Source organism: Bombus pascuorum, chromosome 6, assembly GCF_905332965.1.
Source record: "Bombus pascuorum chromosome 6, iyBomPasc1.1, whole genome shotgun sequence".
NCBI lineage: Eukaryota > Metazoa > Arthropoda > Insecta > Hymenoptera > Apidae > Bombus > Bombus pascuorum.
The window spans coordinates 14,683,896-15,260,611 of NC_083493.1; the positions used below are offsets into that span (position 1 = coordinate 14,683,896).

The window sequence follows — 576,716 nt, forward strand, 5'->3', positions numbered from 1 at the left end:
TTCGTTCGTAATGCCTGTGCCCTTATTTCCCAAGAAACACGTGTCTTGTGACCTTAAAGGAAAATGTTGATTGGCCGATGCAGTCTAAAGCCACCCTGCCATTGGTCGATGGATTAGATGACCACGTGGTGTCCTAGTATATAACCAAGGGTGAACTAAGAAGGTATCGGCAGTTGTGCTTGGAACATGGACAGAAGTGCAAAGATCGTTGTTTATTAACTTGCGCCTAGCTTCGATCGCGTAGTGATACCGAAACAATTTAAAAAGAACGTTGATCAAGTGCGATTACTCGGAGGTTCTGTTTGGCATTTACTTGTCATACACCGTACAACCCTTAGTGGATAGAGCACGCTTCGTCCCGCATGAATTTTATTATTTTTATACGTGAACGAAGTGAGTGGAGGAATATAACTGGACCAATTGAAAGGTGTACCTCGATGCTATGATGTGAACATCTCGATATCAGATATTGTTCTCACAACTTTTTGGAACAAGGTTGTTAATTTTGGAGTAACTATGATTCTGAAAGGGGCATCCTTGAAAAATGTTCTAGCCAGCTTTTAACAAAAATTGTCGAGTCACAGAATCTTCACTTGTGGATATCCACAAATCTGTAATAAAAGTATAAGAAGATATTTTATTCTTTATAGAACAAAATTATGGTTGAATTTTGTAGCGACATCGATTGTAACGATTGCTCAAAATTGATCTCGATCACTATCAGTCGTGTTCGGCGTTTCTAACTTCCGGTGAATACGGGAAAAAAGTTAGCCTAGATGTGTACAAACTATGGAAAGTTCATCGTAGAAATGTACGGGTAGGAAAATCGAAGGCGATGAATTTTGTATTCGAGTCGAACTATCCTATCAACCTATAGAACAACCAGATGTCCGATCCCCACAACTTATCTTGGTATGGATATACTTTTCATGTATTTACATGGACACGAGGTATCTATTACATATATGTTGTTTCTTCGTGACCATTAGAAATGTGTTAGTATAAATTCGAATAAATTAGTTAAAAATGTAATTGGACGATGCATGATGAATATAGAAGTGCATTTTTCGTTTGAATTGAACATTGTGTTATAAAGAGAGAGTACACGAAGTTGAAGAATTTCTGTGAAGAAAACAGCTCTAAACAAATAAGAGGACATCTAGGAAATTACTACTAAAGCGTTGCATTGATTTCTTAAAATATTTAGCATAGAATCACTATCCGTACACAGTATATATAAGAGGAAATATGTAGACCACATCACTGACATATGGTAAAAGAAGGTGCTAGCCAAGTTATACTTTACTCGTTCATTCATTATATCTATACATATTTTATTACTTGGTATCCCACTTTTTCAACTATCAACCACGAGAAAAGTGAGATTAAATAAATCGTAATAAGGATAATAACGCTATCTATAACGATTAAATTCTATGGAACAAAAGGAATTAGGAAAATCGTCCTCAAACGCGAATCGAAATCTATCGAATAATTTATGCTATACATACTAGATAAAACTCGTTTCCTATGCTTTCTTTTATTTTAATACATTGTTTCTGTCGCAGATGTTCTATGCATTTTACAACCATTTAAGCTGTGTAACTTCGGGAAAAAATTATTCAAGTGGAAACCATTCGCATAAGAAGAAGATAAAAACAATAATGGACCCTAATGCAGCTGCTGGCCACTGCACAAGATTAGACATAAGACTCTTGTGCGTGTGACAGCGGCTATGATGGGGCTTCCACGAAGCATCGATGGTATGACAAAATCAGATGTTTCACAAGTAAGATTTCTAAACGGAAATTATACAAATCTTCTGGATCAAAACATGAACGAATTTTATAATTTCTCTGTAGTACAAAATATGGAATTTAGTATATGACATAATCATTGGACAAAAATCTAATTACGTACTATATTAAATATTTAAAAACTAATATTCACCAACCAATCTATCTTTACAAGGTACAATAAAATTCTAAAATTATTGATAATAGGTATATTAACTTTAAATCTTGCAATAAACATTATAGAAAATCTTATAATATAACATATTGAATAGCTTGAGAGTAATATTCATTTACAAATATGTTTTTACAATGCATGATAAAATTCTAAAATTTCTCTCTTATTATAAATTTTACAAGTTATTATAGAAGACCTTATAAAACTTTTAAAGCTTCTATTAATAATAACTGTTAAACATTTATAGAATATCTTAATTACTGTCTTAACTGAAAATATAAAATACTTATAAATTATAAAAATGTTCTTTAAACCCTGATTTCTGTGACCATTTCTCAAGTCATAGTTACCTCCAAAAAATGATGAGAAAACGTAAAACATTACATTGTAACATAATTGTAATATAGTAATTTCTTTAATATGACAATAAAATGTTAATTATATCTATATATTATGATCATTATGTGTAAATTCCCACTCTCCTGGAATACATTTCCTCCTATCCTTTAAATAAAATAAAACTGTCTAGAAATTAATATCAGATAAAAATTTGTTTACAAAGGAACAACTATTATTCATCAAATGCAATTAGATCTATTTATGGCCTGTCAATTAGATAATATTGTTTGACAAAGTACATTTGTACATTACATATACATAGTCCTTTTGCTGTAAATCCATTAAAAAATCATATGATTGATAAAATTGATACCATAATGTTAATATCAAATGCATTATTTATATTGAAGACAATTAGATTAATTATAACCTGGATATATGTAAACGACGTCGCACATAACCTATTAGTTGAATCTTTTCATTTTCAATAATAAGCTAATATGTCATTGAAGTAGATTATTATATAAATAATAAAATAAGAAAGATGTATAATTATGTACTCTATTCATATAAACCCAGAATAGTATTATGAAATAACATTAAAATTATAATATTAATGTCACATTAACATAAACGAAATTTTCAAAGTAGAAAATTCAAAATAATATTTAACATAAATTTAACTATGAACAAAATTTGTAAAAAAGAAAATTTAAAAAATCTACCTTCAATATTTAAATTGAAATTATATCATGAAGTTCATCACAATAGTTATACACTTGCATATCATGCATGTGCGTTCCGAAACCTAACCAAATTAAATCATTGACACTCAGACTTTCTTCCTATTGGTCTATCCTATTGATATAGTGGGAACTCTCCGAACGCACGTAATTCAAACAACATTTAAATCCAAAAAGGCAAAGCTAAAAATATTCATCAATTTAAGAATGCAAATACTAATAAATTTAGAAGTCCATCGTACGTACCCCTTTATTGTAAATTATAAGTAATAATTAAACATATGGAATAATAATTCAATCAATTCAAAATATAAAAAGAAATAAATAACAATCTGTAACAAACATGTTTATCACAACGCTGCGAAACGCTAAATCATTATATAACATTAAATTTTTTAATTTGTTATGTTTGTATTCAAGGTCAATTTTGAAAACGAAATCAATAAAATGTGTGCTGCGCGCTTGCGTGTGTCACAACTGCGCATCATTTGCTTGCAGTCGGTACATCGTGAAGGTCTGCGAAATTAGTGTTATTATATGGTGCCTTTATATTTGCGCTCTACTTTAACGAAATTAACTACAATGAAATCGAACATCATGGATCTAGTTAGACAAAATTTTCACAAAGACTGTGAACAAGCGATTAATAACCAAATTAACTTGGAATTGTTCTCAAGTTACGTCTATCTGTCTATGGTTAGTCAACATATCGATTAAGTGGCTATTCTTGACGTTAAATTTTCTTTAGCAATAAAATTTAAATAAAAAGAAACATTTTATTTCCTATACCATTATTTTCGTCACAAATACTTTCGGTGTTTTTATTTCATGTTCTATTATCGTGATTATTTTTGTAGGCATATTACTTCGATAGATGCGACGTAGCTTTACCAGGTCATTATATGTATTTCAAAAAAGCTTCAGACGAAGAAAGAGAACACGCCATGAAATTTATGACTTATCAAAACAAGAGAGGTGGCAGCATCACTCTGACACCTATTGAAAACCCGCCAAAAGATGACTGGATCAGCGCTCATGACGCTATGACGGAAGCATTGAAGCTAGAGAGACAAGTTAATGAGGTGTGTATGTTTATTAAAATTTTATTTCAGATGTAACAATTATTGTTATTAGAATAGAAAAGTAATTGTATACAAAATTATATGAAAATAATATTCCTATATACATTTTGATTATGTCTTATTTCTTTAGAATGTACTAAATACTTTCAATTATAATTTAATTCCATTGATATTTTTAATATATTAACTTATTCCCTTTTATAGATTTTTAATATCTACTCTTTCAAGTGGGGGTGTAACTCAGTGGTAGAGTGTCCGCTTCGCATGCGGAAAGTCCTGGGTTCAAATCCCAGCTCCTCCAATCTGACTTTTTTCTTTTTTTTTTCTTTATAAATTTGCAACATAAACATTTTGGAGTAGTAAAATGTAATGTTTTTTAGTGAAATATAAAGTATATAAATATTTTTATAAATATTTTATCATTTTCAGAGTCTTCTCCAAATACATGCCTTAGCGACTCGACACAACGATCCAAACTTGTTAGATTTCCTTGAAACCGAGTATCTGAAAGAACAAGTGGACTCTATCAATGAACTTGCCAACCACATAACGAAATTAGAAAGAGTTGGCGATGGTGTAGGAGTACATATCTTCGACCAAGAACTAAGGGAATAAAACGTCCGTTTAAAAATTTAACACTATTATTGTAGTAAAAACGTCAATATACTATGCATAGACAGAGAATGAGTAAAAACTTGTACATTACATGATACTAATATGAGAAATAAATACAATATTTTAATTTTTATTGCTAAAATAAATATATATGTACTTGTATAATTTTGAAGAGTGTTGCAAATTTCTGCATCAAATTACAAATACTTCCAAAAATTATTAATAAGAAATTCATTTCAGATTAAATTTACATCTTTTACCATGTTAAGAAGTGTGACAAACGTTATATATATTGTACAACATAGTGCTAACTTTGAGCGTAATAAAGCTTGATAATCCTGAATATATATAGTTTCTATTTTTGTTTCAAAAACATTTATGCGTGATGTCGAAAATAAATTGCGAATCGATAATATGACATATGACACGTAACATACGAATAAAAATGAAAATTTCTTAAAGAATAATTTTTATAATTAACGAAGTTCTTTATATCAAGAAATGCGTATGTAAATTGTTTGTAACTAGAGATAAATCATGTTAAAATTGCGTAGTGATAGAAAAATTCTTAGTGATATTTTCAACTCGTTTGTTCGACAATTATATACTAAAGAGTAAGTTTGTAACTTTTATTTATGAAAGAATCTAATATTGAGTATAATTAAAAAATGTAAGTAATCTTTTTGAAGAACTAAACTCTATAAAGGAATATGTAAACCAAAACTATTTCTTGCCAAATTTTTGGCAACCTCCTGCAAGGATGAATTTTGCATTGATAAACCTACGAAATGGCCAAGTGGAAAGCCAGCCAATTTTAAGTTTCATCAAGAAACTGAAACTATATTAAACGAACAAATAAATGCGGAACTGAAAGCTTTTTATCATTATTTGTCCATGGTGAGATAAGAAATAGAACTATTTGTTTCTTAAAAAGATAAATGAATATATAGTTCTTTTAATAGTAACATAATATTATCTTCTATAATATTATCTAATATTATCTTTAATGTAAATCGGTTATTTTCTATAGGCTGCATACTTCGGGCGCGCAGATGTAGCATTGCCTGGCTGTGAATCATTTTTCATGCAAATGCATCACGAGGAACATGAGCACGCTATCAGATTTCTAAATTACGTCAAAATGCGCGGGGGTCTTGTAAATTTATGTCCAATACAACCTCCTTCCGACCAAGATTGGAAATGTCCATTGCACGCTTTTAAAGTAAATAATTAAAAGAAAGAATTAAGTATTCTTTTAATAATATGCAACTTTTAGAACATGGTTATTAAATTTATTTAGACAGCACTGAATTTGGAATTAGAGGTAGCTGAAAAACTAGTAGCAGTAAATGCTGTTGCGGAAAAACATGGCGATATAAATGCTAGTGATTTTATTGTTACCGGTTTTATGGAAGATCAAATGAAGAGTGTGAATGAAATGGGAAGATTTGTAGCTGTTCTGTCTGGTATCGGTGATCAATCATTGGCACGGTTTATATTTGATAAAGATTTACTTGAACATTACGTTCAACCAAAATTTAATATTCTTCGTTCAAAACTGCGACCAAATAGTACTAACAAGTAATATTTCCGCTTTCTTATATCATATAGTATATGATATATCATGTTTATATGCAATTTTAAGTAACAATATATGTACATGTCAATTACATTATAGTAAAAGTGAAAAGTCTGGCGATAAAAATACTTGAAAAATATTAATAAAAAGATCATTTTTCAAACAGTGTATAACAATTTAATAAAATTTCACTTACAAAAAAAAGTAAAATTTTTCGTATGATAATAAATTAATAAAAAATGTGAATATGAGTTCGTTCAAAGATTAATCGCTTCGTTTTCATGCAATGTAATAGTTTGTGAACACACCGAATCAGTGAATAATGAAAACCAACTGTTTCGTATCATGCGTTGAGAACGACTTAGCATGGCAGAACTATTACATGCATTTAGTTGTGAAGATAAAGTTGCAATAAAAACAGACGTTTTAGTGACTAAGTAATTTCTCTTTGTCGAAATTAAATACGGTATTCGGACTTATTTAAATTTTTTATTCGTTATATTAAAGGATTTTAATCGCGGGGTTATTTATAATAAAGTGTAGTGCGAGTGTTAGATTTAGATCGGTAAAAAGATCACAATTATTGTTAATACGTAATTAACCCTAATTTTCATGAAACAGTTTTGTATTATTACGAATGGACGCGATTAATTGTTTATGGTTCGAGGGTAAGTTCAAGAATGGCTAGCGATTTGTCGAGTGAGTGTACGGAAACAGTTGGTGTGTTAGATGAGAAAGAAGAAGGTGAGATATCCTTGGAAGATGTAAGTTCTTCCGAGGAAGGACATTTAAATTACGGATATGGCACTAAAATTTCTCATTGTTCAAATTTTCTGTCGACTCAACAAAATGCAACGTGCTGTACTGCTCCTGCCAAGTTTTATCCTTCCAAGGGTTCTAATAGAAGAGGTAAATTAAATAATATAGTGTTTTTTTAAATATTTTTAACTTTATATTGTTTATATTGTTTATATTGTTATGAAAAATAAACCTTAAAGTAATATATTTTTTTATACCTTTTTGATTCATATATATTTGTAATATTTTGGGATATATTTAAGACATATTGTTATGAAAAATAAGCCTTGAAATAAAATTCAATTTTTTTTATTAAATATGAATATTAAAGAAATATATTTTTAATATTTTGGGACATAATTCATGTAAAACGTATTTCTATTTGATAACATATTGAATCTTTCTATACACAATGTATTATTATTCTCGACATATCATGTTCTAATCAAGTAGAAGTTGACCTTATTCTACAAGATGCAGTCCAGGGCAAAGAAAATCTTCATCAAATGAAAGAATCAGGATGTATTGGAACAAAACATACAGCTTCTACACTTCAAGAAAAAAATGACGACCTTGTGCCTATTTCAAGCGACAGTGATATGGAAATTGTTGGTCTTGCAGATAATTCTAAACAAATTATTATACGTTCTCCTTCCAAAAATAGAAAGAAAAAAAAGAAGAAAAAGAAAAGAAATCGTGTACTTTCAATGGATAATCTAGTTTCTTCTGCTACTGCAGATGTATCTAAGAAAGAATGCGCTAGTATATTAAAAGATGATGCGACAAAAAATACTTCTAGGCCACATCACAGAGAAATGAGTCCTATTCATAGAAGAAGTAGATCAAGAATAATTCCAAGATCACCACCCAAAAGACATAGATCTCTTATAAAAACAAGATCTCCTTTTAGAAGATCAAAATCGCCAATTACTCGTACTAGATCACCAGTGGCAAGGAGGTCTCCAAGAAGACTTAAATCTCCTAAAAGATCACCATACAGATCTTCAACAAAGACAATGCCTCGGAAAATGTCACATGTTGACTTAAAGTCATCCCATAATTATACTGATACTACACATAAATTACTAAAAAAAGTCAGAAAATTAGATTCAATGGGAACTCATTCATTAGAAGAAACTTTAAATAAAAATAAAGAGCATGCATCTTCATTAAAAGAGAAGTTAACAAATATGATGAAAAGTGCTTCTAACAATAATACTGATTTGACAAATTCTTCAAAAGGAAAATCTATAAAGGATATAAATAAAAAGGAATCTAATGATGCAGATGATGAAGAAGATTTAGCATTATTAAGACAGAAAGCTCTTGAAACGAAACAAAACAAATCAAATAAACAAAATGAACAGCTAAAGACTGAAACTATAAAACATGTGAGTGCAAATATGAATGATGATCAAGACGAAGAAGATTTGGAATTAAGAATGATTGCACTTCGTTCTGCTGTGTTAAAAAAACATCAAAATAGAATTCAAAAGGGAATTCAATTGGGAAAGTCCAAGAAATCTAATAGTTTTCGTAGTGAAAGTCCATTTAATCAAAGCTTTTTAGATAGCATTCCTATACCTGGAGAGGAAAATTCTGCATCACCACCTCATACTCCATTCCCTGTAAATGAAAGTGATCATACAGAGGATATGGAATTAGATACATATGTTGAAAGAGAAAAAGAAAAATTACCATATTCTCCAACAGACAAAATTACTGCCAACATATCTATGGATACAGAACTATTAGGTATTCAACCATCTGATGTATCATTCATCTCTCTTAATGGAGCAAATAATAGTCCAAATTTTAATACATCTATTACAAGTAATCAGGATGATCAAAAATCTTATCAGGAGAAAATTATTGAAAATCGAAGTTTTTTGCCAAATATTGCATATTATGCACAATCAGAAAATCCATTATGTGCTACAAATACAAATATACAATATTCATCGACTGACTTAACAGAAACTTTTAAATCAGATTTTATGAAAGTACATGATTCTCATTTAAATGTACCTTCTTACGAAAATACATGTGCTACTGTTAAAAGTGATCATATTTCCGAAGTTTTAGATATTAATTCAATCCAAGAAATGCCTTATTCTCCAACTGACACTCCTGTATATGATCCTGATTTATCACATGCTCTTCCACAAGCTCTTGGTCCACTAACTATCTCAAATTCTTCCTTAGTTTCTTTAGAATCATGTACTTCTAATACATGTGGGAATAATGAACAATATAATAATGTATCAACAAATCAACATACACAAAGTACAAAACAAGTAGACGATGTAAATGAAGATGAACAATTAAATAAAGCAGAAACATTTTCACTGGATCCAATTATTAGGTCTAATACAAGCTATCTTATGGAATCAATATCTCCTAGTAGTTCAATGATAACAATTGATGATCTTCCTGAAACCGAAGCAGATGTAAATCTATTAACTGATACTTTTAAAAATATAAAAACTTCAGAGTACATTCCAAATGTATTAAATAATGTTGAAGACAGAATATCAGAACCACTTTATATGAAAGGATTACCAGATGTTACCAAAGATACAAATAAAATACCAACATTAATTAATAGAACACTAGTTCCAGCACCAATTTTAAAAACAAACAAACAATTGCAACTGCCATTACCAACTAGAAAAAATACATTGCAACAAGAACCTACATTCAAAAGTGCAGAAATGCAGCCAGTTGTTATTAATAAAGAAAGTAGTACAAAGATAAATGCTTCCTTTAAACCTATAAAATTAATATCCTTTCCACAAAAGTCACATTCTATTTTAACTATACCAACTGCATTTCATGAAGATCTAACTAATGAAATATCTACAGATAAATCATCTCATATTTCACTAGTAGAAAGTAATCCCAGTGCAACTGTAGCACAAAATGATATAATTACAAATCCAAATAATACAGGTGATATTAAAATTCTAACACAAAAGAAAAAGAAACTGCTTAAAAAGGGATTAAAAAGAAAAAATGCTGCATCATTAATTGCAAAAAAACACAATACATTATGTACAAATGATGATAATGTAAATACTGTAGATAAGCAAATATGTAAATCAGATCAAGTTCTTTATGTAGATGATAAACAAAATCAAAAAGAAACTCAGACACAAATGGACCAGACAGATTGTATCCATATATGTATGTCAGAAATGTCCAAAACTATTGATGATAAACTAAATAAAATTTCTTTAGAAACTAATGAAGATAAAATACAGAGAAGTAATAATTCATCTAATGATACATCAGAACAAGGAAAGAGTACAGAAGACAGAAGACAAAGTCTTGATGAAGATGAAGATGCATTAAGGGCAATTTTATTAGCTTCTTTGCCAAAACGAACAAAAATCACTAACAGTTGTTCCAATTCAGTACCACTTACAACAACAAGTACTACATCTGCTGTACCAAATCAAGCATTTGTAAATCAAACTGTATCAAATACGGTATTATCTACAGTTAATAATTTACCAATTCCACATATAAATTTATGTGGTTCTGAAAACGATAAAAATCAATCAAATGCTGGAGAGAAAATATATAATGCTACACAGAAAAGTTTATCTCTTGAAAGTATTAAGGCTTCAAACACAGTAATTGGAAGGAGAAGATCAATTCCTGTAGCAAAAAGTCCACAGAAGAAATTTATAAAAAGAATTTCAATTCCTGCAAGTACAAAAGTTGTAAATAATGCAAAAAAATACCAAAATACAATGATTCAAAAGAGATTAAATTTACAAAGAGCTACAATTTATAACAAGCAAAAAATTGCAGAAAATGAAGTTCTATCTAAAATGAAATCTAATGACAGTAAATGGTCTGCTAATACAAAGGCATTGTCCGATACACAAAGGATTGTTATAAATTTGGAGTCTGATACAGAAAGTGATTCTGAATCTGAATGGCAAAGGAGTATACCTGCTTCTTCAGCACCTACTGTCACAATGGGTAAACATCAACCAGCAATAAATCCTACAGCAGAATTTGAAAAAAACTTAGATCAATTTTTACGTGCAGTACGGAAAAAGCAAGAATCTATGGCAGCTGCAAGACCAACTTTAGTATCACAAACATCTAAGAAAGATGCAATATTAATAACAAAACCAGAAAAATCATATTCATCCAATCTACAAACACCACTGGTAAGAATACTATAACAAAATATTCTATCATACATGAAATATTTAATTATCTGATTATTTTTACAGGCTGTTCGTCATTTACCTGCATCTCAACAAGAGGAATATCGACGGTTAAAACAACAAATTTTAGAACGCGAAAAGCTGAAGCTACATAAAACAATAGAAAACAACAGTTTAATAAAAAATAAAAATATGGAAGTAACTTCAAAACCCATATCATCCAATAGCTCAAGTAAAGAGTTATATGCGAAACTACATCATACAATACCCTCAAAAAGTCAAAGTATAAGTACACAACAATTAAATAAGGAAAATTGCTCTAAAAATTTAGCAGATTCAGTAAAAAATACCACTATATCAACGAGCAACATTCAGTCATGTATCAGCAAAATGTATGATGTTGATAAACAAGAACATGCAAATCCAACTCAAACAAAAGCACTAACAAAGTCAATAATAAATAATATTTGTGTATCTGCTGAAAGTAGTCCAAATAATATCAAAAACAAAGCAGTTGGAAACATGCAACCGACGAATATATCGCGAAAGAGTCCAACGAAAACAAAAACTTCACCTAGCTTAAAAATTTTATCTACAGATGAAGTAAATCGAAAATATGTACAAGTAAAAAATGATACGAACGATCGAGTGGTAACAGTAAATGATAAAGTGACCTTAAATAACGAAACAATAATCGATCGAAGTAAAAATATTTCTGGAAATAAAGATAGCAGTAATAAAAATATATATGATACTGATATAAACCAACTTTTATGTCCTACAAAGGAAGACGTTGTTTCCAATAATACTCCATTTGGTAATAACAATACACTGGACTCAGATACATCGACTATTATTTTATCAAGAACACCTCAAAGTTGGAACGAAAGTCTTAATACATCCGAATCTACAATATATCTTTCACGATGTCAGGAAGATACATTATTGACTTCAAGTACAAAAGATAAACATGACATTCATTTTCTATCGCCCAAAAACAATATATCACCAAAAGATATAAGAAGTATAGAAGAAAATTGGGAAGAAATTAAAAAAGATGTCAAGACAGAGCTAAATAGTCTTATTAATCTTTCACACGCGGAACAAGAACAACGTTTAACAGATACAGAACAAGAATTAGTTATGAAACGGTAACTAACTTTCCAATGAAAATTCATTAATATCCATTAAATTTTAATGTATTTCTATATAATAATTTTTTCATTTCTTGATAAAATAGCTATACAATCTTAGATGATTTGGCGAGGATGTCTCAAAATCTTCGTCAGTGGCATATGGAAAGAGATCTACAGACGAATTTAGCGGCTGAAGTCAAAAAGCTCAGGGAACAGCTCAAAGTTGCTGAAGAAAGATTACAAGTACAACGTAATCGTATTAATAATATAGGTCCAAAAGTAGTAGAAGCTCGCGGAAAGATCAACGCAGGTCGCCAAAAATGCTATAAACTCGCAATTATTTGTACAACCTTGGGAAATAGAATTGTAGGAAAAGATTATAAGTAATATATTAATAGAATCATTACTATTAATCTTCAAATCACTGTGAGCACAAAATATAAATATTTTTAATTCTTTCATCGTATCTCCTAGGATACCTGAAGCTGGAGCACAACTTTTAGATAATAGATTGAAAGAAGTAGCTAATCACACGCGGCAACTTTCCCGGAAAAAAGTACCATCTATTGACATTTCTGACATATACGAATTATCAAAACTGGAAGAAGCAACTGTGTCTAGTGCATGTACAGAAATTTATCAAAGTGATACTCTGGAAGAATCCAATACAACAATTTTAAACGAAAATGAATCTCTAATAAAATCTAATGAAATTAGAAAAACTGTACACTCGGAAGTTACTACAGTAAATGTAAGTGATACAGACAAGAAAAAAGATGTAGTATTAAATAATTGTGCTCCAAGCGTTAATGAAGAAAGTACCCCTACACAAAACAACCATGAACAAGAAGTATCTACAGAACAAACAAACTTAAGTGATAATCCTGTTCCTACTACTGATGTGCTTAACTTACAAGATGCTCAAAAGCGGGATAATAAGGTAGTGGTACCAGAAAATAATGTAATAAGGTCTACAACTTTAAAAACGGGCAGTAAAAGGAGGAATGCTACGAGACTTGAAGGGGAACTTTCAACGAAAAAAACACTTTTATCTTATGAATCAATATTAACACACTTTAAGGTACCAAGGTGGGTTTTTGGTTTCTAAATATTTGAGTAATATAGGATATTTATTTCTAAATAAAAAGTATACAGTGTTTTTCTAATTTTACTTTTACAAAAATTTCGAGTATTTTTTTTGTTGTTTTTATCATTCTTAACCAGGAACACGAATCCCAATGGCGTCCTTTGTCCATACGAACTGATGGGAACATGCAGTGATGGAGATTGTCAATTTATTCATCAAACAGGGAGCCATACCAAGTAGCATTTAGCTACCAAAATGGCATTGTTAAAATATACGTAAGGTGGTTTTAATCTTTAATCATAAGATTCAGAGGACATTAAAAAATAAAAATCCAGATTTTTATTGAAAGTGATCACACTTTTTTTATAATCTATTAACTTCTAAATTCAAACATTTTTTATTATAAGTAAATGTTATCACTTAACAATTACAGATGCTACTATTTCTAAGGATGCAAAATCCCACATAGATGGAAGCTGTTCACAAGCAGAAGTAACACCCGAAGATGGTAAGTTATCTTCATCACGGCAAGAGTTTGTGCACAAATTAAAGTAGCAATTTTATTATATAAAGATCATAAATTTAAAAAAAAGCAGAATTTTTAATACTGTGCTATTTCAAGCTTCTATTCTAACGAAAATTTAAAGAAAATTTGCTGCAAGTGTTTATTTTTTACATATGTAAAAAGTGTCATATATGAACTGCAAGTAACTAGTGTGATTAATGTAAAAGAGAAAGAAGATATTGTTGACCGATTGTTGAAGGCAGCCGAATGACTGGCCAACGTCGGGCATTGCAACAAATATTCATTTCATACTTCTATATAAGTTACCTCATAAAAGTCTTGTACCTGTATAATAAAAGATTAATATTTTTTTCTAATTGCGAGTTTATTTATTTTTAAACTTAAGTTTATATCCCTTAGCCATAGAAAACAATATACAATCTTCCTAAACTCTATATTTGTTACTAGGAAATTTCCCTTGATTTTTATATTTGTGTTAGATTAATTTGTCCTTAACTCTAAGTTCATCCCATCGACTAATCCATTCCCTTGGACATATAGATGTAAAAACTTGTTTAAACCAAGTGCATACGTCTGATCCCTCGCCTAAAGTACGTTCGCAACGATAGAAATCATGATACATTACCCAACAGCGTAATGTTTGATTTTGTTGTTGAAATCTAAATAACGATATTAAAAATTACTTTAATTCAGAATATGAAAAAGATCAATTTTAATCATATTATAGATGCCAATTAACAGAAAAGTAACATAGTAAAACAAACCTTGGATCTTCACCAGGAAATACAGATCGTACATGTCTCTGTTTGTCTTCCTGTTTAAGACATGGATCATCTTCGTCTACAGTTATAGTTATCTTTTTCTTCGGTTTTCTTTCATCTGTCGCGATATTATCAATCATTAGATATGTATCATTCGTATCATACGTATTATCTTCATCTCTTTTTTGAGAAGTAGTTTTCGTTTCATCCGAAATATTAATTTTATTGTTTTTATCAGAATCCATTATATTTTATATCCATAACTTAATTCATGTACATAAATAAAATATACTATTTATAATAAATTAATTTATAATAAGCGTAGAATGAATTACGCGAAACAAATAATACATGAGACAGAAAATTAATGGAGACGTGAATGTCGATTAGAGTATACTTTATTTTATTGTGACAATTCAGATTTTTTGAACATAATAAATAAAAATACAAATTTGAAAATGTAGAACTCCCTCTATGTGGGCAAAGGTTTATCATCAATTACTTATCAGTTGCTTATGAAGAATTATATTGTATAACAAATTTGAAATTATTTGATTTTTAATATCTCTAATAAATACTAAACTTTCTCTGTGACTATTTTTCATTTTAAATATAGAAATTTTTCGCCAAAAAAATAATAGATAAAATTTGTATTTAGTGCAGCCAACTGCGAAATGTATACAAATTAATCACAACTTCAGAGGCATGTGCAGTAGCACAAGATAAGGAAGGATGGAACAATACGTGTTTTGAAAAGTATTTTTTTGCTAATATTTAAAAACATAATAATATTAATATGATACCGTTAGGGAATTTACTTCTTTATGCTATTTTATTTGCAGTAATATGTATAATTGTGGTACGTTTCTAGGTTATAATTACTATTTGTATGTTATTTAAATTTGTATAAACGTGGCAATTCTATAGGTACATTAATATCTTATAATTATAATTTGTTTTATTAAAATATTGTATATATAGCTGCAATTATTTCTTCTGTATTATAATGAAATTAATTACATACTTTCAGTTTTCTATAATATTATTTGTAATGACAAAACCATATCCAGAAATATGGCAAGATGAGAAGGAAAAATACTTTTTCAATCCAAAAACGAAAAAAACAGAAGCTTTCCCGTCTTTATATGAAAAATGGAGCGTACATTTAAGTGTTATAGTACCAGCTTATAATGAAGAGCAAAGATGTAAATACTGATGCATTAACAGTAATGTTATGAAAACATAATGTGTTTATATATTTAATTTATAGTGCCAGTAATGTTAGATGAGTGTTTGGAATATTTGGAAAACCGTTCAAAAAATGGGTGTACTTATGAAGTGATTATAGTTAGCGATGGAAGTTCAGATAAAACTGTGGATATTGCTCATCAGTATGCATTAAAGTATGAAAACATTAGAGTATTAAATCTTGTTAAAAACAGAGGGAAAGGTGGGGCAGTAAGATTGGTTAGTAACAGAATGTTATGAAATTTAATTTATTATTATTGTCATTATCTTTTATCATAATTATTTTCATTTAAGGGTATATTAAGTGCAAGAGGAAGCGTAATATTATTTGCAGATGCTGATGGTGCTACTAAGTTTACAGATTTAAAAAAGTTAGATGATAATTTGAAAAATATATTAGGATGTAAGTTATTAGGTATAATATAAAGTAAAATTAAATATTTATAGTAACAAAACCATCTTTTCTAGTTGATTATATAGATAAGCCAAATGAAGTCAGTAATTCTCATGCAATAGTATGTGGATCTAGAGCTCATTTAGAGAGAGAAGAAACTGCTAAAAGAACCTTTTTTCGATTGCTACTAATGCATGGATTCCATTTCCTAGTGTGGTTTTGGGGAGTCAGAGGTATTAGGGATACACAGTGTGGTTTTAAACTTATAACACGTGAATCTGCAAGAGTTGTATTTCAAGCTCTACATGTTGAACGTTGGGCATTTGATGTAGAAATGCTATATATTGCAAGAATTCTAAACATTCCTATTATTGAGATTCCTGTGAATTGGACAGAAATTGAAGGATCCAAAATAGTCCCTTTCTGGAGTTGGTTACAAATGGGTAAAGATTTATTTTTCATTTGGTATAAGTATAGAATTGGGGCATGGAAAATAAAAAGATCTAAACAAACGTAATATAAATGTGCACAGAACTCAAAATATTTATAAATAAACCTTTTATTCAATATTTCCACTATAGATAACATCAGATATCATGTTTAACATAATTAGATAATATAATTTACATAGTAATCATGAAATATTTTTCCTTTGTAAGGAAAATTTATAAATATGAAAAACCATAACAAGCTTTATTTAATAACCTTATATCCTGTTAGGATGATAATAATCTTTATTTTAGTGAACAATCATATAAAAAAGTATGATAGACTATCATAAATGTTTTTAAAGAGAAAGAGAGCTGTTTGGTGTTTTAGATTAACTTAATCAAATTGAGCAAGATATATTACTTCGTTTATATATTTTTTCTTTTATCTATCATATGCATTGTAATATGTAATTATCATTATTAATAAATAACACTTTATGAAGAAGTAATTTTTAATTCAATTAGTATAGTTTATTTTATTCCGAGATTTTAAATAATTTTCTAGTAATTTCTTTATACGTACAGTAATATAGTACATCATATAAACAGATCATGACATTTATATACTGAATTCTAGAGAAAATCGTCCAAAGATCGAGTCGTGATTAATTGTAAAAAATTAACCTGGAAGACAAGAAGGTCCTCATTCTGCCCATACGTGGATATGCTATGAATGTCTCAAACAGAGGCAGAAACATTTTACTCGTCTTTGTCTGTCCCACAAGAACGCAAACTTTGTTGACTTTCCATGTTGATTTTTTAGGAGTAGACATGATTCAATTTTCGGATAATTTCCCCTAGCAAACATCAAGACCTGTTTGTATGATCTACAAAATATACTATATAGTTGAAAATAACCAGCCAAATAGTTAATATGATATAGTATATATAAACGTAGTATAGTAACTAGTAACCATACGTTAGAACTATCAGTGGTGTGACGTGTTTATGACGTCGATTTCTGCGAAACTTCTTGCAAATTAATTCGTATTATCTTTTACACTGTTACCATAATCAGTTGCAAAGCAACGTTAAACAGATAGAAGTGTTAAATATAATTATTTCTAATTCTATATTTTGTGAAAATAAACATTAGTTGAAAGATGTCTTTTATATCGCCTATGCCTAGTCGAGAATTTCTCTGGGATGTTTTTCAAAGGTATGTCAAACTTTATTTGAATTTTATTCGTTTATTTAATTCTTTCATATCGAGCATATAACCGAAATTTCGAAATTCAGCGTCATTGATATTTCTTTAAATGGAATCTTATATCTTTTTATACGCGTCCCGATATGATTTTTTATCCTCTATACTTTCGTAAGTATTAAGGTATTTTTATCTGAAAGTTCGTTATTTAAAAGATATTTTAATTTTAATTTGATTGCCTTCCACACACAGTTTTACAAAATTAACATATTTATTTATTTATTCATTTTATAAATAATTGTAAACTAAATACAATTTTTATAATAAATAACATATGACACAAACAAATTTAATGTTTTTTGGTTTGGATATTGCAGAGTTGATAAGGATAGATCTGGTGCAATTAGTGCAGAGGAATTACAGCAGGCTCTTTCTAATGGGACTTGGACACCATTTAATCCAGAAACAGTTCGTTTAATGATTGGTAATTATTTGACTTTATTGTTTTAAATGACCACGTAAATCAATAAAAATGTTTAAAATGCTATACTATAACAATGCGTTCCATAGTTTCTGAGTAGATCTGCATGGTCTTTTATCATATTTAATATGTTTTTAGTTTATCTCATTGCATTCATACAGGTATGTTTAACATTGACAAAACTGATCCTGATTCTTCAGGTATGTTTGATAAAAATCAAAAGGGAACAGTTAGTTTTGAAGAATTTGGAGCTCTGTGGAAATATGTAACAGACTGGGAAAATTGCTTTAAATCATTTGACCGGGACAACAGTGGAAATATCGATAGAAATGAATTAAAAACAGCTCTCCAAAATTTTGGATACAGATTATCAGATCGAATTATAGACACTCTTATACGCAAATATGACAGAGCTGGTCGTGGCACTATATATTTTGATGATTTTATTCAGTGCTGTGTAGTTTTATATGTAAGTATTCATTTGTATAATATTTTGTTAGATTATGTACATTTATGTTTAAAAAAATATATAAATTTTATTTTTTAGACATTAACTTGTGCCTTCAGACAGTTGGATACAGATTTGGATGGTATCATTGTGATTCACTATGAGCAGTTTTTAGGCATGGTATTCAACCTTAAAATATAAGACATTTTTATGCTTGACCAATGTTATTTTTGCCTATGTTGGCACTATTTTTTTTATTGTACAAATACTATACAAACTATTTGATGCCAAATCTGAAAATCTGGAAATTCGAATTTATCTTATAAAGCTTTTTCCATGCCAAATTTAAAATCTTATGTATTTAATGTGCTTGTATGTTCAATTCTTAATTAAGAATTATAAATAATCAGTTATATGTATATATAAACATTACTGGAAAAATGTATACATATAACTAAATTTGATCATAAGCATAAAAATGTTATTTTTATTCTTTGTCTGTCATATATAATATAATAAATAAAAAACAGATATAATAAATGTTACATATAAAAAATATTTAACAAATAATTATTAGATGTTACGAAAAAGTTGAACGTATTTCAGATAAGAAATGTGTAGTTGAGATAAAAAAAAACTGATTAAAATTTCCTCTACAGTATACATTTCATAAATGCTAGACTTGTAATTACTATAACACAGTATACAAAACACATGCCAATTATAGATATATTAAAAATCTGATACTTTCTATACCTTAATACCTTTAAGTATTCTTTAGTGCTTTAATATGAATACAGTTTTTATTTTATTCATAAGGCACCTGCACTTCAAAATCTATTAAATCATATATAAGTTTGATAAAATATGTACAAAGTTAAAGTTATTTTAACTGTATCTTCTCAAAATGTTATATACTATTTGCATTATGTATGAAATCCGTATTTCTGTACTTTTCTATTATTATTAAATTGATTATAAACATATATTTTAATTGAACCTATGTGTACATATGTATATTTTTCACCATCCTATTTATTCATTGTTTGATTAAAAAAAAGTATGAAAATAAGTTATACAATAAATTGAGGAACTAAATAAAGAACATATATGTAAGTACATATGTAGTCACGTATCGAATGCAATTGGTTACTGCATTAATTCTTCAGACTTAAGGAACAGTAGTTTGAAATAAACGACACATTAAAATAAGACGGATATTTTTTATATGTTTAATAAAACTTGATCTATTTTTTATAATGAATTTAGGAAATTTCTGCCGAGCTCTGCCAAAATTGGTATGTAATCTGAAACTTATACAACATAAAACATATAGGTTAATGCTTAAAAGATATCTTTTCTTCTGTGCTTAACAGGAACTTCATGCTCATTTAAATGGATCCCTAAGCATGGATACCTTGAAGAAATTGTATAAAATGCAAAATCCTAATTCAGAAGATTCTGACAAAATATTTACGAGTATAAAAGATTTTTCATCATTAGGCGAGTACGAATGAGTTTTCAATTTCAAATTATATATTGTGTTATTATATTGAAAACGTGCAATAATTGATTCGTAGATGTTTCAAAGTATTTGACATAGCACATTCATTAGCAATAACACCAGAAGCAGTTTTTCATTCTACCTATGAAACAATTAAAGAATTCAAAGATGATAACGTAATATATTTGGAGCTTAGAAGCACACCACGTGTTATTGAAGGGAAAATGACAAAAGAAGAATGTGTAGAAGCAATTATAAAAGCATTTGAGTAAGATTTAACTAAAATGTTTTTTTTTTAAACAATCAATTAAACATCAAAGTACTTTTATCTGAAATTTTACAATTATAGGGTGTGCAAGACTGATTTTCCAAGCATATTATTGAAGTTATTAATATCTATTAATCGTAAACAAGGATACAAAGCAGCACAAGAAAACATAGAATTAGCAATAGATTTTATTAAGAAATATCCCCAATATATCGTTGGACTTGATCTCAGTGGAGATCCAATGACAGGAGGTACATTTTTAGAGTTATTGGAAAAGGCTAGAGTGGCTGGACTTAAAATTGCAATCCATTGTGCAGAGGTAGAGATCAGTTATTTAAACTGAACTTAATCTTGTTGAATCTTTGAACACATTAAGTGTTTTCTCATTTGTCTTATATAGATTTCAAATGAAACTGAAACAATAGATATCCTTGAATTTAAACCAGATAGATTGGGGCATTGCACTTGCATTCATCCCACGCTACAAGGATCAAACAAAATATTTAATTTGCTTCTTAAGTCGAAAATTCCTGTAGGTAAGAATGGTCAACATATGAAAATTTGTTAATTATTTTATACAGAAATATACTGAATATTGTTTTAAATTTGCTTTTTATCTTTTGTTTAGAATTGTGTTTAACTTCGAATGTTCAATGTAAAACAGTACCTACTTATGAATCTCACCAATTTAAATATTTGTTTGAAGCTGGACATCCTATTTGTCTTGGTGTGAGTAGAGTTATTAACATTTATCCGAGTAATTATTTGGAAAGAATATTTTATTTCCTTTTAGACCGATGACAAAGGTGTTTTCCATACATCTTTATCTCACGAATACGAAATAGCTAGTTCAACGTTTGGTTTAGAACGAGAACAACTCATAAAACTTTGCCTATCATCTGTACAATATGCTTTTGCGACATTAGAAGAGAAACAAGCAATATTGTGTAAGATCGAACAATTTGCTAAAGAATATAACGTTACATATTGAAATTGTAATGAGTTATCGTCAATGAGATCGACAATTGATGTCGCTAGATATATGTATAAAAATTTGGTAAAATTTATAAACATTCATTATATACATGTTGTATAAAGGCGTAACGAAGTCATAGATTATTGAAATAAAAGTAATATCGATTTTATTCGTTATAATAATTGTGGACTCGTTTACATGGATTTACAGATAATTAAATTGCTACTTGCGGAGACTAAAATAGTTACTGTGATCAATCTTCTGTTTTTTTTCTTTTTTTTTTTTTAATTGTATATGGTATATACAACGTATATAATAATTATTACAATATTATACCTGCAAATGTGCTGTATTTTTGTTTTGACATTGAAGAAAAAAATTAGTAATACTTACAAACCGGCGTCAGTCTAGTCGGTTAAATAAACATTAACAATTGTCTTATAAACTATGAAAATTATCGAGCGCGGCGAAACTGGTAATATTACATTTACTTTTTTGTTGCTCATTTTTGTATTTGACGTTTTTTAGCAATTTAACGTTTCATGTAATCAATTAAAAAGTAAAACTATGAATTTAGCATCACATAAAAAAGATGGTCAAGAATCAAAATGTCGTCATTAATTTCAAGATCGCCGCAGGAATATTTTTCTTATTTGAGATCAAATGTCTCGAATAAAAATGAAAAAAAGAAAGAAAGAGAAAAGGGGTCAGCCTTTTACCTTCATGCAATAGCAACAAGGATTCCGTTTTTTAATTTTGATTCAAATATTCCTCTTTTGATCATTTTTTTTTTTTTTTTTGTCCTTTTATTAGAACCGTTATTTGCTATCACGTCGTAACAAGATGATAGTAGTAAATATCTGAATAATACTAATAGTAATAATAGGAATAATAGTTATATAGTCATAATATTAATATTGACGATTACGATAATATCGCTCTTAATGATCGCAATAAGAAATTATTTCTATCCTATATAATATTTTTTCTATTAACAGTCTTTTTGGCTAATATTCAAACTATAAACAATAAAACAATTTAATTCTCTCACCTGCATTATTATTAATACGCAGATTCTTAGATCGTCGAGCTAGCCATTGTTATATCGCTTTCGGCTATCGCTTTAGACATCATCATTAGTGAATCATTCGCAAAATCTCTCTCCTGATCTATCCTATGCTTTTTGTATTATTGTTGCGCGGATTATTCTCTAATATCTTACCTCCGCTACGTCTTTATCTTAACAACTATGACTACGGATGGTTTTATTTTCGTTCTGATTGCGTTGCGAATACACTTGTCTTCTATAAAGGATATACGTTTCAATCCTGTATGATTTTTATTCAGCGCGTTACGTACTAAGCATTATGTAAAGTAAACATTGCTATATTTATATATTTATAGATCGATTCGTGGGTGTTCAGTGTTTTATAGTTACTTGACTGCGGTATTGTTATCTAACTGGCCCTAGTATACATCGAGAAACATCCTTATCCATAGTTAAAAAAAAGGGAGATTTAGAAAATTTAACGACGCGTGAGACAATGGCAAACGTGCGAAATGGCGCGGACGGATTAAATATTCGGATGATACGCCGCTAAATGCTATTATATTAAACGTCCGTACCTTTTGCGCACTTAGTATAAAATAAAGAAAATGACGCGAAAGAGTAGAAATATAGAGTAAAAATAAAGAAAATGACGCGAAAGAGTAGAAATATAGAGTAAAAATAAAGAAAATGACGCGAAAGAGTAGAAATATAGAGTAAAAATAAAGAAAATGACGCGAAAGAGTAGAAATATAGAGTAAAAATAAAGAAAGGGGCAGCGATGGTCTGCTTTACCCTTCGTACTATTTCGTGAAGAGCATTCACGAAAGAATCATGTAAAAGAATCGGAGTGAAAAGCGAACGAACGCGTATTTTCATTGTCCGATTCCTTTTTGTCAAAGAACCTGGCTGAAATAAAGAAAGGGAAAAAAAAAGAAAAAAAAAAAAGAAAGAAAGAAAGAGTGAAAGAAAATAAAAATTCTATATCTAATAGTAACGATGATGATATTATGATGATGATGACGATGATGATGATGATGATGATGATAATAATAATAATAATAATAATAATAATAATAATAATAATAATAATAATAATAATAATTACGGTTATAATAATTATAATAATAAAATAATAATAATATTTATGTTTCTTGTAAACTGTCGCATTGAACTCTGTTCCTTTTTCTTGCTCCGGTTCTCCCATACGAATGCAAAATATACGAGTGATTATGTACACTTAACAAACGAGCGACAAGATGGACAATTGTCTACCCACGCATTTACGTAGATGTATATATTTATATGTATGTAATCGCATGTATATATATATATATATGTATATATATATATTTGTATATACACATACACACACACCTATATCCTACATTTGCAATGATATCGTATCGATAATCATGATAAAAACAAATGTACACGTGCTGGTTTAAAATGCTTATAAAATATCTGTAGGAGATTCGATGAAAAAATAATATATATTTGTAGAGTTTGTGAAATAGAAAGTATTCCGTAAATATTCTTAACTGGGAGCATTAAGCTTTAAGGAACAAATTTTGCAAGGAGAACTTCTTTGCTTAACAAGAAAGAAGAGAAAGTTCTATCAGAAATTAACACGCGTCCTTCTTCGAGGATATTTTCCGTTCTAGTTCACCCTTACAAATATGTACTATTTTGTCTATTTTTTTATTTCGTTTTTTAATTATATTATTAAGGTTGAACGAAAGGAAAGACAATGCGAGATCTGCGACCGACATTGCGCCGAGAAGGTTTCCATCGAATGAAAGAAACCGCAAAATACAGAAATACATAATTAAAAAGATATTATCTTTTCATTGCACGCAAATCATACATACATTACCACACTATAATCACTTGCAACATCATCACCCAAACAGCCTATCGTCATTACGATTAAACTCACATATCATATATATTTATACAATTTCTAGGAACCTAGCAGCTATTCGCGCATGATACAAGTAAAGGACAATTTGAGTTGGCGGATGTAAATTATAGTCGTCAAAGGAAAATCAAGTTCCATCATGGCAGACTGCTTCGTTCGTTAACGAGATAGTTACTATTTTTGTTATATGTAGATAATCATCAAGTACGAGGACAACGTGATAGGCTGATGGTTCCTCGATCGCTGCGCATTCACAAAACCACACTTCGAGACGGTTTCGAATTGTTGCTGCCGCATGTTGATGTATCGTTCGTGGTCGTACTGTCATTTTGAGCGAACAAAACACCTTGATACATCACTCCATTTAGCTCCATACTGACTACTAAGGAATTATCACCGTTTCTTCCATCACCTACAACGAAACAATTCATAGAACGAAACATGTGATATTATGGACTGAAATATTATTTAAAAATATTCAAATAGCAAAAAATATCAAAGATAGAAGATAAACGATTCAAATGGAGGTATATATCGATATTATGCAAAGGTGAAATTTGTTTCTTTCCTTTTAAGCAGAATCATACTCGTCCATTTTCCCTTGTTTTTTTTACCTCGATTGGAAATTTTAATGTGCGTGCCGGTAGCGACCGTTGCACTTTTCTCCATCGGACTATCGTCTTGGGAGAGTAATCTTTTTGCTGGCGGGGGCCCAGGTGTATTGGTTAAATCTTGATCTTTCTTTATTTGCATGCTACCACCCGAAGAGGGTGAGCTTTGTCTTACTGGTGATAAGCATATGGGTGATGACCTAAGAAAAATTCTATTATCAATCTTTGTCATTTCTTTGAAATTAAGAGTTGAATTCTTACCTGAGTCCAAGGTCAAGAGCTTCCCTTTGAGGTTCAGGGCTGGGAGGTGCAGGTACCGGTGAGTGTGGGGTCTGTGGCGACATGGGCGATTGATGAGCCATTCCTGGATATAGAGTATTGTTGTTGTACATATTCCACAAGGTCAGCCGGGACATTTCCAGAGCACTGAACGCGCCATCCCTCGGTGGTGTCGAAGGTGGAGGTGAAGCGCTACCTTGTCGATGAATTACGGGCGGCGGTGTACCACCCCCAGCACTTCTAAGTTCTTTGTTTAACAGCTTCACGTATTCGACCATGCGTGCTTCGAACTCGGATGGTGCCATCCCAGGAATAGGTCCTGGAAAGAGTATCGAGGGGAAGAGAAACTGCAGTTCTGTCGAAAGGAGATTGTCGTCAATCATTTAAAAGCTAACTAACGCGTTTGAATAGTTGTTTGGCGGGATATTACGGGATATTAAATTAGAGTGACTATAGTGATTGGCGTGGCTCCATTGGACGCGACGAAGGAAAAGCAGGAAAGCGGTTGGAGGAAATCGAGAAGATCTGCTCCGTCAGAATGTGTCAGGACCAAACTCTCATTTCGACATTCCGACAAATGACTTATCCAAGGTACGGCTTTGCTACTGTCTGTTTCAACCGCATATCCGCTCTTTTTCGTTTAACGCGGTTAAAGCGGATCCGATTTTCATTACTAGTTTGCGAGTGCAATAGTATGATAAGTCATATGTCCCGTTCTTTGTAATACAAGCAATTTTTACATTTAACATGTCGTCAACCAATCTTGAGACTTTTCTCATTTTCATTGGTATTGAGTATACGATTTATATTGTTTTCTTGGACGTTAAAGAAGAATTGAAAGAGAGTCACGCAGAATAATGTTAATTAAGTTGGAGTAGCTGAACTACTAAACCAATATTATTCGTTTCTTACGAAATATTTCTCTTTTTAACCACCTAGCGACACGAAAGTCGCTTTCGTTTGATATAAATTATTCCGAGATATTTCTTCCGTAGGTTTGTGCTTTTTAGTTCGCATCCTGCATTCGAGTCTGTACCACGTGCAGAATTTAAAACGCCATGATACGTGTTGTTCGAACGATTACTATTAACAAATTTGTTGTTCTAAGAAAGAATTTAATACGTTGTATAGTAGAGAGAAAAAAAAGAGAGCACACAGATTGGACGTAAAGGCAAATTCGAGAGGCGGGGCAAACAACGAGCAAATGGGGTGCGAGTCGTAGGAACGAAATTGGTCCGAACCGAGGTCAGAGGGTGGCGAAACAGGGCGAAAAGGGGCGAAGTACGGTTGTGGTAGGGGCGAGAAGGAGGAAGAAAGGGGTAGGGAAGTAGGAATGCTCGTTAGCGAGAGTCATCCGTTAACGCCTGTCTCCCGGAGGATCGTACAATCAATTACGCCTCCTTCGCTCTCGCATCATCATCTCTGGGGAGGCCCGGAACCTTAACTACCGATTTAAAATAAACCCGCTCCTCTTCTGCTCCCTTCCCGACCTATCTCTTTCCTTCGTTCGCATCTGTCTCCTCGCGTACCGCTAACTTTTCATCTAGATCCTCTCAGACTCCGTTTCGACTCCCTCGTTTCCGGTACTTCTTTTCCATTCATCTTAGTTCGAATCGTGCCGAGAATTTCCTGATCTCTTTACGAGCAACGGAATTTTAGAGAGACGAGTCTAAACTTCGATATTAGAACGCTTTTGTACGGACGGCTTGTAGACGTTACTATTTCACTCTTATTATTTTTATGAATACAAATATGAAAAAATGGAACCTCGACCTGTTTCTTTATCCAGCCGTACATTTTATTTTATATTATTTTCTTATTATCGTTGTATCAAATGTTCGTAATCGATCGTAGTATGAAATATCGAAGGTATCGTACCATTAAGTGACACGGAATTTTATATACTCGGTTGTATCTAAACCCTACGATAAGATCGATAAAATGCTTTCCCTAATCAGTGTATGTCACAATTTCGTCACACTGTCACCATGTTAACGATACACATGTTGGTATAAATTGCGGATATTTATGTAAATACATAACTTTACGAACACGTATAATAAAAAAAAAATTGTTTAAAAATTATTTACATAAAAAATGGTTTCATTTACTAAATATCATAAAGAGTGCATCTTATAGCTATATATATAATTGCACCTTATAGCTATATATTTCTACGTATTACGCGTACGTAAGAATTCGCAATTTATTCCTATGCGTATAGTTACTGACCTGCATTGGATTGGCCTGCTATTCCCTGAGTGTGTTGCGGATGATGTGGATGGTGGGGTAAGGGTGTATGCGCGGCGCTCCCATTCACCAGCGATTGCGGTCCATGGTGTTGACCACCAGCCGCTACCGCTGTCACCAACGATAACGGTGACATTTGCGCGTGCAACGCGAGCGAGTTGGGTGTGTGGGGGTTCCTCTGCACGAGACTTTCGCTCGTCGTGCTGCTGCTCGTCGCGTATGTCCCGTAACTGCTTCGGCGTCCCTCCCGACGATTCCCATCGATAGCCGCTTGCAATTCCGCCGGTGTTGATAGGCGTCTCTTCTCGCACTCGTACGGATACAGGTATTTCATGTACCTGGGAGAAAAGTAACCGTGTAGAGGTGCATAGAAAGCCGATAGGCCGCGTGTTGATTTTTCGCTCGTGAGACCGTTATCGCTCGCTTTCTAAGACAATATTGCTTTAAGCCACATAAAGTGCTCTTCGTGTTGCCCCGTCAAATTCGAAACTAACCCCTTAACCTACAATATCGTGCAAGAGACGTGGTACATTGATCGGACCAAACATCAACAACGCGTATGAGAGACGTGGTACGTCGATCTTATTGATTTATTATTTATTTCAAGACGATAAATCTTTCCTGTTCAATGAACAATTGGTAATAATCATTTGTCAAACATCTTGCAAAATAAAATTAGTTATACCTTGCACATGCATTTACATGTCAAAAGACATGCGCGATTTGCACAACTTCCAACGCTCGACCAAACCGTGAAATGGCTCGACGTGTGATCGGCCTTGTTGTTGTTTGTGGTACGCGCTATTGGAGCTTGAAGTAACGTAAGGCAAAGATCTTGCGACTTTTATTACTTCGTGAAAAACTTTTAACGTATCGTCAGAGGAATTCGTTGCTCCGAACCTCGTTGTTAGTGAAAACATCGTTTTCGTATCGGAGAAAAGCAAGTTTTAAATATAAGGGTAGAAATCGGTAAATAGAGAAGAAGACACGCGCGTCGACATTTAAGTTTCAATGGAATTCACGAAAGAATGTAGTGTACGCAGTCGAGAAAAGTTACTTCTTCGTTTAATGACAATAAACATATAAATAATACCGAGGAAGAACACGATATATAGTTATATCTGTCGTTCTTTACGGAAAAGCAGTTTTTAAATTGAATATTTTTATTGTCATTTAATCCCAGCTTTCTATGCGGTTCTTACATCTTCTCCTATACGAATCAAATCAAGTTTTTCTCTTATGACCTTTATATATCTTCCTATAACATTGTAGAAAAAATTAGGATCAGCTTTGTCGAGAGCAAATACATTTACCATTTAGTTAGTTGACAATTGGCTGGAATATATCGTGGAAAGATTAATTACAGTATAACACATAAAATATAAAACAAAACTGATTTTATATCACGAAGGACGTGCGAGTACATGCTTTCACGGAATACGAGATTTTTATAAGAAGACCACAGTTTCTAATAAAAGATATCAATTTATTAATGGAATTTATGTTAGACCAAGACGTGGTAACGGATAATTAGGAATAAGAAATAATTCCTACGTAACGACGGGGGATAGAAATTAAGGGAAAGATAGCAAGAACTGAGAAACCATCATATTTTTTACATTTTTTCTTCTAAACTATATATAATAATAATTTAATGCATAGAATAATAATGGAATTTGTATAAGAACAATATATTACATTATTACCAAAAACGTAAAAATTGTAATATTAATAGCATACGCTTGTTTACGCTCAATCACCTTGAATATTCGATTCTTCGTACTACATATCGAGTCTGGTATCGATTTTGCTAGATTCAACTTTCGCTGCATTTTCGAATTATCTACTATTGTTACGTTACTCGTCGTTCCCCATCGGTTTTCCATAAGTTTGCCATCCGTGGACGAGGACCACCTCGCATTTTCCAAACAGTAAACTGCCGCGTTATCTCATCGACAGATAACAGATCTTCTTTTCTGCATTTTTTGATTTTCTTCAGCAAATGTAATCGTATTTTCCAAAAAGTCCGTATATTGTTCCCAATGCAGTCACGTAAAAATGTTATACGTTGGTGTTTTTAAAAAATGGCTCAGCGCATCTCACACATCCTACCATCGTAACATTTAATAACATTAAAAAAAATAGTAATAAAAAAGTGATATTTAAATTAAAGTAATAATTAAATCAGTTTGGATCACCTGGTTTAAACCTCGTATCATCGGAAAACACAACGTCCTTCCACTTCTCAGAGCGTGTGATTTCCTTCAGATTCCAATCTTATTCTTTATTTACACTTTAATCTTCTATCTTGTCGCAATATTCGTTGGACATGTCACTTGTCACTTCACTGGCATTCATACATCCAGTAGCAATTTTTTTAAATATTCTTGAATGATCCGGGATTCTACGATTCCATCTTGCTAATTTAGTATTACCACCTGCATAATGGTTTTTAGCGTAGTTTTCCGATATTTTTACGCATGGGATGTATTCATTTTTGTAAAAATTTCTCCGATAGATAAACACGCAATTTTTACTCGTCTTTCTGACATTTTAACTATTATAAATTAATAGTTAATAATGCCGACAATATCAATTCTCTTAAGCGTTGCAGAAATGATGAGACACAACCAAATAACTGACCTCGATCCACGAGTGATTTTCCTATAAATAATAACGGAAAACACGAAATTTGTTTTCGCAAACTGTTGCACAAACGTAAGATTGCAGAGATCTATAAAATACGTTCCTTTTTTTCGGTAAATTTTAATGTCCTCGTAAAAATTTCACCACCTTTTTAACCGATCGCTCGACGTTTCAAAAACTGTATCACGTTCCTTCGTAGCAAAGTAGTGAAACTCGAGGCACAGTGATAGGTATTAATCGAAATCGCGTCACGGACGAAGGCAACGTTGTCCATCGAGGCGGAGGAAGACGTCGCGGTTCGCCGGACGCGAAATTGGCAAGGCAGATCCGGACGACGCGCGTGGTACGATGCGTCGCTTAATTTAATCTCGCGTCTCGTATCATTCGTGTCTGTGTCGCTCGACTTTAATGTTCGACCAGACCGTTCTAATTGCACCTGAACGATGCCGTGTGTACGCTTGCGACAAACGAATAGCTTTGAGATGGCCTGTGATTCACAGACAGCTCGCTAATGTCTGTTTCCATTAATTTTGATACGTCTCGATATATCGCGCAAGCAGAAAAAGGATAGCAGAACGATCCGTCTAAAACGAAAGCGTAAAGAGACACCGCGCAAATTGTCTACTGCAATTGTCTACTATTTTTTATAATTTTGTTATCGTGCAAGGAAGGGAAAATAAGGGATAATAAATTCAAAATACACTGGTTTCGTTACGCTTCGTTTTTCACAGACAATGCGCGAACTGTTGTTTATTACAAGCTGAATCTTCTAGATGCCAATTTATAACAGCAAAGAAGAGAGACATCAGAGACAAACGATCCGAAATAAGAGATAAACTATAGCATAGAAATAGACTGTACTCGTATACAGTAGCCTAATCTCGTACAACAACGCGCTATTGTTTACTGGAAGCCAATATTCCTTCGACTTTTCCAATATTTATCGTCGAGTAAGGTACGAGAAATAGTGGAACAACGATTCATAGACGCTAACTGTTTCTCATTGGAACTCGATTTTTTCAACTTTTATATTCGATAAGAAGGGGAAAGAAATAGCGAGGAATTAATGCAAAATAAAACGAAATCTCGACGATACATAACGCGTTGTCCATTGCCTGCTGATAACCGATCTCCTATTTTTCGGATCACCGATTTTTAACGTTAAACGAGAAAGAAGGGATAGAAGAAAATCGATTCGAAATGGAAGCAATAAAACAGGTAACAAGGTACAGAGCCAGCCATAACTCGAAAACCGCAACACGAAATCAACTTCTTCGACGGTAGGAAGACGAGCTTCGAAAAAGCCGAGTAATTCGTAAATATTGTTTATTTTGACGCGCTATCGAAGCCAGACCAAAAAGGAAACCCTCGGCGAAGAGGTGGCGGGAGATCGACCGACGTTCGCACACACGTTCGCGGATAGACATATTCTCGCAAGAGAACCGTGGCCTATAATTCGCGCAGGGATCGTTCGGCTTTTACGATTGTCTGCCAGACTGCGGCCGAAACTAGCCCTTCGGCCCGGTCGTTTTCTCCTCCTCCGCCTTCTCGGTTTCTTTCTCTTTTTCTTCCTTCTCTTTGTCTCCTTTCTTTAACAGCGAAGAATCTTCTCTCCCTCGACGAACCAAAAACTCCGTGCATCTCGTGCGTGAGCAACAACCAACGAAAACAATCTTCAGCCCCATAGTTTCGTCTCAGCTTCCACTGTGTGCGCACGCGAGACTTTGTCCAGGTGTGCGTCGTTGGTTCGGGGCATAAATCTCCCCCCCTCTCTCTCTCTCTCTCTCTCTCTCTCTCTTGCTCAGAGTGATAATCAAATTCGCGCTGCATCGCTCGAACGAAGAAATTCGTGCCGCATAACGAAACCTGGTTTCCGGGGAATTTTCGCGTCCCGTGGCGTCCCTGACGATTAACGAACAACCAGCGAAGATATACTGCCTGATTTTCACGAGAAAAACGAGCTTGTCCGCGAACTTCGTTGGCACGAGCTACGGTGTTTCAGCTTGTTGGCTCTCAAGATTCTGGTATACATCTTGCGCGTATTAAGCTGCCTTCTCACCGAACGAGTGACGAGGAACTTCTCGCCTCTCGTTATTGCATATTTTAAATAGTTCCGACAAATATCGATCTGTAGAAACGTTTCGTTTACGTTGAAGCAACGTAATCGGAGGAAGATTTCTATTTGCGTTAGGTTTCCAAGCGGCGTTTCGTTCTAGCAACAACTTGTCCATACACAGATGCGTTGTGGAATAATCGTCACATTGTACACACCGATATTTCTATCGTTTCTGTTGCGACGTGTTTCTTAAGATCGGTTCCCGATCGAATATTTGAGATCGTGATCTGTTCCCCAACAGATTCTTCGGTGGAAATGCCCCTGTTCGCTTCTAATATGCGAACAGTCGTCGCAGCGACGCGAAGTTACAGACGTTCTCACTGGTGGATATTTCCATTGTAAAGCTTTGTTTGTGAGGAGCTGTCCCAAATAAAAGTCACGAATGTCCACAAAGAATGTTCGTGAATTGTTCGCATAATTTACTGCTTCAATAACGAAAACTAAAAGACAAAAGCATATTTAGGAGGCACAAGAGATATTATTACGGTATTATCCCTTATACAGAGGTATATTATTCATTTCACGCCTCCTAATCATTCTCTAACCGCATCATAAAGTAGAAACCCGAAAAGATCATGTTTTAATGATAATTCAACCGACAACGAATTACCTGAATAAGAAATATATAATTTCTTTGTATTTTCTGCTATGTCATAGTGAGATGCCATTAGTTGGATTGTTGAGATCCCTGCGGTAAAGATAATACTAAACACAAACATACTTGTATAAGCTTTCGTATTCATTTTACAGGCTAAAGGTGACCTGACCACTTTCTGTTCTACCTAACCCGCATTGTCTATTTCTCTATCTTATCCTTAACATTCAACGCTCGGGAACCTTCTTACCAGTTCGAAAGCAGTGTTTATAAAAGTTTACTTAAATGCTCGCAAACAACGTTACTGAAAATATTCAGCCAACGTGGACCGACTTTTATAACAGCAACTTTTCTTATCGATGACAGAAAATCGAAGAAGCATGGAGGAACTGTTTCAAGAAATATGCAATGTCAATAAAGAGTTCCTTCTTGCTTCAGCGAGGACATAACTTTCGTCTTTGGTTACGATATTGACGAGTGAAATATTCAAAGATCGCATATTCGAAACGCGTACATTCGTAAGGATCTCTATACAGTGGCTACAGCAAGTACAGCACAGCATGGTATTTGTTACAGCATTTGTATACCAGCTAATTAGGTTTCGTATCATCGACTCGTACACTTCGTGTAACTACAAAGATTTGATACTACAAAATTGACAAAATGCTTTTCGTCGGAACGTAAGAGTATGTGTCTATACTTTTTGTTGCCAGGTACATATCTAACAAAACGTCTGTTGATCGGTACACACGTCCAACGTATCCGTAGTCGTTAGCTTCTCGAAGAAGACTCGTTTAAACGAACGTATCGTCCTGTCCAGGAGGCTCGAATCGTTGTGTCGTGGTTCGTTGCACCGCGTCGCGCGTATCTCTCGTTTCGTTTCGGAGGATGAAATTTGTTGGAAAGGAAACGAGCTACCATCGAGTCGGACACAATGGAAGAGCGGCGTTGCGCGCGCTGCCTCCCTCGCGGTATAAATAATTACACGTTGAAGACGCGTGGCTCGATATAGTCGTAGCACGGCGATACACTCTCTTTGGCCCCGCGGTAAGCCGCCGCCGTCTCCCTTTACAATTTCGTTTCCTCCGTCTGTCCCTGTTTCTCCGCTGGAGATAACCGGTTGCCGGAATGATGGATGCGCCCGGCGTCCCGACGTTGTGTCGCGCGTTACGCATCGAGCGTCGCGGGGTTATTTTCACGAGTGACGCGGAGAAGCATCACGCCCGTATAATTCACATTAGCCTGTCGTGCATTAATGCGTCGCGCTCTGTTTCACAGACATCTTCCCGATCTGTCCGTTCGTTATTTGATACGAAGATTTACGAGGTTGAATAGCAAGTTCATCCGGCTTTCCTCAAAACACAACGTTAAGTGTCACTGCTTTTGTTTAAAATACATCTAACGAACGAGTAACTTATCTGTTCTCTGTCCTTCTATCTATCTATTTCTTTCTATCGAACGATCTGGAATATAAAACAACCGATCTCTCTCTCTTTTATTACTTTTGGAACGAACCACGTCCACGTATCTGTACGTTCTTTAAATAACTGGTATAAGATTTTTTAAAAATACGTAAGTACAGAGACCAATGAAAGGCGAACAAACCAATTATTCAACCCGGTAAACGATTTGTAGAGGCGACGATCCGAGCCAATAACGAAAATACACGTGCACCCTATTTTTAAGATCGCGTCAAAGAAGATATTACCATTACGCTGCTGTCGTTAGACAACTTTCTAGTTACGAATACAGTAGCGATCCGTGATATTTTTCTAAAAGACAAAAGATTTTTACGGTCGTACGTATCGAACACTAGCGCGAGCAGATTTTACCGATTTTATTTAGAAACGACACCGTGTACAAGTGAAACGCCAATAAATCTTCGTTGCTACGGAAGACAGGCTCGGTATTATATAAATGGATGCATATCGTGCCGATGCCTCCAGCTCGTCGAAACCGCGCGAAGACGATTAAGCGGCCACGCGAATGGAAGCAGCTGTTCCGCGTTCGCGCCTCCTCGCCGAACTTCTGCGCGTGCTTTTCTTCTCGACTGCTGAGAAATCTCGGTGCGCCACTCGGTGCGTTGTACGCCTTAGAACGCCTCCTTTGTCGCGACGAGTTCGCGAACGTTTAATTAATTTCATCCTGCCTCGCCGGCAAAAGCGTCGCGAATCGCGCTACCAGAATAGCCGCTCCCTGATAAATCGACCGTCAAATTTATATTAACTATCCCGCCAGGAACTTGGCGCGCTCGCAAACACGCACAAGGATTTTGGGTTTCATCGAACTGACGTCGAATGGTTTTGCGATTTCAAACTCGACGACGAGGAACAAATTTGAGGCCGGCGACAGTTGCGATGAAATAGTTCAACGTTTGCGCAACTCGCAGCTGATGCCGCAATATCGCTTTGATCAGCAATGTATAGAACTTGCGGCGACTGCGAAGAAATAATTGCAAGTTCGAGGAATTCGAAGGCAACGTTTAAAATATCCAGCGATTTTATCTTGTCGGCGATCGCGATTGACAATATCTACAGAATTTCTGAAACTTATCATTATAATAATTTATTTACAAATAACGTTGAAAACGATGATTTCATTGCGTACATAAAGATGTAAATATTGGTTTGAATTTTTCACCAAATAATCTATATATCGCGAGGACACGGAATGAACAAAAATTGAGCTAATAGCAACGATGTAAGTTGGATACAATTTCATCGATATCTCCTACTCTCTCTACCTGTTCATTCATTTTCCTCCGCCATCGTAACTCGAAATTTGCGCAATTTTGAAATAATATTGAAATAATCATATCGAAGTCATCGATTCGATCTTCGATCGACTATATGGCGGTGATAGTAAAAAATGTCAGAAGTTTGCGCAAAATAATATTTCTTTTCTTTATTCGTTCAAAGAACCTGGTCGTTGCTGCAGTACCAACGAAATGATATAAAGATTCGATTTCGAACAATTTGAAAATAAACGAAAAACAATACTCCGATTTGCGATCAAAAAAAAATTGAATTCGGAGAAACTTTGGTATAAAATCAGTAATTTCCTGCATAGCTGTCGGTGAAATACCTAATTCAAATCGTAACTAGTAAGCAGACAAATCGGAGGATCAGTCTGCTTTTACACAAGAACGGTATTGAAACGATCAGTCAAGAACAATAAATAACATCTTACGTTGCAACCAATCATCAGATGTTTACAACATATATCTATACATAGTGTAATATAAAGTTCCCAGTAAGCGTCTATATATTCCGATCATTGCACGGCTTTTCATGCGGTTTTCACCGTTTTAAACAGTACCTCTCGAGTAAAGTTTTGGCGTGCGTGAAACATTAACTTGTGACAAGGATAAAACAGAAATCGACAATGTGATTTTCTTCCTTTGCTATTCTTTCTCGTCTCCAACCGCTGCCACGATATAGCGGAGCAACACGACCACGCCATTCAGCAATATCCTTCTGTTTTCCGTTTCACGCGTGCGGCATGTCGCAGGTTGTTGACGATCTCGCTGTATGAAAATCGGTGATTCACGGATCGCAGAACGAGTCCAATACAAATTCGCAAAACCGACGTATTGTCAAAAAAGATCGTGTGAGATCTCGGACAAAGATCGAGTACATCGGCTACTTTTAATAATAATAATAATAATAATAATAATAATAAACTTGTATAATATATTGGGTTGGCAACTAAGTAGTTGCGAATTTTGTCATTGCCACCTAATTGTAGAATTACCTATAGAATAGAATAATCTAGAATTGTAATTTACATTAAAAAAAAAAAAAAAATAAAATATGTCAGTCGTGCAACAGACGCAGGACGTAAACGAGTTCGTCGAATCGCAGCACCAAATGGAGATTTTATTTTGACATGCGTTTCGATTCTGAAGCTCGGGGACGTCCTAGGGGACGAGGCGAGGATAGCCGCGTCGACTTCCTCTGGCAGGTGACGAATGGGGTTAACCGGCACGAGCCGGCCGCCACGCTCGCCGGCTTCTTTCCATGGTTTTGAGTGTTCCCAGCACGGTCAGGAGCGTTAATATTGTGCGTTCCCCTGACCGAGCTTCTTTTGTGCCGCCGCCGTGGTTCGTATATTTTTGTTTCGCGGAGAACACGCTGTTCCTGATACAAGCCGCCATCTTAAGCACACAAACATTCTTTCTTGGTGCTCGCGTTTACCAATGGTAATGATGATAGTATTTCCCAAACAACGGCTGTCCAAAAGACGTGGAGCACCCTTTGATGTCCCCTCGACTATTCTTTTCTCGCTTCTTTATTTCGCATTTACATCTATTACACTCGAATCGATCCACGGTGTACGCGTTCGTAATCACTCTGCGCTCTTTGAATCATTTCTCACGTCGTTTTTCACTCGTGATTTTCGCCGATCGTTAGAACGTTTCTCAAATTTCAGGAACATGCGAGGAAATTGTTATTAGTATGCGTAATTCTTTTGCGTCCAGGATGAACGTCAGGGACCACCTTAAATACCAAAGATCGTTCTTCGATCGTTTTCTCTTGCGTATCAACGTGGATGGCCAAGCGTAGCCTCGTTGCGTATCAAAATGCGATGCAAAGATCGCTCGTTTCTCGGCTTTTCCTCGTTGTATCCTCGTGGACACACGGAAAAGCGATCTGGTAAAGCGATTACGACAGATAGACGAAACGAGTAAATAGCTCTTCTGCGTGTAATAATCGAAGGATGACACGATACCGTTCGACCAAATTTGCGCTCAAAAAAAGCCAAATTCAAGGTTGAATTTTCTTTCGCGAACAAATTGCAATCAAGAACAAATTACAACGTTGCTTGCCACTCGAGATTTTCTTCACGGGTTTTGTAAACAATCAAGGAACTTGTATTTTAATGAGAAAGATTTATAGTCGACTATAACGCAATGTATGTATTTGTATTGTTTGCACTACCTGCCTACACGCCCGTGTTCATCGAACGTTCGAATATGTTCATATGGTTGGAACGTTAGAATATGTCTGTTTGCGCTAGAATTGCCCGAGCTCTCGAGTTTCTGCAGGACACACGCTGATTGATCGTTAGCAAAGTTAGTCTTTTAGTAGACGATATCCTAAGTGTGTCACGATCATCTTCTATCGGTAAGAAAACGCAGGTAAGAAATCTCAGCAACTTATACCATCGTATAGTAATTCCAAAGTGTCCTCCGGAGATATCCAATTTATAGCACGTGTTTGTCTATTGAATGCGAAAAAAAGTAAACATCCCAAACGCAATTTGCACGTCTCTCTTAATGAGCTGTAAGGATCCAATTCAAAATTAGCCCTCTTTACGGCCATGCTATAAATTTTACCGGCGAAAACCTGACGCGGTTCCTTGGGTATACCACACGGAACAATGTTTCGGTGTTTGAACGCAGCGAATTTTGTACGATCGTAAACTTTCCTCTCGAATTATACGATTAATCTTCGTTCAACGAACTATTCTATGTGGGTCTAATAGCAGTTATTAATTCGTTCTTCCTTACGCCAATTTACACCTGTCCGATCTGCGTTCAGACATCACGAAGTTAATTCTTGATCATCGTCAGATTGTTAACACAACCGATGAAAATCGTGTTTTCGCTGTATTCTGATATATTTCCTCATCCTTTGATTTCCTCTTGCTTCGTAGATAGCACGCTACTTCCTCATTGAATGTGACATAAAGCAAATGCATTGTGAATGGAGCCAGTTTAAGAATTTTTTCCGGTAGAAGGGGTCATTTGCGATCCATAGTTTCTTCGAGATTGTTGTCCCTCGTGATTATTAATTTATTGAAACGAAAGAAATTTCGACAATGAAAATTACAGGGTTTTGGAATCGGTGGTTTTTACATTTGCTTCTTATACATCCTGTACAACTCTACTTTAATAAAATACGTTTATATACGAATGCGAAGAATACAACATTTATGGCTAATACATGTGTTGAAAATGCAAAGATCATTAACCACTTGCGCTGGCAACGAATTTACAGGTACGCGTGCCAGAACGTTACGATATAACTCGCCGTGAGGTGTCATTTGAAGCGAGAAGAATCTTACACAAAGAACTTTACACAAATATCGATACCAATTTTGATTATTAAGAATTTTGTAGAGTATGATATATGTCAAAAGAATTGGAAATTTCTAGTGGTAGGATATGAACGCTATAAGACGTTAGTTTCACTATGTTTCTTCCCTTTCGCACATACTCTGTATCTTTTTTTAGCTTTCACAGGTAGAATATTGCTTGGAAAATAAGTATTCCGTGCTTTCGATAATCTGAAAGATATCCATTTTGTAAAATTTGTCATCATTATCGGTCATTGTTGCTACTTGGTCGAGAAAGCAAATAGGATAAAATGAGAATTAAAATTCCGGAATCCAGGAAATCCTGCGTGTCCCGAGGAGAGGGATTAACCGTTACCATTACTAAACTACAAAAGAAGGAAATAATGTTTTGTGAAAATAGAGGATTCTACAGCAAACACTACGCATTATGGCAGGTAGATGGGATCAGTGGTAATAAATATTAAATATTTGGACACGGCATAACGGTTCTTTGAGTATTATTGCTGATCAGAGTGAGTATGTTGAAGGAATCGTAAACAAGGGGAGCAACAGAGAAATAAGTAAAAAAAAAAGAAAATATATGGCATGCTTAGAAAATTAGAAACGGCTATTATCGAAATGTTGTTATAGAAATATAAAAGAATTGTGAAGTACCGTGGATGAAGAAACGGACGAGGTATAATGGCTGGGTCATTATACTCATTAACATATACTCATTATATTATTAACATGGGTTGAAATTACTAAAATAAAATAAATGTATTATTTGATTTGTATGAGATACCATGCCGATAACTCGTGCACAACAGGTCGTTGGTAATTTTGAAACAAAAACGTCTGTGGCTCGTCCTTTCAGCGCAAGTGGTTAAAATTCAGTAACACGGACAGAAACAAGCGCATAATTATTAAGCGACAATTATTGAAAAAAATCTTTGACTATTTAATTATAAAGTGACAATTTCTCTTTGCTTAATGTTGGTTATAGGAACATACAAAGACAATGCTAACGGTTATGATCAACGATAAATTAACGACGAAGGGAACTTGAGGCAAATAAAAATCTTTCTTCTAATAAATTATATTCGTGAATTTGTTAACGTCGTAATGAGCTATCCGAAGCTTAAAAAATGTCTCGTTTCGAGCGTTAGTTGTTTGGCAACGAGCGCCGATTTATTTGCAACTCGCGGCACCAATTCTTTGCTCTTGTCGCGTCGGTCTCGCGATCGGCTCATACCATGCGAACGTACCACGACTTTACTAACTTTTAACTGGCTCACATTTGGTTCAATATGATCGGATCTTCTTTGCTATTATATCAACTATTTTTCTGTATATTCTAATTTTGATTCTCTCGATGTAGAAAATTAATGCTGTAGTGATTTTTCCTAAGCGACGAAAATGATCTCGCTTGTTAATTAGTACAAAACGAAACTTCACATCGTTCTGATACGCAGTGGGTCAATGTTTGTTCGTCCACGATGATACGCCAACATGACGCGATACTCGGATACGCGGCATGTGGAAACGCTCCTTAAAGAGACTGTGTCGACCATAGGAACATCGGTAGGTTTTTTGTTTCTTCTTTCACCCTTTTCTCTTATCAAAGAGCTCAAGAGTATTCTTAAATATTAAATAAAGAAATTTCTAAATAACTCGTCAACGGACTCAGAGCCAATGGTCGGATCTTAAGCGAATTATTTTTGTGTACACAAAGCGACGAATATATACAACGAGTAAAGATCAGGATGATACTTACCTTTATTGTTTGTATTAAAAAAAAAAAAGAGAAAAAAGGAGGACCGATTAGATTAAACGAATGGAAATGGAAAAGACGCAGGCTGAGTATCGAATAGCTGCTTCGGGAGATGAAACGGCACGAAACGCCTGGTTCTTAGTCATCGGCGCAGATTTCATGCTCAGATGAGCTTTTGTCGAACACGGGGACTTATTGTATGCGAATTACCAACGAATAAGCACGAGGCGGAACAGGGTCCCGGATGAGAAACTTCATGATCTACTTACTGGGTGCGTAGAGTAAACGCGGCGGAAGTGATACTTGATGGCAGGTGGAGACCTTTGATGATTTCCTGCCAGAGCTTCTTGTTGATTACGTCTACGAGTCCGCCACGAGCAATCACTAAATTATACAGCTCATACAGATCGAGCACCGATTTGGCCATTATTGGTAGTCGGTTGATAGGTGTTCCTGAAATCAAATCGAAATATTGAGAAACTGAAAACGAGAAGAAAGGAAGAATAGATGAACGAGGATAGAAGATGATAGAGTTTTGCTGGATATACGGTCGGTCGCAAAAAGATTCGGACGTTGTACAATTTTAATTTCTAAGCTCTATATTTTCAGTACATAAATGTATTTTGTTGTATCGAAATAAAGATCACAGCGTTCGACACATTAGGTTTCATGCTTGTATAAAAATGCATCGATGTAAAAGACGGGTCTGTAAAAGAAAGACACTTTTCGGACAACCTAATATGTACAAGGACCAACACAAATGTATCGCATTATGTCACGTTACTTTTTGTAGATAACAGATTGAAAAAGAACTGTTGTATTATCGTTTGTTCTTGTCTAAGTATCGAAAGAAATACGGAAAAGCAGCGAGTTTTTGTGTTAGAGAAAATTCCGAACGCAAGATTCAACGATTTGTTAGTTTAGTTTTCCATTAAGTGGTTTTTATACAATCTTTATAAACAATACATTGCTGAAGTGTGATCGTAAGCGCGCATTAGTTTCGTTAGCAGTTTGTTCACGAGTCGCAAAAGCCGATGTACAGGTTTAAAAATACGATAATTAGTAGTATTTCGCTACGAAAAGCAAAGTGAATTGGTGAAATAGCGGATATGCTAAAGAAACGTTTAGAGGCAGAATGTGGGAAAAGAAATCAGTGTTCATTATCGTAAGAAATTTATTTCCACTATGTCAAAATGTTTAAATATTGTCTTTAAACACGCGGGAAATCCAATTAAATATTAAAATTAGACTAATGATAATTATTCGGGAAAATTTATCTGTATAATTAGTATTAGTGTCCGAAATTTCTTGTGATATAAAAGTTTACTCTTTTTCAATGTTTCATTCAACATTTAGACAATGATGAATAATATCTTTTAATAGCTTTTTTCTACTGTTATTAGCATACTGCAGTGTGATATAGTATAAAATATTTTTGTCTGTCCTTGTACATCCACTGAAAATGTACGACTTTAGTAATTAAAATTGTACAGTCTCTCGATCTTTTTATGACCAATTGTAAGTAGTTTCTTTGACATTCCTAATATGAATTATACATATGAATTTTATAAATGTTTACAATTTGCAAAAGTCATTGAATTTTACATTTAAAAGATATCTCTCTTCTCGAAGATATTTTTAAATGATCGATTCACAGCAAAGTTACAGGTATTATCGAAAATAATACGATAACAAAGACTCGATATCTTAACTCAAATAATCCCGTGTCTTAATTTTTTTATATTTCATATTTTCAAATTTTAAAACAACCAGAGTTTATCGATTTTTAAATTAAAGCCCGACCAGAAACACTGAACTTCTTCTCCTGATTACCCTTTCGACTTTGTTATAAAATGTAAATCTAACGACGAAAACTACTATCCTTTGATCGTATCAAACGATACCTTGGAACATACGAAGAGAACATTTTTCTAACGAATTTGATTTTTAATTATCGAGTTAACAGGAAAAGACGTTAAAATGTTACACAAGTGTAAAGTGCAAATAACGTATTTACACGCATACACTTAATACAGGGAGGTAATATACATGGTTTAATAGACACTACAGTCGTCGGTGTCCCAGAGCAAGAAAAAGTAACTCTGCGTCGCAATTTCAAAGTTGCGTTGCGTATGTAACTTCGTCATGTACTATTAGGTTGTCCGAAAAGTGTCTTTCTTCGTCTCTTACAACGATGCATCTTTATACAAACATGAAACCTAATTTGTCAAACATTGTGATCTCCATTTTGATAGAACAAAATACACACGTAATTCGGGAAAATAATATAAAACGGAAACTGTTGTGCATCCATTATTTCCTTATAAAACGAAAGAAGCTTTACAGACGACCTAATACAACGCGTTAATTACCTAACGACGATCATACATAGACGACGATAAAAATGTATCAGAGCAATGTAAAAACATTATGCTACCAAGCTCTAATTAGGCCAATTATAACATACGGTTGCCCAATCTGGTACAACCTACCAGCATCGCTAATGGAGAGAATTCGCGTTTTCGAAAGAAAATGCATTAGAGCTTGCCAAAATGCGTACAGATCCGAACAGAGCGGATACAAAAAATATATAAAAAACAAAAAAATTTACGACCTAGCCAACATTCACCGCATTGACTGTCACATACTAAAACTAGCAAGAAATCATTTCGCACAAGCGTCAAAAATAAAAGAAAACAGCCTAATCTTCAGCGGCTTATACCCAAACGTACTATATTACAAAAATACAATGACAACAGGCTACATCCCCCCAGAAGCGTTCCTATACCTAGACGAAAAAAATTACCTCCAAGACCAAAACAATATCCCGATAATTTTCCACATAAAAAGAAAAATAGGGATAAAGACAATACTCTACGAGAAAAACTTAAACGGACTGACTGCAGACACCAGGTGGAGGTACAACATGGCCCTCCCCCAAAAAGACACTAAAGACAAACACAGAAAAAACACAAAAAAATATTGGTGGATTCCAAACCCATAAGAAAATAAGTGAAAACTACCAATTCGACAAAAAACCATTCCTACCACCGTGTAACCTAGATGTAAGTACTGTAAATATGTAAATACTGTAATCATTGTAAATAATATAATTTAACATCCCCCTCCCCTTTCCCCTCATCCCCCCCCCCTAAAATCCCACAACGCATAAAAGTAATACACCGAGGAGTCCTGTTTTGCGGCCAAGTTTCAGGACAAAATACAACACACACAAGAATACACAAAAATCACGCTCCAATGCGACTTAAACCCAAAAAACAAAAAAATAAACGCAAAAACCGAAAATCCACGACACATATTAGACCATGGCTACGTCGTACCGACGCGTATCGGTACTTTTGCCTAAACACACTATACTCAAATTCATTGTTTATTGTGAATCTCAAAAATGTACAAAAAATCAAATATTGGCTAAATAAACTATTTAAAAAAAAAAAAAAGTCGTATGTAAATAATAATAATACCTATTCGTAATTTAGAACGTAACTAGAACAAAAGAAAACTTGTCATCAATCAGCCTTTGGGTCGTTTGAAAGTGTAAGATTAACAGCTAAGGGTTAAGGATAATAAACTTGTTTTTCACCCTCGCAGGTATTTGATCTTTCGGTGAATCAGAAGAGATTTGTATTTTCTTAAACGTGAATAAGATAACTGAAAATTTAATTCTACGAAATTATTTAAAATAATTCTACCGCTCTAAATATTTGACAATTTCAATAAAAAATATATATAAAAAATATCAACAAAAAATATTCTTTTGTACATGTTACATATAGAAAGAATACTCCCGAAGATGGAGTTCAAAAATAATAATACTAAAAATAATAAAAATAATAAAAATAATAAAATAATACTAAAAAAAATAAAATCTGCGATTAATGATTACGGATCGCGTTGCAAGCTGATATTGAAATTGTCAAATATTTAGAGCGGTAGAATTATTTTAAATAATTTCGTAGAATTAAATTTTCAGTTATCTTATTCACGTTTAAGAAAATACAAATCTCTTCTGATTCACCGAAAGATCAAATACCTGCGAGGGTAAAAAACAAGTTTATTATACTTAACCCTTAGCTGTTAATCTTACACTTTCAAACGACCCAAAGGCTGATTGATGACAAGTTTTGTTTTGTTCCAGTTACGTTCTTCCCCTCAACATAATGTTATCTGCTTATTTATTAGTAGCAAATATTTATGGATAATGAATAATCATAGTTAACTACAGGTTCTTTACCTCAAAAACTATACAAAACGAAATTTTTTTTTTTTTTTTTTAAATCAGATATTTGTTTTTTTTTTTTTATTTTATTTTGGTTATTTTACAATTTGTCCTTGCGGACATTTGGTAAAGTGTTATATCTTGTTGGTGAAGAAAAAAAAATATAAATAAAAAATAATATAGCATGTGGGCGGCTACCCCCAGCGGGGTGCCAGCTTCGTTTTTTCTAAGTTATATCTTTTATGAGGTCTATTGGGTGTTTCCTTTTTAGTCTTCTTGCGATGTTTGTTGTGTTGCACGCAAAACGAAATTTGTAAACGAAATTTAGCTCGTGACAAATATAAATTCTCCTAATCTGTGCATTGTTTTGAAATGTATATAAAACTCTGTTTGCTTAAGGTTACAAATAATAAACAGTAAGGTAATGAGCTGAAGGGATTAACTTGAGAGCGGCAGGGTACTGAGACTTTACAAGGGTTAGTCATCCTTACCCCCGAATTTTAATTTTCCCTTTTTAATTTTCTCCTAGTATGTACTTCCACCTCTCTTTGTTTGGTCAACCAATCAGGAAACCTTACCCCCGAATTTTAATTTTCCCTTTTTAATTTTTTCCTAGTATGTACTTCCACCTCTCTTTGTTTGGTCAACCAATCAGGAAATAGAATATTCGGCATTTCCAGGGTATAAAAAGGAAGCGCGTTTGATTTTTCACACCATTTGAAGCTTCTGAGCTGTAGTGAAGAAGTGTACCTCATCCGTCTAACATCCACCTCACCTGTTTAAAATTTACCTCGTCCGTCTAACATCCACCTCACTCACCTGTTTAACATTTACCTCATCTGTATAAAATCTACCTGATATTCCTAACATCTACCTCAGATTCAACAAAAATTTGAGACGATAATAGTGGAAATAGTGACATAGTGAGCAAGTGTTATACAGTGACAATCATGGGAATAAGAAATAGAAACAGACGTGAACGAAGAGGCAAATATCAGAGCCGTCGGATCCAAAATGTAAGTACTAGTGTTTGAAAGAAGTAGGAAAGAAAAAAGCCAAATGTATTAGTATCTGTCCGTGCAATATTATTTTCTTGAAGAATTAAGTAGAAGTAATTTCATTGATTAAGATATTTGTTACGTAATGATAAATTCCTTTGATGCTTGAAAAAATACCCATTTTTAACAAGATTATCTCGCGCAAAGTTCGAGCCAAATTCATCAATTGTATTTCATCACATGACTGACTTTTAATATCTATGCACAGTTTAATGATCAACATTTTATAGTTTTGCGCTTACACACGTCAATATTTGGATACACAACAAATACATATTGCACGCATTATCATAAAACACGTATTTGAAACATTATAGAATTTGCTCAACATAATTAACAAGTAGTTCTAATAAATCATATGAATTTTATTATTTTTACAGAAAAATGTACAACTCGATCAACCAACACAATCTGTGGCCAAAGACAGTGACCACATTGTACAAGAAATATTAAAAGATCCAAAAATAACGGCAAAGACAATGTTCGTGACATTAATGGATCATTTACGTTCATTAGAAGACACTATAATAACAGATGATACTAAACACAATTTGCATCTTCTGCAATTCTGTACATTTGATAGGATGTCTTCGATGTTTATTGAATGTGATGAAAGTGAGAAGACAGAATGCAACGAAAAGGACGAAGAGAAAGAAATAAGTCAAGAACAGGCAAAAGAAACCAATAGTTCGAAAGATTCTGATTCCAAAAATCAATCAAAACCTATTGATATATCGACTGAGAGTTCCAACAAAAAGCAATTCTCGATAAATAGATTATTTGAACAACAAAAAGAACGCAGCTATTTCTCCGTGAATAGAGGAATTACACGAAACTTTGGACAAAGATTCACTTCTTTCGATAAAATGCATTCGTCTTCTTCGTTTCCTAAGTCTTTCGCATCCTACAGATATAAAAAATCCAAACGAACCGATTTATTTTATTATGGAGAAAACAGCGGATATTCTAATAATTTCCCAATTAGACCTTGGTTAAAAAGGAACGTAACAAAAGAAAAGAAGGAATTATCCATCGGATTTGCTGCTACTAATGAAAGCAAAAGTTTTACATTTGATAAAGAGAAGAGCGAAAAGCGCATGAATTGGAGAAACGAAAAGCACATGGATTGGAGAAGCGAAAAGAAGACGCAAGAACATTACTGGAGAACAGTAGCATATAAAGGATCAAAACAACATAATCTGAAATATAAAGATGAGAGTACGCAAACAGACAGCATCTGTCCGACGAACAATGTTGAAATGGTTTCAGTCGGAACAATGTGGCCTGAACAAGAACTTTACGGATGTCCAATTGAGGTAAAATTACAATTACTATTTGATTCTCTATTTGATTACTATTTGATCCTTATAATTATTCTATCATATAAACTAAATGTCCTAACATGATATTAATTTTTTCTGTCCAGGATAAGGATATAATCTGGGAACTTAATTATAATCATGAAGCAGACATTAAAGAATTATTCAAAATGGCATATCAACAACTTTTATCGTACAGTACATCGCTCTCATCAACGGATCGTAGTTTCGATGCACAGGCATTTACAACTCCAGACACCGATGACGCAGCGGCACTATGGCCCACAAACTTATTCAGTGATACAAATAACTTCAAAAAAGCCATTCGTCCTCCTCCTGGTTTTCCTGAAGTACCACAATATTCATCGCTAACGTCGAATATTTCTAATCCTGAAGATGCAATGCTGCCTTCCTTAACAGATAATTATGAGCTGAATTCTCTAATCAATTCAGTGACGGTTATACCCCCAGCGCCTCCACCTATGCGACATCTTTATTACGATTATCCCGAATTTATGGAATCACCTACTTATATTAAATAATCTATAAAATAATTATCTGTGATACTATTTTTTTTTTCTAGTTTGTTTTTGCTTTTTTCTCATATTGCATTCATTATTATAAAACACGTATTTGGAACATTATAGAATTTGCTTTACATTTGCTTTACAACATTATAGATTTTTGCTTTTTTTTTCTAGTTTATTTGTTTGTTTTTTTTTTTTTAAATTTGTACAGAAGGACATTTTGTAAAGTATTATATATCAGTTATTAAGAAAAAAAAAAAAAAAAAAAAAAATACCCCCAGCGGGGTAATATCTTCGTGTTTATTAGATTATATATTTATGTAATACTATGGTAACAAGAAAATTTTTATGTATATATACAAATTATACAATACATGTAAGTTGTAACTTGTAGCAAGAAAATTTGTATGTATATATAAAAATTTTACAATAAATGTAAGTTGTAACTTGTAAATATGTCACTTGTAACAAGAAAATTTGTAAATATTGTACAATAAATGTGTTTATTATGCAAGAAGTCGAGTGTGTTTTAATCATACAATATTTATTAAAAATATATACAACATGTAAATTGAAAGTTTAAGTAAACTAGTTTACTTTCTAAATATTGGCTAAATAAACTATTTAAAAAAAAAAAAAAAAAAAAAAAATAAAAATGTATCGTTCGGTTCGAAGCAAACTCGATGTCCCGAGACTTTGGGGGCCTTTTTATTCATCACGCGATCGGTTCGGACGCATTTTCGACGATGATGGCTCGGTGCGCTATTCGATGGCGGGGCGCGCCGTTGAAACTTTACGAGGTTTGTCCAAGGCTTCCAGCGAGGGGCGTTAACAAGAGCAATAACGAATTCGTAACGATCACGCGAGCTCCGCGGCTTTTACGATCTCCTTACCTGTATCGTACGTTCGCGTACGAAATAAATAGAATAAAGAAAAATGGTAACGTTCGAGCAATGGCGAGGGGGTTTGAGAGAGAAAGAGGGAAAGGGGAGGGATGTTCGGGAGAAAACGAATCGATGGTGCAGATAATCTGGCAAATATTTCTTCACGCGAGTCCACCGCGTGCAGAATCGTAATTATATCGGAATTATCGCGAACTCGCTCGCGCAAACAACAAACGAGCCTTTTACGAGCTTTTACGAAGCTTTAAATGGCATTTAAGATAACATGCAGGAATCGTGTCGAACGCCACAAAACTAACGGCGACCCACACCGTATTTATAATCCGATGTAAGCTCTACGTCCATCCAAATCTTGTAGCTTTACGGTTGTAAGAAGGAAACGTTAATAGTGGAATTTTACCGGAGGAAAGTGGTTTCATAATATTATACGTATCGATCGAAAACATATTGAGTGAAAAATAACGAAGTCCAATAGTCACGTTCAAACCAAAAAATCCGCTATGTATTTCGACTATGTAAAAATAGAGGAATGGTAAAAAATGGTAAAGCGAATGTGACTGCATCGTTGAATAGCTTTGAATATTCTGCTTGCTAATTTTTATAAAAAATCCTAGTGAAGTATAACGTATATCTTATTTTAAAAAAGTCAGTAAAATACACTTACTGGAAACTGCAACGAGAGATAAAAATGTAACAAACGGAAAGAAGAAAAACAGTAACCGCATTGCGGAACGTTATCGTTTAAAATTTTAACAGATAGAACCGTAGAAGTTTACACGAATTTGCCACGAATTAATTACTTCTCTAACAGATACCGGAGCAAAAGAAAGACAGTCTATGTATATAAGCTATGACACAATTACGATACAACGGTCGTTTGATGGCAAGCATAGGCGTCACGATTAGGACGCGTTCATATTTGCAGATTCCTAAAGTTACAACGTATAATCGATACCGCCTGCTCGATAGAATTTCGTCGACACGATTGTCGTAACGCAGGAATTCTGTCGCCGAGCGTTACGAGCTTGTTCGGGATTCGTGTTAACGGGGTGTTAACGTGAGTTAGCGACCCGTTCGCGACTATCTCGCGACTCAACAACGTGTACGTAAACGTCATCTTTACGAGCCGGATTAGTGCCGTAATCTGATCGTTGCTCTCGTAAATACGCGTGCATGGAGGAAAAATAATTGAAAACCTCGCATGATCCCCTTCACGCGTATCCTCCATTCGAATTCTCAAAGTACCATTATGGTCGCGTTAAAAGGCCACATTCGACGATCATCTTGTTCCTTTCCTTGGCTGCGTAACGTCGATTTAAACGGCGAATAATCACGGTAAAGGGAAGACGAGAGCAAAAAGAAGAAAAAAGAAAAAGAAAAAAAGAAGCAAAGAGGGAGAGAACGAGGCGAGCCAGGATAGGTGCTCTCTCGCATCGCGATACCTTGGCCGACGTTTGCACTAAACACATAATTCCGGCTCGATTTAAAGTCACGCGAAAATTCACCGGCAGCCGTGTACACCGCGTGGTAGTCTTACCGGCTCGAAGCCGGTAAATTTTACGAGTTTGTCCAGAGGTTCGAGTTAACGGGGCGTTAACAAGGGCAATACTCGTGACTATCGCGCGTGCGAGCTCTCCTTTGCGGCTCTTTACGAGCTCGCGAACGATTCTTCGTACGAAACACCTTGCTACAATAGCAGCAGCAGCAGCAGCAGCAGCAGCAACAACAACAACGACGACGACGACGAACGCGATGCCACGGACAGGAACAGCAAAAGGAATAATAACGAGAACAAGCAGCAGCGTTGGTATCTGTAATAATAATAGCGAGCCTGAGGTAACTAGATCCGGGTGGCTCGCGGAACCAAATGCAGAGGAATCCAACGACGACAATTCGCCGGCTTGTCGATTGTTTCGTGTATTATTCCGAATTTCCAACTTTTCAAAATATTCAAATGTCTATGGACGTAACGTGAATTTTCAAAAATAATGTCTTTCTGTTGTTGACAATTTGTACTGACAGTGGTTAAAATTCAATGGAATTTAGTAGCTACTCGAATTAACAGAGTGCTCGAGATGATTAATTTGTAATTGTTCATTGAAATATTATGCATTCGCTACAATGCACGTTTGAGGATCTAAACGAATTTTCGTGAGAAGATAGGTACATTTGTACCCTTCGTGAGGTGTCTGCGAGCTTGCATACTCTAAAATTAACCATTTATTCGTATTTAAAGAGAAGGAGAATGGTACCGTACCAAGTTACGGAACGATGTCGTCTTGGTAGAATGTGTGTAACAGAGAATTACATGACTTTGCTTTGAATATTTGATCATCGTATTCTCCGGATATTGTCTCACCAGATTACCACCTGCTTCGCGTAGATACTACAACATTTTTTTGTCACAAAACGATTTATGATATTTTAACAGTTCTGCGAAGAAACGTTGGCGAGGAGATACCAAGAGGTCGTTGAACGATGGAGCAATCACAATTTTTCACAACATCCAAGGATATATTTCAACTATTGATCCAACTAGAATACTAACGAGACAAATGACACAAATCTATTGAACGACCTAATACCTGTAGCTCAGGATACGAACCATCCAAGATGGTCACACTGATCAATTCCATAAATCGGAAAATACGGAAAAGCGATGACGCGACAAACGCTGATTTTTTAAATTTGCTTCCGAATTTACCATTATTTACGTAATCGTCCCGATGGAACCAACATAGACGTAATTACTTGCTTAAGAATAGAATATTAATCAGGTACGTACGTACCTACGTATTTAATGAAATTAACGAGCGGATAAAAAGTTAATCGAAAGATATCGGCTTCTTTAAACGCTCGATACAACGAAAAATATTTTATCGTATCTTCGCTTCGATTTCTTTCATGCAAGATTTACGGCGTAGCCGTTGATAGATTCTAGTATCGAGTGTAGCGGTTCGCGCGAATGATTCGCTTGAAAACTTCACTCTGTCACGAATATCGAGAGACGATCGCTAGCGGAGTCATCGTATCGCAGGATCGTTTATCCGCCATCGAGAAGGACGAAGGGGGCTGCCGCCATTCCTGCTCTCCAGAGTGGAGGCAATAAAACGTTGCAGGCTGAGGTAGGGGAACCAGCAATTTCGGGCTATCGAGCGTGGTCCCTCCAGCTTTATTATTGGCCCTGCAATTATTGTTGATATACGCGCAACCCGGCAACCCAGGCATAATGTTCCTATATAGGGCGCGGCGATAAAAGCTGCGCTCGCAAAATGGCGGCCGATTCTTCTCTGCCTCCCATCCTTGCGTTGCCACGACGAGTCTTCGCGGACTTTAAATCCCCTTTGCTGTCCAATCCATCCACGTGTTTCGTGCTTTTTCTTTGCTCCCCGTGGCAGCACAAATCATCGCTGTGCGCATTCTTCTCGAAAGAAAATGGCTGGTTCGCGATTTCGAATATAAAAAGAGCGAGCTTGTGGAGAACGGGTCTGTGTAGAACCGAAGGGCAACGTTGTAAACGACAGACTTTCTGAAAATGAGATAGACGACGGAAAGACGAGTTACGTTTCTGTCGTTTGTAAGCACGAAAATACGAAAGATAATAGACCTTTTGGAAAATCGATCCTTTCGCGAAAGTCCACCGGAAAGGATCGCATCGTTCGAGACCGGGTAAGTCTACCAAGAAAAAAGAGAAACATCGTAAGCGACGAACCCTTAGGAAATTGTAAAGAAACTTGAAAAAGTAAAATTCCTGATAGTCTGATACAAGGTTTATCTTGTCGCTGTTTAAACTTTGTATCTTAAGACGTGGAAAATACGATTTAACGTGGATATCTCAAGAAATTGATACTTTGAAGAATACAGTGCTATAGAATGGAAGGTGTGCAAGTCAAGGGGAACGAATCTCGTTGTTCGACACCGGGCAAAAATCTACCGGGCGAAGAAGAAAGACAGAGATACAACGATAAAGAGAAAGAAATGACAAGGGGAAGAGGAAACGGGGGACAGGAGAAAGAGGGAGCGGAAGGGAAGAGGGAAGAGGCATTTCAGGATGCGATTACGATTTTTCTTGGTAGGGCGTCCAATCAGCAGTTATTTTTATAATGGCCGCCGCCGCCACCGCCGCCGCGCCGCTGCGGCCGCGTCCCGCCGGCGTATTCCAGCCGTAGCGAGCCGCAATGGTGGCCATTGCATGCTCGCTTCCACCAGACAAAGTAGCCATTCGACGTGGCGTACAGGCGTTATGTACCTATCGTTGTACATAATTTTCGCGCGCTTCGTTGGGAACCGAGGGTTGAACGTACTTACCGCTGCGCACGAGACGACCCATCAGACTGCCTCATCGATGCGAACCTTGCTCGTATTTATAGCTACCATTGTTAGATAATTTCTACGAAAGTCGCGCGTTTACCTCTTCCAAGGACGTAGGAATGTAGCTACAAAAGCTGTCAAAAATTTGGAACCGCTGTGTCAGTGGTTCGATATATGAATAATATAATAATGTAAAATGTAAATAAATCTGCTGCCACTTGCCCCATTAATTATTATTAATGTTCTAAATATCAGTGGTAATTTTATTTCCTCTAAGAGATTCTGTTTCGTTAAAAGTTCGTTTGAACAAAGAGCATCCCAAACTGAGCTTTTCTTTAGATCCTTGAACTTTACGGAATGCATAGGAATTTCAATTTTTCACCAACCTAGGTACTCTGATTTTACTGCAATACGTCGATATATCATAAGAGTTGAAGCGTGAGTCTTCAAAGATAGAAACATTTTTCACGTCATACGGATTAAACGGGAGTGACGTACCGGAGAGGAAATTTAGTCAATGACCACGGAAAGTATATCGTCTCACCTACATTACGGTCAAAGTGATTTTGTATTCGCTTGCTGAAGCGTCTTTTACGAGAATCGTGTGAATCGTGCAGGTATTTAGAACATCACGCGTTGCATATTTACTAGCATATTTGTATCCCCTGATGCGAGACACGATTGCTTAATTTATAAATAAACAATTAAAAATCCGACAGATTTTCTTTTACAATAAGACGGCATCGTTTTAAGTGGAAATCACACCGTCTCGATATCCTATCTCAACTTTACCGCGATGCAATCGGAGCTCACGAAGCGTAACCCGTGACGGTAGAGTGTAATGACGAACCAGGGCTTTTCGCTGCTACCATGAAAAGCTAATTTTCTTTTATCTGTCCGCGGTCGTTTTCTTCCTACTCCATATTCAGTAGATACGTATAAGTACATACGATACTGACCGGATACATTAGGTCGTTTACTTTTCGCATCATTTTTTTTTCCTAATAGCATCGACCGATGACACAACACCTATCATCAGACTAATATATGTATAGCGAGCGACATATATATTTATCTATGTATTAATGCATTTATTCAAGTATTTGTTATTCCTACTTTTACACTTTTCGTATTCGAATATGAAATTTTCCTGTGAAAACGTGACAAGAACAACAATAATATTCAAAGTTTCAATAATCCATATCGTTTCTGACAATGTAGAAACTCAATATGTATAAAGAAGAAGAGACACGAACAAGTCGTTACGATGAAATACATAGATGCAGTAGCTTGAAAAATATTCCATAATATCGTCCCTTATATCGCGCTTTAAATTTCTCAGGCAAAATCGGATGATTACTGGCGGAACTCACGATAAGCGATTGAAAGTATTAAAAAAAGAATATTTTTAGAGTTAGAGATTTTAGAGATGCGAATGGCAAGTACAGCGAGGTTAAACGTTGCAGCCGCCTCTTTATTACTACAAATCCATCGAACGTTGAATGTAATAATAACACGAACATGTGGTAGACTACGTTTCGTCCATAATTCGGCGTCTTTCCTCGTTCGTAGCAATCAGCGATCGAGCAGGACGATCGTAACAGAAACAAACCGGCCCTTCGATACCACGTCAGAGTAGAGGGGATAATTGGTATACGAAACAAAATGTTGCATTTTATGAGTTATTGCGAAGTATATTGGGCGGGTAAGATTGGCGGGCCGAAGGAGTGCCCGATCTAATAACGATCGACTATGTCGGAGGCCTTTATTAACCGACGCAGGAACTGCGACCCGCTGTGGGCCGACTAACGCGCCTGCTTTAAAAGCCTTTCGGACGCGCGCGAAACGACTTTTCGCAGAATCTCGCGTGACGACCCTGGAATCTATCGAATAAGCTGCCAAAGGAATATACCCCTGCGAAATATACTCTTGCGTCCTTTTCCCTTTCTACTCGCTGCCACTACACACCATTTACAATTTCCATTTCCAAGTCGACAATTCCGACAACATTGTCGACGAGACAGTCATTCGCCTTGAGAACCAACTGAAATTATTGTTTACAAGCGTTGAACGTTTTAGCGGATTCGTGATAACGGTATATAAATTACACGGGAATTAATGGCAAAATCATTTCTTGCGCTCCTACGCAAAGGTAGGTTGGATATTTTTTCCAGTTTCGACATACGTACAGTGGCTACGAAATATATTCGTACGCTATTGTATTTATTAGGTTGTCCGAAAAGTGTCTTTCTTTCACAGATACGTCTTTTACAACATGCATCTTTATACAAACACGAAATCTAATCTGTCGAACGTTGCGATCTTTATTTTGATGGAACAAAATGCATCATACGTAATTCGATAAAATAATATAAAACGAAAAATGTTGTGCGTTCATTATTTCCTTATAATGCGAAAGAAACTTTTATCTATATTCATATAGATATTAATCAATTAGGTTCGAGTATGATAAGTTTCAATAATATAGTAAGTTTAATAATGTTTTCACGTAGGTAGTTACTTTATGATAAGAAAATGATTCATTGGAAGATAAGGGTATGTAAAACGTATTCTCCCTGTTTTGCGTGACAAATAAATTTAATGAGCACGTGACGAGGTAGATATGTTATTGCATACGGAAATACGACGTAACGTCTGTTACGTTGGAAGAATCTACCGCGTTAACGAATTCAATAAGAGCTAATAAGCAATGCAACGTGGATTACACGCTGCTTTTGTCGCATCGGGATTTATTTTTTTAATTAACCGGACGAAAGACGCGAATTCGCGTCTGAATGTATTTCGGCTGCCTCGAAAACTGACCGAGCAACTTTCCGAACGAAGCTGCTACGCTACTTTCGACGCGCATTTTACGAGCCAACTCGCGATACGCGCTGCCGTCTGACGAATATCCTGGTTATCCTGATGTTCGAATCCCTCGATAGATACGTTTAAGAAAATTTACAAAATATCGTAAACCCAAAAACTTGTCCATCGTTCGATCACAGCTTTGCGAAGATTAACGCGGTAGATGCAACGCGTCGATCTCATCCGATCGAATTTTGTTAATATCGACGATCTTCGTTCGCCTAACTTAATCGCGCTCGAACAACAGAAACGCGGTACGAGAATACGACGGAGAAAAAGAGAAAAAGGAAGGGCAAAGGTGTGAGCAGAGACGAAAGATTCTCTCTGTTCATACGGGTTAACTTTGTTAGCGTCGGTATTATCAGACGAACGAAAGACCAGGATTGGCATTGCGAAGAATAGCCGGGAGGGGGTGGAGTTTCATATGAAATACACGCGACATTTACTGCCTCCACCGGCTGGGGCCCCTGCAAAGACGCAAACGCATTATAAATAGAACTTTCTCTCTTTCTTGCTCGTCTACCCCCTTCCCCTCGTTGTACGCCCTCCTTTACACCGATCCTTTCTTTCCCTTTCCAACGAGCGTCGAAGCTGCAGCCCTTCGCTCGTGGCCACGAAGAGATCGAGAAGGGTCCGGAGGAAAAAGGGGAGAGGCCACAGCCGCCACGAACAGTGCTACAATCTGCTTTATAATCTTGTTAGGATTTCGCGGAAATATTGGCGTAATTTACGATCCGTCTTAGCGAAGTTAACTGTCAAGGGAGTCGCGATGGAACGTCGAGGCCAAGCAAGGGGTTGCGCCGTGTCTCGCCTCTGCCACGTCAAACGCGAGTCCGTGCGAATACGCGTTCCCTCACCCTCCTCTTTAACTACGTTACACTATCCCACCTCTTTCTTTCTTTTCGTCCAACGTTAACTCGTTGATCGAGCTTACTCGGTTTTGGTTATTTTTGAAGATTGGATCGAATCTTGGCAATTAACTTTTCGTCTGTAATTGTCTCTATATGCTTCTTGAAATCTTATTTTCCATCTTGATAAGATAAGAGAAACTCCACGAACGAAAGTAGGTATAAATTATAGACTTTTGTCGTTTTTTACGATTTTGTATCGAACAGGATAATCGATCGATTTTTAATTCGTAAAATTCCTTCGTATATTCCTCTTCGTTTGATCAAACCTAACGTTATCAAACCTATAATATTAGATACATGAAAATGAAGGTACTACGGATTTGCGCCATTCTTGAAACCATCGAAACAATTACAAATTACAAACAATTACATCGATCGGTAACGAGAATTTCAACCTGAGATTAAGAATGTACGACTGAATAGAATTCGAATGCTTCAAGAATAAAGAAATGAAATTCGTTCTGTTTGTTTCTGTTTCATAAAAACTGATAGAAAGGGGTCTACTCTGTTATGTATTGATCTCGATATAACAGCAGCTCGAGTAGGATTATCGACTTGTGGGGCGATCCCACCGGTGGTAAGAGCCTCTCTATCGAGGCATCGAAATCTCCCCGACTAAAATAGAAGATTCCCGCAAACCTCCCCGTAGCCACTTGTTGCACGGCGATCAAATAATTGTATCTCCGTCGGTGGCATGGCAACCCCCTGTGTTGGCGTAGGGTGTGGCTTATAATTCATGGGTGGCATCGTCGTTCTCGTTTCGGTTCCCTACTCTAATCCAGGGAAACAAAACGATTCTCGTATCGCGCGCCACGAACAACAAGCAGGGGATTTTCCTCTTAGTCTGTCCTTTTGTCACATTCCTCGCTATTTCTTTCGTTTAAATTTTAATCATGATAAATCTACACGCACAAGGGTTAAGCTTCAAGATGATATGCATAAAAGTTGTTGGTTGTTTCTTTTCTATAGAATGTATTTGAATCACGAAATTACGAATGAATGGAACCGTGCTGATTTTATTATTTATAAATGTCATGGTTACATATAGCGGTCTATTGGGACGCGATTAATCTCATAATTAATGCAGTAAAGTATAAAATTATTCTTCCTTTTCGAAGCGTTATTCGAGAAGCGTCGGAGTTTCGAATTCTTTAGAAATCGAATAAGCGAATCAATGAATTTTTCTAATTACTCCGATGTCTAGAGCCGCTTGTTTTCAACATCCTCTACAACGATAAGAATCACGCGACGACGACACGATATCCGTATAACGAGCTAAAGTAAAGCGAATATAATTGTAACGTATCGTCAGAATAATTCATTGATCGATGGCAATATGAATTTACAGGTGAAACAGAGAATTGTTTTTCAGAGAATGTGTATATACCTACTTGAAAGTTATCAAGCTTCACGAGCAGAAAACTCGAAAAGCTCTAATATTATATAATCTTATATAATTGTTGCTGGCGTTCTTGATATTTTCATCGGCACAACACTTGTCACTGAAATTAGTATGTGTACTATAATAAATCCTACCCGTTCTACGCCTACACTGAGCGTCATCGCGGTTGTGTCTGGTGACGATGTTTCCGGGCAAAGTAGATCAAAACTCCGTGAAGCAGAAGATAGACAAAACACGATAGTAGTAAGGGCGTGGCACGCGAAGGAATAATTCCACGTCGTCCATCTTCGTCTAGTCGTTTCTTTGCTCGGCGTTCTTCTAGTTCTTCTTTCACGTTCCTTGGCCACGGAGAACTCGTAAGAGTAGCGACGACCTGGGTGGGCTCGCAGCTCTATGGCCAACTCGCGACCTATATTACGGCCGTTTCTTAGCCACACGATAATAAAATCCCCAAATAATATCGCAATAAAGCTATCGACCCAACGCTCGCTGTTACGAGTCGCCTGATAGACTTTACGAGTTCGTTTGATATGCCAACTTGCTGTTGGCGGTAGCCTTTGCGCTACTAAACTCAGGTAAATCGGATTTTACTTGGTTTTTACCAAGATATCGAAGTGGATCCTGCTACGATTTCGATTCCAACGATATATTGTATCGTCGTTGTTTCGTCAACTAAAGTTCCATTGGTTCGGTGAACCTCGAGGTACTAGAAGGACGATGCCAAACGCGTATCAAAGTTAACGAGCTCTCTGGAGACGTTTCTTCAAACGTGGAGCTCGTTCCGCACGAATTCAGCCGCGGCCTTCGTTTCGTCTCTCGGAGACGCAGTCGAGAAAAAGAAGAAAGAGGACAGAGACGACGACCACAACGACGGCGACGACGACGACGACGACGACGACGACGACGGCGAGTTTGTCGAGTAAGCGTTTGGAGTCGTGATGGTTTGTTTGGAAGCGACTGGTACCCGTGGCCTCGGTCGCGATCGCGACCGCGGTGGATTCACAGCTGGGAGGACTGCCAGGCAGTTACCAACAATGTGGCGAAGCTTTGATGTGACGTAAAATGGCACGTTAACCGGTACTCTGTTCCTGCGTGGCCAGTTGCTCGTACAGCTATATCCTAATGCAAAGATAAAAAGCAAACTTTGTCACCTTTTATGTTCAACGAGTGAAAACATCGAGTTCTTCCGTTCGACATGGATCAACGACAACCTTCGTCGGAGTTGAACGATCGATAGAAGAAACGAAGACTTCGAACGTTAACTTACGAACTGGTAGGCGATTCGAACGGGGGGTCGAGTTCTCGGGAATCGAAGCTTCCGAGAAGCAGCATCGTCTTCGCGGCTATTTACAGGGTTATAAAATACCAACGCGAGCCGTGATATTGCAGGCCGGTCGCGTTATTGTCCGATGCCAGGCGTAAATCAACCTATATATTGGCCACGCAGAAATAACTTTCGATTCGTGCTTGTCATTCTGCCAGAATAAGGGTTTAAGTCCGTCGTTGCGACGGTCACCGTCACGACCCAAATATCCCCGGACTCGCATGGTCATGCGCGCACGCCGCGCCGCCTCCTCTCGCGGCTCACCGCCTCCTCTCTATTGCGACGTGGATTCGTCAGGGATCGTAAACGCGCCGATACGGCTGTGAGCCTTAACGACGTTAATCGCGGCGAGCCAGCTCGTCGCGCGGCAATTATCTTCGTCGAGAACCTTTTGCCTACACGTAACCCGGTCGTTCGTGTGTCTTTGCACGGAAAGCTCATTAAACGACGATTCCACGAGCTTTGAACGATCAGTCGCGACGCTTGCGATTTCAACGTAGCGCGGCTTTGACCCATTCAATCGATCGTAAAGCGAGATCGCAGATCACTTTTTCGTTCGATTTTGAAATAAAGAACGTGACAACTGGACATTTATTTTTTCTTAGAGAAAAAAAGAAAAGAAAAGAATAGAAACGTTTAGTAGAAATCTGAGTGAAATGAATCGTGCTGAGTATAAGGGTTGTGCTAGTGGAGTAGGTCGCGCTAAAAGCCAACGAGTCGGTTAAATTTATAAACACGATGAAGCTTCCTGCGATGTCAAACTCGATCGTTTTGTACGAATGTGATTCTATCGAAATCGAAGATTTTTATTTGAAACGATCTTGGTGGTATTTTATACGCTTTCCCCAGCACATTATGATTGTACGTAATCTGCGAATGAAAAAAATTATCGAGAAAAATTGTCGAGTAATTGCAAAGAAATTATCGTAGAAAATTACATAAAATCATATGGGAGATAAAGAAAAACTTCAACAACTATATAATTGACGTAAGTCTTAGGCGATCGTGTTCCAAATACTTGTGTTTCCATTTTTATATCTCGTTTTTCAACTACGCTAAACGTTTTTTGAAGGCGCAAGTTACGATAAGCATAATAGATACTACGTAAAATATAAAATGTCCAATAAAGTTTCTAGAACGCTTGAAATATATTATAAAGAATCAGATACATCGAAAACTGTGAAAACTTTAAGACGACTTAATATATGCTCTGCTAGCCACAATTTGTCAGGAACAAATTAAAAGGTAAATACGTAGGTTTCATTGGTCCAACCGACAAAGCTCGCGTTCCAAGTTACGACTCCAATTGGGAACAAATGGAAGGCGAGCGAAGAAACGTGGATGCAGGTTCGAGCGCAAGAGGAAAGACACGAAAAGACCGGGACAGAGGGTGAGGGTCCGGTAGTCGGAGTGGGGGAGACGATATATCAAGAACCCCCAGAGCGATCGGCGCTGTTGTGAAATATTAATAAGCAAATTAGTTCAGACTTAGTGGCCCGCCAATACTAAACCGGCAGGATGGAAATGGCCGTTGGCCGTCTACAACGCTCGTATTTCACTTCCCACGCCTGGCCAGCGTCGAGGCTGCAGAACGCGGAACCCGTTCTCCGATTTCTTCCACCTTCCTCCCTTCTTCTTTTGCTTCTTTCGCCTCTTCCCTCTTTCCTTCGCATCGATATTTTCCCTCCTCGGTATTTTCTTTTTACAACTTCGACAGAGGAGGCGACATTATCGAAAGACGAAAGTGGAGACCCGATCGCGAAAAACTCGACGGTTCGTCGTTAATCAATCGTCTCGCTGCAAACGATCATTCTTGTCACCCATCTCCAGGCGTCTAAGCGTGCTGGATACGCGAGAGAAGCAAAGAGAGGGAAAGGGAGAGACGAAGGTGAAACGAAGCAAAGGGAGAGATAGCGAGAAGGCGAGAAACGGAGGCAGACTGTCGGAGCAAGAATTCGACAATTACGTCACGGGAACGTAACGGATGATCGGCGAGAACGGCCGGCGCGGCGTCGAGACGTCTAGAATGTGCGAACGTCATCCTGCTAAATGCTTTTCGCTCGGCTCGCGTGCGCGAGCTATCTATAGCACTGGAACGTGCCGGAGAACCGTGCCGACTCTCTTTCTCTTTCTTTCTCTCAATCTCTCTCTCTCTCTCTCTCTCCCTCTCTCCTCTTTCCTATCTCGCTTCCTTTCTCGTTCACCGATACTGGAAGCTACCCGGTCGCTTGTCCGCCGCTGGAAAATGTAGGTCGAATTCGAGCACGAGCGCAGAACTAATTGGACAGGTGTGCCGCGACGTCGTCCGCTTCTTCTTTTCCGATCGCGTCGAAATTTCATGCCACACGCGCGATTTGACTCGGTTGCCTCGAGAGGACGATCGTGCTCTTTCTCGAGTTCGCCCTTGGTTTGGTTTTCATCCGCGATCGTACTGCCATTTACTCGCAGACGAGGGTAAACGAATCATCGTAAGCCGTGCTTCGAGTCTACTATAGTCGACTTTTATAGAAGAGTTTTAAGGAGAGTTTTAGAGAATAATTCTCTCTTACGAAACGAATGGAACGATTTAGGTTGGTAGGCAGGGAAGCTATTCAAATTCCTGGGTAATTCTCTGAAAAAATGACACGATTTACGAGATTCCCCGTTTGCGTGAAAACGATAGCCGGGCTACCGGTCTCGGAATGTCGGCGGTACGGTCAGATCTCATCCGATTCGCATTATAATAATTAATGTCGAAGGAATTTCGGGGCTTCTGCACGAAAACGCGATCCTCCTTCAGTGGCCAGATCGCCTGGAGGGCATCAATCAGCGGGTGCACGTCGTTATATGCTGGGATTCCGAATAATTGCTGATGATTGCTCACCCCTTTTCCTCGTAGCCAGGCCGAGACCAGCCGCCACGCTTCTCCGGAACCGCTAATCGTCGACTTATCACGAAACTTCTCGGAAACGCGAGGACGATCGACCAACGTTTCTCTGATTTGCAAACGACCGGCGGAAGAAAAAAGGAAGAACGAGACAGAAAGAAAGGAAGAACGGGAGAATGATCGATGCTAGAAACGAGTCGACCGTGCGAAGCAATTAAACGAAACGGGAGCTCGAACAACGTGGAGAGAGACTAGGGTTTTTTCAATTTGCGAATTCTTCGCGAAACGATCCTGGCACCGACCGAAACGGTCGACATGCGTCTTCGTTGTCTTCCGTCTCGTGACGGAGGAGATAACCCCGAAAATGCACGATACTCGTCGTGACTCGACTCTTGCAACCCCCTCGAACCCACCAACTTTGTTACTGGAACCTGACTTGGCAAATAAAATAAGCTCGTCTCGTCTGTAAACTACCGTATCGAGAAGAACTATAATACTATCGTTAAACGTGCCACCGCTACGGTAACATGGATGGGTACCGTCAGAACGATCAAATATAAAGATAAAGAACGTAATAATTTTATTTTCGTTGATCTTTCGGTTTCCATGTTATTTGGCAATTGTTATATATTTAACGAATAAACTTGGCATAAAGGTATAAAAATCTAGTTAACGAAACGACGCTAAGATAAAAGGAATCTTACGATAAAACTTGTAAAGGTAGCGACCAAGACCAAGGAGAATGATAGACAAGCAGGAGAATTGTAGGAGGATCGTTTTCGCTGTAAGCTCCATGCGATCCTTTGGTCGCTACCAGAAGAGACGATAGCGTACGCAGGATCCTGTAATCCCGACATAATCCCGATTTAAGACCCACTAAAAACAGCGGGTGGCCCTAAGCACTCTGATCTTTGATCCAACAAGGAGGAGAGTAGCCAATGAAAAGAGAAAAAACAGAGAGAAAAGTATCCGCGTGCTCGCTTGGAAATCCGTATTGGCTCTTTCTCTCTCTCTCTCTCTCTTTCTCTGACCGTTTCCGAGAAAACATTTAGAGGAGGTTTACGAGCGATCCGTCAAAGAGGAAATCCATCACTCGCGGGAACGGGGAGAAGTCCGCCCATCGTCGGGACTCTCGTCGATGCGCGCGCTAGGACTTTATTTCGTTTTATGGAGGTAAACGTGGATGGGTGTTTATGGACAAGCTGAATTGACTCTGTCTGTCGTCGTCGAACGTCCACGCTCGACTCGTACATTTGCTCGACAAGGTCGTAAACGCGATAAAACGACATTGGAGCGGCTCGCACAGATACAAATAAAGGTAGAAACCGAGATGTTCCGGGGGCGGCGGGAACGAGACCGATCGATCGATAGACTCTTCGTTCTCTACGATCGGTTCCCGACCATAGGTGCAACCGAGGCGATCTGTCTCCTCGCAGGACTTCTCCTTTGCTTCGTATTGTCTAATTCCGTCTCGACTACTGAAACACGGTGCCGTAACGGTACCACGTCTCGACCGCTATGTTTGCGAATTCAATTCTCGGATCGATGAATCTGAAAGCGAGGGTGTTGTTTCGCGACCGTTGAAGGAATTCAGTTTGCTCGGGATTTGAATAATAATCTTAGATCCTGTGGAAATCTCGGCATTTTTCCTGTTTGATCGGCTGAGCGAAAGTTGATTCTTTGATGGATTAGGGTGGTAAGGCGGATGATAAAGAGATTTATAAGACGTCTCATGCTATCTATCAGGCGGTTGCAGAAGCGATATGAAACTCGTGGATGCTGGTTATCTTAGGAAGAATGTCATAGTATAAAATAATTGCGACGTTATTTCTACTCTGCCAAATAATACTTTGAAGCGATTGTCTTCAGACTGTTGTTCTAAAGAGCGATATAAAAACGCGACTGAGATTACCGATGACTATTCATCGCGACGATCCATATACGTCGATATGTATCCGTGAGAAATAATCGTAAATTGCCCATCGATTCGTCGTTTCCAAAAATCTTTTAATTACTCGAACGGATTTCAACGAGGCCTGAATTCCTTGAAGTTTTTCTTTCTGGCAAGGTTGTCTCGCGTCTCACAAAGCCGCGCGAGAGACCGCACGATGGCAGGACGGATCGTAAACCGTCCGAGAATGGATCTGCTCGAATAAAAGTAAAATAGCGTCGTACGAGAGAGGAGCTGCCTTTCGGCACAGAGTAGCGCGTCTCTCTCCTCCGGACTTTTATAGCCGTCCCTTTGGACCGGTCGAAGATCGATTCTCGGTAGAGGTGCAACCCGTATGAATTTTAATATTTATTACGTAATAAAGCCTCCGAGAGACTGTTGCCCGTTTCGTCGGCCGTTTCGTTCAGCCTTTAATTCCCGCTCCAAGGCATTAACGCGACCACGAAACCTTGATCGTCGTTTCTTTCATCGTACGCTGTCGCCTTGACTCTCGTCTCTGTAGAATTCGATCAAAACTGTAAAGCTCTGTTGTTCGTTAGCAAGCTTGCAATATAGGCTATCGGAGATCGGATTAGGGAGCTTCCGTCAAGCTCGTAAAGAGGATTGTTACCATTGGTCGAAACTCGAAACTGTGCGATACTAAAAAAGAATTGTAATGGAAACCGCTATTCGTATTCATCGCGTACTCGATTTTAATACGCTGTTTGTCGATCTTTGAACGAACGATTAGAAGAAAAGTACAAAGTTTGCCGTTAATTTATATCGACGTGCACGTTCCGTTGCTACGGATCATCGCTGAAACGTGCGAATACTTACGAACGATATCTAACGTACATATAGCCGAAGTTGAGCATTCTTGCTCGTACAAGAAGGAACGAATAAACCAGCTTCTACCGTACTTGATTGGTACAATGTCCGAGGGAAGAATAGAAGGAAACTATTTTCGCGAGAACGTAGCTTACGTTGTTGCGAGGTGAAGTCAACGTTGGAGCTAGCCGCAGTGTGCCGTGACGACGCGCAGTTATCGAGTAACGGCTAACGAACGTGCTCCCGGCACCAAATACCGAATAATAAGAAAAAGGCGAAAAAAGCCTGGGGGAGAAGAGAAAAGAATCACGTCGCCTGGTGCGCGCCGCGGAATGGAAATGCAACGGCGAGTCGTTCGTTAACGTATGAACGTGCGCTGTCGCGGACACGAGTCGATACGAGCCGTACTAGTTCCTAAATAACGCGAAACCTAACTACCCTGCATCACGGGAACTTTAAACAGACTTTCAATGACGTTTCCCAGAGAAAGGCAATCCTCACGTGATTGAAATGTAATATGGTTACCCAGATTGGCGTCAGTGACATGCACCTTATCCTTAGGCTTCGTTTCTTCGTGTGTAATTCGATATTTGAGATACATGGAAGCTAAACTAATTACAAATAATCTTATAACAGGGGAACGTGTACCATATTCTATCGAGGGTCTATCGTTCGAAAGCTACATATTAATTTAATAAACTAAATACATTAAAGCGGATACAAATTCCGCTCTGTTTTTCTTGTAACGTTTCCATTTAAAATAATCAGACAAATAAAGCGATATATAACGATGATAGTGAAATTTGGATAGAAATACACAGAAATGTTCAATTTTATTCATCGTCATCTTCGCTAACGTAAAACAATGCCCTCGTATTCTTTGATAGCAACGAAGTCTTCCTCGTTCCTCGGTACTTTTTCTCGATAAATCTTTGTTCTTTATTCGTTTCCTCCAACGTTTTACGCTAAGCGAGACTCTTCCTAATTCTCGCGGTAAATTCTATCGATACTATCGTCCTAATGAACACGAGTTGACTGGTAGCTAGGCATTGGAAAATACGTATAAATCGATGGAACACGAGAAGACCATCTATTACTTGTCGAACAAGGTCGCCAAATTTCCACGCGCACTCTTAAGAAAAATATTTTATTACAGCCGTGCGCTGAATTCACCTTAGAAGTTATATCCGCTAATAACGAATAAAACGTAGAAACGAGTACTAACCGAATTCCAACTCCAATCTTGGTGTAAGAACAGGCGCCATTCAGGCACGCAGCTTCTATGTATAGAACGTGTGCCAAAGAAAAGGGAAACGGTCGACTCTTTTTCCTATTTCTTTGTTGAAACGCTGAGCGCGGTAATCCGCGAACGAGTACAAAGTATCGGCCGATGAAAAGAGCGAACATGCGGCCTATGTGAGACCTATGCGAGACTGCGTTGTGTACGCAGACGGCACGCACGCCGTGCTCCGTTCACAAGTGTGTAGCGAAAAGTGTTCGTGCCGAACACGTGTTCCTTAGCGCTAATGCGTTACCCGCGCCGCGTAAAAAGGCATTTTTCTCGAGGCGGTCGTAACGCGACGCGCGACCCCGCCCGGTGCAATGCACTTCTGCAACCGAGAGTCACTCTCGCCTCTTTGCCCTCTTGGAGCATTGCCGCTCGGACTCTCGTTTCTGTTTCGCGTCTCGATGATAGATGGACGATCCTTGCGAGTCCAGGAGAAAGTTCGCGACGATGTCTTGTGTCGTTCGAATGAATAGAAACGAAAGGAAAAGGTCGTCGCATATGGGATATCGAAATCGCCGTGAACGAAGAAGACGTTCTTCTCAGGCGACGTCCACGACGTCCGAACACGTTTCGAGCGAATGGAGTAATTAGCGGTGCACGGGGAACGAATTAAACGATCAACATCAGCGATTGCTGATCTTTTTCGTCTTAAGGCACGCGTAAACTAGTTACCAAAATTTTGCGATATATCTATTCTATTTGATTCGAGACAGAGGTGATCGGACGATTGTTGTTGTTTTTATCGTGACAAATAACCCGACTAAACGGTCAGCAGTCACGTGTTTTAAAAATCCTTCGCGAATGCAGACGAACGAGTTTATCAAGTCTTACCGCAAGCAATCGAATCGGTACGATTAATCAACAGGCGTATGCGTAAGTTGAAACGTTTCGCATTTAGAACTTTCGTAGAAATTTTGACAGAGAAATATCTGCAGAATGCAACACAATGTACCTCTACTTTCATTATACCGATTTCTGTTTTTTCATATTGCGACCATCTAAATGAATTCGAAGGATTCGCTCGATATCTCTTTCGTCGCTGTTTCTTCAACTTAGATCCGAATTCTATTTTCAAAGTTTGGGCTGATTGACTTATAACAACTACTGCTTGATTCGTAATCGATTAAAGCACGATGTAGCAGATCAAGTGCGAGAGGATTAAAATTTGAATAATTTCCTGCCGTCTGCGCTAGATCCTCGTAAATGCATAAAATACAGCCACTGTACGTCACAGCTGGAAGAAAAGAATCGAAGAAGAAGAAAGGATGGTCGCGGAACCCGAGAGATATTGTATCGAGCAAGGCTTATCGATGTTCGATGAAATTGAGCGGATATCATTAAGCGGGGCAGCTCTCGTGGGAGTGTTGGCGCGTAACCGGCCGGCCCGTGAAACATCGTGGACGAGGAAGACGCGGGGTGCGGAGGATACCGAGGCCCAGAGGAGTAAGATAATAACGTATTCGACAGAGAATGGCATTGCTCTCGCGCGGTCGTCCGCCGCAGTATGAATTACATCGGCGATTGAAACTCGTTCGCGATGAAAAAAAAACCAACCGAGAGGAGTCCTCGGGCTGTCGGAGGTGCCGGGATTTGCATATTAAATGGCTTGAGATTTATAACGGTCGGCCCCGGAGAGGTGCTAGCAATACGCGCGATAAATAAGGAACCTTCCCTCGCGATAGACGCCACAACCACCGTCACCGATCTTCCTATCCTCCTTGTCTCGTTCTGTCCATTCGATTTCGTCCATGTTGGGAAACAATGTGATCGATTAACACGTCGAATGCCAAGGACTTGTTATCGACGATGTAAGGGCCGTTGGTAACAAATGGCAATGGTAAAATTAATCCAAGTGTTTGAATCGAAGAAACAGTCGTACTCGTCGCATTCGAAATAATACTTTTCGTATAGTAAATTTATGAAAATATCAGTTTGCTCCAGATTTTATACGCCCGTCGATTGCATAGAAAAGCGCATTATCCGCCCGAAGTATGATTGACGTAAAATTGATCATCGATTCATGTTCTTTCGTTTCGCGTACCATTTATTTAGGAACAGCGTTGAAAAATTCCCGATATTCTTCTCTGTGACAAGCAAAGACGAAATTCCAGACGTGTCTTCGTGTATTACTAGATTCGCGAGAGGGAACAAATCGGCGTCGATATATTCGCATTATTGCACGAGTGTCAGATCTTACGCAACTTTATCGAAAGGGCAAAGTGGCCGCTTAAAACAAAGGAAACGAAAGTCTGTCAATGAGAATGGCGTTGAAATAAATCTACGATGTTTCAATAGATCTCTAAGGTGTCGTCGGTAGACACGAACCGGTTCCACGGATATCGTCCCGCGGGCCGAACTTATCGTCGTCAATTATGTTCCGCTTATGCGAATTTGTGTGTTCCGCTTCGGCTCGTCGGCGCGTTTGATATACGAACGAAACGGACACTTTGTTGCGAAACGAGCTCGTAATATCTATTAAGTACCTCGCTGAATTTAGAGGTCATTCGGAGATAAGTAGCTCGCGGAATGGTCACTCGGTGTCCTTTCGTGGTCGCGGCGATAAAGATGCTGGACTAAAACTCTCTATCGATGATTAACTTTACGATCGTTAATTAAGATAATCCCATCGTTATTGCCAGTAGTGGAAGACCGTGTCCCGGTTCTTCGTACTTTTGCTGCCCGGAGTTGTTTCAGCGGACAAATCAACGCACTGCTCGTGGTTGGAAAGCTGGTTGGTGGAAGGAATATACAGGTGTGATTGATTTATAGTGTAATAAAATGGTCTATGGTCCAGTGTTATAAATAGGGCACGTATATTTTCGGTACCAGTTAAAACGATAATATCTACAAATTGGTCATTTACAGCTAGTGCAGAAATCTTTGTGCAAAGGGCGCAGCCAATTAAATCGAATCGAATTTATCTGGCGATGGATCGTTCGATACAATGCATATCGGAAGAGAATATCTCATACACACACCATGCGTAACACAAGTAACATCTCGTACCAAGTTCTATCGTGATCCAGAGAGTACAGGAAAAATTCGAATTATTCATTTGCAATCTCTTTTCCTTGTTTGGTATCGTGAAAAAATACTTAAAAAATTCCAGCAAGTGATAAACACGATGATTTATGTTACAGAATACTTGTAGACTTTCTGGAAGCCTAAAATTTTGCAAAGCGTAGAAGATGAAAGAAGTGGAGATTTAATATCGAAGATTTAACAACAATCATTTTTATACGTCTAGAGTAGTGAAGCAATAACATAGCCAATTTAATTGAATAAAAGCAATCCTTTCTAGAACATACTGAGAATTTCATAAATAACCATCCATACATGTACGTACATACATAAATCGGAATTTTACTATCCAACTTTCCACCCACGTAAAGCGCGATATGATCTTGAGATTGTCAGCTTTCGGTCAATCGTACTTACGTCGCACCAGGGACTTTCGCGGTTTAATAAATTTTAAAGTTCGGCAAATTAACAGGTTTCGTTCGATTCGAGACGATTCACGGTAATCAATTTGATTGGCGTCGCGCGCGAACTACGAGATGGGTTTGCGTGGCTGAAAGGGTAAGTCGATAACAAACACGAATCGTCGATGGCTCGACTAATGTAGCGGGATGTGATGAATGGTCTTTTATATCTACAGACGTGGCCGAGGTGTTATGAATCGCGTTAACGTCGAATCATTGTTCGCGTCGGCACAATAACGGGCCCCGCAGGGGGTGGTTCCCCCTGGTCTTTTCGCTCGGGCTTCTTCCCCCTGATACGCTCCTTTATATTCCCTGGTCGCTGTTCGTCGTACCCCTTTTTTCGAACCACGATTTTAATCGACCTCGTAAAGATCGCATCATCGGACTATCAATCGGCGGTGATTGGAAATTTATACTAGCAACGATGCACACTTCTGTCCGTGTGATATATAATTTCTGAAATACGATCGACCCTGCCCTCTCCCTCGTATTTCTTCCCATCCCTCTACGCGCTCTTTGTTGTACGTTTAATCGCTCCACCACTCTCGTGAACATCGGTGCACGAGAACCTGTTTAATTGATTTTACCAGAAGGAACGACGATGCAGATCCGATCTATTCCGAATATCTCACGGGGACAGACGCGATAATATTATCGTTCGAAAGGGAGGAAACAGAAGACGCTTGGTGCTTTGCGCGAATGGTTGTTGACGGTCGGGTCACTAAGTTTAAAATTAGAAGCTCGTGTTTCCGGTCTTTCGACTGGTACTTAATTCTTCCATTCGTCTTGTCAACGGGTTTCTTATTATCAGAAAATCAGAGACACCTACGGTCTTTTGTTCTTTAATTCTATCGTGTAACGGTTATTCATAGAAGAATTAACGCACGGAAAGATTGTATTCATATAGAAAGGTAGTAAATGGACTATTTAAATCTAAAATGACAACGTTTTCGAATAATTCGATATTTCCATTCGTAAAAGAAGATGCCAGACAAACTATCATCCGTGTATGAATATTTATGTCTCTGCTTTAGAATACGGATTCTTTTTTAAAACCCATCGTTAATTTGCAATTTGCAGGAACGTTAGATCCAGAAAGTAATCATATTATTCGAACGTAAATAGGATTTTAATTGAATTTTACATAGCCTCCCTGTAGAAATTCTTCCGTATCGGTTGTCGACTAGACAATTCAAACGATCGAAGAATTTAACTTAACAGAACACAAATTGATAGTACGAAGAATCCAGTTGTTCGTCGAATATGTCCAAAGGTAAACCACAGGGAAAAATGTATGATATCACGTGTACTATACGTAGTGCTTAATGGATTAAATTACCGTCAAAACAAAATTGAAATTTTGTCTACGACGGAATCAACTGGATTTATTTCTCTAGAGCGGACAAAGGACAAAGACTTTGCGGTTCCGTTGTTTCGACGAGCTTAGAAGCTAATTTCGTCCGGCCTAACGGAGGCAGATGCAACGTATTATCGAACCTTTTAACCACGTGGACGTTTACGAGGCGTTCGGATGCGGCTAGGCGCGAAGTCTGCCGAGAATCCACGTGTGCAGGAAACGAGATGCGGGTCGCACGTGTGCTTCGTTTCTTTAACCGACGTTCGCGTATATACCGTGAATAACGCCTCGTAATTTCCGCGGTGACAAAATTCATCCTTTTCCCAGACACAATTTCGTAGAAATTTCTCGGCAAGTCTTATCGCGTGTACTTTCTAATTTATCTAATAGTTCGTGGCTGCTCTTATCGCTGTTTAACTCCGTGTTTAACACATTTGCTGCTACTGACGCATATGTTGCATCCATTCAATTATCTTAGTTATTATTAGATCCTAATTGCAGGCTATATTACTGACGTAGCTGTCGCGTCTTTAAGTTTGCACGATGACAAGATTTGAAAATAACAATAATAATACGACGACAAATGTGTTAAAATAAATACGAATTGCGATTTAAAATAAACGTTTCTCTGATGAAAGCTATATAAATAATACACAACGGTAGCTATATTTTAATCGTGGTAAACGTGTTAATTCTTGGACATCGGACTTTCTAGCAACGTCGAAGCTGGGCCAGAATGACTCAGAATATAAATAATACGTCGCCGTTCATAAATATTAGGATATTTACGAGAAACTATGTAAACTGAGGACCTTATTGAAGATTATAAAGAATCATTTTAATTCGTTTAAATATTGTTCGATAAGCTTTAACTTAGATAACTTTAACATTCTTGCTCGTTTATCACACATATTGATAATGTGTAGTAGTTGCAACGAATTTTCGCTGTGTGCATTGGGTCGCAATTGTATAAAGATAAAATTCTAGTCGATTCGTTATTCTTTCGATAATCTAAGTTAATTATCACGTTTCATATAAAAGCAGTCGTTGTTCTAATGTTCGTAAACGACAGTGTACACGATATATACAGAGACGAGCGTATTAATAAAAGTACAAACTCAAATCGATGCATTCAAACACTCTTGATAATTTTATTGATATCTTTATTTCTAAATACATTTCCAATATTTATATTCTAATTGCATATAATAATTTTCTATATATTCCAATAATATAATGACGTTCCAATTTTTACTCAAAACGCGATATACATTTTCCATATATTACAAATCTTGAAAATATTCTATTTTCTATTTTCTATTTTCTATTTTCTAGCATAAATTACCTTAACAATAAACTACACATACGTTTCAAACGAGGTATGAAAATAAAATGTTGCTATTTATACGCTCATCGCTATATGTCTCGTTTTACTGATATTCTCGATGTTGCCTGTTTTCAAACAATTGTCTATATAGCAATACGATTGTTTATACGACGCCTAATAAAAACCGAATCCAAGATACACACTCAACCGTTGAAATAGCATCGAGTAACGTTAACTCTTAGCCAACCGAAAGGGGAGATCTCCCTTTTTTGACTTTGGCAACGCGTTTTCTTTTTTTTCTTTTTATTACCAGTTATCGTTTACCTGGAATTGTACCCAATTAATTGTGCCACTTTTTCTGCTTTTATAAAGTACGGTATATAATAAAACACACCAATGAAGTAGTGTTAAAATTAATTAAAAAGTTACGTTATCAGATATGACTAAATAAAGTTATAATCGACAGATATCGGAATGTAAAAGAATATTAAAATGCATTATGCATTTTTAATTTCACCTTCGAGCCGTGTTATCTATCTCTAGGCATCTTTAATGTTTTTAATTTTGCCTACATTTTTCTATATCTTTAATATACACTTTTAAATCGATATTTTGTATAAGCAATATGTGAAATCGTTAAACAAATTCATCACCGCAAAATATAATTGACCACTTAAGGAACTTTTAGACTTCTTTGTCTTTTAAGTCATGAACATTAGTCTTCGATACTTGGAAAAATACACGGTGAACTAAGTGTTAATATAGGAAGCATCTTCTCTGGATTCTATCAATGTAGAGACGTAGAAGAAAACTTTAGAAATGTAGTACATTTGCAACGAACAAGGTTTGATGTCCAAGGATTAATTTACTGCCGATTACTAGACATCTCGTACTTTACGCTACGAGTTTAAACTGATTGCAATTGGTCAGGGAATAACTTTGAGTTAGGAATTATTAAGAAGGATGAATAAAACTCGTATATAATAATATTCGTATAATAAAATATAGATATTGTAAAATTCCATGATTTCTCCAAAATGAAATCTTGGCGCCCATAGCGAGACGCTTTAAATTTGTCTGCCAGCGAATGGGTTAATTAAACAGAATGAGATGTCGTTGAAAAATGATCTTCGACATATCTATCGAGCATCGAGACGCATACGTAGGTTAAGGAGCGCGACGATAGAGGACAATAACGTGGAAAGTTCGTTGCGCTCAGATGAGATCGTATGGCACGATCGTGACGCAAGCTCGAAGCTCGAGCGCGAGCGCGCGGAATGTTCACCGAATTCTAAATACCTTGGCACGGTTTCTGAAGTTCGCGCGACGATGCAAATAATGTCGCGCGACAATGCAGCGGCTGTCGACAGGTGCGCGGGTTAAATATAGCCAGGTAGATATCGTTTTCACTCGGACGAAACATTTTCAACTAATTTTTCATCAACATACCACTTTGTTTCGATTCATGTTTTCCATTCAGTTCTCGCAGGAATCCATCAACGCGTTCATTACAAATACCGATGACTTTCACACGGATCGTGTATTATTTCGAAATAAAATGATCGATAGAAAAGATAATTAATCTTACACGCGCGATATGTATCGATATACAGGATGTTTCAAAAAGTCGAGGTTAAATTTTAGGAATACGTAGTATTTATTAAGACACGCGAGAAAATTCTTAATAAACGTGACTTCAAATATCATCAATTTCGGAGCTGTAAGATATTTTCAACTATAGTCTGTAATAGCACGATCCAACAGATTCGCAACGGTAATGTGTTTGTTCAGTGCCATACATCACTGGCTAAGAGAGACTAAAATATTGAAAGGTAATTCCCAAGATCGTGAAAGATCCAGGATCGATACGTATTTTTAACTTACGATAAAGTAAAAAAGAAAAACAAAAGTTTGAGAGAATCTTGTCATAAGCTATCCAAAGAAACAACAAATCAAGAAACATTCGAGAAAATGTTCTTTCTATATAAATAGACATTTTCTGCTTCGCCGATGAACGCGTAACTTGGACGTTACGGGCGTTCGTGCCCATTTCTATCGAGTCTCTCTTATGCGTGTTTTGATAAGCGCTATATACTGCCGAAGTTTCGTGCCAATCTTTTTTGTAACAGCTGCATATATTTTTATACGGCGACCAGAGGCGATCGCGTTCAACGTGTCAAAATGGAAAAATTGTGAAAAATGAAGCGAAAACGGAGTAACACCGAGACGTTGGTTTAAAAGGAACAGGCGATTCAACGCGTAGGTGGTCTAAGGTTAAATCCGGAGATTCGTTTCGGGATTCGGAGGCGTCCCCTTGTTGGACGTGCACGCGGGATTATGAGAGGATCGTAGGCTCGCACGGAACGCGACCGCTTGCCAAGAGATCGCAATACGTCTTCGCCTCTGCGATGGAGACAAATGCGAGGACTGATGGTTTCGTCCGTGCGGACGAAAAGTCGAGCTGCGCGCGAACATTCTTGTCGATCCGGCGACGAATCGGCCTTGAACGTCGATCGCAACGATCAATATTTGCAAAATTAATTACCGCGGGACCGATTCGCGGATCAGACGATAATGAAGAGAACCACGCGATCTGACGGAGGGACGCGTTTAACGAACACCGCGCCGTTTCTCGTGTTTGCCTCGAACCGCGATACATTTTATCATTTGCTTTTTGTCTATTTGTTTGTCTCGTCTGTGCACGATGTATACGTACGTACGCAAGTACGAGTTTGTATAGTAACGATATCTACAACAACAAGTTGCAAGAAAGAACTTACCCCGTTTCTGCATATAGCTGAAGAGGTCATCCAGAAACTCTTTTCTTTTCGGATCGTCGTTAATCTCATAGAGCTGAAACGATGAAAGTAGAGAACGGTGAACATATTGTCATGGCAATATTTCGTCGAGTATTTCTCGAACTGGGTGCAAAACGATAAAGAAAGCGTGTTCGACACGATGAAAAATTGTCTGGATCAAAATCTTAGTGACGTAAGTCTCGGTTCGCAGCTGTTTTCCATAAAACTATATAGTAGCGTATTATTATAAAAAAAGATTGTATCGTTTGAAAAATTTATCATGACATTTTATCAAGAGAAAGAATGAGAGAGCAAAGTATTTTAATAACGTGATTAAATGCGAAACACCGAATGCACGATACCTGCAAGAATTGAAATACTTTTTCAATTTCAATTTTCGCGATCATGCCTTACGTCAATATAATTTTTCATCCGTTAGTCGATCGTCGTACGTTGTCGCGATACGCGGGTTTCTCGATGCACGTACCCTCCCTATTCCACGACGAATAAAATGTTATTCGAGCCGGGCTAATAAAAACAGGAGTGAAACAAGTGTGCTCATAGCGACAGGCAGATTAGTTAGCTCCGATTATTAATGATTCCGTTTAACCTGCCTCATAACCCGAAACCCCCTCGACCGAGGCAAAGCCAAATTCCCTTCGGGCTAGCGGGCCCGTATTATCATATTTGTTATGTACGATGTGCTATATCTAATCCGGGACCCTCTAATTGCTTTTATAATACGAGCTATCCCCCACCCAACCTCCTCTCTCGTGTCCTTTTTTGCCTACGTTTTCCTTTGTCCCCTTAAGCACCGTTTCCATTACCGTTTCTTTTCCTCCACTGGCTATCAACTCCGGTGAACAACTATTGGAAGTAATTGCCGTTCCAGTGGATCTAATTTCCCTTGATTCTCCGTGTTCTCGATCGGTCAAACCGTTTCAAACAATCTCCGTACTCCTTTATCTCTTTCAAGCGACAGCTGCACAAGTGTCACTGGTCGAGGATAAACCGCGCGAAACGCGACGGTCCAACGATTTCCGCTTTTAGAAATTACGTAGCACGCGTTTCGTTCTATCGTCCCAGAAAGAGAGAAAGAGAAAGAGAGAGAGAGACTAAGACAAACGATCGCTTAATAGAAGCAACGGCTAGGAACACGAGTCGAATGTTACCTTGGATCATCGTCCGGATAACACGTGCTTCCGACACGCGAATTTATGAACTGACCCAATATTTAAGTCGTTGTTGCTGTTGGCACGGCCGGTAATAGTTCTTTAAACGAATTTCCTATCCCTGTTCGCTCGTAGATTTGCTCGGACGATAAATTGCATTGAACAAAACGTGAGCCGCGTCTCACCATCTTACGAATAATAATTTTAAAACGTGCGACAATCAATATACGCGGTATCGTCGTTTGTTACGTCTACTTCTCTCGTTTGGTACGTGGTATTACATGGTTTCCGAGAGACGAAAACCTACCAATCAGATTTATAACTCGCAAATTATACGAGATGAAAAAATCGTGATTTTCAAATTTCTATGTCACTTGGTGGCTGAGCCTCGAAGATACAAATCTTCTTAAGGATAGATGGTAGGTTTGCAAAACTTTTTGCACCTGGAATTTTTGAAATGTTCTACAGGGCGAAAAAATGCACGTTTAATCTCGCTGGGAAATAAGACCACGGTTCTAAGCACGTGGAATCGATCGTTGAATTTTTATCACGTTCTTTCTCCGCAATCGTCATTTGCAATTGAGAAATTTGGGAATTATTTAACGATTGTTTAACCATTTCGACCACGCATCGTTTTTAATTCATCATAATCCTTTAAAAACGTGAAATCGTAGATATAGATGTAGAAGAGATAATCTGTCGATGGTTCAAAGGTGACAAAATTATTTATAACTTTGCACATTCTGAAACGACGTTTTTCTATGATTGTTACATCACGCTAGGCTATTTGCGCACAACCAGTTGCAATTAATAAGTATTTCCTTGAAACCATTAAAATACAGAAAATATTAACTGAGATCTCGCCAGATCTTTTTGCCGTGGCAGAGTCCAATCGATGTGCAGATACGACACGGATACAAGGATCTATAGATTATTATTCGATACAAAAGATTATTGATTATAGTGCTGACTTTCAATATCGCATTAGTTAAACGTTTTCTTCTTTTTCTTATACAAAAAGATGATTCGCAACAGTAGAAACGTATACGTTTAACGCGTGAATACAGCTGTTTCCGGTGCAGCGTCTATTATCCACCGTGTATGTATTATACGTTTGGCAAGGACAGGTGTCTTACAAATGGAAACTCCTACGATATTAAATCTATCTATTATCGCAAGATTTGTTCATAGAAAGGGCGATATAGACGCGAAACGATTTACAAATACACCTACGTTCCTAACTATTAGTACAGTTATACAGAACTTTGGAAACGAGTGGGAAATTATTAGAATCTTCAAGAATTATTATCTCGTTTGAAAGCTTATGTAAAGATAGGCAGAGATTAGACAAGATAAGTAGAGTCTTAAATAAATATTGAATTTTGTAATAAAAATCACGAAAATCAATAAAAATCAATTACGTAATAGATTAAATTCCTTCGTGTTCATATCTGGTACGATCAATGTTTCGACCAATTCTGATACGCGTATCTTTTCTATTATATTCGTTCCGTTTTTAATCCGAAATTTCGATTCTAATTCCAGATAAAATTATCTGAATTTGCGTCTAATTTATGTAAAACTTTTTCCACGAGGATAGTCAACGAGGTAATTCGTCATGTCAGTCTTGAAACACTTGTCAATAGCTGTTGCAAATCTTTGGACTCTTAATTTGCATGAACGAAAAAAAAAACAATAATTAATTCCTTGATCGTGTAAGCTATTTATCGCAGCCTACGCGAAATCAAAAGACGCCCTGACGTTTATCGATGTGTATCGCGATTAAAAGTTTGCCTCGCTCTTCGGAGTAAGAGTAGCTTTCGTTTCTATATGCGATTAATTAGTTCCAATACAAAATGAAACGCTATTCTTACGAATAAGACGTGTGTTCGCGGATGAAACTTCAAGTTCTGACATACTGGAAACTCGCCAACAGCGCTGTACGTTATCGTGGATTCATAGAGGAAGATCGAAGAACGAAAATTAGACACGCGTTCGTTCTCCGAAATGGCCGGCGTCGTATCGCGGCCCACTTATTCATACATTCCATCGTGTGTTCATGGCAACGCCCTAGCTCGATCTCCACCTCGTCCACCCTTGCAACAGCGTTGAAACGAACGGCTGGACAAACGAACGGATGGACGGACGGCATTTCTCAAGGGCCATTTTGTACCACTTTCTCGTGTTTTTTCTTTGGCTACACGAGCGATGAGCTCGTTAGGGGCAGCCGGAGGGAGAGGACGGGGTAAAAGGTCGGAGAAAGAGGAACGAACCGACCGAGGCCAGGGAGCAACGAAGAGAAAACAGAGTCCGAGGGTTCAACCAGCGTATATTGATTGATCTACAGTTAAGCGGACTGACGGCAGCCACGTGAAGATCGGGTAGAACGGCTCTCGTCTTTCTCTCGCTCTTGCTTTTACACTTTCGCGTCTCTTCCTTCTTCCACGTATCTTTTCCCCTATCCTTCACTACCGTAAAATAAAGAGAGGCGAACGGAATTTGCTCTCGATGATGCATGCTTCGCGGCCCCGCCCTCTCCTTCTCATCGACTGACGGCCGGTGAATAATAATTCCTGATACAGCCGACGTTGATCGGGTTACTTTCGTCCCTGCGAGCAGAGGAGGGACGCAACCCGCTCAGATGATCGATGTACACGCCGCTGCTAGCGCCACGTCCTACGGGATGATCCTCCGCATCGACCACGCGATACGGTTGCGCTTTTATCGTTCCAACGATTAACTATCGTTAGCATCCCATCGTCGCGTCGTTCAGTCGTTGTGCCATGGGGACAGTCGATCGATTTATCACCTGCATCGATCTATCGATCGCGATGCAAACACATTCGCACGATTGATACGTCTCGTAACTCGCCTTCCGGGTTCTCATAAACTTTCTTTCTGTGTAACCGTTCTCTGGTTATTAGGAACACGTTTGAAAGAACAACGACGCTTTCCAATAATTTCAGCAAATCGGAAGTAAATATATATCAAGTAAATTATATTATTCGCTGTATGGTTTCGCAGGGACGATAAAATTATTTAAACTGTCGATTATCCACTGTATCGATAAATCTCAATATTTAATACTCAGATGACGATTCCACGTTATATCCTCGATGTGACTATTCGTACCGTACATTGATCTTTTATTAAACATATATTTGCGATAAATAAACGTTTTGAAATTGGTCTGAAATTTGACCGATATAACAGCGACAGCCGTGTCTCGTTACAGTGGCAATGAAATTTCAAAATAGCTCACACAACGCATACAAATAAAAGTTTCGTGCGACAAGTGTTTAAATACTTTCGTAGTCGGTGTATTTGCTGTTTTGATATTCGTTATAACACCCGTCCGTGGTAACTATGTATAGCCTAAGGAAACGAACTCGCGATCTTCATCGAGCGACCGGGTTTACGAGCGCGAACACGATCCGGAAGAGAGGTCACCGTAAAATTCGCCGAACAAGTGAAAAGCGATTCGCGAGAGACGAGAGCACCGTTTCAACGCCACACGTCGTTACTTTTACGACGAGTAATTATCGATGCGCGGCTCTTTCTACCATCTTCAAGATTCAGATATCCTGCTCTTCCGGCTGATAAGGAACAACGATAACGGTAGAACGTACCGTTGCCAACGTTTCTCTAGGAAACGTGTTTGCACGGTGTCTTTGACAGATTGCAATCGTCTTTCACGGAGTCGTTGGAAACGTATAAAAGAAGACTAGCGAGGAAAGATTACATCGACGAAAGGATGAGATTCGAAAGTGCTTAGGCGGTTGACAAGAGGAAATTCTAGCAGCCAACTACATTCGCTTGACTATGTAATTAGATGCTTAGTCTCCTGGTTTTCGCACCGACACCCGTATACCTATTCGCTGCGCCCCCGCGAACACGGGGTCAACTTCCGGTCGTAAAAGCTTTTATAAGGGTGCGTCTCGAGCGAAACGGAAACGGGTGCAGCCTTAAATAATGCGTTCGTGGTCGGTTGTCGAGGTCAAGACGGAGTCGATGCGCTTCTCAGAATGCTTTATCTACGCCTCGACTTCGTTTTCTTCTATTTTGTTCCGCGTCCAGTCCTACTTTGTAACAAGCGCTAGCCCAACACTTGGCCCATGTTCCTTGAGCTGTGTCTCCGTCGAAGCAACAACGACCAATTTTTGCTTCGTATTCCACGTTTCTTCAAAACGTCGATAGCTGTTATTCCGTATTCCTCCGTGTTTCTATCATTGATAGTAAAAAAGGAATAAAAGTTGCTCCTTGTTGCCTGTTACGGACCGAAGCGGGAAACATCAAAGACGTATGAGCGACACTCGGTAACGCGTCGCGACAGAAACAAATGTTTCTTCGGTGTGTGCAGTTTGTCGATGCTGACACGATTGTATTAGTAGTATGTACACTTGTTTGTCCGTTACGATATGTCAATACGTCTTTAAGATACGTCGCATCTATACCTCGTGTCAATTTTTCTTACAACAGGATCAATGTCCTCAAGTAAATATCGTATAATTGAAATCGGTACAAAGTCCCCCGAACATGACCGTCCGTCGTATGTGCTCGTTTTTCAGCGTATTCAAAAGTCGCGAGCTGCTGAATTTCCGACGTTCTTTAAGACTTCGCCAAACTCGCATTTTTCATTTCTTCTTTTATTCGTATTAATAACAAACAAGCCTTCTTCCACCATCCATCATCCGCAACTTTGTACAAACCATCTGCTACGTATACGTCTGAATAATCCGTTACGAAAGAACAAACGTTGCTTTAAAATTGAAACAATACCCAAACGCAACGTTGTTTCGACATAGACAAAATGTTTCTACAAGTTAATATCTGTCGAGTACTTTATGTAACGTGCAACAACAAGAAATTCCTCGTCGATATTCCAACGAGAGCACAGCTTCTGCAGCATCGCTCGACGATGTTCCTCCAGGTATCTACATATTCGTTGAAAAACGAAGTCGAACGGGACGTGATCAACCAGAAAACGTTTACAGTCGCGACCAATCCCACGTGTATCTCGTCTCGTCGTCCGTAATTAAACAGATTTCGCGCGTTTCGAAGAACTTTCGTGGGATAGTCGAGAGAATCGAGACAGTTTACACGTTACAACTTACGCGTTACACGACATTCCGACATGAGTGAGTCGCGAGAAACACGGAGTGGAAGAGGGTCGGAGGATCAGGGTTAACGAAGCGTGGTGGCGAACCAGTCGCGTCGCTTTTTGCCACCGTGGCCAGGAAAAGTCGATCGGTCAAGAATCGATAAATAATAACCCTCGCGAAGGCAAACAACGCCTCTTCCGTTTCGTTGATTTACGAGTTGCTGCACTTGGCCCCGCGCGCGTTTTATGCTCAGCCGTTGCTTCTGACACGGAAGCGAGTCGATTCATACTTGCCAAGGAGCTCCGTGGGCGCGATGAAAATTCGCTTCCATTCTATTTGGTTGTTGGCAGTCGTAATTACACGGAACGGGTATTCTTATGTACCTTTGTGAGAATCTCAAAGATGTACAGATGTACAGCGTGCACGTCGTATGCAAAAATAAATAAAACATTCGAAGCGTAATCACAGAATGACAGTCGTCATTCTTATCTAGAAACAAATCTTTCTTTGCGAGTCACGTTTTGCCAATTATATCTTGGCTACGTGAAAGAATGAATTTTTCACGTTGAAAGAGTAAATACGATTAATAGGAAAAATAGTAAAAACGATTCAATTATCTGATTAGGAAATATACCTGGCACGTGTTAGGTTGTCCCAAGAGTTTCTTTCGTTTTATAAGGAAACGATAGATGTACAACGTTTTCTGTTTTATGTCGTTCTATGGAATCACGTACGATCGTAATAACAGAAGAAATCTTTTTTAAAGAAAGTTCCTCAAATTTCGAATACTCCGAAACGCGTTTAGAAGCAACTGGATCAATTGGAAAATTCCGTTTGCGGCTGTGCTTGGATTATTTAAGAGAATCTCCGATTAATTCGCTTTTCTCGTTAAAACTTTTTCGGCAAGGATGATGCTTGTAAACGTTACCTATCTTCTTCGCAGCGAAGGAAAAGAAAGAAACGCGGAGATATCAAGATCGCGGTTTATACGAGCGGTCGTAATAGCCGCCGCTATCATTATCCTCTTTCAGGGCATTAAAGATAGCGCTGGTAATTATTATGATTACGATGAGAATAGCGTATATAAAGCGCGTTACGCTTCTATAAACCTTCGTAATGTTGGGAATTGCTGGAGAGCGTAGACCTTTGCTATTCATATAGGTCATCTACGACATCCACGATATCTATCCTGTGATATTTCTTAGACGATAGTCGAAATATATCAGGTTCCATCGATTAATCGACTCACGTACATTTGACGCTAATTAAATACAAATTTTCTATATATATATCATTATTTCTATGTGAAAACTACAAAAGAAGAATGCAAGGATACGATTCTCAATTGTTTAAAGGAGAACAACCTCGAATTTCAACGCTAACAACCAAAGACAAATGGAAATCTGAAATTCTACGTTATAGCGTTCCCATCGACACGTAGGAAATTATGCGATTAAAGAACATTTTATAATTTTTACACTTACAGCGTTTTCTAAGAGAAATTTTCAAACATCGATCACACCCACGCTCACAAAACTTATTGGTTGTACAGCAAGTACAAAAAAATGCATTTTTTCCATTTTCAATATGCAAATTTTCATAATTGTATTACGAATGACGACAGCTATAGATATAAAATTTACATCATCGCATTTTATTATTAGCCTGAATCTCTCTCGCGGTACATTGTAAATGGATAACCACGAAAAATGGGATATTTACGTTTAAACCTGTCGGTTTAGGCTTTCGATTCCTTTGATCGCAAAATGGCTCGTAAAGTCATTAGAATACCCAGAATCGGTGGAGGATTCGATACGCCGAAAAATGAAAGACAGGGGTAGCTGAATTCGCGGAAACTTACGCGCAATGCCGGTTGAAATATCGAGGAAACGCAGATTGTTTGTACTAACGGCAAAGAAGCAATAAGCGTGACGCGGACCAGCCCTCTTGTATATCCGAAGGAATAGCCGGATTCGTTTATATCGAGCTGGTTTTGTCTCCGCTGGCAGTTTCTCGCGCGAGCGATCACACGCTGTGCCAATAGTAGCGGCGACCCTTGTCCGTGATTTCACAGAGACGCGGATAATTGCAGTTTATGCTGAACATGGTGTGACTTTCCAGGAAGATCTCACGATCTTTCCAGCGATTTAATAGACATTCATATATTCTGGAAAGTTGTAAGAGGTACGTAATACGATCAGACTGCATGTTAATGCATTTATGAGAAATTTACAGGCTTTATAGATTTTATAGATGTCAAAAATATTGAAAATATCCAGATTATGGTACTCGTACTATATTATCGTAATACGTTACTCGAAATAATTAATGCCTTGCTACTATGTGTATAATTTTGTTATATCGATCCAGCAAATGGGAGCAACGAAGATAGACCTATAGACTCGATAGATCGACAAATTACTCGCGTAATACCCACGATAAAGATTGAGTTTCGCACAGTGATTAGCTGATTTCCAATGTTTACAATGTACATTTTCTTCCTTTAAGTATATGAAACGTACAAACTCGTAAATGTGTCCGATCATTTTATTCCGCACCGTGTATCCTAACTTTTACCGAATATTATCAAGAACTGTGGAAGGTGTTTCGTCGTGTATTGAGGCAGAAAGACACAAAGTGGCGTCCTAATAGCAAAGGAGAAGGACACAATCGGTGAGTTTCCATTATCGGGGCCAAATCAATCGGCTTTATTCGAACGATATCGGTTCGTGGAAAGAGAAGAGGTTTCCCACCCCCCTCTCCCTGCCGCTGGTCAGCCTCTAATCCGAATGAGGTTTTCCTCGCGTTCATTCGCCTTCCTTTGACCAGCTACAGCTTCCAGGAGGAATCGTTGACGTTTTTCAAGCGATTCGCCCTCGCCCATCTCCAAAGCTTCTTCCAACGTTCTTTCTTTATCCCCTCGCGGTGATTGCCCGATGATTGCGAGCTATACCGAAACGAAATCTTCTCGTCACCTTCGAAGAACAATTTCAACGCGTTCGATGAACCTTCTTTCGTCGATCCTTCTTCCACAAGAAATCTCCGATATCTACGTACAACGATTCGTTCGAATTTGGTCAAATTTTACATTCCACGTTTATGAAATTTTATAACAAATGGAAAGAGAAGAAGAAAACGTTCGGGGGACGACTCGAATGCGTTCGACGAACCTTCTTTCACAGATTATCCCCTACGTTCCGCAGAAAATCTCTACCAATGGTAAATTTTATTCGAGTTCGATGGAATTTTACGAACCAGCTCCGTGAATCGAAAGGTATCTATAGATACGCGAATATTTGTTAAAATTCACTTTAGAATCTACGCTTACTTATGCTATCTCCGTATGTGACGAATGAATTAATACGATCGAATTAATTAGTTTCTGGAGAAATTGGACGTCGATCGTAGCCGAAGAAGCTTACAAAAGGCGATATCGAACGATTTGTCTTGCAAGATGCTCGCCTACGAAATTTCATATCGTACGAGGATAAAAGCGCACCGGCTCGATGTTTACAATGAAATTGAGATATTAAACGGATGAAAATGATCTGGAACGCGTCACCGATGAATTCGGGGCCCGCGATCCCGAAACCGGGCTGAAAACACAAATAAAGAGGCCGCGTCTATAGCGCGACCAAGGAGGTCGAGAGCTTTTTTTACGACACGAAGGGGTATAAAATACAAGGAACGAGAAGAAGGTTGACGTTCGATGACGCCAGATGTCGGCGTCACAAAGAAGGAACGGCATAAAGAGCGAAGTTCGTGGTCCCTACGCGTCCTTCCACTCTCATGGAGAGAGTCCCCGATACGCCGGGGATTTTATGCCCGTAGCTGGAAATATTAAATCGCACCTAAGCACGTTTTATGTCGACCGCCTAATAATCTCCACCGGAGCTGTTTCTTCCTTTCTCCGCGGCGGAACCAGTCAGTTTTCGTCACCCCGTCCCGCAAGGACTTTCGTACGATCTCGAACGTTCAACACGGTCACGTTCCCGAACGTTTCACGCTCACGAGAACATGATCGTTGGTGGTCGTGGTCCAGCTGTACGATTTATAAACCCCCTTTCGACGAAATGTTCGTAAATTATATCGTTTCCTATTCTTGTAACCCTTTCTACAAATTTGTCACACGTGTCGTGCTTTAATTTTGATTTAACACGTAGGCAAACCATAATTTTCATGGTTGATGGGCAACTGGTTGTTCGCATACTTCGTGCATTTTATTTCCATACACTGAACAAAAGTCTTTGACTGCAAAGATTTCTCGCTTTTTATCCCGGATCTGATATCTCCAAGATTTTCAACTTTAATACAAAAACGTGGCAAGCATATCGAAGAAAACGGTATTACAAATAATCGCTTTTATACGTTCTCATCGTCCATCCGAGAACAAGATTCCGTCCGACCTTCGGAATTAAGATTTGCCAAAGAAGAAACCAAGTCGTCCTAAACAGGATTCATATTGGCCACGCGAGAATCGCTCGCGAATTCCTTCTAAAGGGAATACTTCCAGCTCACTGCGATACGTGCCAATGCCTTCTAATCCATTCTGACATATATAAAATTTTCGTGAAAAGAAACCGAAAGCTCGCGAAATCAGGCGAAACTTCCCAAATGGCTATTCTTCGATAATACGAAGAAATGTCGAGAAACTTCTCAAACTTATCCAAAGCGATAAACACCTGTACGATTCCATTAAACTATCGCTAACCTGCAGTACACGTCGCTGATGAGTCACATCTCGATGAGACGTTGATTCTTTTAAATAAGAGAAAGAAAACGATTTACTTTCTGTTCGATGATCGAATCACTTTGTACAATTACGCGTTCCATTGTATTATGCGAATCTATAAAATAGCGGGAGATTAACCGCATTGTATCTTTGCGCCGATACGCGCGATCGGAAGATCGTTATCGCGAAAGGAGCGGATATAGCGCGATAGGGCACCGATTTCTTAATTCGACGAGGAAACGCGCGTAATTAATCGCGATTCGGAGAATATTTCGATCGATCAAATATTTGTACTTCGATAGAGGCGTTTGCGGTCGGCTCGAAGTTACGCAACGACGCACGCGAGCAGCGTGGACGATAAGAAATCGCGGGAAAAAGGCGGTTCGAGGGACGATTTAATAAGCGGAACAGGCCGCTTCCTTTTCAAACGTTTTACCCGGGCCTATTTTCTGCCCCGCAGTGACGTGTCGATCGCCCGGATGGAAGAATGCGAGGAAGCGCGAACACGCGAGAAAGACACGGCTGTCGCTTGTCACATAACTCTCTCCCGACTTCAACGCTGGCACGAGCGAGTCGTCGCTTTTTTGCAGCCATCTCAAACGTAACCGGCGATCACGACCGCGTCTCATGCTACTTTTTCTTGTTAACCGGTCGCGGGCTTTTCCGACAAGTATAATTTTGCCATCGCAAAAGTCGATTCTCATCCGCTTGTTCCTCCAACATCGTTCAAGATATACTCCGCTTCGTGAACATTAACGTGTTTATCAAAATTATCGTTAACGCGTGGATCACCGAAACACCGATCAGTGGAACGATCGATTAACGAGAAATTTGGTTTTCTACCAGAGAAATTTCAATATGGAAACAAAAGTTGCGAGGAATTGCTACCTACGCTTGCGTCCAGAAGTTTGTATTGCTGTTTAATATTGGCACGCTAACTGCCACTCGGGTCATCGTTCGCGTTACCAAATTTTTTAGGACTATTAAGATAAGACAAATTTCACGGACTGGGAAATTTCAACAACGCGAATGATTCAGATCGCGTTATCGATCGTTAGAAAGGAATAACAAAGTGGGTCGTTAGAAACAATTTTTTTAAATACGCGTAACATTATGCTTCGCTTTCGAATGTCCCACAAATGCATAAACGTGCGCGGTCTTATCATCGATTACAACGTAATACGTTCGTAACGCGTCGTCTCGTATACAAGCTCGATTTTTCTATGCAAAGTTCAAGATCGGATATCGAGATACTGCGACTCTCGGCTGACTCGGATAGACCAGTACCTCGCTGTAAAATCTAAAAAATCCAATGCAAGTGGTTCGATGGTCAAACGCACTGGCGTTTTAATTCAATTTGGACGACATAGGAAACGCTTCGTGGCGCGAAGAAGGGGTCAGAGACCCGGTGCAAATACGCGTTAACCAGCGCGTTAATCTTTCGTCGCTGCAGCTCCTTTATCAACCGTGCCGGTAAGACGGCGTGTATCGTCGGCCAATAACTTCCCTCTGCTCGGCGAGAGGACGATCGGTCGCCCGAATTCTTTTTCTTCGTCAAATCCGACCGAGAGATAACGAGATGCCCACCGCGCGAGATTTACGATCGCGAAATTTAATTCGGTAGCTCGTCCAATTTGATCGCGATATCGCGATAAAGCCGCGATGTCCGCACGGTCACCGTCGTATCCTCGTCGACCGATTACTCGTGTGGTGTGAGAACGAGCAACGAGCCACACAGGCGTAATTTGAATTTATTTTTATCGTTTCGATGTACAGAGACGAAGGAAGAAGAGAAGAGATACAGAAGTAATAGAAACGCAGTTCGAGTTTCAATCGATCCGTATGGAATTCCAGCGAGTCGTATCGTAACGGAATTTCAATTATTGTAACATCGATTAACAACACTGTTCCGTTCTCTTGTTTGCCGTTGGAAAATATTTCAAAGTCAAAAAATTGTCGCTACGCGGATTTCTCGTTTCAATCGTACGGTAATTAATTGTATCTTCTCGGAACATTACGAATGCCTAAAACGAGTTCAAAGTCGGAATATAAAAGTCGATGGTCCCTCGTAAGTAAGATTGGAAACAGGAACAGAAGTCGAGGGAAATTGTGGCACTTTTGATTAGAATCTGCCGTCCCTGTTTAATCTTAATATTTGTCAAGTAATCCCAAATAGATGAACTCTCAAACGAGAGCAAAGTTACTCGATTATCCTTCTTGATCGATGATATTCCTTGTTTCCTTCTTATTTGTCACGATCTCTTTCAGTTTCTGCTTTTATCTTTAGTTTCTCTTTCGAAAGAAGTATCCCGAATTTCCCCGTGACACGACGACGTACGAATAATCGACCGCTCTAGCGTATAATTCAGCCATACGTCAACGTTGTTACGGTCTAATTGCGAGAAAAGAATCACAACGCCACTGAAGATACGCGAGATTGAGAGGAACCAGGTGAGAGACGAAACGACAAAGTACGCGAAGATCGATTAACGTTGGTGACGTTGGACGTAAAATACGACTGGTAAAAGTGGTGTTACTCGTGGTCCAGCCTCTGACCACGTCCCACTCTTCTCAGTTTCGCGTTTCTACCGTGCACGTCGGAAGAAACGCACGAAAACGAGAGGCGAGAAAAAGAAAAAGAACAGAGGGTAGAAGAGGAAGGCCCACCTCGGTGCGGATCAAACGCAGCTGAGCTTCGATTATAATAAATCAAGACGTAAATAATGAAGGAACGGATGGGCCCGAGAGCAAACGGAGGGGAGGGAGAGATAAAGGAGGACGGAGAAACACGGCTGCAATCGAATCTTGGTCCGCTTCAGCAACGATGCTCGATGGCCGGCGCGGTGCAACGCGAGACCTTGCAACGGCGATTAATGTTTCTACCCCGAGGGACCGAGATCTCTCACCGTCACCCGTGGAACGAGTTTGATTTTATATCGTAATTTATTTCAATGGACCGTGTAATAGGATTAATATCTACGACAGGGCGGTTAAGTTTTATGTATCGTTTGCCTTCTCCGCTACGGTTTGCCCTCGCGAGCTTATTATTTCGCGAGTCGATTCGAATCTTCCTGCCACGTGAATGCTGACCGTTCGAGCTTTCGCGTATTGCTGGCTGGTCGTGATATTAAAAAATCGAACAACGGAATTTCCTTGATTTTACTACATAGAGTTTTTCTTCGACTCTCGATATTGTCGCTGTTCGATGAATCGTACGATAATCGAATACACGATGTTTTTCACGATATTTCGACAATAGCGTAATATCTTCTTTAAAATCCCACCTTTGAATCTCTTGTTTTTCAATCCTATAAATAACGACACGTGCTAATAGTCGCGAGTTAGAATTAATAGAAAAAATCTGTGTCTTGTCTTCGCGAGTTTATGATTCGATCAGACGCGAAAGGATTGTTATTACGCTACTGAATACGATTAAACAATTTATTTTCTACTGTGCTCCAATTATACCATTAATTAATTTCGTCCATGTTCGATCGAATTAAATTTCGCTATAGACGTTGTAACATCACTGGTTTCAGGTACCTTGAAATAAAAGGCCTTGAATCCTATTCCTGCGGATATCGCGATAGCGCGAAGAATATTCGATAGGGCATCGCGTTCTTTCCCTCGGAAGACTCGCTCTCGTAAAGAAGTCGGTCTACGACCGAGGAAGTCGGTGGTCCCACGCGAAACACAGCAACGGCATTGTCTACCACGGCCACGCAATTACCTGGACTTAGCCATGGGAAGATTATGCGTCTGGCTTGAATTACGTGTATCAGTAAGGGAAAAAAGAAGAAGAAGACGAGGAGGAGGAGGACAGAGATGGAACGAACAAGAGAGGAGGGATCGACGGTTCGGGAAGAAGAGAAATACAGGAGGGGAGGCTCTCTTATTAACGAGGAAGCGAAACAACTCGCACCGCCATGCTAATCGAACGAACATACAAAACGCACAGTCGTTCCTGACCGCGGTATCAACGGCCATCTTTGTTCCTCGTGCCTCCGCGATTCTTCACCGATGGGAATTTATCGAACCGTGAAAGGATCCCCTCCATTACTCGATGTAATATTCGAAAATACCGAGTTCCTTACGACGGTTATAAAGCGTGCCTATCGGGATCTAACGAGCGTACGTTTAGCCATCGAATTAGACAGTGGCCAGCGATAAAAGTTTCACGCAGCCTCGCGATTTCCAATTGCCAGCGTTTCTCCGACTTCTATCCGTTCTATCGTAGAATTTCGATTATCTGAATTCCAGTTATTGCAACGAAATTTTAATTAACGTCCAATTAACCTTCTAAGCGTCTAGTTCGTACGTAATACGAACATTCGTGTATACGATATTTGAAATTAAACGTATTCCGCGTTTAATGGAAATACTGATAATGTTTTATTTCGTAACTATTAAACGTTGTTAAACGGAAAGAAACGAGTATAGATGACGATTCGTTTGTTGATGACTAAATATGTAGTTGGAAATCAAATTGCAAAAAAGAAAAAAAAAGTAGATATAATTGTTTCAGACGAATATCTTTTTCAGTTGCGTTTGATTATCGCGAAGAACGTTCAAGGGTTTCGAGTAATAACGAGTAATAGCAGAGCTATTAATGAGTTCCTATCGTAGGAAGGAAAAATAGTAGGGAGAAAAATTGTTCGTCTATTACCTATACGAATTTCAGTCGTGTTCGTTGATGACTTTAGATACAGACATTCGGCATTCATATTAAATTCCATGTTGTTAATTAAAATTCTAATAACAGCGGCCGAGGAACGTTTTACGCTGAAAGAATATCCGCAAGAACAATTTCCAATCGAATCCTACGAACGACGTTGCAACAGCGCTCGAGGAGTATCATATCAGAAAGAGGAATCTCCGGCCAAAATTTGAAATCGATTTTGCACAAATAAATACAACGAAGGAACGTTGGAGAAGCGAAGAGACGATAGCGGTGATCGAGGTCCGCGGAGGCGACAGAAGGAGCAGGGTCGAAGCAAGAAAAGGAGGAGGCGGGTGGAGACGACGACCGGCGTCGGCAAGAGGAGGCAGTTAGCGCGTGTTTACACGACAGCGCTATGTAGCCGGCGACCTCACAGAACAGTCTCTCGAGCCGAGCAAAGTGAACGTTTCTATTTGTCCGAACACCTCTTTCCGTCCCTTTCTCATCAACTATCCGTCCCGGTCTAACCTTCTTTTCGTTCTATCGTTTCGTCTCGCTTTCTCCCCTCGACCACTGCCTTCGCTACTCTATACTCGACCCTTGAACGCATAATGACGCTCGGACCCGGCGAAACGGGTTAACACCGTGGGGGCCAGCCCGAAAATTGATATTTAAATGCGACCAATTATCCAGGAGCTGTTCCCTCGTTTCGATATCTCGAGATTCGTGTTCGTTAACGAGGGAGAGAACGAAGAAGAACGGGTTACAAGATCGACGCGATCGATTCGAAGCAAGGTTGGCTCTCTTCGACGTGGACGACACTACTGGCCGAGTGTCGATGATAGCGTTTGAGATTCATAGACGCGTAAAGACCGCGAGATCGCTGAGAGGTAATTGCCTTTTCGCTCGACATATCTTCCCTTCGATTTATAAAGAGTTCAAAGTTCAAAGCGACGAAGAAATAATCAGGTATCTCGTACCTGAGATTAATACGAACTTGAATCTGATTTCCTCGCGCTTTTACACTTTCTCTATTGTGAATCTATGAATCTGATTTTCTTTGCATACGGTACTGTATGCTAATGGACGATTTTCATACAATATCAGTCTTTATACTGGGTATAAAACTTTATAGAGGTCTGTCGGTGCAAATTATCGTAAATTATCCTTCTGCAATTTCGTCGCTTCTGGTACGTACCAGACTCGCAAAGTAAAAGGTAAATGTGCACACGGTCGATAAAGATCCTGGTATTTCTTCAACAATATCGATCTTCCATCCATTCGTTCGGCGAACTTTCGCAAACGTTTCAAAGTGTAACAAACGGACGAAGAGAAAAAGAAGAGATCGACCGCGCGTAATAAATCTAGACGGGTGTTGCTCGCGAAACTCAACACTATAGGGACATTGTCCTCTGGTGGGACAGGGGAACAGGCTCGTAAAGACGCAAAGTCGATTCGATCTGGTCGAACGGAGTAGATCCGAAAAACGTAGCGAGGCCCAGCGCCCTTTTACGATTTTGGATACGACATCTAAAATGCGATGTTTACAGGGGCGACGCCGATGAGAACGTTTTTATTAATAATTTTTAGTGAGGTCCGCCGCTCGATCGTCGTAAAAGCCACCGGTTGGCACTTTTGTAAAGTCGGTCTCTGTTCGCTCGGTTCTCGCGGGTCGCTCCTGTAAAAGATATCCGCCGGACGTTTGTTGACCATATCCATCGAAATTAGGAGGCCTACCGAGCGCGTTTATGGGATTCTAGACGAGTTTTACAGCGGCGAACGGTCGAGTCGCGCTCACCCGGATACCGCGTATCGCGAGATGATTAAACGATTATCGTAACGAGGAACGTTTAGGGCATCGTTTAAACTTTATCGGTAGCCCTGCGGCGACCAACTTGTTTCTACAATTTCTCTCATACCCGAGAAAATTAATTCACTTATTTATATATTAACGTGCAGTTGCTCGAAGAGTTGGTCCAACTTTTATTACGAATCTCTGTCAAACAATGGAACGTTGGAACAAATGCCGAAGAGAATTAAGGAGTATTGAAAATTTGTTAACAAAATAGCTTTCGAGACAAGGTTGTGCGTCGTATATGGAAAAAGTTTGGAATCGTAATTGGAACGTTGGTTTCCAATAGCAGGTACAGTCTCGTTATTATTTATCGTGTTGTACAAGAAAGAAATACACGATAGAGTGGATGCTGCGAAAGCCTGTAGAAGCTATATATTTGAAGGAATTCGTTATCGAAACAGACGACAAATGTTCGAAGAAGAAACCTTTAAAACCTTTATAGTCTAGTCGTATCCTTTATACGATACTTGCATATCGTTAATAAAAATTAGCTAGAACTTGGGCAAACTTGTGTACGTATCCGAGAAGATTCACGTGGACGAATTCATCGATCGACAGAAGAGAGACGCGGCGTGACCAATTTCGAAGAGCTTCTCTTTCACCGGCAGAAGACTTCCGACTCTTTTGAAGTTGGTTCGTTGAGCGAGAATGGCGGCCGACGACCGAATTTATTATCGATGGGTCGAGATTTGTCGAGAATCGTCGAAGAGCCGGCGCGGGTTTGGTAGCTATTTAAGCCACTGATTCACCGTAACCTTTTGATTTCAATACCCGAGCTCGAACACCTCACCCACTTTCTTTCATCCGCGCCTCGACGTCTCTCATTTATACGTCTGTATACCTATTAGTTTATATTTTTGAGGGATAAGTGGCGCGTAATGTATTCCGCCGCCTCCATTTGTCACGCGGTCTGCTGGAAGGAGCCGAGAGGCGACACTGTCTCGTCGTCAAAGGGATTTCGAGACGTTATATTGTTGAGCTCGGTGAAAAGACCGCGCGACCAAGAGGACGTGGAATACGTTTTCGAGCGTGACCCTTTCACGGGGTCTTCCTGGGGTGACGACGACGACGCGACACCGTGAAGCGAGTATAAATTGATACCATTACCAAAAGATGTACCGCTTTATCAACAAATTACAATGGAGAGATCGGTTAAATTTCAAATATGCGAGGCAGCGAGAAGAAGAACCGACTTGTAAGTTGTTGACAACGAGCGAGCCGGAATATTAATCGGACGTTTCCTGGGCTTGGCGCGTAAGCGGCTTGGCGGAACGAAATCCGCTCGGGACAAAAAACAGCCAAATATTTCAATAACCCTTTCGGGGTAGGAGGAAGAAGAACCCGGCGAGAACAAGGATTCACCGAAAATCATATCTGTCAGTTAAAAGTTTTCTATGTATCCTTTCCCGTGTCGTTACGCGCGGCGATATTTTACCAGCCATAAAAAGACGATTAATCAGGTGTCGCTTCTTCCTCCCATTCTCCTCTTCTATCTTTCTCCCTCTCTTTCTTTGCTTTTCTCCGCCGATCTTTTTATATTATATCGTCATACCTGCCGCTCATTTGTTAGAAATAAAAGTCTCTGCTTCGTCTCCGACACCGCGCCGCCTTTCGATCCCTTACCTGCGATCCAGACGCGCACACCTGCACGAAAACCAAACCCACACGCGTCGAAAAACTTGCGCGCACACACCGTACAACGCTCGATCTCCCTTCCCTTCTCACCGAGTTATGACGTGTTTAACATATAAATGAAAATCAGGCCTATAAAAGTTTAACGCCCGCGATTATCTGGCTGCTCGACTTCCCCCCACTCCCCCCTCCCTTGACCTCTCCTTCCACTGCCTCGTCTTTCTTCTCTCTCGCACTTCACCCCTTGCCAAGCCGCTCATTTACGGGCACCGCTCCCCCGGACCGTGAATTCTATTTCGGCTTCTTTTCGTGCGCGAGTTTATGCGGCAAAACGAGAGCACGCTCGTCCGATGCACGCATGCCATCCGAAAGCCGTGTTCTCTTTTAATCGATCGTTACGAGGATCGAGGCGATACCGAGCGCTCGCAAGCCTCGCAAGGCCGATAATGAAGAAACCAGCGTCGTATAACGCCAACCGTCTTCTAATTAGACTCTCGTGCATGATTTATCCGACTATCTTACATACAAGATCTTTCAGAAGGCTAAAAACGCACCTTGTGCACCATGTTCGCCGGAGTATCCCTGGGATTCTTATTGGACAAACCGTTGACAGGCATCCCATTCTCCATTTCCATCGATAAAACGTACGACGATGACTCAATATCCTATGGAACGATTCGGCGAACGTGAGTTACCACTAGCGCGAACACAATTTTTCACGACTGAATCACCAACGTACGAAACGTACTCGATAAACATGGTTTCTGGAATGTGATAAAGGCTACTCGTTAAAGGCACGTGCGGTGGAAAACGAGACTGCGTCGAGGCAACGCTTATTGGAAACTGGCCTGCCGAAAACCTAGCTGGGATGCTTTTCCTGCACTTCGCTGCAGGCCTCTTTTTCTCACCGTCACGGTCCTACCGACGCCACTCTTTCTCTGTCTGTCCTTCCTATCTGAGCTTTGCGGTGTATGGAGCAGATCCTTCGGCTCCGGTTCCCCACCAAGCTGTTCACCAACCCTCTGTTTTATCTCGACACGCCCCAAGGTCGTGCACGAATCTATTCACCGAAACTAATGCCATTTTTCTCAGGTCAGCGTGTCTTTGCAAGTAATTATATACTATTGTATAATTTACGCAACAGTTTCCTCGGGGTATACGGAAATTTCCTATCTTCCAATTTTTCTGTTAACCGCGTTTGAAACTTCGGTTCGGTGAAATTGACGAGTACACTGGTCGTGCGAAATGAAATATTACCATTTGCTATAAAAGTTCAAAATTTTAGTAAAAAGTGATATAAACGACATTCAATGGTACTTTTAGTACACGTATTATATATTTTATAAAAAGAAATCCGATCGTTTGTTTGTTCTCTTTGGTCCACATATTGGCTACCCTTGGAATTTTGCTAAAAAGGCAAGAGAGGTCGAAAACAGTATCGTGACTGGTAGGAAAAGAGAAACTCGGTCGTGTATCTCGTCTACCTGACGGTTTCTAATCCTTGGCTAAGAGGCTATCTGGTCTCTGCCGGAGAATTATCTTACCTGGGCACAGGGAGCCGTTTCTACATAATATATTGCTTCTGAATCTGAACATTGTTCTTAAAATCACCGATACCGACAAGGGAGGCCTAGGGTCTACGGAGGACCGGATTAAGGTGCACCTTCGGTCTGGCCTCACCGAAGGGACGACGGCTCTCGTCGAAAACGTAATTAATCAAGCTCAAATGCGGTCTAATGAGCTCGTACCGTACAGACGGATGGACGTTCTACGAATCGACGATCTAATAGCGCCACGTCGTCGACTGTTCGCTTCGTGCAGGCTCATCAATCGAGCCTCGAGCCACGCAATCTCCGTGATATCCCAAACCTTCGTTGACATATTTCAACTTACGGACAAGTACGGTCAATCTCCGTAGAAATTTCCATTCCCGGCTAATACCGTGTTACACGAGACTAAGCGTCATTGAGAAGAAGAAACAAAGGCAAGTCGTTGAAACTGTTATACGCATTTGGATACTATACCCGTTACTCGTTTCTATTTTGGTTAGAGATCTTTATAGAAATTGTCTCAGGTACAAGAAATACGACAATGATATTTAAATCTGAAGGACGGTATATACACAATGCTTGCCTCAAATAAGATTTATGATAAATCCATCGATCTACGATAAATTAATGAACCGACATAGGATGACAGGAATTGGAAAGGTCGAAAGCGGATGTTTTTCCGAGACAAGGTAACAAAGGTGTATCCGTCTTTGGTGACTTTCGAGGATCCTACGCTGTACCTTTCATCTGGAAACGGGACAGAATCGTGGAGAGTACCGTGAGGATGGTTTGTTTGCTTGTGTGCATCGTTGCGTGCGCGATTTTCCTTCTTTTTTTTTACCGGTAAACGATGAAAAGCGGACGATCTTCATAGCCAGTCACTCGAGGATCTCTCGTAATAAAGGGAGGTGCTGGTTACCGGAGACACTAAAGTGATTCTCGGTAGATGCGTGTCAGACGCATTCGTCTGGTGCTTAATTTTAGAATACCGGTACGCCGTTCCCCCGCTCTTTCTTTCCCACCTCCTCTTGGCCATTCTTTCACTCGTCGTCTCCTCGCGAGACGACTGAATCTCGAGTACACTTCTCGAGCACGTAAGCAAGCGCCGCGTGAGTAGCTAAGTACGAAAAATTGCCGATCGACTCTGCACGTGCAGGCCTCGATGCAAGCAGGTAACGCGTACAGGTGCGTTCCAAGCGTTGATACATGTGCACCATATTTTTTGTCTCATCTATGCATGCTATACTATATTTAGTGCATTTAAGCACTTGCAGTACCGTGGTTGGTTATATCAAGTCGTGAAAACCGTCGTTGTCGCTTAAAAATAGTTTCATTTGCTAAAAATGATTCGTTCGTTATGGTTAAATATTACGTCGTTCTAAATATCGTAGGGGCGAGTGAGTAACATTCGCTTAAATAGCTCCCAAAGAAATCGTAAGACAGAAGATGCAGCAGCAACGAATACTCGCTAAAGTCTCGTCTCCGCTGTTTCTATAGGTTGCTTTTCGTTGGCAATGTTCTGAGTAACACGAGTAACATGGAACAACGTAAGAATCCAAGTCACAAGTACTTGTGTCACGCATATACTCGTGATATTAGAAGCTACACGTTAGAAAGAGCGTCAACAGCAGCAAGAAGCAGAATTCTACACCAAAGAGAAGCTTCCGAAAGGTTCGTCCTTTCGAGTAGTTGCAGGAGTAACGCAACGAAGAATCGCGTGTAGAGATATCTGAACCGAGTGACTACCGCGGAATGCTATTTCGCCGACAATCGGGGCTGAAGCGAAACGGCGAGACTAGATTTTTTCACGGGCGCGGCGAAGATTTATTGGTCGGCGAAGTTTCCACGAGAGGCGCGATACGATCGGCGTGGTCTGGGCCGTGATTCATCATTCGCTGCGCTCGAAATCGACGTTGACGATTATTACGAGCGGACAGAATGCGGCGCGAGTCGGTTCGCCTTTTCCAACGCGCACACGACGATAAGTACTGATCCACGGTGGTTGCATGGTGGACCAGCTGGCCAACTTCCATCATTTGCGCCCACGCTACATCGTTCGCGGCTTATTGGATTATCCGAGGTGAATCGTAAATCTCGTCTCGAATTGCCGATTCGCGGCTCATAAACACCTTCCTACTCGCGGGATGCGCAACGCCTCTGGATCAAACCGATAACCCTGATTCTTTCTATTTCACGCTGTACTAACTTTATCTCTCTTCCAATACCATGCCATGACATCGTTACAGTCGAAACTACCGCAGGATCTCGTATATGGGGACCGCGTACGAAACCGCATGCTCGAGATTTTGGCTCTCGATCGTAATCGTTTATTTCGTTAACGTAATCGTTATGAAAGAAATTGTATTTTGCTGTATGAGTTGGGCAAAACCGTATACGCGATATAATATGGAAGATCGTTAAATTTGTAGGGTCCACGGTCAGTGTAGTTGTCATACGCTCTTCTGGCTACGTTATATCTTTCGTAGGGCAATTTTGGTTTTCTAATTGTTATTACCAAAAGATTAAACGGTAATTTACGAACGATGGGGCTAGGAACGTACAAGTACCCAGTGCCACCCACTATCCAAGTATCAAGGAGCGATATTATTTATATCGGTTACGTTGAATTCATATTGTTTACATAGATTTGTATTACAATTTATCTTCGCTTGATTCTAATTTTTAACGCACTGGACGTGTAACACGAAATTCGTGCAGCGCGAATCGTATCTAGCGTGGTCCTGCTGTAATTCCAAGAAGCGACTGTACCGCGTATCCATGCGGCGTTACACCATGAAAAATGGAGGAAATGGCGAAGCTTGAATATCTTTTTCTCTTTCGTTGCTCAGCGTTTAGGTTCGACCGAGTGAATCGAGGTAAAAAGAGGCGAGCGGAGTGGTCGAAGGGGTGAAGAATAATAATTACTCGTTGTCGGTTTGCGGGGGTGAAACGTAGCCTGGAAGGCGCTAAAGCCAGCAGGAATGGAAAGGGAGAGAGAAACTGTGTGAAGAAGGTTTCGAACAACGCGTTCGAAGCTACTCGAATGGTCGACCGACGAATGCCGGGCCAGAGGGAAGAAGGAGGAACCGAAGGAGGAGGCAAAAGAGCAAGAGACTTTGGAGAAGGGGGATGAGGGATGGAAAGGGAGGGTGGAGAAGCGATGGCGTGATAAATGATCGAGTATTTAACACTCTTTACGGATTAGCATATAAACTACGGGCAGTCCATAGATCTTCGTGGCAACGCATTAACGGACGAGGAGCAGACCACGGGGATGATCTCTCTCTTCTCCCTACCCTTCCACGTTCCCTGTTACTCTGCTGGCGAAGCGTAAGCGATCTCTCTGCGGATCGACTCGACGCGCGAGTTATTGTTTTGCGGTTCTTCCTTCGTCCACCCTTTCCCTTCGTCCGACATCTCCGTTCGTTTCATCTCTCTTTCTATTTCTCTCGCTATCGTCTTGTCACTTTTTTACCTTGCCATCTTCTCTCTGTCCTACCTCGTCGATTCTCGATTCGAGTCGCGCGGGACAATGGTAACATCGAGAAAAGCTCGTTAATTCGACGATAACGAACGAGCTTCGTTACGCGGCGCGATACCTGTCGAGATAGCGATAGCCGAGGATTAGAGAAGTCACGGTCCGCTCGACGAGTAATTATTTTATCCTAATTGATATTTGTACCGATTAAGATCTCGCGACAGTTATTTCCTGGCCGACCTCGTACACGTACGAGAGATCCCCTCGCACGTCACACCGTGAAACCACCATGATTACTGTAATTGACGACAAACTGCGCGTTTATATCGTTTCACCGAGGCGCGAACCTCTTCAGCTCGCGCGCTTTGTATAACAGATCGCAAGCAAGATACGTGCATGTACGTAGAAAAGAAAGAAAGAAAGAAAAAAAAAAAAGAAATAAGAGGTTAGTCCTCGTACGATCGATAAAGCGATAACACCATGACCCTTGTGTACTATGAACGAGCTACTTCCGTCGAAGACGCGTCCCGGTTGCGGGAACTTCGTATTGTCCGCAATTAAGTCCCATGTCGGAGTTTATTCCCCCGGGGTGGGAATGGCCGAAGCCGGGACTCTCCCCTTCTCGAGTCTCCCTTCGAGGCCGAATGCTCCTTAATCGGCTCCTAATAAACCGAGAAGGAGAAAATTACGTGGTTACACGGCGCAGATAAAAGCGAGATTCGCTGATTAATTGATTAGGGAGGCGCCAAAGTCCGCCCCGCGCATTATACCCGAGCGTACCCCGTCATTAAGGGGCGCTCACGCATACGACCACGTTCCTCTGCCCCGGTACACGCACGTACGACTATGCGTATACGCGCGTCGTACGCGACGACTGGGTATCGTCAGGCACACAGACCCTGAAAGCTTTGGTGAAAACGAGAACAGAACCCGGGGTCGATCTATCTACCTTAATGACTTCATGAACGAGGTTCCCTCGCTATACGAGTTTGCGGCTTGTCAACCCTCGTGCGCCAAACCTTCTCGAAAACCGAACACTTCCGGGCAATCTATAACCCCCCTTCTATCTTGTATTTGTTCGTGTTCTACTTGGCGAAGGAAGCTCGTGTCACGGTAATAAGCGAGAGATGACAAAGTTGCACAGCCTAGCCGACGAGAATGTTGCAAGACGAGCAATCCTTAGCGAGGCTGCAGAGCTCGTCTCGTTCCTTTTTCCCAATTAGCGAAAGACAGTGGTAGGCCGCCAGAGAGAAGGCAACAGAAGGCTCGCGACGGTCTGCAGTTAACGGGAAAATTGAATCGCGCTATTTGGACGGCTTTCAGATGGCCGCGCGCCACGAGAATAGCACGCGTGCGCGCGACTCGCGACGGCGTATCAACGGATACGGCGATCAAATGGCTGGAGATTTGTTCCTATGGAGAAAGGCAACGCGTGCGGTGCGATCGAAACAGGCGATCCGTCGAAAACGTTCGCGGCGGAGGGCGCGAGGGCCTCGAAGCCGGCTTGAGGACCCTACTAAATCGTTGAATGGTACCAAAGTCCGAATGTTTACCCACTGATGGAGGGGCTGCGAATTCTTGGTAGGCATAAAACCCGACTGATGTACGCCAACCGGGCTCAGATCAAAGACTCGGCTTTCAAACAATGTTAACGCGTTGCGCCCGCACTCCGTCCAGCTCACGCTCACCACCGACTACGTCTCCGTTCGCTCGTTTGCTCGCGATGACCTCAAGCCTTTTAATACGATCCGCGGCGGCCAACAAAAGGTACTCTGCGCCGCACCAATGGGACCCAGGTGCGCGAATACTCCGAGAAAAAGAGCGAGAGAGAGAGAGAGAGAAAGAGAGAGACTCTTTGCGAACACTCGTATTCCACTCGTTAGTGGAAATAAAAATTCTCTTAGGTCTTAGACCATTGTATTCGATTTTTGAAAGGAGAGAACTTCTTCGTTTTTCTGAAGAAAAGGAGGAAACATACAGCGATCGCAGAACGTACTTATTTATACCATTATTTTCCAATAAAGCGTTTCATTCGCGTTCACAATCTGTCGTTTCATTTTCGCAGTATCAAATTTTTGTAACAAAGTGAAAGAATTATGAAAAATAATGCGATGTTTCATTTACTTGGACTTGATTATAATTTTAACGATACAACAAATACAACGGTATGAAAATATCTTTTGCAGCCGCTGTACCAACGTCACAGAACGAAAACTAATTTTAATTTTCATGGTTCTCAAATCTTTGCAATCGTAAAAAATTCTTTGCTATCGAACAAGTGATACGAAATTTGACATACTTGCACCCGATTAATTACTATATCAAACAGGTTATAACAAACAGGTATAACCTACGTGCGCAAATATTCTTAGCAGCCAGTGTACGTGAAACGGTGCGGCAAACGGCGTAAAGAGACGCGATATTTTCGATCGACTTTATAGCCAAGGAAATCGTTACGCTGGCGACTGGCCGAATAATTTGCGAGGGAAGAACGACAAAGCTTTCTCGGCTACAGAGAATTTTCGCGGCGACGCAGTGTTTAGAGAGGCGCGAAATGGGCCGCGAAGATTCGTGCTCGAAACAATGACTGCCGTGTGGCATTAACGAGTCGGGCCTTGAGCGTCGCTGTGTGCCGGTGACAATATTGTTTTGTCCGAAGTTCGCCGGTGGTCACGAACCGCCACGGTTTCACCACCCGGATATTTATCGTTCCCACTCCGTTTTCCTCTGTGCGGTTCTGTTTCACGCCTATACATAGTAGTTGAAAGTTTTACAACAGCTGGACATATCAAACGTCTAATTGTACCGGGGAATGTTAAATTCTGTCGTAAACCTAACTCGTTTAAATAACTTGCAAAATAATCTTGCCAAGCTACGCGATATGCAATCTTGTCAACGTGACTTCGTTGTTACCATGCGTTTTCACGGGTGAAAATTTGTGACACGAAATCCATAGTTTAACCGCGGTTGACGAGTATACGCGTCAAACGAAATTTATTCGAGCACTCCAAGAGAGCTGCTCCATCAGAGATTTCTAAAACCGAATTCCGCAATTAACCGGTCAAGTGTCATATTTATAATTTTAAAACATTCAAACAGTCTCAAGTTTTTATCATCTTCCTGTGCCTTTCTTTTCCTACGTTCGATTGTACATATTTAGCCATTGTTTGGCAACAGAGCGTGAAAACACATCGTTGTTCGAAAGTTAGAAAGCAAGGGTTATTTCACAAATGTCGACGATATAGAGATTCTGTTTCACGTCTATACATATCTAGGCAGCGGCTGAAAGTTCGATACAACCTGCGAAGACATCGACCGTCCAACCGCATCACCAAATATTCAATTCTTCCTGAATCTTCGACAAATTTCAAAATAGTTCCGTTACTGTACGCAACTGGTCGATGCGACTGCACAAGTTCGATACGTTTGCACGGGAGAAAATGTTTTTCCAATATAAAGGCGAGATGGTGCAGAGGCTGACGATAAACGCGAATAACACGCGAGCGCAGGTGTGGCACGCGACCGATGCGAATTCACGCAACAGCCCGATGCACGCGCGTTTACGAAGCGGCTCCGAGCGGAGAGCTCGCTGCCGGGCAACATAGTGATCGCGGCGTGGTTGCTCGTGTCGCCGTGTAACGCGATATCGCGTTAAACCGTGCCCTTTCGCCTCTCGCGCTATTTCCTGTCGACTTTTTTCCCTTCCACCCGCCACGCATCGAGCTACCCGGGTATTTCGCGTGCCGCTCCTTCTCCTTCTTCCCTCTTTCGTTTCTCCCTTTTGCCCCGGAGGACGCTAAATGGACCGTGCACCGTCACGAAAAGAGCACCGAAAGGGTCGACCATCCACGACACCAACACCCTCTGCCCCATTTTTTCACCTTCCAATCGTGGCTTTCGCGGAATTACATGGACGTTTATACGAATTAATCTTTGCATACGCGTCAAATCGATAAGTACGCGACCAACGTCCAATTCTTGGAAAATAAATTAGTTAATGTCATGATTGTAAGATTGATAAATTTAGTAGCAAATTTCAAGGAAGATTTCAAAAATGCCATGGTTCGTAATATCATCGTTTTGCTCTCATTTTCGATTTATGCGGTCGATCAACGTGACTTCTAAACGACTATTGCGTCCACGTCATTGAAACGACGACGAGAAGCTTCTCGCCGACATTCCGCGTACCTTACCGCTGTTGCGGTCTTTGAATTTGTCAAAGTTTCGACAAAAATTCGTAGCACGCGATTTAAAGGAAAACCCAGGGATATTAATAACGAGAAATGCTTCTCTTCTAAAATCTGTTGTCAGTTCCTCGAAAGTCATAGCTGGAGGATGAACTTTTCAAACGAGGAGTGCGACAAGTGTGGTGTAATTTCAACGAGATTCGTAACCAGTTCGAGGTCGGATATTCGTGAAAGAACGCGTGGCCAAAGTGTGCCGCGGTTGAGTACCTGGAACGCGCTAACGATTTTAATAACATTATTAAGAGAGAGGTTGAAACGACGAAAGACAGGGGAACGGTTGCCGGTGTGCGAATGATTTGTGGCGTGCACGCCGGTTTCCAACTTGGCAAATTGGACAATTACAGAGAGGAAGCGTAATGCTCGAGATGTTCGGCTAATTCGAAGCTAACGAAGCCTCGCGAGCCAGCCTCGAGGAGAGGGATCGCATCGGTCATCGGGCTGCATGTGGGACGTTTGATCGAAAGCGAATCGTCGCCATGGGAAAGCGCAGCGCGTTGCTTTCACGGAAATGTCCCTTAATTACCTTCGAAATTGAGCTCGATTCGAGGCGGCTCGAAGAAGAAAGAGAGAGCGTGCCAGGCGGCCGGACAATTTTGTCAAAAGTCTGCAATTTATCTTCGATCGATCACGCGATTCACCACTTCCCCCGAAAACTTACCCTCGAGAAGTTGTTCTTCGCGATAAGAATCGCGACACGTTGCCAGAAAATCGTGTAACGTCGATTGCGGGTTGGCAAACGAATGGCGCTAAATGGCGTTCACCGAATAATTGGTTCACGGTTGACCTTGACGATCTCGCGTGAACGTTCGATCGAAGATAATGGCGTGGACGATACCCGTTCCGATCCACGCGCTGATACGACGCGATATTAAAAGAAACTAAAGAAATATCGGATCGATCCAGGTTCCAGAGAACGTACATCGGTTTGGAGAACGAACAGCTGTAGAGCGTTTATTTAAACGAGGGTTTAATTCATACCCGATAAAAAAGACTACTCTTGCGATTTCAATCCACTTATACGAACGTGAACGCTTATTATACGAACGCCAACTCCTATTATTTGAATGAAAAATCGCGGAACGTATATAGGATCGGTGGACCACTCTTATTACATGTACTTTAATTATATAAACTGTTTGTCGTCGAACAAGCTCGTATAAACGGAAGTGTAGCGTGGTATTGGTTGACGATCGGTCTGCACGATGTTGCGTAAACGTCCGATCGAAAATAACGACGCGAGCGATATCCAATTTGATCCAGGCGATGATAGAAGGCGATAGGAAGAAAAAGGAAGGAGAAATATCGAATCGATCTATGTTCCAAAGAACATCCACAGGTTGGGAGAACAAACGACGGGCATTTGTCAAAGCGGAAGCGAAGAATCGAAAAAGTCGAGAGACAGGTGAGAGCATGGATTTCGTTCCACGTCCGCGGCGGAGATTCATTGGACGTCACGTAGGTATAGAGGGTTCGTTGAAAGCAAAGCCCGACAGTGGCATTCTTCCGCGCCGATGACGGACGCACGGAACGAATTCATGCAGATGCAGAGAGAGAGAAAGAGAGAGAGAGAGAGAGACGACGACTGGTTTTTCTTGGTTGCTCGAGCGAAGAAAAGGGGTCCACGGCCGCCGCGGAACCGTATTACGGATTCACCGAACGATCTCGGACTCGGTGCCATTATCGGCTCGCTAATAATATGCGCCAGAGACACTAAATCACGTCACAAAAGGCCGAGGTAGCGAGAAGATCGTTGAATGGCCGTTGACCGGCCGGCCGGAGGATTTCAATTTGTCTCGATTGCCGCGACGCGAATATTAACAGCCGCCCAAAGATCGCGTTCTACGTTGTCACAAGACGAATCGATGGACAAATGGTCCGCGTTGGCGATTCAAGAGCAAACACGGTAAAAATGAAACGTCACCGTAGTTTTGCGATATCGTGATTATAAAATGAATGGTGTTTTAGAATTTTAATTACGAAAGAATACACGCTCTTTTCAAACTACGTAGATAAACCAGTTTCGACTGTTTCAAAAGATCGAAGCTCCTTAAGTTTTCCCGATATGATTTATCGAAGTATGGAATATGTGAAAGTTGACAGAGAGACATTTCGTTGCGTAATGCCGCGTAGAAAATCAGCAACGAAGAAAGATCGCAAACACCGAAGCTCTATTACAGGGAACGAGTATCACGGACGCGAATTACCATTTACGTTTAATCGTCGAAAAAGTGGCCAAAGTTTCTACATCTTTATACGCGTCCGGGTAACGTAGCCCCTTAATCCGTAACTAGACTTCGTCTTGTATCGTTCATTTACGTTCGCATCGATCACCGCGATCATGACTGAAAAATAGAGTCGGAGTAGATGAGATGTCGCTCAGGCCGTTCGATAAAATCACAAAGAGCGGAAGAGAAAGAACGAAACGCAGTGTGGATGCATCGAGTTGAACGCGCGCGCCGCTCGCTCGGCCCGATCATTTTTCATCGTCGATCGCATTAATTACCATCGAGATAGTTCGATCGCTCGGCACGGTCATTAAAACGATCGATTAAAGGGGGGGAGAGGTCACACTCGGCGACCGTTAATAGCATACGGTGCGCGTACGTTTAGTACGATCGATTAAAGATACCCTAATGATTCTCTCGTAATTCCTCGTTCCCGATATCGCGTCGATCCGCAGTCCAGCTACTCCGGCCAGGCTCCGATCTCATTTATCATTTTGCATTGCAAATGCGCGCCGTGCTCCTAGCGCCGTACAGTGCCGCTGAAATTCGCGGACGACCGTCCAATGGATCGAACGCTCGCGAGAATTTGCATTTCAATCGAACGAGGTTCGGTCTCGAGAAACTTTCAAAGCCAGAGTTCACAGTGCTTCTCTAACCATATTCCCCTGCCGTAAGATCTACAGTCGGTTCGATATCGGATCGATGTATCTTAACGGTGCGCCTTAATCATCGAGCGCACGCACCCTGTACGCTATCTCGACCGACTTTCTGCAAAGGAGACACGCAGGTGCGATTTTACGCAACAGTTCCACATGTCCTTTTCACAGTTCGTGCGGGCCACGTGTAATTCACGGTTAATTCGTACCGAAAAGATCGCAAGGCGAACACCATCGCGATTCTTTCTTCGATCTTCGTCATCGCGATTATCCTAGCATCTCGCACGCGCTACGAATTATGACAACGCGACGATACGCCATGCTGATTTTCTTCGCGATACAAATGTCGGCCAGGTTGATTTACAATGCTTCTCGTTTTTATCGATCATCCATGGTGTACGACGGCGAGCGAAGTGGAACGTAAAACAAAGTGCTATAGGCAGAGACCACAGAATCTATCATGGTCCAAGCAGGGTAGCGAGCCAAGTAGGTAGGTCCGTGAGGAAGTTATGGCCGCTACATCCGCTTCCGTCCCACGCTCCTATATTTTCCTTTTCAGTCAGCCTCGCTCCTACTCGCTGCCCGATACTTAACGGTTTACGACGCACGATCTTATCAACCCCTCGATGGTTTCTCCGACTCCTCGCTTCTGGCCCTTCCCTTAAACCAGAACGCCGTTGTGTCTCACCAGACTTCGAGGGAGGGGAGGGAAAATTCTTGAAACGTCGAAATATTTTCACCCGGTTACCGATTATCCGAAGGATCGAGTGTGTTACTAACAGCCAAAGAACATTCCTGCGGTAGGGCACTTAAGGAACTCGAGGCTGCTTGTTCTCCTGGGTGCGATAAAAACCGCGTAAAAAGTAAAGCGATTCCCGCCGATACTCCACCGATAACTCTTTATCTTACGCTTCTACAGCTTGTTCTGCGAGAAGAAGCTACATTACCGTTTCTTTTAACACGGTTTCGGTGTATTTTCCTCTTTAGAGAAGAGGAGTGCTTCCGGTAAAATGCATCGGTGGACGATCGATTTACGATTCTATTTATAGAGGACTAGCTATGTGCGTGAAACACGTGTTTACGTTTATGCGAAAATGAATGCTGCGTTTCGCGTTCTGGTATGCTTCAGCATCTTGGCGAAGCGCGATTAGAACCGCCTATGTTTACACAAATTTGTACTCTTATGAATACGAGTAAAGTATCAGGAACTAAACGGAGGTCTGTTTCATTTACTATATAAACATTGTAACCAATGTTTTCCTCCGACTATTTTATTTTATTTGATTCGTGAATATATGGTCTTGCAAGTTTTTCCCACTTGAATTCAGGGTAAAAAATGGCAAAGTTTCGAGCGGCGTGTCACGATGATTTCGAGGGAAATTTCATCGGGAGGTGATTAGGTACGGGGTAGGAGGATGGTGGAAGCGGTAGTACACGGTGAACGAGACCACGCGGTGAAAGAAGATGTTCATCGGGGATAAGGGATCTCCTACACATTGCGCGGTGCATCGGTGCACGCGACGTTGCACGCAATCGCACGTACGAGCGGAGTGCAAAGGGCGAAGCAACGGTAGCTCGCGATCGACTCTTACCGCGCTCTTATTTAGCGGTCTCCGTTTATTCGAGATACCCTGAGATCAAAAACGATGAAAGCTATGGCGGAACAGGATAATTAATATCGCCAACTGCTACCGCACAGACGGAAGCAACAGACGACGACTCGAGGGTGGTCTAAGGATCCGAAGAGAGAAGACAAAAGTCACCTTCCAAACTATAATTAAGTTTTTGTTCCCGTTTACAAGTTGGAAGATCTAAATTTCTTTTAAATTATTCTCTACAAAAATTATTTTGTTTACCATTGCCCGTACCAAGTTTTTACATTTACAAAAACATTTATTCGAAAGCTGAACAAACGACCAGTTTGTTAGAAAGATTCGGTAGACACTATTAACTGATCTATTAACCAAGGAAGACGAATTAACTCGTTCAAATTGCAAACCTCCTCGATACGAACTTATTTATTCAAGAATCACCTATTTCCGCCTGTATCGTTTTGTTTGCTCTGGAATTTACACGAGGCACGTGTTAAAAGACTAGAACTAAACCATGCAACACGATTTATCCAATTCGAGATGCGTTGTGTCTTACGAGCCCCTCCTTTAGAAAGCCTCTCAATTACTTTCAAAGACGTAACTCTCGTCTGGTTGCATTTGCGAAAAAGCCGAAGCACGATGCGTGTTGGACGAAATTGCTCGTGCACGGGTTGTCGAGCTTATCGAGTAAATGGCGTACAAAGCGTGGCACGTGCTCCTCGAAGAACAGGGATGCCGCCCCCGTTTGCACGCTCGATTGAACTCGATTTCTCGAACGATCCGGTCTCATCGTGTGCCAATACGCGTTAAAAAGGGTTAGTAGTTCATAGGTCTTTCGTTTAGTGCTCGGAGCGTTTCGTTTGTACACGAAGGGGTTTATGTAGAAGGAATTATGCACGCAATAGATCGCTTCCCAATTATCTCGGCCTTGCGATCGAATACATAATTAAACGGGTCGGTTGCGTGCGTGCAGCAGCCTGCAGAATCGATTCCGTGGCGTTCGTTCGTTCGTTTCTCGAAACCGCGCAATTTTCGCGAAACGGGAGCAGCATCTTCGGCGTTAGACAGTCGTTGACCAGACGATAACCGTAAAACGTATTGCTCGGCGAGGATTCGAGCGCCGTGGTCAAAGATAATCTCGGGCATCTTGGCAGGGACACAAAAAGACGTTCTCCTTTCTCCGTGGTCGGCTACGGAAGGTACAGGCTTGTCTCGCGAGCATGATAATGGCGACCGTGCGAGATAGAACGAAACGACCGAGCGTATCCAGGAAAAGCTACGTGATACACACCCTTTTGGATCCCGCAATCCTACGCTTCTCCCGGTTGATTTATTTTTCTCGAGATAAGGTTTCGAATAGAAAAGCTGCACCGTATTTCTCTAAAACTGGCCAGACGAAATGGGTGGCGTCGAGTCGAATGACGATCCCTTCGTTTCGGGGAGAAACAGCCTCTCTATATATACTCCGAAACTGGTAGCTTTGCCTCGGTCAATATCGAAATACGGAAAACGTTTCCCTCGTTTTCCTCGTCTAAAATTATCGACGAGTCGCAGTAACGCAACAATGCGGCACAGAGGCAGCGGTTCACGTGGATGATTTGCAGGAACGACGTCGGTAGCCGATGACTTCTCCTAAAATTACCCGCCGTACGATCGTCACCCTGTTTCGCTAAACGGTCCTGTATAGCCGGAACGAGTCGCGTGCCATCGCCAGGCACTTTAGATGGTCCCTTTTACCGTACTTCGTACGATCCAACCCCTTCTAGGTTCGTCCACTCGTCTTTGACTTCCTAATACCGTCTGGGACGAGGAGCCTGGCCCTTCGCAGCTGCCAGCTGCCGTAGCTCGTAATTCTTCTGCTCTCCTCGAGACCATGGTAATTTAAAACGCACTTTTGCACCGAGCGTACAGATCCAAACGTATATACAGCACGAGAAAAAGCCGCTAACTGCGCTCGTAATAATCTTAGAGGAGAAGCGTCGAGTCTCCTCTTTACCAGTTGAATCCGTCCCTTCTGCGCGATCTTTTAAATCGTATCACGCGGCTCGATTCGACCAGTTTACGCGAGAAAAAGAGCAGAAACACGAGTTCCCTGAGCTGTCGAGCTCTTTTTGCGCCGCACCCCCTTAACGGCGACGGTTTCATTTAGAGTCTAGACGTCCCCGTGGCCGGGTTCCCGGTATCTCTGATATTTATAATCGCGAAACTCGCCTCGCATTAAAAGGCCCGATTCTCGGATTAGCGGAAGCCAGACCAGTCTTAGATCTCGCGCGAGAGACGACCGACACATGTCGTGTCAAAAGGCAACGCCCCACCCCTTCGCTCCGTCTCGCTCGTTTCGTAGACTGATCACCCTCTGTCTCTCTCTTTCTTCTTCTTCCCGTCGTCCTTCCATCGCTGCTGGCCCACGACACATCCCGTTTCTTGCGCCACTCGATCTCTGCTTCCCATTTTCCGTTCTCCGCTTTCAAACGTTCCGTAAATATCCCGAACGACATCGTGCTCGGCATGTTTCGACTCATCGAGATCGTCCAGTCCCCGAATTCCATCAGTGAGGTGACTAAAGGTAGCATTTCCTACGACCGTAGCACGTTCCTAAATACTACACCCCCGTTCAGAGATATCACAGCATTTACGGAAAGTTACAAAATCAAATGGAACAACGACGTTATCGATAAGACAATGGCGCGGTATCTTCGTAATGGTCGCGAGGAACTGGCGATAACACGAGCCAGAGCTAGCTCTATTCTAGTCTATTATATAAAGACCAGGAAAAAGCAAACACGATAAACGACTTAAAAATTCAATGATTCGTTCAATTCTATCAAAACTGTTCTTTAGTTTCGTTACGAAACGAAATACGCGCTTTCGCAACGTATCGACCATTTCGAAAACGACGATTCGAAAAATTTCATAGATTTATCATCGACTTTCGAGAAACTTGTATCTGACAAGTTATCCTTCGAATATCTTACTCAGCAGGCGACATCAAAATCAAAAAGTCAACAAAAACACCCTTGTCGCGTTTTTCCACCGTACTCTTCGTATGCAAATAGCGCGATAAAGATCCTACCAATACGAACGTAGCTTGGATTTTTTCCAGCATAGCTTCGATACAGATTGCGACAAAGATCTTTTACCGTGTGTATAGCGTTCGATCCTCCTGGCAAAAGAACGGTCGAAGCAAAGACAGGCTTTCTCTCGCTCTATTTGTCGGCTCGAATTCTTCTTGACTCACGTGCGTCGTCGCGGCTACACGCGTGGTCGAATAATGCGAACGAGCGTGTCTCGTGGATAGCGCAATTAAGCAAATGACGCGTCCCACGCGTGCCTTTCTTCCTCCCTTTCCTTTCGGTGCGAATCTCTCCGCGAGAGCGAAAGCACCCACCGACCATGCGCGCTCGTTCCTCCTCGTTGCATCCTCGAGCGACGAAATTAATTTCGTTGGAGAGCGAGTTCGTCGCGGAGACAGGCCGGAATAATTTAATAAACGGCACGACGACCTTAAGTCTTAGCTCGTTTGCGGTCTTCCACCTTTCCACCGCACCGATGAAAGAAGACCCATGACCAGGGGCACGTTGCACGTTTCGCGTATCTCGATCGATCGAAGGTGAAGGTTCTTAAGAGTCAGAGAAGCAACTGCACCGAAACTTAATTAACAACAACTACATATATATCTGTTTAAAGAGAGACACAGATATTGCTTTGGCCGGAACGCACAGATCCCAAAATTCTCACCAAATCGACAAGGCAAGCATTGGTCAAACGTTTGAAATATACGGAAATCTGTATCCTTCAGATGGATAACAAATTACCAAAGCTGATTACTAAGCATAAGTGTATCGACCGCATTGTCTCTTCCCAAGATGTTATCTCTTCGTCCATCAAATTTCATCACGACCAACTACCATCGACAATTTCACGGTGCCATTGAAAAAAATGTTCTACGAAACGAACGGTTCTCGAACAATGAGCGTTGTTTCGCTGATTATCTCGTCGTGTGCGATCGCAATGAGGGCAAACGCGTGTTTACCCCGAAAGAGACGATATTCGACAAGCGATATAACCGTCGTTTTTCGGCAGCTGCGATCACTCGCTGCCCGCTATTATGTGTAATTTTCGGGATAAGGTGGCAATGTCCGGTCACCTTTGGGGAATTCCGCGCGGAAAAAAGCAGCGATCGGACCACGACAAGCGCCGTATGTACTTACACCGGCCGATGTCGTATTACTCACACAGCGACGGATCCTTTAAGTACACCAAACGTCTTCCTCGGTCTGTTTTCCACGAACAAAAGCCACGTAACACGTATGCAACACCTGCAATCACGGAAGTAGCGGCGCGCCGAGTTCTCGCGTCTTCCTCGTTTCGTTCATCGGGAAGATTTTTAGCGGATAACGACGGCGACCTAGAGGAGAATCGCTGGCCGCGCAAACTTTCGTCAGCGCCATGAAACATCAAGGGGGACGCTGCGCGATGTCACGCACCATTTCACCATGAGCAATACCGTTCGCGTTATCGGCGCGATGGAACGACCGCGTAATAACTCGAGCAGTTTCGAAAGTTACGAGGATATTAAGAAGAAGAAGCAAAATTCCTGGACAGTTTGGCCGCGACGATTCTAAACCGAATTCTTTCGGAACCCGAGGCGTGGATAATTGCGCGCGAGAGACGCTAATGAGGCGAGACGAACGCGACGGACCGCGCCGCCGTAGAACCCATATAAATTACCTAGCATGAACGACTGCATCGTGGAATCCCTTCGAACGAGCATTTGCATAAGAGACTCGAACTCGCGTCGGTGAGAAAAAAGAAAGAAAAAAAGGAAAAATCCCGGGCATTGTGCCGCCTCTCCTCGCGGAGGAAATTAAAACGAACGATTGTGTAGCGCGTCTCTGGTTTTATGAAAATCTCCGAGGCGAAAAATCACCGAGGTTTTCAATGATCCTCGCCTAGCCTCCTTTCACGCTCCTTTTCCAACAGGTTGTCTTGTCCACGTGACGAAAGTACGAAGAAGAAGAACCGACCGCTAAGAGGTATACCGACCATGAGCAACGTCCCATTCACCGATGCCTGCAAGAAAAATTACGAGGTTTGATACGGCTACCACGGAGAAGGGGCACGAAACTATCCGTAATAGTCGCGCGCACCAACGACACGGGGAAAATCGGTCGACAAAGGACGATCGGAGATAATCTCCTTTTGTGACCTGTGGCTTGAATCGCAACAGACACCTTTGTGCCGGCTTCGAACGCGAGACCGTGAATGCGCCGTGGAAAAAGAACCACGAGAATTCCGACATTTGTCTCCTCTTTCCACGCGGACCAACGAGTAGAGGAGGACGCGAGAGGAGAGGGGACGATATTTTACATACATACGAACATGCTCGAGTATACAGTCCCCCGAGACGTTCGAAGAAACGTGTGTGTATTCTCGTATACGACTTGTACGTATGGATGTAAACCGTGAATGAATACGGGCGACACTTGCACCCACATGATTCATTGAAATTCAAATGATATCTCCGCGGCTCGACGACGACTGCGACGGCGACGAAGGAGAAGAAGAAGAAGAAGAAGAAGAAGAAGAGAAGGAAGATGATGATCCTCCTGGATCAGCCTGTGTGCGAAGAAATAGAACAATTTATGCGAGTACGATGTGGGTACGATACATTGTGGTGTGGTTAGTCGCCGATGAGATCAACCGCGACACCCCACGGAAACGCACGTGCTTTACATATATGCTTATAGCTCGGTAAAGATATTCATTATAATAGCGAGGGCACAGGCTCGTATAATATAATGCAGCTTTGGTATGCTAACCGGGGTCAAAATATAACTCTTCTGACGGCGTCGAGATTCGTGTCGGTCGTTTGTCGTTCGTGATGGAGACATCTCTGAATTCCTATGTGTAGGTACGCTTCCTACGCGGTCGTCCTTTTCCCTCTGATCGTGACTCTTCCGAGCAACGGCTACCAGGCGCCTTCGATGATTTATCGTTAGTTTTAATTTCTATTTAACCGCTGACTTTAATGCCGTTTAATACCTAGACGCTCTCGATAAAAGCAGGAAAGGAATTATTTCCATGAGCTAAGAGAATATTTCTAAATCTTTTTAACATTTTTGTAGCGAAGATTAAAATATTTATATTCGTCTGAAACGTCGTATCGGATCTTCCGTTATTTTACAAATATGTACAAGTATCCGACGAATCGATACGTAAATTACCTGTCAATGTTACTCGTTGTTGCCGACATTCTCCTAGTTTCAGATATGATTTATGCAACATGAAGTTGCGCCATTATTGCCATCTTCGCCACGGATTTCCAAGAAAGGCGTTACATATTCTCATCTTCCACTTTTCTGGAATTTTCCTCCCTTATATCTGATCGAAGAAGGAAATGGAAAATTGCATCTCCCTCGAAAGGGAGAGCGTAGCTGCAGCTCGTCACATCCTGTAAAAGGAAATCTGATTTTCAAGCGGTGCATCGTGGCGTAACGAACCAATTTGCCCGTCGCCTAAACTGTAACACCGCGATTCTATCGATGCGCACTACATACAAGATTTCTATCTCCTTGGAATTACGAGGAATGACGGTCACCGCACACGTAAACTTCCAACATCGTTTTGGCCAGCGCGCGAGAGATTCGATGCCAAGATAATACCGACTGACGTCTTTTTCTGAAGACGCTCGATATCGGCAGATCATCGCTAATCGTGTGTCTCGTATTTCTTCGACAACGTCATATTATGGAAAACTTTATGTTAAGATCGGCTCGACGTTTCGACATTTCATACTTTTTATCGTCTTTCTACTCGACGATGTCTAACGATGAAAATTAACTCAGCCTATATTTCCAAAGAAAAATGCATTTAAAGTCTCGCTGTCTTTTTACGGGATCGCAAATAGACTGCGAATAATTGAGCCACTCAGAGGCTGCATTAATCGGTCGCAAGATTGGAAAGTAAAGAGTAGTGATAACGTTGTAAGCGTTGGTTCTTCAAATCATTCTTGCAATTTGCTGTTTGCTTGTGCCATTTTTTACGATAGACGAAGTCGTGGAAACAAATCGTTTGTGTTCTGACAGTCGAACATTCATCGTCTACTCGGGTAATGAAATTAGACAATTTTTGACCGTTCTACGTTGTTTGCATTCCGTACGTTTCTTGCTTTGAATCCTCCATAAATGTTTAGATGTTCCGATCTATCGTGAAGATAAGGAACAAAGATCTTCCTGGTTATAGAAATGCCATATCTACAAATCGTGAGTGCCATATATTCAGATCAAGTCCTAACTAGTCGTCTATCAGGTAGGCTCGTGCAGACTATAGACGGTGGAAAAGACGGTCGGAAGACGATTAAGTTAGGAAGCGCCAAAAGGTCGCAATTACCTCACCGGTTGCTTTCGGCCATTTTTCCGGAGACCCACCTTATTGGCGCCCAAGAAAGGTACGATAAAGGCCAAGAAAGTCAGGTTATTCCAGGCTTACTCGAACGGAGAACACTCTTCGAAGGTTCCGCTAACGGCTGAAAGAAAGACGCAAAGAAGCAAGAAGACTACCAAACGAGAGAGATCGCCGTGCAATTGGTTGGTTCTAACGAGCGCGCGAGAAAAGCGTAGGTAGCTTAATGGCCATATTTACAGCCTCATCCAATTATTAGGTAAACACGAAGAATCCGCGGGTCAATATCGTTTCTTCTTTTTCCCTTTCCGACTTTCTTTCTCCTCCGTTTTAAGTAAAAAGAACTGACGCTGTTGGAACGTTTACCAGGTAAGCGATGCAGGTGTTGTGCGCAATGTAAGTGGATTAGTCCAGCACGGTTCTCCGGTAACACGGTCGTCCGTAATTTCGCGGCTCGTTCGTGGCTTTGCTACATTGTTACGATTCTCTTCTCCAGTCGAGTCCCGTTTAGGAACGAACCTGAAGCTGCGTCCTCGCTAAACAGCGAGAAGCTTCGTAAACTCGTGACCGCTCCCCGTTGATTCTGTCGTCAACGAGCGTCATACAAAGATTTTCCGCATCGTTCGAGATCCGTCCCGATTGCGATGAAACGAGATACACGCGAGACACGTTGCGAGCGTAATAAAACGTCTCTTTAGCTGATCACGCGCCTTTTCTTTTACACCAAATACGTAGATTCCTAGAGGAACGTTCTTCGACAAAATTGCCAAAGCTCCGTCCCCGCTGATACATCATGGAGATTTTTCTGTTGTCTATTGTCGCATGTTCTCTTTCCCCCTCTTGTTGCCAATTTCCAAGTTTAAAATAGACGGCAATTTATAGAAACCTTTGGTCCAGGTCGAAGCAACCAGCGGCCACTTTTTCAAGAAACGGGGAACGTCAACGGAAAGTTCCTCGTTGTTGTTTCGATGAGGACGTGGCTCGAGCTCTCTACTCGTTCCTTTTGAAGAAACTGGCTTCCCGAATGCAGGAGAATTAACAAACCGTTGCACCGCCGCCTCGAGAAACGAAGGGTGCCACAATGGAACCGCAAGCTGTAAGCTCGGACAATTGCCTTCTTCTGTGAGCGAGGCTTCGTTCAATAATCATCTCGTTGCACCCTGCCTGTAATTGCGCTTCTGCATGCATGGGCCTACTAATTGATCGATAACCGGCAATACAAAGATAATGACCAGTGGGAATGGCAGGTCGGTTGAAAAAAGAAAACCGAGAATCCGTAGAAAGGGACATTAATTGACGAGCTGGACGTACTGCCGACTAATTAATATATCGTGACTCGTTCAGGGGGATTTCGAGAGATGAAACGGGGCTGCAACGACCAGCCTCTTCGAGATAACTTCGTTGCGGAAGATTCATGAAGGAACAAATTATGTTTACCGGTTAGACTCCGCCGACCTGTTCGCCATTCACTTCGGTAGAACGTATTCATTATCGATAAACTTTATGAAATAACGTTTCGTATGACCTGACGGTTATTTCTCTACGTTTGATAATTACAAAACGTTCGATACGTAGGAGCACACGTGTCGTGCGAGCGTCGTATAACATTCGTAAGCGACTTTTGTGCTCGTCCAACTTTCCATATCGCAAGGCCATCGAAACTCGCGAGGCCAGGCTTTGTTTCGCAAACGCGCTAAGAAAAACTGAACTGCTATTTGCGTTATTCTGTGTTCGCGCGCTACGATTTCCCGCGGTAATGGAGCTGACGTGATAATTAACGATAATCGGTTCTCTATCCGATCTCCTTTTTACATCGTCGGAAAACTCATCTGCAATTTTTTGAGCTTCAGATAACTGATCGATATAATTACACCGCGAATGTTTATGCATTTGGGAGAAATTTAAGATTCTAAAAATCTACAGAGCGCGTATAATTTAGAGCGCTATATTTAAAGTAGAGCATTTACAAGGACGATTCGGTAGCGGAAACGACTTTCCGTTTAGATTCCATATTTTGAATTATGTTCATAAGAATATAAAATTTCACAAAAATCTGCAATCTACTTGTAATCATTTGAATAAATAAATGTTTTTATGTTACATTCCTGCGATATAAGACCTATTATCCACTTAGCTTGGAATTTAATTGACTGAACGAGCCGTGTACGTCTACTTAACTTTGCATATGTTTATTCTGTGGCAAAAACATCTTCAGGGCCTTCTTGCACAATAATTTACTAATTAATATCGGTGAATCCACGAGTTACAGGTTGTAGTTTACAGATCCCTTTACAATTTTACACAATTCTACATCGAACGAAATAACGAAATAATTTACAAACCTTCGTCGTAAAATCTCATTTGATCGAACGTTACCGTTAACGCGATAAAATCGATCGGTACCGTTGATCTTAGGACTCGTAATTCGTAAAATTCCACGAAATACGAACCCGAACAAGGTGCGAAAGAACCTTCGTAATAATACGATTGCCTCGTAATTCTCCTTAAGTATACATAACGAATAAACGACACGTACAATGAGAATAGCAGGGATCTCAACGACGCCAACAGCTCCTCCCCGTTTTCTGCCAAAAAGTTTCGCGACAAGGTGTGATTCGCACCCGCGATCTCCAGTCATCAGCTGGGACAGCAGCGACGACAAACGACCACGCACGAATCGTGGGCCGCGTTTAAACGTGCCGGCGCATTTGCATAATGATAACGCATTTGCATAATCACAATGATAACGCGAGAAGGATCCACCGGCCGATACACGTATCCTACGTGGTTATACGTGTATAAGATATACACATGCATGCACGCGCGTATGCATAGGTTACAAGAACTCGAAGTTGTTCGAACCGACACACCTAACCGAAGCATCGTGTAAGTACGAGCGAGAACACGCTCGTGGGTGTGCATTACGCTGGCTCTGGACGCATGCACTAACACGGTCGCGAAACCGTGTAAAGAGCCGCGGTACACACGTCGGTATATGGCAGCGAAATACCCGGCAATTTGCAGCTTTACGAGTTATTTCACAATGGCTGCAAAGTATAGTGCTACAGTATTATACTGGCCGTGATAGCTCGAGTGCACGGTCAGTGAACGGTGGTGCGAGCAGGGATGATGCGCGGCAAGATACGTGTAGGTGCAGTTAAAGTTGCAACTCGGAGACCAGGAGGATCGTGTTCCTAGCCATCGGTGGCTCGCTCTCTGTGTACCATGGACGCGCGTACCAGCCGGCCTGGTTTATTGAAACGGACTTTCGTCTTCGACAGAAAAGCCTCCTATTCAGTTTCGAGAAAACAACTGAGAACTATAAACTCGTCGAAGCTTGGATACTTTTATCCTGGCGCCTCGTTAGCGCCTCGTCGGAGGTTGAAAGGTTGCCCAGAACGCTAGAGTTACGTCGACGATGATTCTTTCTAGTAAGCCGAATGTCAATAGAACGATTATCAACGGTGATTGACGATATCGGTAGGAAGTTCAAAGGGCAATTAATTACAACGAAATCACGTCTAACGTTTAGTCTAACGTTCGCAAATTGCGAGCTTGGAAGATTGGGTCGAATCTTGGAAAGTCGCGAATAACGCGACAGATACGAAGGGAATGATCGTCGATGGCAATTTTCGTGGAACGTTCGCGAAGAGAGAGCAGAAAGGTATGGAAATACGTCGCAACGGATACATTTTTTCGTGTAATGTCCATAGTTGCTCGACTTATTGATTGCGCGATCGATACAAGCGTTAGATGGACGATTTCGTCATAAAGTTATCGCTGAGAGAAACAAACCGATCACAAGAAGCATATTTACCAAGTGTTATAAATCCTCATGCTGCGTTAACGATTGCGATACTCCGTTTTATTGGTTGCACGATCGTTACACGAATTGTTGCGCAATCATGAACATATTGTGAAAAGAACTACAAAAATCTCCTGATCGTAAATCTACAGGATCGTATAATTCACGAGTTGAACTTTAATATTCGACATTATCATCAGAGGTTCGCGTAATCGAAAGATCATAGCGCGATTACGTGGCAAGATTAAAATAAAACGAACGAATTGCGACGAAACGATGGCTAGAATGGCATCAAAAGAGACATGACTCGCGTACATTCGTGAAATCATTTTTATCGCTCCGTATTTCGATCGCGACGAATGAAAGCGTCAGACGGAAAACGACGACCATCGCTTCGCCCCAGTCGACGCTTTCAATTGCATTCAGATCGATGGGAAAGCGACAAGAGGGGCGACAACGTTCGCCGCTTGCTAGGTTAAATTTGGTGCAGGAGATCGAGAGTTGCGAGAACGCGGAGCGTCGTGTCAGCGTCGAAAAAGGGGCAAGATTCTCTCACCTAAGGGAGAGAAGGCAAGGAACCACCATCTTCGCTAAGAAGAAAGATTAAAGACCCGGCAAGTACGCCCCCACCGGAATGATGGATGCGATCCGTGAGACGCGGGCGCCGCTCTTCGAGTAGGTGGAGACTTCCATTTTCATTCCTACGCTTGTTCCTCGTCTCTCTACCGTTCGTCTTTCGCGTTCTCTCGTCGTCCCTACGCTTTAATCAGCGATACGCCTCGCGCAGGCTCGGCCCGTCTCCTTGACATCGAACCTCGGGCTCGATCTCTCTATGAGAACAGCCCCTGACACCACGTTTTCAGACTTCAAAGATCAAAATGGAGAGAGTAATAAGTGGAGAACGAGAGAGAAGGATGAGCGTATCGGCAAATACAGAAAATTCTCGGTCATACTTCTTTCTTGTATGTCTTCGTGGACGAAACGATCGACAAGGGACAAACAGCGAGGGAACTACCGCCGAAGAGAAAGAAAAAGAGAAAACATGGTAGCAAGGGTGCAAGAAAGTTGAACGTAGGGAGACGTATACGCGCACCACACGCGTTTTCGTTCTTCCCCCGAAGGTTCATGAAGCAAGCAGGTTTGTCACAGGCTGTGAAAGAAGATCGGCGTATGGCGCGCGCGAACAATCTAAATGGTAATCCAACACCACACCCTCTTTGCAAAAACTGAAAACCACCGCTGGTAACACCGAACCAGGCTGACTGGCCGACAGACCGCAAGCAAAAATATCCGCGCGAGTAAAGGCCACGAGACAAAAAGCATTAACAAGGCTGCGATGCGCGTCCGAGCTTATTCTATAACTCCAAACCCTTCCAACCTTCCACTTCTCTGCTTTTATCTCACGTGACGCTGTTTTCAAATTCTATTCCACTCTACCCTTCTTTTTTCTTTTTTACCTTTCTTTTCCTATCCTCGTCCATTTCTCTCTCATTCTCTTCTTCCCATTCAACCTCGATCGTGTTGTAGATCGTTTTGTCCTTCTCGCGCATTCGGAAGGAAGATACTGTCAACCGAGACGATAGGATTCGAGGACGGTCGGCAAGTAATTATCTGCCGCGCGTGTAAAAATAATAATTAGCTCCCATCGTTGCATTAATTGAACCCCTCACCTATGGACCACTTCTTTCCATCTCTTTTGCTTGCACGAACGCTCGCCGCTCGTAATTACATGTCCCTTATGCCGCTAACCACTGTCCCACAAAGCTACCGCTTTATAATACGTTTAGGATTCTTTCTCGTCCGCGATTCTCATACGTGCGCGTGCGTCTGACAGGATTGACATCGAATTTGGCGCCACGGTATTACCATTTGCTGACTACCGCCGCATATATACGTTCTGCGTAAATCATCAATTTGGCCGAGGAACTCGCATCCGCGTTCGGCGTAAGCAACTGATAGAACCAAAAGCACTCATACGCGTGTCATTTTATTTATCTTACGGAGAATCTGTGTATGTAAATACGTCTAGAGTTTGACATGTTGGAGTGCTATGGAAAATATGGTTGACCTCGAACCGTTCTACCCGCGAAGGGTTAATTTATGTACCGACTGCTTGTATCGAACCTACTTTAAAAACCGAACCTTTTGGAGACCATGAAAATCTTTTCGTTTCGTAAATTGTTAATGAGAGGAGCTTTTGCTTTTATAAGTTAAGACTAGTTCTGACAAGAGCGAATACATTTGTCGTTCCATAAGTAATAACTGGCTGAAAGTAGTACAAGATCAAGATAAAAAATTATCCCGTTTCGATGTTCAGCTACGGATCTTGGACAAACAGAGGTCCTTCGCGCGTTGTAAAAGAGATAACGTACACGGGAGAGGAAGAGCATTAACGAGCGCGATAACCTGAGTGCTGTGCTAAAAATCCCGCGATAACGAACCCCAGATCCCTAGATCCCGTTGGCTCAGATATCGGTCGTGTTTAAACTTTCAGAGCAATTAAACACGCCATAGGGCCCGTACGTCAATTGTTTTCAATTACGCGTTCTTTTTTAACAATCGCTGCAGGTGTAGACGCGAGATCGACGCGGATAGCGACAAATTCATCGATGAACGCGATAAGAAGGACCAAGAGCAATCTATACGTAAATAAAACTATCCACAATACTTGCCTGACGCACCTGTTTGAACTGCTCTTCGAAGCTCCAGCTGGTCTGTTGCTGGTGATTCGTGCCGGTCGAGTTATTCTGCGAATGATTGTTGGTTTCACGTGGCTCTCCACCGTTTCTACCGCTACCCTGTGATGATTCGCTGGAATGCGAACTGGCCGATGATGTAATTTGATTTCCAATGCTGTTCACCATAGCACTACCCGCTTGTGGATGACTGTTTTGTACATGGTGCTGTGGCGTTAGGAACGCTGCAGGTGGTGGGAATGAAAATGGTAGATTGAATCCCGCTCCACTCATAGCAACTTGCAAGGCTTCTAGTCCACTTTTGTTGGTTAATGCATCCACATCGGCTGCCTGTGAAAAATTGTTCAACTTAAATTTGCAATTTCCCGTCTTAAATTTTACCGTATACGCGATACTTTAATAATACCGATCCACTTTTACCTAATTGTACGGAATAAAATAAGAAACGCGGAAAGCTACGAGTGTCGCCCTAATTCCATACACCAGGACTTGCGTACAACGGATGAATTTCGCATTGGAAAATAGTCTGAACGATCTCGAGTTGAAAGGAAAGATCGTAAAAACGGTCTCGTTGTTTTATTATACTCGAAAAGAAACGCGCGTTACTATAGCGCCACGATGGCGCCAAGTTCGTAACGGATAATAGTCACAGAGTTGCAGCAATCTCTCGAGATTCTTCAAAGCCCGTGTGTCGTTCGTATCTGTCCTTTCGAATCAACGAACGTTCTTTCTCGATCAAGTTCTACCGCGAATTACGTAAACGATCACTCGACGTTCCAACGACCTCGTAATTACCCCATCTTCATCGAAACGCAACGTTCTTACTTAACGAGAGATTCACGACATTCGTCGAGGGTCTTGGAGAACGGACCCAAGCGTTAAAACGTCTTTTTTCCACTGACCTCCATTTTCAGCTTCGCCAGAAAGTGCGGATGGTGTGCACCCATCAGGCTGCTCAAGTGTGTTAATGGAGTAGGTGTACTAGCCTGTGCGGATGCATTATCCGACGATGAGTGCGTGTTACCCTGAAGTGGTTGTTGAGGTAATTCTTCGCCGCTCTCTTCGTCTTGAAGGTCTGGATCCGACAAATCCTCCTCCTGATGCGACTGAAAACAGATTAACGATTCTGGTTAGAACGCCTGTCAACATTGTTCTCCTTGAGGCAACTACGCAGTACCATAATTATATAGATTATAGTTATCTGTAAGCTTATTTAATTTTGTTTTATATTTATAAACTGTGTAAAACCACGTCTAATTTCTAGGCCATCCAGCTGAAATAGATAAATACGTATATACATGCGTAATTAGGTAGCAACACTGTTACAATGAGAGATTATTTTGAAATATTTCACAAAAATTTTATAAATTCAAGGTGATATCTTTCATATTACTGGTATCACGTATGAAAAATAGCTATATTTGCGACTTTTTGTAGGAAATAGATAATTACCATATGTGTGATATGTAATATTTAACATATATAATTTATAACAGTTATTACATATCGCGACAGCATTTGAAATACGAAATCGATGGTAGATATTATATTTAATAGCTTAGCAGAGTTTCTCTCGTGTCACACCGCGGCAAGGTTAATAATAAAATTATCAAGACGATCGAAACGAATTTCACTAAATCTATAACGGTACGGTTCCTAGGAGTTTGGATAATTTTCGCGAACCGAATATACGGATAAAGGAACGTTTCTCTTCTCTGTATTTTTCATATACAGCTTTCACGTGTCAACACGTTGGTATAGGTTGCACATTTTTACTCGATAGTTTAGCTAATGATAGCAAAATAAGTTTCGATATTTCGTTCGATGATGCGCATTCGAACCATTACGGCGTGACTCATAGGAAAACCGAAAAGCCATTAAGATTAAAATACAACCGGTAATATCTTTAATTTCTGTTTATCTGTCGAATAACAGTTACGCAAATTTTAACCTGATTCCATGATTGTACGGGTTAAAGAAAAGCCTGGGAGCGTTGATACGCGATATCAACGGTTCAGGTATAATCGTGAGTAAAGAGGGCAAGATATCGGGAACATTAAACATTAATTAGGAAAATGGCGAGTGGGCCTTCTATATGGCAAGATAGCTGCTATCGGGCGGCATTATTATGCTACGGGTGTCATAAGTGTTTTACGAGCGTGCGCGTTGCACCGGTCACCAGATAAAACTATGCGAAGTGACATTACCGAGAACGGAAATGAGCATCGTAAAATGCGTGGAAAAAACGGATGTTCCGTTGTCTTGGTCGCGGAATCGGTTCCTCCTTACGGTCGGCCCAACGTTTCTCAAACGTAAGTACACACGACACAACGAATAATTGCACTTTGAATTATTCTCGATTCGTTTGTTCTTTGTTCCTTTTTCCTTTTTTTTTTTTTTTTTTTTTTTTTTACGAATATGCCTAATTCGTTTCCAACTATCGCCTCCTCGAATCTTTTATGGGAGACATTACATTCGTGGAGGAATCGGTGCTATCGCAGAACCCGACAATTGCTTTCTCACGATCGTATCGCGACGCGTTATTAGTTGTTACCACTTTCTGCGGGCAGGGTAAATGCAGTCCAAAGATTACAGTGTATAGTCATCGTGTTGTATAGTCACGACTAGCCGCGATAATTCGGTCGTTATACATTTCACTGCTACCCTTTAAAAATATCACTTCGATATGAAAATTTCGTTCGCGATACGGCTTTACCGGATAGAAATGGTTTAACGCAAGAAGCGAAAGAGTTCAATAGCTACGATTACACTCGTCGGTCGCAACTTTGAATGTTGTGACATCAACTTACTACGGTAATTATCTAATGTCAAGCATAAACTATGATATGCTAATACAAAGACTTCGTGGAAAAAAAAGCACGGCGAATTTCCACTTTTTACAGGGTGACAGTTTTAAAGTTCAGTACGTTACCAAAATTGTCATTTTACTTGGTTTTTCAGTTAAACAGTCCATTCCTTCTTTTTGTTTTTCTATTCAAGGTTTTAAAGGAACCGAAAGTATTATAGAACATTTATTCGAATTTCCACCGCGTCTTGTACGATCAATTTCCAAGCGAAGAAAACGTTTAAAAGATTTTGCAGGATTAAATACAAATTCGTTTCGTAAGAATAAGCAAAATTGCGCCAGGGGCGCCAAGGACACAGCTTGTCCACAAAAGGTTAAAATTTCCCTTTAAACGACCTTGTACTTTTCCAGGGAACCAGGGAAACAAAATTCTGGGGGCGTTCACCGTCCCACGAAGGTGTGCCTTTATCTACGAGGCGTGCATGCAAATAGATTCATCGAATCTCCGAGTGTATTCAAATGGCGACCGTCTACCTGAAAAGGGCGGACTTGGATAAATATATACCTATCGGATGCAGGTGCCGCGCAAGATGTACCAACCGATGGTTCCGATCTAAAACCGAATTGTGATCGAAGCGAGAGACGAACAGATATAAGAACGGTCCCTCTGTCGGCGTTTTGAGCACGTGTGATAATATTGACCGTTCGAGGTGGGCACCGATGAACGATGGTCCTCGCTTGATGGAATCCTAATCAAATACGAAGCAACCTCGTCCGTCGAATTCCTATCCAATGGGACAATCTTGGAGATTCCAATCTACTCTCCTCGTGTTGTTCAAACGACCACGATTTTTACCATTTCACGTGTTGCGATTCGATTCAGGCGACCGTTTCTTTTTTATTTTTTTTTGATCCTCGTGCAGTTAACATTACAGAAGACGAGCATACGGATAGAACAAAGATTATCGCAGATGCTTGACACTCTCGTAAATACGCTAAAATTACACGCGAGACATCTAGAAGCAAAGCGATGCGAGTTACGCGTCTCCGATACCGAGCAGATCGATTACACTTAAAATTAAAAAAATTACACGTAACACGTATATGAAAAGATTAACTTGTATCTAGTGTTTGACGTATAGCAGAGATCGTATATACTATAAATTATGGTCCTGGTATTAGAAAATATACATAATGGAACGAACTGTCGAAACACTCGTGAAACTCACTGGCGTGAAAAAAAAACTCACTCTGCGCCGAACCAGACGCATCGCATTTCGATATCATTAGCAAGTGCAACGAACGAGCCGCAACTGGAATTCTCTTTCTGATAAGACGTTGTGAAAGTTTCACGGTATCGCAGAATGTCGGTAGTTTCATGAAAAATTGAAAGTACGTGATAGAAAGTCAAGTGGAGAAAGAGTGGCAGTCGTGAAAACGAATGACGCCATTTGACGCTGGACGCATCGGTATTCGCGTCGCGGGGCGGCCCACAAATTACTATATCATTGAAGAGGTTGCTGGATGCTCGAGGAGAGCTGGCGTCATTACGATAATCACGGTAGAGGCGTTCGGAATATATACCATTGTTCTATAACACGAACCGCTGTTCGTACGTAGGTGTTCGAATTTCTTACTACGGGACCCTCGACCGAAACGCAGGCATATTTGATTATATAACACTACATGTAAAATATGTTGGTTTCGAACGTAACTTTCATTAGCGACCGGCTATGCCTCTTTCCCAAGTTAACACAATATGTCTTCCTTTAGGCTAGTCAAATTTGATAGCTTCGAATATCTTAATCGTATGTGGCAGGTTGCAGAAACATTTCTGTTTAATCTATAAAAGGTTTTTATAAAATTTGGTAATACAACGAAATTCTGATTATCTTAACTATACGATCGTGACACACGTTGTTCACATACAATGGAACTGTTTGGATAATCGAATGGTTTTGCTTCCACGAGAGAACATTTATTTTACACTATTTGTTATAGTTATTAATATTTAATAAAAGTAAAAACTTTTGAACCTCCTTTCCCTTTCTCCCGAAAACCTTTGAAACTCCTTTCACTTTCTAATTCCTATTATCCAATTTCAATGTCACTATCAAATTTTTCGTTGATCGATCCATTCCGTTAATCGGTGTTTCGATAATGAAGATTTCAACACGATAATCGTCGCCAATCGCCAGTTTTAAAATTCTTTCCGAATACCAGATACGATGATGTACGTTCGTGTGTTTCATAACACTTTCCAATGTTGAAATGAACGTTGGAGTCGTCACACGAAATAATAGAAATCCATAGAACAATGAATTAGAAATTCTCTTTGCGTTTAAACGGGAAGTGAATTCGCAAGGTTCCGTCTGAAAACCATCTTTTAGAGGAACAAATATTGAATGGGGCTGGATTCTTTCCTTGGTCCGTGATACTAGCTGAAGATGAACGGTATAAATCAATAGAGAGCGCCGCGAGTGGTCCTGTGGCTTAAGCCAGACCGGGCAAAGCTTCAGGTAAAACTGTTACCCTTAGTAAACAAGTGGGCGCGGCCTGTTGCTCATCCATAGAAGAAAAATCACTCCAACGTTTCTGTCACCGGGAATACCTGTGGATGATTGTGTTGCTGCATAATTCGTAGGTTCGCCTACCGAAAACACGTGGGTCCTGGGGCCCCGGAACAGGCTCGTGGGCAGCTAATCGAATCACAAGAGGTCTATTCACGCGGAGCTGGCTCTCTCTATTAGTCCACAAAAGCTACACCTGTACTACTCCGGGCGACGCGATATATCACCGGGATCGTCGCCTTCTTTTATTCGAGCAGAAGCGCGAAACCAAATGACGTCCGCGAGCCGAACGCGTCCAATTATCGTTTTCACGTCTATTTTCGATCCGAGACTGATCAAAAAAAGAAGACGCGCAAATGAGATTTTTAAACGTCGAGAGCGGTCACGAGGATTTCTCGACGCGTCTCGATCTTCATCACATTGTGTTCCGTTTTTTCGCGTCTTGGTGTCTTGGTGATCGACGAAAGAGGAATGCGATACAGCGACCGGAACGTTCATCGCTTGGCTGACGTTACGAGAATTTTTCTTTCTTTCTTTTTTTATTTTGTAGACTATTTACAGTCGATTCTCGCACAGAATTTTAAGTAAATTATTTTGGCGTGCTACTGTAACTTGGATTATGAGAGTTTATAGTACGATCGATTCTAGTCGAATCTAATGCTTCGATCTAGAGGAGACGTTACGAGAATGACGTATAAATACCTTCCGGAAAGGAACGAAGAATAAGGCTGAAATTTTCCCGCGCATACGCGAAACTTGCGCTTTCTTTCATAACGTATTAATAGCTTCCGACGAGTGGAATTAAGAGATACTGGTTTCCAGGTGTTGAAATCATTGTTTTAAAAGCTATGCGTTACACGAGGTTCGTGCATATCCCGCGGTATTTACTTGCGCATACATATTTTACGACTTACGTGTATCGTCAGGAGCTTGATTGACGGAATGGATTGTTACTGGCTTGGATACGCGTGCGTCAGGTTTAATTAACGTTATTAAGGAATATGTTGCCGTTGAATGGATACGAGTAAATGTATATCTTGCAACCAGCGTATCGTTGGAGCCTACTTGCCAAAAACTTTCGTATATCGTGAAAGAAGTTGGAAGGAAACGCAGCGTGTTCGAAAACGAAGTTGAACCAAGAGAAAGCGACTGCATTCTTTTCAGAGGACAGAAACGCAAACGTCAAAGTGACAAAATGGGCGGGTATCATCGAGAGACCGTGACCGAGCACAGCAGACCATGATGCAGTTGGTTATAAGCAGCAAAGTTCCGTTCCCTGAAAGTCAACCCTCGGCTTCATGAAGACGTTTTAACGAGATTTAATATATCCTAGGCACGACAATAGCTAAATTTACCGGAGGCCAGGCCGTGACGCGTTATCCCTTACGCTTACGAGCCATGGCAGATAACCGAGTCTCTCGTGATTTATTGCCGCGCCGCCGCTCTCTGTACGATTGTTTTATTGTTTATACCTTATAGTTTGCACGCTTCGCGGGTGTACCCGTAGCTCGGTAACAAAGCCCGCGCGACCGTGCGTTCATGCATGCGCGTGGATCCCTAGACACGCGCGTACGCGAACACCGCGGCCAGTAAATCATCGCCTAAACGCTCGAGGCGCTACGGGTGGCGCGTCTCTAAATATTCTAATTATTGTCTTGTAATCGCGCCGCTCATCCAGAACCCTTTGCTTTTTCAGCGAAATACGAGTTTATCGTCTCCTCTGTTTCGCACCCATTTTATATTGCTCTTTGAAAAACTGTCTGTTATTTTTTCTTTCGAATGATCTTCGTTAGATGTATCATTTAGTTTTCACGATACGTTTCAAGTATCCTTTTAAATCAACAGAACGAATCAATGTGTTTTTTTTCCTTATTATATAACACAATTTGTTTCCTCCTTACAACTCGCTATAGGTACGTTTCAAGCTATTCTCATATTGATAAATAGTCCTCATCTGCGTTTCGAATTTATGCAATTTTATATATGCTCTCTGATATCGTCAGCATCATTGTCGCAAGCGTTGAAAACTTGACCTTCCTCCTCGACGCGATAAATTAATTCACCGGATATCGGTCGTGTGGATGCACCGAACTTCGATTTCGCAAGCTGATAGGAAATATCGCGCGAAGCAGAGGTGAGCGTATCGTTCGTGATACGCGAAATATCAAATAAAGGAAAGGGGAATTGATATGCGATTTGTTAGGCGACGAGGATGAAAGAATCGGCGCAGAACGATGAAAGATCGAACGAAGAGAAGAAATAATTTATATTTTTTTGTTAGATTCTATATCCATTCACTTGCGTTAAAAATTACTAATACAAAAGGTCAAGGACTGCTTTGGATTAACATTTAATGCGCTCGAGAATAAAAATATGACGCTGTAAAAAGAAAGACACGAAGATTAATTACCGAGCGTTCCGCAATACCAGATCTCGAAATTTAATTTCCAGGAATTATTTATTGAAATATCTTTAGAACGAAAATATGGACAAAACATTTTTGTGTTTTTCTTGACTTTATCGTGAAAAACATCGGACGCTTCCCACACGTATTTTGAGATCGTAGTCGATAGCGAAGGAACTAAACGAAGGTGAAGAGCGAAGAAGAGAAAAAGTCCCGTTTAGACGTTCGTTGGTGTCCTCGTGACGAAGTGCCGGGTGTAAGCCAGTGCACAAAGAGAGGTCGAGAAACGAAGAAATAGTGCAATTCCAGGCGTATTACACGGACGATTAATTTGGCCCTATACTCGCGCGAACCGCGGCGAGATGTATCGCGCGGCTAGAACATCGCGTCGCGCGATTCGCCGATTATTCAAAGAGTCGTGAGCTCGCGATGATTTTGGTACCGCGTCGTACATCAAACGACCAGACGTTTGTATCTCCGACTAAAACTCTGTTGCACCGTTAAGCAAGTTTCCCTTTTTCGTTTTTTCCTTCCCTTTTTTTTTCGTTCTCTGTCAAACCGCGCGATCTTTCCCACTGTAAATCGTAGGTATACGGGTTTGCTTTACGACTTTGGCAATTGTGCTTTAACGCGTCCAAGGCTTTAAACATAAGGCTTTAAATCTCTCGAACGGAAAGAAACAGATTTGATAAAATAAATAACCTCTTATCGTAAATAGCAGCCGCAAATTGGAAACGGCGTAATCGCAAGAGCCCTCATCGCGAGACACGTCCCTCTCACGCTGCGAAATCTTTATTACCACGGAAAATGGAAACGCGTCTTCGTCGCTCGTGGCAAATTGAAACGCGTAAAATGCCAAGTACGACCGGCTTGGAACACGCGCGAAATGGAACGCGTTATCGGGAATGTTATCAAACTAATTTCCTAAACCGGTAACGCCGGGAACGTCCAAACGAGAAAACGGGTTTCCGATGATTATTTTATATTTCGCCGAACGAACGCGTTCACGAATGCTATCTACAATCTCTGGTAGATGAATTAAGACCACTCCGATATTTTTAATTTTTTTTTTTTTTTAGCGAGATTGCGAGATGTATGCGAATTTTAGTAACAGATGGAATAAATTTTAACGTTAATTACTAGGCTTTTATATACATACGTATAAATAATTTGCCTCTTTTCACCTTCGTTACAGCTCATATTCTTTATAGCACGTCCCGTATATACTAGATTTTATGTCCACGCCATTTCGATAAATGTAATGGTCAAACGATTTGAAATACGGACATATTCCTCCGTATTGCTTCAGTGATAAATTAAATAAATGAAATATTTGTTATACCATGGTTCACGTAGGTGATTATTAACAATTTAAACGATCAAAAGTAATTTATGCTACATATATATTAAGCGTAGAAGATATCGTAGCTAGAAAAGTAAAATTTCGTGCTGTTCTGCGATTCGAAAGTGCCAGGAAACTGCAGCACTGATTATTCTCGGGAAAAGAATATCTTCTTCAAACAGTTCGTCAATATTATCGACATAAAATAGTCAATCTTCCTGTTAGCGATACGAGCGTGATAGCAAGAAGGGAAATTAAACGAATGGTGGCTATCACGGAAATCTTGAACGTATAAAAGCGTACAAACTTTGACTCACGTTTATTGATATTACTTTTGTATCGTTTCTCAGCATGCAAAGACGAGCGTGGAAATGCAAGAGGAGGAAGAAACGTAGAAACACGAGCTATATAAAACGAGGATGGATTCGAGCAAACGTTTGATGCAATAACTCAAAGAGCTTTTACGCAAAGCGCCGTTTACCCACACACGATGGCGCGCGTAGGTGAGCAAAGCGTTGGAAGAGTGCAACGATTTAATGAATGGCCCCGGCGTTCATCGAACGCGCAATAAAAACGAAAGTTTAAGTATCTACACGAGTTCCGTTCGGACCCCCTGCGGTGCTCCCACGTAGAGATCACGGCTTCATCACCAGATCTTCTCGTTGTGTACGTACGCAACGAGTTACCCGTGTACTCGTGCGTTCGTGAAGCAAATTCATAAGTGGTCGATGATAAACAGCTCCGAATCGGAGTCGTTTTGGCAGATCGATCGATTTAGATTGAGAGATTACCCCTGGCGGTCACCATCGTGTCGGGGAGGAGAGAACGACTTAAGGGGAAGAGGGGACTGATTTATCGGCTCAGCCAGGGCTTTTGTCAGGTATATAAATTCATTGACCATCGGAATCGTCATCGCTGTAATCGCCTTTATTTATCAATATCGCCGGGAAGGCGCATCGATCAAACCTGTCTATTTAGGTGAAGCTTCCTACGGGACACCTTGTCGAGTAACATGCTCGCGATCCTCGTACCTGAAACGTTCGCATTTTTCTCCACCTTTCCACAGGGACCAACGTTACGTTAATTCGAGCGCGATACTCGTTCACGAACGATCGAAAGGAAGGAGCGAAATGACCAGATTCGTTAAGTAGCCGTGAGTACAGTCTATGTGGTCTCTACGAGTATCTTGGTTCCACGTGTTTGCCAGATTCGAGATCTCACGAACCTCTCACGACAGGCAGGAATTATTTTTATCAATCTACGCTTATGCAACCTCGCTGGCCCTTGGCAGGGGGTGCTTCCAAAAGGGGCGATCCTTTCAAAACAAGAAATTCAACGTAATCGTATCGAAACGCGGTAAATAAAATGGTGAAATAAACGAATACAGATAAAAGGAAATTTTAACCAGTGTGACAATGATAGGTGGACATTTTGAATCGTTGAATTTTTATATGAATCGACTACCAGAAGGTGTTTTCAAAAGAAAACAATCCTTTCGAACGAATGCAAAGCAAGAGATCCAACGTTATCGTTAAAACACGCCAAACAAGGAAGGATAAGAAGATGAGAACGAAAGAAGTTGAACGACATGGCAAAAATAGATGCGTACTTCGATCACCAAATCTTCGCACAAATCCATCTACAAATGAAATTACCAGCGCGTAAGCTCTAAGTAAGGGTCGGTTTCCAAAAGAAGTGGTACTTTCGAGTCTTTCAATACGAACGCAGGATACCCAACAAAATTATATCGAAAGAAAAAAAGAACAGCATAGGTTTTTTCGAAATAAAAATAATACGACTCGCGTTCTAAGAATGTACGCCTACCCCGAGCGCCAAATTTTCGCGCAAATCTCCCCACAGATACGAGATCACGTTGTCAGCATGTAAGTCGAGAAGCAAAGAAACTAAGACAGAGGAGAAGAAGCGAGCTGACAGGACAACGCGATATAGAGGGGCGTCCGTCCAATTGTTCGGGCAAAGACGGTGTCGCGTTTGGAGCTTTGTGAGTCGCGAGAAAAGCTGTCCCGATCGGCGGGCACGTCAGGGAGAGCTTATACCGTATCCCTGACTCCGAGGGCGGTCCGCAAGATCAAGTTCGGGGAAAAGGGTCCCCATCGCGAGAGCCATATTTATAACCGTGGCGTATTTCGTGTAAAGTAAATCGGAGACGCGGCGGAAAGACGGACGGACGATGGCTGCTCCGCCAGATTTAATTAATGACCCGCCGAGTTTGATCTGCCGCTACAAAGACCGAAGGCAAGCACCGATCTCTTTCTCTTTCTCCCTCTTGTTTCTGCCCTCCTCCTGTTCGCCACGCACGGCCACCAAAAGTCCGTCGATGGAGCGAGCAGGAGAGGTCGAGAGCAAACGTTTATTTCGGTCTTGGAGCGAGCAAACGCGAGAAAGGGCGTCCTCGACACTCGTCCCATCTCCCTCTTATTGTTCGAAAGCGCTACGACCACGCTCTCTCCTGCTTTTCGACCCTTTCGCCATTTTTTGCGCCTGGACGCCGGATGGGGAACCACCGTTCGACAAATTGTACGTCCAAGCTTTGCTGAAATTCGAACCCCCAACCCCTTTGTTTCGCCATCGTTCCCTATATACATTGTGAACGATCGTTTGGTTCCAAAGAATTCCTCGCGTATATTTTTGCTTCAGATGACAAAAAAGTAACATTTTTTCCGAAGAGATTTCTCCTTGTATGGATTTATATGGAAATACTTTCCACGACAAATATGTATAAGTGGAAATGGAAATGATTATAGGTAATGCATAAGATTTGTTGCTTCGCTCATACGTCTTCCAAAGTATTAAACGAAGGAAAATTTGCTGGAATTTTTCAGCAAATATAGCGAACGATCTTAATACACGTGGCCAACAACGTAATGCGAAACTCCATTTGTTGGAGGAAAATTTTAGTTAATTTGATCGAATTCGACGAAGCAGCATGTTGGTCGCGGAAAAATTCATACGCGTTTGGGTCCATGAAACGTGAAAATTGGCGTGAAATACCGGCGTATGTACTTGGTCAAAGTAAACACGGATAGCACGACAAACGGGGCGCATAGAGAAGAGGCCTCTGGTGCCGTATAGTTATTTCGAACTTGACCCACATATCCTCGGCTTCCGGCGAACCACGCTTTGACGGATAGCGAGTCGCACAGTCGAGCCGGCGGACGTTGGTCTTTTATTTTTTTTCGTCAGCCAAGGTGCTGAAAGAAGTAGATTGATCGATCAGGGTCGTCGAATAAGAAGCGTCTTTATTTCGCGCGAAATTTCTACCGGACTGACCCACGATACCGCGTAAGATTTATTTTCGTATCACGGTCGTATGTAAATGCGCCGATGATTTACAGAGAGAACGAAGAAACGACATCTAAAATATAATCGTGGAAACGTTTACAACAAAATCGCGATTGCCTTTTAACGAATCAAATATTTCGAGCGAGTGGCCACCGGCAGGTAAACGATCTTCAAATAATTGCAACTCTCTCATAGCTGGAGTAAATCGTTGCAACAGCGAGAAACATCGGAGCATTAAGGATGACATAGGCGAAGAAGGTTAAGGTAGAGACTGTTAGGGAGTAATAATTGTCATCTAAATCCAAGAGCTGAGAGTTGATGCGAATTCCGCGGTAGAGGAGAGAGGGTTAAAGCTGAGTCGGGGCAGAGTTCGAGGGGGCGGGTGTGCCGCGTTGGCCGCCAAAGGGGGAGGGTATAGAGCAATATTAATAGCGTGGGTGGTGGCGGAGCGTCGTGGAAGATATTGTTAGAACTTGGGGGCTGCGTTACGTGGTCCAGAGGGGAGCTCCTTGCTAATGGGGTTTTAATGACGGCCAGCTGTCCGTCCGTCACACACTTTTAGACAACTATTCGGTATTTCTGTATCACCATCTCTCGATCCGATTTCTCGTGCGTGCACAACAACAAGAGATCGAGCGACGCGAGAGCCTCCCACGCGTCTTCGATCTTTTCGGAGAGAGCCGCCGCGCCGACCAGGCTCGATAAATAGCGTTCGCGAAACGCTGGTCGCTCGGATATTTAGCATCGTTCCACGTCGAACGTTATTCGATCGCGTTATTTGAACGCGCGTCCCAACTCGACAGTGACGAATTCGAATTTCCAATTAATTTATTAGACATTATCGTCCTCTCGAGTCCGTTACTTGTTATCCGAGCTTTATTTATAACGTCTCTTAAGAAGAACCCGAACATCGTTCGTGACTGAACTTTCAGAAATTATTGGCGATGATTTGAAATGCACGAACAGGAACAGACTTGACTAGACGACGTGCGCCTAAGGGATGGCGCTGAACAAACGCAAAGAAAAGCGACAGACCACGATGAGATTTTACGGTCCATTAACTCATCCAGCTAGACGACCAACGACATAGAAAACTTACAAGTCCGACCACCTTGAATTCCAGTACGGATTTAAACACGAGTACGGAGCTATCCTTTACATGTATATTCTACCGACGAAACGGTATCGAAAGAAAAAACTGCGTAAACCTTGGCGTCGGTTTTATTTTTCAATGACCATACCCCCGAAACGTTTTCATTCTCGCAGACCTTGAGATCCTTTTGGAGAATTTTGGAGACCCTTGGCTACCTGACTAATTGCGCTCTGACCAACAGTTTCTTTAGCAAGTATGCCCAACCGCTGACTCACAGACAATTGACTCTCCGTTCCCGCAATACCGATATTTTCCATTGATCTTTCCTCGGTTTATCAAGAAATCGCGATTGCCGGGTTTGTTTGTTTTAGCGACGAACGTGCCATCGCTTAGGTTTGGTAGAAGTGGTAGAAGGGATAGAAAATAAGATTTCCAAGGGCACGCACGGAATGTCCATTAGAACGAAACGAACGTTTTATCCAGTTCTGACCACCCTTGTCTTATCTGACCCAACGTCGTTCGCATATATCACGAATTGCCGATTACGCTGGCGACAGGAAAACCATACTCGAGATATTTCACAGAGACATCGTGAATTTTACGTTTTATCTCGGAATGCACGAAGAAAAAAGATATTTCCGACAAGAGATTATGGGATCGAAAGCAAACAGATTTATACATTTTGAAATATTATTTATTATTTATGGACGAGTAAAGCAGCCCATTTTCAACGTTAAATCAGGGACCCGAAAAAAGAAAGGAATACGAAAAAGAAATTAATATTAGCGGTAATTTTTTTTGTCTACTAACGGAATTTTTATTTGATATTACCGAGCAACATCGAGTATTTACGATCACTATATGACTCGCTGAACAACGTGATTTGTAAATATAAAAAATAAAGGATCAAAGGATTTCTTTGGAAAAACGTTAAGGCGTAATTAAAAAGGAATTCGTTAACGCGGCGAAACAGGCACTCGGAGAAACTGTCCTTCGGTTCGAATGTACGGAAAATTCCGAAAATCTATTGTCAACGAACCGGGAGGTCACCATCTGTCGACCACATGATCGGCTTTCTCGCTCATCGTTCCTTTCCCCATGTCTTCTCCGTCCTAATCCCCGATTTTCCTTCCGCGAAACCGTCTGTCTTAGACCATAACCTAGAATAACCGAGATGCCTGTGGACTCCTCGGTCGCCGCCAGCGAGAATAGAACGAATTTATGGAAAACTATTCGAGGAACTCAACGAGCTTACACTCCACCTACAGCGTGTGTCGGACTTGTCCATTGTTTTCGACGCTTGGTCGAATACGGTCCAACCGATTTTCACCGCGCGCAATCCTCTCTATCGTAATAGTGGCAAATATTTAATATAGGTGTACGTTCTTGCAACGTATCGCCACGTATTGTTTTACGAAGCTCGTTCCTAGCCGAAAACAGCGTGTAAATACGCGTGTAACATCTCGCCCGTAACAACCGTATAGCGGCTAAGAAAATAAAACACAAGGCGAAGAGCTATTTAACAGTGATACACCATCGTGGCCAGGGCGAGCGCGTAATCTGCGCATTTATCATCGGCACGAAAATAAAATAAAAATGCTGTCGGGCGGAAAGTAAGATCGATTGCCGTGGCGACCCCAAGACGACCAGGACGACGAGCGTTCTGAAATAATGCCAACGACATCGGATATCGGAGGAATTTTTAACGAACACCCACGAGGCCTATATCCATGCTCTTGCTGCTCTCGGATTCAACGTCGAAATCAGGGCCTGGCGCTTGACAAGGGAACGTTTTATTAAACAATTTATTAAATCTCTGCAACAACTTCAACGCGTGTTCTTTGATACGAGACCTTGAACGAAGAAAAAGAGGACGCACGTTGAATTCTCTCGATTTTATTACGCTTTCGAGAGTAGAAACCGAAAGTCCACGAGGAAAGAAAGAGATACGTAAGACCGGCTGTCCGGTTCGTAAGTGTTCCCGCTGTAATTTTTTCCGGTTATCTGAGACACATTCTCCGATAAGAAGAACATCGTCGACAGGCAACATTTTCCACTCGACTCACCGGAAAACATTTTCGGAGGCAGTCGCGAGATTACTGCCCGGCCGCTTAACTAGATTTTCAATTCGTAACTGGACACGATAATGTAGAGTTATTTGAGTCGGTGTAATATTTGGATTCGGTTAATCATTAAACTCGGTTACGAAGAATTTTTACGAGACCTACGTTTGAAAATAGGCTATTCGATTCGTTGTTGGTTAGACGTAATAAACGATGAAATATATCATGTACATTGTGCATTGTACATTGACAGCCATAATTCTCTAACAAAGATAGGTATAACTTGTATCCAAAGGGTAAAAAGTTTATTCAACCGATGCTAGTATTCGTGATTGTAATTATCATAAATCAGTAGCACGTGTATGTGATTTTCTACAAGTTATTTTATTCTTTATTTTATTACTACCTCTTATGTAGTGCCTGTTTGCTGACTCAAATAATCTCAATACAAGATCCAAATCATTTCTATGTTTTTTCGAATTTGTTCCTGCCGAAATAAATCCTCCTATACTTTTCTCGTTACAATAGAAGCCAATAGCGTCTTTTTAATATACAACAAGCTTGATTATTCTATACAAAATTTAGGATTGAATTTTACGTTGTAGAAGCTTAGACGACTGAAATAACACTAATTTATCATGTTTCTCCAAGTTTTTCTCCACCTTCGATTCGAGTCGATGACTACGAACGCATCGAGAGTTTATTTATCGCCGGGACTGTATCTCCAAACATACCCAACGCAGTCATCCTATGAGTTTTTCGAGAAGAACCGCAGCACGAGATTATACCAGATGCTCTTGGAAAGAAACAGCCTTGACCTTGGAGCGTGGTAGCGTTAGAACAGAAGCGCGTGCCTACTCATTTGCTTATCTACTACCAAGTGCTCCGAAATCGTTCTACGTTCGCTTCAATTTGACATAGCTGCCTCTCGTATAGCGTGTTGTAATCGAGGAAAGAACACGACGAGGCTCGTAATTTTGAGGAAAAGATTGCAAATTAGCCGGTGCGGTCAACTTTCAATTTCGATAGGATTCCGCAAGGACGAGTGGTTTCCGTGTCGTTAACGTTTGTCGATCGATTCAGCGACACACGTATTTTAATAGATGTTCGCCACCTTCAATTTCCTTGCTGCGATCGACGATTTGGAACGAATACACATTTTCAGGCAGAATGCACGCGTTATTTACGACCGATTGAAACGCGTATCTGACGATCGATCACGGAAGTTGCACAAGTCTTCTGCTGGTAATAAATTTAACGAGTGTGCAGCTTCCGCGATAGAACGGGTCCATCGTTATGATATCTTCATAATCTTCTAATTTGTACTTTTCTATAATTTCTATCATTTTTACGTAGAACCATCGACGAATCTACCAACAGGTTATTAATCGTTTTACAGAAGTTATTTAAGCCTTTCGCCTTGTATCGGGTTAATTATCTGCTAAAAACACACATTGTTACGTGGAATTATTTTCATTTGTAATGTGCTTGGTTCAAAACTATTATTTCTCTAACCGCATTGCCAAAAATTCGAACGAATCTTATATAAAAGATTTTTGATTTCACGAGGAAAATTAATAAAATATTTGGACTTTTCTCTTAAATTCTTATTTACATACTCGGTAGGCATATGATATTTTTTATGAGACATAGTTATAGATTGAATCCATAAAGATGTGAAGCTACAATATTTAAAAAAATGTCACAAGTTATGTATGTGTCAAGCAATTAATATCCATTAATTGGATAGGTTAGCGTGAAAATGATCAATGGAAATGCTATATCTCCGATAACAGGGTGACTAGACACTTGTACTGGATCGAAAGACAGCAGAAAGATCAAGGTACGAGGTGGTTAGCGTGATGCAAGGTCACTGGGAAGCAAAAGGAGGATCGACGCGACGATGACGATAGGCGATCGCGTGTCCGTTGGAAGGAACGGGAGCCGACAGTGGCTCTTTTGGCTGCTTGAATGAATAATCGGTCCAGGCTTACCGGTTGCTCGGATATACACGGAACTTCAGCCCGGTCGAAATTACGCCTCCGCGTAACCGTTCATTTAACGTTAATTTAATGATACACGAGCTTCGACAAAACAACTATTTCGCACGGGTCTGGCCTTGCTTCGCGGAAGGCGGGCTCTGATACCAAAGAATTTTCAGTGAAAACGCCTCGAGCTTCACCTAGGCTAACTACGTTTATTATATCGATGTAAAGGATGTCTTCAAATTACAGCATACGAGGCTGTGCGTAAGGGTTGTTTGAAACTATTTCCCTTCTTCATTCGAAACTTTGACAAGCGGATTGAAAATCATAGCGTAAATCGATCCGCTACTAATTACCATCCAACAACGTTTTCCATTTGTTATCGTAGAAAATTGATCCTCTCCTTCGAGTCGTGAAAACCTATCGTAGGAAAGAGTAAGCTTTTAATTTAATTAATCATCGAACCAAAGGAACGATACTTTGAAAAGTTAAAGTACCTGACTAAATTCAAACTCACAGACCATTGGCTTGCATCGATGTGATCTTCGGTCTGCCAAGTATCCAGCGTTCAAAAAGGGAAAGACCGTTGAAGGTAGAAAGCGCGAACGCAGTGAAAGGAAAAGGTTCGGACCATAGGATCGGTTGTGTCAGGCTAATGTCTTTGACGATGGCGTGCGAAATACAAGGGTGTATAACTGGAAGCTATCGTTTCTCGCTGGTTAGAGAGTAATCGTGATTTTTGCGAGACCGATGTGCCATTTATGACGAGGCTAAAGATAAAAGGTGGTACGCGTTTCGAAAGATCGCGTCGAACTTGACACGACCGCAGGCATCGCTAACGCGAGACACACAGTTGAACGAAAGGGGAGAAAAAGAAGGTTGGGAGGAGCTGTTCTCGGACGGCAAAGTTGGCGTTCGAAGCTTTTCGACTAACGCAATAAAGGCGCGCGCGATAATATTGCGAATAATAAATATCAGGATGTAAATCCGTTGGCAAAGGTAACGTCGAGCATAAATCAAGAATGGCGGAGCTGCGAGAGGGCGACGGGACGGTCGGTCGCGAACCGTCCGTCCATCCGTTTTGTACCCTCGTAGAATCGCGTCGTAAACTCGTCAAACTCACCTCGCGAAATAGCATTAACTACTGGGATAATACAATCGTCGCTCGCATATATGGGATTGCGTACGAAGTTGGAAGAAAATCATTCCCCGGCGTGCTTCTGGGGGAGGCGAAAAACGTCTACTCGAGCGGACGAAATTTCGTCTTGCATTCTCGTACCGATTATCCACACTGTTCGGAATATCGAACAAAGATGTTCATCCATTTGAGAGACTATCGCGATTATCGGTCTGGAAAATATTTTCCATCTATTCGATCTATTCTATTTTTCGACCTATTTCTACAATTGAACGCTGAACTCGAGAGTGGGTGTACGAGTACCTTGTACAACTAGCACTCGCGTTATAGTTTCTTCTCAAGGTGCTTACTACGGCTGCTTCCGGAATATGAACCAATTTCGAATCCTGAGAGTGCTCTCGTGAGAATAGTCGAAAGATAGCTATCGGGGAATGCAAAATAGATGCAGTTTTGTTATACAACTGCGGGGAATTCTCTGTTCTTCAGACGTTTATTAAATATATCCAGATAGAGATTCCATTAGCATACTAATTTTTCCAGTCTAATCGTTCCTGCGTACCTATGCGTTTCATCTTCTCTCAACTAGGATTACTATTTTCTACGCGTACATTTAATTTTACACGTATAAAATAAGTATTTTGAAATGATAATATTCTCTGTCGTACGTTTTATATAATATATATTATAATAGTCTTTTAGAGTCGGTTTTAATATGAAAAACTTTGAAACCTTCAGACACGTGCAAAGTTTAATAAATGATCTGTTAATAAGAAACAGCTATAATGTGCAGTCATTTATGCCGATCGGTCGATAAATAATTAAACGATATTATAATTTTCGCGAGCAAATTCTTAGTTCTCGTACGTTTCGATGTAAAAGAGCAACTTCCCACGTGAATCGATACTCGATACCAGTTTGATCCCTTCGAAGGCGAATCGTTTCGAGAAGAACCTCTTCGATAGATTACAGGGATTGCCTCGACAAAAAGCGCTAATTAATCCAATTATCGAGGACGCTATAACCTAAACACGAGATCAAAGATGATCCTCGTGTACGGCTTATTATATACTGCCTACTATACCAACCTTTTCAGGAACATCTGCAGTCACGCAATGTCCCGATCAAATTCGTGGAATAACTTTATATGCTTCTTTAACCTTCCGTTTATTCCGTGAGAGAATATTCATCGCGGCTTGAATATCAAATATGCCTGCGAGAAATTATTGCCAATACATTATTGCACGCGGTAACATCGATTTTGCGGGAACGTTGTATCGATTCAACTGCGTTCTCCGTACAAAACATGCGATGCATGAATTTCTATAGAACTTCGATATTCCATTGAACTGGATCGACGAGTTATTGAATTTGCAGCGAGAAGATCTTCGATCTATTAAGTTTTTGTGATCGTACGTCGAACCGGACCTGACACTCCATAACTCGTTTCATTCTTCGCGATTATAATTTTAGATTACGATTATCGATTATAATTTAAGATTACGATTGTCAATTATAATTTAAGATTATACGATTGTCGATTATAATTTAAGATTAGAATTCTCGATTACATCCAAAGAATTAATGCAAATTCGATTCTCTTCTCGATGTCTCAAGTATCGAATTTTATTCTCTATCGAACGCAAAGGATTAAATTTGTATGTTTGACGCGTCTACACGCAGAAAGTATACGATCCCGCTAAGAAGTAGTTTCGCGGGCGGTTTAGTACGAATAAATCGAATGAAACGCAACACCGTGCATAAATCGCGACGTAACGCGTTGAATCGATGTTGTGGAACTGCTACCGAGGTGGTCCCACCAGTCTACGAAGCTTAAAGGCGGCTTAGAGAAGTGGCGGCCGCGTAAAGGTGTGTTTATAATAAAGTGCGCGGTCGCTGCGAGTCCGTAAACTCTGTTTCGTTCAGCGCGACGAGATACGTGAGAAAGCGAGAGGGAGGTGACATATTGGCCTGTAAAAGCTTCCAGGGTGTTGTTGACGTTGCTATGTCAAACAGCATCGCGTAACCATATTTACGTAGACAGATGCGCTCTGGCTGTTCCTACTTTAACGATGGAAGTATTCCAAGAGTATAATCGAGTCCAGCGACCTCGGATTTAAGCGATATTTTCTTGAAATATGAAACAGGTTATCGTTCGACGGTACTTCAATTTGTTACTAGTACGATCATATGAAATAAAATAAGGTTTATACATCCTATCCAACATTCTTGTCAAATAGAACATCGATATATTTTTCTTTTTCCTTTTTCTCACTATCAGTGGCAATTCGATCGTGGTAATGGTATAAATACTGCGTTATAACCGACCTACTAAGAACGAAGCTGTAAAATGATTTCTTCAATAGCTTTCTCCGTTGCCTTTTCACGCATTAAAAAGCACATTTTAATATGCTTATCGATACAAGATCGATCTTCATCCAACGAAAGAATTAGTTTTGGAATTGTTCGATTTCTCTTTAGACAGACCACAAGAAACGTGGTAATTTAATGGACGATTTATTGGACGTACACGATATTAACTAACAAATGTCCTTTGCATTGGTAGGACACGTGACATACATTTTTGCTCATGACGATTTTGAAATATGTTAGCCTGAACTTGCCTCTGCCTCTGCGATAACACACATTTGACGATCACGACACGGTTGTGTCGGTCATCGGAGCCGTTCCTCTCGCAAACGAAATTTGAGAAAACCCGTTTCCTCTGCCTTTCGTTCGTATCGAATGGCGCGAATGTACACAGCTACCGTCTTCTGGTTATGGATTTCATGGAAATAAAAAGTTCGCTATTTGCGTATTCGTGCTAATTGTGTATCGTAGAATATCTGTGGAGCCAAAGTTCCCCTCGAACCAAGAAGAAACCAAACGAAACCAGACAAATCCTGACTCGCCACGTACTAACGAAGCTAAAGTCCCTTTTCATTATCGAATTCAATTAATATTCTATCATATTAGAAGGTATTCGTGGAACAACCGAAGCTTATTCTCTGGAGACTCGTGCCAGGAGCGTGCATACACGTGCGTGCGGTTCTCTTTGAAAATTGGTCGCCGAGCCAGCGAAACAAATTTGTAGGTAAACAAGTTGGAACCTCGAGCGAACCGCTCAGTTTCCACGCTCTTTTCGATTGTGTGCTGCTCTGCCATAAAATCACGAGGTAGCGTATAAAGAGCAATTAGCCATCGTTCGTAAACCCAGTTCCCTTTCTTCGAGACTGATCAAACACGACGAATACGCTCGAACCTTGCAAACATCGGTTACGACGAACGCGAGATAAATCACGAAAGTAACGAGAGGAAATTAACGAAGTCGATCCGTTGGAAGGTCGAGCGAATTGGTTGTGATCGCGATTGCCTGGTCGATAAGGATGAAGAGGAAGGCGAAGATGAAGATGCACGAGTAGAAGCAAACGAAGGGTTGGTTGATGGGTGGTGACGCGGCGCACACAACAAATTCGCGTATAGGGCGCGAAGACGGTAAACGAGAAAGAAACGGGATACCGTAAACACGGGGCTTCTCGCCACAGACTTAAGGTCTGCGCGTTAGGGAAGTTGTCGGTGTCAGCACGCGACCACGCTGTATATACCGTGGCTCGTGAAAGTATTCCAACACTTGTAGCCATCTTTTATGAACGTATTAGCTACATGCGTTATACGAGACGTTTTGAAATTTCATTGACGCCTTAATTACACCCGTCTATCGTGATCATACCGATCAAATTTCAAATAAATATGAAAATATATATAGAAATTACAAAATGTGTAACATGAATTTGCAGTCTAGCGATCGTCAGTGTTCAAATAATCTCATGAACCACTGTACACATTTCCAGCTGACTGCGTGCAGATCGTTTGCGTGCGCCCTCTTGAGCGCAGCATCCTTCTCGCTCGATCCGGACCACGACGATAGTTAACATAAAGGAACACCTTCTTCCCCGATATAACCACGTACGTGCGAGATACACGCACCCTCGAATTCAACGAAAGGAACGATCATCGAACTCCTGAAATTCATCGATGACTACGAAAGTTTAAGAAATCGAAGAAGGAGAAGGCGTAGGGACGCGTCCCTCTTCCCACATCCGCCGGAAATAAACCATTTCGAAGTTGATCCTGTCCCCGGGTGCAGCCACACGTGGTGTTTCGTCTTCTTCGATGATCTCGAGGAAAGATTCTATTTTTAAGAAGAAATCTCTCTCTCTCTCTCTCTTTCTCTCTCTGTCCGTTTCTCGATAGATATCTCGTCCACCGTTGTAACGTTTAATTCTCTTAAGCTAGGAATATTTTAAGAGCACGGCCGAACAAATAAAAATCGCCGACCGACCGAGTAGGTGGGACGGTCTTAATGGTAGAAATTTGTCAGGCATCGAAGCGGCGAATAAAAGCCACGACGAGAACAGTTTACAAGGATGATATTTTTTCCGAGACGTCTCGATGGTGGCAATACGTTTCTCCGGGCGTAAACGTTCGATTTACGAGGTATACGTATAGACGCGTACGTGTACGAGACTCGTGGATGTAGGTACACTACCATTCATAAGTATACAGAAACTTACTTTGGTCGATTTGTAGGGACGGTATTTAAATTTGACTCAAGTGTACAAATTGAACAATGAATTAATCGTTCGAAGCAGTGATTACTACATTTTTATGGGTACAAAAGAATCGAAAAGAACTTTCTTATTAGGAGACACGGTAAAGAGACACCTCATCTCGTAGCTATAAAGCCATCCTGAAGTTTTTGATTCACGCAAGATACAAAATACAAACAACGACGAAGATATAAGCTTGTAAAAGATATATCGATTACAATTTCATTTTATTGTCTATAATTTTGCCATCAAACCGCGAATATAAATGGCAAATGTATATACACAGTAGTACGTACGATAAATAGTAAAAGATTATCGTTATATTTTTGTACGGATAATTTAAACTTCCAACTTAATGATCCTATAAGAAGGTGGTACGTGTTGCTTCTGACAACTAATTCGTGACACAATTGTACGCTTTGGGAAAGTTGGCAGTACCGTTGTTACGAATCGATCGATGTTTCCGGATACTTTTGTGCACTAGTGTATAAGAGTAAGTACTTATAGGAGACGGTAGGGCGGTCGATCGTGAGCTCGGTAAGAAAACGCAACACACCCGTCTTGCTCGCGGTAAGGTAGGTAATATCAAACGAGGCAGCGTTGTACGGATTCTGTTACTAATATGCCCCGGTAGCGCAGGAACCCCTGCGCTGCATATTATCCGATACCAATAATGCGACTAATCGAGTTAGTTTTACCCCTTAAGCTGATATGCAGCTTTATACGAGCTCAGCCCGACTAACGATTGCAACGCGATGCGCGCCGCTGAACGCGATAGGCCACAAATTTTCATATCCGCCGCCCAGACAATCTACTATCGTAAATTTAGCAATACGTTACGCTGAACGATCGAGCCACGATGGCAGGTACTACTTGCCAACACTAAGACGCGAGACGTCCTGTCAGAAAATAATACCGAGGCAAACAGGAACGACACGACTATTCCTTGCGAGACGAAGACCATCCCTTCGCTCGCGTCTTTCGACAAGCCGGTGGATTCTTTTCTCTTGGTTTACGGTCTAACCGGGATCGCAAAAAATCACGATCGTGAAGAGGCTAAGAAAAAACGCGCAGCTGGACTACGCGACCACCCTTCTAGGCGTATGGTAATTCTTATTGAACGCGTAATTATATTAATTGTCGGCTTTCCTTTAGACAAATTGCGCCTTTAAAGCTGTTCGGTCTGTTTCACGATGGTCGAAAAACTTTCACGTTCCGATGGAAGATCAACGATTTTCTCCGTTCCTCTCTCTTTTCCTTGATTCCACGCGGAGCTGTTCGGATAGTTAGACAGAAGCATCTGCTCCGAAACAACCGTGCCATTGGCTGACAGACTTATGAATATTTGTATTCGGTTTTATTGCTTCCACGATGCGATAGAGTCAAGCGTGTTATTCTGTTTCATATAGTTTTTATCGATGTCAACGCGTCAAATTATTACGCGCGTTTACAAAACATCACGAAGGTAAAAGAAACGATAATACGATTGATATCGTCAAGATTATGAAGAAAACTACGAAGAGAACTGCGATAAAATTTAGAAAGAAAATCACGAGTAAGGCTGTGAAGAGTGCTGTGAAGAGAACTACGAAGAAAGTTAAGAAATAAGGCAGAAAGAAATCTACGAAAAAGGTTAAAAAGTAAGGCAGAAAGAAAACTACGAAGAAACAATAGGGGGCTAAAAATCGTGGGACGATGCCATAGGAGCGCTTACAATTTCCGCTGCAGAAACGGCGTGGCTGAGGAGCGGCCGCGTGTGCACGTGGAATTCGGCTATTAAGCCGAAACCCTGAACAGCCTATAAAATTCGTGTAGTCCCGCGTTGTCTGCAAGCGTGCATTAAACGCTTGTGGTTATAGACCTTATATACTTTCTGCACAGGTGTCCCGGGGTGCGGACTGGGTCTGCGGACGAAAAGTTGTATCGTTAGACGACGAGGTAGCCAAGATACCTTCGCTCGTTTCGTCCACTCTAAAATCTCGACGATCGGCTTTGAATTTACTTTGAGAGTAGACACTCTCGCTCGGTATCGTATCGAAATTATAGTTATCCAAGTTTGAACAAAGTTTCTTCGGAGTGGCGCGTTGCAACCTTCTCCGTCTTTCTCCTTTGCTCTTTTACTTACCGCTTTATTTTCTCTCTCGCTCTTTCTCTTTCTCTTCCTCCCTACTGCTTTCTCATCGAAGCGCGAGCGGCCCTCTTCGACGCTTTACGATCTCTAATTATAACGATTACGCGGATCTTTTACGGGGCGAACTTTTGTTCCTGTTGGCTGGATGTCCTGCTTCTGGGAAAGACGGCAGGAGAAGGAAAGAGGACACGAAGCTTGAGAAGCGAGCGTGGAGAATCAGACCGGAGGAGTGGATTCCTCCAATCCGCGCTCGAATCTTGAATCCTGCCGGCGTGCAACGGATTCGGCCTGGAGTCGACAGGGCGGCGCGATTCGACAGCCCCCGAGCGATATATTCAAAACGATCTCGCTCACTCCTGTCCCTTCCTGCTCCGAGATTCCCTTCCAATCTTGCCTCTTTTCATTCCACCACTGGAGTCAGAGTTCCATCTTGGATATCTCTCGCGCTAGCTTCCAGTGAAACCAGCCTCGTGAGTCACGGAACTCCCGTATCGGGCCGCGTGAACGGTGCCTGTTCGCGTATAGCGAGACCAGAGCGAAATACAGCGTTGGGATGAACGCCCTCCGGGTTAAAATATATTACAACATGTTTCCAAGATTCTACTTTACTTCCGAGAATGATGATACGGCGGAGGAGAGAGCGGTCACGAAGATTTAATATTATTTACGTCGGTATCGAATCTAGCTTGGGCCGTGTTCAACGATTCCAACGCAATTGTTTAATAACACACCGGCGTTCTTCGCCAGCTATTTAACGTCCAGGCACGTTACTATCGTTGAACCTGATTTTTCACGCTTCCGAGAGCAAACAAAAACGGAAGGAAAGGAATGGCTTTAAGATAGGAAGAGCAATTACGAATGCATTCGATCGCTTTGAAATCCTTAACGTTGTCTGTAGAACGAATACTCAACTGCCGCGTATCCTCGGGGCAGCACGATGCGAAACGCTCCAGCGATATATTCGCAGTCATTTGCCGGCTCTTCCTACCCAGCCCTCTCATCCGTCTCTACCGTTCTCCTTGATCGTCTAGATCCTTTATTTCCCTCGCGGTATTTCGACTAGTTTCGATCCTACGCTGCAAACCTTCTTCCAACAACCTTCGTAACGATCCAGGAAAAATTACACTCGGCAATATCAAAGTGTTATTCCCATAAGAAAAACCTACCAAACGAATCTACGAGCAAAACGGATGGATTAAAAAAACGAGGAACTAGCGTTCGCAGAAAAATAAGCCCTCTGGTGTTTCTGCAACAGCAGCATCAAAGCTGCACGCGAACGAAACATCGTTTAAGGTGAAATGCATCGCTGCTACCTAGTTGCCCTTCTTGCGAACCTGACTGTCTATCCATGCAACATCGATATTCGTAACGACGATAAAACGGCTTGGTAAAAACGGTAGAGATCCATGAAATCCTGCGGCCGATAATATTCGTAATTCAGCGAGCGGCAGGTTCGCGTGGTTTCGAAGACATCTCAACAACTCGCGGCGTTTAACCCTCTCGCAACTAAATCCCTGGCAATTACGCGGCGCGCCATTACTGCCCCGAGTAGTTTCCAAGCTCGCGATAGCCGTAACGTTTTTCGCCCTACCAAGTACATATATACGTTATACAGCTGCATTCCGTAATACGACGTTTCGACCGCGTAAGAAGCGGCCGACGTGTCCAGGCTATCCGTTGATAATGTCGATACGGTATACGTGAGTGGCACGCCACTACAAAGAAGTGTCTTTCGAGTTATGAGCCCGTTATGTGCATTCTGCGGATAGCGCGTTCGCGTATTCAACGCGAGGACGTGCCCCGGTCTGTGTATCGGTGGTATGTACCATACGAAGATGGTATATAAGCGCCGTGCACCGGTCGAGAAAGCAAAAGAGAGAGAGAGAGAACGGTCGGTAAGTACATAGGATGAGACGTTTATATACCCCCGACGATGTCTATAACGCCTCGAGTTACGAGACGCCTTTACGAGCGAATGCAACTCGCGCCAGACGTCAAGAGGCGAACCTCCGTTTCGAAGTTTGATGGCGCGACACGGGCTCCAAGCATAACCTCCGAAATATCACCCTCTCTCTTCTCTTTCGTTCGGAAACATTCACCACCCCTCTCCTCCATCTTTGCGTGTTTATCTTCCCTTTTTCTAACGCAGAGACCAGCGTGGATCCTTTCCACGACCCCCAACATTCTTATTAAAACACCATTACCCTTCCACGAACGGTGGTTTCAGTCCCATTTGGTGTCTGGTAACTTTCCCCGGCTTAACCCTGATTATCTTCGTGGAGAAAATTAAAGTTTCTATTCCGTTGGAATATTTCACGCAAACAGACGTTATCTATCTACGAGAGAGTAGCGCACAACAGGTGTGTCTTTAACGAGAAACGTCATCTCTCTCTCACTCGAGTTTATGCAAATGTCCGGAAACGCGTGCGATTTCAAAGAAGAACCGGTCGAACGAAGATTGCAGCGCAATTGTTACAATGTTAAAGTTGTCACGCGGACGGCTATTTTCTTTTTACTTGCATTGTTTCGCCGCGTGGCACACGAGAGAATTTCCATCGGATGACGGCGTGTTTCCCGAGTCGTAATTCCCTCACTCCGCGTTCGAGTAGCACAAGCCGGCTCTCAGCCATTAAATTAATAATTTGTGGTCGACAACGGCATTGTGAGATCCGATGCAATCGTTATAATATGCAGGATTTTATTATCGGCCCCGATGGCGTATGCTAATTTACTGCTAATTGTATTCCGCGGGCGACAATGATGTCTCGGCTGGCAGAATGCAATCGCTGCCGCAAACGAACAAACGGCGACTACCCGTACAATGCGACCGCGTGTATACCGTTCTACGATTGTTGGAATTGTTGCTCGGCCCAACCGACCATGCGGCGAACGAAAAAGAAAAAAAGAAAAAGAAAAAAGAGAAGAAGAAGGAGAAAAAGAAAAATAGTCGGCTACGTGATTTTCACTGACGCGCGTGAAAAATTACCAAGTAAAATCCAGCCATGTTATCGCCACGACAGCCTTCAAGGATCTTCTATAAATACGGCAGAGAATTAACGCGAAAACGTTATTGCTCCGTTAGTTGCGTTAAAAAAATTTCCTCGCCAACTGTTACGTCCGATGAAAGTCGAATCAAAACGGAAAGAGTGTAACAACGTAATGATCACGTTCGAAGAAAGATATTTATGGCGGAGGAATTGCATAACAATAAGCGTTACGGTGCAAGGGCAGCAGCCGCATAAATTCACATTCCTGCGACGTAAGACGATCCAGTCAACGGTAGCATCTGAATTTCATGCATTAACGGCAGACTAAGATCTACGAGAACGGAAATTGAAAGGTTCTTTTCTAAAACCTTCTCGTCTCGAAACATACGGTCGGCACGTGCGGCCTACCCTCCGATGTCCCTTTTGCTAGATACAACTCAAGCTCCAGTGATTCTCATCTTTCCCTCGCATATCTTATGTAAATACGCAAACGAATTCTTATCCATCGTGTTTTCGTGTCTCTTTCGATTACCATAGACCAGGTAGACCATAGATTACCTGCCAAATATTGTTATACCATATATCATCATTTTCATTGTCCACGGTTATGCCTACGGTACTTGGCGCATAAATCAATAAAATCGATCGTTTATTTTCTAAATAGCGCGGTAGTAAAAACGAAATTCCGCAACGTGACAAAGATTGTGCCGAGGAAGGAAACGACGAGGTCGAAGTTTCAAGACACAACAGGGCCCAGGATGTCTTAAGACCCCCCAGAGAGAGGGTCTCTCTCGATCGATAATTCCAAAGAGATACCAAGGCTCTCAATACACAATGACTGTCGATATCGTCGTCGTCCATCTAGGAACCGTCCCTGCCAGAGATCCTTAGGTTCATCCGAAGGGAAACTGCCGTTCGTCCTTGGATTCCCGAGGCTGCTAGCCCGCGCGTTTGCTACGCCGTGTTGGCTCCAGCAACCAACCAACTCTTCCTTTCCTTCCCGAATCCTAAATCTCTACGGATATCCCTAACGGAAACTTACAGTCCTTCGATGCTATTTCCCTCGTAGCTTAGGTGTTTTCTCGTCGTTCTGTTACGATTTCTAGCGATATTGCAACGTTTTTAACAGAACTTTTTCCAAACGTACTTCCTTCGACGTTTTAATTGCCGACAATCAAATAGTAAATTATCGCAAGTTTTTCGAGAAAATTGCTGCAGGGATCGTAGGATCGTAAAACGTGGTTGTTTTCGACGATCGGACGAGGCAACAAAATATCGCCGATAGAAACGGCGTAATTAACGACGAGGAAGGCGCGAAACTAAAGTCGTCGCGAAGGCGAAACGGTATGTCCTCATTCGGATGAAAAAGAAACGGCCAGAGATACACTTGTACGTAATCCTTCGAGGGACTATATCCCATTACGGAAGACATCAAAGCCAACGTTACCAGCGGCACGATCCACGGATTTATTAAAACGAAAGTAGGGCGTGCGTAAAGTGCATAGTTTGAAACGATGCAAAATCCTGCGAGCGTGATTCGTTCGTACGCAGTAACCGCAATACCCGATTATTATATCTCTGCTTAGTAAAATCAATTGACGGTAATAAATATCGATAATAACACGCTCTCGGTCGTCCCAACTACGAGATACTTTGGCCGCAGCTGCACGCTCTGCATGGATAATTATTACAAAAGCGTCAACGGTAAATACCGGTGGATGCGGCACGATATTTTAGCGCTGCTACAGCTGGAGCTTACGTACGCTCGATAACTTTCGCTTCGTGAAAAATATAAAACGCCATTGTGAACGCACCTTTCGACCAAAAATTAACAGATATATAGTAGAACGATTTGGGAATTTTTCCTACCATACGAAGATCTGGGATGACGAATTTGAAAAGAACGAGTAGTCTTTTTATTCGTAAATCTTAAAACTTCTATTTTTGGGCAGTACGCTTACATATATGGTTTTCCGGTAGCAGCGAACGTGTTAATAGTTACTCTAACGAGGAAAGGTTTCGTTCTGTATTTGCTCTCGATAGACAACGATGTGACGAGTTGGATTCAGAGTAATTCAGAGTAAGCGGACAATCGATCCTCCGATAGAAATTGAAAAAACAAAGAAATCACAGATGTTTTAGCGAAACAATGACTGGTACCATATGTAGTTCAAAGCCGTGTCGTTTAATGATCGATGAAAGTTAGAAACTTCAATGTATAAATAAATCGCTGATTCGATGGAATATTTATGTTCATAGGAACGACAAGGAAATAAATATTTATCGAATTTGAAGGATCTTCAGATCAAAATTAGAAGAGAAAATGACAGGAAACGACAAAATTTATAGAGTTACCTGGCGAAGATGAAAATATCCGGAGATTGCGGATGGGATAAAAGAAAAAGTGTCTATCTTCGTGTCCTTGGAGCAGTTATAAAGTCATCAAACTGACCTGCCTAGTGACGGTTACTTTCTACAAAATTATTTCTATTGTTTGAACAGGGCAAAAGAAAAGAATGTAGCCTTAGAAAACGCAATGACTCGCGCATAATTTCCGGGAAAGCGGATCTTCTAAGATCATGTTAAAAGCTATTTTTCTTAAAATCTTAATCCTTTTCCTGTGGGATATTCCACGGACATTAAAAAAGCCATAAAAGGCCATACCACGATTTACAACTTTTAATGCAAACATAAATCGCTACTCAAATGTACTTAAGCAAATAAATTAAATGTACTTAAGCCAAAGAAAATTACTATTCGATTGCTTCCATAGATTAATCTTTTACAATTTATAACATAAAAGGCGAATTTAGAAAGTGGCAGGAAGAGCTGAAACTTAATTGTCGCCTTCAAGCTATAAAAGTATTCAAATCATTCTATCTAAGGTTCTAGTTATTATTATTAAATATATATATATATATTTTTTAGAACGATTTACGAACCTTATTATAAAGCAAATAAAATAAAGCTTATGTGCAAATGTAAGATATAAGACAAAGTATATGCGTATTTAAGCCATTACTTTGATACAAAGTTCCACGTTTTTTATTTGTTCACATAAAACCCGTGTCAATATTTTACGAAGCCCTTAGTTAAAACCAGATAGAAAAGCGTCGATAATTGAAAAATTCTAGAAAGATTAGAAAATCTTAATCCGCCTGTCTGTCAAGTCCTTTTAAAAACGCTCCTATCTAACCAACGGGAAAGAAACTTTGGGAATGGAAATTTCCGCGTACGCACTGAACATCGTCTAGCTACCGTTAGTAAAATTATTTTGCGGGCGCTCCTATGCCTCTTATTTCGCCGCCATTCTCAGGCGAGGCGATCGACCCCGATCAAAACGGTACACAACCGAGAGAAACAATTGCCTTCTCAGATCCGGAGTATTTAGGTTAGAAACCGGCGCGATCCCCGATCGTAGAACATCGAGGTGGCCGTACGAACATTAATAGTCACGGAATAGAAGCCTTGGCTAAGATCGTAAAAATATAATTGCACCGATTGCAACAGCGTTATCCAGGCACCGGTGCGGATAATGATACGTGAATGGGCGAGTTACGGCACTAGAGTTGGTCAGGCATCTCTTTCGTGGCCACATACACACACACACACATACGTATATATATATGCGAGTCCCGTTCCGGTATCGGCGCGCGGGCGCGAGTGCACGACAGAGTTGCCGTGTGCGTGTGCATTAAGGCACAAAGTGCATTGGTTGCGCAAACCACCATTACGCTGGGTGCACACAGTTGCATACTGACGAGAAGCAACAGCCTCCTGCCAAACCGCTTCCACTATAGCCAACGTTCAACCTCGTGGAACAGATTATTCTAGCCTATTAAATATATTAACCAAAGTTATTCCTCGATAAATCATTGTGTTCTAACAACTTGTACGGAAAGCACCACCTTTGCCGCGGAACTCGTTTCCCCTTCGATACCGATTCCTCGCACGCGAGACACGAGTTCTCCCGATAATTTCATTCGTTCGAGCAGCCACTGAATTAAGAAACGAATACCAAGGGGCGTTGCACAGAGAGGTTGGTTCTCGAAGGTTCCCGAGATTTCTCTGGCATCGTTATCCAACCAACTACTTTCGACCGATCGAAACGCGACACCACGAGTTCGTCCGCCACGAAATCGCGTCCCGACGTTGCTTCATCAGACAACGAGCACATACAAAATTAAATTAAACTCGTCTCTCGCGTGGTTCCACGAAGCGACCAGGTAAGAAGTCGACGACCCGACCGACCTGGAGGAGACCGGTGTACCGTGCAGCAGAGGACTCGGACCAAGAGAACGAAGAAGCGTCAGCGCCATCGGAGAAAGAGAGAGCAAAAGGCGCGAGTAAAGTTGAAGAGTCAACAAGAGGGTTCGTGGTCGGTCGTGGCACGTCTCTGGCTCTCGATGTTTGCACGAGTTCGACGAAGAAACCCGTTTCGCCTTTTTCCTCCGCGCCTTCCTCGTCGCCGGGCATGCACGAGCATCCACGAGAGTCCATCGAGTTAGCGTTTACTTAGGACCCCGCGCGATACACAAGGTGGCTCAAATTAAATATCCCAACCGAGAGTAGGGGTATACTCAAAAATACGAACGATTTCCCTTTTTCAAGTTTGCCGGCGACACGCTATACGAGCGATTCACGATCGTAAAATAATGTATAAGTCCGATCGATATTCCATTCCACGCCGGATATGACGCAAACTTGCCTCGAAGAATGGAAAACGGAACACCGATTGTAAATTAAGAGAAACTATTCACGATTCTTGGAAACGGTAGAAAAGAAAAGGAAGAGGCAAAGAATTCGCCTATCTACTATTCTTAGTTAACAGTCTCTCGATTATCCGAGAGCACGCACAGCTAAAATAATTCGCTTGTTCCGATATGACAAAAGGATAATATAGCGGAGGAGGGGAAGGGAAGGAAACTTCGTCGCTGCAAGAAACGGCAGTTTTGTGAAAGCTCGTCTGCGTGAAATCGACTTGGCCTTGGCGGTGCTTTTACAGGCGGTGTATGCGAGGTCTGACAGGGGAGAGTCGGTAGGCTCGTGCCAGGCCCATTACCTGCATGGGGTCTTTTCCAACTAAGAGGACCCTACGACCACCTTGGTGGCAGTAGCCACCTTATAAGTCTTGCTAATGGCTGCCCGTACCTTTCCCTCCGAGGCACGATGGGGTGTGATAGCCAATTGGGTGCTAACCTTAGAAAGTTCCACTTGACTCGTAGAACACAACAAACAAACCTGAGAGACGGCAGCCTATTCTTTTCCAAAATCAGATCCGATGTCGTTCTCCACCTTTTTACACAGTCTTTCGCTTTCCCTTCGCATACACGTTCTCCATCGCCCTTCTTACAAGTACATTTTACCATACCGCTTCGTTCGAAAATAGAACCAATACGATACGTACAGAACAAAATGCAATTTTCAAAGAAAAATAATCGCCAAATTACAGACTCTTTTTTACGTGCCCTTGGTTAAGTCAGTTTCAAGGGGTGACAAAAAAGTTAATAGAATATTCAGTGTTCGCCAGCGAACCAACGACTGGTACCATAAACACCAGGATAATTTATGAAGCGCAGTTCATCGAACAGAAACGAAAGCGAGGCTATCAGAATTTTATTCCTCCTCGTTCGCTCGTAATTTGTAGCAGAAGGAACGTTCCAGGTTGCACTGTTAAGGATATATTGAACGCACGAGGCTCGTCCCACAAATACGAGGCAATGTAGTTAAAGAACTCTACGAGACATCGTGTAATTGACAGTTACATTCACAGAACTAGGGATATCCGTGGTTGCTGATCCACGAGCAATCAACGAGGCGGATGAGAGTAAATAAGTATTTGAATCGTTAAGTGTAACGCGACGTTCGACGGTTATCCGGAAATTCTTACGATCGGCACATGGGACACAATTTGATACTTTGTGTGACGTCACTTAAGATGTATAATTACTATAATAATAGGTACCACTTACAACTATAAAGAATATTAGCAAAGAATATTTGACGCACGCTGAAGGTTATACGCATACCATTTACAACGTATAATCATCCCCCTAATCATACAAGTTATGACGATGGAAATTATGGCAATAGATACGACGTCCCTCGATCGATTATGTGTAATTCCGGTCATCGTTAACATGATCAATGGCAACTCATTTTTAACCAGAGATAAGACCTCTATAACGTTACTTCGCATCGAACATTTATACGAAACCAAGCAAAATACCCATCAGCTTTATATTCGAACGTATCGATAACCTGTATCACTAATACATTTACCGTGTGTTATCGCAAAAATAAATATCTCCAAACAGCGCGATGACGCAAAATTCATGTTATTAATGCAAATTTTAAGAATAATGTTTTTATGATTTTTTAAATACGATACGTATTCTCAGTTAACAAAAAAAAAGGAGGAAAAAAAAGAATATCGTCAATACTACCAAGAAATAATTATTTCATCCTCGTACGCAATCGGTGCATGTAAAGCACATGCGATTTCGAGGGAACGGCGACACGTGTGAAACGGCGGCGTCACGACGAATTGTCGGCTGCCATTAAACGACGCACGCGAACCTAAGAAATCGAAATCGAAAGCAGAGTGGAGATATCGGCGCGTCGGCGTTCCATCGAACGGAGTTCTCGGCACGGCGCATACATAAAGGCAGGCGTGACCGCGGCACGAGCTTGGACCAATCGCGATTCAGCTTGGTCCACCGCTTTTTTTTTTTTCTTTATTTCATTCACTCTTTCTCCCCCCTTTCGTCTACGCGGCCACACTGATTCCCCACCATCGGCATAAACTCTGTGCTCACGGGCTCACGGCCCGTTGGATCGCGATCACGCGCATTGCAGCTGCAACGAGGAATGCATGCGCGCTCCGCGAATCGCGTCCTCAACGATGCGCCCCGATGAACGCGAAAACCGCTTTGACGCCATCGCGGCGATCTTCGCGATAAAATCGTGCTTACCGATCCATTAGCCCGCGCCCGACACCGTCTTTGAAAATTCACGAACCAGGCTATGCGATTTCGCGCGATTAATCCTTTACTCCGCCCCTGCAACACCGTTTCATAGAATCGTTGTGTTCGTGGCGTTATATAGCGATAACTATGTGTTACAATGACGATTCGATATTAATTCGTCTTTCCTCGAACATCTACAATTCGGGAAATATCAACCCTTGAAGACATTTTCTTCAAGATGTTTCCGATTGTACAGATACTTTCTAATAAAAAAATTAGAATTGAAGAGCTCGTAGCAAAAGTTACCCTTGTTCGTACATTTTACGCAGAAAGGAATATTCCAGCAATCTTAAGTTTCGTTCAGGAAATTATTTTCTTTTTTATTTGCAAAATATTCACATTATGCAAATGTTATATCCGTGATTATACGTTTATCTAATCTTGGTTGATTAGAATTGTGCACGATCTGGACATAGATCACTTTAATGTTGTGAAATTAGTTTCAACTAGAATTATCTAAAATTAAAAGTCGAGAAATTTCAAAAAGTTCGCGTTTGCTCCGAAACCTCCAGTTATTCAGCATTGTTCGATAATTCAAAAAATGGGAGATACACGGATTCCTTGGATTATCGATACCTATTTAAGGGTGAAAATGTGACTTGTATTCGCGGAAGGATATACATAGAACATGAAACGCGAGCACGCATAAAATGCGCGCGAAATTTGATCCAGACGTCGACCGACCTTCCGTTGCATTACACCTTATCGGCTAGCCAGTGGTAATGAGTTTTGGAGTATTTTCAGTACACGTGTACTGCAAACATGCCAACATTGTGCATTTACGTTATTACGAGTCACTGAATCCGTAAAATGTCTGTTTTTTTTTTTTTTTTTGTATGCAAGATAGAGAGACAGGAAAAACTGATAAAGGGGCAGGTTAATACGGAAAAAAGTTATTTTGGTATAACGTATGCAGTAACTCGATCAAAATGAAATGTACACACTGTATGATAGTAAATGTCCGACACTGGACACCCGACATGCGACATTCGAAGTGATGGAGTATCGTAAACGCAGTGTCGAGGTAATTTCTCTCTGTATCGACTTGTCTCGGTCACTCCCATATGTAGATAGATAGGACTATGAAAATTAAGCATCTGTCAGTCAAATAATATGAATAGAACGAGTCCAGAAAGTCCTTTTGTTCTTTTCTCGGTCGAGCATATTGCAAATGTATCTGCGAAGTAAAAAGAAAGAAGGGGAGAAGAGATTGGTGTTTGCAATTTTCAGCCCGGCCTTGCTACGGGCCGGGGCGCGGCTAAGGGTCGAGCTCCGGTAGGATATTATCTTCAAAATCTAATTATGAGATTTTTATAGGGCTATCGTAAAACGGCCGAATAATAGTTGGCATCTCCTCGAGGGAGGAGGCTAGGGCCGTGTTCCGCCATAATCTTCCGCCAAGATAATGGGGAATAGCACGACCAACCCCTCCAAAAAGAAACACTGATACACTGTCAAGGACGTTCTTCACCTAAAGTCTGTCCCTAATCAAAACCTCTATCCAACGTAATTGGTCGTTCCTCCGCGGGAATGTTAATTAGAGAACAGAAGATAGCACCTTGCCAACTGTCAAAGTTGTATCAAAGAATGTCGAACCACGAAACAGTCGTGAATGATCGTTCTCTCTGTATACCTGTATGATTATACTCCTACCACTTGCTATTCGCAGGAATGAAGATCAAATTGTTCGATGGATACCTATCTGAAATTTGACTCGAGGAGGCCATTAACGTGTTCAACGGGATGTCGGTCATCGGTGAGCAACAAAAGATTTTCAAGGCTGTCGTAAGGTAATGAATATGTAAAAGTATGTACAACACGCAATATCATGGATATCACGTTTCGCGGAGTATAAGTAATAGAATTAATTATATATTTCATTGTTCATTGTAATTTAAAATTGTAATACGACCTTGCTGAATAGAACGCGTCACCCGAAATCGACTCTGCGATGATCGTGCCAGACCGTAATCACGTTCCGTGCGAGTACTAAAATCTTGTCGCTCTGGCAACTACGTGGAAACAATCGAATATAAAGATTCATACGGGTATACGCGTTTCCACCTTCAAACGTTTCATTCGTCCGAACATCGATCGACCTTAACTGTCCGAATTTGAAAGAATCTCAGGTACCCTTGTCCCAGGGTGGCGCTAGCAGCACTGCCACGACAATGGTACCGCACATGTTTTACCTGGTCCCGTCCTAACGAAACATGACGTCACGACATGGCGTCTGCAGGTGAAACAGCCAGGCTAACCGTGTATATAAGCGAGCGCACTCGCTAACCGATCCGATTGGCCGAAAGAGGAATCCCCGCCTTTGTACCACGTTCTGCACACCGTTTGCCTCGACGTTGGACCCAGCTAAAGCTGCCCCTCGTGCCCCCCTCTTCGCGCGTTCTTTCGCTCCCTCTCCTTTACTACCTGGATCTCTATCTTCACCCGATTATCGCCCTCTCCTTTCTTTCCCCCGTTTCCAACTCTTTTCCCTCTCTTTGCGCGCGCGCGCGAATTACATCGCCCCTCTTTCTCCCCGTTCCGTCACACAGCTCACCCCTTAACGCGACCGTACGTGCAAATACTCGACGTATAGAGTGGCCTGTGACACGAACTCACGCACACGCTGACAACGAGCTCAGACTGAATCAACCGGGTTCGTGTTTACACCTCTCTCGTGGCGCAACGACAACGCGACGCGTCGCGTCGTTCATCCCCGGGCAATTCGCTCGCTGTTAAGGATCTTCTTCCCAGGCGAAACCCTCGTTAACCCGTTCTTATTCTCCTTGTTTACAGTGCTATTTAGCGATGGGCTCAAGCACGTCGCAGATACACGGCCGGTATTAAGTATTCGGACACTTACTTGTTACACTTAATGAAAAACTTGAACGTATATTGGTCAATTTGGTACATACTTGGTATATAGCGGAGCGCAGATTTTTTATACGTTTACGTGATACTTAAAGCTATTATCGTGGTACTAGCGCGGTATCATCCATAAATATACAAATGCTAAAAGTATAATATCTGTTCGTAATACTTAACGAACGAAATAAATCACCATCTATGTTCCGTAATTTTGTAGTGTTCATGAGAATATAAATTTGCATAAAAATCTGCAATTTAATTAGAAGCTATATACATATGTATGATAGGAGTAAATAGATTTGTGATACAATAACAAGAATATGAAGGCAGCGGAAAGTATCAGGTATCCTAATGCTTATTTCGTTTTATAAGGAGATAATAGATGCAAAACATTATTTGTCTTATATTATTTCGTTGAATTATAAAATTACTATTGTTCTATTATTCTATTATTTCGTTACAAAACGAAAGGAATTTTTGGAACAACCTAATAGGTTTGTACATTGCCTTTGCTAAACTCTTAAATTTTTCATAAAAATCGAATGTAATGGTAATGCCTTTCTAACTCTACGATTCAACTATTAGTTTTTATTACTTATAAGGAATCTAATTCGTCCAAATACCGTGATTATCAATTATAAATTACCAGAAATTTGCTAGTACTCGTTCCGAGATTGAAAACGAGCTTGCGAATAATACTTTGCAAATACGATACGATGAATTCGATTGGCATTTATAAGTTACGATATACGCAGATACATACTGAACTTGATCCCATCACTCGCGCTATCATCGTTCGATCAGCAACTTTCCCCTCGCGTGATCTCGCGACCGACATGCTGCACCGCCGCGAATGAGATTACGTAAAATTTGTTAAATATACGCGGCATAGCAGGGGTCGCGCGTATCGATGAACGTATTTTTAGAACGGACATATTGCAAAGATCGAAAATACGGTGCTTCCTGGATCTCGTTGGCTGATCCACGATGGCGGGGAGTGGAAACGTTCGGATACTTCGCTACGGGTTATTATTATTCCAAAGTATTGTAATGGGGCCGGCATTGCAAGTAGGGAAGCGTGTAAAAGACGTGGAAAAGAATAGACGATAAAAGAAAGGATAAAAATATCAACGCACACGAGAATATTTTACTGCGGGAAATAACCGAGAGATTGAAATTGTCAATAATCATTGAGATTCGTGACTGGAGAGACGGCCATCATTTATATTGTATTTCTATGAGTGTAAATTGCAATCTACGGAACGTTTTTACAAAAGGTTGGTTATTGCTTCGTAATTTATTGATACTATTCGTCCGTTTGTGTCTGCGATCAAAAATTTTCCTTTAAAGCAGAGCGAATTTTACTATATATATATATAGTAAATAATTTTTATATATAGATAAATATATAGATATATAGATATATATCGGTGAAATCTTTAGGAGAAAAATAAATACCTATTTATCCGAGATATATGATGGATGACGTCATCAGTGAGATAGAATAAGAGCCTAGTCATTAAAAATTAGTTTGTTTGCTATGAAATCATAATGTCACAATAGATTACGAATTTTAATGACGTCACTATTTAAGCATTAATGGGACATAAAGTTGTCCGATGTAAAGGACTTAAATACATTAATGAGACATAAAATCAGGAACACTGCAAATATCCGGGTACGAAAGTAATAAATCTCTTTTGATTTTATAAACACCCTTTACAACTTATATCTTATCTTTGAAATTACAGTTTATGAAGAGAAATTATCCCGTAAGAACAAAGTTCAACATTCGTTCGCATGAGCAATGAATTCTGTAGAACGTAGTATGAAAATTCATTATACGTATCTATAATAAATGATATACACGATTTAAGATACAATGCCAATGGAAATTGAAGGTGGAAGGAGAAGCTAAAGCCAAAGCTTGAAGATTTACTATAGTGAAAGGGTTGCCGTTGAAAATTAAGTCGACTATGGACAAACGCGCCAACAATAACAGTGCTAATTCTGCTGCGAAAACGACCGAGGTGCTTTTTTATTTGATATAGCTTTATCTTTCCTCCACCAAGGATATCGTTATTCTTAGAACGCTTGTGAACTCGGTCGTATAAGAATTTCGCGATATCCACGATCCATAACAATATCGTCGAAATTATTCAACCTTCGGTAGTATGTTGGTACTACCTTTACGATATTCTAAAGAAGATTTCAAAATACGCAAGAATTATCACGCGTAGCATTTACGAAGCATTAAATTCATCGAAGTTTCTAGGACGATCACGTTATAAACAAGTCGAATGTGACTTTTATATCAGGATAGGCACGTGCATAAAACTCGTAGCTGAGATACATAAAAAACGCTTACGAAGCCGCAAAGGCGGTCGGTCTGGCATTGTTTGTAAACCATGCTGCCCTTCTGGCACATTGTAGCATTTCGCTGTATTTTCAGTGATGTGTATCGTAAATACGTAAATACACGGCCGTTCTCTATTGTCAGCCAATTTTATCCATCGACCAATCGAAAATTCGTGACAACAGGATACGACGCAATTCTGTCCGAGTTAAATTACATTTTTTACCTTCGATGATAGAATTAACGAATTTTCGACGCTATCGTTACTTACAATTTATAATCACTGTTCCCTTTCTTACGTCTGTACGAATACGAAACGTACGATTATCGAGACACGAGTCTGTCGATCGAGTATCGACTTTTTGTGAAACTACCATTTAGAAACATGGAGAGGCAAGCCACGTGGTTATCGATAGTCGAGACACTCAGAGCAAAGATAGTGGACTAAACCACATTTGTACGCGTTATTTATTATATATAATAATAATATGCTTATTCCAATGAACTATATTAATTATAGAAAATCAATCGTTACACCGAATGTTCGTATCTACCTTAGATAGCGAATTCGTTCGTTTTATCGAATGTGAGGGTTAGATCATTTTAGAATTTTTTAGAATATAAATAAAAAATGAAAAAACTTACCAATGGACTATCAGACGAATGTTGATGATGGGTAATAGGTATGTTGACCATCGCCACCCCTCCACCAGGGTTTCCCATGTCCTGATACTCGTCGCTCATTTCCATCGCGTAGGATGGCAACGGTTCTCTGTTCTTCACCCGAATTTTGACTGTTTTACCGCAACGCGGTCGCCCACGACACGAGTGACACGGCCGCAGCAGAACACGCTGCCAAAATGCGAATAAAAAAGGAGGAACCGATGGTTCGCTCACGTATATCACCGTTTACGAAAGAAACGAAATCACGGCGTGAAACGATCAGCGCGCACGATCGCGAGTATAATTTTTATCCTCGATACACACCAATCGCACGTGACGCGAAACAAACAAATTAATATCGGCTCCGTCGGTAAGTGTCACGTTACCGGTGAAAAGTAACAGAGTTCGAAGTACGTCTCACCGACACCGCGAAGAAACACTGTAATCAAAACAACGCGAATACGTGTTCATGCCTTTAGTTGATACTATTGTATAATGCAACGAAATGTTCGTTGCTCTTACACAAAAATTCACAATACCAACCAATTCCAATTTCCGATGGGAGATAAATTCGATCGATGTCGTCTCAGCAGATAGTGGATGTTCCTCGGTTGACGTCGTAAATTTGTTCTGTCACTAAAGTAAAAGAAACACACGCGGCACGCTTATGGCTGACATGCGCGCGAGCTTTCTATCGCAAACGTCCAAGTCGTCTCGCAGCCGATACACAACACACTACACAGTGCAGAAAAAAAAGGTGGAAAGTTTACGAGAGAAGAGAGCGCACGCGTACACTTCCTCTACGTGTTACCCAGTATTGTGTGTAGTGCAGCAGTAATGCGCGCACTCTGCGTTACCAAAAAGGACTATGCTCTAAGGAAGGAAGGAAGGAAAGAAGGAAGGAAGGAAGGAAGGAAGGAATGAAGGAAGGAAGGAAGGAAGGACAGATGAGTGGAGGGGAGAGATGGGAAAGAGAAGATTCGTAGCCGGGATTGAGGGGCAGAAGCCAGGGAAAAGGAACAGGACGCAAGGTAAGCGGGTGCGTTCGCAAAACTCCACGAACGTGACAAAGACAGATTGTGACTAGTACCGATTTCGCGACTACACAGGGAACTTGCCATCGACGTTGTTCCGCATCGTAGCAACTAAACGTAGTCGAGAACGACTACGATTAGGAACGAGTAGTTTAAATATAACGAAGAAAATATCGCAACAAGCTCACCGATCGGATGAAACGGTACGCGAGTAAATGAGACGAGAACGGACTGGCAAACGATGCCACGGATAAACGGTGGAACTACCGAACACGGAGCAGACGCGCGCACACTCGCGGCCCCTTGGGATCTGACGCCGGGATATTCCGTCGTGTTCGCGATCCCCTCTACTATTCCACGCCTCGATACAGGCTTCGAACGTTCGCTGGCGGAAAGAACGAACGGGCAGGCGAAATAGTATCCAGTGGGCGGAGGCCTGAGACACCAACGCCGTCTTCTGGCAGCGCATATCAGGCTGTGGTAGGCGGTAGACCGACGGGTTACGCCCGGTATCGACACCTCCCTCTTTTCCCTCGTCTCTCTGCTCTCTTCTTCTCTCGTATATCTTTCCATCGTCCTTTCTTCCTTCCCTTCCCTCTCTTTATGCTCCTCTTCGCGCACCCTGCCGGATAACGACCCCTATGCGGCGAACTCGAGCGTGGATCACGGAGATTTTCGGTGCGGTCGCGCCAGTTTCCCCGAGTGTTTTCGCTTCCGTTTCATCTCGGTCGCTTGACCCTGAAATATCCAGTGCATACTCTTTGCGCGAAAATTTAGACCAGTTTGCAATAAATCTACCGATACGATGACTTTCTGCAACAATTTCTGACGAGGAATTCAATTATCAAGCAGAGTGCTGTTACCATGGTTGATAACCATCGTCGGCCATGTCCACGTTCCGGTTGACGTCTATATTTTTCTCCATTTTCCTGCACGCTCGTTAACTCGTGTGCCGTCCCGAGCGGCCGAGGGTTCGATGGAAACGGCCGAGTCCATTCCCGATCCCCCTTGCATTTTCATACTCGTATCGTGTTCCATCGAGAATATGGCTGCGTAAGGTCCCTGCTAATTGTCCATGATTGCAACGATCTTATTCGCGATACTCCGCGAAAAATGTCAGTCACGAGACCTACCTCCTCCCTTTATTAGGCAACAGATCGTGTTCCGTGATAGAAACGATGTTTCCGCAGAAAATTGTAGACTACTATGTATCTGACTCTGAGAAAGAGTCGTGATTTGGTTGGAGTTTTCGAGGATTCGTATCGCGAAATATAAATGAATACGTAATTTCGAAAACATGGCCGTTGGCCTGTGAATGTATTTTGTAGGTGAAATTTGCCGCGACCGACCGCAGCAACATTGTACCGACCTGACTGTTCATTCGTAAACGATCCCCTTTGTCTGTACACGCGCGACTTTCGTTTACACCCAAAAACCTGAGCGAAAATAACCGAATAATGAACGAAATACAATGAACGTTAAAGTACTATTCGTCTTTATCTTCCAAGAAAATACAGTCGTCTGATTTCACATAGACATTTTATTATTATTATTATTATTAAATTTTATTTTTTAAGTATCTACCTTGATATATATTTCTTTTTCGGAATCCTACATTTATACAAAATTAGATATTCAGTTCTTCGAGCAAGCTCTTCGATTACAGGTTTTGTTACAAACGTTGGTTGATATTCGCCAACATGAACGGAATATTAGAAAAACACGAACCCTGGCATCTGGACGTCGTATAAAATTGTTCCCACGAGCACCAAGCGACTCGTATATACGTATATAATTGGCAAGACATAGCGTTGTAAACAGACAAGAGTATCGCGAGTGTCTTTCTTCGTAGTACACGAAGTAAGTAAGTGCCGTAGTAAACCATGCGGGACATCGGTGATCGCGCGGGACGAGATCGAAAAGTACACGAGCAACGAAAAGAAAGAAAAGAAGAAACGAGAAAATGCGATCCATGCACTTGCCGTTAAGTGGTATTAAACTCTAGATCCATTCGTCGATAAATTAACATCCTGATTGTTCGATCTGGTCAATTATACGACGTAGTTGTCACGGTTCATTTTGGTAGATACCTACCATTTCTATTCGTCAATTCTTCTTCTGTCTTCCTAAATACACAAAAGTAACGTTTTATTTATTTAAACTTTGTTCGTTGCAACGATGTTTTATCTAATGATCATGGTGAAACTTGCTTCCGATCGATTTTTCGTAACGCGTCGAAACGATATTTCGTTCGTATAATAGAGATGCGCAATCGGATATGTGATTAAATTCAATCGATGAAATTTCGATAAACCGACTGTGGATACTAGTTACGTTTGTTTAAGTGATTTATTTTTCTTACTCGTCCATCTTTGTTCCTTTCTTTCGTAGTGCAAACATTAAGGATACATGTGTTAATACGTATTCGAATTTAAGAAATTACGATATTTTCTTACAAAGGTAAAGAAGGTCGAGGAGAAAATAAAATACGAATTGGCGTAAATGGAATGAAACGGAAATACTGGAAAAGCGACGCGGTCGCTGGGATTTTCTTCGGTGTGCAACGTCTGCGCGGAACATGCACCCTCTTTAACTCTCCTCGTCCCGTTTCGCTCTCGTTTCCTCTTCGTTTCTCTAGGCGGTTCGTCCTCCTTTCTCCACCGTGTACGGTTTCAAGTCCTGCAGCTTCTCCTCTTTCATTTTCGCCTCGTTCCCCAGGCTTCTGCCGGTTTCTCCCGCGCGTTTGTACGCCATCTGCATGCGCTGCGCGTCACATATACAGACAAGATGGCGTATACGCTGTTCGTAGTACAAATTGCAGGTAATTGCAGCCCGCGGAGAGGGCTCTCCTCCTCCGCCAACGAGACGAGGAACGAAAGGGAGAAGGGCTGGCCGAAGTGGAGAGCGTGTGAAACTGCGAATTTTATGATTTACAAACGTGATCCTTTATAAGGGTATATGGATCTACGCGAGGAACGAAGCGAACCGCAGTTAAGAACCGCCCCTGTGACCTCGCGGACCAACCGCGAGATAATTGCACGCCACGGACGATGTACGATTTACTCGTGCGATTTGCGATTCCGCTCGGTTGGTCGAGTCGAGAAAATATCGGCTGACCGAAGAAAAATTTGGTTCTTCCTTACCGGTGCTTTAAACACTGCGATATATCAGTTTATTTGGATCGTAAATGTCTCTTTGGGAAGTTAGTCGCATCTACGCGACGTTGAACGTGAAAACGGAAAAGATGTAATTTGGGTTAGAAATCATTAGAGCGGTATTAAAAATCATCGCAAACTTTTATACGTTTATACGTAACTGAAAGGTCAATTTACCGTAGAAGGATACGTACAATGTGTAAAAATATATAAAATATCGTGGCTATTTAGTAGCTAAAATAAGTCTCTGCGCATAAATCAGCATATACGTATCGTGACTCATCGCAGTAACTGCTACAACCAAGCAAACAAAAGCGAAGGAATCCAAAAAGTTTGGAGCGTTGACGCATTATTTTATTCACAGCGTTCATTCTGCTTATATCATTCGCTTGCATAATACAAAGCTGTAAACAAAATAAAATAAAATAAAATTTCTATCAAACGTATCGAGTAAATCGCATCCATGATCAAGCATGTAGGTCACCTTTTTCTTTGATTACGGATTTAATTACGAATAGAAATAATTTAAAGGAAATAATTGGACAGTTAAGTCATCGAAGAAATCACAGCTCGTCTCGATTCCGTTGGTCCTTCGCACAGCAAGTGAAAACTCATCGGTCATCTAATTTCCGAGTCGGTAGGCAGTCATTGTCCGTTACGGTATTTCTTGGAAGGTCATCCGACCTGCCGAGAAGAACCCCCTTGGTTAGTCTTAACCTCACTCATTTCAATACAACCGTTACAATTTTCAAAATTTAATATAAAAGCTTCTTTAACTACTATACACTTGTATTTAGTAATGGAATTCTTTATGTTCGTTTAGAATAATACTAATTGTTTAGAGATAAATTAAAAAATATAATAATATAATATTGGTAGCTATTAGTTGCTTTCATTGTATTTTTTCTACCATTGTTTACGCCATTTTTCAGCTGTTAAAGATATTTCGAATTTGTTCAGAATAAGACAGAATTATTATCGATAACCGCGTACGATTGGCAGTTTGAATTTTACGCTAAAGAAGAACGTTAATAGTTCTTAAAACATAACAGCTATTATCGAAGAAAATCGTATTAGAAAATAATAATAAGTAGATATTATGGGTGAAACTTCATCTTGGTATATTTTTTGTTTGTTTTAGAAATCGATAAAATTAATTGCCAGTCTGTATTAGCGAATAAAAGTAACCAGAAAGGAAAGCGTAACGGTAGAAATGACGTTAATAGATAGATTAGAAAACAGGATTAGAAAAGAAACGAATAAAACGAGAGTGTGGGAAATTTGTACGACTTGGATAGTTCTATAAAAATGAAGAAACTGTAAACCAAGTCTCTTCCTTAACAGCGAGACTAAAATATAGATTGTTATCGTTAATATCGAACGAGAGGTAGAAATGTTCCTATTATTGCAAGAAGACGATGATTCGCATTTGTATGGAACGAGATTTCACCTATAGTATCTTTTAAGGGTTCTTATTTTTTTATGGTATCTTCTCTGCTTGCTGAAACAAGAGTTGGACTATAAAAATTCGTGAATTACATCGGGGTTACATACTCGTTTCATTCGAACCACGAGCGTCATTAAGTCGCAGGAGACGAGTATAATTTATTCGTCGTACGTAATACGCACACGTGTTTCTCTACGCATCCGCCCGTATGCCCGACTGTAATCGAAAAATTGTAGAAAATTCCAAACGGCTGTTAGCGTACCTATTTTTATCGTACTAGAGAATCTCTAAGTACATTAACAAAAGGTATAAAGGGTTAGGTCAGATCTCCGGAATAAGCCGTAACAACGGTCTTGCGATTGTCCTTTCTAAATACTTGTAAGTGGTCGATTTTATGTTACCTCGTATTTATCTTATCTCAAGAATTAATTGGGTTGTAAGTTATCAAGTCCCCTATAAGCAGTTTATCGGACTTAAATGCGTTTTATATTTGGTTGGCAACGAGAACACCACGCCACCGTTGAACCGTTCGTGTCAATTTTCAATTACTTTCGTATCAAACTTTTGAAAAATTGATCAACTTCTAAAATTTTTCCAAACGATTATCGAATCCGTTACAGAGTTTTTCGAATCTAGATCGCTGCGAAATAAGAAGAAGCAAGAAGAACAGAAAGTAAGAAGCGTGTAGATTTTTATCGATCTTTCGATCGTAATGTCACGTCGTGACTATATAGAAAGGAACACCTTTGAAACGAGGAGACACGGTGGAGGAAGTTTCGTAGAAGCAAATATACAACTGCGAAAGGAAAGGATATTTGAAAAATCTAAATTTTAAAGCTACTCTATGAGAAAGGCGAAACACGTGGCTTATCGAGTTCTTCTCACCTTTATAACCTTCTCGGTCTTTATATTTGAGTTTTCCATAGATAGACCACAGCGCAAATACGCTACGCGAGTAATCACGATGCGTTCGGAATAACGCGCAAGTCCGGGAATATTCGCGGCCCCTGACACAGGAAGGATGTTTGAGAAGCCGCGCCTCGGGCGCCTCGGGACATTCTCTCGTTTCTTGGCACCTTCGATTGACAATTCTCAGGCCTGCGCCTAGCCACGAGGTCCGACTATTTGCTCTTTCGTTCTTCGTTCTACCTTCGGAAATCTTACGCGTTTCTCTTCTTTCTCTGTACGCCTCGTCAACTTTTCTCTCCCCTTTCGCTCTTCTATTTCTGTCTCTGTTCAGCGTACAATACGTAGACGCGTTGTCGTCGATACATGGACGTATGCACACTAACGCCACCGCGCAAGGATGTACCGAGAACGTAAGTTAACTATTACGGGGCCTGGTTGGGCTTTTATAGCCCATCTGGGTGGCGTGCATACCAACGCCATCTTGTTAGCCACGATTAAATATTGATGCAAGAACGGATACGCAGGCTGAAATGGTACTCTGTTCGTGGAATCGGATCGCGGGAATCTAGGCCGGTAATATTCAATTACAGCAGACCATTGGCCTTTTTTTCGTCAACGATGAATCATTGCAACGATGAATCGTTGTCGCGCAGTTTCGTTCACAGTTTGCAACGGTCGTAGGTACATTTTCACGTTCGAGAGACGTGGATCGGAGAGACGAGGTTGCGCCGACTTACCAAAGAAATCGCAAAACCGTACGTGGAACGCACAACCGATCGTTAGAACAATGCAAATGATCCCGGCTCTATTACACGTTTCGTGGCGGCTGATTTCGTTTCTCGGCTTCCTGGAACGCGGATCGATTCATCGGTCGTTGGTTCGCTCGCCTGTACACAATCCTTTCGTCCTTGTCTTCTTTTAGCAAAGTTGCACGGTCGATCACGTTGGTTTGGCGCCGACTCGACGATCCAGAAGAAAGTCGCGTCTAGCATCGAAACGCAGGCTGACGAACGCGAGCGTGCGATGCCGGACGCGAAACCGATTCAACGGTTTCTCTCCGCTAATTTGCTGTTCGCCGGTGCGTGTCCATTATTGTGCAAATCGACGAGCAGATTGCGGCAAAAGGTTGACAATGGAGGGATCGCCGCGTAAGTGTTCGTGGTCCCTACGGGGTGTTGAACCACCCCATCGTTAGCGTGCCGAATCAACCGGAAATTCCAGCTTTCGTCGCTTCCGTATTCACTGGCCGGGAAGAAAGACAAGATGCGCGCACGAGAGAGCAACGAAGAGGCGAGGCGAGAACGTTCGTCGATGGATCGGGAGGTTGAGCGAGAAAACCTGCGAAGGAATTAACCAAGGTGAGATAATGCCCGGTCGAACGTCTCTTGGCTCATCCTTTTCTCGCGTGTGAACGATTGTCATGAAAATATTCGTTTATTATCGAGCAAAGAAGACAGGCAAGCTTGCTACTGTGCTACCTGTGTTTCCAGATAATTAGAGATCGACGGCTGTCGAAGACTGGCCGAAGACGTCACCTGGTCTTTCTCTATGCTAATACTTTACGTTCCCCTTTTCCATTTTTACCCAACTCCTTCGGTCGTTGCTAATCCCCTACCTTTTACCGAGATTTATCTTAGATGAGAGACTCGAACAATACCCTTACGCGCAAAAAGAATTTGGAAACACTGCGGCAACAAATCCTTACAAAATGCTGCATAATCCGTCCATCGAACACAATAAGAACGGTAAATTTCCGAAAAATAATGATGTTATTAATAGCGCATCAATGTTGTGTCTGCTCCAACGGGATTTCATCTTGTCCGTGATTTTAGCGATCGAACGATCCGACGCGTTTCACGCAGCATCGTTTTACGCGTTATGCACGACTGTTACAACGGGGCAAATGATGACCCACGCAACGAAGTTTCGGGCGCGTAACGTGAGAGGAATGGTCGAACGAGGGGGTGGGGGGCGGAGGCGGTGGCTCGGAAGACGGAGAAAGATTGCCCTAAAACGAGACAACCGTGAGTAGATCGCTTTTAGGATCATTAATTATCCTAGGAAGCGCGAGAACGTGCAGGATACTGTGCGCCGCGCGACCAACCGGCCAGCAGGGGCAGGGACGAAAGGGATGCCGAGGATGACGACGAGGGAGCGGAATGGAGAGCAAAGGAGACGGCGAATGTCGCCACTGCAAACCGAAATTACCGTCGAAGATTAATGATCGCGAGCTTTATTACAGGTATTTATAGCCATGTAAACCGTGTATAACCATGTATAACCATTCTAAAATCCAAAGCGTAGTTAACGTTATGCCAATGGTAACAATACCGAATAGCCAGAATAACATTAGGAAAATTTGTTGACTTTCTTCTAACATCCTATAAAAGGTTTCTTAAGTAATAAAACATTTCGCAACTTTGAGCACATGCCTGGATGGATGGTAATACTGGCGAAGAATCGTAGTCGCGTACAGAAAGTATTTGAACATATAACACAGGAAACTTTTACGTATACATTGTGTACGTCGTACGAAATATTTTTAGGTTTCATTAGCTATATTGGAATACAATTATCGTGATTGTATTGGCAACGTTTTAAACTAGTCTGAATAAAAAAAAAACAACAAAAAATGTATATATATAAAAGTTCCGTGTAAGTACGTATTATAAAAAGTTTGTTGTATTCTTTCAGGTCGAGGATCATAACAAAGAGCAGACTTATATGTACCTTAATTGGCGTTACTACCAATCCAACCGTAATATCTGATATGAGACTTTTGGATTTTGCAATTATCGAAACCGTGCGAAGTGTATACACGCTTTCGTCCATTTAAATATAATATAATATTATTGCCGTTATTAACAATATACTGCTTACTGGGAAATATTATGTTCGAATATTATACGGTATTTGTATCATGGCTGTTCGGACGGGATAGGGAGGAGATTCTATCGTCAATAACGACAATACTTTTTATCTTCGATGTATCTCTCTCTTTGATCGATCGAGTGAATCGCGATTATAGGAATTTGATACGAGACGAAGCAAAATACGAGATAATTAAAAAGTTCGAACGTGGGACGAAATTGGCAAAAGCGCTCGAAAAGCACGCACTGCGAGAAAGACGGCGATAAGGACGACTTTAAACAAATAGAAACTGAACGAAAGTGGTAATGGAAACATGTCCTTTCTCGCCGAAGGGGGCACACATTAGTGGCATTCGAAAAAGAGCTTCGATGATTCGAAATACGAAACGGAACGTAACTCTATGCGATTACTAACATTGAAGGTATTACGTTACTTAACGGACGAAGAGTCACTGCGTTCACGAATATCTCAAGAATCTGTCGATGAATCTTAAGCCGTGTTTGAAGAAATGAAACTTCATATAGAGGAATTTCTTAATACGGGAAGGATCGTCCCGACGTCCGGTCTCTGCGACGATATTTCAACAGCCCCCCGTCGACGATATACCGATGCATCGATTAAGTTTAACCAGAGCGCTTGCTTTTACGCGAGGCGAAAAGAAGCCTAATAAAGACGGGAAAGAACGAAGAGAAGAGAGACAACGTTATACGCGTTGATGCGTACGCGCATACGTTCGTTCCTTAAATAAATCGCTTCGAGTGACGGATTGGGGAAGAAGATTAACGAGCGTCGGTGTGTCGTTCGATTCGATACGTCGAATTAACGCAGGACAGCAACGAGGTTCTCTCGGTATCGGTTATTAATGACTCGGGCCTCTGCCAATGTAAACCTTGCCGAGCGTTTCGCATTCGTGACTGTGGAAAGTTTAGATTAATCGCGACTGATAAATGCTCGCGATACCGAGACGATGGATCGTATTATAGTCGAATGAATTGCCGTTAATTATCACCGATCGCTTAACAAGCGTAAAGGTTATGGAATTAAAATAAAAGCACCGCTCTTTGAACCAACGTCCGTCCGCTTTCTTACACGATTTTCTGCTGTTAATGTTCGTCGGTGGAAATTTCCCTCTCCATTCCAGTCGTCCCAAAGGATCGTTACTGCCGTTACCGGAAATTCTAACAGAAATATAAATCGTCGCTTGCGCACGCTTGCTCGAGATCTTTCTCGCGATTTCTGTCAAACACACTGCAATCTCATTGGTCCGATCTCTGTTCGTTCGAGCGTGATTTTAACTACCGCGTCGATTGCTGCGCCAATTCGATATACTTTGTCCTGGAAGTCGTAATGCATTCATATATATACTGTGTCATTTAACGTTGAATTTTTGCTGCATTTTGTATCGTGTTCGCGTGAGATTCTTTCGTTTTCGATCACGTTTGACGATTGAGAAAAATCACTAGTTTTCAAATACTAACGGCTGGGATGGGAAACGAAAAAAGGAGATGGTCGGTGAATTTCCCTAGGTAGTGGCAAGGAAACGGCAAAATCGTTCATTTCACAGTTGGTACAACAGTAGGTGGTGTAGGTGGAACGTGTACACGAAACACGTACGTGCCACACTCCTGCGTGCGTTGGTGGTTGCAACCCTTCTTCATGGCCTGTGCAAGTATTTACCATGATTATTCGCATAAATCGGCAGTGCGCAAATGCTTAACACGGAATTGTCGAGGAGAAACGGTAAGCAGCGTTGTATAACATTTGTATTACGTTCGATAACGTTTCCTTTTTCTATTTATTCAGACATAATTACGGTCTAGATAAAGTTTTATCGACAAGATGCTCGTACGATTCTTTTTGCATAAAATATGTAAAGGACGGATGACAAACGATGTCCGAACCGCGCTAACGTATCTACAAAATATTATATAAAAGTATATTTGATGTGAGATAACGATATAGAATAATTTGTGATCGATTATCGACAGACTATATACGTGCTGTTTTTTTTCATTGTATCAACGCTGCTACGACTGCCATCTAGCGATCCATGGACGTTTATTTCCAGTTTTAGTTATCCTACAGTTCGAAAAAAGTACATACGTAGGTACATATCCTTACGATGAATCGTATAATGAACAGACCATCATTTATGTTATATATTTACGTGAGCGTTATCTGATAATGGTAATGACGTAATTTCGTTTTACTTCCGTTATCTCATAATTCGTATTTATCGAGAACGTAAAGTGAAAACACAGGTACAGATTATAATCTGTTCCGTCCGAGGCTAGAAAAGGATGTGACCATTGACAAAATATGTATACGCAGGATAGACCTGACATTCTAAATTTCTAAATTTAAAAATTTTTATAAATCTATTTCAAGAGTGGAAAGGAACGTAGAAAGAAAATCGAGGCTCTAATTCGGAGAATCCGATTTTAGAAGTTCTCTATATTTTCCTCTTAATTAGCTTTCTTTTTTTGCAAATGAAAATTTGATCGAAACGCGGACGATGAAACTCTATATCCATCTAGCGGTGAAAAGGAGGAACTAGTTTCTTCGGAAAATGAAAAAAATCATATTTCCCGGGCTATAAATTGAACTCTTGAGCTGTTCATAAATTAAGTTAAAGTTAACGCGGATCTGCTGGATTAACCTGACCGATGAATCCTCAAACAGACCCAGGACGAAACATCGTTTTCTCCTTCTTCCTCCTACGAACTTCTATCTCCTCCATGTCTCTTTTACTTGAAGCTACTGTGTGTATACAATTTTGATAATGGAGCCATCTACCGGTGAACTAGCGGTACTAATCCTAAAAAGCCGCCAGAAAAGTACCAGTCGCTCGCCGACAGATGATACCACTGCGTTCAAAATCACGCACCTCGCATTAATTTACGCGTAATTAAGCATGTAATTACGTAAGCATTGAATTTTTCGTAAACCGTGTTCGAAACTCGAATCGAAATTGTTCGTCAACGTAGTTGAGAGTACACGCTTCGAAGTGCAAACGCGCAGAATATAAATCAGTAACGTAATAAAATTCAGATACGACTATACCGACGTAACACGATAAAACACGCGCATGCCCATTGAAGCTTCGTACAGTATATAACGAAACCCATGCGAAGGAATAGGAAAGACAAAGAACGACGATGCTCGGAAGAGGGTGTAAACTGAAAAACATTGTCGATATATGCTTGCAAACAACTGTTATTAAAGTGATTTGACCTTTCGAGCTACTGGGTAACTTGCTTCTTCGTGGTAACCTGTACGTACTAAGGATGTCTGCTACTCGTAACGATATCAGAAGAACCGTACGACTCGTAAGCTGCTCTTGAGGTAGGTTTAATCTAAGGTCGTACGTACGATCGTAATCGTTACCTACTCTAACTTTGTAGTAAGCGTAGCAACTTCGAATTTTAACCGTTCCCCAACGATGCTAGGTCTAATTTGGCCCGCAGACTAACAAAGAACTCTTACATTGACTCGAACGAGACCCGGCTCCGTCTTCCGTTCGACTATCGAATCCAGGATCGTCCGACGGTTAAACGAATTGTAATTTATTGCGATTCAGTTATTCAAAAATATGTACACAAGTCTTGACGATATGCCGCGTAAAAGTTAGATCTTATACAACCTTATAAAGTTTTTTTCTCTTTATCTGTTTTTGTAGATATCGGTAACGTTGAACGTAAGCCATCCTGTAACTATAGACAGATCGACGAGAGTAGAACGGGGAAAATGTCGTGTTCGAGCGAGCTGTCCCGATCGCAGGAGTATCTCAGCTTTCGTAGTTCCGTCCCGCTCAGAAAAATTGTCGTCGACACCGACGGCACCAAGGTAATCATTAATCTGGTATATTAATTATACGCGGAAATCTTTGATTTGAAGGTTCTGCCTGGTGAGATTACGCTTGAGATCGAGACCTGTAACGATGACCTCGTCTCCGTGATTATTGTAAACAAATGTCACGTATACGGATACAAACGAAGAATGTTCGTAACAGAGCTAATAAAGGCGGGATTTCCTGTATGCGTCCAACGCACGCGTGCACGTCGAAAGCAGCCTTAAACGTGAATCATACGATGTCGTTGCGAAAACAGAAGCATGTTCTCCATTGTAAATTTTAATAGTACAAAGGCGTCCGTTGTTTACGTGTTATTCGAGTCTTAAATTGTTTTTGACAGGAACGAGCGTGCACGTAAGAAATCCCGCCTTAACTACACTGCGAATATTCATGTAAATTCATATATTTAGAAAAACAGATAAACAAATAGAACTTGAGCACAAATTTTTCTGCCTGCTAAATGTTACAAAAGATGCTAAACTTTGTTTATTTTATATTACCGTTGCGCATTTTAATTAGTCTTCGATTTTTTCCAGTAGTATAAAATTACTTATTCCCTATTACGTTGTTATCTGGTTTCTTTTTCGAGATCGAAACGTTTATCAATATTATCGCTGATCGCGCAAATTAAACACAACGACGTTTTCTTCGGTCTCTGTTTGATGTGTTTCAGTAGGTAAACATTTAATGAGAATAGTCATACAAATGTTTTTACGTATGGTAAGAACGATGTGCTTTGTTTCAGGGATGGAAAGTTTACGATTCTAGTCCAAAAACCGTCAAGTGTCCACTCATATGTCTTCCACCGGTTAGTGGGACGGCCGATGTCTTTTTTAAGCAAGTATTAGGCTTAGCAGCTAAAGGATACAGAATCATATCGGTAAGTTTTATAAATATCGAGATACGATCTTGGCTTGTAAAGAAAATCAATCGAGTTAAATTAACTTACGTTTCAGGCCGAATCGCCCGTGTATTGGAACGTTAAGGAATGGTGCGATGGATTTAGGAAACTTTTAGACTACATGGAGTTAGATAAGGTGCATCTTTTTGGCACCTCATTAGGTCAGAACGTACGAACGAAAGTCGATATCAAACGCCATAAGAAGGTATACGTTCGGAGATTTAATCGAAATATCCATTTTTAGGTGGATTTCTGGCGCAAAAGTTCACCGAGGCGAATGCTCATTGTCCTAGGGTAGTGTCCTTGATTCTGTGCAATTCGTTCACAGATACGTCGGTATTTAATTACAACGACTCAGCAGGGGTGTAAGTATCGCTATGTAATTTTTTGCTGTTTTTCAACAACTATAAAGTCAAACGAATTCATCGTATTTCATCGTTTGTTTCTCGCTTGCTTCAAGATAAGTGGACGTGTGACAGGCCGCGATACGTTATCTCGTATATTTTACTGTTACTGTTACTAATCAACTCGAATTGTAGTTTTTGGATTTTACCGTCGTTGGTATTGAAAAAGATGCTAATGGGAAACTTCGTGACAGACAAGGTCGACGGAGAGATCGTGGAAGCGATTGATTTTATGGTGGAAAGAGTATGTATCATTCGTTCAATATAGATCTCTATATGAATGTGTATATCGTTTTTATTCACAGTTGGAAAGTTTAACGCAACCGGAACTGGCTTCTCGATTGACGATGAATTGCGTGAATTGTTACGTACAGCCACAAAAGATATGTCATTTGCCTATCACGATTATAGACGTTTTCGATGAGTATGCGTTATCGAATTCGGTGAGAGAGGAAGTGTACAAGTGTTATCCAAATGCAAAGTTGGCACATTTGAAAAGCGGCGGAAATTTTCCATATTTAAGTCGAGCGGCAGAGGTAAACTTACATTTACAGGTACGCGCGGCTTATTGTTATTTATGCGATCGATTATATTCATGTTATTAAGTGAAAATGTATTTACAGATTCATTTGAGGCAGTTCGACGGTACCGAATACGCTGCTTCTGAAAGGAAGAAGTTATAGTGCCGCTAACACGGGACATACGAAACGATTTACAGTCGTCATATCGATATGCATTTCACATATACGTGATTTTCCATTTATTTTCCAAACATCGACCAGTCTGATTTACACGTTATCAATAACGCATACGTACTGAAACGTACGATCACAGTAATAATAATCTTGGAACATTTGTCAAATATATTCACCATATCAAGTATGCCTAAGAATTCTATACATATAGATATTAATATCGTACAACGTTTATTCTATTTTTATCGTAACGTTTGGGAATGTTCCTCGTAATATTTTCTTAGGCAAATATTTATTGACCGTAAAGCCTCTTTGTTTCGAAGATGACTTCGAGATACTCGAATACATTCTATATCGTTGTCTATCAAACGATAGCACACAGGATATAGACGTTTTTACGAAGACAAGTAAACAAAAGTGTTTGTTATACCTAGATAATACGAATATACTCAGTTGGATATACATGTATAAGCTAGTGTAAAGTAGTTAAGAAAAGAGGAAGAGACAGACTTTGAAAATATAAATTAAGATTTATATCACGATTAAGTAAACATCGATATAGTCAGTTATCGCATCTTGTATAAGCTTATTCGAAATAAATATAATTTTGTAAAAAAAAAATGAGAAGCAACCGAGAAAGATACAAACTTGGTATATTTCATTCGATAAAATACCAGCTCGATCAAGGTAGTTCTCGTTGTCTGTGCCGCTTGCCGGTGAACGAACTCTCAGACTGTGTAAAGCTTGCTAGACCACCTAACTGAGAAACCTTACAAGAACTCGTCCAGAATCGATTTCTCTGCACGCGTTCTCATTCGCGTTTCTCTCGCGAGATCGGATTACACAGCCTTTCCTGTCTACTTACGGGACATTTTTACACTCCCCTATGTATACTACGCACACATTAATCGCGACTATGCACCGAATCGCGGATCTACGTCGTCCGACTCGCAACACCTCAGCTGGCCTGGTTGTACTTTTTAATGAAACTTAACGCACCGACGTCCACCCTTCCTTTTGTGTGTATATATATATAGCTGCCCGATAAAGGGTTTCAAATTATAATTAGGTATTTTATCTATGTTGGAACAAACCACATAGAATAGCTCTTTATTTAGAACTGTGTCAATGATCTTTTATAACTTTTCAATTACCCGTGCTAGTTTAATATTTTATGTATAATATTTCTAGTCTATCTTGAAGTCCCTCTAATTCAAATTATTGGCCACCGAACCATAATTCTTTTAATTACGCGTGTATTCTCCGATACATGCAGTAACATTCATAAGTTATGGAAACTTAGTACAATTAAAATGTTAATGAATAGTATACTTATAATAGATGTAAAATTGTTAGATTTATAACAAAAACGACTCTCGTCAAATTTCCATCTCATAGAACTTATGTAATATGATGAGTAATTTTGTTCAAAAAATCGGAACGTATCGAATAGGGATGTAGGACGTTAAGATTTGTCTGTCGGAAGGCAAACGCGAACAAGTATCGTTAACGTTATGGGTCTTTTAATTATACAATTGTATCGATACTCGTCGATGTGTTACGAGGAAAATTAAATTGCGCTATATTTTGGAGATTTTATTAATAACACCTATGTTTAAAATTACTCAAAAGTATCCCGCGCGGATAAAAATTATTCATCTATTATTTAAGTATCATAATATATTTATAATGCTTCGTGCCTCGCCAATGGATTTTCATTTATAATCTCGAGAGATTTTTTTCGCTCGATAAGATAATAGCTATCGGAAGACGGTAACGCGTTATTATAATCGTGTCGTCGATTAAACGATAATCTTCAGGCCGTGAAGCGGGAAACGGCGCACGTTTGAAAGTTCAGTCGCTCAGGTAGTCACGTCGTGGATAGTCGCGTGTTTCGCTCACGGCCGCGGATGGAATGCGTGTTTAAATGAACCGGCTCGTCAGCGCACGTACCGAAGATTAGCCCGTTCCGCTTCGTAGTTGCAACGACGAAGCACGTACGTTTCTTCCTCCAAACATAATTCTCCGTGTAAATCTGTCGATCCGTGATCCTTTTAAGAATTCTTTCGAATTCCACACTCGCGAGTTAAAGTGCGTAGTGTTCGCTGACAGTTTGATCGCACGTTCAACGCGTTCTAAACGATCGATACGCGACAGGAAAAACGGAAGAGGCAAAATAATCGCGAAAAACAAATACGATCTCATCCGGTAGCAACGTAGCTGCCGAGGAATTCGATACGGTGACATGTAATCGTGAAACGTTTTGTGGACATTTTCGCTACGATTCGTCAACGATTTCATGCTCCTCGACGGAGATATCCGTGTTTCTTGCGGCCGATCGACCGACTAACAAGCTTTGCACGCGTGTTTCTTCGAAGTGTATAGCCTTAAGCGGAAATTGTGACCACGAATTGACTCGCGGGTGAAAGGAAGGCCGATCGAAACCACTTCCTTAAAAATATTGGATCTCCGTGAAAATAAGTTCTTTCGCGGCTTTTGCTTTTGTCGTTAACGACAGACTCTGCTTACACAGCGTTCGGATATTGCTGAGTTTCGATATTCACGCGCGTCTTGTGGCTTCCGGCATCGTCGCATTAAATAGATCAACGCTTGAATGGAAGTAGCAACAAGCAGATGTAAGTTTCAATTCGAAGATGGAAGTTTCTGTTGAAGGACGTTAACGTCGTAATAGTTATGTTCTTATAGTTTGAACGTTAGATAACGAAACAAGACTTTTGAATTACAAACACAGACGCGTGTGGATAAGAATAATTGCAATTGTAAATACGAAGTTGTATCGTGATATGTATTTATAACTAATTGGAAGTCATTAAATACGTCCCTTTTTAATTCGATGCTCGCAAGATGATTGTACGACACAATTATTACGTTCTCATGGCATAAGTATAATCAAATTATCTCATTTCATCACCGCAGAAAGATGTAGGTAATCGTAGACAGCGTGTAACTTACACCGTTGAGTCATATATTGTATTAATATTTGATCCTATCGCCTTCCATTCTTTTTTACAGTTGTAATCAATTACCATCATATACATTTGGGGCATCGAGAATGAAAATCAACTAAGCTACATCGTTTCTGAATGTGAATTCATAGGATTAATTCAGTCCGTTAAGTTGTATTAGTTATACAAAAGTGGTGGAATTTATCCTTTTTTTCGAATCAGACCCAGACAACATAAGGAAAGAAGTAATTGTATTGAATATTCTGCGCTCATATCTATTTTATATAACGAACTGCTCAGTTTCTTGAGCGTATGTATATACGATCCTCGTGAAAAAGATAGCTCAGGTGTGCTATCTTTAATTTCTCAATAACGCGTGTAAAGTTTTTCGTCTGTAACGTATAATATCAAAACATTACGAGTTCGGAATATGCGGTTCGTTGAAAATAATTAAAAATATTATGAGGTTTAGCGTGTAACAAAAAAAATTGTTTTATTTTAAAAACGAAATAATAGCACACTCTGTTAATGTGTTTAGAAATTGCTAGGTAGTTCATGATCTATCAACGAGTAAAGATTACAGTACAATATTATATAAATTTGTAAGTATGGGACGCGGAAAAAAATTAAACGACTCTGAAAAAAAGGAAATTCTTGGACTAAAACAGCGACAGTTATCAGTAGCAAAAATATCGAAAGTAATAAGAAGGAATCGTAAAGTAATACACAATTTCTTAAAAACTGTTGAAGATTATGGCAAAAAGAAAAGTACTGGTCGACCGTCATTGTTATCCGATCGTGATAAGACTAATTATGCGTGTAGTTTCCAACTCGTAGTTAATGCAAACAACTAACGAAGCAAATAATAGAGAAATGTAATGTTAGTGCCAGTGTTTCGAGTTCTACTATCCTGCAAAAATATTAAGAGGACAAAATTGAGAAAGAGATCTTCGTTAACGAGGAAACACAAAGTAGAACGTTTGCGCTTTGCAAAAGAAAGAGTGCATTGGAAAAAGAAATGAAGAAGAGTACTATTTTCAGACGAAAAATGATTCAAATTGGATGGTCCTGATGGGTTCCAATATTATTTTCATCGCCTAAGAAAAGAGACAATTTCGGCAATTCGACGACAAATGGGACGAGGCAGCGCGATGGTTTGGGCCGGCATCTTTTATTTTGGCAAGTATCAAGTTCATCAATGGGAGAATGAATAGTGTCCGATACATAAATTTAATCAAAGAACAAATAAATAATCATGCAGAACGCATTTGTGGACCTGATTACATCTTTCAACGAGAAAATGCATCTGTACATACATCAACATTGGCCCAACTGTATTTTGATGAAAATAATATCTATTTTGCCGTGGCCTACACGCTCCCCGGATCTTAATATCATTGAAAATTGCTGGGCAGAACTTGTACACGGCGTATACGCGAATGGAAAACAGTATCAACACGTACAAAAATTAAAAATGCGATTGTACGTGAATGGGATACGTCAAGTCAAAATTATCAAGTAATAGAAAATGAAGGGGGATGTACCCGTTATTAAATAAGTATTTGATAAGTAATTATTGTTAGTTACAATTTATATTGATTGTTATTTTCTTATTGTACATGTGCTATCATTTCGTTCTTAAAATAAAACAATTTTTTTGTTACTAAACCTCTCGTAATATTTTTAATTATTTTCAACGAACCGCATATTCCGAGCTCATAATGTTTTGTTACACGTGTCATTGAGAAATTAAAGATAGCGCACCTGAGCTATCTTTTTGGCGAGGAGTGCACATAAAGATTCAATTCGGGTATTTCATATTTCGAATGAAACGTTCAAACGAACATGATCTAATTTGCAGAGGGACACGTACGAAAAATGGAGAGTCCTTTGTGTGATTTCAACGAATTCACTTGAAGCGCGAACACACTGAAATTTTCTTTGTCTTTGGAATCGTGTCAAGCTCGTCGATCGAATTTTTACGAAAATGGAAAACATGGAGGAGCGGTTCCCGTTGTTGGAGAGGAAACTAAGTACCTCGACGAAAATCGCTTATGCTTTGGGACACATTTTCAACGACCTTACTGCCGCCATGTGGTTCTCCTACACCCTTATCTATTTTCAAAGGGTGGCCCTGCTGGAACCGATAGTTGCTGGTGCTCTCTTACTTCTAGGTAAACGATTGTTAAATTTTTAATTCAGAAAAACCATACGAACATGATGTTAAAAAAGTTAAAGAGTTCATGACAGAAACACCTCTCTAGTAAGTATCTCTAACGCTTGTTTCACAAGTTTCAAGTTTTGTCGGCAAAATCCGAAAAGATTTTGAAGAAGAGTCAGCGAGAAAAGTTATATCGACGAATTTGAGAAGCCAAAACCGAAAATTGAAATCTAAAAGGTTTTATGGGAATGATCTTTCCTCGAACGTTACAGCAGATTTTCTTTATTTTTAAGGCCAAATCGTGGATGCCTTCATGACTCCGATCTTCGGAATACTCGTCGATCAGTACCTAAAGAAGAAGATTTGGCACATAGTCGGCTCGGTGATGGTCACGCTGACGTTTCCAGTGATCTTTGGTGGCTTTAGTAAACCGTCAAACACAAATATCATGCTCGTCTACGTGTTGAGCATCGCTATATTTCAAACTGGCTGGGCGGCCGTACAGATATCGCACTTGTCCATGATCCCAACGTTAACGAATTCATTGCTGGCACGAGCAGATTTAACCGCAATAAGGTAACTTTAACGTCGTCCTATGCAATCTTTTCTCGTTATTTATAGAGACTGTGAACGTTATGGGGTACAGGTATTCCGCTCAAGTTGGAGCAGCCGTTGCGGTGTTCGTCGTTACGTGGATTGTTCTACCCACGAACGAAGAAGCGATGGTGCGATTGGCTGAACAGGATAGTTATAAATTTAGAGTGAGTAGTTCGAATTAAACTTATCGAAAACTGTCTAAATTACGCGTATCTCGTTGACAGGAATATATTGGACGAAAATATACGTTCCTTGTTATCGTCGTACGCTCTTAATCGTGCTTCGAGCAAAAAATTTCTAACGGAGAGGGCAGGGCTTAAATCTTTCTCCGTCATTTGTGTAACTTTCGAACGAATAGTTTCTATCGTTAGGCAATTTCTTAAGTTCGAGAAAAGTAGGAAAGAATCCTTACTCGCGCGTGTGATATCTGACCTTAATTTTACCGAATGTTTATATGTACAACGTGGTATGATAATTATAAATATAAATGGAATCTGCCGGTACAGGAAATAATTTGATCGAGATACGAAAGTATTAACGAATATTTTCCTTTCCAGAATATCGTGTTGATTTTAACATTTATCGGTCTAGTGGCTACTACGCTCTTCCACGTATTTCTAAAAGGGAACCTCTTAGAGAATTCCTATTTGCATAAAGGAAATGTAGAAGAAGCTAGAAGATTATTCGATAATTCGCAAAACGATCGAAACTCCTGGGTCGGTACGTCGATTTTGTTAAGAGTGGCTATGTTGTACGTAGCCAGTAGACTCTTCATTACGTTGGCCACTGTGTATTTACCATTATACATAGAGGAAACCGATGTTAATGGAAAACAGGCACTAGCTACCGTTCCCTTGGTCTCCTACGTATCTTCCTTTATCGCTGCTTTGTCATTAAAATATATTAATAAATCATGCGGGACAAAGGTGTGTATATTACGCTAAAATGCACTTACTATTGCTACTATAGAATAATTAAGCAGGAAGTACCATTGTAAAGAGAATATTTTACTGTTATTCAGGTATGTTATTTATTGGGCACTTTAATTGGAATACTTTCTGCAGTAATTACGGAATATGGAGGAAGTTCAGCGGCAGTTATATACACCGTCGCAATTCTAATTGGGAGTGGAAGCTCGATTACAATGGTTACGGCCTTAAGTGTGACTGCGGAGATAATTGGCCCACGAACGGAACGAAGCGCTATCGTCTATTCGATCGTGACTTTCCTTGATAAAGTGGTTACAGGATTGGTTGTCATTTTTATTGAGAGATGGTGAGAGAATTGATATTTTTCCGACTGATTTTTTCCAAGTATCGGAATTAAGCATCGCAATCGTGTATCAAAAACATAAAACTATTTTATCGCACTGCTTTCAGGAGGTGCACGGAACCGGGGCTTTGTCCAAATTACAACAGAGACACCTTGGCACTTGTTTGCGTCCTCTCCATGTCCTTGGGGCTCGTCACGCTATTTTCTGTTTCACGATGTTTAACTTAAAGATATTGATAAGAATTTCATGAGACAGCAAAGATCGTTTCTACTCCTGTGATCCTCATAAGTCTCATCTTATAACCAAAAGTCATTTCATTTTCATGTTTGCCTACTTTCACGCAAAGAAACGTACTGCCAATGAAATTTTTGCGATAAAGCTGTATAACACCTTATTAAAAAAAAAAAAAAAAAAAAAAAAAAAAAAATAAAAATAAAAAGAAGAAAGAAGACCTTATACGCAATGCGAATCTGAAATCGACTTGAATTTTCCCGCTTATTATTTTACTCGTGCGATAACGTACACATATGGAGTCGTCTTTATCGATGCAGCTGCTATTTCTATAGATTCTCGTACAGATGTCGTCGCAGGGGTGCGGCATGCCCTTGGAAATTTCCAACAAAACGGACCGGCGTGGTGGCAACGCGAGGGTACGATGACCTGCTTGATTTACGCGTTACGTGGCGAATCGTGGTTGCGTTATAGAACGTAAGGCGAGATCCGTTGAATTCTGTTTGGCCGTTATGCCTCGTCGGAGCATATAGCACGGTTATGGTATGGACCCAACGATAGAGTTCGAGCAAGGTTCGGGAAAAGGGAGGGGGACAGAGACGAACGAGCGAGCTAATCTCAGGAAGAGAGACGGAGAGGTCGAGGAAAACGAGAACGAACGAAAGTTGGAGCGAGAGGGAGATAGCGTGCGCGCGAGTTGTCTCTCTGTAGAAAGAACGAGAGAGATAGAAAACGAAAGAGTGACCGAGAGAGGAAGGTAGAGCGAGAGAGGGAGGTTCGCAGTGGAACAGCGGCGCCTTGGTGGACCACGAGGCAACGACAAACGGCGCATACATCGCCTCGTGCGAACATGGCCCGGAAGGTGCGCGCGAGGCTACTGCGCAGAGTCTTGTTTTGCTCGGCGGGACGAGGGGAATACGGAGGCGGACGCGCGTTCACGGGGCATGGCGTGGTGCGCGTTCTAGTAAACAACTTGTGTGCGACTCATGCGGGGAATCTGCGTCCCGAGTAATCGTGATTTTTCTGGTGAACAAACGCGATACACCGGCTCAGAATGAATAGCACCGCACGCGGATAGATCGTTCGCCGTGTGTCTCGCGAAACACGGTCGCGTACGTGGTATTTTAGTGCGGTTTAACCAAGTTCGTCGGTCTCTCTGAGAACTCGACCACGGACAACCTCGTGTGTTCCTCTCTCTCTGTGCGTATGTGTTTACGTGTGTAGTGACTGATACGCGTGTTTACATAGAACAAGTGTTCCCGGTGTTGACCGATATCCAGTGTCATCGATCGACTTTCGATCAGTCTACCAAGTCGAAGACGTTTCTCGCCGGCGAGCATCCAGGATTTACCTTTGTTCCACGTTGACACGGTAAGTGAATTTCATGGCATTTCCTTTGATAAAACGCATGGCCACACGAGTCGTTGGATTTCGGTCGCGGCGTCGTCGTATTTATCCAACAACGCGGCCTACGTTGTATTTTGCGAGCAGCACGGAATCGGGCTAAACAGCGAATTCGGAAGTCGCGTGTTCCTTATCGTCTACCGCCAATGCCTTTTGTGTTCAATGGAAGCTCGGTATTCGAGTCCTCGTTTCACCAGGACTCTTTCCTCCTGCACGAATGCGCGCCATATACACAGGACAGTCGAATCGAGCATTCACTTTGAACGCTGCTTTCGATTCTCATTGATCGTCTGTTTAGTAGTCGCTGTCAGTGGTCTGGTCACTCTAGTCGGTTGGACTCGCGGCGCGCGTTCCACCGTTTCTCCTGTCTAACGCGGTAAATAAACGAACGCGTAAACGAAAGCATCGGAGGCGTAGCGAACGGACGCTGGTAAACGCTTACGAATAAAGATGTAAAGGAAGTGCGCGATCGTTTACCTCGGATGTTGCATGACATACCATCGATTATAGATATATCGTTCGTCTGTCGAGTTTCCTCTAAGGCTGGATAAAGATCGATTCGGCCAAGCGCGGTGAACGAATCGGATGGTTTCGCGTTCGAGTGTGTCCAAACGATATCAATGGTCTGTGTGATACTGGCGTCGACAAATGTGAAAATCGTGCGCATATGTACTTGCAGCGTGTTGTCTTCGTGGGGTGAGTAGGGGAATCAGGGTGTAAAAATGGCTCGGCGAGAGGAACAGGGGGAGAATAAGATAGACAGAGAGAAACAGAAGAAATGGAGTCTAGCCAAGGGAGCGAGAAGGAAGGAAATAAAACAGTGGCGCACGAGAGTTGGTCGGAGAGATCGGCAGCGGTGTGAAACACGCGATCGGAGCCGATGTTGATCGCCCTCCTGGCTAGTTCCTCTGTAAAAGGTCCTCGGAACGTCAATAGGCAGAGTAGCGCGGCTATATCGCGTTCTACGTTATTTCTCTCTTTAGTCACTGACCTCGCGACTGCTCGGCCAACCTCGTTTCGTCGCCACTCTCGCCTCCTTGTTTACCGCTCTCGACCGATTCCAACTCGACCTCCACTCGGAAGCTTCCTCTCAGCTTCTGCCCGTTTCTCCTTCTGCCTACTGTCTCGCTAAAAAAAATTCAACTGTTTGCACCAATAAGAAGCCAAGTCTAATATTTCAGCCGTTCAGAAGGAATCATCGATCAACATCATAATTCGAAAAATATTTATGTTTGCGAATAACCGAAGAAACGGAACCTAAACGAACATTTCTTTCATCTATCGAATATCGTAACGGATATTTTACTTTCGCTGTTTTATACATCTCTTATGTCGTATTACGTGGATTCCTTGTATTTTTGTATCTTTGATTTTGCCGTAAGCGAGTCAATATCCACGCTAGAGGAATTATTATTGAAATCAAGCTTGCACGGGAAAAGATGACGACAAATTCATATTTGATAATTTTTTGATTTTAATGTCGGCTAGATATTGAAAGGAAAGATACAGCTTCTATGTTTAGACGCGCAAACGTTTCTTACTACGAATACTCGTTAACTATAAATTATAGCACGTTAGAGGAAGTTATTCGATTTGAGCGTGCTTTCGTTGCTTCTCCTTTATCGGAACAGCTTCTGCGCTTGATCTTTTTCAAGGATTCTTCTTAAACTTTGTTTTCTCCTCACCATTTCACGTATCTGTACGTATCTATGACAAGTTTAACAGGGACAACATGTTTATTTGAAAATTGAGATTAGACGAGCGAGTCAGTTTAGTAGTTTGTCGAATAAATAAATAAGTCCAATATCAAATAGGTATGAAAATGATGCGAATTTCCGAACCTATTCCCTGTTTTCGTTACTTGTTTACACGCTCGTTGAACTGATTTAAATTCACTGCGACAAAATGCAGCTTCTACGAGCTCGAATGGTAAACGAAACGACGAGCGTGTCTGACGGTCGAGGACATCCACAGAGACGATGATGTTGTTGTCGCCGTAGATTTGGATGAACGTTTGAAACGTTCTAAATCCTAATACAAGATCAGTCGCCGAGAGAAGATTATATTTGAAATGGTGGATTATTTGTATAAAGCTAAGTAGAATAACCGTGTCCTATCATAAATCGTTCTTCGCTTCTTCCAGGGAAACAATTTATGTAGTTACAAAGACTCGATTCTCGGAGTGTTTCGAGATTGGCTCGGCGACAAAGAGCAACGAGTTCTTTTACGCACGACCGACAACACCCTGAAAAAGCAACGAAGATCGAGACAACTTCGTTCGAAGACGACAAAGATGACGATGTTTACATCTGGGCGGCCTTGGTTGTACCGGGTTATTGTAATCGAATATACAGGCTTCTCGATGCTCTGATACATACTTACTTACTTACACACCATGGCGCGAGAAAATATTCCTTCTGTGAAACGATTTATGCGTTACTTAGTTCCCAGAATCATTCGTTCTCTGACATTTCAAAAAAGGATATGGATTTCTCGAAAATCTTTCTTTTTCTTCTCTCTCTCTCTCTCTCTCTCTCTCGATTTCAATGACTGCTATCGAATTAATATTAGCCGATAATATATTACCAAATTAATATTATATAATGGAAGGAATTTCCTACGTTTCTAAGCAGAAGTTACCTACATTTTTGCAAAAATTATGATTGTCAAGTTGCCAATGTAGAATACGTTTCACTGTTTACTAAAACCGGACGTATCAATCGCAGAAATATATACTGCTAGTATAACGAATCAAATAGTTTAAGTGCTCGATATTACAATGACTTTCAAAATTGTTGCAGCACCCTTTTAAATTGAATAATTTGTTTAAAATTGGACTTCTTTGACAAGCTAGTAGGATTCTACTACTACTGTATGATATATATATATATATAAAAAGAAAAATGTTTTGAAATTGGTCGGAATCGCGAAGAAAGAATTAAAGGTCAGATTTTTTAACTTTTTTAATCTACGCTTGTAACGAAAATATAAACAGCACATTTTCAACGTTTATATCAGTTATATGTATATATGCTGGAAATTTCACTGAGATCGGCGGATGCGGAAACAAGCGATAGCCATCGAAAGATGTAGATTTTAGACCGAAGGTTGTGAAAAGTGTGTTTTATGCCATTTTTTTACCGTTCGTAGCTCGTACTAAGGTTAATGGATTTCGATGAAATTTTTACCACGTACATACATAACCGATATAAATCTTCGAACTGTATTGTTTAAATTTTCCCTACAAATTTTCCTTATAAAAAGCTGAGAAAAGCGATCGTTATTTTTCCCGCCAATCCGATCAATCGCAATGTCTTTTAAAATTTGCTTTACACGTCATCTAGTGAATTAATCATCGACCGTCTCAATAAAAGTTTCTCGAAAGATCCAAAGTCGTTTGGTTCAATTTTAAAATGTCAGTTCCAAAAGTCACTGTAATAAAATTAATTCCTTCAATTCCTTCGCTTGTCTGTATCTGTAGCGTCGATCGATCACTTCGATCAATTTTAATATTTCTTACTTCGTTTCGTGCATGGTATGAACCATTTTGCAAAACACATTCAGATACTCTGCAGACTTCTTGGTGTTCCCTATACGAATAATTCGTATTCATAAAATATATTCGTTTGTACATCGCGATCAAATTTATACACTGTCGCTATCAGATCGATCAAAGTATATGTAAGAAGTTGTTCGTAATCGAATTTGGTAAATTACAAGCGAATTAGTTAGCTCGAAGCAAATATGCTATCGAATCGAGCGAATTTCATCTTTCTTACCCTCGGAAGAAGGAAATTTTCGCTCTTTTCACAGTAACAAAATAAACCGTGCTCGGCAAGCAGAATTTTTATTGTCGTTAGTGGCGTGTACGTACGTGGCTCAATCGGTTGCGTAACAACGTATTCGCGTACGCGTCGCAAACAAAATTTTTATTGCGTTCGTCGCTACCACCTCGCTTTTAACATTCTGCGTCGCAGTGCCGACTGTGACTCTATTTTCTCGGGCTTGCGTAAGAAAACGTAAACTCAAGCGCGGCAACGCTCGATCCGCTGTCGTAAATAACGATCCTCCAATGTTTCTGGCCGCTTCGACACCGCAAAAGCCGTTGACGTCACGATGTGACCGTCAACGACGCTTTATTCGCGTCGCGACGTCCCTCTATTCGGTAAAAATCGGATTTCCAACCTATAGGTCCAGTGAGACCCGTGAAGTCTTACCCGTGTACGAACGTATTATGTCAGTGTATGTGTAAAATGTCGTTTGTTCGAAGTTTCAATTTATTAATTATCAATTATCACGATCGCGTTAAAAGCAAGAAAAAAAATTGCTATAAATCATGTCATGTCGAGCGTTAAGGAGATTGCGTTTACGCAAGTGTCATAAAGTAAGGATTTGTGATTTGTCTTAAATTATTAACGTAATGTACAACGTGCATTGATTGTTTCTACTTTACTAGATTATATCTGCTTTAATAGTTTGTTTTATTCATCGATCTTTGTAAATTCAAACTACTTTTTTCTTTATCTGTCGAGAATGTCTAAATAAACATATACGTAAATTAACTGTCTCTCTGTTGACATGCTCGCATTAACTGATTTATATTAATAACGAATGCGAGGAAAGAAGGTAAGATTAAAAATTATACAGTGGATACACAACGTGTAGTATAAATCATCGCATAATGGTGTATATTACCGTGATCCTGGTACAACATAGAACGTCGTCTTAACGCGTAGACACAAAATCATAAATATTAGAATCGTCCATAATTACTTTTTGTAGGAGAACGAAAAAAAGCCTCTAGCATTTTTCATTTCTGTTCAATAAATTAACTTTTTTTTTTCTTTTTGTACAAAATATCCATCACTCTAACTGTAATTACAGAATTAATTAATTAAAATACGAAGTTCGTTTGATTACAAGCCATGACATAGATCGTTTAATATCAATTAATATGAAATTGATATGAATATTCCACCATGCTGTAATACATACTAGTTTCTGATTACATAAATGCGTTTTAATTAAAAAGTCGACCAATTTCACAAAGATCATTTTCGTTGCCAACTCTTTAATTATATTTCGAAATACGTACCTATCTTTACTTCGTTAAAATTTGGTTTTTATTATATCAACAGATACGGGTCACAGGTTATTTAAACATCGTGTAAAAGGAGATCACGTTAGAAAAAAAAAGAAAAGGAAAGAAAAATTGGGGAACACTGCGCTAGAATCTGTCGGACGTGCCCAGTCTATCTTTTTCGTAACAATCTCAACTGACGTTTCCGCTCTCGAGGATCACTGTCAACGCGCAATTATCCGTATTCTTATCGCGAACACGCGCCTTCCCTACAGTCTAGCTTTGTCACTATTTTACACGTGCTGCTCGCGTACCAACGCCACAGTTGCGTGCCAGTGAATCTTTATGAATAGTAGTTGGTCATTCAATTGCAGACCCAGAAAAACTGGCGAATACTATAAAGTTTACTCTACTAAAGAATTTTAAACAGTCGGCCTATGAGTCCACGTGTCTTTAGTCGGTGTGAGTGTTCTATGCACGAAGGTCGTGTTATAGCAATCGCAAACATTATCGCACAAGTATTCGATTTCGAGGATAGTTGCTTGGTGCGCGTTTTAATCCCACGGGAGCAGCTGATGACAGCAATTCCTGGCTTTCATACAACTTTGTATATATCGTAGTATTTAAATCGTTTTGTTATTTCCAAGTTCGCGCTATTTTTTGAAAGACGATCGGTCAGATGTTGCCTCGTTCGCTAAAAAGAGATCGGTAGACTGCGGATGTTTGTGCAAGTTCATGTTTTTATCAACACGGTTAAAAAGATAAAAACCTAGAGATGTGTTCTATCATTTGAATCCTATATATTTTCGGTCGTATACATTTCTCGTAAAATTAATAAACAAACATTTGCAGTTTACACATCGTCGGCGATACATCGTAAAAATAATTATCTATAATAAGATTTGTTTAAACCGAAATTGATATCACTCGAAAGCATCGTATGGTAGACATTTTAAATATTACGTTTGAACTAAAGACGAACGACGTGTACGATGTCGATTCGAATAATATAACTATGTAATAAACGAAGATCGCATAAAATCCTCGTAACCTAGTGTCGAGCATACTTTGACCAAGTTCTTCAACGATTTCCTTCTTCGGCTTGCATTTTAAAAGATTATCATTGAAAAATCCAGACACAGTCTCTGACTTCCGCCGTTACGTCCGGCATCACCTTCGACGGTGTGAATTGATCGGCACTAATTAACTCAATGGCGTGTTGGCTGAGAACAACCAGCTGCCCCCCACCCTGTTGTCCCCATTACCGTGTGTACAAGGGGCGTTAATTAGCGCCACGTTGAATACGTGAACCGAGTATCAGTTCGTACGATTGTTTCTCCCCTTGCGGAGGGTCGTCCCAGGAGTTTTCACTCGATACGCCATAAGGCGTCCTTCGATCCCCTTCGTTTACTAGATCGCAGTTCGGGGCATGGCAATCGAGAAAGTCGAACCAAACCACGTACGTTCGTACGTTTATTCTATCGTCGTATATACTTTTTGCAAAATGAAACGTTGATTTTAATTCCTATTTAAAAGTACTAAAATACTGAACAGAAAGTGGGGTAATCTTTAGAAGCGATTAGGAAGTTATCGGAACTTTCAAGAATTACAGGTTTCGATGGAAATCTTTCGTACGTGAAGATAGACCGAGATTATAGAAAAATAATTATTGGTACACGATATACATATCTATTTATCTATTTGTGCATTATTTTAATTATCCATCACTGCTATCTTGATATTCCCTCTCTACGTACATAGATATTCTGGTTAATCCTGGATATGAAAGTAACGTTTGAAGCTAATAGTCGGTCGCTATAGCACGAAAATAGATAAATATCGATATCGATACGCATGATTTCTCGTTTCGAAATTCTACGTTAAACGATCTCTGAAAACATTCGAATTTTATCGTTTCGCGAAACTACAACAATCGAGATATAAGAATCCGAGAATCATAGCGGGTTTGATTCATCGTGTTTCTTATATAACTCTTGCAAAAGGTTTCTTCAAATTTCTGTATCGTTAATCTAGGAGAATACAAAATCGCAATCAGTCGATCGTTTCCTGGATAATTTAATCCAATTAGCACTGTACGAAACCAGGAAGTGTCTCGACATTTATGAAAGAGGGTATATTAGAAGACTCTCAGCTGGTGGTCACGTATCGATGAAAACTGTAGGGATTCTGAATTCGAGACGCGTGATACGTACGGTCGTCGAAGAAGGGAGGGTCGCGACTAACAAAGGGTGGGTGGGAGGATAATGAGGAGAGAGGAGACGGAGGGTAAGAGCTAACAAACTGGTAAGGAAGAAAAAGAAGACAAAGAGAAGATGATGAAGAAGACGGAGAAGAAAGGCGAAGAAAGGAGGAGGGAATGGGTGCCCTTCCATGAATGCCGTTGCTCGACCACGTTAAGTATGCAAACTGTGACTATGTAAAGACGGTGCGCGGGAGCGTGAACCCGACGACGGTGGTGCTGGTTCCACCTTCCACGAACCACATTTCATTCGACCGTGCGTATAGTCTGCGCGCGATGGGAACACATCGCATTCCACGCGTGTATTCGCGTTGTCCCAAAAGCGTTCACACGGCCAGACACACAAGGGCACCCACGTTCTTCTCTCGCTCGTATACAACGTACAGCGCCGTACATACTTGACACCGCCTTTTCCTCGTTCGACACCTTTTCTTTTTTCACTTGTCGCGACTTCACGGCGTTAACGCGCCTATACTCTTTGCGATTCTTCGCATATGCACAATGAGACGCTACAACGGAAGTATCGTCGTTGTTACATATCGAGGAAGCTTTTTCCCTGAATTTCAGCGGTAAAAACGTTGGAATAGCTTGGGTTAATCGGCCCATATCTCGTTGCCCTAAAAACCCGTCTCGACCTATTTCCCCCGTTCCATCGAGCGTATACGTTATAGCGTTCAACGTTCGTTCCCCGTTCGACGGGTGTTCGCTAGCTATTCCGCGACCAAACGTTCTGCCGGCGTGAATGGATAATTATTCGATCGAGCGAAGATCACTGTGAAACTAATCGAGCGCGAAACCGAGGCTATCGGGTTGCAGTATCATCAGAGAGGAAAAGAGAGACGAATATAAAGGTGGGTAAAGATAGAGACGGAGACTACCTAAAACTACGTCGTCCCGACGACGTAGCAGCCATACTTACCTTTCTCCCGTGACGTTTCATCGACGTCGTCTGTTCTCTGTTTACGCGCGAACAGGGCCTCCACGGGTTACGCTACTTGCACACAGGCTCGTCTCTTCAGCCTTGGCACATATAACCGACCGCCGACCGTGTTGGCGCGCGCGTGTACACGACCTATTGCCGTGTTCGTATTTGCACGTGTGTGTACCGATACGTAGGTGTACGCGTGTGCGTACGTATATGTGAAAAAACATAGGAGGGGAAGCCGAAGGGCGACGAATCGAGACAAATTCGGGCGAAGGGCATCGTCCGCGTGCGGAGTCCCGCGGCGTGGCGCGTCTTTTTTTCTTACCCCTTCCAGGTCCGGTCCGCCACCTTCCGTCCGTATACCCCGTAAATTACGCAACGCGCAGAAGCTGCAGTTTGATTATTCGTCGCGGAATCGGCGCGCGGAATGTAGGCCGGCCGTTCTCTCCCAGCGCGCGTATACCGTACACTGGCCATGGATTTTCGAGGAAATTATCGCCTGGGCCAGTGCACACGGTTAGAACTCTCGACCGAAACTCTCGAGTCTGGAAATTGCAAAACAGCAAGCGGATCTCCAGGGTCGGAGAAATCCGAATTCCACGAACGATCGTGAGCTAAGAGGAAAAAGCCTTGGACGCGACACGGATACACCGAAGCGAGAGATAAGTTTCTTTTTCCTCGTTGGAAGTGGATCGAAGTCGATCGAACGTTCGCTTGGTTCGGACTCGATGAAACGGACCGAAAGCGAGAGTGTCGTCGTCGAAGGCACGCTTTAGCCGTATATATACGTAGTAGCATGCATCTGTCGTCTATTATTGCGCAGCAAAGTGCGCTCGAGTTAACGCGAGTCCACTCGATTTGGCCGAGGCGATGATCGTACGCCTTCTAGGCGGGGTGAGATAGAAAAAGAAAGATATAGCACGAGCGACGCGTGCTAGTCGCGCTTACATATGTACGCGGTGACGATGCGTACGACGTACAAACCCGTTCATAAATTAGGACGCTCACAGAAAATGAGGTTATTCTCATCGCTGTCGAACGATTAGAAAACTATCCAAGCATTATTATACGGTCGCTTTTACATAATTCAACGAGTATTAATTATTGAAATTTTACGATTCACAAGCTGCAAATTATTAGCGTCGGTAATAATTAACTTTACGTAACATTAACGAGTTTAGTAACAAGGCAAATGGAATTTTAAAAGTATACATATTTTACAAGTTACAAATCGGATATTTATCTTATTTCATTTAAAATACACACACACACACGCGCGCGCACAAAAGGGAAGTCCATAATCTACATACATTTGTAGCTTGTTAATTCACCGATGATATTAACTGGTAAGTTACGACCGTAACTAAGGAAATACTATAATCTCTACATCGCTGTAATTCTTTTAAATAATATTAACAAATTTCGCTTATTACGCAATGGGTATATAAGATCGCATCCTTGATGAATATGAAATTGTAATCGATTAACCAACAGGAGAATGTATATGGCATACAGCGTTACAGGACGTACCGAGCATCCGGCGTTTCTTCGCACGCTCGCTGCGTCGTGTTCTCGCGTTCGCAAACGGTAGACTCGTGTTGGTTCCACCCACGCCGCGCTTAGAGCCGTACGATAGAAATCTAGATCAGCCGTGGAAAACACCAGACGTTCCACATTTTCTCGAGGCACGCGTGTTTATCGTTCGTGCGATCGTCCAACGCCGGAACAAAACGCCACTTTTCTTCACCTTTTCTTCACTTTCCTTTTTTATACTTTACCCTTTCGTCCGATAACCACGAATCGCTGTCCATTCTTCGCGAAACAATTAACCTGTTCGCTCTGCTCGTAGTTATCGATTATCGATGCCTCGACGGCGTATGACGTTTCCTCCGTTATTAATATCGTCCGACGGAAAAGAGGATCGCTAGAGACAGAGAGGAACAGAGAAACGGGATGCTGCGACGAGCAAGGAAATCGGTAAGCACGAGAATGATGCTGCTCGATATATAATTTTACCGAGCAAACTCCGTATCGGCGTTTCCGAGACGAAACGGCACCGTTATTTCGCCTGTGATTATTTCTGTCGCGAATATGAACCAGAAGGGACCGCGGCATCTTCGGGGAATCGTCGATGCATCGAGACGCGCGAAATAGTTTGCGAAGTTTTAATATCCGTTGAAATACGTCGATACATCGCGAGAGTCGAGATGCAGTCCATCGAGGACAGGATCATTTTTGTGAATCCAATGGGGCGGGTGAGACAAGAAAGGAATCGCTCAATCACCAAGAGAGAATCATGGGAAATGTCAAAGTTATTCTTGTATTCATTGTTAGAAAAGTAGAGAAAAGTAATACAAGTGATGTTTTTCAAATTCGTCTTAGAATTCACCATTATTTGTATCGTCATCTTGTCTGATGAACGCATTTATGGAGTAAGTCATTGCTTGTTAAGAATTGGATGTTAATTTCATTTAATTTAATTCAATTCAATTTAATTGAATTTATTAATTAAACGGGAGGAAAACACTTTTAAAAGAAGATGATATACGATAGGAGAAAGACAGAGATATATGAATAAATACGCTGTATTAAAACCACGCTAAGTGCTCCGTCCTGGTTAGCCGAGACTTTTCGTAGCCTTTCTTTCCGAGGTTGCTGGTCGAGGTGGAAAAATGTTGATATTACTGCACAAAGCGTTGCCGAGTTGACACATAAAGGCAATAGTATTTATATGGCGAAATATAAATTAATCGTGTAGTTACCCAATTAAATGAAGTTCAATCACTTTAAAATTCCGTATGATTCACCCTGTATATTTGATATATATTTCTTATATAGTTATATATCCCCTTTTTATTTCTTTCTTTTTGTTTTTCCGTTTCGTATGTCAATCGATTATATCGAGAAGTTTATCTCGCAAATGAATAAATAAATATTTGACACATGTTGCATCGGTGAATAGCCAAGTTTAACTGAAATATCTCTTACAAGAATCATTTAAATTTCAAAAAACTGAATCGGATATAACAGTATCGAATTAAATGCAATTGCGAAACGTCGTTGGTCGCCAGTAGCAACTCTCTCCTCGTCACCCGGAGTAACGAGAACTGGAACGTTTCGGTATCGATCGCGGAGACGATCGCGAACGAACATAGCGATAATCGTTAGCCCGGCATCCGTTCCAGATCCCTGTTTGCAAAGATGTATGTAAAGGAAGGCTAAATGGCCGAGCAACGACACGTAAGTCGCATTCTTCTCTTCTAGCAAACGAGTTAGCCAGAAGCGCGAAGTTGATACTTGCTCTTGCTAGCTGGGACTTTGTAGCGTCACAGTAATCTGGGACGCCCGGAGCCTCGATTTGTCTCGTGTAACACCGACCCGCGATATGAAACATCACGACCCGTCAAGCTGCTCTCGAGAAGAATGTCGCGCGCTCCCGAGATAATTAACGCCCGCTCAAATGAAATCGATAAACAGCCAACTTACGCACAGTGGCTTTTATTAACACGTTGATTGTCACGATGATTATGGAGCACCGTCGTTACCGTTCAAATGAAATAAATGTCATCGACTAAACGATTTCGAAGAACGTAAAGCAACTAGTACTAGCAATATAAGATAAAAAATTCGCTCGTTCAACGGTGGACGAATTAGATATCATAGTGTGTTACATCGCAACATTCCAATGTAGGTATCGCGATCTCTAGTGCAAAAGAAAATTCGCTTGGCGGTCGACTCGTTAAGGACCAACGACGAATGAACCCGACGTTTCGCTTGTTGTTATTTCTATTAGTTAATTTGTATTTATTTCACTTTCTGATCGTCGAAGGAACTTTTTATGAACATACCTAGTAGAAAGCGAGGATAGTAGATAACAGGAGTGGAGCAATAATAAATAAAAGTCATTTAAATATCAGTTAGTTTCAAATGTCAACTCACAAATGAACGTTTGCCACCTAACGTTACTCAAGATGTTTCTACATTAAAGTCCCTAATTCTCAGACCGATAAGGTAATATCCAGGATGTATACGAGTATCCTAGCACTTTTTTTGTATCCAAAGTAAGTCTCTGTATAGATGGTGTATTCGAAATATTCGCAATTATCTAGGTTATTCATCGGCTCGCGATTATACAAGGGGAAACTCCCGGTCATCCGTCAGTTGCGAAATAAATCGAATCGATCCGTAGAATCGGAATACGGGATATCGGAAATACGTATCTCGTGGCATGGACGGAAATCGTAACACGGGGGATACGCAGGTTCTCTTACGCGGCTTCGAGGGGAACCCGAACGGAGGACACGAGGAGAAACAACGCGACGTAATAAGCGTTCGTGGTTTGCTCTGCTATGGTCATGGGGAACGGACTCCCAGAGAGGATCGCGAGTATTCCGAGGGAAAAGGAAAAGAGCGAAAGAGAGAGGTAGAGAGGTTGAGAGAGAAGCGCAACAAAGCGAAGGAAGAGGTAGGGAAAAAAGCACCGACAATAGTCCAACGGCCATGGGTAAAACGATCAAAACAAATGTCTCACTAGTATATAACAACCACATTCCTCTGCTGCCTCACGCCATATTTGAATCCTCCTCGCTACCCCCTCCACCCCCTACGGTCTGTTTGTCTGCCCCCTTCTCTGGTACCGTCTCGTTTCCTCTTCGTTCCCGAACGATCCTACACGCGTTCGTCTTCTTTGCTCATCTCCCTCTTCGGGACCGGGCTGTTCTCGGCTCCGTCTTTTTCCTTTTCCTCTCTCTTCTCTCTCTCCCTTTCTCTCTCTCTCTCTCGTTTTCTCTCTTCCATTCTCTCCACAGCATCTCTCTTTCTCCTCCTTTTTGCAGTTCTACATTACCTCTGCGTCTCGTTTTCCTTCTGTTTCCTCCTTGGTAGCCAACGTAGAGAAGGGGAAGGAGAGACCACCGCGACCGCGTTCCACGCTCTCTCACTCTCCTCGCTGTCCTTTGGGCGTGGGTAAATACTTAAACGAGCGCCCCAAGTGTCTACCTATCATCGCTAATAAACCTACGCGTTATTGCCCTCGTGGTTCGTTTTCCTCTCGTTCTCTCCGCTCTTCGTTCTTATTCCTTCGTACGAAGCCCCTTTCGCGGGTTGTTACTCTTCTCCTTCCTTGACTTTGACTTTCAGTTGCCTCCAATTTCTCGAAATAAACGACGCGAAACTCGCGCCGGTATAAATCACCGGCAAACGAGTGGGAAGGATGTTTCTTTCGAAATCGTATCTCGTTTGTAGGTTTATGATCGCTGCAGAGGCCAATTAAAGTGACGTCTTCATTCAGCCTTAATTACCAACTTCTCCGACCAAGCTGAAACGGCAAGCTTGTCGTAAGATTATCGCTTTTCGTTCATATAGTTTACCTACCATTATCAAAGAAGCAGTTGCTACAATTTTACGTATGTTTTTAAAAGTAGAATTGTCTACGAGTGTCAGTCGCGTATTATATAGAGGTAAGAAAATGTTGCTTGGAAGCAATGTCGAGTCTGATCGTTTCTTTCCGATAAATTCATTTCGATCAAATTTCTATACAAATTACGTTTAATTATATATAAATTTCAATATATGTATATATTATTGTATGTAATTATAGGTATATTATAATTAACCCTCTAACGCGTTAGGTCAATTATTATTTATCGCTGTTCATTATTTTCTAAGGATATATTTATGCGTTATTATCCTACACTGTATGAACTCTATTCAGTGGGCTTTTCTATTACAAAATAAAATGACTGATGCTTCTATGATTCAGCTCTCGCTGGATGAATGTTAAATTATACGTAAATTATTACAAATCACTCGGCACATTGACCGAAAATTTCACTACGTGTATATATATGATATTATTATCATGGAGCGATCCTGGCGACTGTATCGTCATACAATGAAAGCTAACGAGCACTTCTTTCTAGCTCTACACAGCACGTCCCGCGTTAACTGCGGCAATTGAAGATCGTCCAGAAGTCCTTCTTTAATGTATCGTAATATAATCTCATACTGATAGAAAAATCTCTATGTGTAAAATGTAAACACTATACCCAGCCGTTCAGACATAATATGTACGGATGACTCTTACAGGAAATCTCTCTTTAAGATAGCGACCGTACGGACGATAAGACCGACTCATTGACGACTCGAGTACTTCTCCCTCTCGTAACGAGATACAGTGTCGCGTGAAAAAGGGTGTTCTCGAATCTTATGGTAAAAGGATCTCGCGTAGGTTGTCGCGGAAAAGCGAAAAATCGGCGGAGCGCGGAAGTGTCGCCGCGAGGGTTGGCAAGGATGTAAGGGGCGCGTTCCCACGACCGAAATCGTCGTTTATCACGCTAGAACAGACGATGCGCTCAGTTTTCGTGCTCGCCGTTGGATGGCGTCCCTTCTATCGTCTTGCAACCATCGATAGAAGGTGGCATTACGACATCCATGCCATTCGTGCCATTTTTCTTTCGAAACCAAAACTAGATCAATACCAAAGCAATTTAATAGCTCTTCTTAACTTATTATCCCAATAAAACGAAGTAATTTTCTCTCGAACCGTGAATCCCACTTCGATTGCCTAAGTTTTGTTATCGATCACTGGAAACCAGTAGTTCTTTTTAGTAGTTGTCGTTAAATTATCGGCCAGATATTTATGCGCGGTACAAATAAGGAATAGAAATCAACCTGGCTTTGATTAATGCACGTTGAGCCGCATTATCGCCCCATCTCGTCCCCGAAAGAAATTTCGCGTCGCGGAGGGTCTCCGTTTTCCCACGGTTCACCGGACTCTGGCGAACGCGCTGCCACGGAATTCCAGGTCGAGACCAACCAGGAACTGCGCCGCATACTGGAGAACGTGGCGCGGCTGAATAAAGTAAGGAGATGCGCTCCGCTCGCTGGCTTACTTCGACATTTTAATTTTTTACGCGCCGCGGTTAGATCGATGTATGCTCCGACTCACATGCACAGTCGAAAGCGAGTATACATCTTACAAAAATCTGCATCTCTTTACCGAATATTACCTACAGATTTTTCGGATCGCGGATGGGTCTTTTTACTTAATTTGTATTTTTACTTATTTTATATCCTGCGTTTTAAATTGCCTTTAAGGTATACAGGTATCCACTTTTGAGAGATGGCGCATTTTATTTGTTACCGACTTATTAAACTGTCGCACAAAAAGTAAACGTCGATCTTTGAAAGTTCATCTATAAAGATAAAGTTAAGAGGGCGACAGGACCTGTTGAAACGGAGCGTGCATTATCGAAGCTAAACCGGTTTCCGATTCCATTAATATGCTCATTACGAGCAATACTCACAGCGAAGGAATTCGTCGGACGGCATTCCATCTCGATTTTATGAATTTCTGATCTCATGATGCGATTCCAATGCTGGCTTCGATCGCATGGGTGGAAGATACTACTTCGTGGTATTAGCCCAGATTCTTCAACGGGACATAGTGCCAGCAGAATCACAGTATGATTTGTGGTCGAGCGTATCGAAACGATCGAATCGTAGATCGGTCGGTTACGAATTTAACGGAGCATCGTTTCTAGACTGCGAATTTATTTATGAAAATTCAGAATTAAAAAAAAAAAAAAAACAAAAAGAACTAGGAGAAAAATTTGTTTTTCGTATCAAGCGTTATAAATATATTTTGAATATTTTGTTTGAGCACGTCATTTGTATTCTATGGATTTCTATATCTTTAAATCTCTTATATCTTAAATTTTCTAAATGGCGTACAGATCCACGATCTGATCCCTTCGAGTCTGCTCAACGAGCGAATAACGTTGATGAAAACGAATATTCAGACGGGATATTTGTAAAGGGCACGGAAATGATCCAAGTAAAAAACCCCAGTACGAAATTCTATGCATCGTCGTACACTTCAATCTCTTATTCAGCGGAACCGACCTTCTCAATTTCCCTCGTTTAACGTAGCCAGGCTATAGAAGTTCGTCATTTCGAGGGAGGGAAACTCGAAGTAGTCGATACGATCAATCCATTTGTAACGACTGTGGCCGAGTATAGCCTGGACTCAAATACAAGATACGTAGTAAGATAACGTAACGAGTTCAAATCGTTTCAGATCGTATTCTCTTATTGCTAATCAATTTTCTGCGTTTAAGGAAAGTATCCAAACAATCGTTGACGTAGAATGACGGACAAAAGAAAGTTTTCAAGATAAGAAGAATAAGAAGACGACGTAATTTTACGAAATGGACGACTGTCACCGATATGCTAAAAAAGCTTTAATACAAAAGTTTGAGAAAAGACCGACATTCGGATCTTATCGATCAGAGAAATTTCTTTTATCAGCCACTGTGCAGGGCTTTCCCGTATTTATAAAAACACCCAACAAGACTCGATCGTATCGGCACATCGGATTTAAAATTCAGATCGTGACGGTATGATACGTGGTCCATTATAAATTTTTCGCAAATGATCAAAAGCTCAGAAACTGGTGTGTATTTGAAAAACAGGAAGCGCGCCGTAGGCGAGGCAGATCGAGCTTGGACGATCGGTCGAAAGAGAGAAAGAAAACAAGTAGAGTCGGCTTCTACGTTCCTGGCCGTAATATTACGTTGCCGGTAGAAGTGACGGAAGCCGCGGGGGTTGCTCGAGCGGCGGGGGGTTCCAGATGGTAGCGTAAGTCTGTGCGGAGGAGCGGCAATAGGTGAGCGTAGACGAGTAGCCAGAGTGGGGATGGGTGCGAGGGTGGAGGGCGGAGCCCATCCTTTCCTTACTGCGCACTTTCTTACCCCTCCGCTGGTTGGCATTCAACCCTCGGCACAGTCGGCATCCGTGGGTACACAGTTCGCTCGTACAAAAAGGTGGTGGCGCGTACTGCTTTCCTTCAGTATCTCTCGTTCGTTGCTACACGGTGTAACATCGCCCCGTCCCTCGCCGTAAGGGGAGGTCGTTGTCATCGTTGTCATCGTTGTCATCGTTGTCATCGTCCTCTCATGGGATACACGACTACGTGTGTTAGACAGTGCGTTCTAATCGTGTGTACAACTGTGTCTCTGGCGCCACGAGAGCAGCGTGACTTGACGTGCGTGCACGCGATCCAGCGATCATCGCCGTCACGAACGTGCGTCGACCCTTTGGTTTACGTCCACCACGAGGTCGTCCGACGCGTCGCCACCAACGGGATATCGGCACAGCGACCCGCGCCGTGTCTCCGTCCTTGCTCTACGAGTACGTAGTAAGAAAGAATTCTTCTTTCTATCTGCTCTTCTTATTTCGCCTTTCTATCGCGTCTCTTCGACCAGGCTAGAATTATTTAGTACGTATGTAGGTAACATCCGTTTTATCTTGTACGATACGAAGAAGAGGATAGCGTTGTGATTTCTTGGTAATGTTTCGATAAATGTCAGGAATCTTTTGGAGCCGTGCATCTCGAAGGAGAGAACGGAAGCATGTTTGGGTGGAAGGCGGCGTGGCAGTGTTGTGATTCGCGTGGAGCGCCAACCAGCGGTGCTGCTCGCATCCACAACCTTGCTGCCCCGCCTAAACTCCGGCGAAACTAATTTCGCAAGCGAGCTCCTTATTTATGATTTTTCATTCTCGAAATTATAATCTCTCGTATTTAACATAGGAGAAATTGTTTCTCTATGAGCTATCCATGAATCATCGACGGTCGTCCCGCATTCTGCGCTATATTTTACGTTCCTTGAATATAGTAGGTTCGCGTTCGAGCGGCAGGCTTAAGTATCGAAACGTGCGGTCGGTATCGACCGCGCCGGATCATTATTCGATAACCCTCCTCTGCGATTCGCGGAATCGTTCAAACGGCAATGCGTTCGCCGCGCCGAGCCACGGAACCGCGCCGCGATCCCTGGGTGTATTTATTAATGCGTATTGTTTGGAGGGCGTACTGTATGTACGTGATCGCGTACGCGGTCCACGATGGAGCGACAAAGACGGAGATACGATGGTAGAGGGAAAATGGAGAGAGAGAAAGAAGCTTCGCTGTTTTGCGGACGCGTCGAAAGGCACGAGCTTCGAGGTTCGAGGGATGAGGATGGAGCGGGGATCTGGGATCCGAGTCAGGGGGATCGGGACGAGAATGTCGCCGACGGGTGAGGACGAGGGTGAAGGGGGTCAATGTACGCGCGTCGAGGAATCACTCGTACTCGAAACTCGAACCAGAACGAGAACGGGACCGAAAGGACAGCGGTAAACCGCTACGCTTCATCTAACGATTCTCGCGGTGTCTCGGTGACACGCGATGCATCGACTCAGCTTCCAGATAATTTGATATTAGCTGTTCTCTCTATCCTTCTTTTCTCTCTCTTTCTCTGGACCTACGTTTTTTCCACCACCACTACCACCATCACCACGATATCCGTCGATACCAAGCACGAATCAGCGTCACAATGTTCTTTACCCCTCTTTCTAGCGTCGAGCTTTTCCGAGAAAATAACTGGCATACGTAATTAACTGTATGCATCGTATTCTTCTCCTATCTATGCGCGCAATCAGGAATTGGTTCGATAATTGCGACTTCGATTAATCGCGATGCTCCTTGTCATCGAGTTTATTTTCGTCGAATGGGTGGCTAGCCGATGGCACGACGACGACGATACCGTCTGTCATCGTCTTCATCGAGATATTTGCATGGATAGACATCTCTGACCTTCCAACGAAGATGTGTACGTATTTGCGCGTATAAACTGCTTTGATCGGCGCTACAGTCGATCTCTAAATGTTCCTGGCTCCTTTCGTCCTTCGCGCGCTATCGATTTTCGATCGCTCTAATTAGTGTTTGACCTTTCGATGGTATTCGTGCCATTTTCCTCGAGCGTCCTCTCTCCGTTACGAATATCGATCGAGCCGCCATGGGAAACAAGAAGGATTAAGTCGTGAATCGGTCGGTTGGCAGTGGCACAAAAGAAATCCACGGAAACACTGAAATCGTTTCGAATCTGCGTCTGAATAGCCGATTTCCTAGAAAGATTAAACCATTGTTCCATTAAACGATACCCGATTACACGATGTCCATCGATCGAAAGAAGAGAAGGCTGAATTCCTCTAGACGATACGCGTTCGTTCCGACCAATTCGTTCTTTATCGTCGGTTACTTTCACGTCGAACCGCGTTTATTAGATAAACATGACAAGATATACAAAGTATGGAAGCTAGTAGTCGAAACAGTCTTGTACACGATACCGCAGGGAAATATATGTACACGGAGAGTGTGTAACGAGCGTACGAAGCATATCGGTCGAGCGCACTAAATCACGGCTGATTTCTCGAACGAGCGTAGATTATGCGCGGCGGTGCTCCATTTAGACGCGCATATATCGCGCCTGTTTCTTCGAACGCGCGGCAAGTTTGCGTACGTGCACCAAGTACCGAACAAGCTTGCATGCTTTGCTTCCTTGTATCGGAACAAAACACGACCGACGAAGAGAGGGATGTCTATTAATACGCCGTGGAAAGGAACAGAATCGTCTTCGGCGGAGTTCTCGCGATAGCAACTCGTTACGTCTACGTGCCGCCGCCTTTCGCAGGACACGCGTCTACATTTCGCCAAAATTATGTGTTTTCCTTTTATATATTTCGATTCGCGAGTCGATCCTTGAGATCTTTGGTCGACAAATAACAATCGTTTCTTAACTTTTAAACGTCACAGTATCTACGCGTCAAAATACTGATAAAACTATCGGGTAATGTATCGATAATAAACTAAATCGGACATAAGTACCTATTAGGACAGCTATCTGTTGCATTTATTGGAAAATTGGTACATTTTATATTACGAGGTATATGTGAATCGAATTACGGATTTACAATACAGTAACTGGATAATAAAAACAATGGAAGGTATTCGATTCGTACTAAATATCATCGAGTGTCTTAATACAGGCAATGTAAGATAGGAAACTATAGTTGTAAAACTATCATTGTAAACAACGTATTTATCTCACTGTTTACCAAAATCGTTCGTATCGATCGTAGAATCGCTACCAACAACGAGACAAATTGTTCACTTTCAAATATGTATATCGTTCGAATGTTACTTGTACTCGAATCTGGGACACATTTCTGTCAAATTACTTAAATATCCTATTGATTCGAGTATGTAATTCTAATTTAATCAAAAATATATATCAAATCGTTCCATAAAGAATATCGCGCTTATACTATATGTAACTTTAAATACCTTACGGAAGTTTATCGTATTGATTAATTAATAATATATCACTTATTGCATCGAGGACAACTTTATCTTTACGCAAGTTCTCTAATTCTTTCCTTATTTAATTTAAAACTTAACGTGCACATAAGCGTAACGAATGGCATTGATCCGATATCTTTTTTCCCACGCGTTTTTCATTTTTTCTCGCCAGAATGTTGCGTCTCTCATTAGTCCGCAACTTTACCATACAAGACCAATTATCGTTAGTCAAGTTCTTTACCGATTAATTTTTCGTTTATTGCTTCTTCATCGGTGATCTGACCCATATTGATCGTAGGGTAAATTATATGCTACAACGATCTCGCGTAAAGGAAAAGGTTGTCGTCTATTTTCGGTGGATTTTCAGACAGACAAGTTAGACGGATAATTCCGATAGTCAGCGGTATACGTGACAGTAAACGAACGTTCGGCAAGATTCGAGGGCCGTGGGATAGGCAGAAACGCGGCGACGCTTCGGTTCGCGTACGCGGAACGACAATTCCAATTATCTGTGCGCGTGCCTGTGTCGTGCCGGTATGTATACTCGGTAATAGCCTTCGCGATCTCGCGTGCTTGCCTGCCGAGACTCTGTATTCGTCTCGTTCAATGGAACATTTCGTATGCCCGATAATTCTGTATTGATCTCATAAACAATCTCTCTCGGTTTCGGGATGCATCCGGGTTTCGCTTCCACGAACAATCAATCTCGTCAGTGGCATATCCGCCGATCCGCGCCTTCCTAATCAGATCTCCCTTGACGTTCAATACGGCAGAATTCTTATCTTGCGCGAGCAAAAAAGTTTACAAAATTATACATTTCTTTAGATTTTGTTTTTATAAAAAATAAGTTACGTCGTATTTACATTTGCAAGGATTATAAAAGCGATCTAGCCGAAACTTTGATTTCGCTTTGTTAACTTTCTATCGCAGAATAGAATCGATTGTGGAAGTTTGTAGTTTAAGAATGATCCGGTTAACGAAGTAAGAGTCATTACGATTATCAATTCAAATGTAGTATGTTAAAAAAATAGATAAAAGTTCCGGTATCGTCCACTCTTCTCGTTATTTTGTTTTATTTTCTGTCGCTAAAAAGTAATTTCGTAATACACGTTGCGCAAAGTCATAATTTAGTTCTCTAATTTGCTATTATTCATCCTTTTCAATAAAAGTTGTTCAATTATCGCTTTTCACGTGCTACTGTTTTTCGCCCCCCGAGAGGCGTGTCTCGATAAGATTGACAATTCTTGTAAACTAATAGACTGAATTATTAGACATCGAAATTGCGCGTTATCGTTTTTCATGGGAAATCTACCGCGATTATTACGAAAATATCTACACTGCGTAAATGACACTTATTCGATATCGCAGCTCGATAACCTTGTACTTTGCTATTATATTTCGAAAGCGAAGTGCGTTAATAGGAACAAGAATTTGACAAGATCCAGGTTTTCGTAGATAAAGATCGTAGTTGGAGATGTTTTCGTAAACGACCGAGACAAATTTCATTCGATTTCAACAATAGCTGTTTAATGCGTTGCTCGGTGCATTTCCGCTGTTGTCAATACGTATGTGCATTTTCTGTGGTCGCTAGATTTTAAAAACATTTCATTATCCGGATATTGTTTCGCAGCGTCACCTTGACACGCGTCGATACAACAACGCGATCCAGTCGATACCGCGTTACGTAAGCTCGACGTTACAATTCCTTAATCCTTCCCTATTGACGCGAGCACGTGGCACATTTCGACACGCGTAGAAATCTTTTGCACTTCGTCATCGTAATATTCCGTACATACGAGCCTGAAGTGTTATCGGATTCACGTACGAGCTGTTCCCTTTAACAAACATGGAGGAAAATGAGGCGTAACGAGAGAAAGGGGATGTTGATATCAGGTGCTCAACGGAGCGTGCGCTCGAAATATATTTTTTTCCGCGGTGCAACGTTTTTAAATAATTGGAACGAATTGTCGGATAATGAGGGGAAATGATGCTCGTTAAAATACTCGAACAAACCACAGAAAAGAATTATGAGGAAAAAGTTCCGCGGCGAGCATTCTCTTCTGATATCCTGTTATTCGAGAATTAAAAAGTAGCTAGTAAAACTTGTTAATCCGTTCGGTCACGAAACTGTCCGCTTAATTGTCTGGCATTCTTGAAACGTTTCTTCGTCCGACGCCACGATACGAGGACGTTTAAACGAGGATAAATAAGGAATTTCAGGGAACGAAATCTCTTCGGCGTAAACCGCTTTTTTCCTTTGCAAACATCGTTTAACAGGGTCTGCAGGTGCAAACGAGCCCACCGCTAACACGGTGTACGTAATCGCGTTTAGAAAACGTATTCTAGGCGAACAATTGGGTTACAGAACGCGTTGGAGAGCGTTCGCGTTGGCTAGGCATGTGGCAATGTTTTGGTCGGCATCGATCGACCAGCCCTTACACTGCGGCGTAGTATCATACTTCCTTGCTTCTCCCGCCCGGTGCTCTCCCACCACCCGCATAATCCACCCACGCCCTGGTTCACTCAGCCACCCTTACACGCCAGTGATTCTCAATCGAATCGTCTCTACTACCTGATCGAATCTATGCTCTATTTACCGACACAATGACGCACTTTTCCATTATCGAATAATTTCTCCGTTGATAATCGACACAATATTCAACGATACGCAAGTGATCTTGTGAAATTTGAATTAGCAATATAAATTGACATGTTTTCTGAACGTCCGAAGAAACGCTTCCGGTATCGCTTCTTTCTAGAAACTGTAGATTTCAAACGCGATAGAGTATTTGATACCGCGAAACGTGGTCGTTGGTCGACCTATTTCGGGTTTCTAGATGTAACCTGTTTTCGCTAACGAATGGCGGCTGTAACCGCGTTAAAGGCAATCGGCGAGACGCAACAGAGAGCCTCGGCTAGCCTGGAATTTGCATCGCGGTCGCCGGTACCGGGACCGTATAAATTGCAATTAATTTATTCGTCTGTCTCGTCCGGCGAGGATCGTGCGCGCGCCACGCACTTGAGGAACGCGACGACGCGACGTTCGAATTCTTCCCGCAACGGAGCACTGCTGTCAGCAGACCGAAATTCGCCGAAACGCAACGGGCGTCGACGAACGCGGCCGACCGCCTCCGAGCCACCTCGAGCCTGCGACTTTGTACGTTTCAGTGGTTCTCACATGGATTTGTGTGGTGCGCTGTGGCGGTGGAACGTTCGGATGCGTCGCACCACTCCACACTGCTACCACGGCCGGGGGAGTTCATTGAACGAGCGAGCCGGCGCGCGGAGTGGACGCGGCAAGGAATGGCGCGTTCCACGGTTCACGGTCCGCGCGGATGCTCGAATTGACAATGCACCAGGATATCGTGTATCGCCTACGAACCGTCTGCAAACTTTGAAATAACGACGCCGCGAGCATCCGCCACGACCTCCTCCGTTCCGACGAGTATCGAAAATTACTCGACCTCGTTACGTTTTCCCGTACAAGGACGACGTGCCGCTGGTATCGATCCTTTGACCGGCCCGTTGGCTACATTCGAAGGATTTCTTCTCTCGTTTACCTCGTCGATCGTTTTATCTCGATTTTACGTCGAAATTTTACCTCGACTTTTCCCTCCATTTTTACCACCACTTTTACCTCCACTTTTACCTCGTTGTATCGCGAGGATGATTTTTCAGAATCTTACGTGTGTACGATATGGAGTGTTTAATAGAGAAGGAAGGTAGTGGTTACGATATTATAGTTGTAGGTGGCGAAGTATACTTCACGAGTTTTCTAGTCCAAGTTGGTCGATACGAGTTCGCGTCGGAGGGCATTGAAAGCCGAAGATTCGACGAGATAATGGACGCTGGGCGGGTGAGGAATTCAACGAAGGGAGCTGTTCGGGACGGGAGAACGCGCGTGCGTTCCTCTTTGCACGCGCACCTTCGTACAGCGCGTAATTTTATTTGCACAATGATAGAGGTACTGGTTGTGTTTGTCGCCACTCCAACCTGGCATTACCTATATCTCATTACGTTCGGCTTTATCGCCCGTGGCACTCTAGCTTTCAAAACAACCGGCACTGCGACCGAATCGTAATAAAAGAATCTCTGCCGCGTTCCACAAGGGAAAAAGCGTAGTCGTCGTAGTCCGATTACGTGACTATTTGCGTTTTCTAAATCTAACGAGAATCCTGCTTTTCATCGGTTTCGTACGACGAATTTTAGTATGACCTACAAAAGGGACGAGAAGAAGCAGCTTAGTACAACGTAAACCGTAAACGCAAGCACGGCCCATCGTTACTATGTAAATTTATTCAGGGGAAGGAGAAAAAGTAGCAGGAAAACAGGTCGCGTACACCGCTTGCTACAAAACGTCGCGAATTTTGCTCTCGAAATTCTCGATTCTTTGCGCTTCTTCTTGGTATCGTGTGTTTAAACATACATACGCGAAAGACCGTGACGCATCCATATTTGTCGATTTTCTTATTTTCGTGGCCCTTGGTGGCTGAGCTTCGAAAATATACTTAGTTTTCTAAAGATAGATCACCAACCTCTCTGTCAAATCTTGTATCTACGTGTTTAATAATATCAGGACAATCGACAATTTTGGAATGTTCAATAAGATGTAAAACAGCGTACTTAATCTGACAAACGCAGGCACAACTTTAATAACATAGTTATTTAGTTATTAAGTTTTAAAATTGGTTATCGTGTTCTTCGTCTCTACGCTCTTCATACGCGGTCGTTTTATGAAAGTGGAGGAGGAATGTGACGCGGCGAGAAAAACGCGCGGTATGGAAGAAAGCGAGGGACCGCGTGCGACTCGGTGGAAATCGAGAAATGAAGCAAATAGAGGACGAGGAACGCTGTCTGCGCAACGACTGCGTTCCAAGATAGAACGGAGTGTCGCGTACGAATGTAAAGTCTGCGAGAGAAGCGGAGCCAGACAAAACGAGACAAGTTGGAAAAAAAGATTCGCAAGACCTATCGACACGCGGCTAGAGCGTGCCGCGATGGATCGAGGAACGAGGTGACGTGAGATTGTCTTTGTTGTTCGCTCATGAACCTCCGTAGCTATTGACGCGACACCAGCCAGAAACCCATGAATGTAGTGCGTATGTAGCTTCTCAAGTACCATTACTCGCGGTGCGGCGTCGTCGTTTGCTACGATCCTCGCCAGCGATTGGTCAAAGGTTCGACTCGTTAAATCGAGGAAGAAGGGGCTGCGGAGTCGATATACGAGATTCTTCTCGTGGAATGGCAGGACCGGAGAGAGGAGTCGAACGAGCATTAAGCCTGGTTCAGACACGACCGGTAATTCAGCCAAGTAGCAGGTAAAGCCGAATTTACACTGTTCGTATTGGAGGATCATTGCGGATGAAACGAGAGAAGCAAGGTATTACGACGAATCATCCGCGGTGATCATCCAGAATGAAACAGTGTAAATTCGGCTTTACCTGCTACTTGACCGAACTACCGGCCGTGTTTGAACGAACCTTTAGCGACGAAGAACGAGTATCGACCATCTTTTCTCTTCCATTCACTCGGTCCGCAACATTGTAGGTACGCGAATAACCAACCACGCATCGAGCGTGTTCGAAAAAGACAATAGAGAAGCTCGATGCGACGTAGTGTACCGCTTCGAAGGAAAGAAAGACACCGTGGCCTGCGTCTAATTCCACGGTGACCCTTTCTTTCTCTCGCACGCATCGCTCCCTCTTCTTCCTCTTCTTTTTCTTTTTCTTCCTGTCCTCCATCTCCTTCTCTTCCTGCCGTTTCCTTTCGCGGCTACGATTCGGTATAAGAGCTACCGTGTTTTCAGTGCGTTGAACCGATACCCTAGGCGACTTCTATTTTTACGGAACACCGACCGTTGGAATTCACAGCTTTAAATTCTCGCGGCGCTGTGGCACGCGGATGACATACTAAATCATAGAATTCTATCGAAATATTCTACGATTCTATCAAATTTCCACGGTGCCAGGTAACACGGTTCTACGCAAAATACCCGCGACATTTTAAATCTAGGAAATATTACGTATGAAAAAAGGCATGCAAAATATCTGCAAGTTAGCGAAATCTGCGGCGCGAACTTCACGAAAACGCGTCACCATTATACGATGTCTAGTCTCGGTAGACTTCCGTTTGAAGCGCGTGACAGGTGATACGCGAAAGTGAGCGACGAGGAGAGAGAATTAGAACAAGCGCCGAGCGTGAGAGAGGGAAAGATAAACGTGGTCGGATGGTCGGTGTCGACGGACCGGCAAACGCGAACACAAACACTTCATAGTAGAACGTAGCGGCGTGGTGAATGAAGCCTGCGGCCTACTGCCCCCTCCCTTTCTCTCCGTACTTCTCCTGTGTTTCGCGTCGACCGTACTTCACCCTCTTTCCGCACTCCGTCCCTCGCCTCCTCGTTCACGAGTCGATTGCTTCCCCCCTCCCCTTCAACCCAACTTTTCCCCACTATCTGACCGCCGTGTGTGTGCGCTACTATCCTCCCCACTCCAGTGCATCGCTGCGACCAACAATGTACCCATCTTCCTCGTTCTTCGTTTCACTCGATGCACCGACTACACGCGGCACGCACGCACCGTGGCACAGGGGCGCGGGAAGACCGCGTCGCGACGCATAAAACGAACGGACGACGGATCAAAAGCGCGGCAGATCGTCCGTTTCCGGTACGGCTAATCTGACTGAAATGTTTTTCCAACCGATGACGCGTAATCGCTATCCGAGCGAAGAGCACTCGGTAATCGGTCTTTAAAGCGAATCATCCGTGAGCTCATGGATTTTTTCATGTCGACATTCGTTTGTTCGTTCGACATACACGGAAAAATTCAGACCGCCTATCTCTTTGTATGTTTAGTTTTTCGTTCGTTTTTATTATCCCTGTATTTTTCCCGCGGATTTTTAGTTGTTCCGAAACGAACAATCTCGTTTCGCAACGGTAAAAACGCGCAGCGAAACGAACCGATATAACTAACGCGTAATGTTGCTTTACGAAAAGCTTATAGTTTTAATACTTGTAACTGTACTCTCTGTCAACAGTACTCGTTAAGCGTACTCGGTGTTTATAGTTGCTTCTAAAAATATTCGAAAAATAAACATTTGCATTGATTTATTTATGTTTCTTGTTAGTTTGGTATATCTTTATCAAGTAACATTAACTGTAGAGTAAATAGAACGAATTCGCGTTTCACGGTGTACCCCTAGTGACTGACTCGTCTGTTTGTGTCGCACCATCCCCGTCGTATGTGGTCAAGAAAGATCTCCGTCGTTAATGGACCACGCTACGATCGTTCCAATAATCCCTGCGAAAAAAGAGATATAACAACAGTCGCGTGGAAACTTTTCTGGGCATGTTGAATTAATCCACTTACCGGTTAACGTTCGAGTTTGATGTTTAACTATTACAGCGATCTCGAATCCCGAGAACGTTTCATCGTTGCCAGCGAAATATATTCTTCGATTAGCGCGATACGTATCACGGATACGGATAAATAGCGGTACGCGCACGTGTCGAAGCGACGAATCGACATGTGACGGACTACGTCGGCTTTATTTGCATCTCGCGTGGATATTTTAGCTCCCGTCGCGTTATCTCGTCTGTCAGCCTACAAGAGGAAGGTTACAAGCATTTCGGATGGAATACGCTGCGAAGAGTGGTACCATCCGTTATTGTGTTTTTCTCGACCGAAAGGCGGCATTTCCTATGAAAAATTATATTTGCGAGCAAGCTCCGGTTTTCCCTAAAAATTTCATAAACTTCGACGAAATTGAAATACTTATTTATAACACTGTCATCTTGATAATTTTTTTCGGTGGATCTCTATCGAGTATTTATTATTCCAATACATTTTTCCCCCGTGAAACGACATGTAAGTCAATTTATTTCTGTTTCTCAATAATATTGCATTACAACGTTAAACAGGGCGTTTCACCACCTAGGTATTTTCCTTTGACAACCGAATAAAAGCGTGATTAAAAAGCATCCCCGCAGGCTGCTCCGTGGGACAAGCGTTTCTACATTATGACGAGTTTCGTGATTATGCATACGTCTTGGTCGGCGACCCCTTTTACAGATATACGAGTCGTGCGAGTTTGTTTCAGCTCTTCGTTGCGTCGGTTCGTTTCCCGAAGGACCGAAGCCCTCTGCTTTTTCCCACGCGCTCGGGTGTTGTAGAACGATCGATAATAGAGAACAACGTAGAACGTGTTTAAAGTATGTACAATCCAGTTGTTTTCTAGGTCTCTACGCCGCACGGAAGTACTTGTAAAAGACAGGTATCTCGCTAGTTTTTCTTCTCACTCCCCTTTTTTTTACGTTGTAGTGCGTTTCGACGCAGGAACAAACTTCATTCCGACTTTTTTCAATGCCCTGAAAAGTCTCTTACCTATTCTCCGTGGTACACAGAGAAGAAGCATAATCGCTTCTTTTTCCCCACAGTTTACCCGAACTGTTCCTCCGCGTTTAAAAATTTACTTTGTCCTGAGAATAGTCACGCGATCTAGTTTCCCTGGCTTTTTAAACTCTTGTTAGTGCCACTTCTCTAACTTGTTTTGGTGTTCACGCACACAAAAAGCGAGACAGAGAACCGGATAGGTAGATGCTTTAAACGCCAATCGATTTTTCCGGTAGTCTATAACCAAGTGATTAATTGGCAACTTCTCCATCCGATGCGGTTTTCTCAGGAACCATCGAAATCCGCATTCCCTCGCCTCTTTCTTCGCTGTCTTCCACGCAACCTTTCGGAATAAATGATCGTTCGAACAGATAGCACACGCTCGTCTTCAAGATTATAGACACTCTGTATAATTTTGTTGCCGCTGGAAGAAATACGCATCCCATAAAAATCCCGTAAAGACGAAGTGTACGGGAAGTCGAGACGATACAGGGAGAATAAACTTGCGACGAAATGTTAACGCTCTGACAGAAAACGACGGTGACGGCGTTACATTCTCAGCCTTACGATATCATCGATTGTCCGATCGCGAAACGAAAATTTCGACACCAGGGTCGACCGACGTTCAATCGATCGAATCGATTTTAAGTGGAAGCTTTCCAGACGAACGAGATGTTAACGATCGACAATCCGATGGGTGGCAACGATCGTTATCGGTCATCGTCGTCATCGTCATCTTCGTCGTCGTCGTCTGGTTGAACGAAGTGGTAAGAAGCGTATTGGGAGCGGAGAGGACGGGGCAGCGGAGATTTAATGGAGCGGATCGCTCGGTACCAGGGCGCGTGCTACCGCGTATACGGCCCGGCTGACCCCTTCATACGCAATAAATCAATTATCGCTCGTTAGCAAGAAAAATATACCTTCAATCGAATCACGTTACTTAACCCGAGTGTCATGGTAACCAGAACGGTGTTTTGCAAGCACGCGTCCATAATGCAGTCGTCTTATTTGTTCAAGCTACTTACCGTGTGAATTTCTTACCCCTTTGTCATAAATTACGATTAGGTATCTGTCGAGAGTATTTGCTCGCCAATGATTTGTTCGTCGGTCATTTATACGGTTGGCGCCACGCGATGACGTCTTCATCGAAGAAGTCAGACAAGAAACACGCGAGATTACGTACCATCGTTGATTTCACGCGATTTCTACTCTCGTAAACGATGATATTGTTCGCTGGATGGATGCATGCTGCGGTCGTTTTTTACTTCGCGTCAGTCTAATTTACGGATAGAGAACATTGCCATCGTCCGTTCCGTATGATCGACCGTAAACAATTATTCGAGATCGTGAGAATCGCGACTGTTGAATGGACATTCCAAGCCACGGTCCGTGTCCGCGGGAAAGTAGAAAATACCGTGTTAGTCGGCGGTGCTCGCGGATGAGCGGTGCTGTTTCTACAAATAGGCTAGTTCTACACGCAGATGTACCTACATACGTTACCGCCCACAAGCATTCGTACACCTGCTGCAATTTTATCTTGAAATAGCTTGATATTTTTTTTTTTTTTTTTTTTTTTTTTTGTTGTATATTACATGATATAATTAGACTGACAGATTTTTACGAGTTTGTGGGAAATACAAAGATGTAAAAATATACAGGATGCACATAACATTGAAACATACGTGAAACATCGAAAGAATACTACTTGCTACAATATTTAATAGGTTAAACAATTTTCTACTTTGCTTTCCTTTTTTTCTAATTAGACACGTAAAAATATGAATTTCCACACATGCATACATATAGATATAATTACAATAACGTTCCTTTACCGTTAATTCTTTATCTCTTTTCCCATAATTCGAATCAAACGTTGTGCTGAATTTAAATTGAAACGAGAGATATACTCGCATCGTTCTAATTCCATGTTTATCTCTAATTGACGACTGACACTTCATAGAATCCATACGAACTTTTAGAACGTGACCAGAAACACTGAATGCTTATCGTGGTACACATATTCCTGTGTGAAACTAGCCATAGTACTCTCGCGCGGACCGTTCCACCGTACAGAAGAGCAAAACAAAGGTTTATCGTTCTTGTCATCGACAAACCGTGTTTTCCTTTCGTTTGATCGAGCAAAACGAGTCTGGAATCGGGAGGTAGACGAACCCGGTTCGATTATTAATTTACGGCTCTGTTTCTCGAGTCGAACGAATGCAAGTGAAAGAGTCGTTCTTCGTTATAGTTGCAAGAGGGTCGACATCGTGAAAACAGAGTGACGATTTCACGGGTCGCTGGAACTAATATTAGATCGTCCCTCTCCAGTTATAAAGCGTAGAACGAGAGGGTATCTGCGCGCGTGGACATCGAGATATCATACGCGTCGGACGAAGAAACGTCTCGCCGGTTGCTGCTTTTAGTTGCTTTCGCGACGACTCAAGATGCACGGAGCACCAGAGGGAGAAGCCTCGCGTAGCGGCCGATTCGAACGGGGAATGAGTTTTATCAAAACTCGATGGCCTGAATTCGTAGCGATGAATGACGATGGATGACGTATTCATTGAAGTATGTTCCTCTATTCTTAGAACAGAGTACGTGGCTAGCTCAGTAGCCAACTCGTTAAGTATTCTACTTTGAGCGAGCGTGCGTCCCGCTTCTAAACTAACGATCCTCGTGCCGACCAATCAGACGGTTGAATTTCAAGCTAGAAACAGTCGTAAAAGTAAAAGTACCGTGCCGAGCTGGCGAGAATATGTGTCCGATTGTCAGTAATGAATTAGATTTACTTCAATCTCATATGGTCACGTCTACTAATCGAAGGGACCGCTGTAACAAGGAGACAGCTCCAATTTTTCCATTAATCTGAGCAAACCGACAAATATCAACCCTGATTCGATTCGAATCAAATCACTCTTACCAATGTGCTTTCACGATCCACTGATATTCTTGCAATTAGTATGGCAAATCCGTACAGAATTCTATACAAAGGTTCTAGATCTATAGATTCTTAATTTACGAAACAAACTGTGCGCTCGAAATTGTATTTATTAAACTTCTTCGTGATAGACATAAAACAACAGGAATAGAAGGTAAAAGTTTTGATCAATGACGGAAGAAATATAAGATCTGGTAAATAAAGATCTACCATTTATCTTTAAAACAACACAAGTAAATCTCTGTAAATAAAATAACATAGTAATAAAAAAAACTGATACTAGTTGCGTAGAGAGAGAGTGTGGAAAGAGGCGTGACGAAGTGAAAGGGCAGCTAGGGCAACGTAAACCCTGGACAGCGTTGTGAACGACGCTGTGGGCGGCGGTCCAACGAAAAGGGTCCTGTGTATAGGGCTTCGCGTAATGAAAAGCACCGTTTGGCCGCTCCACAGCGGCGAATTTCGCAAACAAACATTCCTGGACGATGATGCTCTATCCTACGCGTCCTCGCGAATATTGCTCGCCGCCACACGTCGAGCGGACGAGCTTTGTGCGCCCTCAAATCGGCCGCGAGCTGCCGCAGTTACAACAGCCGCACAACTTTCCAATTTTAATTGGATTTATAGCCTCCGGGATCCGTCGATCTTCTCGCCTGACGCATCCGCGTTTTTCGTGTCTCATAGCGGAAGCCTTTTGTAACAAGAGCAACGAGATGGATTTTTCAATTTTACCCTATCCATCCCCCTTAAAGTTCTACCAGTGGAAATTGTTTACGAAATGGATTAAAAAGATAAACGTTGACTGGAGAAAATCTACCACGACGTTGAACGGGCCCAAGAATAACGTTTCTCCGTCGTTTCCTAAAGTGATCGTAATTATGTCGTGGAAATAGCTTCGCTTCGCGTCGTGCACCCTTCGCGCTTCATTTATGCCTTTCCACGATAAAATCTGAAACGTTCAATTTCCTACGTCAAACATTTCCACAAATAATTGAGATATGAAAGTACTCTTTTATTCGTCTAAATCGTACAGTACGTTATGCCGAATGGGAGAATACATATTACGTCGAATGTGACGTGGGATATTTAGTTGCCAACCCAATAGTTTCGGGGATTTCGTTACAACCATGCCAAAAGACATGGTTTCGAGAAAGACGTAAGAGACGTTTTAAGACGACATTTTTCTCGGATCGAAAAAGATCTTGTAACTTTCCTATCGATGCCCATTGTTCGTACAATAAAAGCGCATATTACGTATGACACGAGAAACTCGAATTATCTACATTTGAAGAAATTACATTTTCTTATCCGAAGCAAACAATTTCTCGATTGTCTCTTTGTGAATTGCCTTGACACAATACTCTATGCAAAAATTCGAAGAAAATTAAGAAGGAACTATTAGCGAGGTGCGCCCTCTTAACCTCCGTCGAAATAAAACATAAAAATAGCTCGTTAGAGTCAAGCGACTTTTAATTGGACCATGTTATGTAAAAACCTCAATCACGCGAAATTGAATAAATTTAGTTTGAAGATTTTTATTCTTAAGGAAGAGCAGCTTTATTTCTAGTAGGTATATTTCATTTCTTTTCGTTTCCTTGCAGTGTTTTTCAACGGCTTGTCAAATAACGAGCAGTATAATTAATATTATTTTAAATTTCTGTAGTTCCTGAGAGTAAGTAAAGTCACAACGTTTTACCTTGAAGCCCTCTTTGTCTTCGACAAGTCTATTGTCATTGTTTAATTTATGATAAAAGTTTAAACGATCTAGAGGAACGAGGTGCTTCGTTTCTTGTGAAGTTTTAAGCTTTGCGTTTGATATAAGTTTACATTTGACATTGGTAGATCCGTAAGAATATCCACGATGTTGATTTATTATTTCATATTTTCAATTTATTATTTATTATTTCAAGAGAATTGGAGAATTCATTTTGCTTAAGTATAACCAAGTGGTTTGAAAGTTTTCTGCGAGATAATTATACACCTAAAATGGAACTATACCTTGGTAGTTTCAATAATTTTATTACGTAGGAGTTGTTTTATGGGTTGACAATTTTTTGCAAAATAAAGAGCACGATATTGACACATTAGACGCATAAGAAAAAGGCTTCTATCCGTTACCTTTAAAGCTAGCTAACTAACATTGCGAGTGACGTCTCATGGATAGAATTATCCGAAGCTATCCAACCTTTATGTCGATATTCTGGACTTTTGTTTCGATTCTCCAATTTCTTTTAAGCGTAAGCTTCAAACTTACGTTACGCAAGTAAATAACGCCTGCTAATCCTCCATCTCTCGTTTCATTTTTTGAATTCTATTCGTATAAGAAATATCCGTGTCTAGCAATGAACGTAATGTAAAATGTATTATCGGGCTGTACTCGTGAATAATAACGATAATAATACGGGATAATGACATGGAATCCATACTAGATTTAATTAGTTTTTTAGAATTTCGAGGATCGATAACTTTCAGCATAATATAGCCGAATAAATCGCCTGGTAAACAATAACCTTTTCATTCGAAGCTACTCTGGTTTAAAAAACATCGAATTTAATCCGCGTTGATTTTCCAGTCGATCGATGAACACGTTACAAAAAACCGTAATTATACCAGATTACATTTACATATACGTTGAATGTAGCGAGGTCGGAGAAAAATTGGCTCGTAAATAGTTCTTCATCGTGGTGGACGAGCGCAGTGAAGGGCATGCGTTAGCCAGACGGTGGCCGATTAAATCGCGTCCGCCCTCCGGGTTAAATATTGACGTTTTCCTACATAAAATTCATGCGAACATTTATTTCCTGATATGTATTTACCTTGTCCGCCAAGTACATCGGGTTCCGGTTAAATATCATCGCCCAGCGGCTGTTTATTCAATCGAGCCTTCTATGAGGAAATCGAGCGAATTCAAACGTATATGATAAAATGCGTGGACAAAAGACGATATTAAATTGATACGTGTAGCCAGTCGTATAATTCATACGTTATAATTCTCTGATTGCAGGATATTAATCGATGGGAATATCGGCGAAGAAACAGGACACGAAGACGATTCGCATATGTCGGCGAAAGTGTTAAGCAGCGGAGGTTGAAAGTGTTCTCATAAAGGAGAGAGAAAATCGACTGTGTACTGTGAGACGAGTGGCAAGGTCCTGTGATTTGATTCATTAAGCTGAACTTGGATCAAAGTCGAAATCGATGGCGCCATTCAACCTACCTAGTCATCGATGTTATTTCTTCATCGGAAGGGACTGATATTCGGCTCATCCTCGATACAGGATTGAGCCCGGACGACTGTACAACAGCGCGAGAAGAGATGTCTCTTCTACCATCGACCGAAGGAATCTCCAATTGGTCCTGAGTCTCGTCGATCTTCCTCGAATCTTCATCCACCGCATCTTCGATTCTTCTTCGAGTAAGAAAAAAAAAAAAAAAGGAAAGAAACAAGTTCATCGAGAGATCTTCAAGAAGAACCAGAAGACTGGATCGAGTTCGAGGAAGATGAACGACAAGATAGCGAGAGAGACAGAGTCGTTTGAGTCAGTGTAGGCGAAAGACAGCAGAGAAGAATATCGAATCCTGTTCTTCGAAGGTCCCTCTTCGAAGTGACGATTATCCAGAAAATTTTTTGTCCATCATCTGCGAGAAATCCAAACATGGAGCCGTTAACGTGGTGCACGCGCAGGCTCGGTGGTAGCGTAGCGGCGTCCGAGGAGTCGACGATCGCCGTGACTCTCGCGAAGGTTGCCGCCACGACCTCCTCCCGTCTCTCGACCAACGCTAACCCTGTCGACGATTGTTCTTCCACCACGACCTGGATCTGCGAAACCACCTGCCGTCTGACTGACACTAGCGAAGATGCGAACAGTGTCCTCTGTCACTGTCACTGTTGGTCAGGCAGTGCCACATCAGGACACGACGGATCGCCACCTTCTCTCTTCTTGCCGAATCGCCAAAATCAAAGCAACGTTTGCGATCTCTGCGAGCGTCTTCGTGGACGAAGCTGCGATTATTCCACGCTAGACGAGAAAAGCACGGAAGGACGTTTCGATCGAATAACAAGACGCGGGCAACGACAAGTGGTGAATCGTGACGTAAATCGCACCATGATTTCCTCCAAGATATCACAGCGCGACAGGTTGGTGTCCGACGCTTCCTCGACCAGCTACGTCTCCAGCGTCGTACGGTGGAGTTCGAGGCCGCAGAAATCGTTTCGCTGGACCAGGCAGAAGCGTGCGTTAGCCTGGACGATTTTGTTCCTATCGGTACTCGTGCCCTCCACTTCCGCGAACCTGCAAAAGGGAATGTCAAGAGGTTCCTCCAAAGAAGAGGGAGGTGAGTTCGATCAGTTACGTCTGTATCTACCGTTGGTCGCTCGGGAGATGACATTTGAGACGGCACATGGCAAGAGGAGTACGCTCGGTTAACGCGTTGCCTGTAACATCCGAGACTCATTTTTTCGACTCTTCGTGTGCAAACATATCGGACGATGATTATAAAATATTCAATTTCATTGTTCGATCCGATCAAAAGGAATCGTTTTACGTTAATTAAGGAAAAACGAACGAACAGGATGACGAAAGTTTTCGAATTCTCGTAGGTGACTTTTATGAACATATCATGTGTTATACAGAACATTCTGAAATTCATACCGTACGCTAATTTTTTTTACTCGGTATATGTGCGCGATAAATATCTTGTAACTTGTGTGTGTTTGCAATTACACGTGATTCGTACATTTGTATATTTTTACATTCCGTACGGTACATTTTTCGATTGGTTTTAAATTCGATCAGTACAATCGTGACAGTCTGATTACAGTGCTAATAAAATTTCAAAATGTTTCGTATAACATGCCATATCGACGTAAAAGTGTCCTGTGCTAACTGTTCAAATACTTTCCTGAACCGGTGTATCCTCTCGAGAATAGCTACTATCGTATAAAATTCTCAAATGAGTTTCAAGGAAGTGAAAACGTGTACGTTAACGAACGAACGATTTCTCTCTCTCTTTCGACCGGTGTTTTTTTCCGGATTGCTCCCTCTGGAATGCTTCGCAACCGGAAAACTGATAATGAACTGGGACAACAAACACAGTCGGTAATCGAATTTCGAATCCATGCTGCGCATTAATTACATTTGGCACAGTTTTAACGTTGGCTTAATGATATTACAGTTGGTCGATGCGACGCGCGAAATATCGCTGGCAATTCCGCTTAATTCGTTTCGATGAACAGAACATCGGAGTATGAAACAGGATTTAAAAGAACACCGATAAAACTTGCATGCATACTTAGTGCTTTTCCCATTCTCGCTTTTTTAACAACCCTATTTTAGTCCGGTAACGTAGCAAAGATCGATCACTCCGTAAACAATCAAAATATATAATACGTAGAGTGACGCAGTGTTCCCTGGATCATCGTAACGTCTTCTGCCATGTATTTTTATATCAATCGTATTTCCACCGTTTTTCCACCATATTTTGTTACGTTCGATGTTCACAGTTGTTGGGTTTGGTGATTGGTTACCGAAAAAGAGAACGAAACATTTTTGTTTTACGTTGTACGTTTATGAGAACATTACGAATAGATAGAAATTGTCCTAATTACATAAACTGAATACAAATACTCTTTTATATTATTTAGAATATATAGAGTATATATTAACCCTTTTAAAATTACCTTTAATTAAACCCTTATTTCTTTCTATCGTTTGAGAAAGGCTACAGAAACAAATAATTTCTTTTTATTAGTTATCGGCAATGGAAATTCTTTCATTCTTTACTGGCGATTTTGCAAAGAAAATATAACGCATTGAAATATGAGATCAGTTTTATCGAACGCAAATATATTTATCGTCCAGTTCATTAGCATAACAACTTCTTAAAGCACAATGTATATGGAACATCGGGTGTAAAAGGATTGTGGAAAATTGTAACTTGAAACGGACCAAATCGGATTGCGTTGAAACCCGTTCTCATTGAAAAAATGCCATCTATATACGTCAATGGAATATTCACAAATATATTATACAACGGAAAACAGAAAATTCATTATCCCTGCTAAACGAGGGAACCGTGAGCTATAAAGGTGAATATTCGTATTCATAAATACGGTAATATACTTGAGGACATGCAGTCGACTTTCCTTATCCCGGATTATTGTAATTTCTCAGCTCGAAAGCCAGTTATAATGATCCGAGGAATACTGTATAGCAAAGCAAACGACGCTCGGAATAATCACACATTTGTCTCAGCGTCTCCGAGTTGTAGATCGCTATTTTCTAAACCAGAAATTCTTTAACTCTTCCAACTCTCGTAACAATTTGCATCCTTTTCGTAGACCATTGGGCAACTTTCGTTTGTAACTGCTTTCGATGTACCCATTCATCAAAGCAATTGAAAGCAGTAGCAACGATACTTTGCTTCGCTTTTCTAAGTTCGAAGAAACATCGGTGAAACCTGAGGGTACGGTCGTACAAGTGCATCGCCAGCACGACCGTATTTTACGAAGGCAGAAACCCTCGCCTCCCAGCTGTTTGTAAATCCGCTCGAAAATATTGACCGCGTCTATCCGGCGTGCGCGCATCAACCGAACGTCCGCGCGAATGCAAATATTAATTAATTGCCGACCAAATTGCAGCTCGGATATCAGGTTCGTTGATTTTTCCGCGTCGTCGATGATCAAGCCATCATACATGTAGCTACATAACCGTTCATAAGTATTATGACATTTAAAGATCACACGGGAATAATACAACAAGTGTATTTTTCATGATTTTTAAACTTTCAAAAGAGACAAAAGAAATTTGAACCGTTTGAAAATTTAACAATGTAACAAAAAGTAACAAATTTCAGCCTAGCTGTTATGTTACCTTCGAATTCAATTCGGATAAAGCATCCGTATATTCGATGTTATAATACTGCTGTCAACGTGATATAACAAAAATTAATTCTTCTTTCGTCTATGTACACCTGTCGCGTCTTTATCATATTTCTTATTATCCGACTGCACGAATGCTACAGATGATTTTACAATGCAGATTTAGATTCTCGATAGACTTCTTGGAGTCTGGGAATTCGCATTCAATTTCTTTAATAAGACAGTTTAGAAAACTGTGATACTGTCGACGGATTGTTAGTAAGATTTACTATATTTGCTACATGCATGTTGGATCGCAACCTTGCGCGAATATAAAATTCTCCTCGATTAATTAATCATTTCTTTGTTATTTTCGATTCGTTATCGCGTTTCCTATAAAATCAGCAAGCGTCTTAATACGCATGAACGGGAATGTATATCAGGTTATCACATTCCGCGTTTTTCACCTCGTCGATCGATACTCCTCTTCCTGTTGCTCGAACAAAGTATTTCAACGCCTCGAGAACTGGTCTTTCCCAATCGTTACTTGGAATCGGGTTAATAAGTCATCAGACGGAGTGAATTGTCAAGCGGAAGATAGGGATTAATAGTAGACACCACCGAAGTCGCTAAATGCTTCGTAATGGACAGATTTTCGACCTACTTTGCATTTTTGCGACAAGAAGTTGGTGTAATTAAGTTGCTGCCCATAAATATTTGGACCTCTTTGTATTATCAGGGATGAAATGTATTATAAAATATACGCGTATTGCCCGATATTATTAGGGAGATCTTGCATGTTCCAGGTCACGAGTTGCTATAGTTTTAACTAGTTCTTTTGCATAATAGTGACAAATTCTACGCATCAATTTTAGCAATTGCGATCACACATTATAATTACGACAATAAAGGGCGAGAAAAATGTATGTTTAGTCTCAGAAGCAAACGAAGAGATAGTTTTGACGCGGACAACATATTGAATTTAAAATTTGCCCTTCTACGAGATGATAGAGGTATGAGATGGCTTGCAAGTAAATTTTCTGACGCACGATTGACCGAATATCTTCATTGGCGATGGTGGAAAAAATGTGAAAGAAGAGACGAAAAGCGTGGGTTAACCGTACGTCATGGTGCTTTGGTATTTCATCGCACAAAAGTAAAACCTTTTTCATTTTCGACGAGATTAATTTCCCTTTTCTCTATAGACTCACGGTAGACTTTAAATCAGAATAAATTACTTTTGCGTTGGAAAGTTGCTTCGACTCTTTGTAAAGCGAGAATCGTGTTCCTCGGCCAGATTCAACAAAAGGGCTCGTCCTAGCGAAACAATTCGCACTGTTTCTCAAGAGTTACATCATCCCAACATTAATATCTTTGATATCATTAATTTATATCTTTAATTTATCAGAGGGACGATACTGGTCCGTATTATCGACCGTTTCATAATATTACAGAAATAATATGCGTTTGCGCAACTTAATCATTATACAAAATCGATTCGTTCGTATTTTCGTAAAATCTCTACTTCAAAGCGGTTCGTTTCAACGCGTGATGTTGTAATGGAGGGAATATTCGTTCCAGGTTTATTACGCTCGCATATGTATAAGCGAATAACGCTCGCATTTATTCGACCTGAAACGTCAAAAATGATAAATCTTTTCCTCAGCGAAATTGTTTCTTGGATAAAAGTAGATATTTATTTTTGCAATTTGTAACACTTTTATATAATACAATAATGTCGTTATATTGTACGATCGTTAATGTAATGCACGGATGGAAGGCGATTCTTTTCACTAACGCGATAAACACAATTCATAATTAATCTAAAAATATTAAAATGTATAAAATATCTGATACGTTTTATAACATGCTATCATACATAATTGGTACGATATATATTATAAAATTATATATTAACGCAATATTTTGTTCCTTTTTTCCATTTAAATGTTTGACGTTTACCATTTTCCGTGTATTAATATACGTACTATATATGATGTTCCAGGTTTTTCCATTCAGATATTTCATTTTATTATAACTTTTTAATAAAGTTTCAAGCGGTGTGTGTGTGTGTGTGTGTGTATAACATTTCTCTTTTCTCTTATTTATTTCCATAGAATATTCTGCCAAACTTTAATCGAGAAAACCTGCAACACCATACATATATACCTAAAATGCAAAGTGAGCAGACTTTATCTCACAGTATCGTTAGTATATGGTCGTGGCTCAAAAAATTTAGGTTACCATATTTAATGAGGGAACTTGAATTTTTTTAACGAGAGAAACTCGAACAAGCATGTTTGAGCTTTTATATAATTTTAAATTAATATATACTGTAGGAAAAGGTTCGGTTATGATTATTTTATAGGTATTTTCAATGCTTTGACATCTCGAGGGAAATTCCAATTATTCAACGAGGACAAACAAAGTATTATAATATATTAAATAATTGCATGGATTAAATAGATTAATAATTTCAATCGGAAAGTTTTATAATCCGTAAAATCGTTTCGCGGTCCATAAATCAAATATGAAACGTCGCTGTTTGCAAAAACAAAAGATACGATATTATAACGAGGACAATTTCTAATAAACCTACTAAAAAGCAAACAAATAGTATAAAATTATTTCTTATCTTATTTTGCCTTTCTCGTTTCTTTCTTTTCGTGAATATTTTAAAACCTTAAAATAAATATCTCAAACTCTTGCGTGTTAATAAATACCGATTGCTTCAACGAATAGAATAAATAAGTCACTGATAAGAACGTGCCAACTAGTGACCGTATGCAATACAAGTTTGAACATTAATCTTTGCCGTGCCGATCTTTGTTTTAGACTTTGACTGCAAGATTTGAAATCGATTTTTTCAAGAATAAATATGTTTATCAACTAAGTAGATATATGTGATACTTTGTAAAGTAGTAGGTCAGCAACTCGATTATATTTGGGTATCTGAAACTCATTAATCAAGTGTTTCTTATGCTAAGGTGTACATTTGTGCGTGCACATACGTTAGGCCTTGATGGTCGGTATTCAATCGTTTTCGTTTCCATAGCGATAAATATTCGTGTTGTCTTTTCCATTTGCCTGGAACTACGTTATGCAGAACTGTATATTATAAATTACATTGGTACATAACAGGGTACATTGATACGCCTGCTTCGAGGCATTTCTATACCGCGACTACATATTTTTCATTTCTTTTTTAAATTCGATTCTTTGAAAATGGTCTGAAACTGCATTAACAGAACAAAACAAGATGAAATATCGCAAGGTATTTTTGACAAAGCTCGTGTCGCGGCAAGGGAAGGCTCATTGCCACTGAGTCGATGTGCAAATATTTGTAAGATAGACCTTATTGATTCGTATGTACATAGCACTGCATGCTATATTTTAGCATGATTTTTTCGGACTATCGATTGAAACAAAAATTGCAGAAATCAAAAGCTGACAAATATATCAACTTGCCGCGGTCTTTCCTACATGCAACGTCAGCCGTGAAATTAACGGGTTACAGCTTTCCTAACCAGACAGATGGAAAGATGCGTTCGTACGATCGAGATTTGTTCGGATTACGTGGAAACATTCGGAAATTTCGTTGACCGATACGATCGGAATACGCCTCCTGATAGCCGATCTAAATTTTAAATATGCGAAGAAAAAAATCATTTGGTTCGCGTGGATTCCTCTGGCGAATGCGAGAGGACCGTGTCACAGACGTAATTCGGGCGAATCACGCGGAACATCGGCTACAGACAGCACAGTGAATTGAATGTCAGGGGAGTAAATGGGCTGGAAATATTTAACCCGACGCCTTCCTTCCTCTCTCCGTCTGGTCGAATTAGCGAGCAAGGAAAGCAGGTGAGAAGGAAGCTGCATCGGTTACCGACGTCGTTCGGCTCCGATGCGTCGACACGCATCTACATATTTACACGTGGCTCGTAAAGAAACGTTTTTATCTATTTCGCAAGCGAAACACGAATAAACGAATGGAAGCTGGCAAATTGAATCACACGATGACGAATACCAATATCGTAAATTTAATATAAAATTGTTGAAGTTTATGTTACGTAAAAATTTACCTGTTTGATTTTATCCGTCTACTTATATTATAAATTACTTGACGATGATTTTATAGTTACGAGAAACGTGATAATTTCGAATATTGAGAAAGAGAAAAGATATGCCGATTTGAATGCAATAAGTTGTCACCAGAAACGACAAGCGATAATTACCGATCGTGCTTCTCCCTCGCGGCTCGTTCGAATCAGCGCGAACTGGTTAAAGCCGGCGTGAAGTTGTTTCCGAGGTATTTAACTTTTCAAAAAAGTCATGCAAATCTGCATTAATTTGTCTACGTGCTATGGCTTGGTTCTTAGAAGTCCGCTATTATGCATACACAATTTCCGTGCACGCGAACTCGCTTCCGGGTGCCCCCAAATGGTTACATTCTTGCCGAGTCGCGGTTGAACTTTGACCGCAACTCCGACTCGAAACACCTTGCAAACTTAACTGCGAACCTTGGTCTTTATTCTTTCTCCTTCTCGGCCTTCTTTTTTGCTTCGTTCGAACGAAAAACACAGTTTAAACGCGGTCAGCCTCGGTCTCGCTTCCCTTCTCGTTTTTCCATTAATCGCCCAGCCATTTCTATCGCGTTTATCCGCTACGCTCGACATCGTCTCGCAGAGAGGGAACCGAAAGAAACAGAAAAGAAAACGAGATTTCGTCGCTATACTGTGTTGCTCGCAAAGTTCATTTCGTGTTGTCTTGCGAACGCTACTGTTTCCCGTACACTTTTTCCCATGTACTTCTTCGTATCTAACGGACATCGGCCAACTGAATTTGTTCAACGAAGAAACAGCAACGTATCGGTTGGTTAAACAGAATGTTATCTCCGAAGTACTCATCGTAGGGCTGGCATGTAAATTGCTCAGGCAATTTGCATTTCGTGGTTGTTCGCCTCTCGACCGTGTATTATACACGGCTTATACGTTCGGCGCGATTTCCACTCCCAAGGCTTACGAATCTTATCTGTCTATGTACCTCGGTCTCTACCCATCGTTTAAAATGTATCAACGTCAACGAACACAATAAGCTTCATAACGTGTCTTTTCTCTATTTAAACTTAGCATTATAGAAATAATATGTACACGTTTATTCATATTAGGACACGTGCGAATCTCGCATGAAACGCGACCATTAATTTGAATCAGCGAGGGAACGATCAACAGATGAGAATTTGCATTTTCACGAGAAGTAAACAGATGCAGTTTTTCATGGTTTTGCCGGAAGATCAAAAATATTCGCAGGATCGTAGAGTGAATTTTCTAATCGATATCAGCGTTTCTATGTATTTGTACGAAATTTGAGGAAATGGGAAAGTAACTTTTCTTTTATCCAGTATAGAATGTAGATTCGATCGGAACAAGATCGCGCTGTGTTACACGTTTTCGTAGTCGATTAACGTAACGGTACTGCAAGGTCCTATACAGCATTAGGAAATAATAAGCATTTGCTTTAATAAGGAATTTCCCAATTAAAATTTCTATTTCTATTTACTTGTATCGATCAAACAACCGAGGAAGATGAGCGAGTAATTACCGTACTACGTATAGCTCGGTAGCTGTATAAAGTCAGAATCCGAGCAGAATAAGATTGCTCGGCGCGTTTTTTAAATGGATCGAAGTTGCACTTCTCGTTCACCGTCTACGAACGTGCTTAACTTCTCGCCAGCAACTGACCTTTCCTTACAGAGCCGCATAACTTTACCGGATAATATCTTGGTAACGTAGCCTGCAATTGGTGAGCCCATCGGCGGTGTCGACCCCATTCCCGTGCGTTGATAATGCACTTTCAAAATTCGTCACGCGAGAGCCAGATAAGAGGAAGAGAAGGCTCGTGTATACGAAGGAGCGTAAAACGGTGAGAGAGGCAGGGGCAGAAAATCGCGGCGAAACGCGGAAAGTCGTAAAGACGAATCGTCGTGACGCGGCAGCCCATATTTCACCGACAACTTTGTTTCAAGTAGGGCTAAAATGAAACGGAACGGCCAGCCAAGAGACGCTCGCTCGTCTCGAACGGTGGAATTATGCAAATATCGTCGCGACGTATCGAACATCATCCCGACGACTCGCACGATCGTCTCCGTGATTATTTCTACGTTCTAAAGATGCACCTGATGACGCCACGAATTTTTACATTTTCCAGTGTCCTTGTTTCGAATATAATAGCGAATAGTAGCGCGGAAAATGCGTCGGAAGAAAATGAGTTAAACCTTTAGATTTGTTGAAAGTTGCTCGAACGACTCGTTACATTCTAAATATAAATATGTTTTACGATCGATATAAAATACGAACGATCGACATAAAATAACACCGATACATACGTCAACTGCAATTAACAACGAAAATAAGAAATTCGAGTAATTTACGTTATTTTTCTTTTAATTTGTTAACGGCAGTTGCCATTTCACGGAAATACGAACATTACTTATAAATATAGATTTCTTCAAAGACGTAGCGGTACAGATTAATCTAAAAGATTCTGCAGAGATAAGAAAATAGGCATCAATCGCTACCATTTATGATACGATAATTTATATTAGTTTTACGACCTAACGGTACCTTATATTACCGCTTAATTAAAATATGAAGCAAATATGCTTGGCGCATCCATTTAGGATTTATAAATACGATTTACGTATGCATACGATAGAGAGCCTCCTTGTTTCCAACAGATCATTTTATTGGGGAAATTGTTTCGGAGGGAAAAGGATCCAATCCGCAAAGACGTTGCGTAGTATATAGAGATACGGAGCAGATAGAGAGATACAAGATACTGCCGTTAACACATCGACGACCGTACGTTTCAGCGTGGATCTTGTTGCCAACCGCTGGCACTTTTCACTCGATCTATTATTGGATAATTATGATACACTTTTTGAGAAAATCGTATCGACACCCTCGTCGTTATCGAATAATTATCGTATTATCTTCATTTATTTCGTACTCTTGTACGTCGTATGAATTTATCTATTTATTTATCGCTGTTAGACTTAAAAATTGCCGATCTGTAAATCGTTCGATGCATTTGTAAATCGTTTCATTTTGATAGAACGCTGTCGAATATAGAAATAATTTGTTTCACGCGTAAGCGTTGATTAAATGAGAACAAAAAGTAAACGCGATGATGGCCGATAACAGATAGCAGAGCGAAATCACGTTTACGCGACAGTGGCCGTCAAAGTGTTAAAAGTATGACGTTGTATGTATCGTGTAACTATAGACGATTGCTTCGAAATCTGCCACAAAATGTGTGTATTTCGTACGGACACGATTGATGTGTGCAAAACAACAAGGTTCGTGTGAGATACGGAGGCGGTCATCGAGATTTAAATGGTTGTTCCAAGACTTGAAACATTTGTACTTTCCACCATTAATTTTACGGCTTGGCTATATCGTTGGACCATGTACTTGGACCACCTGCGTGTCCGACGTAGTATGCAACAGCTTCTTCGGATATGCTACAAATTCTTCAGACGCAGACTTCTTCGATATATTACAACGAAGCATCTAAACTAGAATATCTGCAGGAAATCGTTTCGAATGAGCGTTAAAACGCAGACATTTCGTAATTACTAGGTTGATTCAAAAAGTAGATTGATATCGTTTGTCTCGAGATTTCGTGTTCAAAAAAATCGAATTTGAAAGTTCCATAATTTCACGTATCACGTGTATCGTATTAACGCTTCACCGAGCACATTCAAAGCCAATTTTCTCCAAACGTTTATTACGTTCGTTATGGTTTACGAGCATTGTTGTAATTTTCTCGTTAGCTTATCGTTATAAAGATCAATAGTCGTTACAGAGGTACGCGTGCTCGATATTCGGGAAAGAAAATGTGGAAGACGCTGGCGTGATTACTGTCGTTTACTACAGGTCATCCTGACCGAAATTGGTTACGCGCGAATGGAGCCACGATCGGCGGTTATCTAATTGACACCTTTCGTGAGCAGCCGCGTCGCGACGCGACGTCGGCTCGCACTTTCCCTCTCGATACGAGAGTTTATTCCCTTCGATCGACTCGTGACACGTCGCTACAGTTTTACCTCCGTTCTTTCTCGATGGCTTGTTTAATCGACCACAGGTCGGTGACCCGATCATTTCTTCGCTTTCCTCGCTTCTTTCCAACCCTTTGCCCGTTAAATTGTATTTGTTCTTGCCACGCGTGCCTCATAATTCAACGTATACATATAGTCTTGTATTCACATCGTAGGTGAAAAGTTGGCTGATGGAAGCATCGCTAGTGACTGCTAGCGACTGCTAGTGACTGGTTTATAACGTAACGGACACATCTTGTGCGGCAAAATATTAAAATAGAGCACACCGTGCGAAACGGTAGTCACATATCTAATATTGTCTCCGTATCTCGTAAATCGGTCTTTTACATTGCTAACCATAAATAAGTATTAGGACATCCGCTCTCTATCTACTTTTATCTAAGAGTACAAATTTTCCTTCAATATTTAATTTTTTACTTTTTTTTATAGGTAGACTATGGATGTTTATGCATTTGTCGAAAATTAAAAGATACAAAAATTGAGTACAATTTATAGAATTTGTAGATTTGTAGACACATTTTATGATATTATTTGTTAATTTTTTCTTTTGCTAATTAGAACATGCAATTTCTATTTTTATTTCGGAGTTGAATCGAGATAACAAACTGGCAAACTTTCAATAAAATCAGAATGCAGAATCGCTGTCTGCCGTAAGAGGATTTCGTTGACACGCATTGACAAGCATATTATTATTTTAGTTCATCGGTCAATTAACCTATATTTCAGTTATTTCCACCGTTTCCCGTCGATGCCGTTATCGAGATTTCGTACTTTCATTTTTCTCTCAATTCTAACAAACGAGCAGAATTTGTAATGTAAATGGAATCGAGAAATCACGTACACCAACAAGACTCGCTTCGTATTTTGCGTTTAACGTTAGATAAATATAATTAGTCGGAAAATGACCGAAAGTCCGTAGGATTAACTTGATGGTCTTACTTCAGCTTCCCGTGTCCCTTATCTTCCTGCCATCCCATTAACCAACTTTCCAGCCATGCTTAAATATATCATTGGCAACATTGTGCGAAACGTTCGCAAGATCGAAGACACTCGAACAGTGTAACAACTTGAGATACTAATTGGCAAGCGTGCGCAGGAAGCACGCGGCGCGCTTCAAGACAATCAAATTAAAACGCGATTATACAAAACTCGGCACGCCGCGTTAATTCCCCCGACGCTTCCGCCGGAAATTGAGTATTCTAGCACGGCGATACGGACACGGAACAGGATACCATTTACCGCGAATTCACCGGCTGCCATGCGACGAAACTATACGCCTTTTATCCTTGTCCGTTACGATCTCACCTTTTCTCCCTCTTTTTTTCTTTGCTCTTGTCCCATATTTGATATACACGTAATTGTTTTTAAGGAAGATACCGATCTTCCAAAGATCCATACGGTTTGGTTTCGATCGACCGAAGCTTTTAGCGGCTTGTCTCGAGGCAGATTGGTGCGTCTTGTTAAAGAGCACGCTATTTTTGTATACTTTGCGGAGTAGATATTAACATGGTTGAAAATCAAAGTATTAATCTCGATCGAGCAAGTTCCATTTGATTTATATTAACCTTCGGTACTTGGTACTTAACGCTTCGTGGCACGATTTAGCGCATGATTTTTTCAAACGGAATAAAATATTTTGAAATCGTTAACTCGTGTATCGTGTAAAGATAATTTTTACATCGTACATTTTTATTTGGCGCAGATGTTTCATCGTTATATGGTCGTGGATACTCAATACTCAATTATACATTATATTTAGTGAAACTATCTTTAACGCTTATTACATGTTTAAGCTGTTTGCATTAAATATCTTTTTCATATCGGTGCCAAATTTTACCAATACAATCACGGCAGCCGTATCCTATTACAACGACAATGAAATTTCGAAATTATCGGATATCCTAATTCTATAAACGAACAACTAATTGTAAATTCAAATTACAGCCTGAATGAAATCTCAAGCTCTTTGTCTCTCCCTATATGTCTCGAATGTGCTCTTTCAATTCTCGAAACTACTCGAAATTGCCGTTTCAATTCTCGTAACCTTAACTAACGCTGTTACGTACCTTGCTCTACCCCTTCCACCAACAACATTTGTATTTCTCGTATATTCCCCTCGAGCAAGGTATTACCGATGGCCAATTGCATCAGCGATTCGATACCTGAAAAGCAGAGGAGCATCGGTCAGTCTGAAACGCTCGCTCCTTTTGAGGACGCGTTCGAAAGGTCCGTTATTCGATCCTCGGAATTTCTTTCCCTGGTTGGCCCGATTTGACCAGAGTTTCCAAACACGTTCGACTAATTAATTACCTTCGATTGACGTTTCATTTTTATATACGTATATTTCCAGAATCGATTAACATCGTATCGATTAAAAGCGATCGACCGATATATCCGTCGTTTGCTTATTTACTCACCTTTTAATTATCAACGCGAAACCTCTAACAAGTGTATTTAATTTCGTAATTGGGAATCTGATCAGAACCGCAGAATCTAATAATAACGCGTTATTACACATTGTAACTAAGTACGTTGCATTTACTCGTTTAGTGACAAATGATTTTATTTCGCAATAGTAAATGCGAGCCAGTAAAAACGTGATGCGTAATTCTACAAGATGAATTGCAAAATACTTGAGGATAAAATAACTTTCCACGAAATTGGAAACGGTATAAGAAATAACTGAAATAGATGACGTAGCCTAAGTAGGTACGTAATGTAGGATGCGCGTACATCGTTTGACGCGCTGCGATTGCCGTTATACTTTTCTCTCTATCCTTGTGACACACCCTCATTGGGTTCATTGGTCAGAAAATGTCAATTTCTTTCATGGATTGCATTCTGTAATTATCGTTTGTAATATTAGTAATACTATTTATAAGCGTTTCGTTCACTAGGCTCGTCGATTTCTTTGCTCTCTAGTAGTGTCAGACTTCTTGGAATTACAGTTTGTCATAAATGTATCCGGCCACTCGAGTATTTTCAATCTACCGTATCTTTATCATCGTAGAATACAGTAATAAATTTATTTGTAATTTTCTACAATCTTATAATTATGGTTTCATAATTTTCCATAAAATATACCAACGAAGAAACTCGATATTAAATTACCTTCGAAAGACGATTGTTACGAAGTTATGTCGGTTTATCCTCCGATAATTAAAGCAAGTATCATTCGCTCGGAAAAGTCGACGTCGATTAGAAAAACGAGCTTAAAGCTATCTACGATTATAAATCACATCGTACTATTTTTTAAACACGTTCGAAAAAAATAACTGGAACAGAAGAAACATGTGGATTTCGAATGTCATAGCGGCAGTCAAAATTGTTTAATTATTCTAAGATCTTAGGATACATAGTATAACTCGTTCTAGGTTCTAAATAACCAACTCAAATACTTTTGTAGGGAACAACATACGTTCTTCTTTCTTTTCGCTTTACAGATGTGTCGTCAACACCCTCGAATGCTTCAAAATGCTCTGCTAAAGCTACACGAGTTTGAAGCTGCTAATGTTTCCTAAACTCGCGGTATTCCCTTTGTTTCTGTCGTATATGTATCTCGTTCTGCGTAAGTAGTCGGTCGATTATTCTTGGCGTTGTGATCTCACACAAAAGTCAAGATGTAGCGAACGAGAAACGAAGTGTGTCAAGTTGGGCGGATCTCGTGTCGTGAGTACACTTTATGGAACAATCTTGCAAATTCTGGATGCCAGACAAATCTCAGTCGCGAAGGGAGACGTTTATTTTCACAGATTCGCCGAAATTACAGCGCTCGGACGCTGTTAAGTATGTACTTCCGACGATGCAAGCAAAAAGAGCAAGCAGTCGGACAAAGAGCCACCACAGTAAGGATACAGAGAGACAAAAGAGCGGGCGAAAGTGGACAGAGTAAGAGAGAAAGATAGATGATTCTGTCGTACGAAATCCTGTTAACCCTCGGTTGTTACGCGAATATAAACGTAGCTGTCCTGCAGACGTTTATTATACAGGCTGCTTCGTTTTTACCCCGCCACACGGTACGAGCATATTTTACAATTAATAATAAGAAAAACGAAGAAGTGTTGTATTAACACAGGAGTCGTAAATGCCTTACTATTAAAAGTTACAGCAGAAATACCAAAGTTATAAAAGACTGGATTCTCGATCGATCGGCTATATTTACTAAAGTTCTTGTTCAAAGAGTCGTCCGTTCTTCTAAGTACAAAATTGATATCGTCGTCACATGGAATCAAATAAGAAACCCGGTCGTTTATAATTTTTCTACTTTTCTACTACCAATTACGCAATGAAGCGTTTACGAATCTATGCTTACAAAACACCCTTTCCTTACTTTCAATCGTAGAATGTGCTGACACTTGGCTCCATCGATTACTATAGAATCTGTTAACAATGAGAAAGCCTGTATATTCTTGCTGTAATGTACGGTGATTTCAGTCTGCCAAAGCTAATTCCTAGCCTAATACCTTGTTTCTAAAGTAAACACGGAAACCGACGGACCCCTCCGCCTCCAACCTGAAGACCATTTAATACCGCGATGCGGGCAGATGAGCGAAAATTAATGTCTCTTCGGACACGCGAGTTGGATACAAAAAGAGTCGGTGGATAACTTAACGAACAAGAAGACGGGGAACCTGTAGAGATAGACGCGAATCTGTGACGAGGGGGTGTCAGAGAGTCAACGGAGGGTGGATTATCTTGACACATACGCGGAGCAAACGGAACACGCTGGTCTGTGGGATCGTATAGCTTTATCCGTACGCAGTTACACGGGCCAGATGCATCAGCGTGAAAATAGCTTTAAAGGGGATCGGTTCAACGAACAATCGTGCTCATCCCCCCTTCTCGTATCGAACTCTGATATTTTCGGGACCTCACAGCCGCCGATCGAATTAAAAACAAATTATTCCAACAGTTCGAACGACTTCGATCCGTTTCCACGAGCAGACTCGCCGATATTTCCAAGCGAAAAATCCAGCCTTCGGTGAAGCGAATTAATTAGTCGATAGAGTATCGAGGAAGAATCGGAGAGGGTTAGTTCGTTTGCGCAACGAATAACCTCGTCGGTGGATTTCGTTAAATTTGTTGCCACGGCTGGATCGATGGGTCAGAAAGTTCGTTCACTTTTCGCTGAATGTGAACGTTGCTGCGAATATCAGAAATCGAAGTGTTGCGAATTCTCGACTAATTGGCCATCAGTCAGGTTGCAACCGATCGGTTCATATCGCGTACCATGAAAGAGATTAACGCCCAAGGTGGAGGTAAATCAAAGATGCGGAGTAGCAGTATGTTTAGTTTATTTATTTCCATTCTTTAGTACGCGCCAAGAGAATCACTAGCAAGTTAAGATGCAGAACAATGTTGTGTTTAGTTCATTTAGTTGCACTGTTTAGTAACACGAACAGTATGACGCTCTGACGAAGACCGTTGTAAGACTTCTCAAGAACCTTGGCTTGGTCCTTACGTACTAACTCTCCGTCCCCGGCCTTTCCTTCTTACCATGTTTTTTATGGGATGGGACTCTATTCCTTTTAGTCTTGTCATTGTGTACCCTCGTGGGCGAATATCCTCTGATGTTGCTGATTGAAAGCAGATGTTTATTTTAGAGCGGACCCATCGAGTCCTTGGGGTGTTAATTAGCCTCTCGTTGAGGTCCGCACCGTAAAGTTTACCTTGGGAAGTAGGAAATTCGGATTTTCCCAAAAAAGACAGATGCGCTGTCCCAGTCATAAACGGACGGCCACTCCAAATCCCGAACACGAAGTACATACTCGTTTTAGGTATAACTTATTTCTGGCTAAAAAAGTAGAATTCTGATAGAATGTAATAACGATAAAAATTATTAAATCGAAAAATATAATTAAAATAGAACGTGACAATTGGTGGTACGTGGAACGGCAATCGCTTGTTAAGATTTAAAATATTGTCTTACATTTTTACTGTGGCACGAGACGAATCTGGCCTCTCGTATAGCCGGAACTCTATTTCAGCGTGAAATAGCTGTGACGGTTGCGTTTGTTATATGTATTACGCGTGACTCGTTAGAATTCCTCTTGACGAAAATAGTTTCGAGAAATGACGAGGGCAAAGAAAACGCTTCGTTTGAAAGTAAGGCTATGTGCAAATATTTTTGGTAGCCATAGACGGAGTGACATATTCCCGTGAATGCAACAGAGGGCGAGGATGTGGTCGTTACAACGCGGAGAAAAATTGAGGAAAAAAAAGTTGCCTGGCTTTGTCGCTGAAAGTTGCGCTACGTTTTATGCGCCAAAGCAACGTGCTGAGTGAAAGGGTTAGAAGAAATAGCGAATCACGCGTCATCTGAATTCCTCGGCGATGTTTCTCCGCGTTAAACCGGCCGCGGAGGCTCCCGAGGCCAACCAAGAGACGAGCGTGAACCCGACCCGATTGGTGCCAGTCAACGATCAGCATCCCGGTTCGCTCGAGACGAGTTTAATACGTCGGTCGACCGCGAGGTCGAGCCCGATTGATTACAATTCTCGAAATTATCGCGGGAAATCGCGAGAAATGCAATCGCCTCATCCTGACAAAGAGATCGCGCTGATTGTCGAGCACTGATGGAACTTTATGAACAGATGCTGCGATGAAAAGTATTCAATCTGTATATAGTGGTCTTCATAAACGCTAGATAACGTGTATTTTAACACGTCCTTCTATCGTCATGGTAGTTATCGCGTCGTCTTTAAATTCTATAGGACGATTAAACCGAGATAAATTTTACGGACTAAAGAACTTTCAGCAACGACTCGGATCACATCGTCGGGAGAAAGTGGACGAGCGTAATATTTTGCAGAAATAAAACGGCTAGAAATTAAAATATTACTGTACGGTATATTTAAGTCTATTGCAACTGCCAGGGCAAAGTACATAAAATTCACGTGGCAGAGTTGACCTATTAATCAAATCGGAGTTAACGTACCAGACAGATTCGTAATCCTAGCGATGAGTTTGCTCGGTTGACAGATTAATGAAATGTAAGATAAATGTGACGCAAGGAGCATCGATTCTAGAGATTATTAACCCATAAAACACTGTCGAGTAAACGGTGTGGCGCCAGTTCTCTCGACAATTATCAAATATCAACGGAAAATAATATCGCATTTAAATCGATATACTTAACATTTAATCTATTTCCAACAAGTATCTCGTAAGCTGTACGAGAGATTGAGAAATTACCGAAATCACCGCTGTATGTTGCTTTATTTGTTACATCGTTATTGCGGAAGCTTATCAATCTGCCCTGGAACACATTTTCAGATCCGTTTCAAATTTTACCAATATGGTCACGATAATCGTGTCTCGGTTGCGGTGCTAATGCGATTTCAAGATCTTTTGCACGATATACACGCAAAGAGTTTCGAAGGATGTTCGAATACTTTTTTTTGAATTACGGTATAACAGATTTTTACGGGCTTATGCATTGCAGTCTTCGGATGTTTCATTCGCCAGACCGGTTAGCTCGCACGAATACGCATCCATCGTATACACGGCCTTTTCGTTCATAATCTGGCGAAACAAATCACGCGCCAACCAACTCGTCGCCTCTCGACGCAGTAGACGATCGGCAAGCGACTCACGCAGTGGAACGTCGTCGTGATCGAGTTCAGGACGTCTTTGTCGCTACTAGCCACATCCAACAGTTCACATTCCGTTGTTCCCGTGCTTTGCCACGTGTCCCGACGATCACCAACGATCACCAACGATCGTCAATTGCCACGGACCCTTCGCGTTCGTCTACAAACTACGTTTTCAAGCTTTCATCATATGAAACAGACAGATTTTTACCCCACTCTCGAGAAAACGTATCGTGCGTAGCAATCGAGCGTTTCAGAAGTCGCGTTGATCAATCGCATAAATTGAAAAGTAAGTACGTAAAAGCAATGGACGTTACAAACAGGCGGCCAGGCCGCGATCGGACAAGTTGTCTTTCGTTCGACACGGCGGCGTTTAATAAAATCGTGACATTCTTAAACGAGCCGCGGTCTTTAGGGTTAAAACCAGTTTTCAAGACGTCGTGTTTACTCCGCAGCTTCTCGCTTTCGTCTCGCTCGAAATTACACACATCTATGAAGCTACGTGTTCTTGAAATTCACCTTACAGTATACCATTATTTGTGTCAACTAAATAATTCCTTGGTAAGTAAGCAATTTGTTTCTCGAAACTTGAATATCGATCGTGTGTTCGTGTAATGAGATTAAGAAATGAATATACAGAGGAGTTGACCAGTTTCCGCTTCTGGAAGGTTCGCATATTACTCGATCAGAAAACTCGCTTTTTCGTTTTATACAGATTCCACGGTTCGGACAAAGATTCACAGATTCGTTGTACGTACCAATAGCTTGAAATCCTGAAAAATGGTGATTATGTGATTTCGACGAGTTCAGTGTACAAATTTAGGAACATAGTTTCAAAGTACGAAACATAGCTTTGAAGCATGCGATAAGAAAAAACGATTTCTCATCCCTCCAAATAGAAATGTTTCCTTAAGTCGGCTGGAAGGGACGAACAGAGAGAAGAAGAAAAGAATAAAGCGAACTGGATGGGGTCATAATTAGCGACTTTAGTTTGTCAGTGCAGAAAATAGGAGATCAAGCGGGCAATTATCCTCACGGGTAAGTTACGCGTAGAATCGCGTGTTATTTCGCGTTGTATTCCACTTTGGAACAATGACGAATACGATGACACCGACGAAGATTGTTTTAATGGGATGCAGCTACACTTAGAAAGTCAATGTCCCAGCACTGCTTCTCTCTCTCTCTCTCTCTCTCTTTCTCTCTCGATAGAAGTATTCGCTCGAATTTAAGATGCGGCGCGCAGTTTCGAACGAAATAAACTCTAGAAACCAAGGAGGGAACGCAGTCTCTCGAGCAACGAACGTAATCCTCGAGCTTTCTGCTCATCAAGAACGCTATGCCTTTAATTAAACGTTGGACGATCGTCAAACGAAATATAATTCGTTCGTCTCGACCGCGACGTCGCATCGAGAAGTTCGAATTCCTTCGGAAAGCTCATCGACCACGACCAACTGAAATTTCGTATAATTTCGCTCGTGTTATTATACGAAGAGCGACTCGTCTCTGTGCTGAATTCGCCGCTGCTCGTCGTCGAAAATAGTTCGGCGCCGGCGACGACGTGTCTCGTGAACTGCAACGCACTACGGGCATAAATTCGTTCACCCGACACTCGCGGACCTACTTACTTTAAAGCTGCGCGGTCCGAAAGTGTAGGAAATAGAACGCGCGTTGCGGCGAACCAGCGATCCTGCCGCAATCGACAACTTCATCGACACGATCCTCCTTTAATCGAGAAATACGCTTGTCGGAAATAGAACCTAACGCGAGTGGCGTCGATTTGAAACGTTCGTTATTCGATGGAAGAATCGTGGAATGTTTCGTGCTACGTTGGGTCATTTCATTTTAATAAGTTCGCAACCAGATACGTTTATACCCTTCGACCTTTGATTTTCAATAGATCTTTCTTATTTCTTTCTTATCGTACGACGATCGAAGAAGGGTGAACAAAAGATCTTCGACGCGTTTTTTAAACTCCGAGACTTTGTCTAAATTCTGGTTCGCGTCTTAGACACACTTGTATCGGTCAGGATGTCCGTTTATTTCTTCGTTTCAAATAAGCCGAGTAGTGGGAAGCGCGTCTACCTCTGATTTTGATTTTTCACGCTTGACCAAGACGATGGATATTCTTGAAACGTTAACGAACTTGCGTGCCAAGGTCAACGTAAAAGAGTCTTGTAATTTCTTTGAGAGAAAAATAGTCTCTCCTCCCCAAAGAAGAGAAACGAAATTCTAAACTGGAACAAATCCCTTAAATGGGTTACCTCCGGTTCTCCATATTCGTTCAGCCTCGATTTAGTGGACGAAAGCAGCGATTTCGGTTGGTGCAAAGTAGGGGAGAGGACGACCGTGCGATGTAGCACTCGAAGAGTTAACGATGACGCTGCTCGTGCCACGAGATCGATAAGTTTCAACGTCGGAGCGTTCGTCGCAGGCTCAGGTCAGCGAACGTCGCGACCGAATTTCACCACGGCCCGTTTAACCCGGTTTTATTCCCTCGTGCTCCACCTTCGTTCGCCGCAAATTCCAAACGGATTAGGAAAAACGGTGATAATCAAATTTTCAACGTCCAGTCGAATACAATGTAGTAACCGTGGAAAGGCTCGAATTTGTCGGCCAACATAAATCAACGTCGTTACGACAAAGCAACAAGGCATATCCGACAGTCAGCGTTCATTAGTTGCAGTCAGCGACTGGCATGTTGCAAGCAGTTAAACAACATTAACGGCTCGTTCATCGACTTTCGTCGCTGGATCGTTTCGCGGCGCGTTCCGCGTCTAATTGTTCAGCTGTTCGCACGTACAACTTTCGTCGCAACTTCCACAAACTCGACCGCCGATGACTCGTTTCGAGCCTCCCCCGAATCGAAATACGATAAGCGGTTGTGCATCGATTTGTGGAATTTATCGTGGAATTTACGATGCTTTACGATGCGAACAAAGTTTCTACGAAAGTACGTATTAACGTACTTTATGGACATTAGTATAGTACGGTTTTATACCAATCGTTTTAAAAAGAATAGTGTTGATAAAACATAGTCTAATAAATTGCGTGTAATAGGAACGTAGCAGGGAATAATCCTGTTAAACTATTTACTGTCGAAGAAATATGAAATGGCCAAGAAAATTAGGATATTTTTGTATGGCAATGAAAATGAAAATTAGTAAGTTTAGAAATTGTGCATTTTTCTGAATGTTTAGTATTATTCTTACATGTCATCTTGTTTCTATCATTATTTTCCATTGGAACGACGTGGGGAAAGGGTAAAACAGAGTTAGTATACTTTTAAGGTCGAGAATTCTTTAAATTCGGAGCAACTAATTATCGAAAAAAATAAGGATAGATTGCAAGAATTTCTGAAAAAATTTCAACGTTCGACAAATTCTTCTCTACGTTTCGGTTTACGAGGTTAATCGATCTGACACCTGAGCAACTAATTTATCACAAAGCTAAACTATCACGACTTCGATAATTATACGTAGATAACGTAAGCTTGAAGCAGGTTTTGTCATAATCGTAGTAACAGCTTTTGTGGAATTTTATCGATCTTCTCTATAGATTACCGCGCTATAAAAAAAAAAAAGCTAAAGTACACAAACGTTCCTAAGGATCGTTTCCCACGGAAATGTACATATTTTGTAACCCCTATACAGTTGCACGCGTCATCGTCGTAAGGATGCTAAATTTACGACCCCTTACGCGTTCCAGATTTATTTATGGTTCCCGTTACCATGACTTTAAAATCGTAAGCGACGTTATAAAACGTCGCCGTGTCTCGAACTTAACGGAACCGTACAATTTTGTTCGCCGATTCAGATTGCTATCGTTGCTGGTAATAGATCGATAGAGAAATATACGCGTCTGGCGTTACAGTTTTCGGTAGTTTACCGAGTATCAATTATCGTGGAGTATCCGAGAAGGTGCGAGGAGCCGTGATTCAACGATTATCGAGCCTGATACGAGATAATTTAAGATAACGTACTCGAGCTTTATTACGTGAAAGCGGAAGTATTTAGTTGATTGCAAATCCAGATGCGATGTACCTATAGCTTTTTAATCGATTCTGTCTGGATTATTAATCCTCTCGCGATGGAATTTTCCTTGCCTGCGAGAAAAATTGCTTTTCTTTTTAATTAGTTATCGTTGATAGAAACGCAATCTTTCGAATGGTTCTGCAAGGAAGATGCAGTACACGAAAATATAATTGGTTGTGTAATACGTACGGGAGATCGAAGGAGGAATGTATAGTTATTCCAAGTTACAGGCAGGAAGTTGTTAGGTAGAGTCGTTAGGAAATTGTTATTAAATAGAGGAATGTCAAGCGAAAGAGTTTTCTTTCAAAAATAACATCGTACAATTTCGATGCGTTAATCGACGCAGCTTGTTACTTCGCATAGAAGAATTTATAGAAATTTCTTTAATTTCAGTATTATCGGATGATTTTGTCAAGCTTATCTGCGTCCATGTTTTCTTGGTTGTGTCGATAAAAAAATAAATTTACATACACATCGCAGTCTACTACGACAACAAAGTAGATATTCCGTACGCATAATATCATAACTTTTCTCTACTTTTCAATTTACGAGCCTCGCAAATAAGACATCCGGGCGACTGATATAAACACCGGGCCATAGATGCACGACGAAATGGTAATGGAAAACTAGTAGCGAGCTAAAGTTGTAAAGAAATAGCCGAGACGTGGGCGTACGGGCGAGTAGAGAGGCGAGTAGCGATGTAATTAAGGCGTGTCGGCTGCATATTAAGCGGCGTGGTCGCTTACGGTAAGTGGCAACGGAAGTCGTCCGGTGACATTATTTAATGATTTCCGGCTGGTCGAAAGACGCGACGAAAAACACCATCGGACGAATCCGCGCTGAACTCGTACGGCTCTAGCTTGCACATGGTAAAGATGTGTAAAGGTGCGTTTAGACAAGCGCGCGAATGCTCGTTCTTGCCTCGCTTTAGTGAAATTAAAGCGTCAGCGAGCGTTCTTTCGCTTAATGTAAACGCTCTCCGAGCAATTTCAATTACGCCGAAAGAGCTTCTTCAGGACGACGTACGCGAGCAAACGTCCGTGGAGATTAGACAGAGCAGAATCTACAATGTTCAACGGTTATTCGCGGTTCGGTCTCCAGTCGGATTCGTAAGAACGGTATCTAGCGAAGAGATTATAATTACGAATGTATTGTCGGAGAGAATTCGGATGTTCGATTTCCGATTCGGCGAGTAATCGCCAAATGGCGAACGAATGCTCGTTTACAGTCTCGTTTTACTGAATTTTATTAAAGCTCGGCAAAGTTGCATCGGTTCGCTTGGTCTAAACGCACCTTTAGATGCTACACACGGGTCGATCGTCGATCAAAGGGATATCGTAGTAGCTGGCAAGGAAATATCGCTCGTCCGGATCCGTCGTGTAAACATACACCCATCGGACCGGTCGTTATTAAGGAGACCGGCCGCACCATTTCCTGTGGGATAGTTCACGATGATGTGTCACCCTCATCGTGGTTGCTCCACTCCTTCTGCCGAAATTAATGGCGCCAGTCACCTCCAAAGGTTCCACTCTCCCCTTCTGCAAAATCTACGCGTCTTCTATATGCTGGGACAAGAAAACAATACAGTTGTTGGTCGTTGAATTACGGCCGAATTACTCCAAGCTTTTAATATTTCACATTTTGTATCGATTCGAAAGTCTGACGAATCGTTTCATCGATGATCAGCTATCAGGTTTCGTGCGAGATTAATAAGTGCGGTTAAAAGCAATTCGTCTTTCGTGACATGACGAGGACAGCTATTGGCTACGTAAATTGAAATTTAGAGAAGATGTTAGAAATTTTGAAATTTACCTTTGAATCTATAGTTACTTGTGTCATCTTGTTGCAATAAATGAACTCGTGGACGTAAGTCATTTGTCTCCTGAGAATCGAACATTAATCGTGAACCTGCGTAAGGAAACTGAAAGAGTGACTTCATTCATCATACAAACTGCTCGAAAGCCGCATTGATCAACTCCGTATATCGAGAAGTAGAGAAAGACGATGATACTGCAGATGCTATTTTTTAAATCTATCTTGCAACTCGATATTATTTATGTCATCATTATGTTACGATAAAGAATCTTACGGAGTCATTTGTTTCGCGAGTATCGAATATTAATCGTGTGTTTATGTATTAAATCATTTAACTTGATGTTTATGTAATGTGTATGTATTAAAAAAAAAAATGTTATTTCTTTCAAAGTTGATCATTCTGGCTTCTCAGAGAATCGCGTATCGAACGACCTAGAATTCTCATAAGAATATTTCTATTGTCTGCCAGTGTGGGAAGTAGAGTGAACCAAATCGATGAGTTAGTGCCATTTAATACGACGATAGAAACACGCAGATGCTTCGATGACTATAATTCGATAGCGAACCTCATCCTACGGTACATAGATTCTCTTGTTCGCCGGCCTGAAAGAGTAGAATTTCCGCAACGTGTAGCTTCGCAGATCAGAAATGGAGCAACCCTTAAACCCTTGACCCTAGTGTCGGCTATCGTGGAATCCTTGGTCGCGTGACAAAGAGCGTACTTTATTATCGTCGAAGATATATATTACAGTGAATTTTAATCAGATTTAGGAGACCCGTCTGCCCCTCGATGTAAGTAACAAAATCGTCGTTTCGTTTCGAAATTTATCATTAATTTCTGTGTTGGCGAGTAAAATACTCACGTTTGTCTAATTTCGTTCGACCGAGTATCTTTCTTGACGGATCGTGAGTCAGACGTGGAGCGATAGTTTCATTAGATGACGATGGAACGCTAATGAAATTTTATAACGAGCAACGATAATTAGACTGCGAATGCTTGTAAAAAAAATGTATATAATTCAGACAGTATGAGAACGTATATAAAATATGAAAAGTTATGTTCATCCAATTGGTGAATAACAAGAGCCATGTATTTTAACGCAACAATTGCTAAAGATATGTCGCGACAATTGCCAAAGGTTACGAAAGTATTTGGACACGTAGAGACATTTCTGAAACGTTGTCGAGTGTTGTACAAGGTATTTTGAAATTTCATCAGCGCTTTAATGAAGCGTGAAAACACGAATCGATGGGAAAATGTTCAGAGAATAGTAAGCAATTGTGCAAATAATATACTATCGAAAAAATAAATAAAGAACTAGTTACGAAAAAGGATCGCTTTTAAACGCGCAGTATCGTCGTTCGACGATCTGTCAATTATTGTATCAAGCTGCGCCAAAAGTTTCTTTCGTTTTAGAAGGAAACAGTAGATTCGCATCATTGTTTGCCTTATATTATTTTATTCAATTACGTACGATCCGTCTTGTTCTATTAAGATAAAGATCGCAACATTTGACAGACTAGGTTTCGTGTTCGTACAAACATTGCCAGATAAAGCAGCTGCGTGCAGATAGCGAAACACACATTTACTTACACATTACTTTTATATATTTTCGCTTCTACGTTATTTCCACTACGCTTAACACAATCTATATACGTATTTTATAATTTTTCCCCCCGAGTAAGATATAAAACTATAAAACACGAAACATAAATTATAAAAAGAAACGAAATAAATTTTCTAAAATACGTCTCCGTGAATTTTTTTCTCATGCACAAGTTGGCGATCTAAAAGTGTATCGCTGTACTTGATAAAATCGTGACTCGTGGCTTACTTAAAAGAGAACTAGAAACGACCCAAGTAGCCAGTTACCGGTACAAGGGTTAAACCCCTCTTAAAAGCCAGGCGTATTTAAAAGGGTAGATCGAGTAAACTCGATGGAATACAGGTCAAACGCGAAGAGGGTTGAAAGACAGTGACAAAAGGATGGGATGTGTTTAGAGAGACTGGAACGAAGCCAATCGCGATTGTGCGAGGCTCGCGAAAATTTCAGTCACGGAAGACGGTAGACTCGAGAGCGAGGGGAACCGGCAGCCGGAACCAGCAGAGGAAAGGAAAAAAGCATCGTCTAGACAGCAGCTTCCGGTATCGCTCGAATACACAACAGAAAGATACCCGTGAAGACCCCCGCCGGCTCGTTTCACCTGGCCCTACGGTCATCGGCTGGCCAAGGTGGATGACCCCATTTGCGGTGTCGCTCGCGTTGGCGCCCACACCCGCACCCAACCCTCGAGCCCGCTTACTCTGGCGCGCACAGAAATCCAATTAATATGTGTTCCGTACACGCCAATCGATTTAATTCCTCGCGAACAGTCCGGTATATTCCGCGTGTTTTGTCTTTTTCCCTCGATCAATTCAGGTAACGAGATAAGAGACGACGACCCTTGTTTCCTGAGGGGGTTTCGATGGATTCCGATATCGCGACTCGTATTTTGTTTCATTCGACAGGCAAGAAACGGTTTCTCGGTACGCCAGTCTATTACCGGTTCCAGATAAAAAAAAAAAAAAGAAACAAAAAAAGAAAAAAAACATTTATACAACGTCCGATATTCAATTAAAATTATTAATGAAATTTGCTAAGTCACGCAAGTTACATGTTCTCACTGGCATAACACAGAGCAGTTGACAATAAAATAAATGAAATTCGATGGACAAGCTAGCGAGTTCCTATCGTAATTACAAGCTGAAAAATGATAAAATCATAGAAGAGGAATCTATAATCTACAGGTCATTCGTTAATATTATTAGTTGGAGAATTATCGGGCAACAGCATTCTAGATGTCAAATTAGAGTCATCGAAGGCTCTTAAAATTGTTCGATCTGTTGCCTTAATAATGCCCTACATCCTTCCATGTTCTATATTTTGTTCACCTTCTTCGTCACGCGATGCTATAACCCTGTTTGTTAATCTGACGCTTCGGGTCAGTCACGAAAATTCGCGTGCTCTATTCCTCGTAATTGTGTAGCAGAAGTTGGATCTGTCGATGCTCTTTCATTCGAAAAGAAGGCGCGATTCAATTTCCACTAAACACCGCTGTGTAAACTTTAGTAAAAAGTAAATTCACGTATCAATTCTGGCTGTCTCGACGTCGCTATTCCAAACTATGTAATAATCGCAAAGACCTTGATTCGAACGATTCTTCAGATTCGCCTAATTCTCGTAAGTATGCTAATACCTGTGAACAGCGAAGTACGTTCCAGCTCGTCTAATTTAACATCCTCGCTCGTATCATCCATTCCAGAATACGACGAATCTCCGGAAACACGACTTTCCAACCACGTTCGTACTTTGAGTGGAAAAACAAACGATACTCCGAGACAGGTTCGAAATTCCTATGACGAGCCGACGACTCTTCTTTCGTAAGTTCGCCAGATAATTTCTCGCTGGATGTTACTGTTCGTTTCTAAACTCTAACGAGTCTACCAAGTGGTTTCGGGGTAGCTGGTTCCCTCGCTACCGTGAATTACAATCGCGAACGCGATTTAGAGTCGAACGAGCGATCCCTCTGTTTGTCCGAAGGGCCCTTGGGTGCCTCTTCTACGTTCCGACCTCCCATTATTCCACGGGCCAAGGCTTCCTTCTTCTCCTCCGCCTTTTCCTGGTCGACACGCCGCGCTGCGCCGCCGCCATTCCCCGTCGAAACGATCGCCCTCGATTTCCTCGTCGTTTGTTTTCGGTGCCTGGCCCCTCGAGTCTGCTTCCTGCTTCTTCTCCTCGCCTCGATCTTGTCCTTTCCTTTTGTACCTACTACTGTACTTACCTACGCCCTTCTACGATGCACCGTCGTCCCCACCGAACCCACAAGACCTCTTTCACACGACGGATACGTGTATCGCATTCGAGAATGAGGTAGCCACGTGGCGCAGTTCCTAGCTAATCGCAAGTGTCATTTATTTACTTCTCAGTTGCTATCTTCTTGTCTATGGAATATACGTTTCTCGATCTCTCAGTCGCGGACGACGTGGAAATCGCGTTCTATTAGGTTGTCCGAAAAGTTTCTTTAGTTTTATAAGGAAACATTAGACGCACAATGTTTTTTGTTTTATATCAATTTATTGAATTATGCACGAACATAATAATAGAAATATAACGAAATGAAACATACGTGATTCAATAAAATAATATAAAACAGAAATTGTTGCTCATCTATAAGGTGATACCTTATGGAACGAAAGAAACTTTTCGGACAACCTAATTTTTATTCCGTTAAGCGTTGAAAATACGTAAGAAAAATATGTAAAATTCGCGTGGAATTGGTCGTGTTAATTTGGACGGGTCACGCTATAATTAGCTGCTTATGATAAATCTGTTTAAGGTATACGATTATATAATATTTTAATAGAGATATTAGCGAGATATTAAATCTTACGACGAAATTGTTTACATTTCTCTGGTTGATTTTTATTTTCATTGTTATTTTTTGTAGCATTAATAGGAGCTCCATTAAAATTAAGAAATCTACCTGCATGCTTCTTAGAGGATTCGATTTGAATACCATTTTGTGTTAGAAAATAAATGTATGTACATTTGTATTGTATCAGGTTGTCCGAAAAGTGTCTTTCTTTTACAGACACGTCTTTATACAAACATAAAACCTAATCTGTCTTATTTTGATAGAACAAAATACAAAATAATATAAAACGGAATATGTTGCGCGTCCTTTCCTTCCAAAACGAAAGAAACTTTTCGGACGACCTAATGCGAGCGAGGAATGAAAGAGAGGAAGACAAAAGTTGTACATGATTTATATCAATAGGATTTGGTTTTGAACGATTAGAACGTTGAATAATTTTTTCAATGTTTCTAAAAATATGAAAATCTCCCAGCTGGAAGACGAACGAGGACTTTTCCGTGAAAATGGCCAACGTTGAAGCTTATCTCCATTTCGCTTGCACGCACATAAAAGAGATGCAACAAAGGAAAAGTATCTAAGTAGAACGTATACATTAAGTCGTTCCCTATAAAGGAAGAAAATGGATCTTGTCATACGCTATTTTAAGTATAATGTAGCCTACGCTACGAAATTATGGAGGGTTTAAGTCGTAATTTTGCTGCTTTTGCATTTTTTTTTAAGCGATACGAACCTTTGAATTTCGCAATTTTTATTCTCTTCTATAAAATCTGTACCCAGAGTTTCAAAAATCAAAGGAAACGGCTCTTTACTTTTGATGGCGGTGATTCTCGTAGCTGACGAAGCATAGAAAGGAATTTTACATACGTACGAGTACCAACACTGCGACTGCAATACAGAGCTGGGCGCGTGTAATATACGCGAATCGCGAATCATATATCGCGCGAATGAGCTCTAAGTTCTTTTTCGGGTGACGGTAATTCGAATCGAGCCCCGAAAGTAAGACCATTCCGACGCTCGTTCCGTGGACGATGCGCATCCGGGAACGGCGTCGCGATGAATCAGCGGATATTGCCGGATGAGCATTTGGCTCCAGCTCCAAGCCACTTCCGGTATTCGAAACGGTATTAAGCCCGAAGATGCTTTACCAAGTTTCTCCATTGTTGTTCTTGATCTTTATGATTTGCTACGAACTGTTATGCGACGAACCAGGAAATTACTTCGGTTTTAGATTACTTTGTTCCTCGTCTGAGTACGCTGGTGTGCACGAATCGTACATACCTCTTACGATTTTTATTTATTTATTTATCATAAATTTACGTAGACCAAGTTCTGCTCGAACAAAGGTTCGTATACTGTACGATTGTTATGACGCTTCGCTGGAACTCCGTTTACTTGCCAGGCAAAGAATACTTTGTACAATTGGAATTTATGTCTCCTCCTACGTACGATTTTTCGTTCGTGTAATAGGAATTCACGTTAGATAAGAAGTAGTTTCAACCCGCTGTAGTTGATTTGATCGGGCTCTGACTAAAACTTTGTTGAAACAAATGGAGTTCATATAAATGGAGTTCTACCGCGCAAGATCAGCTAGCTAAAACCAGACTCGCATTCCTTCCTTTAGCCGGCAACTTTGTGAACTAAATAGAACTTACAGAGCAATTTAATAAGAACGTAACAGCAAGGAGGGAACGCGTCTAAGTCCGAACGACTATTGTCGTCATGGAACTCGGTGAAGGGAGCAAAGAGCAAATCGTGGATTACACGCGGAAACACGATCGGCAATACACGGTGGACGTAATCACGTTTCGTGCTGCCTTGGTGAGCAGGCGAGGCAAGATTCGTGCGAAGCCGCACGATAGACACCGCGTCGCGTCGCGGCGTTCTGGCTTTCGTGCGGCGCCCCGACGCTGCTTTCCGGTCTCCGTCATGCTTTAACGAGCCGAAAGCACGAGAATGACAAACGTTACGCGGCTAATTTATACGCTCGCGCCGCCCGTTTTTCCAAACCGTTCCGTGTCCGGCTGGTAGAGCCGGTCGAATCGACGAGATCGCGATCATTCGTCGAACTCCACTGACACGCAATCCTTTCCATACAGTTTCTACCAGTATCCTTTGTCTCTCGAACGGTCTCGAGCGTTCTTACGAGATGTTTGACTCGAGGAATTTCGAACGATGCATGAGAAATTGTTTTCGATCGAGGAGTTGAAACAGCGAACGATATAAGCGTCAGAAGCGAGGATTCTCAGTAGCAACGGTAAACGACATACCGAGTGCCTGAAGCGATGATTTCTAATAGAAGCAAGAAATGTATGTGATATTTAAACCGATAGTTTAACAACGTTGAAGCGATGGTTTATGCTAATAGCCAAGCAGTGGAAATTTTCCGAACATTTAACGTACGTAATATAATAAAACATCTTTCCTGTGGTTTGATCGATCGATTCTTCCGTAGTTGGCCACGATTCAATAGATAATCTTAGTTGGTTAATTTCGAACTTTGGCGTCAAACTAATAGATAATTTATCACGCGTAATTTAATAAAATGTGTTTTCTTCGAGTTATTAATTGGTCGATCGTTCCGTAAGTGAATAAAATGGAACAGGTAAATCGTACTTGGATAAATTCAAGCTTTATCCTTCCAACGTTCCTGGAATTTGCTGTCTAGATCGGCGATTTCATCGAGACCTCGATTCGACGAGGAGTGCCTCTCTCTCTCTTTGTCGAACGATCGTAATGCAACCGTGAATCCCGATGCGGATTTGAGCCGCGAATTCGTCCTCTCGATCGCGTCGAATCCTGAACGAATATAATGGACTGTTGGGACGGTGAATCGCCTCGTTCGTCGTGTCCCAGGGGTCTGGCTCGTTTATTATTCGCGTGAATTCGCGATTCGTCCCGATATTTTCCGCGAACGACAGATAACACACCGCGTTCCCCACAGCGCGAATCATCCGGGTATATCATCCGATGCTGTTTGGAATTGGATAAAACGAGGAGATCGTACCACTGATTTTTCTCTGAATATTTTTACGACATTATTTGCAGAAGGATATATGAAATGAGATATATCCGTGTATATACACACGCTGTTTTCTGTTTACGTGTATTCGAGTTAGTATTTTTGTGATCGTTTATAGCGCGCAAGAAAAGTTCCATACGTAACCCGAACCTAGAGCGAATTATTTTGGAGCAAAAGTGAAATTTACAACAAGATTATTATTTTCGTAACGACCCCAAACACACGGCCTATGTTAGAAAACCATTTTTAATACGTCGAATGTATTATCGACTTTGCCATAATCCTCAGACCTAAATTCCATTGAGCCTGTTTAGTCTGAATTGGGAAGTAGGATCGAAGCGCATCATATCGCGTCTAAGGAAGATTCGAAGAATGTAACAAACTAGGTCTGCTACGTTCTTGAAAAAAGGATCGCATACTAAGTATTAAATGAAACGTTCCGCGAAATCGTCAACGTGCCAACACTTTCGCTCCGCTGAAAACAGACCTTTATACGTATTTTATCCTTTTTCTTCGCTACAGCTATTTTTAAAATTTATGATTCATGGTGCGTTTAAACTTCAGAGTCGGAAGTTAGGTTAAAAAAAGAAAAATTAAATAGATAATCAGCTTCTTCACAGATTTACGAAGAAACTTATACGAAGATCCGGCCTGTGCCAATACTTTTGTTTGGCACTGTATTTCGTTTCGTTATAGGTACGTATATTTTGGGATGGATTCGTACTCTTAAATCAAGAATACTGTCGGACCTATATTTGCTTCTAGAACAGATTTTACTCTTCTTGCAATCAGTATAAAATGCGTTTCGTTCCCGGTGAAATTTCATTGGAACAAAAGCGAACATTTTAATAAAATGTACGAAGAAATTGACGAGCGATCGTATCAGGAAAGATCCACAACTCAAGGTATAAAGTGTCAGAGTCTCTTTTACACTGACACAATGTACCACAATGTATCCAAGGTTAGGGAACAGGTAAAACAAATGGTCGCGATCACGATCTTGCCCAGCGGTTGGCCGCAGGAACATTCTATCGTCCGTAAAGGTTCGATGCTGAGTCATTTGACAATATGTCAAATAAGTCAATTGTCACAACGACAGTAGTCATTTGCAGTAAGGCTACGAGGAACAATACGATATTATCATAAATTGCAGCGAAACGTCGGTAAAATAGCGCACAGGGTATCGGTGGCCAAATTTGTGGTTCCCTGAACACGAGTCTACCTGATGTACGATCGGTATACCGGTTTTGCGGGCAAATCACGAATCTTTTGGTAGAATTTGTCGGCGCCCTTTCGTCGCTACGAACGCTGTAATTCCCGATAGGACCAGTAAAACCTCTTTCGTATCGCCTGTTTATATAGACGTTTCTCGCAAAATTCTCCGTCGAGACAACGTCGAAACAAAGATTCAGAAAATTCGAGAGACTCCGTATTCGTTACTTTTGCAATCGAAAGAAGCCGACGACGTCGTTAATCATTTATTATTGATCGTATCGAAATGAAAGGATACGAATCGAAAGAAACATTGACGCGATAAGCGAAAATCTTGGTTAAGATTAAATGCATGGCGATGGTTGATACGGGAGCGTACGGTCGTCTGGCAATAAAAGAAAAACATTGAAAATGTTTGGTGATTTTAATCCAATAGCCAGTAACTGTAAAGTAAAAGCACGAACGGGTCGAATTTCGGCGGGAAACAGAGAGCACGAGCGGTTAAATATGTAAATGCAAGAGAGAAACACAATGTATTCTTGAATTCCTTTATTTATTGTGATGATCGGTGGAGAAAACAGGCCTCTTTCTCGTTGGCGAGCATTCGCGGCCGTTTCGATCGATCGGAGCGACGAAGCGGAACCATTATCCGAACCGAATGCGTCGCTCGAATCATCGATCGTAACCGGTTCCGTTGGTATGCACAAAGTGGCAATTAGTCGCAACGATGTTGCCGGTGAGAATATATGATGTGATTATGCACAATCTTTCGGTTGTTGTTATAATATTGCTTGCGCCGTTGGCCATCGTTTTCAGTGACTCGTCGAGCGTGCACGATAGATACCACCGCAACAATGCGTTCCCAGAAAATCCACGCGTTTCAATATCTTCGAATCAGGGAACAAAACTAGCAACTATGTATGTACTTTTAATTTATTCTTAGGAAAAAGTCGGCTAAACGGTTACTTAACCACTCGAAGAGAAGTTCGTTTTTGTTTAAACGATAGACGACGATCGTTAAATCGTAGAGACATTTGTTGAAAGATTAAATTATCGACAGATATTAGTTTCTAAGCGTTCCGATTGCGAATAGTCATTATAAATGATAAAATTCGTTTGCTTATCGATGATCAGAAAAATATTCCGTCCTGGATAATGGTCATTCGTAATAAAAAATACCTTCTGTAAATTTGTAATAAAAATTGGCTAATTATTGGAATACAACGATATTACACGCATAGACACAAATACTCTTACACAGACACTTACATAGGTCATATTCATTACTGTATAGAGAGTGGGGTTCAAAATATTTAAGGAATCATGAATCACTACCTACGTCTAGTCTGAGAGTAACTGGCCAACTGTCAACAATCCACAAATTCTTTATCTGCATACTTTGTTAATTATACCATATCATTCGCTTATATACATTTGGTTCTGTAGCTTTGTTTAATAAATATCACTGATATTATTATTTTATTATTTTAACATAAACATCGTTTCTTCCATAGATTATTAATCTTATCTTTAAGATTAAATTCTAACACTAATTATTTATTACAATCATTTCTGACCAAAGTCATTTAAACTAAGATACCGATTCTTATACTATAACCTTTTCCCATCTCGGTTACAACCGTTATTTACGATCCCTGTTTCGAACCATTCGCCATCGTCACCCGCCATTTTCGTCCTAGGAATTTTCCATCGCGGACCCCGCTGCGTCTGATGGTGGCTCGCTGTCTCGTGGTACCGGTTTGACAATAATTTAACCTCTCCAAGGCCTGGATCGTGAGAAGATTCCAAACGTCGCCGCGTTTAGGAATCTTAAATGTTGCAACGTTCGATATTTCCGAAGGTTGTTGCCTATATCGAGTGGTATAACGCGGGAATCGTACGAAAGTTGTTTCGACGTGTTCGCAACTGTTCGATAAGATCGCACCAGAACAACAACGGTGAGTTGTCTATTGCGCATTCATGCTACTTGCCATTAAACATCAAAATTAACCCTTCGTTCGTACGCTTCTAACGTTACGGTAGAATTTCCATCCAAACTGCATTTACGATTGTCGTTTTCAGTCGTAAGATTTTCAATGTAACATAGAAGTTTCGTTTGTACGTCGCTTTTTTTATTTACGCTTACAGCGATTTATTTATATTAATCGTAGAACCGTGGGAAATCGAAATCGCCTTCTGTTTATCTCATATTCTTTACCAAGAGAAACACGTAATCCGAATGGAGAGAAATCGTGTTTCGAAAAGAGAACGAAGTTCTACGGATATATATTATATATATATTTATAAAAATCCTTTCCTGTGCTCGTAACTCGCGACAGTTCAACTTGGACGGTCCGAACCAGTCAGTTCTTGTCTTAGTTGTTTCCGAAGAAACGAATTGTCGAATGACGACCGATGTCGTTGGAAACAGTAGGGAAACACGCGCAGATGAAGGGAGTTGCATCGGTGCAGGGCATCCGAGTACTTCGGCCTTTAGGTGAATGGCTAATAACCTTGAAGAGAACGTCTGGAATGCGGTGTCCGTTGAAATTTTTTCAAGTAACCACGCGATCCCCTCCAACCTGTCAGCCGGTTGCACAGCCGACGTTAATCCCGATGGATCGTTGCAATTTTGTTGTACCCGCGTGACAGGTGGGTTCGTCGATCGCCGGCCAACCATGGTGTTGCCGCTACGTGTCTCGACTCGGCTCACACCTGCTAACAACTCCGTTAATAGAACCGGCCGACTCGATTCGCTTCTTATGTTAACCCTTTTGCCACGCCGGACCTCGCCAAAAAATCTTATACACCGCTGTGCGTTAGCTTCAGCTTCAACGCTAAACGCATACTTTCGTTCGGGTAACGTCGTTAACAGGTTGAATGGCGAGATATTCCATTCAATATTCCATGGTAACGACGATACCGGAATCAACCCTTAAGCGGTTTGTTTCTTTCAAATGAATTTTGCGGCAGATAATTTATACGTAGGTAATCGCAAAACTCTGTAGGAACGTAATTCGCTTGTTGTGGTTATTTCAGAGAGTACAGTTATCACGCGTGTAGGCGTTTTGTTTATCAGGTGTACGCAAAGTTTTAGTCTTTTCTTTTTTCAATTTTCTATTATTTGTGCATAACACGTGGAAATAATTTCCCCCATTGTGCACGACTTTCTGTCAGGTTTCGTATCCCATCGCGAGAGAATGACATTGGAGCGTTTTCGTATTTTTGCAGCATTTCGAAAGTGTTGTCCGACTAAAGAGTATTGCATCGACCTGAATATAAATGGTAATCTGTCGGTGCCAAATCTGGAGTGTACGCCGCGTGTGGAAGAGGTTGCCAGCGCTAGTTAAGGATAGTGATTCGAGGCATATGAGTCCTAGCGTTGTCGTCATCGGTCATTGTGCTCGCTACCGTTTTTGCGAGGTTATTGTCACCGATCGATCACGAAGTCGCCGTTTCAGATAGATCGATAGCGATCGATCAGTTGCAACGAAAAGGCGAGAAACTATATTTTTCAAGGTGTAAAAGGGTTTCTACCGCGATAAGCCGATTTTGTGGACTTTTTCTCCCAACAGAAAAATACAATAAAATACGATAAATTCGTATAATCGTAGTGTTTAAAATTGATATTACGCGATAACGATATAGAATATAGAGCATTAAGTGCATCACGCTGCGCTTCTTTTATTAAAATATATACAGGATGTCAAAAAAGTGTTAGTCATGGTGTTGGGAGGTGATCGTACACTTTCGGAAAGGTGGAGATCCGTTAAAAAAGTGGACCGCAAAATTGACTCTTTTTCCATTGAATGGCACGGTACTCAAAACAAAAGTTCGAAATGAACCGTGTCCCGCGAATCTCCTCGTTCTCTCGAGCAAAATTGCTGAAAGTTTCATTTATCCTCAAACTGATTTTATTCGTATTTTAATGTCAAATATAATAACGCGAAATAACGAAAGTGTCATTATCTTACGAATGAACTTACATACTTTGTGAAAGTAGACATATAATATTTACAACTTTAATCTTCGAACTGACTTTATTACGCGTTAAAGTCAGATATGGAATAAATCAGACGTGTTCGAACGCCGTTGACTCAATCTCTGTGCTATACTGTGAGAATTTCTATACGCTCAAACTCTTGCGTTCTAATGATCGAGAATGTTGCTGTTGAAAGAAACGCTCTCATCCAGAAACAAGATATCTTCGAGATATCGTGCATTGCGCTCTAATGTTCCCAGCATCCAGGGACAACATTTTCGTCATCCTACGAAATTCTTGCGCGCGATGAACCTCGTAAGGATCTCCTTTAGAGGCATACCGGCACAAATTTACTCTTCTTTACGCCAATGGACACGAGGACCATCGAGCGAGGAATTTGGTGTAGCAATTGTGGATCGTCGAACCCTCTGAAAATCACGACGACCTGGAGCTTACTTTTCCTCCACGCTGCGATCTTCCATTAGTCGAAAATTAGCCGATTGTCGATATGTATATACTACGAAACAAAATTTACTGCTTATTGTTACATAATTATATTACATTACCGTTTATACTTTCTTGTTACTTATATTATTTTCTATTTTTTATATATCGTATTATCGCGATATAACAAATGGAATCGGTTTAAGGACCGACGAAGCTGTAAACAATTTTTTCCAGTAGGACAGGTCATTTGCATCTCACGATTCCTCCGAGACTTTTGTTCCTCGTGATAAATACCACACGATGCAACGAAGCAAAAGGGTTTAACCTTGAAAGTCATGCTCGAGATCAATTTTGCCGTCCACTTTTTTAACAGATCTCCACCGATCCGAAAGCGTAGAATCACCAACCAAAGCCACGACAAATACGTTTTTTAACGGCGTGTTTCAATTTTTTCCGATCAAATTTGCTCAGAGTGTAGATAATAAAAAAAATGTATATATTATATATAGACATAGATCGTTTAAAGTTTTATTAAAAAGGTGTATCTAATAAAAATAGAAAATACGCAGAGGGCGATACGTAGTCTCTCCAACAACGCTCGATTCCGCTAGACTTGTACGTACGAAGAACTTGAAAGAAAAGACACATATATTGAGCATATATTGACTCGGATGGTAACTGTTTCGTAGAAATAAAACAAAATCAAAAGGAACGTTGTATGTACATTCTGAAATGAAACATTAATAGCCAATAATTACGTTGACTGTAAACCTGTTCTTGTCTCGCAGTATATTAACAATAAATCCTTACGATCCTCTTCGTATTTCATAATTCCTTTACAACTTTGCAATAAACGTAAATCATTCGAAACTCCATAATAAATCTTCGAACAACCTATATATATATACATATATATATGTATATCTAACCAATCATTTTCTGTTATAAAACTATGTAATAACATTTTAACGATGTCGACGAAAATATTTGAAAAGGTTCGATCAGAAGAAGCTAGAACACACTGTATTACAACCTATAACCATGTGCAGCGGATATAACTTGTTTAAAGAAGCGTCTGCGAAAACGTGTTAAACGCTGTTAAACGATTAAAACATTTTCTTAAGATAAACTGCTGGTAACTGCACGTTTCTTGCTAAACTCTATTTACAAGAAACATAACAGAGCGAAGAAACGTTCTACCGAAGTACGTGGCTTCGATAGTGGCTGTTCATAGCGAAAGGGTTAACGAGAACATAAATACCGGCACTTCTTAGGTAAGAGAGCACCACCACGAAGAATTCCTCCTTTCTCCCGTCTTCTCTCCATTCATCGGACCGCACACCATGCGGTCGAAGCAACTTCACGCGTCACTGACCCATCCTTGCCAGTTTGTTGTGCCGCACCAAGGCCACTTGGACCACGATCAGGTGAATAACTTACGAAGGATTCGACCAACAAAAAACACGTACACTATAGTTCGAACGTTACTTTGTTGACTCCGTTGAGCAGCAGGTTGGCGATGTACCGCGTCCTGCGTATAGGCTTTTTATTCGCTTCTCGTTAACGAGGAATATTACCAAGTTATCTCGTACAATTAGTGGAACTTTATATATCGGTTGAAAGTCGGTAATTAATAGCGGATACTTTTGTACAATAACAACAAGTTTGACGATTAAACCGCGGATATTAAGCGGATACCAAGACAAACGCGGATAACACGGATAGTCTGGAAAAATATATAATACAATTAGAAGCATATTTCTACGATAATCGGTATTAATTGCAGCGAATATTAAAATAGAAGATGCAAAGAGGAAGATGAATTTTAAATTTAAGAAACAAAGGAGAAAACCGGGGAACTTCTCTTTTGTTAAAAATCTGTGGTACGATCGAACGTTATTTACAGACAGAAATTGTTTACGTATTTTCAAGCTGCGATAAATGGTTCGTGTTTTCGCGGAGCAGGCAACACGATATTTAAATCACCTCCTTCTTACGCAATCCAATGATTTCTGTTCCTTCGTCTCTTAAACGAAACGGCAAATACAGAGATAACGCTGTGGCCAGATACTCAATGCGAGCAACTGTACGTAACAGCTTTGGACAACGACTCGTACGGACATATACCTGTGTGCCCCAGGTGTATCTATGACTGTGTCGTACGAATCGTAGGTGGCAACCATTTTCCACGCCATAGAGTCGGAAAGGAGGGATCTCGTGGTGCGAGAGTCGAACCATTCGGCTCGAACCGTCATCGTTGCTATATTTGGCGTAACGAGCGTGTACAGGTGGTTTATTTATAAACGTGTACGCCAAGCAAAAAGCAGTCGTCCATCGATGTGTACGGGATTAACGCTTGTTGGTTGATCGAAAACGGAAGAGACGCTTTTAATAGATTCCAGGAGCTGGCGCGATCAACGCCCGATACGGGGAACGTACTAGCTACTTTTATTTCAGTGGATCGCGTCAACGATTCGAACGACCCCGTTGGGGGCTTCTTTCTCCCGGGACCGTGGCGTTTATTTTTAACTTCGCGCCACTCTGAATAATATCGTATCATAGGTCAACGCGATCCAGCTTTTCTTCGCAGCCCTTCTGCTCGCGAAACGAATGCGCGTTTGTTACGGTGCACTTGCTAATTTTAAACGTAAGCTTTCGAAAGATAGATGATTTTTTTTTTTTTATTTTATTTTGGTTATTTTACAATTTGTCCTTGTGGACATTTGGTAAAGTGTTATATCTTGTTGGTGAAGAAAAAAAAAATATAAATAAAAAAAAAAATAAATATAGCATGTGGGCGGCTACCCCCAGCGGGGTGCCAGCTTCGTTTTTTCTAAGTTATATCTTTTATGAGGTCTATTGGGTGGAAAGATAGATGTGACATCAAATTTTCGGAACGCAGTAGAATTTAGTTTACCTTGACCGATCGGAAAGGATTCTACCCTTCTGTGATATTATTCTGAACTTACTTGAAAAATCACGTTGCTCGTGTACAATGCACGTGCGAAAGTATTTAAACGCGTTATAATAGGAACAGAAAGAAACAGTTGTCACTGAAAGTGCTAACGTTCGAAGGAAACGAAGCGATGGTCGCTAATATAATTAATATCATTGTAATATTATGATATTATAATATCGCGCAAATAATCCGGAGGAAAAGAGAAACTATTATCACGGAAAAGTATGAAATTAATACGGTAGAGTAAAATTCTCTACCTATGAAGCGGAAACGAGGAAAATAATTTATAAGACAACAATGGATAAAATATAGTATCGCAATTTATTAACAGGAATGAAATGTAAATTCCTTCGGTTTGTTTGTCAACTGTGTGGTATCGATGTCACCTGCTGATGCACGCGATGCCGCGGTGATTTCTTCAAATATAACTTGCGACGGTCATTGAAAGAGCAGCGAATGTACCGATTAATCGGGATGATCTGAATGCTTCTATATATATGTAAATTCTATAGAATCCAAACTACCCGCCAAAACAACATTTTTACCTTTGCTTTGTTTTACCGGCAGTCATTTTGCCGAATAGATTAGATCACGAGAGAAGAACGGTAATTTAGGACTTGGAAAATTCTCAATTTTCTAGGCAAAATTTGTAGTAGATTTGTTATTAACTGTTATTATATTTAATTGAATTATTCCCAAAATAAACTCGATTTTCCAGAGTCGATCGTTCGATTTACCCTGATATAAACGTTTAAAAGAAACGAGCAACTTTCACCGAAAATTTCCACCAAAAATGGTATACTATATCTACTCGAATTCAGAAAGCGAAACGAAGCAACAATTAGCAGCAGAAATTAAAAAATCATAATTCTATTCCGATTCACCGACGAATCCAAAGGTTTCGCTTGCGAGAGTCAACAGCCGCGCTACGCGGAGGGTGTGAATGCAAATTCCCGGATTGAAAACGCGTCGGAGAGTGGAAAGGTGCGCGTTTGCATCGGTTGCTTTTAATCCCGCGGTGATCCACGTAGCGTCGTTCGCACAGTATTAACCTCTCTAGAGCCGTTGGTCAGGACGCCAGCCACGGCAGAAAGAAACTCGTTAGGTTTCGCAGAATCGATGACCTCCTCGAGGCTATCGAGGGAGGATCGTGACTCGCTGAACGGCGGTACGGCCGAGCCACGACTGCCTTCGATCGCCGTTCACGGTTTTTTAATTGCCAAACGACTTTTCCGCGTGTCCACTCCTACCTCTGCTTTTCCACACCCCCCTCGCAATTGGTTGGCGTTGGATCGCAACCGACGCGCGATACTCGATCATTTTTATTCCTCTTAATAACAGACGGCGCCTCGCGGCGGCGGCGGCGGCAGCGGCCGTTGTCAATACCAGCCTCGATCGACGCCTCGATACGCATAGTGTTTGAGAATTCTTGAGCGTGCCGGATGGAAGTATTGTCGCGAGTGTGTTGGTTAATTTCATACCTCGAACTTGAATTATGGCAGGTACGTGTGGCAGATTTTAAAAGAACCACGGAGAACACGGCGTTTTCAGCGCCTTCGTCTCCGGCGATCATATTGAAATACATCGAACAGAAATAATTAGGACCTCCGGTACTTGTAATTAACGAAAGAATCTCGTATTTCGGAAAAAAGTATTTTTATTATTCGTAAATGTATTTCTATCATTAACGATTAACGAGTAACGAAAGAACAATGTTTCTCACGGGCTGAAAAATATCCAAGTCGGGAAGAGTCGTAGTACTACGTCTGCTACACATTGTTCGAAAATTTCCTTCAAATTCTTCGTTCGGTATCGTATTGTTTATGACAGCAATCATTTCCTGCATGATGTAATCTTTGCTGTTGCTGACATAGAATACACTTCACCGAGTTTGGTGAAATTTTACTTTAACATAAACAATTTTATTATTGGGTGTTTGAAAACTTTCGTGACCCAACGTATATTCTATCTTTATAGCTTTGTTCGTAAAAGCATGTATTTGCAGAAATATCCGGCTTCTAGCTATTATTTGCTGACACGTGCGTGCGAAAGTTCGCTCTAACGTATAAAACGGAATTTTCCAACGGTTCCAAATTCCTCCCCGAATTTCTGGGAAAATGAACGACTGCAAGCACCTCGAGCAGAGCTTATACCTTCTTACTGGGTCATTTTACAGTTATACCGCAAGTCGGCGCGTTTCCTCGGGTTTCGGAGATGACGCGGCGATTTTGCATGAATTTTCGTTCCCGTTGATTACGGCTCTAGCGAGCCGCCGCATACCTTTTCCCGCGTTATAGCACATTACAGGACCGCGATTAAATTAGCATGATTTCGGGCCACGAGTTCGCGTTACACGATTCTACGAGTTAACCTATTAAACACGAGGAATCGTTCCATCGCCTGGTCGATAATGTTTCTTTAGCAGTCGCCAAGCCGAGAACTTATCGCGCTCTTGCATCTCCTGCCTATGATAGATCTCGTTTCATAGGGCACGGGTACAACGAGCTTTCTCGGACTGCGGTAATGTAGGGCTATTTAAAGCATCTAAGCTTTGACATCTTAAACTTCGATCTGTGAATTTTGCACAGTGCAACGAAACATGTCGTGCGTTACGAGGCGTCGTTATTTTTTAACATAACCGAGAAAATATCGTGTAGCTGATATTTGGCAAGAACACGTGGACATTAAAATCAAATAAGAATATCCTTTATATCTTACAACGATCGTGTCAGCTGTACAAAGTTGCTCTTCCATGACAAAGAAATTAGAAACGAAGATACGTAGTCTTCGTTGTTCGTTCAAACGAAGTTCCACTACATTTTGGAGGCGATGACTGGGAAAACAAGCAAGTTTCACCGTGTTTAGAAACGAAGATCGAGAAAATAGACGATGTTTCTTTGCTCCGAATCTGATAGCGTTGCAAACATCGAAACATTCCTGACAATTTCACTTGGCTTATCACTATTATTGCCTTGGGCGAACCCGCCGTGATAGTCGTGATAACCGGTTGTTCGTGTCTCGTTATGCTGATAACGCACCCAATACGCGCGCAAAAAAACGCCGATACGATTTACATACGCGATTTGCTTCGAAAGTAACCTTTTACTCGACTAGGGCCCAAATTATTCACGTGTAAGACGGGTTACGAGAAAAATCGTCTATCGAAAAAGATCAACGACATTCTTATGCGACAAATTCTCCTTATACAGAGAAACAACTTTGTTAAAGTGAGCGTTGTTACAGTTGCGTTATACGAGTGAAAACTTCTACAGCGTAGAATTTTTACGCAAATACTCGATCGTACTTTGATAATCGAATCATTTACCGTCGATAGAAACGATATAACGCAATCATAAAATCAGTGGCGAATAAAATCTACGCTGTACGATACACACCGGTTGGTGTGGCAGTCGGACAGCATTCAAATTCCTTCGAATAAAAATCTAATTAATCCGAAAGATAAGTAACAGTATAAATTCTTATACGAATACGTTATTCGATAAATTTTTATTCAGATAGAGATTATTACGCGAATAATCTCTTATTCTTACGTAACTTACGTACCGTCAGAGAGCGGACTTGTCCTGTTTTCCAACTGGTAACTTCAATAACGTCTTTAAAACGCGAACGATTCCAGCTGCATCAATGGAATCCATTCTTGTAGCTTTAACTTATGACCGTGTCGTATCGTTTCCACCAAATGTATACATAGTGCTATCGATCACGTGACCACGAAACGACGGAAATCGGTATCACACTGTTCAATCAAACCTAAGGCCGTCGAAATTTGTGGATAGTTTGGTCGAAGTCGAATTCGAATCCATGCAAACGTCTTCACCGACGCGATTTCACGATGTACAATCGATATCGACTGGACGTAGACGCGGCGATAAGATATGCATTTCGAGTGGTTCTGAACGGCAATCGTTTGGAAGGAAAAGCCGATGTTCCAGATCGGAAAGCAACGCCGATGAGAAAAGCAGCTTTCCATCCTCTGGGATTCGCATCGGTCTTACGTTACAGTTATATTTATCTTGCTTGTTTCGTCTTCGTGTATACCATATAGGTACGCTGTAGCTATTTATTCTGTTTATAATGTACAAAATTTACATTGTTCTACGCGATCGATAAGCTTAGAGTTAAAATCGTAGAAATCATTTTCCGCTAAATTTGCGGAGTCACGCGCGAAATCTTTCCATGCAGCTTATCTCCGATCAGACGGAACGTCGATGTTTCAAACGCGTTTTAACGATTTACTATTTCGAGACTTGCCGCGGCTTTTAAGCCGTGTCCGCAAGGATCGCATTATACCGGCGTTTCGCGTGGTTTCAGCATAGCAGCTAGCTTCTTTAAAGATCAGGTGACACACTGGTATACTATATCCGGAAGTCTCGAACAGTAGTTACAACTCAAGCCATGTAAGCGTAAAATTCTTGTGTTTTGACATGTTTGGCGAGGTCAAAGTCTTCCGAGTTGGTTCGATTCACTCGACAGGAATATTTATCGTAGAAAGTTATCGATTTTACCTTTTTATATAGCGTTGACATATCGACATTCATAAATATTCATAATTTTGATAATTGATTCATACCATCGATCGTACAGCATGTAGTCAACGTAAACTATGATACGAAATGTCGACACGACCAACATAGATCGTTTAGAATACGTGTAATCGATCATATTAGCGTCATCGTATATTTAACGTAAACTCGAGTGTTCTATGGCCGGAGGGAGAAGTTGAAACCACTTGCTAGAGTTACAGTAGTAAATTCCAGTAATCTAGTTGTTTAATTAATCGAGTTGGCCTCGATTTTCGAAACCCAGTCCATGCGAATCTCGTCGAAACGATTTCAGGTAAACTAAATGAATAATTCCAAAATGTCTGCTCAGAATGCGAGTGTGATTTGTAAAATCAGACAGATATTCGTTTATAGCATTATTGCATATAAAAATATTACGTCAACATCATAAAAAACACAATAATTTATATAGTATATAAAATAATGCTTGTGATCGATAACAAGCTGTGGCAGTTCAATTCTCGAGGCGTCTAAACTACGATTTTCAATTGCAACTTTTTGCAAACGTTAAAGTTTCTAACTATCGTCGTACGTCTGTGAAATGTTTCCCAACCCTCGCCTTTTCTCCTTCGAGAGCGATCGAAGTAGCGTGCAAACGCGTTTACCCGGTCGATTCGCGATAACTCGATGACTTTTCGTTGGACGAGGCCAGAATTCGATTCCTCGCGAAACGCGACACCGTGAACGCGAGAAAACGACGAAAGGAAAAATCGCGCGAAGGAAGCGCGTTGGCTCGAGTTCGCCGGTAATAGCTTAGGTTACTCGCGATTAGAGATTTCAGCTGTTCGCCAACCAAGGAATCGCGTTACGCATAGTTCGCGCGAGTCGCTAATTCCTCAGCCATACGAGCACCGATCGGCTCGATCGGCGTCGTTCAAACGCCTCCACGTTGTTCCTCTGTTCATCAGAAATTGTATGTACGTGCATGTCAAAAATCGTACGAGCACGCTCTTGCAACACGTAGGTTTGTGAAAATCGCAAAGGTATAATCGCTTAGAACGTACTAGCGATATTTTGTATATTTTTGTACATTGCGCGGGTTCTTTTTATTTTTTCATTGGCTTAAACGCTTTTACGGCCGATGAGATCAACGTGGTGTCAAGTGCGAATGAAATGTTAATGTCCGGTGACGCCACGTTAGTGTCTTGAACTTGAAACATGTTGGCAAAAAGCTCTCCGGTTACTGGTTAAAGTTACTGAGAAATTTACACTGTCGGCAAAGCGTTAAACGCGGTCTAGTTGTTAACCTCTGGCTGCGTTCCTTCGGTCGTTTTCGACCCGAATGTAGAGCTATTCCTTGCGCCTTAAAAAATATCTCAAGTTTGAGAATACGTATGATAAAAGTATCGGTGTGCGTGATTTCAATTCTATGTCAAATATTATTCTTGGAGATTAAAAATATTGTTGAAACGAGAGCAAGAGTGAAATGTAAAGATCAAAGTCCGGGCGCATGACCGAACTATTATAGAACCGTATAGAGGACATTTGATAGAAGGGAAGCGTGTTGATAGTTGGGAGCCAGAAAACTGGCGCTTGTTCCGTTATCAATCGGTTGACTCGTCGTTGGACGATACGCTGGTTGGCGCGTGCCACGCGGATTCAGAGCTGATTCATTACGGACATTCGATCAACCACGGTAGCCGAATATGTTTACTCGCTGGCGGCTATCTGGAAAAAGCGAAGGTCGACGTTTGGTTTATTTGGTATCTCTTAAACGTTGAAGCCCGCGTCGATAGCCATCGATATCCTTTCAAGAGCTATCGAATAAACATTACAAATTGTAAATCGTTCGACTATCCTATTTCTCCGTTTTAATTTCTAGAATTGTGAAATTATAGCACAGCAATTTATAACCGGCAATTAACGCGAATTAAAATAGACAAATTGTCGAAGTGGTGGGAAGATGTGTATTTACCGCCGGTTGTATTATTCAAAAATTAAAAATACTTGTGGTGTACATGTAACACGTATAATCACGTAAATCTCCAATCGGTGACATGTTACGAATAATCGCCTGGTGACGAATAGACCCGGTGGGCGTGTGCGTGGGATCGGTGACATCGAGGCACGTCCGATTCGATTTTCGTCGACGATTCGTTCGAGAAGAACTGCCGCTTCGAACCGATGCTCCCAGTGCGCTTGTCTCTCGTGTCTCAAGAGTCTCGAATGTTTCGAACGTAACGATGATTCCCGGGCGCGGTGTAACTCGAAAATCGGACAACGCGACGCGATACGGAAGAAACGACTGAGATTCCAAAGGTAGGAAGGCATCGTTGTTTGACCCGACAGAGATCAGCCAATCTCACGAGACTCGAACGATCCGCTATTCTCTTTGGGCAAACAGATCAAAGCGTTTCGAATGCTATCGAACGAGCGAGCGCTGGATTGTTCGGGCTATCGTTCAGCTCGAACTAAGTTGTGTAAATAGAATGCTATCGCTCAAACATAAATAAAGTAAGTCGTCGTTTTACAAAGCACGGAAGACGCGGAAAATTAGAATAAAAATTACGGGAAGTACACTACGAATCGAAGACGCGAAATAAAATTTTGTAATTTGTAAAAAGAAAGAGTTTATCATAGTGCTATAAAATTCTTCAATTCCAAATTGTACGAAATTGTAGGTGGAAATAAATATATATATAGAGAGAAAGATATAATAAATGACGAAGAAAATGTTGCACGAGTACGTGGATTTTCTTCTCATAATCAGAATGTGAACGATAGAATGCAATAATGCGAGTTGACTGAAAAGAAATTACAGATGGAATGTTGCAATTAACCCAACGTTGGCGTTCAACATGTTAAGAAAGTACAGTGGTGTTTGTTTAAATGAGGCATACTTGCTTAACCTTCACGTTGCAAGATCCCTGTATACTGTATAGTAACCAGCTATAAAGCAAGACAGTGTCTGCAAAAACATATAAACCGAGTTTTTTTTCATCTTTGGATAATCGAACATTTTAGCTTTTTAGCTGCAATAGTTGTCTCTCGATATAATATATACCGCAATAAGGAAGAACCAAGCTTTTTACGACCTTGATTCTACTTTTTGAACCTACAGTTATCGTAACTCCGCTCTAGCAATGGAACGCTTTGCCAGAAAGATTCAGTGACCCCGTAGACGACTAAGAATATCTAAGAACCTAAGAAGGGACGAGTCATAGATCAACGCATTGTTGATATATCACGAATAAGCTGGCGAATTTGCGCGCAAACGTTATCGCCGGTGGCACACGTTAATTTTTGCATAAAATAGCCGGTGGTGCGACTCGAAATAAAGAAACCTTTGTATAAACTAGTCGGTGGTACGCCGCAAAATAAAATGAAAATTTTGCATAAACTAACCGGTGGTACGCCACGAAATAAAATAAAATTTTGGCATAATTTACAGCCGCTGGTACGCTGCAAAATAAAATAGAATTTTTGCATAAAATAGCCGCTGATACACCTGAAAACGAAATAAAATTTTGCATAAAGTAATCGGTAGCGCGTCTCAAAATAAAATACAAATTTTGCGTGAGCTAGCTGGTGGTACGTCGCAAAATAAAATATACATTTTTTGAATAATAGTAGCTGATAGACGATGCGTTAAAAATCGAACACTTGGATATAGGTTGCACCGTTCATGGCGATGTTGTGGCGATGAAATCATGCGAGGCGAAGCGACACAGCGGCCGCGTGCCTAGATCAACTCGCGCGCGCTCTCATGTTTATCCCAATGTCAGCCGTCGCGGGTATTTTTAGCGCAACCCGTTACAGTTGACCGCGACGAGTCGACGCTTCGTCACGGTTCTTCCAGCGACGATACGTCGCGTCGCGTAGCGTCATGTCGCGTCGTGGCCACACGTCTGCATACACGTGAACCGCCACACAACCCGGTATTGACTCCTTGTTATTCCATTACCTCGATTCAGAACATTCTTATGGCGCGCATCTAGATCGAGCTCACTCTTTCAGCTCAGCTTTGATATAATTTGGTAAAATGAAAGTACGAACGAGCGTTCGTTCTCCGCTTAGCGACCGCTTGCCGAATCGGAAATCAAACATCCGAATGCTCGAGCAAAAATGCTCCAAAAACGCTTGTTCGACTCCTTTTTACGGACTCGGTGCAGCTTCTACGAAAGTTCACAAGGGCATAGAGAATAGACAGACGGTTAATAAATTCTATTTGTCTTATAATAGAATATTTAAAGGTACATTGTCTGCTCTTTAAAGCGCTACAAATACGTGCAGAGTGGCCTTTAAACCGTCGAGTACTAATTACAAAATAAAGTTAAATTTGGTATAAATTCCCTATTTATAGCATATGCTCGATATTTGTATCGTAATTATTTATTGTAGCGTGAAACTGGATTGAGATTGAACCTGGTTTTACATAGTTTGCGAACATCAAACGAAACTATTGTAAAACTAAACTTGCACGTAACTACGATAGCATAGAGACGTATTCTTTGGTTATCCCTCCTCTTTATCTCTTGATAAAAACCTTTATAAAAACATTCTTCCCGCTACACTTCAAGCATGCGTTCATTTATTCCGCCATTTATTACCTATTCATTCTCTCTCGTTCGTACTTATTATTTCCCAATAATTGCGCTCTTCTTCATTCTTGTTTTCCCTTTCCCTCTCTGTTTGCGTTCTTTCCCTTTTTCCATGCTCGCCATCGTACGAGAATCCGTATCCTCTAAACGCACGAATCGTTGAAACTAAGATTTCATAGTCCATCTTCTCTCCTTATCACCAAGTCTCGTTTCGATCGATCACCGATAACATTCGTAAGCTAAGCTTCGATCGATATTGCATTTTCGATCACTGTGATCGGTATCACGAAGAAAGAGCAGATTAGCGAGCAAGCTGGAGCAAACTGAAAAGAAAGATTTCAGTTTGTTATCGCCAGCTATACTTGGAATGATTCACTGAATAATTTGAATAACTTTGGTGTTCAAGTTGGTCCGGTTTGTCGGATCGTAGAGAAAGAGACTGAGAGAAGGGGAGGCAACGGATATCAACGATCTAGTCAGGTTGCTCGACCTTGCCTCCGGAGGCGAGTTTCGTTTCCCTCTCTGGTCGAGATTTAATGAATCGTAATCGGTGCAGTTGCCACGGCTCAGGGTCGCCGGTGTTCTTCGTCACCCTTTCCTCGATCGTCGGTCGGCTTAGCGTTTTCTGTCTTGATCCAAGGGAACAAAGAAGAATCGGTGGACGCTTCGAAAACGAAATGGAATATTTCTTTACGCCGTCGGGGAATTCGCGTCGAATTTCATCAGAATGTAGAGGAAACTCTACGGTGGTTAGGAAAAGCGTTCGCGAATTTTTATCAGACGCTACGTTTAATATTTATAGTTATTAATATCCTTGGATCTGATTAATTTGTACGAACGCAACCACGTGCAAATACTTCGTCGTAGCCGTTGTATCGTCGATTTGGATATGCCGAAGATACGCTCGTTGAGTCTGTAAACGAGCCGAGTGGTTAAAAGATGCAAAATGTTGTCTAAAGATATCCGCTCTATAATTGATATCTTATTTTGTTATTAATGTCGTATATTGAAATATACTGTGCAAGTTAGTAACCGAAATTCGACAGAAATGTCTAAAACCACTTTGCTCTTTCGTTCTTAAAGTCGGTAGATTAGATACGTGCGATTGGAGCTGCGCTCCACGAACGCAATTCCAAGAAACGACGAAGATAACAGCGATCAGAGTACAAGCTAAAATTCCCTATTACGATGCAAAGAAGCTGTAACGTCCATTTCGATCGATCTTTCCACGATAATTCTCTCTTCGTCGTATCTGATCGAATCACGTACATCTTTTTCTGTTGCAGTGTGCCAAAGCATAGACATAAGAAACAGCGTGCGTTATTTCTCAAGACTGAAGGGATGCCGACTAGTCGAAGGCTTCGTACAAATTTTGCTGATCGACAACGCCGAGCCGTCGGAGTATGCCAATATCTCTTTCCCGGAACTGAAAGAGATCACCGGATATCTGCTTCTCTATAGGTAATCGTTGGTAGTTCACTTTCGAATAAACGTTAGGCGGAAAAAATATAATGACTGTCTGCTGGAGTATCACGCATCCTCGATTTGTCGGACAATTTAAATTCTCTGTCGTTGTTTAGTCGAGTAGTTTAGATTTGTTTGCTCATTCACGTTTTTTTAGGGGAGCGCGTCATACAGAGTGAGAATACGACGTTTCTACAAGATCTTCCATCTGCAAAAATATTACGAAACGATAAGAGTGGTTTCTGAAATTCAAGTAATAACATAAATCGTAGATTAGAAGGAAACGATACGACAGGTTCAGTTTTATCGATTTCCTGATTTTTCTGCCCGTTTATCGACTAAAAAGAAGTATCGTAATATGAAATACTCGAAGAAGATGGAACAATCTAATATGTAGATAGAATTAGCGAGATTAATGTTTTCTAAATGTTGGAAACGGCGAGGAAAAGACGTATTTAATCGCAAAACCAAGCAAAAAAGATAGTTTGACATGGAATCGGTCGATAACGTATTATCAAGAACAGAGGTAAAGATATGAAATGTTCATTTTTATCGGTTTGTTAATTTTAATGTCGCTCGGAGGCTAACATAGCTGGAAAGGAAATAATTTGTTAGATCCGATTCGAAGATATGTCTCGTAGAATTAATTGCAATCGTTTCTGAAATGTTCGATAAGGTGCAAAATTATGTACATATTTAATCTCGCGATGGAATAAAAAGACGATTTATGCAAATTTCAATTAACATAGAACGGATTACTATGGAAATGACTAAAAATTGCTTATCACGTTCCTTCTTGCACGTGATCCTCGCATTGAATTTTAAAACTTTGCTTCTACGAGAGAGAGGAAAATACGACTTACCGTGCTTCTTTTCAACGTCTTTCGAGTCGAATCGAACGCACAGAAATTTTTCCTTCCACAAAAGTAACGCTCTTTGACTCTGTTCGTTACATTCGTAAGGGACAAAAAAACTTTCCATGAATCGTACGAGATGGTCGAACGACGAGTCATTGGCAAATATACAAAGGAATTAAGTGGCAGAGCCAACGGGAGCGTCGCGTCGCTGCAAAGTAGAAAACCGGCGCGGTTTATCTGTCTCTACGACTTCCTCTATCGTCGAGGGCCACTAAACTTCGTTGTACGTTGTTATTATCTCGCCGGTTCCTTCTTCAGCTTCCTCCTTCCTCGTTGCTTTCCTCTTTCTGGCCACTTTTTGCACAAGCATCGAAAAGTACCGTAAACTGGGGGAACATCGGCAGGTATAAGTTTGTACGCTATTATCCAGGCTTTTATACTTTCTACGAAACATTCGAGAGTGGGACAAAGGTCGTGCAACGAGGTAGACACGAGGCAGCAAAATAACCGTGGAAAATATTTCACGTTTCGAAGAAATTTATAATTTTAAAGAAGGAAACGGCTGTGAATAATAGTATTAATATCGCAAGGGATAATATTTCTTCGAATATCTGCGAAATATATTTTTGCGAGTAGAGAAGAGAGAAAGGAACAGTCGATGAATTTCAGTGTACGATAACTAGATCGCGGATGTTCATGCGTTTACGAGAAATTTAAATGTGCGAAGATATACAGGAGGCGCGTAATACGAATATAATAAATGTAAAATACACTCGTATCTGTCCTTTTCTTCTCTCTTCTATTCTGTTTCTGTTTTGTGTACGCGCTATAGGGTAAAAGGGCTGCGAAGCATCGGTCGCCTGTTCCCTAACCTGACCGTGATTCGAGGCCATTCTCTGTTTATAAATTACGCCCTTGTCGCGTTCGAGATGATGAACCTGCAAGAGATCGGGCTGCATAGTCTAACTACCATCGTAAGGGGTTCCATTCGTTTCGAGAAGAATCCCGCGCTTTGTTACGTGGACACTATCGACTGGGACCTGATTGCTAAGGCTGGCAAAGGAGAACACGTGATCGCGGTAAGTTATCAAATCAAATAATTGTCAAATCTCATGGAAAGTTCTTGTAAAGACCAGAGATTGTTGCGCGATTATTGAAATTTGTTATACGCGACGTTTCACGATTTCGCAATATCCTACAACCGTTTAGAAGATAATTTTCTTTAAAGTAGAAGCTATTAACAGGAGTCGATCGAGTTTTTCGTCATACTTTGAATTTTTCATTCGCTTCGGCCAAGCGGATTTCATCGACGGCAGAGGAATTCATTTAATCGGGCATTGACTAAAATTTCGTCGAGGTAAATGGAACATTGGAACTGCATCGTACTTGAAAGACGCGATCGCAAAAGTGACGATTAATGCGCACTGTGTGAGAGGAATTCGCTGCATGGATGGAAAGCGTACAATTCAGGCACTGGCACCGAAATTCCATCTTCTATGGCAAGAAATCGCAATAGCGAGTAACGGCGGCGCCTTCTGGCACGTGGGCCAAGTCTTGGCGGAAATTTCACGATCCTGTGGAGAGTAGCAGGAGCATTATCCGGACGCGATGCAACGAACCGTTTCCTTGGCATCCCTCGACATCGGTATAACAATTCTATTGCCCGCTAATAAATGGCTATCAAAATGAAACGCTATTTAACATCTTCGCATGTCGTTGACTTTGAAAATCACGCTCGTTCGTTTCGCATCGTCTAACGCGACGCTTCTTAAACTTTTTCCACTCGCGATCCAGGACAAACTTTTTTCGCGAATAATTTTACCTAAGCCCAACTATATACGTGAAAAGGTACATAAGAGAAATATTTATATGTTTATGTTTGATACAACAGATCGACATATGGGGCAGAAAAGCAAAAGATAAAGAAGAGACGAAAAGAAATAGATGCACAAACAAAGAGAAAGAATAAAAATAGATACGAAGGAGCAACGAGAAAAGTTATAATATAACACTGGCATAGAAAACGCTCTTAAGGATACTGTACATTGACCGAGAAGATGCGATGTGGCAAGAGTTCATGCGATTGACCATACGCGATTTGTGCAATTATATTGTAACAATCGTAGAATGTGCGATGCTACTGCGTATGAAACAACAGGTGACTTCTGAAGCTTCTTCACGGTACATTAAGAAGTAGCAGCTGCATGATATTCGAGCAGTCGACAGATACTACGATAAAGATCGTATCAGATATTATCTTTCTCTTGTTCGGTAACGGAAGATATAAATTATAAACGATACTGTCGTAATTGTGAGACTTAAACGTCATCGAACGTCCGCTATATTTGGTAGCCAGCTTCATAAATTTCTGTTGAACACTCTCGATATTATGGCTGCAAGACGCACAATACAATACAAAAGAGATTATGTTATACCATCGTAATCTAAAAGTGGTCTGACAAGGTGGCAGTACGATGTTCTATGAGTGTTTTTAAGGAACTTGCAGGACCTGTAAATAAATCCTAAAGAATCAAGACTAGGCTATAAATTAAGTTTGGCTGAGAAAATAATACTTGGATCTCTCACTATAATTATCAAGCGTGGATAATGGCATACGATTTATGAAACAATTAAACGCTAGGTTATTTCTCCAATGATTAAAACGCACAATACGACACTTGGATAAGTTGAGAGATAATTTATTAGCTAAACGCCAGTTACATAGGCGATCAAGATCGACCTGAATCAACTGGATAGTCTGACAAACGTCTATTCTGTTAGAGATCGTTAGATATTTTCATCGTTAGATATATCATTAACCCTTTGCACTCCGAATTTTATTTCAATTTCGTTACCAGCAGCTCCCAACGCTTTCGAGTGCTTTATATGAAATTTACTTTAACTAAAATATAAGACAATTTAAATAAATAATCGTTGTATTTTGTAATTTTTAAGTGTATGATATAGCTTGAAACAATTTCCAGGATACAATCCTGGGTTTATTTCGCTCGTTTTCACAAAAAGCCTGGTTTTCTTTCACAAAAAACCTGGTTTTCTTTCACAAAAAAAGGTGGGATTGAAAGAATGTCGAGTGGGACTCGACAAAGGAGCTCCTCAGATAAAAACTGACGTCGAGTCACGATCGACATAGCAGCGCAAAGGGTTAATAAATAAAATAAAAGACGATAGATCCAAGCGAGCACCCTGAGGAACTCTTGATGTACTTTGAATTTCTCTAAAGTAGATATTCGCCAAGTTGATAATTTGGATTTTGTCAGATAAAGAACAAGTGGAGTACGGAATAATTTATGAAGTCGAAAGCTTTGTTAAAGTCAGTGTAATACGTCATCAACTTGGAAGCCCTTCTCAATGCGATCCACTAGGTAACGATGGTACTTAATCAGATTAGTTTGAAGTGGATCGGCCAGTAACAAACCCGTGTTGCTCGTTAATTATTACATCTTTGTAAATAAACGATAGCTCTTTGGTTATTAAGTCTTCAAGAATCTTAGTCGTTCTGTATACAGCTGGAGCTATAATCAGAGAAGTTTAATTTTAAACGATTCTCTGTTATATTTACAATTTTATCACCAAAGCTAAATTTACATTTTGCCGAGATAAATGTACTGTCTTGTCGTTACATAAGCAATTTAATCTCGGTTGAATATTTGATATAAGTGACAGAACATCTCGATCGTTTTTCGTAGAAGCGTAGTCCAAAATCTGACAAGTACGTTTAAGGGATTTTTAGGAATTGTCGGTAATAGTATCCTAGTTCCAAGCAAAAGTTTATTTTTTAGAAGCTCGATGTTTTGTATCTATGTCGACTGATAACTGGACGAATTCTTTTTTATCGTTTGTTGACGGATAACTGACATTTTTCATCTCACTGGTGTGTAAACAGCTGCAAACATTTTCACGGCCCCATAATTCTGTTACGCAAACCTGTGCGATCGCGGCTCCTTTAAAAAAAAAAAAAAAATCCTGGCCTACGATATTATTTTCAATTCTATTCTACGAAAAATATATAACAAAATCAGAGTGCAATGTCCCTCAAAAATACCAACAAAATTGTTCAAGATTACAAGAGATTAAATTTAAATGGACGTTTTCAAAAAAGTTTGGTTCGGTCCGTGTTGGATTAACTCTATCGGGAGAAAATGTTTTTTGGCTTGGGGGAAAGATGCATTTCGGTAATAATTGATAATTTTCCTAGGTGTTTGCAAGAAAGATCATAATGGGTTAAAACAAGTAGCAATTTTACAGGATATAAACACATCTTTAATAATCAAGCTGGTAACCGAGGAAAACAAATTAAATTGTCACTCGAGTTGCTAATCTCTCGAACATAACCGTTTCCTTATCTACAGATCTCCTATTTTTTAACAGATCTTATCGTTCCTGTTAGAAAGAAATTCATATTTGTATTGTAATGGTATTTGCAAGGACGAGAGTCGATCTAACTGGAATTAATTTATTAGCTCTTTATTCCACAGTTACGAAAATTTTCTGTTACCTTTCTGAACGAACGACTCGCTTAAAACTGCGATCATTTGTCAGAGTACAATGCCGCGTATACGCACCATGAAATCTGAAAGAGTTGAATTAGACCACGTAAAAACAGAATTGCAGTTTCTCTAACCACGTTAGATCAAAGTCGTATAAAAACGGAATCGAGCGTGTACGGTTGTCCTATTTTTAAGATTGTGTCACGGAACACAGATCCATTGCTCTGTAAACCAATCTTTGCATCGTTTCCGCTAGCCAACTTTCCGGCCACGAACGGTATACATTCCACGGAGCAAGTTTCGCGATTCGAACGCGTCAACGACAATCTTTCGCGCGGCGCACCACCGATTGCTTTCGGGTGAACGGTTCCCACGACGATTTTGCCCGATGCAGGGCAATAATATCCCACGGTTCCAGCGTAAATCAGAGAATCGCACTGCTGGCACAGTTCGCGATGAACTATTTCTGTCGTAGATCGACCGACTGTCCTCGCTGCCGGCGGGATAATAATATCGTCACGCCGTCCACGAAGAGGTGAACCGAGTCGTTTTGGTGCGCGACGGCCGATCCAGCCCTCCGCGGGAACCGGTTCCCGAACCGGTTACAATTTCAAAACGATCAGACGTTCTTGAAATAAACGTTAACCCTCCGAGGCTATACCTTTCAGCAGCGGAATCGAGTCGAAATGACCCAGAATATACGTACATCTATAGATTAAGACGTACGCTATCGCTTAGAAATACCAGGATATTTGTTTATGTCCGACAAGCTGTATTCTAAGTGTAAAGTCGCGGCTAACTTGTACCGCGATGATTTGATTCGTTGCAATGAAATTCCGGATTTTGATATTACAATTGTGGAAAATTGAAGGGCTTAAAGATGCAGAAATAAACGTGACATGTGTAAAGTATGTGGCAATTTTCGTAATATTAGATCGTCGGAAAAGTGTTTTTCCTTTAAGCGTCTTCTTCAACGACGCATCTTTATACAAACATGAAATCTAATCTGTCGAACGTCGTGATGTTCATCTTGATAGAAGAAAATGGATCATACGTAATTCGATAAAATAATATAAAACGTAAAAAATGTTGTAGATCCATTATTTCCTTATAAAACGAAAGAAGCAGGAAATAGGTTCAATAGCCATTTTATGCCGTTATCGATCGACTACAACGAAAGAGATTAGATTCCAGTAGCAAATTTATTAAACACGTACGTAATAGCACTCGACTAGAGCCGAGTATAGCACTGTAAAACTGAGTAGAACGAGATGAAATCGAAGATACGCAGTAGCTATATTACACCAGTGAGCGTCGGATCAAAACGATCCAGATCCAGTGTCCGATAGTTAAAGACTGATTCGCGAAAGCACGTGTGCCATAGCGTTCGACTATGCTCAAATATAGCATTGTAAAGATGAGGATAACAAGAATGAAACGCAAGATACGCGGCAGCTATATTACAGCAGCGAGGATCGGATCAAAACGATCCAGATCCAGTATCCGAGAGTTAAAGGCTCGACTCGTGAAAGCACACCGTCGGCTCGATGGATCGGCGTATTTGAAAGGCTCGATGCTGCGAAACCCGATCGATTCGACGCGCAATCGTCGACAGTGTTGCAAATATCCTATACAATGTTCCTTAAATGTAAATCTCATTTAACGCGATGGAATGCGGTTCGTCACGCTTGCCGCCCTCTGTAGATACAATGAAAGCTGGCGTTTTAATCCAGTCCCCATCAACCAGCTGACAATGCGTTAATTCGCGTTTAATGCGGAACATGCACACCGATCCGTGCAAGTGGCAAGCGGATAAGCGCTGCGTCATGTCGATCCAACCCTGCCAACCGATCCTTTCTTTCCGCCGTGTCACGCGCGGCAGCTTTACGCGCCACAGCCGAGAGTAACCGATCGCAGTTGCAAACTTTCGCCGGTGAGAAATACCATTCGACGTTATCAGCGACCATGTAACACGCGGAAAACGTCGCACCATCGAGAGATCGTAGTACGGCAATCTGTCTTTCACTCTCTCTCTCGAGAGAGAGAGTGAGAGAGAGAGAGGAGGAGGAGAGAGCTGGAACACTCGTTAATTCGGAAAATATAACACGCGTCTCTCGAGCTCGTCGTCCTGCCTCGTTATCGGTTGGAATACACATTGCCAACTCACGTACATCATGCACCATGTGTTTTAGTTTCCAACTTTGGAGAACGTATGGTTTGCGCTACACGCGAATCGTTCGATCGGAGCATTTGAAACCTCGTTTTTCGTTTCGGCTATCCCGAATCTCCGAGAAGCGTATACTTATGTTTTTATCAGATTCGCGAGATCGCGCGAGCAAGCGTCTGCTACAAAGGGCGACTCCGACAAATCCGGTCTGAAGTGTGATCGGCTTCGTTCGAGCGAACGGTTTTCGGACAAAGAGATTCGAATCTCTAGGAACGTGTTCCTTCGTGATTCCCGACAGTTTCGTTCGGATTATCGACAATTACGAAACGCCTCGAAGAGCTTTCATTTCTCGACGCATCCCGCGGTAAAAACTTCCACTCGGTTAACGCTCTTACTGGCAATTTGCACCAGTTACGAAGAAGTTTCGATGAAAGAGGATCCATGGGAGCAACGGCGCGTGCCGTTATTCGCTGGTTTGTCGATGAATTCGACGAGAGAAGAACGATAATGACATTATCGTCGCGAGATCACGGCGAATGAATTTCGCGCACGTTAGTCTGCCGACTGTGAGAAAATATAACGCGCGATTCATACTCGGCTACGTAGCAGCCTAGCGATTTCACGAAACAATTCTGTACAATTTTTTAGTATCTTATATCTCTGTCAATTTTTGGAAAACTTTACCTCGGTGTTTATGATTCTCTGGTGTTACAACAAACCTGTGCTCTTGTATTCATATTATGCATAAAATAATTAGAAACCGTGTTTTTGTTTTTAGACGGAGAAACGTTTCTGTTATTCGAACACTTGGTACTCGAGCGTTCTATTATTCAAATATCGTATTCCTCTTCCGTTAATATCGTGCGATTCAAATTCTAAATAATTTTTCAATTCTGACATCCTTCTTGTAAAATAAAATAATATTTCTAGGAAATAGTTGTTTTCCAGAGCAATCCTTCCCGTCATAAAATTAATTATTTCTTGCGTTTTACCATTTCAACCGTAGCATTGCTTGTTCTTGTAATAAATTCACACTGTATGATAAATACGCAACGTTTAGTATTTTCCTTTGCACGAAGATGTCTACTTTCCGATACTTAATTCAATACGATTAGTATGATCGATAAATGTTTATGCAAAGTCAGTTTTTAATAACGTATGCAAAGAGATAGAATGTAAATGGACATTTACTCGTTAAATATTATTACGAGTGCTATGTTTGAATATTTTATACAGAGCTTCCGGTTACGTAGGAAACAAAACACGCAAATTATTGGAAAACTATAAACTGTATGAAAAAGTGATTCAGATAAAAAGTGAATAGGGCATTTAGAAGGCCATAATTTCGCACAATTAGCTTTTTAATTAGCTTTTTTGTAGATGGCTAGCTACAGGTTACATAAAACTGGTATCAACGTTTACGAGACATTTACGTTTTTTAAAATGGGATCGTAAAATTTGTAATCGATCCGTCTCGGCCTTCTTTCCAAAAAGAAATATTAACCTATTTACGTCGAAGAAGTATTGGCTTAGCAAATATTTTATCTTTAATTTGTCAAAGTTAACGTATGGAAGGCAAAGAATCTAACGACTCGAATCTAAGAATTCCACCTCGCGCCGTTTCTTATCTTTTATACGTTAATTTAACAAATGGAAGTATATACCAATTTTCCAGGGAACGTTTACTGCATTCGAAACTACGTAATTCCATTTAAAAAACCTGTATTACCTGGCCACGTAGAAACGAATCGATTGCAACCAGTTTATTTGCCCTTTGAAATCATTCAATTCGTGTCTGAATTATTTTTTTCGCTCAGCGTATATTTTTCCAATAATTTGTTCCTATCGTTTGTAACTGGGCACTCTGTATATCTTTGCTCATACAAATTTTGAATCTACAACCCGTAACTTTAAGGAAACACGCCGAAAATTACCATTAACCGACGAAAACGTTTAACGAACAACACTTCTCCTACGAACGTTGGATCGCGTTATATTACACGACACGATCGCTAGATCAATCGAGTGCGTGACGTTTTACTTCCGCTTTGCCCTGTAAAATTTCGACTCGTCGATGTCAGTGGTGAGTTTGGAAATCGTAAGCGACACAGGGCTACTCGATAAAGTAGAGCCGTAGAAAAAAAAGGTATTGGAAAGGGAATAGATCAGAGACATGGAAATCCTGGCGCTAATTGCCGCGCGATACGTCCTGAATTATTTCTCTGGCGACCAACGACCAGAACGACGAGGGTGGACGTTTGGATCGAAAGGGGTGGCGAATCGTTGTAATAAAAAGACCGTACCAGTCGAGCTCAGTTGACGGCGATTCTTTTCAATCGGCAACTTTTATTTAAACTTTCATTGTCCGTTAATGGAAACGCAACGCCGAGCGTTCTTTCGGCGTTCTTTATTGATTCCTGCGACGCTAACGCGTCATATATGACGCGTCGCGTGCCCGCCGCTTCCGCGAGATAAATCTGTCCAACGGTCACGCGTCAATCTCTTTTCCTCTATCTCTATTTTTTCCCTACTTCCCTGATAACGTGACCGCGATTTCGCCGGTAATTATCCGTATCATTGAATCTTGCAACTGTGGAGAAGATTCGATATGCGTCAGCTGGTCAGCATCTTTTCGGAGAATCTATCAATCTATCGAGAACCGAGGAATATCGCAACGTCATAAATACATTACGTTTCTTTAAATTTCGTAAAATCGTAGAACCTGGCTGGAAGACGTAACGTACGTAGCGACGAAAGAGAAAATGAAGCGAATCCTTGGAAATCAAGCAGATGGCAAGCTTGTTGGAAATTGTGCGAAATTACGTGGATGGAACTCTTTAATACTTTGAGCGCTATGATAACCATAACGTATAATATAACGCATAGCCATTCAATTTAGGCTAAAAGTGGCGTTAAAGTGGCGTGATAAAAAAGACGTATGGATGTTATCCACCTGACATTTTGATGATTTCGTCGAAACAAAAAAAGAAATTAATTATCAAACTGGCAAACCAAAGCGAAAACCAAAGTGTGTAGCAGACTACAATGCAATTGATGGGCGCAGTTGATAAAATCGATATGATTTCGAGTTCACTTCACTGCGTTCGAAAAAGCACAAAATGCTATAAAAAATATTTTTTCCACCTCTTAGTCCTCGCTATATATAACGCATATATTCTTTATAAAAGTGCTAATAATAAAACTGGAACATTTGAAAATTTTCATCCGCCTCTCACAAAAGATATTTTACAAAAATACCCACCACGCAGAGTAGAGGCTAAAGGAGGAAGAGCTCATTCGGACGACCTTCCATTTCTGTTAACGAAGAGGCATTTCCCTACATTCTGCATAACTAAAGAAAATAATAAACATTGTTCACGACGAAGATGCGCTGTTTGCACTAAACATAATCGCAGGGCTGATTCGCCTTACGAATGCAAACAATGTAACGTTGGCTTATGCATTGAACCCTGTTTTATCACACAATACAAAATTATTAAATTTTCAATTAAAAAAATAAATTTCCAAACTTTTATATCGTTCGTGTTGTTATTTCTTAATGCGATAAATGGCTGTTAAGGCTTTTCAGACCACTACGTCGTTTATTTTAGTTACAATCGATATATTTACAATGAAAATTCAGTCTGCTCAACTTGCGCTCTTTCGTAAAATATATGCAACCCACGGTGTATTTCTTCGTACAGAGTGGGCAGACCACGGCGCGCGCTTAACGTCGGACAACGCAGCGCTCGAAGGATTAAAGATATCTAAATATTTGCAAATTTAAAGTAAGAAATTTACACGTCTAATACGTAACACGCAATTTTTCTACGAACAGAAAATAACGCAAGTAATTGTTAACCAAATTACCAACGAAGATGGCGGATTTTATTATCGTACGAAAATTGTCCTTGCGATTCGATTAAACGGTAGCCGAAAATCACTATGTCCATTCACTATTTCAAAATGTAGTAGGATACCGGTTTGTTTCGTTGATCTTCGTAATCCCCGTGCCACGACGATCCCGATAAATATCTCATTTCTCGAGTCCGGCCGATAGGATGGTAGCTCGTCGCAGGAACGGGTCGCAAGGGTGATCGATAGAACGTGACCGGGTCAGAGGGTTAATTAGTTTCCGGCTGGCGCGCTAAAAAATTCGAGCGTGTCGCGAGGGTCGAGGGTCGAGGGTTCGTCGCAAAGTTTCGAGCTTTCAACCAGGCGCGATCGTCGAGAGTACCGTGCACCCAATTGCATCGTTTGGTCGCTAGGAAAAATTTGTTATTCAATCTTGAAATTGTAATTTCGAGTTTAATAATATTTAAATCTTCATTCGAACGCAAATTTCTTTTCACATTGCGGATTTTTGTTCACATTGCCGAATCGGCCAGATTAACCACACGTTCCTTTAACATTTAACGTCGATTAACCAACAAACGTTGTCTGCTTTGGGGTTCTGGCATTCTCCGATTTTCGTCGTACTTTTGGAATCGTTCGATTCGGATGTGGAATATAGCGTGAAATATCGTTTTCAGCCAACAGTCGAATTTTTCGACAGGATACTAATTTTTTACGAACTTTTACCCGAATTCCATGTTTATTCGTATTGCTTGATTCCGTGGATGGTAGGAGAACAGGAAATGAGCATCGTGTTTACAGGATGTCGACGTTTGAACAATCGACGGGCGGAAAGTCGCAGTAGCGCGTGTCAAAATTTGTAGAATTTATTTCAGTCACCTGTTTCAACTTTTAAAGCTATCATCCCTTTAACTTCGTAATCGATCAGGTTATATCTTTATTCCCTTATGCGTTATATTATAGCAAACTTTTTATAACGATGAGCGAAGAACGTGTTTTATGAAAAATGTTGCATCCACCTACGCAGCTATGATTGCTAGCCTATCAATTTCAACGTTTTTGTGTCTAAGTTGTGAAGAATTAGAAAGGAAGAGAAGATTGGTAATTCAGATGGTAAAGTTTTAGAACTTTTAGAACGCGAGGAAACGTAAAACGAAAGTTTCGCCGCGAGATTTTCGGTTTGGACACTGAAGAAAAATCGCAACTCTTTAAGAGCGGCGCTAAAACAAAGGCCACGTAAGGAAGAGATGTATCGCGAAGTGTATGAAACTAAAAGTTTCGGTATAGCCGGAAAAATAGCATAACGGCGATAAAAATAAATAATGGAAGGCGCCAGACGTATCGATCCAACCTTTAGCACTTCACAGCCTCCACGGAAGTTAAGGAATTCTCTTGGCCGGCGCGGCGTGTAGCTAACAAGGTGGTAAACTCTCCCCTTCGTGCGCGATTTTCGTCCTTGGAGTCCCACGTGTTTCCAAACGTTTGCCGTATTGAAATCTTAACGATTTCGACGATTTTAGAAATTTTAACAATTGGGCCACGACACCGCGTATCATACGAGCAATCGTCATAGTGAAATAATAATTAAATAACAAATTTTTTATGAAATCGTCGTTCACGGTAAAAGCAATCCATCGATAAGGTATTAATAGACAAGTAATACGTCGTCGATGTTACCGAGAAAAACTAGGTTCAAAAATGGCCAGGAAATATTTTGATGGATCGCTTGAATATTTCAATATTGATTTTTCCTGTATTTCTGTTCACAGGGGAACAATCCGAGAAATGGATGCCCAGTGTGCGAGAAGCACTGTCCGCAAAGACAGACCAAGTCGGATGAATACTTGTGTTGGAACCAGCAACACTGCCAACAAAGTAATTGTTTTTCTCTCTAGAATTATGAATTTCGAATGAAATATAATAATAGACTCTCTCTCTAAATCGGTCTTTTTGCGATAGAGCAAAGTTTAGAGAACAGCGTAAGATTTGGAACGAAATATTCAGAAGAGAATTCCATTTAGGAAACATATGGTAAAAGGCACATTTAGTCGCGCGAAAGTTTATGCGTCGTGTAATATCAAGACCAACTTTTTTTTTTTTTAATGAAACTTTGTTTTATGCTAAATTCGACGCACGATGAATACGTTACAGATAATAACGTGGCTGATGAAAAGGAGACCGGGTGAAAGGGAAGGTCTAGTATGTCGTCAATTCTACCACCGAATTCTCGTTTATGCAAATAAGAAATTTCGATAGAACTACAGCCGTCTGAACGTATCAAGAGAAGCCACAGTTCATATATAATAGGAGCTTATCGATTCTTCAATCATTTTCTCGTTTTCGCTGTTTCGTCTTGCCGAATTTAACCTACCGTGTCCATATCTTCTGCTTATTATATCGAAACTAACGTTATACACCATAGGTTTAGTTATTTCGTGGAAAGTTCAAGATCGAACTTTGACGTGTCGAAGCTTAGGTGTTCCAGACAACGCCACTTTCTCAGTTTCACTAGAAATCGATTCCAGTTTCGAAGCATGACAACCGCCGTTTCATCTGAAAATATCGTTTCTCGACAAAGTAGAGAAATCGCGCGCCAGGTAGAAGGAAAGTTGGAAATTTCCTGTCAGCCGATGTTAATTCGTAACGCGGCGATGTCGCAGGGGAAATTCCCGATGTTGGTCGGCCGCGTTGTCCGAGTGGAAGATGAAAGGACACGCACGTTTCCAGCTATCTTCGACGGCCGCCGCTCCCACGCGTGACGACGACCCATTCTCGATCACGCTCCCGCCCCGTTCGTTCCTTCCTTCCGAAATTATCCGATTATTCGCTGGCCTTGTGGAAAATGGAGGCTGTCTGGCCGCGAGGAAAGGGGCGACGAGAAATTGGCGGCGGCGCGACACGTTGGCCACCGTAGGCGGCTCACCCGTGGGCGCTACGACTCTAAATTACACTCAACGGACCTTTGCGCGGGTAAAAACTGACAGGAATGCTCTAAACATCGCTGTACTAGCAATCGCGTGCCGCTTGAACTTTCCATAGAACGTCGATGGTCGTTTCATTCCACGGTAGCTCGAGTGTTTCACGTCGATTTATGAAAAGCTTATTTTTGGATCATTTCTCAAGGGCCTAACGAAATGTTTCTTTTCTTCTGTTTTTCCTTTTTTATATTTTATTTTCTTTTTCTACTTTTTTTTTTTTTTTTTTTTTTGGCGAACTTTCGATGTATTTCGTGTTTATCGATCGTATCGTAGGCTGTTCGTTAACGAGGAGCGGCCTCTTTCGCAAAAATTACAGGGAAAGTTGGAGACATCGCCACGTGTCCCCACGGAGAACGTGACAAGACTTCATCCGGTAAGACGCACGTTCGACGCTACATCCGTGTGGTTGTTTACCCGGAACAGTGGCTTGAATTTTTTCACGTGTAATCATCAAAAAGCCATTTTATCCGTTAAAAAGATTCAACCATGTACTTCTATATTAAACATCGGTCAGTGTCTACTTGATGCTTCTCTTAACAGCTGTCTCATCGAGCGGAGGCAAAGTCTCTGGAAGGAGATAGGATTTAAAAGGCACAGAAGACAGAGGGATTTATAAGATAGCCGTCTTCAACCGTTGAACCGCGAATTTTGCTCGTACAAGTCTCGGGAATAGCGCGTTGGTCAATTAGGTGGACGAGGGAAAATAAGGAAAACTCTTAGGTCGAAGATGCTATGTGGAATCGTAGGACAATAGAGATGAGAACACCTTCGTACAACGTCGTAGATAGTACGTGTTGTTAGTATCATTCGTGCTCCAACTTGTTCGTTTCAGTCTGCGATCGAAAGTGCGAGAACAACGCATGCGACGAGTCCGGAACATGTTGCCATCCGTCGTGTCTAGGCACGTGCACAGGCCCGACGAATCGCGACTGCGTCGTCTGCAAAGACGTGGTAACCGACAACAACGAGTGCAGGGAACAGTGCCCTAACGGTACCTTGGAATTCATGAACCATCGATGCATCAACGAGGAGAGGTGCCTTGGAATGCAGAAACCACGGGAAGTGTTCAACGTGAAGAACTACCCGTACAAATCGTTCAATGGAAGCTGCGTAATGGAGTGTCCACCGGGCTACATGGACGAAGAATCAAATGGCAAAGTGTCGTGTAAAAAATGCGAGGGACCCTGTCAGAAAGAGTGTGCCGGAGCGAACGTGGACAGCATCGCCTCGGCGCAGAAACTTCGCGGATGCACCCACATCACCGGTAGTTTAGAGATCCAGATTCGAGGTGGGAAGAATATCGTGAAGGAGTTAGAAGACAGTCTGAGCACCATAGAAGAGATCGACGGCTACTTGAAGATCGTGCGTAGCTTCCCACTGATATCTCTCAACTTCCTGAAGAACCTGCGAGTGATACGCGGAAACGACATCGACAACTCGAAATACTCGTTATTGGTAATGGACAACCAGAATCTACAGGAACTTTGGGACTGGAGTTTGCACAAAGATATCAAAATCCTGTCGAAAGGTGGCATAGGGAAGATCTTCTTTCATCTAAATCCGAAACTGTGTTTGTACAAAATCGAGATGCTTCGAGAGAAGGCGGGTCTACGACCTTTCACGGATTACGAGGTGGCGCCTAATAGCAACGGCGACAAAGTTGCGTGTAACGTAACCGAACTGAGGACCAGGGTTGGTAAGAAGTCACCGTGGGGTGCGGTGATCGAATGGGAACCGTTTATTCACCACGACGCCAGGTCTCTTCTTGGATACGTGGTGTATTTCATCGAGGCGCCCAACATGAACGTGACGATGTACGATGGCAGAGACGCGTGTGGTGGAGATGGTTGGAAGGTCGACGATGTGTCCGCAAGTACAAATACCACTCTGATGGAGGGATCCAAGTTCGGGGCTGGTCGACAGGAGAAGAACGTACACACGCATTACTTGTCTCAGCTGAAGCCGTACACGCAGTACGCTTATTACGTGAAGACTTACACTATTGCCACGGAAAGATCGGGAGCCCAGAGCAACCTAACATACTTCAGAACGATGCCGGAAGCTCCTAGCTCGCCCAGATCCCTTATGACCTGGAGTAATTCGAGCAGCGAGCTGATCATGTCCTGGCTGCCACCTCTTCACAAGAACGGAAACCTAACGCACTATCGGATCTTTGGACGATGGGAGCCGGACGACCCTAATTTCATCGATCAGAGAAATTATTGCGAGGAACGTGAGTACATCGATTGTGCGATCAATTTTATCAATTTTATCAATCCCTTGACATTTATAAACGTGATACGCACGGCTACGGGAAGGTGTTCGCATTCGCGCAAGCTCGTAATATTCAGGGGCAGAGCTTGTTGCGATCGTAGAAGCGATTCGATGAGAAAAGAATTAATATTTGGTCGATAATATTTAACATTAATACTTGAACGAAGTAAAAAAGAAATCAGGTAGATCTAACGATGATTAAAATATGTTGCATGCTTAGCTCTGATGCTGACAGATAAGAAGGCGCTCGCGGAGGAGGAGAGGAAACGAATAGAGGAAGAGAAAGAGCAGATGATACCTGAAACTACTGGCACCTGCGAGTGTCCTGATCGAGAAACCGATCAGTCTCTTCGAGAGAAAGAAGCGTCCAGCGCGATCGAATTCGAAGACGCCTTACACAACCAGGTCTATATAAAACGGAAACCGAAGAAGAAGCGCGACGTTTCGGAGATGTCGTTCGTTCTATCCAGGAAAACGAAGTCGTTGGATCGAGATCAGGTAAAGTATCGCGCAATTCCATCGAAATGCGTTTATAGCGTTTCCATACGCTTAACCAACGTGGTATCGAGTTTTCTACGTTCCTGTTGCAAAATCGCATTTATAATCGCTCGATTCTCGCTTTCCTAAGCGATACATCGCTAATATCGGTCAGTTCGAAGGAGTTAAGTCCCTTCCATGTCCTTTTAAAATTCATCTTCCTAACCTTTCCACTTTTATATTCACAGCCTGTAATGGAAAAGATCGAGAACGGAACGTACATAGTGTTCGAGCAACTGGTGCCCAGCATGAATCTCTCCTTCGTAATGAAAAACCTACGCCACTTTGCCGCGTACAACATCGAGGTGCAGGCTTGCAGAGCGCAGGAAATGAACGACACTTACAAGAAATGCTCCACCAAAAGTATGAGAACGTATCGCACGTTACCGCTGGAAAGCGCCGATAACATTCCTCCCAATACCTTCAAGATGAGCATATCCGGTGAAAATAACAGTCTCACCATGGTTACTCTGCAGTGGGACGAGCCACCTCAGCCCAACGGTCTGATCATCACCTATCAGATCGAGTACAAGAGGGTTGACATACAAAACGTGAGTGGAATTCACGTCTGTTTAACTTCTATTGGTTCATCGTCTCAAACTTTGTTCACAGTATCGGGTTTCGAATTTTGCAACAATTCCGTGAACAAAGGATTATCCTGTTTCAGTACAAACCGACCGTGGTGTGCATCACAAGGCGGGACTTCACGAAGGCAGGCAACTCGTACGTCCTTAAAGAGCTTCCCGCCGGAAACTACTCCGTGAAAGTTCGAGCGACGAGTCTTGCCGGCTATGGCGCCTATACGCACGTAAAATACTTCTACATCGAGGAGAGAAACACCGCAAATATTCCCCGGGTGTTATTCTTGACTTTACTTTCCCTGGCCTCCGCGGCCCTTTCCGTCTACGCGCTCTACTTCTGTAAACAGAAGTTCTGGCCCAATAATAGGACGTTGATCGCAACCGTGAATCCGGAGTACGTGAGCACTCCGTACGTGTTGGACGAGTGGGAAGTACCAAGAGAAAAGATAAAGATGCTGAAATCGTTGGGAACTGGCACATTCGGTATGGTTTACGAAGGAATAGCTAAGGACATCGTGAAGGGTAAACCGGAAGTACGGTGCGCTGTGAAAACGGTGAACAAGGGCGCCACTGATCGGGAGAGAATCGAGTTTCTCAACGAAGCATCCGTGATGAAGTAAGTTGATGAATAATCCGAACAAGTTGCAAGGCAAAAATAACCGGTGCTCGTGCTTATCTATCTGCAGGAAAATAAAAATATACTCTGGCGTCTTTGATTTCCATGTAATTAAAAGTCGAGAAACATCCGCTGTTTAATTATATGACTATGCGAATCTTTTCTTTGCAGGGGTTTCGACGCTCATCACGTGGTCAAGCTTCTTGGCGTGGTAACTCGTGGGCAACCAACCTTGGTCATTATGGAGTTGATGGTGAACGGCGACTTGAAGAAGTACTTGAGGAGTCACAGGCCAGGCACATGCGAGAACATGATTAACGCGCCACCAAAATTAGATAGGATACTTCAGATGGCAATTGAAATCGCCGATGGAATGGCCTACCTCTCAACGAAGAAATTCGTGCACAGAGATCTGGCCGCTCGGAATTGCATGGTTGCGGAAGATTTAACGGTAAAGGTGGGAGACTTTGGAATGACGAGGGACATCTACGAGAGGGACTATTATCGAAAAGGAAGCAAAGGCTTATTGCCAGTCAGATGGATGGCACCAGAAAGTTTGAAAGACGGTGTTTTTAGCAGTTATTCGGATGTGTGGAGCTATGGAGTTGTGTTATGGGAAATGGTGACGTTCGCGTCGCAGCCATACCAAGGTCTATCGAACGAGCAGGTACGTGTGTTTTAATTTTTAACTAAAATTATGTTCACAACGATATGAAATTTGTATAAAAATCCACAGTCTCTTTATATCGTCACAACGAGCTGTATCGTCACAAACTCTCTTAACGTACATTAGGTTCTGCGGTACGTGATCGAAGGAGGAGTTATGGAACGGCCAGAGAACTGTCCAGAGTTGCTATACGAACTGATGAAGCACACCTGGAGACACAAGGCGACCAGAAGACCCACGTTTATGGACATCGCGAGTATGTTGCTAAAGCACATCGATTCGGACCGTTTCCAGAATGTCAGTTTCTATCACAGTACAGAGGGAGTGGAAGCAAGGAATCAAAACAAGTCCAACTCACCACAGATAGATCAGTGAGCATCGAACTTTTCTTATTAGAATATGGTAATGCTCGCTGAAATTCCAATAACTTTTTCAGGGCTGAATATTTTTGGAGAAAAACTTTCTTTTTATCGTTTATTAGGTACAAAAAAAAAAAAGGGATATATTTTCTTATACGATAATTCTTTACAAATATATCTATCGTTTAAATTAACAACTTACGAAAGATTAGAATACGGATGCCCGATTTATTGGAATTTATCCAAGCGCTACCGTAATATCAGGTTCTTTGCTAGTCCTTCTGACACAATGTTTCTAATTCATGTACAGGCACTTGGAACTGGCTACGTTGCAAAATCTACAAGAAGAGGAAGCGGAAGGGGAGGAAGATTCTCCATTGAGGCAGGATTTCGACGATTTCGCGAGCTTCGAGCCAAACAGTATTAAGAACAGTTTCAGTCCCCGTTTCAGAATGGATTCATACGGCGAGAACTCGAAAACAAACTCGAACTGCCACGACATGAACTCATCGAACGTGCCGTTGAAGGCCGGCTTCGACGATTTCGACGATGTCTCCGCAGATTCGATTGCCTCGGGCAAAGACGTACTAAACCTGCCATTCGTCGAGGACAGTTTAAAATCTGTGAAGAGTTCTCCGTTCATAAACGCGAAGAGCACCTCGCGAAGCAACCTGAGCCAACTATCGATCAGCAACAGATCAGGGAGTCCGAAAAATCCTAGCAAAAGAAGTTTCCTGAGCAGCCCGAACTCTTCGAAGCTGGTCAATCCAGATTACGAGAATGGTAGCCCAGAAATTTTGTCGGCCGCGGAGAAGAGGGAAGCGGTGCCGCTGCGGGTCGATTTCCCATCGATGGACACTATCAATATCGACAACGGTATGGAGAAAAAGGAAATGAAATCACCGGTTGAGTACGTGAACAAACCGGAGACCTTAAACAATGGCTACATAAGTGGTACGACCACGTAGTGTTAACATTTTCGCACCCTAAGTTTGTCGTTGTCCATGCAACACGACGCGAAGGGTGCGACTGAATCTATCGAAAGCGATTTAAGATCGCGTACGTGGACTGCTGGTGTCAGTCTCTGAACGTTGTGGTGAAATTTATTCGGGAAGGTCTGACACGAGACATTGAAGAGTATTGAGGAATCGAACGAATCTTCGAAAGGGGCAGTGTCTGTAAGACAACTGGCGAGTCAGACTTTCCAACAAACGTTCCAATAACTCTGCGACGCGTTTTCTACGTACATATGCATGCTCGCATCGCGCCTTCGACCGAGTGGGTTTTTTAAAAACGGCAAGTTCCAAGTTGTAAGTCGTATTTTAAGTCTTTAGATGCGTTTAAATATGTCCTTGTTTATCCACGACGTTGACAAATTATTTTCGTAGAAAACGTGAACGTCTCTTGATTTCGTCTCTCTAAATATCCTATTATTACGTTCGTAAGATATATTACATTATATGTAAATCCGTGTTTTTCATTTGCGCGCATCCGCTTGTTACAGCAGACACTGCCTTTTCACGCCGAAAGAAAGAAGCGGCTCGAAAGTGTGAGACGAATTCGACAATGTTTTCCGAATAGTCCGGAGAAAAGCGACGAGAACGAAACTAGCGTCCCATTACAGGCCTGATGAATAACGGCCGAGGTATGATAAAACATCGCGATCGCATCGAACATTTGCGATTTGCGATTCTTCGATCTTCTGTGCATATATAAATATGTATACACACACACATACATACATATATATATATATATAAAATATACATACATAAATATGTATATACATATATGTATATTTATATATGCACGCACGCGCCTGTATATATATATATATATTCCGTTAATGCGCTTTTCTTCGTTCGAACTAATCGTAAGGTGAAGGGAACATCGGCTTCCTTTCGTTGACCGCGTTTACAAATCAAAGTGGCAATTAGGCGAGCCAGCCGATCGGTTACGGCGGTTTTATATTTTACAAGAAATAGACGCGAATCACTGTTTTAATTGCCACTTTGCACGACTGTAGGCTTTTACGAATGCCATTATTACCGTAGATTAGGTCGTTCGACGATCGTTAGAGAAGAAATATATGTGGAAACGAATCGAATAGGTATGAATCTTCTCGAGTTATCCCATATTTTTAAAGAGATCTATCAACGATAAAGTGTCATTGTTATTGTCATGGACAGATATACGAAACCGGTTGATACAGCTTCGTTCGTATTCCTCTCGTTTTTATTTCGTATATCGGAAGGTAATCTTACAGGGGACGTGGTATCCAGGGAAATTCAACGTGTCTCCATATATATTTATTCCTTGCGATTTCCCCGTGGTGGCTGCGAGAAACCAGTTACCGTGGCTCGATTCATTCGTTCGAGGGAAATCGGGATTCTGAAGCAGAAATCCTCGAAATAGTGCAATAGAAGCATCGCTCGCGGCCTTGCGTTCGAGCGCTGTTCGCTACCCGTTGTTCTCTCGTTTGGTGCTAACACGAGCGTGTCGAAAAAGAAAAAAAAAAAAAAAAAAAAGGAAAAAAGGAGAAAGAAAAGGAAAATGGGCGGTTAACGAACAAAGAGTTTCTCGCACTGCCGAAGGTTAAGGGAAAGAGATCGAACATCGGTTCAGAAGCGCGTTCCACCGTGCTTTTGAGTTAGGCGAGAGAACGTAGACTGTTTAGCTCGAGATGATAGAGTCCAGATCGATCGAAGCGATCGATCGTGATGCGTGTGAAATCGTCAAAGTACGTCGATAGCTAAAACGTCGAGCAAACCAGAAAAAAGAGTCCACCGTCAGCGACGCGATACCGCAGTTTGAATTTAGACGTTAACGAGCCTCTAACATAAGACTGATTAGCTAATCCCATTTATTACATCCGTATTCGCTGAGTAAGTTTACGACATGGTAGAAGTTCCATATACCTACGTACGTACATATTTTTTCATCTCCGTAAACGTTGCCCTCTCTTTTTTTTTTTTTTTTCTGTTTCATGGAGCATTCACCACGAGACGGATATCGTCTCCTTTATCTCCTCGAGACTACTTACTATCGCTCGTACTTTGTTCCTTTCTCGCGTCCTTTGCGCGCTGCTGGAATCGAACCGAGTGTTTCGCAAACAGACGAAAGCGGAAGCAGAACGAAAGTCCGTTGGAGAGATCATCCGCGATATCGACGAGGCGCGATCGAAGGAAGCGGAAAATCGAATTCCGTGGGAACGTGAGTTCGGTAATCTCGACTGGTTACGCGCCCGAGACAATTAACCAGCGTAAGGGAAAAAAACTTGAAACACGCGTTTGTCCGTTAGTCGTCCGGTGTTGGCCCCGCGTTAGAACGCGTTTCGAGAAAAAGGAAACTGGAATTCGATTCGTCGACGTTTACGGCGCGCGCCGTTTTCACTCGGCCATCCTCACGGAACGCTCTCTTTGCCTTCGCGACCGAAACACCGCTACGCACTCGATGGCCAGAAGCTAACCGCTAGAACGAGATTCGAGCACCAGTGACCTAATGTCAAAGTACCTACTCTATCCGCAACGCTTTGCGCATTATTCGTGCGTCATAGGTCGAAGCAACGAGAATCGTACAAAAACACGCGACACAGCTGCGATTCGAGAGCAAGACCGCGCGTGTTCCTGCTCGACGCGTCCGCTCGCGGACGAGAGCGCGATCGACATCGAAATGAAGATGGAAATCGAGATCGAGTCGACCGTATGTTTTCACGAGTGCGATTTATTTTCGTACGCGTGATCTGTTAACGATGCCAAACCGTGGCGCCTGGCGTGATCGTCGATTCTTTCTCGATTTTCGCGTCTTTCCTCGGATTACCCGCATCGTCTCGTCGCGTCCAAGTGCCAACATGTCGAAACGTGTATGCGCGATTGGCCAATGAAACGCGACGAGAGAGGACGAGATAAAAATCTCGATCGCTGCGATCATTGTGATCGCTCGATCGTGTTCGAGGATCGCTGAGAATGTATTTTTGTCCCTTCGCAGCTCTTGCTGTTTCGCCTAACGTTTGAGGCGACTCTTGTTCTCGAAGCTGTTCCGTGAAGCGTCGAGCGAGCAGAGACTCGCAGGATGCCAGTTCTAGGAAAGAACGGATCGCGCGGTTTGATTCGTCGAGAGGATCAGCCGCGCGGTTGATCGTTGTATTATAAAACAATGTGAAGCCTCGCTCGTATTCTAAAGTATTTAGTGTAACTCGAATAAACAGTTAACGCTTAGACCGTACGCATACGTGGCGCGCGTGCAGCCGCGCGTCGTCCTATGCATACGGCATTGTAAGATTAACCAGAAATGTTTCCTACGAAGTGACGAGTTCTCTCTATATCATACAAAGTGGCTCGTGGCTCTAACAGAATGAAGTTTCTTAGGCCTATATAGTTTTGAGACCGTGTAATATATAAAATATATTATATATATATATATATATATATATATATATATATATTAAGGACGAAGAATCTGGTATTACAGAGATAACGCGTAAGATTATGAGAACGACTGCGACCGCGTGTATCCGTTGAAAGAAGAAAATTAGAATAATCGTGTGTCTGTGAAGAAAATGATTGACTGTGAAACGACGAATGCGTGTGTGGCTTACTTCGCGACGCAAACGCGTGAAATCGATGTTAGCGATCGCAGCGAGACAGAAATTTCAACGGGTGATAAGCTCGTCTGGCCTGTATCGATATGATACGTACGTATCCCGTGTCGATCGCCTAGCCGAACTGATGCACGTAATTTCGTTGTCACCGCGAGAACGCGATCGGTGAACTGTTTCGACGAAAAAGGATGAGCGACCGTTCGAAGGAGACGTTCGAAAGGAACTGTTTCCACGCGAAAGCTATCAAAAATCGTTTCAAAGAACGTTGACAGTTGGACCTATCGTACGTTCAACAGATTCGGCTGAACGATGAGTAAATTCATTCCTCGATTCCTTCTCGGCGCCTCTTGTTTTCCAACACTCGCGTTCATTCGTGGGAAATTTTCTCTCCTCGGACGAACGCGTCTAATCGCTCGCCATCTTCCAAAGGATCCGCGTTCGATTTGGCGCGCTCTGTTTCCCTTTCCAGCGATTTTTTACCCGTTTTTTCCTCTCTGTCCTTTTTTCTATGTTTAACACAACGGTTAAACGTTTTCGTCGACGTTTGCATTTCGTCTATTTTTTTTTTTTTTCTTCGTTGTCTTTTTGGGACCGATTCGCGATAATACGTCTACTTTCGCGGAAAACGTAGCAGCAGCGTAATTTAAGTAACACACCGAGGACTGCCCTCTTGTTCCTATTCCATATCCTTTCTTTTTACTCTTAACACTGCAATTTACGTACGATTAGTCATGTACATACATAACACGAGTAACCTAAGATTTTCTTGTATTTACGTTTAGATTTTTAGGTAAAGATAACACATTTGACAAACAAAAATTTCGATTCCGACAACACCTTCCTTCGGATTTATCTTCGACTGTAACTCTTTTAGTATTCTTTTTCGACACCTTTTTTTTTTCTCCCTCCCTCTCTTTCTCTCTCTCTCTCTTTTTAACATAATCTCGCGTTTGTTCGCGTGCGAAACTGCCTCTTAGTTAGTTCTGGCCAAAAGACAACGTTTTCTCTCACGACTGCTCAATGTTAGATTGCTCAAGCTCTGGTCTGATCTGTAGTTAGCGTGAAATCAATCAGGGAAATATTGTCACAAGTCCTCCGTGCCGAGAATCGCATTGACGACGACAGTGCACAAAAGAAGGAAGAGGAAATCGAACGAGAAAGGAAATTCCACGCATATTCCTTGAAAAAGATAATAGTCTCTTTCTCTCCCCCTGTTTCTTTCTCTCATATTCCTCTCGTACACACGCGCGTTTCATTTTACCATTTTTATTCCCGTGCTCCTATTATTTTTCGGAATCATTTTTCGTTCCCTGTTGTTTTTCTCTTTTCCTGTCTGTTCTTCGAAACTTTTACTCGCGTATCTGCGATACCACCATATACGTTTAACGCCCTTCTAGAGGAAAAAAAAAGAATGAAGAAGAAAGAAACACTGACACCGACTTCCTCGGAGAAACCACTAATTTTTATATAGGGATCTTGTAAACGAAGTTTTTCTACGCTGACCGTATTTTGCATAAGGACAAAAAAAAAGAAAAGAAAAAAAAAAAGAAGAAAAGAAAAGAAAGAAAAGAAGTCAAAAGATATTTTAAAATATCACGTATTGTTAATCCGACTGTTAGAATTACCATACTATTAGTATTGTTACGTTTAAGCCCGTAAAAGGAAAAAAAATGCAAAAGAAGAAAATGATCAATATGAACGCAAGCATGTTTCGTTTTGCCCTGTGGGGCGTTGTAGAAACGAATGCGACCTCGTCCAACGATTCTCGTTCCCGATCGACGCGCCACGAGATCGATAATCGTTCGATGACCGCGTCGTCGTTCGTTTGTTCAATTTGTTCGTCGAACAAAACTGGTGAACGTTTTTTCCTATTATTTATTTTTTTTGTATATACATTATTGTCGTATTTATTTGTCAATAAAGAGCTTGCGATGCGCGGATACAAAGATGCTTTCATCATCGGCCTTTACCTTCTACACACACGTCCGATATCGGTTATCGACACGTTCGAACTGTTACGCTCCTTCGTTGCACAGAGTGTTCGATAAGAGTGGCGCTACGACCTAACAAGCAACGATTCGCCGCGAAGAAGTAAGTCGAAATCGAAGAATAGAGTTTTCGCGTATGAGGCTTCATTTTCGAGAAAAACAATTTTGAAAATCTACTTGCCTCGGGTGTATCGAGTCGAAGCTTCAACTCGGCTTCTATTTCTGCTCGTGTTTGTATCTATAAATATCGACAATATCATTGTCTGTTTCTTATCGTTACGTATCGCTTTCTATCGAGCTGTATTACGTACAGTTTCTTTTATTGCATTTGATTCGAATGATTTCATAAATAAGAACAGAACCGTGTATTAGCTTTGGACAATTAATTTTATTCACATAGAAATTCTTCGAAATATCCATTACGTCTCATACGCAGTTGTGCTTTTCCAACTAAATTGTAGCTGTTGTAACGTACGATTTATATTTTCAGTTTCTCAAGAACAGGAACAGCGATTGCTTCTGCTTGCTGCATACTCTCAAATCGATTTAACCGAATAAGGCAAACGTACCGTGCAAACACTTCAAATCGTCTTCCTTACAAACGAAGGTTCAAACGCGTTCATCTTTGTTCTATATGTTCGGCGTATTTTTTCACGACGAATCGTTCCTTGTTCGGCTGTATCGCCAGTCATCGGACACGATTTACGAATAGATTAAAAACAGAAACGAAACCGGAGGAAATTTTTATTTACGCTGACCCGGCAAATTGCACCATGTGTTCCTCGTTGTTCCTATTATCGTCAATATTTTGCGTTATCCGGTCGATTATAAATAATAACCGCGCGATAGAGACGGTAATCGCTGATAGGTGCTCAACTACCGCTAACGACAATAGAAGAAAAATCCGATTGTTAGATCGTTATAGATAAATAGAACGTCCTAGAGATTTTTTGAAAAGTTTCAATTCCGAGAGAAGAAATGAGATTTCAACGAAAGCTGGCGTCCGAAGAGCGACGATATCGTGATCATCGGCACGCGCATCGTCGCCGTGTGATTATATCGGCAAAATACCGTGCGATGTCATTTCCAAGCAGTCCTTGGTGCCGTGTGGCCTACTCGCCAAGAAAATTCCTTTTCGGGACGGTGACGTACAATGAGCGGCTGAATTACGATCGCGGGACACGCCTGGTTTCGTAACCTCGTCGATTTTGCGCCACTGTTTCCAGACACCTTGATTTTTCTCCTTTCTCGATAATATGGCGTACTTGAAAATGAATTTTATCTTCGAAGCGATTCGCAGTTTTTCACCGCACTGTAGCAAATTCGGATCGTTTCTGAACGTTATTCGAAGCTTGGAATCTTTGAACGTTCTCAAGAGTCTTTACGATTTGGATACGTTTTGCGAATCTTGCGAGCCTCGGATGTCACGAAAGTCTTGCAACTCGAAATATTAACGTTCGTGGATATTCGTTGAAAAAGAAGAAGACGAATAGTGGACATAAATATGTCTACAATTGGAACATTTGAAACTTTCATTGAGGGTGTCTTTAGATAATCAATATGTATTGTCGATATTTCAATTTCAGTTCTCAATTAACTTATTATTGTAAATTTATGTGTATATCGTTAGTATTTATTGACAAATTGCGTTTTTGTTAGGAACTTTGAAATATCGATAATACAAGGGGACACTCTTAATTCATCGTGTGAATTGGACAAAATGCTTGCAAGATAATAAATATAATATTTACCAAGCTCTGGAAACCTATCGAAATTCTCAAGACTTCCAAAACGTTCGAGACTTGCAAGATTTTTAAAGCTTTCAAGGCACCCAAAACTTAATCAATACATAAGAATTCCAAGCTTCGAATTACGCACGAAACGAATCGAATTTTTCGTTGCATATACGGATTCGAAGCGATTGCAAATGTGTCAGATCTCGTGGCTATATGTGGCGAACGAGCAGGTATTAAAATAGCAACAACTCTCTTCTATTCGCACGACGACGTGCAGATTTGAAAGCGGAGAATCATTTATATTCGGGATTTTTCACGAGACGTTTTTGTCGAACATAATGCACGACGTGCTTTCACTATCGTTCTCGCTGCGACGAAAAGAAAGTGCTGTAACCCGTCCCCGTTGCGAAAATCACCCTGTAATACATCGTTCGACCGATCCATAGGTATACACCGATCGAACGTTATCGATCGATAAATCAATCCCATGTGACGTGCCACGTTGTCAAGCCAGGAAGAAACATACGATTGTTCGTAACGAGCCGTTATTCTTCGATATCGAATAGAAAGAAAAAAGATGGAGGAATGTTACTAATCACCGTAATAATTGTAATTGTAATGCTCGACGTTGGAAAAAAAAAAAAAGAAACCGGGACGGCCGACGGAAGCTTTTATTCCATTCGCAATCCCGCCGCCTCGTGTGTCCGACTACCCCGTTAACTGTAATTTACTATTACGATTATACGTTACGCTATACGCAAAACGGAGACAGAATTTTATTTACCAAATACGAGTTTTTTAATAAAACACTTTTTTGTGAAAGATACAAACCTGCCTCGGCTTGTCTATTTCTTTCTCTTTCAAGTCTCGACGTAGTATATCGCTTAGATAAAAATATATTGGTTTAGATAAACTAAGTGATTGCGAATTTTGTCATTAGGTGGTGCTTACCACCTAATTAGTATTTTTAACAGAACGATATAGATTACGAATTGTACATTGTATTGAATTATTTAGGTAATTACCACCTAATGACAAAATCCGCAATCAGTTAGTTTCCAAGCCAATAAATACACTTACGTGACTGTTCAAGAGTCTTGGGATGGTTATTACATTTAGCTTCGAAATTAAGAAAGAGATATCAAGTTATACGACAAAGAAAGTGTGTTAGTATTCTGATACCTTATAGATTGAATTCAAATACAATGTACAATTCATAATCTATGTCGTTCTATCAAAAATACTAAACATCCTAAGACTCTTATACAGAAGTGTACATGTAGGTAACAAATACGTGTATATCGAAACATGTGGATGAGAATTCATACGATCTATTAACACTCGTTATGACAACGCTTTAATATCTGGAACCTTCGAAGATTTAAGAAACATTAGAAAATTGTGAGAATGGCGATGAAATTTATTTTAATCTGCATAGCTGACGTTATTGTAAGATATACAAGAGAATGACAAAGACACGTGTTTCTTCCCACAATTGATCGAAGAGACCATTTCCATACAGAATCGATTGCTAATACGTACAACATCGATCTTAAAGTTGTTCTCTCACGAAGGATGAGAAATACGACTTGTCGCGTCGTTCACCTATGTTTGAAAATTGTCGTGTATTTGAAAATCATACTGATTCCAAGCGGGGTACGTTGAAAATTCGAAGCCCTTCTATTGCCATTCCAGCAATGGTTTTCGATCGCCTGCGAGATGAATGAGTTTTCAAGGAACAACTTAGAAAGCTGTTGCGACCAAATATGGCGGCATCTTCGACGACGAGATTCTTGGGAATCGTCGGCCCGCGGAACGGCAAACAGGTATATCCCGATTTCGTTCCTCGTTTTGCATCTCCCGCGTGTCTGTTGTGTTCGTCATGACACTCGGTATATGTATGTACGTGCAACTGCAGCCCGTTCACCGAGAGACTGACCTCGATTCCACGTTTCAAGAACGTGCCTTTTCGCGTCACGACTCGGAATCGTCGCGACCTTTGCGATCCTTTTATTCCACGATGATGGTTTTACCAGCGGAGCCCCGCCGATCGAGACACGAATTCCAATCACGATCACCCTTTGATCGATTTTTACCTATCGATTCGAATGTTATAAGAAGGCTACTACGTTTCTGTGAAACAAGTAAGACAACGGTGGAATCGAAGGCTTTGGCATTAAATTAACAGACTGGCACATCGAACTGGTCACGTACAAATATCTCTCTCTTCAATTATGTTAATGTTTTCATTTTTCATTTTCATTTTTTTTCATTTTTCGGAAATTTCAACGTTTTCTTTATGCATTTAGGCGTTTATATAGACGAATACTGCGAAATTGGAATTATATATGAAAAATTTCTAGCGTTGAGACAATACGCACACTGTATAAGAAGACCATCTTTATGGAAGTAAAACGCTTCACTGCAAAGAGCAGTTTTATTAATACTTGGTATTATCGTTCATACGAGAAGTTATATGTGCTTCGTTTAAATAAAAAATAAACTCTTTTGTTATAAAGTCTTTTGCGACTGATTATATATAAGACGATCTACAAGAAGATAAAGATATTCGTTAAAAGAAGAAACATTCGGAAAACACGTGCAAGAAAATTGGACGTTCCTGCGCTTTTGTACAATTGGACTACGTAGGAAAGATTTTTACGCGACCTGCGTGGAATGCGTTAACGATAGATCGAAAAGGCGAGCTTAAAGAAGGTGTATAGGGTTCTGACCACTTGCTGGACTTCGGAACACCGGAAAGTGCATCGATACAAGGTGAGGACTGATCGGCGAGCATATTCGGAGATAACTGGTCGTTCGATGCGAGCTTCTCTGGGTCTTTCTACCATGAGTTTTAACGGAAATTTAAGCGCCTTCGAGGAGATGGTGTCTCGCGACTGTTGTTCAAACTTAACCAGCGTAACGGGTTACAGCAAGATTGTTCCATTTCTCAAGCAAACAGCAAATCGAGTACAATTTCCAAAAAGAACATTCGCCTTCATTTTTTCGATATTTCTTTCGAAGAAATTCCAGTTTACGATAGCCAGTTTACGCCAGTTACGATTTGAAGATAAAAATAAATACCGTCGGTGGTGCCATCGATCAAACGTCTTCCTTGCGATTATCTTCGTTCAAACCATAAAACCGTAAAAGTTTCGTTCTAAATGTTCGAGCTCGCATCTGCCAATGTTAACCCAGTTTACGCTACACGCGTGAGACGATTTCGTCAATGGCGAGCAGAATGAGAAACTGTCGCAACGTGACGCATTTAATAATGGCGTGACGAAACACTGATTTAATTAGATACGGTCTCGTTATAATGCGTCGTAAATGGTTCGGAGACTTGGCGAAGGAATCACCGACGTTCTTCATCGTTCCATGGAAATCGATGGATCAATCCTCGTGGATAAGTCCATTAAGTCGAGTGCGTCATTGAAAACTTCAAAGTGCGATATTCAAAGTTAGATACCTGAAAAGGTGGCTTGAACCAGCAGGTACCGTTACTACCTGTTCCTCGAACCGTCTCCAATTTTATCTCTGTTCCCGTACGTGGGCAGGAAGAAGAGGAAGAAGCCTCGTGCTCTTCGCGTCTCTCTATACCTCTGACCGTACCGTCTCCCTTTTCACCACCCTCTTCTACCTCTCTCGACCGTACCTCGTCGAGGATCGCAAAATTTCAGGGTCGTTAACCCACGAAAACGAGCCGTTTCCACGGAAACGTTTCATTTTTTTTTCCTGCCGTTTTGACACCTATGTCGGAAACCGGCAAGCTGTTTCCTGGCGCGCCGCGGGCAGATCCAAGATTGCGGAAGAAAAGAGGATGCTTCTTCCGACCGAGTCAGGCAAAGAAGAATTCGCGTTGATAGACCGATAATAACTGCGATAGCAGGAAAGTCGAGATACCGTGGCAATCACTTCCAAGTAATTGTAAAATGTACGTACAGAGTTTCTTGATACGGTTGAGCTAATATCATTAGTGAAATTTTGCAAACTATAAGTCACATCTTTCCAGTGCTAACGCATCTTCTTGCGAGTCGGTTCTTCTTAGATTTCAAAAACATCTTCTATCTACGTTCCATTTGTCAAATCACGTTCATATGAATATGAATTGTATGGAAACTTCGAGCAAGGATCGATCAATGGTAGTAGCGCGGTATTTTGTTCAAAGTGAAAGCTGAATTAATGGCAAAGAATCGCAGATATTACATCCACGCGACATTACGTTAAACGTAAGAAGAACGTTAGGTGTTTGAAACTTGCGGTGCAACTTAAAGATCGCGTTCGTTCCAAAATCTGCTGAATCGGCTAAATGGCCTTTAGACCTAAATGGCCTTTAGACCTAAATGACCGTATTCAAGGTCTCCTCTCGGTTGACGAAAATGTTGGCAGTTTAGTAAGAAGAACATCGAGAAGGACATTGCTGGACACCATGTAGAGATACAGTTCCAAAACAGACTACCAGAGATCGTTGTCCTCTTTCGAAGTTGCACGGATGCGCGCGCGCGCGCTTATCGAGACTCCTACCAACTCCGATCGGAAAGCCACCTGCCGCATACCTTTTACGCCGTCGCCGGAGGCGGCAGTCTCCGCTCTTTCTCTCCTCGGAGAGAGAGGCGGAGACAGGCAAAACGAGAGAGAGAGAGACGATCGGCGAAAAAAAGATTCGCTTTCACGAAAGTCCATGCAGCCATTGCAGCCTTTTCGTTTTCCCGCATCATCCTCTACGTTCATCTGGAATGCGCGCCTACTTGAAGAGAAAAAAGTAAAAGAGGATTGGAATGTACGAGTGAGTTTATTGGAAGTTAAATCGAAATTAGAAGCATTTTTTAATAAATTTCTCGATTTACAAAAGGTTATACAGATACAATCACAATACAATAGCGATCGATTTTCGATCCTCCGGAAACAGATGATTTCTTTCTATCGGCTCGCATATTGGAAGTAGAGAGCAATGATAAAGATTTCAAGGAGACGTAAAAGAATATTATTTGTAACGTCGTACATTTCTTATAATTCTCAGTTCACGAAGACGATCGATATAAATTTTGAGTGACTCATATGAACATCGTTGCACTGGTCGGCTTGATAGTATTTTTACCGTTTCTTTTATCGATAAATATTCTTATCTTCGTATAGGATATTTCATATCATTTAAAAACTGCGAATTTTCTCCTCCATATCTGACTGCAATTTTTCTTTATCCGTTTAAGACTCGCTCGATGATACATGATCCGTTAAAAACCGGTTACTTTATATATGTTACGATCTTATTGAAGTAGTAAAAATTCTTTGAACGGAAGAATGTTGTTCTCGTAAGTAAATCAGAGCGGTCCGAAAAATGCTTTAAATGGAAGTTCGATAGCGCAGGAACTGTAACACCGTGCGAAATTCTTGGCACGCGACGCCTATGCACCGTTGCTCGATCGGCTTGCCTCTTCCACGCGATTCGATGTTCACGGAACGGTCTGCGGAATCGGTAATTGCTAGGCGAGCTGTCGATCGTCCTCGTTACGCGTTCGAATTGAAGTCGGTCCGAAACTGTGACTCGGTTCACTCTTTTCTTTCTCAACCTCGTTCACTTTTGCGTGACCTCTGTGAATTCAAGTCACAGCCGACGATTTTAACGTGTAAATTTACGTCCGCTCCCTCCTGAAGCACGGACAGGCATTTGTGACTCACCCTGTATGTAGCGAGGGAAATATCTTCAAACATAGCATGGCAGAGCACAGCTTTGGCGTAACTTGCCGATGGATCTTCGAATTGCTTGAACAAGGACGATCTAGTCTGGTGTAAACGGAACAGTTGCGACGAGGCACGCTTTCCTCGATTATTACGTAAAAGTTAACTGCACACGCGACTGGCAACGATGACGATTACGCGACAGGAATAACGCCGTGATTTCATCGTTAACGTTGTTCAACGCCATGAAACACGGTTATTTTCCCGTGCAGTCGCGTGTCACCGAAGGCTGGACGGTTCTTTTCGCGTTGCGTGCCAATGGAAAACGCGTGGTCGGGGTCAGTCACCGAAAAGAAGACAGAGATGTTGAATAAAGGATGAAATATCGCTTCATAATTTATTATACCCACATAATATCCTGATGTCAAGGGAGAATGTACGCTCGTAAAGTAAATAAAATTTGCAATGTAAAATCACAGTACAAACAAAAATGCCAAATGAAAAAAGCTAAAGTAAATTGTTTCGACGCTCATAACCATCTTTACCATACTCCGCTTACTAAAGTCTACGTTCTTTCCCGCTAGAAAAAATCGTTTTCTATTTTTTCTCCATTCACGTCGTTTACGATTTCAGCTCCTTAATTATCGACCTCGCGGAAGCGAAATCAGACGCGCACTTTGCGCCGATGCCGCCGCTCGTACCAGCAACCCAGATCTTCGCGCGATGGAAATATACCGTTAAAACGTACCAGGGGCCCGCAGCCGTATAACTCCCGTTCGACGAATCGTCGTTTGCCAGGAATTCTCGCTGCCCCTCTCCTCGTCTCAACGATCGATCCAACACCGATGGATCGCTGCAGGATATCCGGACGATTTTCGATGCCTCGATCGGGAAACTAGCGGCGAATTTAGATTATATAAACAGATTGAAGGTGCATCGTGGATGATTCATCCGTGTCGACGATACAAGGATCGTTTTCGCTCGTGTTTGATCCAAAACGAATACCCAAAGCGACCAGTGAACAAAATAGAGTCGATCTATACTTTAACGATCAGTCTATGTTTGCTCGGTAACGAATAAACAAACGCCTTTCTCTCGTTTCCAACATGGATAAACTTTGATAGCTCGAAAATCTCTGTAAGACTAAGCTTTTCTTCATTCCTTCCAGCTTCGTTATGAGAACGTTCTTAAATAGAAAATTTTAACTCCTACCTTGAAATTCTGTCGAGGTTATTAGATGTATGTGAAGAAAGAGACGCGTGGATGAATTATAAGGTAGAAAATATATTTTAATACAGAAGTGTAAATACAAGTCGGAATATAATTCGAGCTGGCCCAGATCCGCTGATCCAGATCTAGCAATGGTACCCTATGACTGAAAGCCCTGAAGCCATCGTCGCCTGTCTACCGTTTAAGGTCTGCCTTCGTCCCAGTCTTTTGTCTATACGCTGTCGATGGCTTCGGTGCTTGAGAAAACTAAAAAGATGTGGAGCCTTCTTAGAAGCGATGACCACTTCAACAAATTCGAATTATTTGTTTGTTTGTTTACGGGAAAGAGTAAAGCAAGTATGAAATTGTTATAAATTTGTGAAAAATAAATTCATAAGAACACATACGAATCTGTACAAATCAAGTTCATTACAAATTAATATAGATTATGATACGATAGGAAACAAAAAATTCTTAATTACATGGCTAAATTGGAGGAAGATATCGGTGGGGAATAAACACTATTGATATTTAACGTTACGCGCTTGATATCAGTATGATACCCATGCGCGTTTCGTGGGGATGCGTATGAAAAACATCATAATGTCGCAGATTTCTCGCAGGAACGTTTAATTCGAGGCATTCGATAATTTTTAGACGACCGATAAGTCCATTAAATACTTTGCGGGCGAATCAAATATCACGAAACTTTCTTCGACATTCTAGCGATGTTGAGCCAAGGGTTGAACGTTATCGACCGATAATTATGACGTGTGAGACATGGGTTCACCCCGATGTTTGGCAGGGTACTGAATTATCAAAGTTCGACGGTATTTCGCACGTTCTCTCTCAATGGCTATGCTTATTATATAATTCAGTCTCGACGCTCGTTATTTCATGACATTTCGTTCATCATTTCGCTGACATTTAAAAAGCTAGTAAAGTAAAATCAACCATCGAACTGTTACAAATAATTCGATTCTCAAGTTTCGTACGCGCTGTGCACGAACCATCCGAATCGTGCAAAATGTAAAAACCACGTAGATTCGCATAAACCGCTCAGATTTTATCGTCTGTAAATCGCGTTCCGGAAAATATCCGGGACGAACAACCTCGATGCAACAACATCCTTTATTAGAAAACACGATAGTGACCGAGTCTCGCGCTGGTGAAAGCGTCGTAAGCTGCATCGTCGCGCTTTTTGCCGCCGTTTCTTTCATAATTGTCGTGATCGTGTCTGCTCGATCTACGGATAAACGCGTCACGAGCGCGGACAGCGTTACACATGGGGTCGTTATAGCCCTATGAGAGGCAGTAAGACGTCCGCAAAGACTGCACGCCATATGAAACGATGAAAAACCTTTGCTGCGCCGTGATACAGATACCATTCATTAAGTTCAGTGGCGATAAACGACTTCCGGCCTGTTTCTTACAGTTCTGATGCATATTCACTGTGCAACGCGGTTATACGAGCGAAAGTACTTTTAGCGGGAAATTATCGGCGCGCGGCATGCCAGGAAGAACTCATCCTCGAGCGGAAGGCAAGTGTAATGGGTAGAAACGCGAAGGAAGCGAAACGAATCGAGTAGCGAAGTCGTTAAACGTCCGACTATTGGATGTCAGAATTACGAGGATCGATTTCATTTACGACACAGTGTTACGCGATTGATTATAGAAGAAACGTGTACGTAAAATACTATAACGTAGATATACTTACAGTGGCTGTAACAAAAATATTTGTACAATAGATACTCTTATTTTCGCAACGAAATATTTCCCGTCAGATTGCGCGTTTCGTTTTCGTAAGTTGAAATTTTTCCGATGCGTAGTTATTTAGACCTTACAATTAATTGGCATATAAGCGCTATAATAAATACAATAACGTGCAAGCATTCTCCGTAACCATCGCAAATCGTCCACTAGGCTACATCGATCTATGAAACGAACCGAGTAATCGAACCTGTCTTTAGATAGCGTTTATTCAAACCTCTTTTCCCTTTCAATCGAGTGGCATCGTATATCGTGCACCATAAAGTTTCTAACGGCGGCAGAAAGCACGACGCGCCGCAGCACGTCGAAACTCGAGCGGAAAACGAACGCTTCTCGCCTCTGGCTCTGAATCACCGATCCCGATAAACGACTCGCGCAACATTCTCACGGCCGTCGCCGCTTTCGAACCTCCGCGACTCGTTGCATTGTTGCGGCTTTTGCATAATTCCACTTCCGACATTCCGACCGGCGTTTTCGCCCGCGTGGCCACCAACCGGCACGGTTTTACCGGCGAAAGTGCCTTTGATGGTAAATAATCAACAACGATGTAGTCGAGTGGAATCGAGCTGTGTGCGTATCGATGCGGTGGGAGCAAGGAAACGTCAATGGTCGACGGATTGGACGTTGTTCGCAGCCGCACGATGGGTCTGCGGTTTTGCAAAACGGGCCAGCGGTATGTCGGACACGTCTGACAGGATTACCTATCGAGTGCCATATCGCTGAGAATCGAATCGACGTAACTCGAGTACCGAGTTTTCCTCGCGATAGTCCAGGTGCTTCTGGGATACGAGCTACCACGAGTTTCTCATTCATCCTCCGATACAATGTTTTCCTGCATCGTGCGAGTTCTTCTTTCTGTAGATTACGGTTATAGCGAATGCGTTTTCTGACGAATTGATAAATATAATTAACCGGTTAATTACGAGATTTAGTTTTAGAAATTTCTCATGGGATTGGGTCGTAGAGTGGGTAAATAAATACAAGCGACGACGACTATACTCGTCAAACGTAGTTAACTGATTACTACGTGCACTCCGTAATTATTAGGACGCAGAAATCAGGACTAACCATAAGAATCTTATTAGATACATCAACTAGGATAGTCACACTTGACGCTGTTAGACGCAGCATCGTTATCGTACGGTGGTAAACGCTTGCTGCGTTCGACACCATTTGATGCCTTCGGGAACAAACCGTATCCAACACAGTGCCAAAAGTTTGGTCGATGTCGCAATTAGCTTCGTCGAGAGTCGAAGGACGCGCTGATAACGATGAAAGCAACGCGTATACAGCGTTGAACGCGACAAGATTAACCACAAGAACGCTACGTTTAACAGCGTTAAACGAGACCTTCTTAGAAACTCACTGATCACTGATGCATCTCGAGAAACCGAAACGTATGCAACGTAATCACTCTCGTACGAATCAACGTAAATACATACATACCTTTGATTATTCCGACGTACTTGTCAGAACCCTAATTCGTTAGAAAACAGTCTTTCGCGTTTACTTTGATGTTCCTCGCGAATTGTCACGCAATGGGTAGGCGCAACCTGGAGTTACGTGGATCGTCAGAAGAGAAGAACCTTCGAACTCGGTCGACTAGACCAAAGAACGTGCTTGCCTTAAGAGACGGAACTGGGGGAATGTAATAATAGCAAAGAAGAAGAAGAAGAAGAAGGCGTACAGAGAGTACGCCTCCGGCACTTTTCTCCTGGCTTAATCGTTATGGAAAGTCGGAGGATAATATGGGACGTCGGCGCGCCGCAGAATCTCGTAGGAGCAACCAACAATCTCCTGCAAAAACTAAGCGTTTAAACCTGGACTTTCTGACGAACATCGAAAAAGATGACGAAGAAACATTCGTCTGTCCGTACTTATCAGGTTGATTTCGCATGAAACGTCGTTTCTTCGAAATTCGAATTTAGCGGGTTAATACCAAAGAACGTTATTCCATCGTCGAATGAGCTTCTTACAAGCCAAGCTGATCAACCTCGGGTTTATCGTAAATGTCCAATTTCGTTATCCAACTTAATAGAAATGGTGCTAACGAATGTACAATATTATTGTTGTGGCGATATCAACGTTGAAAATTAAGAACAGGATAGCCCTGGGAAGATTTTCTAAAATCCAGAACAGAAATATTTATCGAAAATAAATATCTCGACGAGCAAAAGTGTGTCAAGATTTCAGTCAGACAATAGTTCAATTAATACAGTTGCTTCGGTGAGAAGCGAAAGTATATTTATTTCAATCGAAGAAAACGAACGTTTCGTACGTTCTAACCAAGCTACGGATATTTATGGGAAATCAAAGTCTAAAATCCAAGTATGAAATAATATATAATTGTAATTCAAATATATAATTTACTTAGCTATGTGTATTGGATTGGCAACCAAGTGATTGCGAATTTTGTCAATACCGTCTAATAGCAAAATCCGCAATCGCTTAATTGTCAACTTTATATACTAAACGTCGATAGTTCTAGGTGTTAATACAATTTTCGTAGCCTGTTTTCTCTTCACCTGTAACCATTTTCAACTCGATAAAACTCCAAAAGTTATACACACCGGCAAAGTTTGAACAGGTGTATCGGTGACTGATGGTGCGTAACTCGAGCAGAAATCGCGCGTACCGCTTAATCGGTGCGTAACGTGGAAATACGCGCGCCCCATTCGGAGCGTCAAGTGCGGCATCGACGACCGCGGATAATACGCAGGCACACCGCAAGAATCTCGTTCGGTTGGATCGGCTGGTAGGCCACACTGTCGAAGCAAGGTGCGCGTCGAAGCGATACGACGGTGAGATCGGTTCCTTACAACTCTCCTCGAACGCACCAACGCTATACAACGCTCAAATCTGATAAGTTTTTCGAAAGTGCGAAACCTTTCGAACAGCCTTACTCCGTTCGATTCTCTCAATTTCTCAATTCGACATAATGCGGTCAATATCCAGACACGGTCGTCCTAAACTCTCGATTTTTGCGTATCGACGAACGTTCGTGTTGTTAAACGAGCTACTCAGAAAGCTGATCGACTTTATAAATTAAAGAATAGAAAAAGCTGCGATATCAGATACAAATGTTCTTTGGAATTCACATCGGAATGTACGATTGCCTGTACGACTGGCGAAGTTAAGAGGATAACTCGTAGATACATCGGAGAAGCTGAATGACAATTGGCGATGAAATTGGGAAATTTATACGACCGGAGTTGGTTGGTTTAACTCGCGAGAGGTTCGAATTCGAACAGCGAACAGGTCCGACCACGTAGCTTCGAAAGTTACGGCAGCAATCTGTCGCGAAAAAGAACGGAATCTCCGAGTGAACTGGTACTACACCAAGCGCTCTAAACTCTCCTTTTTTGCACATTGGCGAACGTTCGCGTTATTAAATTCCAAAGGTTGCTGAAAAAGTCCCGACATTAATTTCTCACCTGAGAACACGTCGATCTCTGAACACACCGGTGTCATCCAACCATCCTAAACTCTCGATTTTTGAGCATCGATTCGTGTCATTAAATTCAAAGTTCAGTGGACAGGTCCGACCAAATTGCTCGAAAGGCCACAGAAGGGGACTCGAATGGTGGAGGTACGGATGGGCACTTGGCTCGCGGTTAAAGGAGGTTGAGTGAACGGGGGACGCGGGTAGACAGCCGAACAGAGAGGAAAAGAGTGGAGATGCGAGAGGAAGAGAGAAGGAGCTGGAGAGGGAAGACAGGGGGGAGGGAGGGAAAGAGAAAGGGGGAAAGAGACAGGAGACGGTGTTTGTAATCAAAGGGGCGATCCGCGGAGCGGCGTGGAAGAAAGTCAGCCTACTGGTGAGCCAGTCCGGCACGGCGCGTTGTCCCGAATGCACGTCGAACCATCGATTTCCGCGTGTGCTGGCCACGTGATCGTGCTCAATCGCCACATATCTTTCCTTGTGCCCGCTGTTGCTGTTGCCGACTTGGTCTGTTCATCGTAGTTCTCGCTTCACGCCTCCAACAACTCGATCCAACGCGATATTTCTTCCAGTTCGAAGAGGTTCTGCCATCGTACATCTCGAATCGATCGCGTAATCACTGGTCGAGCAGATACTGCAGAGAGACTTTAACGGTATACCGCGAAAGGTGGGTTACGCGAGGAAACCTGTACAGCCTGGTAACAAGTCGAAAGAAGCTGCGTTCGAGGATCACGTGGTTCGAATACTGGTGGATGCAAGGCACAGGGACGGTTTGCTAGTCTTCTGGCGATGAAAACGAGTGGCGAATGAATGGTAAGTAGAGGTAATCGTCGTGGGAACTGACCCGGTCGGTTCTATAGGATCGCGAGGCATCGAAGAAATCGCGATTCCAATTCCTTCGTGTCTTTAGCCGCGAAACAGAGTAACGATGATTACAACGCGTACGTGTTTCGACGAGCTTCCGACCGATGTAGTTACTTTCATAAAACTCTGCACGAAGATACGGGACAAGTCACATTTTCTTTATTTTTCAAGGGGAAACAGTTTTAAGATTCGGTAGGTTGCTGATCAAACTCGTATTACCAAAATTCTACGTGCACTTGGTTCTGGAGGTGAACGCGTACTTTTTCATCCTCTTCAAATTTTTCTGAATATTCCTCGTCTTGATAACTGGATAATTAAACATCTCTGATTTTCATAAAATTTATCAACTTGTCGATTATTTTTAAAACACATCTGCATCTTTACGCTTGATGGCTTATTTACAGTTTCCGATTGCGCAATGCGAAAATCCTCCTGTTTAATCGCAGAGTGACATTACGATCGGAAAATCAACATATATGTACTTATCGTGATTTCGATGGAATTTTACTGTAATCGTAGCCTAAATCGAAGGACTAAACATTAGCTTCGTGCTATACATTCAAAGACCTTCGAAGGTTGATCGCGTAGCGATGCTTACAAGGTCGAGTGGAAGATCGTAGGAATGCGAATGACATCGTGGCTGCTATACGAATATAGGCGTGTAGTACGAAAGACTCGAAGAAGCATCGTGACAAGTGGACGAACGTACGCAACGAGATAGTAGCATATTGAAGGCGACATATTCGAGTTCATACGATCTGGCAGTTCGCTATCGAAACTGCGTACTCGTTTAATCCGTTTAACCAGGTGTCACCGCTACGGCTTCGATGAACGTCACACTGATATGAAATCGAGGGAACGTCAAAAATTATCCTCTTATCGCGCTCTATTATCGAGATACTGTTCTTCGAGTTCTCCAACAAACAGTCCTTGACAAACTACGATATACAACTATCGTAAGGTCATCGTATCGTAGAAAATACTTTCAAACGATTGAAAGAACATGGTAGAAATTCTTATGATTTGTCTCTCGAATACCAAAATGCCCAAATCACGTATGCACTGGCTGACGAAAATATTAAAACGATTACATAATATTGGACTAAGACCTGTTATTAATAAATATATAAATAATAAGGATCAATTAAATGGAAAATACCAACCACCTAAAACGTGTTCTCGATATCTCGATTTAGACTTTCTATCAATTTTCTCTAGCTTCGATCTCCCTGATTTTTAGGTTCTTTAAATTTTCTCCATCTTTGGTCTCTACCGATTTTCTCGATCGATTCGATTACTTCCTAGCGGGAATCAGTTCCTAGTGGGAGTAAAAGGTTGCCGATAATAAGAGACGACGTTTCCTCCGATCGACAAGAAATCTCTCCGACGAAACCAGTTTCCATGGTAGAGGACAGCGCGGGGCCTTTGAAAGCCGGTGGCATTTTACATGTTTTTTCCACCGTGAGTGGAGAGACGACGGCGGATCGCCGTGATTTTCTAGCCGCCAGGTATTCATAGTCGATGCCTAGATAATTATTCCTGATTCTCGTGAAAGTTTCGAGCACGCCGACGACGCAAGGAAGCGCCACGCTTGCCAAACAAACACGCGGCTCGATCCCTTTACCGCGTGCGCGTAACGTTCTAAAGACACGCTGCCTCTCGCAACGAAAGCGATTTTTCTGTTATTCCGACGTTATACAACGCTTCCGTGTTTCTAAGTCATTTCCAAAGCGTTTGATTCATGTGGAAATAGCGAGTGTTGTTATTATTAATTTTTGACACGAAAACGCATTAGAATTGGTAAAGTTGTAGTTTGACTAAACGATCGTAGCGTGTATCGTCTATCCTGTTAACAACGAACCGTTTAAGATGTCATCGAATGCAAGAACTTGAGGAATGTAGTTTTTCTAGGAGTGGAGGCCAAATATCTCGGAGATGATGCTGCACGTGCGCCATAAAAATAGTAATTTCGATTCAATCGAACGTGTTCGACTACTTCGACTTGAAAGTAAGTTTAAACGAGGGAAATAATGACCAACTGGTTGACCGGATACTAATTGAAAAAGATATTAAAAAGAACATTCGAAGGAAAACCAGTCTATAATGACTGTTTAATGTGTAATTTTTTCCGAATCAGTCGCTCAAAAGTAATTAATTTTTTCTAGTTGTAATAAAGCGTGGTAGGACGATTTCTTAGTAATAAGATGAAAAATGTAAGAAGCGAAAGAAAACAAGCGTTTCCATAAATACGTACTTGGGTCGTTTGAACGCTTGTATACGAGCAACAAGGTGTTGAATAAGTAGAACTGAAACTTCTAAAAGTACAAATTTCGAACAAAGGCTTTCAAGCTTTCGAATTACAAAATTTCCGCCTTTTCAAATATCTGATATACCTTTGATCACCTTTCGATGCTAATTGCACGATGAAAATAAAAGTGGAACGATAAATCTTTACTTTGCGCCCGGCACAAGCGGCGAAGAAAAAAAAAAAGAAGACGGGACGAATTTAAAACGGCGTTTTCCTCGGTGAAACGAATACACGGAGATTTAAGTAATGAATGGAGCACGCTGTCAAAATCCGTGAAGCGTGACGGAGAACGCCGTCGTTACGTAATTCCGCTGCATTGTAACGTCGTTCACGGCTGGGAAAATGCAGAATTCCAAAGGGTTACGGGTATCCACTTAGCCGAGTGTAAACATTTCCGTGCGGAACGCCCGATACTTCCGAATAAGGGCGCCAGGTTTACCTTATACGTAACAATTTATCTATTAACATGCTCGCCTCTGTTTTCCGCATACCTAACCGCGATGATCGCACGTTTAACATTGGAACTCTGATCACAGCGAACATGAATTCTCATCGATTAATTAGCTAACCATCTTCTAACATTTTACTATGAAAGAATAATAAAATTGAACTGATACATAGTAGCGATACTAAAGTAAATTGTACATTCGAAACTAAATTATAATAAAAATAAATTATGATAGAAATAAAAGCAAAATTCATAAAAATTCTAAAGTTCACTAATTTTCGTTCTCATCGCTATACGAATATTCTGAGAAAAATATTCTAATATTTACGATTTATTTATTTTTCACACAACATCATCCTCTTGCTCGTTATATTATAAATTACCGAGATACTCTGTACAAGATAATTGCCACGTGGCTAACTACACTCTACGATAGAATGTTACTCGTTCCTATTAACCGTCTTCTACTTCATTCACCTAGAATGCAAAACTAGAATTTCCAGACAAGAATTCATCTGCCGTTAACGCGGAAAAATCGATTTACCGATACAAGATACAAGGACAAGTCTGGTATGGGGAACGATCTAGACGGCGTTCGAAGTAGAATATGTCCGTTCGAGTTAGGCCAGAAGAGCGCGAGTAGAATGGATACGAGTTGTAGGTCAGTTTCGAGCGGTTTATTAATTCAGAGCAGGTTTAGCTGTCCCGGTTGTTTGACAAACCGATTACACTCGGCCGTAATCGAGCCGTGCATTTATTAGGATGCGGTATAGTTTTGGGTGTCAAGGCGGATGAGCAGTTAGAGGGTTACCCCGAAGAGGGCGAGACCATTACGTGCCAATTTCCTTCTTCGAAGCCTTTGACTCGCTCGTCAAACGTTTCTACGTGCCGAATTCGCTCACGAGGAAATTAATTCCGAGAGACGTAAAAACACCCTGCTGTTTCTAATTGACCGAATCCGCAGAAACGCGCGTGCTCTTAGCGTTCCAATGCGAATTCTAAGATCGTTTATATGGTAACGAACGAGAGATCGTAAACGCCATTCAACGCGGAAGACTACGTTTGGTCGTACAATGTATTCTGGTACAGTGGCTTACAGAAGTATTTGAACGCTTAGGGAACACTTTTTGTGGATACGTTATACGAAACATTGTGAAATTTCATCGATGCTGTAACAAGATACGATTATCGTAATTACATTGGTAAAATTTCAAACGAATCCGAAAACGTAAATAGAAATTACGAGGTATTTATTGGAAGCATACAGCTCGCAAAGATCATCAAGGTATTTTAATCGTATTATTAAACCACGATACTTTTTTAGTGAGATCATCCTTAACATTATACGTTTAAGATCACCATTCGTACTGTATAGTAACATTTTTCCAAGTATTAAGTCGCCCTAAAAGTTTCTTTCGTTTCATAAGGAAATAATGGACGCACAATGTTTTTCGTTTCATATTATTTTCTCGAATTACGTATGATCCATTTTGTTCTATCAAAATAAAGATCACAACGCTCGACAGATTAGCTTTCATGTTTGTATAAAGATGCGTCGTTGTAAAAGACGTGTCTGTGAAAGAAAGACACTTTTCGGACAACCTATATATGTTCGCAAAAGATGTCTTGTAATTTCTATATATATTTTTATTTACTCCTATGGATTAGTTTCAAAATGTTTTGTATCACATACACGGTGCACGCACGAAGGTTCTCTGTTTCTAAACGTGAATTTTCTTAGCGTGCAAATACTTTCGCGAGCCACTGTATCTCGTGAGAATGCGCGTACCGGTAGAATCGGACATTTTTTACTAACACGGTATTTGCTGTTTCTGTTACTTTCCAGCGATTTATCAATCTCGCGAACTTCGTTTACGGCCTCTTATTTTTGCGGCGTCGTGCACGATTTCTGTGTCAAGTTTGAAACGGAACGATGTTATCCGGGGCAGGTGCGATCGATTGGGCGCATCTCGCGAATCGGAACAAGGTTTCGTAATATTTTCACGAAGGTGCTCCGGTGCTGTGAGTGGCGAGAGAGCCGGTATATTGAGAATGTGGCGCTCAGCCCTGCGGCTACGAATTCCGTTACGCGCACTTGTATGGTTCTTCAGCTTCTGCCCGTCCTACACTGGCCACGAATAAATTTTTTTACCATCGAGCCGGCATCGAGATCCTCGACCGGATCCACGCTTCTTTCTCGTAAATTTCGTACAAGGAGAACCAAACCTCTTTCAACTCTTTCGAATCGGATTTTTCTTTTAGCGATGAACGTAATATGAACTGCAATGCACTGGCGTTTGAAGAAACATGTAACTTTTATGATCTCTGTATAAACGTATATATTATGATGTTTAAAATGTAATTCTTTTTAACAACGAACCCGGTAGTGCGATATAAACTGTTCATCCATTGATACGTAAAGAAACATTGAAATTATAATTGAATTTATTAGGCGATCTCTGTTCCTACTGTTTCTATTTAATATCGATATTTATTTATTTAACTATTTTTGAATACCTGCGTCCTACGTATACAAGATACTAGCGAATACAATGGCAGATAGTTACCGGATACAGATACGAAAGTGGAAAGAAAAGAAAAGAAAAGAACAGTTAAAAGTAACAATTTTACACAATACAGATGAGAGAGCACAGTAATGAGGTAATAAAGGAAAATAAACGGTAAATTTAGGATCAAGATAATGGCTCGTAGATCGCTCGCTCGAATGACACGCCACTGATGCTTTTCTGGTGATTTAAAGTATCAAGATGGAAATATTTGAACTTGTAAGCATGACATCGGAGTAGTAACGGTTTTCTTAAAGGTCTCAGTGGTGCACTAAAATTGATCAACGCGAGGATATGCCAACTGTTTGCATGGTTATCGATTATCTTTTACAGCAAACCAGCTACAAATCTATGTTCATCCAGAGATCTTAGGTCGAGTGATGACATTATTGGTAATCGAATAATCACAGTACGTTCTTCTCATAGAGTAATGCAGTCATTTGCTGGCAAACCGAAGGAATCTATGTTGAATTCTTTCGGGAAACAGCGTGCGTTTAACAAAGTAACAAGACCAAATGGGGTATACGTACTTCAGGTAGAGTCTGACTAACGAGAAGTATAGTAATCTAATCGTTGAAGGCAGCAGAAAATCAGAGGAATGACGCATAGCAAATCCGAAGACTCTTAAGGATGTGTTTCAGATATTTTCAAAGTAGAGGGGGAGAAGGTCAGTCGAGAGTCCGAATAAACTGCAAGGTCACGGATGACTTGAAATGGAAAGATAGCGGAGTCTGAAAGTGAATAATGAGAAACAGCAAAAGAATAAGTAGAAGAATAGCGTATCACGTGATACTTGGAAACGTCGAGAACCATCCTACTCGATACAGACCAAGCGTCTAAATTCTCTAGATGAGACTACAGATACGAACAATTTACAGGGCTTTTAAATTATAAAATAGTTGAAGAAACAAACGATCTTCTCTTATGTAAAACTAAAATTATTCGGTCATTGGAAAGATCTGATCGTTTAAACAAACGTGTATCACGAAATTCTATGGGTCCATAGTCGCATGCCTTCTTTCGACTCACCTTCTCCATCTGAAACAGATCTCTTTTAATATCTTCTCTACAATCGGCCCGATCGAAATCATCTTCCATCGAGACGTCCTAATTTAACAAGACTATCCAACTTGCGCAAGATAGAAAGTTGCCCGAATTCCAAATTCCAGAATCTCCGTTATTCCCCGTTTGACAAAATCACGAAAACGCGAGACGACGATTCGACCAACCAGGCTTCCTAGATTAAATTAAATTTCAGGTGCTCGTCCGATCGTTACCGTGAAAGAAATTTCACCGATGCACTCGATCGTTCACGATCAACCACATACTAAAAAAGGATCTACCATACGCTGGAATCTCTGAAATTAATCGTTAACGAGCCTGTAGCTTCGTTATTTTATTCTCTATCGTCGAGCTCGATCGTGGCGATCGATATCGTTTTCTAGTAGCCGTTTCAACGTTCTGCGCGGGTCGCGTCCGAAGGTTGCGTGTGCACCTCGGCTGTTTCACCGAGTGATTTACGAGGCTGGAAGCAAGGACTTTCCATTCTCGTGATTCGCGTGAGACGTTCTCCGTGAAAAGGACCCCGTAGCAATATGAAAAATTACGACCGTGATTCCGTAGCGAGCGGTGGGAGGGCAATTGGCGATCAGCTGATCGCTCGACAGTGACCCGGGGTCAATCTACTTTCTATTTCTCGCGTTCTACGGAAATTGGAGGAACAGAGGGAGGAGAAACTGCGTGACGGTCTCGAGTAGAAGTTGGAGGATACTTTCTCGCGACGAGAAGGCGAATATACATATCGTTAGACGATCGGGATGCTGATGAGTGAAAACGAAGGAGGCGGTGAATAAAGCGTCGCCCCTCAAAGACTTATTGGTCGAGACGAGGCGACGGGAATCGCGGGAATCGAGCGACTCTCTGGAAAAGTATTTTCTCTATCGTGAGAAGAGATCGCCGCGAGATCAAGGTATACAGAAGAAAGATCGGTCGGACGATTTTTTCTCTTTCCCCGGGTACCACGATTGTCGTCTGCGTTCCACTCTCGAACGTGCCACAGTCGACCTGTATATCATTCTGAATTAACTTTCCTAACGTACATAAATTTTATTATACTTCTATGCACTCATAATACCGCTCAGATTTTTATTATTGTTTTTCTCACGTGATTACAATTTAATGTTGCGTAATGTTGCGAATACGTTTGACACCGTGAAATAGATTTTCCTTCTACGTACACGTATTTTACGCTTCTTGTACACTAATGGCAATTTATCCGAGGTATGACGTAAACGAAGTTAAAAGTATCTAGTTTTTGTATTTGATACCAGAAGTGCAAGAAATTTTTAGAACAAACGTATAATTATTTTTTAAATTGTCTATTCTGAATTCTCTGTCATTTTACACACCCCGAAAGTTAATTTCATATATATATGCGAATATAAGTACATCGTTGGCGATTCCTTACAACGAAGAAAGATATATTTTAATGGTATCTACGTAGACTAAATTAAAACTCTACGGCGAATACCTGTGATTATAATAATCAAATATATGCAGTGCAAAGGTCAATCCTTTTAAAGATATCGAGCGAAGGAAGAATATGAAATATTTGTCTTTTGTGTAGCAGAAGGAGTTCGAAGCGTTTGTTTCACAGATACAGAAAATTTGTCTTTTTGGCACTATGATCGCTTTCCTGTACTCTTCACACGTAAATAGGATCTTTTGTGTCAACTTGGAACACAGCTACGTGTAAAAAGTCGATTTTGCTGGCTGATTTATATTCGTGCATCTTTGATATTTGTTCGTAATTTGCAGCATAATCGTATTATTGTAACAGTACACGAGTAGTTGGGAAAACGAACAGTTACAGCGGGACATGAAAGTTCCGCGTTAAGTTGGTCACGCGAGCTCGCCGGCATGTAGTTAAGATCGCTTAATAACCATCCGAGATGTTCTCGTGCTACGTGACACAGTTTGCCAGCTTGATGACAATCCGCGAGATTTCTGCTTGACAACTGTTCACGCACATTACAATTTCCCCCGACCAGATTTCGTGTCTCGAAATCGTCTATGAACTTCGCCTTTCTCTCCTACTTCCTCGGTTAATACCGAAGAAATTCATCTGACAATTGTTACAGTTGCCATTTCCCTACATATTTGCGACACTGTACGTATATTCGATCTTCTCTTGTATCAGGTTGTCCGAAAAGTGTCTTTCTTTTACAGACACGTCTTTTACAACGATGCATCTTTATACAAAGAATCTGTCGAACGTTGCGATCTTTATTTTGATAGAACAAAATGGATCATACGTAATTCGAGAAAATATAAAAGGAAAAATGTTGTGCGTCCATTATTTCCTTATAAAAGGAAAGAAACTTTCCGGACGACCTGATAGTAACAGTCGTGGTAAGGTATAATCGAATCGATGATTTGTGATTTAAAATTGCCAAGAATTTTCCGTGCGAAATTGAAAAGTTTAAAAGTGAAAAGATGCATAGAATGCGCATAAAATGCAAAAATATGTAAAATATTCAAGGTATTACTCGTTATAACATTTAGTGGATGAGCCAACTCTCCATTTCTGTTCTGCTTCTTTACTCGTATTCGTAAGAATATGGATTTGCATACACATCCATGAAATTCTTTTCTGAATATTCAATGTTGGAGAGGTTTGTAAGAAAAGTTTCAAACGCTTTTTACGATTCGGCATAAATAACCAGAATATTTCTTTACATACCCGCTGTGAGCTTACATTTGAAAAGAATGCCATAAAATTTGCCTGGGAACATAAATTTAGCATTTGGTAAAGGTTAAAGACATTCTCTACTTCTTCCAAGCAATATTTTAATCCCCGACAGAAGGAACTACAAATGAAGAAACTGTGACAGCTCCGTACTAGAAATTTCTTACTTCTAAAAGTAAAGTAATCCTCATAAATCCGGCATAACGAAACCAATTAGTTATCGAGAAAGTACATTAAATCACGCAATTACTTTAAGTACACGATGTTCCAAAGAAAGCACGCGTAGAAAAAGTTTTATTTAAAGAAACGCCGCTCCATATGCATCAACCTAATAAAACCATGCACACGTTTAATCTTCCATCATAGTGTGACAGAAGATAATGAGATCTGATGAGAACATTCCTATCAAATTATATCCGAATTAATGATTCATACCTTAAAATTACCTTTTCTTCTGCTTTCCTGCTATGCTAAAAAGTTTCATCTATACGATAATTATTATAAATATCTTCCACGTATAAAACGGCGCGCACGATGATATCGTGGTACAGCTACTCGAATTAACGGAGAAAGCGGTAATAACGTCGTCTAACGAGTTACGCGTAAAAAGATCGTTTACCCTGTAAAAGCGCGCAAGGTTCGTTCGAACCAGCGAGAAAACTTGTCCATCGATCGATTACGACATAGATCGTCTACAATGGTACGGACCTGCTTTCAGGGAGTGGCCAGCATTCCGGACTCTAAAGATCAGCGGGCTTGCGATGAATGGAACGCTTTAAGAACGATCCGGAAAATGGATGTCGCCAAGAGTGGAACGGAGGATTTCGTGACGGTGGTCAGCGTCGAGGGCCAACCACCGTCGGAGAATTTCGTCACCGTATTGTCCATTGGTAGCGGTAAGAAAGAGGATGAACTTCCTCTTCCTGTTACTTTGACGAAGAACCCAAGCAACGGAGTCGATGGGCCACTCGAGGAAGAAGTCGAGGTGTACAGATTACCAGGAGAGCGATTAGGCTTTGGATTGAAGTTCGAAGGAGGAAATAAGACGTCTGAAAGGGTTAGGAGGCTGTTTGTTCAGAGCTGCGCGGAACAGAGCCCGGCCAGTAGAGCGAAATGTTCGTGGGGTACTTTGGGAGAGGGTGACGAGGTAAGGAAATTATCGCTGGTACCTACTAGCTTTCTTTCCTAATGCTTCATCTAAACGATGTTTCAACTTTAATTTTGTAAAACATTGCGTATGAGAAATAAGGGAAAAAATAGGGAGCAAAGCAGTTCGTATTTGTCACGTCTTTACGCTAAATTAGTCGTACCTGTCCTCTATACGCTAAATAAGATAGATATTCGGGTGTCCTGTTTCTCTGTGATCAACCTGTATGTTTAAAAATGAACGCATTCTTAATTCGTTGTGTGCTCCTCGCTCCTAATTACTTAGACTTCTAGTAATTTTAACGAACGTTAAGAGGGTGGATTGAACGAACTGATCACTTTTCCGTGTCACGAGCGACGTTTATAATTTTCGAGACCCAGTTGCCGCGTAACGATTCCCAGGAGAAGCGGTTGGTTTCTAGGAAAGAACAGAAGCAAGAAACGAGCTTGCCGCATCATCTCACGTGCGCACACACCGGTCATGTTACCGCGTCTCTTTTCCAGGTACTCTCGATAGACGGTGTACCAGTGACACACATGACTCGGTTGGATTGCGTGAGGCGATTGAAGGAGTCACAGCTAGTTATCAAGCTAATGGTTAGGTGCAGAGGAGCGCTCAGGCCCGAAGTGGTGAGCGCTGAGAAAAAGAGTTCACCGGAGAAAAACAAAGTGCCGCCCGAATTGCCATCGGCGCCTCCGCCTGTACCGCCGCGAAAGTTGAGACAAGCCCGAGGCTTGGCCGACGGTGAAGCGAACCCGAGTCCTGTCAAAAAATCCTGGAACGGATCCAGGTCGCAGAGTAGCTCGCACACTATTTCGCAGACGAGTTCGCAAAATAGTTCTCAAAACGGATCACCCAGCACGCAGCTAACCAATCAGCTCGACAGCAAGTCGAGCCCATTCGATAGCTGCGAGGCTTCCCCGAAAAGCAATGGATCCGTTCAAGAAAGCCCGAAGGGATCGCCCAAGGAACGCTCGCCCGAATTCGCGAAATCGAAGCAGGTGAAGTAACGATGAAAATAAAACGCTCGAAACAACTAGAGAATCGCATTATCGTTTAATGGTCGTTACAAACTTTATTTTTCTCGTAGCGTCATAAAGATAACGCATCGATCTATCAAAGTATCACAAAAATATCATGTCGATCTAGCACACGGTAGCCACTTTGGCGCCTATCCGTCCGAGTGGCGAAGTAGAATCATCGATTCGGTAGCGATTCTCTGATCGTTTTAAGCGATGTATCTCATTTTTCTTCGATAAGATCAATGAATACTAATGTCTGTACATTCGCAGGAACCTCCAGAAGCGATGGTATACATGGACGCCAGATCGCAATGTGGCTCGACTCACGGAAGCACGTCGGACGACACAGGCAGCTCGATGTCAACGGTGATCGATCGATTTTCAACCTCGGACCGAGTATCCACAATTTCAACTGCCTCGACTGCTTCCACAACCTCAGAACAGCCGAACGAATTCTCAAGAATCGACCAAGACTTCGACCGATCCTCGGACCGCGACTCGCAACTGTCCAAGGCGATTTGTCCATTCGAGAACCTGGACGATTACTCGTCAAACCCTCCCGATTACCTGCTTCGCCGTCTAGCCAACTCGGAAGCAGTGACCCACGTGGAGTCGCGAGGAGAAGTGGAGAAGATCACCGCGGTAGTGGCACCGAACACCGTGCTGATCGAGGAAACGATCACCTTTCAGCCGCCGTTGAGCTTCCAGGACGCGCCGTTGAGCTACGGCCACGAAGCCAGACCTGATCTTTTTTACACGGCCGATCTGGCCGCCGATTCGACGACGCATTTCAGGCCAATTAAGGACGACGTGGAGCTCGTCGAGCGCGTGAACAGCATCCACGAGGAATTCCACGCAACGAGCTCCTCGAAGGAGCTGGAGAAGCACAAGGAGACGTCCAACGGACGAAGTTCGGACAGGACGCCTCCGCCTCTGCCGGCGAGGAATCACGTAAACAGGATCAGCGTCAATCAACCGACCAACGATCGCGCCGTCGACTCGCGTTCCCAGAAACTGTCCGACCAGTCCTCCATCGAGACTTCCGACAGCCAGGATGCACCTGTTCTACCGCCCAAGCCGCTACCCAGAAGAGACGTCAAGATCAGACGGAAGAGACCACCTCCGCCGCCGCCGCCACCCACGATCGTGCCCCGAACCGAGGTCAAACCCTCCTCGTTACCCGAGTCCAGGCAAACGAGTTTCGAGGAGGACGACGAGCCACCGCGCCTCAACGCTGACATCACCAGCAGCAAACTGGACGAGGTTGTCGTCAGGGCGAAGCTCGAGGACAGGTCGAAGACTCACGACAGACGAGATTTAGAAATAAATCCGACACTATCGAAGAGTTTCGGTGACGAAGCTGGAGATTCGGAGAAGAAGAGAATCGAAGAAACGGATGACACCGAGTCTATGGAGGACTATGATCCTCGAGAGAACGAAGGCTTCAGGACGAACAAGGTATTGGAGATAATCGAGATAAGGAAAGCGAAAGCGTTCTCGCCTCGCAGGGCGAATTTAACGATGCGCGAGGACGACGAGGAGAAGAGTAAATGTAAAATTAATGATGATGAACGAAGAAATGATGATAGTGAAAGGACGAAGGTAATAAATGTAAGTAACAGTAACTATCAGCAACCGGTAAGACCTAAACCAGAGCTTAGGACTTCACTTACGATTTCAACCGAAATAGAAGATTCTGACGACGAAGGAGAACAGGTTACGAAGTTTAATGAGCCGATAGATGAACAGGACGATAAGAAGGACGTTAGAAGCGAGAATTTGGATCGGCCGAGGGAAATTGGTTCACCGGTTAAAGCTGATATACTTGGACGACGAGAAAGCAGCGAAAGCGAGGATTCCTATCGATCGTGTAACGATATTAGCGTGCATAGTCTAACGAATAGCTGTACCCAAAACAACAAGGAAATTATGGACGAGGAAGACACGAGCGAGGAAAGCGACGACGGAGATTATTACTGGCAGAGCAACTTGGCGACGATCGGCGAAGAGGAGGAAACGAATTCTCTAGAATACACGAATCCGTGAGTCTTCAAGTCTTCATCTTCGTTGCGTTTTAACCTGTTAATCGGGTCATGCCTTAACATATTCGCAGCTACTAACGTACAGCTGGTCCTTTGCAGTTGCATCTTTCTTCTTATGTGAAAAATTTTGTTTTCGAAAAGTACGTTATTTATATATGTACGTAAATATTATTTTAATACATTGATCGCTATTCTGTGTTTCATCGAAATGCACAAACTCAAAAATATGATACAATAGTTAGGTTAACAGCATTGTAGCATAGTCAGTAGCAGCGAATGCGTTAAACAAACACTTCTTTAATCAGGAAAATAAGAATAAATATGGACAAATCAATTAGGTCGATCTTAGTTCGTGCTAATGTAAATTATAGTAGAATCTTTTTCAGAAATATGAAAGGACACGTAAAAAGACGAAGGGACCCCTAAATAAAGCCATTATTATATTTAGAAGATATTAAGTTACAAATTGAGTTACCAGTTAACTCGTCTTCCCGGTTTAACTGATCAAAGTATAACTTGTCTGCCCACGGTAGACTCCTTTCTAATGAACTTTCACTATAATTATGATTAAAGTAGTACCATTACGCGATTACATTAGGCTATTTATCTCTGGATTCTGCTGCGCTCCTTCAATTCTAGTATCTCAATCTCACATTCGTTTCTATAGACAAAAGTCCTTTTAACGTTCCAAAAAAGTCTTTGCGCATAAAATTCCAACGTGAAACTACGTTTCTTTCGTTTTATCTTGAAGCTCGAGAGATTGTTTAGGGATAGAAAAACACGCAAAGAGAAAATGGCCCAAAGATCAGAATTAACGGACGACTTGATTTTAAGCGTGGATTTTTCTCTTAACGATAAACGTAATAACACAATATTACAAATTATAATACACGTAGTTTAAAAGATATATAGCTCAATCGTGATATTTTAAATGGAATACGTAGTTCCATTTTTCTATATGCCGCGCTTTTTGCGAGCAAAGTATTCCGAGAAAGAAGATATCTGAAGAGATACAACCGTGAAGAAGAAATAAAGAGAACAGCAAAGTTGAACAATTTCTCGCGCCAGTCATAGCAAAGGATCCTTGTCACACTTTGCTGGTCCCGATCCACGGATTTGAACGAAGTGGAACTTTTTAGGGTTAAACAATATGTTTGGCGATAAATGTGTCGTTCAACTTGGCGAAACCAGTTCTCGAAACAGGGAACAAAAGCAGTGTTCGTACGCAACGATCGGTCGCGAGATACCTCCGATCAGCTGCCTGATTTTACTCCAAAACTGGTCTCGGTGTCTTACTACGAATTATCAAAGTATACCATCTACTAGATTTTACCGGAATACGCTTTTCGCGCCGATCTGCTATCTTATTCACAGTGTTTACGTAGGAAGCAGTCTAAGTAGGTAGCAGTTCACAGTACATTAATTCCCAACTATGGATCGCGTCGAGAAACCTCACGCGGTGAGGTTCTTTAATTGTGAGCAAATTGCGCTTCCGCCCTGCATTTCCCTAGTTTGCCACGATTAACATGCCCGCCACGATTTATGCTTGCAAAACGCTACTCCTGTTTATTTATAGCACGATCGAACCACGCCTCGCTCGATGCATAATTGAGTTATTAGGTCGTTTCGTAAGCTTTGCTGGTCTTTTGTGGAAAGCTTGATAGAGAATTGGGAAAATGTACGTTAATGTTCGTTGCTGTATTCTCGAGAAGTTTGTTTGGAAAATTGAAGAAAAGTTTCAAGATAACGTATCTTCGTAGAAATTGGAATAGGATGTAATTTCATAGGAATAGAGAGGTACGCGCCACTTAAATAAAGTATTATAGCGATGTTTTTCTGCTTGCTAAGTTGCCTCGTAAATTCTTTTCTAAAGAACTACTCTTATTAAATGATTCTTGCAGGATTACGAATGGACCATTAACCGATCTCGAACGTCTCTTCTTAATCTTTGCATCGAATGATCAACTAGAAACTCATTGCTTCGACAACAATACGAGATGTTAATTAATTATTTTTGCCGATAAATAAATGAAAAGTTTTGCACGTTAAGGGCGTAAAGATTAAATACTAATTAATTAAGAAAATAAACAACTAAAAGACGATGATACAGATATGAAACGATGCTACATTAAAAGTCGATAATGCGAAACGAAACAAGTTAAATGAAATAACTTAATAGTATTGGATGTTCAGCGTTTTCAAGTTACACGCATCTTTCTTTCATTTAATTTCGCGCCGTTCGATCGGCACGAAACCGATACGATGAATAGATGGAATCGATCACGCACGTGGCATCGGTAAGCGATACAATAAAATCGAAAGCGAGCGATTAACATTCCAAAAGATTCTGCTGGATTCGAACGAAGCGCGTTTAAGTGAAAGGGTGAAATTTCAGAGGGCTGTAGTTACACTGAGTAATGGTATGCTTCCAAACGCCATTTGAAAGATTTCGGTCATTTTACCCGGCGTGCTACGTAAAAAGAGTTAACTGCCCACTTAGCTAACGTAAAAGGATTCGATATGCGGAAACGAAACAGCACGGACTATCCCATTGACTTCGTTACAATTACGTGTCTGCACGAAATACAATCCTACGCAAAAATGTTATTAGGTTGTAACGTATTAAATGTCAGATTCTGTTGTATCGATCTTTCAGATCTCCGTTCTTTTTTTTTCAACAAATATTTTTATCTCTGTAGATCATTTCGTACATCATTTTAAGATTGAGATTTTTCTCTTCCTTACAACCAATATTTGTGGCTTAACAATCAGACAGTTCATATTCCACAGCCTAATACCTTTAATTTCAAACAAATATTAAAATTCTTACACGACTCGCTCGATTAATAAGGATTATTTTTATTTATTTTCGATTAATAAGAATTACGTTTATTTATTTTGTTTCGCAGGAATAAAGAGTCGAACGACAGCGGGACAAACGCGGCGAGCAAAACAGAACGACAGGAATTGCCGGGCAAGGAAAATAAATTCGATGCAAATGGTAAGTAAGAATAAAGCGACTTCTTCGTTATTCTCTTGCTGTCTATTTTGACGTTGGAAAAAGTTCCGCTTGGTAAATTAAAACACGCGTTCGGGGTCAGTACAGAACAATTAAGCGTATTGTCTGGGAGGAGGTTCTATTAAAATCGCTCGAATCAGTCGATTACGTCCATTAACAGTGCTAACTGCGCAAAAATGTTAGCGCCGATATCGCTATTCGCGTTGACCCGCATTTCCTCTAATTGCCAAGTTTCTCGTCTCGCAAATACGTGACTCTTATCTGCTATCAAACGAATCAGCTTCATTAAAATGAATGAACTGGTGCTACTCTCTCACTCTCTAACATATCGTACGATATGGCCCCGAAACAAATACAAATTGAAACGACTCCTTAAAAGTAATGCCGCAATTAATAAAATTCGTAATCCGCTTGTCTTTGTCAAATTCATTGAATTAAATTCAATAATTAAGAAACGAAACAATATAACGATATACATGCACACGTACTTGGCTGTACAATAAATATCGATTCGTCCCTCTGTGTTAAAAATATCGAAATATCGATCGTTTCAACATCGTGCAATCTTTTCACGGATAATTATTAAATAGTTCAAGGATGTAGCGTAAGAAGATTAAAAAATTTTTATCTTCTTTGCTTGCTACACACCTTTGGCTAATAACTATGCAGTTGATGCGACCTTAACCTTTGATTAAAAAAAGAAAAGGATAAAAAGAGAAAAGGAATTTGCTATCTCGAACGACACGAGAAGTCGACCAGAGAGAGTTCGTTTGAACTCTGTGCGCAAAGGTTGAGAGCTGGAAGGCTAACGTGGCGAAGGAATTCGCCAGGGCAGAGAGAATACGCGACACGCACGCCCACGCACGCGTCCCTTCGCCTCGCCGCTCGGCGCGTCGCGTCGCGTCGCGTCGCGCTTCATAAAGGTTACGCATTAATCTCGGTGCGTTACGCACCGCTAAGGTTCTCCGGTTTCGCGCGTGTGCACGCCAGCGAGCATTCAAAACGGAGGCAACTCTCTCGAGCGAGAGACAAAGGCGTGTTTGCCTGGGCGCACCTTCGACACGAGGAATTCCTGCCTCGGCTCGATCCACGCCGAGCAGATCCGCCGCTGCTACTCATTGTCCGCCAAAGATGGATCGCGAGTATCGCGAGACTTACGTGGGAAATCGAAGGCATGGAGATCGGTGTGGCTAGCGACCGTCTCTTACGACCTCTTCTAAACACGCTAAAAATATCTCTCTCAACTAGCTGGATGAACGTTGAATGAACTCTGGAGTTTATGGACCCCAGTTACGAAACACGCTTAGAAACATAGTATGTAGCGTTAATCCATTATGGATGAAACAGTGGAATACGTAATGTGTGGATAAAGGCTATAGGATATTACGAAAATGTAAATAGGAAGCTGTAAAGAAATGAAGTAAAATTATCGATATAAATGAGAAGCAGAAGAAGAATCTCCATAATCGAAAAAAGGACATATACGAAGATAAGAAGAGAAAGTTAGGACGAGTCGTATTCTAAGCGTTTTATAGAAGGACAAGCTTTGAAATTCCATGTATTATCCACCACCTCCAACGATATTCCGTAGATTAACAACACCGAGCGTGTATAGTAAGAAATCTTCTCTAGTTTCAAAACGCTACAACAAAAGAGGTGGTACAAATAGAAGCTAACAACACCAAGCACATGCAACAAGAAAATACCATTAACTGGAGAATTGTTGAAGTATTTCATATCACGATACACTGTCGCTCGCAGTTATTCACGCGGTACATATGTTTCACCTTTTTCCATAAAACGATGTTATCTTTCTTTTACAGAATGACACTTGAAAGGTAATTGTGTATCGAAAGTTCAAAGCATGGCACTAAGAAAAGTATACAGAAATAGACTGGCGATAGAAATTTTCTTAAATGAAAGAACTACAAAATGTATAAAAGTATATTCTTCCCTATCGGTATATTCCTGACAAAAAAAAAAAAAAAAAAAAAGAAAAGAAGAATATTTCGCCATTATTTTCCAACTTTCTGAATTATGTACCGTGTGTCGCCGGGTTAACTAGACTCGTTTGAAGCGCGTGCTATCGCGGCAGCGGCTTTTAATCCAACGTTCCTATTGTAGAAAAGGCGCGCGGTAATTGCTAGGCTGGATGTACCGGATGTCGATTATCGTGGGCGTACGCGCGATCATTTACACTCGGTGCATTATTACTCGGTGCAGCGCGCCTCGTGATCCAGTAAATGGTGTACGACCGAGATGTTTTCGCACCTCTCGCGAACCGCGCGAGGGTAACCAACGTGCGCGTCTCGTATTTTAGCCAGCGTGTTAACACAGGAGAGGATGCTAAGAGGAAAGCTAAAGACTAGCCTGCAGCTTCTAAATATGGATTCCGACGGTTCATTTATAATTGAAGTTCCGCCGGGGAAAAGCGAGCGGAGCGGTCATTAATTTTTGCATACAGGGGATCAACGTGTGTGCGTGGCGACCAGCCGTTGCTCGTTAAATTTCTCGGGAAAGTGGTTTCCAAGGAGCTGCGGGCGATTTCGTCTTCATAGTTGAAATTGTACGCGCGAAGGTTTAACGTTTTGAGATTCCAAGACCGACGATTGCGAGCCGCGAAAAGAAACAAGGAAACTCCTTTCGATCGATAATCGGCGAGCACCACTCCTCGAAAGTGGATGGTCGATCGCGGTCGGTGGGTGTGAGAACGAAACCGTTAAGAATAATTCAAGAAGTTGCAAGTAGGCAAGGCGAAGGAAGGTTAGGCAAGGCATACCGAAGTTGGTCAAGTAGCAGCTACTTTGCACAGGCTAACGATGAACCAGGTTTTTAGGATCCTATTAAACGCGAGACTTTACGACCTACGGATAAATACATATTGTCAGTGCGTTACTTTCAACCGGCTTGTTTAACTTTTCGCCGTATTTACCGAACGAAACGCGAAATCGTTGACATTCCTCCCTTCACCGTTTCGATTCGTTCGCCTCCCGACCTTGCCGCTCCTTAAATAGAACCACCCATACCGCTCTTTCCAAGCAAATATTTTAATTTAATCCGCGAGCTACGAAATCGTGGTAGCAAAAGGAGAACCCGATATAAGATCAAGGTTCCCGAGAACACAGAGTTCCGTGTCGATTCGGTCTCCAACGATCGGTTGACGCGTTTCTAATCCGAGTGAACGTCAACCGTTTGTTACGTAAAGCATCGGATAATCGGGAGAAATGATAAATGGTCCATGGAAAAGGAACAAGAGATATGCGCAGGCGGTCGTGTCACCGCGTTCCATCAGGTGAGCCTGCTGGCCTCTCGGCGACCAGAGTTGCGCTCGGTTGCGAGTGTGGGTGGCTAGTCAGGCTCTGTCAGGGCATAGTAGTCACAACAATATGGCGGTCGCGCATACCCAACTCCAGTGTTCGCCGTCTGGTTTCTCGAGCTCTCGCAGTGGCTGACCGCGCTCAAGGTCCCCCATTCCCCCTTAATCGCCTTCCTTTTCGAGATCTTTCACTTTGGTTCGCTCCCAATCGAAGAGACCGCAATCTCTGGCCATACACGCGTATCGGCTATGAATCCTGAACGGAGGAGACAGCATTCCACACCGGCAGCCTCTTGACGTTGCGCACACAGTATCCTGACCTAAAGATAACTGGCCCAGCCCGCAAATCGCGTCATTGTTCGATAATTGATCGATTCCGTAGCGAGCCTCGGCTAATGCGGCAACTTAATCATTCTTTCGCAAACGATCTTTCCACGCGGTAGAATATAGAAAAAAAGAGTATCGCTGTAAACGCGAGATACGTTGCATAGTATCGTCGGGTCGAAAGCAACTCGGTTCGATCGCGTTAATAGCAATCCCCGAGACTTTCTCTCCGTACGTTTAATATTCGTGCGCTTATAATGAACGCGCACACTCGGTCGCGTCGATGGAAAACGTCATCGGAGATCACATTAAAAAGGTTATAACGCATCGACTGGCAGGGTGTGCTCGAGTTGGCGATGCATTAACCCAAGACCTAAACATAACTTGTCAGGGGAATTGCTCGTTCCCTATTCGGTTCGAGGCAACCGGTCACGAACGATGATTAGTCGAATCAATCATTCGGAGAAACTATTGACGATAAATCGGCGAGGTGGAAGGCTCGAACCGCTCGCGCAACGATTCCTCCACGAAGCATCGCAGGGCTTAGCCATGACGGAAGATGGTTTGCCGCGCGGATAATTATTAAAGTCACGGTCAAATAACGTGGGTGATCGATGCGCGCGTGCACAGCCAAGTCGCCGCTCGCGAATTCCTCTTTCCACGGAACTGAAATTAGATCGTTCGGTTTTATTTATTGCACGGCTCGGCGAGTAACTCAGTCGCGACGATAGGCGAGCTGGAAGATCTGCCGGCTCGCAGCGGGAACCGGTTGGCCACCGCTTTAAAAACCGTTTAGTCGAAAGGATCGTTGTTTAACCGTGGCGCGCATAATCGTAAGATGAATGAGCGAAAGATACGACCGGGGACACGGCATCTCGTTCTCGTTGACGCGTCCGCGTAGTAAATTCGCCGGAGGATTGCCTTCGGTTCCAATTTATGCGATATTAATCGATCTCTCCGCGGTCGTTAGATTTTAGCGAAACTATACTCGGCCGATCGAACGCGTAAAACCATTCTCCACCGCCTTAATATTTTTCTTCTAACGAGACTTTTACGATCGTTCGATCCCTGAGGGAGTATCCATCGCGCAGATATCGGTCGCAAACGGCATAAATTCGTGGCACAGAGGGGATCGAGTATGGAGAAACGAGCGACTGTTGCGTGCAATAAACTGGTCGAAAAAGAACTCGTCGAGAAAACGCGTTTCGCCGGATGATCGAAGAACCGAGAATCCATCCCGGAAATCCAGCTACGACCGTTCCATTCGATCGTCCCATTCGAATATCTCGCGAATACATAAGCAACGTTGGCAATGGCGAAAGCGTAAGAACAGCCAATGACACGACGGAGAGATAAAAAAAAAAACGACGCTCGTCATTATGCTCGATAGAGAATGCAGGCAGGCAATCGGGTCTGAAAGGATCTACTCCGCGCCTACGTGTGGCCAATATGTCCGATTGAAGCGACAACATTCCAATGCGCTAACCCGGAAGGTGCTCGAGCACCGACATCGATTCGATTACCTTCGATAAGTCATACTTGAACTCATGCAAACAGGCGGCTGCCCCGTGCCCCGAGGAATTCGAAGAATCGCGTTGTAACGAGGGGAACGATTTCACCGAGCATATCCGTCGTCGACGATTCAACGCCAATGATAATCCGATTGAATTCGATCGAAAGAAACGATCGAATCGATATAGCGTCTCGTGATCGAATATCTCGACGATCGAATCGTTGGAAACAAATTACGGTCGCTCGATGCTTGTGCGATCAAAGGCCGAATACTCTCATTCATGGTATTATCTCGCGTTTCGAGCAACGTTTGCAAACACCGAGTGCAATGAAGGAGCAATTAGTATGGACGACAGTGGCGCGTCTCGTCTAAACGAATGCATAATGAAGGCAAAGAGCTCTGCAAGAGTCACCGATACGTCGGCGGCAACACCTTGTGCCACAGGCCACAGGTGTTCACCGTAGACCTCCTGCGTGCATACTGATCCGATGCCACGCGCTCGTCGCTATCTCTAAATATCGTAGCTACGCACGTGTTTCGTATCCTTGCAAGGGTGCGCATGGACATTCGAAGCATATCGAAGCAACGTTCGAACCATGCGTGGATCAAGTTCGGCCGTGCGTTGCACGAAGCAATTCGTGTAAATTTTCAGTCAAAGAAATAAGCTTTACGGCGAAGGCGATTCTTTGGAATGGAAACGAGGCAGGAAACATCCCTTTACAGTTATACTCTTTCGACTGGAAACCGTGGTTCGACTGACTTATCGTCGACGTGGCAGTAACTCGGCCTCTGCACTCCAGGCGCTAAAACGTAGCCGCGAGAACGAGCACCAGCTCATCCACTGACGACGGTCGCAATCCTGCACGTGTGTAACGTACAAGTACGATCCTGGAGCAATCAGTCGGAATTTTTCTCCGGTTCGGAATGTTCTCCGCTTATAGCGGCGACATTGCACGAACGCCTGTTAGACACCGGGAAAAGATCGGTTTCTTTCGCGAGGACGACGAGTTATCGTCGATAACCTTCGATTCGGTCGCCTCGGAACGCTTTATCGCTGAAAAAGTTGCTTCATTGCTCGAGACTCTGAGCAACAAAGTCGCGACTTAAGACGACTGCTCACTATCGAACGTGTTCGCGAACGATGCTCGCAATATGTTCGCAAACATTTTAACTCGCGAATAACTTGCGAATTCTATAAAAAGCGAATTCTATAGACGCTTTGAAAAACTGTGGCGCTCAACACGACTAGGTTAGCGTATGATTCTTTCAAGTATAAAAAGTACAAAGGGTAGCCGAAATAAAAATTAAACTGTTATTATTGCTACTGTTCGAAAGATTGGGATCACTTGCTCTAACCGAGAAGAGGACGTGGATTTTTTGATGAAAAGACAAGCGAAAGAATTTTCAATTTTTGTTTTCATGAATCGCGAATATTAGAAGCAATCTGTAACTTCACGGCACGAACGCGTTCGCGGGCAGATAACGCGACCACGAACAGACGTAGAACTGTTACGAACTGTTCGCAAATACCTTGCGAGGATGCACCTTAACAGAACGCGATCGTGTGGTTGTTGGCGCGTTCGATCTGACCTCGGATAAGCCGCGAACGAACTGATATTTATTTCACGCTTATAACAGCTCTGTTTGTTATCTCGGAAACGGAGATTATACGATGGGATATTGCAAAGATCCCGTTGGACTCGGTGTGCTGGCTCTAATTGGAAGGACTGCTTCGGCCCTCGGGGGCGCACGAGGAATTCGTGCAGAGGCCGTGCAGATTCTCGCATTCCACACCGATACCAGAGAGAGGTCCGGCTTCTTCTCTCTTTCTCACTCTCCTCCCCTCTCTCTTTCTGCATTTATAGAGCTGCTCGCGCCAAGTTTGAACTCGCGAGACCCTTCCATGCTCCCCCGTTCGCGAAACGGAAGAAGCCCGACCGGTTTCTTTTTTGTCGCGTCCGCGCTCGCTCTCTCGCGCACGTCTTCTAGAACGCGACCACCGTGTGGACTCCGGTCGCCTGCTCGCCTCCAAAGAATTCACTATGTACCAAGCGGTAGCCACCGATTCCTAGCTGATAGCGTTGCGAATGGTACCATAGGTACCGCACCGATACCTATCGAGACTACCTTGCGAATTTCCTATGGTGGTTCAGTGAAAAGTATTTGGACACTCAACGTAGAAAACTTCGATGTGCGTACATTCTATTATGCGTGTTATACGTGTGAAATATTTTGAAATCTCATTCATAGGACTGTAATGAGATACGACTGCCATGACTGTCGTGATATGATTTGAAAACAATCGGAAAATGTCTCTTTGAATATTCTTATTAATACAACGAATGATTACACTGTTTAAATACTTTCGTGACTTCCGTCAAATATATATGTGTACTAAATATCTTGTAAATTTCATATATATTCCGAGATTTGTTTCAAAATCGATCAATATGATCGTTCAAATACAGTATATCCATAAAAAGTATCTACAAGTGTACGAATTCCTTCGTAAGCAATTGTCATATCGTAGTAAAGACGTACGATGGTATTAGCATAGACTAGCTTTCCTTGTAAATTAAAAAAAATTGCAATTTTTTATTGAATCGATTCTTATAAAACATGACTGTCAAGTCTCATCGCTGCTAACTGAACATCCGGCTGCATATCGAGCGGAACGGTGTCATGGGAACTTTCGTTTTCAATGTTTTCTTCTTTGTGATCTTGTTTCATCGATCGTCCGTGACGGATTACGCGTCAAACAGCGTCGATCATAAGTGAATCGCAACTTTTCTCTTAGCGTGTTCTTCCGCGACGTACGCTCCGGTTTCCCACGCGCAGCTTTGCACAGTCAACATTCTTGCGCCAACTAATCAACCGCGCGTGACTATCCTTTGAGATGCCGCCGCCACTTGGAATTTTCCTTTTCAAAGTCAACTTTGACTTTGAGCGACTCGCGAAACGCAATTCGTGGAACGACAAGATTTCGCATATTTTCAATTCTAAATCTTCTTCTGCGCTATTATTCTCACTGCAGAGATATTCGATTCTGCAGAGATAATATTTTTTCTCTTCAAAAAATGTTCATAATGGAGCTCCGTTTATACGAACCTGTCGCGGAAGAAACAGCTGAAATCGGTGTCTACTCGAATAGATGGATTCAATTCATAGGAGGCGAAACGTACGAAATTCATATAAATAGAGTTCTACTTTATTCGCTAGAGTATTTCGGCAATGGAAGACATCCAAAACAGCCAATTCATATTCGCGAATCCGTTAACCAACGCGTTTCTGATTATTCTCTGTACAGTCGGCGGTCCCGTTCGACAGGTACAAAACTCTGGATACAATTTAAACGGTCGTATACATTGCGTGACAATGAGCCGGCTTTTACAAGCATGCATCTGTCATTTGCGTCACGTTCGTCATTGTCAGGGATATCGGAGCAACTAGCGCGTCGCGCATGCAAATGTATCCTGGCTAGCGGTAATTCGTACACGTTACGTGTTACCACATAACGTGAAAACTCAATCGTGGTCGGTTTCTCTCGTAACCTTGCGCTCTCGAAACACGCTCGTACGACAAAGAGGAACACGAATAAGCACTTTGCCTTTCCTTTCCAAACACATAAAATAGCATCGATGATAAAACAAGGCCAAAGAAGATTTCATGTGTTCGTAAAATAAATATCTTGTAAATTGGATCGTAAAATGTTAGGTGAACCGAGTGAGCGTATACGGCTATGGATACAGAATTCTGCAGGATTGTTCTCCACGTATCAAATACATATGTATCTGAAGACCGAAATACATATATTCGCAGGAATCTATTAACGTTTAATATGTTTACCGAAGATTTGATTGTCCTAACGTATTCGTTGAAACGACAGTTCATCGGAACACGTTGCTATTGTAACCATAGCCTAACAAGATATAATTACACGTAATAGGTGTAAATTTGTGGTACAAGTGAACTCAAGGGAAATCCTACTCAACATATGACGAAAATCAAGAATAACAGGAACATCCTCTCGTCAAATATTTTCTTCCTTTGTAGATATTTTGTACGTAACAGGAATATGGATAAGAATATAAAAAGAATAGTAAAATTGTATTAAATACTAAAATCAAACATTGAAAAATTATTTATATGTCAGTAATATTCATTTAGAATCATATTGATAGGAGAAGAGCAAAATTAACGAGTTAAAGCAATACAGGGAATGTCAAATATTTCGATATGTCTATGGGACGTTTTAACTAAAAAGGGTAGTAGAGTGCCTTGCAATCAGCCTCAATTTCAGGCGCTACCTCGAGCCCAAATGGCCCGAACTCGAACTCGAACTCGAAGGAAATTCGAGCCCTCAAAGGCCAGCTAACTTCTTTTTTACCGGCCACTCGACTCCAGTCGCCTTATGGCGAAACACTTGTCAGTGGCGCTCAAATCCACCTGAGGGCGCTTCTTACCCCCACCATTTCGTGTCGTTATCCGCTTCCCAAATCGAGCGGATTCTTTTTAGGTGGCGACCCCGAGATTCGAAGAATCCGCGCGACCGAGGGAAACGACGTGACGCAAGAAACCGAGAAGTCCTCGTGGCCCCGGGGACGATCGATGGAATCGTGAACGCGGTCGAGATCTTGTCCGGACAAGGTCGCTCGTTCCCGCTCGCTAATTACACCCGAGATGTTTCGATGAAAGTTACGTGGCGAACTTGCTCCGCAACCAACGGAAACGAGACGCTTTTTACTCGCAGAATTCTTCAATGTTCTTAGAAAACTTGCAGAATTACGTCGGAGAATATAATGTTGAAGAGGATAATATATATATATATATATATATTATTATATATTAATATTGTATTAAATACTATATATATATATATATATAATACTACATATATATATATATATTATATATATATATTACTATATATTAATATATATATATATATTAATTACATTGAAATATATTTATGTTCATAAACAAAAAATAATTCCAGTTAAGCTATCAGAAATACTTGTATACACTTATATGGTCGCTAGCACCAGTGTCTTTGCTAAGGTACATAATTGTATGTATCAAAAGGGGTTCTGAGCTCCTTGCCTCATAATATCGTTATAGAGATTACGATGCAACTAAGATAATTTTTATTTGTAAAGAAATTTTGAACTTCAACTATAGTCTCGATTCTTCAAACTATTTTACACGAAACATTGTTCCCCCAATGAACAGCTAACGATTGTATAAGTAGCTGCTGTATAGAAAAGAACAATTCGATATGTATATAGAATAACGATCAAGTATTCGCATATTTCGAAACAAGCACATGCTAATCGACATTGGCGAAGACATCGGCAACTTTCCGAAACGCAGTTGCAAGACGATTCTATTCAATCCTAGCGTCATGAAACATTTATGAAGCGCGCACATCGACAACCTGAAATTATAACTCGAGACGCATGCAACGTTAAAGTATTACATATACGTACATACCTGTGAAACATTTCACGTCGCAATGCCAACCAGGTAACAAACGCTGTGCATGTATGTAGGTCCTCGAAATTCCTTGTTCACGTGGTCAAGAATCGCAGACGTTGAATAATACATTATCGATAGCGTATTTCGTAGAAAAACCTCGTATAATATCATTCTTTCGAAACTTCGGCATTCCTGGCAAACTTCGTGAAATCCACCTTGCTCTTTTAGGTTAAACGACCGTCCTCGCCAAATCATAACAATACACAATACACGTAATGTAACTTATGTCACGTCAGAGTGAAATTTGCAAGAGATAACCAAGGCAAGACGTCAACTCGAATGTTGACATCGTGGCGCTGCCTGTCCTCCAGATTTAGTAAGGTTAAACGATCATACCTTTTGGAAAGAGTAACATTGTAGATAAAACGTAAGATAAGAGAAATCGCGGGAAAATCTACAAACGAGAATCGCTTTGAAACTTTAACCGACCCGTCAACGTCGCGTCAAGGCTGGTTCCTCGAGTTTGGTAAGGTTAAATGGTCATTCCCTTGAAAACCGCGACACGATCGAGATCAGACTCTCGATAAGAGGTCTCGCGTTCCATCGCGAAGAGGAAGACGCCATGGGTCACGCGCGATCAACCAACGAACACGCGGATACAAGGTCGAAAGGATCGTGTAACTTGAATTACCTTTTTTCGACTGCGCGAACCGCGGCATTGTGCGTGCACGGCGTGGCGGCACTCGCCCGGCCATCGAAATGAATTATCGACGTTCGATCTTGCACTCGCTGGTGGACAATAACACACCGTGAAGAAAAGAGTCGCCGCTTTTTTCCATTGTACACGCAGAAGGAATACGTTCTCTAAATCGATTCGGTACACTTCTAACCTGTGTCAGGTATCACGCGTCCAGCTGCACTGGCAATAATTGTTTCGCGCAATCGATATATCGCAACGAATCGATATCCGCGGCGCATCTGCGATGCGTCTCGTGCGATCTAACGTCTTATTGGTCACTCGATGCACTCCAATATCGTTGTTCAAATTTGAATATCTTTGGTGACCATTTCTTTTATGTATGAAGGAATTTCTGTATCGATGCTTAGTATTGACAGTGTCACAACTCAACAAATTTCAAAGTTGCTGTTATCGAATAAAAGTCTTGTATTATGTTTTTATTTTTATCATGTAAAACGGCATACTTATAATTCCAGCAGTTTTGCGTCAAAGGTAGTTATGTCGCTGTCAACCAAGCCATAGTTTTACAACAACTGTTAGCTCGTTTTTGTTTTGTGACGCTAAAAGTGGAAGGTTGTACTGCTTTCGCGAATATCGGCATATCTCGCGTTAAGTCAGCCTTATAATATCTTTGAAATGACGTACGAAGATTTCTTTTTAAATTTTTAAAAGCATTCCTTCGAGAATTTACATTTCTTGAGTGTGTGCCACTGTCAATGCCAAGCAGCGATATAAGAAGATACAAAAACAAACTAGATAGTACTAAAAGTTATAAGTAAACTGCAATTTTACATATTACCTGTAGTTCGTGCATTTTTACATTTTCAAATTTTCTATAAATCACTGTACTGTAAATATCACTGTACTATAAATTTTTTAGAAATTTTTCCTGTAACCACATAACCGCGCTACACATATAAAACAAATGATGATACAAAGCAACTAACGGTATAGTTAGTTATGTTAAAAGCATTACAAATGCTATTTGAACGATACATTAACGTATATATTAAACATAATTAATTTCGAACAGCAGAAAAGGAACGTTACAATTATTTTATACAAGATACGTATTTATTTTTCTAGCATATTTTTGATAAGTAGGAGTACAAGTATTTCTGTTTTAGAATTGATTTATACAGTGAATTATAAATGAAATAGATTTACACGGCAAGAAGGGATCCGTTCCGAAATAGAATCAGTTCGAGACCACTTCTCGTAAACTTCCTGGATTCTCGACGGCAGATCTCGGCCGACTCCGTTACCGAGATTCGTCCAAAAATCCTTGCAACTTCCAAGATCGAAAGAGTGATTTATATGCATGCGCACGTTTACGATCCTATCGAGTTAACTCGAAGGTAACCTATCAAGAGTAAAGGTACTCGCAGTCTCTCCGTGAGACCAGTAAGGAAGCCTCGTCATTGGTGGAAAGGGATGCCCAGCGATGTCCCAGGCAGAGGCAGAAAGGCGTTCGCCAGTCTCTTCTCGACGCTCCGAGTCAAAACGTTGCGAAGGCCTTCGTCCGGTTTGCCTTGCGAATTTGAACGTCAAACACTTGTCAAAATATTTTTCAACAAATTTCGCGTCCAACGCGTCATCCACGTCCGTCTGTTTCCGTGCTTTTCTTTGTTATTGTTTCTTACTTGCTTATATCCGTTGATTATTGTGTTTTTCGGTAATTTATCATTTTCCGTGGATAGTCGAGATAGATTAACGAATGAACAATCCGTCGGGTTACAAATATCTATAGTAGTGAAACTTTTTTTTCAGTTTTTCAAGTCTAAGATCTTCGAAACTGTAAACAGATTATACTCTATCCGATGTATATAAGCGGAAAATATTGACACGAATAAACGACTATTGTGAGAAGTTGACACTACGTATGAATCACGAAGACGGAGATCATAGTTAAATCGTGACTACAAACTTTTCTCTCTTGCACGTAACAGTCGATTTCCAAAGTGTTTGATTCCTCGACGAGAGTTAGTGCTGTCCTCCGAAAATCGTGAACAAGCCCAAAAGATATTAAAAGCGAGTGGATCCAGAAGATCGTGTTACTCTTCGACCAACCACAGCTAGCAAATGTTCCACGGGAACCGCTCGATTCGTGACTGAAAAGGTATTTAAATATTTACTTCCTTGGCTCCTCGATTTCCTCGTATTTATTCAACTGGTACGTTGGAAGTACTTGGCGCGAATTGCGTTAGTAACTCACATCCCGGTGCTAATAACACACGACAAGAGTTCGCCGCAGAGGTTCGTTTCGTTCCGACGATCGAATAAAGGCTATTATTTGTATGGGAGAAATATTTCCTCAAACATCTTTTGATCGATCGACCAATCAATTGAAAAAATATTTCTTCAAAGATCTGAGCCAATAAAATACGAGACAGGTCTACACCACTTGTATTAATTGCGTGATCGCGAAACAATTTGACCTCGAAGCTGGCAAAAAGTACGATCGAACAGCTGCTAATGTCGTTAATTTCCAGTAATGAATTAGAACGTAAAAAGCATCTCGAAGTCTGGCGTTTCGCATAATCGGATGAATCATTGACTATCGAATAATTCGAAACTGAGTCACGAACTGATCGCGTCATCGCAGTACCATACTAAATAAAACACCGTTAAGGAGAAAACCGCTTTCAAGTTACCCGGATACGGAGCAATTAGCAGACTCAAAAATTACGATTCTGTATTTGATGACGGGAGAACGCTTTCAGCAGCAGGATGTGGGACATTAGAGAGGCGCGCAGTGTGCAGCATCGCGAGTAAAAAAAGATTCCTCCCCTGGACCGGGTGCTTCCAACCAGATCGACGAAAAAGCTCGCCTTGAAACGAAAAAGGGGACCGCTATATTGCTACAAATACTGTTCTAACTATAAATTGTAGAAATGTAGCATGAGGTAGACAGAATTTTACCTCTTAAATATAAAACAAGGCAGTGAAAACTATATTTAACAATGAAATAGAAGTAGTAGAATGACAATTTGATTCCATAATAATTCTTACTCACGATGATTCAATTCTTTCCGACTTTGTTTCTCTGAATTCAAATTATTATTCTAAATTCTTTGATGATTCACATAGAATTCTCTCGATTCTTATTGCACTGTTGGATCTACTGCATTCTTTGGATCATTCTCGACTGAGTCGTACCTTTCTATTAATAGAAAATTTCTTAAATTTAAGAAAAATATGAAATAATCGTTATTGATACGCGCTTGATTTCTAACTTCAACTGTATGCTCGTGATTTTTTTAAAACATTCAAAATGTTCTTGGCAACAAGATCAACCACTTGCGTCCGAAATCCCAATTGTGTTGACATTATTTTTTCAGCATCGTACGAGTGTTGTAAATAACCGAATGAAATAAATTATAAACAACACTATCATTTTCAACAATATTCTCGTGTAATCGATTTATGTAAACATTATACTTAAACGTTACGTTTGAAAGGTACTAAAACGTCAAATATGAAAATGATAGAATGATAACAGCTCAAACGATCGGTTGCTATCCTAATTTGTTCGATAAGAAATTGATGAAACATTTCATTCGACAAGAAAATTGATCGATTTTTTAATTGCATTCAAAAGCTGAATTCCTCTTTGTGATCACTTTTTCGAGTAATCGTGTTTAATCGTTCGAACAATTGTTCCAGAAACATTAATACATTGATTGCGCAGATTATAAAATTAAGAAAGCAATCGTAGATCATAATTTAACAATCCATAATTTCTTCTCACGAAATTGATCTTTAATTGAATAGAAACGTTAAAATTCTATGTGCGAAGGGTTAAGAATCTTTCGCACAACACGCATTCCTGCTACGTGCAACTAAATTTCCACGTGGCACCATGCGCATGCATACCAAATCTCCATGTACAATCTCCGAATCGTTTCTCACCTGCTATTAATAGCATAAACATTCATTCACAGTTCTCCACATCGTTCGAAGTTATTCACGCTGAGTTATTCTCGAGTCGATCGATCTCTGTGTTTGCATCCTATTCACAAATTGTTCAGCGAGGTAAAAGAAAATAATAATTCGAACGGATGGACGTACGAGTCTTTGGACAGCAAAATCGGCTCAAATTTTTCTTAAGCGGATTTACCAAAGGATGTGGTTACAAAAATTCAATTTGTCTCCCGCACTGACCTCGAAGCTGCACTTTCACTTGCCACCCACAGAAAATCGCAACAGCTGTCGCTCGTTTACTCGATCGTCCGCTCGCTCGCTCGTGCACAGGATATTTTTCAAATTTCAAAGGTAGACCATGCCAAGGGCTTCGGCCGCTGGCAGCTGACACTGCAGATGGGGTACACCTGCCTCAAACTATTTACCGTCTCATACCGTTGCTGTTTGCCCGAGAAGCCAGGCGCACACTTGATTACAACTTCGTTAAAGTCTTTATCTCCGTCACTGATTTTTCTCATTTAACCCTCGAAAGTTATCACGGATGAAATATTACTGCACGCTAATTTTATTCCAATATTATCATCTTGCGCGAATATCATCGCGATGTTATTTATAACCATTGCAGACAATAACTTCTTTGTACTTCATTCAATATTGAATACAACGAGAAACTATAATATAGCATCCCAACCGATTAAGAAAGCTCGTCTTCAAGCTCGACATTTTCATCGTACCCTGATAAATAATTTACATTAAAAGTACAATGTATTGTAAAATATTACCGATCTCTCCTTCTTTTGGGGATATTCTTTCCTTTATCTTACGTTTCCCAAGATCATTTCGAACCGACCGTTTATTTTGTTTCTACGTATCAACAAGAAAACATCGTAATCTCGTTAAAATCCGTGATGAGGTATTTTCCTCTACAAGTTAATTCAAACTATGATACAAACGAGTAACGCGATAAAGGAAATATCTAAGAATCTCTTTCTAAATAATACCATAACGTTGCAGAAACGCTATTTCTAATATTAGAAATATTATCCGCTACTGTATACTCGCTACATATCGATGCATGGCTCGAGACTTCTGCACACTGCTGTACCTATACATACGTAAACCGAAAACAAGTTCGGCGGCACTGCTTTTGAGTTGACCAGCAAGTGGCATCATCCTGTAGAATTCGCGACGTGGAACGCACAATTAGTTCATTCATCGAATACATCTCCAACATAGTGCATGCGTACACGCTCTTGTACGAGCATATTAAATTTCCGTACGACACGCGGCGATGTGTTGATCGGAGGCGAGGTTGGTCGGTCGGTCGGTCGGTCGGTCGGTCGGTTTATCGGGTAGGCGCCAACTACTCGTTGCTCGCTGTAACTCGCGAGATACACTCTGTTAGCCGCGCGAACGATCATGAGAGCGTTTATTATTTCAGCGGGGTCGTAGGGGCTGGGTGTATCGCGTGCACGCGCACACCCGTTCAAACCGCTGCAATTCTGCACGATTACCTCGGGGCGAGAATAGATTCGACCGTGGATTTCGGAAGCGTTAACGATACGTCTACAACGCGATAATTTCTATTGTGGTTGATGCTACGTGCCATTCCGTCTGTTGTAAAGCGAGCCTATCGTCGTTGAATCAATATTGGTTACACGTTTAGGAGCGTACAACAACAAACGAGCTTAATTGATCGATTGTCCGTCTGGGATCGGAAATCGTAACCATGATCGAATCACGCGTCACGTGTATCCAAGCTAGGCGTTTGAAGATTACGGACCAAGAGTGTAAATCACATTACGCAGCTATTTTGCACGGAGAAGCAGTTCTATAATTCGTTGTGTGAATTATGGACTCGAGCATATTCGAAGTTACGTTATTTCAAATATTATTTCGAATAACATAATATTCGATTTTACAATTAACTGTAGATCTGTAAATAATTTCTGTGAAAATAGAAAAATCTTTTAAAATGATATTTCAAGAAATGAGGTGTCAAACGATGTGTTTATCTTTTGAGATAATTAACAAGTATAATGACTTGTTCTTGGAAATTATATTTCGAATAATGACATTTACAAATATCGTACTGCTTCTTCTTCTTGCATCATATTTGCTATTATTTCTTTCGTCAAAATTTCCTGATTAATCATAAACTGATGTTGCAATCAAAAGAAATCAACCTAAATAATTAGAATAAATGTAAAAAATAACTATTTAGCATGTTTCTCGCTTACGATCTTCGTTTGAGCATGGAATGGCTATAGCCGAAACATTCTGATCCATGAAAGTCAGTTGAGTTCGGGTGAAAGTTACAAAAGAACGCTTCAATTTCTATCGATCATGACGCAAATAACAAATCGAACGTGTCATATCATCGATAGATCAAAGTTCAAAGCATCAAACTTGGAAAAGTTAATACGACGCAACGTGGAAACGGTTGAAACATAAAAAATTATCTAGTTACGCCATATCGCAATTACGATTTCTTCTTGCAATCTACTTTCGATGATTGCAACGCGTGGTTGATTTCTATCGTGGAACAATATAACCGATCCTGTGCGGTGGCTGGCGCGTGGCTCTGGCTCGCTTTGAGGATTATCTAACCGTTGATGTGTCTTTCAATCACTCGATTCTGTAATTGGCCAGGTAATAGCCGGTTGCTCTGGCCATTTAATTGAATTCATACTAATTAATGACGAGTTAATAATTACAAGAACGCTCGTGTTGCTTCGTGACCGTGTTACGGGCCGGTGATTTCACCGTACAACGAACTACATCATGAGAATTACGCCGGCTCGTAATACACGCTTTTACCAGAATAGAATACCCAGCGCAAACTCCAGCACACGCCTCGCACTCTGTCGTTCACAAACCTATCGTAAACGAGTTTACGATTAAAGAATCCCACGCGACGTCTGCATTAACGCGCGTTTAACTTAGGCTCAACCAGCCGGAAAGTTATGTCGCGAATTTCGACTGGAGTTCTGGGAACAAGGGGAAATAAGCGACGGGGTAACAGGTATCTCCCTGTAAGCCCTCGCACCGCTCTTAACTGCAAACAAGCTTGTGGGAGTGGGCACGTTTGTTATCGAAGCTGTTTGCACTGTACCGATGTTCCAACAGTATCGACCCACGCGGCGAGTAACGTACTTCCGGTCAGCCGCTCCTTCGCCTCATCGAATTTCTTTCCACTGTCTTCCGCTGAAAGATTTCAGATATCAAAAACTTTTTGACGCACCAAGATCGCGAAAGAAATAGATGATTTCACGATAAAACAGAAGAATCTTAATATCGTATAAATCGAAGCAATCTTGTCCGAGTATAGTAAGCGGACAATCGTAGTAATTGTTATCGTAATAATAAAGTTAGCAGAATAATAAAATTTAATCGAGTTACATCCTCGTATATCTTATCCGCCAAATTCTTCTCTGCAGCAGCTTCTCTTCAGTCGTAAGAATCCATCCCTTAAGGCTACACGTGAGTCTGCTTAAGAGATCCTCACGAGTCTCGTGATACACCGATTTAAGCTACTTTGATTTCACTGGGCGGCGTACAGTGGGGCGTTGATACTTAGCGGCGCCCGAGTTCCTCTCTCTTGCAACGTGCCGGTCCTCCACGATGCGCTTTTCAGCGGCAGCCAGCAATTTGCCGTAATTATTATGTTTATCTTTCTCATTCACTTAACTCGATGCACGGAGACCGGTCCATCTGGTTGCATTCGATTTTTACCGAAACGATTTCGTCCCGGCGTCGTAGCTGCAAAGACTGACATCGCCACGCGTCGACCATTACGTTTCAGAGGCGGTACGGACGATCCACTTTGTCAAACTCCATTTGCGTGATTCTCTTCCTTCCCGTTTCAGTCAACCAGGCACGAAATCTCGTTCCGACAATCGGTCGAAGCAAATTATCGAGTTTCGTATAGGAACAAGACGAGGTGCTTTGGCGAACCTGAAATGAGCAAAATTGCAAGGTACAGCAGATGTTCGAGCAGAATGCTAGCTGTTCGAGTGACGTCCAATTTTTACGCGCTGCAGACCACACAGCCACGCGTTCAGCGTTATTACGTCTTTGAAAGGCCGACCCCGATGATCCACTTTGTCAAACTCAATTTGCGCGATTCCCCTGCCACGACACACACAGTTCTCGCTACACTCGACAATTTGCGGGGTTCAACGCAGGCAAGCGTGTGGTTCGTGACAGCGATGGGCAAAGGTGGCCGGAACGTCGTGACACCTTCGAGGAATGGGAAGAAACGACATTAAAACTGTATCTACCCTCCGCGTGGATTTCTACGATGAAAGTCGACGTCGCAAGATGGAGAAAGGAATCGTAAGATTACTCGATACCAAAGATAACGCGAAAAGATTCGATCGACCAATTAAAAATTCCATTCTCTAAAATTCCCAATGGTCCTCTTACTATCGAAGAATTATACTCGGCCAGTTTTTGTTAAATTTCCCAAGTTCGCGAAGAAAACTATCGTTTGTACGCGCATCTCCGATGCGAATCCGCAAGAGAATTCTCGTCGTCGACATCGCGACGAGGAACGTCGTCCGTTTGTAAATCCGCTCGGCCTCCGCGAAGTTAGCTAGGACGGATTGTTCCGTGGAGCGGAGGTTCGTGGAAAAGTGTAAAGAACGTGAATAGGGAGGAGGATGGCGAACGAAAGAGCACGAGAAAGGGAGGGGAAGGAACGAGAGTCGAGGATGAAGCGGGAGGGCAAGGAAGACGGAGAACGGTAGGAAAGGAGAAGAGGAAAAAGAGAAATAATCGAAGCTGGAGAAACGGCAAGCGACAGAAGGAGAAGGGCAAAGAAGATTGGCGAGGAAGAGGTGGATGAAGGAGGAGAGGAGGGTTCGAGAGAAGTAAGTAGAAGAGGAAAAAGCAGAGGAAGAAGAAGAAGAAGAAGAAGAAGTTAAGATGGTCCAGCGCGGGCAGCATCGGCATCGCAAGCCGGAGGTGATGACCTGCTCAAGGCCACCCGCTCCCAACTCTTAGACCGGAGAGGAGAACCACTCTTCTTATTTTTCGTTGCTCCCTTTTCTCTCTTTCCACTTCTTCCAACTCTCCCTCCTTCCTTCCGATTCTCTCTCGCTCACTCCCATTTCCCAGCCAACCTGTCCTCTTCCTGTTTACCACTCCCGGACTGATTTGCTCTCTCTCTCTCTCCCCTCTCTTTCCCGTTCCCTTTTTCCTGTTTGCTGGTTCGGTTCCCTCGGTCGGAACCCTTAATGTCAACTTCCCGCCGGGCCTTTCGTCGAGCTCCTCTTCCCGTTCGATCGCTATTGAAAAATGTCGTCTGAAAAATGCTCGTCTTAATCGTCGCCACACGATACACGCCACAGTGTACCGTAAAACATAACGCTCCTGTATTTTATAATATAAGCATGATAATCGAGTCTGGTAACTGTTCTTTCGAAATTTCAAAATGTTTTACATAACGCACGTAATATACGTATTCATAGAACGTGTCTACGAACGTTTGAATACTTCCGCAAGCTATGTACTACGTACAAGAGTATTTGCTGGTACTAGTAACTTGTAACTTGTGACTAGTAAAATTTCGCTAATAATATTAATTCAAGCGTACAAGAGGGCCTTGAAGTGGTAGAGGAATGAAAGAACGTAATATTCTCTTGCGGTCGCACGGTGCGATTGAAATTTTTGCAAATGCGCACGGATTACTTCCTCATCCTCGACTAAACTGTCCGTAAAATTGAAACGGACATGGAATTTTAACGCTCGATTAGGCCACGCGTTCGTATTCGTCATAACGTCCAAGCTCGGATCGCGGCACCATCGTGAGTTTACGATTCACCGTAAGAACTCTTAAAGCAGACGATATCGCTCGCCTTAAATCTGCCGGCACCGCAAAAATATTCCTCGCCGTCGAAGAACGCGCGTCACCATCCGCTGCACTAGCGAAAATTCTTCGCTATCTATCCGACACCGCTCTCGCTATAATTCGATCAACCGTTTCTCGTTCGAAGTCTCAAGGACGAACGAAGGTATCCGGTTGTGCCTTCCGACTCCTTCCTTCCCGCTACTCGGCTTCGTAATTAAAATCTGCTGAAGCGTGGTTTTCGTTTTAAAAGAATTTCGTTTTAAAAGGTAGAATTTTCTGTATTACGACCGCCGTTATTCGAATATCCTTTTCAAAGAATCCAATGGTTAAATTTATTAATTTAAGTATTTTGGTTACTCGTAATCGTTATTATCAAAATTGTTTTTGGTTAAAAATATGTAATGGCAGAAATTATTTTTCTTTACCAGTGATCTAACGTTCCGTTATTCCGACTTTTTATGTCATTCCGATAGCTCAAATATGAGAGAGCGTAACAAATAAGAAAATCGTAGACGTTTGAGAAAGATTCGAAAGCGAAGGATACTGTTTGGCATCGGATTCGGCACATTCCATCGTAGGATTCTCGTCGAGAAACCTTGAAACGGACATCCTCGTTAATCGTGACTCGAAATCCATAGGAACTCCGGAGATCATCCACCGCGATCTTGCAACAAAACCGTAATTTATCGAATCTATTTACGATATCAGCAGAAGATTACAGCGATTAAATTCACCTTCGTGTCGAATCGTTTCGAAACGAGAGCACCCGCCAATCTTTGAGATTAATTAATAGCGATCGAGTTCAAAGGTTTGTTGGCGTCGTGGGAGGGAAGTAGAGAGCCGGTGGACGTGCCGCGTCTCAAGATACGGATCTGCACGGGCAATGTTCATTAAGCGATCAAGGTCGCAGGGAACAAGAGTCCAGTCGAGTCCCCGTAGCCCGTATAGTCTTCCGCGTATTCCGTTTATTGCTGAATGAGTGTAATGGTGTCTTGCATACGGAAATACGCTGCCACTCGACTCTACGGTCTACGTTAAACAGTCTCTACACGATGAGATTTATCTCGAGACATGACTCCATATGAGATCTCGCACGAGACGAAAGATATCACGATACCTATTCATAATCGACAGCTTCGAAACTGTGAAATACCGTTTTAACATTTATGCGAAAAAATTCTAATTATGGATCACACGAGTCACACATTTCTGCTGAAACACTAACGTAATTGCATAGTTGGAAAGAGAACTCGTTAATTTCAAGGATTATTGTAAATGGCTGATAGATTCACGAGGCTTCGATATTTTTCACTCGCTATCTTTGAAGCGTGCAAGGAAAATATTCAGTGAAAAATCCTCTGCGCGTATGTTTAGATCGGTCTCAAATATTACCAACACGAGCATGACAATCGTGTCTCGTTATAGTGGCACTGAAATTTCAAAATGTTTTATATAACACGCACGGCATACGCATAAAAATTTTCTGCGACAATTGTCGTAAACGTTGAAACGTTACATAGTTTTAGAGCTGCTGTTTACGATAGTCGATTCGTCTCGTGCGAGACTTAAAGGTGTGCTTTGAGGTAAATCTCATCCTGTAGGTGCTGCTTCAGGGAAACAGACAGCTTGCTGGGTCTTCCTCTCTCTCACTCTCACTCTCTCTGCTTAGTACACGCACAGCGTAAGCAGCATAAGCTTCAACGCACAGTGGACACACATTGGACTCGTGTCGTACGCCTATTTGGCTCGCCGTGTATCTGATGTTTAATAAACGACAGGTCAACTAGAGTGAACCGTGCAGCTGTGCCCACTAGCTGCTAGCTATTATGTACCTCGATTCATTATCACTGGTCTCTGTTTGTGTACGTTAAGTTTTTCGTTTCGTTACTGTCGCTCGGTAGTTTCTCTTAATTGAAACGTCATCCAACGATACCGAAGTGTTCGCAATCGCAGTTTGAAAAGCCGTGGAAACGCAGTTTGCGGCTCGAGCGTCGCTCGATAACGCGAGCCACGTTTAAACTCTCTTGCAAATACCGCACTGATTTTCTCGTGTTTCCTGATTTCAGCACGGAATGACGAGGTAGACAACGCGAATCGAAACGCAAACTCCCTCGAGGCCCCCGCTGAACATCTCCAAGCAGGTAAGCAAACACACGTTACTCGTTTGCTATTAACTTATTGAACGAGGAACAGTTAATTTACCGTTCGAACTGCTAATCTTTTGAACGTAACATCAGGTCGTTCGAAAAGTTAGTAGCAAAGTGTAAGAAAAAGTAACCCTTTCAGGATCAAATATTATTTAATCTATGAGAAAAACCTTCTTTATCGATTATCAATGATATGCTATAAAAGGTTACCAAATGACACTTTGCGTTGTCGCAATTTGGTCCTTAATGAGTCAAGGTATTATCTAGTTAACGAGAAAATTAAATGGCTCGAGATCCCACGAATCTTTCGAGTCATCCAAGCTAAAGCTCTTCGAGACATTCTTTCGCGGCATTCCTTTCTCAGAACCGCTTCTCCGGGTTTACGAAGAAGGCAAGGGGAATAAATTTTTACGGAACCCGCGGCGAGTATTTCTCAGCGGCATGACCAACAATCATTCCGCGAGGCGCAACAATGGTGCTAAGCCGCAAATGCTCGCCGGTTTACGACGCGATGGCCCGTCCTTCGGCCGGTGAAAGTCTGCAAGAATTCGCCCTCGATCGTGCCTGCGAACTTCACATTGAGATACGCTCGTGACGTGTCACGATCTGGTTCGGGACCGGTAATGAACGCCTCGTGTCGGCGTCCCAGGGCGAAAACGAACAACGTGGTCGAACTATCTTCTAGATTTTAGATGTCGGAGTCACGATTCTCATTCCCCGCATATTTCTCTGCTAGTTGGCGATTTCGTTCCACGGAATTCTGCCCGAGTATCTGCTCGACCGTGTTAACCTATTAAGAACCAAGAAGTGAAATCATTCGTAAAGTTGGAAAAAACGCAACCTCGTTGGTTGTGTGACTTGTTATTAGTTAATTATCGTAAAGCAACCTATTATTTTATCAGAGTTAAAAACGTAGTAGAACGACGTAGTGACTCGCGTCAATTTGAGATATTTTTTAGAAAAATGATTGTAGCCGAAATAAACTTCTAAAATGCATTAAAATTATTAACCGTAGCGTGAACGATAGGAAATAATTAATCGGTTTCGTTCAATCGATTGCATCTTCCATTAACGTTCCATAGATTTCTCTCGATAGAAATCTTATCAGTTGAAATTACTATCGATAACTATCGTACAACGATTACGAAAACGATTAGCAAACTGTTTTATTTCTTATAATTATATATTTTACTATATTTACATTCTAATTAATTAGGTGTCGTGAAACGTAGAACGTAATTTAATACGTTTAATACGTGATAAAACGCGTCATTGAAAATTAGGCTCTTTTGCAATCATTGTAAACGGTTGATTTATTATTAACGAGCGACAAACGAAGCGTCCAATAGTTGCTAAATATCTCGAATCGAAACGAATTTCTAATTCCTTGACTGGCATCGATATTTTTCTGCTTGTATCAAAGCGTTAGTCACCGCGCTTTTCTCTACGTTCTCCGTTATCTGCTCTTCGATTCGCCACGGCTAAAGTGGAAAAAAACACTCGATAAGGGGTTATTGTTAATTTACCAGATAAAGGGAGAACAGCCTTGTACATTGCGAACTGATGTGACGCTGGTCGAACACCGAATCAGTCAGATAAAACATCGCGTGCCCAGCGGCCGTCACAAATTGATACTCTGATGTTTAGTTCGACGTGGATCGATGCGGTATCATCGTAGAGACGCGACAATCTCGTAAGTAAGTAGATCGCCAACAGAAACTAGAACGCGAGCATCGAAATTTCCAGGAAAGTATGATAGAAGCGAGCGCAATTGCTGAGAAAACGTAACGAAGATATCGTTACATCTCTTAATTTCCGTGTACATTGTACATACGAATGATTCACGCAAGTATTTCAACACTTATCATAGAAAACTTTTATGTGTATGTTTATCTACCTATGACATAAAGATGTATTATATAATATCAAGCATTTTAAGATTCTATCCGTACTCCTTACACGTGTATATACAAGGTACAGGATATTTACTGCAAACATATATTTAATAAAAAGTAAACGTTGTAAATTTAGTCGTCTTTACGTTTGTTGAAACTTTTTTATGATTTCTACGAAATACGTACTCGTACCAAATATCTTCCAACTTCCCTGTACGTTTTCATATTCGTTTCAAATTCTATCGATATACGTAAAGGTGACGGTCGAGTCTCGTTACAAAGTTAATGAAACTTGCAATGGTTTCTTAATATATTCTTAAAAGTTTGCTACAAGTGTCAAAGTACTTTTACGAACTACCGCGTCTCGGTAAAACGAAGAGGTGGATTCACCGAAAGAAACGAGGAAACGCGTACTGTATGAATCGGCGCGAATAAAAAGCTGCTGTTGGCTGTCGAAGTACGTCGTATCGATATCGAACCACACCATTATTTTCATCAGTCAGCGTATTTTCTTTTTGAGCTATCGCCGACACACTAGTTTCCCCTTAAAAAAAAATAATTGGATAAGATTCTCGAGGTGTGATTCGTTTCCTACTCGTCTCGCGAGCCGCTCCCATGAACAAGAACGGACGAAGACCGCGTCATCGGTGTATCGAGGCACGTACGACATGTCGCTGACTTCAATGCCAATATTTCCGCATTCTGGAATCTTATTTCTGACTATGGGATATTTATCGTCTACCTGACGCGTTGATAAATCTTTCAGATACGATGGTACTACATATTTTTGTAACCACCTTTTGTACCACTTAGCAATTATTTAACGGTGAACTGCCATGCAAGCAATGAGAATGTCATAAATACGAGTATCCTCGCGTAAAAGTATTTTTAACGCGGCTGTTTGAATCGTTAAAACTTGAAAAATAAATTTATTTCTAGCATTTTGCAATTTTTTGTAATATCAAAGTATTTTTTAGTCTTCGTACCTAAAAGAATTATGGCAATATTCTACCGTAGAAAGCGTTCCTCTAAGCCACACTTCCTTTGGCATTTTTGCACAAAGAATCTCGACAACTATCTTCGTCGGAGTTCTACACATATATCCTACAAATTTTAGAGAAGAATAGCGACAATTGCTGGTAGTGTACAAAGCTTGGAACGTTTTCGCTTAAGGATAAGCGAACTTGCATCGTTCCTTTGCATTCGTTCAAATAAGCTCAATTACGTTGATTTCGAGATTTCGAATACAGACTTCCGCACGTATATTTCTATAATTTCGTCTTTCTCGAAGCTTTGCAGTGGAACATTCTCTTAAATCGTGGGTCGTCTGTATTTTGCTGTCACTTTCTACTTACTACGTTTCATTCTGTCTTCCCCCATATGTCGTAAAAATTCTCGCTCGGTATCGAAATACCACTCGTTTAGAGCCAAAATGTTCCGTCGCAAAAGGTCGCTTCTCGTTGGCCCTTTGACCCGTGCGTCGACGCCAAGCGAGGGAAATAATGTGGGAACCATGCGATTGCGCGATCAGTCGGGTGTTGGGCGTGTAAAATCGGTGTAACGGTGGCTGCTTTGTCTGCCACGAAACCAACCTTTGCGATTCATCGGCGAATCAGTGGAATCGATTTCCCTGTACAGACCGGCTGGTCCGATGGTGTCGATCGGAAGCTCTTGTTCGATCGAGGAAAAAGCTTTCGATTATTAACAAACGATTGTTTGTATTTGAAATTGTCCACCTACGTCACGAAGATTGATTGCTTTCCAAATTCGACGTATTATTATATAGATATTTGTGACAATTGAGATATCTCATGCATAACGAAGTATCGATAAACACGTCTTGTGTCGTTCGCACATTATCAGATAGCATTCGATGATACAGCAAAACGAGTTGACAAACCGTTACGAAGAGGATTTGGTTACTTACGCGTGGTGGTTAAACCGATCGGAAAGCAAGCCACGTTGAAAGGCCGCGCTACCAGCGGAAAGTAAATTCAGTAGAAAATGGATGGACGGTAGGAAGAATTTCGCAAAGCGTTTTCTCATAGAGGCTCGCCGTAAAGGGAAGTTTCATTGGTAACAAAAGGCCAGGTTTGCTCGTTCGAGCCAGTAGGCGCTATAAAATTAAAGGCACTAAGGAAATCCTTCGGTGATCATCTGCCGCCAGGAAAGAAACGGAAATTGAACGTTTGACGAGTGCAGCCGGTTGACTCGAGTGGCCTGAAAGTAACGCGACTCCGCTTCGCATTTTAAAGGATTCTTTTCTTGTTGGCGGTCGCCACGTCGCGTGCACGCCCGTAAAATTCGAAGGGAAAAGTCAGATAGACCGTGCGATTCGTGATGTAACGCGTGAATCAGAGTGTGAGATTCGCAGGCCAAAAAGGATTTCATAACGCGGCTTAGCGAAACCGGGTCTCCCTTATCGAATATTCTTTAGCCGCGTTATTTAACGAGCGATGTTTTACCACCGTGTATTAAGTGCAGATAACGTAACCACTTCCCTTCTGTTTTTAAACCTTCTTTACTCGAGCCTCTCGAAAGCTAAACTGATTAAAATTTCGGTTTTTAACTGGACGAAGACGACAACTCGTCCATGTCCCGCAACTCGCTACGAGTTCAACGAGCGATGCATTGGGTCGTCCGAAAAGTTCCTTTCGTTTTGTAAGGAAATAACGGATGCACGACATTTTCCGTTTTATATTATTTTATCAATCGGAATAAAGATCACAACGTTCGACAGATTAGCTTTCATGTTTGTATAAAGATGCATCGTGGTAAAAGACGTGACTGTAAAGGAAAGACACTTTTCCGACAACCTAATTCTTCTGTCCATAAATCAATTTAAGCTTCCTACTGAATTCTGAACGTAATTTGTAGTAAGAGATACGTCTACTTATGGTAATACTCGATAATACTCTTCGACGCATACTTATTACAATTGACAAATTAATTTCCCTCGTAGTACTCGCGGTTAATAATTTCATTTTGTAATTACAATTGATCCATTTGTCCATTCATATCTGCTCCGTATATGCATTTTCATTAGTAACACCACTGTAATTGTAATAATCCTTCGGTCTTGTTTATCAAAGTTCTCGATCGTCATTGATCGGCTGTCGCGACATGAACGACGCGTACGAAGAAACGATGAATAAAAACCAACGGTTTATCCACCGTCTGTTTCGATACGTTACAACTTGTCTTAGTACTCAATGAATTTCTTTCAACAGGAACCACGTCGATTACAATTACGCTCGATAGCTGGTATAAACGGGTCTGTTTAGCTGGCAAGAGGCGAAACGTATGCGCCAGACGTGGCCGAGGTCACTCTCAGATCTGCAACGTGATATTAACCCTTCAACGCGGTTCGACGTATAAAGTTGCGTCCTACTTTTCTACGCCTAAGTATCCGGAGAAGACAATCGGGTTTTTCGATGTACAAATCGCCGGACAGAAACCGGATAATAGGTCGAAATCGTTATGCAATTAAGGACACACGACTGGCTCCTTCCACGATCGTATTCGAGCCCGTATTTAGTCGCGCCAACCTTCTCGTTCAAGAGCCTTTTAACGATCGAACGGTTCTCGATGCGCAAACATAATGATCGTTCTTTCAACGGAGATTAAAATATCGCAACGCGTTAAACAAACACTCGACCCACGAAACGCGATGATTTATTGCTTGCCGAGCAAAGCGTAGATATATCCTATTCGAGTGACTCATTTCCATTTCGCAAATAAAAAGATCACGGCGTACTGCGCGAATTGATTTCACAGCGACTCGCAAAAGTATTCGAATACATATGGAAATCTTTTACGGATATATCGTGTGTATCGTGGAAACCGTTTTCAGAATTCATTAGCATCGTAGGAATATTTGATTATTCGACTAATTATATTCGTAATGTTTGAAGCGAAATTAAAAACCTACAGAGAAGCTACAAGATATTTATATTTAATGCGCGTGTACATTTTACAGAGATCAACGTACTCAAGGACAATCAATTATGGATTATAGCAACGAACCAGGATATTTAATGAAACTATTCTTAACGCTAATTGTACATTTAGGACGACTGTCCGTGCTATATACTGGCCTTTTACCAAATGTATATACGTTTACGGTAATTATCTCGTAAATTTTATATACATTCCTGTTTCAAACTGTTGAGACATCTTTAAATAGCTGCGCGAGACAGCGTTGGTAAACGACGAAAAGAACATTGGACAGAGAAAATAAACGTAAACATCGAAGTTTAGTCTGTCTGAAAAACGATCGATCATTTCATCGCGATGACGCCGATCGACGCAACAAAAGGACGTCATTGCGCAAGATAAAAAATAACAATTAATAATCTTCGTACAAGGTTCTATACTTTCGAGATACAATAACGTTAACCGCGATTCGAATCTTTGGACGTCAAGGACGAACGACTTTTAGTCTCCGTGACATAACTCTGTCGCTTTTATCTCCTGTCTAACAGTGCCCATTTTGGAAAGAAAATATTGGCCGACTCGTTGCGACAAACGTAATTGACGTGCATAATGACGTAATTTACGGTTGCGATCGGTGTAACTGCGGTTATCTGGGTGCGCCAGAAAAATCATCTAAGCACGGAACGATAAACGTTCTTTCCTTCGACTCGCGATATTCGTGTCCCAGATCACTTTCGTCGGTTCTCAAGCTGTGGCAAAATTGAAAGAAAATGAAAAAGAAGGAGAAAGTCGAGAGGCTCGTCATATAAACGATCCTTGATCCTCCAGAAGAGCCAAACGGCTTTCCCCTTTCCGCAATCGTTGATTTCTGTCCAATACGTTTCAATGTTTTGAAACAAAAAATATACATCGCGTAATTCTTACGTGATTCTTACAAACGTACTTGTAATCATATCGCGGAAGAACGATATTCGATTAAATCACGAGATTGCGAACTTCGTTTCGGCACAGGTCTTTGTACGATCGGTCAATTTGTCATTCGATGGTACTTACATGATTTTTATTCAAATTCCAACGTTAAGGTGTTCGGAAAATTCTTGCTATAGACACATCTGTTTATAACGGTATCATCGAATTATCTTAATTAATCTTTTAATACATCGGAACGCCTCGGACACGGTGGTGAATATCAATAAAAGACACCGTAAATCAAGATATAGATCAGTTTTTATAATATCGATTTCGCCATGTTCCAAGTCCAACTTCTCGCTACTATGTGTGTAGAATGAGTCATTATCTAAAAAGCGGAAAAATGACGAGGAATCGTTTACGTTAGGAGCTCTTTAACTTGACTCGTCGTTAAATATTACACCGTTAATTCTCCGCAAATTCTTCGTAAATCGGTCCCACGCCAACAGGTTAGCGAAGTCTCCGCTAAGATGGTGACCACCTCCATCATTGCAACACGATCAACAGAGTATCCTCTGTCGTATCTCGTATCGAAAATTCGATCCATAAATATTACTTCGAAAGCCAATTATAGCTATCTCACGATCGCGCAGATAAGTGCGCGGGTTAAAATATCGATCCGACGATATTAAGTGGACGCAATAACGGAATGGTTAGTGCTTCCTGTTCGTGTGCCACGGCACGCACCACCTGGTCGCATCCAGCTTTCCAAAGCCGCGTAAAACTCGCCCGATTTAACTCGTACGCTTCGCACGGTTGACACGTTCTGGCAAGATTAATCAGCACGGAACGTATTCGTCGATATTTCACGTCGCTCCGCGATTAATAGTTCTTAACCTTGGCGTGACTCTGCTTTTTCTCTCACCTGGGCTGCCTGGCGTAACTCATTCCACTGGGAACCGCGCGTTCTCCTCTTGGAGCGATACAAACGTAGAATCTATTCCGTAAGTAGCTCAACCGTAAACCACGTTATGTCGTTCGATTTAATCGCTCGAAGCTTGCATTTGTTCCGATTCGAACGTCAAAAATTTGTTACGCAATTTCTTTGTGAAATTATCCTTTTAGATGCGTAACCTTATAATATCGTATTTTATGTTTCTTCGTAAGAAACGTAACGTAAGAAGCATGAATGAAATCTCGTTAATTCCGGAAGACGTAATTCACGATTAGTATAAAAATATGATAAACGCCAGGTTTATTATCTTTTTAACGCGAGATTGTTTAACCTGTTTAGTTTCTAATCTGACAACGATATTCTGCTTGTTTATTTCTCTACTTTATTACTCTACTATGAAATTCAGACACGCGTGTTTTTGCCGATTAATCGATACACGAGCTTAATTCTGTCGTTCCGTTTCTTTGTCACATTCTTATCCGTGCAGACACCTTTTCTTTCCCTAATTCAGAACAAATATCGATACTTTATTTTTGTTGGGACGTGTAGGATCGACGAACACCATCATCCAATACACAAAATTAGCAAATAGTAAACTACACACGCATATCGAGAAGCACATATTTATATCTCACATATTTTAATCCTATCTATCGAAATTTAATTTTCATCTCGGAGCACGTAAACCCAACCGAGTCAAACTTCAAGCAATCGACCATCGTCAGGTTCTCTTCTCCATTTCTCAACCTCTAACATTTCCATCGACTCTCAACTTCTCCAACCGTTCTACCAAACTAACCGTAATAAAACCGCCTCTAGCATACTTATTCCAGAACAAGCTGGTTTTCCATTTAGCCAGATAGATCCAAGATAAGTTCACCGAGAAGATATTTCGTAATTTGAATCTAGGTACACCGATCTCGGATCGAGGACCAAAAACGTGGCCGCGACACGTCGCAGCGGCCACCGCTTTATCCCTTCTCCCACGAGCGCATAACGCTTGATGTCGGTGCTAACCACGGAAGCTGGCCTCGACGAGCAATGTCGTCCAGTCTTACGAGAGCCTTCTTACTAGCAAGAACGAGTCGTCGTCCAGTGTTCCTTTCACCCCTTGCTTCGAGTTAGCCTTGTTTTCTCCTCGAATCGGTTCACCAGGGTCGCTCGAGCGTCTGACCCCTGTTTCTGACCCCTGACGCTCTCTCGAGTTAGCTTTTCGATCAAATTTACGAACGTTTAGTCGGCTCGAGGGAAATCGAAGAAACTCGCGTCGAATGAGTTTGTTAAGAAGCAAGAAAGTTCGGTGCAAGAAGTTATGTCATCCGCGGAGAAGCCTGACATTGGAAGCTTCCTGGCGGAAGCCCGGTTCTCGGACGGAGTCGAGGTCAGTACTTGCCATAACTACGTAGAATCGGAACTGTCGGAAGCCAGGTTCGATCGGTGACGCGCGGACAGAGGGATGCGACGACTTTATGGATGTTCCTTCTGTCAACGAGCTCAGCAAACAAAACGTTACCACTTCGGATACGCTTGTTCTCCTCTCTAGCGATAGAGTAGAACGAAACGTCCTCGAGATCGCTTTAAAATTACCTTCCGGGAGTTTCAGATCGAACAGGGATATAACTTTGAAACTCTTTCACAGAGAAGATACGCGGAAGATTAAACAAAAGTACTGGCCAATACAAGGAATATACAAAAGGAGTGCGAAATAAACAAATTAACGACCAGCGATCAAAAGCATCGCTTGTTATAACAGCAATCTTGTCATTTTGACTGTATCAAATGTGTAATGTATACAATTCAACGTACAGTGTCTGACGAAGACGTTCGAACGTTTGTCAAAGAGATCTTTTACGAAGAACACCGTGTATGCTGTATCTTAATTTTTCACTAAGCGTGTGTTTCCAACAAATACGCCGTAATTTCAATATTTAGTATAAACTTCTGATTTCAAATTTGAGGCATCTAATCAGGAAGGTCGTGTCTCTTATATTACAGCGCTGATGAAATTGCAAGAAGTTACGTATAACACACGCAATGTATTCACGAAAGTTTTCTACGGCGAGAGTTGAAATACTTTCGTGGACCACCGTAGGTAGCTTCGATCTATTCCCGTATCTCCATGTGGAACCGGTCTCACGATTCGCAAACATCGTCGCTCAGCCGCGCTGAAAGCGCAGACGTGACTGATTAAAATTCCCGGTCAAACACCAGCGGATGAAACTAATCGGTTAGACGTGCTTACCAGAAAGACGTTGCTCGATACAGCGCGTATGTGTCCCAGCGATCGCACCATATTTGTACCGATATCGAGGATACCGAGCTGCGGTGTGCGTCCGTTGCACGTAAACGCAGACCTGGTCGCGTTCCTGTCGACGAGTGTCTGTTGCTCGCAGAATGCTGGAATGCGAAACTCGCGGAGTCGAATTAAAACGTCACCGATTTGTACCGAACTTTACGGAAACGTCGTATCCGACAGATTCACCCATTTGCAGAATTCCATTCCTATTCTCGTAAAAATAAAAATTTGATCGTCGCATGCGCGTATAGGTGCGGTAAGAATCGAAATTAGTTTCCGTTAAGCGATGGGAATTCTGCGGATTTTTATACGAATTCATACTCTTGACAATGTAATTGAAAAAGTAGAACCTCGGTAGAAAGCTGTTTCACTTTTCAGGAATCGTTGAAAGCGCTTTGGATATTTTCGTATTATACATCTTTTCGTATTATACGCATTCTGTGCGATTTTGTACTTTCAAATTTCGTATGAACGTGCAAACATCCACAGTCTAATGATCGGAATACCAGCTGACAGGAATAGGAAACTCGTAGGTGCAGTTCGTCCGCGAATTACATAATGTGCCGGCTCCACGCTTTCTGCCAGTCAATGGAATTTCCGATGGCACGTGGTGCATCGTATCGTGATATCGAGGAACAGTGCGCCGGTTGCAGGTGTATCGGCGATCGTTACCATCGTACGGCAACCAGCCAAGAATGTTAATCAGAAGTTAGCGGGAAATGTGGCACGCGAGCACGATTTAACCGCGAAACGCAGGCTTTTCATCCTGAATCTTTGATTCTTTGCCATATCAATTTCCTGTGTTAACGTGCTTCCTTCCAGTTTTACGTACAGATAATATTTTTACAGCACGAAGATTATATACCGTGTTACGCAATAACGAAATACTATTATCTCGTTAATATCAACAAGTATCGTTACATGGACGTAGAAAGTTTCACATTCTGTTGGAATAAAATAAAAAGCTGAGATAAATTTTTCTTCGACGAGATAACAACTGATTCGTGTTTTAAAGATTTTTTTGTTTGTTTGGAAATTTCTGATACAGCTCGATATAGCAGCATATTCCTGGTATTTCCACTATCGATAGAGGATAACAATTTTCTAAAGCCAAGTTCCATCGGAACAATTATCTAAAAATCATGCTACCGTTATGTGTACATATCTGTTGTATTTTGTTTATATAGTATTACTCATTGCTACGTCATACTGCAAATTGTTGTTGCGAGTTTCAAACTAATACATCGTACGAAGTCTACGTTCGCAAGTTACATATAATAGGAAAGTATATCTGTCCACATGGTGAACAAATCTCACACAGTATTGCAGTGAAACGCGAAAACGCGCACGGAGGCGGTACCTTTGGTACAAATGGTATTTGGAAATATTTATTCTGACGATATTCTCCGCGATTCCGAGCGACCAAGCGTGACACGCCCGTGCGTCGAACGCTCGAGCGCAGATAACGCGATCGTACGCGGTTTATCAGTGGGTGCGCGTGTTAGAATGTAGAAATCCTTGGATTTGAGCAATCCGGTCGGCTGCGAGGAAACCGCGGATCTGCTCCGGATACGTCCTTTGCACGCGATTCCCTCGTCGAGCACCGGTCAACTATGTAAACCGCCGGCAAACGATCGCCGCTGCGCGTGAAAGTAACGCGCGATTGCGTAAATCGCTAAAATAACCAGGACACTTTTGGCCTCCCTTGCGAGTCCTCCAGTATTTTGTCCTTCGCTTTCGAGGTTCCACCAAATTTGGACTGGACAGTTCGCGAAATGCAACGTGATGTGACGTCATATTTTGAGACAGCGAGGTAAAAATCTTGAATTTCCGCAATTTTTTAACGCGATCTTCTCTGTTCTTTGAATTCTCTTCGATCGAATCATATTTCTGATCGTTCGCGAATTTGTGTAGTTCGGAGAAAAAGTGAAATAATCCTTGTAGACGTACGCGACGTCTGCCTCACTCACACTGCAGACTTTGTTACGACGTTAAACATCTTTCTATCTGCTGAAACCGAATTTCGATATAAAAATTCAACGTCCGTGCAACCCACATGTGGAAATTTAGGAGCCGTGGCAAGGTCAACCTAGCGTGTAGTTTCGAAGATTTTATGGTCGTTTTTATGGTAGTTTCGAAGAATTTTAATAAAACACTTTGACGTTACATTCTACACGCCTGAAACTCGAGGGAAATTTTAAAAATACATTTTTCTAAGCTATCGTCAGAACGATATACCTTCCGAGGACTCGAACTCTAACGGTTCAAAGTTCAAGTGCGAAGAAGTCTCAATGCTTACACCTGGAACCGCAAATCGAGCTTTCGAACCTCGAAGCTTATTATATATTACCTCTCTATCCGATACTTTGGTATTAGAAAAGTTATACGAATACACGATCACGTGGTAATAAGATCGCTCGTTTCTCCTGATGCTGGTATCAGCGACCTTCGAAGCAGAAACGCCGAACGACTTAAAAATGTAAAGATGGGTGAACGCAAATCATAAGAGCGCATAGAGATAGACCCACGCCTGGCTATACAGGAATATCTCAATTGCGTAGATTAAAATTCCTACCGGAGTATGCTCGCTCCAGAGAGCCGATAAACGGGAAATGGATGTTTGAAAAAATATTCACCGGTCGGTTTTGCCCAGACCGAACCTTTTCCAACGTTATCGCGACTGGTAGCTAGATTTTATTAGACGTTTCTCTCCTTCCCCGCCTCTGCAATCTGGAATCTCGTGCATTTGGAACGCACGAACGGATCAACGTTCGCGAGATCGCGGGAGCAACGACGCGTGTGGATCGAAAGAGCGACGCGCGTTGCGGCATCGATCCCCTCGTCGAGCGCACGAGAGCGTGAACGGTTGGGCTCCGGTAACGCGAGCTGATACGCGCGAATTCCGAATTCACGCAGAACCAACGGAAATACAACCCCTCTTGCTTTATTTTCGGCCCATTTTCCAGCCAATCTATCTTCGTCGGAGAATTCTTTGATCGAAGGAAAATAACGAATTACACGCGCACGCAAATACCTAACGTTTAAATCGTAATGAGGCTTAATGAGGCAATTACGTTGCGCAATTTGTAGTAGAAGTAAATGCGACGTTAAGGATTGCGCGTGAGTCGAACGCGCGTCCAGAGATTCGTAGCTTCGTTCGATGTCGGCGGCTGCGATTAACGCAATGCGAGTCTTCCGATCGCAAATTGCAGTGTTCGGAATACGGACGTTAACGTCAGTACGACGTCTATCGTTGAAAGTGGCAGAGTTAGTTAAAGAAATGCAAGTTGCACGATAGCGTGAATTGTCTCCGGTGATAATTTATTTAAAAAGAAACAAACCGACGAGACTTTTCCACTCATCTAATAAAATACCTCCACGAAATATAAAAATCTTTGCGAATCAACGAAATACCCATCGAAGAGTAAACCTTATCGAACACGACATAGACGAGAAACTTGCAACTTTGAAACGTTTCGCGAGCAGTGTAAAGAACGCTGACGATAACCAACACTCTGTGGCTTGTGTGATTTTAGAGACGGTAAATGGTAGGATGGACAACTGCGGAGGCGGTCAGCGCCTGCCCCCGGACGGGGACGAGTTTCCAGCAGCGTACCAAGAGTTCGGTGGCAACAGCCAGCAGTACCGTTTCGTGACGACGAGCACGGCGACGGCGAGGACGTCGACGATGATCGCGAACGGTCGACTCGTTTGCAACGAGAGCGAATCCTTCATGAACAACGAAGGTTTCAAGTTGCTCGAGAACAACGTGGTCGCCGCAACTGGCATTATTTTAGCCGACAACAGGATCACCGGTTTGACCAATGTGGAGAACGTCTGCCAGGAGGTGAGCAAGATCGAACTGCCGAGCATCGAGATAAACGGCAAGATGAGCGTCGAGAACGTTTGTCAAGATACGAGCAACGTACTGGCTCGCGAGGCCCGCGTCCTCGAGGACTCGAAGCCGTACATCGCTGATGACTTCGTTAAAAAGGCTACGTCCGTGACCAACTACTCCAGCTACGGGAATCAAGGTGACGCTAACATTCTGGTGTCGGAGAAGAAGATCGAAATCACGGGTTACTATCACAAAGACGTGCCAGTTATCGAAGAGGCGCAGGACCATACCGAGAAGGATACCTTGGACACGCCTCCGCCATTGCCGCTCACCGGTAAACTTTCCTTCCGTGTTTTGTCAGTGTATATATATATAGAATTGGATTATATATAGGGGCTGGTTTTTAGATATTAAATACGCAGACCACAGGGAAAGAACAAGTTCTATAATGTTATAATACTTTTCTTTCGAATCGATCGTCGAATTAAAGACATTCTGCATTTTGCACCTTGTCGAATATTTGAAAAATATCGATCGTCGTAATATATCGTTGCTTGTTTGCAAAATTTCATCGACGTATCGCCTATTTTATGGCAGACTGAATCTACAAAATTATTAACTTTTAGAATATTTTAACTATCGACTGCCATCGGAATCGACAAATATGAACTTGCGAGGAGACAAATAATCGATATAATTGGAGTTCGTGCAACGGAGATTTATAGATTTTTCATTCGTATCATAGTTCGCGTTCGAATAAATAGATTCCGCTGGTTCAAGTAGTTCGTTTGACCGGATACTAACGAAGATTTAATTCAAGTAAATAAAGTTTCTATAAAGTGAATTCCACTGTATTAAGAATTGTACGCTAGGAGTCTGCTTATTTAATTCTATCGAGGGCTAAGTAGACGATGTAAGCAGTACATTTAAAGAGAGTTGGTCTAACGAAAGCCAAATTTCCGTATGACACGATGCATGTCAAATCTCCGTACGTATTCTTCACTTGCTATAGATACTCGACTGTGAACGTTCACATAATCCCTAATCACAGATTATCTACATGAATTCTTAGTATTCCATTGTTACTATCTTATCGCATTGCTAAGTATTCGGCATTTCTTTGCTCTTTCAGGTCCGCCCAAGTTAGAGACAATCTGTCCGCCTAAGATAGAGTCGATCTGCCCACCTAAGTCAGAAACTATTTGCTCGCCGTACGCGAGAAACGTTGCGATCTTAGAGTCGACACCACGAAAATTCTCATTGAACGGCGACCTTCGAAGGCAGGACGACAAGTCTGAACGATCGGTCAGGGACAAGATCGCTATGTTTTCGTCGCAAAGTAGCCTGGATGGTCCTCTGTTTCCTAATTCGATAGTGGTCGCTGCTGCAACGAACAACGTCAGAAGATTGTCCAAGTACAAGTCCACGGAAGACGTGTGCAGCGACGAGAAAAGCTCTGGTCAGAAGGAGAGAACGTCCTTCTTCGCGGACAGAACGCAGAGTTCTTTCGACTTGACAGATTCGGGAAGAAACGTTGGTCAAGATCCTGGGAAGAAGTACAGACGATCGTCGAGTATAACGCAGAGTTCGACTCCAGTGACATCGCCGACTATTTATACTTCCAAGGCGTTTCCGATCGTTCCGCAAAAGCCTGTCACCTCGGCGACGATGCCATTGATCAGCTCGTTTGAAACGTCTTCGGTGCCTAAATCACCGGCGAAGAATTATTCGTTGACGACTTCGAGTCAAACTGCTCCGAGTGTCGCGATAAAACCTGTGACGTCAACTGCGTTGTCTCGTGCCACCAGTTTCTGTGCGTCGAGTCCGTACGGTCAAGATAGAACTTCCACGCCGAGTGAACTTCCCGCGTCGTCGCAAATTACTAGAACGAATTCGTTAGCATCTACGTTCAAGAGGCCCAGTGAGGATATTAGGAGAACTAGTTGGAATCAGCTGATCGAGCAGAGGAAGAAGTCCATATCGAAACTGAGAGGACTGGTCATTCCTGAAAAAGAAACGATATCGATCGACGCGCCTATCGTTGATTTACCTGAGATCAAGTCGCGAGATTCGATACTGTTGCATCAGGTAAGTCTATTTTTACCGAACCTTAGAAGCTATCGTCGAAAGAAATCAAAATCCTGAAATTGCGTCATCGCTTCGCCAAACCTGGCGTCTTTCCTCGAAAAATAGACCTTTAGGTTTTCGCTTGTTAACACCGACATGTAACAAAACTGAAACTTATTTCGATAAAAACGGTGGTACGAGTCGCTCTACTAACGATATTCGTTCTTGGAAAAATTCTCCATTATAAACACACAATATGTAATTTTTCAAAATACGCAACATCTCTCCTCGAATTTACCCTATTTACCGAAGATAGATCTAGTTCCGTGGCAAATACCAAGCGATATTATATTCAGAACGAATCAGAACCTTTTCCGTCCTTTACAGCTACCGAAAGTGAACATCCAGGACAAGTGGGGTTCTCAGAGTTCCTTGGCGAGCAACGCGAGCACGGCCAGCGTGCCCTTGAAGGCGACCACTTCCTTCAAGATGCCAGCTCCTCAGATACACTCCAAGTACTCGCCAGCCTTCAAAAGGAAGAGCCTCGCAGTATACGGCTCTTCTTCCAGCAATTCCTCGATAAACAGCGCTACGAAAAGCCCCTCGACAACTACAACCACCTCTACACCGCCGCTCTCCGAACCTCCGAAAAGCTTAGAGAGCATCTGCAGTCCGACGCGAAGCGATTACAGCTTCGAATTCGCGTCAACAGCCAGTTCACCAGAGGGATTACGCAACAGGCCCAAAACGACGCAGAGAAAGACCAGGATGGATTACGACGACTCGGACAATGATTCGGCAGTTAGTAGCTCGCAGAGCAGCATTTCTCGAGGCTTCAGTCCACCAATGTCACCGGTTCCCTCGGAACGATCCACCGTTTCGTCAGAGAGATCCTACGTTTCTACGGAAGCCAACTATCCACGACGATCTCTCGTCATGGACAGTCCGACTAGAACTTACGCGAGAGAAACAAGTGCAGAATACCCTGCAAGATCCAATATCATAAGCGACAGAGCCTTCATCTCCGAGAGATCTTCGTCGAGCAGTAGCAGCTCCGGTCTTAGATCGCCAACGACAGATTCGAACTCCAGGAACTCTCAGATACCTCAGAGGCAATTGAAACGATCCAACAGTACTGACACCAATTGTAGCACTTCTTCGACTCTCACTTCTGGATCTCAGGCGAGCGCCGAGTCTCTGTCCAGAAGAGTACTCAAACCGCAGAGCGTAGAAGCTATCAATCGCAAGAATATTCTGGCTAGTGCTAGGTGTAGGAGCGGCAGGGATCTCAATGGATCTCCGTTGATTCAGAGGAAGTTTTCTGACGATGAATGTCGATCGACGATCACCGAGAACGGTGAAAACAGCTATCAGAAGAATCGTGTCAAGGATACGGTTTCAGGTACACAGGATGTGAAGATCGCTTATATAGAGGTAACAGACTCGTTTGGAGAGGATGATTCTTTCGAGAAGGATAGCGAAGAGTCGAAGCTGCCTTCGAAGAGGAACGTAACGTCCTCGACCGTGAGGCAGTCGAAGTTCGAGATGATAGAACCTTCGAATGATTTGAAAATGTGGGTTCGTACAGAGGCGAAAGCTTTGGTTAAATCGCCCGAAGAAAAAACGGCTAATAAAACAGAAAAGAAATCTCCTGACGTCGATATTAGCGCCGTAGATAACGGTTTGAAGAACAATAAGTCTGCCATAATCGAGGAGCAACAATTCAGCTCGGTCGATCTATCGTCGACCAATAGACGAAAACAAGGGAACGAAAACGAATCTGGACTGCTGCAAGTATCGAAACAGCGATCTCCTCCTAGCATACCTCCGAAGAAACCTGCCGAAGATCAGAACGATCTTCTGACGATCCTGACGACGAAGAGTAGATCTAGATCGGCGATACACGTGGACGAAGGAAGTTTTGGTCGATCGAAGAGTCAGATGAGCCTGGAAGATATTCTGAGCGCGAAAGCAGACACGAAACTTCGTGCTCAAAGTGGCGAAACGAGAACCGAAAGGAGCAGTACTCTCTCCAGCGTCCAGAACAGATCGCTGTGGGAACCTAAGGACAATCGATACATCAGAAGAAGCTCGTCGATGTTAAGCGAGTACTGGAACGAGGATAAGCCATTCTCGAAGATGGGAACGTTGGGAAAGTCGAGAGTAGCTGACAACAGCGGAGACGAAATGGCGGAAACGGAAAAGTCGAAATCCTTGCTGTCGAAAATACCAACGACGAGAAATCTTGGTCGAAGAAGCATCAGTGTCACGGACATGAAGAAGGCTCTGGAAGTGAACAGTCCCACGAGCCCGCAACAAACTACTGTAGCTACTCATAACCGATTTCCAAGTTTGGACAGCAGCGTGGACGGAAACGTCTCTCCGGTTGGAACCGATGTCGACACAGACAGATGCTGCGGCGAACAGTTTGGAAGTATCAGTTCGTTGGCCAGTAGCACCAGCTTGATTTCGCAACAGGAATTAGCGCAGTTAGTGGAAGAGGCGAGTCTCGAAGAAGTTCGGGGTGCTCACGACGTGATCGTTGTCTTACTTCATAAGGAGAATCCAACTGGTAGCGTTGGAATCACCCTAGCCGGAGGGGCGGATTGTGAAATTAAAGAAATCACGATTCATCGAGTGCTGGCTCATTCTATCGCTGACAAGGATGGCCGTGTGCAGAGGGGAGATAGGATTCTAAGTATAAATGGCAGAGGCACGCAGGGTCTCACGCACAGAGAAAGCATAGCGGTGCTCAAGCAACCCAGATCGGAAGTTGTTTTAGTTGTTTCTCGGGCGAGGTCAGAGGAAGGGTGCAAATTAAAATCACGGACCGCGAGTGTCGAAACTATTATCGAAGGTAATTTTGATGGAATTGCGCTGTAGGTAATTAATATATTGCGGATTTTAATATATAATTAGAGAATATAGTTTTAAAGAATATAGTTCACCGCACAAAGTACATCGCCGTAAAAAAGAACTGGATTTTAAAATTGCTTTTCTGTAAAAAGTTCCTCTGTATTCGACGTACCTACGATGTAATATTTAATATAAGAAACAAATTTCTGTATAAATCTTACTGTTTCAGTTGATGGAAATATTTATAAAAATATAAATTCGCATAAATATCCGCAGTCTAGCAATCTAAGGAGATACGTTTAATTTTTTTTTCATAGGATTCGAGACAAACGACACCTCAGAGGACACCGCGTGGGGTCCGCCGTCAGTTGTAGCGGTTTACAAGGATGGAACTGGTTTGGGATTCAGTCTCGAAGGAGGTAGAGACAGCCCCCTTGGAGATAGACCGTTGCTGATCAAGAAAATATTTACCGGTATGTTTTCTATTATAGATTTGTCTCTTATATTTATAACTTTGAAATCTAATAAATATATTACGATATAGGAGGTGCTGCCGAAAAAACAGGTGCCTTGAAAGCAGGAGACCAGTTACTAGAAGTGAATGGATACGATGTGACACGTATGTCAAGAATCGAAGCGTGGTCCCTCATGAAGAAACTACACGACGGCGAAGTAAACCTCCTAGTCAGGCACCCTGCCACCAAATCGTCGTGAATGATAGTCAAATAAAAGTAATCGTTCCGAACGAATCATCATGACTGCATAAATGTAACGTTATTACGAAGCAACAAATTTCGAATGTGAGAAACGTAATGATTTCGTAGCAGGCAATTTTTGTGTTGAATTCGAAGAATACGATATATGTACCGTTTCGACGATCTCCTGATACATTCTCATGTTCGAAATCACAATGTATCGCGTACTTAGTTTGTCTTTTCGTATTCTCAAAAAATAACAAACATTTCGTTGGAATCTACTTACAATTAGGATTCACATATTGTGCTTATATGTATGTATATCGAGATAACGTTGTTAAGTAATTATTTGAAAAATCTCAGTCCACTAGGAGATTTCTTTTTTTAATGTTGTACCATCGAGTACGATGTGTGACGTTTGTTTGCATACATTTCATTATTGTAAAGAAAGGAATGCTTTTCCCAATCATTTACTATTAGTCTGCATTATAAGCTTAATCCAAGGAATAACGTGCATATAAATATGCATTCATTTTATGATTTTGTTTAATACAATGTTATGAAATAAATGAAGAAAAATAATTTGTAAATAAGAATAGCGTGCAAAAATTTCAAATGCAATTGTTCTAGAAATATGGCATATATAATATAAAAAAAAGAAATGTTAATATAATGCATTACTAAAGTATTTAAATGTAGACTGACATTCGTTTCTAGGTCGCGTTTGTTAAAAATCATGCTGTGATATGTATGTGTGTTAATATGAAAGTAATAAGCATTAATAAAAGCGGCTTGTCCTTAACGAATTCTTTAATAAACAATAATTCTACAAAAAACATTTTACCTTAGAATATTTAGAAAAAAATATTTAATTCTTTGATTTTAGAAACATTGTCAACATGTTTCACGAAACAAGATATCGTAATCTAATTTTGTTTTCACAACATGATCAGGACTATAAAGGTATTTTTCAAACTGTATTGTATTATAGCTTTACTTTCAATCAAGTTTACAGTAACGAAATAAAAATTTAAAAACGTCTTAAAGCTCACTTTTATATATACAATAAAAAAAAAAATGATACTTTACATATATCTAGAAAAATTAATACCAATAATATTTCTTTGGTACACGATCCTCTACAATTCCCATTTTATCCATAATATCCATTTCAAATGTCTTCAATTCTGCCTATAAATCAATGAAAATCAATAATACACTCCCCTACTGACATAATTTTATTAGATCGCAGGTTGAACATACTTCGAATGTTAATTCCTTTACGTCATCTTCAGTAGTATCTTTAGGTTCTTCGACATACACATCCGGAGTTTTGTAATCTACCGTTTCTTGACTTGATACAGGTATGGGAATAATTCTGCCAGTTCTAAGAGACACTCTTACATATTCGCCATCCTCTGTATATCTCCATTCTATTGCAGTCCCTTTCCTAAAATAAATTATATATTTAAAGCTATAAACAACAAGCTATATATACATACTTCTCGATATTCTATTACACTTACAAATCTGAAGGATCTACTAATTGCACTTGCGTCGTAACTAATAGTGGTTGTTCCATACGCAAACAAACTCCAGGAAAACCTTTTTTTTTCCCCTGTATTATTACTTTTGTATTTAATCCATGGACAATAACCCAATTTCTCTCCTGTATAATATCTTGTACTATTCCTTGTTTTCCCTTATCAGGACCAGCTAAGAGTTCCACCTAAAAAATAAAATTTTAATATCAATGCCTTTCATATAACACATATAGATACATACACGATCACCACGAAAGAAACTCCAATCTTTTATGGGTTCAACTGGTGGGTAATCTCTACGTTTCACAACCCAATTCTCATACTGAAAATATGTTGTCCATGGTCGATGGATAGAATAGTACAACTTCTTATTTGCTACTATTTTACGTTTAAGAAATTGTGGTTTGCCAGGTGGAGGTTTCCACAATACCTATACATATAAAATATTATTTTCTAATCTAAATACCATATAAATATAAGATACGGTAAATATTAATACAAAACAAATTCACGTACGCGTTCTGAGACACGGTCTATGTAGCGGTCTGGTAAATTCGCATATTTTTTCGACCATTCACCTAACTTTCGAAATAGAATAGTTGTGAGCCTCATTACTTTCAATTATATATTAAGTAGAAATTAAAAAAGATTGACACTGTAAAATCTTAGCTTTCTACTATCTTAAACATAATCTAACTTACAATGTGAATAACCTTCGAAAATCTGCTATAAATAGAGCTAAACCTAACGGGCCAAAAGTTTAATCGATTTGTAATAAATACGCACACTAGATGGCCAGATGAGTCACGTAAGCGCATACTTAAAGATGATCTGTCTTAACTATTGCGTTTCATGGGTAGTATTCATGGAATCTCAAAATTTAAATTCAACTAAATCAATATCTTTCGTACATTTTGTACCATTATATGTTAGAATAAACATTTATATTTTCTTTTTCCTGGGGAATAGATAGAGAATTTTCTATATTCAAAATTTGGCCTAAATACATTCCTATTGAACATATTCTGAAGTTGTAAACGTAACTTCATTTGGTGTTAGCATTTATTTAGATTCTTCTAGCGCCATATTTAAAAGAAAAAGCATTAACTTACATAAATGAATCATAAGTTATAAATTGTACATAATATGTAATATAAAGACAAAAATTTACAAAGCGATGTAATATTATAACGATACTCGCTAAATAGAGGATAATATCACATAACTGAATACGTTGCTAGTATTACATAGGTTGTACAGAATAATAGGTTATACTTTATATATAAGCATAGTAGAGAACAAAATGCTATTCCGCTTGAAAAAATGTGTACCTTTTACACAGATGCGACAATCCGTAATGTTTCACACGAATAATACAACTCAATTAAAAATGAAAACGATTTACCATCGGGGAGAACCGAAATACTCAAATATAATAAATCCAAGTCTTAACGTACATAGATTACTACACTCTGAAAATCAAAACAGTTTGCCACCGTTAATGTTTGGATATCCTAAGGAATGGAATATTTTTGAAATAGTGCAGTTTTATTTTATTTTTAATATGTCTATTGACCCAAAGTTTAAATCAATGGATTTTATGAGAGGAGTTCTTCAGGTATATATTTATTGACATGTCATATAAAAAAGCTAGTACTGTAAAAAAAAAATACAACATTGAACCAATTAAACAGTGCAATGAACTAATTCCTCTTTAATAATATGGATATATATTTCGATAGTACTTATATGTAATGTCGAATATAAAATTACATATTTAATAAATCTGTAATAAGGAACGTTTTCTAGGCGATGACAGCAATATCTACAGCTTTAAGTATGCAAGACTATGAAGCATTAAATGGTATGGTAAAAGAAAAAGCTATAAAAATACTAAGGCACAGAGTTGATCGCCTAACTCCAAGACAACGGGAACTACTAATTTTTGATAAGAAATCTTGTTCGTTTTTTCCTCATTTCATAAAATTAAAAAGGAAGATAGGTAAACTTATGCTATTATAATCATATTTTTGCTTTTATTTTTTGCACTTGATACAATTATGTTATAGGTAGCAATGATGCAGTCGTTCAAATAGGAGTGCTGGGAGTTTGTGCGAAAAGTGTTCTGGATATGAATTCATATGTGTATTTTCATTATATATTTGAAAGGATGTATAAAAATGGAGTGGGAAGTGAATGGATTGTAAGGCTAGTAAATCATACAACAGTGCAGTAGATTTTTACCGTTATATAATTAAATAATTGAATAAAATTTTTATCTCAATATAAATTAATAGTTACACATTTTATAACAGTTATTTTTATTCCTTTTGAAAGTCACAGCGTGCATGTATATTGAGAGAAGAGAATTTTGTTTAATAGTTCTATAAATATGTAAATTATTTTAAACAAAATATATAAAGATTTTAAAAAATATATTCCCTATATTATATTTAATTATTTGTATTGTATTTCTCTCTGTGTTTCTTTTCTCAAATATTTACAAGTTTCAGTAGAGAGGGTATGTAATCTTTTATATGCAATATTGTAGCATCAATGGGGATACCATCTTTTGACACAGAAATCACCAGTGGTCCCTGTAACAAAAATCTATATAAAGGTTACTGTAATCAAGTAATTATTAAATTGTTTCATATAAAAGTATTTTCATATTAAGTAGAAAGTAGATACCTCGTTGATTTGGGGATTATGAATCCAACACTCTTTCTCGTGTTGATCTTGAAATAAATTATTTCGCTTTGCAGGAATAGAATTGAAAAAATTAATTTCTACATTTGGTAAATCAAGTACTTTGATTCTTACTATATTTAAATATGGCTCCATAAATAGCGAAATTTTAACTCTACTGCACATCCTTGCTCGTTTAAACAGTACATTTATTGTCTGTGTTGAATACGATATAAGTTCACTTAAATAATTAATGATATCTGGACGTTTGTCTATAATATTTAAAATATGTATTAAAACAATAATTAAGAAAACATTTCTATTTGTGAATACATAATGAGTACAACTAAAGTTACTTTTATATGTAGCATCAGTAAGACGAAATGGTTTTGTAACAGAGACAGCAAACATTGGAATTTGATTTCGTTCTTTCCCTTTAAAACAGCTATCAATTGCTGCAAATATTTGTTGTAACATATATACATTGCAAATATAAGATAAGTAATAGTGTAGTATAATGTAGAAGTATAATGAAATATAAGATAAGTTTATGTGTGTATACACGCATTATATATGTTGTATTAACAACTTACATTTTCCTACTTCTTCAAATAATTTTGTGACAGTTATATCTTTATTAATATATTCGCTGAGATGTTCCATATATAAACCATATTTACAATTTAATTTCTCATAACTCGGTCGATGACTAGATGTAGAATATGCTTGAATTAAATTTCTAAGATTCTTCTTGCTTTTATATTCATTCACTGTTGGTACCTCATGGTATATCTCAGGATTAAATTCTCTAAAAATAAACGTATGAGTTAAGTATAAAGATAAAGAATGGAAATGGAGAGAATGAAAAAAAGAAAGGTCAAAAAGTTACTTTGAAGGTAAAGTTTGACACATATCTAAAATAACAATTAATAGTTCAGGATCATTCTCAAGGAATGCAGACAATAGTTCACTTTCACATATTGCATCTTTCCTTAAATATGTTTCTGGAGCATCTGTTGCAAGCATATAATTTTCTTGCATTTTAAAACCATGTCCAGCAAAATAAAATAAGCCTATATAAACAGAAGAATAATTTCAGTAATAATGTATTTTCTAATTTATACTTTTTATATCTTACCATACACTCCTTCAACTAAGGCTTTGCTAAATATTTTTATTGCATTTTTCATTTGAGTAATTGTCAAATTGAGGAGACAAATTACTTCAAATCCTATTTCTTTAAGAAGATTACCGATGCATGCAGCATCATTTTTAGATGTCAAAAGACATTCATGGTTCTCGTACTCCTCATTTGCAATGACCAAAGCTATTTTTGCAACTGCTTTAAATTTTGGAAGATCCATCTGTATAAAAATGTAATTAATAAATTAAGATATAATGATAAAATGTTAATGAAATCATTATCCATCTTTACCATTACACGAGTTCTTTGCGTATAAATTTCACTGATATCGTTATAAATATAACAATAGTATTTTCCTTCATTCTTCAAACTAAATTGTTTTACCTAAAATCATTCTTTAATAAAGCAGACATTATTAAATATTATTAGAGAAATAACAATAGTTTGCATTACATGCAAAATGTTAGATGTTTCTCCTTCTAGTTTAGTATTGTCATGGAACCATTGATAACGTGGTTTGGAATAACTATTGGCTTTACAATGAATTGTAAAATTTTCACCTTCTTTAACTTCTAAAAGTGGCTGTGGTTGTTCTTCTATCACAACAGGTGTAGAAAAAATTTGTACAGTTATAGCTTTTGAAGTCAAAGCTGATATGAGAGTTCCATCATTTTTAATTTGATGCACCTTACATCTATATTCTCCTGCTTGAGAAGCACTTTGGAATAAATAAAATAAACGTTACAATGACATAATAACGAATAAAAGTATATAAACATTTTTCCTAAAAATGTACCTAACTATAACAAAATCAAGCACATCAGAAGTACAGTGTTGCAATTCATTATTATTATGGTACCATATGTAATTTGGTAATGGCATCCCAATAGCTTTACAGCATAGATGAAGACGATGTCCAAATGATATTTTCAAAATGCTAGTTTGAAATTCCTCTGTTGGATGCATAATAATGCTCAAAGGTTCTACGAGCATTGGTATTCAGGAAATAGTAAGTTTATAATTTTTCGAATAAATAGGTCACAATAAATATTATCATACCTGGATCGGATATAATTGAAAGAATGCTATAAAGCTTGCAGTCGCGTAATAAAGTATGTAAAATCTCAATAGTACACATTTTAATACTTAATTCAGAAAGTAGCTTTTGTCCAGGAGAATCGGTTGGATGTTTGATCTCGTTTAAAGATTGTATCCATAGAGTACTATACATAAAACGTATGCAATAGAATGGTATATTTTAAATTATAATATCTTGTACTTTTTAAATACTACTGTTTTCTTACCATGGATATCGAAGCTCTTCAGCTACATGATTTGCTAATGTTATCCAAGCTGCGTCTTTATTCAATGCATTAACTATCTCATTGTATACAGTTACTGGTAAACATTCAATATACGTGTCTTTATCAAAACGAGTCATTTTTATAAAATTTCTATTTCATACATTTACTGTGAGAAAACTATGAAAATAAAACACTGTATCACATATATAATGACATTTTTACATTTTAAGGCATAAACTGTGATAATAACCATAATTAAGTTAACATTTTAATATCATTTCAGTTTACAGTCCTCTTTTTACTCATGCAACAATTTTTATATATACAAGGAAAATGTAACATAATTCTAATCCATAATGATCTTCGCAAATATACAATCGACGATATCCTGTTCTCGATCGATACAGCAGAAGCGAAAAACAGTACAAAAATTGTATATCAATTATACATGTAAAAAAGAAATTACATTAGCTAAATTTCGTGTAAAGGAGATATATAAGGTATAACTAATTATAGAGAGAAATTTTTCATATACATAAAATAACATTATATCGTTCGGTCTATAAATATTTATTCGTTTAAAATAACATAACAAGTACAAATAAATATAAACAATACGTATATTTGCTAATACGCAAAGGGAGGAATCGCAGGAGCTAATGTAATATATTTCGAAACAAATAAAAAGTAAACAGTCTTTCACTGATTTACGTTTATGAGCATGTGGTAATAAAACATGGATGTTAATCTGTTTTATCTACAGCGTAGTACATTGCAAGACCAAACGAAAGAGCGAGCTTTTTGGAACACCCGGAAAATAGTCGTCAGTTTTTTATTGCGGATACGATGGAATGGTGGGGGATCGGTGCGACCAATGAGCCCGCAAAAAGCGGCTCCTGCGCGATGCGCGTGGCGCGCTGCGCCGCATAATCTTGCGTATCAGTGATCGGCAGTGCCATCCAGAAGGCAGTAGGTTACGGGTTCTAATGTGGTGAAATTTAGGGAGCCCTTATTGGTGCGATCGGTGAAAAAGGAAAACGTGTGAGGGGGTAGAGGGTACACGATAGTAGGTGCACGATACTCGCGAGTGTCGGGAGATCTAGTGCCGAGCCATCATGGCGAATCCACGAAAGTTCAGTGACAAGATCGCGCTACACAAACAGAAGGAAGCGCAGGAAAGAGCGGCGTTCGAGGCGATCATGCGAGAAGTTTCGGATGTCACAAGCAGAGTAAGGAAATCCCAGTAGGTCCTTGCCATGGAGGGATATATCTTCATATTTTCCGTATACCTTCCTCGGTTCAGATGTTAGAACGTAAACAACGGGCATTCTCTCTCCTCGTTGCGCCGTGTGTCGACTCTGTGTGTGTGCGCGTGTATGTATGCCTCTATGTGCTCGTTTTGCTATACAATCGAGACGTGTGTATGAGTCTGTGACTAGCTTACTATCAGTACTTGTGTTAACGCGCACAGCTACACGCACTCGTCCGCTGGCCCTCTGTTTCTCTTTCCTATTCGTTATCGTAGTGTGTCGGACGGAAAATGTATGTGTCTCTTCGTTGGTCGCGTGTAAGAGTGTATGAATACGCGTATATGTAGAACGACGAGTATATACTCCGGTATACTATACGAAACGTACTGTGCGCTTGTTTGCCACCATCCGTCCTGTAAGTTCTTAATAAATGCATACGTGTGCGATCGACAATCGTATCCATCCTGCTGACTTGTTCGAACAGATCATCGTATTTTCAAGAAAATCTTCGTTTCTTTTTCGAATCGATCACCCGTATGCATTCTAATTGAACGTCCGCGATTAGGAAAAGTCACTGTGTTTCTTCGTTTCTTCTTCGTTGAAAACTAGTTAGAACCGTCCACGGTAAACGATCATCGTGTTTGTGTTTCTATTTACGCGACATACTTTTATCCACGATCGATAGTGACCAAATGAACTGTTCTTCGTTTTACTAATAGTTTATCGTTCGTTCAGATACGCTCAATTTTCCTTCAAAGTCTATCGACTTTCAAACCATTCTCGTGAAACGAACGTATTAAGTCAATCGTATTCGTTGTTCTCAGGTACCGTCGCGACTTCGAAATTGTTAAAATCGTGTTTCGTAGAATCACGTGTTTCAGTTTGATTCAAGATCGAGTCTATGCAAAGTATGTTTTTGCTCTCTCGCAAGACAGGGAAACAAACCGTGTTTTGCTTGAATCTACGGTATCACTGTATAGATGCATCGCACAAGCGAATTATCGATGAACATATTTAGCCTACTCTAGTCGCGAAGGCAAGATCAATTTTTCGAATATGTTGAACGATCGGTCAACGACCTAATTTTTCGCACGCTGAAAACACCAATGAAAATCGTCCCCGTTAAGTATGACATTTCCGGTTCCGGGCTCCGAAACAATCTATCGTCTCGCTCCTGCGCGAAATTGCTTTCCCTAACGTTCTCGCTTTCAAACGATAAAAGGACGATACCTTGTACAATGACACAGTGTCATTAACGGAATTGCGTCCAGCCCATTATCAGAATCGAATCATCAGTGTTTACGAAAAATCAAACAGATAAGATTACAATTTCATGGTCGTACGATCTTTTCGATCTTATAAATCCCATCTTTCGTCAAAATTAATTATTAACTGTTAACTGTTGAACACGATAAGCGTAACGAGGTTAACACGTAAACCGTTTGGTTTTCGAGCGTTCCCACGTGAATGTTACGAGTCGCTCGTAGGATCTCGCCAGACGATTTTCAACTTTCAACTGAGAAAGGTAAAAAAGTGGCTCGATTCACGACACACCGATCGCGTTTTTTCGACAGAGCGAGCGCAGCGCCTTCTGTCGTGGTTTCACGTGGAAACATTTGGTTCCGCGGGAATCGCGCGAAATTGGCGCGTTTTTCACTAGACGGGTACCGATAACCGTACAGCTATTACATAACGCTGGCATTGTACTAAATGCGGAAGCTGCGTTATACGTTAAAGTTCACCATTCGATCAGTCGATATCGCTGCGTTATTTACGGTACGCTGACTTAATCTATGGGTCGTTGGAGCAGGCGCGCGCGCGCGCACGCTCGTACACGTTTTCAGGTGTCCGTCGAATTCTTCTCGCACTACGCATTTCTCTTTATTTTTCTTTCACGCTCCGTTCCGGCATCGTAGTATTATCTGGCGAACGTTGGAATGTCAGGGCAATTCAGAGTTTCGTGATACTTTCAATGGCTCACCTAAAAATATTCCAACACTTACCATAGAAAATTTCTATGGATATATTACGTGCATGATACGAAACTTTTTGTTCGTACGTTGGTAAAATTTCAAGTTAACAGGACATATACTGTAAACATATATTTAGAAGAGATTAGTATATAGCATGAGTAACTATCTTAAACACGTAATAAACGTTGACGATGATTCTACCGAATATTCAGACTTATTAATATAACGAATTGACCGCTTAAATACTTTCGTGATCCCTACAAAACGTATTACTTGCACTAAATATCTATGTATTATAGATTTTCAGATTTTTATTTCAAACTTGACCAATATTAAGAACGACGGTCGAGTTTCACTGCGGTTTTAATGAAATTTCAAAATGTTTCCGATAACGCGTATAATATATTCATAGAAGGTTTCCACAAGTGTTCGAATATTCGTCTCAGCCACTATATGTTTCCCCGTCTGATGGATGTTTTCGAACGTTTTCATTTTTCAGATCGTGACTGATTTCGTTAGCAACGTAGAAAAGTCACGAATTATCTGTCGTGATAGTTCGTAACGTTTGATTTATCGAGAAAATTTTTATTTCCACGAAATAATGTGAATGGAAAATCTTACCATGTGAAAAATATTTACTATTACATCGTACGTAATCGCATCTATATTCACGAATCAGCATTTATTCTATTAATCAGCGTCGATAATTCAGATCTGACCAGTTAAAACCGTGCAGAGTATCGCGTCTCTATACCATTTTTCATTTTCTTCGCTTGTGCTTAACCCGCGTACGACGCGATCGTAGATTTTTGCGTCTCGTACACGATCTTTGATCCGAGTAGTGATTTTTGATACAACGATTCGCCGAGCTGCACGCTTCTCAATCGCTATACCGTTAACGGCCTCGATAACGATTACGAACGCGGCGGTTAATCGCTCGAATCGTTCCAACTCGATGTGCCACTCGCGCATGCCTTAATCTCTCTATTGTCGAATGGGAAAAACAATGATCGTTTGTTAACTACGTTCTCGACGCTTTCAACAACGTTTACACTTGTTTTAATACTTTCGGGACTAATCGAACAATGCGTTCCGACATATCTCTCAGGAAGATCGATCGTGATAATTTTCCTTACATTGTTCTAACTTATTGAGATATACAATTCTGTGATAAATAGCACTATGGTATATTCTATTCTGTAAATTATGCTTGATCCTTTAGGTACGATTATATCCTCGTAATTCGTTGCTTCGAAACGGAGAAGGATGACAAAGCTAAACATAATATCGTTATCAATATAATACGTGTCAATAAGTGAACCTAATTTTGAGATAAAAGTTTCTACGAACATAAAAATATACATAAATATAAACGTTTATTTTGTAGAAGCAAGTACATCGTAGACAGAGTTATAATTATCGAAGAATGAGGTAATTAGCGAAGTAATTGTAAAATAGAGTCGTTAATAAGCAATTTCCGCGTCTCAACTCGATTAAAATCTCAATATCGTTCATTAATGGTCACGTTCCACGAAATTTTCGTTTTGCCGTTTATCAACGACAGCTGTATTTAAAGCACTAATTTATTTATTTTACAAATTTCAGCGAATTATATTACACTCCACGCTATATTACCGTGATCACTGCTAAAAGAAAATATCTTCGTCTTCGATGGTAAATATTTTTCACGATCTCAACGTTCCTTTTCACCGGTGTACAGTGGTTCACCAAGGTATTTAAATACTCGAGGAAATATTTTTCGAAACAATCCGAGATCCCATTAACGCTGTTATGCGACTCGACTATCGTGATTATTGTGTCGAAGCTATATATTTTTCTTTTCCGATGGATTTCTGATCTTTGTGTTACTCGTGGTGGTTAAAAAAGTGCAATTATTGAGACCAATTTCACGAACTATCGCGAAAAGCTAACAATATTTACCGCAATACGATTAAAAAATTGCAAAAACAGGAAAGAACAGTTGATCCTGAAAGCAAATAAAGAGAAAATTTTGGAATTCGTTGGCAGTGTAACAGAATTGTACAGCTGTTTGCCTGCAAAAAGCGGAAACGTGATTTATCACGATTTTCCCGTGTGGTCTTCATAAATTTGTGTGCAAATTACTTTTGTGCGCCACAATGTCAAATAAACCGACATGTCAAAGTGTCGGAATCGAATATCTGAATATTTGATCGCGGCAAGCGTTCGGATAGGTCGTTCCAGTCGTTCGATGAGAACAGTACAAAACCTTTGTCTCGCGATATCGGATCGAAATGTTGGAAAGTTAAAAAAATGTGCGGGGTCACCATCTCTCCGAGCGAGTCGGGTAAAATAGAACAATGACCGATGAAAGGAAATAGAGACAAAAGGAGAGAAAGAGAGAGGAGACAGAGCGTGTACGTGTGTACATATGTATGTATGTATGTACGTATGTGCGCGCGCGCGCGAAATTGATCCCATTGAACAGAAAGTCAGTTTTCGAGAGCGAAATATTTCAGTTTTCGGATTAATATCCGAGCCACTTATAGAACTCTTCGATCGTGGTCGGAGATTTAATTGATTTATCGAATAACGAATCACCATTCTCTCTATATTCATCGTACTCTTCTATTTTCTCGCGAAGAATTATTTCTACTCGGTATTTTAAACCCTCCGGTGTAGAATAATTAAGGAGCTTTCTGGAAAAATGTGCTGTAAGATAAAACGGTGAATCGAGTAATATTACGTTGAAAGTTTTAGTTGCAGTTTTCTAATGTTAGTTACGCTTCGATCGTTAATTGTATATAACGGATCTTAAAGAACTTTGTCATTTTTATACATAAACGATAAAGGTAGACGTGTATCGTGATCGTTCGATTATTCGATTAGAAAATGCATTTGTCCAGCGGTAACAAACGAAAATATTGGCAAAGTTTGTGCTGTGAAGTTCCGCGTAAATCTGCACCATATTCCGTGCGAAACAATTTTTGAATTAACGATCTAGATATCTTATAATTCATTATCATTAAGCAAGTGGATGCAATTATGCAGTAGGAGCAATTAATATATTAATCATTGGTGTTACGTATAAATGACGAAGTTGTAGATTCCAATCGAGAGGCAAATTATGTCATTATCGGATAATTAAAATGGCACGTGTTACTCTATCATTGAATTCGTTTTTCAACATGCTATAAGAATACGGCTCCGGCGAGAAAAATATCTCGTGTCCTTTAAGAAATACAAAATGGTAAATACCTTGTGTACGAATAGGTAAGTTCACCCAAATAAATTCGATATCAGTGAATTTATACTCGAAACATTTTTTCGTTAAACTATCAGAGTCTGCTCAAATATCGCGATATCTGATGACCACTCTGTATATTTACCATAGACCAATAGGTTCTTTTTCAGAAAGCTCCACAATTTCTCGCAGGTTTTTCGAGTTTTCTAACGGGAACAAAAATATGATAGTCGAGCGAAAGGCGAGTTACGTGAAATTTCTAACGCTGCGTCATCTGGTCGAGCGAATGCAAAACGAGTTGTATCTACTCGTACAAAAAAAAAAAAAAAAAAAAAAAAAAAAACGAATACTTTCACCGCGTGGAATTGCGTAATCCTAACGTGAAACATAGGTGGCCGGCCGTGAGTGCACTTTTATCGCAGTCCGTTTAATTTTTCTCCGTTTAACTTTATTGCGATGTATTTTCTATCATAGTTTGTTTATGGGCTACGCTGTGCGAGAACAGGTTTTCTTAACAAGGAGCATTATTCGATTAACCGATGGTGAAATTTCTCGATATACGAGTCTACTACCAGAATGCTGCAAAGTTCGTAAAAATATTTCTGAGAAAATGTTATTGGCAATTGGTTTAAGTAGTTGGCTCTATCTCTGTTTACTGTATATCCGTCCTTGTCGTATCTTTATTATTTTGTATCACGACCACATATCGACGCATCGCAACCGAAAATCTCTTTCGACGACGATAAGTTCTTTGCACACAATTGGAAACATCCATTTGAATAGAAAATGTGACGAAAATTTCTATCTAAAGTTTGCCAACCTTTCAAACGCTTACCATAGGAAATTTTTACGAACGTGTCGTATGCATTGTACAAACTTTCAAATTTTATCAATACTGTAATCACATATCTTGGTATTAAACATGTTTCTCCCAGCCACTCTGAAGATTTAAAATATCGATCGTTATAAAATCAGCTAGATCCTTCGTTTCTATAAAACTCCATGGATCTATCACCTAGCTTTAAAAAAGACTTGGAATTTTCAACTCAACAGACATAATTCCATCTTTCTATTATGTCCTACTTATCTCTGCTCTCTTTTAGCCACAAATTAATATCAAAATTGGCAAATCAACCAATGCTATTCCTGTGTGATCTTCCACTGCTACTGATATCTTTTAAATAATTTTACGAACATTGTAGCGTACTATTCCCAACCAGTCGACAACTATCGAATAGCGTTCCTTGTAAGATTCTCGTGAAGAGGGTACGAGCTCCGTTCCTATCGGTTCTCTCGTATCGCCCCAAACATTTCCCTACGAATCGTTCGAATTTTTTTGGTCCTGATCTCGGCTGGAAAAACAAGAACCCAGAGGTGGAATTCGAATGATGATGAAACCATGGCAGGAGAGGAGGATGTTTATCGGATCGTGGTTGGGCCAGGAATGTGGGTTTAAAGTTTGAGACGTGTAGGATTTTAACGATCGGGACCGAAAGAGAAGAGAAGAATATCCCAAATGCGTTCCTTCTTAAAATTCCCATGAAACACGTTGCACTTAACGTAACGTTAGAGTTTTTGAATGCTATCGATTTTCAATCAGAACCTGATCGAGAGCCTCTCGAATTTTGTGTCGATAGCAACGTTCAATCGCCAGGCTAGAAAGCTTCTTATAAATCGTAATATAAGTCGTAGGAGCTCGCCTGATTCGATATATTCAATTTCAGCAAACGTTGAAAGTATGTTTGTAGGTGACGATCTTTCGATTCTCGATAAATCCGCTCGTTCTTATACGTTCATTCTATTCGTCGTGGATCTTTCCAAGTCGATCTTAAAAAGTGTCCTTTTTCGTTGAAAAGAAGGAGAAAGGACCGTTTAGTTTCGTCAAAAGTATCACAAAAGTATTTAAATATTAATAGAAACATTTTACGAAGATTTGATGTGTGTTATACGAAACTCTGTGGAATTTCATTAACACTGTAACGAATAACGATATTATACAGTATCGCGATCGTATTGGTAAAGTTCGAAGCAAATTTGAAATTATATCTACAAGTTACGAGAAATCAATCATTAAACGATCGAATTTATCGATCGTATTAATCAAGCTGTAATATTTATTAGAACCGCTCTTGATTCTAATTTAAACGTTTAAGATACTTATTCGTATTGCATGAATTTCATCGCGAATCTAATATTCTACGCACGTTTCAATCGTATCATTCGTAAATCAGTAATATTTTTTAACGTGTAAAATATAGGTCGAGTTACTCTTATTCTTATTTATATCTTTGAAAATGAAAGGTGTACATTTTCGAATTGGTTTCAGTTTCAGTTATATAATCGTGACAGTCGTATCTCGTTACAGTTTCGTTGAAATTTCAAACAATTTTCTATAACGTACATTTTTTATATTCGTGCATGCTCTCCGTCACTGTAAGTGTTCAATTATTCGCATAAATCACCGTATATCTATAACTCAACCAGATACGGAAACGAAAACGGACGAAGTATTTAGAAAATACCTGTATAAAACGAAATGGAAAGGAAAAAGGAAAAAGAAAGAAGAAAGCTAGGCACGTTTAGCGTAATACGATAAATAGACGCGATGGAAAAGAAAAGGCAAGAGACGGTAGTTTGCCGAAGAAAGCGAACAAGTTGGTGACCATATGAATGATGGACCTGCTTAGGTCGCCTCGGCGAGCAGCTCGGTGTGTGCCAGTCCCACGGGATCCGGGGTACTGGAGACTCCGCTGTCCGTGAAGAGTGCCGGCGCCAGTCCACCTCAGTCCAGCGGCAAACACCTGCACATTAACCTGGGAAATCAGTTCAGGGCGGGTGGCTCTCTGCCGAATGTTAACAACAACGCGAATTGCGGCAATGACGCGAAAGAACACGCATCGCCGCACAACGCCGCTATCCACTCGATCGACCTTAAGGTATTGGTCATCTAACAAACCGTGTCAAACTTAGCTGTTTTTCGTCTTCACTGCCCCATTTTTTTTATTTTTACATATATGTACGTCTACATAGACATATTGCACCCACGTTGTCTTTTGGTTTTTCTTTCACCTGTTTCCTAGTTGCTTTTTGCGCCCTCCCGATCATCGATCGTCGTTCCCCTTTCGAATACAAAGCTCGTTAATCAATATATCGCCATGGCGCCAAAGCCACTTCGAAGTAGACGATCGATGCAAGAGCGAAACGGTCGTGAACAGATTTTTCTCTTTTTTCCTATTTTCTGTCTAAAAGAAAGTTCTTATCGAGCAAGAATGAAAATTAACGGTGGTCAAAACAAGTCGCGCGCCTACGCTGTTAGACATAAACAGAAACAGGATTACTTCGAGTCAAGCTAAGTAATTTTCCAAATTGTAATTCGTCAAATTCGGTTCTTAAATTTTCATCTATTCACGTTCGAAAGTAAATTACGCGTTCAACTCGTCGTTATTAGCAACGCGATAAACAGTGAAAAATATGTCGTATAGTTTTCCACGTGGATGTCTACTCGTCGAGTTTATTCGATTATAATTAATTAGTTAATTCGATAGCGTGTGTATATTACAGTACTTTTGGAAATTATTTCCTTATTTTATTATCTCTTACGTAATACTCCATCGCTAATTCAAATAATCCTACTACAGTCTTATTCGAATCGTTCTCTCGTTTCTCGTATATTTGTTGGATCTAAACTACCCGATAGTATCTTATTCGCTCGTTATTATGTAAAAGACCATTGTTTCGTAATATACAACAAGTTAGATTATTCTGTGCAAAGTTCAAGATTAAATTTTCACATGTCGAAGCTTAGCTGACTCGAATAACCCTTCCGTACTGTATACACTGTATTCGATTTGGCTCGCGGATGCGCGGTAGCTTGCACGGTATTGAAATTACATCGGTGTTGGTTCGATCAATTATACGAACATTATGGGGGATCTCTACTTGTTGCGAGTCCACGTTCGAAGCGTGACTCATGACTGGAGCAACGTACGGGCGATCGCGTGCCTCCTTTCATTAAACCGACTATTTCCAGTCGCCGTGTAAAAATAGACGTTTCAAGATTTTTCTCCGTAGTCGGACCGCGTCGTTCGATTCGATTCGTTTGGCCGTTCTCCCTGGATTTCGCGAACGAAACGAAACGTTCCGCGCGTGAAGCGGAACCGAGCCGAGCGTGTACTCGCGCGCGGCTACGCAAACTTTCCATTATCCGTTTGCTTCGACGCGAAATATCCCGAAATCGATTTCGAAACACGTTCGTGTTAATCTCGACCGGTTGGAATTCGCCGTTAGTTGGCCAGCTGGTCGAGGAATCGAGCTTCCATTAAACGACACCACGTGCACCACGTCCGCGACACGCGGATCAATCGATTCCCTCGGCCATTCAATCTACCTCTCCCCACTCTCTCTTTTTTCTCGTTTTTTTTCCTTTTTTCTTTCTTTGATACGATGTTTCTGCACGATAACGCATGACAACTTTTACTTAACAGTAGTTGGATAGCATAATGTGAGAAATAATAGTAGCTGCATAATTTCACGAGGAAACTTTTTGATGGAATTATCGAAGCATGAATAGATGGGTCGATATGCCGAAGCGACAGTTCGACGTGCATGCGTGGTTTTGCCTTAGTCCTTAGAAGGTAACGAACTGCTAATTCGAATGTTAAGAGCGTAGAGTTCAGGTGTTTGCTCCTTTTTCATCGCGTTTTCGTGATCTAGATTCGACGTAGCTAACGCGAAGGTCTGTCGTGATCGGTTGACGTAATAATAAACGTTACAAAGCCGCGGAATTTTACGTTTATCCATCCTAACACGCTAAAATATCTTCTCACGTTTCTGTACTTTTCAATGTAAACGATCTAAATAATTACACGAACGTTGTAGCATTGAAATACTTTTAAATAATATCCTAACGTATAATATCCTTGGGTATATTATTTGCCGTTGAAGCATCGTTCGATATAGCCTATCGTTGTGATATCGCGTTATCACCCGATCAGTTTGATTTAGGCGATCGAGAATAAAAGATTCAAACGACGATCGATCAAAACTTTGAACATTCGCTATCAATGAGTGCGAATTTCAAGTTGAAATCGAAACGATATTGAATCGCGACAGCATCCGATAATATTGCGCAACGGTTACGTCGAGACAAAGTCATAATAAAATTATCTTGGAACTTTAAGGATACCAGTTAAAATAGTAGCGTGTTGGACTTTTGCATATCATTATACAATGGAGGAAATGGCTATTCGGTGTTTCGCGCAAACATACAATTACGTTATATTCGAAGACATTCGCGAATTAGATTGTCATGCAAATTATAGTATCAATGAGCCGCAAATCGCGTCTCGACCATTACGTAACATAACCATGTCCAGGATACGCGTTATTATTGCGTCTCCAAATGAATTAGTCGTACACTCGAGCGTAACAAATTTCGTGGCAATACATTTTTTTTTATTATTGGGCGAATGACTAAAACGCGTGTTCCCTCAGCCGATTTTTATATTTTTCAAGTTTTCCGTACATTCGCCGAACATATTTCACCTTAACAACGATTTACATCGCAATCCTCTCTGTAATTACTTGAATTATAAGTTTGTTCGTTCTCTTCGAACGAAACGTACATACTCGTTTTAGACAAACTAATGTTCGGTATAGATACACGAATTATATCAATTTTGGTTACGTACACGATGCGTGTTTTCTTAGGTTTTTACTTCTTACTTTTTTTCCTTTTTTTTATTTTTTCTTTTTTTTCGTTGTTTATCATCGTCGAATATCCATTCGCGTAATCGTTTCCAAGCCTATCCGTAATTTCTCTGTCGTTGCCTGTAGAAAAAAAGATCGTTCCGTCGTCCCGGCATATAATCTTCTTTCCTTGACCTTAGACAATGAACCATACCTGAAAATCAAAGGAGTTCGTTGAATTATAACTGAAACGACTTAAATGTCATCTCTGCCTCGGTAACTGTTCGCACGTTGTCACATTTTCCGTACGTTCGTGTGTCTAAAATTATACGTAGACTGCGAATTCTTACGCGTAAATGTACGTAATGTGGCAAAATATCTAAAGCGGAACGCTCTTTGTTTATTTAGTTCGTATATAAACGGGGCAAGTCTTATTAGCGTGCAGAGATTTTTGCAAATAGCATGCCGTTGTTAGCTAAAAATAGAAAGTATGTCGCTTGTAGCATTGAACAAAATTTTGCAACAGCATTTGCAAAAGAGATTGTTATCGATCCGGCGAAGAAGTCGAGTGAGTTGCACTTGGAATTCGCTACGTTGCATAGGCAATTTACAGAGAAATAGAGTTCGTAGTATAACAAAGTGAATAGAAAGACTGAAACTATCCAAAACGATCTCGTAGAAGTGTAAAAACTAATTCTCCCAAGTAATCGTGGACAATGTAAAGCTGTATTAATTAATTTGAAAAAGGAAGGACAAATCCCATACAGTTCTTCGAGTTTCAAGTGCGTTCATTTTCAGCGCAGTTATTATGCGTGTGTGTCTGTAACAGTATGTTCGACAGTCACAGAATTGTGATCGTAACGTCGATGCCGCATTCTGTGTTCTCGTTTACAAATAGCAAGTGCCAAAGATCTATAAGATTTAATAACGTTATAATATTCGGCACGTTGTATCATTTAGCACGTGAAAGGTCCCATTTCTTTGACTTGCGTTGACAAAAATTTGAATTTGAATATCCGCACTCTAATTATACGTTGTTTTAGATGTTGATTGCATGGAAGTGCATGTTAATTATTACTAGACGTAGAAATGGTATTTCTATGTTTCGAATCGATCGATATAATCGCCTTTGAATATGACTCTTACTTTCACTCGATATTATCTGTCTGCTATCGTAAAAGAAAGTAAGGAATGTATCAGACTATGTGAAATGCACTTACGTCCGGTGCTTCCGCCATGGCGCATTTGGCGAGGTTATATATCTTGTCGCACTTATCAGAGCCCGCTATAAGAACCATAATGAAAGTTAGATGGCTGTAAAATTGAACATGTATAAATTTTTTATTCCGAGAAACATAAATTTTCTATCGCGAAATTTAAACCTGGTTTTTTCATTCTTAGGCTTCAAGATCGAATGTACTATGTTACTCGAAATTTGAATGTTCAGCCGTGAAACTTGACGTTTAAAAGAGAAAGTAAAATGATTTGAAACTTTAAGTATGATACAAGCAGTCACATACCTGCTGGAGTACATTTGGACATAACCGACTCTGCTCTTGCCTGGAATTGATCTGGCAGCAGACCTAACAACATATCCGCATCTATGTCGCCTTCGTCATCCACCTAAATTTTTTTTTTTTTTTATTTTATTTTGGGTATTTTACAATTTGTCCTTATGGACATTTGGTAAAGTGTTATATCTTATTGGTGAAGAAAAAAGAAATAAAATAAAAATAAATATAGCATGTGGGTGGCTACCCCCAGCGGGGTGCCAGCTTCGTTTTTTCTAAGTTATATCTTTTATGATCCACCTAAATGAAAAGATTCTTTGACTAATCCTTGCCTCCGTTTAATTCGCTAGCTGCCATGGTTTTCCTTTGACGATTATACAAAAAATCTATATAATAATGATACCAAAATTGGGATTTAGAAAATAAATATATATATATATAATATTCGATAATTTAAACAAAACATTCGATAAAACGTATTAAAGACCAATTAATACCTATAGAATCAATATAACGTCAAGGATAACGAAATTGGCAGCTAATGGGTTTGCGATCGTTAGTTGGACTTACCAAGCTGAACGCTTCGAGCAAGCAAAACATGTAGCAAGTGATGGACCTATCGTCTTTTAGTACTCCCTGGTCCACCTCGTCGATTTGCGCTGTGTTACGAATCGATTAGTTAGTTTTAATTTACTCGTACAAATTTTCAAATTCTCAACTTGCTGGTTAATCGTCTTCGAATTTGTTGCGAGTTGTGGCGATTGTGATACTAACCTTGCGTAGTGCCATGCTCGCTCATGCACCGAGCCTTATCTTCTGCCACCATGTCGAATATCTCAGGTGGTATCCAGTCCGGCTATGAACAAATCGAAATGATCATACGCGAGTGCCCTTTTTTCTCTTCCTCTCTTAATGATTTTATCGACCGTCTCTTCTCTTTCTTTCTATCTTTTTAACGATCTCATCGTATATCCACGATTCGTTACGGCAAGAAAATTCATCGAGAATTCGACATGGGTGACATTATCGATGAAGGGAGGAATTTAACGATGTCCAAGTTCCATCATAGTATAACACGGTATAGGACTTAACGCGCACTGTTTGAACGATTTGCTTTGAGATCGTTGCCCATTAGCATAGATTACACGAATAGTTGGCAAGAATTTATAATTCAATAGATTCAGATAAATGGAATACTTGAAATGATATCGGAATCGATTTTACCCAGTTGAAACCCGATTTCAGACACGAGGCTGGTCCATTTCGAGTAAAATCGTCTAAATTCCTTATTACCGTATTTCCTCTCGTTTACGTAACGATACGTTTCCTTATATATATTAGGTCGTCAGAAAAGTTTCTTTCGTTTTATAAGGAAATAACGGATGCACGATATTTTCCGTTTTATATTATTTTATCAATCAAAATAAAGATCAACAGATTGGCTTTCATGTTTGTATAAAGATGCGTCGTTGTACAAGACGTGTCTGTAAAGGAAAGACACTTTTCGGACAACCCTATGTATATATATATTATATTTCTATCGTATTGATTGCGTTATTGCTTAGACGTTCGTTCATCTTTTACCTCCATTATTCTCTTTATTGTTTTCTTTATCTTTCACTCGTAGAGAAATTTAATTTCATATATTTTTACGTAATTTCATATACGTTTACGTAACGATACGTTTCCTTATATATATTAGATCGTCAGAAAAGTTTCTTTCGTTTTATAAGGAAATAATGGATGCACGATATTTTCCGTTTTATATTATTTTATCAATCAAAATAAAGATCACAACGTTCGACAGATTGGCTTTCATGCTTGTATAAAGATGCGACGATGTAAAAGACGTGTTTGTAAAAGAAAGACACTTTTCGGAAAACTCTATATATATATATATGAAATTAAATTTCTCTACGAGAGAAAAATAAAGAAAAGAACAAAGAGAATAATGGAGGTAAAAGATGAACGAACGTCTAAGCAATAACGCAATTAATACGATAGAAACTTTCTACGCTCCAATTAAGTTTTCTGTTCGATCTCGAGTTCACTTGCCCCGTTATCGATTAGCCGGCCATACGGGTTGTTCGTATTGTTATTATTTGCGCGCGTTGACTCGTTTATATCTCTAATAGCTTTGTGCCTGACGAATCGATCAGATCGAATGCTAGAGTTCCTTTGGTCCTTCTCGTCTTGTCTTTCATCCCCTCACGACAAAAGTAAGCCCTTCCTTGAAAGCTTACCACGGCGTTCACGAAAATCGTCTGCAAGCACACGAGGCCAAGATACAGCAACGCTTGTTTGCCACCCATGATATACGTAGTCGAATAGCACACGTTATAATCCCGACACTGTTTGTCACACTTTTGCGAGTATTGTATGAAGCGATGTTACCTGTCGCGGCGTTTTTATAACGCCTCAGTTGGGAAGAACGTGCGGGGTGCACGGGATGTGGGCGTGTGCAAGAGGAGGGTTACCAAGCATGTATCTATCGTTCGTTGATTGAAGCCTCTTTGTCGTTCGGTTGTTGGCTGAGACACGGATAATTTTCGGCCGCGTAACGGAAGTGCGCTTTAGATTACGTACAAAGTCGCGATCGTGATCTTGAGCGCTTCCTGTGTCCTGTTTCCTTTTGTGAATGAATAGAAAAGTTGTTGGTTTCTTCCTTTTTTCGACTGAATTTTATTCAAACGTGTAAAGCTACCTTGAGATTAAGCGAGTTTTTGGAAACCAGGCGATTCGAATTCGAGTAATTCGAAAGTCGTCGATTAGCGTAAAATTGTTAGTTATTCGATTCGAAACATCCTTTCGAGTTTCTTCGATTATTCTCGCTCGTTAATTGATTTCCAGTAATTTGATATATTTCATTAACGTGGACCTGTTACTTTAGCGAACTTCAAATATCCTTTGCAACTTCCTAACAAAGTTAAGGTTCTCTCAATTATTTTTCGATCTAGAAAGAAAAATACCGATTGCTAGGTAACGTAATGTTACTTCTGCACTCGATGTTATCGCTTCCCTAAACCAGCTCCACTGTTTTTCAACTTTATATTCGCTCACAACTGACGTTTCGTACAGGTACGCTGGAACTATCAGAATTCGAGTAACTCGACTAACGTGGACGACGAGAGTTAAGCTAACAATTCTTTCGTTCGGCAAAGTTATGGTTCGCGATAGATCGATCATCTATTTGATCGTTTTGGGGCGCTGTTTTTACATGGAACATAATTTTTTGTGTCGATGAACACACAGGCGTCCATTGGTCAGCGTGGCTAATGGCAAATGAGTTAGCAATCTGTAGTCTGTTGTGACTGCTGAAATTACAGCGTCGTCCATGTTTCCTCTAATGACTCGTTGGACGACTCCGGCGGGCTAATTTTTTATGATTAAAATGTGAAATCGTTTGTTACAGAGATTTGCAAATAATTGTATCGAATTACTCGGCCGACGATACATTCCGTGATGCACAATATGTAATATACACATAATACTTGTGTAAATTTTCAAATTTCAATGATCGAAATTCAGTTGGCCTTTCAACAACGTATATCATTTTCTCGGGAACGTCGGATTGTCTATCTATTTATTTCGAGTCGTTTGAACACAGTTCTGTAAAGAAGGCACAACGCATTAAACTTTAAAATCAGTTTCGTCGTAAACAAGTGCGCTTATCATTCAGATAATTAAGAACTTATTAAAATGCAATGTTACGTAATACGCAACATCGAGCATGGAACGGTTAATAAAACTTCCTTTTCTCTGTCTTATTTTATTTTAAAAACGCATTAATAACATATGTATATATTTATGACATGCAAAAGTATGTATATGACATACAATAGGCTATCCTAATCAAACTTCTTGAGAAGTTAAAAATTGTAATCGTTAACCCGCTCACGTTGTTCGAGTGTCTGTCGTACGTTCTCCTATAATTCGTTTCTAGAATTTAATATCTGTAAAATTAACCTACGTCAGGAGAGACATCAGGAGATTGCGACACACCTCGAATTTAATTACCGTTTCGATCGGGCTCGAAGAACGATGTTCCGGCCCTCTTGTCGCGTCTCTTTTATCAATTTCACGGTCCGTCGGAAGTCTCGACTCTCAGAGAAATTCGTCGAGTGGCACGAGCAGTTGGAAAATTCCTCGTTGGAACCGTTTCTATGCGAACGACGCGACGCTTGGACGAGCCGAAAATCTTGTTTACCAGCTTTCGTAACTTGCTACCGGCTTGTAATTTGCCATCGAATCGCGATCGATCGTTGCTACCCGTGTGTATGCTAGAGCTTACAATATATCACTTATTCAGTGAGAACTAGCAAGGTCCGGCGATGTAACTTTGCTGAAATGCGAAACAGTATCGACATAGAGTAAGGAACGAAACGATCGAGGGATATCCTTGTGTAGGGTCGGTTGAAACAAAGCTAGAAAATCAATAGTATTCCGGTAAACTAATTTTGACAAACGTTACAAATCTTTTCCGTGTTTATGACTCGTGTGCCAGTTTTCCGTCAAGTATCTACGCGATAATGTTGTACGCGTTATTCCACTAATTAGCCTTCAACGTACCAATCAGCTTAATCAGAACTGCAAAGGAAATTTTTATTTCGAACAAAATTCCGACAGAAAAATAACGATCGGTCGTACCGATGGAAAATTATATAATTCCTTATGTCTCCGAGAAAAATTCGTGTCTTTATTTTCGTCGCGACCATCGTACGATCATTACGGTTGCTTGATACCTTGCGATCGCGAACACTGTAATTCGTCACGATGTTTCCTTCGGTTACGGAGAAGCCACTATTTTCAACTTTAACGAAATTATACGTAACGAAGCCCGAGCATCCTCTGTCACGTATATACTCGTATTAGTCGGTTTAGCAGAGGGTGGAGCGTGCGTTCTCGCGTCGATGGATCCTCCGGTCGCGATAATTGCATTTTTCATTTATCCTCGCGAACGGAACCGAGCACAGAGAAGAAAAAGGGACGAGCGAAAAGGGGGATGAACGGGCCGTCGCGTGTTATCGAGCGTAGTAAGCTCGTTTGGTCAGAATCGCGCAAAAGGGGAACATACCCTGCCATCCATTTTTTATCGATGATCCTCTCACTGCTCAATTAAATTTCGAGCCAGATCGCTCGTCGAAATGTGACATTTAACGATCGGATGCGATCGATATACACAGCCGTCCGTAAATATTAGGACGATTAGAGAAAGTAAGATTAATCTGAGAAATGATCAAGAACTTGTTAAAATAAAACTTTTAACGATTATTATCTATTCAATTATATTATGGTATTATTATACTATTTAATTTATTATTTTAATCCCAAATTTCAATCAAGATTTTCTATATTTTTAATTCATATTCGTCACGTTCCTCTTCCGACTCTTACGAATAGTTTCCACAAATTTTTATCTCGTTACCTTGCACGAACGTAAAATAGCAATCGGCTAATAAACGTTCGTCTAATAATTTGAAACAATTGTCGTATCTTATATGCAGCTGAAAAGTGAAAAGAACACGTGTTTGTTTCCTTCTCGGTTTCCTGCTGCATCGTTAGCGAAAACGAATGCCAGAAATAGATAGAAGAATGGAACGTGGACCGACTCATTGACTGCTACGATTTTCACGCAACACTCGCCGCTGATCAATCGCCTTTAACGAGCTCGCGCGAATCTCCGCGCATGGCCGTTAATTAACCGTGCCTGCCGAATTCGACTCCGTGGTTCTGGTCAAAGCGAAGTTATTCTGCTTTCATGACCGCGTGAAACCTTATTACTTAAAATATCTATCGCTAACAATGAATTCAAAAACATATATTGACCGGCAAACAGTATTCGCGAGATGCCTATGAACAGTGATAGGACTATTCTTGTTCAGTAACAAGTATACTTTTGTTTCCGACATTCTTTCGTAAGGGTAAAACTTATTAACTCATTGAGGATCAAGCGGTGAAATAATACGGAAAGTTACGTAAACGCAACATCATTGTCATAAAACGTAAATAAAGCTAGTTACTTTATCAACTTACCTATACAAAATGTATTAGAAGCCCGTTACACGAATCGAAGCTGCAGGAGAAATTGTACGATGTAAGAAAAATATCTTACTATAGCGATATAAAATACTCGAATTTCCTCGAAGATAACATCGTAGTATGCGGATGAAAGAAGAAACAACGAACAAAATAATGAGCAAATTCTCGAAATATCTCTCCATAATTGCAACATACGTTCTATAAGATTCGATAATACAAATTAGCCAAATAGAAACTACTAGAAATATGAAACGTTGCGTTAACGTAACTCTGATTCTTAATAGCTCAGTCTCAATCCTCGCTACTCCAATCAGCGACTTTAGAAAATTAATAAGACGAATCAAGCATTGAACCGATCTAAACTTTCCTCTTTCTGCTATAAACTTCGTTTTCATCTCTTGCGCCAACCATGAACGAAACGTCCGCGATGCTCGTTCAAAGTATAAAAGTATAAATTCGCCTTAACAAACCCTCGTTTCGCCTTCTCCCTCCTTATTCATGAAATCATGCGAAACAGCTCCAAAGCTCTACGATATCTTGTACAAAGAATGCGTGCAAAAGATTGAGCGATGAGCCGGACGTGATATCTCCTTTAGGGGAAGAAAAGAGGAGGAGGTGGGGTACGTGTAACGAGTGGCTTGGTGGTTGTCAGGAAGGAGGATGAAAGGATTGGAAAGGAAGGAGGCGAGTGTGCCCGGGCGCATCGGTCTCTCGAAGCCAAGGTCGGGTTTCGATCGCGCGAAGAAACGCACCCCCGGGGGATATCGGGGTCAAGAGAGCACTCGGTTTCTTAGCACCAGTCGATTCTAGGCCGTTGGTGCCAAACGTCCGCCCCAGTCCGCGGCCGGCTCGATTACAGCCGAATGTTCGAACCATCCTCGTTTGCTGCCGGAATCGATCGAATTTCAGCGGATTTCTGCTGGCCGCGCACGTGCAGTGGCCCACCTGCCGCGCGCCCGAGTTTACGTTGCCGTGCAAACTCGGCTTAACCTCTTGGACCCGAGCTAGAGTGCTGCCGAACATTGATACCGTTGCTCCAGATACAACTCTGCTCGCTTTTCCCTTCACCCTCCTTGCCACACAACTCTCTCACCCTCTCGATCTTTCTCTATCCTCCTGTTCTTTCGCCACTCGTCCAATAACCGTTCTATTTTAGCGTCGAGAAAACTATTCGGTTTCATTTCTTGATTAAGCTGACGGACAAGCGAGCACTGTTTTATTTGTTTAATTTCATTTGCTTATTTATTTATCCATTTGTGGGATAAAACCTATGAATAATGCAAAGGATGACACGTAGGAGAAAGATTTATAAACGAAGAACAAATTGTATCTCGTGAACAGCAGCTCAGTTTCTTTATTCAGTCGATAGAGACACAAAAAATCAGCAGGTTAATTTTATTAGTTATTTATTTAAGCAACAGATATCCTTCTGTTTTCTATACGTTTCTGTCCGCGTCAGAAAATGATTACCTAACAGTTACGGTTCGTGTAGCTGTGGAAGATGGAAAGTGGAAAGTGGAAGACGAAGAGAGGAACTGAAGGAAGGATTTTAGAATATAAATATGTTGGAATGATAAATCCCGTGAAAATAAAGATAGTTTTCGAGATTGGACGAATGTACATGACATTTCGGTTATTTTAACCTGGGTTACATAATTATGATTAGCCTGTCGCGCGAATAATGCCTCCTGTCCATTATCCGGTCGGCTAACTAGACGAACAGTTTCATGCTAAACAGCTAATTTGCCGCGTTAATTTATGCGTGACGATTAAACGGTTCGAATACGAGCGGAATATAGTCGGTGTTTGTTCCATCCTGGCCTTTCAATGCTCTCTATCAAGCGTACCTTAACTACATGACTATTCTTTGATGCAATAACTTTGTAACGCATTAACAAGCTTTACACGCATTTATTTACATTTCTCCCGATGGTTGGCTTCGATAGAAAATAACGCAAATGCCATGACTCCTTCGTACAGTCGAATAAACAGGCTCACAAAAGTATAAAAAAATAATATTTTCAGTCGGTCACGAAAATCTACATACACCTACGCTGAATCTCGTGTAATCCAATTTATCAAACAAATCAGAATCGTATTTTATCAGAAGGTTACTTACAGCTGCATATCGATACCGTTATTATCGATGTATTTCCAAAGCAATTTAATAAACGTTTCTACTAGAATTTTATACTCAATGCACGATAATGTAGACTTCGATGATCGATTGTACATACGTTTGCAGTAAATACTTTGTAACTTTTATATACACATTTTCAGATTGCTCTCGAACGATCCTCTCTCGTTAAAATATCAATGAAATTTCAAAACGTTTCGACACGCGCAATATAGACGTTAAAGTTGCCCATGCTAAATGTCCGAGTACTCTGGCGAATTAGTGTACGGATGTAGGTAGGTTTGAAAGAAATTAACGTTCTTGTGACGAGTTGGTCGGTGGAACTGGAGTTCGTGGTACGTGCCGCAGGGGTAAGGAACAAAACAAACGGGAACACGTGCTCCTAAGCAGAGTGCACTCGTATACAGAGTATTGATCGCGTTCTGCAGGTACTCGTTTGCTTGTTTCGTTAGCGGCACGTCGATGGCTACTACCGCCGTGACTGCAGCTGCAGCTGCAACTGCGCCTAGTTCCGCTAACCCCGGCAGCCAGTCACAGCGCCTGGCCTCGCGGTCTCCGCAACTACTATCCTTCCTTTTCGTTTTTGTACTGTATCTCTGAATCCACCCTGTACCACGTTTTTACAGCCTGGTCACACTACCAGGGTTGAAACTACCGACGTACTCGTACGAGATCGTTTGTAGTTGCGAAAAGTTGAATTTACTTGCATTAGATGTACCGTCATAAGTATAATACAGGACCGAAAAGACGATTAGGCAAAGAAATACGAGCCTGATTGATTATTTATGATATACTCGGCATAATTAAGTAGATGGGTATTGACCGAAAATGTCTTGCATTAGTAAAGATGAGTCATTTTTACATGACAACGTCAGTTATTTTTCCCTGTTCGAATTACCGTGTTTGACGTACAACCGAACTTAAATCTGGTCGCATTATTAATACAGAATTCTTCTGCAAATTCTTCTTTACAAGAACATCAATGAATATACGTTTCTGTTATTAATAATCGATAGGAAATACAAACGCGGAGCTTCGAAGAAATCAATGCTGCAAGGATCCTAGAGGATCCATTTCTTTTCTACGACATAATTTTATCTTCAGAAATTTTTCTCAGTCCGAGTTTCCATTATCGCGTTTATCGTAAATCTGAAAGTTTTATCGCGTTATCTCTTCCTTACGAAATCTTCCGAAGAAATAAGTTTCTACCATTAATGATCGATAAAAAGTACAGAGTCGTAGTTGCAAAAAGATTCGACTCTGAAAAGTTTAAATTCATTTGCCTGTCGTTTCATGGTATTTATCTATGATAATTTAGTTTTCAATCATTTTTCTCATGCAAATTGTCGCGCTTACTGTAACCGCTTTACATAATCCGTGTCTATCAGACACTCGGCGAAGCCACGTGTCGCTGTTCGTCCCTTCCCTCCTGTCTCGACCAGACGATTCAGTAAGCCGACGACTGAAATCGACTGGTCGTTATTTATTCTACAGGTGGCCGTGCACGATGGTTTCGTTCATGCCGGTACGTAAGTGCGTGGAAATATTTCGAGGCTGGAAATTCCAGTCACTCGTCTTCCGATCCATTCGGAAGGGACTATGCCGGAAACGTCGAAGCCATCCGCTCGCGGCAACAACCCTACGGAAAATAACAATTTCCTGATTAGAATTTCGCTCCTCAGTTCCAACGAGTTTCTCCTGCCAGAGAATCTTCCGTTTCCGTTACTTTATATATCATTAGTCGCGGAAATTGATCCTTACTCTGGTTCGATCGAAACTCCCTCGTGAATCCACGGGTCTTCCTTTACGCCTTCTTCTACGGTTTCTGGTCATCAAGACGTAGAAACATCGCCAATGTGCACACATTTCGTTCTCGCTAATTATTATATAATACGTTGGCTCGTGAAAATATTTGCACACGTACGATCACATTTTAAATAATAAATAAAATAATAAATAAATACCCGATTCAAGAAGAAAAATTGAAAACCAGATGTAATTTTAAGACGATGGATAGAAGCATACAAGTTCCTAACATCTACAATATATACACGTGCGTAATACTATAGTAATTGATAAACTTCGTTATTACAATTGGCTCGCGCCTCTGACTTATATTAAAAAGAAGAATATTAAAAGTTTCGAGTGGTTTCAATTCGACGACGAGAAACTATGTATCTTTCACGGCTGGTATAGTTATAATATCCTGACTTTTTTCCATCGGTGATCTCTCGAGATTATAAAAGAAGAAGCTACCAACGGTTTCCACTCAGACATCCCACTGTTGCGATATAATTGGATTTTCCTGATACATAATTCATATCGCGTCTAGCCTACGTTCAAATTGCTTCCAATTTTTCGTTGCTTTTTTTCTTCTTTAGAAAATTGCGTTCTTCGGGATTTTGGTATTCGGACTGGCTCAAAGGGACCTCGAGACGATGGAAATTCAGGCGATACTTGCGTCTGATTTATCTGCCATTTCCGTGGACGATTATATCGTAATATCCGGTGTACCGTAGTCTCCATGGGATCTTTACCCTCTCTCGACGACTTTGATATTCCACGAAATCTCTTAGAATCCCGATTACTGCTTTTTCTGACGTTTACAGGCAAAGACGTTTGCGATAAAAAGTCATGGCTCGAGCAGTCCACGATCGATTTCACGATGATAAAACACGATCGCTCGTTGAAACGTTGTAAGTATACTGCGTTCACACGAACGAAAGCGTCGTTAGAAAGTATAAACGCGACTTATTGTCAGATCTATTAATGGCGTGGCAATCATCGGGTCCATAAATTTTCTTGCTTCTATTCGCGTCTTTCACGAGCACGTTTATGGTCAGAGTGCCCCACAAAACGATTGTTTAAGGAGCGGATAATATCCAGCAACCAAGAGAAAATCGGACACGTGGGCGTCGATCAGCGCATTCTCCCCTTTCCTAGCATGCAGTTGTTAAAGGTTACTCGGTGTTCTCACCGAGTTTGTCTCGGTAAACTGTTACCTCGAACGTGAATTAGATGCCGACTTAATATTCCAATTACGACACAACGTACGATTTAATTTCAACATATACACATACGATTATAAATGTACGAAAGGAATTATCCTGCGTATTACGAATGAAAATATACGCAGCTTGCAAATTATCGTATCGTAAGTTCTCTGTCGTTCGATCAAAATTTCCTAAGAAACGAAAATTTCTCAACAGCTTTCGAGCTTTCGTTTCCTTACTTACGTTGATAAAGCGACCATACCGACTTGATTCCACATGCATAAATATTAATATTTATTCTAGTCTCGGGCGAAAGAATCTTATTTTATATTTTCCACTTGTTTGTCCACATATAGAATCATCCCTTGGTCGGTAGACCACTTTACGCGAGACGCTTTGTATATGAGTTTGCACAAAGATTCAGAAAGTGTAGTAGTAAGGTAACATTTTTAAAAACGAGATCGGATGTAGCGAGACAGGATACGACGAGCAACGGCGAGTCCTGCGTGCTTTCGTGTTATAGAGCCTTGAATGGCAACGGATGTCCCCTTGTAAGTAGGTCACCGACGTGTCGGGAGACGGTAGACGGTGGTGGGTGTCCCGACGTCGTTGCGTGGGTGGAGCGAAGTCGTGAAAGGACTAGAAGCGAAGTCGAAAGAGAAAGAGAGAGCGAAACAGAAGGGTTGAAGGAGTGGCAAGAGGGAGCTTGCCGCTCCTCACTGATCGGTTCCCGACCTCTCCAACGTCTTCCGCGTTTCTCGCCATTCATACTTGTTCCGCGTGTCCTCGTCCTACCTACAACCCCAAGAATACGGTTCGTGCACCTCGTCCCTCGAGTCCCATACGATAAATCGTTCTCGTTTAGGAAATTAGAGCTTCTTAAGCAAATGCTAGTAGGTGTTGTAAAGTGAAAAATTGCACACGATAGCACAAACATTACTTATACACGACGTAGGTGGAAGTATCGATCGTTTGTAGCTTCGGATGGAATTTCGTGGAAGTTCGTAAACGTTGTTTCTTCGGCTCTGTTTCAGTAAACGGCTGCCATTTGGAAAATTAAAGTTTATTAAATAAATTTTAAGCGAAAAATTCCACGACAGCATGAAAATCGGTTATATACGACGTAGGTGGAAGTATCGATCGGATTTAGCTTCGAGTGGAAATTCGTGGAAATTCCTACGCTTCGTTTTTTCGGATCTCGTTCGGTAAATGACTCTAGTTCAGGAAATTAAAGTTTGTTAAACAAATTTTAAATGAAAAAGTACGCGGTAGCTTGAAAATTGGTTATATACCACGTAGAGATGGATGTATCGATCGGTTTTAGCTTCGAATACAAATTTCATGGAAATCCGTGCACGTTGCTTCTTCGAAATATCGTTCGGTAAATGGCTGCCGTTTAGGAAATTAGAGTTTTTTTTTTTCAATAAATGTTAACAGAGGAATTATTTTATACGACGCAGATGAAAGCATCGACCGTTTTTAGGGTCGAATGAAAATTCATGGAAGCTTATATAGTGTCTTTAACCCTCGGCTAGCGCAGGCTAGATCGTTATCGTCGGCAATGTCGAATATCTTATTTTCTAAAGAAGAATATTCCATTTATGCCTTTATATGTGAATTTTTAAGCGTGATAATTACATTTACTTGTGAAATAAAATCGTTCGTACAGTTGTTGAATAATAATACGAAATGTAACAAGCGATAAACGCGATAAATCGCCTTTGTATGTATCAAGAATGACCTTTCTCGGTTCGTGGGCTAAAAACATACGGTCGACAACAATTTCGATTGATAACATTTTTATTTATGGTTTTTGCGAACGTTAAGTAACATCCGCGAATAATGGCGAAGGTTGTTTTCCCTCTGGGAAAGTTGTACGCCACTGGCCTGCGCGCAAGTGACTGTAGCTGATCCTATAATTTCTCATTCCACTGCACCGTTGCCGACTCATCGAACGGTCGATGTGCATAAGGGGTCAGAAGAGGATAAAATTACAAAGTGGAAAGTGTCATCGGCGTTCGATCGGCCCCGTTGTCCTTGAATATCATCTGTAAAAGTCGAAGGACACGGGTCTACTGAATATCTAACATCATTAAAATGCCTTTAAACGCGGTCGTCTTCTTTTCAAAACTTTTTAACATTAACCTTACCGGATCCGGTCGAACGACCGGTCTCGAAATTTAATTTAAAATTGTCCAACTTTATGTAAATTCTTCTATTAATAAAAATTGAGAAATCGATCGATCGGATAATATAAGGATTTACGTAAAGTTGGACGAACGAAAGAAATAACGATGAATGTACAATGATAATTATATTTTGAAACTGGTCGTTTAACGAGGCATGGTAAGATTAGCGTTAAACCACCGACTCGATCGGTCGAGCCGTGTTTACTGCAATATCGAACCCACGTGTTTCGCACCTCTATCTCCGTCACATTTAATCGCATCGTTAATTGAATTTTATTTCCACTAAATAACTCTGGAAAATTAAAATTTTAGTATTTACGTACAACGACTAATATTACGATAATTTCTTTCTATCTTGCAAAATTATTTAAAAAATTTTTCAAATTCTCTGCGCGATACGTTACTTTAACATTTCTAATTCCGATGATTGTTCGTATCACAGTTTGAAATTTTAAAATTGATTTTCGAAATAAGAGGAGGTCAGTCTGTTCACGATTCGTCGCCAATTCTGCTTCAACCTTTTCTCTCGCAATTCGTTACGGTCTTGAAAAGCGAAGCACATGCCTGTCGACACATGGGCGACCTTTGGAAGCAACTTTTTCTATGCGATCATCGAAGACAAACTTACAGATGTTCGTCTGCTGCACGAAATTCGTTACAAAAGACGCGTTGCATAGATAGCATCTTGCGTTGCAAAAGCGGCGAGTGTCTGTAACCTTTCGCGTGTCCTTGATTCCGGGATCACGCCGGTGCAGTGGTTCCATGTACCGAAAAACGAACCAAGCTCCAGTTTGCTCGCTCGTCGGCTCATTCACACGAACGTCGATCGATCGACGCAGATTATGCAATGGAGACAAACACGCCACTATTTTTACGGATCGCGTGCACCGGTGTATACCGCTAACAGGTGTATAATCGAACGAAGGGAATCACGATGTCTGTGGAAGAAAGCAACGCGATCGAACCAGCCTGTTTCTTTCGTTTTTGTACTCTACGAAGAACAACGTTGCTCTGAAATTTCATGGAAAATACAATTCAGCGTTCGCGTGTGTAGAGATCAAACATTTTTCCAATTAAAAGTAGGAACGTCGAAAATGCTCGTGCGCTTCGGGTAAAATTCGACCGACGATTTGCAAAGAGTGGGAGTTGCTTTGAAAATGAGACAGCGGTAAGATAGAATTTCGCGTTAACCAGAGGAAAGATCGGGAATGAAATACGGCGGAGAGAGCACGGTCAAAATGGATCCTGATTGCGATAGCATACTCGGTGCTGGGTAAATTACGGTTAAATATACGGGCGTCTGGGTGAATTGCGAGCAAAATTTGCGGAGAAGCGGTCTCTTATCAGAATCACGAAGGAAGGAAACAGCTCGTTGAATTAATTCTCGCTTCTCTCTTCGCGATTCTACATTATTTCCAAAATATCACGTTCTTTCTTTCGTGAGATATATATCGTGACGCGTCTATTATTCGGCGAAATACAATTCGGCCATGTTTTAAAGAAAACAAATTCGTGAATAATTGAATCGATGTTTCTGACGAGAGAATCTATTTCGCGTTTTTCCGTGAAAATGAATCACGCGCTAGTTTCTCTTTCTCTTTTTTTTCCTTCGGATTATTCCCAGCGTATGAAACGCAAGAGCGCGCCAGCGACCATTTCATTGAGAACTTTCTCAATGTCAGGTTCGCGACACGAGCCGACGAGACGCATCGACGAATCTGTGTAGGTACGCGTCACGACACGAATCACCTTCAGTTAGCGCCGCTGTCAATTAAGAATGTCTGTTTTCGCAGCCACGCATTCCTCGTGGTAAAAATACATTTACGTACTTGTCGTCCGTCTGTCTTCTCTGTTCCTTTTGCTTACTGTATATGTACTTCTTCGAAAATGCCGAGGTTGATGCTATTTTTAGAAGCATCGATGCGTTTAAAGGGTATCACAGGTTGCGTTTAACGCGACGCTCGTAATTAAGACATCGACGTAGAAATTTTTAGCGTCGTATCTTTCTTAGTATCCACAGGGTTGGAGAATGGAAGTATAAAGCAGTTGTCGTATCCAAATAAAAGTACGACTAACATACGGTGAATTTTCATGGGAGATTTAAACGCGCAAATACGCGTAAAATGCACGCAATACGCAAAAATGTATGGAATATTCTAATATTGTGTAACGGTATACTCGTTTCTCAGCGAACCAGATTATTTTCATAGCATCAAATTGTTGCATTCATACGAGCAATACTATATACGAACGAGACAAAATTGAACGCACTTCGATCTAATTAATTAGCATGTAAACGCTGTAATGGATTCAATGGTGTGCTAAAATCACGTTATTGTCTCTACGTTACAATCGTTCGGTAATTAAAAAGATCAAAGGATGGAAAGTAGAAAAGCAACGTTTACGGAATCGACACACGTAGCGGCAATTTATGTCTATGTATCTGGACGGGACTCTGTATACGTATGTACCGTTGCGCGAGTCGACGCGGATAGAATATTTTTCGTTGTCGCTCGCCGGAAACACGCGATTCTATCTAACGAGCGACTTTAATTGCCACTACCGATCTTGCCCTTCGCGCAATACGAAAGGGCGGTAGAAATTTATATACGCGGTCTTTTATCTCAAAACGAGCTTCGATAAAACGAAGAATAGGCTGCTTGGAAGAATCAATCGTCAGGATTTCCGATTCGCAATCAGACGGAAGCGGAATAACCTTTCTTGAACGCAACGGAAGCTCACGCGCGGTGACGCGTGATTGTATTTAAATAGTCACGCGCTAAAAATCGGTGTCGTTGAATGCCACGTGCCGGCAATTCGGATACGTCGTTTGTTCCTTTCTTCTTCTTCTTCTTCCTTTTTCACGATTTAACGGCTTTCGTTCGTACGAACCTATTGGCCTGGCAACTAAGTTATTGCAGATTTTGTCATTAGGTGGTATTGACAAAATCCGCGATCACTTAGTTGCCAACCCGATAGAACGATATCGTCTCGTGGAATTTCATAATTCGTAATACGACGATGCAAGGCTATTTTCGGCCGTCTTTGTTTCGCGTCTTTTGCCCTCTCTTTCGACTGTAATTAATCCATTCATCGTGTTTGAACAAAAGGTGTCGTATATGGATACTTTGGTCGATCTATAGCAACGTTATGTACGTTATATGTGGATATATGAATCAACAAGAAACTAATGCAATAAGCAAAAGTAGTATTTACCGTGATCGTATAAAATGAACGAATAATAAAATTTCAATCAACGTATCTAGCAGTAGTTTGATATATTACTGTTTGAATCGATCGTGCAATGTAAGTTTAGAGAAACTTGTCTTATCTGATCTATATTTTAAATACCACGTATAATGGTTTGAGCCTAGACGCTTATCTTACTCGGAATGTTTTCCGATTAAAAATATCGAGGAGGAGTGCGCGGAGATGGAACTGAACGGAATCTTTTATGGTAATTCGTCGGCCGACTTTAACTACTTGAAGAAAAAGCTAATTTCTATTCAGGAGACTCGATCGTTTGTTTATTAGCACGCCTCGTTTAATTGTTACGACTTGACGCTTCTTAGTAAATTATCGTAGATCGAGATGTATTATCGTTTGTCTTGTTATGTTTATCCTCAGTTATATTTAACGACCGCCTCTATCTCCTTCGATTACTCGAAGAAGAAACTTCGTAAAGCCATCTTCGAATCCAAGTTCTTCCTTCGAAGGATAACATATCCATAATTCTCCACGTGGTTGTTTTTATGCTGATGATTCGCGAAAGTTTGAATGCTTATAGAAACCTTTTCGCGTATATCGTATGAGATATCCCGAAATTTCATTCGTAGTGTCATCGTATATATAAATTGGTGAAGTTTGGAACAAATTCGAAAATACACATAGAAGATCGCAAGATATAAGATCATTTAGTGCAAGTAGGTATACCATACTTGCCGGAAACCACGAAATTATTTGTAATCAATTATCTATTGTTATTAATTATAATTGTAATTATGATTGTTATCGTATTAATAAGCCTGGGTAATTGAGCAGTTCCATCTTTATCATTTATTACATGTTTCAGCTGTTTACGATGTATACTATCTTTTTTTACTGAATATTTGTTCGCTGTTTCGCAGTAAATATCTCGTGCTCTCTGTATACATCTCGAAATCGATTTCAAGTTTTATCATTACGGCCGTGACAGTTGTATATCGTTATGCAAATGAAATTTCAAAATGTTTTATATAATAAATATCTTCCTACGCCAAGTGTATGGTAAACGATGTTGCCGATTTTTACGGTCGAAAATGTACTTATACATTTCGCGTTGATTTTCCTCGAGATCGGCACACGAAGATATCGGAACAAAGTCCACTCAATAGTGTGCCGTAAAATGCAAAACGAGGAATAGCGTAGCGCGATTGTATCGCGTTCGAACGGCTCTGATCGAGAGAATTTCCGGAATGAAGACGATAAAAAGGGTTCGATCGGGCAAACTAACAGAACACCGAGGAATATTTTCACGTTCGTATCCACGGAGGATGCGTCGAGTCTTGAAATACGCGCGCGCGTGTGCCGCGCACGCATCGACGAGAGGCGTGTGGTAAAAAAGGCGCCAGCGAGGTTATTCTTGCATCGTCACTGATACATTTTGCATATTATCGTATGCAAATAGCGTTGTATAGCGATCGGACGAGCGAGATTGCCGCGGATGGAAACCTCTTAAAACCTGTATCGAATGAACGCGCGTGAGCACACTGAAAATAATTTTCGGCCCAAGTATTCCCGGCTTTACACCGATCATACCGTGGAATTACGTCAGCCGTATTCCGTATCGGCCGACGTGGAAATTCGTCGGTTCGGTATGCGAATGCAAAGCGAGAAAGCCACGAAATTAAACGCCTCCTACTTACTGCCTCCTAGTCCGATACAGTTCCAAACGATTCTTGCCTCTTTCTTGTCCCTTTTGTATTTAACGACGAACTATCGCTATGTACGCGCAAATTCGTGAAAGCATTCGAACACTCGACGACGCGTTTTACGAATATACCGTGTGTGTTGTAGGAAACATTTAAAAATTTCATCGACATCGTTACGACACTCGACCGCGTTCGTAACGTTCGAAACAAACGCGAAGATACATACGAGAAGAAGCTGCGAGATAATTAAGCCAAGTATATGTTAGGTTGTTCGAAAAGTGTTTTTTCCTAAAAAACCTAATCTGTCGAACATCGTGATCTTTATTTTGATAGAGCAAAATGAATCGTACGTAATTCGATAAAATAATAATAAAAAACGGAAAATGTTGTACATCCACTATTTGCTTATAAAACGAAAGAAACTTTTCGGACGACCTAATATACTTCGCAGAAATCGTAAAAGTATTGAAACGGTTAATCGTCGGTTAGAAATAGCGACGAACAAAATATTAAGCGAATGTTTGAAATTCTCTTTCATGGCTGCTATGTTAGAAACACAAGCCGATGGGGTCACGGCAAAGCTGACCCTTAATGGATTAATATTAATCATCGAATTACTGAGAATTCTAGATAATTCAAAACGATAAAAACATGTTGAAACAAGGTTATGCAAATGTACAGGATTCTCGTATTCGCCGTATCCCTTGATAGTTTGCGTGGCAATCTTGTTTGTGGCTGTACATAGTCTACGTTGTAACGTAATAGAAGCACAAGCTCGCATGGTCGTGGTTCATGCGTACACAAAACGGCTTGTCTCCCTTTTCCTAATTGAAACCTAAATACACTGCCATGTCATCGATAATTAAGTTACGTCAACCGTTACAGTGAAATTTGCGTGTTCACCAGGAACAGGCGTCCTGTTTGCCACCCTACCGTCGAACGCATGATATTCGATTAAGAATATGGTAATATTTCTACTTTAGCATGTTCTCTCTGATACAGAGGAATATCTATTCTCGAACACGTCTATTCTGAATCGTGCAAAACACGATTATTCACAGATTGGTATTTTGCCACCGATAAACAATTTCTCTCGCGATCGAGTATTTGAACACGATCTCTCCGTAATTCTCTAGTAGGCATTTGCGTAAGATGCCTCGGTACGGTCGGATAATCTGCAAGAAGGTGAAAAAATAGATAAAATATGTAATATAATTTTTTATACGACACGTCGTTGTCGATAAAACTGGAAAACAAATCGTCGTATCGTTTTGTTTGAAAGTTTAAAGCTTTGTTTACTACTTACGTGTACGTACAGCGAACTTATCGCGCAGCTGATTATCGACCACCACCGAATACCAAAAATTATACAGAATTTAAATTCTCGAAGAAATTGATAAGAAATACGTGATGCTCGCTGCATCGCGCAGCCGTTATATATTTTCCGTGCGATCATCGTTCGAAACTGAACGATAACTGCGACAGGTAATTCAGTGACCTCTTTCACTTACGTCGGAAGACAGCTCTTTCAGTAGCGTCGATGACTTTAGGGAAACAGGTGGCGATGCTATTTATTAGCGCGATACACGCAACGATTAGAATTCGTTGCGTTGCGCGTAACATCGGAAGGTTCGTTCCCGAGCCGGGACACGACCGTTTCACCAGCAAAATCGCCCGTGTAACATTTCTCTCTCGTTGTAACTATCTCGCGGCCGTATATTATTCCGTTGGACGTTGTCCAATCGTTGCCGCTAAACAATTTACGGATTATCGCGGCGGCACGCGATCATAGCTCGCGTGAGCTCTCTCGAGTCCAGTCTAGACGTCTAGAAACTGCGATTTGCCAAACGAACTAAACAAAAGGCGATAACGAAGCAGGCGCGCGCGTACGCGACCGTATCGTACGCGAGGTGTCGTCCGTGAACCGAACCGTGGGAGAACTGTTCCTTGTTTACGGCATAATTCAACAGATATTAGGTAACAGCCGTGTGAACTACGACGGAGCAACACATGGCGCGCAGGGACGGCCGACGAATTTCTTCGCGCCCTCTCCTCCACAGGAAATCGTACGAGACGCGTGGCAGCCGCGCCAACTCGGGAAACATTGCTCTCCACTCTCCATCCGACGAATTACGGGTCAGTTTGTTCCTCTTCGTAGCCGTGCAACCGATGAAATTGTTATTTTTAGCGTGTTCGCCCCGTTATTCTCTCTCTCTCTCTCTCTCTCTTTCTTTCTTTCGTTGGGAACTTCACACTCGGCTCGACGATTATCCTGCACCACGATTATTCCGCCTTGAGATCTCTGTTACTGTTCCACGAAGTAATTATGCCTCGACAAGCGTGAATCGTGAAATTGCGTCGAACTATTATATTATCGTTCGCGGATGGTTCGTTGGGAGCGAATTGAAAAGACTGTTGCAACAAGGAGCTTCGCTCGCTAGCAATTCGAGTAGATCAATTCATAATCGATTAGAATGAAATTAGATTTTAAAGCTGTCATCGAGCGATATTCGTGGTAGTAAATTGTTGCACTTTTGAGTACCAGATCTGTGTCTCTCTGTTCCTTGCGTGTTAAATGCGATTTAAATGCGACTGTCACAGACGATGATTCGAGGCAAGCAATGTTTCGATACTTTCGATATTGTGCCTGATATTATGGCGAGAAATAAGAGATGTGATTCATCGTGTTCTTTTCATGTAATCTTCATTCGAATCCTTCGGAAGTCGCGCGCTAATCGATTCCATAAATTAATGCACGTGGAAGAACTACGATTGCAAATGTTATTCGTTTCGATTCGCTCTTCCAATCTACGATCATTAACGCAAACTCCTTAGATCTCGATTCTGTGACGTTGAATCTGATAACTTTGCGAAAAGTGAAGCTGATTCGAGGATTCGCGAGAGGTTCGATTATAAAGCGAGCGAAGAGAATTATACGCGTGATTCGTGAAAGTAATCGAAAATTTCTGCAAATACAAAACGTTATCGAATAAACACTACGAGACGTTTTGAAATTTCATTAGCATTCGTTGCAGCTACCTCTTCATTACCGCAAATCCTTCGATCGCCGTAATCGAAGCGGTGAACGCACGATCGAACCAATTTCTCTCGACGAAACGTACAATCTGGCAAAGTAAAATGAATTACCTTGATTCTGCCGTATCGATGAACAGCACCTGGTAGAAAACGAACCTGAGACCGGATTTCGCCGATTCCCTTTCGAGCTGCCCTAACAACCAGAGAATCGTTGCTAATTGTGACGATCGAATGAGTCGACCTAACCCGCGGTTCATACCAGTTCATACTGGTTGACAGCTTATTAATTTCCCTTCGTCTTCGCGGTGGACTGCTAACTCGATTCTTTCATTAAGATCTCTGACTGCAGAAGTACGACGAGCGCGCGCGCGGAGATCGCTGCATTCGTTTCGCGTCTCACGCACAGCGCTGCGTTCGATTTAACCTGCTTCTTATAGCTCGATGGTCTTGCGTGATTCTAGAAAAATCGCGTATTACACATGGTGATTCACGTACAGCGGCCGGTACGATTATTTCTAGAATTTGAGATCACGTAGAAAGAATGCACGGACGAAAAAACTGCTCGAAGTGGAAGGAGTCCTGTATCGTTTCGCAGATCTGTATCTTAAGAAGTAATCGTTGACAGGTGTTTTTAATGCAAGTTCAACGACTCGCGTCGCGATAACGTCGACGAACTTAAATACGTGATAGATATTTCACTTGTAAATTTGTGACAACGATGTCATTATACGCGATAGATAAAAGCCGCAGGGGAAGAACGCGAGTCATATTTTTCGTATTTTACAGGCAAACCATATTGAATTAAATTTCATACATCGTCGGTTGATTCTCCGTTACTAAAGCTAGTCTTTTATTTTATTTTGACGGCAATAATATACCTTTCCACCTACTCTCACAACCTAAAAAATATCGATTGCCGTAATATTAAAATTCTGAAAGATGCTAAAACATCGGACGTATTAAAACATTCTGTTACAGCTTTTGTACGTTCTATGTAATTTCCGCAGCTACATGTTTGGAGCCCACGCGTTCTCTCCAGTTGCAACTATTTTATATTAAAATATTTCGCTTCGGTCATAGAGCGACATTAAAATACAAAGATTAACGGAAGATATACTTATCATATCTTTCCTACGAGTTTTAAATGGCGATGAAAAGCTTATACAAGGTGGGAAATAATAGCGTATTATCTGACGTGGAAAGTTTACAATTTAGTGGAGCGAAGCACGCGATGAAAACATGACTCGTGACGAAATCCGATCAAACTGCTTTTCCCTTCGGTCGCGGTTAATCGACGCCAGCAGACTTTTCGGCACGCGAACACGGCTGCGGTGTTGATCAAATTCGTCCACCGAATCGTAATTCGGCCGGTAATATAAATACACACGGACAGAGGAGGAGCGTAGGTCGGTATTGGTTGGATGAATGAGCTCTCGCGGGCGTACCTGTTTCGAGCACGTGTCGTCGCAGACAGAATCGGTGCCTGTCCTGTCGTTGTGTTTACAGCGTGGCCTGTGAACAGCGCGCGGCGTCGCGGGGGAAAACACTCGAAGCGGCCCGTACACGCTACACACCGTATGTACTCTGTACCGACTAAAAATATATCGTTATGCCATACAATTCTTGCGACGCTAAAATTGGAAAGCCACGGCGCGTCCGATCGGCCAGCGAGCTGGACAAGTCGAATTTCTAAACAGCGTTTTGCGGACTCCATTAATCACAGTTTTACGTTCATATGCGACCAGAGAGATACAACAGGACCATCTGTTGCTTATTATACGGATATACAGAGGCTCGCGAGAATATTCGAACAGTTGTAGAAATCTTGTAAGAATACGCATATTAGGTATGTACGTTATACGAAACATTTTGAAATTTGATTAACACCGTTATTATTGGGACTCGGCTATCATGAATTTCATATTATCGTATCGTAAGTTCAACTCTCGTATGCTAACATGTTTTGTTATGCTGATCTTATAGCTATAGAAGAAGAAGTTTTCCTTATCCCAGAGAATACATTTTGTTCTTCTTTCAGAGGGCAAAATATGAATCGTATCTTAATATTTATTTATTGCGTTATTTTAATACATTTGCACATTGTAATGATGTCTTGCAAATGGTATTACACGATGCTAGTAGCCAATTTTTACTCGCGTTATATAAGTATCACGTTGCACGAGGTCTTATTGTCACCGTTTCGTTTCGTTTCTTACTTTTCTGTTTCTGCGTTCCCCGGTCTTTTCTCTTCGCGAACGTCTAGTCTGGAACCTGCGAAACGAAACAAAACGAAACAAAACGAAACGGGAGGTGCGTGTATATCGTTTACTAATAGGTTTTTTCGCCTTTGCCGTTCGAAGAATGCGGTTTCCCTTGAACCTTGCACCGTGATAGCCATGCTCGTCCACTCGTCTACTGGTTAACATGTTATAATTAATAATTTGCCTCGAACGTTACGGCTATTTATAACAACACGTAGACCGACAACAAGCACGATCGTTCATGCTTGTTCACGATTGTTTTCCTCGATATCCAGTGTTTTTATTAATTAAGGATTTGCCAAGAGACAACCTCGTTCCACGTTCTCGTATTACGGCGGCCGCGTGTCGTTTACATCCGTTCATACACGCGACATACGCCGGCCGATGACTCGCGGTTATTCGTTCGTACATAGTTCTAAATAACGATGTCGAGTTTCTCGAATACCTGCGTCGAATTTCATCTGGATTCTAAATTAAGGTGAATCCGCCTGCCATCAGGCCAATGTTAAGAGCGCAGCTTTCGCGCGATCTGCGAATAAAACGGCCAACACAAAGCTATTAGAAGCGACGCTCGCGGCAATTCCTCGTACACGTTCACGGTCGCTTCGTTTTTATCTTGCTGTGCACTATAAACTTCCTCTCCGTTGTTCCGTCTCGCTCTTTCTCCCTGTCTTCGTACACTGTCGCTCGTAAGCATCCGACACTTTGGTCCGTAGTAACAGTACATGAATTTTATCGAGGAGTTAACGAGGAAATAATCGATAGAAACAATACGATGCTTATTACGTTTCCTACGGAGTCGCTTGGTCTATACGCTGACTACGAAAGATATTTCCATTCCATCGTATCTCTTATAACGTTTATATAGTAATTAATTAAGCGCAAGTGTATTATCAAGCTTCGTATATCACTTGGCAGTATTTTGGAAGTGATAAAACGACGCTTCGTTGAAAAATAAGAGTATGCGCTTGCCAATACACATGACCACTTAGCTATTAACTAGAAGGAGTGTTGTAAAAATTAATAATCGATTCGATAGCAATAATATTATTAGAATTATTATCAGATACTTACATATGCATATTATTATATCTTGTAGAAACGAGCAAGTATCCGGATACTTTGAAGCGGTAGTGTACGTCGTTCCGTTCACTGCTCGACGAAGACGCCTTGACATCGACGACACGTGATGTTACTCTGGTCCGTTCTCGAGCGAAATATCGAAGGATACTTTAATTATAGTACCGTCATCGATTGTCCCGCCTACCGTCCCGCTTCATATTTCAAATGTACATATGCACCGATCTCCTCTCTCCCTTCACCATTCTGGAAGACCGAAAATTAACACTGCCTGTTTACACGGATCTCACGTCCGCGTCGGATCATCGAATACGCTCGAGTATTATCCAATACACACCGCGATGATAATGAGAACGACCATTACCGCGAGCGTCGCATTAATTGCGATTACGCGACTCGCGTTGATGCGAACCAGCGCGAAATCCTTTTCTGCCTTACGCAAGCCACCTGTCTGTCGTCGCAGGTAACTCAGACTTCCGATGGAACCAGTCTCGTATAGTATGCAGGAATTTCGGCACCAGTTTTCCATATACGCGCAATGTCCCGAACCTAACATCCATACTTTGTCATTATATTTTATGGGTATATAATATATTTTGATACTACGCGCATTCTGCAAAGATTTCCATCTTTAAATCTTCCATAAATGCATAAATATTTGCGATCTAATAATAAAAATTTGTCAACGTGTTCTATAAGATATTCGATCGATTTCTTGCCGCTACGTATATTCTGCTTTGTTGCTTTGTCTCTTGAATATTTAAATAAATTCATAAACATTCGCAACCAAATTATGATTTTTCATAGTAATAAGAAGAATTTAGCGGCAAAGTTTAAGCTTCTAAAGATATTCGATCGATCTGTTGCCACTACGTATATTCTGCTTTGTTGCTTTGTCTCCTGAATATTTAAATAAATTCATAAACATTCGCAACTTAATTATGATTTTTCATAGTAATAAGAAGAATTTAGTGGCAAAGTTTAAGCTTCTAAAGATATTCGATCGATTTGTTGCCGCTACGTATATTCTGCTTTGCTGCTTTGTCTCTTGAATATTTAAATAAATTCATAAACATTCGCAACTTAATTATGATTTTTTATAGTAATAAGAAGAATTTAGTGGCAAAGTTTAAGCTTCTAAAGATATTCGATCGATCTGTTGCCGCTACGTATATTATGCTTTGCTGCTTTGTCTCTTGAATGTTTAAATAAATTCATAAACATTCGCAACCAAATTATGATTTTTCATAGTAATAAGAAGAATTTAGTGGCAAAGTTTAAGCTTCTAAAGATATTCGATCGATCTGTTGCCACTACGTATATTCTGCTTTGCTGCTTTGTCTCTTGAATGTTTAAATAAATTCATAAACATTCGCAACCAAATTATGATTTTTCATAGTAATAAGAAGAATTTAGTGGCAAAGTTTAAGCTTCTAAAGATATTCGATCGATCTGTTGCCACTACGTATATTCTGCTTTGTTGCTTTGTCTCTTGAATATTTAAATAAATTCATAAACATTCGCAACCAAATTATGATATTTTATAGTAATAAGAAGAATTTAATGGCAAAGTTTAAGCTCCTAAAGTTTTAAACACTCGCTGTATCGTATATAATCGTTTCGTGCGAGCCGTATCGCAGATTTCTCCGATGGTTTCGTCGTAGTCTGTTTCAAAAAGCGCAGACTTTTAGAATTTCTATTAGCACGGAAACGCGAGCTCGTTTATTAATGTCGTTATCAAAGGGTCGATATTCTTGTACTTTGAATCTTTAGTTTGCTTTCAAAGAAGTTGTGGATGTAAGATCTGATTGCTCGAAGAAGGAAAAGCTCATATTTTCCAAAGGGAAACTTATCTCCATGGATTTATCTTTGGAGGAACTGACACGAATTCTCGTTCTGGCGTGTCCTGATCGAACGCCTGCGTTAAGTCTCTTTATATCGCATTGGTCCTCTTATGAAACGGATGAAGCGTTTCACAGGCTGAGATTCATAGGACGAGAAAATTCCGACCAACTCGAAAAAGAACGAAGATAGAAGAAAATTACTTTCCTCGTTCGTTTTCATCGTACCTGCAGGGGGAATCTGTTTCTGTAGAAAGTTTTGAAAGGAAGCTATAGCTGGGAAGAATAGTAATTTGTTTACATTTTATTTGCTCCATGTACGTAATGCATTCGTCTTCTGTAAAATAGTGATTCTATGAATATGCACTATACATTTTTTTCTTTTCCTTCCTTTTTTCTTCTCTTTTTTTTTTAAGCAATAGAAATTTATGCAAATTTGTAAAATAGAATTTAAACGAAGATTAGCTTTGCTTATTAAATATTACTTTAGTTTGAATATTTTACACATGTTTGTATAATATGTGTAGTCTTGCGTATCCTCGAACCTTTAAATTTTCCATAAATACATAAACATCCGCGCTCTAGTAACGATATTTGTTTCAAGTTCGTAGTAATTTATGTTACGTTAGTCAACAGAGCGAACTTCAACTGGCGATATACAGATCGAACGTTCGTATTTGGAATGCAATTAGCGTAGACTTAAAAGAAAGGCGAAGTTTTAAACACTTAAATAGTAAATAGCGATAAGATAAAGCAAAATTTCGGAGGAATGACACTATCATCTATGCCCGAGGATAAGAACAGATGTTTGGAATGCAATTAGCAATATGCCGAAGTTGAATGTCCAAGTGTTCAGAATTTAGAGATTTAGTTAAGGTTGATAAGATAGGGCAACGTTCAGGAAGGATGACGCTGTCATTTATACGTAAGAACGATGGATCGATGTATGTGTGTAAAAATGACAGAATATCTCTACATTACAATGGACATTTATTTTACATGCATCCATATATATTTTTTTTTCTAGTTGAAAGAAACACGATGAATGAGTTTTTCCTTTCGTGTCATTTGAATAAACACATGCAAGATATGCAATCGATAAAAATTTATTTCGTGTGCACGTACAAATGCTTCTTCGAGTGGCAAGATAATACGATTGTCGAGATAAATACTTAAATAATGTTTTCGCGTTTATAGACAGCGCTCAGCAATTTGGAGGAGATGCAGCACAATTCCATGGTGTATCGTAACAACGAGAGGGGTAGGAGCATGGGGGTTGGACCGATGCGACCTCGTCCGATGGAAAAAAGACACGATACCTCACCGTACAGCGGTGTTCCGTATCTTTCACCACCGCCACCGGACACATGGAGGAGAACGAATTCAGACTCGGCTCTGCATCAAAGCGCCAACGAAGCCTGCCAGTCAAACACCACCATCCCCCATCGACGAGGTATAGATACGTTCGATCTTGCTTTGCCTGCTTTTCTTCGTTATCCATAGAGAACGATCGTTAACAAAGAAACTAATAATATTAAGGATACGATAAACTTACCGAAAGATAGTATCGTAATAAACAATCACGAAAATTATATTATAGAAATGAAACTATATTATTTAACATCGGTAACATGGTAAACATTGATAATCTAGTGAAGCAAGGGAGAGAAAATTAGATTCGAAGGAGGGAAGGAAGCTTCGAGATATGAAAAGGGTATTAGCGTGGGTAGAGTGTTAGCTAAGGAATGCCTGAGTGAAAAAGAAGGGGAAATAGGAAGGATAGAAAATAGCAGAGAAAGAGAAGAATACTTTTGGAGAAATAGTTACCGGTTAGCTAGGATCGTAGAAAATCTGGACCCGGTGTGTCGCCACAGCGGTTCCCGGGCACCCCTCGGTCGCAATAGGGACGGTCATCGTGGAGGTTTTAGTCGGTTGGAGTCCGACACTGCCACGCTGCTCTTCCCCCTAGAAGCGGCGGGCGTCCGTGCGGATTTCCTCCACGAAAAAAAAAAAAGTAATACTAAAGGATTGTAGAAAATCTAAGGTAGCGGCAGCTTGATATAATTAAAGTTCTGACGGAACGGGACAGAGTTGCAAGGTCAAGCGCGATATCGTGAAATTTGGAACGCCAAATATAACTATAGGTACAAATACATAAGAACAGTGAAGAAAGCGGAATACGTGGAGAAAGAAGGAAAAGAAGGCAACCAGGGGCTAATTGCGACGATAAGATGCGGATAACGTGTAGGAGGGAAATCGTTACTGGTTGGAAGAGTAAAAAAGCAAATGTATTCTGTGTAATTTAAAGATAGATATCTTGAAATATGTCTTAAAACGGTGCCGTAGGATAGATTCTAGCGTATTGAAAGAGAAGATATGCTGGAAGATAGGATAAGAGATTTGAAAAAAGAGCGTAGGAATATAGGTAGGTACCGAACTAATTAAAAGCCAAAGGTAAACGCGCGATAGTATACAAGTATAGGATAGTGTACATAGAAATAAAAAGAAATAAATATATGTGGGTACTTGGACGTGATGAATGCTACAGTTGTATGGGATATAGCAAGCAAAGTTCGTTGGTAATCTGATAATCTTGCAACAATGAAATAAAATAATAATAATAATGTGTTTTTAAAAATTGGACGAAACCTTTCAACAGATCCGATATACGTACGCTATATATATATGTGTGTACATAGATATATCTATGGAAATAAAGACGTATTTAAATAATCGTCGCTAATTAAGCCTAAGTGGATCTGTCTACCGATCAACGATATCGCGCGCGATTCTTCCTGTTCTTCGCGCTCTAGCCGGCCTAGCGTTCCTTTTTCTTGCGATCGACACGTTTTTCTCCTGTATCTGATTCGTTGTGATCCGATCACATCGCTTCGTGGAAACACGTTACTAGTGTTACAATGCGTTTTGATGATGCCGACCGCGCTGAAAATTGTACTGGCCGCGTACGATTCGCGGAAAAAAGAGCGCGCCAATCAGGCGGTCGCTTGTTAACCAGTCGCAACAGAATTGTGTCGCAAAATGTTTTATCGTGGGGGAAACACGCGTCATCTAGACGCGACAAATAGTCAATTTGTTCGGATATTCGATACGATATCTGCTACAGTTCAGCCAATTCGCGCCCTCGCGAATCTTCCCGCGCGATTTCCTCTTTTTGTTCGCAAATTGAAAACGAACGTTTTGCGATTTAAAGTCTACACTTTGTCGCAGTCTACGTTTGTCTCGACGAGTACGCTCATTAAAGACACCATATCCACTCGGACAATTTTCCAGCTATGAATTGTCTGAAAGGAAGCTTTTTAAATAAAGAAACTGCAACGCTTTCTTCTTTGATTTCTGAACGCTAGAACCGAGCATACTTCGAATATGGAACAACGAGACTAATTTAGTCGCTGCAATAGAAATATCGACGAATGAAATTTATTTTGCAATTTAATGGTGTTTTGACTAAATGTACCATGTCTTGACGAAATTGACTTGCTGTTAAATTTGTATTTGAAGAGAAAGAAAGGAACGATATTTCATCTGTATAATTGTAGAAGCGAAATTTCTCTATTTGACCGGATATATAATTCGATGACCAACACCGTACTCAGAGATTCTCGTTTATTCCCGTTTCTAAATCCTGCACGACGACCCTCGAAGCTCACCATTTTAAGGCTCATTTTTTTCTCGAAATTGTCCTGGCTATCGTTCCCCGACCCTTCATTTAAAAAATCGTAGTAACGACGACGTAAATAGGATTAAACGTTTCACGCAGAGCGCGGTTAATCTAGAACGTAATCTTCGAACCATTAAGTCAGTTTTCGCGTCGTTTCTGGGATCCGCCCCGTTTGAAAAAGTACGTGTCTCGCGCTCGAGCCAACTGTGCTCCGCATAATAAACGCTTTCGGTTGTCGCGTAAATCCCGCCGACACGTGTCACCGATGGCGTGTATTATTTCGAGAATTATCACCGTGTTTCCCCTCCGACGTTTCTCGTCAACTTTTGTTTCGGTGCGATTTTCACGAAGACTCGTCTCAGAAATTCCCTCATTATCATATTACCTCGTTACCTCGTTGTACGTCCGCCACTCGGCCTCGAGTGGCTGCCTGGCAAATTTTCGACCAACATCAAGCATTTTAAGCCTCGCAAGCTGGTTTCTTGTCTGAACAAGGATTTGTCACGATCCCCTTTTCGTCCGTTTAATTGTCTTCTTTGATTTAGAGGTCGCTCCGATAAGATATAAGTTACGTATATACGGGTAGACACTGACAGATGTCGATATATACAGTTTCACGAAAGTATACGCACATTTACAGGCATTTTTCACGAATACGTTAATGTGCGTTAATATGAAGTATCTTGAGACTTGATTAGCACCGTGATATGATTATCACGATCGTACTGGTAATGTTTAAAAGAAATCTGGAAATATTTATAGAGATTGCAAGATATTTAGTGCAATATATATTGCACAGGCATGCGTGGAATAGTCAATTATCTGTTACATTAATAAACTCGAATAACGTGTGATTATTTTTCTCTGATAATTACGTTCTTGAAAATAATTGTCCTTCTATATTAATTATGTATCTACGAATCCTATTATGTAGAGGCGAAGTAAACCAGTTTGGATTCTAAAAGAATTATATTATATTCTCTGAAGAAATTTTTAATGCCAAGTCAATGCGCGCATGTGCGTGTGTGCGTTTTTTGTTATAGAATATTGACACGAAAATTACAAACCATTTTCTCGTTTTTCAATTTATTCAAATCATTTTATGACGGAAATATCAATAGTGATAAGTCGCCGTTTTATTCATTGCGCGAACTATTAAAAACAGAGTACGATACACGTTCGTACGATGGTCTACGCGTGAATTCAATTAATTGTACGTAAAAAAGTTTTATTTCTATCTTTTTCCCTGCAATATACCATTTGAAAATACATTTCCTGTAACTTCATGTATAAATAAAAAGCGACCTTTTTGTATTTTTATTTCGTACAAATACTCATTTTATTTTATACGACAAAAGTAAAAAGGTAAAAATGGAACGAAATACAATGTCCAGCTCGGTTCTTAACATAGCGTTACAAATGTTTAATGAATTAATTCAGGACCTCGCTATATTCTGCCCTGTAATATACTCGCGAAAAATGGGGCACCGTATCGATAAAAAACGAGAAACTATTAAGAGATCCTGCGAAAGCTTTGAAATTTGCGAACAGGTCTTTAGGAAGACGGGTCATTGGCCGAGGCAGGTTTTCCGATTCCGGTCGGTCGGATATACGCGGCTTCGATGATTCCCTCTTAATCTGTTACCGACCGGCGACACGAGGGGATCGGAACTGAAACGTTATACCCGTAGTAATGTTAGCAAGTAGCAAGCATTACATGGTGTTAGGTTGCTTCAACGAAATCGGACGCTCTGCCTTGGGACTACGTATCGTGTGCATCATCCTCCAACTATGGCACGTTTTAAAGCATAAGCGTCGAAAAGCTGCAATTGAATTAATTGCAGAATTACCTGAATTATCGTAAATATCGATTCGTAATTTTTCATATAAATTTTGTAAACCTTGTAGATTTGATGTATTTGTTTTATTATTTGAAAATTAACTAAATATTCTAGGAAGTTTGAACTATTACATTTTCTTGGAAATTTGAATTATTAATACAACGAAATTTTCACGGAAATTTGAACTATTAATGTGATGAAATTTTCTCGGCAATTTGAATTATTAATATAATGAAATTTTCTCGGCAATTCAAATTATTAATATAATGAAATTTTCTTGGGTGTTTCAATTATTCGATGCTGCGTTTTTCACAATTTCAGTGATCTTTTCCTAAGGAATGTTTTCATCTTTGCGTCATGTATTCTTTAATCAAAACGCGCATCATATTCATTACTCGTGCTAATTATAATTATGCTTTACACAATTGTGGTGTCTTTTTTTACTATCATATATATATGTTTTAGATTTATTTTCGTTTACCGTATCCTTCATTGCAATTCCATAAGCTACAAATTGGACGCTTTTTAGCCACCGCTAATTCGAGCGTTAACAGTCGACAGATTGCCTCGAACACGACAAAATTAACAATATTTAGAATTAATTACCTATCGTTTGATCCTTCGTGTTGCTACTTTTAACCTTTTTATCTTACGTTTTATAATTCGTTGTATATAGATCAGCATACCATAACCGGGTCCGGGAGCGACAACAGGGACCTGCATTACGGATTCATCGAACGGCCAAGATCGTCCTGTGAAATACCTCGAGTGCCTGGAAGCAAGTAAGAAAACTTTTTCTTTCCCTCTGGATCGACCAGCGATACAAACCCCGTATCGATTTCGATTAGCCGGCTCAAGGAAAAAGAAGGTTGAAATTTTACGAATCTCGTGGAATATCTCCTCTTGATAAGTACACTGTCTATTGTTGCACATCAGTGTATGCATTATTTATACGTCGTGGCTATTGTACGAAGTTTCATTGTATTCACGACGCATTATATCGCACATACTAATGCGCTCGTGCACAGAGTTTATATAATTTTGAATAGGCACCGTCCGGTCTGTCCTCGGGACAGTCTTAAATTTTAGCGCGTTCGCGACAAGCGATCCAAGTCTAACTCTCATCTCTGTATTTCATTAGTCGTCTTATCTGTCATCTACTTTCTAGCGATTGTTTAATAATATCGTATAGTAGAAGCTTGATTACTAAAACATGGAGTAAACGATCGATCGTCGAAGCGTTAATTAGCGAAACATTTGACGATGGTTGGCCGTAAGAAAAATTATAAATTCCTTAGCTTTTCGGAAGCTATCCGTTTAATGTTAACGTTTGAAGATAACACACGATAAACGTGATAAGTTCGTTCGTGTAGAATTTTGCTGTTTTGATATTATCCGATATTTAAGGGGACTATAAACGTTATAAATTGTACGTAATAGACATAATCGAGAAGAAGAAAGACGCGTCAAATCTAAGAAGAATGAGAATTTTAGAAACGGTTGATAAATTCGCATGAATTGAGATCCAAAGATATTTCTATAAAATATTCAAGATATTTCTGATATTACAATCGATATGTTTGAAATATTCAGAATGTTAGAAGCGCAAATTTAGTGCGGAAATCTAACGAAAATGCTTCCTTATTCGATTGCAAGAAAAATATAATTATACTACCGCGTGTCTCAATTTCTTCGGATAAATAATCATATTCTACTCCAATCGAAACATTTCAGTTGATTCGACAAATTCCAGTTAATCTCGTAGAATTTGAGTTCCTAGTTTTGCACTTTCGTGTTACAGTCGGACAACATTGACATTGGTCGAGGTCGTTTCGAAAATGACTGGCGCCTCGAGACTCTGGCAGTTACTATAGATTCTCGTGCGCTTCCCTCTCGTAAATGCATCGATTTCTGATTGAAGCACGTATTTGTCTTGCAGCATAGATCCGAGCTCTCAACCACCAGGACAGCAAATTCCCATAGGCAACACGCGATCGTTGCCCGACCTGGTCCACTTCCCGTCGGATCAAGAGGATCACTCGAGCAGTACACCATTCAGCAACGTAAGTTCGTCCAATTACGTGTCCTTCACGCGGCTCAGTTTCTTCTTAAACCTTACGAGGCTGCACATTCCTAAATCACCTTTTATTACAGTCGTATCTTTCTTCGTTATTTTATTTATTTATTTGTTTATTTTATTTTATCGTGTTCATTATAAAGGAGAATTTCTGTCTTTGGTATTCGTCGGTCTAATCTCTTAAGCTGATTCGTCGTACACTACCGCTGAAAGATATGCGGGCGCTTGTTTCTATCCGATAAAATTAAATTCAGTTAGAAAATTGCAAACAAGAAGACCAAGTACGGTTTTATACTTTATCAGAGAATTGTAATATGAAATTTATTTTTAAAAGATAACTTACGACGAAAGAACTGCCATTTGTAAGCGTCAAACGTTACGGAACAGTTTTATTATTTTAGAAGCTCATTGTCTTCGATTTCGTTTCCTTTGGACAAAGTCCTTTTAAATTAATAACTGCCATTTGTAAGCGTCAAACGTTACGGAACAGTTTTATTATTTTAGAAGCTCATTGTCTTCGATTTCCTTTCCTTTGGACAAAGTCCTTTTAAATTAATACAGAGAAATTAATTCTATCCATAAAATTAAGGACCCGTTCAAATTCCCACGAATCGTGTGAATCCACCGATCGCGTTAATTTTAATACATCATTGATAAGGTTTTGAATAAAGAAGAGTATCTATATATAATTGATTGCACAAGATATAAACTATTGCTTTTAATAGTTCGTTTGGTATTAATATTTATCGTCACACATATTTCACGTGTTATCTATACAAATCGATCGAAGCGTTCATATATTTACCAATGGCTGGGTACAGTGTACAGTTCAAACGTCCCCTTTTCTTCATATTTATTTCGGATATAATACAAGATCATGTAATTTTATTTGACTTTAACTCTTTAGCACCGAGTCTCCTTCGTACTATAATCGAAACTTTCTTTCTTTATCTAGTTATCTAAATTCTATTGGGTTGGCAACTAAGCGATTGCGGATTTTGTCAATACCACCTAATGACATGTTACGATAGTAACAGAAGCACGTTTTTTCTAGCTTCTCGCGAAGGAGAAACAACGCAATATAAATCGATACCACTTTGGTCGGAAATAAATACATTTGTCATTTAGTTTTTTGATAACTCGTTCAACTATGATTCGAATATACGTAACATCGAAGATGAAAAGGATAAAGAAATCGCTTCGAATCTCCTAAATTCGCCCGAATGGATTATCCCTTGAGCCATTAGTTTCTGCAAATAGTATTTGCATAACTATCAGCTTGAGAGGCTAGTCTCTCTAATCCAAGACACGACTTTTCCTCGATAAAACTGTGAAAAGAAGAAAGCGATGCTCCGTTCGGATTAGTCAACTTACTAATTGCAAAGTATGCAATTAACTAACTAATATCATTATCGAGTTTCTATTCTCCTTCTCGTTAGTCAGATCATTTAACGTGAAGCAAGTCGACTAATCCTGACGAGGCATGACAAATTTAAATAACAGGTGGTATCCAGTTCGAAATTCATCGTATCGCCGTATCGTATCAACTTCGTGCAAAAATGCGTCCGCGGAAACGGTGTACGTGTCGATATCGGAATAATCGCGCGCGATTACGATATATATATCTTTTTTCGTCCTATTTTCAGCGCGTTCTCAACCCGTTTGACCGCGTCCACTTTTATTTTGTTCGCTTTTCTTTCTCTCTTATATATCCACTACAGACCGTGTCGTATCAGGTAGCGTCGCGTGACGTTCGAGTAACATAAAAGACTTAGGTAGCGTTTCCTTGGAAGAAAGGAATCTGTTTTGAAATGGTGGTACTGCTGGTGTATTCCAGAGTCGTCAAACGAGCAGTCCCACAAATCTGTCGCCGACCAGCTTACCCCAAGCTGGGAGGCTATCCTTTTCGCAGGATCAGACCAGCGCCCAAGTAAATATCCTCGCGATCCTGTACGGTACACAGTATCGGGTTCTTAGAGAATGTTGCTGCACCTGCCAACTCTATAGTCGACAGCGCTGTGTCTTTCTCCACCGTTCACTTTGATCGATCAGAGTACTGTTCTCTATTCTCGTAACTTTGATTGAGAAATTCGCTTTGAATTGATAAGACTCGATATTACAAATGCCGTAAATATTTGACTTCGGGTTTGAAACATAGAGAAAGACGCGGTCACATCGACTATGCGTATAATAGTATATTAGGTACTTGCAGATGAAATAGCCGAATTTTTGACAAGATTTTTAACGTATTTATAGCTTTTTAAAAATATCTGATTTCTAGCGATAATAATGAACTGTAAAGGAAGGGAAAAGATTTTATATATAAAGGAGAGAGCTTTGGAAATTATTTACTGTCACTTAGATTTCCATTTAGAGCTTCTTGAATGTGGAATTTAGAACGAGTCTATATTTGTAGCGGTTTGGAAGAATGTGGTTGACCGACTGTAATTGACAATTCCAAATATCACAAGTTAGTAGGTCAGATGTAAAAATTAGAACGTATAAATTTAATGCGACTAATTTTAAGTTTAATGTTCTTTATTTCTGATTAATCTTTATTTGGGAAATATCATTCGATGGTAATTTTAGTCGTTAAATATCGAATCAGATGTAGCAATCGCGAAATCGGCCATTTCATATGCAACAACCTAAAAGAGAGATGCCTGGTCTCTATAAAGCTAGTTAGTAGGAATCAGAACGTAACGGCTGGTACGTGCGTAGTGTTGCATGGAAAAAAGATGTTCTGTGCTTTTCTGTGCTTCGATAACCATCGCTGTGTTACGAGTACAACGTCACAGAGCTTTCGGGTAAACAGTAGCGTATCGTCGTTATTAAAACGAAACGTAATGACGCGAACTTCGAACGCGATTTCCGTACGACTCGACGAGAAAGAACGAAATCGACGATTGGATTAGCGATTTCGTTTTTCCACGCAGACTTATCGCCACCGACAGTTATGAAACACTTAGATCGCCAGCTAAAGTACTTTACTTTGTACGTAACTACTATGGCATGCCGCTCTCCACTCGCGTACAATTTCGATAGAGTGCCATTATCGTTCTCCGATGGAGCAATCACAGGCACGGTTTGTTAATCGTTATCTAGATTAGTCGTAGCCCGGCTGAATATCGATTTTATCCTACATCCTGGTCGTAAAACGTTAATGCACCGTGGCGAAAGAAGCGTAATGCCGATCGTTGCGTCGCGAGTTTCGCTACGAGTAAGTTCTCTCGCGAGACACGAGTACCTCGTTGTTCTAAATGCGCTACGAAATTACGAAAATATAATTTTATAATATAAATATCTTTTCCCTTTAATGCGGCGATCGTGTAGTTTGCTACGAAATGGTCAAAAGTTTTTAAATTGCCACTACTCTCTTGTATTATTGCTTCGAGTGAATTATAAGCGTTCGATGCATGCCCTCTTTTTCATTTAAAACGAACGATTCGATCAACGTTAACGAAAAACGGTTTGGCACGGTAAAAAAAAAAAAAAAGAAAAAAGAGAAAAAAGATTGAATTTGGTCTCGGATCGTTTGAGCGAATTAGTACCAGCCTCCTGTACGCTTAGCGGCCACCTTTAATTTCATTTTATTTTTATTTTGCCTTTGTTGTAGTGTTTGTTTGTGTTTGTTATTTTGCAGAACCATTTATCAGTGCCTGTTAACTCTAGGTTCCTTCACACGTGTAAGGTTAGTAGCAAATTTTTGTTCTTGCGCTTACGACAACGCCGCGCGTTTCACTACGATTCTCCTTTCATTCTTCGATCCGTTTTTCCCCATTTTCTTTCTTTCTTTCGTTTTTAATATCGTCCCGCTTCTTAATGGTATCCGTAGCTTGCGAAACAGAGGCAATAGTCGAACCGCACATGTAAAATACAGCGAAAAGTCACGGATAGTCGAACCTGGGACACGAATTCGGTGATCTCGTAACACCGCGTGTCAACGTTGCAAAGTAGAAAAAGTCTGGCTAAAAGTAGAAGTTTTGTGGAATCGTTGACACGCGATCGGGAGTTAGCTCGTGTACTTTTTCCAGACGAAAATACGCCGATAGAATTTCATCGATGAATTTCTCGCTGAGATCGTCGGGGGCGTAAACGTTCGATCGGAAATTTTTCCACCGCGTAAATGGAAAATGTTTGTCGTCCAGTTTCGAACTCGTTTCCTCGGTCCGTTTCTTAGCCGAGGGAAGGGTATTTCGCTCTGGCACGATGGTTAGAAGTTCCATATCGGAACTGGAGAACTTTGCCAGCTAAATGAATCCGATATCTTTGTGAATCTTGTTTGCATTCGCGAGGGCTTCGAGGAAAAGAGGAACTTTTATCGGTCGAGTCACTCGACCGGATAGACGTTAATTGTCCGCTTAAGAAGAAAAAGCTCGGCCGTCGCGGATGAATAACGTTTACCTGATAAAGCTCGCTGGTTCGTAATTAAATTGGAAATTGAAGAAAACGTCCGCCCCTCGGGCGATCTCGGCCTTTTCGGTTTCGTGTAAATACAATGGGACCTTTAGTATCCGAAGAGGAAAATTGCAATGAAAATGACGAAGAAGCCTTCTCAATCCGAAGTATTATTGCACTAGACAGAGACCTTAGACGATTTAAGATACAACTGAATTCAACGCAGGTCAGCGCTATTAAAAATCTTATGATTTGATTTATCAGCAGAATAGAAGATATACGATCTGCAAATATAGTTAACTAAATATTACACTTATATTACATCTTATCCTTCGTAATTATCCTTGTATTTTTCTTTCTGAAATATCCAATGCCTACAAACAACATTGGCGTACAATTGTGCTTGTTTCAGTATTTATATACCAACTAATTAGGTCCAAGTATCTCAAATTTACGTATCGTATCGTATCGTTTAATAGAATTTTCATATAATTATGAAAATTTGATATTATGAAAATGAAAAGATTTATTGAAAAACGAGAATGTATATGTAGAACGATATACGACTGTAGAATAATAATTACGGAGAAAACTAATTACAAGACCGTTCTATCTGAAAATTCCTTCAGCCGAACAATCACGTATCTCCCTATTAATTCGGATAATGGAGGTTTTACCGTAGCACGAAAAGAGACGAGCACCGCGGTCGCCGGTAAACCGCGTTTCCCGTGACTTTGAACGTTCGCAATCGGCATAGAAATCGATCGCGCGAGCCTCGCATAGCTACCGCTACTAACCATTCAGACTGAGGCTAGGCGAAGGAAAAAAAGAAACCGCCGACCGATCGTTAATAGCGGTGCCTATGAAACAGGGTGTGGCGCTAGAAAACAGCACAAGTACTTCGCAACAGGATCTTCAGAGTTATTCGCAACAACCGGTGCCTCAGCCACCGACGGCGACGTCCCACAGTCCAACTGGTCACTACATTTATCAGCAACCGCACAGTCCTGTGCCACCGCAAAGTCCAGTTAGTATATCACGTTATTCGCGTTCGTTTCTCCTTTCCTCTGCTCGATTCCTCGAACATTTATACCCTACGAGGATCCCGTTCGCAAGCTTCCAGCTTATGAAACGAGGCAAAAAACGATCGGATGGTAGCTTGAAATTGTTTCGCAGTCGAAAGGTCGACCGCGTCGTTTTTCTTTCTTTTTTTTTTTTTTATTTCCAAGTATCCTGTCGGATCGAATGATTTAGACCGCCACGAAGGTTAATTGGTTTTTAGTCGCGTATTTTGCCAAGGGTAGAGGAATACGGAGTATACGACGTGCGATAAAGAAAAAGAGAATTTGTTGATATAATGGTTCTTCTCGTGGCTGTTCTTAGAAGTCGTCGCAGACACAGCAACCGCAGCTCAACTCCTTAGGCTCGTACAGATCCTCGCAGCAGGTGAATAGGCCGTCGCCTCAATCGTCACCCGGACTAACGATTCAAGTAAGTATTTTTGTAACAAGTATTTATAAGCCAGCAATGGAAAAATAAATAACGATTAAATAGCGGAAATATAATTTTACGAAGATTCAACATTCCTTTTAATTATTGTTTTATAGTTACGAGCACGTTATATACAATATGCGATAAGTAAAAGGCAAAAAGTACATAGAATTCGATCGAATAATAAAAAAAAGTAATAATCGAATAACAAAAATAACAGGAATGTAAATAACTGGTGTAATCTGTGATCGATCGCAGGGCAGCCCGTTGAGTTACAGTAACAATCCATCGGCGCCTCCTAGTCCCACGGGTCATCCAGGTCCACCGAACTTAACGTCAGAGAACATCGACCAAAACAATTACTTCCTGAACCAGGCACAGGCAGCGGCGCTTCAGCAGGACTTCGAGCAGTTCACGATGGTTAGTAAAAGGAGTCCGTCCTTATCGTGGAGTATCGTGGTTGCGTATTCAGCCACCGTTTCGTGTTCTCTTCCTTTCACAACGATCCAACGCGATGCCTCAGGTTTAAATCTTTCAGACAATTTCACGTTGTCTTGGCGAGAAAGTATCTTTGGAAACGACTCGACGAATCGTCCCGATCGTTCCTTCGATTTTACCGGATTCGAAGCGTCGCTCGAGGGATCTTCGAATATCTCCCTTATTACCAAGAGTGGCGCTATCGACATCACGTTGCGTTTCGGCCGTGAACAACGGCTTCGCCGGTGTTGTTTTATTGCTCGTAACGCGGAAGCTAAATCGATAGCACTGCGGTTGAGACATTTTATTTAACATCGCACGGCAGTGGAGCACGCATGCTTCACGTTCGACTCGTGCTACTTTCCATTATAATTGGTCTTAAATTTATAATTGTCGCGAAAACGATGATCGTCAAATTTTTCGACTTTTTCTTTCTTTCTACCTCTTTTTTCTTTCTTTCTTTCTTTTTTTTATAGTAGCGTCTTTTGGTACTCGGAATCGAGATTATGATAAATGATCTACAGTGGCTGATAAAAGTATATCAACGCTTAAAAGACACGTATGTAATTGTACGTGTTGCGTAAAACATTTTGAAATACAATCAGCACCGTAACGAGACACGATCGTCATGATCGTATTGCTAAATTTTGAAACCAGTCTGAAAATGTATATAGGAATTAAAAGACACACGTGTTATATGTATTCGTAAAAGATTTCTACAAGTGTTCGAACACTTTTGTAAGCTACTGTGTACGTGCTAATTTATGGTCAAATGAAAATTACACGGTTCTACGGAAATAACTCTCGTCACGGTTCCACGCCTTCGTTGTTTAATCAGGTACCTTCTACGATATAATTGCGGATACGCTTATAGTAATCGCGCAATACGAGCGACATTTTGTTTAAAAAGATTCGAATGAGATCAGAGACTAAAGACATACAGAAGTATTCTTTCGAGAAAAAAAGAAAAAAAGAAAAGAAAGGATAAACATAGACAAGGATACACGAGTCCGAGTCCGTCAATTATTTTTCGTCCAAAAAACTTCATCCCGTGTTGCGTCGCTTTTCCGCTTTCCTTTGGTCGCTAGTTTTCCACACGAGGCGTATCGTTTCGATCGAAAAATTCCTGGCGCACCAAAGTACATCTTATCCATCGAATAATTCTTTCACGGAAACTTCTGACGATTCGTTCGAGAGAAGCGCAACTTTGCATCTCTGTAACGTAGATCACGCGGACTCGACAACAACTACGTTTTAATTGGATCGTAATTATCTGTTTGTGCATACGGAAGGGAGTGGTAAGTACGCGAACAGTTATCGTTTCGTTTGCGTAAGATTTTGGGAATGCCGCTGAGTATGTATGATTTTCGACGATCCTTTACGTAGAAGCGATCCATGTAGACGCCACCTACGGTCTCGATCTGCATGATACGCAACGTCTTGTCGACGTTCGTCGACACTTTTTCTCTTTATTTGTCGAGCGCGTGTCTGATTGCGATGAATTTTAGGTTCGCTCGTGATGAACGCAATTTCAACATATTCTTGGCGCTTAGTTGCTCCTATGATTTACTGCGTTACGGTTCTCATTCTTTCCGAATACGTTTGTTTTTCTGTGTTGCCTTTAGGTAGTTGGCCATTTGTTGTATATTCGTGTATCGCGTCGAACGTGCGTTAAATCTTTGCCTATCGTAATTTGATATACAACTAAGCCTAACGCTTATAAATATAATTTGATATAAAGAACCTGCCGATCGTTTATAATCTTGATCATGTAGGAATAAATAGAAAAGTATAATAATTAGCAATACAATAAAAGCAAGAACGACGATGCTGGTTAAACGTGGAACGTCGTAAATAATTGGAACATCGAGTACGAAATTTTTTTAGCGAAATCTATTTATTTTAAACTGTTTGTTTGTCCCTAGAATAGCCCTTACGGTATCTGGAAAATTCATTTGATATAAATGGACCTTTGCATACCTCGTCTGAAAAAGTAAAGGCAAATTTTTTTCATTATTAAAATATGGTCACGTAATTTTCATTATTTTTCGTTCCACCCTATTAAGTATACGCTATTATTAGCATTGTGGCGTATTATTGAATGGTATGCAATCATGGTGCGAGACAAAAATAGACAACAAATGGATACCGGCCTCATCGTTGCCCGAAGATCACGATTTCCCCTCGATCGTGGCTCATGGATATCCGTGCATAATTTTTCGCCGTGTTCCTCCACGATGGCTGACCTTCACAAACCTAGACGATATGAATTATTCCACGTGCACGTGTTACCACGAATTTCTCCGTCACTCACGCTTTTGGTATGCCGCTCGTTTTGGTCGAGCGTTCCGGCGATTAAAAAGGTCGGAAATTATGCGAGTTAATAATCCATGAGCCGCCTGTGTCGTTGTCGCGTGCATTGTTAATCGCCGCTCGTATCGACGAGCGATTAACGATCTCTCTGTTACAAGTACGGCTCGCTTTGCTCGCTTCGAATTCTTCGTCGTTGGAATTCTTCCACGGTTTGACAAAATCGCGCAGACTGGAAGAACTACGTCGCCCCAAAAGCTTGAAATTACTTTCCACTTGGTTTTCTGCATGCGTCTGTAACTTTCCTTTGCCGCGAACCAGCGTTTTCATTGCCGTTCGTAGCGAAGTACATAATTTTTCATTGCGCCCGATCGATAGACGCAGCGATTCTGCGGTGCATCTTTTCCAACACGCGCTTCTTTTTTTTCGAACGACTGCACCATTAGAGTCTCGTATTAGAGAGACACGATCTCTTTTCCCCCTTTAACCTTCGCATTCCTGCGGCCGGGTTACTGGATGTCCGACGAATTTAAGCTGTCAGCGCGCATAATGACAAAATTCTTTGTGTCAGTTACGAAATGAAATAATTATCCTAGCAAGAGATCGATAAACAACGCACTACACGAGCCTCTTGGAAGACAAATTGATCGACTATGTTTCTAATTTTTACATAAACATATACATAAGTATTTACGTGATTAGTAGACTGCGGATATTTATGCGTTTGTACATAGAATACATACGATATATAAATACAAAATATCTAAAGTAAATTACTCAATGGAGTATTCAGTTCTTACTTGGGATTCGTCTCTTTCTGACTTCGGTTATATTTGGGAAAAATCCGCGGTCTAACGATCTATGTTTGAATCTCTTGGAGAACGAAAGAACTTTTTTATCGATTAGAAACGCGAATCGTCAGTCTTCGCACATTCATGTATTACATCTTGATATTTACTTCTTCTACTTAGAGTATCATCGCAATCCTGTTATTCGATACTTTATTGCCAATAATTTTCCTGTTATTTATTCGGAAATATCAGATACACGAGTATGTATAAATCATATACGGGAAGCAATAATTTGTTCAAAATAGGAACATGATACACGTATTAGCGATCTTTCAGCGCGAATCTCAATGAACCCGGCCACCATCAGCCTCTACAGTTTACATTTCGATGGTTAATTCTTCACCCTCGCATAAGAAAGAAAAAGAACAGAAAATACTTCTCTTTTTTAACTGCCTCGTTCTGCGAATACGATTGAAATGTTAAGCCTTGATGTTTATCTGTTGCCCGCATCCGTCAGGATTGGCCGAAATTCGCGCAGCAGCTCATGGAACTTGGTTGCACCTGGAACCCGCAGATAGAGGTGACATAACGCCCTTGACAAACTATATGAACTTGATCCTTTTCTCACAACCCCTCGACACGACGAGCTTCCACTTTATTCTCGCAACTTCCGCGTTCTACGTGCCGTCATCCGTTCTCCTACTTCGTTATCTTTCTTCTTTTTCTCTCCTTTTTTTTTTTCTTCTGTTCAAGCAGCGAACGATTGATCGATGTCTACCGGTCGCGTTAAAAGAAACTGACGGTGTTATCACGATGTGGTCGTTGGCGCGATAATTGGCCGTTCTGGAGGCAAAGAAACGCAGCAGGCGGTACTACGATTTAATAAGAACCGATCGTTGGAGCGTTTACGTTCCTATACTTCCGCCTTATCTGGCGACCTTGTCGTTGAACGTCGCCATAGCACCGGGTCCCGTGGTAAAATTTACGAAACGACGTCGTGATGGATTACCGCACGCTTTACGGCGGATATACCGAGGTTCTAAAAGATGAATAAGACGTACGAACGTGAAAATTCCTCGGTTCGATTCGTGTGGCGCACGAGGTCCATTTGCTCGGCCCGCGATATCCCAACGAAGTTGCCGCGTTGTCAGGATGGTCATTTTATTATGTAAGTTTCGTATATTCGCTCTAACGTAAGTCGTTCTGATGTATCGTAACGTTCGGCGAAGGAAAATTCGAACGCCAATTTCTACGAACGAAATGAGCAAAAGAAGGAAACGAAGAAATTGCGGCATTTTTTCGCGAGTGGTTTCGAACGTTCCGTTAACATCTGAAGGAATATCCGCCGGAATTTTCATCCAGAGTGATTAAAAGCTGGTAAAGTCGTTAGAACGAATACAGGCTAGAAACGGAGGAACGGTAACGACCAATTCCACTAAAGAATGAACGTATCCACGTGGCGAATAAAAGCTCTTACGATTCGATCCGCCGATCCGCCTTTCGTTTCTTCGTTTTTCTCTTGCGTTTTCTTGCTCCCGCGCCCTTCCTTCTCTCAGCCTGTCCTCGTCGTTCGGCCGCACCCTACCCTTCTTCTTCGCTTCGTCCTCGCATGGAATCACCCTCGAGCTGATCGACTACGGGAAGAACGCAGTACGTGCCGATGTAATTAATACACGACGATCGAGCGGATCTAGCGTCCACGGATCGGCTCTTCCGCTTCCATCCTCCCTTTATTTCTTTCTCTCTGTCTCTGTCTGTCTGTCTCTCTCTCTCTCTCTTTCTCTTTCTTTTTCTTCCGATCCCTTTGTTCAATTCACCGGAAGAATTTACATCGACGATATATCGTAGCGTTACCAACATAGAGATTCACTCGTTTTTATTCTGTGTTTTTCGCTTCAGATGGACACGCCCGTGCCGACCAACATGATTGGAACGTATATCGGTTCGCCGAATCACACCACGAATTACACACAGGTGAGCAAGATTATTCAACGTTGCCGAACGGGCGAATGTTTCAAAGATTGTAAATTCACGCGTTTCTTCTTCAGCAACGTTTATTTCCGTTCGCACGACAACCTCGTCGTGTTCGAACCGCGTTAATTGATTTAGTAGAGTACCGACGTGCCTCGTAGGTAAACGAACAGACGCCGCGAGAATCTGTTAAACTATAATTGACGTGCTCGCTGTACCGAGTGGATTTAATGGTAAAATAGTAGGATTTCGAATGCTCGACGGAGTACAATTCGGTTTGGCATTGATTTGCAGAACGACACGATGAATGTGGGAGGTGAGTTGGGCAGCGCAGATGCCGGGTACTTCAGCACGAGTCCCCAAATGCCGTATCAACCTAACACAACGACCACTACTAGCAACAACAGCACCACCACCCAGCAACTCACGCCTCAGACACCGAACACCCCAACGATCATTCTCACTGGTGTGTTCTTGTAAAACTTCTATTTACGTCAAGAGACACGTGTTGCCTTTTTCTTCTGCTACGTGTGTCGATCAAGATTATTCGCTCATTTTCGATTTAATCATATTTTGCTGTCTAAACGATTTCTTAAATACGTTCTTAACACTTTATCGATCGATAGCCTATTATTGATCGGCTCTTCGTCGCCGACAAACTTTCTCATTATTCGAGCAGTAATTTGTTATTTAGTACAAAGGTACCTTGCTCAGTTGTGTCAGTTGCGTTGCTTTGTAAGCTCACACAGTTTTATACCAATTTGAAAAAATTACCGTCCGCGATGAACGAAGAGAATGGCATTGGAGAGTCTAAACCGAAACAGAGCCGGCGCCAGGGAGAATCTGCGCCCGAGCTGCCGGTCCGACGTGCGTATGCTGTTGAATCGCTAGCGATCGGTAAAGTGTTAAATGAAGTAAAAGGATACGGTAAAAGTCGTTACCGATATACGTATGATAATTCGCGAAAATTGCAGAGAACGTACATGACAGACACTTTTCTCTACAGTTGCGCGCTAATAAAATACGATGTATCGGTTAAGCTTTATCGAAATGCTAAATGTTAAGATCAAGAGGCAACTAAAATGCGACTATCGAAGACCTGAACGATTCTTCTTTCGCAGACTTCTCCGGGGCAGACGACCTTACGAATCCAGAATTCGTAAAAGATCTCGGGACGGCGATGATGGGCGACTTCGACCCAGATCTTTTTCCATCGGACGATGCTTTGAGACAGGGTCTCGATCCCATCGATATGGATGGTCTACAAATGCTCACCGACCCGACGATGGTTATATCCGATCCCAGCGCCGAAGCCCATTTTAGGCGGGATCGACTTTAAGGCGAGACATTTTACTCATTTTCGATTATGCGCTGACTATATTACGTAGGAAATTTTATCTGTCCTGGTGTCGCGATTTATTCTTGGGACACTTTGACAAATGGGACGAGTCTTGTTCGCGGCCGTCGATGCGCTTCCAACGGGAAATCGTCTTTCTACGAACGGAGCAATCGCTACCACCGCCATATCTTCGTCATCGACGTCGGAAAAAAGGAAAACGAGAACATCGTAGATCGATTAAAAGTAAATAGGTGGGAACGCGATCAACGAATTAATTATGCGATTCGTTCTATCGTTCTCCGTCGAAAATGTTGTAATATCGAAGACGAAAGCAACGAGAAATTACGATCGTACGTCACGAAGGCGAACAATCGGCCAGAAAACGTGTTCGCGTTGGAATCGACCAAGCGACACTGATGTCCCGTTCGTGATAAACCGTTAATTGAGGATTAAGTAATACAAATCTTTATTAATCCTTTTTTTATTTTATACTACTTTGTACATTGTATCATGTATGATCTCTAAGAAGCACAAAACAAAATGTTTACTGATTTATACATGCTTTTATCATATACGATCCTAGTAAGGTAAAAAAGAAAGATACTACTGTTTAGGTGAAAATTAACGTTTAGCGAAAATGATAAAAGAAAAAAGAAAAACAAGAAAAAAAAATACAGAATATGGGTTGGTTATACTCCTCATCGACGTACGGGGAGTACTTAACGGGGAAGAAGCTATCAAGCATGTGAAACGCATAAAGACATAGACAGTGGAGAGAGGAGGGAGACACCCCTCGGTGATATCTCGCCGAAAACGATCGAGCATTTGAACACTTTACTCTCTATCCTTTCCTTCGTTGCGCACTCGCGCTCGATTCAGCGTTCACCTACATTTCGAATTTCCTTTCCTGAACCGCTAACCGATCGATTTCGCCGAATCGTTGAACAAAGACGATTCGTTGGTTTCCACTTTGTACGTTCGAATTCGAACGTAGGCGAGTTCAATTCGATTCTATATCATTTTCTTCGTTCGCAGTGTCGCTTCACGCGGTAGACGTTAAACGAAGAGAAATGTAAAAGTAATTACTACAAAAGAATGGAAATGAAAAAGAAGAGAAGAGAAGAGAAGAGAAGCAAAGAGAGAAACGAACAAAAGGTAGGAAGAAGGAAATAAAACCGCAGAGACGGATGTACCTTCGGCGGTCGTCAATTGTTTTTTGAAAGTAATACGCTGTACTTTGTATACACGTAAAATATTTAAATTGGATGCCAGCGGCCGCGCTTGTCGCGTTAGACTTATTCGATTACTATAATAATTGAGAAAATAAAAAATATAAAACGACGCTTATATCTGTATACAGTGTACGTAGTGATAATCGATCTTTTTCGAGCGTCATTCGCTCTTTGATTATATAAGCGAGCAAGAGGAACGACCGAGCGAAAATGAAAAGCGCGTGCACGCAGGAAAACTTAGACTACGACACGTTCGAAAGTGTTAACAGGACTATCCGCAAACTATTCGAATCACTGAGATGTTTTGTACCTTAGAATTTTATTCAACCACGCATTATATCGTATAATTGTATATTGTTAAACATTCGTCGTACGTGTTAAATAACGATAAAAATGTAAAAAAAGAGAGCGAAGATGAAAACGAACACTTTACAGCGACCGCTTTATAGCCGTTCAAGTACAAAAACGAGGGACGCACGGTAAAGATATTGGCTCTAGCGGAGGCCGCGTTCGCACCTATCGAATCGATTCGTACGCTCGCGGCGCTACGACCATACTAGAAATCGGTCGAGTAATTCGTTTATTCGAGGCAAACGGAGAGGTTGATCGGTCGAGACGGTCGCTCGAGCGCGAACAAATGGCGCGTGATCGAAAGCCTGACACGTTTGTCGAAACTTTTTAATAGAGTTCTATCGAAATTGAATTTCGCAGAAAGTTACTCTAACGCTTGTTGACAATTTTCCAGAGTTTACGACCGGCTTTATTTCCACGCAACGCACCCGATCCACGCTGTGTCGCCGTTGTTTCAGGTTCTGTACCGGTTCTCGCTATACAGTCTCCGTACTGTACCGAGTATACTGCCTGTTATCGTGCCTAAGCACAGCATCCGATCGTTTCCAAGTTAATCGGCAACGTGCGAAACTGGCGACAGGCTTGTGCATCGATCGGACGTGATATCCTCGTGAACGACATTACAAATCATTGAACGAACGATCGTGGTCGGTTTCGAGCGATGATTAGTTATTAACGCAGATATCCTTAGACTCGATATCATCGATTAATCTTCATCGTCTATCCTGCGATCCCGATAAATAACATATTTATTCGCACCTTTTCGTGTGACTCGTGTATTAACTGTAAACTTCAAAATACGTTGTGGAATAACGTAATTATAGGATCTTTGACGGATGAACTTCCGCTTCGCGAACGAATTCTTTAACATTGTAGAAATTAATCCAGATACGGCTGAATTCTTCTCGCAGCATCTTTTTAAATTAGTCACATTTTCTCTTCGTTTGAAGCTTAAATCGAATACGATGAATACATTTTTGTACTATTCTTGGCTACTTTTTATAAATGGATTTACCCATTCTAAACGTTTTTGGGTAATATTGTAAAAATCGCGAAATGTAATAAAAATACATTGCAATCGCCGTTTTGCAAGCTTGATTGGCATATCCGAGTTAACCCTTGAAAACTATGATAATAAAGGAAGGTCTGAAATGGCTGGAACGACTGAAATTTCAGCGCAGTACATAGTTTAGAAATCGATAACGTTAAACACAGCAAACATAGTTTTTATTATTGTCACGTTCGATATCAAGCGAATATGTTCAAAGCAGTAATTCGATATTATATTCGATATTGAGTTAGCTATGTTACCGATAGTTACAAATAACGTTGCTCGTTGCGTTATTACGAAACGATAATGTTAGAACAATATACCCGAGGGATAAAATTTCACCCCTTTTGGTCATAGTTTTCGAGGGTTGCGATTAAACGATGAGAATTTGTATCCTTGGAAGTTTTGATAAAATTTTATTCAACGATAACGAAAAATCCGATTCGTAGGTTGAAAGCCCGTAGGAATTAAAAATTAGTATCTTAAATCTGTACGCGAGAGTTTCGTGCTTAGCAACGATTTTTGCTACATCGTGGCAGAAAGTTTAAGGGCGATCAAAGGAATCAGCTTACACGAGTCGTAAGGGAAACAGTTGCGTATTTAAAAAAACCTGTTGCAATTTGTAACCTGGTCCGGGTGAACGATCGATAAAGATAGAAAGAAAGGGAGGAACTTCCCTTCGATTCGTTCACTTTTGCCACGAGAAAGTCTCGTTATCGCGAGATGGTGCCAAAGCGCGTAGATATTTGTCGCCCCATTTTATAGATTGTAAGATCGTTCTGATCGATTGGTGGGAACGTACAACGTAAACGAGCAACGTAACGATCCCCGACGATCGTCCGAACACCTGTACAAACCACCCTAGATCCGAGTCAACCACGTCAATTTTGGTGCCGCCTAGATCGAACGATCTACGACGCGCACTCTTTTCCACCGTACGCGACTCTTTAGTTTTTCTAAGTCGCAGTACCTAAAGCGAGCGATCAGCGATTCGCGCGAATTCCGCTTCGACTCGCCACAATGTCAATGTATTGGCGAGTCAAATTGTCAACGTGATCGCGGTAAACAGCTCGTTATCGATAAGACGAAGGTCCGATACCGAAAGGTCGAGGGATATGCGCCGATATAAGAGAGAAAGCGAACGTAACGGATACATTTGGTGGAATTGTTGCGGCGTGCGTCGAGTCCCGAAGGATGTCGTACCGTACTCGATGAAATCAACGAATTCACGTAACAAAATCTCCTCGGTATCGGGAAATTCGTGAATGACCGGCGACTCGGCTCACGCTGAATCTTGTTTCGTTGAGAATTTTCATAGTCTATGAATCTAGATAGCTAGACAAATACAGCGATCGAACGAGAATTTCCGGTTTCGAGGAGCAGTTAACGCTCGACGACGCGAGGAATTATTTTGTTTGTTGATATTTAACAGAGACCTGCGTGATATTTCAGGGCATTCTCTCTTCTCCTCCTTTGCTTTGATCCTTCTCCTCCACTTTCTTCTCTCAACGTACATCTCGTACGAATGAGAAAAAAAAAACGCGTAAAATATACCACGATCGCAATCCTTGCTCTCTTTCTCCTTTTCCAACTGTTTCTCTTCCGCCCACACCACACACACACATACACACCGCCCTCCTCCCCTCTCTCTCATAGACATACGTATACACGCACGCTGTTTCTGCGCTAAGAGAAAGAGAACGGTTGAAAGGATGAACGCGTTGATTTATCGGCGTAAGAAACGGAGATCTGGTGTCTGCGTGACAAGCGCGCCGAAACTGAAACGAGGATACGTTTTCGTCGCGACCCGTGCGTTTAAAAAGGTTGACAGGACGATGAGAAACGACAGGAGAGAAATGCACACAGCGGATGTAGGGAAACGTCTCGACCTCTGATCGATCGTCGCATCGAACGCCGCATGCGAGGATTTTAGGAAAGAGAAACGGAAGGAAGGAAACATTGTAATATTTGTATATAGCCATGTTATCGTGGTAAAGAGAATTACCTATATTATTATAAATATTACGCATATATATACATATATACGTGTACGTATATGTTTATATATATACATACATATTATAATATATATGTGTATATATATAACGCATATTTAAGTCTGTAATGCCGTTACGTTGTTGTACCATAATTATTGTGAACACCATTTCTCAGACATCGATTTTTTTAAATAAAAAGAAAGTCTCAATATCGACATGCACTAAGTACCAAGCAGAGCATCCGTCGGAACAGAAACATCCACCGCACAGAACGTTCCGGTTTCTTATCTTACAACAAGATTAGCCACGAATTTTTCGCCTCGTCTCGTCTTCAATCGCGTCGCCTTCTTACGCTCACCTACTACAACGTTCTCACGCTCGGATTTTCAACATTTGCGCTCGTTTTAGTCCTTACTCGACTGCGCGCGTACCGCGAAATTGTCACGCGTCCCACGCCGACCTTCCAGAACGCTTGCAACAAAAAGAAGAAACGTCAATTTTCCTGGCTCGAGATTTATCAATTACATCGCGTTCGGAAATCAACGAGAACTCAACCACGGTTTTTCGCCCCGCAACGAAACAGAATCGAGAAAGGACTGGATGACGGCGCGGCGACTTTTGTAACGATCGGTGCCTGAAACGTTTCACCAACGAGCCTTTTTTCTCAGACTGATGTTCGTCTTTAGATCTATCTAACTAACGATTGGCAGCGCGCTGTACACGCTCTCGCACGACCAATTCACGAAGTCAGTCTGCGACCAGAGACGCGACGAAGGAGGCTTTGAGCGCGATGCGCGCTCGGTATCGCGTTTAAACTCGCGCGAAACAATCGTTTTTGGCGATGGAAAGTTAGCACGCTTTCCCTGCGACGCTCCATCAACCCTTTAACGGTGTAGCTCGAGAGAGATTCAGGCAAATCGTCTAATATAGCGCTGCAAGTTAGACCACCAAAATTGATGCAACGTTTTGTTTACAATTTTTTTTTTTTATTAAGTCGCATCGTTGAATTCTGTTCTTTAACGTGACGGTTACGGAAGGGGACTTTGTGGATTTATTTAGTATTTCTCTTTATTATTATCTCTTCTTTCACCTAGATCTTATATCAGTTATGGAAAACTTGTGACTTAAACCGTGGACGGTTTCTTACATTTCTGATTTACTTGATGGGCTTCTTTGAGACATTTGTTGTTTTAATATACCTGGATAAAACTATATGTAAATTGCCTTACATATTTCTCTCGAGTAGCAGTATCAAGTTTGGCGATAGAACAAACGAGGCTTTACAAATGAGTTTCATAAATCGCAGATCTTTTGGTTAACCAATTTTACATAACGTGACAAACTTGTAAAAGCGAAGCCTCTGATGTGTGACTGGTTAATTTAGTGATATTATTAGTTGATAAATTATTATGCAAAATGACGCAGAAACGTGGAAAAGGAGGTTTGAAGGTAAATTTCCTCTCGTTACACTGTCAAAGGGTTAATAGAATTTTTATTTCCAATCCTTTCTGCAAAGCCTATTTTCCAACAGTTCGCAGAGCCTGCAATAGCGATTTCTCTGCGAAATACGAGACCAAAATATCAAAAAAGCATTCGCGTGAATTTAATCGCGATCGATCGAGCGAACGCGGCCAAGAACGCGAAACGAGCGAATCGAGATCGAAGTTCTCGCGAGTGAGAAACGTTCGTAGTGAAATTTCGATCTCGATGATACTTTCCAGTACGTTTTCGAGTTGCTAGCTGAAAGAAAACTCTGCGCATCCTAAATACGGCGGACATCGGCGCGATGCACGTACGAAACGAAAAGAAAAGAAAGCAGAAAAAAGGGGAAAAAGAATAAAACGCATTGAAAGATTTCTCACACGACACCGTGGTCCTTCTGCCCGTCGATGTGTAAATAATTGTTTCATATTGTTGTAAAGTAGAACGGTGATAAGGAGAGATGGATGGTACAAGTAGGAGACGTCGGTACTCGATTGCCGAAAGTTTAAAAGTCGAAAAGTCTCCCCCGTAATGTAAGCGCACAAAAAGAGGGTTAACGATCTATGTGTCTTCTTCGTGTTTAATCGTATCTTTGTTATTAAATCTTGAACGTCTTACGAATGTTTATCTGTGTATTTGCCTAGGCACCTGTCTTTCTTTCTCTCTTTTCCTTTAGTGCCGCCATCCAACCACGTGGATCGTCCAGGTAATTGAAACATATATATCTTTTTTCTCAATAAAATTCCGATATAAGAATTTTGATTTTTATTGCTACATTTCGTCTACGACGCGCGTCGCTTGTCTCAATGTTCTTTTCTTTATTATTTAACGGAATTGCGCATGGAGGTCCGAACAGCATCGACTCAATCTACTTAATCGGATCGAAGGTGCAACAGGGCGCGTAGTTTATTCATCGGTGGAGGATTAAATATTCGAAACTGTACGTCACACGACGTGACTTCCGTTTTAAAAAATGATATGATACGGTATGGGAAAAATATTAGAAACGCATTGTATTCCAAGGTATTCGAAATACCAAACTGTATCAACGACTGATTATATGCACCGACTACCAAAATCAACGTTTCTCTATCAACCATTAACGCTTAGTCTTCTTACTAAATTTCTCTGCTCTTGACAAGTCTTAAATAGACTCACGTGTACTCTATAAACGAACCTCTACAGCTAATTAATGTACCTATCGTTTGCTAATATCGTTTTCCATCGAATATCTTTCGATTAACATCGCTGCACGCGACGTCGATCGAATCGGCGTGAAATTTCGTATCCTTTTTAAGTCTAGTGCTAGGTCTTCGAAGTTGGAGGTCCGAGGACTCGTTTGATCCTTTTAAATCTAGCTAACGCCATCCCTGGATCTCCATTCAAGCCGCCGAAAGCTTCCCCGTATTCCGTCGCCAGTGGCCCCATCTCTTCGTTACTACCAGTTAGCGACGCCACGGAATCGGATCTTTTCTCTAACAAAGAACCCTCTTCTGCTACTGCCTTTTCGTCTTCCGTCATCTTCGACGCGCTCGACTACCGACGGAACCATTTGTTTAATGACGCTCGTAGGAATTAACCTGTTAACCGGGAAGACGAGTTAACTCGCCGTTCGAATAATCTCGTTATTTAAAGATCCCATTTTCTCCTTTTTTTTTTTTTTGCCGAATTATAAATTACATCACGTTTGTACGAGAGTACTCGCTGTACAAATTTTCCCTTCCGCAAAGACTAAGACTCGTGTCCACCGTCAATTTTTAATTTCGTAATTCCACAAAAGTTTAAAGAACAGCCCGGTCAACAAGTTAATGTATTACCAGATTAATTCCCTTCTTTCACCTTTGCATCAGCAAGCGCCCCTTGTAAGTTCGAGTCCAACGTGTAATCAGCCGGTAGACTTCCCTCCAGCTTCACGTTACGTTGTTCCGGGATCAACATGGAATTTTTAGATCTTCTTTTTCTCTTCTTCCGATCGATTCTCGTCAAAAACGCCTGTCGCGCGTGTTTCTTTGGTATCGTTTCCGATTGCATTATCGATCGCTTCTTCACCGTTCTCGGCCAAGATTTTTTATTCGAACCCGTGTCACTAGCGTCTCGCGTCTTTTCCTGACCGCTGTCTTGTCTCCTTTTCCTCTTTATCGGCTGCTTGTCCACGTTATCACGAACCCGAGACTTGCCAGAATTTCTCTCCGCGATAGATCTCTTAGGCGCGTCATCTCCAGTGAGTGCAGCCTCCGGAGCCTGTTCTTCCTCGTCTTCTTCCAACTCGCGCAATTCGTCGAATCTCGCGTTGTTCTCCTCGATCTCCTTAAGGCGCTGGTTCTCCTCGATCTCTCGTTTAATCTGCTCTTTGATCGAATCGATCTTTCGCTGGATCTGCTCCTCCACCCGTTTCTGATAGTCTTCGTCTATCTGTTCCGCAGTCTCGGCTTCGTTCTTTGGATTCGCTAATTTCTCAGAATCATCCGCGGCAGATGCTTGCGCCGCGTTCGCCACAACTTCCACTTTCGCCGCGTCTGCACTGCTGGCTACGTCGGCAATTTTCGACTCCTCGGCTTTCGAGGTTTCTTTAGCGCCAGAAGCATCACCGACCAAGCCGTTGGCTGCCTTGTTGTTACCGGACAAATTAATTTCCCGCGTTTTCGCGTCACCCGTAGCCTCTTCGCTTCCTTGAGCCAAGATTTTCGCAGTTTCGCTGCTTTCGATCGTTGACTTTTGGTCGTTTGACGGCTGCTTCGAATTATCCGTTTCGCGATCGCAATTGATCTTCGACGCTTCGTTCTCGTTCTTGTCAACCACGTTCCTTTTCGATTGATCGTTCGAGTCCTTGTCAGCTTTGGTTACTCGAGCATCGGCTACCTTGCTATCCTTGTCGGTAGCGGCGTCTCGTTTTAAGGACGTCTCCGCGGTTTTTTGATCGCTAGACAGGTCGCTAGACGTTGCAGCATTGTCTGCTTTCCCAGCAACCTCGGCGTTGTCCGTTTCTTTCGAATTTTCGTGGTCCCTCTTCACTCGAACGTCACCGTGCACCTTTCTTTTATCAGTTTCTTCGTCCGATGCGTTATCTTCTAAGGCTGCAGTGTCCTCTGCGACTGCAAGAGCGTCGTCGTCCATCTCTTCGTAGTCCTCGGAGCCGGAAATTCCTCTTTTCACCACGTCTTTCGATTCGAAGTCATCGTACAAGTTAGATCTTTCTTCCTGATCGATAAATCTCGCAGAATCTTCGTTTACATGGTCGTTGCTCTTGTACCTGAACATTTTACACATAAGTTAACTTACATCATACGCTTTACGTATTTTACGACGACGTCGCATGTATTTATCGTATCGGGTCGAACAACAAGTTGGTTCGTCTTCGAAGAAAAGAAAGTTATATTTCTATAACTTGCTACGTGACACCAATCTTCCGCCAAGATTCTACTTTCTAAATTATATCGTCAAAAATATACATTTCCGTTACGGTCCACGGTCTACTGGCAATCGTTCGTCCTACACGCGAAAATACCTGGTCTCTTTGTGTTTTGAACCAACTGCAGACTCGTCTTCAGCTTCGTCCGCGTACTCGGATTTTTCCTGATCAACGGCAGCCTCGTAATCTTTGTCTGGAAGCTTCGGAAGATCTCTAGAAGAGCGATCGATTCTCGAAGCACTTTTACCAGCTTTGTTAGAAGCCGAACGTTTTTCGTCCTTCGCCGCCTCGTTCAAAGTCTTCGTATTGCTCTTCTTAACGGCGTTATCACGTTTCACCCGTGCACGCTTGTCACCACCGTCCTCGATCTGCACTGTTTTGCCGCTCTCTTTAGCGTCGATGTTGCGTTTCGAATTAATTAGATCGTTTCTTTGTTCACCGGCTGACCGAAAAATTCGCTCGATCGATGGATCTAACTTGCCGTTTTGGTTCTCGATTACGTAACCATTGGCTTGCGCGTTGCTGAGAACACGAGAGAAGCAACCACAAGGTGTCTAATGGAGATCGGATATAAAGAAAGAATTTATGGGTGACGGTAGAATTCCATTTGTATGTAAACCTGTCGAGTCGTTCCAAGCATTCCATTTAATTGGAGCTCACAAGTAAAATAAGTAATTATATATTCTGATTATTTATATTTAATTGTTATATAATTTACTGTATTATACATATATATAAGTAAATCGATAGCTGTATAATAAAATATTGGTGGCTGAAGCTATAAAAGCTTGTGTCAATTTGCCAGAAACTAGTTGTTATTACTATTATTTTATTAGTTATTAGCTTCTGCTCGCTTAATTTACGCGACGAAACCATTCGTAATATGATTCTCCGTTTATTTCGAGCAGCGTATTCTAAATTCATGTTCAGAGAAGCGAACTCGATCGGCAGAGGTTCCTTTCATCTAACGGTAAGTAAAAATTTCGTTGAAACAGATGCTGCGGTCCGTACGAACGAAATTCTACCGTATGAAATTGGAGAAACATCAACGGATAATAAATTACAGATAGACGAAGAAGAAGCGCGTAAGGCATACTTCGGTACCTGGATGCGTCTTTGAAAAACTCTGGATAACAGTAAGAAACGAAGGATTGAAGTATTATCGACAGGACGAGGATGCAGGCACAGTTTAGCTGGAATCGTTCGTACATGGTGTGGCAAAAGGAGCATCGTAGTGTAGATTTCTACGAATAACCGGACGTGCGAGCTACTTTCATATTTGGATTTCTACTGATTTTTAAGGAAACGTATCGGACGACGTTGCTGCTGCGTGAATATGGAGCAGCATTCGATCGAGTTCGATCGAGAGGCTGCTTTTGTTACGATCGATGCCACGTAGTCATGGCAATAAATCACCTAATGATCAGTGAATCCTCGTTTTAACACTTTGACTGCCACGCCGAAATCACGTGTTTCGCTCAGGGCGCCACGGGAGTATTTTTATTATTCAGAGCAAATAATGGCAAAATAATAATAAATTAACGATGCGAGACAACATTCTTCCCCGATGGACCGTTTATCTTATTGGTGGCTCCTTGGTAACAGTTGATAGCGACATATTATAACAAGCATCGTTTATTTCAACAAATCATTCGCATTCGTTATTTCGTCGTAAGCAAAACGACCAGAATATATCGTTGAAACGTGTAAAAGATATTAGTAAACGGTATTTGCTCGTTCTATATATTATAGTAAGGTATGTTTACACTTCTAACTTCAATTATATGATCATAAAGCAGCATTTACGATTATTTTCTAAGCTGTGTTTGTCATAATATTCCTAGATTACCCATCAAAGATATGAATGCATACACAGTGCACAGTTAGATGCAAGATTTGTTCTCATTTTTTTTTTTTTAATTGATGTTCTAATAGAAATGTTTAATCGTTCAATGAGGCACTTTTTATTTCAAAGTATCTTCTATTTATCGGTTATATTCAAAATACCCTAAGCGTCGATTTTCATTCAATTTTTACAATCGTAAGAAGTTCAAGCCCTCCGGTCATCAATGACCACCGGTGGTGGTTCGATTGGAAAGTTTTTTTTTTTTTTTATTTTGGTTTCTTTAGAATTTGTCCTGATGGACATTTGGTAAAGTGTTATATCTTATTGATGAAAAAAATAAAATAAAATACAAATAAATATAGCATGTGGGTGGCTACCCCCAGCGGGGTGCCAGCTTCGTTTTTCTAAGTTATATCTTTTATGACGATTGGAAAGTGTCGGCGAATTTCGAAATTTGACTTAGGCGTTGATCGGAAATATTATTTACTTATTATTATCGTAGAATTATCATAAATGTTATCGTTTCAGCAAACACTTGAAACTTAACTTTCTAATTATTCGAAGCGAAACGACTGTTCGTCTGTTATCGATGAAAATTCGCCTCGATGTAACTTCTATATGTGTATAGTTTGCGAAGGTTGGATTTGCGAGAAAGTAAATTACGATACAGAAAATAATTTCTTTATTAGGAATTAGACACGATGACACGTTATATGTACTTATACATAAACCATATTCGAACGATGTTTCTCGCTTCTCTTCCACTTGTCCGCATTGTTACAATCGTTAAAAACTCATTCGACAAAGTCGCGATAATAACTTCGGATACAAATATTTCATAACAAACGGTTGCCTTCTAGTTTCGTCAACAACGTTGATAAATTCGATCGCACGTATTTACAACATCTTAATGCGATCGGTGTCATCGTGATCCTGTTTGCTTCTGTAAGTGTTACGATAGAATTCTTTCACTCGATGATACGTAAATCTTAGTATACATACTCGAGTTGTTCATCGTTCGCTGTAGAATTAGTAAGAAAAGACTAAACGCATAAAATATAACTTGAACGTGTAATCATTTACTTAAATCAGGTTAACAGAACGAGTTAGTTATACGTGTAGGAAAACGAAGAGCACACGGGGAAAACGTGACAAGTTTATTTTTGCCGAGCTCTTAGTTTCTCGATGTCAGCTGGCGGCTAAAGAAGCGACACAATTTCTCAGGTTTAAAGATATACACCGCTTATCGTATTCTTTCCACGTGGTCTTCGGACAAAGTAAAAGAAACCGTAGCCAAGTCCATGGAGCTCTCGTTGTTCACATTCCTCGCGAACAGCTCTTGGTCTGGTGAAAAGAAAATCTTGTTTCGTGACTCGAGTGCAGTTACGTGTAACCATACACCTACGCGTATAATCTATCACCTACCAGACGATCGTCTATTACGATTTAAACGTTATCAAAAGGACTAAATGCAACGATTATATAAAATACAATTGAAAGAAAAGCCAGAGAATAACGAAAGTGATACTCGAGGAGGGGAAATGCAAGGTCAAGAAGTAATTGCGAAACATTTTTATTCGATCGAAAACACATAACACCTGGTGTAAACGGATCAAAATAAAAAGGCGAAAAAATAAAAAAAAATAGGAAACAAGAAATGAATAATATAATAATTAGTTCCATAATGGGAACAAGCATCGTAGCGTCGAACGAACCGATGAAACCGGAAAACGCTCGACTTCTTCGCGAAGCCCTGCCGGAAATGTTAACATCACAACGTACATGACTCGTCTATTCGAACGATACCGAAGGTTAATGTAAATCACGGGGTTGTTAAAGGAAACATAGAGGACGGGGGATGATACGGTTATCGGTAGACTGTGGATGTTTATACAGTAATTCATATTTTCATACTTTCTACGAGCACAAGTAGAATGACGCAACGTAAGATTTCTTTTTCGTTCGTTAAATACGAGGACTACGGGGGAAAAGTATGACAAGTCCGTTCCCTTTTTTTTATTTTCCGATTTTTGTCATACGATTTCATATATTTTCTAAAACGAAAAATCTCGTTTCGATATGAAATAATTAAAGAAAGGCGTAACTTGATATGTAGATTCGCAGATACGCGTAAGCTTCCCAATGATAGTCGATGGATGTATCGTAAGGAAGGAAAATCAGCTAATTTAACCGAGTTCCAGGAAAATGACAATAGCCTGAAAATCATGCGCGAAGGACAGTTTTGATATAAATTTGCTTTATTATAAAAAAACCGATCGTATTTCTCACCTGTGACGGATATGCCAGATGTTGCCGCGCGTTTTGTGCATTTCCACAAATGCATAAGCATCCGCAGTCTATTTGTCAGCAAGGCGAAAGAAACGGTTAAATATAAAAACGAAGCTGGTCGAGAAAGAACGCTACGTGCGACTCGAAACGTCGCATCTATTCTAAATATCGGTCGAACCTAATGTTTCAATTAGATTCGTCCGTATCACGGATTTAAGCTCTAGTTATTGCTTTGTAATACACGTGGCTTAAGGTGAAAATAAATCTTAACTCGATTTTTCATCTGCGTGTCATCTCGCATCCGCATCTCTCGGTCCAAGTATCATTAGCCATTTTTTTTTATTTTTCTTTTTTTCTTTTTTTGTTCGATAACCATTTTTATATCGACGAAGAACTTTTTTCAACATCGCGCTCACCTTATCCTTCTCGAAGGATAAAACTATTATATTGACATGGTACGGATATATGCATATGTGTGTATGTATATATTTTACGTATGTATATGTTTACGCGCATAAAAGTGTACTTTTATAAGTAATTCACACAGTTCCATATGTCAGTATCGATCCTCTACGAGCACGCCGATTGCAGAACGACGAAAGGGATATCTAGAGATTCTTGACGAAATAAATATCGAACGACACGAGTTCATCACAGCCCGCAAATTTAGCTTAGACCTAATCCCATTCGAGACGTATAACGAATCTCCGATCTTTGGAGCGTACGCTACCGATCAAAAATTTCGAATTACCTACTTTTTTAGTTGCATTTACATCGAAGTTTTCGCTAATTTTCATGTTACTACAATTTCCGTTATTTGAATAAATATTTTGCGAAACAAGTTTTTAAAATAATAGAAAATTCTTAGCCGAGATTTCTTTTCAAGTCTCGGACTCTACCGGTTTCGATATCCATTCGAAATTAATACTGTAAATATCGATAACGATTCCTTTCGCTTCGGTAAATCTTTAACGACAGAACTTTCCCGGTTAACGCAAAATTCTTAGTTAACTTTCTCTTAAATCATTGAATTACAATGATTCCAAATTTCCGACCAGTACCGTACGCTTCATCCAGAAGAAAATACTAAGTATTCTGAAAAACCTCGCGAAAAGAAACAAATAATATCTCGAGACCCTCCGACTGTTACAGTTGCTTTTATAATATAATCTCTATGGCAGAAAAGGAAACTTATTTTAATTAGAGATGACGGGCATATAGAACTTGTGCTTCTGCGTGTCTCTGGTGTGCTTGAAAGGCGTCTGTTTGGCCTCGATAAGCGCCGCAGGACAGGGTCCTTTGTGTCTGGGCGTGTACTCCTTCTTGTACATGCTCGAAGTGACCATGCTTCCATCTCCTAGATTGATGTGCGATACGTTCGACTGTCTCTGCACTCTTTCTACCTTCTGACTGGTGAAATTTCCATAATTCTTCGCCTCGCTGTGCGAATAGAACTTGCCACCTACTGTTAAATTGTCCTGTCGAACGATTCTCTGTGGACGTTCGTAGGTCGACGACGCCCAAGGATTTCCTTCTTTAGTGCTGCGATGTAAAGAGGTCAAACTACGTCGATCGCTGCTCTGACTCGAATTGCTGATGTACTGGCCGCTCTCTGCCAAATTCGAGATACTCTTCTTTTGATCAGCGGCTGTGGAAGAGATCGTGTGAAGAGCCTCCGTGGACGAAGTGGCTCTGCGTCTGTGAAGAACCGAGTTAGTAACGTCCGCGGACGACGAAGAGATTACGTTCTTCCTGTGGTGGCTGGTCTTCGTCACAGCACCGTCCATTTGCAATTTCTCCATAGATTGGCCGCTGATGGCTTGCCTGAATTCGGCACTGCTCGTCTGGTTGGAGTTATAGCGAGCTTGGCTGGAAACTGTGTGCTGTTCGTGTTGTTGCTTCTGTCTGGTTGCAGTCTGTCGAGACTCGATGTGTTGAGTGTTAACGTAGTCCCTTTTGCTTGTCTCTTGTTGATGTTTTTCGATTTGCTGCCTCTGTTGTTCGCTGTATCTTCCATCGACCATGACACCCTGGTGGTTTTGCACATCCGCGAGAGACCTGTCGTCGATAACTCGTCGCGTTTGAGTCACGTTCTGCGATCTCAAATGTCTTTCGCTCGACTGTGCTCTTTGATGGTGTTCGCTTATGTAGTGCTGATTGCCTGAAACAGTTGACAGAGACTTTCTAGAGTCTGGCTGAGGACCATCGGGTTGTACGGCACGATGATCCGTTATCACACGCTGAGATTGGTGCTGAACGTTCTGAGCCGATGAGAATCTCTCTCCACTCGTTCTCTTCGTAGTCGTAATCGTCGTTCCATTTTCTACGGTCTTCGATTCAGTAGAAACGCTTCTCCTGGTGTCTGTTTCCATGCTGCTCATCTTTGCGGCAACTTCCTTGGCAGTGCGTTTGGTGAAAGTGTTGTAGTTCCTCTGAGTAGTCGTAGACATCGTAGAAGTGTCGTCTCCTAAGGTAATCGAAGACTCCATGTGATGTCTGCGAGTCACGGCTCTACCAGGCGTAGGAACTTCTTTCTTGGCCGGCGTAAACGTGTCTCTGGAAGTTGTCTTCGTTTCCATGGCACCTGTGCTCACCTTCAAATTATCCTCGTGACGTTTAATCTCAGCGCGTTCTCCACGAACCACCGTATACGTGGATCTCTGAGAAGTGGAGTCTTGGAACTCGCCGATCATCTTCAAGTTATCCTCTCGACGAATTACCTCCGCTCTTTCTCCTCTCTTCGGTGTGAAATCGTCGCGAGGTCTTCCGACAAAGTCTCCTTCTGGTTTCAAATTGTCCACATGACGAATTGGAGATCGACGTTCTATCGGACCAACCTTATCCGGTGTTCTACGCTCGAAATCACCTTCTGGTCTCAGATTATCAGGATGTTTAATAGGCGAACGTCTTTCACCCGGTCCCAGAGGAGACTTTCCAGGCCTTTCGAAGTCTCCTTCCGGTCGAAGATTGTCAGGGTGCTTCTTAACCGGCGTACGTTCGCTGATTACGTACGTGTAATCATCTTTCCTGCGTACATCGATAAATTCACCTTCCATCTTGAGGTTGTCCTCGTGCTTTCTAACATTCACCCTTTCCACCTTCGTGATCTTCTTGTAATCGTCCCTGGATCTACGAACGTCTATCTCTCCTTCCATTCTCAGATGATCCTCGTGTCGACGAACTTCCACTCGTTCTCCGTTCACGTGTCTATAGTCATCTTTAGAAGATGGACTGACATCCATTTCGCCTTCTGGCCTCAAATTATCTTGCGGCTTTCTAACTGGCGCTCGTTCGCCTCTCTTAGGCGTGAAATCGTCTTTAGGCACCATATAGAAGTCTCCTTCGGGATGAAGGTTGTCCTCGTGGCGAATCGGTGTGCGTCTCTCGGCTGGACCAACCTTCTGAGGCGTTCGTTTAGCAAAGTCACCTTCAGGATGTAAATTGTCCTTTGGTCTCTTCACGTCAGCACGGTCCCCTTTAGTTGGCGTGTCTTGTCTTGGCCTTCCGACAAAATCTCCTTCTGGATGCAAATTATCAGGATGTTTAATCGGTGTTCTTCTCTCTGCGGGACCAACAGGCGCCTTCTCGGGTCTGTCGAATTCTCCTTCGGGTCTAAGATTGTCTTTAGGTTTCTTCATCGGAGCCCTTTCTCCTTTGGTTGGCGTAGGAACTTTAGGACGTTGAGCGAATTGGCCTTCGGGTTTCAAATTATCAGGATGCTTGATAGGCGTTCTTCTCTCAGCTGGACCAATCGAACACGTATCGGGTCTCTCGAATTCTCCTTCGGGTCTCAAATTATCTTCGTGTCTGATAATCTCGCTGCGTTCACCGCGTGTCACTCTGTAGTCGTCTCGTCTTCGAATATCCACGAACTCACCCTCCATCTTCAGGTTATCCTCTCGACGAACTACATCGACTCTTTCCACCTTGGTGATCGTCTTGTAATCGTCCCTTGACCGACGTACATCCATATCACCCTCCATTTTCAAATTATCTCTGTGAACGACTATCTCTGTTCTCTCGCCCTTTGTAGGCTTATAATCGTCCTTAGGCTTGCCTATAAATTCACCCTCCGGTTTCAAGTTATCCTTTGGCTTCTTCTGAACCGGCCTGTCAACCCGTTTTGGAGTAAAGTCGTCTTTAGGTCTTCCTACGAATTCTCCTTCAGGATGAAGATTGTCTTCGTGACGTATAGGCGTTCTCTTCTCGGCTGGACCAACAGGCGATTTCTGCGGTCTCTGGAATTCCCCTTCCGGTTTTAGATTATCCTTCGGCCTGGTAATATCCGCACGTTCGCCCTTCAATGGCGTTTCTTCCTTAGGACGACCAACGAATTCTCCCTGTGTTTTTAAATTATCCGGATGTTTAATTGGACTGCGCCTCTCAGCAGGGCCCATCGGCTTCTTCTCTGGCCTGTCAAAGGTACCTTCTGGTTTCAAATTGTCCTTTGGCTTCTTCACGTCTGCTCTTTCACCTTTCTTCGGTGCCTGTTCCTTCGGACGTCCGATAAACTCACCTTCAGGTTTCAAATTGTCATCGTGTTTTATAGGTGAACGTCTTTCCGCTGGACCAACAGGTTTCTTTTCAGGTCTTTCGAATTCTCCCTCGGGTTTCAGGTTGTCCTCTGGTTTCTTTATCTCTGGTCTGTCTGCTTTTTTAGGCGAGTAATCGTCTTTCGGTCGACCCTCGAACGGACCTTCCGGTTTCAGATTATCCGGATGTTTCACGATATCCACACGCTCTCCTTTCACTACCTTGAAATCGTCCCTCGTTCTGATATCAGTGAACTCGCCCTCCATATGCAAATTATCCTGATACTTAGTGACCTCGGCTCTTTCGCGAATTAAGAAGTCCGTATATTCGTCTCTGGACCTGTAAGTCTCTATATTTCCTTCCATTCGCAAGTTGTCCGTACGTTTGACGATATCTACTCGTTCACCACGAACAGGAACAAAATCGTCTTTAGGACGACCTTCGAATGGTCCCTCGGGTTTAAGATTATCCTCGGGTCTTTTAACATCGGCGCGTTCTCCTCTAATCGGTTTGTAATCGTCCTTTGGTCTGCCAACGAATTCTCCTTCGGGTTTCAAATTATCGGGATGTTTAATCGGAGATCTTCTCTCAGCAGGTTTCACTGGAGATTTTTCTGGTTTCTCAAATTCACCTTCCGGACGTAGATTATCCTGTGGTCTCTTGATATCTGCGCGTTCTCCACGTTTAGGAGCTTCTTCTTTTGGCTTTCCGGTAAAGTCACCTTCTGGCTTCAAGTTATCAGGATGTTTAATAGGAGTACGTTTCTCAGCTGGCCCCAAGGGTTGCTTCTCAGGTCTTTCGAAAGTACCTTCTGGTTTCAGGTTATCTTCCGGTCTCTTAACATCAGCCCTCTCTCCCTTAGTCGGTGACTCTTCCTTTGGTCGCCCAATAAATTCTCCTTCAGGTTTCAAGTTGTCTTGAGGCCTCTTCGCAACTGGTCTCTCGGCAGGTCTGAATTTTTCAGGTTGCGGTCTTTCGAAATCACCTTCAGGGCGCAAATTATCCTCGTGTTTGATCGGTGTTCTTCTCTCAGCTGGACCAACAGGCTTCCTCTCTGGAACTTCGAATTCTCCTTCAGGATATAAATTGTCCTTTGGTCTCTTTACGTCCGCTCGTTCGCCCTTTCGCGGTGCTTCCTCTTTCGGCCGACCAACGAAGTCTCCTTCTGGTTTTAGATTGTCTGTTGGTTTCTTGACGATTGGCCTTTCAGCGGGTTTAAACTCTTCTGGTTTAGGTCTTTCAAATTCCCCTTCGGGTTTCAAATTATCAGCATGTTTGATCGGAGTTCTCTTTTCAGCAGGACCAACGGGTTGCTTCTCTGGCCTCTCAAATTCCCCTTCGGGTCGCAAATTGTCTTTAGGTTTCTTAATCGGAGCCCTCTCACCTTGTTTAGGCGCTTCCTCTTTTGGTCTGCCAATAAATTCTCCTTCTGGTTTGAGATTATCTTCTGGTCTCTTTACTTCCGGCCTCTCTGCTCTCTTAGGAGAATAATCGTCCTTTGGACGACCCTCGAATGGTCCCTCCGGTCTCAAATTGTCAGGATGCTTCACGATATCAACTCTCTCGCCTCTTACAACCTTGAAATCGTCTCTGGTCCTAACATCGATAAATTCGCCTTCCATGCGCAAATTGTCTTGATACTTGGTAACTTCGGTTCTCTCGCGAATCAAGAAGTCCGTATATTCGTCTCTTGATCTGTAAGTTTCGATGTTACCTTCCATTCGAAGATTGTCCGTGCGTCTGATGATATCCATTCGTTCGCCATGAACCGGTTGATAGTCGTCCTTAGGCCTGCCCTCGAATGGACCTTCTGGTTTCAAATTGTCTTCGGGTCTCTTAACAACAGCTCTGTCGCCTTTAGTCGGAGTGAAATCATCTTTAGGCTTACCAACGAATTCTCCTTCGGGTTTGAGGTTATCCGGATGTTTAATCGGTGTGCGTTTCTCTGCTGGACCAACCGTAGGCTTTTCTGGTCTCTCGAATTCGCCTTCAGGATACAAATTGTCCTGAGGTCTTCGAACCTCGGGACGTTCGGCTGTTTTTGGAGAGAAATCATCTTTTGGACGACCTTCGAAGGGTCCTTCAGGTTTCAAATTATCTTGAGGACGTTTTACGTCGGCACGGTCTCCTCTAGTTGGTTTGTAATCGTCTTTAGGTCTTCCTTCGAAAGGACCTTCTGGTCTCAAATTGTCCTGAGGTCTCCTCACTTCCGGACGTTCAGCTGTTTTCGGTGAGAAATCATCTTTAGGTCTTCCTTCGAAAGGACCTTCAGGGCGAAGGTTATCATCGTGCTTAATAGGCGTTCTACGTTCAGCTGGGACGAATGGAACACGTTCTCTGTCTGTAAAATCGCCTTCAGGAAACAGCTCATCCGGATGTCGGACAATCGGCGCTCTTTCGCCCGGACCATAAGGAACAGGCGATGGTCTCTCGAATTCTCCTTCGGGATACAAGTTATCTGGATGTTTAATAGGTGTGCGTCTTTCAGCAGGAGTATATTCGTGTCTCGGCCGATCTTCAAACTGTCCTTCAGGTCGAAGATTGTCCTGTGGTCTTCTGACTTCCGGACGTTCAGCTGTTTTCGGTGTGAAATCATCCTTAGGACGTCCTTCGAATGGACCTTCTGGTCTCAAATTATCTTGTGGTCTCTTTACCTCTGGACGTTCAGCTGTTTTCGGTGAGAAATCATCTTTAGGTCTTCCTTCGAACGGACCCTCTGGTCTCAAATTATCTTCTGGACGTTTCACGTCCGCACGTTCACCTCTGGTTGGTTTGTAATCATCTTTAGGCCTTCCTTCAAATGGACCCTCCGGTTTCAAGTTATCTTGAGGACGCTTCACATCAGCACGTTCACCTCTCGTTGGTTTATAATCATCCTTAGGTCTACCTTCGAAAAGTCCCTCAGGACGAAGGTTATCATCGTGCTTAATGGGCGTTCTACGTTCAGCTGGGACGAATGGAACACGTTCTCTACCTGGAAAATCGCCTTCAGGAAACAGCTCATCCGGATGTCGGACAATCGGCGCTCTTTCACCAGGACCATAGGGGACAGGCGATGGTCTCTCGAATTCTCCTTCGGGATACAAGTTATCTGGGTGTTTAATAGGTGTACGTCTCTCACCAGGGGTATATTCGTGTCTTGGGCGATCTTCAAACTGTCCTTCGGGTCGAAGATTGTCCTGTGGTCTTCTGACTTCAGGACGTTCAGCTGTTTTCGGTGTGAAATCATCCTTAGGACGTCCTTCGAATGGACCTTCCGGTCTCAAATTATCTTGTGGTCTCTTTACCTCTGGACGTTCAGCTGTTTTCGGTGAGAAATCATCTTTAGGCCTTCCTTCGAACGGACCCTCTGGTCTCAAATTATCTTCTGGACGTTTCACGTCCGCACGTTCACCTCTGGTTGGCACATAATCATCCTTGGGTCGTCCTTCGAATGGTCCTTCAGGTCTTAAATTATCCTGAGGTCTTCTCACTTCTGGCCTTTCCGCCGTTTTCGGCAAGAAATCATCTTTAGGTCGACCTTCGAACGGTCCTTCCGGTCTCAAATTGTCCTCAGGTCTTCTAACCTCTGGTCTTTCACCTAGTTTGGGTGTAAAATCATCCTTTGGACGTCCTTCGAACGGACCTTCCGGTCTTAAATTATCCTGTGGCCTCTTCACTTCCGGACGTTCAGCTGTTTTAGGTGTGAAATCATCCTTTGGACGTCCCTCGAACGGTCCTTCGGGTCTCAAATTATCTTCAGGCCTCTTAACATCGGCTCTTTCGCCTCTGGTTGGTTTGTAATCATCCTTTGGCCTGCCTTCGAACGGTCCTTCTGGTCTCAAATTATCCTCAGGTCTTCTAACCTCTGGTCTTTCACCTCGTTTTGGTGAAAAATCATCCTTTGGACGTCCTTCGAACGGTCCTTCGGGTCTCAAATTGTCCTGTGGCCTCTTCACTTCCGGACGTTCAGCTGTTTTAGGTGTGAAATCATCCTTTGGACGTCCTTCGAACGGTCCTTCGGGTCTCAGATTATCTTCAGGCCTCTTAACATCAGCTCTTTCGCCTCTGATTGGTTTGTAATCATCCTTGGGCCTGCCTTCGAAAAGTCCTTCTGGTCTCAAATTGTCCTCAGGTCTTCTAACTTCTGGCCTTTCGCCTCGTTTTGGTGAAAAATCATCCTTTGGACGTCCTTCGAACGGTCCTTCTGGTCTTAAATTGTCCTGTGGCCTCTTCACTTCCGGACGTTCAGCAATTTTTGGTGTGAAGTCATCCTTTGGACGTCCTTCGAACGGTCCTTCCGGTCTCAAATTATCCTCAGGTCTTCTAACCTCTGGCCTTTCACCTCGTTTTGGTGAAAAATCATCCTTTGGACGTCCTTCGAACGGTCCTTCGGGTCTCAAATTGTCCTGTGGCCTCCTCACTTCTGGACGTTCAGCTGTTTTTGGTGTGAAATCATCCTTGGGTCGTCCTTCGAAAGGTCCTTCAGGTCTCAGATTGTCTTCAGGTCTCTTAACATCAACTCTTTCGCCTCTGATTGGTTTGTAATCATCTTTAGGTCTACCTTCGAACGGTCCTTCCGGTCTCAAATTATCTTCAGGTCTTCTAACCTCTGGTCTTTCACCTCGCTTCGGTGAAAAATCATCCTTTGGACGTCCTTCGAACGGTCCTTCCGGTCTCAAATTATCCTCAGGTCTTCTAACCTCTGGTCTTTCGCCTCGCTTCGGTGAAAAATCATCCTTTGGGCGTCCCTCGAACGGACCTTCGGGTCTCAAATTATCCTGTGGCCTCTTTACTTCCGGACGTTCAGCTGTTTTCGGTGTGAAATCATCCTTTGGGCGGCCTTCGAACGGTCCTTCAGGTCGCAAGTTATCCTGAGGCCTTCTTACTTCTGGCCTTTCCGCTGTTTTAGGCATGAAATCATCTTTAGGTCGTCCTTCGAACGGTCCTTCTGGTCTCAAGTTATCCTCAGGTCTCTTAACTTCCGGGCGTTCAGCTGTTTTCGGTGAATAATCGTCTTTTGGACGTCCCTCGAACGGTCCTTCGGGCTTCAAATTATCCTGTGGTCTCTTCACGTCTGCTCTTTCGCCTCCGATTGGTTTATAATCGTCTTTCGGTCTTCCTTCGAACGGTCCTTCAGGTCGCAAATTGTCCTTGGGTTTCTGCGGTTCCGGTCTCTTCGTTATCGCTGGCACAACGTAGTCGTCCTTAGTGTGAGGTACTCCTTCAAACGGTCCTTCCGGTCTCAAATTATCGTCTCGTCTAATCACGGCAGTGCTTCTATAGTCGGTTTGATCGAAAGTTTGATACTGTTCCTGAGTCGTTGTGGTGCTTTCCACGATATCGGTCTTGCCATAAAAGCGGTCATCCTCGTCGGTGTAGTCGATTCGTCGTCGAGGTGTCCTCTCAACTATGTCGTACGTGTGGAAATCCTCTTTATGATGAGAGGTACCCTAAAGCACATTTCGTACTAGATCAGCGATTAGTGTAGAGATAAGAGTAACTGGGACAATGGACTCGCTTTCTGAATATCGTTTTAATACGGAGCAGAGGGAAAGTTAAAAGGAGACGAGATAAATCATGCTTTTAATAAATATTTGTCAGTTTTTCAATATTTTTTAATTACAAAATATCAAAAGGTAACAGAGATAATGACGCGTTTAAATTTACCATCGAAAGTTAATATACAAATAAAAAAAGATTGTCATCCGTAATTTCCAATTTCCAAAATTACTTACTGTGAATTCACCCTCTCCCACTGTGAGGTTATCCGTACGTTTAATGATCTCGGCACGTTGAACCGTTCGATGATCGACGTATTCGGATCTCGTAGTTGTCGAGTCGATGAATTCACCCTCGACCTTTGTGTAGGTGTTGCGACGTACTGGACTGGGACGTTCACCGGGTGTACCGGTGAACACCAGCTCCGTTGTGGTTGTACCTGCACATACAAGTTAAATGTTACGACAATACGAATTAAGTATAGTAAAGAGATCTAACTACAATAAGAAAGACAAATCAAAATCACACGAATTTTAGATTTTAAAATTTCACGATGATCATCTGATCAGATGAACATATTTGTGGTATCTTTAATATTACGTTCCTCGAAATTTCAGATTTGTCTTGAAAAAGTGATCTTCAATGTTCACACAATGTCGAGAGAAATTGCAAGTTTCTATTAAAAAGGAACAGTCGATGTTCTAAATCTCAGTTCGCGCTATATCTTTCTCTATAAAATCAGGAAAAATGTACAGCGATTATTCATAATTGATAAAGCAAAAATTTTTTTTATAGTCGTCAAAAATTTCGATCTCGCACGAGTCAAAAAATTTATCAGAAACGAAGCTCACTGTCGAAGTCTCCTTCCGGTCTGAGATTATCCTGAGGTCGCCTGACAGGCGTTCGATCTCCATATTTCGGGGCTTCTTCCTTCGGTCTTCCAATGAATTCGCCTTCTGGCTTCAAGTTATCCTGCGGCTTTTTCACTGGAGCTTTCTCTCCTTTCGTCGGAGCTTCCTCCCTGGGTCTACCGATGAACTCACCCTCCGGTTTCAGGTTATCCTGCGGTTTCCTTACCGGTGCTCTCTCGCCCCTCGTCACCACATAGTCCGTTCGCCTCTCTCCGATGAATTCTCCTTCCATCCGAAGATGGTCTTCGTGGTGGTACACGGTCTGCTTGTCGACGTGTTTCTCATCGAATTCCTCGCGATAGGAAGTCACCGCGTGGACGGGCCCGTCTCGAGGAATCTCAAGGTGATCTTGTGGCAGATTGTGCGGACAGCGATGTCGTCTGAAAAATTCCAACATCGACGATGATATAGAAAAGTTAGAAGAGTTCGTTGCACGTCGTAGCTCGATAGAATATGGTGAAAACATCGCGATACGATCGTTGGCTCATTGATAAACCAGTAACTCGATATTTTTTAATTGCCTCAACCAAATCAGGTGGCTGTGTTTTGACTTTGCAACGAATAACATATATAGCTACTATAATAAAATATGAATTTGAAATCGACGTGTGTCGAATTATGTATTTCAATACGGCTAAATAGCCCAAGTCCGTTCGATATAATTCGATATTACCTAACGACAAATTATAATCGGTGAATTTTGAAAAATTCCGTTTGAAAAATTAGAGTATCTTTGCATTGAATTATCTTAACTGATCGTTACATCTGTTGACTTACGGATTTATTGCTGCTACGTGACTTAGGGCTGTTGCGCAGGATTTGCAAACATCCATGTGGAAAATTTTTAATGAAAATATTTATAGAATGTCCCGTAATTTTAACGAACAAAGAGAAAAATAATTAATTGTTCCGTGAAACTGAAATCCTTGCCGAGTGTAACGACTAATCTGTCGTCAGTAGGGAATCCTAATTGGACATCGAGCCTGATTTCAACGTGGCTCGCGAATATTCATGCACGTCGGCCGTGCTAGATTAGCAGCGTTGGCCCATTGATAAACTGGCTGGTATTGCAGTCGTGAACGTCACCGTAGTCACGCACGTGATCATTGTCGTACCAGCACGAGTTGCATGTTCCTTGTTCACGACCGCTTCGTTAGATTCCGTGTACATAGTTCATCGGGCTAAGTAATTGAAATACGCTTCGAATCGGATCCACGTTCCTATCCATCAGATTACTCGTTCATCACCGTTGGTCGGTAAAAAAATCTATAAATCCTCGTGCCATTATCGAACCGTGCTTTGTCCCTCGTACGTACGATCGTTCCATGCGACCAATCGAACATTATGGAAATGTCAACCTTGATGGAACCTTTTGTATCCTGTCCCGTTTGCGACACGCGCGTTTACCAGTCCAAGTCTCACACCACCATCCGAATAATTACATTCTGTTGTGTTAATAACGGATTGCCGTAAGACGCGGCTGGTTTGGTTCAACGTCCTCAGACGAGTTTCTCAATGCGTTAAGTGTCGTGGAGGTCATTCGTATTAGATGAGTCTATGACGCCGTTTAAATCGTTACATCGGTGACACTTTTATACCGTACGTAAAATTTCTACTACTCTGTACGTTATAAACGTTAACGTATAATAATAATATCGAAATGACGATTGTAAAATACGGATTGCGGTGTAACGCGTTAAAACAATTTTATTCCGCTTACACGTGGGATTTCGATCCTTTTAGAATCGAATTTTTCGAATATTCCAATATTCGCAGAACTAGAAATTTTAAGAATAATACGAATATGTAGTGTACGTTTTGATTTTCTGTAACCAATGTATTTTTTGTCTACTCGGCGTAAATACTTTTCGAAATTGCAGTTCGCAATTACAATAATAGATCGGAACGAGACGTCGTGCATCGAAATGAACATACGGCATACGATATTGAATGTGTAAATGTAATTAATCGATACATTTAAGGGGAACAAATGAAAATTACGTTTCGCATTAGCGAAATCTCGCATGATTTTCGACCAATTTCATCAGTTCATGTAACTAACCGAACATGATTCGATAATATTTATTGTTTCAGAACACCGTATTTGGTAATTAACGAGCGAAGGAAATATCGACATCGTTCGACGTTCGCGCAACGATACAGCAATCTCCATGTCAATTAAGGCGGGCGTAGCTTGTCAAAATGCCAACGCACGTTCCTCTTTCCAACCCCCTGGCGTGCATTTAATATCGATGACAGACTGACGCGGTGCGTAACACAATCAACGATTAAAAATGTATAACATTGAACATCATAAATGCACCTTGATGCGCGATCGTTCCGAAAATGCTAATGATTAATCGTACGAAATGCTTCTGTTCCAGATATTTTCTATTTTCATACAACACCGTACTATCTTCAACTTTTACACGGGCAACAAAAATGCAGCTGTCATTCGACAAGCTTAGAAATAAGTTCGAAGCTTCGATATTGATAATTTTAGCAGACATTTCGGCGTGGAAGATACTAATCATACAAAATGATACATGTCACGTAAAAATAACATAAAATGAGAATTCGGAGCGGTTTTTCCACGCTTTGGCTACAAAATACAAAAACTTTTAAAAGAAACACAGAAAAAGATTGGACACACTAAGGTTAATTAGAACTGAAAATTAGAGGTAAGTTCGAAGCTTCGATATTGATAATTTTAGCAGAAATTTCGGCGTGAAAGATACTAATTATATATACAAAATGATACACGTCATGTAAAAATAACATAAAATGAGGGTTCGGAGCGGTTTTTCCACGCTTTGGCTATAAAATACAGAAACTTTTAAAAGAAACGCAGAAAAGCGTACTCAAGATTGGACATACAAAGGTTAATTAGAACTGAAAACTAGAGGTAAGTTCGAAGCTTCGATATTGATAATTTTAGCAGAAATTTCGGCGTGGAAGATACTAATCATACAGAATGATACACGTCACGTAAAAATAACATAAAATGAGGATTCGGAGCGGTTTTTCCACGCTTTGGCTACAAAATACAGAAACTTTTAAAAGAAACACAGTAAAGCGTACTCAAGATTGGACACACTAAGGTTAATTAGAACTGAAGATTAGAGGTAAGTTCGAAGCTTCGATATTGATAATTTTAGCAGAAATTTCGGCGTGGAAGATACTAATCATACAGAATGATACACGTCACGTAAAAATAACATAAAATGAGAATTCGGAGCGGTTTTTCCACGCTTTGGCTACAAAATACAAAAACTTCTAAAAGAAACACAGAAAAGCGTACTCGATATTGGACACACTAAGGTTAATTAGAACTGAAAACATTTTATTAGCGTGTTAAAGTAAGTACACGCCCGGTGCAAAGACTTTATCTATTCAGTTTCGCGGCAGGCCATTTGGAAATTGGAAACCTGTCAAAGAGAGATTTCGCAAGCATGCTGCTCGCGATTCACCGCACGTATCCGATGCGTTCGAATGCATCGGCTTTGCAAAAGATAAAAAAAGCGGAGGAAAAACAGAAAAAAGATGGAAAGAATACACAGCAGGCGCGCGTGCGCGCGCCAAATTTCGATGCAAAACGTTGGTTTAATCGAGGTTGTATCGTGCCTTTAAAGTTTCGTTTAGATCAGTCTCGTTGCTCGAACTCGAACGACTTGAAATCAAACGGCGTAAGTAATAAAACCGAGTATGGAAACTCGATGAAATATTTTATTCGCTTTTGCATTCCGGTCGAATTAGTTAACTGCGAGCAATTTGAAACCACTAGTCCAGTGTGAACCTGTTACGTATTTCGCTCGCTCGAAATATGAATTTCAAGTTTCAAGTGAAATTCAAGTCCTTCCAACTACTCAGCTTTATATTTGTTTTATATTTGTATTATATATAGTTTCGTATTTATCGATACTGGTTCCCTAAAAAATTGTCAAAGTAACTGTTATTTTCGATTCGCTACATATACCAGGTTTTTATTATTATTATGTAACGATTATTTTTATTATAATGAAGTACGAATAAAAATACATTTAGAATCGTGGTATTAACGTTTAGCATTCATACGTATCCACTTCCTTCCAAATTAAATTATTTGATCTCGGACTACTACAATATAATTCAAGTAAATTGACTAATCGTAACAGGATGCTGGATTTGAAAAGAAAGAGAGAGAGAGAAAGAGATCCAATTGTCGCGTAATTCTTTATTCAATGAGATAAAAGAATCGTGCAAACGGGATTTCTTTTGCCAGGATTCGATTCGATATAACCAGCTTCCAATTAATCCTGACAACACCTCGGAGAATAATGAGCACCGAATAATCATCGCGGCTTTCTGTTTTAATCGGTTCGAGCGCGTGCACACACGCTAATCGCCACGCAGCCCGCATAAAATTGAATATCGATTAAAATGGATCGTCGATAATCGCGGTTCGCGTTTGCTAATTTTATCGATTCGACGCGCAATCACTTTGTATTGGAACAGTCTATACTCTTGTTTCTATTAATAACAATAATAAATCGTTTTCATATGTTTAACGATATTCTACGCACCTAGAGAACTTTAAGAAAATTATTCGAATATGAATATTCGAGGACTGGAATATCTCAAACCATCGAACAGCGAATGAAAATTGTAACATTTCTTACTACGTTGTATTATTAATTAGCCTTTGATCTATATCGTTGAGTATTTCATTTTCTTTTTTAATATCAAAACGTACGTATAATAACAGCGATAACGATCATCGATCATTTCCATCGCGCCGAACATGAAACATCAACCGATATAAAATACCTGAAAAATAAGTATTCTAATGGGAAAATAGCAGTGAAGCGTTTGAAAAAGCCAATCTGCATTATTAACTGTGCAGAGCAATTTTCATATTTTTCTCTGGGCAACCACGGCCGAAATTCGTATCTTGCGTAGGTGTATCACCAGGAAACTCTTAATACAGTACAAAAAAACACGATGATATCATGGCCCATTGAAGTTAACACGATAATCTTTTTCCGTCAGAATGCGATTTCAATGTCGCGACTGAAGGCTTAATTATTATGGATCGAACGTGTAATAGATACTGTTGGTATTCACGATATTCCATAGGCAATATCAGGTACAAGAAATCATCGTTGCGGAAGACTATCACTGGTTAGCAATCGAAGCTACTCTCTCGATCATAAGCGCTCAACCAATTTTCCCCGATCTCGCGGTTGCATTCGGTTCGATCCGGGTCAAGCGTTTCGATCTAGCGAGAACCAAGATTACATTTATCGGGTGCAATTTACCGCACTCCCAGACCGATCTTGTTTACGTTCGCGGAGAACAAATATTAAAGCGTGCCGCGTCATCAAACTTTGGCCATGCAATAAGCAAATTGTTTCTCAGGAATACAAATGGATCGAGAACTAACGACGTTGGTGGAAAAAGGGCTCGTGAAATAAGAATTAACCCTCTGCACTGCTACATCGAGTGTGACTCGACATCAGTTTTTATCTGAGGAGCTCCTTTGTCGTGTCCCACTCGACGTTCTTTCAAGTCCCACCTTTTAGTGCGAATAAAACTGGTATTTAAGTGAATTTGTTTCTTCCTTTATTTATTTAAATTGTCTTATTTTTTGGTTAAAGTAAATTTCAGATAAAGCACTTAAAAGCGTTGGGAGCTGCTGGTAACGAAATTGAAATAAAATTTGAAGTGCAAAGGATTAAATAAAGCGATGGATCGAGTAGATCATGTTGCGAGTTTTGAGTCTAATCTTTGGATATTAACGATGTTTCATTTGATGGATGTAACGGTTCTTAAACGACTTTGATCTTTTTATATTTGTAAAATAAACGAGATAATAATTTAAAGATTGGACTGGAAAATATATCTGTTTACTGTTGTATATCATACAGTTGTGGATCATAGACTTATACTCTTTCTTATTCTTTTACGTCGAATTTACGTCAAATGAGATAATAGATGCTTTGTTATTCGTAAATATTCGTTAGAAAATTTCGTTTGATTCGTTAGCGAACTTGTTAACGTTGCATGAAATTTTACAAACAACGTTAATTTAATTGTGCGAGAGAACATAGCGGCGAAGTGACAGGATTGCAAAAATAGCGCGAGCTGCTCGCGTGCAATACGCTTAAGCTGTGCTCGAAAAACGTTCAATTATAACGTGATAAATTAAATAAATTGATCTACTCCAAAACATCGTTTACCATTTACTCTACATTTTACAACGTACAAGTGAATATCTCTAATATATTCCATATTTATCTGTTACCATTTATTTTACCATTTATATCTCCGTAAACGCGTTCAACACCGAAAGGTCGTAATATTCAGTTGATAAATGACTTAGAAATACATTTTTTTTATCTCTATTTTTCGCTTTTTGACTGATTTATTATGAGAATAATTCTAAACGAAGACAACTGACTTGACCCAACTGATACCGTCTTTCTGCCGCGTGATTTCTGATCGTCCTTGACTCGATTAAAGTTCGACTCGATCGCGAGAAACCGCTTTCGACTTCATTGTCATCCGGTTTTCAATCACCTTCCACGTATTCTATGTATGGTAAAACGTAATTTATCGATTATGCGCATCGATATCCTTGATTTTTGGCTGAACAATGGATACCCTTGGAGGATCGCGATGAATCGCGCCGGTTGTCCCAAGCTGATCACCTTAAATTTGTATCGCGATCACCTTGTTATGGGAGGACGCGGCACGTTTTTCGAATAAGGAAGAAAAGAGAACAGCCGATCGCGATTGGCTAGAAACAAGCTCCCATAGAAGGGCTTGTCTGCTGTCCCACTTTTAAGCGGCGCTTACACGCGCCTGTTCCCTTCATACGCATACGAGCTGTTTCATAATACGATCAAGGTCCTCCAGGTTATACCGTACTGGAACACGTCCGAGTATCGTCATCGAATTCGAAAAAACGTCCGCAGCAAGGATACCGTTGACGTTGCATTCGAATTTTGTCGTATACCGTTGGAATATCGTCGTGACAAGCGTTTAAGATTTGTTCATATTGGTCAAGCAAAATTACAAGCAATTCGGAATGACTCTTGACCAATTCGGGCTTGTTAAACGTTATTTTGATCAGTCGTGTTACTCAAATTTAAGCTCGTACTCGTATGAATCGTGTAATTTGGACGCAAGCTCGAATTGAAGGAACGAAACGACTCTTACAATCGTTTTTAAAACGTCGTGTGGATCCATTGCGGGATGAGCGAGACGTTATACAATACGTTCGGATGTCTCGAAAAATGTCGACGATGATCATGGTCACGATGATAAGAGCTCGATGTAAGGCAATGGATTTCGCGGAGCAAAGAATCGAGAACGACCGTAATCGATAGAGCAAACGGCTAATAATTCGGTGAACGATTCGCGCGAATAACAATTCCACCTTCCACGAAGTAGATTTCAATTGCATATATTTGGGAAAAATGGCAGATGATGCTAATAGATCGGATGTTCTTCCGTCTTAACTTTCTTCGCGTGACGCGGATGTGATGAGATTTTGAGTTAAAAATTTATAGTTAATTGAACGAAACGGCTAAGCTAAATTGCGACGTGCAACGACGCGACGTTAATTAGAGTTTTTATCGGTGTCCGGCCTTCATTTATAGAAGCTGAAAAAGCTAAAAAAGCAACTCGCTCGGACGAATAGCAACGGGAAAGATTCAAATCGTTGCAAATGTTCGCGTTAATTTGCATCTTCAACCTCGTCACGTTTTGTATTCCAATGTCGTTAACTTGCCCCGAAACTAGGTCACGTCGCAATGTTCAACCGAAACGAACGTTCCTCGGATGAAATAAATTTATTCGTGAGTTCTTTGTATACCGATGTTTCAGCGCTGTCGTGCTTTGATATCGAGACTTCAATATCATTTTGCTAATTTTGCTATTTTTGCTACTTTTTCTTCAAAGCATTTCAATATCTTCGTCCGACATATGAAATGCAAAATTCGAAATATAAAATTATTAAAAGGCTAAAATAATCAAAAGGTTCGTAGGAAAAACGATCGTTATTCGCGGTTGTCTTTCTCCAGGAGACCAAACGAACACTGTAGCATCTTTTATTTTCGTTTAATAGAATTCAACGCTTGAAACATGCCACCATACCTCAACTTGGAAATTTCAAATCTTGAAATTTACAGATTAAAAGATTGAAATCGAAATGTAGAAATTTTGGAATTAAAAATCCTCACCCGCAGGTGCAGAGTTCGCAGATGCATTGCTCCTTCAGAGGGATCTTGGACAGTATGTAGTTGGGTAGTTTTCCGGGCTGAACATCGTCCTCCTCGAGGGAGTCAGGCGTCTGATCTCCTCTCTTCGGCTTGTCATCAAATCTCTCCGGTTTATCCTCCGGTCGGCTCGGTTTTCCAGCGGCTGGCCTTTCATCGGGTTTCCCGGGTCCCTTTGGTTGCTCATCGGGTTGCGTCGGTTTGCTGGCGCCTGGCACCGTTTCATCGGCACGCGGTACCTTGCCAGGTCTTTCCTCGGGGCGACTTGGTTTCCCTGCCGCGGGCACTGGTTTTCTTGTCGGGGATACATAGTCACGAACTTTTCTTGGAGTCTGTGGCCTAGGCCCAGTATATCTGGAACCAAATATTTGGAACGTTTAATAAGTTTCATTTTGCTATTTTGCGAGGAATTTTCAAACTTTCATTCGTCTCTTTCTTGACAAATTTGATTGGAAAAGAAGAGTTGGCCGCGAGATTACAAAATTGTTATATTCCGTATGGACTTTAAAGAAAATTCGAATCAAACAAGCAATACATAATAGAAGTTGAACGGAAGAAAAATTTAGATGTGAAAAATGTATAAAATGCATACAATATAGAAAAATATACGAAAGTGAAGTATTAAATTTAATATTTAAACGATGAAAAAGTTCGTATCTTTAGCTTCTATTTCCTCACTGGTACGAATAAAAATCTGAATTTGCGTAAACGTTCGTAGTCCAACGATGACGCTCAAAGAAATACGTTTCTTCGTTTATACGCAATCTAACAAGCGATATGTATAATATCGATTTTGGGAAGTATCTATAAGAAATTCGTCGTTTTGCACCAAGTTCCCCCGACCTCCTCCCTATAAAACAGCCAAGTATACACTCGAGCTGGCAATTTATAGAATACTCGAAGCTTCTACGCTGCTCGACTTTAATTAAAATCAGTTTGAAATTTCAATATTTGCCAAGCCAACGTCGTTTTCTATGCCTATCGACTGCCTCGAGTCGATGCTGCCCCAGCGTCCTCAAAAGACGCAGCAATTTCCACACGCTCGAATAACCTATTTTCTAGCTAACTTCTAAATCTGTATACCAACCTTTCCCCGGGACTCTGTTCTCGTTGCGGAGGTCGGCTCGGCTTCCCAGCTGCTGGAATCGGTTTTGGTCGATCGTCTTCTCGCAGTCCAGGGATTCCTCGTGGATAACCAGGTCGTTCCGGCGATCCTTTCTGTGGAGTACCAGCTGGAGATTTGGGAGTCGAGGTGGTGAATCTGTCGAACCTGGTGTCATCAACGACATCCCGCGCTACCATACTAGTCACCTGCTCGTTGTCGATGAATTCGGTCGTTGACTTGGTGACATCTCTCTGCAAGCACGTTAGAATGGATCACGTTAGACAAGGTTGCAGGACGAAACGCGCGAGACACGATTAAGTCTTTAACGTAACGCGAGACGAGTTAACTCGTCATCTCTCGGATACATGATCTCTTGGATGCAACAACTTCTTTATTCATACACAGGCTCGTAAACGTACTCGAACGGTTTCACGCAAAACTTTTAAGAACATATTATGTACGTTATACGATACCTTTTAGAGTTTCGCTAGTGTCGTAACGAGACACGAGCGTCGCGATTCTATTAGTAAAATTTCAAACTAGTCTGAAAATGAATATGCATAGACGACGTTTCAGCCACGACAGGTTTCTTATCAAGCGTACACGTTATAGCGACCTGACAAAACAAACGGCAACGATATTTTCTATTTACTGCTGCACCGGTCAAGATGATAACACAGTTTCATCGTACACACGATTCGGTGGATGTCGAAGAGGTATACAACAGATCCAGCAGAATACGCCTAGCTGGTTTTGGAATCGCGGTGCCTGGAATATGTCTTCGTGGTTCACCGAGAAGAGTACTCACTGTGTCGTCGTCGGAGAAAGGTCGATGAAGTTAGAAACGTTATTAGCGAGAGCTGACGTTGAATTCAATTAATTCAAGTGGCTGTGTGCAGTTAATATAACCATAGATGACTCTCTGCGAGAAGATTATACCAGGAAGTCACCTAGTCTCCCTGTGTTCGCCAAGCGAAGGTAAATTAGAGCGTATCGTAATGTTATTAGTCTGAGTGTCACTCTATCTAATGGGTAGTCCATTTCAAACTTAACGGAATACACCAACTTCTAAAGTTAAATTGCATAATGTTTTTAAACGCGTGCGAACATTTATGAATCTTGAGCGGTTCCGTTGCTTTTAGCCTGGAACAGGCTCGGAAGCTAAATAAATTTCCCCGGAGCAATTTCGTTGCGCTTTGTCAAGGAACTCGGCCCTTCGTCACGCGTCTCCGACGCTGCAGACAATTACCGGAGGATTCCGCTAATCAAAACGGTTATCACCTTACTAATTACAACTACTTTCACGGCTGGCTCAAAGCAACCGCGTTATTCGCCAAATGGATCGTAGCGACTGTTCTCTCGCGCTATCTCTTGTCGCGTTAATATCTCGCTTAATTATTAACTATTTTACGACGATCATTACAACAGCATTTCACAGAGAATTCACGGTAATGACAACGAAAGGAACATTCGCTTAATGTTAATCGCTGTTTTGATTGAAACTTCACAGCATGTTTAGAACAGGACATAGCAAGGTGTCATAATGTTATCCTTGGGATTAAGGATTGGACATGATACCAAAGACATAACGAACGCACGAAGTAGCAAATTGTCGGACTTGAGAGTACCCAAGTTAAACACGAAACTGCTTAAACTTTTTGGGCTTTCGAACTTTCCCATTTCTACAAACGTTTCACATAGCAACAATTCTCGAACTATAAACTAAACGGCACAGGCTTTGCACTTGGAATTAAATAAGAACTTTTGTACTTTGAGATATTCGAACTTTAAGAACTCTACGAAACGCTAGAACTTTAGAACTGTGTACTAGTCGAGCGTTACACATATTAAGCATTAACAAATTTAATTCGTTTGTTAAATATCCGGCTTCGCGAGCCGTGTAGAAGTCTTAACGCACCGAAGATAGAATTAACAGGGTAGCAATTAATTCACACGTAACGGAAAATTGCTACGTTATTTGATCACGGTTGAAGATTTACGACACGAAGAGCACCTTGTTCGACCGATATCTACGATTTATGCAGCTGAAGTACGTTCGTTTGGATTCGCTGGAACGTAACCTTTTGTTTGACTTCCGTCCTGCACCGATCATTTCCGATTAAATCAACGAATCGCGATTTAAACCGATGTTATACCAGGACGCTGTCGATCTTCCTCTAGGACTTTTAACGACGTTAACGAAACGAGTTTGTAAATTATCGTTTCTATCTCTTTTTCTCTTTCGCTTCAGCGTGGATCAAACGTTTGTACAGAATGATATTTGTTGGATAAGAGTTATTCGAGTCAAAAAAATATTTGAGGTAAGCTAAGTAATTCGTAAATTGCCAAATTTTATTACTAGGAATTCTGAACGATTTACATTTGTAAAAGGACTATTTATCTCGTTATTAGTGACGTGATAAACGATGAAATATGTCCTGTAATAGGCAGCTCAGCTACCGTTCCTTTTCTACGAGCATGTAACTCCTATTCATCGGAAGACAAGTTTGTTCAACTAATGTTAATGATCTCAGTTGTGACTATCGCTATTCAGTAGCATGCGTGTACTAGTTTATTTCTGCAAGTTATTTCGCTGTTCATTCTATTAGTTCATATACCTATGGGCCGTTTATTCTAAAAGCGGTGTAAGTCCATTTTCCTTTGTCGTGAAGTACCAATGTGTTTGCGTTTCCATAGATTGAAAGATCCTAATCTGCTTACTTTGTCTACTACCCTACGGTGTTTCGACTGATGTAAATTCGTCGTAAAAATTCTTTTCTCAAGATAAATAAATTATAAATACCTTCTTCCTGATTCGAAACAACTTTATCATAGGATTATTCGAATTATCTTCTCATCTTTCTTTTCTTTTTTTATTTCTTCTTATTGCATCTAAGGTAGATATTTTTCCATTCTTTCCTTATTACGTCAAATGGTGTTTCGTAATATATTACAAAATTTGATTATTCTATGAAAAGTTTAAGATTGAGTTTTAAGATATTGATAGTTCGATTATTCAAATAACTATATCTTATCGTGGACTCTACACTGTTTGCAATATGCAACGACTGCGACATAACAAATGGTATCTGGTCGTTTCCTCAGAGACGACGCAACTTGAGGGAACAAAAGATGAAAATCGCAGAGGAAGAAGCGATAATTGAAAGTCAGACGGTCACGGTTTATGACGCGATTTCGCAGTAGGTTGGGCGGAAATCGATAATAGGAATGCCGGCTCGTATTCTATTCCATTGTTCGTTAAATACCGACATTAAACGAACTGCAAAATACCATAGCTATGTACTTAGATTAAAAATGACGATGCGACGACGCTTAGCTAGACGGAATTCAGGTAACGTGAGAGCGGAACAGATGGCGTTTATGCACACGTCTGCATCGTATCGCATAGCCCGAGCTACTTTTGTACCCTGCACCTACTTCTTCGAGGATTCGGTTTCCGCGTTCATAGACATCGAAGGTGTCCTTATAACAGCTGAATAGCCAGGCGCGCGTGAAATGCTCCAAAACAGATTTACGTTTCGAGTATTTGCACGCTGAAATTCCGTTCTTGACGAAATCTCTTCCTAGAAGATATCGAAGGAAATTAGAATACCGAAACTCCAGTACTGAAATCGTTTAACGTTTTAGCGGTCAAAATCATCGAGGAAATCGATCGATCGATGATAATTTTACGTTCCTGCGAGATAATGAGAATGTTTTGTAAAAACAATTACAAATGTATAACTTTATGAAAATTAGTTGCGAGGGTTGTAAGAGGAACGTGATAAATTAAGAATCACATGTTGACACTGACAATCCCCTGGGTTAAATTAAATTAAACAATTTTTAATAAATTAAATGCAAAGTTCAGGGAAGATTATGTTACTAAGGTTTGGACTAAAACGTGAAATTGAATTACCACAAACAGCCGCTGTATATCTAAATAACATGTACGTATGAAGAAAAAATTAGAATAAATTTCGACAGAGCACTCTTACGGTAGAATTACTTGGAAACGAAAAATTGTTCACGGATTTTCAGCAAACGCTCGGCGTTGTGAAAACCGGCATTGTTCAAGGGTATGCCGTATAATTAGTTCTCGAACCAATTGTCGTCGATTCCACAGCGTTAGAGGTATTCTACCATTATTCGGTGACACAACGGAGGTCACACATAACCTGGAGGATCGCTTATCGACCTCCGTGTGCACGACGCGCGACAAGCTCGCCAAAATCGCTCGTTGAATTATTTAATGCCACGCAACGAACAATCGCGCGTTCTGCGAAATTCACGGCAATGGCTATCGCCTTTCACCATCCATGCCATCGAAAACGATTCAATTTAACAAACAGGAAATCCTAGTTATTTGGAAAATGAGAACTTCTCGTTGAGAAGTAAACGATATATTTACGATAAGTACGAGCGTGTTGCATTCGTATGAAATTTTCTTGCTCCAATACAGATTTCCAGAATCAAGCATTTTCTTCTTAATTACGTGACTATTGTATAGTCGAAGATATAAATGCGTAGCCGACAGCCTCTGTTTGCTTTGAAATAGCTTCACGTATACCTCTTTTCGGTTCGTTAGCGTTGATCATTGTACTTGGCAGGCACGTTCGTTCGGCTTAACGTTGTAATTCGATAACAAGGTAAGTAAAATTCGCTAATAACGTAAAGCGGTCCTGTGTGCCGCCTTTCGGCCGTAGGTTCTCAACAAAGAGAACTTTTGTCGTTTACCGGATCAATTTTCAACGATTTTCATAGGGGAGCGCCGAACGACCCGCACGATAATCATCGTCATCATCCTATTCGTTCCAGTCACTGTGACGAACGATCGTGTAATTAAATAAAACGAACAACAAACACGTACACTGGCTAATCGTGTAGCTGTATGTTGGAATTAAGAAATTAACAAAAACAGAAGTTAAATCAGTTTGGATTTTCGGAGGCTCGTGACGAGTTTTCCTGTCGAAAGCTCTTTGCAACTTTCCAGATAGTAACGTGTTAAGCGAACGAGTACAGCGTGAAGCAAACTCGTAGCAACAGCACGAGTCGAGGGAACACGATTATGCGAGTTTGTGTATACGCCGACTAAAGCGTGCCTGGATGCAGGCAAAATACACCACACCGTCAGCGGCTGTTTGCACATTGAACAATCGAAAACAGGGCTCCTTGCACCTACTTTCAGAAGGACACCTGTCGTCACGCGACGAGAAATTCTGTACCATGTTTGAGATGAACACTAGGTTATTTCCAGAGCCAAGATACAACGATTACGTGTAAAATATTCAGAATATACTCTCGATAATTTTTAACGAATTTCTACGTAGATCCGACTTCTTCAGTTATGCTCAGAAGAATGAGACATTTCACAAAAATCGGCTGGTCTACTTATTACAATTACCGAGTCTAGTCGTCGTCGAACTTTACCAGTTGTATCGTAAAATGGTAATTTTCATAACTAAAAAACATAACAATAACATAACAATACGTTGGAGTAGTTGTAAAGATTATCGCAATGCCAGACATCAGAACTACGATGAAACTGTTCGACTACAAGCTCTCTTTGTTTATTGCGAGTCCAATTTATTTGCCAAGATCTTTTGTCACGGCGTACACAACAAACAAATTTGATAAGAAATAGAAAACAGATGACCGTTAGATGGTTTCGAAACTTCTACTGTCGTCTACAGTAGCTCGAGTGCGGTATTCTTGATGATAAATTTCCTAGCAGATCGAATGACCATCGTCTAAGATAGAAAATATCGTTGCTCTAATGTAGTTTCTTAGGCGGTCCGAAAAAGCCCATTTATAGCGACGCGGATCGTTCCATGATGAAAAAGAAGGCCGAAGGCTCGAAATTGGCGTCATTAAATCGGTCAGAGTCAGAGCGGAGCGTGCATGCAATTAACTCCAGTGTTCTCGTTAAAGACGCTCAAAGAGTCCGGTTTCGATTGTTACGTTAATTGGATGGAAAAGAAAATAAAAGGTTCGCCGTGAGCGGCGGTTGAATTTCGCTCGGCGTATGTATACCTGTTGAATTTACCCTGCTTGCCGCCACGATGGAAGAAATTGATATTCATAGGGATATACGTGTGTGTGTGTGTGTGTGTGAAGAGAGAACCGAGTGCCAAGTATTTCATCGACCACCACGAGACCTCGAAACCGATGTCACGGCTACCAAACGAATCAACGCTATCGATAGAATCTATCTCCACGTAACTAGACTTCCATATCGATTATTCTATGAACCATAAAGCGATATACAGTGTGACTGACGAAAGTATTTGAACGCTCATAGAATATTTTTATGTAAATAGATAAATTTAAATTTGGAAAAGGAAATGGGATCTGTAAATTCATTTGTAACAGGATCTTACACAAATTATTATTACCCAGCAATATTTTTAAGCTTATCTTGTGACTATATCGTCCTGTCAATCTCGAAAAATTTAATCCGGTTGTAATCTACGAACATTTATATCTCAATCTCGCTATCATTTTGGCCAAAAAAAAAAAAGGAAAGATTTTCTACGTTTCTACATCAAAATTGAAAAGAGAACTTTTATGCGTACGGTAATAATTTTGTTACATCTTCGTCGAACTTAAGATATGTTTTAACGTTAGAAAGATGCAAAAATTACGAGATATCATGACTGAAAGACGACAGAGATCGCTACTATTTATTTACGTTATATAAGGTATTTTCGTGACCTGTGTATATTTGCAGCAAATCTGTTTTGATATCCAACTTTATCAGTATAATCACAGTAATCACATGTCATTATCTGCTAATGAAGTTACAAGAAATTTTGTACTATACGCATAATATATCCATAAAAGTTTTCTATAGTAAGACGTTGAACTGCTTTCGTGGATCATTATATTTCGTTTAATCTGAAAATCATTCTAATCGTTCTTTTGCACAATGCATGAAAAATTTTATCGAAAAATACGGTGGTTTACGAGAAATCAGGTCGATAAGACGATCCAAAATAAGATTCTCTTTATCGTCTTGCTGAAGACTGGAGATTGCGCTTTCACAAAGTTTCAATCCACTTTGGCGAGATCAGTTTCGTCAGTTTTTTCTCTCGTAGCGAGAATTTCTCGCATCACATGCAAACTTCAGGCCGTTTTTTAATTTTCGATACTTTCTAGTCTTTTTGTTCCTCTTCTTCTTTTAACGCGCGTTTCTAATCGAAGATCAACCATTATATTTTTCGAATACATCGTGAGCTTAAATCAACGGGATGGTACAAGCGAAATCAGAGAAATTTTATGGTTCAAAATAAGACGAAAATCAGGAATAACGAAATTACATGTACATATCGTGTGTATTATATAAAATATTTTGAAATTTCATTAATACTGTAGCGAGATACGACTGTCGCGATCGTATGGATCAAATTCGAAATTAATCTGAAAATAAATGCAGCAGGTACGAGTTACAAGACTGAAGGCAAAAAATTAGTGTACGGCTACTTTACGTAACAATAATAAAAACATAACAATGTATTAAAAATGGCCCCACTGAATATCGCAGCACGTACTAGATATGATGTAGCTCCTATCTATATTCTCAAACTTCTTTCAAGCTTCATCGTATTCGTGATAATTATCGGGTTTCATTAGAGTGGAATTTCAAAATGTTTCTTATAATATAATCATAGTTCGTAATATTATATTATTACTCACATCATCATAGTTGAAATCTATCTCGAAATAATTAAATATAATTAATACTATAAGTAGTCTCATTAAGTACATCGACGCTAATTAATGTAACTGTTAATTTACTTAAATATGTATGTAAATTTTACGGACTTTATGTCATAGTAACGAATATCTAATTTTGTCACTCTCATTTCTCTTATCTCAACATTTATTTTACGTTTCCCAGGTACTGAACAATTCGATTTGTTTTAAACTCTGTTAATGTAATTATGACACTTGGATCTCGGTACTAATGAAATTTAAAATTATTTTACGTAACATACATAACATATTGATAAAAAAGTTTCGTCAGCCTCTGTACATCACGAAGCAGATTAGATCTAGGCTTTTTAAACAAAAATCATATATTTCTCCCCACGAATGAACGCTGTTGCACGCGTAAATACCGATCACGTGAAACAAATGAAAAATATAAAAATAATCGAAGAGTACAACATGATTTTAGTTGATGCCTGAAAGGATATCTTTATGTGCTGTTACACGATGCAAATGGTCGTTCACAAATCTAACGATCTGTGCACGATGTTTGCATTTAGTGGCGCGAATGCTCATAAATTTTACAGCTAGATTCTCGTTTGATAATGTGTTACTGAAAAACTGGCATTATCAACCTAAGCAAGGTTACACGAGCAGGTACGGTATATTTTCTTGGAATTCCATTCGTTATACGCAGGCTGGAGATCGTAAACGATGACATCATTCACGTTTGGGCATTGATAATTCAACGCAATCGGAATGTTCTGCTTCGATTATACAGGAACGTACGTCGTTAAGCATTGGTGAATACGTTACTTATCTGCCTATACGTAAAATGTTGAATCATGTGACAGGCGATCATGACTATTCAATATAGAAGCAAGTAAGATGAATCGAGATGATTGTGGCGTGAAATACAATTGGTTTCGCGTTTAACGACCAATGACATCACTTCCAAACTTGGTCACTGTGTTTCACGGTGATTGTTTGTTACGTATCGCGTGTGTTCGTCAAAGGCTATCGCAGGTGATTAAGATACACGCGATCACAATGTATAATGTACATTAACGTTCAAAAGTATTCGAATTCTTCGATCATTACGAAGAAAATGGGAAAAACACACGTTCAGTTCCAACATCGAATAATTCAGAAATACGATCCATTGACAACATATTGAATGTTAAAACTTTCCCTATAAAAAATAAACAAATTGGAAAAATGTCACCCCTGCGAAGATTATCATCTTCGTATTGAACTTGGTCCCGTTATTAATCGCGATCGTTTTCATAACATGTAACAACTGTCTTGTTCGTTAGAGGCGCTCGAGGAAAGGAACGCAACGCGAGACGAAGGAACCGGGTCAAAGGTTGGCAAACCAGTTAAACGACGAGCGTGACGAATTGACGGACAGATCGAGGTTCGCAAACGTGGAACTCGGTCGGTCGATCAGAGTTTAAAACGAAGCGAAAATCGAGATGAGATCACTTCCAAACTTGGCCACGCTCGATGCCAATTATTATCGCTTTACATATGCTCGACCGAAGTCGATAGCAGGTGATTGCAATTGCGTGCACGCGGCATACGTCACTTGGTATTCCGTTGCCTCTTATTAGCCAAATGCAAGAACAGATATATTCATACTCGTTTCATCGAGGTATTACTCGATTGAGTTAATAACTGTTTACTGCCGTGGAGTTTGAAATTGTCGTGCTGTGAACGTAACTTGCCTCGGGGATTGCGGCGCTCGAAAGTGCTCCGAGCAAGAAAATCATTATGCGGCTGGTTCCTGCATCAGGCTAAACGTTCACCAGCCCGCGAACGGAAATATTTACGGTGTGTCGCGAATGTCGCAATGAAAACGAAATCACGGTGTTTCGTTTAAGTGCTGTCGGTGGAAGAAGCGAGGCTGTACAATTGATTCAAATTTACGTCATTTAAGACAGACAGAAAGTATTCTGACACTTATAGAAACCTTCCATAATATTTTTAGACTGATTTCACATTTGATCGATATCATCACGATGGTCATGCGTCATTACGACGTTAATGAAATTTCAGAAAGTTTCGTATAATATTCGTAAAAATTTTACATGATATATCATGTATATAGTAAAATATATTATTGCCATGTTTTTTAATAGATAATTTAAATTTATAATTTAGTAATTGCATAAAAAGATAGTTAACGTTGTTTCTAGCTACTAATTGATCATTAGTTTAGACACTTGGGTCCAATTCACGTACTATAAATTCAGCCAAGTGTTCGAATATGTTCAAGTACATGCTACATTAACCAGATGACGAAATAAACGATTAGTCGAAACGTCCAAACAGTTGTTCGTTTTCATTAGGAAATGTTATTTAGCAACGAGTTGGACTACGTGTCGTGAGATAAAGTAAATCGTACATCGCCTCGTGCAAGCCGTTCGACGTTGTTATTGGTGTTAATTGAAACGCAAGCAAGATTTATCGGCAAAGACGTAAATGTTTTTGACGCGTTCCGTGATTGCAGAGGACGCTGTGTAACGTGGTACTATAATTAGTCGTGAGGAGAGACACTGTGTGAAACACAGATACAATTCTTTTTTTCATATTTTTTAACACTACAGCTGTCCTTCATGACAGAACAGCCTTTTGCATGTACGTCGAAGAATATCGATAACATAAAATGGAACAAGCACGTTACTGTAAACCAGCGCATATCGTCTTACGAAAGAAGAATCGTTATGAAACATCGTGAGTACGAAGCATCGCGATATTTTGGCAATTGGAATTGTAGAAAGAGTTTCAACTTTTTCGCATTGCAGATTGACCCTGTATCAAGAAGCATTCTCCTCGCTCTCTATGTTTCTCTCGGTGGTTCTGCTGGATCGCTGGGTTGCGTCAACTTTATTTTTAACCGAATAACGCGCGAGAACCTGCGACCTTCGCCTGGTTTGGAAGTGAAAGTACTCGACGAACTTCTTCCGCGACTGTCTTTGTATTTATTTTATTTCCCTTGAAACATCGGTAACTCGATTATATCATTCGCTACACTATGCTGAACTCACGCGTTCTACCGATATTTATTTACAGCCAATAAAATTCTTTTCCTATTCGTGAACTTAAGTACTTGAAAGAACTTCCTCGAAAGAAAGATCCTCGTTCTTACCGTTATCCTTCCTTATTTGATTCTCTGATTTACTCATACTTTGCTACTACAGCAGAATCTTAATTATCCAAACTATGTAATCACGACACATGCGCAGTCTTGATAATTCATTTTTGTCGAATACAGCGCCACGAAGGGGGAATATCTAAAGATTCGTTTCTATCTAACGCTATCTGTAATTATGGAAATACTTGCTAAAAGTATGGTAAATTTCCATTACGAAATCATAATTGTTAATGACCGAAAACATTTACACAGTATCGCGCATATATAAATGCTCTGGCAATCGATCATTCGTTCATTCATTAATCAATGTTCTAATAATCAAAGTTCTACTATACGACGATTTATCGTACTCTTATATGACTATTATTTCATCTTTACGTACTATGATTGAACCAAGTTTTACGCAAGATTTTGATTTCATAAAAGTACAAGGAAGCATCGTTTAAATGAAACGCGATTATCTTTCGAAGAACAATCTCCGCCATTCTATTTCCTTCCTTAACAAACCAAAAGATTGACCAATAGTTTCACGTTGTTACTCACCACATCTTTACGCGTGTCCGTTGTAAACTCGCTGATGACACGTTCCTCTAACACGTTACGAACGTCCTGCACCGAGGTGAACGACGACTGATCGATTACGTAAGAAGATTCCTGAACTATATCAATATCCATGACATCCTTCCTGGTGTCCGTCACATCGTGTTTCACGACTGAAATTTTCGTCGTATCATCTTTCGGCATGACAGAACTTGGTCTGTCTTTAGGTTCGTCTCTTGTGGGAGATTCTCTTGGTCTCTTTTTTTCGTCTACTGGTTCCTTCTGTTGGTCAGCCGGTTTCTTCTTCTGATCTTGCGGCTTCTCATACACAAACGAACCATCCCAAGTTGACGCGCCTGGTTTAGTCGGTCTCATAGATCTATCCACCGGACTTTTCTCAGGACTCTTAGGACGTCTTTCAGGAGATTTTCTCCCGTCTTCAGGTTGTTTTCCAGATGGTGATCGAGGAACCTCTCTTCGAAGTTCTCTTTCGGTATCCGCGGTGCGTCTTTTATCGTCGATTTCATGAAATATCGTTGTAGAGACCTTGGACGAATCAAAAACTTCGGAATCTGAGGCTAGAGTTCGTTCAAGCGTCGTCGACGTGACAAATTCAGAAGTCTCCATTGTAGAATCCGATAAAGTGATAGATTTTTCAGTGAGATATGTCGGTTTCTTATCTTCTGGCAATTTTCCATTATCTGCTGGCGACTTTCGAATAGGAGCTCGTTCATCGGTAGGACGACGTGAAACGTCCGTCGATGGTTTCTTATCGGTAGGCTTTTTCACGGATTTTTCGTAAACAAACGAACCATCCCACGTTGAAGCACCTGGTTTGGACGGTCTAAAAGAGCTGTCAGTCTTACTAGGGCTCTTAGGACGTTTGTCAGGCGATTTGGAGTCTTCTGGTTGCAACACTTTATGTTCCAACGTTTTCTTCTCGGGACTCTTAGATCTATCTTCGATCGTCACAGACTTCTGTATCGTCGTTGGAACGCCGTTACGAACAATTACTGTCTCTACGGAACTCGTGGAGTAATCCACGTTCGACGAATCGGTATAACTCTCGTGTGTGGTAGACTGCTCCAATACAGTGGAATTGCTATAGACTTCTGAACTAGTGGATACTTGCTGAGAAGTATCACGAATATCCAAAGTAGTATCACTGACGTGCTTTCTCGATTTCGGTATTGGACTTTCTCTCGGTTCAGGTCGAATTTTATCTGCCGGTCTATCAACGGATTCTCTGCTAGACGGTCTTTTCGTTTCTGGCGATTTCTCCATGACGAAAGTTCCATCCCAGGTCGACGAACCAGGCTTGGTAAGCCTGGTATCTCTTTCTTTAGGTGTCTTGTCGGGAGTTTCTGGCCTATTCGATGTTCTGCTCGATGGACGATCTTGGCGAGCAGGTTGCACGTCGTAAACAATCGTCTCGTGTACGGAAGATAAACTAGAATCTTTGACATCGGTGAAACTCTGTTGACTCGATGAATGTTCGACTACGTAAGCCGCTGATGAAATTTCCGCCTCGTTTATCGAATTGTCCTCTGTAACGTCGCGAATGATGATGGAATCGGTTGGCCTTCGGCTATCCGGCTTTCGACGTTCATGAACTTGAGGCTTTTCGTAAACGAAACTGCCATCCCAAGTGGATTGACCAGGTTTGTAACATCGCGAAGTAGTGTCACGGGTAACTGATTTTTCCGGAGTTAATCGTCGAGGAGAACCTCCATCTCCGGAATCTTCTTCCATAATTATTTCAGAAACAGAGGTCACCTTTTCGCTAGTCTTTTTCTTCTCGTCGGTGGATGTAGCGTATTCCACGACGTACGAAGACGAAACAGACTCTGACATACTGGAGATATTCTGCTCCTCCGTGACGTCTTGGACATCCACGGAATCGTGTCTTTTCGCGCTCGTTCTAACCACAGTTTTCTCACTCGATAATTTCTTACCGCCATCCTGTGGTTTTTCGTATACGAATTGTCCGTTCCACGTTGAATCACCGGGTCTCGTAATTTTTCCTCCTCTAGTAGACGACGATCTGTCTCTCAAGATCTCCGTTTTACTAACAGGTTTTCCATCGATGTAAATTTCCTCTGTGACATCTTTGCGTTCTTCCGAGATGAACCTCGAAGAGTCCGTGCCGCCTTGTACCACGTGGACAACGTTCGAAGATTTCTTTTCGTAAGATCCGTCAGAACTTTTCTCCTTGAAATCCGTTCTCTGTGTTGATTCTATAACATTGTCGCCACCAGGATGATGAAAGACAGAAGCATCTGACACGTTTCTTTTTCTCGGTTCTGGTGTTTTTTCCACCATAAAAGTACCGTCCCACGTAGACTCTCCAGGTTTCGTGTATCGAGTCGATCCTTTTGAGTATACTTCCGTCGTAACTTGCCTCTGTCCTCCGGCAAAATCGATCGTGTCCTCAGAAACCTGTTCGTGAATGTCGCGACCGATCGAGTTAACGTTTCGATCGAAACTTTCGATGTTAGTCGAGCTAGAACGACCCTCGTCGATGATAATTTTCGAGTCCTGTATTACCGTCGACGATGAACGCTGATCGATAAACGAACTCTCAGAGATTTCAATGCTCGACATGCTCTCTTGTACATTATCGGTGTTAACTTTGGACATCAAGCGATCTACTTTTGTCTTGTCGAGACTGTCCCGGTCTGTTCGAGACGTATCGACGTTTCTCGAGATGTCCTTGTCTTTAGTCGGACTTTCGCTAATAAACGTGCCATCCCACGTAGACTGGCCAGGTTTGTTGCACCGCGTGACAACGTCGCTAATTTTGTCCGCTTTTACGCTGCTCCTCGCTGTGCTTTCGCTAACAGTGGCGTTGGAGGAAGAATCGAGGATGACCTTGTTACTGGCGATTCTGACATCATCCGTATGTTTAACTCGACCTACGTCCGAGGGTACGACCGTGGTCTCCTTGTCAATGATGCGACTCTGAGTGGCTGTTACTCTACCATTGTCATCGAGTTTTTCACCTGACTCGTGAATCCTCGAGATATTCGCGAACGTTTTTCCATCCTTGGTTGTCTCTTCGTACGTTTCTTTACTGGCTTGTTTGCTTTCGTACGATTTTGATGACGTATGTATTCTGGGAGCGTGATCACCGTTCACGATACCGTTGGAAGTCGTCGACTTTGATAGCTGATCGTAATAATCTCCCATCGAAGACGATGTTTCCACGACCATCGAAGAGGATATAGATTTCTGAATAGTTTCTGCTCGAGACTCGCTGCGACTCTCGGACGATCTACTAACTTGTTCCAAGGTTTCTCCTCGATGCCCATCCGAACGTACCTCGACGTCCTTAACATTTTGTGGACTGTCACGAACAGTTTTTCCCTGTTTAACGGACTGTATCTGTTCTTGCGCTATAAAGTCCTGAGAACTCTTACCCGTTCTATATGTAGACGTACTTTGACCAACAGTCTGAGGAGCAGACTCGATCACCTTAATTACGTTACCCTTGGAATCCATGATAACCTCGCGACTCGCGCTGGTTACCTCGACGACGCTGCTCCTAGATTCGCTCTCCATAATCTGTGTCGCTTCCTCGACCACGCTCGTCGACGATACCATCTCGACCGTCTCAACGGTTGTCATATCCGAAGAACTGGAAGAAGTCGTGGCGACTTCCTTCGAGCTCCCCTTGCTCTTTCCACTCGTCTTCTTGTGTATAGTCATTATAACTCACTTGTATTCACAGTCGTATACCGATCTTTCATGCGAGTGCAACAACACGAGGTAACGATTCAAAGGGCAAACTCGCGTCGCGCACCGAAACCGTAGGAAAATAGACAAAAACCGAGAACTATCCGTATGTTTACTTTCTATCACGATAGGAAACACGCGACTCGGCGATCACTCGAGCCGGACTGAAGCTTCACTACGACCGGCCCCGTTTGCAAACTCGTTTCTCTTCGTCCCTCAAGGCTCGGTCTATTATACCGTGTATACCAACGATTATACACACTCTTCGCCTTTTCCACTGTGTCTCTTTGTTTCTCGTTTTCTGCGTGTCTCCGTATAACGTATACGTGTGTTAAATCTGCGTGCCTCGGTACAGAACGCGTCGTTATAATGGTAAACGCGGGAGAAAAGATTCGTTTTGATGTTCTCCGTCCGGTACCGCGAGTCGATGTGGCATCGACGATGGCTCGCTGGCCCTAGTGACCACACCATACACCGTTGCTCTCCGTCACTACCATTGCCACGACGTACGCGAACCACGACTCTTTTGCCTGGAGAACGCCGATCCGGCCTCCCTACTTTTCTCTCGTATGTCGCCCGGCGTGGGATGTTACCGCGTATTCGCTCGTGTCTCGCGTCCGTGTGCGTGCACACGATCCTTCTAGCCGATTCTTATTGTACACCGTTCTCGAGTGAGTAGGCGAGATACGATTCTTCCTCTCTTCTTCTTCTTCCCAAACCGGGTCTTGTCCTCGTTCTTCTTTGCCCGCTTCGCCTTTGCCCGATCCTCTTTAAGGATAATCCACCTCCAAACGTTCTCTCGCCGTCTTTTCCTCCGTTTTGCATTTCGCTGTGCGAAAAATCTCACCTCGAATCGTTCATTCTGGTGAGGCATTTTTACCGAGAAGCAGAATGTTTCCCGTTTCTGTCAACGTCGCCAGACGACTAAAAGCGACTTTGCTAATACACCACGCACATACACGTGCTTATGTGCATTCGTTAGAAGAGTACACATACTGTATCAACAATATTGTATAACCGCCTGCAGCGCGAGCGTGTCTATCTACGTTTCGTTACGCTCTACGGTTATTTGTCTGCTTCAAATTATGAGTCTGCTTTGACTGATCGTAAAATTCGTTCTAGCTCCTATCGACGTTAACGTAGGAACGTTGACTCGTAAAAGGATAGTTGTTGTCGAAGAAAAATTTTTTTATTAAAAGTACATATGTTAATATTCTCGCATTCTTAATTTGTAAACCGCGAAAGACGAGCTGACTCATCGCTCAGATTGTATATTTGTTAGATATGACGATGTTTTTATTTAGAAATCGCCTATCCTTTTTACATTTTAATTAAAATGAATCATATCGTATTTACATTTACGAGTTACTAAAACCGACGTATCTAAGATATTTTGTTTTTATTATACTTCTAGATTCGTGATTCTAGAAATTTTCTAATCAAGGAACGATCCAATTAATACGTTAATCGTCCACGTGACGCTATGTACGCCGAATCTTCGATAATCATCTATCAACCGTATCTCGCTGATTACCGATATTCTATCACAAAAGTTCTTGATCATTACATAAACTCTCACACCGCTTCTCCCACGATACTTCATTTACAATCCAATGCCGTAAAATTCGCATCCAGGTGCAAGAAGTTGTCCGTGTTCTCGTCATTCGATACGCATACTTACCTAGCGCCGCAAATACGCGCACCGATGCATTGGTCGATTCGTTCATGCTACAAGTTCATCCTATTGTGTAACGACAGCTGTATCTGACCAAAGCTTTTCTGTGGATCTTTTTCATATAGAATGATAAATATGGAACGTCTTGGCGTTCCGATCGCTAAATTCCAAAGTCTGTTCAGTCGTACGATATTTGCCAACGTTGGACCGTCTTACAACAATTTTATGGAGACCCGTCGACCGAAACGGTCGCTCTGTTTCGTTCGCGGCGAATAAAGCCCGTAAACGCACACCCTCTATTTTTACGCGTCGCGTTCGCTCGCTGTAAAAGCACGTACGGTTTTCTCTTTCATTCGGAGGCTGACGTGGCGCATTAGGCGAAACACGTACAGGAACAAAACTCTCTTTGGACGCGACTTTATTCACGTGTGTGGCCGCGCGTGTACGGCTTCAGCTTCTTTCACGGCGAAAGATATTGCAACCGAAGCGTAGCCGACATTTACTCTTTTCGCTTTCCATCGTAAGAGATTACGTCGACGACGATACCACGTACGCGCGTCGCGTTACAGGTACAAATGCAATTTTCGCCCCCTCGCGTTGCCGGGCGTGTTCGCCGGAACACGTTCGCCTCTTCCACTACGATTCGGTATACACGGGAATCTGTAGCCGTTCTTTCGAGCAACGTATCACAGACAAGGAGAAAGAGACGACGATGTTCTTGTTTATAAGCATATAGCGATTACGACTTTGAATAGGCCCGTTGTTGAAGATAAAAATTTGTACTCGTACGAAGATTACACGAGCTATACGCTGTGTCTGTAGGTTCTTTATCCCTCGGACTACCTAGTTTCTAAGATACGAATCAGATAAGAAGAGCCTATGATCGTTTGTTTAAGTATTGTAGTAATATTTAAAAAATCTCTATGATACCAGTAGATACGGATGAATTGCATATCGAATTACACCGTACAGTTTGTCAATGATTAAACAAATAATTAAAACCTATCATTTACGTACATTTGTTGATGCTATTAAGGAGATCCGTATTACTTTTAGCTATTAGTTCGTCAATATAACGTTCGTGTACTGTTTCTACAAATCGACCAAAGTGTCCAGGGGCTCATACGCGATAGCGTATATTAGGACTGAAGCTTGCATGAACGCGAGGTTCGTCCATTCATCCATAATACCTTATACTAATCATCGCGTTTCGTATGAAAGCAGCAGGTGTTCTAATTCTTACGAACTCTACGTAACTATCTAATTACATTTTCTAAAGCTCTCTAACCGCTTCAACGCATTCATGTCACGACGATAACGAGCTTTCCCTCTAAGTGAAATTTAATTACACTTCCATAATCCATAATTAAGAAACGGACAAATATGTCGTCCACGTTTACATCTTCATTCGATCTGAATGCGCACGTTTCTCTCGATAAACCGCCTCGTTAACGAGCTTTGAACTTTCAGAACTCAGCAATGCAGTTACGTACGATGATAGCGACGAAAGAGAAATTACGTACATTATCGTTCGCGATACGATATGTTCGTTTTCCGAAGAAATGAGATCGGTCGCGAATAAGCAAGAATACGAAATGAACGTGTCTGGAGGAGAGGCAGAGCAGAAGGGGATAGTAGCTCGGAGAAACCGGTCCTCCGTGATGTCTCGATGTAAACCAGGCGATGACGTAGACCGTGGAGAGCCGCGATCGCGGCGTTCCCCTTGGAGGTGTCGGTCTGGCTCAGCAATGGCCATTATTTTCGCGTGCACTATCGCAGATATAGTGGTTGATTGCACCGCTGACGATGTCGTTAACGAGCTAGCAGAGTTGAAGGAATTATTGTTAGATTGCCCCGTGATACAAATGGAGGTGCGGTAACATTGAAATTTATCGCACGGAATTGGCTTGCCCTGGGAGACTTATCGCCAATGTCAATGCCGCGTTTCCGCCAGCCTCGAAATCTCCAAACTATCCTTTGAACGTCCCCAACTCGTTGACTCCCTATAATTTATCATTTATTAACTAGCATAAACGTTTTAAGACTCTGCTGTCTGAAGAATTCCGTTTGGTTCGTTCAATTCGTGAACATTCTGATCGTCACACGATTGAAACTTACATGTTTCGCCAGTGGATTATAATATTTAAAGTTTAGAAAGTATCACGTTGTAATAGAAGTACGATAAAAGCGAGTCTTTCATTTTATAATATTATTTACGCGTTATTCGACATTTCTTAGTCGATCTTATTTCATATCTTATTTTAATCGTTTCGAAATACTTAGAAACACTGGTTACCGGAATCTATTAGGTTGTCCGGAAAGTTTCTTTCATTTCATAAGGTGATAATAGATGAGCAACAATTTAGCGAAGGAGGCGATCCATTTCGTTCTATTTCTATGATCATATTCGTGCATAATTCGATAAACTAATATAAAACAAAAAACATTGTGCGTCTGTTATTTTCTTATAAAACGAAAGAAACTTTTCTGGCAACCTAATATTTTTTATTTTGTCTTCCTATAACGATTTCAACTATGACCAACTCTAACTTCTTGTACGCTAAAGCCTTTTCATTTTATCCGCTAATGGATAAATAACGCTCTTGCATAAAGACAATTTCCACGTATCGCGGAGTGACGTTACATCGTCGATGAGCTTTCTTTAAACGCGACATCATTGCCTGATTTGTTATTAAGTATTACACAAACCGAGTAAGAATCTGTCTGTCCTTGGTTAAAATAAATAACCCTATGATGCAACAGGAAATGCGACGTTAAGCAGGAACGCGTAACTTTGATGTCGCATCGATCGCGATCCAACGACCTTCGAATCCGAGACTCGCGATATTTTACTTCGATAGGATCTCTAAATCGACGTTGAATCATTAGGTAGGTAGTATCGCATACGATATAGAGGAAGTACGCTCTTTCTTTAGTATGATGGCCTTTGACGCTTTTCCTTCGACTTTTCGCTCGGATGCATATTTAATATGCACCTGTACGTAACACGCCGAGGTACGTTTAGCGAAAACAGCAATTTTACATCGATCAAGGAATTAGAACTATTTTTACAAGTTGTTTAACCCATTAAACACCAACGTTGCGCCAATGCCATATTCCCTTCGTAATTGATTTCAATTCGTTTAAATTATATAATACAATTTCGAACCTTAACATTATGATTATACACGTTCCGTGTACATATTATTCGTTCGTCAAATAATACTATAGTTTCGTTATTACTTATGGCGATCTTTACAAACTGTTTCGAAAGACGTAGGCAAGAAATGAGTATGTATTCTCGAAGCTCGAAGGAGCCGTTTGAAGGGATTCGTTATCGACAAGGGCGAAACATTTTTCAGGAGAAATTTTAAGTGAAATCATCGTAAATAGCAAATATTTAATTCTTGTTAAAATGTGTCTTAACTTTCGCTACGATTTTCCCAAACAACCTACTATTATTTTAACACGCTTTTTATCCGGGTAAAACAATACGTTACTCTATTTGCCTTTTACAATATCATTTATACGTTCTCGCAACTTTCGCAAATTATTTCATTGCATGATCCTTAACGGATCAAACAATGGGATGACACACGGCTGGTTCGGAGAAAAGTCGCAATGTCCTAATAAGGAAATATTTTGCGGTCGTCCCGCGAATCCATCATCGATTTCTGACCGGCTGCTGAAAAAAATCGAGGACGCAAAGTGCATACGATTGATCTCGATCTCGACGATCGATTTCGGTTATGGAGCGAAAGTACCACGCCCGTCCCAACGCATTTTCCGTAAAAAGTGTCGTCAGGTCATGGCGTGGGTAGGAACCGTGCAAGCGCTGCTACGTGAAACCAACTTCGATGCTCCGTATTTGGTGAATGCGTTGAAATCCGTAGGCGAACCAGTAACCGGTCGACCGCGTCATCCAGAGACCGACAAGTATACTACATAGGAACTACCACGTTCGGAATAGAAACGCCATTGAACAAACGTTTACGTTTACATATACGTTCTTTCAATACGTGCATTCTTCGTCTTCATCTTCGAAGTGGCAGACTAAACGAGAATTCCTGGAACTTCTATCGAACTATGAGTCATTTCTCTGAATCGTTGCTCATTTGTTATTCACGCATGATACTTGTCGTTTCTTTCTATTTTAATATCGATGGGACCGTGATAATTAAGCTAAGCGTTTGGACACTTTGGTCGACTTGTCGTAATGGTATGTGAATTTCAGTAGAACGTACAAATTAGTGACGAATTGGTAATTAGTAATTAGAAATGACACTTATACTATACCTTTATAGAACCAGCAGGCTATAAATTTAAATTAGTTGTTAAATAACGTTGATAGCAACGTACTTTATCACATATGCTGTTATAAATTATCGTTTGGACGTAAAAGTACCTACGCATTTACGAAATTCGCGTGTCCTAATTGTTAAAATCATTAGACAAATATCAAAAATTATCGTACGAGCATAGTTTAGCGTTGTCGCTTTCTCAAGAAAGCAAGAATAAAAACTGAATAGAAAAAAAATTGGGTGGAAAGAGTTAAGAATGAGTATACTTGGTATGGTAGCGAGGTGAAACTTTGTAAAAACGAAGGGCTCTATTTATTTGTAAATTCGCATCCACTCGTGATCCATTCGTATTTACTTAAGAAGAAGGACGCGATCGAATTCCAAGGCGCGGTTATGCCGCGACTCCTTGATCAGAAACGCTTTCCAGTTGCTAGTGTATCGCAATGTTACACGTAATGGATCGAGATCGATCGTTTCTCACGGACGTCCGTCGATCTTTATGGTTAACAGGGTTAAGTATATATGAAGAAAAAGTCAACCGCCTCGCGTAAATCAGGCTATCCTTTTCCACGTCCCTCTCAGGAGAATCGAAAGCTTGCCCAACTTGAAAGACGGCCCCGGCTGGCTCCTTTTATAATGGATAGCGCTATAATGAAGCACGGTACAGCGCGTTCTCTTATTAATTAACGTTAAAAGGGAAACTTTTGTAATTCCGCTTCTAAGACGAAGCGATGTACTCTACAACGACCCCTGCGCGCCATTCTATCGTCCTCAAGATCTCGACGTATCGGCCCTCCCTCGGAAAATAACGCATTCGTGGATAATTAAAATACCTCTTTCGAATTTTTCTCTAATAAAATACTCGTTTCTGTCTGCTTTAAGAGATCTTCCTAGTGTCCAAAAGCTCAATACACTTGAAATTTACGAAGCATACCTGCTCGGTAGACGTTGTTGTATCCTTCGAATTAGGATTTTACAAATATTCGCAAAATTCGGTTTTCACGAATAAGAAAACCATAATCTTCTTCGCTAGTCCTTTTATTCCTCGATATTTTTGTATTATTTTAATTCGGACGATAGCCACGAGTCTATGGATTGAGAACGTGTCGGCGCGTTGAATTTTTAGATAACTACAGCGTCTAATATTAGTTTTTCGTGTGCTTTGTATGACATTACGGAAATAGCATTTCTATGTATGGTCCTAATTCGATGGACAATGGATATTTTCCAGAAAATAACGATGGTTTCTAATAACGCGCCAATTCAAAAGTTCTTGGCCGCAACATTATTTGTTGTCATCAGTATCGCACAAAGCGAAACGAATGCACGGTCACGCATGGTTACCGTTGAATACATAAAATACGTCACACTCATGAAGTCACCAAAGCTATTGCCGCATATTGTTGTATAAATTCCATGCCCGCACAGTGTACGCGATACTTTCTCAGATTTACTTTTCGGTAAATTTCGTATTCTCGGTGAAATTGTCGTCAATGTCGAATTTTAATTAAGTTATAAAAAAACATATTGCGCGACAGGCCCTTTAGAAGCTACAGAGCGGATTATTCTGAAAGGATCAGTTTTGTCGAAGTGACAATTACATGACAGGGAACAGTGTTTCGATATAAATAATAAAGTATAGCGTGAAGAACGTGTAATAATGTGATCAACGAAGCGAAACGAAATTACATTATACCGAATGAAAAGATCGTGAAGCGGTTTAACTAGCAGTTTCCGAGCGTATAATGAAAAATTTGATGGTAATTTCATCAGCGAACCGACCATAAAAATGAGTACGCTCGAACACATTGATCGCTTTAATCCCACGATAATGAATAAGGATGCACGAAACGAGGACACAACCATGTATCGCATTGATTTACGTTAAAGGAAGCTGATGGTCCCGCGGCATCGGAAGCATAACGAAAAGAAAAGGGCAAGAAGAGGCGTCGTCTCTCGTTGCGTTCGCGGCAAACAGCCCATAAGCGGACATACCAATTTCACATCTCGTCTCGAATGGGATGGTAGGGGGATGATACGAATACATATACAGAATGCATATGATGTCATGGACTGTTTCGTTCGGTTTACTCATGGCAAGGGTAAAGTCTCTTCGCGGACAATCCTTAATACCGCGATAAATATTCGAGAGTGTTGGTAAGAACCACGAAGATACGAGTACGTAGCCAGCCGTACGCGTACTTAAGTAGACGACAGATCACGTTTCTCCGTATACGACCATGACACTAAATTACAGACTTATACAGTGGTTGTCAATCTGCATTTACAAGTAAGATCGCACCATATACGCGCGACGCGACGCAATTAATCATCTTTTTCGTGTACTTGAGAAACCAGACTGCCCAGACCCAATTCAAAGCGTCATTGTCATGCCGAGTGAAAAGGGAAGCCAGAATTAGGACACTCGATGCAAACACGGTGAGAAGCAAATAGTAAACACGGTACATAATTGATCGAAAAGTGTGCATGACGTTGATTAATCATACACCTTTGTGCTGCGGAAATATGTATCAAGGCAGATTTCGTTGTCACAAAAGGTGACAGTCACCTGCGACGGTGTTGATATCAATAGAAATGTAATTACGATCTTGATATTAATTTTGCGACGAATTGAATCATGGTCAGGGATGAATTGGTGCATGACAGCCGATACGATGTAATTTCGTTCGATGGTTCGCGCATAAGATGAGACCATATGATACGGAAAACTGTCGGGAGCTATCGATAACCGCGCGCGGAGCAAACCACAAGCGGCATTGGCACGCACGTAAGGGACCCCTTATCTCGGGAACAGAAACTACGGGGTCAATACGCCACCGCTTTGTAATCATCCGCGTACCATGCACGCTTAAACGGATAATCGTATCGATCGCTCGCTAATATTAACATTTTTCGGAAAGCCATTGCGAGGAATCGGCCTGCTAGCCTACATATTGCTCGAGTGCCCTCACACGCGAGCTCTATCTTCTTCGCATAGAGTTTTATCGAGATCAACGGAACAACGGGGATCGTACTTATACAAGGACGCATCCACGCGGACGGATACACATATACTCGTATATCTCTCTAGCGTTGCAGATGCGGTTACCAGAGAGAGAGTATTGATGAAACAATAGAAAGTACATGAACGCGGTACTGAAAGAACAGACCATATCGCGATCCACATACGCTCGGAATGCGAATGGTAGAAGTAAATGCGATGAAAATCGATCACAATTGTCGCATGAATGCACTCTTATATTCGAGGCACGATGTAATAGAGGATATATGTATAAGTACGATAGATTACCGTTTAAATATGAATGACTCCGTTTCTATTTTCGCTTTTTTTTTTGAAGAATAATTAATTGCGTTAATTGATCGATACTTCCGTGTACGTTAAGATCTTCAAAGGAAATGCTACTCTTATATATGAGGAAATCGGATCATGTGTAGAGCCCCTGTAAAGCGGCAACCGTTATTACATCGCTGTCGGCTGTACGGTAGCATCATTAGCGTTGTGTATGTCTTATAACCTCTCAGTGCAAAATTTAAATTTCAAATGTTAAATAGTAATTTTTCGTTACGCCCGAACGAGTAATTATGTAAGTAAAGATATTTTCTAGTTTCGTACGAATAAAATTTCAAGAAACTAGAAGACTGTAGAAATTGCGCTTTCTGGAAGACAGATCAAAGACGACCCACGTCCGATTTCATGTACCATGCACAAAGGCATCTGTATTACATCGGATCAAAGGGAGAAAAGAATTTACTTTACGTTCTTCGCTTAACGTACGATCTTTCTTCTATTTTGCATACGAGTTAAACAGTTGAAATGTTCTAAGATAAAAAACTATTCACGAATCTAAAATATCGTGTATTCAAATGTAACCAATATAAACGACATAACTTTTCAAACGATACTTCATAATTTTTCATCATCTTTTTCACTTTCAAATGACCACATAATTTTTATTAAAAATATTATAAGAATATTGATAAATATCGATAAGAAAATTTCGATAAGTTTGAAAAGTTAAATTAACACTCACCTTTCAGTTATATTTTTCTAGTAGCGTTTCTACACAACATATCGATCATCGTCTTGAGGGAAGATGACAGTGGTTCCTCGATCACTGTCCAGGTGAGGTGTCGTGGCGCTAATCGTCTGGAGGTATGGAATGAGATAACGCATTGTTTTCCGACGAAACCGAACGAACGTTTGGCACACATTCGGTAACGGCGGGACGCCGTTGCACCGACGGCGGTTCGCACCTCACAGATACATCGCGACGTCTGACGTTCCCGCGCCCATTGCCGTCGAGACAACGTCGTCATGACGACCGCGCATAACAACCTTTGCCCATGCGCATATCGTTTCTATTACGTTGATTATAAACGCGGCAATATACGGACCAGAAATGATTTTTGATAAAATATAACCAATAAAAACGGAACATGGTAAGTGTGTCTTGATCATTTTTACAGTTTAATAAATGAAAAAATTATCACATTCTTTAGTTTTATATCCATTTCCGTACGTTTATATTAAAAATATATATACTTAACCTGTGAAAAGAGTAAAATAGAGAATATGAACTTTTAAAATTTTTGGCGAATACTATTAAAAAATATAAAAATTGTTCTTTTTGTATTTTGTGCAATATGTCTGTTTTATCACAAGCAGAAATATGATTGTTTTCTTTTAATAGCAAGCGGACATAATTTGGAATGAGTTTGATAGAAAAACTTATTTATAATATAAAAAATAAAAGAAGTAATTATAATAAAGTTGTTGATATTTACATATGTATGTAGGTATTACTAATACAATTCCTGATTCCTTTACGGAACATAGTAATATTCCACATTTGATCTTGATCTGTAGAATTTTTATGACTTTTAAATTTACATATTGCATAAATTACATATATAAATATTATAAATAGGTAAGCAGAAGAAATAAATTAACACTAGCATTTGATTCTTCCTTATATAAATTTTCTACATAACTAAATACTTACATCATCGATTTCGCTATAAGTAACTTTATATTAAACTAATATTTATATTTTTATTATATTTATCTATGCTTTGTATATTGACTAACTTTTATACAACATATTTTAGTTTTTATTCAACGCGTTAATTGAGTTGACTTTGAGCTGATTCAAACTGAGTTTGAGCAATTACATAAATGATTATGAATACTATACTTATAATATTAAGTACTTCATGTGTTATCATTTGTTCATATGATCAGTTTGCAATATAACGCTATATCATAATATAGAATAAAAGATATAGTTTTCTAACGATGGGATATAATTGTTGGAACTCGCAAAAATCACTGCCTCTTTTGTTCTGCTTGTAAAAACAAATCAATAAGATCAAGGTATGTTAAATTATAATTATATTTGTTTTACTTCTTCCTTCTATACTTTATCATAACACATTCATGTACGAATCAACATACCTATTTAACCTCCTAAAATTATAATGTTCTTAAAAGAATCTGTGTTCAAATGCTATACGTCCTATATTCCTAAAGAATATTTCTGTACTCAAAGAATATGTATCCAAGCCAGAAATAAAAGATCCAGTGCATTTTCTAAAAATAATCATGGCATTTAATGATATTATTTTCATTTAATAAATTAAACTAATCTTTTCTAAATATTCAACAAGCTGGATATATTGTAGAATTAGATAATATGTCCTTTTTAACTTGTCAAATTATTAAACACTAGAGAATTTTATTCAAATATTTCCATTGACTAACATCTATATTAATAAGATTTATTGTAACAATGTATTATACATAAAATATAATTCTGTTTTATAAATAAAAAATGACAAACTATGTTACAAAAGTATTAAGCGTTATATATTATTATTCTATGAAATGAAAGTCTTTTTCATTATGATATGTATGATATTAGTTATCTGCAATTTATTTTGAAGTTAGTGTGACAATAAAAAATGAAGGAAATGGATAGGTCCTTTTGATATGGATAAAATATCAAATAATCTAATCAATAGAATTTCTTATCTTATATATTTTATTAATAACTACAGTATTAATAAACAATAAAGAATATATCAAAACAAAGATGAAATCTTAACATTGAAATTACATATAGTACAACAGAGTACTAAATGCTTGATATACAGTAGTGCCAAAACCTACAAAAAAAGCTAGTGCTCTATGAGGCTGTTTTGAGAAAATAGCATATACCACTGTGTGAACAAATCTAGCAATTACAAAAGCCCTAATTAACATTGAAGCTAACCATATAGAAGGTCCTGTAGTTAACCAAGCGAATGTAACAATATACCATATAAGAACATTTTCCAAATCATTTAAATGTGCTCTGCGTACACGTTCAATTTCAGGATCATTGGTATTAACTTTTGACCCTTTCCATATTTTTGTATCCTCGATGTTTGCAAATGCCTGCAATAGATATAAAAATTATATCTTCTGTTTTCGCATACGATATAAATACAGATAATTTTGTGTTGCAAGTTAATGAAACGTATACGTACCAAATTTTTAAATCTGTAGCGTGCTGTTAATGGTGCCATCGCGAGTAATTTTAAAGCAAGTATACTTCCCCAAAATGCAAAAATTTTGAAAAGTTCGGGGTCCACAAGATTTGCATTTAAGGTGGACATTATGAATGTTGTATATTGTGTATAATTCCGTGTAGCTTAATTCGATGAAGTACGTTGCATAAATCGTGTCTTGCGAATTGCGTTAGAACGTTTGCTACGTACAAGGATTCTGATGAGACTATCCATAGTATTTGCGTTACATGTTAAAATGTATGTGCAAAGTGGGGATGCGTATAAAAAAAAAGCTAATGTCATCATATATCAACATGTTTTTCCATGATGATTTTACAAAACTAATACGAGTGAGAAACGATAACAATATCTATTGAAATGTGTTTTCATATATATTCTTATTTCAATATTAACAATTCATAGATATGTCTTTATCTTTCTTATGCTATGTAATATGTATTGTATTTTTCAATTAAATTCAAATACGTGATTTGACTATTCATATATGCATCAGTCATATAGGATGTAGTATATAGATTTCATACACACTGGATTTTTGTATTCTTGTCCAACGTTATCCAATGAGAATACGTTACACGATGGTTCTCTCTGATTGGTCCTTGCTGTTACTAAGAATACAAAAATATATAGTCAGCACTGCCTTTAGCACGAAGGATTTGAGCGACAAATAAGTATGTATAAGTAACGTATGTACATATATCGCTTCTTTACGCGTCACGTGATTGGGGACGTACTTTCCAATCAGGAAACAGGAAGTCTAGAAATTTATTAAATCGTCTATTAAATTGCTCCAAGTTTTTAATTGCCAATTAAAATAACGCAAAAGAAATCTTTTCTATCAATTCAAATACAACGATTAATGTATTTTGGATATATTGTTATTTGAAAATCGTCGATGACAGACGGAAGAAAAATAGGGAATATCATCGTGCGCTTGCGTCGAAAGCAACGCTGACGCAGAAGGTACGTCAGCTGTTTTGTTAGAGGTGCGTGCATCGGGAATAGTATATTGTTGATTGGAGGGGCACTTCGCAGTTTGTTGGTCCGATCATATTTCTTTGTTTATTTGATGTGCAAAATCGTACTATAATCATAGAAAACGTCCTGCCGCGAGTGAAAGACCACGACGCGTCGAGGAGCAACAAAGGAAATCGTAGTAACGGCTGCACACTGTCTGGTAAACCCGCTGGAAATTGATTCTGTCGAGGAGCAGTGTTCGCAAAGGCGTCCGTCCGACTGTAGTGTTCTGTGCTACCACTTCAGGAGGTTTAGGACGTTCCGCTTCCTGGAACAGGCTGAAGACTTTATTTCCAGAAGAAAAATATGGCACAAACAACGAGCAGCGCTCTAAGGGCACTTGCCCTCGAATATAAAAGTCTTCAAGAGGAACCCGTCGAGGGATTCCGCGTGAAACTCGTTAACGAGGACAACATGTTTGAGTGGGAAGTAGCTATCTTCGGGCCCCCGGATACGCTTTACCAAGGAGGATACTTCAAGGTAATTATTAGAATTATTCGTAGCTTTTGTTCGCTTTGGAAACTCGGCCGAGATAAAAATTCCATTCTTTTTATCATTTTTACATGTAAACACTACAGTCGGGCATACTTTTCATTTTGTTGGTTATGTTTCTGCTTTCTCTTTCGATAGAGTTTTAAGCATATTTCTCTTTTCATCGGAAAACATTATTTTGATTGTTCCAATCGCCAAATATGGTTATAAATTTTCTATATGTAATATAAATTTTGCTTTGGTAATTTTGTAACACTTCTTCATTTCCCTTTTGTCTGGACTTTGTATGTTTAAAAATACTGTTTTTATGATAAGTCGGTTTCCGTTAATTTTAACAATGTATATATTTGAAAAACATGAACACCTATCAGCGTTCCTACGTGAAGGTTGTTCGATGATGACACGATGAAACATTACGATTACCTTGACCAGAAAAGTAACAACGTGAGTGAGTAGTTTTGCCGCGACCGATCGTTGATTTCCCCAATAAATAATATGCGTTGCAGTGGTTATCGCTGTTTTGCTCGTCTTTCCTATCCGCGTTACAATTCGATGAATGTTTTCATGCACAAGTCAGAAGGCGACTTTCAAGCAGCGTTGAGTAATCCTGAAAATTAAAGATTACTCAATACGGCCGGATCGATTGCGTTCCATGCTCATTTTCTCTTCCTATAGTGTTTTTCCTATTGGATTTTTCCACGTGTAATGTAACCCGTGATTGATAATACACCTCGAGACACAGTATCATTGTTGTTATTAAAGAAATGTTTTCCAACTACCGTTCTCGATATATGTATTATGCGGTACTCGTATACAATATAATGTAGATTCAATTTGGAAAACTGTATTATATGCTATAGTGTATATCAGTATACGGTATATAAATAATACAATCTCCAATTTCTGGTTTATTCTTTCTCTCTTTTTTAAATCTGCTGCTGCAAATAGTTGCGCTATTATTCTGCGCTTTCAATCTAGTCTCTAGCGAGCAGAAAACGAATTCTACCGTTGCCGCACGGTTATACGGTTTTTTGTACAGTTCGCGTCCGCTTTCTAAACCACTCTCTGCTTCGTTATGAATTTACGAACGCTTATTCACGTAACGCGAGCGTTACCTATCTTCCCACAATGTAACTGGTCGCAACGAGCACAGGCCTGACAACACACCGTTATTTGCGAATCGTATCGTACCGTACACGTGATCAGCATCTACGTGGGTGCCGCAAATCCTGTTCCGCAAGATTCTAACCCGCGCTTTATAATCGTAACGCGCCTCTATCGTAAACAGTATCGTTACACGTTATTATCACGGTAACACGTTCTTTGTTGCTGCCTGGTTATCGCGGTTTATCCATTACACGAACAGTGTCTGACGAAGGTATTCAGATACATATCATAGATAATTTTTATGAATATATAATTTGCAAAATATAAATATGTATACGAACACTTTTGTAATTCCATTAGCAGTGTAATGAGACACGACTAGTGTGATTATATTGGGAAAAGTTAGGATCAATCTTAAAACGTTTATCTTGGCTCAAAAGTCTTGGTGAGTTTATATTTGTTCCTATACTGGAGGATAATTAACGAACAGCTAAAAGATATTATTCGACTTAGTATTTTATGCGCTAAAGAAAGTATATGATGCTGATCTATGAATAACGTTATTAAGAAATTCGTAATCTTTATCAAATATTAAAACATTGTTAAAAGTAAATGATGTTCTAAGAATTTTTAACAGCAATGTATATAAAAATTATGAGAAGTTTATTGCAAACATATACTTAGTAAAAAGTTAATATAATTCGTGGTCTCAAACATGTCCTTAGTGGTAAAGATCATTTCATTAAATACGTATTAATAAATTTTGAATACTGTGGTCTATGTTTTCTAACTTACATATTAATTTTTAATTAAATATATATTCGCAGTAAATATCTTGTAACTTCCATATACATTTTCAGATTTGTTTTACACTTTACCAAGGTAATTATGATAATCGTATCTCATTACAGGGCTAATGAAATTTCAGAATATTTTATATAACATATATAATATATTCCTTAAAAATTTCTATTAGTGTCCAAATATTTCCACGAGCCACAGTATATAATACTGTAATTTTGAGTGAATGTGTCATAAAGAAATCGTATAAAAGATTTATTTGAAGTATTAGTGAAATGAATGAACGTTTATTTTAAGGTATTGAACAAGCGCGGATTAACTGGGAAAATATACATATACTAGACTGAGATACGTACTGCTACGTAGAAATTTGGCTGCACGTGGCAAGAATGTGTGCCATGTGTGTAAAGTCGTTAATGCAGTCTGATTGACATGCGAAAAAGTTCTAGTTGTAAGTAAATAGTTGAATTGTTTCACTTGATTGCATTGTTTGAATTATTAAAATTGTATAATAGTTGCAAAAAATGTATAATCGTTCCATTTATCGTTATACTAATAGACCATTAGTTATTTATATACAAAATACGTATTACAATATATGTAATATATAACAAAAGGAGGATGAATTTACGTTCCTGCTACAAAAATCTTGTCGATTAGTTAAATTAAAAAATTATGACACGACTCGATATTTTAACACGTTCGCAATTATTGCTTCGATGTAGCTCGAGGTATTTCACGTAGAAATGCAGCTCTCCTCGAGCCTCTTCGATCGAATCGAGCTCTTCTTGCGCTCTCGAGTTAATCGACACGGAATGTGCGTAAATACATAGCGGAGCGCAGATTCGTTCGTCGAATTAAATTCTGATCGTAGCCGAGTCCGAACAATTACGCGCAGTCACCAATCACCATGGACAATTCCATTTACCGAACGGAAATAATAATTCACGATTTACGTTAAACCGTCACTTCTTTTTCAAGGATTTACGGATCGACCTAGTGAAGTCGAGCCGTAACGCGTGTTGCCATGTTACATAAAACGCCATCGAGCATTGTCTTGTGTCTATCTTTGGCCGGCATCCCTCGAATCACCTGAGCGACTTTCACCCAGTCCCATTCCGACTGAGATGAACAAGCCAGATTTTTCTCCCCGAGGAAAACCGTCGTATCTCGCAAACAGGTCACCGCGAACCCCGATAAATGGGTCTTCTCGGTTTATACGTTTGTGTTGCCAGCTTTATTTTCTACTATTGGCGGCTCCACTCCCACTGATTTTGGCCCACTTAATTCTTTCACCTCAGAACAGTGAGAGATTGGCAACGCGAAACTTGTTAGTCAAATCGATATGCAACTCTCGCCAGCAACCTTAAACACCGTCAGAATCACTCGACGCGTCAATTCTTCCATATCGTTCGCTTAATTTTCTCGTTCTCGAGTTACAGCTCGTAAATGCGTGGCACAAGCGAAGCTTAGGAGATTCTACAGCACAAAATAAGACCATAAGCAAGAATAACGAAACTGCATTGGAGGTTTCGTTTTTGAGAAAGTTGAGTTTGGAAGCTCGTGAAGTAGACGTATTTGACTAATTCCCGATTGGAAAGCGGAGAACGTTCGAGGGCCCTCGCTCATCCGATTTCTGTTCGATATATTTTAACGTTTTTAGACAAAATATTGAGCATTACTTAATTTGTATAAGTGTATCTGTAGTTATATCGCAATAGAATTGTAACGAATTAAATCATGAAGTTACGTAGTAATACACATACAGACCATCTGTTCTTTCTTCCGTTTGACGACGAAACCAAGCAAGGATTTCGACACGTTGCAACGTCAGATCTCCTGTTGCCACGCATTTCCTCTTCTCACCTGCTGCACGTGTGATATGTGTTCGGTAATACCACGGATCCACGATACTTTCTTTCTTCTATTCGAATATTATCGTCAGTTGAAAAAGTTATTGCACATTTGGCGCGATGACAACTAAAGTTTCTCGTATTGAGAAAACACGGAACACAATGTGCTAGGAACAATATGATTGTTTATTTTACAATTGCTAACATAAAATTAATTGATAACATATTGAATTTTGAAATTGCTGCTCTGTAAAAAATGAAAAATGTTTCATACTGGTCTTGATATAGAATAATTGAGTTTTTTTTTTAATAAGGAACGAGTAATATTAGCTTAGCTCGGTTTAATTAATATTAATCTGCATAATTGGGAGTTTAGGAGGGAAATAGAAAATAGGCTGACATTTAATCTGAAAATTAAATGGAAAGATAACTTTGATGCGGAATTGGTTGATAATATGTGGAATTTTTAAAATGTCCTTTCATTTAAGAGTACGATATATACCTTATCTGCGACCTTCGTTTATTGGAATATTATAAATTATAATATAGTTCGAGTAAAAAAATTCCTTCGATAAAGAATGTTAAGTGACCTCGTTGATCGAAGTACGTCTTCAAGGGAACACGATGCCTGTCTTCCTGATTTGGGTCACTTCTTGATCCTTCTGAATCGGCGCGAAGTTTTCAAGGAGTGATGGTAACCATGTCGTGCAGTGCCATCTAAGGGGTGACCGTCAAGTGCTTATCGTAGAAATAGGTCGAGAAAATTTATAGGTCACGCGATACAGTCGACTCTACGGGCGGAAAAGCGACAAGTAAACGACCCTTTGAAATATCGCGACAACGGAAAATGGGCCATCTTTCAACTTGCTCTGTTCCCAGATATCTTTTACGCAATCGAATTCTTATTTTCTAAACCCTTCTTACTTAACCCTTGTCGTATAATCTTTGGGTTCTAGTTTGTGGACTATAACAGTCATTTAAATTCAGTTGTTGTTCTGCTGAAAAGTTTGGAGGCTCCTTTGTTTTTCGGATAAAATACAAATTTTTCGTGCATTTTTCTGAGTATTGTAATTGTAAATTTTATTTTTAAATATAATTAATTGCGGTTTTAATACTGTAAAAAAATAATATCGCGACATGGTGCGAATTTTTGATGGGATGAAAATAATAAAAAGAGTAGATTCTAGTATTACAGGAGAATCTAATATCATAACGAGTATTGGTCCTTAAGTATTTGTTTTTATGTATTATATGCATTGTATGTTTCGTATCTTTAAAATTACCATAAACGTATAGAAATTCGCAGTAAATTCTCTATTCAATGATTCGCAGTAACTCTACTATTCGAATATATATATGCGTTATAATGGCTATTGATATTGCGCACATATGTTTTTTTTTTATCATTCATTACTTTATTGTCAAAGTAATGTGTCCCTGTCACGTGTCAAGAGCGTTACATTATTGAAGAACTCAACGCACATACTCGTTTGTTCCGTCTGATATAATCGAACGGAATTATCGTTTCTCCTCTGCTTGTTTTTCCAATCGTATCACGTATTTTTTGTTCTCGATCGAAACGATATAAATCTCGATTTTTTTTACTGTTATTTTTGCATTGTTTCAGGAAACATAAGAATGGTCGTGTAATTGCATGAATAATCGATCTCGTCCTCGATTCCGCGAATACCTTTCGTCGATGTCATGTGAGATTAGTGACTGATAAGCACGATCAATGTTCCCATGTCACGTTGGAAAGTGCAACAAAATCAACGCTGCTTAGAATACTATAGCAACTATTTCCAATTCATTTACTAACTTGTAATTGTGCCTTATCTTTGTCCTTATCTTCACTCGCAATGTCATTACGTGTACAGTGGCTCACAGAAATATTTGGAAGCATGTAGAATTCTTTTCTAATTATGCGTTTATGGAGCATTTTGAAATTTCATTAATACTGTAACAGGATCCGACTATCATATTGAAATTAAAGATTAAAGTGTTGCAAATTTATGTAGCCTTATCCAAGATCATATACGACATATAGAAGCTTCTCGGAATCTCGCGCTATCGTCTGTGAATTGATTCGTTAAGTCTCCTCATAACGTGGTACTGTGCACAAGTACGTATCATTATATGAATTGGAGTGTAGGAAGAAACTCTCGGTTTGAAAACTCCAAAATTAAAAACACAAACGATCCTGCGTCGTTGAAAATCGTCAAAGAGTTGTTAAAATTATCATTAGGCTGATACAAGCGCGATTTTGAATAGGAAATATCGCGATCCAGACTTGAAATTCGAACCTCTGGGTAATTAGTTAAATACACGAGCCAGCATGGTAGAAATTATTCTACCGCAGAAATGTAAACAAACGCTCAATGGAAAGTAACTTAATTCTAGGACGCGCTATCCCGGAGGACGAGGTGGATATTTGGGCCATGACCAGGTTGCGATCAATATAGTGTCCCGTCGGCAAACCATCGACGAAAGTCCGCCAACAAAGTCGGGAACGACCCTTATGTACACCCTGTGTGCGAAATGGATTCATTCTATACCAATGCAAGTGCATGGAACGCGCCGTGAAAGGGAAGAACGCGTCCCTTCTCTCAGCCATGTTTCACTGCGATACACGGATGATCATCGATTTGCTGATACCTTGTCGTTATTCCATCGGTTATTATCGAAACAAAGCTACGTATTCATTACGCGTCCATTATCGACGATATTGCCTTTGTCCCACGGGTTTTTGTCTTTCCAGGAAATGATCACAATTTGCTATTTGTCATTAAAACAAACAGATGCTAACAGACTCGCTTCCATGACGTTTCAGCGAGTAGTTACAAGTCGACAAGAGTATCCCTTCGATACGTAGAACAAATCGAACTTTATAAAGCCCTCGGTTCTTGGGTGTTTTCCGGGTAAATTCATCCCTCGCGCGATTACGTTTCCCTCGAGCTCGAGCCACATAAGCGTATCGCCTATCGTTCGTTCAATTTTTTCTGGACGCGTCGAGTAATTCGCAAATGACTTGTAAATAATTTTCGGAACCCTGAACAAGGGCCTTTGTGATAATTTACATAAACGATTATCGATCCGTTGTAACGTAGCATCGTCTTAACGCGCGCCCTGCGCTCCCGTTTTCTTTCTGTTCCAGGCACACATGAAGTTCCCGCCCGATTATCCGTACAGTCCACCCAGCATTCGGTTTATGACTAAAGTTTGGCACCCGAATGTATACGAGGTGAGTAAATACAGGAATTATCGATCTACCGCGTGCTTCTTTTCATCCCCTTCCGTATGGCTCGGCTGTTTTTTTCTCTCGTTCTCTCCCTTCTCTCGGTTGAATCTTTCTCCCGCAGTCAACCATCCCCTTTCGTTTTCTCCGATTTCCTCTTTGTCCCTTACCCTGCGTGTTGCAACTCTCGCGTCGTTGCTCGAAGAACTCGCGAAATCTGCAATCAGAAGTGCAGCGTCGTTTCGCTGGGAAATCCAGCGCCTACAAGTACTCGATATTTCCAATCTTCGAATATCAAGCGGTCGTAATTTCGACAGCCGACTCTACTATCGTCACAGGCAAGATCGCTGGTCTTGTAATAGAACATTTTTTTCTCCCTCAATTCGCGATCGTCGATATCGAATCTCGCTTTTATAATTGCGACTCTTCCTGAAAAACTACGTTTCGTACCATCGAGGGCTGAAAATTGCCGTCGATCGAAGATACCTTATCAACTTGGAGCGCATCTGTGACGGGTTCTTCGTGTGACCCTTCAGCGACTAGCAAAGAGTCAACGACCGTCCAAAGCTCGTTGGACATCCGTATCCAGTCACTTGTTGGAAGGGATGGGACTAGGCGAATACGCCGCGGCTAACGGGAATAAACGCACGTAAATCTCACGCGTCCAGTAACATGCATTAATTATACAATGGTCGATAGTTGCACCAAGTCAGATCATCACGATGTCGTGCACCTTATGAAGATTAGTACATTTGAATTTTATTTTTAGAAACGAGCGAACGTTTACGTGGAGTAAGAAGCTCTATCGTTGTTCGGCCAATTTTTTTTACGATGAAAGTTTCGTTCCGTTACATCGTGCGAATAATATCGCCGACAGTTGCGCTTTCGCATACGCTATTTTCCATGCAATGAATACTTTTCATACGTTATGTATTTCCATGCTCTCGCGCAGAGGCCAATGCACTTCCACATACCATCAACTCGAACGCCTCTTGCTTTCTTCCATTCTCATATATTTTTTTTTCTTTTCTTTTACTATTCTTTTTATCCTTTTCCTTCGCGAGATTAATCCTCCGCAAAAACGTGACAACGAAGAAGAATATAAGTAATTTGTTTAATGAGTATATAATGGAGTGGCCCGAGTGAACACGAGGATTGTCTGTCACCTCGGTGAACTCTGTAACCAGTGCTTCGCGATTATCAGTCAATCGAAGCATCTGCACGTCTCGTCGGTCTTTTTTCTTCTTTTTCTTCTTTTTCTTTTTTCACCGACACTCAACGTGTCTCGCCTTTGTTTCTCCAACGAGATAGACCGCTCGTCGCCGATGTAAAAAGGGGGAAGAGTACCCTCGTTACATCGCACGATTACATTATGGAAGTCACACGCGATTTGAGTACTGCCGTCCTTAGTTAGAATCTCGTATTTACCATTTTGAAACGCTCGAGGAAACCGAAGTTTTATGATTTTTTATCATCTTTGCTTCTTTTTCGATCAATTAAAAATATTTAATTATAATATTTGATTAATTTATATAATTGTCATACATAAGTATACAAACGGTAAGGGCTAATACATAATTACTAAAATTTATTACCTCCCGGTAACCCTTGCGAATAATTTCAATACATTTTTCATACGCATCACGTCTCAATCTTGCATAAATACAACTTTGTAATCGATTAATCGTTCCCTTGATAATTGAAATCTAGGTTAATTATCACGTTTCATAGAAGAGACCAGCGGGTGTATACGTTTTCGGACCCGTTTGAAATTTTATCGGTATAATCAATTCAGACTTCGCTACAGGACTTGGCTACTTAACACGTTGAATACGGATAACTCCATACTCCATGGTGGTTTCACGGTTCATCGTGGCCGCTCCTGGAGGCGAGTGACTTCGCGTTGACGTCGAGCGTTTCACGCGTTAAGAAAAGCCATTCGATCACACTGAACGTTCGTGACTTCGGCTCAACGTGTAAACAAAATTTCAAAATGTTTCGTATAATATATATAAATATATATATATAATATATAAAGTCGTAAAAAGTTTCTACAAGCGTTCGAATGATTCCGTGAGCCAGTGCGAAAATTGAAAACTGCTAGATAAGAGATTTTAAGTAAAAAGGAGGGCAGACCAGCGGAATTTAGCAAATCCTACGTAACCGTGGCACGTTCAATGACGACCGAATGACTTTCCACGAAACCTCTTTGTCCGCGTGAGTCACGTGCATGAGAGATTTCTTGCTCCGCGGGGGATCTTACGAGCTCGCTCTAAACACGAGACAGTGCCAGACAATAATAGTCGTCTCGCTTGAATTTTTCCTCGGCTACGACCGGCGATATGCTATTGTTCTCTCGAAACTGTTTGTCGAATGACAAGTTACGACTTCTTTGCTGGAATCTAAATAATACCATTTTTCTCGAAAAACAAAGAGAATACGGATCTATTGCTTTCTTTTTGAATTTTTCACCGGTAGATAAAAAGGTAACGAAGGTAACGAAAGAGATCAGTGCTATGCGGATCTTTTCCGTACGTAGTCTAGTTATCGAAGGCCTTCAGTGAATCTATTCGCGTCACCATCCTTCGTTCTTCTCGTGCGACACATAGATATACATACGAGTGACTACAAAATTCTAGAGAGTCTTCTATAGAGTTACCGATCTATAAATCCGAAGTACCTATTAAAAACGCAACAATAACATATTTTCCTATTTATTGTATACATATACTACTACACGTGTTTACCATTTAAATATAATCTGACTGCTTGTACCGACACCTAAAGTCTTTCTATATGTTTAGAAGATCCGTCAAGTTTTGCCAAGTAAGAAAATAGTTCTATAAGCTTGGACGATTACAAGTACCAGTTTCGTTATTGCACCTTAGTTTTTGAAAATCAATATTAATCGCGTCACGATCATACGCAGCTATGATGTATAATGTATATGCTACGTACATGTTGTTAAAAATAAGCAGACGCCCGGCTTTCGTGCGACAGCGTGCACTTCGTTTATTTCTGTGCCACTTTGTATCGAATGCACCTCGTTATCAACCGAAGCGCTTCAATATTCCGTGACATGACGACTGATGCGGCGCATCTCTTCACAAGCACGGCTTGACCCTGGTACACCCACTTCTTCCTCGAGCAGTGGAAGTCAGATACGCCGTTCGAAGAACGGCGTTGAGGTGGAATCATTACAAAATCCGTAGGCTCGTTTGCCCTCGGCGCGGAGAGGTCGTCGCCTTAAGATTCGACGAACCGTAAAACGTCTGACCGGCTGTACGTGCACCAGCATACAGAGCACTAGAGAGAATGAGAGAGGAGAGATTCACGCTCGCTCTCATGTTGCTCCCTGTCCGCGCTTACGCCAGCTACTTCTCCGTCTATCTGGCTCTCCGCCTTTGTAGATGAGAAGAGAGATGCGTGTATACGTGTGTCGCAGGTTTACTCGACTGTGTCGGCGGTTGGTATATCGACAGAAATTACGCGTGTATAGGTGCTGCCGTTTACGAGCGACTCTAAGGCCGTAAGGTGGAAACGCTCTGGGATAAGGTCGCGCTTAGGACTTCGATCTACTATTTAACCCCTTAACGCCACAATTTTCAACTAGTAGCGCACGAATTTTTAGAACACGCAATGTCTGACTATTCGGTTAGCAGCACTGACGACCGCTTTTCTTTTAGATTGACAAATAAAAATAATAATAACTAGTCGGAGCGAATGCCCTCTCTTGAATCAAATATAATATATTTAAAGATCGAAAATCGCTACCTTAATTCTTTTTTACCTAATCGGTCAAAATGCGTAATTTCGTTTTTAACGGAATTAGGTAAAAGCGAGGAAAAATTCATATAGCGCGAGTTAGTTTCCTTTTGACATATATCGTAGAGGATACGTTTCTAAGTAACACACGCTTTGAATTTCACGGCAGTCTTTTTTGGTTCATGAGACAGACGATTTTGAAATATTATAAAAATAATCTTCTTAGAAAAGAAAATTTAGTCTTTGCGATTTCAACCTTGACATATATTTTCAAGATTTTCGCTATGAAGTAAACGCGCTTGCGGCAAAGGGTGCCGCACCCCATCCCGGAAAAGATTTTAACCTAATCTAAGCCAAGCTCGATTTCGACACGTATAACGAGATTTTATTCTAAAAACATACTGACTAATAAACAGTTATAAGTAACTACAAAGAAATGTAAACATTTATTTTGCATTTAAATTTGCTTAATATTCCGTTACTGTCAATAAACCAGGTTTAACGTTTAGTTTCGTTACGAGTTTCGAAATAAGTACGGTTTACAAAATCTCGTGTCTCAAGAATCAAAAGAGACCGGCGCAAGATTCAAAGCGTATGTTGCTTAGAGACGTACTTCCTAAAATATATGTCAAAAGAAAAATGATCCGTGCTATGCGAGTTTCTGTGAATTTTTGCCCGGAATTATTTCGTCGCTATACAATAATATATCTTTTGTAATTTTTACTTTATTCTAATTTAATTTGACAGAAATATGTCGACGTAGATATTAGTTACAGAAATATACAAATAAATTTTATATTATTTAATATATGTGAATATCTTCGAAAAGTAACTTACTGGATACGAATCAGTTGAGATAAAATATCGCGAATGTTGCAAACAGTTCGCAACAGTTAACGGGACAAGAATCTCGCGCAGCTTTCTCCAAACACCACGAAAATCAGCTACTTGTCTTAAAGGAGTTTGCTCTTGCGCTTGTATCATTGTAATTGTTCGTTTAAAAAATAGTCAGTCGTCATGCGGAGAGCTTACGAGGGTCGTTTAATTCGAGATAATTCTTCTGGAAGCTTAATCGGTATACACAAGCTTTTGTACTTTACTCATACATGTTCGTGAACGTGATTGTATCTTATCTTCGTATTTCTTATACATTTCTTATCTTCTTTCTTCTTGATTAATATTTATTCGAGTACGTAAGTAGAGAAATGGAACGGATAAATATCTCGAAAACGCGGACCAGTCGAGTTAAATGGCACGCACGCCTACGCGTTTTGTCAAGATATTTAGAAGCGTTGATCGTCTGTGAGGTTTCCTGTTTGGATCGGTCAGCAGAGTTTCTCCTCCGCATCTACATATCTCGCTGTGATTCACCGTCATCGGAAGCGCGAAAGTGGTTCAGTCACCTCGTCAAAAATAATTCCACTGTTCGTCGCATTTTAGATTAAATTGAACATCGTATATCGCAGACGTTGCCATCGCTCGTAATTTCTTAGATTATACCGCTATTAAAATAGAGCGGTAACATTGGCAATGATCGAATTGTATTTTCGATTTCCGTGATCGATTTGAACCAAAATAAAGGTAAACCTAATTCCACGCGATTTACGAGAACATAGAAGAACTACGGGCCTCTGCATAGTTCTCGCGATAGTTCCGATCGTGGGGTCTATTTTCGAGGCTGATCGGTGCTCAGCAAGGTTCTCACCTCGTTCGATGAGATACTCTTCGCCTCTCTGCCTCTTTCTTCTTCTCCTGCCTGCATCGCTAATTTTAAAAATTTACTCTTTCGGTATTTTGCTCGCACGAAATGCTGACGACAACGGCGACGTGGTTACTCTTGAAAACGTCGCAATTCCAAGTATTTTTTCTCTATCGAAGTCACATTATCTTATCTCACGTACTGTCCAACATATGTATTATTCTATATTGTTATACACAGATATTTGGATACTTGCAAATTAGTGTAAATGCATAGAATATACATTGAAAGGAAGTTCTTTAGTCGAATGTCGGCCTTTAATCTTAGTCAAACATACGCAGTTAATAAATATTTATGAATAATTAATATTGCTTAATATAAATAAAAAACGATAATTAAAAGTAGATAAATACTAATTGACCGAACACACGTGACTTCAAGTATGTTTAACTTATTCTATCGAACATATTACGTTGCTTTAATTATTTAAAGTAGCTACGAGACTCTGAAATAACAAATTACGAAGTTGGACAAATGTTAATTAATCTGATGAGATCTCCGATAAAAAAAAGTAAAGAGCTATATCTTTAATAGCAGTGAATGTATTAAGTGTGTTTACTCAATGTCGAAGCCTTAAAGTCTTAAAATATACGTGTCTCCAGCCACGTTTTAAAAGCTTATATAAATTTTATGAAATGTTACCTATTCAATACAATTAAACAGAGAACTGGAGTAACGCGCACATATTCCTCGTTTCAGATTGAATTTAACACAGCATTTGGTCTTTGTTATGACAAAAAGCGAAGAATTAATAATAGAGAAACGTTTCTCTATCACAGCTTTCAGAATAAAATAAAAAAGTTAACCTTCTGATCGAACTGCACAAGGTGACCAATTAATTAATATATAACACGTACAGTAGCTAACGTACCAACCGTAAGCGACTAATTAGTAGAAGATAAGTGGCAATAGAAGCTCATTGAAACAGCTCGATACAAATCGCTCTCTGGTACTTGGATCGCATACTAACAAGAGCCGACGAAAAAGAGGCGTCCGTGTTTATTATATCTAAACTCGCGCTGTATAATTAAATCAGGTATTTTCGGGCAACGCGCATCAAAAGCGAGGCTTTATTTTCGCTTCGTAGAAGCGTATAAGCGTCAAACCAGTACAACGTGCGAACAGGGGCCGGTTCAAAGATAAAAGTTTGTCGTGTGTTCGAACCATAATCCGGCAAGAAATCTCGCGACCTGTTGCACGTCGTTGAAAATGAAGCGCATCCGTCCTGACGTATCGCTGTTCTATTTTCCTTTCAACTGGATTTCTCCAGGTTCTTGCCAGCCACGAACTTCCATCCGTGACGCACTCTAAGAAAATTTATTCCGCGAACATGATCAAAAAAGATCATTTTGCAAAAAAAGATCGTTTCTTCTAGTTGACATATTTCTTCCGGCGTCTGGATTTGTATTCCTGCAAAATATTGATCAAAGTTGTAGCTCGCTATCGTTCAAAGATATCTGAACGTTTGCTCATATTTGACGCAAACTACATTTTAATTAGGCGGACGTAGATAAATCAGACTACAGTGATTTTATTCGTTGTAATTACGAGACTGTGACTTTTTACGCAAATAAAAAAGAAATGAATCATAAATAGCGATTTGTTTCACTCGTTTGCTTCGTTTGATCTTCATTTCACGTCGAAAATTTGATATTAATGTTAAATTGACTTTTAAAAGCCAATATGCAACGATAAAACCAGTGTTTGTAAATTTAAAATCTTGGAGAACCATTTCGTTAATTGACAAATCTTTTATCTTCAAATTGAATTAGATTAGGAAAAAATATTCTTTCTAAATAAAGACCAATGGACTCTTAATAATTGACGAAATTGAAATACCACAGGCATGTACACTAAGCGATTAACAAATCAATTCGAATCATCTTACTAGCCGCGTAAATGATATCGAAAGACATTTTCTGGATGCAGTAGTGGCCGCGAATTTTCGGGAATCGGAGGAGACCGAGAACCAGAAAGGCGTATTCTCTCCCTCTCTTTCTCTCCTCCTCTGTGCTGGCCATTCGCCAACGGCACTGCGGCATGCCATGCTTTTGTCCACAAAGAGCGTGCTTACCACACGAATATATCTTCTTGCATCCTTCTGCCTCGTTCCCGTTCGAACAGTCGTGCTCGATGGAAAGTAGGGAAAGCAGAAAAAAAAAAAAAGAAATATTCAAGCCCTTATCTGCGTGACGGTGGATCTTGAGCTGACAGCGTGCAACTTCAACGCGAATCGGAAGATTTTGCAAGCTCCGATTTCCGTGAAAGTCGAACGACCTACTTCCATTTTTTCGCGCTCGTAAAATCCGCAACTCGATAACATGTAAATTTTCCTCTGCAATCTATTTTTACTCTCTTTCTGTTACCTATCTTCTTATCTTTGCGCGTAAAAGAATCGCTGTCGATCGTAAGGTAAACGATCGTGTTCTCCATGGCGCGGTTTTACACAGTAAACAATGACGCCACGATGCGGAAAACAGACGACAGTGAAAGTTTAATCGCAGGAAGGCGGTTCTCTTTCTAAGAACCTGGAGGAGATGGTTAATCCGTGATCGATCCGATACCTCGAAAGTCATAATGTTTCGTGGAATTGTTCGATTTATTTCATGAATAGTGTGTTTTCCAACGTTTATTGAACCACGATCCTCTTTTACAATGTTCAAGCTGTGACTTTTCGCCATGTTCCTCCATATATTGTACTCTCCTTTTATTTAGATATTACCGATATTACATAATCCTGAAAACCTTCATGGTTTTTCTTTGACACGGTTTGTGTTTGACTTTAACGTTAGTAACTACTACCAGAACTAGTAATCCATCATAATAGTAATTTATCAGAATGATAGATTTACTTTTTTTACTACTCGTTTTACTCGTAATCTAAAATCATCAAGTCGTCTGAATCATACTGATAGTAAAAATTACGATTTCACCTCGAAGAAAATATTTAGTATCTGCAACGACGTTTACTTTGAATTCTAAATATAGTTCTGCTGACATAGAATGAAAATTAGTTTCGATTAATGCGAGTTTTATAGAATATTTAAATGGTTTGTAGTCCTCAAGAAAATTCAAAGGCAACAGATTAAATCGTTGTTTCTACAATTATCAGAAACGTATCTGATTCTTCTGACGAAACTAACACTCTTTCTGATACCAAAACGTGATTACGTATATATATCTACTTTATTATTATCGTAACATTTTAATTATAATCGTTTAAATATAATACACATATATAGGTATACATAAAAAATAGGTAGTTCTAACGTTCCAAGTACTATGCATAATGAAAAGCCAAAAAATTTGCATTTCCAAGCAACGATCAAGTATATACAGATATTTATACTACGTCGAAGTGAATTTATTTGAAATAAAAAATTATTTCTACTTCAAAGAAATGCCCACGCTGCAGTCCACGCATTGCGGGATCTTTGCAATCGTTACCCATAAATATTTCAACAAACTAGAGCAAAAAGCATGTTATAAGGAATTAACTAGGTGACCTCGACAAGCTTAAATAGTAATCGATATTTTATAAAAATTTACTCTATCGATTAAGCCATAATCAGCCGCAAAAACAAAAATAAATAGGTATTAAAAATCCTCAACTAAAACTTTCTGCAACTTTTTAGGAAACACTTTGCAAACTCTTTAAGAGTCACAAGTTACTCACAAGTTAGTAATCTGCGGACGAATTGTACGAAAAGCGTGGAAAATACGCGCGAACTTACACGTACTCGAATCTCGCGCAGGCACTTAATTGGCAAGAGCGCGAGAATGCCACGCTGTTGACTTCGATATACGTAGCCATTTCTTATGCCGATCGATCAGGTTTAAACGCTTCAGTGAACCGGGACGAGAGTTGCACAAAGACATAGGACGCTCGAAGTCGCCCGTGTAAATGCTAATCGAGATTACCAAGTAGATTAGTAGACGTTTCGACTGACTGGATGCGGAAGTGGTCGGCTGGCAACGGCTGACAGACGAGAAACTGCACACGACTTCCTCTCAATGGCCACGTTATTTTACCTATTGTTACGGCTGTACGTAACCTATCGATTAAATCTAATTAACTGTCACGTTTCCGTGGCCATTACGCTTTTCATTAGCAGATAAATTCACCCTGTGTATACGTATAACACGTAAATCAGATTTGCATACAATCATATCCGCGTCTGCTTAAATCGGTGAACCACCTCGATCGAGAGAGCGACGAGCGTAGAACGTGGAGTCGTTGTTGCTCAACTTTCGAGAGCAAACATCTCCTTGCGTCAGAAAATTTGCATCCAATATTCCGCGGAAGCGTAGTTGGCGAACGGTGAGTTCGATGAAAGACGCGTACAATCACGATTCTTTGAAATCAAATCGTTTCTGCGACGACAAGTTTCTCGAAACGAATCAAATATATCGCACTTTGGAAATCTACGATAATGTAGTTGTTCACGAAAATATTCGAACGCTTGTAGAAATGTATTGCGAATATATCGTGTGTTTTATGCTATGTTTTATAGTATAAGCATTTTCTAGTTTATTAGCAAGTATGATGAACCTTTTCATCTCTGCAAAGCGATATACAAAAACATGTATAAAATATCCAAAGCACCTGATTTCTTATAGTATTGAATAGGTAAAACAAGTATGAAAAGCACGTGATAACGTGACAAGTTCTTTTTTGTTAGTTTCTCGTTAGATCTATAAATATAAATTTCTTGAAGATAGCTGAGGAGTTCTTAAGATCTCACGAACAATTAATAAAGCGTGATTTATTGAAATGTTCAACAAGATGCAAAAATATATATTTTGATCTCACAACCAAATAAGAGAACGGTTTTTATGAACATGTAGTTAATTATTTCTTTTTTAAATCGCTTATCATGTTTTTTGCCTTCTTCGTATCTGCTCAGATACCATATTTTTACATTCGTTCGTACAAATATGACTTTGCATAAATATCTACAATCTCTATTCAGAAATATTGTTGGAACGTTATAAAGTGAACTTTATGTATTTTGTTGAATTCGGATTTAAAAATACATGTTCAAGTTGGTCTCGACGCTAATCATTTGGTACCATCAAATATTTCCATCGATTAACCGATCCCATGGGAAGCGGTTTCATCCAATGGCGGCCATTTCCTTCCTCTGTTTAACTGATATATTACGAGAGCCTCGGTTTATGAATTCGTTCTGGTCGTCTGGTTTTCTTACACGATCAAGAGAAAAAGAAACAGCAAGAGGTTTCTGCGATCAGAGGCGTCGCATGTTTGCGCGTGTTTCAAAGAGGAAACGCGTATACGTTCGTAGTTGAAGCTCCGAATATGGCGCGTAAAGAGGACTGAGCAAGGATTTTCAGGTTCGCGAAAGACGTTACGAGGTTTTATCCTTCGACCCGGACGAGGCTTGTTTCTCCTATGGGCAATGCGCCTTCAGGGACGATTAACACGGAACTCGCCTCCTTCCCCCTTCTACGATCAAATAATTCTCTTCTTGGCAAAGTCGATCTATGTCCTTGAAAATTTGTTTCCCAGATCTGGATATGTATGCGTTAACCATTGAAAGTAACGGAATATCTTTATTGCTCGAAGAACGTTCTCCGTTATTAGTACTTTTCAATCTGAATATGAAAAGAGCATCTAGGTAATTAGATTTTGTTCATGTCCTGCAGAATGGAGATCTATGCATATCAATCCTGCATCCACCAGTAGATGATCCACAAAGTGGAGAACTGCCATGCGAGAGGTGGAATCCAACACAGAATGTCAGGTGAGCATCACAAGTAGGAATAGCTGATCCAAAGCTGAATGTTAAATACTCTTGGCATATGTTGAAACACATACTTTGCATCTTGCTGTTGATTACTGTAAATGTAAAGAAGTAACGCGGAGAAACGACAAATGAACTCTCGTTTTGAAATAGGACGATCCTGTTGTCCGTGATTTCGCTTCTGAACGAGCCCAATACATATAGCCCTGCCAACGTGGATGCCTCGGTGATGTATAGGCGCTGGCGCGACTCCAAGGGTAAAGACAAAGAGTATGAAAATATCATAAGGTACAATAATATTGATCTATTCCGCATCCTACAGATTTTTCCATATATCCTGCACGTAATACTTCCCTTTTTTATCTCTTCGCGCTACCTTATCACATAGAATACTGATCAAACACGTACGTCGAAGTGTAATATCAAATTTATCGCGATGTAAAGCCTTGTAAATTTAAAATGTTGCAAGTTAAAGAACGAGCAAAACACTCGTGTTATTATTCTTTTTTGAGAAAAGATACGAAGGTCAGGCAAAGCAACGCACGTACATCCAAGAAGTGGTTGGTTGATTACAGAAAACAAGCACAAGCAGCAAAGATGGAAGCTGAGAAAGAGGGGATCGTCGTACCAGTAACGTTGGAAGATTACTGCATCAAGACTCATGCGAGGCCAGCTGAACAACAACTAGACATGACGGATTTCTATGATGATGAGTACGAGCTGGACGACGACGACGATGACGAACAAATGAGCGCCAGTGACTACGAAGACGGTGACGACAGTGGCAACGGAGAGTCGTGATCCATTTTCTCAAACTATTAAAAAAAAAAAACTCGAAAACGCTAATTATTATCAGTTCTGTATAGATTAATAAATTAACGGGCTTCTAAACCGGACGCTCTCTTTTCAGACGTGCCACCTTAAATTCAAGTACGCGTTTAAAAAAAGAATTTAAATCGTCGTTAGGTATTTAAGTAGGCTCGTATTTTAGGATGATGTCGATAATATCACATTATTCTTCGTCACAATATCTTAGACGAAATCAAATAAAATTCGTTGATTAGTTATTTATCATTATATTATTTTTGTTGATCGTGATCATTTCAATATAAGATTGAATAGTTTTGCAATGTAGTTTGATTTCGATTCAACTAATAAAAATATTTATAAACCCGTTATAACGCCATGAGAATGTAACGAGATTTTATTAGAATATACACATTAAGAAGTGATATGTAATTTGGAAAATCTCGAAAAATGAAATAAGAATTCGAAAGATTCGGAATTCTATGTATACTAAATTGTTGAGAATGCCGTGTTTATAAGCTCTTTAAATTAAGCAATATACGGTATGAAAATAAGTACTTTGTTAGAAGCACTGTGCTTGTTGTGTTGTGGTTGGCACGTCGATCTTTTAACTAGGTAAAAAGTAAAAAGGACCAATTGATTTACCTTATGGTGATCAGCGTTCGATAAAATTAATTATAAATGAAAAGTACAATGATTGGGCTGGCTCAAATCTTCTTTATTCGTGTGTTGTATTTGAAATTATCAATGGGTATATCAATTGATCCTGCATTTTAAATCTTCGATAAAAATTTACATTGAATAAAGTGAAATTCTTCTGTTTCGTATTATTATTTATGCTATAAAGCCAAAAGTTGGTAAGAAATTCGGATGTGTGAGAAAAGAAGCAAACTGCCAAAAAAGACCTGTTAAACATTCTTCGTAGTCGTAAATTTTATTTAAAACAGGTATACTGTTGGGAAAAAGTTTCTTAAATGTTATTTTTTTCGATTTAATTAACTAATTCAAATCGTTTTTCTTCTTTTATACACACAGATTTATATAAGTTTAAATATTATGTTAAACATTTATATTTGTTGTTTATAATGGAGCTACGAGGATTGTCTTTTGCGAAATAGTGTAACGTTTTAGGGCAGGTCTTTAGACAGCTTGTTTATTCATGATTTCTAAACATAGAATATAATTTTTTCTATGAACGATATATCTTAAGTTTCAATGATTTTTCATTAATATAATTAAATTCCTTTGAGAAAAATACTAAAGTACGTCTATGAACTTCTACGTGCATTGCGCTACATCCACAAAGTTAGTTTAGCTTATAACAATTATTAAGATCTCTTGATGTTAAGTATTATCTTTCACACGGGGACGAAGCTTTGTAGGTGAAGTTAATTAAACATAAGCTTACTACTTAAGTGAAAGGAATACCAGATACAGCTAACCTACTCTGTGGTAGTGTATCTGTGCTCGTACGACTGAAATTGTAAATAGTACATGAAAATCAATCTTAAAGACATGAAATGTGTAAATGGTACTTCTATCTTCGTTCTCCATTAGCCATTTTATTAAAAGACCAAAATTAAGTGTTGAAAAATGTTAAACGGTAAAATAAAAGCAAAAGAATATTTAAATTTCAATATTGTCTAAAGGAAACATATACTCAGTGCTTGTAGTGATATAGCAAACAAAAAGTAAATATTCCCTAGTTCCTTGACATACCTATAACATATTTACATAAAGGTAAAACCTTTTTCATTTCTGTCTCTCTCATGTTGTCCCTAGCTACTTAATAATAGATCAAACAACTGTGTAAGACACTGACATAACACTAATAATTTATATACTATATAATTCTTTCCTCCTTTTTTTGTACATACCAATAAAATCTCTTCGTACAATTTAATAAAACTAGCACAACAATATTAACGCACTTTGTTAATAGTTTAAGCTAAATATTATTATAATTTTTCATTTCGTACTTATATCGATCGTTATAATATAACATACTAAGAAAAAGACACTTTATTTTTTAGGTAAGTAAATATGCTTTTATTTAAAAATCGTTCGTCCAACAAGAATAATTTTTAAATTGATCATCATTACTCATCTCATTATAAAATGTAGAAATCATGAACATGTAACTTAACTAATTCACACTTTTATTCACAGATTCACACACATTCTTCATTTCGTACTTATATCGACCGATATGATTAATATACCGACAAAAAAACACTTTATTTTTTAGATAAGTAAATATGCTTTTATTTAAAAATCGTTCGACCAACAAGGATAATTTTTAAATTGATCATCATTTCCCATCTCATTGTAAAATACAGAATTCACGAATATGTAACTTAATTAACTTACACATTCGACGTTTACAATTTCTTTTTTAGGAATACCTACTAATATATGGTTTTTAGGTGTACACGTGTTCGGTATGAATTTCGAAAGATACACTCTATAGCCAAATTGCTCGGCCAATAACTTTCTATCGGTATCGATAATAGCCATGCACTCGTATCCCTGATTTGTTTTAACATTTTTCTCATCATGTGTTTGGTCTGCAGCATGACTAAGAATTATATAACTTTCCTGATCTATTTCATCCCTAAAAATGTTACTCCTTGGGTATGTTAAATGATGACAATTATGTAATGATCCATAACAACACGGACAACACACAAAAATAGCTTTTTCTTTGATGCATTGTTGTATGACTAAATCAGTTGCAACTCCACACGCATGCAACGACATACCAATATCGAAGTGTCCTTTGAAATAGTCTAAATTACATTGATAAAATTTTATGTTCGTTAATTTTAACTTGTTCACTCTTTCCTTGGCTCTGTTCAACGATTTTTCTTTATTCTCCAATAATATAACGGTACAATATGGCAGAAAGTACGCGACTAAGATACCCAAGTGACCGCTACCAGAACAAAAGTCCACTATTACATCTCCCGTTTTTGCCAACTTCATCACCGGTTTACACATATTTTCTAATTGTTCGTGTTTCCTTCTTAAGCGCGCAAGTGGCAAAGCACCACCTTCTGGGGTAGCGTCATACGGTACCAAAGACCAATCAAGATTCAATTCTGCACCAAATGGTTCCAAGTCTAGTTTGGTTTGTATGTTTAAGGTTTTGAACAATTGCAACGAGTACTCCACATCTTCTTGTCTCGTATAAACGCGACTTTTCGGTTTATATCTTTTCGGATCACTTTTATACAGACTTTGATTTGGTACATCAGGAAACGTGTAATTGAATTTAGTCGTATCTTGACTCTTCAATAATGGCAAACACTCGAGACAGTCGAGTATAATTTGATCTTCGATCATTCTTTTATACCATTTAACGGTTAATGGAAGAAGCTGCATTGTAGTTTCGCTCGAAAATACACTCAATAAAATATGAGTACAAACAAATATAATTATATCTGCTAGAGTGACGTACGAACCTTCAGCATATGTATGTTCTGGCGTTCCATCTTGTGAAATTACGTTCTCGTCAAAATATTTTTTCGACCTGGTATATTTATACAGATTGTGCAGCCTAGCTGGTTGCGACATGTGATATTCAAATCTGGCCATGCTGGAAGGTAACTTGCTTTGTTTTGCATCATCCATGTGTAGAAATTTTACGGTCAGTACCAAATCTACCTCGCAAAATTTCGTCCAAACGCTTGATTCTGAACAAGCAGTTAAACAGGATTCTTTGAACCCTAATAACTTTCGACAGTAATGTGTCGGACATTCTGCCGTGATTTCTTTGATTATTTCGCGCAGAATCGCGCAAAGCCCTGCGATGCAACTAGTTTTATTTATAACGATAATTGGCAATTCACATGATAGTGCTGGATATGGAATTTTATTCATATCCATAACTTCATAAACAAAAGTGGAAATATTTATAGTATATACTCGTTCAAGAGGTTTTTGTTCACTTGGTACAAGCTTAATATTAATTTTAGAATTGCAGTATTTTACAGTAAATAATGTTATTATTGTTTCTATTGGAACTAGACATAATTCTGTTAAAGAATATACTTCCAAATACACTTCATTCATTTTTTTAAACTTCCTGATATATCATAAAAGCACAAATAAAAGAAATAAAAGATGCTATTTATTATACTATGCACTAGCCCTCAGTTGCCTGGCTACTTTTCTTATTATCCTTTGCCTCAGGACATTTTCTCTCCAATAAACACTGATACAGGAAGTTAATGCCAAAAGAAACATAACTGTCTCAAACTTCCAAAATGCTCTTTCCTCTAACCAAGCTACCCTGTCACAACTGAATTAAATGTATGTATTATATTTACTACAATATTTGTGCAATTCTTCATAAAACTATATATAAAAAAAACTAGCAAGAGTACAGAAAATGAATTACCTTCTTGTTATAGCCTCTCCGCTTTTACATTTCAGAACTTCCTTGTATCTGGCGTAAACACATACATCAATGCTTTTACTTGCTATTTCAAAAGCAGAACATGGATGACATTCTGATGTTACTTCATATTCATCTCCAGAAATGCATCTTGTATTATTTTCAAAATTTTCTAAATAAAGTTTATTGGGATTTTCTGTCCAATGGCTTTCAACAATTAATACCAGTATTGTTAATCTAGAATAATAAATATAATGTTATTAATACGTTTATAATAACCATACTAACGATATGTTAATATTCAAAGAACTATAGAACAAAACTAACCCTCCTAATAGTGTTATACCAATTAACATTCTCTTTTTCGTGCATAACTCGATCATTTCGAGGTACACTGTGTCATGAATTTCGGCTTTCTCGGTCAGCTTACGTGACTCATGTGAGAAGTAAATAAAATTTTTAGAGAAACCTTCGTAAATAAAGTCAAAACCATTGGCTAAAGACAGAATGACGACATTAAAAAGAACTTTGTGTATCAAGGTATGAAATACCGACCTGTCAAAAAAACAGAATGTTTCTTACGTCCTCTGCAATTTCCTACGGCGAACATAGGAATCATCACAGGCGACTGGTTAGTAATTATATCGGTAAAACAGCAAGATGTCGGTATATTATCATTAACAACTTTAGTATCTATCACTGCTGAGGTATGCGAGCATGAGTTCTATTGTCGTCCCTGTACTTCAGTAGCCGCCAAAGAAGAAGTTGTACCTGTAGTTATAGATCAAAAAATGAGTAGGCTGATCGTCGACGAACATGGGAAAAATTCAGTCAAAAGTACGCTGCATGAATTACAGTCTCTGGTAGTGAAACGGCAGAACTATACATAAATTTCTTTTAGTGGGATTATATGCATATGCGCAGCGAGTTGAGGAATGTGCATTTCTCACTGTTGTAGGCGAAATACGTCTATATTTATTCATTTTATTTATAAGAAATGCATACCAAGAATTAATACACACTAAATTAAAAATATAATGCAATCTATGTATATATACAGATCGTCGAAAACATAACAAGATTTTCAGTTCTTTTAAACAATTCATATTTCAAAATATATATGATACAAAGGTTCATAAGATACCAGGGAAATATAAAAAGGTCCAAAATATAAAAATATGTTTTATTTTTCACACAATTTTACATAAATAATTGCCAACAGGCAACGAGACTGAATACAATGAATGATTTGATATCAGTTTAATACTATAATATTAAATATCAAACCCGCGCTCTCTTAGATAGACACACTGAAGCAGTGAGTAAATAAGTGAAGCGCCATCAATTTATACAAAGCATTATGTATATTGAAAGCGATAGAAATAGCTGCGACAGAAAATGGCATTTTCATCATTGCGTTGAAAATCGAGTATTATCATTATACTTGTATACTTGTGGTTTCTGTATTATGCGAGATAGAAGGCACGTGCAAAAAATTCAGGAATTGTTTACTTGTCATGAAAATAGTGACGTATCGTTATTTGCGAAAATATAATACTTTTTTTATTTAATATGATTCGGTCTTATAAGCTATGTGATGGACTTTTAAGCTGTGGTATATATATGTATGTATATATGTTTCAGAAACAGATAAACCCTGTATATCTGATATGCTTCTTAGAAAGATGAATAGTAATAAATAAAGAAAGATAACGATAAATATGTGTGAACAAAATTTGAATGACAAGTGCAATATTAGACCATGCGCATACGCTCTTAAAAGAAAAAGCGTTTTATTGTCACGATATACGCGAATCACTGGTATGCTGCCTAGTTTTAAATAAAAAACTAAATAGAATGAATTAACATATCAGGAAGAAGAAAATCTGGCGAGACAATTTCTTTTTTTAAGCAACTTTTTAAAATGGCTAGTGTTATGCCTAAATCCAATTATATGTCATTTAACTCAGGCAATATTAAAGAGTTATTGTCATGTATCGTTGAGACCAGCAATTTCTCAACGATAAAGTTGGTTTGCCCAACATTGTGAGCAGAAGTAATCATTTTCTGCAGAACCGAAAAATTGACAGTCTTCATTGCGACATTGTTTGACATTAGCCTAGGAAAAACCACAAATTATTCAAGTTTCGTAATTACAATGAATATTTAAATCCTTACCTCCAAACTATTAGCATTCCATGACTCTGGTCTCTGTTTATAAACTGATGGTTGGTCATTATAAAAAGTAGATCTATGGAAAGAATAATTTATGCGATGCATACAAAAACTAATAGAATAATTATAGAATTATAGAATGATTAATTTATAGAGAGGTATATTAATCTCAGTACCTTGAAAGATAAAGTGTACGATCTTTATTCGGATTGGTCGGTAACAATTTGCTGACGCTTGCATGGCTGTCTTGATCACTGGCTGTATAGAACCTAGATTTGCCAGCACCATAATTCATTTCGCTCCCAGTCTCGTCAACTTTATGATCTTGGAGATATCTGTATGACATAAAAATGATTAGAAGTCATATTCTAGCTATAAAATGGAATTATCATAATTACATAAGGTTGCTATACCTTGCGTGAGCACATTGGAGGTAATTCTGAAGCATCTGATCCACATATTGATGACGTCTACTTCTGATCCTTACACATAACAAACCTTCCGTTGAAAGTCCACCGGCCGTTGCTGGTAAACTCTTTGGTCTCTTTGTCATAGACCACAGTCTTTTACTAACGGATTTTCCAATTGATCCGAATTGTTTAGCAACTCCAAGCAATTGTTTCGCCGTTTTAGAAAGTGAACCATCAGTATCTGACAATCTCTCGATTTCTTCCGATGTGAAATTTTGATATTCGCAGTCTAAATATTGCCGCAATAAAATTTCCATCTAAATACCAATATTGAGTAATTATATTTTAATGTACGTTGCAACTATAGTTTGTTATCGATAAGATTAATTACCGTATCTTGTTGACAACTCAACAAGTCTCGTGAACCTTCTTCCCAATCCCAATCAGGTCCTGGATCTACCGCGAATAAAACTGATAGTAGTTGACCTGTATCTGGATCTATAAGAGGTATGCTAACGCCTTCGTTACAACCATCTCCAAAATCACTCGCTCCATCCACCGTAACGAGAGGAGAAAAATGAGCTGAATGATATGCTAAAAGCAATGGGGTTCTATGACAACGCGTCGGCGATACTTCTAATGGTAAATACACTCCACCAAATGGAATTGGTGCTAAAGCTACACCTTCTGCATCTTTTAACATAGTCTCTGCTATAACTATTATAGGCCGCTTTAAAGCATGAGCCAAAGCTAATATATGTACCTATAAAGTTTCAACTGCATAAGTATATGGTAAATCTGAAACTGCATAAAAATTCGAAAAAAGTACAGAAACCTTACATACTTCTTCAAGACTTTGGTAGGAAGTAGCAGTTTGGTTCCTGAGAATAGGAGAAGCCATATCTACGATAGTTTGCCATTCTGTTAACCATTCTGCCTCTGTATAAGATAAACCTGAAGCTGCATTTAAGCCCATTTGGCGCCATTTCCACCTTCTAAACAAAGCATGTCTATATTCTCCTTTAGCCAATGTATTATACAGAGCTTCTCTGAGTGTAAGGAGTCTATCATGAAAGCCCCACATGCCAAGAGAAGCTGCATGTAGGAGACAATTGCCATCTCCTGATGTTGCCAAAGGCCATAAAACTCTGTTACTTCCATTTTTACATCCCCCACACCACCAATTTAAACGACCAGCAGCTTCCAAAGAAGTTAAGCACCCACCTTCTATTAGATCTCTTTCCAAAAATTGTCGAAATGAATCTAAGTGTAATATATCATTCAATTATTAAGACACAATAGAGAAGTAATTGTAACTTGTTATACTAGAGCATGGGTAAAATACCTGGATATACAGTTAGATCAGGAAGTGAAAATGTAAACTCTGGAGTATCTAGAGATTCTATAGTTGCTAATTGAGAACGAGCATAAGAGACAATGGCAGCATTTTCAGTTGCTCGAGATATACCTCTGGCTAGCTTCTTTGTAGTTCCTCCTCCATTTTCCAATGTATTATTAGAACTTGTCTCTTTCTCCAAACCATCGTACGTGGACAGTCCTACGTTCATTACACTATCTTCTTGCACCTACAAAGTAGCAGTTCATCTAAAATTAATGACGTTACAATTACAAAAGTGATAAAAAGATATCACAGAAAATATATGCGAGTTATCATATAGTATACAACTAAAAGTTACAAAAATGCAGCAGTCAAATGGTTTTACACAACAATATACATGTATATATTAGTGTTTAAAAATAGAACAAGGTGACATTTGTATGGTAATAAACATAGAATGATTATGTACATAACAAACTTAATTATAAATACAATTAAAAGGAAAAGAAAGCAAGGAGAAAGCATTTTAATCCTCCTGATTACGAAATATCAAAAGTGACTTAAAAAGCAGATGGTATATATATGTACATGTATACATATAAATAGAATTATATATACAGAGAACTTGTATGTATATGTGCCACTATTGGATATCATTATTCAAAATGTGCAAACCTTGGCCCGTATATCGAATTAGTGAAGTGGAGCGTAGCGATGAAGTATCGTTAAATAGTATTCTAATTGGACTACGATGCACAAGCTGCTCGTATACTATCTCACATTTTGTACTACTGTATTCGTACTAAACCCTATCTCAACAAGGCTACCCACAATGTATGAAAACGGCCAAGAATCTGTTTGCAGAGGAGATGATACAAACACAACATAACCTAGAACACGCAACCTCGAAACTAACTGGTAGGAGAGTAAAGAGAATAAGAAGCGAATTATTATTATTGCGTCACGGAAGTCATCGTGAAACTCTAAATCGGTCACATGTCTAACTAACGAGGGATTAAGAGATACACTGTTGTTATTTACGCAGTTGCATTCCCGCCCACCAGTGGACAAGTTGATCCTGATCACGATAGCGTAACCAATTTTGAAATACAAGAAATTCATTCGTACCGTTTATCACATAATATCGTGTCGCTACTTAGAAATGCATTTAACCTTGAAAGCAAGCATTGCGCATCACATGTACCGCCCACCTATATAGTATGAAATATGTATAGCACGTTTGTAGAATAACTGAATAGAAAACACCACCAAAATTAATCATTGACCTTTATCAAGTTACATCGTTCTCTTTTATTTTTATCAATATAAAATCATATAGCTGTTTCATTTTAACTTTAACTTTTTTGAAGTTTGGATTATTAATCATTATGATTCATTATTATTATCGTTCCAAAGATAAACACCTGCGTTTTCTTAATATTCCGTTACGTTGTTTTTTATTAGAAAGCAATTATACATCTTCTAACGGTAGACAATGTAACATTATTCATTGAGAGCGTTTTTGGCAGATTACAGAAAACTGTGCAACTGAAAAAGCCGCCTTAACATGATTTACTAATTCGAGTGCAAACTGTAGCGCCACAAGTTACCATTATTCGACATTGTAGTTCGTCTACCTTGCTGAAACGTAAGATGCGAGACGCGACCATGCCAATGTAGTAGGCGTGCACGAGTGTGTGTGTTATGTACTCGTGTCCGTTTTAAACCTCAAAAAGTTGGTCGATTTTGCTGGAGAAGTTTGTCAGTTTACCGTGGATGATAATATTTTCATACAGTGGACACAGAATCGAAAGGAATATTATTACGATGAATAATTGCGGCATACACCTGATGTTTTTTCTATCAGTTAATCTGTTGATTCTATTGGGCCACGTAGCCGGTTCTAAGGTGTTGCAAATTCGTGGGATACCTAACGCGAAAGGTTCGCTTTACCCATCGGATCGTGACTTCCAGTGCCTTGATGGAAGCCTAATAATACCATTTTCACATGTAAACGACAATTATTGTGATTGCGCGGATGGCAGTGACGAGCCCGGTACGCCCGCCTGCACAAACGGCTCATTCTACTGCGAAAATTCCGGTCATAAGCCTCGCTATATACCATCCACCTGGGTAAACGACGGTGTTTGCGACTGTTGCGATGCCAGTGACGAATATAGCTCAGGCAAGGAATGCTTAAATAATTGTAATGAACTTGGGAAAGAAGCCAGGTTGGAGCAACAAAAGGCGGAAGAGTTGATAAGGGAAGGTAACAAGATAAGGCTGGAAATGATTGCTAAAGGTAAACAATTAAAGACAGATTATCAAGCACGCTTAGTTAAATTACACTCAGAATACGAAGAAGCAGAACTTGTAAAGAAGGAGAAGGAATTATTGAAGACTCAAGCAGAGGAACGCGAAAGAGCTGCTTTAGAAAAGTACAAGCCAGCTGAACCAGAACAATCTGTAGCGCAAGAAGGAGAAGAGGATGAAGAATTGCAAGAGTCAGATGCAGAGGATTATTTTAAACTACTAGATTCCGATAACAGTGGTACTGTAACAATCGCAGAGCTTCAAACTAGGGTGACGTTTGACAAAGACAGGAATGGAGTTGTAACCGAAGAAGAGGCAATGTATTTCTTAAATAATCAGAAGGAAGTCAATCTTCAAGATTTTATTGATTCAGTATGGCCAAATGCTAAGGTCTTCTTAATGTTAGAACAAGGTTAATAGAGAGATTGTCTGTCGGTGATACATTTCTTTTACTTCTATTTTGAACTGTGCATTGTATTAATATCTTATTTCAGGGATGTTCAAACCAGCGAGTCAGAAAGAAGAGGGAGAAGACGATGAAGACGAAGAAGGAGAGATTCAAGAGCCAGTGGATGAAATTTCTGAGCAAGAAAAAGTTGATGTCGATGGCACAGAGGCAGACCAAGTTGCAGGCAAAGAACAGCTGAAACCTGAGGAATCTCAAGTGCAGTACGACGAAGAAACGCAAACTCTCATAGACGAAGCAACAGTTGCACGCGAGAATTTCGAAAAAGCGGAAAAATCCGTAAATGAACTGTTAACGGAAATCAGAGAGTTTGAAGAAAAATTAGATCGTGACTTTGGCGTTGACAATGAATTCATACCTCTAGACGGCGAATGTTTCGACTATACGAATTTGGAGTATGTTTACACCTTGTGCATGTTTTCGAGAGCGACGCAGAAATCGAAATCTGGCGGCAACGACATTAACTTAGGTCACTGGAACGATTGGAGCGGACCTGAAGGTCAAAGGTATTCGAAGATGAAATACGACTCCGGCCTCAGTTGTTGGAACGGACCTGCGCGTTCTACCATTGTCAATCTAAGCTGTGGTAAAGAAAATAAACTAGTTTCAGTGACAGAACCTAGCCGGTGCGAGTACGCTATGGAATTTTCCACGCCAGTTGTATGCAATGCGAATTCCGAATCCGCTAATACACATGACGAATTATAAATTTCATGTCGCATAAACGTGCAGGATTTAATACGCGATTGTATGACTTTGAAACGTAAGGTACATAAAAATGGCAAGGATGAATAACGACTGCGCGATTCATCCATTTTCAAGTTGAACGTTTAACGCGTTAAACAAAAAGTTATTACAACATTCGCAAATTTGCACAACGTTTTTTACTATTGAAGATAAACGAAACTGATTAAGCTATAGTAAGAGACCCTAGTCAAAGCTCGCACGATAAGTAATGGTAATTTTATCGAGTATCGAATTCGTGATCAGTTATTCGTCCTTGCATTAGAAACTCTTTGTCGTTGTACTTGTATACATAAACAAACAGGATTCGTAGCCGATAACGCGGTCGTGAGTTATCAACGAGCTCAGTTTGCTTAAAAGGTAGAGAGACATTTTAATATTCGTGATAAGTGAATAAGAAATCGTTGTTACACGGTAATTGCCAATATTGTGTTACTGTTATACATTCCTCATTTTGTACGAGACCAATTTTTATGAACTGGTCCGAATAAAACGACCTAAGCTGTTTCACTCGTCATTGGGTCATCACACGGTTGAGCGACTACCTATTTTCGTCAAGGTCTACAAGACTCTCACCCGAAGTAAATGAACTGAAGCAACCATTCATGCACACATATACACTCTGTAAGAAAATTTCGAGAAGAAAACAATTTTCCCAAATTGCTACGTGTAACGTGGAAAACTGTATTTAATGTATCAAGATATTTTGTAATTTTCTAAAGGTGCGTTCGTGATCGATGCATCGGAATGCGGGTTCAATAAAGAGGAAAAGAATTTTGTTGTCGAACTGTAATTACGATGGCAGCTTTATTTACATTAAAATGGGCGAGTTTTGCTCTTTCTGTATTATATGCCTGTATATATTTATATGTATTTATATATACTATAATATGTATACAAATATAAATATATAAATATATATATATATATATGTATATATACATATATTTATATTTGTATATACGCGTATTTATTTATATATATATTTATTTATTTATATTCTTCTTTCAATTATGCCAGTTCTTATACGTTATAGTGATGGTTAATTCAATTCTCTATTTATGTCTCATTAACTTAACAATCTACGCGTATCTTTTGGAGTTTGAGACTTTTACAGTTAACTAAAAAACTAAAAGGGGAGGTGGTCAATAGGGAGGAAAGTGATAAACGTTTCTGCGCGATTTATCCAACAATGTCCGCAACCAGTCGATTCCTTGGTACTTCGTTAAGGCACTTAAAAGACTGGAAAGAAGTATCTTGTCTTGTCACGCGGTATTACGTGATGAAGACGATACGCTCTAACGTCTTTTCTTCACCCCACGATGATCCACTGTTTCCCTTTGAACGTACACGGTTTATTTTGATCTCAACGTGGAATTTATAATTCTCAAACGTATATAATCTTCGATTTAAAATCAAAAGATACATTTCGTTTATCGCATTACTCATAACAAAAAGAAAACAACTGAAAGCATTATCGCTTCTTCAAAATCTGGAAAGAGTAGATCGAATATCTAATAATACAGAATATAATCTCTGTCAATTTCGCGTGGTTTGACGCCGACACGTAGAAACTACTAGATTGATATGGAAAGGCAGCATTTCCCAAAGATTTTACCACAACATCTCTAAATATAATTGAACTACGTTTTCGTTTAACAACATACCCTGTGTTCGCTTAATGGCTCGTTTTGGCCATTGAACTAAACACTCCTTAAATCATCTTGACTATTATATTTTCTATATTATCTTTTATATATTCTCTTTATTCGTATTTCTTTTATTTCGTGTCTAATTTTGCAATGGGGTTTTTCCTTTTTGTATTTACACAGTGGAACGAAACACGACATTTATTAGCGACTCTAAGCTACTGTACAACAAGAAACACTAAGCTCCTAACACGAGAAGAATTTGTAAGCACGACACGCGAGTATATTGATTCGCGTTATCGCGCACCACCTAATACTGCATTCGGCTATGACCGGTAATCTTATCGTGTATGTGATTTTTGTTACATGTAGAAAAAAGAAAAGGAGGAAGAAAATACGATTGCAACGGAACAAGTTAAATAACACGCGATTTACAAGTAATTACGGTCAGTAATTATGTTTAAACACGTTGACCTTACAACTTTCTCGCCACAGACCAACTTAAAATTTTTTTACATATTGATTACCTTTCCACTTTCCTTTGTTTCTTTTTTTTTCTTTTTTTTTTTTTTTTGGTGTTTGCGAGTGAGAAACGAAGATATGCCTCATGAAAAACATTATAAAAATTTGAAGTAAATAATTTACATTATTGTCCATCTTATAGTCTTAACCAGTCGAACGTCTTCGTTCCTATATTTCATTTCCTTCAGCTTATTCAGTCTACAAATGAAATGCAGATATAAAAAAGTTTACATAGGAAAAAAAGTTTTGCATAGTCTCGACCAATTTCTCTTCTTGTGTATCCTTTTTTTCCATTAAACAGGCGAAAATCAATCAAACGCGTGCCTGTTAATTAATTACGTGTGTAGATGTGTGTAGTGTTCATTTGCCGAGTTTCTCGAACATGATTAGTTTCTCCTTGAAACTCTTCGTGTCCGTGGATACTTCGGATATATTGCCGTTTAACATATTTTGCAAATCTTCGTCGTTTTTACTAACGAGGAGATTGTCGAAGATCATCTTGTTATCTTCTTGTTTAGCGACTGGCGAGGTAGGCTGTGACGTGGTGATCTGTTGCTTCTTCTTAGGATAAATCACAGAGCTTCGTTGGTTATTGCCGTTGTCGGCCATTCTGGTAACTATCGTGATGGCTAATAATTGATGAATGTCGATGTTCTCCTTCGATTCCGATGATTGGCGCCAGTAGAATTTATCCGGTGAGATCAAGGATTTGGAGTCCTCCGTGCCGTCCGCCATTGAAATTTGTTCCGAATGCGACGTCATTAGAGGTTTATTGGTCCAAGGATCCTGAAAACAGAAACATTCCTTTTTTTACTCGATCAATAATTAATACGAGCAAAAGTCGGATTTTTCAAAAACTTACATTTTTGTCGCGTTTGTCCGCAACAGCGTCCGCGAGATCTTCGTGTTTCCTATCCTGATCTAAATCTCTCTCCAAACTGTCCAATGTTTCGGTACTCTCGGACGACTTGTTCCTCCTCTCAGAATCCAACGTATCCGTGCTGCCAAGTTCCGAGCTTTCAGACGATTTCTGAAGCCTGACTGGTTTCCTAAACAAGATCGGCATTTTCTCTTCCTCTCCATCGTCCGTTGGGACGATGTCCACGTAACTGGTGCTCGGTATTCTTTTTGGTGTTCTCCTGATTCTCCTGTTTTCCAATTTGTCATCCGACTCCAAATTGTCAGAGCTTTCGGACGACATACGTTTCGAGGATCTCCTGCAGCATTTCCCGAAACTATCTCCGATATTTTCCCCCTCGTCCTTCGGCTCGCTTATCTCGATCCTCTCGAAATCATCCGACGACTTGGACGTACTCTTCGATAACCTTCTTCCCCGAGACAGATTGATATCCGAAATGCTGCTCCTCTTCTGCAATTCTTGAACAGTCTCTGTTCCAATCTGCGTTTGCTCCAAAACCTCGAAATTCTCCGACGACTTTGATATGTTCTTGGAAGATCTGCGAGCGCGCAACTCGAAGCTGCTCCTCCTACGCTCGATGGATTCGTCACTGGCTAACGTCTCTATCGCTTCTAGGCTGTCGGAAGACTTGGACACGCGATCGATCGACTTCGAGATTGGATTTAGCAGTCTTCGAGTCACGGGTTTCGCTTGTTCGTATTCCATTAATTTGTCGAAGCCTTCCGTAGATTTGGAGAACCAAGTGGGAGCCACTTCTAGACTGTCAGGTGATTTCGACAATCTGTTGGAGGATCTCCTTCGAGGTAGCTTCGATTCCAGCTCTTCGAACATTTCTGTATTCTTTGGTGTTCGATTCGACGCTTTCCTGACGATCGATCGAACTTCTGGCTGCTTCTCCAAGTCGTCGTTCACCTCGACGCTCGCTCTCGACGCAGTCACGGCGTCCAGGCTGTCCGGGGACAAAGAGGCCACGCTAGGTGGCTTTCTAGGAAGTTTAGCTTCCAGTTGCTCGAAAATGTCCGACGCACGCGACAATCTACTCGAAGATTTCCTCGTGATAGACACGTTCTTCGGTTCGGTCGGTGAAGACGCATTGCTGTTCACGCTGACCGTTTGCTGGTCCAAGCTGTCCAACGAATCCTCCGCTATGGTCGTGATCGTCGACGTGGATGTGTTGGCAGCTTGAGAGCCAGTACGCCTCGGAGGCCTCCGGTTTTTGGGTCGAACCGCAATTCGGTGATGTGCCGCTGTATGGTTTAAACTGGCGCTTTCCAGTTGCGCTGGTGGACAAATGGAAAGATTTGTTAAAATAAAATAAATTTGTCGTCATCTACCTGGTCGTTCTAATCACACTTTACGAACAGACTGAGTATTTTTGCGCATTATTTGTTATAGTACGAAATAGTTCGATAACTTTCGAAGAAATATTTGAATCTTTGAATCAGTCACGATCCTCTTGAAAATCTTAGGTAGACGCGTTACATCACGATTTAAGTTCACTGCTCTTCGCGTCAATAAAAATATAAATTTACATTAAAATCCGACAGTCTGTGAAATTACGCAATAAGAATGTTAAATTAGACACTTACGTAAATCTTCTTTGGCCACAGGTATAATATGATCGATCGTGTCCTTTGGCGATTTTGAGCCCTAGAAAACAAAATTCAGAGATAAATTCAATGCGCCGTTTATTCAATTAATCGTCGTTGAACTTTGTGTCAAAAAACAAATACGGAATTAATATTATACGACGCCAACGACCGATTACAGAGAATTTAAAAAATTCGTAAAATAATAGGAAATTATAAAAATAGACCGACGACGGGCTAGACGAATTATTCGTGACACTGTTAGTGGCCTTTGAGCCGAATGCATCGGCAGGCGGGCTCGCAAAACGCCGGGTATAACGGTATTAACCACTATCGGGACGAGCAAGTGCGGCCAGTTAACCGTGATCGTTCGAAACCGGTTGCAGGTGCCGTCTCGAAAGACACTTCTTCACCAGGAAAACCTTTCGTTCGTGCTACTGTTCCCCCCTCGTTTTACGGCACGTCGTTGTCGAGAGCGTAATCGCGCGGCAAACAGCTGGTATACAAGTCGATCAGAGAATCTACGCTCGTTTCGTAAAACGAAACTCGAATTTCTCTTTTCTTTGTTCGTCGCCGGTCTAACTCTACCGCTGACACACTTCAACCTGTTAGCCGGGCAATAATTTGTTACTTGAATCAATTGCCTCTTGGATATGATAATTTCTTTATTCAAGAGGGTATTCTAGCGTAGAACAACGAGCAAAATTTTCTTTTCTATTTCTGTATTGTTCGGAAGTATAGACACGTGCAACTACGTATGCAAAAGAATTTCGCAAGATTCGTAATATTATTTTACGTGAATTATTATATGTCAAAGTTGCTTGTTATCTCGACAAACAGAAAGATTGTTAATATTTTTCATATTGTTCGTGATACTTTTCTTTCATCTCGTTTCACGTGGTAATGACGCTCGTGCCAATTAAGAATGTCTTTAGTTTTGTCGATGTGGATAAGTAGAATGGCCGGAATCGTGTCAGCCGGTAGATCATACATCTCTTTTAACGAACCGCGTTAAATACCTTATAACTCGATTAATTTCAAGTTTATTTATTTCGAAAAACGTAGCGACTAATTTTAAAACATAAATAAACGAATGGTCCTAAAAAGTTCTACAGTTACTTTGAGAAAAGAAAAAAATATTAAAGTCTGAAAGGTGATGCTCTATACAGACCTCCGGGCGGTCTAGAATATTCTCAATCTAAAATACCTCCTTAAGTATTCCGTATCTTGTAATTAAAAACAAATTACATCGTATATCAATCTAATTAAAATTGATCTGTCCTCGTTAACTTCTATGATTGTACAGATTTCTGATCGAAAGATGGCCTGGTTAACACATTAATTTCAAACTAATCATCTTTGCCACGTCATTATGAGAAAAGGTTTGATTGGATTTTTCTTTCTATCTTTTTTTTTTTTTTTTATCGGATCTAGCCGAACCGATATTAACGACGTAATTAACGGTCGATCGATTACCTCGATCGTCTCCCCGATCCGTGGACTCGCGTCTTTGATTATCGGCGGGATCCTCTGTCTCGTTTCCGGCTTCGAGCGTGGTCGATCCTCGATCCTGTACGAAGATCTAACAGATCCTGTCGACTCATCCTCCGCTTTATCCTACATCGTTCGAGCAACATATCGAATAATATACAACGTGTCTCTAGTAACGTGAAAATCACGGGATCTGATCGATTACCTCGATCGTATCTTCGGCTCGAACGGATTGCTCTTTCATCGCCTGAAGGATCGTACGTCTGCTTTCTGGCTTTGGTCTTGGCCGATCCTCGATTTTGCACGCCGATCTTATCGATCCGAACTCCTTGTCCTCGATCTTGTCCTTGCAGCCAAATTTACGTAACGCGTTATTACTAAATTAAACGATGTGTACGCATTCGCGGGCGATTCGAAGTTGCAAAATTAGATAAATAGAAATATATAAAACACGCAAAGAATAGCGTAAACGTGGGACATATTGTATCTCACATTAGTATTCGTTATAGCGTTTAGCGAATGAAACAAATCTTTGCTTTCACGTCTATAGTTAGACATTGGCATTGTCTAGTCATTACGAGGCAGTTAGGATGTATTGTGTGAGCGATTTGTCGATTCGTGGAGTTTCGCGAAGCTCGTTAATTGTTCGCGTGAAAATTATTCACTTGTCTAATAAACGGAATAAAATTTGACGGAAAAGACTCATATTTCTTGTACATCCAAGCATCATAAATATAGTATACTGCTTGCAAACCTTTATGTCGAATAATAAATATAATAACTATACATACAAACTTTTCCTATTTATATACTCGCCACCGTGCACAACAGAATCACGCGACATAGACGCTAGAAAAATTTGGAAACAGAAATTCCGAAAGAATCAAAGAATTCACAACGTTACTGGTTGTCAGAGTGCAGATATTTATGCGAAATTTAAAAATGCAAGAAGCAACAAAATACACGATATCCATATAGGATATCCAAAGTACTTGGTAACTAAATGTTATATGCTTTAAACCATGTTCATAAAAATACGAAGTTACATAAACATCCGCAATCCACTTGTTGTATCATATTATTTTATAGATCAACGAGATCAAAGACAGCATTGCAACAATCAGGAATTAGCAACTAGAGATGACGCCGAACTAACATTGGTATCGTCGAAATAAAAAGATGGAGCTTCGTAAAGGTTTCGTTCCACGAATCAGCTAACACAGTGGTTGGAAACAACGAAAGGACACGTTCGAACCGAGGCTAGTTTTTCCTGATCGATTACCTCGACCGCATCGTTCTCGGCAGCCTCGTTGTTAATCGAGCAGAGGATCTTTCGCAGGCCGGTTTCCTGTTTCGGTCTCGGTCGATCTTCCAACCTGCACACGCGCCTAATCGGGGCGGGTATCTCGTACTCGACCTTCTCCTTGCACCCGTACACGCCGATGCTGATCTTCGCCGTCGGTTGCACTCCCTGGTAACCTTTGCATCGCGCGCCATCCTGCTTCGTCCGGTCGATAAGCCGTCTCGTCTCTACCGGATTCAGATTCAGCTGCTCGATTATCGCCCGTATGTTCGACGAGATGCTGCCCTCGCGGTGAGACACCACCATGATTCCAGCGATTGCTTTGCCCGATCCTCGAATACTTGTCGATCCTAGCGCGACCTCAGACGACCAGGATCGGCCCAACTCCCGCTGCTACGACGATCTCGGAATTGCCGCGAGAACAACGTCATAGGACAGCCGAGTGCTCGAGTTATCGATAGCGAAGTTTCTGGAATTTCATTGGGAATTCAGACGAGGGTCCTACGATTTTTCGAGCCACGTTCCTGGGATGCTGAGAATTACGGAAATCGAGATTTTGTCGAAGAGAAAATCCAGCAGCTTCGTAGCAGAATGGTACGTACAGCGAAGGACGAAAGTATTCGCGATTGACGTCGATATTCAGATTCCGAGAAGACTTTGTGTTTCTTATTTGATTCGTCTTAAATTTGTTCGGTGTAACTTAGACTGTGTCGAAGAAAATATCGCAGGAGACATAATTATTACGATTTAAATTTTGGCTTTGTACATATCGGATGGCAACCTTGCACGAATACAAAATTCTGTTTGATTAATCGCTTCCTCGATACTTTATCTGTAAACGTCAATGATTTTTTGATATTGATCGTATCCTAATACGTTCGAATCGATCTTCCGACATTTACAAAATAGATGAGAATTTCGTGATAATTCGACTATGCATCTGATTCGAAAATACACCAAACGAAGTTTATCATAGTCTTATAGATTCTCTCTTCGAAAAGCTTCTCAGTCTTCTTTTACGATATGCTATTATAAGAAAAAAAAAACTTTCGCGAAGAAGGCAAACTTTCCAAACGATTTATCAATGCGATGGGGTCTTCTTCTAGAGCAATTTCGACCGCTAAACGCCGATCATTCCCCCCTCGACCATCGAAGCTTGAGAACACGTTCTCCAGGCCAGAACAATCGCGCTTGTTCCTAATTGCGTTAACGAACTCCTCGGCCTACCTAGTTTTCGCGGTTAGCGTATCGCTTTTCTCAGGATTTCACGACCGCCTCCAAGCTCGTCCTCCTTTTCCTCCGACCACTCTCGGGTTCTGGGGGACCGTTTCTCACGCGACCTTCTATACGATCCCTCTAGACAGAATCACCACGAAATTGCTTGCCGCGTTTCGATTCGTGCGCCAGGTAGATAATCGGCTTGGGGAAAAGTCACGGACGCACAATGCGTAGTAGGTACGGTACGTCATATCGCGTTTTCCGAGTTGTTGCCTGCGTTGTTTCGTGCAAACAATAGATAACTACCGTCTCATTATTGTGGTCGATTATACTCGACGAGCGTTAAGATCCGACGTAGAAAAGTGAGTTTTGTCGCGTGAGCGTTCCACGCCTGTTTTAACTGTTCGATTATATGGGAAACATTTTATGGTTTCATTGGCAACGAGACAGAGATTACGAGATATGTACCGTACGTTTAGAAGAAAGTTAATACGAACAGCCGTATGAATAGTCATTTTAAACTCGTAACAAGCGTCGAAGATAGTCTCGCTGAATTCGAGGCTTGTTGCTATAATAGATAATCAAGTGTTACATACGATTTCTCGCATTAAATATCTTGTAACTGTAGACTTTCTCGTTCCTTCAATTTCGATTCGTTTGAAACGAGGATCGTTACAGCGCCGATGAAATTACAAAATGTTTCGTGTAACGCACATAATATATTCATAAAGGATGTGTACGAAAGTGTTCGAACACTTTCGCGAGCCACATAAAAGATATAACGTAAAAAACACGAAGCTGGCACCCCGCTGGGGGTAGCCACCCACATGCTATATTTATTTTATTTTATTTTATTTTTATTTACCAATGAGATATAACGCTTTAGCAAATGTCCTTCAGGACAAATTGTAAAAACCAAAATAAAATAAAAAAAGAACTTTCGTGAGCCTGTCTACTGTCGGTCTGATTATTTATTGATTCTACAAGAACGTAACGAATATCGTTAGTTTCGTTAGATAGATAGCTGTTTATTATTAGTTTCTCGTTAATTTATGCGTTTCGCTAATCTTCGTGTACCGTTGCTACAAATTCGTTAAATTAACCAAACTGTTGTTAACTAGTGTATATCAGTTATATATAACGCACATAGTCAATATAAGATAACGCGCTTGTATAATTAAAGTTATACTCAATCTCGCCTGATATAACAGAGGCTCGATTATGAGTTGATATATTTGAAGTTAGTATATATGAAGATCAACCTGCTCCTATTATCAAATTACGGACGAAGGTTCTACTATTGGATTGGCAACTAAGTGATTGCGGATTTTGTCAATACCACCTAATGTCAAAGTCCGCAATCACTTAGTTGCCAACCCAATATATCTAAAAACGACGATCGACGCGTTCAAATGGAACTCGCGCTTGAATTTTGCTGCTTCGCCGTGCTTTCCGCGTATGGATAGATCGAATACGCAATCTCGCGCAAGAGAGTTCGCGGCAACAGCAACGTTCGCGCCTCTTCATCGTGATTCGAGGAAAGGTGTTGGGTAAACATCGTGGGCGCCCGACGTGGGCACATCTTTGGCCTGGATTTTGCCGAGCTCGTATTCGCCGCTCTTCGATCAAATAATTTAATCCAATAACCATGCGAGAACGTATAAAAACTCGAAAGAACAGTTGTTTCCGAAGATTGCGTCATTTGGTTAGGTCAGCCTTGCAGAATGGGCCTCGAAATGAAAACTGCGGAATCGCTATCTAACCGACTAATCGCAAGCAATTTTTACATCAGAGTTACACGCACACTACTAGTAATTAAGTTAAATTTATTATGAAACTATTATGAAACTAATATCGTTCGTTTCTTACAAAATATCACGTCGATTCGTGAAAACGCTGGTATTCGTCCATTTGCCCCTTAACGACCGTATCCGTGTTAACACGACCTACTTTATCGATTGAATTTACGCGATACTAGGAATCCTCGTATCCTAGCTACGATAAAGCTTACTGGACGACACATCCCCGATTTTATTCCACCAACTGACACCACAGGAAATCCTTGCAGATAATGTGTTGCGTGTTCGTAAAAGACTGGGAAAGACGGGAAGAAGATTCGTAAAGAATTGCAAGATTATAACGCATCCTTATGCACTGCACCGTGTTTCCGTTTATACCACATCATAAATAATATATAAAAGCCAGTTGTACAAATCTAAATTTCCTTTATAAAAGTATATCGCCTTGCGACCAATACCGAACACAGTTCTCATAATTTTCCATTCCATCGTTTTCGTACGAGTTGTGAATAGTTTTTAAGGGAACCATGCTTTCTATAACATCGTTCTTTTGGCAATTTAATCACGGTACGTCTAAATCTACAACAAGATTCGGGAACTTTTTAGCGATTTTCGCAAAATAATTCGATCCTCTAGGATTTACAAAAAATATCAAGACCATATCTTACAAGTAAAGCGGCAATATTATTAGCGAAGTTTTAAAAGCGAGAAGCTACGAGTTATCCCTCGCACGAATCACAAGCTAATCGATTATCCTGTTCGATGTAAAATTCCAAATTGTAAAATCAAAGTCTAAAATTCGTAATTTCTCGATTCACGGCCCGAGTATCCGCCAAAAAACGTCTGGTTGATTGATCGAGCGAGGAGAAAAAGGTAACGCGCGAAACGATTATCGGCGATCGTTCTATCAGCTGATTCACCGATCATCCTACTAACCGCGACACACATTTTCATAGAACTCTGATCTTACTGAATTTCTCGGTGATTTTCCGTTCGAGTAAGCAAAATCGGATTGTTATTAGCTTGAACGGAAATCGGTAGTTCGAGCAGGTCGCGAACCGGTGCGTTTATCAAACGGTTGCGCAACGTCGTTCGAGTTTTCTTTCGCCACGGTGTCCCGACGTCACTTTCTCTTCTCTCGTGGAAAATTATTACGTTCCGTAATTTCCGCCGGACCCGGCGGCGCCGCGGCGCACCGACATCGCGCGTATCCGGTTGGAATGTAAGCGGACAGATCGTGCAGGTGGTAGAGGTGTGACCGAGCACTGAAACACCGGTGATTTTGCAATAACGGCCGATCGAAGGTGTTGCAGGTATTCGAACAGAGCGGTTGTGGTTGTAGAAAATCCGACGTTTTCGCCCGATTCGCTTTCCACCTGCTACGATATATTTGTAGAAAGGTACAGTAGTTTCTCGTTTGTCCGACAAGTCGCTGAATAAGATAAGTTTGCAAGACCGAACAATTTCGATAATAGAAATTCGCTAAATGTCTTCTCTGCGTGTTGTTACATCGAATAATGAAACTACGCTCCTCGAAATGTCTTTGTCCAATATTTTTCCATCTCTCACGATAGGGAGATCGATACTTTGTAAATATTCGAAGAAACTACGAAAGCACGTACTCCCGTAATGTCAGAATCGAATGGAAAGACAGTTTTGACGCGAAATTGATCGACGATGTATATCGAAAGTAAAAACTTGCTCTTCCGTAAAACATGAAAAATATGACTCATCGTGTCTTTCACCTGTGGTCTTCGTTTATTTTCAAAGAAACGTCGCGTACCCTACATGTACGTTACGTGACAAGACGTAATATCGAGGGAAAGCCTACGATTTCGTAGTTAGTTAGGGGAAGGAAGGCGATGAATCGAGCTACCTGAGCGTTGTCGTTACTATTCGTTGCTACGGAGATTATCGACCAAACTGACAGCCACAATTATTTATTATCACTGGACGATTCGGTCGAACCGCCACTATATATTCCGATGAAGATTAACCGTCACAGACGCGAAACGTTGCTGCTTGTTATTCTTGGGAAATTTCTCGCGTTTCTCGATCAAAGATTACTAGCACGAGGTAAGCGTTGCGCGTTGGTTGGACGTTGACGCGAAACTAACGATAAAAGTACGATAACAGGCTGCAGCAGCTTGAGATTAGATCAGTCGTCGAATGTATCGACGCTCCACATCTTCTCGTCGTTAGCAAGATCCGATCCAGGATCGATCTCAGTGGTCCACGAGCTGCCTTCTTCCATGCCAGTTGGCCAGTCGCGTATCTTATTGTGTCATCATTCTCAATTTGCTTTATCGCTCGTGCGCGCACCGTTACTTTTGCTCACGCGAGCAAAAAACACCTCGCGATTAACCGAAATCTTTCGCTTTTTTTCAAGCACCACGACTCCTTAGCCAGTGGAAATTTCAAATCGATCTTTATCGAGTTTAGGTTCGATGTACAGCGAAAACAATTTATCACGAAAGGTATCATCTTTTACAGGAAGACGAGATTATAGGCTGGAGAATTGTACTTTTTGAGATGATAGAAACTAATAACTTTTAAATTACGATAAATGAAAATAAATGAAAATTAAAATTAAAATCGTGACAAATATATTTTTGCTGGCTTTTTCATTTTGACGTTACTTCGTGATTAAACAGGAGAACTATTTTAAGACAAGCGATACTTTGATATAACGAGGATATTTTAAAGCTGTCTGCAAGAGTATGCGAATAAACGCGTTTAATTTAAAAATCGAATAACGAGACAATTTTCACGCGCGATCAATCGACATCGTTTTGAATCATAAAACTGCTTGCCTGTAGAAGATAGAAAATGTGATTTATCGAGTTGCTGCTCGATATCCTTCAAATATAAGAAATAAGTAGCTTGACGCGTATAACCGGCAGTGTGCGTCTTTTAATAAGAAACTCCACCTAACGAAATTTTCTTTTCTCCGTACGCGCTCGTTGATCCGCGAAGATTCGAACTGGAAGGTAATCGGCTTCGTCCGATGCCGCGGAAAACGAGCGCGGCTTTCACGGAAATGGAAAGTAAGGCAAATCGAAGAAACTGAAGAAACCGTAGATTCTCGACACTGAAACTAGTATCGTATCGGCGCGATGATTCTGCAACCGTACGTCTCATTAACGAACCCTCGTCGACCAATTTCGCTTTCTATCGGGTGATTCAACGTTTCACAGGAATTTCCTTTGCAAATCAACGACTTCATATTTCACAGTGAAAACGCACGCCCATACGAGATTAGAATCGCGTTGTACGTTCAAACTTTGAAATTCAAAGGCCGACCGTTCGATCGGGAATGTCGAAGCAGGTTGGCAGGATGTTGGAAATCTGGCACGCCACGCTACGAGCGACGTGCTCGCGTTTCCGTGCCATTGTCGCGCGATGCAGAGAGGGGCGAGGCGAGGGAGAGAGAGAGAAAAAAAATACGCGGAAAGAGAGTAGACCAGTCGAGGAAGGAGCACGAAAATGATCCACTGCTCGCGTGAAAATGCATCATACCGCGACGAATCAGGAGCGTGGACGTTCGATGATTTCACTGCGGAACCTCTCGCGTTCGTTCTACGATACTGCACTTATCGTGTCGGTTCGCTGAAAACCGATAACAGATAACTGCACGCTTTGTACCGATCTCGCATTCTTCCTACGTTAGCGCGCGTAACTTTTTGATATTTTTTATTACTCGAACGCTTGGAAAATAAAATTCCAAGCAAGTTTCCGTTGCTTCGCATGTACAGTCTTTGCAATTTGTTCGATGTCAGTCGCGTTGGTTTTTCGATCAACGCCCTTGGATAATAATTTGAAAATTGTAGGAATCATTACGTAGCAGACTTTAAGTTAGGTGAAATTATCTTCCGATAATTCAGGGGTTTTAAGCGTGATTCCGTTACGTAATTTACCGATGATCAAGTACCACGCGATAAAAACTTTCTTCGTACGAAGAACAGCAAATTTAGGATACTTTTTACGTGGCAATCACCTTTCTTCGAGTTCCTAACATCATTAAATATGTTTAATTTTATTCGTATGATCCTTTCGAAACGAAATGTTAAATTTCACACGTATACGCGTATCACGCTCTTACGTCGCTTTTTGAGAAACTAATGACATTTTTGCTTTCCGTCGATACCTCGCTCGCGATATCGATCTCCGTGTTACAAGAGGATCGTTTCCGTACAACGATGTTTATCTCTTCGAACGAAACTCGACCTAAACTTTCCAAAAGATAAAACGTGGTAATCTGTAGAACCTGGCACGAATCGGCGACAAATTGGCTGTTTAACAGACACTTTTCTTTCCTCTGTAATTGGACGGATTGAGAAACGAGCGTGAAGAAAAGGCGCGAAGGAAACAAAGAATCGCGAGCCGAAACGATTCTAAACGTCGTTTCACGGGATATCGCGAAGACGAGGAAAAGAAACGCGAGGACAACCGGGTCGAATTCACGAGCAACGGCCACTTATCCGCGAGCACGAGCGATTACCGCGAGCGCGCCGTGGTTTTCTTCTCTTTCTTCTTGCGACCTCGGTCACGCCGTGAGCGCGTCCTCAAGAACTCGTTCCGAGCGAAAGAGAACTCGCCCTGGCGTAGTGACACGCACGCGGAATACGATTTAAGACTCGCCTAGTTCTCACGGGGCCGAGCCGAGCCATTTCGTCATACCGACCGGTTAATTGCGTGCCGACCCTCTGTTTCAACGATCAAACGTTGCCGCCGTACACCCTGTTTTCCACCTTTTCCCCTTCCCTTCTTGCTACGTTTTCCCTCCTCAACGCGCCCCTGAAATATCGCTCCCTCTTTGCATCCTGCGAAACTGTGGTAGCGCCCAGGCGCCAAAATCAACGATCCATCAACTCGTAATCTGTTGATCGAACGTTCGTAATCGATGCTGGACTTGTCGATCGTATAGATCTTAATATTTTTTAGGCATCAGGGAATAGCAACTTTTTCGTTGAAACTTTGTTCGGGACGAGTTGACGAACATTTGCAGTGAATTATAAACATATTTAAGCAAAAGCGACTATTGTAGTATTTTACTATATTATTATATGTTATTATATCGCGAATACGAAATTAGAAATGTCGAAAACGGCGTTGATAAAAAGGAGAAGGTCTTCGCGGAATTTCATTGTGTATTGTACGAATTTTGTGATAAAAATTGTGATAAAAATAAAAATTACAAGACGAGATAAGGTTCGACAGATGATAACGTTTACTAAATATTATTCGTTGAGGAGCAATGGCCAAGCGATATATATTTTTCCGATTCATGTTCGTCGTTTTAATTGCCACAAGATGAGAAACTGATAGGCTTCCGGTAAAATCAAAATTGCAGAATTGCTACGTACTTCAAAAGTATTTCGTTTACGTACTTTTAGATCGAAAAATAGTAAGCAGGTACAAAATGTGAAAAGAAAGAATTTGTAGCTGTTTCCCCTTAACACCGTTTTACCTCGGATTACCCTACTTTTAATTACAAGACGAATTATCAGACTTTCTTCATGCTAAATGGTCGTCCACGTGTCTCCCAAAAGAAAGCGACTCTTACGGTCGATTGAACGAACATATCGAGGACATCCATTAGGCGAATATGCTCGACCGTTTCACCTATCAAACACCTATCGGAGGAGAATCTTAATTTTAAATATCAAAGCTAACGATCGATTTTGCGTGTAATCCTGTGTACATTGATAGCGTGACATATGGACATTTTCTGTTTATCGTAAACCCATTTTATATCTATAAAAACAGAAAGAATTTCTTACAATAAGAAATATATAGATACCGTCAGACTTTGTCGATCGGACGGAGATAACGAAATTTATTTCGAGAATAATTTATCGTCTATTTTGAAATTCTTTTCCAGATACTCTGAAAGAATTATTTAAAAAAATGGTGAAAAATATATCACTGTCGATAGATAACTTTTCATTTTGATTCAACATACGAAATACAACTGTATCGCTCGCGGAATCACCTGACAAAGAAGTTACCGTGTATCTTGAAACTTCTTTTTCGCGCGATGCGTATAGTTCAACGATGCGTTCGTCTGTGTTACGGGAAAGTGAATCGAAACGAAAAGCTAAAAAGAGGAATCGATCGCGAAGATACAACGACGGAGTAACGTGAGATACGTCGTTGCTCCGCCGGATGAAAAATCTTATAACTAGTCTTATGTTTCAACCTCTGGCCTGAGCAGCGGTTGTCTCGTTTTTCAGACTCGCACCAACGACTTCGCCTAGTGAAACGAATACAAAAGTCGCTTTCGACGATGCTAGAAAAAGTTTCCCGACAGCTTCTGTCGCTGTCCCAAGTTTTGCTACGATTATAGACCGTGCGAAAAGAAGGATACATACACTGTGACTATCTAGAATATTTACACCTATCATGAAAGATTTTTACGAATACATCGCGTGTATTAGACGAAACATTTTGAAATTTCATTAGCAGCGTAATGAAGCAAAACTATCACGATTCTATCTAGCGGGTAAGATTCGAGAGCAATCTGAAAATGTACGTCGAAATTACAAGGTATTTATTCATTTCGGATCGAATTGTACCGAGTCATCTTGTAAATAGAATTTCGAAATCGTACACAATTGGAAATTTAATAGAAAAAGAGGGGAAATACATCGCCGATCAATTACTAATAGGACTGACTCCCCTACAAAACAAATTAGGATGTTGTAAAAGACAGGTCTATAATTTAGAATCTTCAATTTACCGGTTTGCTAATATTATTGATAGACCGCGGACATTTATGCAAATTCATGTTCCTATGAATACAATTAAAGAAACGGTACTTGGATAGAAACTTGTCTTAGTTATTAGATATTTCAAAGAGTATTACTCTTTGGCTGTTTTATATATCTTTGCGTTATATTATGCGCATTGTGTGCATTTTGTATCTGCAAATTTTCTACAAACGCATGAAAATCTGCAGTCTAATTACTATCGTTGATGAATTATCGTGCAGGTAATAAGGTAATTTTTTATTTTCGTCTATCGCGCGAACAATCGTACCGCTTTCGTAAAGACCTAATAAATAATAGCTTTCTATAATTCCGTACGATGACAATCTCGAATGTGGCATAAAAAAGAGAAGAAAATAGAGAAGAAAAAGACGAGATCGTCGATTTGTTCGTGATTTCTTTCTCCGATCCATGGCTCATTAAGAGTGATACTCTTTTCTGCGTTTTGACACCCTATACTTTCACCTATTCAATTTATCGATGCTAACGAGCGAATCGTCCGAAAGGATTAGAGCGAGCTTTCACGAAATATTTCAAATCTATGGACGATGATCGATAGCATCGAATCTCCACGAGTTCTCTTTTCGTCGAAACGGATAATGTCAGTAGATTGAGCAACGGTCCTCTTACGGTTCTTGCGATTCCAAAGGTTTCGCGAGAGAAAATCGCGCCAACGATGAACCACGTCCCGTACGAACGTGGTCCGTACGACGAATCCGTATTCCGCGGCCTTATAAATATTTAAATCGCGGCTGAACGAGGCACACGGAGTCCACGAAACCCGGTAAACACGCCGTGAAGTCAACGACACGGCTAAAACGATCGTTTCGTCGATCTTTTTTAGTAGCAGCGTAACCATCGCCAACCTGTCCGTTAAACGAACGAACTATTCGAAGGAAACAACGAAAAGACGAATCGCAGTAGTAAAGAGAATTAGTTTAACAATAACAAGTTACATTTTGAGTATTTGAAAAACAAACTTGTTGACCGTTGGTCGAAGAAACGACGAAATTTGTTTTGACAAAGATGCCGTTATCGTTACTTATGGAAATTTCTTCCTCGCGTGATGTGCGAAATCAAAAAACAAGCTTTCTCCAATATATATGTACATATATGACCTAGTCGATTTGAATATCAATGTGGGTTTAATATAACGTATAATATGGTTTGTTAAATTTCCGCATCTTTTGACGAATATCGAATAAAATTGTTAAATTTTTAATTTCGTAGGTACGCAAGCGATCGTTTTAGCCTTCGAGGGTTTGATATATGGGCCACGTTGCACTTTCTGTTCGATCTATTGACGCTTTAATTACCGTACTATTGACGGTGCACGTGACTCGAGCTAAAGGTTGCACGAAAACAGCGCAGCACTCAACGTGTTCTATTACACTGTAATAGCTTCCTCGAAGCTTTATCACGCGAAACTAAAATTTCAATTTCGCTTTTTAATCTGCCATGATCGTTTTTCTCTTCGAATTCATAGACACAGAGTGTACTCTCTAGCCAAAACAATTGAAATCAAAGAATAACGTTACTATGATTTTCATACTTATTTTATAAATATCCAAACAGTGCCATTTCTAAGTGGCATTTTAATTGTCAATAAAACGTAAATAAAATTGAAATTTCCGATATAATTTAATTCATCATTTTTCAGAAAGTTTCTCCATTGTTAATTCGAGGCTCAACCAATCTTGTTGCTTCATCGACGCGGAAAAAGAAGATAATTTCGAGGATAATCGACCAAGAAGCCACGAACGTCTGAAAATCGTTTTGTTTTATCCAACTTTTCCAACTGTTATTCTTTTTCACCATTCTCTCGCCACTTTGAAGAAGATGGAAAGATATGAAACGTTGGTTGGAAAAAAAGATTCGCCGAACAACTGTTACAAAATTAAAAAAAGAAAAAAAGAGGAGGAAGAGACGGAGCGGCGGCCGTTCCATCGAGTGCGTACGTTTACTGAAGCGAAGGAAAAGGAAGTACGAGGAATGGAGGAAGCATGCTAATTTCCATCGTCGGCTCGTACCGACACCGAGAGTCGTTTATCTGCCTTGGAATTGACCGATCGATGCGGTCTGATTGCCAAACGCGTTGCACCCGCTGCTCCTGTACCGCAGGATGCAACGATCCTCGAACGCCGTTGCGTTTCGCGGCAATACAATCGCGAATTGTCTCTATTTTGACGTCGAACTAACTATTCCGCTTTCTAAACGACCGTTCAAACGGATTGGAACGCGTGTACCGTTCGATTCACGGGTGTCAGATTTAGGAAAGCGATTTTGGAATTAGCGCGCTCGTTACCATTAAAATATACACAGACGAAAGTTTTCGAACACTCGTGAAAACTTATTTTGCATATTTTATACATGTTACACGAAACGTTTTATATTACACGCGATACGTAAAGTTTGAGCTACATATATAGAAGATACAAGACATTTAATCGAAAGACAATTTCGAAAGCATTCGACAAAGAGCACAGAATTATTTAAACGATCGATTCGACCATAAATCCCATCTCGAATAAAGAAGATATAGAAAAAATGGGATGGATCTTTAAGATTATCTTTCTACTGTTTTGTCATATAAATCGATAGTTTTAAATCGGTATTTTTATACTATCACATTTTGAAAATCACGAATTTTAAGGTAAGTTGTTGTATAATAACCGCGTAACCCATTCACAGGAAAGTTTGCCCACTTAATGGAATCTCTGCTATTGTAGTTTCCTATTCTTATCATCCCTGGATTATGCGCTCGATAGATTTTCCAATTAATATTATTTCGTACACATTGGTGGATAAAAGAGCCGATAATGGATCGATCTAATCGCGATAAGTATCTAAGCTGTTTATCACAGGGAAATGGCTTTAAATGGTACATGTATCAAAATTCATCGAACACGTTATCAATAAGATACCGGTTTATCGCGAAAAAAGCAATTGCAACGAGTGGCTGAAATTTAGAAAATCTGTATTTTGAAGCTTCGCGTGTCGTCCTTACAAATACTTAGAAGCACTCTCGTACAAAGTCCTCCTAATCAGATAAGAGAACTATCAGGTTATTCTGAAAGTTCGTAACGAAAATTTCAGCTCTGATACAATACGTATTTCTCTATTATCTTTCGCCGATACACCGGCTTTAAAACACTATCCTTTCCGTTAATCAATTTCGTCTTTGTAATTGCAACGTTTAACGCGCCACTTAGAATCGATACTTGTTCCAATTCGGTGTCCCGTTATCTGGCAGAACTTTGTGAGAAACAGTCATCTATCAAACTCAAGAAATACACAAAAGAATATAGGGACACAGTCAAGAGCACTGCCAACTTGTCGAACGATCCAATAGGATATTCAATTAAAGAACGTCACGATCGCTTCCACTAATCGAATGTAAGAAAATGAGAGCACACCGTAAAAATACGTCCAGTAGCTGTTCGATCATCGAAGCTATTCGAGCGTCAAAAGGCCTCGTGATCGAATTAAAAAAATGAATGCAGCATTTACGATAAAAGGGATGTCGCTACGATCATTCTCAGCAAGGAAAAAAAAAATTCCGGAAATAAAAAGTACACCATAAAAATGCACTCGAAGTAATCAAAGGAATTAAAGTTACTCGATCGCCATACGCGCGATGTTTCACGGAGAGACGGATACTTATCGCGAGATTTCCACCAACACGGATTACCGTTCTTCACCACCGAAAATGACTTGCCGATCGGGACAACGTGATTCAATCCAATGTGTGAACACCATGGAACGATCCGCACGAGTGTTTACTACGGCGAGTAACCGCGTGCAGTCCGACGGATACGCTGCCTTCGAACTGAACCGCCTCGACCTTCGTGTCCGGTGCGATCGATCGTAAAGTAGGCGGCGAGGAACCACCGAGCGAAGCCCTTCGCGCGAAGCCAGCAGAGAACGAAGCGGAAATATAAAAGGCGTACAAAGACGACAGAGAGAGGGAAAGAGAGTAAAACACACGCGTGTCGCGCGCGGAAAACGCGTCGTCGTACTGGCCGCTCGCGGCGACTCTTCCTCTTCGGCTCGCTGACTTTCGGCGCGGGTAGAAGTGGCAATGCCGGTCGTGGAGGTAGCACAGGTGACAGGGACGTAATCGCACGGTCGAGCGCCACAACTACCATTCGAAACAATCGCAAGCGGAATCCGGGAAACCGGCAATCATTCGGGCTTTCATAATTCTGTTAAAACAGGTAAACCTGGTCGGTAACGGAGCTCGGGCCGACGACCGAATCTCTGGGATACGACGGCGTACAGGTTTAGGAAAAATACGCTGGCGAACGAAAGTTGTCGTTATTGTCGTTTAACGTCGTATCAACCGCTAAGGTGTTTGCGCGTTTATCGTGGAAAATTGTATTGTATTTATTACGAGCGATACGCGAAATAGTTTTCCACTTGCGTATATAATTAGTAGAATTTACCATGTTACCGTAACCCTTGCAAATAGTTTCGACTTTTACGTACGTACGTACACGCTTCTTAAGATCTTAATCCGGCGTAAGCACGACATTGTGACCGACTAAGCGTTCTCTTGATAATTTAGATTAATTATCACGTTCGATGTAAGACCAGCAAGTACGTACATTTTTAGATTCGTGTTAAACTTTACCGATATAATCGCGACGATCGTGTCCGATCACGGTGCCAATGACATTACAAAATGTTTTATACAACGCCTACGTGTGTACAGGATTTGAAAGATTTTCGAGGAGCACGATGACTCGTTCGAACGTCAAGTACATGGTAATCAAGCGTAATAGAAATTTGTAGAACGTGGAAAGGACGAACAGTATGGAGCTTTTGCTAGGATAGCGTGGAACGCGAGGCAAATCCTATTCGGATACGTCACTGAAGACTAATGACCCCCGACAAGAGAAAAAGAGGGACGATGCACGATCGAGGAGACTGATCTACGAGGAATCGGACAAGCAAGCGCGGTAACGGTGCTACCAATCTTGCTGCTTGCCAGCTGTTCGTTCGAGCACCATGGCACGAAAGCTCCCATCGCGTTCCCTCCACTTCTGTCACGCGCTCTCGTCGCTGTCCTCTTACCTAGACATTCACTTCGCCCTGACAAAACGTTTCGACACCGCGAAAACGTAGCAGAATCTTCGGTGTTTTTTCGCTAGGCCAGCGTTTAGAAAGCAAACAGCGGCTCCTGTGAGCGCGTTCACGCTCGATCAGGATGTCGCCGTCGCATTTTCTTTCTTCGTGTCTCGTTGCTTCCCCTTCGTCGTCACTGACCTATCGTAACCGTTCCTTTCTCGTCGCCTTGGTCCTTTCATAATCGATCGGTGAACCGTCGCGCGACGTAATACCTGGAAACCCGTGGTTCGGAGCACGTTGTACCGTTTCTTTTCTCTTTTTCCCCCCATTTTTCTAAATTCCTTTTCCGACGTTGGACAGGGAAACTCGCGCGAACGAACGTACCTCGTACAGACAGAAAGAAGTTCTTTTCAGACGGAATGCTGTTCTTCTTGGGTTTAAAATATACGAGTAGACCAGTCGCTGTTCTCTGTGATTATGCCACTTGCCGGTTAAAACCAAGTGTGTTAATATCAGATAGTTGAAAAGCATACCGACGAATTCGATTATATAAGGTGGAAGAAACGAATAACATTAGTTTAGTTGTTACGTTGCTGGTTTAACGGAATTCGTGTTAGTCTGCTAATGTCATCCACGTTTTCTATAAATCGAAAGGGACGACGAAATTATTAAGAAATTTAATCTCAAAATCAAACGCGTAAATGGATTTGATACGAACATTGACTGGACGATATATCGAATTTAAAAATAGCAAGAAAAAGACCTTCGAATCACAGAGTCAATTCTACGATTACGAAACGCGGTGAATAATATCGCGCGACAATGAACGAAGGAAGAAAGAGTACTTCCTATGCTCGTGTACCACCTCGATTGATATTTCAGCTCAACGAAGTATAGTTACTTATAGTTTAAGGTTACGATCGTCTACGATTCCGTAATCCTGATGCGTCGGTGAAACCAGCAAGAATTTCGGAATATCCTGTCGCAACGACGAGTCGTGCGATGCCTTCGTAACGTTTCGACGATAATACAATTTTCGAGGGAAACTATCGCGGAAAGTAGAAATTCGGGGGAAGAGCAGTGGCACGTGCTTTCGACGACGACCTCTCGTTTCGAGATCGGGGCCGGTACGCGAGCAGTCGTACCAATTTATCGAATAAACAGAGGCGGAGATTTTATTCACCGAGCTAACGGTACCGCAGTTCACCGCGAGGATTTGTAAGGATTCGCCGGCCTTGCTGGCATTCCGTGACGAAAGCAACGCAGTGCAATAAATGCCACGCAAATACCAAACTGACTTACGAACCTTCTGCCAAGCTCACGAGCAAATGTCAAAAGCCGTGCGCTGATACGGAAAAAGAGCGTTTCATAAATCTTTCGTCGGTTATTCCGATGGACCGACCCAAAAATATCACAAATATTAGAGAGCGTTCCGGTAATCGTAAGATGGAATAATATTTCTTCGTTTAACGCTTCGTTTTTGGGGAAAATCGAATTTGAAAATTTGTCAAGCATGCACAAACGTGAGTGATTTTCAACGACAGAGGAACGAACAATAGACGTTATTGTACGAGGAAAATGTAGGATAACATTTTTTATACCGTTCTATTTCCGAGAAAATTAAATTTGGAAAATACATCGTATTTATTTTCTCGAAGATACCGGTTTACAGATCAAATAGCCGTTGTAATACGTCAATCGCTGTTTTACAATTTCCTATATAAGCCATTTTGACGAAAGGCATCCAAATAAAAATGTATAGTTACGTCAGCTGCACTTGTAATTGTTAGATAATTGTATTGACGCAACGTATGCGTCGATAGCAGCGAATGTCTTGACGGAATTATCCCTCGATCGGAAATTTGTATAATCGTGGAACTAAAAGATCAATGAATTTATAAAGACGAATAAATTTCAGTTATATTCGATCTTAGTCCTTGCAAATGTAAATATGCAAATTTAACAGGAAGGACCAACATGTAAAAATATAGAGAATTTCTAAATAAGAAATTGTTATGTCCCTTGCGATCTGGTAGTTAACACATATTCTCTGGTTAAGAAAAAGACAAGAAAGTTCATAGGGTTCATAGGGGAGCGATATGACCAACGTTAGGTATATCCTTAATAGGGACAGAACATCAATGGTTGGATACTGAATCAAATCATAATACCAACTAAATAACGCGGTCGAGTTACCCAAGTGGCAACAAAAAGCTAAAACCGAGATATTTTCTAGTTTCACAAGCGTTCTCTCGTTCGATTGAAGCCAAAGTACGAGCCTTTTTACGTAACGGACAAAGAAAGTTCCACCTCGCAAAGCGGTCAAGCAATTTTAAGCGCTCGTTCTTTCTATCTCTCGACAAAATACGTACAGTGACTCGTTTTGAGCAATGAAATTCTATTTATAAATAAAAGAAAGTTACGATCATAGCTGTGACAAATAATTGCGTGTTACGACGATACAGAATGTTACTAAATATTATCAAACATTTCCAATGGTATCGCGTTACTACAGGTACTACTTGTAAATACCTCAACAGTAAACTGTACTACCTGCTGCACGTTTGTATTACCGACGTACAAACTTACTACTCGCTGGGTAACTAGCAACAGGCAACTCTACTTTCCTGTGTATTACCGACCGTATCTACTTAGCGCCGCATCGTCTAACTAAGTAAATACAGTCCAGATGTCATTCAAACATTATATCGAACGTACTCATTCGACGGTGAGTACCAAATTTGAATTTCAAACGCTTGAGAAAATTTAAAAGCGAATGACAAAAGCTTGTTTCAGTATATAATAAGAAAAATATACGGTGATTTACGCGATTCTTTACGAAAATAACGTAACCTGCAGGTGCGCTAAAAGCCTGACGAAAGCCATCAGAAATAAAGAATTCTATAACATCGTCAATTCGCTGATAATTTTTAAAACAAGTAACTTGCAAAGCCCCGTGATACGATAATCGTTAGACCGCAGATATTTATGCAAATTCATATTTTTATTATTTATAATAAAAGAATTGAAACCCGAATAAAATATCGTTTTATCTATAAAACATTGTAAAGGCTGTTATATTTAAGATGTTTTATATACTTTCGCATATTATATACATTTTTTCACCTTCGAGTTTGCCCATAAATGCATAAAAATCTGCAGTCTAACGATAGTATAATATTCTGAACTTGCATGTAATAACTTCGACTTCTATATGACGAAGATTGAATTTGCAAGAGATTAGCACAACGAGGTCGTGCTTGGAATTTCATACGGACAACAAAATCTATTTACATGTGTGACGTGTCGCGAATAGAACTGCAAATCGGCAACGCGTTGCAACGAGTGCAGTTAGTCATCGCGAGCGCGGCCGAATGAAAACAACTTTGCCAGTCGCGACAGAGGCGTAATACCGTTCTCTGTCGGTTTTCCCAATGAACCGAAAGAGACCTAGCTGGGGGAGACTCGAAGCATTCGACGGCTCGATCCTCGCTGTAACGAGTGTTCGGGCCAAGTAACGGTAAACGCCATATCGCGTCGCTTTTATATACTGTCCTATTCATAGTGCGCTCACTCTCGAACGTATATATTTTTTATTTCTCTCTCTCTCTCTCTCTAAACAACTATTTGTAATTCCCAAGTACGATCTCTGATCATCGAATTAGAGAACACATGCAAGAATTTCAATTCTTTAATTACAGTGTCCCATATACATGCTATGCCGAACAAGACGCGCAACATTTCGTTCGAGAACTTTTTTCTATTTATACTTCACTTTTACTCGAGGAATTTTTCGTTAATGAATTCCTTCGAATATCATTTAGAATATCAGAAGTTTGGAGCAAATATAAAGGCTACGATAAATGCTAATGAGATTACGATACACCCGAGAGATAGCAGAAAGTCAGACATTACGTTTAACGTCCAGCAATCGCTTCTTTATCGATGTAAGCATCGATTTATCTTATTGAAAAATAAAACCTTTTCGTTAACGAATCTTCATCTACATACGACCGCTTCCAATGTTTTTGAAATAATTATAAACGAAATTTGTTCATGCCTGTTTCATTGGTTGGCAGAAACTTGTAACAATCCTGTTCCAATTCCATCGAATTCTACACGGAATATATCGATTGACAAAACCGCTGCAAACTTTTCGAATAACACGTTCGACACGTTAGTAATGAGCAAATCTCGCTGCTAAAATTCAACTCTTCGTTTCACAGGGTAATACGAATTGTAAAAATGAAAATTCTTCGCGTGGTCCATATTCGACACTTAGCCTCGAGAATCTAATCACTTTCAAACGCTTCTCGGATATTCAATTTCGAATATTCACGTTCAGACAACTTTTCTTCGTTCCCTCGCTCTCTTTTTGCTTTTTCTTTTTTCACCGTGTCAGACGCAACACGTAGCGACGCTTTAAATGGTTCGCAGATATGTAGGCTGCCACTACGAGCGAGCAAATGCGCTTAAAAGTAAACGACTGAATCGGATAAAACCTAACCCACTTCTTTTAACGCGCCACACGTTCCTGGAAGCGTTTTCCGCTGTGGAGGCGGCCGGGTTCGATTTATATACGGGTACCGGGCATTGTTTTAACGGTTTGTCGTGTGTCGCGAGCCAGACAATAAGAGCAGAGATTCGCGATGGAACAGCCGGAAATAATAGCGGTATGGCACGCGGGGAAGCGGAGCAAGTCCAACGTGAGAGACGCGCGGAACAACGAGAACTCCCGTAAAAGGCACTTAAAACATTCTGTCAGCGAGCGCTCTGTGGTTTCGTTCGCAGAAACGATTTTATTTCGTTCACAGAGAGAAGCGAATACCAGCGATGGGATTGAATTTGATGTAACTATTACAGGAGATGAACGAAGCGACATGTCGCGCTTTTCTATTTTTTATAGGAAATTAATTTTTAAACGTAGTACATTGTCAATTAATCTCCGATGTCTGCAAATTAATTGATTTTCCAAGTAAATACGCGTTTTTCGATCATTTTCGCAATTTTAGAAATATCGTGTGACTTATACCAGCAGCTTTTATAGAACTTTGTCGACTGTGTTCTTGAAACTTTGAACCAAACACGGTCCTTTTATTTTTAGCTATTTTATATTAAAATATTCCTTAACAGTCACAAGGTAACACGAAAATGAAAAATCTCAACAAAGGCGTAATATCGTGGCTTTTTCCGGCGATTTTCATACTTATACGGATCCCTTTAATAATCGAATTGCCATTGACTCACTCATAGAATCCTTTTATGGCTACGTCATGTGCGCGCTGACTAATGTTAGCTAAGTGTCCACAATCTACAAAAAATATCACAGTTATGTCAAGAAGTATAACTGTTTTAAGACTTACGCGTAAGAATGGAACGCACACGAACGTAACGAAAGTTTTCTATGACGAGTATCGAAATATCTTCGCGAGCTACCGTGTTTGCGACGTTCCCGCACTCATCGCCAACGAAAACCGTGCAGTCGGTTACTTTACAATTTCACTGTTTAAAGATCTGCCTAACAAAACGCTGGCCGGTAGCACGCGAAAAATTGCTTTCGACGTTTCTATTTCCAGCCCTCGATTCGTTTCGTCGTTCGTTTGGAACGTTACGCGCTATCGGTGAAAACGTTTTTCCAAGTCGTTGGCGCCATAAAGATGAAAAATACGAAGCTACGTGAAAAAAAATCGACGAAAATCTACGGTTCTCTATCGGTCACCATTCGCCACCTGTTGCCCGCTGAAATTCACTGCTTGATACTGATTTACGATTCGACTATTAATGGAATATCCCGTCTGCCTTTCGCAGTTGGCGCAGCAAGACGAATGGCCGGACCGATCGAGATATCCCCAGAATTAAGAAGACTCACCTTCGCTTGATTTTCTTCTCCGTTCTTATTCTGCTTCTCGAAGCCGATGAAACGATTCTGGAAATCGAGAGAATCGGAAATTAACGTCATAGCCAAACCCAGGAAATATAGTACAGAGGATCGTAGCGAATCAATCGATTACGCTAATATCAACGATAAATATCAGGACACATGATAACAAAAGGCACGGTATTTTCCTTCTCTTTCGCGCGGTAAATTTTGCAATATTAAAATTATAACAGCTTTTAAACAAGTACTTTAACGTGTTTTTTTTAACGTATATTGAAGGCTCGAAAAAGATAACGTTAAGGGAAAAAATCCTGTGTCTCCATGCTACTCGTTTTCAACGACTTGATCGATTTTGTCCTGACATACGATATAAGATAGCAATGAATTTAATATAAACGAGATACTCTATATATGTTTTATAATGCAAAATTCTAAAAAAAAAAAAAAAAAGAAAAAAGGAAAGAAAGAAAGAATTTGTCAACATTTCCCGATAGATGTAACGAATGAGTGTCCTAATATTTACGACCAATAACGCAAGTATCGTCCTGACGGTGTGATCGAAAGTCGAATAAATCAACCGCTCACTCAACTACACGTATCGTTATTTTATTTTATATCTCTTTTTTTCTTAGCAAAATAGCGAATCGACGTTTCCGTCGATGTTATCTAAACATTCCGGTGTCGTGGCTACACATCAAAATGACGTAACGAATGAAAGTATATAATGACGAGTGTCGAATGTCACCGGTCTCGTATCTCTGAAACTCTCAGCAGAGAAAGTTCTTCACCGAGCACTTCCTCCTTACCGCTGTTATCTGTTTCCGAAAATTCGAGACGACCGAATTCAACAACTGTATTTTGTTCAGGAATTTCCTCAGCGGTCTGCGACGCACGTCGGCCATGTTATATCGGCAGTTTTCCATACGCGAGTTACTTCACCGGTAAACTTTCATACTTTCCACGGATCTCAAGAGACACACGAATTCGATCGTTTCTTATTTGACACGGATCGCGAAATCGAGCGTTTCCTGTTCGACAGAAATCGCAAAAGCGATCCGCCGAATAAATAACGATCTGCGCGAACGCTACGCAGTACAGGAAGCTCGTTCACAAGTTGACAAGCGCACATCGCGTACGCGACTAATCACCGAACCGCTAAAGTGCTACGCGATCACACCGATACTCGGAACGAAAAGTGTTCATCGTTGCTATCTTACCTCGGCGGTTTCCTGCTGATAACGTTCACCGACAGCCTGAAACGCAAAAACCAAGTGTGACACGAGATACGACAAATGGTAAGGAACAGTACGCGTGGAATCTAATCCTTCGTTGTATAGGCGAATTCTTTCTTACAACTATCTACTTTGCGATTGGATATCGTTTATCGCGTCACGCTATTGTTGCAAACAATTATGTATTGTTTCAACGTAGGTAGAGATCCGCGAGAGTAAAATATAATTGAAAAAAGCAGATTCACAAACGGTAGAGAAAAAGCTGTGGTGGATTTGGAAAATATATAAAATCTCGTTGTACGAAGGATCGCTCAGGGTCTTAATTAATTTTTGTTGCCCCCGTTCTCATCTTTTACCGCAACGACTTTCTTTCCGGTCTTACTTTCATATCGAGATAAAAGCTCGCGGAAAAATTGGTGTCTGCCGCGCACGAGGTCGATGAACGAGTAAAAGTCCCAACCCTTTCCTCTCCTACGACCCTCTTTTTTATTATCTTCTTTTCTTTTTTTTTATTTTGGTCTCTCTCTTTGTTCTTTTTTCTTTCCTTTACCAGATTTAATATGACGTCTCGATACTCACGTGTATGGTGCTAGTGGTTTCCGAGGAGGTCGCCGAGGCTAGCTGGTTCCGGTTCTCTATGACCGTCTTTATTTGCTCGAGCACCTGCAAAGGAACCGCATGCACACTCGGTAATTATCCACTATGCTACCTGTAATTATCGTTTCTGCAAACCCCATGGCCTAGATTTCAACGCTGACGTCTCTATTAAAACGTTGAGAAAAAAAGGAACCTCTTTCGCGAAACGACCATTTCCGCATTAACTAACGCTTTTACGGAATCTTCTCTTTCTTTCGTTTCTTTTCGTCTCATCCCGTTCTTCGTTTCAGCAACGAACATTTACTTATTTATCGACGATCAAACGTTAGGGTAAAAGATACTCCTACTTTCATCTTCCTTTCTTTCTTTCGTTCAGCTTTGTTACGTGTTTCACTGAAATTTATTTTCACGATTAAGTATTGGAACGATACTTTCCTTTTTTCACTTTCTTTTATAACTGAAAACAGCAGGGGAAGAACACGACGAGTCACATTTTTCATTTTCTTTTTCTTTAAAGAAGCAGTTTTAAAATTCAGCAGAATATTGCCAATTGGTCTTGTGTTTGTCTAACTTTTGCATAATTAAAAAGAATATTGCTTATCGTGATATTCAAGTATACATTGAGGAACATTAAAACATTGGAGATATTAAAACAATGTTTCTTTCAACAACTAATATTCTTGGTTTTTTCCTTTTTCATATTAAAACATCCCTTTTTATCGCGCGATCTGCATATTTTCCTTCGATCTGCATTCGAATTCGTTTACCGGTAGAAATTTACGCGGTGATCAATCGTACGAAAAGGAAACATTCGTGGGATTTCAATGTCCGTGTCAGAAAATGTAAGAAAAATTACCCGAAGAGATATCCTGTGCCTCTGCACGACGTGTTGATTGTACTCCTTGTGCTCGATCTCGTTGCTCTTTCTCGTTTGCCTCCGCTGTAAAATAAAGAAAGAAATGTAACGCCACGGTCACGACACGCTGTGCTGCTTCCACGTGTCACATAGTTTTCCATGAACGCGAAAACAATATTCGTGACTTTCCTCGAGTATCAGAACGGAACGCGAGCGCGGGCGCCGCTTTTTCTCTTCGCGTGGAACGCGAGTAGAAAGGATCTGTTCGATGTTTCTATGCTTCGGTCCTGAGGAGCTTCCGAGCGCAAAACGTTCGCTGCTCGCTTTCGAACGAGATAGAAATTTTACTCGCGGTCTGTAAATTCACAGATGTACAGAGATCGTCAAAGAGCTAATTCCCAAGAAATATTTTACGGCTGGCTTCGGCACACCGAAATACGTCTTTGTCTTCGAGTTACAGCGAATTTTACATAAAGACACCAGCAACAATTCGGTTTAAAGGGCAGATTCTCGTGTGACGACAATAAAAACGAGTGATTTTTATAAATTTTTTTTAAATATCTAGTAACTATACGAGACTAGAACTTTTTTAAATAGATAGTAAATAGATAGATAGTTTCGAGGCACAAATATAATTTCTTTATTTCAGTTCTTTTTACTGTTTAACAACTTTTTAAACTGCAAGGTTTAATAACTTTTTAAAGAATGGGTAGGAATAATAACGAACAATAGGTAATATGTTAATAATAAGTAATAAATGAACCTCTTTGTTTCTAAGTGATAGAATCTTGTGTCAATTTTTTAAAAGTACGGACTAGAATGTTGTTTGAAGACGTATCGGTCATCGTTAGTTGCGTAATTTACAAATCGAAGATACTAGCGTTAATGTCTCTCATACCACCTGTGCCATAAGTCATATTTATGCTTGTCAGTATACGAAGGAAAAGATAAATAAACAAAGAAAAATGTAAATGAATGATGAGACTGTGCACACAAACATTTACCTTCAAATGCAAATAAACACCGGTGACGGTGATAAACAAGCCACGAAAGTAAATAAACATGTTGTTTATAAATGTTGTTTCTATATTCTGATCGTGCTACATTATCCAACGTCAAAATTACAGTCAAAGAGTTAATTGTACGCGTAACTGATAATTACTAATTGTACGATGCAGTTGAAGAAACTTTCCCGGATATACGAGAGCGAAACAAGTTTTCACTCCACATTGTGAACATATTAAGACACGGACTTTATCGCGCGAATATATTCATTTGCAACAATAAACAGGAAAAAATACGCTCGAACAGCGATTGATTCGAAACTATTCTTCGCTGTGGGCGGAAGAGCGAATCTCGTGAGTCGCGTACAAGCAAGCACGCGACGACAATTAGCAAACAAAGCACAAGTCAACGCGTTATAAATCGTCGGCCGTGGAATCTCGGTCGATCACCGGGCCGCAACGACGATAATGAATTATTTGTTCGGCGAGTCGCGCGATCTAGCACGCCTACGCTCGGCAAGCGTAGCAAAGTAAGAAAAAGAATATACATCGATGGAAAGCACACACAGCCACGTCTCTGTACAGTGGCTCGTCAAAGTGTGGCTCATAAGCGTTTCTTCGCCTATAGAAACTTCTTACGAACATATATTAGGTCGTCCGAAAAGTGCCTTTCTTTCGCAAACAAACAGTTTTTGTTTTGTACAACAGTGCATCTTCGTACAAACGCGAAACCAAGTCTGTGAAATGTCGCGGTGTTTATCTCGACGGAACAAAATGGATCGTACGTAATTCGACAAAATAATATAAAACGAAAAACGCTGTGCGTCTATTATCTCCTCATAAAGTGAAAGAAACTTTTCGGGCAACCTAATACAGTGGACACATCTATCCGTATTATGAATTTGCTATATGTATACATTTTTAGATTGCTTTCAATTTTGACAAATATAACTACGACGGTCGTGTCTCGTTACAACGCTGAACAAATTTCGAAACGTTTAGAATAAACATACATGAAAGTTCTTTTATGGTAAACAGCCTAATACTTTCATGAGCCACTGTATATTCTCGACCAAGGATTTTCGCTTTTCCGCGGCACATTGCACTCGTCGTGTCACGATTTCTTCATAAATAATTCAACGCGCCGTTTTCGTATTTCGGTGCTCGATTTAGACGCCGAAGTTCACGGTCGAACGCGTCGAAATCCGTGTGAGAAATCATTGAACGGATTTGTCCTCGTTTAGCGAGCATCGAACGAAAAAGTTAATCAGCGTTAAAGCGCAGCATCGCAGGAAATCGAAGCAGGGCACAGTCAATTTTTTCTATTAATAAACAATTCTCTTTTGTAAAAAGGTTTGTTTCCCTTCGCTCCCTCTTGCTTTGCATCTTGCTGTACCAAAACGTACGATATACAAATGATTTTGGAATTACAAAAGATACAATGTTATTACGCAGTGGAGAAGCAATCCCGCTGAGACGAAAATAAGAAAACTGTGCATCTTTGATCGGCCAAGTTAAAAAGAATTGTACGTTAAGGGGTTAAGGATACGAAACGTTAGTCACAGCGTGAGAGCACGCGGCGAGGAAATTGGAAGACGAGTCACGAGTCGATCCTGGACATGTGTAACCGCCTTAACTCGATTCACGCGTGCCTAGAATGCCTGCCTTGGCATTATGCTCATTGGATAACGAGAATAACGCCTCCTCCGCGTCTCTGTTTATCATTCTCCGCTCAAGTCAGAGGAATTACAACAATCACCGTGAATCAAGTCCAATGCGATTGTTTTCAAACGGTGAACGTGTTACGTCTCAACGAGACTAGTACAGATTTTTTCCTCTGATATCGCCCGTTTTAAATACGATCGGCGTACTTGATTATTATCTGTACCTACGCGGAATTTCACCTCAGGTTTTCACTAGTTTTCACTATTCGAGAAATGAAATTGAGAGTCGATCAACTTGGCTTCCAAGACTCTCGTAGTATTCGAAACGCGTGCGTTGAACTGTTCAACGATCTTTTTTAACGTTTGCCTTATGCTCCTCTGATCGTCGTTCTTTTTCGAATTCAGTAGCTCGTAAATAAAGAAGGTACTAACCTCGAGGGTAGCTAGGCTGGCCAGCGACGAGAGAGGTCGAGTGTGAGGAACTTCTCCGGGGAAAACGCTGTCGTGCGAAACGGACAATTTTACGGCTCCTCCTCGCAGTTTCACAAACGAATCCTCCATGGCCGTCCTCCTGAGGAACACGCTACAAAAACAGAGGCAAAAAGACGCCAGTGAACGGAAAATGGGAAATTGGCTTGCTCGTCGTTTGGGCTAAAAGAAAAGCAGCATGGTGTCACAGATTAAAGATATTCATTTACAGGCAGCTTTTTACTCGGGAGCATAAAATAGTAGAGAAAAGAAAAAAAAAAAACTATGTTTAGAGATAAAATAGAAATGAAATGTAACGATAACTGCATTCTAGAATGACTCTCGTTCGATACAACTGGATCTTTTGAACTTTGAACTCTGACTTTCTTTCAGCTCTTGGAACTGAGAACGATGGTTCGTTCGAGTCTCTCTCGCGTCCCGCTCATTCCGCATTTTTATACAGTCCGGGGCCATTAAATTAGCAAACCAAATTATTCTCGGTTAGGCAACTTATTACTAAACAAGATGATAATTTATACGTAACAATTAATTTCTAACTATACCATGGTAAGGAGCGAAGTTACAGAATTCCGTCTATCGAAGAATATCTCGATACTCTTATTACCAAGCAATTCATTTCGCATGAGCGCTATTAAATGTGTCTGAGGTCTGCTGAAATCACTTGTACACTCATCCCAGAACGTCATATTACCATAATTACCGCGGAAGAAAAAAAAAGCCGAGTACGAGGTATCATTAAGGCCAGAGGAGAAATAGAAATTATCAACGTGTACAACATCCTAATGATTAATTAATAAAACGTTAGACCTCGTTTACGCTACTGAATTTTACCAAAAAAAAAAAAAAAAAAAAAAAAAGAAAAATTAAAATACGTTGGAAATCTTGAATTCGATCGCCAAGCACCGTAAATCTCGCACATTACACGTTCTTGAGTTTTGCTCGTTTAATACAGAACAAAATAACGAGAACTGTACCTGATAATCAAATTATAATGATACGATAATTGAATTTTTCAATGACTCTCGCTCGACACGACTCGATTCTCTCTAACTCTGACTCTCGCTCTTAACACTTCAACGATTTGCACAAAATTCCCTCGTTTCTCGATCATACTGCGTAACAAATAATCTTAGCACGTAATTGCGATCAAATTTCAATGCGCATGATTTTAATGTAGCTTCTACATAACCAGCGATAATCTAGCATAAATATTCGTTCGGTTCTCAATCGCGTGCTAGCGTCTTCTAGTCGCGACTCAGCTGTAGCCTATCGGATAATCTAGCGGTAAGCAGCGAATGGCAACTGCTTTTTCGCGGATCTAGCGTGTACACGCAATTATAAAACTCGAGGATCAAAAGGTCGATCATACAACAACGTGAATCGATCGAATCAATTTGACGCGAAATTATTCGCGGATCGTTACGATTCAGATTGAGAAGGCTATGGCATAACAGTCAGCATCTTGGTTTAAAGTGACTTTGATCGAGTTATTCGCGGGACGGTCGCAATCGAATTATGAAAATAAAGGATAGTAGGTCAGCAAGGTATCGCGCGGCGCGTGTAAGCACGCGTATTGCGAATTAACACGCGAACCATCGCGATCTTCCGTACCGCTAAATTGTACAGAAAAGCAAAACTCGAGCACAGCTCGAACCAGGCCAAGGATATTGACTCGCGGTTAACTTTTCTTCCTGCCGGCGAATCGGTTGCGAAACGCAAGCGCCACCAGCTCGGCGAACGTCGCTTCGCATTCTTATCCAGTGTCGAACGAGTCATCGGTGATATTTTCTTTTTGATTCCGCTGTTCTCCTTGGGTCTATACGTATGCGTAAAATAAAGATTGAAATCGAAATAAAAATTATACTTCGGTAGGTATCGTATTTTTAAATATTCTTGTTTTTGCATTCGAGATATTTGAAGTTTACCTCAAGTACTTCTAAACTCTTCTTTTCGTTATTTCTAGTTTAAAGTTCTACTTCATTAGGTACTTTGTATTTATCTCTTAAGAACGAAATGTTTCTAAATTTGAAAGAGAATGATCGTTTACAGTGGATCAGTGTGCACTATGATCGTTTTCAATGGAGTCTATTTGACCATGCTAAGTATTTAATATATCGTATCATAAGTTTCTTTTCAGAAAAATATGTATTTTTCAAGACTCAACGTTTTGATATAATGCATTTTATATTCAATAATTATTTTATAACTTGGAACAATTAGAGGGTCGTTTTGATTGTTACGTTGTTCTACACCCACTACCTGCGTTTGCACATTCTTCTTCGATGGTTGTTCGAAAGTTAATTTGTTACGTCGCAATAAACCCAAGGTACCACCATAAACCAAATCTTTTTAGCTTAATTTCTATTCATATAAGTATTATCGGTTTAAACAGTCTTTAAACAGTCCTTAGGTTTATTGCACGCTCTTACTAATTACGGAGAAAGCGGATGTTTGCCCAGCGAAATAGCTGGTTTTTCACAGGAACAAGGACACCCATGAGCAACATCTGCAGGACACTTTCTCCTCGTATTTGATTTATTAACATTGGCTATAACCAATGGGCATCGCGGATCGCTACCCTCACTTTTCTACCGAAAAGTGTGAACAACGAATCCGTTTTCTTAGTTAAAAAAAGGGCACATCCACACCGAGCTTTCCTCCTTAATAGTACGAGACGGGTCTAAGACTGTTCTATCAATCCTCGGGCAGTCAAGTCTACTGATCTTCAAATCGTCTCTTCGTATCTTCGGGTCAATCAACTACTGTACTTTCCGACACGACGAAGTCAAACAATTCCTGTCTACGCAACAAGTATTGTAAGCTGCTGTAAATATATACATATTATATAACTGTAGACTACAGTTGTATTCCAAAACAAACACCTCTATTATCCCACAAGAAATAAGGGGATCGACTTGCTCGTGGTGTCGATTATTATAATCGTAATGGGAATTTACGACGCTTCAACGCGATCGCGTCTCCCCGCGACTGGACGAAAAAACATAATTGTTATTGCAGTATTCGTACGAATAACATGTCAATCTCTTAAAACTTCTTTACTTGTATTTGCTTGCTCGATGGAATTATATCGTTCATAGTAACCATTTCTTCATCGCCTTCAGCGATCGTTCCTGAAATATCTAAATATCCATAAATATAATATTCCCAAGTGTCGACTGAGTTAGCATGGCTTGAAGAGATCCAAAACTCGAAGAATAAATGAAGAGAACAGCACAGGATTATACAACAAACAAGCCAATTACGAAGGTGATAAGAGCCAGGCAAGCGGCAAAGCTGCGAAGCGACGACAAAAGAGAAGAAGCTACTAAACGAAAAGATTCAAAAGGAATTTTCTGTCGATGATATTTACTGTTTGAAGGAGCGGTGCGACTTGGAGGATGTCGTCAACCTGCACCTTCTCGATGCGGTTTGCCCGCTGAAATGGTAACAATGCGATACAACTCGATTCTCTCTATCTTCGTTGCAGCTGCCTTTAAATAAAGACAAACGACTGTATTTATCCTTTGCGCTTAGACTACCGACTCGAAGCTTATTCGTCGATACTCGAACACAGCTATATCTCGCATCTATGCCATTTGCAATTTGTAGAATTGCTACTCTGCGTGAAATATAGAGTCCATCGAAACCTGAACTATAACCTGGAAGCGAACGGTCGTTTCGACACTGTTACGAATCGACCTGTAGCCATAAAACTCATACAGTGGCTACAGGAAATTATGTCTATAAAAAAAAAAAAATACAAATACTATGAGATAATATAAAAATAATGTAAAAGTAGATTTTTCAATAGAAATATTTTCATGATAATTACACATTTATAAAGCCGACGATCTGGTCGATTTTAATAACCTTGGGATTTAGTGCCAAGGTCTGCATTCTGAACAACTTCTCCCTATACGTGTTACAATCGCTCGGTTTTACTTGCCGAGATATTCGCAAAGGTTTCCGTTTCGACGACAGTATGATTTTGATGATCGAACAGTCACTTTTTTCAATATCTTTGCTGAAGCGTCTCCAATTACAAATAGCAATAACATAGTATAAACTTTAGTATGAATTGTATCTGTCCTACTATTTAAAACCTTAATTTATTTCAGCGATAATAGCGAATAATTATCTAACTGAAACTAACCAGTCGATTGAATCTATTCCATTGATTTTTCTTTCTTATGTGAATTAAATATGTTTATCGAAACTGAGTTAAATTTGGTTATAATATAATCAAATTATACAAAAGTATGCTAGTTCTGTGCCAAAGTGAAGTGTAATCGTAACGTGAATCGAACTGAAGTTTTTTGCAAATATCTCAGAAATTAAGGCCGAGCGACGGTAACGCGCATAGGAAAAGTTGCTCAGAATGTACACCTTGACAACATATTTCAAGGTCGCTGAAATCGGCGAGGTCGTCCGCTTCGTAAATAATTACGATTTTCACTTTTACGCGGTGAAATATTTAAGAGGTTCTGTCGATGTTCATCAAATTTACAGTAAGCCTTTCTTACTAAGTAAATCTTTCTCAATGCTAATTTTTCAACTGCCAAACCTAACTCTCTGTAACGTTATATAAGTACCTACTTCTTCTTGCATCGTTCAAATAAAACTTCGTATTCCATTCAACTGAGCTGAAATTCCAAGCGCAAAGAATTAACAATTACCTAACGCGAAAGAACACGAACTCCTTTCAGGGTATCTCGACGATCAGAATGAGAATACAGAACAACAAGAAATTAGGCAACAAGTGGCAAAACTCACCTGTCTCGATCGCACGAGTCCGTGAGTAGCTCGCTGGCGCTCCTGCTGCGAGCCTCTTCGGGACGTCCCGCAGGATGTCTGTCGGTGATGTCTTCCCTCGGAAGTCGTACGAGTTCCGCATCTCGATCAACATGACTTGCAACCACTCGAGCATCCGCAGGTCCCCGACTTTTACGCCGAAAGATTCTCCTGAGGCCACGAAGCGGATGGAAGCGGCGCTTCTTTGGCTCTGTGGAGACCAAAGGTACGTATACGGCAAATGTATTTCTTGCGACTGGGCGAAGCCACGAATTTAAAATAAAATTTATTTAAAGACGTTTCTAGATGGACAGATGTTTATTAATTGTTACCTGCCGACTACAAAGTGAGATTAGTTCACAGAAAAATTAACTCACGTTCGTCCGTACATACATCGTATGTATATTAATTGCTTAAATTTTATTTAATCTTTCCAATTGTTTTCGTAATTTACTTAATTTTATGTTAAAATAATTAGTAATAAAAATAATTAGTAATAAATAAATTAATAGTAGGCGAGGTTTCATTTTAAATAATTTAATGATTTTAAGTGCTACGAAGGTGTATAAAAAATTAAATTAATCATATATTTCGTGCACATTGATCGATGTATTTATTTTTTTCTTCTTTTTTTGGCTTTGTACAATAAGATTTGAAACTTCTCGTGTCTTCTCATGGAAACAATTGATTTAGGAAATATTTTGACTCTAGCGTTGTAAGATTTAGGAAAAGGAAAAACGCAAAGTAATACTTCCATACGTTTTATTGTTATCCAACTGCTGTTTTCCTACTGCTTTGTATTGCATGGGTATAGATGATATATTGCGGTCGTAAATTAAAGCTTTAAGAAGGAACATCCATCGATGCTTACTCGCATTCAGAATCGTACGCAGAAGAAGCAATTTCAATCTTCGACTACGGAAGTTATTTCGTATTAGAATGATCGGAACGTTTTGTCACAAGATTCACATATTACATCTTCGAAGTACGTACTTCCACGTTCGTCGTTGAATTTATGATCGCGCTATATCGTTTTCACCTGGCACTTACACATTACAATCTTCATGGTGGAAATATTATACGCGCGATCATCGTACAAAATCGTAAAGAACCAGCCAATTGGCCGGGCCGATCTCGCATGAACTTTCTCTTTGGGGATTGCGTAAGAAGCGTCGCGTCGCGATGTTTGCGCTCAGACTCGAGCGGATTCGAGCGAACCTGTTATCAATGGGAAGTGAAAACCTGGCAGCTCGATCGAGAGAAACGAACCCCTCGTCGCGTGCAAGTTTCTCTCGATTAGAAACCACTGTTCCCGGTCATTTTTCTGATTGCTTTTATTTTTTGCCCCCTTCGATGAAATTGCCTCTGGATTAGCGAATAATTCGTTCGAGCACTCGCGATGAATAGACCGCGGATGTTTCTCAAGATTCATATTTTTACGATGATTAGAATAATCGTTTAGAGATCTAGTCTTTGGTATAATATCCGGACTGCGAGATATTCGCCTAGAACGATACTTTTTAGGTGTTTTCGAGGTCGCTGAAGACAAAAACGACGGTCGTCTTTCACGGAAATAAAGCGTAACAAATTTCGGTCAATCTGTCAATGCCTGGCATCCTGGTGGAATTTGATGGAATCTTTTTTAAAATATGGCACTTTTAACATACTATATGGCTTGTTCTATACGCATTTGAATCGTTAGTGTCGGATTATTTTTGTGGAACTTTTTATTTTCCAGAGAGCAGTGAGCGGTAAAATTGGCATCTGGAGCATTGCCATTGGCTGCGCCATCGCTTGTTTTGCCGTTTACCGCTCTGTATGATCACGTATGGTCATACGCGTATTTTTACAGTTATGGCCAAATGTTCATAAGCCCGAATTTTCAAAATCGTTTATTTTCGCGAGAAACAAACCTCATTTTCGGTATTAGCGATCTAAAATGTCTTCGAAGAGACACATTCGGATGAAAGGTTTTTCTGTTCAAATACTACACTTCACTTTATCTGAGATTTATTTCTCTGCCACTTTGAGATTCGTTTTTCTGCTAAATTTTGTACTCTCTCTTTCTATATATATATAGTATTTTGCAGTGACTAAAAGAAATTAAAAATTATCGGTACCGAGATTACAGAACAGAGTGAATGCTATAATTTTCAATGAAATTATTTTAAATATCCGAGGTTCC

At 40.6% G+C, this 576,716-nt stretch overlaps 26 protein-coding genes, 7 long non-coding RNA genes and 1 other non-coding gene across 77 annotated transcripts in view; 19 read left to right on the top strand and 15 right to left on the bottom strand.

Annotated features, from left to right (window-relative positions):
- The first annotated feature begins 3,516 nt into the window (after window positions 1–3,516).
- On the top strand, window positions 3,517–5,093 carry LOC132908091 (soma ferritin-like). Its single transcript, XM_060961749.1, has 3 exons — window positions 3,517–3,749; window positions 3,911–4,135; window positions 4,565–5,093. The coding sequence occupies exons 1-3, from the start codon at window positions 3,591–3,593 to the stop codon at window positions 4,748–4,750; spliced, it is 570 nt and encodes a 189-aa protein (XP_060817732.1). The 5' UTR covers window positions 3,517–3,590; the 3' UTR covers window positions 4,751–5,093.
- Window positions 4,365–4,436, top strand: Trnaa-cgc (transfer RNA alanine (anticodon CGC)). Its single transcript has one exon. It is a non-coding gene; the product is annotated as a tRNA-Ala (tRNA).
- Window positions 5,094–5,229: 136 nt separating the features above from the next.
- Window positions 5,230–6,465, top strand: LOC132908085 (soma ferritin-like). Its single transcript, XM_060961718.1, has 4 exons — window positions 5,230–5,364; window positions 5,440–5,647; window positions 5,781–5,972; window positions 6,051–6,465. The coding sequence occupies exons 1-4, from the start codon at window positions 5,288–5,290 to the stop codon at window positions 6,333–6,335; spliced, it is 762 nt and encodes a 253-aa protein (XP_060817701.1). The 5' UTR covers window positions 5,230–5,287; the 3' UTR covers window positions 6,336–6,465.
- A 200-nt stretch (window positions 6,466–6,665) lies between these two features.
- On the top strand, window positions 6,666–14,419 carry LOC132908134 (uncharacterized). Of its 4 annotated transcripts, none has more exons than XM_060961813.1 (7): window positions 6,666–7,238; window positions 7,581–11,314; window positions 11,381–12,465; window positions 12,555–12,833; window positions 12,925–13,539; window positions 13,675–13,817; window positions 13,971–14,419. In XM_060961813.1, exons 1-6 carry the CDS (start codon window positions 7,010–7,012, stop codon window positions 13,775–13,777), a joined length of 6,045 nt encoding a protein of 2,014 aa, XP_060817796.1. In that variant the 5' UTR covers window positions 6,666–7,009; the 3' UTR covers window positions 13,778–13,817; window positions 13,971–14,419. The 4 variants fall into 4 exon arrangements, with proteins under 4 accessions (XP_060817796.1, XP_060817795.1, XP_060817794.1 ...); XM_060961812.1 differs by having other exon boundaries at window positions 13,675–13,812; XM_060961811.1 differs by having other exon boundaries at window positions 13,675–14,419.
- Window positions 14,420–14,522: 103 nt separating this feature from the next.
- Window positions 14,523–15,257, bottom strand: LOC132908139 (uncharacterized). The gene is made up of 2 exons (XM_060961830.1): window positions 14,828–15,257; window positions 14,523–14,722 (listed from the first exon to the last, which is right to left on the bottom strand). The coding sequence occupies exons 1-2, from the start codon at window positions 15,067–15,069 to the stop codon at window positions 14,539–14,541; spliced, it is 426 nt and encodes a 141-aa protein (XP_060817813.1). The 5' UTR covers window positions 15,070–15,257; the 3' UTR covers window positions 14,523–14,538.
- Window positions 15,258–15,430: 173 nt separating this feature from the next.
- Window positions 15,431–17,402, top strand: LOC132908137 (dolichyl-phosphate beta-glucosyltransferase). Of its 3 annotated transcripts, none has more exons than XM_060961825.1 (5): window positions 15,431–15,683; window positions 15,855–16,029; window positions 16,095–16,291; window positions 16,367–16,475; window positions 16,541–17,402. In XM_060961825.1, exons 1-5 carry the CDS (start codon window positions 15,621–15,623, stop codon window positions 16,981–16,983), a joined length of 987 nt encoding a protein of 328 aa, XP_060817808.1. In that variant the 5' UTR covers window positions 15,431–15,620; the 3' UTR covers window positions 16,984–17,402. The 3 variants fall into 3 exon arrangements, with proteins under 3 accessions (XP_060817808.1, XP_060817809.1, XP_060817810.1); XM_060961826.1 differs by having other exon boundaries at window positions 16,553–17,402; XM_060961827.1 differs by having other exon boundaries at window positions 15,621–15,751.
- A 168-nt stretch (window positions 17,403–17,570) lies between these two features.
- Window positions 17,571–165,331, bottom strand: LOC132908135 (protein dead ringer). 7 transcript variants are annotated; one of them, XR_009658318.1, is made up of 10 exons: window positions 163,949–165,331; window positions 123,528–123,731; window positions 122,602–122,955; window positions 75,802–75,874; window positions 41,351–41,534; window positions 27,873–28,228; window positions 25,623–25,995; window positions 25,365–25,573; window positions 24,462–25,162; window positions 17,571–17,581 (listed from the first exon to the last, which is right to left on the bottom strand). XR_009658318.1 is itself a non-coding variant. In XM_060961817.1 (10 exons), exons 2-10 carry the CDS (start codon window positions 164,051–164,053, stop codon window positions 25,002–25,004), a joined length of 2,019 nt encoding a protein of 672 aa, XP_060817800.1. In that variant the 5' UTR covers window positions 164,054–164,405; window positions 164,510–165,331; the 3' UTR covers window positions 22,565–25,001. The 7 variants fall into 7 exon arrangements, 6 of the variants coding, with proteins under 6 accessions (XP_060817800.1, XP_060817801.1, XP_060817799.1 ...); XM_060961817.1 differs by lacking the exon at window positions 17,571–17,581 and having other exon boundaries at window positions 22,565–25,162; window positions 163,949–164,405; window positions 164,510–165,331; XM_060961818.1 differs by lacking the exon at window positions 17,571–17,581 and having other exon boundaries at window positions 22,565–25,162; window positions 122,611–122,955.
- Window positions 17,723–19,398, top strand: LOC132908138 (programmed cell death protein 6). Of its 2 annotated transcripts, none has more exons than XM_060961828.1 (4): window positions 17,723–18,116; window positions 18,482–18,588; window positions 18,747–19,054; window positions 19,133–19,398. In XM_060961828.1, the coding sequence occupies exons 1-4, from the start codon at window positions 18,061–18,063 to the stop codon at window positions 19,232–19,234; spliced, it is 573 nt and encodes a 190-aa protein (XP_060817811.1). In that variant the 5' UTR covers window positions 17,723–18,060; the 3' UTR covers window positions 19,235–19,398. The 2 variants fall into 2 exon arrangements, with proteins under 2 accessions (XP_060817811.1, XP_060817812.1); XM_060961829.1 differs by having other exon boundaries at window positions 17,732–18,116; window positions 18,786–19,054.
- On the top strand, window positions 19,544–23,455 carry LOC132908136 (adenosine deaminase-like protein). Of its 2 annotated transcripts, none has more exons than XM_060961824.1 (7): window positions 19,544–20,331; window positions 20,410–20,540; window positions 20,614–20,805; window positions 20,887–21,124; window positions 21,206–21,341; window positions 21,434–21,534; window positions 23,186–23,455. In XM_060961824.1, the coding sequence occupies exons 1-7, from the start codon at window positions 20,293–20,295 to the stop codon at window positions 23,213–23,215; spliced, it is 867 nt and encodes a 288-aa protein (XP_060817807.1). In that variant the 5' UTR covers window positions 19,544–20,292; the 3' UTR covers window positions 23,216–23,455. The 2 variants fall into 2 exon arrangements, with proteins under 2 accessions (XP_060817807.1, XP_060817805.1); XM_060961822.1 differs by lacking the exon at window positions 23,186–23,455 and adding an exon at window positions 21,599–22,246.
- A 6,998-nt stretch (window positions 165,332–172,329) lies between the features above and the next one.
- On the top strand, window positions 172,330–174,452 carry LOC132907780 (uncharacterized). The gene is made up of 2 exons (XR_009658265.1): window positions 172,330–172,753; window positions 173,206–174,452. It is a non-coding gene; the product is annotated as an uncharacterized LOC132907780 (long non-coding RNA).
- A 1,872-nt stretch (window positions 174,453–176,324) lies between these two features.
- On the top strand, window positions 176,325–179,856 carry LOC132908083 (maspardin-like). The gene is made up of 8 exons (XM_060961716.1): window positions 176,325–176,727; window positions 177,062–177,228; window positions 177,981–178,115; window positions 178,192–178,297; window positions 178,381–178,501; window positions 178,676–178,784; window positions 178,846–179,094; window positions 179,164–179,856. The coding sequence occupies exons 2-8, from the start codon at window positions 177,130–177,132 to the stop codon at window positions 179,221–179,223; spliced, it is 879 nt and encodes a 292-aa protein (XP_060817699.1). The 5' UTR covers window positions 176,325–176,727; window positions 177,062–177,129; the 3' UTR covers window positions 179,224–179,856.
- A 1,225-nt stretch (window positions 179,857–181,081) lies between these two features.
- On the top strand, window positions 181,082–186,681 carry LOC132908077 (major facilitator superfamily domain-containing protein 12-like). Of its 3 annotated transcripts, none has more exons than XM_060961706.1 (7): window positions 181,082–181,232; window positions 184,063–184,375; window positions 184,656–184,938; window positions 185,009–185,123; window positions 185,517–185,885; window positions 185,981–186,234; window positions 186,339–186,681. In XM_060961706.1, the coding sequence occupies exons 2-7, from the start codon at window positions 184,189–184,191 to the stop codon at window positions 186,457–186,459; spliced, it is 1,329 nt and encodes a 442-aa protein (XP_060817689.1). In that variant the 5' UTR covers window positions 181,082–181,232; window positions 184,063–184,188; the 3' UTR covers window positions 186,460–186,681. The 3 variants fall into 3 exon arrangements, with proteins under 3 accessions (XP_060817689.1, XP_060817688.1, XP_060817690.1); XM_060961705.1 differs by having other exon boundaries at window positions 181,083–181,871; XM_060961707.1 differs by lacking the exon at window positions 181,082–181,232 and adding an exon at window positions 181,900–182,178.
- Window positions 186,682–187,099: 418 nt separating this feature from the next.
- Window positions 187,100–303,227, top strand: LOC132908057 (insulin-like peptide receptor). Of its 3 annotated transcripts, XR_009658298.1 has the most exons (13): window positions 187,100–187,834; window positions 222,640–223,970; window positions 274,497–274,671; window positions 276,364–276,610; window positions 287,831–287,936; window positions 289,872–291,272; window positions 291,534–291,811; window positions 292,039–292,401; window positions 292,518–293,047; window positions 293,219–293,714; window positions 293,841–294,085; window positions 294,384–295,383; window positions 295,578–303,227. XR_009658298.1 is itself a non-coding variant. In XM_060961628.1 (12 exons), exons 2-12 carry the CDS (start codon window positions 223,292–223,294, stop codon window positions 295,039–295,041), a joined length of 5,178 nt encoding a protein of 1,725 aa, XP_060817611.1. In that variant the 5' UTR covers window positions 187,100–187,834; window positions 222,640–223,291; the 3' UTR covers window positions 295,042–303,227. The 3 variants fall into 3 exon arrangements, 2 of the variants coding, with proteins under 2 accessions (XP_060817611.1, XP_060817612.1); XM_060961628.1 differs by having other exon boundaries at window positions 294,384–303,227; XM_060961629.1 differs by lacking the exon at window positions 187,100–187,834 and adding an exon at window positions 204,928–205,331 and having other exon boundaries at window positions 294,384–303,227.
- On the top strand, window positions 196,306–198,400 carry LOC132907886 (uncharacterized). Its single transcript, XR_009658274.1, has 2 exons — window positions 196,306–197,026; window positions 197,982–198,400. It is a non-coding gene; the product is annotated as an uncharacterized LOC132907886 (long non-coding RNA).
- Window positions 215,367–343,896, bottom strand: LOC132908102 (uncharacterized). The gene is made up of 4 exons (XR_009658305.1): window positions 342,306–343,896; window positions 236,680–236,775; window positions 215,678–216,007; window positions 215,367–215,608 (listed from the first exon to the last, which is right to left on the bottom strand). It is a non-coding gene; the product is annotated as an uncharacterized LOC132908102 (long non-coding RNA).
- On the top strand, window positions 229,408–378,235 carry LOC132908087 (uncharacterized). Of its 2 annotated transcripts, XM_060961723.1 has the most exons (4): window positions 229,408–229,419; window positions 377,243–377,563; window positions 377,755–377,947; window positions 378,015–378,235. In XM_060961723.1, the coding sequence occupies exons 2-4, from the start codon at window positions 377,249–377,251 to the stop codon at window positions 378,179–378,181; spliced, it is 675 nt and encodes a 224-aa protein (XP_060817706.1). In that variant the 5' UTR covers window positions 229,408–229,419; window positions 377,243–377,248; the 3' UTR covers window positions 378,182–378,235. The 2 variants fall into 2 exon arrangements, with proteins under 2 accessions (XP_060817706.1, XP_060817705.1); XM_060961722.1 differs by lacking the exon at window positions 229,408–229,419 and having other exon boundaries at window positions 376,975–377,563.
- LOC132908056 (serine-rich adhesin for platelets) lies at window positions 314,756–375,203 on the top strand. 2 transcript variants are annotated; one of them, XM_060961626.1, is made up of 11 exons: window positions 314,756–315,310; window positions 325,151–325,579; window positions 326,083–326,580; window positions 326,872–328,643; window positions 331,553–331,644; window positions 354,874–354,948; window positions 368,482–369,117; window positions 369,916–370,871; window positions 371,238–373,707; window positions 374,024–374,179; window positions 374,251–375,203. In XM_060961626.1, the coding sequence occupies exons 1-11, from the start codon at window positions 315,308–315,310 to the stop codon at window positions 374,418–374,420; spliced, it is 7,257 nt and encodes a 2,418-aa protein (XP_060817609.1). In that variant the 5' UTR covers window positions 314,756–315,307; the 3' UTR covers window positions 374,421–375,203. The 2 variants fall into 2 exon arrangements, with proteins under 2 accessions (XP_060817609.1, XP_060817610.1); XM_060961627.1 differs by lacking the exon at window positions 354,874–354,948.
- On the bottom strand, window positions 344,082–351,290 carry LOC132908104 (uncharacterized). The gene is made up of 2 exons (XR_009658308.1): window positions 345,684–351,290; window positions 344,082–345,140 (listed from the first exon to the last, which is right to left on the bottom strand). It is a non-coding gene; the product is annotated as an uncharacterized LOC132908104 (long non-coding RNA).
- On the bottom strand, window positions 375,368–376,629 carry LOC132908084 (large ribosomal subunit protein uL24m). Its single transcript, XM_060961717.1, has 5 exons — window positions 376,462–376,629; window positions 376,187–376,375; window positions 375,928–376,130; window positions 375,665–375,851; window positions 375,368–375,592 (listed from the first exon to the last, which is right to left on the bottom strand). Exons 1-5 carry the CDS (start codon window positions 376,555–376,557, stop codon window positions 375,506–375,508), a joined length of 762 nt encoding a protein of 253 aa, XP_060817700.1. The 5' UTR covers window positions 376,558–376,629; the 3' UTR covers window positions 375,368–375,505.
- A 28-nt stretch (window positions 378,236–378,263) lies between the features above and the next one.
- LOC132908068 (mucosa-associated lymphoid tissue lymphoma translocation protein 1-like) lies at window positions 378,264–381,850 on the bottom strand. 2 transcript variants are annotated; one of them, XM_060961683.1, is made up of 11 exons: window positions 381,082–381,850; window positions 380,837–381,000; window positions 380,574–380,760; window positions 380,231–380,495; window positions 380,069–380,161; window positions 379,772–379,997; window positions 379,523–379,706; window positions 379,227–379,441; window positions 378,990–379,088; window positions 378,637–378,905; window positions 378,264–378,542 (listed from the first exon to the last, which is right to left on the bottom strand). In XM_060961683.1, exons 1-11 carry the CDS (start codon window positions 381,216–381,218, stop codon window positions 378,438–378,440), a joined length of 1,944 nt encoding a protein of 647 aa, XP_060817666.1. In that variant the 5' UTR covers window positions 381,219–381,850; the 3' UTR covers window positions 378,264–378,437. The 2 variants fall into 2 exon arrangements, with proteins under 2 accessions (XP_060817666.1, XP_060817667.1); XM_060961684.1 differs by having other exon boundaries at window positions 378,264–378,555.
- A 135-nt stretch (window positions 381,851–381,985) lies between these two features.
- On the top strand, window positions 381,986–442,265 carry LOC132908069 (CREB-regulated transcription coactivator 1-like). Of its 7 annotated transcripts, none has more exons than XM_060961686.1 (13): window positions 381,986–382,310; window positions 390,215–390,463; window positions 422,410–422,665; window positions 427,409–427,514; window positions 428,672–428,795; window positions 430,647–430,739; window positions 434,079–434,234; window positions 434,591–434,698; window positions 434,957–435,118; window positions 438,794–438,856; window positions 440,176–440,250; window positions 440,542–440,713; window positions 441,369–442,265. In XM_060961686.1, the coding sequence occupies exons 1-13, from the start codon at window positions 382,197–382,199 to the stop codon at window positions 441,584–441,586; spliced, it is 1,896 nt and encodes a 631-aa protein (XP_060817669.1). In that variant the 5' UTR covers window positions 381,986–382,196; the 3' UTR covers window positions 441,587–442,265. The 7 variants fall into 7 exon arrangements, with proteins under 7 accessions (XP_060817669.1, XP_060817670.1, XP_060817671.1 ...); XM_060961687.1 differs by lacking the exon at window positions 430,647–430,739 and adding an exon at window positions 432,453–432,500; XM_060961688.1 differs by lacking the exon at window positions 438,794–438,856.
- LOC132908095 (pheromone-binding protein-related protein 6-like) lies at window positions 393,012–397,126 on the bottom strand. The gene is made up of 6 exons (XM_060961754.1): window positions 396,970–397,126; window positions 395,501–395,582; window positions 395,297–395,385; window positions 394,736–394,838; window positions 394,436–394,500; window positions 393,012–393,429 (listed from the first exon to the last, which is right to left on the bottom strand). Exons 1-6 carry the CDS (start codon window positions 397,036–397,038, stop codon window positions 393,412–393,414), a joined length of 426 nt encoding a protein of 141 aa, XP_060817737.1. The 5' UTR covers window positions 397,039–397,126; the 3' UTR covers window positions 393,012–393,411.
- LOC132908099 (uncharacterized) lies at window positions 407,678–419,963 on the bottom strand. Its single transcript, XR_009658301.1, has 2 exons — window positions 419,366–419,963; window positions 407,678–407,943 (listed from the first exon to the last, which is right to left on the bottom strand). It is a non-coding gene; the product is annotated as an uncharacterized LOC132908099 (long non-coding RNA).
- Window positions 442,266–449,520: 7,255 nt separating the features above from the next.
- On the bottom strand, window positions 449,521–453,491 carry LOC132907945 (protein IWS1 homolog). Its single transcript, XM_060961399.1, has 3 exons — window positions 452,072–453,491; window positions 451,193–451,662; window positions 449,521–450,949 (listed from the first exon to the last, which is right to left on the bottom strand). The coding sequence occupies exons 1-3, from the start codon at window positions 452,336–452,338 to the stop codon at window positions 449,521–449,523; spliced, it is 2,166 nt and encodes a 721-aa protein (XP_060817382.1). The 5' UTR covers window positions 452,339–453,491.
- Window positions 453,492–453,613: 122 nt separating this feature from the next.
- Window positions 453,614–500,945, bottom strand: LOC132908054 (titin). Of its 2 annotated transcripts, none has more exons than XM_060961618.1 (6): window positions 500,705–500,945; window positions 475,517–475,785; window positions 474,394–474,783; window positions 466,109–466,548; window positions 465,494–465,696; window positions 453,614–465,208 (listed from the first exon to the last, which is right to left on the bottom strand). In XM_060961618.1, the coding sequence occupies exons 2-6, from the start codon at window positions 475,729–475,731 to the stop codon at window positions 456,440–456,442; spliced, it is 10,017 nt and encodes a 3,338-aa protein (XP_060817601.1). In that variant the 5' UTR covers window positions 475,732–475,785; window positions 500,705–500,945; the 3' UTR covers window positions 453,614–456,439. The 2 variants fall into 2 exon arrangements, with proteins under 2 accessions (XP_060817601.1, XP_060817600.1); XM_060961617.1 differs by lacking the exon at window positions 500,705–500,945 and adding an exon at window positions 486,945–491,461.
- On the top strand, window positions 484,662–486,341 carry LOC132908100 (uncharacterized). Its single transcript, XR_009658302.1, has 2 exons — window positions 484,662–485,980; window positions 486,052–486,341. It is a non-coding gene; the product is annotated as an uncharacterized LOC132908100 (long non-coding RNA).
- LOC132908101 (uncharacterized) lies at window positions 497,972–500,691 on the top strand. 2 transcript variants are annotated; one of them, XR_009658303.1, is made up of 3 exons: window positions 497,972–499,091; window positions 500,057–500,174; window positions 500,279–500,691. It is a non-coding gene; the product is annotated as an uncharacterized LOC132908101 (long non-coding RNA). The 2 variants fall into 2 exon arrangements; XR_009658304.1 differs by lacking the exon at window positions 497,972–499,091 and adding an exon at window positions 499,098–499,440.
- A 1,739-nt stretch (window positions 500,946–502,684) lies between the features above and the next one.
- Window positions 502,685–503,521, bottom strand: LOC132908093 (microsomal glutathione S-transferase 1-like). The gene is made up of 2 exons (XM_060961751.1): window positions 503,202–503,521; window positions 502,685–503,109 (listed from the first exon to the last, which is right to left on the bottom strand). The coding sequence occupies exons 1-2, from the start codon at window positions 503,328–503,330 to the stop codon at window positions 502,786–502,788; spliced, it is 453 nt and encodes a 150-aa protein (XP_060817734.1). The 5' UTR covers window positions 503,331–503,521; the 3' UTR covers window positions 502,685–502,785.
- Window positions 503,522–504,195: 674 nt separating this feature from the next.
- LOC132908086 (ubiquitin-conjugating enzyme E2 R2) lies at window positions 504,196–525,481 on the top strand. Of its 2 annotated transcripts, XM_060961719.1 has the most exons (5): window positions 504,201–504,740; window positions 511,668–511,754; window positions 522,940–523,037; window positions 523,191–523,325; window positions 523,613–525,481. In XM_060961719.1, the coding sequence occupies exons 1-5, from the start codon at window positions 504,567–504,569 to the stop codon at window positions 523,836–523,838; spliced, it is 720 nt and encodes a 239-aa protein (XP_060817702.1). In that variant the 5' UTR covers window positions 504,201–504,566; the 3' UTR covers window positions 523,839–525,481. The 2 variants fall into 2 exon arrangements, with proteins under 2 accessions (XP_060817704.1, XP_060817702.1); XM_060961721.1 differs by lacking the exon at window positions 511,668–511,754 and having other exon boundaries at window positions 504,196–504,740.
- On the bottom strand, window positions 525,044–527,918 carry LOC132908074 (glutathione S-transferase C-terminal domain-containing protein homolog). The gene has a single exon (XM_060961702.1). The coding sequence runs from the start codon at window positions 527,916–527,918 to the stop codon at window positions 526,206–526,208; it is 1,713 nt and encodes a 570-aa protein (XP_060817685.1). The 3' UTR covers window positions 525,044–526,205.
- Window positions 527,919–527,935: 17 nt separating this feature from the next.
- On the bottom strand, window positions 527,936–528,794 carry LOC132908094 (protein JTB). Its single transcript, XM_060961752.1, has 3 exons — window positions 528,571–528,794; window positions 528,247–528,480; window positions 527,936–528,147 (listed from the first exon to the last, which is right to left on the bottom strand). The coding sequence occupies exons 1-3, from the start codon at window positions 528,624–528,626 to the stop codon at window positions 527,985–527,987; spliced, it is 453 nt and encodes a 150-aa protein (XP_060817735.1). The 5' UTR covers window positions 528,627–528,794; the 3' UTR covers window positions 527,936–527,984.
- Window positions 528,795–529,412: 618 nt separating this feature from the next.
- Window positions 529,413–533,298, bottom strand: LOC132908073 (OTU domain-containing protein 7B-like). Of its 4 annotated transcripts, none has more exons than XM_060961697.1 (8): window positions 533,209–533,298; window positions 532,174–532,414; window positions 531,673–532,091; window positions 531,220–531,591; window positions 530,832–531,145; window positions 530,595–530,753; window positions 530,422–530,494; window positions 529,413–530,362 (listed from the first exon to the last, which is right to left on the bottom strand). In XM_060961697.1, the coding sequence occupies exons 1-8, from the start codon at window positions 533,287–533,289 to the stop codon at window positions 530,261–530,263; spliced, it is 1,761 nt and encodes a 586-aa protein (XP_060817680.1). In that variant the 5' UTR covers window positions 533,290–533,298; the 3' UTR covers window positions 529,413–530,260. The 4 variants fall into 4 exon arrangements, with proteins under 4 accessions (XP_060817680.1, XP_060817684.1, XP_060817681.1 ...); XM_060961701.1 differs by having other exon boundaries at window positions 532,843–533,242; XM_060961698.1 differs by lacking the exon at window positions 533,209–533,298 and adding an exon at window positions 532,756–532,843.
- Window positions 533,299–533,828: 530 nt separating this feature from the next.
- LOC132908075 (glucosidase 2 subunit beta) lies at window positions 533,829–536,108 on the top strand. The gene is made up of 2 exons (XM_060961703.1): window positions 533,829–534,892; window positions 534,975–536,108. The coding sequence occupies exons 1-2, from the start codon at window positions 533,944–533,946 to the stop codon at window positions 535,652–535,654; spliced, it is 1,629 nt and encodes a 542-aa protein (XP_060817686.1). The 5' UTR covers window positions 533,829–533,943; the 3' UTR covers window positions 535,655–536,108.
- A 370-nt stretch (window positions 536,109–536,478) lies between these two features.
- LOC132908064 (uncharacterized) overlaps window positions 536,479–576,716 on the bottom strand; it is a 92,658-nt gene continuing 52,420 nt past the window's right edge. For 3 of the 12 annotated variants that reach the window (XM_060961667.1, XM_060961663.1, XM_060961670.1), the window contains 12 exons: window positions 574,514–574,742; window positions 573,111–573,176; window positions 569,684–569,834; window positions 566,584–566,667; window positions 565,710–565,793; window positions 565,116–565,151; window positions 563,890–563,946; window positions 542,066–542,206; window positions 541,846–541,986; window positions 540,370–540,430; window positions 538,724–540,060; window positions 536,479–538,647 (listed from right to left, as the gene is read on the bottom strand). In XM_060961667.1, coding sequence (XP_060817650.1) covers window positions 538,222–538,647; window positions 538,724–540,060; window positions 540,370–540,430; window positions 541,846–541,986; window positions 542,066–542,206; window positions 563,890–563,946; window positions 565,116–565,151; window positions 565,710–565,793; window positions 566,584–566,667; window positions 569,684–569,834; window positions 573,111–573,176; window positions 574,514–574,742 — 2,813 coding nt within the window. In that variant the 3' untranslated portion in view covers window positions 536,479–538,221. Of the gene's footprint in view, window positions 538,648–538,723; window positions 540,061–540,369; window positions 540,431–541,845; window positions 541,987–542,065; window positions 542,207–543,142; window positions 543,608–563,889; window positions 563,947–564,704; window positions 565,065–565,115; window positions 565,152–565,709; window positions 565,794–566,583; window positions 566,668–569,683; window positions 569,835–570,714; window positions 570,834–573,110; window positions 573,177–574,513; window positions 574,743–576,716 lie in introns of those variants that run through there. The other 9 variants (XM_060961664.1, XM_060961666.1, XM_060961668.1 and 6 more) reach the window with 9 other exon arrangements.

Coding starts and splice junctions, on each gene's coding strand:
- LOC132908086 (XM_060961719.1), top strand. CDS start 504,567: ATGGCACAAACAACGAGCAGCGCTCTAAGGGCACTTGCCCTCGAATAT. Junction 511,755..522,939: donor GGCACCCGAATGTATACGAG/GTGAGTAAATAC, acceptor CATGTCCTGCAG/AATGGAGATCTATGCATATC. Junction 523,326..523,612: donor GAGTATGAAAATATCATAAG/GTACAATAATAT, acceptor GGTTGATTACAG/AAAACAAGCACAAGCAGCAA.
- LOC132908095 (XM_060961754.1), bottom strand. CDS start 397,038: ATGGGTGGCAAACAAGCGTTGCTGTATCTTGGCCTCGTGTGCTTGCAG. Junction 395,386..395,500: donor CGAGCATGGCACTACGCAAG/GTTAGTATCACA, acceptor TTCGTAACACAG/CGCAAATCGACGAGGTGGAC. Junction 394,839..395,296: donor TGCTCGAAGCGTTCAGCTTG/GTAAGTCCAACT, acceptor AAAAAAATTTAG/GTGGATGACGAAGGCGACAT.
- LOC132908054 (XM_060961617.1), bottom strand. CDS start 490,649: ATGACTATACACAAGAAGACGAGTGGAAAGAGCAAGGGGAGCTCGAAG. Junction 465,697..466,108: donor ACCGGAAGGAGACTTCGACA/GTGAGCTTCGTT, acceptor TTGTATGTGCAG/GTACAACCACAACGGAGCTG. Junction 465,209..465,493: donor TGGGAGAGGGTGAATTCACA/GTAAGTAATTTT, acceptor AATGTGCTTTAG/GGTACCTCTCATCATAAAGA.
- LOC132908074 (XM_060961702.1), bottom strand. CDS start 527,918: ATGAATGAAGTGTATTTGGAAGTATATTCTTTAACAGAATTATGTCTA.
- LOC132908137 (XM_060961825.1), top strand. CDS start 15,621: ATGATACCGTTAGGGAATTTACTTCTTTATGCTATTTTATTTGCAGTA. Junction 16,030..16,094: donor TTATAATGAAGAGCAAAGAT/GTAAATACTGAT, acceptor TTTAATTTATAG/TGCCAGTAATGTTAGATGAG. Junction 16,476..16,540: donor TTTGAAAAATATATTAGGAT/GTAAGTTATTAG, acceptor CATCTTTTCTAG/TTGATTATATAGATAAGCCA.
- LOC132908069 (XM_060961686.1), top strand. CDS start 382,197: ATGGCGAATCCACGAAAGTTCAGTGACAAGATCGCGCTACACAAACAG. Junction 382,311..390,214: donor TTTCGGATGTCACAAGCAGA/GTAAGGAAATCC, acceptor GGACCTGCTTAG/GTCGCCTCGGCGAGCAGCTC. Junction 440,251..440,541: donor ACACCACGAATTACACACAG/GTGAGCAAGATT, acceptor ATTGATTTGCAG/AACGACACGATGAATGTGGG.
- LOC132908094 (XM_060961752.1), bottom strand. CDS start 528,626: ATGATCGAGTTATGCACGAAAAAGAGAATGTTAATTGGTATAACACTA. Junction 528,481..528,570: donor GGTATAACACTATTAGGAGG/GTTAGTTTTGTT, acceptor TTATTATTCTAG/ATTAACAATACTGGTATTAA. Junction 528,148..528,246: donor GGAGAGGCTATAACAAGAAG/GTAATTCATTTT, acceptor CATTTAATTCAG/TTGTGACAGGGTAGCTTGGT.
- LOC132908135 (XM_060961817.1), bottom strand. CDS start 164,053: ATGGAAATGAGCGACGAGTATCAGGACATGGGAAACCCTGGTGGAGGG. Junction 25,574..25,622: donor GCTCTTGACCTTGGACTCAG/GTAAGAATTCAA, acceptor GATTGATAATAG/AATTTTTCTTAGGTCATCAC. Junction 25,163..25,364: donor CATTAAAATTTCCAATCGAG/GTAAAAAAAACA, acceptor GTTTCGTTGTAG/GTGATGGAAGAAACGGTGAT.
- LOC132908093 (XM_060961751.1), bottom strand. CDS start 503,330: ATGTCCACCTTAAATGCAAATCTTGTGGACCCCGAACTTTTCAAAATT. Junction 503,110..503,201: donor GCTACAGATTTAAAAATTTG/GTACGTATACGT, acceptor TATCTATTGCAG/GCATTTGCAAACATCGAGGA.
- LOC132908136 (XM_060961822.1), top strand. CDS start 20,293: ATGAATTTAGGAAATTTCTGCCGAGCTCTGCCAAAATTG. Junction 20,332..20,409: donor GCCGAGCTCTGCCAAAATTG/GTATGTAATCTG, acceptor TGTGCTTAACAG/GAACTTCATGCTCATTTAAA. Junction 21,125..21,205: donor TTGCAATCCATTGTGCAGAG/GTAGAGATCAGT, acceptor TGTCTTATATAG/ATTTCAAATGAAACTGAAAC.
- LOC132908056 (XM_060961626.1), top strand. Junction 325,580..326,082: donor CTTTGGGAGAGGGTGACGAG/GTAAGGAAATTA, acceptor TCTCTTTTCCAG/GTACTCTCGATAGACGGTGT. Junction 354,949..368,481: donor CGCTGAACATCTCCAAGCAG/GTAAGCAAACAC, acceptor GTGTGATTTTAG/AGACGGTAAATGGTAGGATG.
- LOC132908077 (XM_060961706.1), top strand. CDS start 184,189: ATGGAAAACATGGAGGAGCGGTTCCCGTTGTTGGAGAGGAAACTAAGT. Junction 184,939..185,008: donor GCAGATTTAACCGCAATAAG/GTAACTTTAACG, acceptor TATGGGGTACAG/GTATTCCGCTCAAGTTGGAG. Junction 186,235..186,338: donor GTCATTTTTATTGAGAGATG/GTGAGAGAATTG, acceptor CACTGCTTTCAG/GAGGTGCACGGAACCGGGGC.
- LOC132908087 (XM_060961723.1), top strand. CDS start 377,249: ATGCTATTCCGCTTGAAAAAATGTGTACCTTTTACACAGATGCGACAA. Junction 377,564..377,754: donor TTATGAGAGGAGTTCTTCAG/GTATATATTTAT, acceptor AACGTTTTCTAG/GCGATGACAGCAATATCTAC. Junction 377,948..378,014: donor AAAATTAAAAAGGAAGATAG/GTAAACTTATGC, acceptor ATTATGTTATAG/GTAGCAATGATGCAGTCGTT.
- LOC132908083 (XM_060961716.1), top strand. CDS start 177,130: ATGTCGTGTTCGAGCGAGCTGTCCCGATCGCAGGAGTATCTCAGCTTT. Junction 178,116..178,191: donor AAGGATACAGAATCATATCG/GTAAGTTTTATA, acceptor CTTACGTTTCAG/GCCGAATCGCCCGTGTATTG. Junction 178,298..178,380: donor TCTTTTTGGCACCTCATTAG/GTCAGAACGTAC, acceptor ATCCATTTTTAG/GTGGATTTCTGGCGCAAAAG.
- LOC132908134 (XM_060961811.1), top strand. CDS start 7,010: ATGGCTAGCGATTTGTCGAGTGAGTGTACGGAAACAGTTGGTGTGTTA. Junction 7,239..7,580: donor CAAGGGTTCTAATAGAAGAG/GTAAATTAAATA, acceptor CTAATCAAGTAG/AAGTTGACCTTATTCTACAA. Junction 13,540..13,674: donor ACACACTTTAAGGTACCAAG/GTGGGTTTTTGG, acceptor ATTCTTAACCAG/GAACACGAATCCCAATGGCG.
- LOC132908085 (XM_060961718.1), top strand. CDS start 5,288: ATGTTAAAATTGCGTAGTGATAGAAAAATTCTTAGTGATATTTTCAAC. Junction 5,648..5,780: donor TTTATCATTATTTGTCCATG/GTGAGATAAGAA, acceptor TATTTTCTATAG/GCTGCATACTTCGGGCGCGC. Junction 5,973..6,050: donor GTCCATTGCACGCTTTTAAA/GTAAATAATTAA, acceptor AAATTTATTTAG/ACAGCACTGAATTTGGAATT.
- LOC132908091 (XM_060961749.1), top strand. CDS start 3,591: ATGGTGCCTTTATATTTGCGCTCTACTTTAACGAAATTAACTACAATG. Junction 3,750..3,910: donor GTTACGTCTATCTGTCTATG/GTTAGTCAACAT, acceptor TTATTTTTGTAG/GCATATTACTTCGATAGATG. Junction 4,136..4,564: donor TAGAGAGACAAGTTAATGAG/GTGTGTATGTTT, acceptor TATCATTTTCAG/AGTCTTCTCCAAATACATGC.
- LOC132908084 (XM_060961717.1), bottom strand. CDS start 376,557: ATGAGGCTCACAACTATTCTATTTCGAAAGTTAGGTGAATGGTCGAAA. Junction 376,376..376,461: donor TAGACCGTGTCTCAGAACGC/GTACGTGAATTT, acceptor TTATATGTATAG/GTATTGTGGAAACCTCCACC. Junction 376,131..376,186: donor GTTTCTTTCGTGGTGATCGT/GTATGTATCTAT, acceptor TTTATTTTTTAG/GTGGAACTCTTAGCTGGTCC.
- LOC132908139 (XM_060961830.1), bottom strand. CDS start 15,069: ATGGATTCTGATAAAAACAATAAAATTAATATTTCGGATGAAACGAAA. Junction 14,723..14,827: donor TTTCCTGGTGAAGATCCAAG/GTTTGTTTTACT, acceptor ATCGTTATTTAG/ATTTCAACAACAAAATCAAA.
- LOC132908138 (XM_060961828.1), top strand. CDS start 18,061: ATGTCTTTTATATCGCCTATGCCTAGTCGAGAATTTCTCTGGGATGTT. Junction 18,117..18,481: donor CTCTGGGATGTTTTTCAAAG/GTATGTCAAACT, acceptor TGGATATTGCAG/AGTTGATAAGGATAGATCTG. Junction 19,055..19,132: donor AGTGCTGTGTAGTTTTATAT/GTAAGTATTCAT, acceptor TTTATTTTTTAG/ACATTAACTTGTGCCTTCAG.
- LOC132908075 (XM_060961703.1), top strand. CDS start 533,944: ATGATAATATTTTCATACAGTGGACACAGAATCGAAAGGAATATTATT. Junction 534,893..534,974: donor CTTCTTAATGTTAGAACAAG/GTTAATAGAGAG, acceptor ATCTTATTTCAG/GGATGTTCAAACCAGCGAGT.
- LOC132908057 (XM_060961628.1), top strand. CDS start 223,292: ATGGAGCCGTTAACGTGGTGCACGCGCAGGCTCGGTGGTAGCGTAGCG. Junction 274,672..276,363: donor GGATATCTGCTTCTCTATAG/GTAATCGTTGGT, acceptor TACGCGCTATAG/GGTAAAAGGGCTGCGAAGCA. Junction 292,402..292,517: donor AGAGGGTTGACATACAAAAC/GTGAGTGGAATT, acceptor ATCCTGTTTCAG/TACAAACCGACCGTGGTGTG.
- LOC132908073 (XM_060961697.1), bottom strand. CDS start 533,289: ATGAATTTCTTGTATTTCAAAATTGGTTACGCTATCGTGATCAGGATC. Junction 532,092..532,173: donor TGATCTAACTGTATATCCAG/GTATTTTACCCA, acceptor TATTACACTTAG/ATTCATTTCGACAATTTTTG. Junction 531,146..531,219: donor TGAGTTGTCAACAAGATACG/GTAATTAATCTT, acceptor ATTGGTATTTAG/ATGGAAATTTTATTGCGGCA.
- LOC132908068 (XM_060961683.1), bottom strand. CDS start 381,218: ATGACTCGTTTTGATAAAGACACGTATATTGAATGTTTACCAGTAACT. Junction 380,496..380,573: donor CTTGATTTTGTTATAGTTAG/GTACATTTTTAG, acceptor TTTATTCCAAAG/TGCTTCTCAAGCAGGAGAAT. Junction 378,906..378,989: donor TACTGATGCTACATATAAAA/GTAACTTTAGTT, acceptor TAAATATTATAG/ACAAACGTCCAGATATCATT.
- LOC132907945 (XM_060961399.1), bottom strand. CDS start 452,338: ATGCTCCTTTTGCCACACCATGTACGAACGATTCCAGCTAAACTGTGC. Junction 451,663..452,071: donor AATTTTTACTTACCGTTAGA/TGAAAGGAACCT, acceptor GATCTCCATTAG/ACACCTTGTGGTTGCTTCTC. Junction 450,950..451,192: donor GAGACCAGGTATTTTCGCGT/GTAGGACGAACG, acceptor TAAAATGTTCAG/GTACAAGAGCAACGACCATG.